Source organism: Tachyglossus aculeatus, chromosome 18, assembly GCF_015852505.1.
Source record: "Tachyglossus aculeatus isolate mTacAcu1 chromosome 18, mTacAcu1.pri, whole genome shotgun sequence".
NCBI lineage: Eukaryota > Metazoa > Chordata > Mammalia > Monotremata > Tachyglossidae > Tachyglossus > Tachyglossus aculeatus.
Window position 1 is genome coordinate 12,320,534 of NC_052083.1, and position 576,716 is coordinate 12,897,249.

The 576,716-nt window shown below is 42.9% G+C and overlaps 2 protein-coding genes and 3 non-coding genes across 7 annotated transcripts; 2 read left to right on the top strand and 3 right to left on the bottom strand.

Moving 5' to 3' along the window:
• The first annotated feature begins 21,957 nt into the window (after nucleotides 1–21,957).
• Nucleotides 21,958–31,516, top strand: SEC61G (SEC61 translocon subunit gamma). The gene is made up of 4 exons (XM_038760459.1): nucleotides 21,958–22,042; nucleotides 27,616–27,722; nucleotides 28,547–28,649; nucleotides 31,357–31,516. Exons 2-4 carry the CDS (start codon nucleotides 27,629–27,631, stop codon nucleotides 31,364–31,366), a joined length of 207 nt encoding a protein of 68 aa, XP_038616387.1. The 5' UTR covers nucleotides 21,958–22,042; nucleotides 27,616–27,628; the 3' UTR covers nucleotides 31,367–31,516.
• A 585-nt stretch (nucleotides 31,517–32,101) lies between these two features.
• On the bottom strand, nucleotides 32,102–380,687 carry TPK1 (thiamin pyrophosphokinase 1). 3 transcript variants are annotated; one of them, XM_038760339.1, is made up of 9 exons: nucleotides 380,642–380,687; nucleotides 341,970–342,033; nucleotides 299,433–299,507; nucleotides 244,361–244,430; nucleotides 212,498–212,570; nucleotides 181,000–181,095; nucleotides 159,841–159,987; nucleotides 119,767–119,875; nucleotides 32,102–33,595 (listed from the first exon to the last, which is right to left on the bottom strand). In XM_038760339.1, exons 2-9 carry the CDS (start codon nucleotides 342,010–342,012, stop codon nucleotides 33,477–33,479), a joined length of 732 nt encoding a protein of 243 aa, XP_038616267.1. In that variant the 5' UTR covers nucleotides 342,013–342,033; nucleotides 380,642–380,687; the 3' UTR covers nucleotides 32,102–33,476. The 3 variants fall into 3 exon arrangements, with proteins under 3 accessions (XP_038616267.1, XP_038616266.1, XP_038616268.1); XM_038760338.1 differs by lacking the exon at nucleotides 380,642–380,687 and adding an exon at nucleotides 344,574–344,637; XM_038760340.1 differs by lacking the exons at nucleotides 299,433–299,507; nucleotides 380,642–380,687 and adding an exon at nucleotides 344,574–344,637.
• Nucleotides 380,688–414,727: 34,040 nt separating this feature from the next.
• LOC119940487 lies at nucleotides 414,728–414,865 on the top strand. Its single transcript, XR_005454965.1, has one exon. It is a non-coding gene; the product is annotated as a small nucleolar RNA SNORA7 (small nucleolar RNA).
• Nucleotides 414,866–492,065: 77,200 nt separating this feature from the next.
• LOC119940509 lies at nucleotides 492,066–492,203 on the bottom strand. The gene has a single exon (XR_005454983.1). It is a non-coding gene; the product is annotated as a small nucleolar RNA SNORA7 (small nucleolar RNA).
• A 41,271-nt stretch (nucleotides 492,204–533,474) lies between these two features.
• LOC119940455 lies at nucleotides 533,475–533,612 on the bottom strand. Its single transcript, XR_005454932.1, has one exon. It is a non-coding gene; the product is annotated as a small nucleolar RNA SNORA7 (small nucleolar RNA).
• Between the last annotated feature and the right edge of the window lie 43,104 nt (nucleotides 533,613–576,716).

Below are 576,716 nucleotides of genomic sequence, written 5' to 3' on the forward strand. Positions count from 1 at the left end.
CTGCTTCCCGATTTCTTAATAATAGGCACCTGGACTATTAATAGGCCTATTAACAACAGGCATAATGGCATTTGTTAAGCACTTGTGTGAAAAGAAGTGTACTAAGCATTGAGGTAGGCCACGGGGCTCAGTTTAAGAGCTGCTCCTCATGAAGTACTTACTATGCATCAGGCATCATCATCAATCGTATTTATTGAGCGCTTACTATGTGCAGAGCACTGTACTAAGCGCTGGGGAAGTACAAATTGGCAACATATAGAGACAGTCCCTACCCAACAGTGGGCTCTGTTCTTAGGGTTGGGGTAGATATAAGTAAATCAGGTCAAAAACAGTCCCTGTCCCACATGGGACTCGCAGTCTAAGAAGGAGGGAGAACAGGCATTTAATCTCCATTTTACAGATGAGGAAACCGAGGCACAGAGTAATTAAGTGATCTGCCTAAGATCACACAACAGACACGTGGCAGAGCTGGGATTTGAACGCAGGCTCTCTAACTCCCAGGCCTCTTTCCACAAGGCCACACCTTTTCCAAGTAAGTACATTTTAATGCTTAAAATACCTTAGCCATTTGATCGGCTCAAAGTCTAAAGTCCGGATGTCCTAGGCCGGGACAGAACTGAAGTCAGGCTCCTTTGCAAATGAATGATCCAGAAATGTACAAGAAAAAAAAAGATATCGGCACCACGACAGATTTTGCTCAGAAAATCCCGGGAACAAAGTAAGGGGCCCTGCAAATCAGTCAGTGGGGTTAGGAGAGAAATATGTCCTAATTAATCTTTCACTACTCAACCACATGTTCAAAGTCCACAAGGTTTGAAAATCATTGCTCTCTCCAGTCAATTTGCTTTCATTTTTCTCAGGAGTTATCGGTTTCTGTCTGGTTCTCTGGTTGTAAGCAGACTCTTGACCATCAAGCAGACAAGCCCACAGAACACGTGACCCACGGTCAGTTAAGGACCCTTCCCCTTCCGCGAGCACTCCCTAGTCAATCAATCAATCAATCAATCGTATTTATTGAGCGCTTACTGTGTGCAGAGCACTGTAGTAAGCGCTTGGGAAGTCCAAGTTGGCAACATATAGAGACAGTCCCTACCCAACGGTGGGCTCACAGTCTAAAAGGGGGAGACAGAGAACAAAACCAAACATACTAACAAAATAAAATAGAATAGATATGTACAAGTAAAATAAATAGAGTAATAAATATGTACAAACATATATACATACATACAGGTGCTGTGGGGAAGGCCTTACCCGCCTTACCTTCCCCGCCGCCTTACCTCCTTCCCTTCCCGACAGCACCTGAATATATGTATATATGTTTGTACATATTTATTACTCTATTGATTTATTTTACTTGTACATATCTATTCTATTTATTTTATTTTGTTAGTATGTTTGGTTTTGTTCTCTGTCTCCCCCTTTTAGACTGTGAGCCCACTGTTGGGTAGGGACTGTCTCTATATGTTGCCAATTTGTACTTCCCAAGCGCTTAGTACAGTGCTCTGCACATAGTAAGTGCTCAATAAATACGATTGATGATGATGATGATGAAGGAGGTAGTCCAGGGCTGGAGAATACAGTAGCCTTCACCCCAACAGTTACATACATATGCCTTTGGTTGTGGAGTATTTTGCCTAATGGTGAATTCTCTTCACACAAAGGTTCCTCGGATTGATTATTCAGTGATCCCAGGTCATCCGAAGTAATATTTGACCAAACACTCTCCCCGTCAGCCTCTTGGCCGAAATGATCCTGGACAATGGAACTTAAATCTCAAGAGTTTTTTTTTAAAAAAAGTCATGGTACTTGTTTAGTGCTTACTATGTGCCAAGCACTGTTTTAAGCGCCGCGGTAGATACAAGTTAATCAGGTTGGAACAGTCCTTGTTCCACATGAGGCTCACACTCAATCTCCTCTTTGTAAATGAGGTAACTGAGGCCCCGCAAAGTTAAGTGACTCGTCCAAGGTCACACAGCAGGCACGTGACGCAGCCGGGTTTAGAACCCAGGACCTTCTGATTCCCAGGCCCACGCTTTGTCCACTGAGCCATGCTGCTTCATCTCATTCAAAGACCCAACATATCATCATCATCATCATCAATCGTATTTATTGAGCGCTTACTATGTGCAGAGCACTGGACTAAGCGCTTGGGAAGTACAAATTGGCAACACACAGAGACAGTCCCTACCCAACAGTGGGCTCACAGTCTAGAAGGGGGAGACAGAGAACAAAACCAAACATACTAACAAAATAAAATAAATAGAATAGATATGTACAAATAAAACAAATAAATAGAGTAATAAATATGTACAAACATATATACATATATACAGGTGCTGTGGGGAAGGGAAGGAGGTAAGATGGGGAGGATGGAGATCCTGGGCGTTGCTTGCCACTACTCCCACTTGGCTGAGCCCTTTCAATCCTCCAGCCCACGGGGCACCTGACGATGAGAGTCAGTGGGCCGAGTGCTCAGTTAGCTTAGAACAGTGCTTTGCACACAGTAAGCGCTTAACGAATGCCATCGTTATTACCGTTATTATTACCGGTATCTTCACCTCAGCGGATTTCGGGAGAGGGGAAGGGGTAGAGGGAGTGTGGGTGGGATAGAGATGACTCAGTGGCCCAGATGCTGATGCCATGGGGCGGGGGGGAAGGTCTGAGGTAGGTCTGCCCCCTCTATTTCCTTCCACAGTTGAGAAGATCAACAGCCTCGGGGGACGCGAAAGGAAGCAGTTGCGGACCAGTTGCGGCTCAATCTCCCTCCGGCACAACTTGGCACTCCTCCCCACCCCCTCACGCTTCACAGACAACTAGCTTGGCCTCAGCGAAAGGAGCCCTACCCTCACCAGGCACAGAGGTCCACTCCTCCTCTCCCCTCTTCCCACCCACACCAATCCCATGACCACATTACAAGAACCTAAAAGGTCGGGTCAGAGAGACTTCGTTTTTTCACTCTAAGCACGTTTTCCTTCCCAGGGTAACCTCAATGAGGAAACCCTCCATCTCTCGAAAGGGAGCAAACCACAGAAACACAGAAGGACTGCCTCTTCGCCAGGAAAATGGATAGATTGGACGTGTGATTCCTTCTCCTCCAGGAGGTTGGCCAAATGCCACCAAATACATAGTAATAAATATGAAGGGTCAACTAGGAGGGAGCGCGCCGGGGGTGGGGGGGGGGCAGTATTTATAAATAAGATAACGTTATCTTGGATGGAGACCAAATAGAAGTTCTCTTATACTTAAAAAAAAAAAAGGCTGAGGAGGATGTGGGGGCAGTTAAATGGTTTCAAATCGCAGGCAGGCATTGGAAAGCCTGAAGAAAAAAATTACGCACAAAGCCAGTGAAGTTCACTCAACAAGACTTATTGTTTCTCAGTTCCATCTGGGGTGAGGAGAAGGGGAGAGGGGTTGTTAAAATTGTAGAGGGGCCCAATTTGGCTTCTTTCAGTCGCTTTATGCAGAAGGATGGAAAGATGGGAACAAAGCCTCCTACACTCAAGGCAGAGTACATTATTGAGTGCCTACCTGTTGCGGTGAGCCGAACTATAATAACAATAATAATGGCATTTATGAAGTGCTTACTGTGTGCAAAGCACTGTTTTAAGCACTGGGGAGGTAGCAAGGGGATCAGGTTGTCCCACGGGGGGCTCACAGTCTTAATCCCCATTTTACAAATGAGGTAACTGAGGCCCAGAGAAGTTAAGCGACTTACCCAAAGTCACACAGCTGACAATTGGCGGAACCAGGGTTTGAACCCATGACCTCTGACTCCAAAGCCCGGGCTCTTTCCACTGAGCCCTGCTGCTTTCCAGTGCTATTAGGAACTTGAGAAGCACAGAATACTGTAGTGACACATTCCCTGCCCACAAGGAATTTAGATGACAGCAGGAGAAGGCATACATAATCATATTTACACTAGAGTGATCAAAATGATTTTAGCACCCAAAATAAGTTCATGCAGGTTTATTTTAATGATCTTTGTTAAGCACTTATATGTGCTAGGTGCCGTACTAAGTGCTGAAATTGTAGGGTGACTGGGCCTATCGGGCTGATAGACGGCGTGATTCAAAGGCAGCCAGATATGCTTCTCTGGGAGGAGAGGAGTGCGGCTTAGTGAATAGAGCAGGACCTAGGAATCAGAAGGTCACGGGCTCTAATCATTCATTCAATTGTATTTATTGAGCGCTTACTGTGTGCAGAGCACTGTACTAAGCGCTTGGGAAGTACAAGTCGGCAACATATGGAGGCCTTCCCAGACTGAGCCCCTTCCTCCCTCTCCCCCTCGTCCCCCTCTCCATCCGCCGCATCTTACCTCCTTCCCTTCCCCACAGCACCTGTATATATGTATATATGTTTGTACATATTTATTACTCTATTTATTTATTTATTTTACTTGTACCTATCTATTCTGTTTATTTTATTTTGTTAGTATGTTTGGTTTTGTTCTCTGTCTCCCCCTTCTAGACCGTGAGCCCACTGTTGGGTAGGGACTGTCTCTATATGTTGCCAGCTTGTACTTCCCAAGCACTTTGTACAGTGCTCTGCACACAGTAAGCGCTCAATAAATACGATTGATTGACTGATTGATATGGAGACGGTCCCTACCCAACAGTGGGCTCGCAGTCTAGAAAGGGGAGACAGACAACAAGTTACCTCATTAGTAAAATGGAGATTAGGACTGTGAGCCGGGTGTGGAACAGGGGCTGTGTCCCAGCCCAATTTGCTTGTATTCACTCCAGCACTTAGTAGAGTGCCTTGCACATAATAAGCGCTTAAACACCATAATTATTACTATTAACTCATCAGCCAGCCCTAGTCCTGGACACAAGCTAGCAGTACACCCTCCTAGGGTCACGAGAAGGACTCCTTATTGGGGGACGCGTCCCTTCCATAGTTGCATACCCTCTTAAGGAAGCAGTGCTCTTCAGCATGTCAGGTAACAGTGGACGGGCTGCGATGGCCCTCCAATCAATCAATCAATCAATCAATCGTATTTATTGAGCGCTTACTTTGTGCACAGCACTGTACTAAGCGCTTGGGAAGTACAAGTTGGCAACATATAGAGACAGTCCCTACCCAACAGTGGGCTCACAGTCTAAAAGGGGGAGACAGAGAGCAAAACCAAACATACTAACAAAATAAAATAAATAGAATAGATATGTACAAGTAAAATAAATAGAGTAATAAATATGTACAAACATATATAGATATATACAGGTGCTGTGGGGAAGGGAAGGAGGTAAGATGGGGGGATGGAGAGGGAGACGGGGGGGAGAGGAAGGAAGGGGCTCAGTCTGGGAAGGCCTCCTGGAGGAGGTGAGCTCTCAGTAGGGCCGCCACAGATGCCTCAACCTCATCCAGAGTATTTATTTAGGGCCTACTGTGTACAGAGCATGGTACTCGGCTCTCGGGAGGGTATATTAGAGCTAGGACATAATGATGGCATTTGTTAAGTGCTTACTATGCGCCAAGCACTGTTCTAAGCACTGGGGTAGATGCAAGGTGATCAGGTTGTCCCACATGGGGCTCACAGTCTTAATCCCCATTTTACAGATAAGGGAACGGGCACAGAGAAGTGAAGTGACTTGCCCAAGGTCACAGAGCAGACAAAAGTAGCGCACAATCTAGTAGGGAAGCTACAGTAAAATAACGAACAGATAAGAGGAAGAAATAAGGGTGCTTTGTGGATGAGTTGGTGTTTGAGTAACAGGGTACGTGAAGCAGCGTGGCTCAGTGGAAAGAGCTTTGGAGTCAGAGGTCATGGGTTCGAATCCCAACTGTGCCACATGTCTGCTGTGTGACCTTGGGGAAGTCACTTAACTTCTCTGAGCCTCAGTTACCTCAACTGTAAAATGGGGATGAAGACTGTGAGCCCCACGTGGGACAACTTGATCATCTTGTATCCCCCCCCCTCCCCCCAGGGCTTAGTACAGTGCTCTGCACACAGTAAGCGCTCAATAAATACAACTGATTGATTGATTAACAAATGCCATTATTATTATTATTATTACATGAGCTACGTCAAGTGAGAGCTCACTGTAAGAAGGGAAACAGAAAAAGAGTTTGTTTTCTTCATGACCCCAGGAGGGCACATTTCTAGCTCTGCTATAACAAACAATCAATTGAGTGCTTACCCTGCACAAAACACTGCTGTACTAAGCATTTGGGAGAGAACAGTATGAGTTAGCAGATACGAGACTTGCCCTCAAGGCGCTTATCTTGTTGGGGGGGGCACATTAAAATAAATATTAAGTACTCTAGGAAAAGGTGCAATATAAATTCAGAAGAGACTTTATGATACATTTGGAAAGAAACAACAAGGTGAATCCAAAAAAAATTCCATACCAGCACTGCAGCAATTGGTGGTTCCCCACTTAGAGATCCCTTCCTGAACCTCAAAGATCAGGACACAGCCCTTTTAGTGTAATTCCTGAGTGTTTAGTGGCTGCAGAGACCCCAGACCAGAGTACAATCATTCAGGGAAGAAATAGGTCACTGGGGACCTTTCAGGACCCCTGGCTATTTCCACAGTGGTGAGCATTAAAGGGTAGCCTCTACATGAGGGGAGAAATTTTCTCCTAATTGCTGCTTAGCAGAGGCAGGCACGCCAGCCAAGTATCTTCTGCTAAGCTACCATTTTGAGACTATTTGTATTCAAAGTTTGTTCTTCCGTCCTTCCTTGCACTGCCCCGTTTCTGCTGCCCCAAATAGTCCACCAAACCCATCCATTCTTCTCATACGTCATGTCCGGCAAAGTTGAACGGAGATGAGTTTCCTTGATGCTGATTCCCTGGTTTCATTCCAAAACCATATTATTAATTATAATAATAATAATAATGGCATTTGTAAAGAGCTTACTACATGCCAAGTGGTCATCCTGGCTTAACATTGGCTGTCGGGTGTGACATGTAATGCAGGTGAAACTGCTCGGGGGGCTGGATGCGTGAATTATGGGGTGTCCTGATCGTACAGTATGATGTCCCATTTGGCAACAAACTCTGTCAGCCTCCCCAGAGACTCCTCAATTTCATTTTCCATTTGTTTGCGTAATCACGCATCACTGGATAATGCACAGAATTTAGCAACAGCATTCAGGTCCAAAAAGTCATTTTGCCAGAATCAGAGATTAAAAAAAAACAAAAAACCAAGGAACTCAGAGACCACCCTGATCATGCACAATGCAGGATAAACTCCGCTACCACTTAAAAGAAAAACTCAGTCGAGTGAAAGCACATGTTCCAGAACTCAAAACGAAAAGTTCAATTCCAGATAGGTTTAGTATTAAAAGCACAAATATTTGTTTTAACGCTACATAATGTGCTCTCCAAAATGTGTTTCAGGACAGCAGGAGAGAGCACAGGTCAGAGTCAGAAGATGTGGCTTACACTGTAAGCAGTGTAGCCTAATAGGAAAAGCACGGGGCTAGGGGACAGAGGATCTGGGTTCGAATGCCAGCTCCACCACTTGTGCGCTGCATAGCCTTGGGCAAGTCACAACTTTTTGTTGCCTCAGTTTCCTCATCTGTAAAATGACGATTAACTCCTGCTCCCTTCTACTTAGGCTGTGAGCCCCATGTGGGACAGGGACTGTGTCCAATTTCCTTATCTTCTACATACCCAAGCCCTTAGCATGTAGTAAGTGCTAAACAAAATAATCCTGACTATAGACTAGACTGTAAGCTCATCGTGGGCAGGGAATGTGTCTGTTATATTATACTCTCCCAAGCTCTTAGTACCATGCTCTGCACACACTCAGTGCATTTTGTTTTGTTGTCTGTCTCTCCCTTCTAGACTGCGAGCCCGTTGTTGGGTAGGGACCGTCTCTATATGTTGCCAACTTGTACTTCCCAAGCGCTCAGTACAGTGCTCTGCACACAGTAAGCGCTCACTAAATACGATTGATTGAATGAATAAATATGGTTGACTGATTATTATCAGTCCTAACTGTACTACTAGCCTTCTCGATTATTTCAGGCAAGTCACTTGATCTCTGTGGATCTCAGTTTCCTCTTATGTCAAATGGGGCCAATAATATCCACCTCTTCCAGTCAATAGTATTGAGCACTTACTCTGCACAGAGCAAATGATGGTATTTTGGGGGCAGTTACTACATGCAGAGGATTATACTAAGCGCTAGGGAGAGTACAATACGACAGCGTCGGTAGATGCTTTCCATTGCCCACAGGGAGCTTTCAGCCTAGAGGGGAAGAGCACTGTACTACCAATCAATCAATCAATTGTATTTATTGAGTGCTTACTGTGTGCAGAGCACTGTACTAAGCGCTTGGGAAGTACAAGTTGGCAGCATATACAGTCCCTACCCAACAGTAGGCTCACAGTCTATTCCTCTCCCCCTTGTCCCCCTCTACATCCCCCCATCTTACCTTCTTCCCTTCCCCACAGCACCTGTATATATGTATATATGTTTGTACATATTTATTACTCTGTTTATTTATTTATTTTACCTGTACATATCTATCCTATTTATTTTATTTTGTTAGTATGTTTGGTTTTGTTCTCTGTCTCCCCCTTTTAGACTGTGAGCCCACTGTTGGGTAGGGACTGTCTCCATATGTTGCCAACTTGTACTTCCCAAGCGCTTAGTACAGTGCTCTGCACACAGTAAGCGCTCAATAAATACGATTGATTGATTGATAAACACCAGGGAAAGTACAATAGAGTTGTTAAACCCAATCCTTACCCTCAAGGAGTTTACAACAGGCTTGTGGGGAGAGACAAGCTTAAAATAAATTACAGCTAAGGGGAAGCAACATAGTTCAAAGCTATGCACATAAGTAATATTCAGAGGGTTGAGGTAGGTTGAGGTAGGAGGGGAGAGGCCCCCCACCCGTGAGCTAAAATGGTGAAGCTCTGAGGCCTAGTGGACAGGATACGGACCGGAGAATCAGAGAGACAATCTGGGTTCTAATCCTGGATCTGCCACTTACTTTCTGTGCATCCTTGGGCAAGTCACTTTACTTTTGTGGCTCAGTTTCCTCATCTGTAAATTAAGGATTAAATATCCCATTCTCTCTCCTCCTCAGACTGAGCCCCATCTAGTTAACCAATCTACTCCAAAGCTTACCACACAGAAAATGCTAATGCCACCACCATTATCATTTTTATTGATCGGGAAATTGCCCGCTTCAGCATCACTCTAAACCCCTGAGATTATCTCCTGCCTTTTCCTGTTCATTAACAGAAGCTTTTGATCACCAAATTGGTCACCAAATTTCCTTGTGGCTGTTGGGAAGACTTGATGGCAGAAGGTATAAACCAACCACAAAGAAGGCGCAGCTCTCCATGACCAAATAGTTGACCACTTCATCACCCAGGCGAAAAGACAGAGGAAAAAAACAACAACCCAAAACTATGACAAGCTAGGAAAATAAATGGCATCAACGTGTCCGTTAAACAGCTGGAAATAAACCTACTTAGCACTCTGACTCCAGAGAGCCAACGATCTCCTTAAATGGAACAGATAGTACACTGAGGAAATCATAGGAATGAGTACACTGTGAGCCCTTTTATAGAATCAGAAAATCCTGGAACCAGATGGGCCCTGGGGATATCATCTGGTCAAAACCACCGCCCCCCCCGCATCTCTCGAGGCAAGCGAGTGACTAAGCCGGCCAGGACAGATGGGTGTCTATTCTTTCCTTAAAGATGTCCAGGGATGGAGAATACACATGCTCCCTTGACGGTTCAATTCAGCATTATGTCATACTGATAATTAAGATGCTCTTTCTGAGTTTCCCCCCAAAGCCCTCCTGTTTTTATTTAAAACCATTTAAGACTGCCTTTGGTCAGTCTTCAAAAAAACAACTTGATTAGCACCCCACAGCGAGTCAGGAAGACCTGGTTTCTAGTCCCAGCTTTGCCACAGACCTGCTGTGTGACCCCAGATACATCACCTGGCCTCTCTGGGCCTCAGCTTCTTCCTTTGTAATATGGGAATAAGATGCCTGTTCTCTTCAACTTAGATGGTAAGTACTGCGTGGGAAAGGACTAGTGTTTCATTTGACTCTCCAGTTCCTAGTTGAGCATTTGGTACGCTGTTTGGTACAGAGTAAGTGCTTAACACCATGGTGATGGTGAAATGAAATGTTTATATTAATGTCTGTCTCCCCTTCTAGACCGCAAGCTCACTGTGGACGGTGGACAACTCACCTTTTAGACTGTAAGCCCACTGTTGGGTAGGGACTGTCACTATATGTTGCCAATTTGTACTTCCCAAGCGCTTAGTACAGTGCTCTGCACATAGTAAGCGCTCAATAAATACGATTGATGATGATGACAGGGAACCTTTCTATCAACTCTTGTTGTACTGTTCTCTCCCAAAAGCTTAGTACAGTGTTCTGCATACAGTAAGGACTCAAATACGATTGATTGAAAACAGACTTCGCTTCTGTAGGCTAACCCAACCCCAATTCTTTTAATAATCATAGGCCCAATTTCCCATCTCTTTAAATCATTTTGTTGTTTGACATACTACTCGTACAGATCTGACAAGAGCAAAATTCAGCGACTGGGTTACTTTCCAACTCTGGCACATCAAACTCTTATTAATAAAACCCAATATCATGTCGGCTTTTCAATGGAAGAGCACATCACTGATTCAGACTCATCATCTGGTCCATACTAACCCCCATGGCTCTTTTCACTGAATTTACACCTCATGTCAAATTGGCTGAAACAGTTTTTTTTCTTTTTAAAGTGGAAGCAACCGTGAAAACAGGACCAGGATAATTTGTGCTGTGAACTGTGAACACGGCAACACAGCCAGCTACAGCCTTTTTGCGTGCACAATGCAGTCAGGACTGGGGATCCCACATAGTGGGATATATGTTGCCAATTTGTACTTCCCAAGCGCTTAGTACAGTGCTCTGCACATAGTAAGCGCTCAATAAATACGATTGATGATGATGATAGTGCTTTTCACTCATACACACACGCACGCACAGGCAAATTTCACTGTGAAGAGGGTCTTTGAGTGTGAAGAACAGTGGGCTCGTTCTCTATAGGTGCATAAAGACCACGTTAGGCAGTAAGTGAGGGGGGAGTGGTCAAGAGAGAAGGAAAAATCCCAACTTCCTGCCTCAAGAAGTTACAACCCCACAGAAGACATAGTTTGTTCCCTGAGATAGGGCATTAAATGGAAAGATTTCAACATATACCATCATCATGTCCCTTCTACAGCACCTAAATATGGACCATGGGAGATCGCGCTCACTAATACCGTATTAGTCTTAGACTATGAGCCCACTGTTGGGTAGGGACTGTATACGTTGCCAACTTGTACTTCCCGAGCGCTTAGTACAGTGCTCTGCACACAGTAAGCGCTCAATAAATACGATTGATTGATTGATTAGTCTAAATCTTCATCAGTAGTTAAGCCCGGCTCTATTCGGAGTGTCCAGATCGGAGACGGAGAACATTTTCTGGACGGATGGATTGTTGAGACCATCCCCAGGAAGAAAAGAGAAAGTGAGGCAAATTGTTATCTGCTTTTCACTTAGCTTTATGGCCGAGTGAAAATTGCATGTTCCCGGGAGTCAGGAGACTTAGATACTAATCCCAGCTCCACCACTGGAGCTGCTGTGTGACCTTGGACAAGTCACTCCACTTCTGTGCCGCACGTTCCTCATCCGTAATATGGGTTTTAAATACCTGATATATCTCTTTGCCACCTCTTGGACTGTGAGTCACACATCAGACAGGGACTATATCTAACCTGATTATCTTGTATCTACCCCAGCACTTAGTACAAGCCATGACACAATGTGAGCGCTTAAATACCCCAATTATTATCATTATTATTATTAAGATGCTTGAGGGATGAAGTGATGGTCACCTTCTGTCTTAGCCATTCATTCACTCATTCAACCATATTTACTGAGCGCTTGCTGTGTGCAGAGCACTGTACTAAGCGCTTGGGAAGTACAAGTTGGCAACATATAGAGACGGTCGTGGCTCAGTGGAAAGAGCACGGGCTTTGGAGTCAGTAGTCATGGGTTCAAATCCTGGCTCCACCAATTGTCAGCTGTGTGACTTTGGGCAAGTCACTTAACTCCTCTGTGCCTCAGTTCCCTCATCTGTAAAATGGGGATTGACAGTGAGCCCCCGTGGGACAACCTGATCACCTTGTAACCTCCCCAGCGCTTAGAACAGTGCTTTGCACATAGTAAGCACATAATAAATGCCATCATTATTATTATTATCCTTTCCCCTCTAAGCCATTACAAGCCTCTCATTAAGGAATTCCACACCTCTCGACCTATTAGCTGATTTTTTTAGGCTATAGTTAGAAGGTGGATTGTGAACTACCGCTCCCATGCTAGAGCCCTTTACTCAATCAATCGTATTTATTGAGCGCTTACTGTGTGCAGAGCACTGTACTAAGCGCTTGGGAAGTACAAGTTGGCAACATACAGAGACAGTCCCTACCCAACAGTGGGCTCACAGTCTAAAAGGGGGAGACAGAGAACAAAACCAAACATACTAACAAAATAAAATAAATAGAATAGATATGTACAAGTAAAATAGAGTAATAAATATGTACAAACATATATACGTATATGCAGGTGCTGTGGGGAAGGGAAGGAGGTAAGATGGGGGGATGGAGAGGGGGACGAGGGGGAGAGGAAGGACGGGGCTCAGTCTGGGAAGGCCTCCTGGAGGAGGTGAGCTCTCAGTAGGGCTTTACTCCAGTTTGGACCTTGAGAAAGTCTTAGGAAAAGTAAAAAAATATTCCTGGATTGGTGCCCGGGAAATAGGAAGCTGACCTGCCATAAATCTGTTGAAACGTCAGTGGGAAACGGAAAGGATGTTAGAAAGAACATGACTGTGTCATTTAGAGGGTGAACTGCTTTTTCTTACTACACATGACGGTGCCATTTAGAGGGTGAAAGTGCTTTTTCTTACTAAACATTACTAAACACGACTGTGTCATCTAGAGGGTGAAGTGCTTTTTTAGTAATGTTTGCCTGCCACCTGGTGGAAAAAATATATTTAATGCTTATTACGCCAAAGAATGTATTCTCCCGGACAGAAAATCTGTGGTGATAATCATTTGATGGCAACTGGTGAGAGAAGGGAGGGGCAGACTGAATGGGGTGGGGAGATAGGGACCAAGATAGGCTGACAGTGCATTACCAAAGGCCAAGGGACAACAGGCTAGCGTGAGCCCCAGAGCTAGGCAGACTAGAGAGCTGCCAGGACGGGGGGGGGAAGATATTCGACCATCAGGGGTAAAAGCCCAATAATCAATGGTGTTTACTGAGTGCTTACTGGGTACAGAGCACTGTACCAAGCCCATAGCAGAGCACGATACAACAAGGTTTCAAAACAATCAATCAATCAATCAATCGTATTTATTGAGCGCTTACTATGTGCAGAGCACTGTACTAAGCGCTTGGGAAGTACAAATTGGCATCACATAGAGACAGTCCCTACCCAACAGTGGGCTCACAGTCTAAAAGGGGGAGACAGAGAACAGAACCAAACATACCAACAAAATAAAATAAGTAGGATAGAAATGTACAAGTAAGATAAATAAATAAATAAATAAATAGAGTCATAAATATGTACAACCATATATACATATATACAGGTGCTGTGGGGAAGGGAAGGAGGTAAGACGGGGGGATGGAGAGGGGGAGGAGGGGGAGAAAACACTGAAATTGGCTACCCAAATGCGGTTATAATAATAATAATGACATTTATTAAGCACTTACTATGTGCAAAGCACTGTTCTAAGCGCTGGGGAGGTTACAAGGCCATCAGGTTGTCCCACAGGGGGCTCACAGTCTTCATCCCCATTTTCCAGATGAGGGAACTGAGGCCCAGAGAAGTGACTTGCCCACAGTCACCCAGCTGACCAGTGGCGGAGCCGGGATTTGAACCCATGCCCTCGGACTCCCAAGCCCGGGCTCTTTCCCCTGAGCCACGCGGCTTCCCCATGAAGTCATCCATCAGTACAGTGCTCTGCACATAATAAGCGCTCAATAAATACGATTGATGATCCAGCCCCGGAGATCGTAAAGGAGTTGGCCACCTTCAAACTCCCTTCCAAAGAGTGGAAGCTCCAGAAGAGTGAAGGGCTAGGTACCGAGTCCCCAGCGCTTAGAACAGCGCTTGGCACATAGTAAGTGCTTCGCATCATTATTATTAAACTATCAGGAGTTCTGGAGGAACTGGGAACGGATGAGTTTATACTGCAGAATACCTGAATCTGCATTTGACATGGGCTCCTGAAGGCAATTCTGAACCAGGATATAGGGCCTAGGGGCATTTTTGGCCACTAAGATATGGTATTGGCTTATTATTATTATCAATCAAAACCAACAATCACAATACTAACTGTAATAATAGAGAAGCAGTGTGTCCTCACGGATAGATCATGGGTTTGGGAGTCAGAAGGACGTGGGTTCAAATGCCAGCTCCGCCACTTGTCTGCTGTGTGACCCTGGGCAAGTCACTTCACTTCTCTGTGCCTCAGCCACCTCACCTGTAAAATCTGTAAAAGGCTGACTGTGAGCCCCATGTGGATGGGGATTGTGTCCTACCTGATAACTTGTATCAAAAAATACTACTAATACTAATAATAATAACAGATAACTTGGATCTATTCCAGTGCTTAGAACAGTGCTTGGCACATAGTAAGCGCTCAACAAATACCACACACAAACATAGCAAAACAAACAACAACAACAACAGTTAGTGTTGACTATGTGCCCGGCACTATACTAAGCACTGGGATAGACACAAAGTGACCTATTCTGGTAGCCTCTGTGCCACATGGGACTCATAATCTAAGAAGGAGGGAGAGCAGTATTTAATCCCCATTTCTCGGCAGGTGAGTGGCAGAGCAGAATTAGAACCCAGGACCCTTCTCTTCCAGGCCTGATCTTTTCCCACTAAGACACGCCGTTTCCCTACTCCTGCACCATTTTGACCACTTAGCCATTTTCAACTGCCAATGCTACTGGGGATATGCACAGAATACAAATGCATCCCAGTGATGCAGCCATGACGTGCTCCTCCAAAGGATGGTTGCACCATGAAACGTTCGTGGGCTACATTTTCCCCGTCGGCTTACGTGTTATCAGCTGGGATCCATTCCAAAACTTCTGGAAGAAAGATGAAATTTATGTGCCCTATAACCGTTATATTAAGCATCGCTAAACTAATTGCTTAATCTTCGTTAAAGTAATTCAAAGCCTATCACATTAACTAAATGATGAGTTATAATAGGTCTATAACTTTGCAAGAGGCTGCAAAAATAGAAGTTTGTTCTGCTGACGTCGGTATTAGTTTTTCAACTTTGAAGGATTTATCCAGTTTAGTTGGAACAGCCTTCTTGTCTTCGTAAAGTACCTTTTAGCAAGCCAACTCCTGAATTCCCAATATTCCCGCTGAAATCCGCTTTCCATCAGGTCTTCTCGAAACATTTTCACAGATCCAGCTCTCCTTAAAATTAGCGCGAGACCTCTCAATCCCAAAATTTTAGCTAGTGAAAAAACGATAAGTTCTTCAAGTGTTTACTCATTTTGCAATGATGTCTAAACTGAAGGTGTCGAACGGCAACGGGTGAGAGTCCCATTACGGCCAAGGGACGATGTAAGACCTGCGTATATTGTGTCTACCTTAACGCTTGGCGCGTAGTAAGTGCTGAATCAATACAATTATTGTTATGTTGCGGGTATCCTGCAGTGGCTGCTTTATTGGCTTGTGCTTCTATCATTCGTTCAATTGTATTTATTGAGCGCTTACTGCGTGCAAAGTACTGCCTTAAGAGCTCGGGAGAGTGCAATGTAATTTTATCACTTCTAGCCATCAGCACCCCAATTTCCGAGCACATTATGGGGGGAGGCCTGGTGGGAGGATTCCCTAATCGCGAGTCTGGGATCAAACCACAAAACACCCAAGTGTCCCTGGAGGCTCCAAATCCTTCTTGTCTTAGGAATGAGGAGGGGGAGAACACGCTCGGGCAGTGAGCAAATGGGCCAGCCATGCCTTTCTTCATAGTTTTACATGGCGTGGAAGTGACCAGACAACAGAAAGTGACCATCGGGGGATATCAAACTCTCCGCCCGCTCCCTCACGCCCCTTTCCATTTGTGCTAAGGCGATTTCCCATAATAGAAACGTCACCACTAAATGGCAGGCAGGCCACTTGAAAGCGAATTTTTAAAAGCCGTGCCAGCCGGCATCTGGCTACACACTGTGCTGCGGGTTCCTTAGAACAGAGACGGATCAACCTTCTAATTAATGATCCTGAAGTAATGACGTGCTCCTACAGTAAAGCCGTTGACGGGACTGAAATGCAATTTGGAGTTAATCATTCGGGCGAGGTTATTTCATAGTTGACTAATTTAGCTCACCATTTTTAAGGGGTACTAATTAAAGAATTGCCCGGAGTTATCAATTTGCTGCCGGGGCTGCAGAATAATTGGCTCGGAGAGGTCGCTGTCCAACAAATTATTGAACAAAGTGGCGGGACTGGCATAAAAGTCCATCACTCAAGTCCATCAAGGCGTTAGCCAACTTCCATTCCTTAATCTGGACTAAGTTTGGCCCCTTCCACTCTTCGGTTCTCGTCCTCAGACACCGTTCTCCTTCCTCCGTTCTGGACAGGAGAATGAAAGGAAACCCAACAATTTTTCTCCAAAACGGGAGAAGACAAATGTGAATTAGTTTAAAAAGTCTGAATCGATCAAGTGTGTTCAATCAGCTTTAAGGGCATTGGTCATCATCATCAGCATCATCAATTGTATTTATTGAGCGCTTCCTGTGTGCAGAGCACTGTACTAAGTGCTTGGGAAGTACAAGTTGGCAACATATAGAGACACTCCCTACCCAACAGTGGGCTCACAGTCTAAAAGGGGGAGACAGAGAACAAAACCAAACATACTAACAAAATAAAATAAATAGAATAGATATGTACAAGTAAAATAAATAAATAGAGTAACAAATATGTACAAACATATATACATATATACAGGTGCTGTGGGGAAGGGAAGGAGGTAAGATGGGGGGATGGAGAGGGGGACGAGGGGGAGAGGAAGGAAGGAATTGGTGTTTGTGGGTGTCATATTGTGTGTTCTAGTTCAGTCTTAGCTTGATATAGTCTCTGTCTCCCCCTTCTAGACTGTGAGCCCACTGTTGGGTAGGGACCGTCTCTAGATGTTGCCAACTTGTACTTCCCAAGCGCTTAGTCCAGTGCTCTGCACCCAGTAAGCGCTCAATAAATACGATTGAATGAATGAATGAATATAGTGTCAGAGAAGGAGCACAGGATTGGGAGTCAGAAGATTTAGTCTCCAAATGCGACTCCATCACTTGTCTGCTGGGAAAGGTTACCTCCTTCTTCATTCTGTAGTGCACCTAGGGCCTTCGTGAATAAATCGCTCGGCCCATCTCTCCATGCCTCAAAAACCTCCAGTTGCCACCTGTCTCCCTTCCAATCAAACAGAGATTCTTTAACCTTGTTCATTCATTCATTCAATCGTATTTATTGGGCGCTCACTGTGTGCAGAGCACTGTACTAAGCACTTGGGAAGTGCAAGTTGGCAACATGTAGAGACGGTCCCTACCCAACAACGGGCTCACAGTCTAGAAGGGGGAGACAGACAACTAAACATGTAGACAGGTGTCAAGTCATCAGAATAAATAGAAGTAAAGCTAGTGCACATCACGGCTGTCCGCCAGCTATCCCTAGCTTTCATAGTGTCTCTTTTCACCTGTTCTGCCTTTGCTTGCGCTCTGTACAACTCCCCATCTCATCTAACTTTATCCTATTCTCCAGTCTCTCTCCTCCAATTTCCAAGCGCTTAGTCCAGTGCTCTGCACACAGTAAGCGCTCAATAAATACAATTGAATGAATGAATATAGTGTCAGAGAAGGAGCCCAGGATTGGGAGTCAGAAGATTTAGTCTCCAAACGCGACTCCACCACTTGTCTGCTGGGAAAGATTACCTCCTTCTTCATCCTGTAGTGCACCTAGGGCCTTCTTGAATAAATCGCTCGGCCCATCTCTTAGTGCCTCAAAAACCTCCAATTGCTACCTGTCTCCCTTCCAATCAAACAGAGATTCTTTAACCTTATTAATTCATTCATTCAATCGTATTTATTGGGCGCTCACTGTGTGCAGAGCACTGTACTAGGCGCTTGGGAAGTACAAGTTGGCAACATCTAGAGGCGGTCCCTACCCAACAACGGGCTTACAGTCTAGAAGGGGGAGACAAACAACAAAACATGTGGACAATCAATCAATCAATCAATCGTATTTATTGAGCGCTTACTGTGTGCAGAGCTCTGTACTAAGCGCTTGACAGGTGTCAAGTCATCAGAATGAATAGAAGTAAAGCTAGATGCCCATCACGGCTGTCCGCCAGCTATCCCTAGTTTTCACAAGTGTCTCTTTTCACCTGTTCTGCCTTTGCTTGCGCTCTGTACAGCTCCCCATCTCCTCATCTAATTTTCTCCTATTCTCCACTCTCTCTCCTCCAATTTATTCTTGCTCTTGCTACCTCCCCACCTCAAAGCTCCCTTCTCCCCCAATCCACAAGATTACACTTCAGTTTTCAAACATCAACCTCTCCCCGCCTCCGCAAAAAAAGATACTCCACATTCCCACAATCTAGACTGTGAGCCCCCTCATCATCATCATCATCATCATCAATCGTATTTATTGAGTGCTTACTGTGTGCAGAGCACTGTACTAAGCGCTTGGGAAGTTCAAATGGGCAACATATAGAGACAGTTCCTACCCAACAGTGGGCTCACAGTCTAAAAGGGGGAGACAAAACCAAACATACTAACAAAATAAAATAAATAGAATGGATATGTACACCCTCTCCATCCCCCCCATCTTACCTCCTTCCCTTCCCCACAGCACCTGTATATATGTATGTATGCTTGTACAGATTTATTACTCTATTTATTTATTTATTTTACTTGTACCTATCTATTCTATTTATTTTATTTTGTTAGTATGTTTGGTTTTGTTCTCTGTCTCCCCCTTTTAGACTGTGAGCCCACTGTTGGGTAGGGACTGTCTCTAGATGTTGCCAACTTGTACTTCCCAAGCGCTTAGTACAGTGCTCTGCACACAGTAAGTGCTCAATAAATCCGATTGATTGATTGATTCCCTCCAGGAAGCCTTCTCTGATTAAATTCTAACCCTCCCAAGTTACATTAACCCAGCAACCACTCTTAAGGATGGGCATAAAAATCATAAGTATTAACACTTCTGTGTATTCAATTAGTCGGTTATTTCATCCCAACAGTCGTGCTCTACACACAGTTAGCACTCAAACATGACTGAATGAATGAATAATGCTATTCATTATTATTATTCAACAACGAATAATGAATGAGAAGCAGCGTGGCTCAGTGGAAAGAGCCCGGGCTTTGGAGTCGGAGGTCATGGGTTCAAATCCTCGCTCCGCCACATGTCTGCTGTGTGACCTTGGGCAGGTCACTTACCTCCTCTGAGCCTCAGTTACCTCATCTGGAAAATGGGGATTAAGACTGGGAGCCCCCTGTGGGACAGCCTGATCACCCTTGTAACCTCCCCAGCGCTTAGAACAGCGCTTTGCGCATAGTAAGCGCTTAATAAATGCCATCATCATTATTATTATTATTATCTGGAAAATGGGGATTAAGACTGTGAGCCCCAACGTGGGACAACTTGATCACCTTGTATTCCCCCCCTGCCCCCAGCGCTTAGAACAGTGCTCTGCATATAGTAAGTGCTTAATAAATACCATTATTATTATTATTATTAATCAATCATATTTATTGAGCACTTACTATGTGCAGAGCACTGTACTAAGCGCTTGGGAAGGACAAGTTGGCAACATAACTTGTAACAACATAAAGTAGTCAACGAGGAACATCGTATCATCATCATCATCATCAATCGTATTTATTGAGCGCTTTCTATGTGCAGAGCACTGTACTAAGCGCTTGGGAAGTACAAGTTGGCAACATAACTTGTAACAACATAAAGTAGTCAACGAGGAACATCGTATCATCATCATTATCATCAATCGTATTTATTGAGCGCTTACTATGTGCAGAGCACTGTACTAAGCGCTTGGGAAGTACAAATTGGCAACATAAAGAGACAGTCGCTACCCAACAGTGGGCTCACAGTCTAGAAGGGGGAGACAGAGAACAAAAGCAAACATACTAACAAAATAAAATAAATAGGATAGATATGTACAAGTAAAATAGAGTAATAAATATGTACAACCATATATACATATATACAGGTGCTGTGGGGAAGGGAAGGAGGTAAGATGGGGGGGTGGAGAGGGGGACGAGGGGGAGAGGAAGGAAGGGGCTCAGTCTGGGAAGGCCTCCTGGAGGAGGTGAGCTCTCAGTAGGGCCTTGAAGGGATAGATGGCACATGCTTAAAGTGTGAAGCCAAAATAGAGAACCGACCAGCGTTTCCCCGGGCCTACCTTCGCATCGCATCGGGCCTATTACGATGCGGCAAAAGCTTGCCCACGCAGGAGGACGTCTGCACACAGATAAAGAGGCTCTTCCAAAAGCAGCAAACAAACGATAGTCCTCCTGTCCCCCGTCAGTGGGAAAGAGCCCGGGCTTTGGAGTCACAGGTCGTGGGTTCAAATCCCGGCTCCGCCACTTGCCAGCTGGGTGTCTTCGGGCAAGTCGCTTCACTTCTCTGGGCCTCAGTTCCCTCACCTGGAAAATGGGGATTAAAGCTGTGAGCCCCACCGTGGGACAACCTGATCTCCTTGTAGCCTCCCCAGCGCTTAGAACGGTGCTTTGCACATAGTAAGCGCTTAATAAATGCCATCATTATTATTATTATTATTATTATTCTCTGGGCCTCAGTTACCTCATCTGGAAGATGGGGATTAAGTCTGTGAGCCCCACCTGGGACAACTTGATTACCTTGTATCTCCCCCAGTGCTTAGGACAGTGCTTGGCACATAGTAAGCGCTTAATAAATGCCATCATTATTATTATTAATATTCTCTGGGCCTCAGTTACCTCATCTGGAAAATGGGGATTAAGTCTGTGAGCCCCACGCGGGACAACTTGATTACCTTGTATATCCCCCAGCGCTTAGAACAGTGCTTGGCACATAGTAAGTGCTTAATAAATGCCATCATTATTATTATTATTATTATTATTATTCTCTGGGCTTCAGTTACCTCATCTGGAAAATGGGGATTAAGTCTGTGAGCCCCACGTGGGACAACTTAATTACCTTGTATCTACCCCAGCGCTTAGAACAGTGCTTTGCACATAGTAAGCGCTTAATAAATGCCATCATCATTATTATTATTATTATTATTATTATTCTCTGGGCCTCAGTTACCTCATCTGGAAAATGTGGATGAAGTCTGTGAGCCCCACGGGGGACAACTTGATTAGCTTGTATCTACCCCAGCGCTCAGAACAGTTCTTGGCACACAGTAAGCGCTTAATAAATGCCATCATTATTATTATTATTATTCTCTGGGCCTCAGTTACCTCAGCTGGAAAATGGGGATGAAGTCTGTGAGCCCCACACGGGACAACTTGATTACCTTGTATCTCCCCCAGCGCTTAGGACAGTGCTTGGCACATAGTAAGCGCTTAATAAATGCCATCATTATTATTATTATTGTCACTGAGGCCCAGAGAAGTGAAGTGACTCGCCCAAAGTCACGCAGCTGACAGTTGGAGGAGGCGGGATTTGAACCCAGGACCTCTGGCTCCAAAGCCCGGGCTCTTTCCCCTGAGCCACGCTGCTTGTATGAATGAATGAATGACGGCGATGGAGTGAGCGAGGGGCCGGTGGGCCGGGGTGGGAACCCCTTTGTCGGGGCCGGGTTTTTCCGGGGACCCGGTGCGTTGGGGGACACTTCCGGCCGGCCCGCGGCGCCCGCCTCGTCGGGCGCCTGCGCTGTGGCCGCGGGGTCGGGGAGGGGGCGTTTCCGGTTCCGTCCCGCTGTTCCTTCCCCCGCTTCCGGTGGGTGACGTGTCTCTTCTGGCCTGGCGGTCGCGGCGGCGCAGGTGAGGCCCCCCCCTCCCCCACAACCGGACCGGACCGGATCAAACCGGATCGGCCCGGCCCGAACCGCCCTTCCCCTGCCCTCCTCCTCACCCGCTCCCTCAGACCCCACTTTTTGTTTGAATGGCATTTACTGAGCCATTAAAATAAATAAAATAAATGTCAAACAAAATAAATAATAACAATAATTATTATTATTAAGCGCTTACTATGTGCCAAGCACTGTTCTAAGCGCTGGGGAGGTTACAAGGTGATGGGGTTGTCCCACGGTGGGGGGGGGGAGGGGCTCACAGGCTTCATCCCCATTTTACAGATGAGGTCACTGAGGCACTGAGAATAATGATAATAATGGAATTTATTAAGCACTTACTATGTGCCAAGCACTGTTCTAAGCGCTGGGGAGGTTACGAGGTGATGAGGTTGTCCCTCGTGGGGCTCACAGGCTCCATCCCCATTTTACAGATGAGGGAACTGAGGCACTGAGAATAATAATAATAATAATAATGCTGGTAACTGCTTACTATGTGCCAAGCACTGTTCTAAGCGCTGGGGAGGTTACGAGGTGATGAGGGTGTCCCTCGTGGGGCTCACAGGCTCCATCCCCATTTTACAGATGAGGGAACTGAGGCCCAGAGAATAATAATAATAATGGCATTTATTAAGCACTTACTATGTGCCAAGCACTGTTCTAAGCGCTGGGGAGGTTACGAGGTGATGAGGGTGTCCCTCGTGGGGCTCACAGGCTTCATCCCCATTTTACAGATGAGGGAACTGAGGCACTGAGAATAATAATAATAATAATAATAATGGTGGTAAGTGCTTACTATGTGCCAAGCACTGTTCTAAGCGCTGGGGAGGTTACAAGGTGATCAGGTTGTCCCAAAGTCTTCATCCCCATTTTACAGGTGAGGGAACTGAGGCCCAGAGAATGATAATAATGGTTTTTGTTAAGCGCTTATTACGTGCCAAGCACTGTTCTAAGCGCTGGGGAGGTTACAACGTGATCAGGTTGTCCCACGGGGGGCTCACAGGCTTCATCTCCATTTTACAGATGAGGGAACTGAGGCCCAGAGAATAATAATAATAATAATGGCATTTATTAAGCACTTACTATGTGCCAAGCACTGTTCTAAGCGCTGGGGAGGTTACAAGGTGATGAGGGTGTCCCACGGGGGGCTCACAGGCTTCATCCCCATTTTACAGATGAGGGAACTGAGGCACTGAGAATAATAATAATAATAATAATGGTGGTAAGTGCTTACTATGTGCCAAGCACTGTTCTAAGCGCTGGGGAGGTTACAAGGTGATGAGGGTGCCCCACGGGGGGCTCACAGGCTTCATCCCCATTTTACAGATGAGGGAACTGAGGCACAGAGAATGATAATAGTAATTGTATAAATGCTTACTATGTGCCAAGCACTGTTCCAAGCACTGGGGAGATTACAAGGTGATCAGGTGGCCCCACAGTCTTCATCCCCATTTTACAGGTGAGGGAACTGAGGCACTGAGAATAATAATGATGATGGTATTTGTTAAGCGCTTACTATGTGCCAAGCACTGTTCTAAGCGCTGGGGAGGTTACAAGGTGATCAAGTTGTCCCACGGGGGGCGCACAGTCTTCCTCCCCATTTTACAGATGAGGGAACTGAGGCCCAGAGAATAGTAATAATAATTGTATTAAGCGCTGACTATGTGCCAAGCACTGTTCCAAGCACTGGGGAGGTTACAAGGTGATCAGGTTGTCCCATAGTCTTCATCCCCATTTTACAGGTGAGGGAACTGAGGCCCAGAGAATAATAATAATAATTGTATTAAGCGCTTACTATGTGCCAAGCACTGTTCTAAACGCTGGGGAGGTTACAAGGTGACCAGGTTGTCCCATGGTGGGCTCACAGTCTTCGTCCCCATTTTACAGATGAGGTCACTGAGGCCCAGAGAATAATGATAATAATGGTATTTGTTAAGCGCTTACTATGTGCCAAGCACTGTTCTAAGCGCTGGGGAGGTTACAAGGTGATCAGGTTGTCCCACGGGGGGCTCACAGTCTTCACCCCCATTTTACAGATGAGGTCACTGAGGCACAGAGAATAATAACAATAATGGTGCTAAGCGCTTACTATGTGCCAAGCCCTGTTCTGAGCGCTGGGGAGGTTACAAGGCGATCAGGTTGTCCCGTGGGGAGTTCACAGTCTTCATCCCCATTTTACAGATGAGGGAACTGAGGCCCAGAGAAGTGAAGTAACATGCCCAAGGTCACACACCAGACAAGTGGCGGGGTTGGGATTCGAACCCATGACCTCTGACTCCCAAGCCCGTGCTCTTTCCACTGAGCCACGCTGCTTCTATTGCTGTCTCTCTCCTCCCCCCCACCATCCTCTCCTAAGCGCTTAGTACAGTGCTTTGCACACAGTGAGTGGAATATACGAATGAATGAATGATACAAGGGGTAGATACAGGGTTGTCAGGTTGTCCCCACGTGGGGCTCCCAGTCTTCACCCCCATTTTCCAGATGAGGTCACTGAGGCCCGGAGAAGTGAAGTGACTTGCCCCAAGTCACACAGCAGGCAAGTGGCAGAGCCTGTGAGTCCCATGACGGACAACCTGATTAGCTTGTGTCTACCCGAGGGCTTAGCTTGTACATAGTAAGCGCTTAACAAGTGCCATTATTATTATTAATCACTTCTCTGTGCCTCAGTTTCCTCATGTGTAAAATGGGGATGAAGACTGGGAGCCCCATGTGGGACAGAGATTGGGTCCAATCCGATTACCTTGTATCCACCCCCCTGCTTAGAACAGTGGCCTAGCACACAGTAAGCTCTAAACAAACACTATTATTATTATTATTATCATCATCATCATCAATCGTATTTATTGAGCACTTACTATGTGCAGAACACTGTACTAAGCGCTTGGGAAGTACAAATTGGCAACATCTAGAGACGGTCCCTACCCAACAGTGGGCTCGCAGTCTAAAAGGGGGAGACAGAGAACATAAACCAAACATACTAACAAAATAAAATAAATAGGATAGATAGGTACAAGTAAAATAAATAAATAAATAGAGTAATAAATATGTACAACCACATATACATATATACAGGTAATAATAATGATGGCATTTGTGAAGCGCTTACTATGTGCAAAGCATTGTTCTAAGCGCTGGGGGGGATACAGTGTGATCAAGTTGTCCCACGTGGGGCTCACAGTCTTAATCCCCATTTTTACAGATGAGGTTAACTGAGGCTCAGAGAAGTTAAGTGACTCGCCCAAGGTCACACAGCAGACTTGTGGTGGAGCTGGGATTCGAACCCATGACCTCTGACTCCAAAGCCCGTGCTCTTTCCAATGAGCCACGAGGTCAATTATTATTATTTATTATTATAATAATAATATAACATTATATATATATTATAATAATATAATAATAATAATAAGGTCAATTATTATTACTCTGAGCTCATTTGGACAGGGAATGACCCCGTTTATTGTTGTTTTGTTCTTTCCCAAGCACCTAGTCCAGTGCTCTGCACACAGTAAGCGCTTAACCAACACCATTATTATCATTATTATTATTATTATTATTATTATTATTCAGAGAAGCAGCGTGGCTCAGTGGGAATAGCCCGGGCTTTGGAGTCAGAGGTCGTGGGTTCAAATCCCAGCTCTGCCACTTGTCAGCTGGGTGACTTTGGGCAGGTCACTTCACTTCTCTGGGCCTCAGTTCCCTCATCTGGAAAAGGGGGATTAAGACTGTGAGCCCCACGTGGGACAACCTGATCACCTTGTATCCCCCCCAGCACTTAGAACAGTGCTTTGCACTTAGTAAGTGCTTAATAAATGCCATTATTATTTAGTAAGCGCTTAATAAATGCAATTGAATGAATGAGCCAGAGCTTTGGCCCATCTTTTTCCCCCTGCTTCCAGCCGGGCCAGTGGAAAGTCCCCTAGAATAAGAGTAATAATGATGATTGGGGTATTTGTTAAGCGCTTATTATGTGCCAGGCACTGTACTGAACGCTGGGATGGATCCAAGCAAATCGGGTTGGACACAGTCTCTATCCCACACGGGGCTCTCGGTCTCCATCCCCATTTTGCAGATGAGGTCACTGAGGCAAAGAGAAGCGACTTACCCAAGGTCACACCCCACGGGGAAGCGTCAGAGCCGGGATTAGAACTCAGGTCCTCTGTCTCCCAGCCCTGTGCTGTAACCGTTAGGCCTCAGGGAAGACCCCCGCAACCCAAGCATAGTGGGCAGGAAGCTTTCCTAAATAATAATAATAATAATGATGATGGCATTTATTAAGTGCTTACTATGTGCAAAGCACTGTTCTAAGCGCTGGGGAGGTTACAAGGTGATCAGGTTGTCCCACACGGGGCTCACAGTCTTCATCCCCATTTTCCAGATGAGGTCACTGAGGCCCAGAGGAGTGAAGTGACTTGCCCAAAGTCACCCAGCTGACGAGTGGCGGAGCCGGGATTCGAACCCATGACCTCTGACTCCAAAGCCCGGGCTCTTTCCACTAGATCCACACAGCTAGTACTCATTTCACTATAATAACAACCAGCTCCGCCCAGCGCGTAGAACAGTGCTTTGCACATAGTAAGCGCTTAATAAGTGCTATCATCATTATTATTATTATTGTCAGCTGTGTGACTTTGGGCAAGTCACTTCTCTGTGCCTCAGTTCCCTCATCTGTAAAATGGGGATGAAGACTGTGAGCCCCACAGGGGACAACCTGATCACCTTATATCCTCTCCAGCGCTTAGAACAGTGCTTTGCACATAGTAAGCGCTTAACAAATGCCATTATTATTATTATTGTTATTATTATTATTATTATTGTTAACCATTTTAGGGAAGCTAAAGGTTTTTCTGTGTGCTCAGCTTTGGAGTGGATACAGTGCAATTAGGTTTGATGCAGAAGTTACTCTACACGATGAGCATAGGGAAAGGGGGAGAAAAAACAGGGATTTAATCCACATTTTACAGGTGAGGATGCATCTTTTCAGGGACACAGCAGGGCAAGATTAGAACCCAGATCACCAGACTCCCCATCCTGTGCGCCGTCCATTAGGCTGCGGTACTCTCCATTATCAGCAGCTCTACCTCAGCGCTTAGAACAGTGCTCGGCACATAGTAAGCGCTTAACAAATACCATTATTATTATTATTATTATTATTACAGTGTCTTCAAGCTTACTTTAGAATCCTGGGTAGATGAAGCAACGCAATATCAAAAAGCTGTTGCGATGGAGCAGTTGATCAGTTATAACTGGGAGTGCAAAGGAGGAATGAAAATATAACAACATTGGATCTATTCTACAGGCTGCCTACTGAACTTGAACTGTCACTGAATATTTTTGAGAAGTATCTTAATTAACCCAGTAAAATTAGGCTCATTCTGTTGCATTAACACCAGGCATATTTCATTAGTAAGAGCCTGGTCTAACCTAATGTTGGTTCTCCAGACTACATATTTGAAATATTACGCTTGTGTTGCCTACCGATCCCAACTTATCTTCTCGGGGAAATAATTCACAGTGTATTTTTGGTGTTTTTTTTTCTTTTTTCCTTAGTAAGCAGTCAGTCATGGATCAAGTGATGCAGTTTGTCGAGCCAAGCCGGCAATTTGTGAAGGATTCAATCCGACTTGTTAAGAGATGCACTAAGCCAGACCGAAAAGGTAATGTGTTTAAAACGGTGAAAGAAACCTCCCTTCAAATCTTAGGAGATTTTTGCTTAACTGGCTTTTATTCTTTCCAGTTTTGAGCTACTGAAGTATGTATATGTCCCTTCAGTTTACATTTCAAGCACTGTGTACCTCAGTACAGGCTGCTGTCTCATCCTCTGTGGGAAGGCAAAATTCCCCGGACCCTAGATCGAAGATATAAATTCAGTATATATAAAATTAAAAAAAAATCTTACTTGCTAGTAATGTTTGTGAATCATCAACTTCAATCTTCTCTGCGTCTGAGCTTGCGTGAGTTCAACTTTCCATGCTGTCTTGGGTGGTTAACCAGGAATCAGGATTATTAATTGAGCACCTACTGTCCGCAGAGCACTGTACTGAGGGGTTGGGAGAGTACAGTAGAGGTAATGGGCGAGGACGTATCTGGTAAGGGGGAGAGAGTGCGGGGGCACTGCAATCACTGGCACGATAATCAATACCTCGGCATCGGTTCTCAGTCCTGACGTCTTAGGGCCGAGGCTTATCCATCGCTCCGGTAGTTATTTGTCCAGTTCAGTATTGAGCATTTGGCGGTGCATCAGTAGAATGAGCATCAGCAGGACCACTGTCATTGGTGTTCCCAAAACAGAAATGGAAAAAAAAAAAAAGGTGCACGAGCGCAAACGATAAGTGGATACAAGGGGATATAAAGTCAGTCTGCTTCCCACTTTTTTTGGCTGAAATTGGAAAAAAAAACCCAACTGATTTGCAGCCTTGGTTTTGCCGATCGCCAATATTCGCAGAAAATCAAGGGACTGTTATAATTTTTGTGATTGCAGAATTTCAGAAGATCGCCATGGCAACAGCAATAGGCTTCGCTATAATGGGATTTATTGGTTTCTTTGTGAAATTGATCCACATCCCTATTAATAACATCATCGTGTGAGTATTCTTGATTAAAAGAACCTGTACTGCATAACGCGTAACCTGTGCTTCTGACCCCATTCCCTCTCATCTTATGAAATCTCTCGCTCCATCCCTTCTCCCCTCCTTAACTTCCATCTTCAACCGCTCACTCTCCACTGGTTCCTTCCCCTCTGCCTTCAAACATGCCCATGTCTCTCCCATCCTAAAAAAACCCTCTCTTGACCCCACCTCACCTTCTAGTTATCGTCCCATATCCCTCCTACCATTCCTTTCCAAACTCCTTGAACGAGTTGTCTACACGCGCTGCCTAGAATTCCTCAACAACAACTCTCTCCTCGACCCCCTCCAGTCTGGCTTCCGTCCCCTTCATTCCACGGAAACTGCGCTCTCAAAGGTCACCAATGACCTCCTGCTTGCCAAATCCAACGGCTCCTACTCTGTCCTAATCCTCCTCGACCTCTCAGCTGCCTTTGACACTGCGGACCACTCCCTTCTCCTCAACACGTTATCTGACCTTGGCTTCACAGACTCCGTCCTCTCCTGGTTCTCCTCTTATCTCTCCGGTCGTTCTTTCTCAGTCTCTTTTGCAGGCTCCTCCTCCCCCTCCCATCCTCTTACTGTGGGGGTTCCCCAAGGTTCAGTGCTTGGTCCCCTTCTGTTCTCAATCTACACTCACTCCCTTGGTGACCTCATTCGCTCCCACGGCTTCAACTATCATCTCTACGCTGATGACACCCAGATCTCCATCTCTGCCCCTGCTCTCTCCCCCTCCCTCCAGGCTCGCATCTCCTCCTGCCTTCAGGACATCTCCACCTGGATGTCCGCCCGCCACCTAAAGCTCAACATGTCGAAGACTGAGCTCCTTGTCTTCCCTCCCAAACCTTGTCCTCTCCCTGACTTTCCCATCTCTGTTGACGGCACTACCATCCTTCCCGTCTCACAAGCCCGCAACCTTGGTGTCATCCTCGACTCCGCTCTCTCATTCACCCCTCACATCCAAGCCGTCACCAAAACCTGCCGGTCTCAGCTCCGCAACATTGCCAAGATCCGCCCTTTCCTCTCCATCCAAACCGCTACCCTGCTAATTCAAGCTCTCATCCTATCCCGTCTGGACTACTGCACTAGCCTTCTCTCTGATCTCCCATCCTCGTGTCTCTCTCCACTTCAATCCATACTTCATGCTGCTGCCCGGATTATCTTTGTCCAGAAACGCTCTGGACATATTACTCCCCTCCTCAAAAACCTCCAATGGCTACCGATCAATCTGCGCATCAAGCAGAAACTCCTCACCCTGGGCTTCAAGGCTGTCCATCACCTCGCCCCCTCCTACCTCACCTCCCTTCTCTCCTTCTCCAGCCCAGCCCGCACCCTCCGCTCCTCCGCCGCTAATCTCCTCACCGTACCTCGTTCTCGCCTGTCCCGCCATCGACCCCCGGCCCATGTCATCCCCGGGCCTGGAATGCCCCCAATCCCTCTGCCCATCCGCCAAGCTAGCTCTCTTCCTCCCTTCAAGGCCCTGCTGAGAGCTCACCTCCTCCAGGAGGCCTTCCCAGACTGAGCCCCTTCTTTCCTCTCCCCCCTCGTCCCCCTCTCCATCCCCCCGTCTTACCTCCTTCCCTTCCCCACAGCACCTGTATATATGTATATATGGTTGTACATATTTATTACTCTATTTATTCATTTATTTATTTATTTTACTTGTACATTTCTATCCTACTTATTTTATTTTGTTGGTATGTTTGGTTCTGTTCTCTGTCTCCCCCTTTTAGACTGTGAGCCCACTGTTGGGTAGGGACTGTCTCTATGTGATGCCAATTTGTACTTCCCAAGCGCTTAGTACAGTGCTCTGCACATAGTAAGCGCTCAATAAATACGATTGATTGATTGTGAGTTGACAGCTCGGGGCGTAGGGTAGATATGGGCCCCGGGCCATCTTGTGTACCACCCAACAAGGATGCTGAAGGACTGGGTGACACTTGTCACCCAGATACTCCCCAGTATCCCGGGTCGCTTTAGGGTGGCAGGACAGTGCAGTCTTTGGGTCTCGCCTGTCGGAAAGAAGAGCCTAGGTTTGTGCCATTGTAGGCTCAGAGGGGGCACGTGCCTTGAGGAGAGAGCTGGCCCAGGAAGACTGGGGGCAAGTGGGAGAGAAAGTCGGCAAAGCTGGATTTACTTACATATATAATTACGTCTATGAAATACCATATTCACGCTTACTTACATTGCCACCACCGCATAATCCCTCCCACCCCAATTTTTGAGGATCGCCCTTGCAGGTAAAATTCAGAAATTTACGCACTGTGGAGCAGAGGGCTTGATTATTTGTAAATTAGACACTTGTGGATATTCTGTGTTCATAGCCTAGTAACAATAAGGTCTAAAATCCCAAGTGGCCGCCTTCTTGGTGACGCAGGCCTACCTGCCTCCCCCTCTACCCCCCGGTTTGGTAAAAGTACCTAGCGTCCATCATCATCATCATCAATCGTATTTATTGAGTGCTTACTGTGTGCAGAGCACTGTACTAAGCGCTTGGGAAGTACAAGTTGGCAACATATAGAGACAGTCCCTACCCAATAGTGGGCTCACAGTCTAAAAGGGGGACGCAGATCCATACGACGCAGATTATACATGGGGTTGTTTTCGTTCCTTTTTCACGATGTCGTAGTGAAATCTATGCCCATTTTTTAGTTTGAAAACTGACCTTGCGTCTCTGTTTCAACAGTGGTGGCTGAACACTCCTGGAAGAACCTGGCTTCGACTTGGGACCCCGCGGACCGTGAGGCTTCGGGAAAGGGATGGGCTTTATTCCCGTAAATTCTCAATTTGTGTTTCCCCTACAAACTATTTTTAGTGTCTGAATTAAAAATTCCGTTTTTACCTGGTCTTCCGTGAGAATCGTACCGGTGCGTCAGTCTGTGGAGTGCAATCTACAGATTTCCGTAGTCCAGTTTGGGGGCAGAAGTCGAAGGCCGCTCGCGAGTTGAATATCTTGGCTTCTCTTTTTGGGTGGCGAGGAGCTGGAGAGGAGAATTGCTGTGCGGTGACCAGCGGCCCGTGTGACTTTTGCAGATTCTGGTGTGACCCCCCCCCCCAACATCTCCCTTTCATAACCTCGTGCAGAGTCGTGCTTGGGTACCTTTGATGTCTTCCTCTGCCGTGACGGCAGAACCTGGACTCTGCTTTCCCACCGGTTTTAATCATGTCAGGGCCACAGGTGGTTTGGCATCAATCAGTGAGCTGTGTGGGGGAGAAGAGAACCAAAGATTTAGAAAGCAAATCCTCGAGAGGGCAATGCCTGACCTTTACTGAGCTCACGGGAAGTCACCGCTCCATCAAGGATCCACTTGAAAGGAACTTCCAGAGCACTCAAGTGTAGGTGCAGCTGGAAACTCATTTTGGAGAATGCCTTAAGACTACCGGGGGAAAAGGCCAGATTTTTCAAAATAATTCAGCCGGGCACTTACCCATATGGAAGAAAAAATATGTTTTATTTGGAAAGCACATTTTCATTGTGGTTCATCTGTAAAATGGCACAAAAACATCAAAGTACATTTATTCCAAACCATTAGTAGCGACAAGACTTCCAAAATGACATACTGGTTCAGAAGTGACACCGGACACACTGTTAGCTCCTCGGGACGGGTCCGGGTGCTCTCACTGCCGCCTGCCATCCTTCTGTTTAGTAGAGAGGCAAATAACCTCCTGTTAGGATGCAGGGCTTTTCTTCAGCAATGCAGATCAGGTGTTTATAACCTGGTGACAACCAATTGGAGCCGTTTTTATTAAAAATTAATTGCAGAGCTTTATTATACTGATAGTGGTCATGTAGCAGGAAACCATTTCATAACTCCAGGGCACCGACAGCGAGCGAGTGGCCAACGTCCGTAACATAATAGCATTTTCAGTAAGATGTGGGCATTCAATTCATTCCCTTGGAGAGGGATTTGTGGAGAACCTACATTTTTTGACACCTTCTAGTCCTTACCCACTCCACGTTGTTTAGCAGCCTGTTGGTCTGTTGGGAGCCGTCAATATTGGCGAGACCTCCCCTCGCTCTGCTGGGTCCTTTGGCCCAAGTGCCAACCGATCTGGACAACTTGTGATCGAATTTTTAACTGGCAACATTGGGCCCCAGCGACTGAGGTAAGATGGGAAGCTCGTGATGACCCTGGGTGCGTGTAATATCAGCTCTCTGGCTGGTTGGTTATTACAACTCCTCTAGTTAAATGGTAGGCCTGGGATCGTTTTTTGACGGGAGATGGGGGTGGGTGGCCAGAAGCTACTTTTAACGTGGTAAAATATCGATGAGATTGTGCCCACTTAAAATTCTATCTCCCAAAGTCGACTTAGGAGGCGAGACGGAGAGGTAGAAGGAGGTAGTGGTGGTTGGTGATGGCTCAGTCAACTTGAAACTTGGTGAGCAGTTCTCAAGTGAGCCTGGGTATTCCCTAGAGTAGCACACTGGGAGTTTCAAGTTGCGCACTAAGGCTTTAAGGCATATAAAAATGGGAAAGTCCAGTGGTAGCATTCCTAAAGTTAAGACACGGCAGCGAGGTGGGTTTTTATGGCTGCTCAAATGAAGCTAACTGATCCACCTACTGACAGAATCCTTAACCATCACTTTCGCATTGATTCTTTTTCCCCTCTGCTTGTCTTTGAAAAATAGTCATTTAAACCCTCCCTTTAAAATTTACTCTGAGATTTCTAAAAATTAGTCCTATCGCCCCCAACCTTTGGGAGTATCGTGCTATAACCCAGTCCAATCTTTTCGTTTGCAAACATCGGCGCATTTCCTTTCTGACGCTGGCAAAGGCCAACGCGGAGCTGTAGGCTTCCCGTCTGTCATTTTTGGATGCCCATGGTCCAGATGAGGGGGTGATCTGTTTCCACAGTTACGCCGCCAGATCCATCGTAGGTATTGGAAGTGCTGACCAGCGTTCCGAACTTGAGCTCACTGTTAGCTGTAAGGAAAATGGTACGATTAGGTTAGCAGTTTTGTTGGAAAGATGGCTACAAGGGCAGAGAGCCGTAAAAGACAGCGGGGCTGGGAGAACAAATGTAGCAGGATAGAAAGGTGGGTGGGTATGAGTGGGAATCAGTCGTCTATCCCCCTTCCTTCCTCTCCCCCTCGCCCCTGTCTCCATCCCCCCATCTTACCTCCTTCGCTTCCCCACAGCACCTGTATATATGTATATATGTTTGTACATATTTATTACTCTATTTATTTTACTTGTACATATCTATTCTATTATTTTATTTTGTTAGTGTGTTTGGTTTTGTTTTCTGTCTTCCCCTTTTAGACTGTGAGCCCACTGTTGGGTAGGGACTGTCTCTATATGTTGCCAACTTGTACTTCCCAAGCGCTTAGTACAGTGCTCTGCACATAGTAAGCGCTCAATAAATATGATTGATTGATTGATTGATTGGGAAGTACAAGTTGGCAACATATAGAGACGGTCCCTACCCAACAGTGGGGCTCACGGACAGGGATCAGGTCTTCAACTCTTGTACTGTCCCAAGTGCTTCAGACTGCTCTGTACACGGTCAATTCCCAGCGAATACCTTTGTCTGATTAAAACAAGGATCTGAAGGACATAGTGCGAAAAAGGATGTTTCCGCGAGCTATTCCCTCCCGCTGCCTCTCGGGGAGAATTGGACTCCATAAGCAATAAAAAATAGGGGGAAAAAAATCCCTCTTCCCCAAATGCGTGAAATTTTTTATGATTCAATAAAAGTTAATAAAAAAATTGAGTAAATAGATGCAGTTTATGACAGAGCCATAAAGAAAGTTTTATGTGGCCTTGGGCCCATTTAAATAGACCATCGGTGGGAGAGTACACAAATCACCTATTACAGGATTTTGTTTTGTTTTGCTGATTTAATCAACTAAGCGGGTTGGGTCCCGCTGAGCTAATGAGATAGGATATAGGTGATTGCTCCATCTGAAGATTCCTCATATCATTCCCGTTCCACACGGATAGCACCTTCTATCTCTCAGAAGCGACCACGTCCCAGAAACAAATTCAAGCTGAGATCCCTGTGACTGGTCAGAAATTGTTCAATAATTTTGTCCCACTAGGTGGAGAGTTTTACCTTTCTGAACATCATTTCCCTCCCTTTCTAATGTCCTGTAGTGGGGCTACAGGAAGATATATATAGCACGCACATTGTCGATCCCGGCAATTTGTTCAAATTCAAAATGATCTGCTTTCCCCAGCGGCTAACATTTCAACTAGCCTAACAAAGAAAGCATCCAAAAGGCTGAACTTTGGGCGTATACTTAGACTGTGGGCCCCACGTCAAGACGGGGACTGTGTCCGACCCGATTTGTACAAATTTATTACTCTATTTCACTTGTACATATCTATTCTATTTTATTTTGTTAATATGTTTGGTTTTGTTCTCTGTCTCCCCCTTCTAGACTGTGAGCCCACTGTTGGGTAGGGACTGTCTCTATATGTTGCCAACTTGTACTTCCCAAGCGCTTGGTACAGTGCTCTGCACACAGTAAGCGCTCAATAAATACGATTGATTGGTTGATTGATTACTGCAGCCCTTAGGACGTTGCTCGACGCAGAGTATCGCGTAACAAATGCCATAATATATATACAAAACAGGTTTTGCAGAAAGGTGAGTGGGGCGAGGAGGGCTGACATTTTTCTAATTCCTTTGGACTGTGGGATTAGAAAACGGCGAGGGACATTGCCGTATTGCTACATGAATCTCTTCATCATGTACAGTGCTCTGCACATAGTAAGCGCTCAATAAATACGATTGATTGATTGATTCATCCAGAATCAGGAAATGGATTCATCATTAACAATAATAATAGAGATTGCCAAGTGGCCAAGAAGCAGTGTGGCTCAAGGAACGAGCACAGGCTTTGGAGTCAGAGGTCATGGGTTCAAATCCTGGCTCTGCCAACTGTCAGCTGGGTGACTTTGGGCAAGTCACTTCACTTCTCTGGGCCTCAGTAACCTCATCTGTAAAATGGGGATTAAGACTGTGAGCCCTCCGTGGGACAACCTGATCACCTTGTAACCTCCCCAGTGCTTAGAACAGTGCTTAATAAATGCCATCATTATTATTATTATTATTATAAAGAGAATGTGGGTTTTAAAGGCAAACATGGACAGTTGCCGAAGACAAATGGTTCCCCGTCTTCCTAGCTGAGGACACCCATCTCCACAAGAAAAACGCCACAATCGTTTACTGCTTCTTAGCAGCTGTAAGAGCCAGGCACTTCTGGTGAGTCTAAAGGACGTGCACTGTATTTTAAAGATCAGTTGCAATCAATCAATCGTATTTATTGAGCACTTACTGTGTGCAGAGCACTGTACTAAGTGCTTGGGAAGTACAAGTTGGCAACATATAGAGATGGTCCCTACCCAACAGTGGGCTCACAGTCTAAAAGGGGGAGACAGAGAATAAAACCAAACATACTAACAAAATAAAATAGAATAGATATGTACAAGTAAAATAAATAAATAAGTAAATAGAGTAATAAATATGTACAGACATATACATATATACAGGTGCTGTGGGGAAGGGCAGGAGGTAAGATGGGGGGATGGAGAGGGGGACGAGGGGGAGAGGAAGGAAGGGGCTCAGAGCAATCAATCGTATTTATTGAGCGCTTACTGTGTGCAGAGCACTGTACTAAGCGCTTGGGAAGTACAAGTTGGCAACATATAGAGACGGTCCCTACCCAACAGTGGGCTCACAGTCTAGAAGGGGAGACAGAGAAGGTACAGGCCTGAGAGACGCTTCTGAAGATATTAGAGCGGCAGCGCTCATTTTTTCCAGAAAGGAAAATTCTGGGAAACGGATAAGTAAGCAAGTCCGATGAAGGTACACTAAGGGCAACCGTAATTGCAAGTGTAAGAAGTTGGTTTGTGTCCCTTTCATAGAAGGGGGACATAAGGTCCAGCAGCTGCTCAGGGGCCCTCCCCAAGCCTTGTAATTGGGTTCCATTTGGGGAAGGGAACGAGGAGCAGGAGGAGCTAGGGGACAACCTTTTCTTGGTTAGAGAAACTTTCTGGGAAATTCCCAAGGTCACCGTCACCACCTACCTCTGACAAAACAAGGTTTTCACTTAGTTTCTACAACAGTAAGGGTCACACCCAAGCAAGTCCCTCTGCCTGGAAGTAAGAGTCGGGTGTTGGGTCCAGGGAAGTGTCTGCCATATCTTGGAGAGTGAGATGTGCTTGGAAGAGTGAATAATTAAAATTTGAAGCTTTATTTAAACACATGCAATTCTCTCCCCTGGGCAAAAAGCGGCACATTACACTGATGGAAAATTGAGATCAGTAAATTGGAGCACAACGTAAAGTGAAATACTGAATTGCAATTGCTTATCCTATTTTATGTTACCTAATAATAATAATAATGATGGCATTTATTAAGCGCTTACTATGTGCAAAGCACTGTTCTAAGCTCTGGGGAGGTTACAAGGTGATCTTGTATCCCCTCCAGTGCTTAGAACAGTGCTTTGCACATAGTAAGCGCTTAACAAATGCCATCATCATTATTATTATTATTATCAGGTTGTCCCACGGGGGGCTCACAGTTGATCCCCATTTTCCAGATGAGGTAACTGAGGCCCAGAGAAGTGAAGTGACTAGCCCAAAGTCACACAGCTGACGAGTGGCGGAGCTGGGATTTGAACCCATGACCCCTGACTCCAAAGCCCGGGCTCTTTCCACTGAGCCACGCTGCTTCTCTGAAGTGGATTTCCCTCAAGTCCAAAGGGGTTGGGAGGAAAGGTAAGCAACAGAGGAGGGCAGGCGAGGTAAATCATGCGACTGAGCGGCAGGAGTCAGGCTTCCAATTGTTTTTTACATCAGAAGTTTAATCTCTGGGGGAATATAGTGGAAATTAAGGTTCTGCATTAATACCCTAACTTCAATCACACAGAGAGTTAAGAGGCTCAGCCAGGGTGCTGTTGTGTACTAGGGAAATAACGTTTGCTAAAACAAAATTAGCAAATAAGCCCGAGTGAATATTTATAAATAATCAGGCCGCGTTAGAACATTTTTCGTCACCGAGGTATCATCTCTCGCCTTTTTTACTCTTCCCAAGGGAAGCTGGGTGTTCTTTGGACCTGCTTTTTCGGGTTTACTTATGGGGCGATTACTAGTGATGCTTTTAAGCCTCTGAGTATACGAAACTTTCCTTTTGTTGGTCTCAAATCTACCAGCTTCAGATTTCAATGAACCACTGTTACTCCTGGGGCTGAGGGCTTCTATGAAAAATAATTGTATTCGTTCTGACCACACTATCAAATGTTATCATTCTGTTGGGTAGGGACTGTCTCTATATGTTGCCAACTTGTACTTCCCAAGCGCTTAGTACAGTGCTCTGCACACAGTAAGCGCTCAATAAATACGATTGATTGATTGATCGTTACTGCTGCTACCTATGGTTTCCATCTCAGGTGGGACTTTTGACCAAGGTTGCAAATCCTTCCTTTCTGTAACGTTTTAAACTTTACTCAAACTTCCTCTCAGCCTTCAATTAATGGGGCGTTTATTATGTACAGCATTGTATGCGCCCAAGCACTTAGTACAGTGTTCTGCACACGGCAAGCACTCACTAAGACTCATGGGTGGACCGAACCCCCTCAAGATGATACCATTACTTTCTCCATTACAGCTTTCTGGGTAGGAAAATACCTTCTCCGCTGGTGTGGAGAAGCAGCGTGCCTCAGTGGAAAGAGCCTGGGCTTTGGAGTCAGAGGTCATGGGTTCAAATCCAGGCTCCACCAATTGTCAGCTGGGTGACTTTGGGCAACTCACTTCACTTCTCTGGGCCTCAGTTACCTCATCTGGAAAATGGGCGTTAAGACTGTGAGCCCCCCCGTGGGACAAGGTGATTACCTTGTAACCTCCCCAGTGCTTAGAACAGTGCTTTGCATATAGTAAGCGCTTAATAAATGCCATTATCATTATTATTATTATTATTTGGGCAAGTCACTTAACTTCTCTGTGCCTCAGTTACCTCATCTGGAAAATGGGGATTAAGATTGTGAGCCCCCCCGTGGGACAACGTGATCACCTTGTAACCTCCCCAGTGCTTAGAACAGTGCTTTGCACATAGTAAACGCTTAATAAATGCTATTATTATTATTATTAGAAGCAGCTTGTCTGTCCCACCCTCAAAGCAGAAGGGGACCAACTTGGCGGGGTGAAGGGGGAACCCCCCCAGCCCCGTACCACTTATGTACATATAAACATGTATATATGTTTGTACATATTTTTTTACTCTATTTATTTATTTAATTTATTTGCACATATCTATTCTATTTATTTTATTTTGTTAGTATGTTTGTTCTCTGTCTCCCCCTTTTAGACTGTGAGCCCGCTGTTGGGTAGGGACTGTCTCTATATGTTGCCAATTTGTACTTCCCAAGCGCTTAGGACAGTGCTCTGCACACAGTAAGCGCTCAATAAATACGATTGATGATGATTGATGATGTAATCTGTATTAATGTCAGTCTCCCGCTCTAGACTGTCAGCTCGTGGTGGGCAGGGAATGTCTTTTCGGTTTTATGGTACTCTCCCAAGCACACAATAAACGCTCAATAAATACGAATAAATGAATGCACGAATGAATCCACACTGGGTTGGGGGATCTACAGGGGCAGGGGGGCAAGAACAGCCCCTGCGCCGGGCATCATGCTCCCTAAGGGACACAAGAATCTGCATCTGAGTGTTGGTTTCCCCAAATACACCGGAGGAAAAGCTTCAAACCAGATCACTTCCCATGCTAGCCGGGTTCCAAGAGGTAGGGCTGGCATAGGAGGAGGAGAGGATTGGTGAGAAAACAGCCAGAAACTCCAAGCTTTGGCATCCTGGCACCTCCTCTTCCCCCTTCCCAAGTGAACCAGAAATAAGTGTGTGTGTGCTCTCACTGTCAACCTCCGTTCAGACTGTATCGTTGGTGCTTTGCACACCCCAACTGCTCAGAGGCTTCATTTGACTCTACACAGAGTTGCAAATCCTTGCTTTATGTAATGTTTTAAACTTTGGTTTTGAGTCGTATTTATCGAGCGCTTACTGTGTGCAGAGCACTGTACTAAGCGCTTGGGAAGTCCAAGTCGGCAACATTATAGAGATGGTCCCTACCCAACAACGGGCTCCCGGTCTAGAAGGGGGAGACAGACAACAAAACAAAACATGCGGACAGGTGTCAAAACCGTTAGAATAAATAGAATTATAGTTATAGTCGCATCAGTAATAAAATAGAGTAGTAAATATGTACAAGTAAAATAGACTAATAAATCTGTACAAATGTATACAATAATAATAATAATGGTATTTGTTAAGCGCTTACTATGCACAAAGCACTGTTCTAGGCGCTGGAAGTTATTTTGTTAGTATGTTTGGTTTTGTTCTCTGTCTCCCCCCCTTAGACTGTGAGCCCACTGTTGGATAGGGACCGTCTCCATATGTTGCCAACTTGGACTTCCCAAGCGCCTAGTACAGTGCTCTGCCCCCCTCTGACTTCAATTAATAGTATTTGTTAAGTGTATGTAATAATAATAATTATGGTATTTGTTAAGTGCTTACTATGTGCAAAGCACAGTTCTAAACACTGAGGGGGGGATACAAGGTGATCAGGTTGTCCCACGTGGGGCTCATAGTCTTAATCCCCATTTTCCAGATGAGGTAACTGAGGCACAGAGAAGTTAAGTGACTTGCCCAAATAATAATAATAATAATGATAATGGCATTTATTAAGCGCTTACTATATGCAAAGCACTGTTCTAAGCACTGGGGAGGTTACAAGGTAATCAGGTTGTCCCACGGGGGGGCTCACAGTCTTAACACCCATTTTCCAGATGAGGTAACTGAGGCCCAGAGAAGTAAAGTGACTTGCCCAAAGTCACCCAGCTGACAATTGGTGAGCCGGGATTTGAACCCATGACCTCTGACTCCAAAGCCCGGGCAGATGAGGTCACTGGGGCCCAGAGAAGTGAAGTGACTTGCCCAAAGTCACACAGCTCGCAAGTGGCGGAGCCGGGATGAGAACCCGTGACCTCTGACTCCCAAGCCCGGGCTCTTTCCACCGAGCCGTGCGGCTTCTCTAATGTGCCATTTTGTTCTGCACACAGTAAGCACTCAATAATACCACTGATAGATTACAAAGCACTGTACTAAGCATTTGGGAAAGAACAATACAATAGATTGGCTAGACATTTTGTCCTATAAAACACAAAATGTTTCAAGGAGCTTACAGTCTAGTGCAAAATCAGTGGTGTTGGTTGGGCACTAAGGAGAGAACATTGAGTAACTCCATCCCTGCCCTCAGTGAGCTTATGAATTATTTTACAATGTTACAATCACCTTTCCAGAAGAAAGGGTCCTTGTGTTTTCAACCTATTCTTCAGGTCATCCCACCTCCAAGAGCCTTCCGCTTGCTTCTTTCAGTGCCTTCTCCGACCTGATTAACTTATATCTACCCTAGTGCTTAGTACAGTGCTTGGCACATACTAAGCGTTTTAACAAATACCACCACCATGAACATTTTCCTGGAGCAAGTCTCTTTCGGATCCAGGACCATGCAGTGACAGAAGAAATGGTTGTGCACTGGGCATAAGATAATAATAATAATAATAATAATGGCATTTATTAGGCGCTTACTATGTGCAAGGCACTATTCTAAGCACTGGGGAGGTTACAAGGTGATCAGGTTGTCCCACGGGGGGGCTCACATTAATCCTCATTTTCCAGATGAGGGCACTGAGGCCCAGAGAAATGAAGTGACTTGCCCAAAGTCACACAGCTGACAGTTGGCAGAGCCGGGATTTGAACCCATGACCTCTGACTCCAAAGCCCAGGCTCTTTCCGTTGAGCTACAGTATGAATTTTCTCTAATGTGGGGTTCTGTAGGAAAGCAGCCCCTCGCTTATAGAAGAACCGGGGGTACTGGAGGCAGAAATTGGCTCGAAATTGCCCTTTACACCTTATTTTAGAAAATAATTGTATTTAGTGTTTAAGGCAGCTTAAAGCCAGTAAACTAGGTTGGGTTTTAATAATGTGATGTCAGGTTTCTTTAGAAACCAGTGTCATCTTGGAAAGTTTTGCTATGTGGACTTTGTTTTCGTCCTTTTACTCTGATAAAGCAAAATCTGGGTACACGGGAGCAAGGGCTGAGTGACCTTTAGTGATACTCTCCTATCGGGAACAGCTTTCCAACACCAATAATTTCAGCCCCCAAATCTTGGTTAGCTCTCAGAACCCATGGAAATGGAGCCCAATACACCAATATGGGAACGGAGAGAAAAACAATCTTCCTTATTCCTCAATGAACAAGGCGAGGGGCGCGGGGGTTGCTTATCTGCACCACATCTGAAGAAAATGACATCTCCAATTGTCTAGAATCTGCTGGAGAACCCTCCCAACCTGAGCCTCCATCTCTTTTCTCTCCACACAACTAATTTATTTTTGACCTTAAATGAATAAGAAAAGGCTATTACACTTCTATTGAAAAGTGACTGCATTTATAGTTATCTTTCCTAATGAGCAAGTTTTCCTTGCCCTTGTCCCGGGGCCGGAAGCCATCGGAGAGATTCCAGCTGTGCAATTATTTTCAGTTTTGAACTCACCACATATTATGACTTAGTTGTTCAGCCGGCTTTGCCGTAGTCTAAAAAACAATTAGCCCCAACGAATGCGACCGCTAGGATAAAGCCACGCTAATTATTCTAGTGAAAATGTCAACCGAGATTGGCATTTTAATATTCAAGCTGAAAGACGGCCTTTATTACTTTATATTAAAAAAAAAGCAACACCTAGTATTACGACTACGCTCTGGGTTTCTCCCGTCTCCATTATTGGGGTAATTACCGGAAGTGTCGAGAGTTTGGCTTCCAACTAGATCTCCCTGATGGCTAACCTGAGCAGATGCGCTGAAATGGGCCTCTTCTGTCCCCTGATCCCTCTCATAGATTCCCCATCAGGATCTCATCTTTCTCTAGAGCTGCGGCACCTGCTGCGGATAATGGCTATAAGGCAACAGGAGATGTGATTTGCTGTCGGGATCGGAGTCTGTCCACCGGCTCATAAAGCAAATTACTTTCTGCAAATATATTTTCTTTAACCTCTACTCCTCATCGGGACCTACTCTCGGCCAAACATTTTTTTCCAATTGATTTTCGGTGATGGGACCTTGATGTGGACCGTCGGTTTTATGCTGAGTAAATCGATCAACGCACTTAGTACGTTGTTCCACCCACGCAATAGTCCCTCAGTGGCAACAAAAAAGGGCTGAACAAGGAGTTTGGGGATATACGAAGGGAATCGAGAAGTTGATTGGGAAGGCCTCCTTGGAGGAGATGTGATTTTAGAAGGGCTTTGAAAAGTGGGAGAGCTGCAGACTGTTGAATCTGAAGGGGTAAGGGAGTGAACAAGAGGTTGCAGGTGGGAGAGATGAGAACTAGACACAGCTTGAGATGGGTGAAGAGTGTCTTTTTATTGTTGTATTGTACTCTCCCAAGAGCAACTACAGTGCTCTGCACACAGTGAGGGGCTCAATAAATACGGCTGATTGACAGAATGAGCCGGGAGGCAGTGGGAGGGAGAACCGCTGATTGAGTTCCTTAAAACGAGTTGTCAACATTTCCGCTTGTTAAGACTACAGACACTTTGTATCAAAGTTAGATCTGTCATTTCACAAGCCAGGCAAATATTTGCGGATGTTTTTCAAACGTCTGTACATTGAATTTCCATCGTGGTTGGGTGTAGTGGATAAAACAAAAACAAAAAAAACCCCATTTGTTTGGCCATCAAACCACAGAGACTGTCCATTTGGAACTGTTTTGAGCAAGTCACGCTATCCCGTTGAAACATTTTGTGTGGGAAGAGGGAGACGTCTGAAAAGTAACATTTCTTTCCGCCTAAGCAACCCAAACCAACGTTTTCAGATAAAGACACGGGCCAGATGAAACAGAGGCGTCTGCTAAAGTATTTGGAAACATTTGCTGATGTAGACTGAACCCAAGGAATCTCTAAGTCAAACCATTTTGGAAATCCAGTTAAAATACCACCAAGAAACTAAGTATAAGTTAGTATCCCAGTTCTGCCACTCGTCAGTTGTGTGACTTTGGGCAAGTCACTTCACTTCTCTGGGCCTCAGTTCCCTCATCTGTAAAATGGGGATGAAGACTGTGAGCCCCACATGGGACACACTGATCACCTTGTAACCTCCCCAGTGCTTAGAACAGTGCTTTGCACATAGTAAGCGCTTAAATACTATCATTATTATTATTATTATAAGCATGAGCACGGGCTTGGGAGTCAGAGGTCATGGGTTCGAATCCCGGCTCTACCCCTTGTCAGCTGTGTGACTTTGGGCAAGTCACCACTTCCCTGTGCCTCAGTTCCCTCATCTGTAAAATGGGGATGAAGACTGCAAGCCCCACGTGGGACAACCTAATCACCTTGTATCCTCCCAAGCGCTTGGAACGGTGCTTTGCACATAGTAAGCACTTAACAAATGCCATTACCATTATTATTACTAAAGTTATCTCAATTGAATCCATACCCTGACAGTAACATGGCTCACTAAAACAGATATAGACAGATATATCTGTCTATATATACATAGATAGATAAATAGATACAGATACAGCGATAGATAGATAGATAGGTAGGTAGGTAGACAGATAGATACAGATATATATATAGAGATAGATACAGATATATATAGATAGATAGAAAGGTACAGTTAGATAGATAGATAGATAGATATAGATAGATAGATAGATAGATAGATAGATAGATAGATAGATAGATAGATAGATCCAGCGTGGCTCAGTGGAAAAGAGCATGGGCTTTGGAGTCAGAGGTCAGGGGCTCAAATCCCGGCTCCGCCAACTGTCAGCTGTGTGACTTTGGGCAAGTCACTTAACTTCACTGTGCCTCAGTTACCTCATCTGCAAAATGAGGATGAAGACTGTGAGCCCTCCCGTGGGATAACCTGATCACCTTGTAACCTCCCCAGCGCTTAGAACAGTGCTTTGCACATAGTAAGCGCTTAACAAATACCATTATTATTATTATTATAGATAGATAGCTACAGATACAGATATATATATAAATAGATAGATAGATACAGATACAGATATATATATATATATATATAAATAGATACAGATACAGATATATATATATATATATCTGTATATATATAGGCACTTCTTGCCTATCCCCATCAGCTACTCATTTGGAAAGTCTGGTCTATATCTGTATAGTCTGGTCTATATCTGTATGTATATATATATATATCTGTATGTATCTATATCTGTAGATAGATATATATATATATCTATCTACAGATATAGACCAGCCTTTCCAAATGAGTAGCTGATGGGGATAGGCAAGAAGTGTCCATCGGGTGGGGAAGAGGTGTGAGCTTTCCTCCCCTCACTCCCCAGATGTCAAGCTAACTTTCACCCTAGCCTCAGTGAAATGAAGGGCGCAGGGATTAATCATGTAAGACAAGAAAACTCTATGGATACGCTACAAGAACAAACTGCAGATGAAGGTGGGGCGTTCTGGGAGAGATGTGTCCGCGGCGTCGCTACGGGTCGGACACGACTCGACAGCATAAGACAACACAGTATGCCATTTCAACCAAGCCAGGTGATGTAAACTTAGGACCCTCAAATGGAGAGGTTAGCGCATCACTAAATTAGCATACTGATCCACCACAGGCTGGGACAGTAAAAGTTTTAACGGTGCAATTGATTACATGGAATCCAGTCTTCAAACACGGGGCCCAAGATGAACTGCAACAACCGTGCTTTACTACGGTGTGAGATGTATAGGTGTGTGTATCAGTTGTCTCTAAAATCTGAGAAGAGGATCCTATTTTTGCCTGGAGGTAGCCACAGGCCCAAAGTATAAAGGGGATCCCTCACCAAACCTCAAAGAGATGAGACCAGAAAGGGCCATAAAAAAGTGTAAAAATAATAGACTAAATCAAGGGGACTTTAGCTGGTTAGGATTTCTGCCAGCACCAGCAGATTCTCAGCTCTTGGCGTTAAGAAATAATGACAGCTACAACTGAAAGCTAAGGAAATACACTTTCAAAGCATAGCTATGCAGGGCTAGTGAATTCCTGTCAAGTCCATATGATTTACAATCTCGGATGTTTCTGGGTTGGTGGGATGCTTCTCTCGGCACCTTTAACAGACGCCTTGCGGTTCTCAGCGGCCGCCAAGCTTTTTGGAAAGGCGATGTGGATAGGAGCAACGGTTTCCATCTCTCCTGGCGGATGTGAAGAACATTCGGCTTCCAACTTTTTCCACCAAGGGCCCTGTCACGGGTCTGACTTAATAAAACAAACTGTAGAGGTGGCAGCTGACAGACACACTCAAGACACCAATCTACACAGTGTTCTCTTGAAGGGGTCTGGGTGTGGAAAGAGGCTGATTTAGAATCCCCCTGACCAGATGCTATTTGTGCAGGTGTTTACTGTGAATCGAACGGCTTTCAGGCCCCAGCCATTTGCGAGCCTGAGTGGGAATCAATCTGTTTTGCCCTTTGATAATCGGTTTACACAATGACCGATGTCATGACAACTGAACATTAGAGTTTAATTGATTCAATCTGGGGAACTTGTTCCACTTTCGTTTTCCAGCAGACCCTCCTGGGCTGCGGCCTGAGTGCTGTGGAATCTCTTTTGGGTTTTTTTTTTTTCACTGACAGTCCTCAGAGTTCCTGTAACTACCCTCACAGTATCCCTGGGCTTAAATTCTTTCTCCTCTTTGCTCAGCCCAGTCGTCAGCACCTCCTCTCCCCTTCCTCAATTTGTGTCACCTCTAGTTCAGCCTCCAGAAATCCTTGTTGATGTCACAGGCCCGGCATCAAGGGCCAAATTTAGGGAAACACCGGACCCCGCTCATTCTTTCTTCCTCGCAAAGGACAGTCCAGAAATTGGGCCTCTTGGGTGAAGAGGTCAAAGTGCAGCCTCCCCAGTCTCCCTTAGCATCAGCTAAGGATGCTTTTCTACTTATAAACTGGGCCCCAGATTTCCTGCTGCCTCTATGGAGGAGTGTAGGGAGAGACAGTTGCCTGGGCTCTGAGTTCAACATTTCCTGACCACGTCCTCTGCGGGCCATGATAACGTAGACACCCATACCTCCGGCCTGGGCTGGGGTAATGGCTTAGCATTATAGGCCAACTGTCTATAACGAGAAGCGACACGGTCTTGTGGAGTCAGAAGGACCTGAATTCTCACCCCGGCTCGTCACGTGTCCTCTGTATGGCCTTGGGCAAGTCACTTCACTTCTCCGTGCCTCAGTTTGCTCATCCGTAAAATGGGGGGTTAAAAAAGTGAGCCCCATGTGAGACAGGGACTGGGTCCACCGTACTAACCTTTTATCCATCCAAGGCAACTGAGGCCCGGCGGGCAAGTGGCGGAGCCAGGATTAGAACCCATGACCTTTTGATTCCCAGGCCCGTGCTCTATCCACTAGGCCATGCGGGGGCGGGAATGTGGGCAGGGAATGTGACAGTTTATTGTTGAAATCTACTTTCCCAAGCACTGAGTACAGCGCTCTGCACAAAGGAGACTCTCAATAAATACGACTGAATAAATAATAATAATAATAATAATGGCATTTCTTAAGCGCTTACTATGAGCAAAGCACTGTTCTAAGCGCTGGAAAATAAATAGGTACAAATTAAATAAATAGAGTAATAAATATGTACAAACATATATACATATGTCCCACGGGGGGCTCACAGTCTTCATCCCCATTTTACAGATGAGGTAACTGGGGCACAGAGAAGTGAAGTGACTTGCCCAGAGTCACACAGCCGACAATTGGCGGAGCCGGGATTTGAACCCCTGACCTCTGACTCCAAAGCCCGGGCTCTTTCCACATTCCTCAAAGGGAGTCAACATCAACTGAGGCCTAGAGAAGACAAGTGACTTGCCCATGGTCACACAACGGGTAAGTGGAGGAGCTGTGATTCGAACCCAGGTCCTTCTGATTTCCAGGTCTGTGCTCTATCCACTAGGCACGCTGCATCTCCCGCTCGAAGGGGCTCCTCTTCCTGTATCCCAAATCCGGCTCTCAGCTAGGGTGGCAGTGGTCCAGAGCAGGCCGAAAGAGGGAGGAGAAGCTTCCCAGCCTCCACCTCTCTCTCTGAAGAGCCCACAGAGGCCTGGACTGCTGAACTGGCCTTTCCCAGCTGGTTCTTGGGAATTTGGGATGCGCCGGAATGATGTTTCACCGGCCATGCCGGAAACTCCCCGGGATGGCCCGCTCTGCTGGTGGCCACAGCAACTCGGTCACTGCTCACGTCTCTGTCCCCCACCATCCCTCCTTTCTCTCCTTCCCCATCTGTCTCTTCCTTATCTCCTCTCGTCTCAGCCTCGTCTCCCGTCACCCTTGCCTCCTGGAGGCCCCACCTTCACTCGCTGCATTTTAGAGGAATAATGGAGTACTTGCCTTCAAAATATTTCTGTTCCTTGATGAGTTGTGAATGCTTTAACAGATTCCCATCCCCAGCACCTGTCTGCATCAAGAGATAAGGGTCAGTGTCCCATGCATGGGGAATAATTCACCCCTTACAACAGTCTCTGGGCTTATTGCTTAAATTAGCTATTCTCCCTTCAGTCTGCTTGTTTTGGGCAGTGCCCTCCCAATAGAAGAAAAAGCTGAGTTTTTCGTAATTACGTTCAACTCTATTTTCCCCTGTAAAAGAGGTGCTCAGATGTCATTATCGCACGGTAGCTTGCAGGTATGAAGGTAATAATAATAATAATAATAATGATAGCATTTATTAAGCGCTTTCTGTGTGCCAAGCACTGTTCTAAGCACTGGGAAGGTTACAAGGTGATCAGGTTGTCCCACGGGGGGCTCACAGTCTTAATCCCCATTTTACAGATGAGGTAACTGAGGCACAGAGAAGTTGAGTGTCTGGCCCAAAGTCACACAGCTGACAAGTGGCAGAGCCGGGGTTTAAACCCATGACCTCTGACTCCAAAGCCCGGGCTCTTTCCACTGAGCCACGCTGCTCCCCATATAATAATAATTTTGGTATTTGTTAAGCGCTTACTATGTGCAAAGCACTGTTCTAAGCTCTGGGGAGGATACAAAGTGATCAAGTTGTCCCATGTGGGGCTGACAATCTTAATCCCCATTTTACAGATGAGGTAACGGAGGCACAGAGAAGTGACTTGTCCAGAGTCACACAGCTGACAAGCGGCAGAGTATGGATTTGAACCCATGACCTCTGACTCCCAAGCCCAGACTCTTTCCACTGAGCCATGCTGCTTCTCTGTAGGAGAAGAAAGAACCACAGAGAGAAAAGAAAGAAGAAAGAAAGAAAGGAAGAAAAGAACAACAAAGTCTTCTGTCAAGGTAAATGCCAGTGTACAGACTTCCAAACTGTAATTGTATGTATAAATTCTGATGTAGAGAATTACCTCTGAGACTCAACCGTGTTGGAAGAAGAAAGAGCATTTCAAAGATGAAGAAAATAAAAGAAAATGCAGAGTGGATGGACGGTCCCATTTTGCCTCCCTCCTATATTCATTCACGGTGGGTTGGGAGTGCAGAGAGGTCCATGGTGCGACAGAAATGAGTTCCTTGGAGGTTCTGGGTGATAATCGGTGAATTTCCACTGTATGTGTTGTCTAAGGCCTGGGGTTTAGCGAAGTTACACTGTGACTGCGGGTGGAGCACTTCAGAAGGAAAGTGGTTTATACGACCCAATTATTGAAATTTGGTTGTATAAATTTGGCTTGTCTAACCCAGTGGAGTAGAGACTGGTAAATATTTCTCTAGTACTTAGGAAAAAAAAAAGTCCTTCTGGCCTTCTCAAGTCATTGGCAGGAGGCCCAGCCTCTTCCTGGATGCCATGTCCCTTTCTGGCCCAAAGCCCAGTTTAGGGATTTTACAAATTATTCAAGGTAGAGTTGGAAATTCAATATGGCACAAACAGCATTCTTGTGGATATTGCTGTTTGCCCCTCTCCTCTAAAGGCTGAATCAGGGCTCGACTCATAGGCAGGCTAGTTTGGGGAGGTTTTAATCCACTGCTCTCTGTATATTTCCTCCTAGAAGAGGAAGAGACTCGAAGGGGCCCTAGAAGTTACAAGAAGAGATGCCACTCCTCATGGCTCATTAATAATAATAATAATAATAATAATTTTGGTATTCTTTTAGACTGTGAGCCCACTGTTGGGTAGGGACTGTCCCTATATGTTGCCAATTTGTACTTCCCAAGCACTTAGTACAGTGCTCTGCACACAGTAAGTGCTCAATAAATACGATTGATGATGATGATGATGGTATTTGTTAAGCAATTACTATGTGCAAAGCACTGTTCTAAGCACTGGGGAGGATACAGTGTGATCAGGTTGTCCCCTGAGGGGCTCACGATCTTCATCCCCATTTTACAGATGAGGTAACTGAGGTACAGAGAAGTTAAGTAACTTGCCCAAAGTCACCCAGCTGACAAGCGGCGGAGCCGGGATTTGAACCCATGACCTCTGTCTCCAAAGCCCGGGCTCTTTCCACTGAGCCACGCTGCTTCTCTGTACAGTCCTTCTCTAGTACAGTCCTCTGCACAGAGTAAGTGCTCAATAAATAAAACTGATTGACTGATTAGGTTTCCAGCCCCTTGAGGCCAGGGTTCATGTTTTCTATTTCCTTTGTGTTTCCCATAGTATTTACAGGGCTTTGCCCAATCAAGCAATAGTATTTTGAGGGTTTAATGGGTGCAAAGCACTGCACTGAGTGTTTAGGAGCATACTAAGACAGGATGCTTTATAAAAATGGTTCCTGGCAGCCACAACTTGGAGGCCACCGAATGCAACCCAAAATCTGGGTTTTTGGAACTATTTTCCCCAACGGGTTGGGATCAGTTAATAATGATAATAATAATGGTATTTGTTGAATGGACTTGAAGGGGCCCTAGAAGTTACAAGAAGAGATGCCACTCCTCATGGCTCATTAATAATAAGAATAATAATTTTGGTATTTGTCAAGCAATTACTATGGGCAAAGCACTGTTCTAAGCACTGGGGAGGATACAAGGTGATCAGGTTGTCCCAAGAGGGGCTTACAGTTTTAATCCCCATTTTACAGATGAGGTAACTGAGGCCCAGAGAAGTTACGTGACTTGCCCAAAGTCACACAGCTGACAAGCGGCGGAGCCAGGATTTGAACCCGTGACCTCTGACTCCGAAGCCCTTGCTCTTTCCACTGAGCCACGCTGCTCTTCATTATCAAGAGCCCCTCCTCAAAGGAGATCGGCTAAGGACAAGTCATCTAGTTATCACAGTCCCCACCCTCCCGCTAAGTCCCTTTCCTCTTTAACTTTCCCACTCTTGCTCCCAGAGCCTCTGTGATAATGTTTTTCACTTTTCCCGAGTGGGAGGCTCTCTCTCCAAGTCTCTTTGGTGTTCCCACATGGATTCCCTTCCCTCACACAGTTAGAGGACCCAGATTTTCCTCCTACCTTTCCCAACTTTTGCGTCTGGGAATATTCCCCTCCTGCGCCCTCATTCTTAGCATTTACCTCCTCCCGGAGGAGTCCTGGTAACTGGTTTCTAAGCAATCATTTTCTTTATATCGTGGACTTCTTCCTTTTCCGAAAATCCCAATTTCAGTCATTTTATGATCATTCTCATTCCCAGACTGAGCCCCTTCTTTCCTCTCCCCCTCGTCCCCCTCTCCATCCCCCCGTCTTACCTCCTTCCCTTCCCCACAGCACCTGTATATATGTATATATGGTTGTACATATTTATTACTCTATTTATTTATTTATTTTACTTGTACATTTCTATCCTACTTATTTTATTTTGTTGGTATGTTTGGTTCTGTTCTCTGTCTCCCCCTTTTAGACTGTGAGCCCACTGTTGGGTAGGGACTGTCTCTATGTGATGCCAATTTGTACTTCCCAAGCGCTTAGTACAGTGCTCTGCACATAGTAAGCGCTCAATAAATACAATTGATTGATTGATTGATTGATTCTCCTTCAGATGGTCTTCCCCCTTAAGACCTCAACCAAATCAGTATTGTTGTGAATATCAATTTATTTCACTGACGATGATGATAATAATGATTAATAAACTCTGCTGTACCTATTTGAAGAATGCCACCAAAAGCCCACCTTGCTTTTTGGAGAAGTCCATGGAACGTATGAACCAGAAATGTGAATTTGGAAATGTATCCCTTGAAGCAATCTGGACACTCTGACAGCTGTAATTTATCAACATAAATTACTGTGCTTAGCTGCAAAGCTTCTATGCTATGACACCCGCACACTTCCTAAATAGCCTGCTGCCCTCTTCAATAATAATCTTATTTTTAAGCCCTAGATACCCATGGAGCACAGGCACCTCGGCGCCTCTACAGAGACAGGTAATTCAGGTTTCATATTCGTCGTAGGAAACATGCACATGCTGCTCTATTAATCTCTATTGATTAAGGTCGTTTTTCTGCTGCGGTGGCAATAGATTGATTTAAAGAAAAAAAAGGAGGGAGGGACAGTCCAGATGGGTTGCCTAGTGGTAAACAAAAGGCCTCTGCTTCTCCACCCACTCCCCTTGCCTAGCAGTCACTGGATTGAGTGTTTACTGTGCGTGCTCATCTCCCTCCACCAAGCAAGACACTCTTCTTTTATGGTATGTGTTAATAATAATAACAATAATAATAATAATAATAATAGTATTTGTTAAGTGCTTACTATGTGCAAAGCACTGTTCTAAGCGCTGGGGGGGATACAAGGTGATCAGGTTGTCCCACGGGGGGCTCACAGTCTTAATCCCCATTTTACAGATGAGGGAACTGAGGCACAGAGAAGTGAAGTGACTCGCCCAAAGTCACAAAGCTGACAATTGGCAGAGCAGGGATTTGAACCCATGACCTCTGACTCCAAAGCCCGGGCTCTTTTCCACTGAGCCACGCTGCTTTGTTAAGTGCTTACTATTTGTTAAGCACCAGGGTAGATAGAAATTAATCAGGTTGGTCGCAGTCCCTGTCCCACATGGGGCTCACCGTCTAAACTGGAGGGAGAATCCCCCTTTTACAGGTGAGGTAATTGAGGCACAGAGGAGTTAAGTGACTCATCCAAGGTCACACAGCAGACAAGTGGTGGAGCTGGGATTAGAACCCTGATACTCTGACACACTAGGTCATGCTGTGTCTCGTTTCCAGAATATGCCTCTTCCTTTCCATCCAAACTTGCCCCACTCCAAGTCCTTGTCATACTGGGCTTCGATTACTGCATCACTCCTTGCTGACCACACCCAACCTCCCCAAACACACCTCCAGCCTCTCCGGTCCACTCTTCACTCTGCTGCCCATACAATTTTTCTGAAAAATAATTCTGCGCACATCTCTGCACCCTAAAAACCCTCTAACGGTTGCCCATCTTTCAACAGGAACTCCTTCCCATGGACTTTTAAGGCACTCAATCAGCTCTCTCCAGCCTATTTATCCTCACTCCCCTCCCACTACAACCCAGTCTACACACCTGGGTCTTGTCTCCACTGTGCCCGCGCTCTTCCCAGGAACTCCTCACTACTCACCCCATCTCAAAGGCCCACTAAATTCAGAGCTCCATGAAGCACTTCCTGACTAATCTTTCCCCACCCTACTTCATCACCGCTGCACTTGAATCCTTGCCCCTTAAGCACTTACGTTACTCACTGCCCTTATGTACAAATCACTATGCTTTGATAGACCCTACCTGTAATTTATTTTAATGCCTGTCTTCCCCACTAGATCGTAAACTCCTTGACGTAATGATAAGGCCCACTTTCTCTGGTATACTCTCTCCCAAGCACTTAGTACAGTGCTGTGCACAGAAAATGTACTCAGTGCATATACTAGATTAGTGGAAAAACTAGAGGATTTTCACTGTCTTTGTCCTTTCTGTTATTCTACTCTTTCCTCTGGATTGCTGTCTGTCTCCCCCTTCTAGACTGTGAGCCCATTCTTGGGTAGACACTGTCTCTATATGTTGCCGACTTGTACTTCTCCAAGTGCTTAGTACAGTGCTCTGCACACAGTAAGCGCTCAATAAATACGATTGAATGAATGAATGAATATCCCTCAACACTTTCTGCTGGTCTTTTTCTTTCCACATTGCCCTAGTTTGCTTGTCTCTTCTCTGTAGCCTTGCCCTGCTCTCTTCTCTGATCCCGGGTGGGTCTCCTAATTTTCCTTTCCCATTCTCCTTTTCCACTCCCTCTCAATATTCCTTTCTGCTTACCCTGTTTCTGTCATCCTTTGTCCCTCTGATTCCTCTCCCATTCAATTCTTATCATTGCTTTGAAGCCTCTCCGCCTTGACTCTCTGCTTCCCTGTCTCTGTTCCAGCATTTCCTGAGTGCCTGTTGTGTTCAGACCCCAGCCCTGGGTGGCTTAGGTATGACATAGAACAAGGATAATGCCTAATGTCTCCCATTCTCACACACCTTCAACCTAATGGGAAAGGAGTAGTGTTTGTCAAATGGCGAAAAATGCAAGATCAAGAGTACTGAACGGAGTACAGATAAAATTGCAAGCTTCACTCATCGATGACTGATCTCTCTCCTTCAACCCACATAGTGGGTCAATCTCCAAATCTTGTCAGTTCTATCTTCACATCATCTCCAGAATATCGCCCTGCCTCTCCATCCAAACTGTCACCAAACATGTCCACACATTCGTCATATCCCGACTTAACTACTACATCAGCCTCCTCACAGGCCTTCCTGCCTCCATTTTCTCTCTCCTCTCTCCAGTCCATGCTTTGCTCTGCTTCAGTTTTCTCAACATCCCATTGCTCACGACTCCCCATTCCTCAAAATGCCCCAGTGGCTGTCCATTCCTCTCTGCATCAAGCTTTCACTCATCTCAACCCAATTTATTCACTGGGTCCCTTACTCATCTCTCTTGCTGCCCAACTTCTGCTCATGCCCTCCCTTCTACCTGAAACTCCCTCCCGCTTCACATTCTGCAGATTCCCGTTCTCCCTATCTTCAAAGCCCTGTTAAAATCATATCTCTAGGAAGCCCTCCCTATTTCTCGCTCATATCCCCAACTTATTTCCCCACAACTGCCACTTCAGCACTTGGTACTCAAACTTTTACCCAGTTGCAGTTATGTCATATCTTTGGATGCTACTGCTTCCTCCTACCTGTAACATAGGTAACAAGGGTCTGTCTTTCCCATTAGCTGGTAAGGTCCTTTAGGGCAGGGGTCACATCTACCAACTCTATTGTACTCTCCCAAGCACTTAATACAATGCTCTCCTCAGAGTAAGCATTCAAATTCTATTGATTGATTTATCAAGGTAGCATTTTTCCACTGACCTCTTTCTGGAGGCTACTACTCCCTTTACGCGCATTCTCTCTTCCTCTTGTTTTCTGTTCCCACCTGCAATCTTTGCAACTTTCTGCTTATCTTTATTCCTCTGTTAGCCATTCTCTGGGTTTCCACCCAGTCATTTAATCTCTCCCAGTTGAACTTTAACTTTCTAAAAATCACTCTCCTACGGAAAGCACATGAGGCTCATGGTCTGGCACCTCAGGACTGCCTGTGATAATCAATACTTCCTTGTTACAGGCAGAACTAGCTAAACCCAGTCTCGTTTGAATGATTAAACAGTTCACTGATTATTCTTCCGATTCGTTTTTCCATTTCGAAGTCCTCCGCTAACTGAAATTTAGGTTGACCGGAATTTGCTCACGATAAGCTACTGCACTAAACACATACACCCGTGCACACACATAAGTTTGGAAGTCGTACCTTTCTCTGTATAGCCTTCCGTCAAGTTGAACTTAGTATATAACTTTCTGTATATAAGCTTAAGCCAAACAACTCCCAATTCGGTTAGAAGTCCGAGTTGTTTCAGAATTCCTCAAATGGAAACCTTCGATGTCAAATAACAAAATGTTCCCAAGTCTTAGTTGAGTCCATTAAAGGGACTCATCCGACATTATCCTAAGAAAATAGAATCACCTAAAATACCCCAGGTATACTTTAGAAAAGAAAGACATATTTTTCATCAAAAGACACCTTGGTGTGATGTCAGACATTGCTTCTTACTCTTTTTCAGTCATTTATATTCAAATTGCTCAGGAAAATTTGGTGCCAGCTGGGTTCTTTGGCAATAACGAAGCAATTACCGTACTTGTTGAATGCTTGCTGTGTGCCGAGCGCTGTTCTGGAGAAGTACGTGGCTCAGTGGAAAGAGCCCGGGCTTTGGAGTCAGAGGTCATGAGTTCAAATCCCGGCTCCGCCACTTGTCAGCTGGGTGACTTTGGGCAAGTCACTTAACTTCTCTGTGCCTCAGTTGCCTCATCTGGAAAACGGGGATTAAGACTGTGAGCCCCCCGTGGGACAACCTGATCACCTGGTAACCTCCCCAGCACTTAGAACAGTGCTTTGCACATAGTAAGTGTTTAATAAATGCCGCCATCATCATCATCATCAAAAGAAGGAATATACACATTCAGCATTTCCTAGCAGGGTGATGTTTCAGTTAAAGGTTTGACTTAGGATGCTAAGTCTACAGTGGGGGACAACCATTTCCATTGAAGCACTTTGTTCCCGAGCACTGGGAATCACCGCTCCAAATACCTTCCTGGAGACATCTCTTCCCTAAGAGGGAGGCCATATGATCCCTTCCAGAGAGAATGGCCAAATCCACCCCGTTTAGGCCTGAGTCTCTGCTGCCCCAGGCTTAGACATCCCCCCAAAATGGCCCGGGGCTAGGTAGGCTCATTCCTCTGCTGATCCAACAGACATTATTTATTTTGTCTTCCCCTCCGGGTTTGGAACGGAGCCATTCACGTACTGCCTTGGGTCACAGCCTAGCAGTCCCGCTTGTCCCTCCAGGCTGGACTGAGGGGTTGTGGCTCCATCCAATCTCACCCACGGTCACACCTCAGTCCTCCCTCACGAATGCAGCCTTGGGAAGACAGTGATGCCGTCGCCAAAGGCAGGAGGGAAAAAAGGATGCTGCTAGGCTCACACTTCACTTACTCCAGTGAAGTCAGTAAAACACCTTGGAGGCCCTTTCAAATGCATTTGCAATGGGATTTTCTAACCTCTCTGCCCTCTTCAATTTCACTTCTGAAATCAATACTAATGCACAAACCAACAGGGGAAAAGACAACTCATTAAGACCCAGTGTTTTGCTTCAAATTACTTCACATTTGAAGTAATTAGAGAGGCAGCGTGGCTCAGCGGAAAGAGCACGGGCGTTGGAGTCAGAAGTCATGGGTTCAAGTCCCGGCTCCGCCACTTGTCAGCTGTGTGACTTTGGGTTAATCACTTCACTGGGCCTCAGTTACCTCATCTGTAAAATGGGGATGAAGACTGTGAGCCCCACGTGGGACAACCTGATCACCTTGTATCCTCCCCAGCGCTTAGAACAGTGTTTTGCACACAGTAAGTGCTTAACAAATGCCATTATTATTATTATTCAAATACCAGAAACCACTATTTTATGGGTCCGAGGAAAAACTGCCCCCAAAATGTTACAAGTGGTCTGATTTTTGCCACTGAGTGTGTTTTTCAAGTGCCAGGGTTTAACGAAATGGGCTAAATGGTTTTGAAGAATCAAGTTTTTGTGAGACTACAAATCGGTCAGCTGCTGTTTTTATACATACAGCTTGGAGAGTGCCTAGTGCAATCAAGAGGGTGAGCGGCTTTCAAAATAAAGAGTGAGATTTGGGGGGCCCAATTTGGTCCGTATGGTGCTCTGTGCACTGTGACTAAACACTGCATCATTGTGGGCTCTAACACATGCACCAGCTCAACATGCTTTCCTCTCTTTCTGACTGGAATTAACCCGTCACATGGCATGGAAGGAGCATCACTGTGTGGGATGAGAGTGTGTAGGATGAGGGGTGTTCCCTCCACCCTCCTACTACCCAACATCTCCCCGGTGCAAGGGCTCAGTTTCCCCCACACCCTGGGAATCTTTTTCTTTTCAGGGTTGAGGGAGAGGAGAGGGGGCAAGAGTGAGGCAAGGCCAATAGGGCAGAAAGAATGGAAGAAGAGAGGGCTGGGAGGGAGGAAGAGCTAAAGAGGCTGAGAATGGAGAGGCAAGAAGATTGATGGTAAAAGTCCAGGTGGAAAGTGACAGGTAGAATTTGAGTGACAGGAAGCCGGGGAAACATTACAAGACAATGACTACATTAGTTGAAAAAAGAGAGAAAAATGATAAGATGAGAAAAGCTGGCAGATAGGAAGAGGATTGAAAGAAGAAAATGAAGAGAGGCAAGAAGAGGGGACAAGGGGAATTAAAAATAAATATGATTGAATGAAAAAGAGAGGATAAGGACACAGGGAAGGACAAATGAGTGGAGAGATAGGTAAAAAGAAGGAGGAGCAGAGAGTTACTAAAAAAAGGAGGGGCTTAGGGAGAAAAGATAATGAGGAGAGAGAGAGAGAGAGAGAGAGAGAGAGAGAGAGAGAGAGAGAGAGAGAGAGAGAGAGAGAGAGAGAGAGAGAGAGAGAGAGAGAGAGAGAGAGAGAGAGAGAGAATATATGACCAGAGGGACAATTAAAGGCACAGAGGGAAAACTCAGGACATTACATGATATACTCCTACCTTAATTCAGATAACTAAAGGGGCATATTGCTCTGCCCAGCTTCCTGTTGCCATGATTTGAGGCAGAATTGGCCACTAAGGTGACCCAGGTATAGAATTTCTTGCTTTTATTTAACCCGGGATAAATATAGGTATTCCCACTAGCTATTACAGCATTCTATACCCAGAATAGTCGCCTACAGTAGGTGCTCAATAAATATTCATTTATTCATTCACTTGTATTTATCAAGCCCTCCCCGTGTGCAAAGCACTGCACAAAGAGCTTGGGAGGGTACAATATATCAAACAGACACATTCCCTGCCTACAATGAGTTCACAGTCTAGAGGGGGAGAGAGACATTAATATGCATAAATAAATGAATAAATAACATTGATTGCTAGAGGTTAGAATCCGAGGGGTGAGCGGAATGGATCTAGTTACTGTCACCCTCGACTCTGGCTATCCAGACTCATTCAGTTCCAGAGCTCCATCAGTTACATCCACATCCATAGTTTACTTTAATATCTGTCTCCCCTCTACGCTGTAAGCTTGCCGTGGGCAGGGATGTCTAGCAACTCTTCTGTATTGTACTGTCCCTAATGCTTAGTACAGTGCTCTGCTTCAGCGTTCAATAAATACCAGTGATGGATTAAACCTTCAAAAACCCTCCAGGGTAGGAGATTGCAGGCTTCATCATTAACCCATCCCAGTTTAACAACTCTCACTGGTGGGAAATTTGCCATACTGCTCACCTTTTGCTGCAGCGCTTACCTACTTCCCCTTGTTCAGTCCTCAGAGACTGAACAATAATAGAGTAATATTATTATTATTATTATTATTATGAACAGAGTAATAATAATAATAATAATGGTGGGATTTGTTAAGCACTTACCACCTCCCCCTCCTTAAAATAGCCCTTCACAAAAGCTGGATGCTGGAGGCCAGGGAGATTTCCAGCCAGGGTCTAGCTGAATAATTCTATACAGGTACATTCTCGTTTCTCTGAGAGACGCTACTTAATTTAGGAATTTACAAGGACTAAAAATCAGTGTGCTAGAGAAGCAGCATGGCCTAGTGGAAAGAGCACGAGCTTGGGAATAAGAGGACCTGGGTTCTACTCCCGGCTCTACCACTTGTCTGCTGTGTGACCCTGGGCAAGGCACTTAACTTGTCTGTGCTTCAGTGACCTCATCTGCAAAATGAGAATTAAGGCTGTGAGCCCCATGTGGGACAGAGACCACGTCCAACCTGCTTGTCTTGAATTTACCCCAGAGCTTATTAAGGGCCTGGCACATAGTAAGCACATAAAATATACCATTTAAAAAGGGAAAAGTAAGAACAAGTAAGATTTTTTTGTCACTGCGCCTAAATCAAGCGCCTAGCAACTTGGTAATTAGGCAGAATTATTTTATTATTTGTACTGATGCCGTGGTTTATGGCACCCCCTTGATGAAGAGATGTCGAGTGATTAAAAAACCCAATTCAAATTTAAGCTCCCTAAAGAAAAAAAGTCAATAAATTCAATTATTAAAAGAAAAGCCCATTTTCAACTTGGTGAGAGAACATGTCTGTGTCATGGAAAATTCTATTTATCTTTTTTCACTCGGCACAGGCACAACAAAGAAATATTGTAAAGTAGGCCCGCTTCGAAATAACCCTTCTTAATTAAAAAAGTCATAAAATCATAAGCCCACCCTGTTTTCCTTTTAACTAAGGGTCCCTCACGCAAGTTGAGACAAAGAAATATTAAGCTGTTGGAGGGCTGGTAACTCTAAGCTCTCAGAGGCACAGAAAGAAAGAAATAGATTAATGTTTCCTTCCTAATGTGCCTCCCCTTTTAACTAAAAAAGGGAAACTATAAGGAGATTTGTGTTTCCATCTCACAAAGAAGCATTTAAAAGTGACCAAGTTCGGGGAGGGGAGAGGAAGGGGTATCTTTAAAACATTAAGAGCCATTGATTTCTTATTAATCTATTACAGTAGGATCTAGAATCGTATTTGACATGCTCTGTCCACAAGCCCCCGGCTCTTCTGTTCCCCCTGAAATTCAGGGATCCAAATTCCCAGCTGGAGAGTGGCTCAGTGGAAAGAGCCCGGGCTTTGGAGTCAGAGGTCATGGGTTCAAATCCCGACTCCTCCAACTGTCAGCTGTGTGACTTTGGGCAAGTCACTTAACTTCTCTGGGCCTCAGTTCCCTCATCTGGAAAATGGGGATTAAGACTGTGAGCCCCCCGTGGGACAACCTGATCACCTTGTAACCTCCCCAGTGCTTAGAACAGTGCTTTGCACATAGTAAGCATTTAATAAATGCCATTATTATTATTATTGTTACTTTCTAACTTCAAAAAGCAATGCTGTTTATGCAGATAATGAGCCAATTCTTGTATTGCCTATCAGCCTGTGAGTATTGAGCACAGATCTGTCGGGATAGTTTACAGCTAAAAGTGGACCATTTTTCCTCCCTTCTTCAATCACTTCAACACTCTCCAGCAGAATTTCTCTTAGTCCAAAATCTGTCGCTCAAGTGGGTTCAGTGCAATCCAGGATTTATTGCCATTTTTATGAACATGAATCGAGGACTCCCAGGTAGGCTGATTGGATTGAATGAGAAGACACACTCCCATGATACTCAATCAAAAACTCAATCAACAACCACCCTCTTCTTGTCTTTCTTCACCCTATCGTGGGCCTCTAGCTTCTCCCAAGTAGAACCCAACCAAAGAAGGCTGCTTTATAATTGTGACATAAAGTAGAAAGGAATGGGGATGGGGGGAATTTGGATTGACTGAGGATGGAAATGACAAGAGACCCAAGTCCATAGACCCCGGCCCTTTCATGACCGCTGAGGAAGGCGATGGGGCTTGGAGAAGAGTAACATTAAATTTCATCTGTTATTCAAGGAATACTAGTCAATGCCTCAGATACAGAGCATTTCCTGGGGAATTGACCGCTACAGTTAATGACCCGCTCCCGTGCTGGGGGCTATCAACTCTCCCAGCCAGGCATTAATTCCAAGGATATGTTCTGTGCCTTGGCCTTTATTGCTTAAATAAAGATATATAGGGTATGTGGCTGGGCCTAATTCTAATTTCCATGTTGTGAGGAGCAAATAAGCTTTATGTCTAATATCCCATAAAATAGAGGTTATGCCCCTCTCCACCCTAGCACAGGATGATGATCTTCAAACCAGGTTACAATCCTTGCAGGAGAAAATGTTAGTGCTACTAGGAACCTCCATAGGTTTGGCAGCCAGAAAGAACTGAAACCAAGAAAGAGCTCACTAGGGGAACTTGGCCCTTTGGCTCTAGTGTTTAAGGAATGTTTAAAGAAAGTCTATCGTTAGGGCTAGCCTTCAGAGCCAGTGGTGCCAGGAGGGTTAACTAGAGAGGTTGGAAAAATAATAATAATAATAATAATAATAATAATAATAATGGCATTTGTTAAGCACTGTTCTAAGTGCTGGGGTAGATACAAGGTAATAATAATGATAATAATAACAATAATGGCATTTATTATTATTATTATTATTATTCTTATTGTAATCAGGTTGTCCCTCGTGGGGCTCACAGTCTTAATCCCCATTTTACAGATGAGGTAACAGGGCACAGAGAAGTTAAGTGGCTTGCTCAAAGCCACACACACAGCAGACAAGAGGTTGAGCCAGGATTAGAACCCACGTCCTCTGTCTCCCAAGCCCATGTTCTTTCCACTAAGCCACACTGCTTACATAATGGCATTTGTTAAGCGCTTACTATATGCCAAACACTGTTCGGAGCACTGGGGTGGATATAAGGTAATCAGGTTGTCCCACGTGGGGCTCACAGTCTTAATCCCCATTTTTACAGATGAGGTAACTGAGGCACAGAAGTTTAAGTGGCTTGCCCAAGGTCGCACAGCAGACAAGTGTCAGAGCCGGGATTAGAACCCACGTCCTCTGCCTCCCAAACCTGCACTCTTTCTACTAAGCCACACCGCTGGAAGCTCTCCTGATCTTGAGGGGAAAATAAAGAAATGCTCTCGAAACACTAAGGCAGTTGGAACAGGAGTAAAATTTGCTGCCACGTTTGTGCCTCTGCTCGTGAAGTTTGCTTATTGTTAAATATACAGCAGTTAAGTTTCCTATGGTCTTGGCTCCCCTTATGTCCTCTCTGAGAGCGTGGACCAAATCTTATACATTCCCCGAAACTTCCTTAGTGCAGTGGGTGAGAACTACAAGGTGATGCTAGATTAGATGGTCAGAACCGGCCTATTCTGGGGTCTTGAGCCCTTCTGAGAAAAAGGTTTGGGTTGGGCCCTTAAGTATCTCAAACTTTAATGTTTGCTACTTCTATTACGCATTTCCAGGCTCTTCTGCAAAACTCTATTTTCTTGAGCTAGCACACCTAGGAGTCATCTTGTGTGTTTTCGATTTCATAGTTTGAAGAATTTGCTGTCTCCTAATGAAACTGGGGAACCCCTTTATGAGAATCAAAACAGCAACCATAAAGTCCTATTAGCCACACAATCTCAGAAGACGGTCACTAAAACCGTGTCTGAACTCCAGAGCCTCGTCCACAAAGAGAGATGGCACTGAGTTAACTCTTTGGGAGTTGCATTCTCTTTTAACATCTTTAGACAAATGTTTCCGTGAAAAAATAATAATAATAACCATATTGCTCAGCACTTACTATGAGCCAAGCACTATACTGAAGAGAGAGTAATAGAAATAGAAATCTCACAAGTAGAGTAAGGAGCTAATCTATGATGATGCTGGTATTTGTTAAGCGCTTCCTATGTGCAAAGCACTGTTCTAAGCGCTGGGGGGATACAAGGTGAGATACTTTGTAGACTTTAAGCTCCTTGACCCCTCTCAGGATTGCACCAGGAGTTTCCAGCACTCTACCAGTTGCGGCTATGGGAGGAAGAGTCAAGCAGAGGCATATCCATTCCATCTCTAGCTTGAGCAGTGGATAGCCAGTGGAAGGCAAGGCAAGGCAAAACTCACCAGTGCTGGGCAGCAGCATCATGGGACAGAGTCGAGGGGGGAGACTCAAGTTTACTGCACAGAAGGCGGCCATGGTAAACCAGTTCCGTATTTGTTACCAAGAAAACGCTGGATAAACTACCAGAATGATTGCAGATGGAGGTGAGGCATTCTGGGAGAGCTCTGGGAAACGACTCCCTTGGTGAACTCATTCACTCCCATGGCTTCAGCTATCATCTCTACGCTGATGACACCTGAATCTACATCTCTGCCCCTGCTCTCTCTCCCTCCCTTCAGGCTCGTGTCTCCTCCTGCCTTCAAGACATCTCCATCTGGATGTCTGCCCACCACCTAAAACTCAATTTGTCCAAGACTGAACTCCTTATCTTCCCTCCCAAACCCTGCTCTCTCCATGAATTTCCCATCACTGTTGACGGCACTACCATCCTTCCCGTCTCACAGGCCCACAACCTTGGTGTCATCCTCGACTCTGCTCTCTCGTTCACCCCTCACATCCAATCCATCACCAAAACCTGCCGATCTCAGATCTGCCCTTTCCTCTCCATCCAAACTGCTACCCTGCTGGTTCAATCTCTCATCCTATCCCGACTGGATTACTGCATCGGCCTCCTCTCTGATCTCCCATCCTCCTGTCTCTCCCCACTTCAATCTATACTTCACGCTACTGCCCGGATCGTCATTGTGCAGAAATGCTCTGGGCATGTTACTCCCTTCCCCAAAAATCTCCAGTGGCTACCAATCAACCTACGCATCAGGCAAATTCTCCTCACTCTCGGCTTCAAGGCTGTCCATCACCTCACCCCCTCCTACCTCGCCTCCCTTCTCTCCTTCTACAGCCCAGTCCATACCCTCCGCTCCTCTGCTGCTAACCTCCTCACTGGGCTTCATTCTCGCCTGTCCCGCCATCGACCCCCGGTCCACGTCCTCCCCCTGGCCTGGAATGCCCTCCCTCTGCACACCCTCCAAGCTAGCTCTCTTCCTCCCTTCAAAGCCCTACTGAGAGCTCACCTCCTCCAAGAGGCCTTCCCACACTGAGCCCCCTCCTTCCTTTCCCTCCACCTTGCCTCCTTCCCCACCCCACAGCACCTGTATATATGTATATATGTTTGTACATATTTATTACTCTATTTATTTTACTTATACATATTTATTTTATCTGGTTTATATGTTTTGTTTTGTTGTCTGTCTTCCCCTTCTAGACTGTGAGCCCGCTGTTGGGTAGGGACCATCTCTACACGTTGCCAACTTGTACTTCCCAAGAGCTTAGTACAGTGCTCTGCACACAGTAAGAGCTCAATAAATACGATTGAATGACTCAACAGCATAAGGCAAGACCAAGCTCCTTGTGGGCAGGGAACATGTCTACCAACTCTGTTGTATTGTACTCTCCCAAGCACTTAGTACAAAGCTCTTCACACAGCAAGCACTCAGTAAATATAATTGACTGAATGATTGTTTGTATTAACCCTGTCAGGGGGATTTCTCGTCCTGGGATAGTGGACAAGGAGGAAGAGGAAATGGTTGGATAGTGATAGTCCTTTATCTTTCTCTCCCTCTCCATCCATCCCCTCAAAGCCTACCCACCACCCCACCCTGTCTGCCCCACAACAAAGTTGGCTCCCTGTCCAATCTATTTGATAAAATTTTCTGGGATTGTGGAGACCACAGTTCAAACAGACCAGGCCCTGACCTCTCTCACAGTAACCCACCTCTTGGGCCTGGGAGCAGAGTCAGAGAGCACAGGAACTCCTCCAGCTACAGAAGTGCCATAATAAATGCAGTATTCGTTCGGAGATTTCAGTACATGCTAAACACTGAACTAAGTGCTGGGGAAGATAAAAGATAATCAGGTCAGACAGTCCCAATCCCACATGGGGCTCACAGTCTAATCAATCAATCAATCAATCGTATTTATTGAGCGCTTACTCTGTGCAGAGCACTGTACTAAGCGCTTGGGAAGTACAAATTGGCATCACATAGAGACAGTCCCTACCCAACAGTGGGCTCACAGTCTAAAAGGGGGAGACAGAGAACAGGACCAAACATACCAACAAAATAAAATAAATAGGATAGAAATGTACAAGTAGAATGAATGAATAAATAAATAAATAAATAGAGTAATAAATATGTACAACCATGTATACATATATACAGGTGCTGTGGGGAAGGGAAGGAGGTAAGACGGGGGGATAAATAAATAGATAAATAGATAAATAAATAGTCTAAGTAAGAGGAAGAACAGGTTTTGATTCCCCATTTTACAGCTGCGGAAACTGAGGCACAGAGAAATCAAGTGACTTGTCCAAGGTCACGCAGCGGACAAGTGGTGGAGCTGGGATTGGAACCCAGATCCTCCGATTCCTAGAACTGTATTCTTCCAATAGGCCCCGCTGCTTCAATGCAGTGTTAGCCTCAGCTCCTTTCTGAACTAAGGCAAGGAGGGAAGTGACCCAAGTTTGAAATGTCAACCCAATGATTTTCCTCTCTGAATAAACCTCCATGGTGGAGGACATCATATACCCCCATCAGCAGAGCCTGTGTGCCGGCAAATCCTGGCACCAGTAGCTCTGTTGTCCTAATTAGACTCATTTATCATGGGTTAACATGGCTCTGTTTGGGAATAACTCCTACCTTATCCATTTGTCAGAGTACTAAAATGGCCAAGAATGGAGGAGCAGTCAATCAATCCCTCACTTCCTTGGCTTTTTGCCTTAGCGGGACCCTTACCTTTTTGGCTGCTTCTCTGGACGCTTTCAATTGTGTAAAAGTAATGCTTTGGGCATCCTCAACAAGGTTGCTTTGGACTCTACCAAAAACATAAGCCAACTGAGAGGATGGCAGAGTTTCTGACAGTTGACTGGGAGGAAGGGTTTGCTGACCTTAATCTTATTTAGATAAGGGATCGCCCCAATCGACTGTACTGAATGCTTATTTTATGCAGAGCACTCTATTAAGGGTGTGGAAAGAGACAATACAATCTCCTCATAGAAAACCATTTTTAAGGGCTCTTGTCTACTAATTCTATTGTAGACTGTAGGCTCCTTGTGGGCAGGGATTGTGTATTCTCTGTCGTATTCTACTTTCCCAAGTGCTCAGTACAGTTGTCTGCACACAGTAAGGGTCAAATAAATACCACTGACTGATACCGTACTCTGTGTTTTGCATAGAGTAAGTGCTTAATAAATACTGTTGTTGACTGATTGATAGGTAGCTGATGAAACCCAGACCACAACATACTGCAAAGCAAAGGTGAGAACTTCACGGATGCCATTTGAAAATAAAGCAATGCCTGAATGCACTTTGCATTACCCCAGTCACGATCATTCTCCTTTTTACATGCTTCAGCCTGGAGATTTATCACTCGCATTTTCCGGCACCAAGAGTTGTTAGCCCTGGTGACTAACCCATCTCTCCCTGAGCAGGACCTAGGAAAAGGGGTTTTCTTCCACCCCAAATATCACTCCATCCCTTTCCATTTCCTGACATCATTATGCGTCCCAAGTGATACAGGTTGGAAGGCCAAGCTGCTTTGAACTTCCTCGGGTGTCACACAGTCTGCTCGCCTCTGCGGGTGCATTTGGAGCTCTCTTCCCCCTTGCGCTTTTATGTGTGTGGCTTGTGAGTTTCTGCTTTCTGGTGAGAGGAATGAAGATCAAGAAAGAAAATACCCAGAGTGAAAATGGGGTCAGCTGAAAGGTTAACATGCTATTCAGTTCCTTGAAGACAGATTGCTGCCAGGGAACTAAGGCCCAATCTGTTTATCCTACTCCTGCCAAAAAAACGTTCATGCTTCCCATTTGGGAAGCAGTCCATCACTCTCGGTGAAGGATTGAGAGCAGTGGACCTGTGACCAGCACCTACCTGGGCACTGATAGTTCATAAATCAAAATTAAAAGTAATAGAACTCAAGGGCCAACACGCATCCTCTGTGGATCAGTATTCCTGCAGTCACCTCTCTACTGAATTATCTGCAATGAAATATCTACAGAATTGGAATATTTATAATTGTGCTATTTGTTAAGCACTTACTATGTATCAAACACTATACTAAGCGCTGGGATAGATACAAGATATCAGATTCCACACATTCTCTGTCACACAAGGGACACACGTTCAAAAGGGAAGGAAGAGCAGGGGTTTATTATTATTATTTTTAAGATTTTGCAGAAGAGGAAACTGAGGAACAGAGAAGTTAAGTGACTTGTCCAAGGTCACACAGCGGGCAAGTGGCAGAGCCGGGAGTAGAACTCAGGCTTTTGAGTTCTGACTCCCAGACTGTGGTCTTTCTACTGCACTTGTGTATACATGTACGTATTTATAATTCTATTTATTTATATTAGTGATGTGTATATATCTATAATGCTTTTTTACTTATTTTGATGCTACTGATGCCTGTTTACTTGTTTTGATGCCTGTCTTCCCCCTTCTAGACTGTGAGCCTGTTGTGGGCAGGGACTGTCTCTATTTGTTGTTGAATTGTACTTTCCAAGCACTTAGTACAGTGCTCTGCACACAGGAAACACTCAATAAATACAATTGAATGAATGAATAGAACCCACAGCTCTATCCCACGGGACCTAATCAATCATATTTAATGAACGCTTACTACGTGCAGAACACTGTATTAAGTACTGGGGAGAGTATAATACTGCAGAATTAGTGGCTGGGCTCCCTGCCCAAAACAAGCTTACAGTCTAAGGCCTAATGTTCCCCTTCGGTAAGCATAGTTGTCTTTCAAGTTCGAAGGTGACACCATTGATTTGAGGTTTTATGCCAGTATATGCTACTTCTCTGTGCCTCAGTTTCCTCAACTCTCATTCTCCCTCCTACATAGACCGTGAGTCCGTAGTGGGACAAGGACTGGGCCTTACCTGTTTAACTTGTATTTACCCCAGCATTTACAACAGTGCTTGGCTTATACTAAGTGATTAATAAATACCATAAAATGGGCAGGGGGAGGAGGAGGGAGGAAAAACAAGGAAAAGCACAACCAGAGTGCAGAGAGATAGACAAATCCACAGACATTCCCAAGCTAAGCTCCCTTGCAGTCGGGCCTAACTACCTTAGGGTTAGCAGCATCGCTGAATGGTGCTTTTCAGGGCCTCCTTTCCCCCTTCTTTATGGTATTTGTTAAGCACTCACTATTTCACGGGTTCTAATCCGCTGTGTGACCTTGGGCAAGTCACTTCACTTCTCGGTGCCTCAGTTACCTCATCTGTAAAGTGGGGATTGAGACTGTGAGCCCCACATGGGACAGGGACTATGTCCAGCCTGATTTGCCTGTATCCACCCCAGCGTTTAGTACAGTGCCTGCCACATAGGAAGCGCTTAACAAATACCGTAATTACTACTATAATTCTTATGTTCCACGCTCGATCGGCCGATTTGGCTAACTTAGCAGTTTATAACATCTCAACAAAATGCCCTTCCCAAATCATTCTTGGGTTTGCGAATGCTCAGATTCAGAAGAGAAACTTTAAAATGCGTGGAGAACGGGGGACTCTCAACTGGTGAGGTATCATCATCAATCATCATCAATCGTATTTATTGAGCGCTCACTGTGTGCAGAGCACTGTACTAAGCGCTTGGGAAGTACAAATTGGCAACATATAGAGACAGTCCCTACCCAACAGTGGGCTCACAATCTAAAAGGGGGAGACAAAACCAAACATACTAACAAAATAAAATAAATATTCAGAGAGAAAGTAAAGACCAAGAGGACCCTTGAAAAGTGCTTGGCCTAAAGTACAGAACACAGGCCTGGGAATCAGAAGGACCTGGGTTCTAGTCCCAGTTCTGTCCCTTGTCTGCTGTGTGACCTTGGGAGAGTCACTTCACTTCTCTCGGCCTCAGTTACCGCATCGGGAAAATGGGGATTGAGACTGTGAGCCCCATATGGGACAGGGACTATGTCCAACCTGATTACTTTTTATCTACCCAGCAGTTAGAATAGTGCCTGGTACATAGTAAGCGCTGAAAAAAACCATAAAAAAGTGCAGCTTAAAATAATATGCTGATCACGTTCAATTCTAGCTCTGTAGAGAAAAGCAACACGGGTGCTTGCTAAAAAGCTTCTTCCTGTACTTGCGGAGTTAGACAAGGCATTCTGGTTGTGCCAGCTGCTTAGACAGACAACTTCCTTGGGTCGACCTCTACGCTTCTCTCTGGAACATTTTCAGTCCCGTGCAATCGACTTGTCACCAGATCATCCAACTCTTGACATGAAGGATCATTTTTAATGACGTGCAAATCATTCTGCAAGAAACATACCCAAACTGCCAAGGTATTTAGCAAGGCCGCAAGACATCTTGTCAGACTGAATGGAACGGAGTTGGGATGATATTTCCTCTGCTCCAGGTCTAAAAGAGTTGACTTTCTCTCATGTTCGTTAAGCTATGGAAATTAGCCAAAGCATTTTTCACTTCAAATTCGGGAGGAGGCTAGAAGATAGAGGTGCCGGTCTATCTGGGATTCTCAGGCATGTGTCCAAAATGAGCAATTCCGGTGCCAAGTATAGAATGCTTCTTTACATAAAATAAATATGATTGTGGTAGCCTAAATCTTATCTCCCTTATGCAGAGATTCCTCCTCTTTTCTCCCGCCTACCGACTCTACTATCCATTCCCAGATCTCTTGGCTGCATATTTTTTGCCTGTGTGCCTGTCATTTGAAGCTAAAACTCCTCACCAACCTGAAAGATTAAAGTACCACCTATCAAGGACTTTCAGTGAAGAGAGGCAGATTCCTTTAGGTGGATTGCTGCTATGTATTAGCAGAGGACAGGTACGCTTTTGAAAGTGACAGCACTGCACTCTCCAAATGGTAAATTATTTATCTTGAAGGGTTTTAGGGAGAAGTCGTCAACACATTCAAGACAACACGGATGGTACCTCTGGAGAACCGAGCACAGAGAGTGGGGCTTTCTCTTTCGGTCTGCTGGTCGTAAATGCCGAAATCAAATTTCTGGTGGAGTTTATCATTAGACCAATAAAGTTATTTCTATTTTCTTGCTTTCTATCACCCTCATCGAGTGCCCAGAGTTGTGCCCTTTGTATTTATCCACAAGTTTTGATCACCGGGTCTGGAGGTTAACTTTCATTCACTACATTTTTTTGAGATGTGATTTGGATCCTGGTACTCTTAAAGGTCATTTCTCTCACTAGGCCACCTGACATCAGTGGAGATTGAGGCCTTTCCTCCTAAATCCTTACCCAAATGACTTCATCTTCTGAAGTAACGGATAGCCTCCTGAGCCTTCAAAAAATATTTCCTGGTGACAATAATGTCAGCATGACTTAGTGCAAAGAAGACCTGAGGTCTAATCCTGGCTCCACCATCTGCCTGCTCGGTCACCATGGGCAAGTCACCCAACTGCTCGGTGTCTCAATTTCCGCATCCATAAAATGGGCATTCGATACCGCTTGGCCCTCCTACTTAGACTTTAAGCCTCATGTGGGATACAGACTGGGCCCAACCTGATGATCTTGTAACTACCCCAGTGCTTAGTACATTATAAGCGCTCAAACGCCTCAATCAATATTGTGATGGATGATGACGTACCACTACCTTTTTGCCCTTAACGGTTTGTCCTTTTTGTTCCAACTTCACTTCTTCACAAGTTGCCTTCTCACTCCACATGTGAACTCATCGACTGATTGATGTGTGCATGTCTAATCTTTGATTAGACCTGTCCAGCTATCATGGGGAAGGATCATGTCTGATCCCTCTTGTATTGTACTTTCCCAGGTGCCTAGTAATAATAATAATGATAGCATTTATTAAGCACTTACTATGTGCAAAGCACTGTTCTAAGCAATGGGGAGGTTACAAGGCAATCAGATTGTCCCATGGGGTCCTCACAGGCTTAATCTCCATTTTACAGATGAGGGAACTGAGGTACAGAGAAGTTAAATGACTTGACCAAAGTCACACAGCTGGCAATTGGCAGAGCTGGGATTTGAACCCATGACCTCTGTCTCCAAAGCCCGTGCTCTTTCCACGGAGCCACACTGCTTCTCTGTACAGTCCTTCTCTAGTACAGTCCTCTGCACAGAGTAAGTGCTCAATAAATACCACTGATTGACTGATTAGGTTTCCAGCCCCTTGAGGCCAGGGTTCATGTTTTCTATTTCCTTTGTGTTTTCCATAGCATTTACAGGGCTTTGCCCAATCAATTAATAGTATTTTGAGGGTTTCATGGGTGCAAAGCACTGCACTGAGTGTTTAGGAGCATACTAAGAGAGGATGCTTTGTAAAAATGGTTCCTGACAGTCACAACTTGGAGGCCACCGAATGCAACCCAAAATCTGGGTTTTTGGAACTATTTTCCCCAATGGGTTGGGTTCAGTTAATACTACTACTACTACTACTACTACTAATAATAATAATAATAACGGTATTTGTTAAGCGCTGACTATGTGCAAAGCACTGTCCTAAGCGCTTGGGGAATACAAGGTGATCAGGTTGTCCCACGTGGGGCTTACAGTCTTAATCCCCATTTTACAAATGAGGGAACTGAGGCCCAGAGAAGTTAAATGACTTGCCCAAAGTCACACAGCTGACAAGTGGCGGAGCCAGGATTCGAACCCATGACCTCTGACTCCCAAGCCCCTGCTCCTTCCACTGAGCCACTCTAGACCTTTCTAGATCAACCTTTTCTGCCTACTTTGCTTTTGAAGTTGCTTCTGTTTCTATGTGTGAGGCTACTGTTTCTGCTGTAGATCATTTTGAGACACTTTCCTTCACTGCATATGTATTATTTTTGTTTATCTGAGCTACAGTCTTCCTTGGGGGAAAAATGCATTAAAAATGGGTGATTAAAACAAAATATTCTACCCTTTACATTTCTTTGGATGCCTGTCATTAAGGAGCATGGCAGTGCAACTTTAAGGTGGTTCATTCCTTCAATCATATTTATTGAGTGCTTACTGTGTGCAAAACACTGTACTAAGCATTTAGAGTACAATATAACAACAGACACATTTCTCCCCACAATGAACCCCGTCTTTTTTTTTTCCACTTTTCTAAAGTGCTGGGGTAGATTCAAGGTAATCAGATTTTATACAGTCTATGTCCCCCATGGGGCTCACAGTCTTAATCCCCATTTTTTACAGATGAGGGAACTGAGGCCCAGAGAAGTGAGGTGACTTGCCCAAGGTCACACAGCAGACAAGTGACAGAACCAGGATTAGAACCCAGGTCCTTCTGACTCCCAAGTCCCTGCTTTTCTGAATGCCTGCATGATTTACTTCTTGCCACTGGAAGCCTTTTCCAGCTTCCAACAGTCCCTGCGCAGGCAGGAAAGTTAAAATGAGAGAAACTCCTTTGATTTGGGTTCTGCAGAGATTTGGCAGCCATGGAACTCCTCCTCATTACGACTGTAAACAGTCAAGATAAAGAACATGCTTTGTAATTGTAATATGGTAATTAGAGATGTTCTTGGACAGATGGTTCCAATTTGCATAGGAAAAGGAGTAATTAAAAACAGACATAGCTTCTGAAATTGGATTAAAAAAAAAAAGGAAAACACCCCAACCAACAACCAAAACCCTATGGTCAGATCAGAGTAGCCAAGCAAAGCTGTGTGAAGAGTTATCTCATAAGATGCGGTAATGTAGACCATAAATATGGGTAATTCTGATCAAGAAATCCCAGTCTTCCTTCTCAGAGCTATTCCACTACCACCACCAAAATCTTATGGCAAATTGACATAATCTCCATGTCTTGTGCAGTACATCAAGTCCACCTACCAAAATACTCTGCCTCCAAAAAGCATTATCATCGGCTGGCTCCCTTCCAAGTGAAATAACAGGTTTTAACATCATAGGAGGTACTAATTGGATAATAGTTAAAAAACTCATCTGGATTACAACTATTCCGATTTTTCCAGGGCATCTATGCTGACGCATTGCCTCGGGTTTATGTAAGATAGTCCTCTACATGCACATATCCCTTGGGGAAAAGCATGAAAACCGTGTGTGTTCGATGACAAGCAACACTGTCATACTATACTTTCCTGCTAGTTTCTTGCTGGCCAGAAGAATCTGGTGGTTTTACAACTAGCTCTTTCCCCTTTCTTTTTGAAAGTGGTGATTATTTATGGTGGCATCTTTGGAGTTTTGTGACATTCCCTTCATAATTAATTAATTAATTAATGATAGCATTTATTAAGCGCTGTTCTAAGCTCTGGGGAGGTTACAAGGCAATCAGGTTGTCCCACAGGGGGCTCACAGTCTTCATCTCCATTTTACACATGAGGGAACTGAGGCCCAGAGAAGTTAAGTGACTTGCCCAATGTCACACAGCTGACAACTGGCGGAGCCGGGATTTGAACCCATGACCTCTGACTCCAAAGCCTGGGCTCCTTCCACTGAGCCACGCTGCTTCCCTGGGCTTCTCTCATAGCATCGTATGTCCAAGAAAAGACTCAGCAGACACTAGGGCCATAGATCCGGATGCTTTTTCGTTTTTCATGGCTCTGACCGCAGAGGTTATTGCGAAGGCCCAGCCTTCATATCTTGGCTGGCTTTCTATGCCTCAGAGGGTCTCTTCCTCGATGGTGAGACGTTCATTCTAGAATTCTTGCCGTCTATGTGAGACTTGCCCTTTCTTGTCCGTGATGAGGGTGGTTATATCTGCCACAGCAGTATATAGAGCTTAAGAGATGAATGCAAATCCCGACTTTGGTGACAGACAGCACAGCTCCAGACCTCTTCTATTAGGACATCCCACCAGTGGACATGCCAATTTTTTGGCCTGGTGGAGATGTTTCTGTAAGCCATCATTTTTTTGAGGAGCAGCAAGGAGTGGTTTGCTGCAAGCAGTTCCGAATCCTTCCGAACAGACTACTAAAGAACAAGGTCAACTGTGTACCTCCTGAATCGCAAAGTGCTTCGCACCAAACACAGTACAAGCCCGGCAGATTGTATCTTTGCAGAATGACAGACGGTGGAAAAGCACAGAGAACAACGCAAAGACCTCTCTGCTGTATTTCGGGTCCTTCCAAAAGCTTTTGACGACCTCATCAGCAACAAGGAACCTAAATTTGACACCAGAGTCTTGATGGCAAGATACCACACGATTTAACGATGCCCGGATAGAAAGAGAGGTAGAAGACTGATTCGAAAAGGCCAGCACAGCAATCAGAAGGCTGCAAGGCAGAGCGGAGGAACTATGGAATAACAGGCTACAGGTTCAAGGTCTACAAGGCTGTTGGGGGCCCAACCTTCTAAATCATCATTATCACCATAAGAACAACAGAGTAACGCCATTTATTAAGTGCTTACTGTGTACCAGGTAAATGTGCTATGTACTAGCGTAGATATAAGATAATCAGATCAAACCCATTCCCTGTCCCAGGCATAACTTGTAGTCTTAGATAAAGGAAGAACTGTAACCGCGAGCCCGTCGATTCTCTCTGTTGCTGAATTGTATTTTCCAAGCGCTTAGTACACTGCTCTGCACACAGTAAGAACTCAATAAAAACGATTGACTGGATCTCCTGGTATTTTTACCCCATTTTACACTTAAGGAAATCAAAGTTCAGAAGAGTTAAGTGACTTGCCCAAGGTCACACAGCACGCAACTGACAGAGCTGGGATTAAAAACCAGGACTTCTCGACTCCTAGTCCAGTGCTCATTCCATTAAGCTACATGGCTTCCTATACATGCTGAGAGAATGTGACCCTACTATCAATCAATCAATCAATCAATCGTATTTATTGAGCGCTTACTGTGTGCAGAGTACTGTACTAAGCGCTTGGGAAGTACAAGTTGGCAACATGTGGAGACAGTCCCTACCCAACAGTGGGCTCACAGTCTAAAAGGGGGAGACAGAGAACAAAACCAAACATACTAGCAAAATAAAATAAATAGAAATGTACAAGTAAAATAAATAAATAAATAAAGAGAAATAAATATGTACAAACATATATACATATATACAGGTGCTGTGGGGAAGGGAAGGAGGTAAGATGGGAGGGATGGAGAGGGGGGCGAGGGGGAGAGGAAGGAAGAGGCTCAGTCTGGGAAGGCCTCCTGGAGGAGGTGAGCTTTCAGCAGGGCCATTGGCCTACTACCAAAGACATATCCAACCAACTTCTCGAGAGCTTTCACCAATGGCTGATAGAAGCAGCGTGGCTCACTGGAAAGAGCATGGGCTTTGGAGTCAGAGTTCATGGGTTCAAATCCCGGCTCTGCCAATTGTCAGCTGTGTGACTTTGGGCAAGTCACTTCACTTCTCTGGGCCTCAGTTCCCTCATCTGTAAAATGGGGATTAAGACTGTGAGCCCCCCATGGGACAACCTGATCACCTTGTAAACTCCCCAGTGCTTAGAACAGTGCTTTGCACATAGTAAGTGCTTAATAAATGCCATTATTATTATTATTATTATTATTATCACGTGGCAGTACAGGATCACTGACAGTGAGGTCCTTAGGCACGGATGCAATGCTCATGGCAACACAGTTCTTCTCGGTGAGACATGTGAGGAAAACAGAGGACAGCAATAGCTACTCAAGCAGCAGCAGGACAGTGAACTGAAAGGGGGCACACATATAATAATAACAAGTGGCATTTGTTAAGCACTTAATATATGCCAAGCACTGTTCTAAGCGCTGGGGGAGATACAAGGTAATCAGGTTCACAGTCTTAATCCCCATTTTACAGATGAGGGAACTGAGGCCCAGAGAAGTTGAGTGACTTGCTCAAAGTCACACAGCTGGCAAGTGGCGGAGACGGAATTAGAACCCACGACCTCTGACTCCCAAGCCCGTGCTCTGAAGAAGGCAGACTAAATACTTTCAAGAGATGCTAAAGCACCACGTCAAACAGTGTATCTCAGACAACTGCAACATTCAGACCATCATCATCATCAATCATCAATCGTATTTATTGAGCGCTTACTATGTGCAGAGTACAATGTACTAAGCGCTCGGGAAGTACAAATTGGCAACATATAGAGACAGCCTGAAGGGCAGCAAGTCAGGAGGGAGGTTGATCTCCTCAAGACTGGGATGCCAAGAGGAAGATTTGAAAACAGTAGCTGGTTCTGTGTGGGACTAATCACCAACACAGCAAAGATCTTCCCAATCAAACAACGTGAAAAGGAGCGTATGCCACATATTGGTCTTTTAGCTACACCAGATAGGATGGTGGGATAGGCTCTCGCCATCAGTAGCACCATCTTCGAAATAACAATAATAATTGTGGTGTTTGTTAAGCGCTTACTACGTGCCAGGCACTGTACTAAGCGCTGGGATGGATAGAGGCAAATCGGGTGGGAGTCCCTGTCCCGCTCACGGTCTGAACCCCCATTTTACAGATAAGGGAACTGAGGCCCAGAGAAGTGAAGTGACTTGCCCAAGGCCACACAGCAGACAAGCGGCAGAGCTAAGATTAGAACCCATGACCTTCTGATTCCCAGGCCCGTGCTCTAGCAATCACACCTTGCAAAACGACACCTGTATATATGTTTGTACATATTTATTACTCTATTTATTTATTTATTTATTTATTTTACTTGTACATATCTATTCTATTTATTTTATTTTGTTAGTATGTTTGGTTTTGTTCTCTGTCTCCCCCTTTTAGACTGTGAGCCCACTGTTGGGTAGGGACTGTCTCTATATGTTGCCAATTTGTACTTCCCAAGCACTTAGTACAGTGCCCTGCACATAGTAAGCGCTCAATAAATACGATTGATGATGATGATGATGTGCGTGGGTGAGTGTGGGTATAAGAAAAGGGATTCTCCAAGATCGATAGCTTTTCACCTCCAAATAAAATGAGTGCACCACAAACTAAATATCATGCAAATGGCTTTTCCATTTTTAAAATTTTAAGGGCCATCTTATTCTTAGTCCTTTTGACTGTATCACTATTTCCATTCAAACTAGAAAAACTAAATTAACTCAATTATCTAGACTATCCATGTAGCTAGACCGGCTTCAGTCCCTGTGCTTTCTGGACATTTGAATGGATGTGGTAGTTTCACATCTCTGACAGAAGCCATCCCTGCCGCTGTCAAAAGCCATTCTCTTTGCCTGCATGGTAGAACCCAGAAAAGGGGCAGATTCCAGGCGTTTTCATCTCTGAGCCTAAGAGAGAATGACTGAAAAACGAGAATATGTCTCATTAGGTACAGATGATCCCTCTAAAATACCCCTTATTCCATGCCCTGGATTTATCCAGTGAATTTGGGTTACACAGGCAGCGAGTAAGAATAATTCACGTGAATAGTTCTCCGCATTAGGGGCCTACACTGGCCAAATTCACATTGTCATACCAATTCCCAAACCCAGCGGAGCCTACACATCTCTCCTAATCGGTGATGTATAGTCTCTCTGCTCTAAAATGGCAGGGGCATTATCTCTGCTTGTGTGGCAATGACCTTTTAAATTCGTAGTAAACATTCCTAATTAAACGGGCAGATTTACAATGAATAAAAATCTAGACGCAAAAGCCTTATCTTCGGTATCTAGGAAATGACACTGTTGCATTTCCTTTATCATCCTCTGCTTCAAAACCTGCCTTCGTTCTTACTGGTACACTTGGATATTTTAAAAAATAGAAAAGAGCATCCTTGGCAATGAATTATATTTAGAAAGTATGAATCAGGTCCAGACTAGATGCAAACCTGCCAGATTACACAAACTGCTGTAACCCTGGCCACCAATGCTGCATCTGCTGTAATCCATCTCTGTTCAAATCTAGAGAGCGCCTTGCCGCAGAATTGAAGTTAAAAGGCTCTTTCCACTTAAATAGGATCTGCTCAGTTGAAGACACAGGAACACTACTTGTTCTGTCATTCAAACCCAATGCCCTCACACTGTTGGAAGGATGAATTTTGGATCATTTTGGGCTTCACCCCAATACATGCAGCAGACTAAGCACCAGAGAACAAGGGTTGGGGATGTCTCTCCCGATTAAGGAGCGACATTCCTGTTTGGAATAAAGATGCCAAGAATAGGACTGGAATATACCTCAAAAGCCACATGGATCACCCAGTGCTTTTTTCTTAAAGGGCATAGATTATGTCTTCTAACTCTTCTGCACTGTCCCCGACACTACACATGGTTAAACGCTCCACAACTGCTCCTGATTTATTGAACCTTTGGCATCTGTGTGTCCTTTAGAGTTGACAGATTTTCTTTTTCTTACAAAGGCTATCCAGTGGGAATTTTAACATAAAGACAATGAATGAACTAATTATCCCTTAGTTGGATAATTTCACTGAAACCAATTTACTACTAATAATAATACTAATAATTGTGGTATTAAGTGCTTACTATATGCCAGACACTGTACTAAGCTCTGGGGTGCATGCAAGCAAATCGGGTTAGACACAGTCCCTGTCCCACATGGGCCTTCCAGTCTCAATCCCCATTTTACAGATAAGATAACTGAGGCCCAGAGAAATCAAGTGATTCATCCAAGGTCACACAGCAGACAAATGGCAGACAGGGGATTAGAACCCATGACCTTTTGACTCCCAGTCCTGTGTTCTAACCACTACGCAATACCATTAGCCTTTGTTTAGGAAGAGAGCTGACGTGACTCTGAAGAGCACTACCGTGGTCCAAATTCCGCAGGTAGTTGACGATTCTGGGTTCAGAGGTTTTGATTTGGAGGTTGGGCCGGGTTTTTGACGGGAGGAGAATAACGTTCGGAAAGGCACCGGTTGACTGGTCAAGTGGAAAGACGGCGGCAGTAGGAAAGAGTCAGGAGATCTGACTTCTAGCCCTAGCTAGCTTGGGAAATACAGGTTTTTTCTTTAAAATCTTTTCCTTTCCTGCCATTTCCTTGTCAACCTTACCAGGACCATTTGAATGTAGTTAACAACTCTCACCAGCCACTCAGCTGCCAACCATTCAGCACTCAGAGACTTCTGATGTAGCTTAGTGGGAAAAGGAGCATGGAGCTAGGAGTCAGCTTTGCCACTAGCCTATGTGACCTTGGGCAAGTCATTCAACCACTCTGTGCCTCAGTTTCCTCACCTGTAAAATGGTGATATGAACCCTGCTTTCCCTACCTCTAGATTGCACATGGTGGGCAGGAAATATGTCTACCAATAGTGTTACACTAATAGTAATAATAATAATAACAATGGTAATTGTTAAGCACTTATGTGCCAAGCACTGTTCTAAGAACTGGGATAGATACAAGGTAATCTGATTAGACACAGTCCCTGACCCACAGCAGGGGCTCACCGTCTTATACCCCATTTTTATGAGGTAACTGAGGCACAGAAAGGTGAAGCGACTTGCCCAAGACCACAGAGCAGACAAATGGCAGAGTCAGGATTAGAACCAATGTCCTCTAGCTCCCAAGCCTGTGCTCTTTCCACTACGCTATGATGCTTCTTACTCTTCAAGCGCTTAACACAGTACTCCGCACATAAGCATTCAATAAATGCAATGGACTGATTGATTAGAGAAGCAGCGTGGCTCAGTGGAAAGAGCACGGGATTTGGAGTCGGAGTTCATGGGTTCAAATCCTGGCTCTGCCAATTGTCAGCTCTGTGACTTTGGGAAAGTCACTTAACTTCTCTGGGCCTCAGTTACCTCATCTGTAAAATGGGGATTAAGACTGTGAGCCCCCAGGGGACAACCTGATCACCTTGTAACCTCCCTAGTGCTTAGAACAGCAAAGCAAAGCACATAGTAAGCGCTTAATAAATGCCATCATTATCATTATTATCTACCACAGCACTTCACCGAGAGTAACCACTTAATGAAAATACTAGTTTTAAAAAATCACTCGGGTTCGAAAGACTTCTGGCTTTGCCTTTTGGCAGGGGATGGGGAGGCTCTTTGGCTTGCTCTTTGAACTGGCGCCCAAGGAAAGACATCATGGATTAAAATCAGAGGACAGCAGAAGCTCAGTGTGTAGAGGTACGGGAATCTGGGGGTGACGCGCGTTCGACTCCAAGCCTAGTGACAGGAGTTGGACGTTGGGGAAGCATCCCGAGATGAAGGAAGAGTTATTCAATTAAGTATGAAGGTTGCGAAAATCGACAGTAAGCAAACAGAAAGAGAAACAGAAGGCAATCCAAGCTGCTGAATTTCCGCTCACCCACGCCGAAATTTGCAGCAAAACAGTTTTATCATAATTCTACGGTCGCTGACAGAAACATTGACAAGGCCCCTACCCCATCCAAACGAGGCTAATGCGCCCAGCTGGTCCTCCACACTCCACATCATTGTGAGTTTGGGGTCTGCTGGGGGAATAGAACAGGGGCACTTGGAAAAGAAAAAGATGGCTTCTCCAGCTCACTTGATGAGCTGCAGGTGTGCTTGATTTACCAGACTCTCCAGGGAGGGAGGGGTGCAGCTGGGGTCCGCTGCACGGCTGCTGAACCCCACCTCAATCCGCATGCCCTCCTTCCACAGTCCCAGCCGGCGGTGGCTTGCCCGGATTCGGTCCGGAGCCGGAGAGGATTACACCTGAGGTCACCGGAGACGGCTCCTAGCATGGGCCACGCTGGGCTTTTATGGTGGATCGGGCATATTCAGGGGATTCAAATCCTAAATTGCTTATTTTAGTAAAATTTCCAGACACAAAATCAGAACTGGGCTCTTGGAAAATCAAGAGAGGGGGCTTGAAATGGTTAAAGAAGCTATCTCTTTTGGACTCCTCAAGGGCAAGGGATAGGTGAAATAGGGAATACCACCTGCTGTGGTGTAAATAAGCCTCCTTCCCCACTTAGACTCTGATAGCCTCTTGTGGTGGTGATGGTGGGTGGGGGGCAAGGATTGTGTCCATTCAGACTGTACTGTTCTTAGGTACTGAGCTTGGAACCTAGTAGGTACTTAACAAACAGCCCAGTTATTGTCACGGTGGTATCTGTTAAGCACTTACTAAGTAGCAATCACAGCAATGTCCAGGTAGCTATGAACTGGGGAGATACAGAAAGATCAGATGGGACCCAATTCTTGCCCCACGCAAAGCTCACAGTCTAAGGTGCAGCAGTCCCAAACTGTGCTCTGCATACGGTAAGCACTCGATAAATACCTTTGGTGATGAGGGAGAACAGGTACTTAATCCCCATTTTACAGGTGAGGAAACTGAGGCACAGAGAAGTTAAATGACTTGCCCAAGTGTGCACTGCAGGAAGGGGCCAGAGCCAGGATTAGAACCCCAGTGTCCTGACTCCCAGTCCTGTGCTCGATCCACTGAGCCATGCTCCTTCTTAGGGGAATGGACTGTATGGTTTCCCATGCGAATCCCCCACCGTGGTTAAGGACCAACGAAGCACAAACCTTCCCTCCCTGCCACAATATAATTATAATTATTATTAATGATTCCCTCACCACTCTGTGAGCCCGATGTTGGGTAGGGACCGTCTCTGTATGTTGCCGACTTGTATTTCCCGAGCCCTTAGTACGGTGTTCTGCACACAGTAAGCGCTCAATAAATATGATTGAATGAATGAATGAACATCAAACCTAGTTTGACTCTAGACTGTAAGCTCTTTGTGGGCAGGGGACACGTCTACAACATTATACCGTACTCTCCCAAGCTCTAAGTACCTCTAAGTACTCCATAAATACGATCGACTGACTGGCTCCCCATATTTCAAAGGTGCTGTGAGATTGCCCTGAATCAACGTGAAGACAGAAGCGCAGGAAGGAGGATCGACGACAGAGTTACGTTTAAGCCTACGGAGGGACAGTCCCATCTCTGTCTTCCCCTTTTAGACTGTGAGCCCACTGTTGGGTAGGGACTGTCTCTATATGTTGCCAATTTGTACTTCCCAAGCGCTTAGTACAGTGCTCTGCACATAGTAAGCGCTCAATAAATACGATTGATGATCTAGTACGTATCAGATCGGGCTCCCTGCTGTAGAAATGCCGTTAAGACCTGCACAGTGGCAAAATCTTCAAGCCACTACAAAGACAGCAAAGCAGCTTTTGATGTTCGGATTCATGGGATTTTCAAGTGGCCTCGGAGAGCCAGGCTCACTGCAGCTTGCTTGATTCCAAATGGCCGGGGTGGAAGCAGCTAGAAAGATTTTAAAAGAAGAAGAAAAATGCTTCGACACCACCTACGGCTCGTGCCATCTGTCCATCCCGCTCTGAAGACTCTTCATGCTGAGTCTAGCTGGGGCCCGGGAGTCTCTGCAGGTCTGGGTTGGAGAAGAGGTGACGCTGTCCTTCAGGCCTGAAGGAGCGGGGTGTTGAGCTGGGAGAGGGGCACCACCATGATTCCGGCATTAGAAAGCTGCTGAGGAGAAGGGTGTGGGGGCAATTTGGGTCGTGAGACAGCAGAAAGGGCTCCGCTGGACACGTGAAAGAAATCTGCTGATTCTCTGAATGTTGACTCTGCGGGGAAGATGATAGATGGCTCCATCTTCCACTGCAGGCTGTCTTATTCCTATGAATGCAATAAACCACACCTCTGGAGGTGGGCTGTAAAAGGTCTTTGAAAAAAAAAAACAAAAAAAGTACTACACAAATTCACAGGCTGATTAAAGACATGGCATTTGTTAAGTGCTTATTATGTTGCCAACTTGTACTTCCCAAGCGCTTAGTACAGTGCTCCGCACACAGTAAGCGCTCAACAAATACGATTGAATGAATGAATGAATGAATCAATCAATCAATCGTATTTATTGAGCGCTTACTATGTGCAGAGCACTGTCCTAAGCGCTTGGGAAGTACAAATTGGCAACACATAGAGACAGTCCCTACCCAACAGTGGGCTCACAGTCTAAAAGGGGGAGACAGAGAACAGAACCAAACATACCAACAAAATAAAATAAATAGGATAGAAATATACAAGTAAAATAAATAAATAGAGTAATAAGTATGTACAACCATAATGAATGTGCCAAACACTGTACTATGCAGTGAGGAACATACAAAATAAGCAAATCAGACCCAATCCCTGTTGGCAAGAGTCCCAGTTCCTACAAGAGGAAGAGAGAACAAGGTATTTAATCCCCAGTTCAGAGGTCAGATGGAGTTCCTGTCCAACATGAGGCTCACAGGCTGAGGAGGAGGAAGAACCAGGAGAGAGGCTAATGATCCAGGTTTTAACAGAGCACAGCTGAGTAAGAAAGGGGCAACATATGAGAATTATTTCAAAACACCTAACAGATTTTTCCCTTCAAACAGGAGTTGGGTAGGTAAAATTCCATGCCAAGGACCCAGGACCATTGCCAGAACACTCTCTCTTCCCCAGGACTATCTGCAAATAGAGTACTTGCAGATTATTTTATATTCATAAACCATCTCCGATTGGATCTCTCTACCCTGCCGGGTGGTGACCAATTCCAGCTCAACAGGGACAGAACCCGCGTTTCAGTTCGATTCAAACTCTGGGAGCACTGGCCGGCTATGCTGCCAGATCGGCCATTTACACAGTCCTTCCCAAGGCTTGTAAAAGTCCTGCTGTTTCCTTGCCACCCCCTGCCACTGTTTCAACAATGAAGCAGATTAAAATGACTTCAGGAGCAGGAAGGAAATGTTCAGCATTAGGGAGTTGTGTCACAAGGTCTTCAAGCAAGGCATCATTAAATGTTTTCCCTCTGCAGCAGGAGCAATGAATAGGGAAGAGAGTCCGGGAGCCTGAAAAAGTCTGACTTGAAAGGCAGCACTGGTAACAATAAATAATAATGATGGCATTTGTTAAGCGCTTACTATGTGCAAAGCACTGTTCTAAGCGCTGGGGGGGATACAATCAATCAATCAATCATATTTATTGAGCGCTTACTGTGTGCAGAGCACTGTACTAAGCGCTTGGGAAGTACAAGTTGGCAACATATAGAGACAGTCCCTACCCAACAGTGGGCTCACAGTCTAAAATGGGGAGACAGAGAACAAAACCAAACGTACAAACAAAATAAAATAAATAGAATAGATATGTACAAGGTGATCAAGTTGTCCTATGTGGGGCTCACAGTCTTAATCCCCATTTTACAGATGGGGGAACTGAGGCTCAGAGAAGTTACGTGACTTGCCCAAGGTTACACAGCAGACATGTGGCGGAGCCGGGATTCGAACCCATGACATCTGACTCCAAAGCCCGGGCTCTTTCCACTGAGTCACGCTGGTAGTGAGCTCATCCTTCAAACCAGCATTTAGCCCCCACACGGAACCCCTCCGTCCAGTTTCCCCAAATCATCGGTGGATCAGCGGCGGGTCAGAAAGCGGAGTTCGTCCGACTTTCCTTTCCGGGCCTCGCTCCCAGAAACCACCTGCTCTCCATCATCATCATCATCAATCGTATTTATTGAGCGCTTACTGTGTGCAGAGCACTGTACTAAGCGCTTGGGAAGTCCAAGTTGGCAACATATAGAGACAGTCCCTACCCAACAGTGGGCTCACAGTCTAAAAGGGGGAGAGGATTATGAAATCTCTCGCTCCATCCCTTCTCCCCTCCTTAACTTCCATCTTCAACCGCTCACTCTCCACTGGTTCCTTCCCCTCTGCCTTCAAACATGCCCATGTCTCTCCCATCCTAAAAAAACCCTCTCTTGACCCCACCTCACCTTCTAGTTATCGTCCCATATCCCTCCTACCATTCCTTTCCAAACTCCTTGAACGAGTTGTCTACACGCGCTGCCTAGAATTCCTCAACAACAACTCTCTCCTCGACCCCCTCCAGTCTGGCTTCCGTCCCCTTCATTCCACGGAAACTGCACTCTCAAAGGTCACCAATGACCTCCTGCTTGCCAAATCCAACGGCTCATACTCTGTCCTAATCCTCCTCGACCTCTCAGCTGCCTTTGACACTGTGGACCACCCCCTTCTCCTCAACACGTTATCTGACCTTGGCTTCACAGACTCCGTCCTCTCCTGGTTCTCCTCTTATCTCTCCGGTCGTTCCTTCTCAGTCTCTTTTGCAGGCTCCTCCTCCCCCTCCCATCCTCTTACTGTGGGGGTTCCCCAAGGTTCAGTGCTTTGTCCCCTTCTGTTCTCAATATACACTCACTCCCTTGGTGACCTCATTCGCTCCCACGGCTTCAACTATCATCTCTACGCTGATGACACCCAGATCTACATCTCTGCCCCTGCTCTCTCCCCCTCCCTCCAGGCTCGCGTCTCCTCCTGCCTTCAGGACATCTCCATCTGGATGTCCACCCGCCACCTAAAGCTCAACATGTCGAAGACTGAGCTCCTTGTCTTCCCTCCCAAACCTTGTCCTCTCCCTGACTTTCCCATCTCTGTTGACGGCACTACCATCCTTCCCGTCTCACAAGCCCGCAACCTTGGTGTCATCCTCGACTCCGCTCTCTCATTCACCCCTCACATCCAAGCCGTCACCAAAACCTGCCGGTCTCAGCTCCGCAACATTGCCAAGATCCGCCCTTTCCTCTCCATCCAAACCGCTACCCTGCTAATTCAAGCTCTCATCCTATCCCGTCTGGACTACTGCACTAGCCTTCTCTCTGATCTCCCATCCTCGTGTCTCTCTCCACTTCAATCCATACTTCATGCTGCTGCCCGGATTATCTTTGTCCAGAAACGCTCTGGACATATTACTCCCCTCCTCAAAAACCTCCAATGGCTACCGATCAATCTGCGCATCAGGCAGAAACTCCTCACCCTGGGCTTCAAGGCTCTCCATCACCTCGCCCCCTCCTACCTCACCTCCCTTCTCTCCTTCTCCAGCCCAGCCCGCACCCTCCGCTCCTCCACCACTAATCTCCTCACTGTACCTCGCTCTCGCCTGTCCCGCCATCGACCCCCGGCCCACGTCATCCCCCGGGCCTGGAATGCCCTCCCTCTGCCCATCCGCCAAGCTAGCTCTCTTCCTCCCTTCAAGGCCCTGCTGAGAGCTCACCTCCTCCAGGAGGCCTTCCCAGACTGAGCCCCTTCTTTCCTCTCCCCCTCGTCCCCCTCTCCATCCCCCCGTCTTACCTCCTTCCCTTCCCCACAGCACCTGTATATATGTATATATGGTTGTACATATTTATTACTCTATTTATCTATTTATTTATTTATTTTACTTGTACATTTCTATCCTACTTATTTTATTTTGTTGGTATGTTTGGTTCTGTTCTCTGTCTCCCCCTTTTAGACTGTGAGCCCACTGTTGGGTAGGGACTGTCTCTATGTGATGCCAATTTGTACTTCCCAAGCACTTAGTACAGTGCTCTGCACATAGTAAGCGCTCAATAAATACGATTGATTGATTGATTGATTGATTGAGACAGAGAACAAAACCAAGCTTACTAACAAAATAAATAGAATAGATATGTACAAGTAAAATAAATAAATAAATAAATAGAGTAACAAATATGTACAAACATATATACATATATACAGGTGCAGTGGGGAAGGGAAGGAGGTAAGAGAAGGTAAGATAAGATAAGATAAGACTCTCCAATAAAGCTGTGGAGCAAAATGGGGAGAAGGTGTGGATTGGGGTGGGCAACATGATGCCGTTAGCCCTGACGTGATGACATCAGTTGAAGAGAGGCAGTGAGGCCTAGTGGAAAGAGTACAGGCTGGGAGTCAGGGGACCTGGTTTCATTCAATCAACTCAATCGTATTTACTGAGTGCAGAGCCCTGTTCTAAGGACTTGGGAGAGTGCAATAACAACAGACACCTTCCCTGCCCCAAACGATTTTACAGCCTACAAGGATCTAATCTCAGCTCCGCCACTCGTCCGCTGTGTGACCTTGGACATGTCACTTCATTTTGCTGTGCATCAGTTACCTCATCTGTAAAATGGGGATTAGGACTGTGAGCCCCACGTGGGACAACCTGATCACCTTGTAACCTCCCCAGCGCTTAGAACGGTGCTTTGCACAGAGTAAGCGCTTAATAAATGCCATCATCATCATTATTATTATTATTCAATCAACTCAATCATATTTACTGAGTGCTTACTCTGTGAAGAGCACTGTTCTAAGGACTTGGGAGAGTGCAATAACAACAGACACCTTCCCGGCCCCAAACGATCTTACAGCCTACAAGGATCTAATCTCAGCTCCGCCACTCGTCCGCTGTGTGACCCTGGACATGTCACTTCACTTCACTGTGCATCAGTTACCTCATCTGTAAAATGGGGATTAGGACTGTGAGCCCCATGTAAGACAACCTGATCACCTTGTAACCTCCCCAGCGCTTAGAACGGTGCTTTGCACAGAGTAAGCGCTTAATAAATGCCATCATCATCATTATTATTATTATTCAATCAACTCAATCGTATTTACTGAGTGCTTACTATGTGCAGAGCACTGTTCTAAGGACTTGGGAGAGTGCAATAACAACAGACACCTTCCCTGCCCCAAACGATCTTACAGCCTACAAGGATCTAATCTCAGCTCCGCCACTCGTCCGCTGTGTGACCTTGGACGTGTCACTTCACTTCGCTGTGCATCAGTTACCTCATCTGTAAAATGGGGATTAGGACTGTGAGCCCCACGTAAGACAACCTGATCACCTTGTAACCTCCCCAGAACTTAGAACAGTGCTTTGCACAGAGTAAGCACTTAATAAATGCCATCATTATTATTATTATTATTATTCAATCAACTCAATCGTACTTAATGAGTGCTTACTATGTGCAGAGCACTGTTCTAAGGACTTGGGAGAGTGCAATAACAACAGGACACACTAAAAAAGAAAGGAGCTCCTCTTCTATTTCTAGGGAACGGTACCAGGGACTTGGTTTTACTGGGATGATTCGAGCCGACTGATGTGCTGGGGATTTGTGCAGGAAGGTAGGAAGGTACATTATATCAAATCATACAGCAATCTTCGCTTAAAAATATGCAGTTGAAACCCCAACACACAATAAAACCGAACACTTCTGAAATTAGTATTCTGTGGATAAAGATCCCAATTTTATTTGCCAGTTTAATTTTCAAATGATTCCGGCACTAGAGCACATCGGCAGAGCGAACGGGGAGAAAACATTTCTTAAAAAAGTTATTTTCCCAATTTAAAAAACCATCTGTTTTAAAATTTTGTTTGGCTCAGCAAATCACACCCTTCACAGATCATCTAGCTATTTAAATAAATACCTCTGCTTTGGTTTCCAAGCAAGAGATCTTCCATCAGATGTTCTGCTTAACAAGTTCAATTTATTCCCTTTCGCTTCTCTCTGGCATTTATAGGGCTGGCACTCTGCAATATCTGTATCACTGAGTGTACTCACAAAGGTTAATGCAGACAATAGACTGGCAATACTTTGATGTGTGAACAAACAAAGCTGCCATTTCGTTGGTATCTAAAAGGTCAAAAGATAGAACCTGTGTCTGTAACGGAAGAGAAAAACAAGTCTAATTCGCTCCTCAGATGCAAACGTAAACATCGAGAGACACAGGGGAACACGGACAGATTTATTCTCCCTTCCTGAAGTTCAGAGAAATGGTGATTCACGTGTTTCCAAATTTCAGAAAAGCTGGACAAGAAACCAAAATACCAGGGAAAACGGTACCATTTCATTACTCCCCGCGATTTCTGGAATGGCCGTTTCTGAGGTTCTCTCTGCAAATAAGTTGTGTGGTCGCAGAGCAGAAGGCTTCAGAGGAGCCAGCCCAGAGTGCGTGGAAAGCGTCCATCCTTTCGTTGTGCGACTTGGGAATGGTCGAGCAACAGCTCTTCTCCCCCAGAACCCTCAGGAAGCCCAGGAAAGATTTAAGGGCTTAGCAAGCCGTGAGCTTTCCAGCTGTCAAGTGAAAACTGGCAGGAATAGCGAAAAGGAGAGAACTGAAGCAAAACCTAGAGGAGAATTCTTTAGAGAGTCGGGGGGAAGGGTGAACGTAAAGCAGCATAACATAGCAATGGCAAATGATGGGTTCAAAAGACATTTTTTCCACCTCAGCGGTGTCCCTTGACAGTGTTGATGCCTCTTGATAAGGGTGGTATTCATTTAATAATACTGATTTAGCAACTAATGAGAGCAGTACCTTATATTAAGGCACAACAGAAATCCAAGACAAGCTCCCTGCCCACATTGGGACTTAAATTCTTAACAGGGGAGACAGGCATACAAACAGTAGAAGAGAATATGTTGAATGTCCAGTTGAATGTAAATGTATTCGTATATCCCTGTAAGTTTTTTGTTTTTTGTCCAAGCCGAGTACATCAACAATCATCACCATCATCAATCGTATTTCTTGAGCGCTTACTATGTGCAGAGCACCGTACTAAGCGCTTGGGAAGTACAAATTGGCAACATATAGAGACGGTCCCTTCCCAACAGTGGGCTCACAGTCTAAAAGGGGGAGACAGAGAACAAAACCAAATATACTAACAAAATAAAATAAATAGAATAGATATGTACAAGTAGAATAAATAAATAAATAGAGTAATAAATATGTACAAACATATATACATACATACAGGTGCTGTGGGGAAGGGAAGGAGGTAATGAAACAATTTAATTAGACTATGGAAACCTTACAAGTCCACCACAGAGCTTGTCTACTTATCGAATTCAGCACGGCTTAGAGGAAAGAGCCTGGGCTTGGGAGTCAGAGGTCGTGGGTTCTAATCCCCGCTCTGCTACTTGTCAGCTGTGTGACTTTGGGGCAAGTCGCTGAATTTCTCTGTGCCTCAGTTACCTCACCTGTAAAATGGGGATTAAGACTGTGAGCACCACGTGGGACACCCTGATTACCTTGTATCTACCACGGCGCTTAGAACAGTGCTTGGCACATAGTAAGCGCTGAACAAACACTATTATCCAGTGCTTAGAACAGTGTTTTGCACATAGTAAGCGCTTAAATACCAAAATTATTATTATTATTATTATCTGTAAGCCCCTTGAAGGCAGGGACCTTGTGGTATATATACACCTTATGGTACATACCTTGTGATATACACCTTCTGAATCGCCTCACAGCCTCCAGTACAGGGTATTGGTCAATTTAGGGACTCAGTCGATACAACTGAGGATGGGATTTGGGGGAGAGGGAACTGTTTTAAGGGCACAGTAAAAGAAAGCATCGGACCATTCTGCATTCCAGTGGAAAACCGGGATTTAACCATGAAGGGCAGATCTGCATGGCCTATACTGTCACCAAGAAGGGAGTGTCTCCTTTCAAGAAAAGGCTTCTTAAAGAATGAGACACATGGAGGGAAAAGGGAAGACAGGGTCAGGCTGCGGTTAACATTAAGCAAGCATTAATCCTGAAAGGATGGCCTTTTTTTACGCACAATGCAACAAACTGTTGGCTCCAACCTGGCCCCAGCTGGAGCCTGGAAGTCAAAATACTACAGGTTTTGTTTTGTTGTCTGTCTCCCCCTTCTCGACTGTGAGCCCGTTGTTGGGTAGGGACCGTCTCTATATGTTGCCGACTTGTACTTCCCAAGCGCTTAGTATAGTGCTCTGCACACAGTAGGTGCTCAATAAATATGATTGAATGAATGAATGAATGAAAATAATTATAACGATTATGGTGTTTGTTAAGCACTCACTATGTGCCAGGCACTGTTCTAAGCGCTGGGATAGATACAAGGTAATCAGGTTGTCCCACTTGGGGCTCATAGTCTTAACCCCCATTTTACAGATGAGATAACTGATGCACAGTGAAGTGCCCACGGTCATACAGCAGACAAGTGGCGGAGGAGGGATTAGAACCCAAGTCCTCTGACTCCCAAGATCGTGCTCTTTCCACTAAGCCACACTGCTTCCCATGGCCAACACCCCGTATGGGGGTTACGAGGCAACTCAGAAGGCGTATACCACAAGGTAGGTATGTACCAAAAGGATCTGGGTTCTAATCCCGGCTCCTCCACTTGTCCGCTGTGTGACCTTGGCCAAGTCATTTAACTTCTCTGTGCCTCAGTTACCTCTCTGTAAAATGGGGATTAAGACTGTGAGCCCTGTGTGCAACATGGACTGTGTCCAACCTGCTTTGCTTTTATCCACCCTAGTGCTTAGTAGAGTGCCTGGTACATAGTAAGCACTTAAATACTACAATTATTATTATTTCGTGTGGTGGCCACGTCCAGCGAGAAAGTCCCTGTTGCAGAGAAGTGTCAGCAGGTAAACCTTGTTCATTTTACTCCCACACTCCCCTCAGTCCCGCTCCCTGCCACCCCATAGCTTTGGCGGACTAAATCCGCAGAGGCCGGGGGGAGCGGGGATTGGCTCAGCAGAGCAGTGGGACCAGATTGAGGCCCATCATCATCATCATCATCAATCGTATTTATTGAGCGCTTACTATGTGCAGAGCACTGTACTAAGCGCTTGGGAAGTACAAATTGGCAACATATAGAGACAGTCCCTACCCAACAGTGGGCTCACAGTCTAAAAGGGGGAGACAGAGAACAAAACCAAACATACTAACAAAATAAAATAAATAGGATAGATATGTACAAGTAAAATAAATAAATAAATAAATAGAGTAATAAATATGTACAAACATATATACATATATATACAGGGATTCCTTGTCCAGATCACCTTCATAATCACACCTTTAGAGGATTTGCAAGAATTTTCTTTGCTCTCTCTTCTTTGACGAATCCAAACCTCAACACGGAATATTAACCCAATACCGACAGTCAGGCGAGTGAATTGTCCTAAACCGGGGAACCTTGTCTGAAGACTTTTTATTCATTCTTTTTAAGGAGACCTGTGGTAAATTTCCCTTGGAAACTTACAGTAAGGGTCAGCTTTTTCATCTCCTTTTAAATAGCCTCATAGTACTAGGTATTTAATTTCTCTTTCATTTTCCTTATTATTTCTTCCTAACGAATGGCTCCCCGACCCTGCCAATTCTCTCTCCCCTGACTGTATGTAAAGGAGGAGAAGGAGCATCCTAACCGGAGTTCTTTCACCTGAAAATGGTTTGGGAAAATATTCTGTGAGGAAAAGTCCAAATATCTTTTTCATCTTGAATAGAAAAATTAGAGAAAGAGAGAGAGAGAGAAAGAGAGAGGGAGAGGGAGAGAGAGAGGACAGAGAGACGGAGACCTATCAGAGTTCGAATCATTTGACACGAGCAGTAAGGAAAGAGGGGGAATAATATTGAGCAGAGGGGTTGGGCTCAGGGAACAAGGATGGCAGACAGGGAAGGTGGTGGGGAAAGTTTAAATTCGAGAACAGGCATCACGGGAATTGGGGTGGTGGAGGGAGAGAAGGAGAGGACAGTTTTAAGCAGGACCAGGGTGATGGAACTTGCTTCTTCGACAACGGTGTGAAGCAGCATGGCCTAGTGGAACAAGCACGGGCCTGGATGTCAGAGGACCTGGGTTCTAATCATCAGCATCATCATCAATTGTATTTATTGAGCGCTCACTGTGTGCAGAGCACTGTACTAAGCGCTTGGGAAGTACAAGTTGGCAACATTTAGAGACAGTCCCTACCCAACAGTGGGCTCACAGTCTAAAAGGGGGAGACAGAGAACAAAACCAAACATACTAACAAAATAAAATAAATAGAATAGATATGTACAAGTAAAATAAATAAATAAATAAATAGGGTAACAAATATGTACAAACATATATACATATATACAGGTGCAGTGGGGAAAGGAAGGAGGTAAGATGGGGGGATGGAGAGGGGGACGAGGGGGAGAGGAAGGAAGGGGCTCAGGTTGGGAAGGCCTCCTGGAGGAGGTGAGCTCTCAGTAGGGCCTTGAAGGGAGGAATCCTAGCTCTGTTGTCTGCTGTGTGGCCTTGGGCAAGTCACTTCACTTCTCTGTGCCTCAGTTCCCTCATCTGGAAAATGGGAATTCAATACCTGTTCTTCCTCCTACTTAGACTGTGAGCCCGTGTGGGACGTGATTATCTTGTATCTACCCCAGCATTTAGTACAATGTTTGGCACATAGTAAGCGCTTAACAAGTGCCCTAAGTAATACTAACAATAATAATAATCATCAGCGTGGCTCAGTGGAAAGAGCCCGGGCTTTGGAGTCAGAGGTCATGGGTTCAAATACCAGCTCCGCCACTTGTCAGCTGTGTGACTTTGGGCAAGTCACTTCATTTCCCTGGGTCTCAGTTCCCTCGTCTGTAAAATGGGGATTAAGACTGTGAGCCCCACTTGGGACAACCTGATCACCCTGTATCTTCCCCAGTGCTTAGAACAGTGCTCTGCACATAGTAAGCCCTTAACAAATGCCATCATTATTATTATTATTATCTTCCTGGGCCAAGCAGCTTCACCATCCTGCTAGAGCTGGATGTCCCCCAAGGTCATCCGAAGTGTTACAGTGCTCAGCACTCAGTAGGGGCTCAATAAATACTATTGATTGATCGACTGATTCCTATCAAGGTTGCCAGTCCGGTAGGGCATCTCACACCTGGTATATCTTTCTTTAGATACGACAGACTTACTTTACTATGATGTGGGGTAGAGGGCTGGAAGACATGCAGAAGGCATACGATTAGATCCCTGGATATCTGCGTAGCTGTCATTCCAACTGCTCGCTCTTCCCTGACCTGTCTTTACAAATCCAAATTTGAGGATGCCTTAGTGAGAGGCAAAATGGAGGCTAAAGAAAATATAATTTATCATAGACAGAGATCCCCTTTGGATATCCAAGATTCCATATGTTATTAACAGCGATGGGCTAAATTTAGATTGGGAGTCGACTAACTGCCTACCGGCTAGATCCCAAGCGGGAAGCGATGTTTACCGGGGCGGGAGCGATAAACACATAAAGCCATCGTCCATCATTCATCAGTTACAATTACCATTTGCATCCATTTATCTAATCACGGTCTGTAGTACCTGCCAGTCTCTAGCAGTTCAGAATCGCTTTACTTCAAGATGAAAGCGCGGAGGGCGCTTGCGACACAATCAACAGCACGCCCTGGGAAGTGGTTTAATTTGTACGCCTGCCCTATTTCAGGTTTAATCTCAAAGAACACGGCATATTTTCTTCCTCTTTCTGTACTGTTGCTATAGGTATATGAAGTTTGAAGACACAAATATCCAAACCAGACCCCAAATTCATTCAGATATCCAGGGATCTAATCGTATGCCTTCTGCCATTCCCAAGCGTGTCTTCCAGCCCTCTACCCTGCATCATACTAAAGTAAGTCTGCCACATTTAAAGAAAGATACACCAGGTGTGAGATGCCCTGATGGACTGGCAAGCTTGATAGGCATCAGTTGATCAATTCAAATTCATTCACAGATAGGCAGTGTGGCTCAGTGGAAAGAGCAAAGGGCTTGGGAGTCAGAGGTCATGGGTTCTAATCCCGGATAATAACAATAATAATAATAATAATGGCATTTGTTAAGCGCTTACTATGTGCAAAGCACTGTTCTAAGCACTGGGAGGATACAAGGTGATCAGGTTGTCCCACGTGGGGCTCACAGTCTTAATCCCCGTTTTACAGATGAGGGAACTGAGGCTCAGTGAAGTTAAGTGACTTGCCCAAGGTCACACAGCAGACATGTGGCGGAGCTGGGATTTGAACCCATGACCTCTGGCTCCAAAGCCCGTGCTCTTTCTACTGAGCCACGCTGCTTCTCTGATCCACCACATGACTTCTGTGTGACCTTGGGCAAGTCACAACTTCTCTGAGCCTCAGTTCCCTCATCTGTAAAACGGGGATTAAAACGGTGAGCCCCACATGGGACAACCTGATCACCTTGTATCCTCCCAGTGCTTAGAACAGTGCTTGGCACATAGTACGTGCTTAACAAATGCCATCATTATTATTCCCAACTCAGTGTTCCAGGTTGGGATGACTGTTTTTTTGGAATTGTCACAATTTCAATATTGGTTTCTGTGCATCACCTTCTACCACTGAGGAAGCCTTTTCAAGTGTAGGAAACTGGTCAAAATGGGCAACCTTGACCTTATCTCCAACTTCGGAAGAAGTTACTCTTGCAGCCAAAGCCATGAAAAATGAGAAAGTCTTTGAGTCTGATGGCATTTCTCCGACAAACAAGGAGGGAACATAATGCTTGGCTAATCTTCGGCATATGGAACAACATAAGGGAAGCAGTATTGCCCAGTGCCTTGCACATAGTAAGCGCTTAACAAATGTCATTATAATAATAATAATAATAATTATTATTATTATTATTATTATGGCTAGAGCACAGGACTGGGAATCAAATGGATCTGGGTTCTCATCCCAGCTCTGCCACCTGTCTGCTGAGTGACCTTAGACAAGTCATTTCCCTTCTCTGTGCTTCGGTTATCTCAGCTATAACTGGAGGTTAAGTCTGTGAGCCCAGTGTGGGACAGGGACTATGTTCAAACTGATTAGCTCGTATCTACCCCAGCACTTAGTTCAGTGCCTGGCACATAGTAAGCGCTTAACAAATATCATAAAAAAAAGTGGAAGAAATGCCGTGGAAGTTCAAAGATGCTACAACATTCACTAATCTGACCCTTCTGAATCTATCTCAGTGCTTGCATAGTAAGAGCTTAGTAAATACATATGCATGTGCTTTCATTCAATGGAACAATTATTTATTCCAATTATTCTATTTGTAGATATATGGTATATATGGTATATATATGGTAGATTTATGGTATATAAATACAATTGATTGATTGCGCAATACCCAATACTAATAATAACTATGGCATTTGTTAAGCGCTCACTATGTGCTAGGCACTGTACTAAGCGCCGGGGTGGATACTAACAAATCAGGTTGGAAACAGTCCCTCTTCCACGTGGGGCTTACAGTCTCAATCCAGATAAGGTAGCTGAGGCACAGAGAAATGAAGTGACTTGTCCAAAGCCATAAAGCAGACAGGTGGCAGGGCCGGGATTAGAACCCGTGACCTTCTAACTCCCAGATTTGTGCTCTATCCACTCCTCCATGCTCCTTCCTCCCACTAAAGGACCACTTGTCCACCAAAGTGTAAGTTCCTTGTGAGTGGGAAACGTTTCCCTCCTTTTTATTGTACTCTCCCCGACATTCAATGCAGTTCATTGCAGCCAGTGGAAGCTCCTGAACACTATTACAACAACTACTACTGCAACTCAAGAGAAAGAAGGGTTTTCTGGGGAGAACGCCGGCCAGTTGCTCTCTCCCACCACTGAGGACCGAACAAAAAGAGATGGACTTAAATCGAAGCAGAAGAGATTTCATTAGAATTTCAGGGCGAAAAGGTGGGATTCTAAAGGAGGCTGGTGAGTCTCTGCCCACAGATATTTCAGAAAAGGAAAAGAAAGGCACCCCTCTGTTCTGGAGCCTGATTAGAAAAGCAGTGCGGCTTAGTGGAAAGAGCCGGGGCTTTGGAGTCAGAGGTCATGGGTTCGAATCCCGAGCCTTCCACTTATAATAATAATAATAAGGATGGCATTTGTCAAGCGCTTACTATGTGCAAAGCACTGTTCTAAGTGCTGGGGGGATACAAGGTGATCAGGTTGCCCCACGTGGGGCTCACAGTCTTAATCCCCATTTTACAGATGAGGTGACTGAGGCTCCAAGAAGTTAAGTGACTTGCCCAATGACCGCTTGTCAGCTGGGTGACTTTGGGCAAGTCACGTCACTTCTCTGTGCCTCAGTTCCCTCATCTGTAAAATGGGGATTAAGACTGTGAGCCCCACGTGGGACAACCTGATTACCTTGTATCTACCCCAGCGCTTAGAACAGTGCTTTGCACACCGTATGCACTTAACAAATACCATTATTATTATCTAGAATCCTAGAATTTAGATCAGGGATATGACTTGAAATAATCGGAACACTCAGTCCTGATACTTTTCTATGAGGAAGAGAATTCGCGTGAGGCTGGAAGGAGATGTTTTAAAATGAACTTGTCCGGCTATTACCAAGCAGGTGTCTGTGCAGTGTAGCACACACTCTGTGACGACTGCTGCCATGGCAGACTCTCCTGCGGTTCAGGGCAGAGGGCTGTGGAGATGCCCAGTACGCCCTCGGATAATGCATCCCTGATTGCCAAGTTACAAAGTTCTTGCCCGGTGAGAGGGTTAACGGAGCTGGGAAGACTCTGAGGGAAATTTAATGCCCTTTTGCATTGTTATGGCTCCAGGCTATTCTAAGGAGAGGTGAGGCATTTAATTGTTTAAATGCTAAAGCAGTCCCAACAAATATGTTTAAGTGGGTTCATTCTCTGACTGCCCGACAAGAGAGGCAGGAAAGATCAGTGACCAGAGAGGTTTATCAATTCATCAACAATACCTACTGAGCGCTTACTGTGTGCAGAGCACTGAATTAGGGGCTTGGAAGAGTACAAAAGAATGGAGTTGGTAGCCTCCATCCCTGCCCTCGAGGAGCTTATGGTTTAGTGGTCTATGAAATGGAGGAACATGCCTTGCGGAACCCACGGGCAAGACTCTGAAGGTGGGCTCAACTTTACCCGCTGCCAGTCTTCTGCTTGCCCAATGGAAAACTTTGGTCATATATACTAATCAATCAATCAATCAATCGTACTTATTGAGTGCTTACTTTGTGCAGAGCACTGTACTAAGCACTTGGGAAGTACAAGTTGGCAACATATAGAGACAGTCCCTAATAATGGTGGCATTTTTTAATCATTTACTATGTGTCTAGCAGTGCTCTGAGTGCCGAGGTAGATAGAAGATAATCTGGTCAGATACACTCTCTGTCCCACAGGGCTCTCTGTCCAAGGGGAGGGAGAAAAGGGGAGGAAACTGAAGCTCCGAGAAGTTAAGTGGTGTGCCCAAGGTCGTACAGCAGGCAAGCGAGCGATGGAGTCAGAAATTTCGAATTTGGGTCCCAGGCTTGTGCTCTTTCCACGGTTCCATACTGCTATTCTGAGGACTCGCTTGACAATCAATCAATCAATCGTATTTAATGAGCGCTTACTGCGTGCAGAGCACTGTACTAAGCGCTTGGGAAGTACGAGTTGGCAACATATAGAGACAGTCCCTACCCAACAGTGGGCTAATGACTTGTTGACGTGGCAGGTGCCAAGATCATCTACTGCCTGAGTCAGTGAAGAACACTTAGTCATCTCAAGTCCAGCTGGCCAGAACTAGCCAGAAAGGCAGTTCCCACCTCCCCGTGAAAGAAGAGAGAAACTTGAAGGATCCAGAGAAGGGCAACAATTGGCAGAGAACACGTTTACTGTACCGCTATACCGTACTCCCCCAAGAGCTTAGTACAGTGCTCTGCCCACAATAGGCGTTCAACAAATGCCACTGATTGATTAAGGAATTGGGAAAGCCATCCTAAGTGGAAAGGTCAAAGGATTTGGGGTCGTTTAGAGAAGTGATGGTCCAGGGGTGACAATAACTGATTTCAAACGCGTGTATGGTTTTTACGGGGATGGGGCAAATCCATTTTCCTTTTTTGTTCTCTGAGAACCTCACAGGGGGAAATGCATTTAAACGAAAGCGGTGGAGATATCAGACACGAAGAAGCACTTGACAAGAACAAGTATATGTATATATGTTTGTACATATTTATTACTCTATTTATTTTACTTGTACCTATCTATTCTATTTATTTTATTTTGTTAGTATGTTTGGTTTTGTTCTCTGTCTTCCCCTTCTAGACTGTGAGCCCACTGTTGGGTAGGGACTGTCTCTATATGTTGCCAGCTTGTACTTCCCAAGCGCTTAGTACAGTGCTCTGCACACAGTAAGCGCTCAATAAATATGATTGATTGACTGATTGATAAGGAGATGTTTGGAAGGGACATTGGGTGTCTCTATCCCTGGAGATCTTTAAGGACAGGATAAGCCACCCTTTGTTGGTGGGGTGGGGATGGGGAGGAGGGTAGTCCTCTTTCTGGAGGTGTGGGTTGGATCAAAGCATTTCTCCACATGACTCACTGCTGTTACATCCCCTTATTAGCTGGAAATAGGCTGAGTTCCTTAAATCTCTAAATCTCTCTCTCAGTACACATACCCATGGCCACTGCCAGAACTCATATTAAAATGAAGTCGACCACAGAAAATGAAACACCTTGTTCCCTTATTTTGAGAAGGGATATTTGGTGTTAATTATTGATGCAAGCAAACACTTTGTAATGCAATAGCAAATGTACTGTGGAATATTTTGCAAAGTAATGACAGATCACACTCTGGGATTCTCCTTAATCTCCTGCTAGTTCCTACTGGCTGAGGAAACAGTGGGTGATGGTACTGTTAAAAGTGATCAGGATTACAGATTAGCCAGACAAACTCACCGAGGCTCAGACACCCGGAAACTCTTTGATAACTCTCACTGGCATGATCTACTAATCCTGTCAATTTCAACAAAAGATGATGCTCCGTCCCATTTACTCCTCCTCAAAGACATAATGGGAAAGCTAAAAAGAGAAGCCTCACATTCATTACCTTCACTGAACATTCTGCATCATAGTCCCTACTATAATACATATTTCTAAAATAATTTACACCAAATGGCCCATCTCAAATGAAGTGTTTTCATACCCTTTGACTGGAACCTTGTTCGACTGTAGCTGTATAGGCCTTGATTTGTACTGGGTTCCTTCACTTCCTTTTAAAGTGAGAGATGGTTCCGCATAAGCAAATATAAAATTATATGTACAAATATATTTTTGACCACCTCACGCAAACATGCACAGGCAATGAGGAAGCTCTATGCCCATGAATAAACTTTATGTACATAATTGACTTCATCTTTCATCTTCCACGGGTGCTTTAGACTGCAAATACATCACATGCTGCAGCCCTGCCCCAGTGTCGCCTTTTGATCGTAATGATAACGGATGGGATTTACAAGATGGCCAGACTTCGAAACCTATTCTGTAGATGGCACTGTATGTCAAACAATGATTTCTTGGCCTACCAAGTTTCCAGACTCTGTAAAACACGATCCAAACAGTGCCTCCCACACAGTACCGAAAGCGTGAACGCTTTCCAATCAGAGACCCCTTTGCAAAATTAACCTTTTATCAGAATGCTGGGATACATCTCTCTGATTTGTAATTTAATTTCGGTGTTCACTCTGCAGCATTAGGCCAGCCAAAGACTGTGCCGGTTCCTTAGGTCTGTAGATGGTGGTGTCGAGGCTTCTCAAATTCCCTCAGAATGGATTTTGTTCAGTTTTTTTTTTGCCAGAGAAGTTATTTTTGTTTGTTACAAATTGAAAAGGATTCTTTTTTTAACCAAACCCAGCTTCCCGGGATCTCTTTTGGGAGTCGGGAAAGGGACAGCATGGTAGAATTACTTACAGAACAGGAGGGGACACAATGTATCCAGGGGCAGGCGTTTGATTTCTGGATGGACATTCCTGGCCCCTGCCCTGGAAATCAAGCAGTCTGAAGTACAGTATTGCACCTCATCATCATCATCATCATCAATCGTATTGAGTGCTTACTATGTGCAGAGCACTGTACTAAGCGCTTGGGAAGTACAAATTGGCAACATATAGAGACAGTCCCTACCCAACAGTGGGCTCACAGTCTAAAAGGGGGAGACAGAGAACAAAACCAAACATACCAACAAAATAAAATAAATAGAATAGATATGTACAAATAAAATAAATAAATAGAGTAATAACTATGTACAAACAGTGCATATGTACAATCAATGCAGTCCCTCATCAAGCTGGGCCCATGTTGGTCGAGGGTAGGGAGGGGGCTCCCCTTTCCCAGAGTGGACATGAGTGTGAGAAAGAGAGAGAGATAGGGAGGGAGAGAGGGGGAGAGAGGGTGCTTGTAAGCTTGTTGTGGGCAGGGAATGTGCTTATTACTATATTGTACTCTCTGAATCACTTAGTACAGTGCTTTGCACACAGTTAAGAGCTCAGTAAAAACGATTGAATCAATGTGTGTGTGTGTTTGTGTGAGCGCATTATGAGCAGGGAACATAGCTGATAATTCTGCTGTGTTTTACTCTTCCAAGCACTTAATGCAGTGCTCTGCAAGTAGCAAGCGCTCAATAAATGCCAGTGATTGATTAATTGGGCACTGCCCATCCCTGATCCAGGCCCATGTGGATGGTCGGGGGGCGGAAGGAGTGGAGAAGGGATGATGCCCAACAGACGTTCATTCAATCGTATTTATTGAGCACTTACTGTGTGCAGAGCACTGTACAAAGCACTCAGACTGTGAACCCACTGTTGGGTAGGGACTGTATATGTTGCCAACTTGTACTTCCCATGCGCTTAGTACATTGCTCTGCACACAGTAAGCGCTCAATAAATACGATTGATTGATTAAGAGCCTTGCACTTTCCCCTCCACTACAGACCAGCTTGCTGAGGGAGGCAGGGGGCAGTGCTGTGGCAGAGAGCACTGTCTGTCTGACAAAAATAATAACAACAACAATAATACTTGGTAAATTCATATTATGTTTCAAGCACTCTAAGCACTGGGATAGAAATGATATAATCAAACCAAACATGGTACGGGTCCCACATGGGGCTTACATTTAAAGGAGAGAAAAAACACGTATCTTATCCCCATTTTGCCAACCTGTTGCCAACTTGTACTTCCCAACTTGTACAGTGCTCTGCACACAGTAAGCACTCAATAAATAAATAAATATGATTGATTTTGCAGTTGAGGAAATGGAGGCCCAGAGAAATTAAGTGTCTTGCCTAAGCTTGTACAGCAGGAAAATTGCAGAGCTGGGATCAGAACCCACGTCTCCTGATCTCCAGTCAGGGTATGGAAGCATTGTGCTGTGTTTTTATTTTGGTTTTTTTTTTTTCCTCCCTTTCAATTAGGAAGAGTGGTGGTCACTAAATAGCTCTGGGTTTACTTCTAGGCAGCTGGCTCAGGCTTCAGGCCAGCTGTCTCCTCCTTCCCGCTCAGTCAATCATTCAAATTTATTGAGGACCTACTATACGTAGAGCACTGTGCAAAGAGCTTGGGAGAGTACAATACAACACAGTCGACATATTCACTGCCTACCAGGAGCTTCCAGTCTAGAAGGGAGACCGGCATTAAAATCAATTATGGATATGTACTTAAGTGCTGAGGGATGAGGGTGGGTGAATAGCAAGTGCCTAAAGGGGTGCAAATCGAAATGGTAGAGTGACACAGAAGGGAGAGGGGATGGGGGAAATAAATGAAGGCTTAGTCAGGGAAGGCCTATGTGCTTTTAATAAGGCTTTGAAGGTGGGGATGATATTCTATTCTATTTTATTCTATTTATTTTATTTTGTTAATATGTTTTGTTTTGTTGTCTGTCTCCCCCTTCTAGACTGTGAGCCCGCTTTTGGGTAAGGACCGTCTCTATATGTTGCCGACTTGTACTTCCCAAGCGCTTAGTACAGTGCTCTGCACACAGTAAGCGCTCAATAAATACGATTGAATGAATGAATGAATGGACTGATGGATATGAAGGGGGTGGGGGTTCCAAGCCAGAGGAAGGACATGGGTGAGGGGTTGGTGGGGAGATTGAGGTCCAGTGAGTAGGTTGGTGTTAGAAGAATGAAATGAAATCTGTGAAATATAATCGGAGAGGGAAAGCTGATTGAGGGCCTTAAAGCCGATGCTAAGGAGTTTCTGATGCGGCGGTGGATGGGCTACCCACTGGTGGGGAAACGGACTGAACGTTTTTTTATAAAAACGATCCAGGCAGTAGAGTATAGCTTAGACTGGAGTGGGAAGAGACAGGAAGCTGATGCAATAATCAAGGCAGGATAAAGGGCTTGGATCAGCATAGTAGCAGTTTGGATGGAGAGGAAAGGGTGGATATTAGTGATGTGAAGACAGAACCGGCAGGATGTGGTGACAGACTGAATATGTGGACTGAATGATTCACTCATTCATTCAATTGTATTTACTGAACATTTAGGGAGAGAAGAGTAGAGAATAATGCTAAGGTTACGGGCTTGTGAGACAGGGAGGATGACAGTGCTGTCTGCAGTGACGGGGAAGTCGGGGGAGGACGGAGTTTGTGTGGGAAGATAAGGAGTTCTGTTTTGGACATGTTAAGATGATGATTTGGGGATCATCCACATACTGATGGTAGTTGAAGCTGTGAGAGTAAATAACTTCTCCAAGGGAGTGGGTATAGGTGGAGAATACAGGGGGACTCAGAACTGAGCTTTGAGGGACTCCTACAGTTGATAACAATAATAATGATATTTGTTCATTCATTCAATCATATTTATTGAGCGCTTACTGTGTGCAGAGCACTGTACTAAGCGCTTGGGCAGTACAAATCGGCAATATATAGAGATGGTCCCTACCCAACAACGCCAAGCACTGTTCTAAGCGCTGGGGTAGATACAAAGTAATCAGGTTGTCCCACATGGGGCTCACAATCTTAATCCCCATTTTATAGATGAGGTAACTGAGGCACAGAGAAGTCAAGTGGCTTGCCCAAGGTCACACAGCAGACAAGTGGCGAAGCTGGGATTAGAACCCACGTCCTTTGACTCCCAAGCCTGTGCTCTTTCCACTAAACCACGCGGCTTCTCCTTAGTTAGGGGGTGGGAGGCAGAGGAGCCCACGAAAGGGACCACTTCCCCCGCCACTTAGTCGAAGGAACAGCCGGAGGAGGGTTTTGTTTTCTTTTCAGCTCTCCCTGTGGGTCGCTGCACTGAGCAGCTGCCTGTCTTACCTTCCCTGACAGCAGGAGATGGGAAATGATGCAGAGGCAGGACTGCCAGAACCAACCAGAGGGCTTCAGTGAAGGGGACTGCAGGCAGAGCAAGTGTGACAATTCAAAAGGAGAGAAGGGAAAAAGGAGGCAGTTCTCTGTTCCCAAACACAACAGTCTCTCAGGGTGACTTCAGCGGTCCTCTTTCGCCCATTATTCGGGGCTGAAGTTAACACTAGGAGAATTGAAAAAAATCCAGCAGAGATCAGAATCCCTAAAGCTGATCGAGGGGGGCAGCTGAAGCAGAAAGATTGGGGAGTGCTCCGCACACGGTAAGCGCTCAATAAATACGATAGATTGAATGAATGAATCAAAATAACAAAGAAAGGCTTAAAAGCACACACAAACACTAAAGTCCCCACTGTGTTTGTTTGCACCTGGGGAGCCTTCGCCTTGCAGGATTTTCCAATTCTGCTTTGAGGCCTTACACATTTTCATGTATACTTTAATTATTCTGGTATAATTACGATCGGCCGATATGCTTTATTTTCATTTCAGTCGTGGTACGTTATAATTGATATTTTGCAGACTCCAGCATACAAACATCAACCACACAAATACAGAGTTTCTGAGCCTGTCGCGGTTTTCGTTTTCATCCATTAGTGCCTTCTCCTTCCCAGGCATTTTCCCTCATGCCGACTATCCCGCTAAGGAGGCTACCATTGTGGTGATAATAGAATAAGCCTACTAATTTAGCTAACAGGCCTACAATTGGAATAAAACCATAACAAACAAAGAGACTGCAGGAAAGCACTTTGGAAAACACAATCAGAAAGAAAAGCTTGATTCTTGCAGCAAGACCACACGGTAAACCTTGTTATTGATTGTGGGTATTGTGTGCTTTTGTGAAGGAGAGAAGAGGAAGCTCTATAAATTTATTATATTTCTAATCAGAATAACTGGCAAGACAGAAGTCTACCAATTCAGAGCTTCTGATTTCGGGGATTGCCAACTCAGACATAAATTAATCAATTAGTGAATGGTATTGATTGAGCAGTTACGGTGTACACACCACTGTACAGAGTGTTTGGTAGAGTATAATAAAACAGAGTTGGTAGACACAATCCTTGCCCACAACTAGCTTACAGTCTAGAAGGCAAGCTCACAGTCATTTTACGCACTTGAAAAGGTGTTCGGCTAACAGTATATTTTTGTTTTCATGTTTTGCATTTTGCATCTTTTGCGGGAAGAGAGTTTGAAAGGGTGAAAGTTCTGACAAAGTTTGTCACTTCCTGGAATACTCTGATGTAAAAATGGCTAGGACCTCAGTTGCTAACAAATCAACCAAATAATTCATCAATTGCATTTACTGAATGTCCGCTGAGTGCTATGCACTGTACTTGGTGCTCAGGAGAGGACAAACAGACAGAGAAGCAGCACGGCCTGCAGCAGTGGATAGAACACAGGCCTCGGAGTTAGAGGACCTGGGTTCTAATCCTGCTCTGCCACTTACCTGCTGTGTGACCCTGAGCAAGGCTCTTCACTTCTCTGTACCTTAGGTCCCTCATCTACAAAACAGGAATTAAATACTTGTGCTCCCTCCTCCTCCTACTAATAACAATTATCGTATTTGTTAAGCACTTACTATGTGCCAAGCACTGTTCTGAGCCCCACGTGGGACCTGATTATTCAGAAAATGAAAAGCAGCATGGCCTAGGGGAAAGAGCCTGGGCTTGGGAGTCGGGTCATGGGTTCTAATCCTGTCTCCGCCACTTGCTTGCTATGTGACCTTGGGCAAGTTACTTCACTATGCCTCAGTTATCTCATCTATAAAATGGGGATTAAGACTGTGAGCCCCAAATGGGACAGGGACTGTGTGCAATCGAATTACCTTGTATCTACCCTAGTGCTTAGAACAGTGCTTGGAACATAGTAAGGGCTTAACAAATACCATTATTATTATTATTGTTATTATTATTATTATCCACCTAAGTGCTTCGGACAGTGCTTGGCACAAAGTAAGCACTTAACAAAGGCCACTATTATTTATGAACAGCAACAACGCTACTTTTGTTCTAGTGCACTAAACTGCTGGTTAATGGTGGCTTTTGTTAAGCGCTTACTATGTGCCAAGCACTGTTCTAAGTGTTGGAGTAGGTCCAAGGGAATCAGGTTGTCCCACGTGGGACTCACAGTCTTAATCTCCATTTTACAGATGAGGTAACTGAGGCACAGAGAAGTGGAATAGCTTGCCCCAAGTCACACAGCTGACAAGTGGCGGAGGCGGGATTAGAACCCACGATCTACATGTTTTGTTTTGTTGTCTGTCTCCCCCTTCTAGACCATGAGCCCGTTGTTGGGTAGGGACTGTCTCTACATGTTGCCAACTTGGACTTCCCAAGCGCTTAGTACAGTGCTGTGCACACAGTAAGCGCTCAATAAATACGATTGAATGAATGAATGACCTCTGACTCCCAAGCCCGGGCTCTTTCCACTAAGCCACACTGCTTCTCTAAGCGTTCTTATTCATTCAGTCCTATTTACTGAGTGCTTACTGTGTGTAGAACACTGTACTAAGCGCTTGGGAAGTACAACACAGCAGGTAGAACCCTGACCCTCTGACTCCCAAGCCTGTGCTCTTTCCACTAGAACAAACTACGTAATGATAACAGTAATAATAATTATTACTATTTGTGTGATATATGTTACATGCTTACTATGTGCCAACCACTATATTACGCTGTGCAGTAGATATAAGACAATCGTATCAGACACTTTCCCTGACCCACAGGCTCACATTCTAAAGGAGTGTGTAATCCCTATTTTATTCATTCATTCCTTCATTCAATCATACTTATTGAGTGCTTACTGTGTGCAGGGCACTGAACTAAGCACTTTGGAGAGTATATTATAACATGCTCTGCCCACAACAACCCCACTGCCTAGCGATAAGGGACCTGAGGCCTAAGGAATCTAAATGACTAACCCAAAAAATCACACAGCAGGCAAAATGTGGAGCCAGGATTAGAACCCAGGTCTTGACTCTCATTCCCACACTACTTTCATTACAGATACAGAATAAGGAGGCAGAGTTGCACAGCAAAGCAGTCTGGACATGGGGCTACGGAACTGAAAAGATTAGGCTGAATATGCTCCCTTCACCAGCAAAACTCACATCATCTCCAGTACGCCCCAAACCACAGGTAGCTATGCAGTAGAACTTGGGGTAAATCACAAGACACTAAACACAGCTGTAAATCTGCCGAGGTTGGGCAAGCTTTAAATCTTCAAAAGCGAAGTTCAGTTTGCAAGTACTTCTGTCAGGATTGATCCCGCTTCAGCCGTCCGTCACACTCCCTATCGTAAAAAGCCGCTTAATTTATTATTGCTGTTAAATTGGAGGGTGATTGGAAACACATCACCGATGAACAAACTGGAGACCCTAATTCTAAAGTAATTATCTACCAATTCCGAGTTGTTAATGGGATTAAAAACGTGAAGGATATTGGCTCACTCCCCCCCCACAAATCAGATTGTGATTAGACAATACAATATGCTAATAGGTGTACAGTTCAGTTTTTCTAAAAAGCTTTCCATTACCCATGTTTTCACAAAATCTGTCAATAATATATGCAGTGCTGGAGAGAGCAAAGCTGTGATTGATGGCTTTTTCCCCCACAAACCTTATCAACAGCCCTGATTTAGTTGCTCTCCAACTGCTTCGGTTCAGAATTAGGAATCCTAGTTTTGATGAGTGCTCATTTCGACTGATTAGAAAATTACCTTACAGGTCCATTAAATGGCAAGGTAACCACTGGAGCCACAGCAGTGATAGGACAAGGTTCAAAACGTAAAACGAGGCCCCTTTCATATACGGGTTGCTCCTTTAAGTTTGATCGTGAAAATGGTCTTGTTAATTTTAATACGCAGTTAATTTTCTGACTGGTAAAAGCAAAGGGATATAGTTATCATCTGCACACTTGGAGTACTCATTAAAATATACCAGATGTACGTATGCAAAATTTGGTTTCTACTGTACCTAAAAGCCTGTTAACTAAATTGAACGGATCAGCTCTCAACGAATCAATGGTATTTATTGAGTACTTGCTCTGTGCAGAACCCTGTTCAAAGCGCTTGCGAGAGTATGATACAAGAAAATTAACAGACATGTTCCCTGACCATAATGAGCTTGCAGTCAATTTCTGGAATTCAAAATCTCTTTACCCATGGAGTTAGGTAGACCTGGGTTCTACTCTCCCAAGTGTTTAGTACAGTGCTCTGCACACAGATTCAGCCATGTCACAGAAGACACAGCTGTAGCCAGTGGTGACCTTCTCCACATTCTGAAAGTTAAGTAGACCTCGCATCATTCCCCTAATTCCACTCCCTGTAACTTCAAGTCTCCAGAATCAATCGTATTTATTGAGCGCTTACTATGTGCAGAGCACTGTACTAAGCACTTGGGAAGTACAAGTTGGCAACACATAGAGACAGTCCCTACCCAACAGCGGGCTCATAGTCTAGAAGGGTCACAGTCTGGTGCAAACCCATGGAGCATTTATTGAGTACCCTCTGTGTGCAGAGCACTGTACTAAATACTCTTCCAATTTCCACCGAGTAAGAAAGAGATGCCCTCCCTCCGCACATCTGCCAAGCTAGCTCTCTTCCTCCCTTCAAAGCCCTACTGAGAGCTCACCTCCTCCAGGAGGCCTTCCCAGACTGAAACCCCTCCTTCCTTTCCCCCCCACCCTACCTCCTTCCCCTCCCCACAGCACCTGTATATATGTTTGTACAGATTTATTACTCTATTTTACTTGTACATATTTACCATTCTATTTATTTTATTTTGTTAATATGTTTTGTTGTCTGTCTCCCCCTTCTAGACTGTGAGCCCGCTGTTGGGTAGGGACCGTCTCAGCACTTAGAACAGTGCTTTGCACGTAGTAAGCGCTTAATAAACGCTATTATTATATGTTGCCAATTTGTACTTCCCAAGCCCTTAGTACAGTGCTCTGCACACAGTAAGCGCTCAATAAATATGATTGATTGAATGAATGAATGAATGAATGAACCCTTCCTTCAAGGAATTTAGAGTCCAACAGGGCAAGGAGACACGAGTTATTCACAAATGTTACGGCTGTCAATAGCAAAAGGATAGGATAGATGGATACGTTAATAAGTCTAAAGTAACCTAAGTCGAGAATTTGTGTTAATATTAATACAAGCTAAGTGCTAAGGCTGGCTGGAGAATAAATGTGACCTGAGAAAGGACCCGCCGCCCTTAAAGGGGACGTAACACCCATTCATTCATTCGGTTGGATTCATTGAGCGCCGACTGGGTGCAGAGCGCTGGACTAAGCGCTAGGAAAGTACCATTATTAATCTATTTATTTATTTTACTTGTACATATTTATTCTATTTATTTTATTTTGTTAATGCTTTGTTTTGTTGTCCGTCTCCCCCTTCTAGACTGTGAGCCCGCTGTTGGGTAGGGCCCGTCTCTAGATGTTGTTCCCAAGCGCTTAGTACAGTGCTCTGCACAAAGTAAGCGCTCAACAAATACGATTGAATGAATGCATGAAAAAGGCGAGGAGGGGAAGGAGAGGAAAGAAGTGGAGGAGATGGAAAAGGGTTGGGGGGTGGAGGGGGAGGAGGGGAAATACGGGAAGGAAAAGAATGATATTGGGTGCTCATGGTGGAGATTGTACTGTACAGCTTAGGAAAATACTCCAGAAGTAAGAGGTATGTTTCTTGTCCACAGAGACCTTATATTTCAAAGGGGGTGACAGACCTAAAAATATTTATAAAAAGAACAAACAGAAACAATACACAATCAAGTAAATACACCCCCCATACTGCCCCTCCCCTCTACACACACACACACACACACACACACACACACGCAGCCAAGGGATGAGGATGGGTAGAAATTAAGACCTAAGTGAAAGACGTGACTATTGGATAGTGTGGTACTGTCCTTCGGATTTGAAGCTGATACTTACACCAGTGAGATTGTATCAGTGGCTGAGGGTGACTTGTGAGACTGATAAATCCTCCCACATCATGAGCAGGGAAAGAATGGTCTTAACCGCTGAACTGGCTATCCACAATGCTGTCATTTTCCCTCTCTCGGTGTGACAGTCTTCTCAAAGCATCTTTTTTAAGAGGGCCTCCATATTTCTATTTGTCGTCCATCAGGCTGATCCATCTTCTGCTGCCGCCTCCCAATACCCACTGCTATGTCACATCGATTGAGGTTTTGCTTCACTGTGTTGTTAGTTGCTTCTCTCTATCTTATTTACGGTTGTCTCATTGTAGCGCCCCAAAAAGCAGCTGCGGGGATGGGTCGCTGCCATCCATTCTCCTTGTTTCCCAAGGTTCCTGGTGGTAGACTGTTCTCCACAACCACAACGTTTGTGATCACGCCTTGCCATTTGATGTTAAAAATGGAGCCGGGGCAGAGGGAGAATGGGAGTCCGGACACAAGTAACAAGGAAGTAGCGTGGCCTAATGGATACACAGCACAGGCCTAGGATTCAGAAGGTCATGGGTTCTAATCCTGTCTCTGCCACTTGCCTGCTCTGTGAGCTTGGGCAGATCAACTCATTTCTCTGTGCCTCAGTTCCCCCATCTATAAAATGGGGATTAAGACAGTGAACCCCATGAGGGGTATGGACTGGGTCCAAATGGATTAGCTTGTATCTACCCCAGCATTTAGAACAGTGCCTGGCACATAGTAAGTACTTAATGAATGCCATATTAAAAAAAAACAACAACAACTTGTGGCAGAATGGAGTAAGGATTGTTCCGTCTAGGACGGTAAGGAGACTGGGGATTATTGAGGTTGATGACGGTATTTGTTAAGCGCTTACTTTGTGCCAGGCACCATACTAAGCGCTGGGGTGGATACAAGCAAATCGAGTTGGACGCAGTCCCTGTCCCATGTGGGACTCTCAGTCTCAATGCCCATTTTACAGAGGAGGCAACTGAGGCACGGAGAAGTGAAGTGACCTGCCCAAGGTCACACAGCAGACAAGTGGAGAAGCTAGGATTAGAACTCATGACCTTCTGACTCCCAGGTGATTGCTCTATCAATTATGCCGGGCTGCTTCTTCAGAGTGACCTAGAATGGAGACCACCTTGGGGCTCAGCTTTAGATCACATGAAGCCCTTGAACGGCCCCTGCGAAAGAGCACGGAACACTTCTCGCCACCCCCGCCATTCCCTCTCTGCTCTGAGAAAAATGGAGCATGGGAAGCCAGCAACGAGGGAAGAGGAAAGAGCCACGAACAATGTTAGGAGATCATTTTTCTTAACCGAAAGGACACGGAGAGCAGGAGGATTATTTTCATTGAAAGCTGTATTTGGAGCCCGCAGTACTGAAAGACAGTTTGGGGAGTCCGTTTCAAACAGACGAGTAGCAAGTAAATATTCAATTTTCAGGCATGTAGGACAAATGTCAAGCAGCCCACAGCAGACAGGCCAATAAAACACATTAAAGATATATTTCGTTAACTCAGCTCAAATTCCATGTTATAAGTTGTAAAGACTGAACCAGACGTGATTGATTTCTCCTCCTTTCGGTACTTGCCCTTTTGTGATTTTGCAGCGAGAACGAGGTGCTCGCAATAACTCTCCTCACGCCTCAGAGATCCTTTTCTTGTTTTGTTTTTGGAAATATCTCAACAACGTGACATCTCGCATTTGTTACGGTTGATTCTGGGCATTTAAATATGAACACAATTAAAGTATATTTGCAGGAAATATGACAAATGGGAATCTGCACCCTGTGCCATTTTTCACCGACTTGCACGGGAGGACACTATTATATTTCAGCTTTGGCCACCAAGTTTTCCAAATGAGCTGATTTCCCGATATTCATGAGGGCAGGTTGACTGATGGAATGACAACAGTATGTGCTCAAGAGCCCCTGCTATGTATTTCCTCTCTCCGGGCTTCAACCTGGAATTTTTACTCTGATTCAGAAATGAGTTCTGGCCACTCCACCAACTAGTTACTCACCTGTGATAAGAAAACCTCAGTGATTTTTTTTTTCCTGTGATAGTTGTTAAGCCCTTACTATGTGCCAGGTACTGTACTAAGCACTGGGGTAGATACAAGTTAATCGGGTTGGATACGGTCAGCGTCCCAGATGGGATTTAAAGTCTTAGTAGGAGAAGCAGCATGGTGCAGTGGATAGATCACGAGCCTCGGAGCCAGGTGGTGATGGGTTCTAATCCCCGCTCCGTCACTTGTCTGCTGTGTAACCTTGAGTCACTTCACCTCTCTGGGCCTCAGTTACCTCATCTGTAAAATGGGGATTGAAACTGTGAACCTCACAGGGGACAGAGAGTGTGTCCTATCCAATTTGCTGGTAGCCACCCCAGTGCTTAGTATACTGCCGGGCACATCGGAAGCCCTTAAATACCACAAATTATTATTATTGTTATCATTATTATTATTAATCCCCATTTTACAGATGAGTTGACAGACATAGAGAAGTTCAATGGCTTGCCAAGGCCACACAGCAAACGAGTGACTGAGGTGAGTGTAAAACCCAGGTCCTTCTGACTTCAAGTCCTGTGCGGTATCAATCAATCAATCAATCAATCGTATTTATTGAGCGCTTACTATGTGCAGAGCACTGTACTAAGCACTTGGGAAGCACAAATTGGCAACATATAGAGACAGTCCCTACCCAACAGTGGGCTCACAGTCTAAAAGACTGTATCCATTAGGACATGCTGCTTCTCCGTGAAAAGGTGGGGAGATGAGGGGAACAGGAAGGAGGCGTAGCACAACAGAGTCCCCCCCAAAACAGCCCAGTTACCCAAGATTTGACTGTGTTAGATTTAAGTGGGCACACTTTTCTAAGCAGCCTTGGAGAAGATTGATTTTCCTTTTGTCACATCCCAGAGTTGAGAGATGCCTATTTTAATTTGACAGATTGATCCAGGCAAACCTTTTTTCTTCTGAAGGAACACACCATAATGGGGTACCGTTTCCCTGTCAATCATATCTATTGAGTGCTTACTTTGTGCAGAACACTGTATTCAGCACTTGGTAGAGTACAATATAACTGGTAAATTCCCTGCTCACAACAGGCTTACAGTCTACAGACTTACAGGGAGAAAAGCTAGAGTGACTGCCCTGCAGGCATTCAGAGTGACCTTGTGTGTCGTCTCTGAAGCATTAGAAGAGTTGCTCAGATCTCGTGATCGATGGAACAGATCAGTAACTCAAGTGCTGAATGGCTGTTTTGGGAAAGCTGGCGGAGGCTGCCCAAAGCGACCAAAGAAGCCACCAGCCTGATGACAGTTCCAACACTGCACAAGTGATAAATCCAACCGATAAAGATGGGCAACTCGGAAAGAAGTAGAATCTGAAAGTGATCCAGTAAAGCGTAAACTCCTTGAGGGCAGGGGACGTTTTTCGCCCTTCTGCTGTTCGATTTTCCCAAGAGCTTAGTAGAGTGCATTGTGCTCAGTAGTTGATAAATCATCAATCAATCGTATTTATTAAGTGCTTACTGTGTGCAGAGCACTGTACTAAGCGCTTGGGAAGTACAAGTTGGCAACATACCATTACTAATATTACAGCTCTGAAGCCAATAAGCCACAAGTGTTTTCCAGGGTGAATCAAAAGCATCTTATAATGAAAAAAAGCTTTCCTTAGCAGCAGTGACTAGAAAACCACCTATCGTAACATCTGAATGTTCACTGCATTTATTTCACAAGAGACTCACAATATGTCTATATATAATAAAGCCATGTCTTATTGATCACCTTGCATTCATCCCAGCGATTAGTACAGTGTTTGAAACAAAGGCTCAACACATTACAACAAAAAAATGGCATTTAAACCAATAATCCAGATGGTTCAGACCCTCCCCACAAACACATTTTCACCTAGATTATTGTGTTAGGTCTAGGAGATCAGGCTCTATGCTTTGAAAGTCTGGATGACTGAGGCAAAGTGAATTTTACGCTTGCATTTTCTTAATACTGCAAATTGAATGCGAAGACCTATGTAGTTTCACCTGAGAGGCTACAGGAGAGGATTAGGGATCATTGAGGGCTCAAGGACACAACAATTATTCTTCATTTGCCAGATGGAGTTATTGGTGTGGCTAGTGGAAAAGGGGCCAGGACTGGGAGAAAGACAGAGGACCCGAATTCTAATCCCAACTCCATATGCCTGCTGTGTGACCTCGGGCAAGTCACCTGACTTCTCTATTCCTCAGTTTCATTTGTAAAATGGGGATGATATAGCTATTCGCCTCACATGACTATGAGCCCAATGTGGGACTGGGACTGTGTTTGATCAGCTTATACTGAATTTACCCTGGCACATGTCCTCGGCATGTAGCACAGGTCTGAATTATTATTATTATTATTATTATTATTACTACTACTAATGTCTAAGGGAATTAACCAAGTTTACACCTTGGCCTGAAAACAGGAAATGCATCTTATGTTGGAGCTCATGGTTCTAACCATTAGACCATGCTTCCATAGTGCTCCATTATTAACTGCTTAGATTCCACTACAGAGCTACTGTTCTAAAGTTATGGGATTCGCTGTTCAGTTGTCTTCTTGGTCACAGCCCCGATTATTGAGGCTAAACTCTTCCTGAGAATCACCTCTGCTCTTCTTGCTGTCCCATTTCCTGGGCAACCTTAGGTTAAGTTATGAATAATACAGTTGCCTGTTTCTCTCCCTTTTCATTTTCTCGCTTTCAAAAGCACTACAATTTGCCTAGGAAAAAAAAAAAGCAGCAAGGGAAAAAAGCTTTCCATTTTTACCAATTACCACACTTAACAAACTTTTATTTGTAACCATTTTTTAAATTACCTCTCCGTAGCACAGCAATGGCAGTTGTCCCTAAGGGAGAGAAACAGGTTGTGGGCAATTTAAAGCTGACATATAATTAAGGAAAATACAAATTGAGTACCCTTGGTGTTTTCAATTGGCTTTCCTCCCACCCAAGGCAAATTTTCTCTGCATAGATAAATGCAGAGAGCCTTTGTTTCGGGCTGCTTTAAATTCCATGTGCCACTAACTACCAGGGAAATGACATGCGGGAACACAGATTGCACCTTTGGATGTATTTAACCTGGAACCTGTGCATGTTGCCGGTGTGTATGAATGTGTGAAGGAGCAGTTAGTTTCCTCACTTATATCCCAATTTATGGCTACTGCAATTATTCCTAAACAGGCAGAAAAATGCCAGCTCTTTTAACCTGGCTCTGTTCTCAGGAACAGCAATTTAACTTTCTCTTAGCCTCAACTTTCCCAAATGACTTCCACCAAGAGACCCTGGAGCCTCCCCCGACAAACAGCTGATACCCCTGGAACTGTGGGACTGTAAAGCTTGAAGTCTTTATCAGCGAGGAGTCAGAACAGTCAAATCAGAGTAGGTCATAACTAAACACATCGCATAAGCCGAATTCAGTGGAGGAAAAAAAAGATTGAGGCCCCTCTGGGATTTGGCGAGGAAAAGATTAATACTGTGATCCAATGGGCAAATCTTACACTAATAAAGTTCTTCAATAGTGTGCATGTGTGTAGGCATGTGTGTCGGTGTGTGAAGGGGAAGGGGACCCCATCTCTGCAAATCCAGGTAGAAGGTGTGTCTAATCACTGCAGCCTCTTTGTAGTCAGCCTTTACACAATCTCCCTGCCTCCATCTCCAAGAAGGAGGGAATGTTTGACCAAGGCTAAGGGAGCGGCTGCAGGACATCATGATGGCCAACCGGTTTGTGATGAAAAGATGGAGCAATCGGTTGATAGTATTTATTGAGCGCTTACAGTATTCAGAGCACTGTACTAAGTGCTTGGGAGAGTACAAGCTGAACAAAAAGTTTTCTGCCTGTTGGACATCCACCCTCTGCTACTCTTTTTCCTTTTTAACTCTTCCCTGGTCCTGCCACCCCTTTTTTTAGGAGGTGTACAGCAGCTGATCACAAGGAACCAGCTTGGGGCTAGCTTTTGGCTTTCCCATTGAAATGGGCAACCGTGTCCAAGTGCCGGGCTAGCAGCCAGCCAGGCAATTGTATTTATTGAGCACTTACTGTGTGCAGATCACTGTACTCAAAACTTGGGAGAGTACGTTATAGCAGTACAACTGACACGTTCCCTGCCCACAATGAGCTTGATCAGTCTAGAGGGGAAGACTGACATTAATGGGCGCTCAGGGCTGGGTCAAACTGTCCCATCTAACAAGAAGATTTCTTGAGCACTTACTGTGGGCTGAGCAATGCTTGGGAGAGTACAATAGATTTAATAGATATGATCCCTTCCAAGGAGCTTACAATCTACTGGGGGTGACAGACACCAAAATAAATTCCAGGAAAGGGAAAGCACCCCCAAAAAATGATATATACCTAAGTGTGTGAATGCAGCGGGAGGAGAGAGTTGCTAAGTGATTAGAATTTCTCTGGTAATGGTTGGAATTTACACCCCCAGGCACTTAGTATAGTACTCTGCACAGAGTAAGCATTTAATAAATATCACTGATTAACTGATCCTTCTTTCTGCTTTGCTGGCTTTTCTTCTGCTCCTCACCACTGGGTTCTAAGGAGTCCTCAAGGCTGGATCGTTTCCTTTTCTTGCTCAGTGCTCACTCTCTCAGGGGATCCTATCCACTTATCTGGATTCAACTACCAGCGCTTATTAGAGATCTCTCAAATCCAGTCCTGAATTTTTTTCATCTCTTCTTCTCCATTTCCATTTGGTTGTTCCCCTGTCGGTACATTGCACAATGGCCACCAGAGATGAATGCATCACTATCTTCCCTGCGCTGCACGCTCATAACCTTGGAGTTACTACTTTAAGCTCTTGCTCACCTCTTTCACCTCAGCAGCCAACCTCCATCAGGGATCTGGGACCCACACAAACTGTCCCTCTCCATCCACCAGCAACCACCCCGAGAAGCAGCCCTGTCTCAATGGTGCAGGAGAGGCAGAAGCTGGAAGCTCAGCAGGTCTTTCCCACCATTAAAGCACTGGGGAGTTTGTAATTCTGGAGCAAGGATGACCGTGCTGGAGCTGTGAGCCATTTGAAAACTCTTCTCTTAACAATAGTATGTTGCAGCTTTAGTAGTCACGGTTATTGTCATCATTATCGTTAATTTATTGTTTCTGCTTTATTTATTACAGTGTTTTCCCTGTGACTGTGTCTCTATCATCAATCCTGTCCCCTCACTCCCTCACCCCCTGCCTCACTAGACTGTCAGCCCTCAGGGGGCCAAGAAGCATGTCTGAATCATTATCCTTGTAGCTTTCCCCAAAGCGTCACACAGTAGGTGCTTAACAAATGCAATAAATAAACCACCACCAGGTCCTGCCTTTCTTCCTCTATGATATTTCAGAGATACAGACAGAAATGGAGAAGAGGAGGCAAAAAAGGAGAAAGTGGATGATGAGAATAACGAAGATGAGGAGGGAAGATGAAGAGGAGGATGGGGACTAGGGAGAGGAGAAAATGATGAAACTACAATGTTTTAGGGGTTCAGGGAACAATCTTTTCAGAGGGAAGAAGCATAACACTTGTAGATGGCATCAAGAATCAGAGGTTCAATTCTAGGCTCCATCAGTTTCCTCCATAGTTTGGGAACTTACCTTTTAGCTGAAACTACTGCACCTGTAAAATGCAGCTCACTTTTTCCCCTCTCCAACCACCACGAAAGGGGACTCTGAGTCTTCACTTATGTTTTAAGATCCTCTTTATGTCAGGTACTTTAAAAATGGAACGGATCATAATTCCAACAGAGAAAGAAACTAAAAGGAGGGGCTAAAATACAGGTGAATTTCAATGACAGTGAAGGACATAAAGAAGGAATGTTTGGACAGATGTTCAGGAGTCATAAAGGGAACCCTGTTTGGAACAGCCATAGGGTTGCGGGAATGGAAAGCAGCTGGAAATCAAGGATTAGAGATGAAAGCAGCCGATTTACAGAATGTTCATTAAAAAAAGGTCAAGGTCTAATAAAATTCATATATTATTGATTAGTACAAAAAGGGATTTAAATATTTTCTCATTTAATCTATCTGAAAATGCATAATCAAGGCTGAATCGATAATAAGGTATAAGGGTGATAAAGGAGATTGGTTTGGGGGTGGCTAAACTGAGTGGGGAAAAAAATTCCAACAATTTTGGTATCCCAGAGCACCGGGCAGCAACAAGAAGCTAACACTACCATAGTTTACCAAGGAAGGGTGACTCACGGATGGTTTGCTAATGTGGTTATTAACTATTGAGATGGTCCAAGAATCCGGGGTCTTAATCACAATGCAGCTAAGTGATTGATGTCCCTCTGTAAATTTCATGAATGTCTTAATGACCAGTTTACATGTACACTCAGGAGCATCGCAATAGAATAATGAAAATAACTCGAATCTTACAAATTCAGTCTAAGTGCTGCCACACACATTAAATCTTCCACCCTTCGACTAAGCTTCCACCCTCAGCTGATGCCAGGGAGAAGGGAACACGGGAAGCAGTGTGGCCTAGCGGAGAGAGCATGGGAATGGAAGTCGGAAGGATCTGGCTTCTAATCCCAGCTCTGCCAAATCCTGGCTGTGTGACCTAGGGCAGCTGAAGCTGAATCTCTGCTTTCAGCCACCAAAGAAAGCCAGAGAAAGCAAGCACCAAGAGGGTTGTTGGTAACCACCTTTAGGCTCAGAGCATGTGCCTACGTCCTAGTCCTAAAACACACTCTAGGAGAAGATTGATTTTCCTTTTGTCATATCCCAGAGTTGAAAGATGCCTATTTCAATTTGACAGATTGAGCCAGGCAAACCATTTTTCTGCTGAAGGAGCACACCATAATGGGGTACCGTTTCCCTGTCAATCATATTTATTAAGTGCTTACTTTGTGCAGAACACTGTATTCAGCACTTGGTAGAGTACAGTATAACTGGTAAATTCCCTGCTCACAACAGGCTTACAGTCTAGAAGGGGAGACAGACATTAATATAAATAAATTACAGCTATATACATAAGCGCTGTGGGGCTGGGATGGGGAATGAATAAAGGGAGCAAGTCAGGGTGATGCAGAAGGGAGTTGAAGAAAAGGAAAAGGGAGCTTAGTCAGGGAAGGCCTCTTGCAGGAGATGTGCCTTCAATAAGGCGGTGAGCGTAATTGTCTGTCGGACATGAGAAAGGAGAGCATTCCCCCCAACACACACACACACACACACACACACACACCCGTTCTGACATAAGCAATATATTAAGTCTACAGCTGTGTCCAAATTTCCACATGGTTACTATTGCATTAACTCTAATTTTCATCGACATTCTGGGCTGTTACATTCCTTAGGCTCTCCTCTCTAGAACCAGTTAGAGGTGAAAATTTCATTGGGAAATGGGTGATTCTATCAGCCACAGATACCTGTGGCTTCAGAGCGAACAGAAAACCTAGAATTCTCAAGAAAAAATGGAAAACATATGGAAAGAGCCATACTGGAAAAAGCCAATGGTGTATAAAAGTTAACAATCTCCTCTCTCCAAGTCCACATCTTAGCAGCCAGATTTTCAGAAAGTGAGTGCCCTCCAATTTTTCCATGTGACGCCCCCCGCCCCACTGCATAAATTTACATCCACACGTCTAGTGAGCAAACTGTGGACAATCTAAGGGTTTCCCTTGAGTGGTAAAACACAATTGTCCAGCACCCAGAACCAGAGGCCTTTGGGGAAAAAAAATCTGAAGCATGACCACAGGCTCTTTTGCCATTCGAGCCTCGCCAAAAGCTTCATGGGATAGTTCCCTGTTTGTTTCTGTTTTCCCTCTAAAGGCAAATAAACTCAGTATGGGGGCCAAATTTGGTTTCACATATAAAAATGGAAGACAAATGCTACATTGGGTACTTCCAGAGTTGACAAACATATGATCCTCGCTGAGAGGCTCAGGGAAAGCAAGGGGGCTCGAATAATCTGGATCACAATTATTATTTACCCCAGATAACTTTCCTGTTTATAGCTGGAGTTCAAGACATTCCCAATTCACCACCGTCTCTGCGGAACAATGCATCAAGGCAGTAATGGATTATGACTTCAACAAGTGTGTTCAATCACCACCATGGCTCCCGAATGGGAATTCCAATTTCAGATGTTTTGGACTGCAGAAAAGAAGTCACAAGCTGTGGCTCCTTTTCCTTGTTTGAATTGAGTGAACTTTAGCAACCCATCAGTCAATGGGATGAGCGATTGCACCCAAACTTAGCAAGGGGCAGATTAGACTTACTGAGGTTCCACTTGAGTCCTGTGGTGGTCACATGGCAAGGAAATCCAACTGGAATGAGGCCACACCATTCCCCTTCCAATCCAGTGTTAACGTGCAGTCTGTGCTTCCCCTGTGGAAAAGAGAGACCCATTCATTAATTCAAGCCAATTCTTGATTTCTTTATCTGGGTTTTCCTCTTAAGGGAGAGTGGACAGGGTTTTCTTTGCCACTTGAAAACATGGCAGTCAGCCAAAGCCTAGTAAACATCACCTTTAAAAGATCTGCAGAAGTTGACCTCTTTGCTCTAATTAGCATTAAACAATGGACACTCAAAAGGAATAAGGGAGATATGGAGTTTATCCAAGGCCCACAAGAACACTCTCTCCGACCCTTGTGGATAGCTATGAGACTCAAATTAAAATATTTTCTATTGACACCGTTGCTATATCAATGGTATTTACTGAGGGCTTACTGTGTGGAGAGCACTGTACTAAGTCCTTGGAAGAGTACAATATAACAGAGTTGGTAGACATGTTCCCTGGCCACATTCCCTGGCCCTGGTCTGGGACATTTGGACACTCCTTTCTTTGAGAGGAATACTTGGAATGGGGATGGAAAATATTTAAAACTGAAATCATGCCACATTAGATCCCCCTAGTTCATGAAGCGACTCTTCTCCTAGCACAGGCAGAAAGTACAAAGCTGGCAAGATCAAACTTGGGGGTTGAGTGACTCCTTATAAAGACTTAGCATCATCCCTGAGAGATGTAAGTATATCTTCTATCCATGACAGGGAGGGCAAACTTCCCCCTCAACCCAGAAAATCCCAGTGGCTTTTGGGATATTAAGCTGATCAACCCCATTACTTCCTGGAGCATGTAGTGTTCTCCTTTCCTTCTCTGTAAATCTTTTTCCACCTCTCAATAACCAACTGAAAATTTTGAAACCACGCTGCTCTTCCCCAAAGACTGTGACACAGCCATCTAACACTAACACGAAAGCATGTTAGTTTGCCAAGACCTAAAAAACTACTCCATTGTTTATTAATGTGGTTGGTCTTGTGTCGAGTCATTTTATGTCGCTAGCATCATGGAGACCTGAAACAAGAAATCTCAGGTGGAAAATAACAACACCGTGGCAGACAGCTGCTAAGGCACAGATTCTTATGAGGTAATATTTCTTCATCCACATAATTCCGTTCCCATCACCTCCATCTTTAGAAACCAGGAGTCTTAGGAAAGACACCATTTTGGAGAATCACTGCGAAAGGTGTATTCTTGCAGGTAGCACAGCACTTCTGTACATATCTGTAATTTATTTATTTGTATTACTGTCTGCCTCCCCCTCCCTGAAGACCACAAGCTGGTCGTGGGCAGGGGATGAGTCTGTTATATTCTTGTATTGTACTCTCCCAAGCGTTAGTACAGTGCTCTGCACACAGTAAGCACTCATTAAGCGCGACTGACTGACCATAGTACTGTTCTCTCCCAAGCCCTTAGAATCAATCAATCAATCAATCGCATTTATTGAGCGCTTACTGCGTGCAGAGCACTGTACTAAGTGCTCGGGAAGTACAAGTTGGCAACATATAGAGACAGTCCCTACCCAACAGTGGGCTCACAGTCTAAAAGGGGGAGACAGAGAACAAAACCAAACATTAGAACCGTGTTCTGCACAGAGTAAGCACTCAAATACCACTGATTGACTGCAGGTCTAGCCATTAGACAACCGAATATTCCAAATACTTAAGATGGCCCCTTCTCTATTCTGCTTCATTTCCCTGCATTTCAAGTGACCTGTGTTGAAGAACGAAAGGATGAACTTGGGGGTACCCCTGGAGGGGACATTTTCACTGCTAAGATAACCAGCCCCCCCAGATAACAGCAGAAGAGGGACAGATAGCAAAGATATTGCCTGCAAAGCTGACGATGCAGAGAATGACTGCAAGGGGCCTGATGAAGACTGATCAAGAGCCTTGTTGGGCGAAACCTGAAACTGACTGCTGAAAGTTGACTTGGTGGCTTCTCAATAACACCATCTTTGCACAGAGGTAAAGATGACGATTTTTACATCACAAGCGACCTTTTGTGCCTGTTCATGCCGACTGCACGTAGCAGATAAGAACACGTCATGAGGGTGCTGTAGAAGAACTAGTCGAAGGGGAGGAAAGTGACCAACATTGAGCCTCTCTCTGGCTGGTGAGCAGCGGGTATAAGAGTGGGATCCCAGCTTTGGGACTGGGGATTTGTGGAGAGATTTAGGAAGCAAATTCAGCTCTGTTGAGAACAAGGATTTTTCTTCCTGTTGGATAACCAGGGGGACGTGAACTAACTTGATAGGCTTCATGCTTACCCTGAGCTTTGCTTGCTGCTGGGGGGAGGACCTGCTGAGGATTCTGCCTAATGTTCTCATTTCACTCAATTTCAGACTAGTTTTATTTTACTGACACTGTCACAGATGGTGAGAATTTATTGAGCAACCCCTGAGGTGAGCGAGGCAAGGCAGGCAAAAGAATCGACTTTGGGTGGCTGGACCATCTGGGGAGTCCTAAATTCAGATGCTTATTCAACCTCACATTTTCTTTAAAACTTCTGACCTGTCATCTCTCTGGTGTCCATATGGTATTGGTGGTAGTAGAAAATAGGTCAGACCCATATCTGGCTTTAAAAATCACTAAAAATCTATGTTAAATTGTTTATTTTTATTTTATTAAAGACTTCCTCATTTTTGTAACTGACTGAAAATTTCTCTATTGCTAGATGGACTCACCCTCCCTTGTTCCAGACTCAGGAACACTCCTTTTGGCTAGGGATACAGATGGCAGTTTGTGTGTTTCTGACCTGATGTGGCAGATAGAGCACAAGTTCGGGAGTCAGAAGGTCATGGTTCTAATCCCGGCTCCACCACTTGTCTGTTGTGTGACCTTGGGCAAGTCACTTCACTTCTCTAGGCCTCAGTTACCTCATCTGTAAAATGGGGATTGAGACTGTGAATCCCACAAAGGACAGGGACTGTGTCCGACTCATTTGGCTTGTACCCACTCCAGTGCTTAGGACAGTGCAGGGCACAAAGTACGTGCTGAACAAATACTATCATTATTATAGAACAGTGCTTTGCACATAGTAAGTGCTTAATAAATGCCATTATTATTATTATTATTATTATTTTCAGCTAAGTACTTTTGGGGAGCGGGGAAGGCTTGACACACCTTTCTCCTATAAATCCGACTCCTACATGCCTCGTAGAATTCTCCAAAAGGGCTACTGATTAGTATAGCAATGGTGGTTTTCAATTATATTAGGAATCAGTTAGTTTTCCTAAGAAAACTGGTTGCCACAGTTGTCTCTGATGGGGAAAAAAGTGAAGTGGTATTTCAAAGAACCTTGCCAATTATTTATTTTTGGTGCCCAATTATGTGAATTTTAAAATGGTCTCTTAGAAGAATAAAGCTAAAGCAGTAGTATAAGAAATACGTTAACATCTAGAGAGCCCAAAAGAGGGGGAAATGGATTATTTTTCTCTGGCAATTAATAAAGCAAGTTGCCTTCAAGGGTTGAGCTATTTGGAAGCTCTGAACTCCGAGGATTATTCTCCAATGGATGTGACCCTCCATAAACATAAGCCAGTGCTACTGGGAGTCACACATGAAAAACCTACTTACAGCAGAGCAAGAAACAAAGTCCTACTGATGCGACACAATTAAGTAGGTCACAAGGAACGATTTGGGAACAACTAGCAATGCCTTGGTGAGGCCAAAGAAAATTAAAATAGTTCTTAACTCAAGGAGAAATAGCAATAAAACCAGGGCCGTGGCTTCCCTAGATAAAATGTACCATCGAGATCTAGGTTGCAAATAAACAATCTTGCATTTTTCAAAAACATTTAAACTGTTTGGCCCTGAGCTGTCTTCCGATGGAATGTCAGGTTAATGAATAATAATAATAATAATAATGATGGCATTTATTAAGCGCTTACTACATGCAAAGCACTGTTCTAAGCACTGAGGAGGTTATAAGGTGATCAGGTTGTCCCACGGGGGGCTCACAGTCTTAATCCCCATTTTACAGATGAGGCAACTGAGGCACAGAGAAGTTAAGTGACTTGCCAAAAGTCACACAGCTGATAAGTGGCGGAGCGGGGATTTGAACTCATGACCTCGGGCTCCAAAGCCCGTGCTCTTTCCACTGAGCTGTTTCTCCAAGGTTAAAGGTCAAACAAGACAGCTGGTTTTTTTTACTGCTGAGAGGAATTATGAACTAAACTCACACAATCCAATTCGCAAACCACTTCACCATCTATGCACCCTTTCCCAGATATCAGCTATAAATAAATGAGCACACAAAACCTCTATGGTGGCCACTTCAATTAGTGAGAAACACTACCCAGTGATAATGGTAAACTGTTCTATTGTAGTAGCATAATGTAGTGGGTCAGGGGAGTCAGAAGGTCATGGTTACAAATCCTGGCTCTGCCACTCGTCTGCTTTGTGATCTTGAGTAAGTCACTTTCCTTCTCTGTGCCTCAGTTATCTGCAAACTGGGGACTCATTCATTCTTTGATCACATTTATTAGGCACTTACTGTGTGCAGAGCACTGTACTAAGCGCTTGGGAAAGTACAATGCAGCAATAGTGACAATCCCTGTCCACAGTGACCTCACACTTTAGAGGAGGGGAAACAGACATCAATACAAAAATACATCAATATAAATAAAATTACAGATATACACATAAGTGCTGCGGGATGGGCTGGGGAGCGGGGGCAAGTCAGGGCAATGAAGAAGGGAGTGGGAGATTAGGAGAAGAGGGGTTTAGTCTGGGAAGGCCTGTTGGAGGAGATTGCCTTCAGTAAGGTTTTGAAAGTGGGGGAAGATATATGTATATATACATATATATGTATACATATACATGTACATATATATGTACATATATATATATACATGATCATATACATATGATATATGATATGTATATGTACAAGTAAAATGTATATGTGCAAGTATAAAATGTATATACATATGTATATGTATATACATATATATGTTTGCACGTATTTATTACTCTATTAATTTTACTTGTACGTATTTATTCTATTTATTTTATTTTGTTAATATGTTTTGTTTTGTTCTCTGTCTCCCCCTTCTAGACTGTGAGCCCACTGTTGGGTAGGGACCGTCTCTATATGTTGCCAACTTGTACTTCCCAAGCGCTTAGTACAGTGATGTGCATACAGTAAGCGCTCAATAAATACGATTGATTGATTGATTGATTAATTGTCTGTTGGATTCCAGGAGGGAGGGTGTTCCAAGGCCAGAGGCAGGACGTGGGTCAGGGGTCGGTGGTGAGCACAGGCAAGATCGAGGCACAGTGAGAAGATTAGTTCCAGAGGAGCAGAGTGTGCGGGCTGGGTCAGAGAAGGAGAGGACGGAGGTGAGGTAGGAGGGGGCGAGGTAATGGAGTGCTTTAAAGCCTATGCGGAGGAGTTTTTGTTTGATATGGAGGGGGATAAGCAACTATTAGAGATTTTTGAGAAGGCGGGGGTGACATGTCCTGAATGTTTCTGTAGAAAGATGATCCGGTCAGCGGAGTGAACTATGGACTGGATGGAGTGGGGAGAGGCAGGAGGTTGGGAGGTCAGCAAGGAGGCTGATGCAGTAATCTAGGCGAGATAGGATTGACTGTATTAACACGTAGCAGTTTGGATGGAGAGTAAAGGGTGGATTTTATATAATATTATGGTATTTGTTAAGCACTTACTATATGCCAAACACTGTGCCAAGTGCTGAGGTGGATATAAGCAAATCGGGTTGGACACAGTGGCCCTGTCACATTCATTCATTCATTCAATCGCATTTATTGAGCGCTTACTGTGTGCAGAGCAGTGTACTAAGCACTTGGGAAATACAAGTCGGCAACATATAGGGACAGTCCCTACCCAACAACGGGCTCACAGTCTAGAAGAGGGAGACAGACAACAAAACATTTACGAGAGCGCTCAGTAAATAGGACGATTTGACGGATTTATGAAAGCGTTCAGTAAATAGGCTGATTTTAGGGATTTACGAGACCGCTCAGTAAATGGGCTGATTTTAAAAAGTTACGAAAGTGCTCAGTCATTACGGTTTTAGGGATTTACGAGCGCTCAGTAAATAGGACGATTTGACAGATTTCCGAAAGCGGTCAGTAAATAGGAGGATCTTATGGATTTAGGCGCGGTCAGTAAATAGCTGACTTTACAGATTTACGAAAGCTCTCAGGAAATAGGCTGATTTTAAGGAGTTCAGTCATGACGATTTCTCAGCGCTTACAACAATGCTCAGCACCTAGTAAGCGTTTAACAGATACCACCGTTGACAAATTGCCGAAAACGCTCAGTAAATAGTCCCAGATGGGACTCAGTTTTAATCTCCATTTAACAAGCACAGAGAAGTAAAGTGACTTGCCCAAGGTCACCCAGCAGATAAGTGGCACAGCTGGGATTAGAACCCAGGTCCTTCTGACTCCCAAGCTCATGCTCAAATTCATTAGGCCACACTGCTTCTCTACCAACTCTGTTATACTGTACTCTCTCAAGTGCTTAGTACAGTGCTCTGCACACAGTAATGCTCAATAACTATGATTGATTGAGTGGATTAAGTAGTTGAAGTATGCGATGCACCCAAGGGCATAAGAGGAATCTGAACGTGAGATCATTAGTCTATCCGGTGAAGAACAAATTTCTCCAGAGCTCCTAGCAGCCAGAAACTGCAATATTTTTAACAAAATGTAAACGTCCTATCACCTGACCTATACTGTGCTGCCCGCGTGCTTTGATGATTGTTGTCCTTGAAGGCTGACGCCGGACTATGGAAAGCTGATCATTTTTCAGATTGTTCCATAAACTTCTCAAGAGTCTGAAAACTACTAGCCTATGACAGGATTTTTTAAAACCACACTTCCTTCATGTAGGGAAACTTATTAAACAATAAAAGGGATGAAGCTAGAACACCAGAGCTGAGGTGGAAGGGTGAGCTTGTTTGGTTCCAAAAGATGAAAGTCTTCTGGCATTTTCTTTATATTGCTGAACTCTGGAATTGATCTTATTTCCCACCGCTGAGCTCAAATGAAAAAAAAAAACTGGATCGATTCTAAGGATTGATCTATGCATTTCAAAATTGCTTTCCTTAGATAGAAATCAATACACCTATATCATGGCCCATTATTCTATTTGCAGTAAAATTAAAATGGGATGAAATTTGAATCAAAATCCAGAGGGTTTATTTTAGCTACGTAGCTGATGAGTCCAAAAAGAGAGTTTTAAAGGAAGGCATCATTGAAATTCTCTTTGGGATTCTTCATATTTGGAACCGTAATTGCTACAAATTTATTAGAACCAGTAGTAATCAACGAAGAAAGAATCATCCGTGTTTACAAAATTTTTGTTCATCCCAAACTCTCCAAATCCTTGTAGGTGTGCCGAGTTTTTCAAGTGGCTAAAAGGTGAATTCCCGGTTGAACTGATCATAGGGAACAGGAAGGTCTCGAGTTCATCCCTTGAAAAGTTTAGGTCTCATAATTATTTTACCTGTGTCATCACATTATTGGAGTTTTAAAAAAGTTTTCCTAGAATTACTCAGAATGCCAGGCAACATGACCACTCAGCCAAGGATTGTGTAGATTTGGTCCTAAAACACCTACTACATGCCAAACACTGCACTAAGTGCTGAGGAAGATACAAATGCCTTTATAGAAGTAATTTAGTCTGAAACAAAATATTTGTCACATATTTTGATATTAAGTGCAGTGATATTCAGAGTTGGAATTCATGCATCCTCTCTCTACATAAAGGCTTCTGCACTAAATGGCTCCTTTTCAAGATGCCCTCAAATGACACTGATTTACATTATGCTAACACCTCATTTAGTCCCAAAGGATTTTGTTGGGGCTTTCTAAATAAAAGTGGCACAATCTCCAAAAGGAGAAAGCATGGCTCAGAGGAGATGGAATAATGCTACGAAAAGGGGCGTCAGCAAATCCCAGGTTTTCAGTTGGTGAAAAAACAAAAAGTTCAAGCCCTAGTTTTGTGAGAAGTTTCTGTGCAGGGTGCTGTGGAGATCAAAGAAAGATGATATTACATGTTGGCTGGATGTTAGAAACCCATCTGTACGTGTTCGGTGTTTCTGACTAATTAATCACCAATCATCTTGTTCCTCCTTGAGGAGCAGCAGAGTGGCAGGGAGAGAGCTTGGCCCACGGGAAAAGTGGAAGGAAGGTCCGGCAGAAGTCGTCCTCATGGCAGTCTTTCGTCCTCTAAGCTTCTTGGGCCTATCCTCATCTCTCCAACTACTTTCCCTGATGAATAACCGCCTCCTCCCTCCTCCCCATCCTTCCATCATTTGAGGGGGACCCTTGGACTAGTGTGTAGTTTAACTGTAGCAGAGCGTTTGATGATGCCCTTTATGACATTTAGTATTCACTGAGAAATCTGGCAGGTAATACAATTGATGGTATTTATTAAGTGCTTTCTAGGGCCAAGCACTGTTCTAAACACTGGGGTAGATATAAGACAATCAGATCGGAAACAGAACCTGCCCCATAAGAGGCGACCATTTCTTACATGTGTTCAATAAATATCTTTACCGCTTCTAATTTGCCCCTTGAATGGTATTCTACAGAGCCAACTACATTATTAGGCCAGAATACAGTTTTGTTAAATAAGCACCGATAAACTACTTCAATCTGTCCTTGGAAATGAACTGCACTTCAAATATACACGAACTGTAGTCCTTGGGAGAAACTCAGACAGGAACAGCGGCCGAGAGACTACATAAAAAGAACGCCGGTTGCTGGAAATGGAAAATAATGGTTATCGGGACCGGGAAAGGAATAAAACACTGTAAAGCAATTTATGATGAGGCTATGGGTTAAATTCTCCCTGGAGGTAGAGACTAGTAAAATTGAGTAGATTTACTATACCGCAAGGTTAAACATTTAAGTGCTTATTAATACAACATTTGATCGATGGATCGTCATTACAACTTCAATACTAAAAGGGAATTTATAAGTAGGAACAAACAGAGGTTTTTCCTCTTAGTTTCTTCCGGGAATGCTCACTCATGAGATAAGATCCTTTCCAAACTGTGCTCCTGATTTCTAGATGCTATTAATGTGATTTCCAGCGGGCCCCTTTCGGGATGGGAGAGTAAAGAAGCCCGCCACCTTGAGAGACCCAAGGCCTCGTCCTCTGCTGTCAGATCCGATAAGGAGATTGGTGGGCCATTGGCAATGACAAGTGAAAAGTGCTGCAACCCACAGAGGGAAATACACTTCTGTCAGAAAGTCCTGCTGGGTTAGATGAGAAGATGAAAGAAGACTGAGACGGAACTGTGGGTAGGCGGGAATGTGACAGTGGAGGTGTATTTCTGGAGCCATGTAGCAATAGGGGATTATCACAGCTATAAAAGACCACGGCAAGATGGAAACTATTCTATCTCCCTGCCCCTAGGCAGGGTGGAATTTACACTGTTAAGCTATCAAGGGGATCTAGCCTGTCCCTAACGATCTCCAAGGATGAGCAGTCCACCACCTCCATTCACATCTCATTTTAGTTTTGGCTGACTCAGAAAATAATTCCGTATATGTAAATTGAGCTTATTTTACTGTCCAACAATCCCACCTTGGAGGCAGTTGTGGCACCCTGAGAACTTACCATGGTGGAGAACAGAATAATAATAATAATACTGATGGCATTTATTAAGCACTTACTACGTGCAAAGCACTGGTCTAAGCGCTGGGGAGGTTACAAGGTGATCAGGTTGTCCCATGTGGGGCTCACAGTCTTAATCCCCATTTTACAGATGAGGTAACTGAGGTACAGAGAAGTTAAGTGACTTGCCCAAAGTCACACAGCTGACAATTGGCGGAGCTGGGATTTGAACCCATGACCTCTGACTCCAAAGCTCGTGCTCTTTCCACTGAGCCACGCTGCTTCCAAGTGTTATCATGGAGGGGACAGAAGGGGGGAAATTTGGTCTAGAGGAAACAGCATGGGAACAGGAATTAGGAATCCTGGGTCCTTTCTCCAGCACTACCACTGACCTTCTAAGTGACCTTGGGCAAGTCATTTAACCTTCTGGGCTTTGGTTTCCTCATTTATAAAATAGGGATAAAATAGATTGTCAACCCTGTGTGGGACAAGAACTGTATCTAATCTAATTTTGTGCCCACTGCGGTGCTTCGGACACAGTCAGTGCTTAATGTAATTATTAACACGCCTATTTGTAAGGTGAGGCAATAGCAATTGCGGGTGGTGGGCTTCCACCAGAGAACAACTGGATGTGGGGGAGGGGCCATGTCGATGTAAGGCAAAAATTCCAATTCTTCCACTTTACATGGATCTACTCTCCCTCGGCATCAAACCAAAACTCCCCACGACTTGCTTCAAGGCTCTCCACTAATTCGCACCTTACACTTTGGTTTCCAGTTCGCTCTCTTCAACTCCTCTAGGATAAACTTCTAACTGCATCTTAGCTCTGGACTCTCCCACCTCCGACCCCTCATTCACACTCTCTGCCCTGCCTAAAATCCCTCCTCACCCTAATATGGCAAACCACATTCCTTTCCCAGGTTCAAATTCCTCCTTCAATCCCATCTCCTCCAACAAGCCTTCCCTAATTCCCATCTCACCCAGTGGCATTGCACAAACTGTATCATCGATTCCTCAGTGCAGGACTGAGGCTCCATCATCACCAACGGTACATAATTAAAACGCGACAAGTGCAAGGTAGTGTGTTTCGATGAAAAAAACGAACTCCCCAAACACACAATGGGGAAAACATCCTAGAACCAAAAAAAAGATCTGACCTGGAATTCAGACTTAGCCACAAGATGCATAAATTACCAATGAGATTCATTGAAAGAGTCTACATGATTCTGAGATGTATTAATTACTGTATGACGTGCAAAACCCAGAAAATACTCTTTCTATATTCTACACAGGTCAGACCTTTATTAGATTATTGGATCTAGTCCAATTTGGACCTAGATAAACTGGTGAAAGTTCAGAGAACGGCAATAAAAATCATTAAAAAGTTGGAAAATACAGTTCAAGGAATTGGAGTTACTCTAAAGAGAAGACAACAAACTAATAATTTTACTTCTTTAAATGTATGAAGAGTTTTTACGGAAAGGGAGCTGACCGATTGTAATCCATGTTCCCTCTGGTTTTACCAAGTAAAAGTGGATTTAAATTAAAGTAAGAGATTAACACTGGAATAATCCATTAAGGGACACTGTAGCATTCCCAGCTCTGGAGATCTTTGAGGAAAGAATAGATGCCATCTTTCTCAATGATTTAGACACCGATCTGCCTGGAGGGAAAGTGTTAAATAGTCTCTCAAAGTCTTTCAGTTCCTTTTTTTTATTTTAATGAAAAGTTAGGCTAATAAATGCTGAGTTATACTTTCCAATTTATTTGACTCCATTTTGTTTAACTGTGCAATCAGAAAGGATTACCACCATTACACAACTAAGGGAGCTAAAAGTAAAACATTAAGAAGAAATGGAAATGAAAGTAATAATAGTCAAAACATACTTTTCTTCCTACAAAAAATATAAAATTGGGAATTCTTCCCTTTGAAAATAACCTGATGACTTGGGGTGAGGGGGAAAGAAAAAGAAACAAAGCCCACTCAAAAATTACTTATTTATTCCTCGATTTGGATCAAACTTCTAGAAGCTTGTCTCTTCAGGATACACAGTAACAAACTGTATTAAACCTGACCTCTGACCTTACTGCACGTTTCTGGTTTTGTGTTTAATAGCTACAGGATAGCCTTTCATAAGGCTCAAGAACCAATATATCCCTTAGATGAATATTTCTAAAAGCTTCAAGGGAACTTAGTTTGTGGGGTGGTGGGGGGAAAAAAAGCTGCCACCACCAGTCTTGATGTTAGCTTTTGAAAAAGTTTACATCATGTGCTGCTGGCCCCTGATCTGGGCTCCCCAAGGACACAAACAGTGATGGATCTATTTTCTGAATTCTTTTCCAACTTTTATACTGTTGGAAGCCGTTATAAGATCACAGAGCCGCCCAAACACTGATACGCTCCTGGGTTTCTGTTGGTTCTATGGAGCCATGAGTCTGAACAGAAACTAACATCATCACTGAGTATTAACTTGAAGGCATATAACAACTCGGATGCTCTATTTTAAAATAGGAGACATATCCTTGCCCTTTCCAAATTTTTCCTGCAAAAGCAGGCAGACTGGATTTAGGCCCTGGGAGTATAAAATGCCTTAATGTTCAATATTTCGATTAACCAATATGATTTTTTTCCTTTCTAAATAAAGACCATGGAGACAAAGCGTTAGAGAAGCAGTGAAGCCGACTGGAAAAAACATCCCCCCTCACCAGCTCTCCAACCCCCCTCCTCCAAAATGAAACCACTTTTATCGCTAAGAAAAATTACATTTCTGTGTAATTCTAAAAATCCGATATCAGGTTTGGGCTGTTCAAGCCAAATCCCCATCTGACACCCACTGGAAATCTGAGCTGAAGAATCCGTAGGTACACGCCATTCATTGACATCGATCCATTTTATAGAGCACAGGTTAGATTCCTGATGTCTTCCTTCTCCTGAATCCCGAAGCCTCTGAAATCCGTGTTGACTATCCACAGATGAGACTCGTGTAGTACAAAGACAAATTAGAATTGATCCCTTAGAAACTGCTCACCATGGGCTTTTGGGCATTCCATCGGCTCTCCCCTTCCTGTTTTACCTCGCTAATCTACTACAGCCCGGCCTGCACAACTTTGCTTCTCTAACACCAACCTATTCACTGTACCTCAAACTCACCTGCTTCGGCATAGACTGCCTGCTCACATCTTTTCTGGGACTCCCTTCCTCTTTATGTCTGTCAAACCACCACTGTCCCCATCCTCAAATCCCTACTGAAACCATATCTCTTCCAAGAGGCCTTCCCGTACTAACCCCTCATTCTTGTCTAATGCTGTTTAGTCATTCCCTCATCGTATCCACCCTCCTTTCTGGGTCAAATATACACTCAGGTCCGCTTCCCTTAATATCTTTAATACTCCCCCCACCCCCGGCACCTCAGCACTTATAATAATAACAACTATGGTATTTGTTAAGCTTTGTATGCCAGCCACTCTAAATGCTGGGGTGGATACAAGCAAATCAGGTTGGACATGGTCCCTGTCCCATACGGGGCTCACAGTCTTGGTCCCCACAATACAGATGAGGTAACTGAGGCACAGAGAAGCTAAGTGACTTATGTACATATCTATATTGTGCTGCTTCCTCTACCTCTACCTGTTATATATTTTATTGTCTCTATTCCCCAATAGATTGCGGACTCGTTGAGAGAGGGGATCAGGCCAAAAATTTTATTGTATTATACAGTGCTCTGCACACAGTAAGTGCTCAAAAATTCCATTAATTACATTAAACCCTTCTTTAAAGCCACCATTGTATATCAGCCTAAGCAAGTGGTCTCAGGGTTTATTATTATTATTTTTGATAATAATACTAGTAACAAAGTCCCTTATGCGTTAAGTGATGGGGCATATCTAGGATAATCAGACTGGATCCAGTTTTTGTCCCACATGGGGCTCACAGTCTAATAAGAGGGAGGGAGAACAGGCAGTTTATCCCTATTTTACAGCTGAGAAAGCTGAGGCACAGGAAAGTTAAGTGGTTTTCCCAAGGTCAAACAGCAGGCAAGTGGCAGAGTCGAGGCCGAAAATGAGATCTTCTGACTCCCAGCCTGGTGCTCTTTCCATTAGGCTGCCAGGTCTGAGAAATTAAATAAAAAACAAACAGTTGGCATACACAAAATCCCTTAGACCCAGTTCTGTCCAGGAACAGATGTTCCCTGTGTTGCTTACCGGTGCTTGCTGGGCTGGTTAGAGCCGATGTATTGAATTCTTGCCCCTGACAAACTGCCATGACTGAGATCTGGAGAAGACACTTATTTTGATGGAAACAGGAAGTTGCAAAACGAAATCCTTCTCTTAGATTTCTCCTTGGAATGGGCAAAAAAAAAATGCAACTCAAATCTTCCCAGTTTAAGACCCTGAGTTTTTATATCGGGGAAGACCGTGGAATGGAAAAGTGGATCAGCACCAGACTTTAGAATATTGTGCAACTCAGTACAGGGATTTAAAACATTGTGTTTCCAATGAATAGAACCTCTAATCCTTAAAGACAGAATTTTGTTTCTACAATAACTTTCACCTGATATGGAGGCTTATCACGCCAAGGTATCTTGTGAGCAATTTACAAAACAAAAAGAAGTCTCCAATTTAATAATGCCTTCTGTAAGCAACTGAAAATCAGTTAAAGTGAATTTCCTTTGCGGGGTTGTGGTGGGGTGTGTGAAAGGGAGGTCAAGAATAAAAAAATGTGGATTGTTTTTCAACTGATAACAACCAGTACATGTCCTTTCAACCATTAACCAGTTTCCTGTTGCTGTTGAGCTTAATCCCTTCGATTGACTGCCCCTACAACTCACTGGCACTCAGTCAATTTTGGGTTAAGTGCTTAGCGTCCTTTGCAAGACTGTAAGCTCAAACTCACTTTGGGCAGGGAAAATGTCTACCAACTCTGTTTCAGTATACTCTCCCAAGCACTTAGTACAGTGCTCTGCACATAGTAAGTGCTCAATAAATACAACTGACTGATTGATAATTACGTTGCCCTAAAAATCTTACAACTCTTTCTTGGCTAGCTGGCTGCTGCCACCTATGACTTCAGGGCTCAAGCAGTTAACAGGAGGATAAGAAACCTGAGTTAATAATACTGATAGCATTTATTAAGTGCCAAGCACTGTTCTAAGCATTGAAGTTAGAACTAGGATCCACATGTACATAAGCACCGGGGTATGCGTACTTTTTGGGAGAGATTGCTGCGATTGCTGATGGGTTTCTGTCCATGGGAGTGAGTGTCTTTGTAATGTAATAATGTAATAATGGCATTTGTTAAGTGCTTACTATGTGCAAAGCACTGTTCTAAGCGCTGGGGGGGGGGGATACAAGGTGATCAGGTTGTCCCATGTGGGGCTCAAAGTCTTAATCCCCATTTTACAGATGAGGGAACTGAGGCTCAGAGAAGTTAAGTGACTTGTCCAAGGTCACATAGCAGACATGTGGAAGAGCCGGGATACGAACCCATGACCTCTGACTCCCAAGCCCGGGCTCTTTCCACTGAACCACTCTGCTTCTCTCTTTGAAAGAATACCCCTCCCCAAAATATGGCAGACCCATCTTCTAGCCCATCTGCACTGGCAGTAACACTGTACTCTAAGACCCTCCAGGTAGTAATAATAATGATATTTGTTATGCACTCATTATGTGCCAAGCACTGTTCTAAGCACTGGGGTAGATACAAGCTAATCAGGTTGTCCCACGTGGGGCTCACAGTCTTAATCCCCATTTTACAGATGAAGGAACTGAAGGAAAGGGAAGTGAAGTGACTCACCCAAAGTCACACAGCTGACAAGTGCCAGAGCCGGCATTAGGACCTATGACCTCTGACTCCCAAGGCTGTGCTCTTTCCGCTAAGCCACACTGCTTCTCCAGCAGTAGTAGTAATAGTAGTGATCTACTATTATCAGGACTCAGGCTGGATTAGTTTGGCCAGAACTAGAATGATCTGTAGGTTAGAGCCAACAGACGGAGGTCACTCATTACCCAATAATGTCAATCAATCGTATTTATTGAGCGCTTACTGTGTGCAGAGCACTGTACTAAGCGCTTGGGAAGTACAAGTTGGCAACATATAGAGACGGTCCCTACCCAACAGGGGGCTCCTCTGGCACAAGGCTAGTGTGGTTAAGGGGATGGGTCTGAATTCTAATCTTAATAATAACAGTTGTGGAATGTGTAAAGCATTTACTATGTGCCAAGCACTGTACTAAGCAGGGGGGTAGATCCAAGGTATTCAGGCTGGACACAGTCCCCATCTCACATGGGACTCTCAGTCTAAGAGGAAGTATGATTTAATCCCTGTTTTACGGATGAGGTAACCAAAGTACATAGAAGTGAGGTGACAATGGCCTATCTCTGGGAAATGCTGCAGGAAGGCCAAGGACCGCCCTGACCCCGCTCCAGGGTCAGAAAGTGGGGCATGTTTCTGGGATCATTATAAATCCCTCATTTTTCTGGGTGCGTTCTCCCTCTGGAGTATCATCGAATTCCCACATCTCCTCCAAGAGGCCTTCCCTAAGCCCCCCTTTCCTCTTCTCCCACTCCCTTCCACATCATCCTGACTTGCTCCCTTTGTTCATCCCCCCGACCCCACAGTGCTTATGCACATATCTGTAATTTATTCATTTATATTAATGTCTACCTCCCCTCTAGACTGTAAGCTTGTAGTGGGCAGGGAAGGTGTCTGTTTACTACTGGATTGTACTCTCCCAAGCCCTTAGTACAGTGCTCTGAACACAGTAAGCACTCAAATATGATTGAATGAATGACTGTACATTTCAGGATCTTATGTGTGATCAAATGGTATTACTAATGATGATAAGGAAGCAGCATGGCCTAGTGGATAGAGCAAGGGCCTGGGTGTCAGACGGACCTGGGTTCTAATCCTTGCTCTTGTCTGCTGTATGACCCTGGGCAATTCACTTCACTTCTCTGTGCCTCAGTTACAGCATCTGTAAAATGGGGATTAAAACTCTGAGCCCCATATGGGACAGGGACTGTGTCCAACCTGATTAGCTTGTATCTACCCAGCACACAGAACAGTGCTTTAAGCGCTTAATACCATCATCATTATTATCATTATAAATGTTTTAAAATGGGGCTGGAAAATGCTGGACTTTGAGGTCTCCCAGATCCAAAAGACCAGCTATTCTCTTTGAAAAATCTGTCCCTGGAGCCAAATAATTCTTTGGGAACCAGCATGTTTCAAGTCTACTGGTTACAAGGTGGGGAGAAGTAAGCTTTCAAATAAAATGAAGAAAAAAAACCCAAAACGTCTTGACTAAAGGCCTTCCTTTCCTTGAGAGCCCATTTGGCATGTTCTGTCTCCTTATCCCCTGTAAAGGGGCACAAAGGCAGCTATATTTATCCTGTGTAATGTCCCCAGCTTTGCTACTTATTCAGTCTTTAAAGTTATGCTCCTCATTGTGCAGATTATCCTGCTTGGGGGAACTTCTTGCTGGGTTTTTGAGAAGTCTCCTTGGAATGCCAATCTCTTCCCCTTTCTCATTTTGTAAATCTATTCACCCAATCTAAGTCTAATTCAGAGGGTTGTTAATTGTACCACCCTGACCACTTCCTGCTGCCACTACGGAACTTGGAAAAGAGGTGACTTCCTCCCTCAAATTTCCCCCATTTCTTTCCCAACTTTTTACCCCCCACCCCAAGGCAGGGCTAATGTATTAAAAAAAATAATAAAACAGCGAGTCTTCAAGAATTCTGATAGTTTCTTGTCACTGGGAAATATGCATCTGGCAAAGTGAGTCACCCAGTGGATATTTCAGCTTTCCCTCATGTTCTCTGTTGAGAGTCCCCATTTTTCTGCTAAGTAACCACACTGCATGTGGAGATCCTTCTACAATCAGCTCCCTGCAATGATTTTAAGTGAAAGCACTCTCCTCCATCAGACTCCTCCCTTCATTCAGATTAGCTATTCATGCAAGGAGCCCCCATGCACTCCTCTCTGCAGTTATCCAAGGAGCTGCTCCACAGTTAATCCCTGATGAACAGAAATGAAAAACACCACGTGAATGGCTCGATTCATTTTCATACCGAAATAAACAATGGAAATGGCCTCTCTGCACAGAGAAAGTACGGTAGCTGATGGGCATTTTGCTTTCTGGAGTGGTGGGTGATTGTTTTTCTGCTGGTACTAATGATATTCATGAGATACGGTCCTTTATCTCAGGAAAGCCTTTTTTAAATCGTTTGCTTTAAAAAAGGAAAAAAAAAATCAGCCTAACTAGCTGTTCTTACAAAGGGATTTAAAGTTCCAGATAAAGTTAGAATGTGCACCTTTACTTCGTGTTTGTCAGATCAGTATATCTCATTTTAGGCCAGAAGCATGACTTCCAAGCATCCTAATAGGTTCTCCAGAAGTTCATGCAAGGGCTAGGTCTCCAAAGCCAAATCAAAACGGAGGGCGGAGGACTTAGCTAAGACAGAAAATTCGCCTGGAGTATTCTCTCTGTCATGATTTCCCACTTTGCTTTAGTTGCAGAGGTATGGACAATGATTGTGGAATGAGCAGGGGAACACTCTTCTAGGACTTTATCAATTTTTTCCTCAAATAAAAGGAAAATTTCAAGGGGGCTTCTGTGATCTAAGCAGTGGCATCTCATTGGCTGTAGTACAGTATAGCAGAGGGACCTTAAAGATGTACTATATTTATATCATCACAGGCATACATGGAGCAGTGTCCTGACTGACTCTCAACTGGTACCTCTAAGCTCACACTGACCATTAAGCACTTAATACAGTGCTCTGCACACAGTAAGCGCTCAATAAATACGATTGAATGAATGAATCCAGCCGTGCATCATAAAAGAGCCTCCAAATAGCAAGGGGAATCAATGATGAAGACCCCTAAACTGAGCTCTGAAACAACTCAGCTGCCGGGGAGGAGCCGTTATATTTATTTGCATTTATTTACCAGTCACTACAATTGATTACTTTGTCAAAATGTATTTTTCAGGGAGCAGTTCTCCTTATTCTAAAGAAGAGAAAACTGTCCTTCAATCTCAAAGGCTACTCAGCAGAGAGCTGGGGAAGCAGCTTAGAGCATGAGCCTAGGAGTCAGAATGACCTGAGTTATTATTATTATTATTAATAATAATAATAATAATAATAATAATGGTATTTGTTAAGCGCTTACTATTTGCCAAGCACTGTTCTAAGCACTGGTCTAAGTACAAGGTAATCCATCTGTCCCACATAGGGCTCACAGTCTTAATCCCCATTCAACAGATGAGGTCACTGAGGCACAGAGATGTGAGGCAGCTTGCCCAAGGTCACACAGCAGACAAGTGGCAGAGCCAGGATTAGAACCCACATCCTTCGACTCCCCAGCCAATGCTCTTGTCACTAGGCCATGCTGTTCTAATCCCTGCTCTGCCACATGGCTGCGGTGTGACCTAGGGCAAGTCACTTCACTTCTCTGTGCCTCAGTTACCTCATCTGTAAAATGGGGATTAAGACTGCGAGCCCCATGTGGGACAGGGGCTGTTTCCAACCTGATTATCTTGTATCTATGCCAGTGCTTAGAACAGTGCCTGGCACATAGTAAGTGCTTAAATACCATAAAAAAACCCAACACAGCTGCAAGAAGAAACTTTCTAACCCACTTCACTGGTCTCCAAGATCAGGGTAGCAGCACAAAACAGGTTAACACTAGTTTTATAGACAGGAATTCATCCTCAGTGGTATTTATTGAGTGCTTACCCAGCGCTTAGAACAGTGCTTTGTACATAGTAAGTGCTTAATAAATGCCATTATTATTATTATTACTATGGGCAGAGCACTGGACTAAGCACTTTGGACAGCATATTCAATACAGAGGCTTTTGAAGTATCTACCCAGGCAGGCAGTTGACTATTTCAGGTGCTTCAAGATACTGAAGAATATAGGAGGAAGGGAAGGGATTTCATTCAGATAGACATTAATATAAATAAATTATAGGTCTATACATAGTTGCTGCGGGGCTGAGGGTGGGGTGAATGCCAGATGCCCAAAGAGTACAGATTCAAGTGCACAGATGACATCGAAGGGAGAAGGAACAGGGGAAAAGAAGGCTTAATCAGGGAAGGCCTCTTGGAGGAGATATGACCTTAATAAGGCTTTGAAGGTGGGGAGAGAAGTGGTCTGGTATATCAATCAATCGTATTTATTGAGCGCTTACTGTGTGCAGAGCACTGTACTAAATGCTTGGGAAGTACAAGTTGGCAACATATAGGGACAGTCCCTACCCAACCGTGGGCTCACAGTCTAAAAGGGGGAGACAGAGAACAAAACCAAACATACTAACAAAATAAAATAAATAGAATAGATATGTACAAGTAAAATGAATAGAGTAATAAATATGTACAAGCATATATACATATATACAGGTGCTGTGGGGAAGAGAGGGAGGAAGAGAATATATACAGGTGCTGTGGGGAAGAGAGGGAATATATGGAGTGGGAGGAAGTTTCAGGCCAGCGGGAGAACATGGGCAAGGGGTTGCTGGTGAGATATGGCCAGGAGGGCCTTGGCCATAAGAGAAGAGTCTCATTTTGTGGCTTTCTGTGGCTATCCTGTTGTATTTGGGGTCCTATATGTACTTGGCAGCATCTTCAATTTCAAAGCAAAAAGAGCTTGGGTGGTCACATCCACTTCTCCATCAAATGTGCCGCCCTCCCTACTTGAAATGAATAAAGCAAGGATTAACAAGGTTTCGGTAGCTGGAGGGTCTGGGATAAAAATCATAGCCCATTTCCCTTGCATCACGGATATTTTCCCAAGTAGAACTCGCAAACGCGGTTCCTTTGCCGGTTTAGTGTCGGGTTAGTGTTCTGTGATTTGGAAATGATAAAACTGAAGGTCAAACAAATTAGCTTTGTCAGTTTTCACCCAAGATGGTTCTCCTGGAACAAAGAGCTAGCTGCCTAAAGCCTGTTCAGTAAACCTTGCTCCAGATTGCTTTTAAAGTGCTCAATCATTCTATATTATCTTTTCGCCCTGTCCTGAATCATTTTAATTGTTGACCTATTCTTGTGGGTCTAGCCTCTTTCCCTGCTCCCCCACCCCTCTTTCCCCTCCCCTCCCCTCCCTTCCACCCTTTCATTAGCTTGCAAATCCCCTTTGGATCAGGGCCCAAGTTTGAATTAATATCCATGCATCCTTCCCAGCATTTACTATAGTGCTTAGCCCACTGAAATCACTTTATAAATATCACTGACGACAGCCCCAAAACCCAAGATTTTTTTCTCTAGCCTTTATACTGAAAATGATTACTTTTGAACAAGATTAAGCACACTTGAAAGTTAGTTTAACATTTAAGAAAATAAACAGGCAGGAATAATAATAGCAGTCCACCCACTATTTAAAGGTTAGTCAGACCCACCTAATTTAGAAAGATCCATTCATGCAAATTTGCTTTCTCCTGACTGCTTTGCAATCTACCACACTATGCTACCAGATACGCCAGGGCAGCTTATTTTATGTGCTGTTTCTCTTATACTTTTCTGCACTTCTAATTTTTGGGGGAAACCATGAAGCTGTTATTTTTAGGCTCCTGACAGCCATTTAAGGTATTCAAAGCCCCTCACTTATGGAAAGGATGAGGATTCTCAACAAAGCCAAATTGCCATTCGATAAGGTACGGTCATGCTTCTCTGAGTTTATTCAGAGCTCTGGCTTGGCTTTCGGTTCTTTGAAGATTGCTCCCCGATACCCAATCTCTCTGAAATCACAGCAACTGGCAGCTCCCTTATCTTTTAGTCAGGTTTTTGGACAACTGAGAACAATTCTGTTTTCAGCCCCAGACATTTCAAACAGTGTACTTGCATTGCTGTGTGCTGGAACTTACAAAAACTAAACGCTCAGGGTCACCTCCCCCGCCTTTGGGGACTATATCCTTAAAACCACTGTAGGAAAATTGGCTTTAAGATTACGCCAAAATATAGCTCAGTTACTGATTATCACTGGAATTCATTGCCCTCTCCAGTTTTGCCACAACCATACTCAAGTCAACACATAAAAGTGCAAGAAAGCACAGTGCCACATTTCGTAGGCTCAAATGTGCCCTTGAGCACATCATTTAACTTCCCTGTGCTTCATTTGCCTCATCTACAAAATGGAGACTCAATATTTGTTCTCGTTTCTCAGACTGTATCCTCCTTGTGGGACAGACTAGATCCAAACCTGATTATCTTGTATCTACCCCAGCACTCAGTTCAGTGCTTGGCACATAGTAAGTGCTTAATGAATACCATAATGAATATTAACTTCGGCTTGGAAAAGTCAAAGGCTTCAATGTAAATTTCAGTTCAGCCCATGGACTTAAAAGATGCCCTAGGGGCAGTCTGCTTTCCAATCGTCAATGGGGGCAACAGTGCACTATTTTGATAGAGATCAATTGATAATAATAATAATAATGATAATGGCACTTGTTAAGCGCTTACTACGTGCCAAGCACTGTTCTAAGCACTGGGATAGAGACAAGGTAATCAGTTTGTCCCCCGTGGGGCTCACAGTCTTAATCCCCATTTTACAGTTGAGGTAACTGAGGCCCAGTGAAGTGACTTGCCCAAAGTCACACAGCTGCCAAGTGGCAGAGCTGGGATTAGAACCCATGATCTTTGACTCCCAAATCCGCGCTCTTGCCATTAAGTCACTTATCTATTGAGCTCTTTCTACATGCAGAGCACAGAACTAAGTGCTTGGACTGCTCACAAGGAGTTTACAGGCTAGAGGGGGAGACGGATATTAAAATGAATTATGGATAGGGGACATAGGTGCCGTGGGGCTGAGGGAGGGGTGAATATCGGCTTAAAGGGTGCAAATCCAAGTGCAAGGGCAACACAGAAGGGAGATGGAGTACAGGAAATGAGGGCAAACTCGGGGAAGGCCTCTTGGAGATGTGATTTTAATAAAACTTCGAAGGGGAGGATGATGGTCTGCTGTATATGAAATGGGTGGGAGTTCCAGGCCAGATGGAGGATTTGGGAAAGGAGTAGGTGGTGAAATGGAAGAGGGGAGTATGCTGTTAGAGTGAGCAGGTTGGCAACAGAAGAGCAAAGTGAGTATGCTGAGTTGTAGTAAAAAAATTGGTGAGATAAGACTGGAGAAGTTGAGTGCGTATATAAAGTGAGGACATTAGCAAACAATTGGGGAAGGCCTCCTGGAGGAGAAGGCCTTTAACAATAACAATAATAACAATAATGATAGTAGTACTAGTTTAGCACTTACTATAAACCAAATGTTAAGTGCTGGGGTAGATATACCCCACAAGCAGCGTGGCTTAGCGGAAAGAGCCCGGGCTTTGGAGTCAGAGGTCATGGGTTCAAACCCCGGCTCCGCCAATTGTCAGCTGTGTGACTTTGGGCAAGTCACTTCACTTCTCTGGGCCTCAGTTCCCTCATCTGTAAAATGGGGATTAAGACTATGAGCCCCCCGAGGGACAACCTGATCACCTTGTAACCTCCCCAGCTCTTAGATCAGTGCTTTGCACATAGTAAGCGCTTAATAAATGCTATTATTATTATTATTATTATTCTATAAGATAATTAGGTTGGACAAAGTCACTGTCTCGCATGGGGCTCATGAGGGAGTACATGTACCTAACCCCCATTTTACAAATGAGGAAACTGAAGCACCGAGATATGACTTGCCCAGGGTCACTCCCAGGCCTGTTCTCTTTCTTTGAAGATGGGGAGAGCAGTGGTCTGCCAGATGTGAAGGTTAAGGCAGTTTTAAGCAGAGTGAGCAGATGGTCAGCAGTGGGAGAGATGAAACAGAGTCATGGTGCCCTCATAAATTCAGGCCAAGGAGAGGCACGTGGCATTACATGCGTTACCCTGGACATGTGGTGTGAGGGACAGGCTTCACAGGTGCCCTTTGGTGGAAATGTGCCCAGAATCTAGAGAACGTTTCTGGAAGGGGCCCCTGAAATGCCCTAAACTCCCAATCCTGGTCTAGAGTCTTTACATTCCTCTCCAAGTTCCCTCTGACTATGGACTCCACTTCTGAGCTATGAAATCAGGTAGCGGGAGCGAGACTGGATGTTGAAAATAAAATCACCAAAGTTTTCTGGCTACTCAGGACTTGAGGCAGATCAACTGAAAATCAGATTGTATAGCATACAATCTCGAGACTGACATATAGAAATGTAATCATTTGTGGACAGTAAAGTGAACTAGCACCCGACAAGTAAAATTACATCCTTATCACAGATCACTATGGGAGAAAAAAATTTATGTTTCCATACTGCATACCCCTACAAAGTTAAAGAGCTGGGAGCAGGAGGGAAAAGAAATGTTGGATTATGACCCCAAATTGACAAGTCACTTCAAACTGCTCGTGAGAAAGAAGTTGCCATTCGGAATTACCCAGCTCAACCTTTGATTCCTGTCGCCAAGAAACAGATCTATGTTCAAACAATTTCCGGCCAACATTTGATTTTTTTTTCCTTTTCTTTTTCTTTTTATGGTAATCTGTTAAGTGCTTAATATGTGCCAGGCACTCTCCTAAGTGCTGGGGTTGATACAGAATAATCAGGTTGGACATAGTCTCTGTCCCACATGGAGCTCACAGTCTTAATCCCCATTTTACAGATGAGACAACTGAGGCACCAAGAAATGAAGAGACTTGCCCAGGGTCACAGAACAGACAAGTGGCAGAGCAAGGATTAGAATTCAGGTCCTTCTAACTCCCGGGCCCAAGCTTTATCCACTAGGCTACGCTGCTTCTTTTTCTGAGAATGACAAAAAGAGTTCCATGGCTTCCTAGTGACGCACAATGGTATTCAAACCTTGTATTTCCCCTACTCATTCTGCTTGCACACATAAACAGCATGATTATGTCGAAGAAACTTGAAAACTCCTTTCAAAATCACTTTCATTGTACATTATGGGTCCGTAATGAAAATGCTGAAACTAGTATATTACCGAGTAGAAATGCTTTCTTTCTGGGATGGCATATTTTATGGCTTTTGTAGATTCAGTTTGGATCTCTCAAGGTTCTTACAGGATAATTCCTCCCGCCGACCAAGGGAACAGTCTTGATTTAGAGTGGCATCCGGTGATTTACCTATAGGCAAATGCTTGCGCAGCCCAAGTTACTTTGCAATTCTGAACATTACGGTCTAGGCGCAATATGAAAAACAGCAAGAGAAATCTCGCATATGTGCACTCTGATTGAGTTATTGTCACTTTTAAGGGCCTCAGCTTAGCTTTGTCGGTCTCTACAGAGTTTACATTTTCAACCTTACTGTTCCCCGGGCTGTGGGTGAGGTTTGCTAGGCTGGTACATAACTTCTTTCAGATAAATTGCCAGTCTGCAGTACTTCACTGATTCCAATAGGTCATCATCACCATCTGTATAACTCCCTGTTAAGGGATGCTTCTAGAGCACAGTAAGTCTATAGGAGTTCCTGTATTAGTGGTTAGAGAATTGTGCGTGATGCTTTTCAGCCTATGTTGAAAGCCAGACGCTCATAATTGCAATCGGACACTAGTTTCTAGATCCCTTGCTGCATCCTCAAGCAAGACTGTGTAGAAGAGGTTGAAGAACCCAGGCTTAATACACAGCCCAGCTTTACTCAGTCATTGATGGGAAAGGATCATGCAAGGACCCTGCTATTTGGAAGAGGCCAGCCGGACCACATAGAATAAGCTTTGGATGTCACTAAATTTTTAAATTTCTCAGGACAGTCAAAGATTTTTGGCTCAATACCAATCCATTTAGAATGTAGAGAATATGTGTAGGTGAAGCAATGTGTCTCTCTAGCCAGCCATTTGAGGGAACAAAGACGATTCCAACCCAAGGTTGGGTTTCCTTCCTGTATTTTTTTAAAGGGTATCTGTTAAGTGCTTACTATGTGCCAGGCACTGTATTAAGGGTTGGGGACGCAGCGTGGCTTAGTAGCTTGAGCAGGGGCTGGGAGTCAGAAGGACATGGATACTAATCCCGGCTCCGCCACTTCCCTTCTCTGTGCCTCAGTTACCTCATCTGTAAAATGGGGATTAAGACTGTGAGCTCCACGTGGGACAAGGACTGTGTCCAACCCAATTTGCTTGTACCCACCCCAGTGCTTATGCCTGACACATAATAAGCACTTAATACAATTATTATTATTATTATTAAATCAGGTTGGACCTAGTCCATGTCCATTATGCAGCTCACCTGTCTTAATCCCCATTTTACAGATAAGGTAATAGGCACAGAGAAGTTAATTCATATCAATCAATCATGTGTGCAGAGCACTGTACTAAGCACTTGGGAGAGTGCAACATAAGAGTAAACAGACACATTCCCTGCCAACATTGAGCTTGTAGACTAGAGGGGGAGACACACATTAATATAAAGAAATAAATTACAGATGTGTACATAACTGCTGTGGGGCTGGGAGTGGGGATGAATAAAGGGAGCATGTAAGGGCAATGCAGATGGGAGGGGAAGAAGAGGAAAGGAAGGCTTAGTCAAGAAAGGCTTCTTGCAGGAGATGGGCCTTCAGTGAGGCTTTGAAGGAGGGGAGAGTAATTGGCAGATTTGAGGAGGGAGGGCATTCTAGGTCGGAGACAGGACGTGGGCGAGGGGTCGGCGGAGAGACAGATGGGAATGAGGTACAGTGAGAAGGTTAGAGGAGTGAAGTGTGTGGGCTGGGTTATAGCAGGAGAGTACTGTGAGGTAGGAGGGGGCAAGGTGACTTGTCCAAGGTCACACAGCAGAAAAGTGCCAGAGCCAGGATTAGAATCTAATTCCCAGGCCCACGCTCTATCCACTAGGACAACCCTATTTCTTGCTGGGAAGCAGTAATGAAATGCCACAGGGGAATCTCAAGGAACACCTCAGATCTCACCCTTTATCCCAGAGGTCTACTGTTGCTTGTCAACCAAATTTAACCACTACTACTAAGGGCATCTTTCGCCAGGTCTAACCAAACATTTCTATTTGTAGTGAAAGGGTAAATATTCCAAGAAACAAATGCATCCATTTGAATCTGTGACCCTGCAGGAGATTAATTTACACAGTCTTCCACTTTCATCACCATTATTACTCAGCTTGTGGAAACCCCGGTCGATCTCTAGGAGCAATTGGTGTATTTCTATGCTACCTGATTCGGGAGTGAATCGCGGTAATTCCTCATTTTGAGTCTTTCCTTCTCCTTCATTGGCTGCAGTGTAATCTAGCCTCGTTGGTCGATGCTGCCCACACAGAAACTCTCATCTCTGCCGATCTTTGGCCCAAAGGCTCATTCAATTTCCCTGCTGGGGACTTTCAAATCACCGCACAGTTCATCGATGTCACGCTGGGAACCTTTTGTTTTCAATCAAAGATGCCCAAATGAACCCTCAATTGAGCTGAGGCTACATGACAGAACATGTTTGTGCCCTGGCCACCAGTGCTCCTGGAAGAATAGCGAGGCATTTGAGGGGGACAGCGGGCCTCCATAATTTCATCCGTGGACCTGGACTTTGATTCGGTAATTATGATGCCAGGAGAGCTCAGACAGATACTGATTTAGTTTTTTCCTATTGTTTTACCTACACACAGATCTGTTTTATGGATTACAGTGAGTCACTGAAACTGATTCTCTGTCTCACATGCCTGGGAATGAAAGGACAGTGTTCAAATATTTTTTTTGTAATAGTTTCCTCTGAGATTGGATTTGATATTTCATGTGTCTCTGCCAAGAATCCCTGAGGAAGCACCTGAGACTTTTGCTGATGAGCCATGCTCTTCCCAAACTTCTCTTAGCATAGGGCTTTCTCAAGTTCCAGGTCCATGCATGCCACACGATCCGGTTGTCTCCCCCTTCTTTCCCTTGGGACTCCGTTGTCAGAAGGAGTAATCCGAATGCTTGGCTCAAGGGGTCTCAGAACTGATGCTGAGTGATGGAGGTGGAGCAGTATGAGGGTTTTTATTAAAGAAAGGGACTCCAGGAAGCCTGGTCCAAGTCATTTAACTCACCTATTGACAGCATTCATTATTGACATTGTTTTACGGTACTTGTTGAGCGTTCACTATGTGTCGAACGCTGTTCTAAGCGCTAGGGTAGGTACGAGTCATTTAGGTTGGACACAGTCCCTGTCCCACATGGGGCTCATAATCTTAAGTACGAAGGATTCAGTGCTCCAGTCCTGAAAGAGATCTCTGAAAGGCCCAAGATGAAACTAGTAGGTCTGAACTTCTTAAAGCTGGCTTTTCTTTTGCACTTCCAATTTATTTTCTTCTTCAGGCTCAGCTACTCAGGACTCACACTTTGTCATTATTCTCATCGACGTCACCATCAATCAATGGTATTATTGAGCGCTTACTGTGTGCAGTGCACTGTACTGAGCGCTTGGGGAAGTACGTTATAACAGAGTTGGTAGAAATGTTCCCTGCCCACAAAGAGCTCACAGTCTAGAGAGGGAGACAGAGATTAAAATGAACTATGGAAATGGACATATAAGTTTAGGGTGGGGTGAATAAAGGTACAAATCCAAGTGTAAGGGTGAAAGAGAAGGGAAAGGGAGTAGGAGAAATGAGGGCTTAGTCGGGAAAGTTCTCTTGGAGGAGATGTGATTTTAATAAGGCTTTTGAAGAAGGGAGAGTGATGGTCTGTAGATTATGAAGAGGAAGGGAGTGCCAGGCCAGAGGCAGTATGTGGGGAAGAGGTTGATGGGAAAGTAGATGCGGTTGGGGTACAATGAGTAGGTTGGTGTTAGAGCAGCAAAGCCAGTGTGCTGGGCTGCAGTAGCAAATCAGGGACATAATACAGGAGGGGGCGAGGTGATTAAATCTGTTAAATCCAATGTTAAGGAATTAAGTAGTTTATGTTTGATGTCGAGTGGGATGGGCAACCACTAGAGGTTCTAGAGGATTGGGGAAACGTGATGAACTTTTTTAAGAAAAATTATCTAGGCAGTAAAGTATGGCCTGGAATTGGAAGACACAGGAGGCAAGGAGGTCAGCAAGGAGGCTGAAGAAGTCATTGGGGGAATATGATAAGTGCTTCCATCAACCTGATAGCAGTTTGGATGGAAAGGGCAGAGTTTAGTGATGTTGTGAAGGTTGAACCAATTGGATTTGTTGACAGATTGAATATGTGGGTTGAATGAGAGAGATGAGTCGAGATAATGGGCTCCTGAGACAGGGAGGATGATGGTACTGTCTGCAGTGATGGGAAAGTCAAAGGGAGAACAGGGTTTGGGATGATGAGGAGTTCCATTTTGGACATATTCATTTTGAGTGCTGGGGGACATCCAAGAAGAAATGTTCTAAAGGCAGGAGGAAATGTGAGACTGCAGAGGAGGAGATAGATTAGGGCTGGAGATGTGGATTTGGGAATCATCTGTGAAGAGATGGTAGTTGAAACCATTGGAAGGAATGAGCTCTCCAAGGGAGAGGGCGTAAAGGAGAATACAAAGGGACCCAGAACTGAGCCCTGAGGGACACCATCAGTTAGGGAGTGGGAGGCAGGAGGAGATTGGGAGAGGACAGCATCAGTAAAGTTAAAGTTAAGTAATGTTTCCAGAAGAACGGGTAGTCCACAATATTGAAGGCAACTGAGAAATCGAGGAAGATTAGGATGGAGTAGAGGCCGCTGGATTTGGCAAGGAGGAGACCATTGGTTGACCTTATTAGTTCCCTACTGAGATTAACAAGGGAGGCAATGAACTAGATCCTTGGGAATACACGTTAGATCCCTGCTCTTGAGTACTGATTGACGGTATTCACTGGCCACTGCAGTAGGAAATCAACTAGCACTGTACTGAGCTCTTATAAAAGTACAGTACTATAGACTCCATGCTCAAGAAGCCTACAATCGCACACTAATAGGGAATGCAGGGGATGAGGGAGAGTCACAGACAGAAACCACCTAACACACACAATAAAAGAGTAAAAGCAGAGAAACAATAAACAAAGCAACTAAAGGATTAGGTTTACAGATCACAAATAAATAGCAATGTATATCTAAGTACCAAGGTGGCTATTGGGGTGGCATGGCCTGAAAGGTTGGAAATTAGTCAGGAAATCACTCTTGGATTAGAATTTTTAGGGGGGCTTTAGAGGTGACAGGGGCATGCTTCACTCGGTGGTATTTACTGAGCCTTCCGAATGCAGAGTATTGGACTAAGGACTTGGGAGAGTTCAACAGAAGTAAAGGTCACAGTCCCTGCTCTTGAGGAATTTTCAATCTAATGAGGGAGACCGGCGGACATAAAAAATACATGCAGTGGGAACAGGAGGCACAAGATAGATACAAATGTTAATACCGAGGGCATGTACAAATGAATAAATGAAAAAAATGAGAATAAACCGGTGTGTACAAATCGATGTTTCTGTATGTGCTGACAACAATTGCTATGGTAACAGGGTGAGGGGCAGTGAAATTAGCTGATGGCAAATGCCTCCTGGAGGAGGCGAAATTTCAGGAGGGATTGGAAGACAGGAAGGCTGATTTGAAGGGGAGGGTTTTAAGGCAAGGGTGAGCAAAGGGTGGGAGTCAGGAAAGTTGAGAGCAAGGCAGAGTGTAAAAGAGGAGTTGGGAGGAATGGAGAGTGAGAGCCAAGAAGAAACTGGTAAAGAGAGCAAATATGAAAGGAGAGAGGCTTTGGAGACCCTGGGAGCTAATAGAAGTGTCTGACTTTGACAGAAATGAGTAGGCATTGGAGGATTCTAAGAAATGGAGAAATGAAGTATGATCTGGACAGCAGAGTGTGTTTTTTATTAAAGGGGGCATATGGTAGCATCAGGGACAATGGTGAGAAGGTGGATGCAAGTCTAGTAAGGAGAGGGCAGGAGCTTGGCCTAAAGCCTTGGTTGTGAGTGGGAAGTCAGAAGGACCTGGGTTTTAATTCTGCTCTGCCACTTAATAATAATTCTGGTATTTGTTACTATGTGCCAGGCACCGTACTAAGCACTGCGGCTGGAGAATACTAGCAAATCGGGTTGGACACAGTCTCTGTTTCGCATCAGGCTCACAGTCTTAATTCTCATTTTTATAGAGATAACTGAAGCCCAGATAAGTGACTTGCCCAAGGTCACACAGAAGACGAGTGGTAGATTAGGCTGCATGACCTTCTGACTCCCAGGCTTGTGCTTTATCCACTAGGCTGCTGTGACCTTGGGCAAGTCACTTCGCTTATCTGGGCTTCAGTTACCTCTCTGTAAAAATGGGGATTAAGACTGTGAGCCCCAAGTGGGACAGGGACTGTGTTCAAACTGGTTATATCTACTCCAGCGCTTATTACAGTGCTTGGCATGGATTAAGACAGACCATAAAAAAAGGAAAAAAGAAACAAACATCAGCAAGATTTAGTGATGGGCTGAATGTGGAAAGTTGAAAGAGAAGTCAAAGAGGACAACAAGATGGACAGACCGTAAACTTGCTGTGGGCAGGAAACATGTCTACCAACTCTGTTATATTGGACTTTCCCAAGTGCTTAGTACAGTGCTCTGCACACAGTAACTATTCAATAAATAGGATTGATAGAGTTTCTGGGACAGAGAAGATGGTGGTGTTGACAACTGTGAAGGAAAAGGAAGGAGCAGGATTGTGTTTAGAAGGGAAGTTAAGAAGTTTAGTTTTAGTGATGTTGAGTTATAAGTGCCAGTGGGATACAGAAGTCGAGATGTCCAGGAGGCGAGAAGAAATGCAAGATAGTAAGTTAGCTTTGGGAGTCCTCTGCATAGAGGTGGCAGGTGAAGCCACGGAGGGGATGGGCTCCCCAGGAGAGAAGGGCTAAGGCTATAGTAGATCCCAAGTCCCTCCAGGGAGAAATAAAAGCCACTGATCACAGTGCCAAGTTTATCCATTAGATTGTAAAGCTCCCTTTTGGTGGGGACCGTGTCTACTGATCCTACTGTACAGACACTCTCAAGCACTTACCATTGTTCTCTGCACACAGTAGGCTCTCAAAAAATACCACTGATTTTCTCCTTCCTTTCTACCCTTATCTCCCACCGCACCCTTCTTGGGCTATTAATGCAAGTCAAAGCTACTTTGTCAATCTCTGCACATGAAACATCCTCCCTTTTTTCCAACCAAACCTTGGCTGTCCCCCTCCTGCCAATCTCTGCTCAATACTCACCCCTTCCATAAAGCCACCCAGTCAAACCCCACCTGGCCCCATTAAAACAACTCCACATCACGTTACCTAACCCAAGTCAATATTTCTGCCCAGCTAAAACTGGCTAATACACGTCCTTGGGTGTATGAGGCTGAAAACAACTTCAGATCAGGGAAGATATATTCTCCTTGTAATTCCCCACAGCGCTCTTTGACTGCCCCAGACTGAAAGCTGGTGTTCGAATAAAATTCAGGGCCTTTGCTGCCCGAGGTCACATTCCAAATTCCACTCCCACCAAGAACTTCACGTTGGGATTTTGCTTACTTTAGTGAGGTCTACCCACGCGTTTCTTTCGTATTCGTTATTAAAAAAATATATAAGTAAAACTGTGTGGAAAAAAATCACTAAAATATTTGAATGCGCTTCCAAAGGAAGTCAGAGAACTAGAACACTGCAGCAGTAACATCTACTTTCAAGTATAAGTAGCAATTCCAGGCACCTACACCACAACACCAGAACCGGGCGTGGGGAACAGTGCACTTGATTCGGTGTAATGTAAAAGGCATGCCTCATTAACGCTTGGACATCTTCTCATTTCTTGGTCATAAATCCTATTACCTTGTATTACAAACTGCCATAAAACGCACAGATAAAAGATAATTTATGCTCAGTGTACAGAAGCTAATGTTTCTGCACTCCTGAGAAGCACAATAGCAGAAAATGAGAAAGTATGTACATGAAACCTTAAGTCATCCCTACCGTGCATGGACAGCATGATAAACACGACTCTAAGGGCCTCATGTTCTCCAGCCAACGGTTAACCTAATGGTAACTGACATTAGGAAAAATCTCAAGCATAAAATGTCTGGACTATGAAATAAAATCTCCTCCTCATAAAAGGTGATTACTCCTTATTAAGAAGGGTTTCTCAGCAGTAAAAAGACGATCACTGTTCAAAGGAGATATTAAGAAATCTATTTTTAAATTGCACTTAAAATGTCACACTGCAAGCTGCTTCAGAACACATGTTACCTGATGCTCTTCTCTCCCAGATGCATGATGTCATTTTGTGCTATAGAAGGGAAACACGCCATAACAGAAAAATGAAAATAAGTTTGTGAGCCCGTTGTTGGATACGGATTGTGTCTATCTGTTGCTGAACTGTACTTTCCAAGCACTCAGTACAGTGCTCTGCACACAGTAAGTGCTCAATACGATTGAATGAATGTATTACCTCTCACTGAAAAATCTCCCATTTTTCTCCAAATTCATCTGTGCTTGAAATTCCCCAGGGTGAGCTCCTCTCTAAATCCAAAGGCAAGATTACTAAAATGGGACACAGGGAGGTGGGTAAAAAAAAAAAAAAAAAGGGGGATGTAGGAGGGTTTCAGGTCTGTGCTAAAAAAAAAGCACACAATCCTTTTCCGGAGGAAGTTTCTTTTCTGGTCATCCTGATGAATCTCCACGCTCTGGATTATGAGATACACTCTGGCCACTTTGTCCATTGGGAAAATTAGCCTTTGGCTCATTGTGGAAATCAGTTGTATTTATTGAGGGCTTAGGGTGAACTGAGCACTGTACTAAGCGATTCGGGGAGTGCGATTTAACAGTTGGTGGACACATTCCCTGCCCACAATGAGCTTACAATCTAGAAAGGGAGACAGACATGATGAATATAAATAAATTATGGATATGTAAATAAGTGCTGTAGGGCTGGGAGGGAGGATGAATAAAGGGTCAGGGTGATGCAGAAGAGAGCTGAAGAAAAGGAAAAGAGGGCTTTGTCAAGAAATGTCTCTTTGAGGAGATGAGCCTTCAATAAGGCTTTGAAGGTGAGGAGAGTAAATGTCTGTAGGATTTGAAGGAGGGAATTCCAGGCCAGAACGCTTAATATGTGCAGTGTACTGTTCAGAGAAGTTATGTGACTTGCCCAAGGTCGCACAGCAGACAGGTGGTGGAGCTGGGATTAGAACCCAGGGTCTTTAGAAGACTCTCAGGCCCATGCTGCTTCCCTAACTTGCTCCCTTTATTCATCGCCCATCCCAGCCTCACAGTAGTTATGTACATATCTGTACTTTACTTATTTATATTAATGTCCGTCCCCCACTTCTAGACTCTAAGCTTGCTGTGGGTAGTAATAATAAAAATAATGATGGCATTTATTAAGTGCTTACTATGTGCAAAGCACTGTTCTAAGCACTGGGCAGGTTACAAGGTGATCAGGTTGTCCCACGGGGGGCTCACAGTCTTAATCCCCATTTTACAGATGAGGTAACTGAGGCACAGAGAAGTTAAGTGACTTGCCCAAAGTCACACAGCTGACAACAGGCAGAGCCGAGATTTGAACCCATGATCTCTGACTCCAAAGCCGGTGCTCTTTCCACTGAGCCCTGCTGCTTCTCTGAGCCACGCTGCTTCTCTAGGGAATGGGACTGTTACATTGTTATACTGTAGTCTCCCAAGCGCTTAGTACAGCACTCAATCAATACTATTGACTGACTTACTAACTCTGCCCTTGACCCTGTGGAAGGACTGTTGGCAATTCTCTGGTCTCTGCACAAAAGGGCCTTAAAAGAAAGAGTTTCTCCCCGGGAGCCTGAGCAGAATAATAGAGCCCAAGAACACCGGTACCTATTCGCTGCTTCCCAACAGTGCCCATTTCTTTGGAACCAATTTTAAGATATTCGCTTTGTCCCATATTCCCCAGCTTAATCACAAATACCTCAAAGGACAAAGCAACGCCGGGCTTCAAGACCAACAGAATCACACATTTTAAGAAAGAGACATTGGATTATTCCGCGGATAGATAATGTTGATAGATATTTTTGTTTGGCTAACTCTCAAGAATTTCTAGCTTTGGGCCTAGAAAATTATGTTCATTCAGATGTAAAAACAAACAAGCATTTTCCATCGATTTCCCCTGTCCAGGACACACAGCCCTCCTGACAATCAGGCCTATATGAGGAGAACAGAATACACACAAGACAATTTTTAGGCCAATACGTGCACTCCTCGCCCGACCGTGAGATAAAGGTACCGCTGCAGGGGATGAGTTAGTTTCAAGCACCGCCTGACAATGATATGTGCTTCAGGTTTCTTTCGTGACAGGAATCCCACTGAATCTCAAGTAGGTCTCATTAATAGGAAAATGTACTGTACAGCAAAATGGGTACCTTGAAAGAAATAAGGCTCAGGCCATGGAAACTAGCGACAATAATTGGAGGCAAGAGCAGTGTGGGCTCCTCTTACACAAATCTTTGCAGTGGGATCTTCTCCTGGTCTTATAACAGTAACAAAAATTCACTAATTTTGGGTAGCACTTTTGTCTGTCCACAGCAACTAGTTCACATTCATTATCTCGTTTTATTCTCTATAGATTCTGTGATGTAGGAAGGGGCAGGAATTATCTCCATTTTACAGGTTAAAAAAACTGAGGCCCAGAGACCTTGGTCATATAGCAGGCCAGGGGTAGAACTGGGCCTACTCCTCTCCACAAGATGGTTGAAAAAACAAAACCAAGATTTAGAGCCTGGGCCTGATGAACAAAGAAAACCGAAAATAGCTACATTTGTTTCCATCTCCTGAAATGTGAATTATATAGAGAAAGAAAAGAAGGGGAATTGCTGCTCTAGCTATGTCCTTTAGGGACCCCAAAAGCAATTGCTGCCATTTGCATCGGCAACTGCTTGAGAATAACTGAATAGCAGCCTTCAATACTAATCCTTGTGGGGCGATTGAAGCAGACACCAAATTAACCCCTTAACCATTTCATTATCCTTATCTTCCCATTTTTTCCAATCTTTAAAAACCACTTTGTAGACGGACCAGCAGTGTTCTTTTCCAATAGTATGGGACCAAATCTAACAACTGAAACTAGTCTTTCAGTACATTTGCTTAATCCTACTTAGACTTGCTCCCTAGAGTCCACATTTTAGAACCTAGCACGAACCCACTGGCAGAATTGCATCTTCTCTCAGAAAAATAAAAAAAAACCCGAAACTCTTCTGCTAAAGAACTTTATACACAAATATTCCTCTAAGCAAGTTTCCTCAGTGATTTTCCATTCTTCTCTGGGGCCCTCTCAGATACACACACTGTTTTCATTCATTCTATCGTATTTATTGAGTGCTTACTGTGCACAGAGCACTGTACTAAGCACCTGGAAAGTACAATTCAGCAACTAATAGAGGCAATCCCTGCCCACATTAGGCTCACAGTCTAGAAGGGGGAGACAGACATCAAAACAAGTAAACAGGCATCAATAGCATTAATATAAATAGATAGAATTAGAGATATATATTTACATCAGAACGAGTATAACAGGTATTAATATAAATACATAGAATTACAGATCTGTACATATATACACAAGTGCTGTGGGGCAGGGGGTAGAGCAAATGGAGCGAGTTGGAAGGGGGAGAGCAGAGGAAAAGGGGGGGCTCAGTGTGGGAAGGCCTTCTGGAGGAGGTGAGCTCTCAGTAGGATTTTGAAGGGAGGAAGAGAGCTAGTTTGGCGGATATGAGGAGGGAGGGCATTCCAGGCCAGGGGGAGGACGTGGGCTGGGGGTCGATGGCGGGACAGGCGAGAACGAGGCCCAGAGAGGAGGTGAGCGGTGGCAGAGGAGTGGAGTGTTAGGGCTGGGCTGGAGAAGGAGAGAAGGGAGGTGAGGTAGGAGGGGGCGAGGTGAGGTCACTTGAAGTGTTGTTGTGATTATTATTATTATCATTGTTATTATGATTATTGTGTACGTATCTGTAAGTTTATAATAGTAATGATGGTATTTGTTAAGTGCTTACTATGTGCTAGATACTGTCCTAAGCGCTAAGGGTAGATACAAGCAAATCAATTTGGACATAGTTCCCGTCCCACATTCTCCATCCCCATTTTACAGATGAGGTAACTGAGGCACACAGAAGTACGGTGATTTGCCCAAGATCACATAGCATCCCTTTGCTCGTCCCCAACGGACAGACTGACAGACAGGTGGATGGATGGACAGACAGACATTGGGACAGGCCGACGGACAGACGGACACTGGGGCACATGGACGGACAGATGGTCGGACGGACCGAAGGACGGACAGACCGATGGACGGACGGAGGGATGGGGAAATTCCTATGGTAAAAACCAGCCAAGTCAGAGGTCAGTCACAAGCTGCCAAGAACTCAGGTGGAACAGAGAAACCATCATCCAATGCAGGGGGCACCTAACGTGGGTCAATTGCGCTCCAGGCTTGGCATGTTTTCGTCCTGAACCCAACTTCTCAGATGGGAATGAGAAGCAACTCCGTTCAGGTCCAAGTCCCGAAGGACGAATCCACAATCTGGGAGCGATGGAATCATTACGGCCAGGATTGTTTTCTTCACATAGTTCAATTTCATTCCTAAACATTTCAGATGCAGACAGTGGCTCCCCAGAGTTCATCCTCTCTCTTATCTCCCTTTCATTTGCTAAGATATTTTAAAGGGAATTTGATCTTTGACTGGTTACTGATATTTGATTTGCCAGTTGCTTTGGAAAGTTCATGAAATTAAAGTGAATATTTTGAAAGAGGAATTTCCTCCCTTTCCTCTAGTGCCTTTTCTTTACTCTGTTTTCCTTTCACATATTCTTACCAGTACTCCTCGATTTACGATGTTTTGAATTATGATGAATAGCACCTCAAACCATTCCAGCCTTACATCCATTTTGGTTTTATACCATCATCTTCCTCGATGGCCTCACATCCCCTTACCCTTTACAGAACGGTGCTTCATCAGTGGTAAAAATGGACACAGCCACCCTCCCTAGCCACTCCACCACCCTCACCGGGCCTCTTCTGCTCCATCCCTTTTTTAAACTTTCCATCCCTCTTCCCCTCCAATCGTTTCACAGTTTCCACATGGCACCCACTCACACTCGTACACCCCACGACACGCATCTCCAAATCTATTCCCCAGGAGCCCTCTTTTCCTCTCCTTTCCGGCACCAAATTTTGGAATTTATTTTAGAGTAGTTCTCACTGTCAGGCCAGAACCGGGTCCCAAAAGCCTTTCCAATCCTACACTCACCCATAAGTGAACTTTACTCAATTTCCAACTTTACAACGGCATTTCCATCCAAAGTGAAGGATCTAAATGCATTTCTGTATGCTCTGTATCATTATGATATTAAGCACTCGCTATGTGTCATGAACTGCACTAAACACCGGGATAGATACAAGTTAATCAGGTTAGACACAGTCCCTGTCCCAAATGGAGCTCATGGTCAAAGTAGGAGGGAGAAAAGCTAATTTGAATCCCCACTATACAGATGAGGAAACTGAGGCACAGAGAAGTTAAGCAAGTTGCCTACGGTCTCCCTCTTCTCCTTTCCTGCTGTTGGGTAGGGACCGTCTCTACATGTTGCCAACTTGTACTTCCCAAGCGCTTAGTACAGTGCTCTGCACACAGTAACCGCTCAATAAATACGATTGAATGAATGAATGAATGAATTCACTCTTCATGCTGAGGACGGATAGGGACCATGGTTTCTAAGGGATTCCTTTGGGTCTCAGTGCCCAGAAAAGCCAGTTTTTACACCACAGTTATGTCACAGTAAAGTCCCTTGTCATGGAAGCCATTAGATTAAGGCTGACAGTTTCCTTCCCTTATGATGTATATATATATATGTACTTCCCAAGTGCTTAGTACAGTGCTCTGCACACAGTAAGTACTCAATAAATACGATTAACTAAGAGAGAGAGAGAGAAAGCACATATCTCTATATAAATGTCTATCTATATATACCCACACATTCCAAACCCTTTCCAAAGTGAGACAAGATGATTAAAAACTGAATATAAATGAAAACATTACTATTGCTTCCTATATCCAGATCATCAATTGAATGGACACTGTGGATCTGAGTGGTAACACTGCTAATAGATGGAACTGTAGTAATTTTTCTTGGATCCTGAAACAGCCTCTGATTGGTATGGCAATAAAGTACAGTATAACAGTCTAGCAACAAGTTTGCATTTCAGAATAGTAGGCATGGTTTGAAGTTGGAATACAAATCTTCTAAAAAGGAAGAAAGATAACATCTTAGGAGAACGACCGCTAATGTTTTTCTTTTTACAAATAATGAGCTAAAGGAAGAAGCATAAATACAAAAGGAATACATTTTTTTAAAAGGCATTAAGTTCCTCCAAATAGCTCTGCACTTCATAATAAACAAGGTGCCACCAAATCCAAGGCTTGGTGGACATTTAATTAGCACAGAAACTCAGCTTATACTGTGTAATGGAGATCTGATGACTTTCATAGCTTCTGGCATTTTCTTAATTTGACAAATAGTTGAATGAATTCAATACAAGTGGCTACTTTCAGCGGGAAACTGGATTTTGCTGATCTAAGTGAAATGTTCTCCAATGTCCCAAGTGAATTTGCTTTGGACCAGGATGTCCATGATGATTTGCCAATGGCCCTACGAGTGGAATATGATCTGACTTTATGTTAACACTAGTCACGCCAAGAGGGAAAACTCCAATATCCCCACCTTGACAGTTTTTCTGTTCTTCTTACCCCTCCAATGAATAATTCTGCGATACAGGATTTTTTTGAGCATTGGAACTTTCCAATTACTATAAACTCTGGGTTTCTCAAGATAAAATGGGGCCCAAGGATAGAATCAAAAGTGCCTAGCAGAGAATTGCAATAAAGACAAAAGAAAAGTTTAGCTTGTTAGTTGGAAGACACCCAGACAGCAACAAAACTATACCCAAACTGAAACAAATAAGCATTTCATAGAAAACTACTTGATGCTTGGCTTCGGTTTCAAATTAAATCTCCTCAACGGAAGCAAGATACTACTTACGAAACCAAGGAATGTGTAAGAGGAAAACTGGAATTGCAAAAACAAAATATTCTGTGTAAGTTCTTCATCAAATCAAATCTAGTTTCCAAATAGAAGCATTAGTAATGAGAATTAGTGTGAGAATTCTGTCCAAAGTATTTGTTGAGCTTGCCATTGTCTATCAGCATCTATCATACATATCTACCTAAAATTCAAAGATGCTAAATTAAGCTCATTGGAAATTTAATGAGCAGAAACTATATTTTTCTTTTCTAAACATCAAAAGCAAGCTTTTACAGACAATAGCCTTCTCCACTTAACATTTTAAACTTTGAAGTTTTGGGGACTTTGTTGTAAAATTCTGGCTCTAATAGGCAAGAGGTCAGCTATATTCAATGAATCATATTTACTGAGTGCTTATGGTGTGCAGGGCACTGTATTAAGCGCATGGGAGAGTACAACACAACAGTATAAAGTCACATTGTTTCCCCCAAGATTTCCCCAACACCCGACCGATTCCATTGCTATCTGTAACTTACTGGCTGAAGCAGGTAGATGAGGGAGTCTTCTTGGATCACGACAACAGGCAATGAGGTGAGGCTGGCCGCATGAAAGAGGGTCTCCACGGAAGCCATAATCTGGTCGAAACGTCCTCCGAGTCCGCCCAATGTCACAATCATATCAACCTAAGCGAAGAGAAGAAAAAAGATCCAATTAAAATCAATGACTTGATCAATCACCTGTATTTACTGAGCACTTGCTTTGTGCAGAGCAGTGCACTAAGCTCTTGGGCGAGTACAATGTAATACAGTTAGTAGACATATTCCCTGCCCAGAAGGAGCTTCCTTGATAATGATTAAACAATGCCATTTAAAGTGCATACAAGACTATCGACATCCGAACATTTGTAATGGAAGTGAAAAGATATTACTAACAGAGACTTTCTCTGGACAGTTGAAGTAGCAGTTGTTATAAAATTTAAAGATTGGCTTCCTTCCTCTAAGGGAGTCAATATTTCTCTGCATTTTAAAATTTTATTCTATGATATTAAGTGCTTACTATCTGCCAGGCACTAAGCTAAGATCTGGGGTAGATACAAGCTAATCAGGTTAGACACAGTCTCTCTATCCCCCTGGGGCTCACAGTCTTAATCCCCATTTTACAGGTAACTGAGGCACAGAGAGTTAAGTGACTTGCCCAAGATCACACAGCAGAGAATCAATCATATTTATTGAGCGCTTACTGTGTGCAGAGCACTGTACTAAGCTCTTGGGAAGTACAAGTTGGCAACATATAGAGACAGTCCCTACCCAACAGTGGGCTCACAGTCTAAAAGGGGGAGACAGAGAACAAAACCAAACATACTAACAAAATAAAATAAATAGAATAGAAGTGATGGAGCCGGGATTAGAAGCCAGGTCCTTCTGATTTCCAGCCCCATGGTCTATCTAGTAGGCCATGTTGCTTTTTGGGCCTCGTGCATTTATTGCTTCTGCATTTAACTGGTGTTCTCCTGTTGGATTTGGCCTATAGACATATGCACAATTTAAAGCTATACTGTTGGGAACATGTCTAGCAACTCTTACGTTATACTCTCCTAAGCTCTTAGCACAGTGCTCTGTGCACAGTAAGCACTCAATAAATACAATCCAATGATTAATAATGTCATAAATGAGGTTGAAAACCAAGGTCAGCTAGCAGCGTGGCTTAGTGGAAAGAGCACAGGCTTGGGAGTCAGAGGACAGAGGTTCTAATCCCGACTCCACGGCTTGTTTGCTGTGTGACCTTGGGCAAGCTAATTAACTTTCTGTGCCTCAGTTATCTCAACTGTAAAATGGAGATTAAGACTGTGAGCCCCATGTGGGACAACCTTGTATCTAACCCCAAGGCTTAGAACAGTGCTTGGCACATAGTAAGCACCTAACATATACCATAATTATTTCTATTATTATTATTATTACCAAGCCCCTATAACAACCCAAATTTCTGGCCTCTTCCAGGGTGGCAGGGGCAATGGTGGCTACCAGTGATGAGATTAACTTTTTTTTAAAACCAATCAGCTTTGGAAAAATAATAATAATAATAATAATGGCATTTATTAAGCGCTTACTATGTGCAAAGCACTGTTCTAAGCACTGGGGAGGTTACAAGGTGATCAGGTTGTCCCAAGGGGGTTCCCAAGTGAGAAGGCCACCCGTCATGCCACATTACTTTGTGGCAGGGCAATACCACCCGCAGAGAAACAGCATAGCAAACTTGGGACGATGTGAGGAAGTGCAGAGCAAAACATATTCGTTCAAACTTTTTGGGGTGGTCCAGAATACCTGGATTTTTCTTCATAATCATTACCATTTCTTAGAAACATGAGCTTGGCTTGCACAAAATTATCAAAAGCAATTCTGCAGGTACCCAAAAGAACATCAAAATCACTCCCTTTAAAAGAGAGGGTTGTACACTATAAATACTTCTGCTCCAAGCATTTGTGTGTTTTTACAGCCCTTAGTTTATGCATAATCCTGAGAAGACATATGCACGTTTTACAGGTACCAACTCTGATTAGAACCACTGAAACAGGGGCTAAAATCTGGTTTAATGGGGTTAATCCCCTTGCTTAGCGGGTATATCAATTTCCCCAGGCACTACAGTGTCCTTAAGTTCTCAGGACTACTTCCTTTCCTCAATGTTTCCACACTGGCAAGAAAAACTGATTGCTTCAGAAAACAAGTCAACTGAGGATTTTCCTCCCTGCCTTACAGGTAGGAGGAGCTTGGGGGTGGGTGGGAAGAGAGGAGGGGAAGAAAGAGAAATGGAGCTGGATTGAACCAGACAGGCCTCCAATGAATGTATTTTTATTTTCAGCACCCAGCTTCCCTTGGTGATTAATAGTTAGTTGGTGGGACAACACCAGCTATTGAATTCTGTGACACAAGAAGACGAAGGTGTCATCCATATCAAAGCCAGATCCTACATAAAGAAGGATGAACACTCTGCTTGTCTTAAATATATTCGATTTTGTCCGAATCTTGAGGGCATTTGGCACCATTCTTTGTTTTTGAGCCTCCAGTGGTACTGACTAGCCTTTGACTTGTGTTATAGTCACTTAATTTCTCTGTGCCTCAGTTACCTCATCTGTGCAATGGGGATGAAGACTGTGAGCCCTACGTGGGACAACCTGATCACCTTGCATTCTCCCCAGCACTTGGAACAGTGCTTTGCAATCAATCAATCATATTTATTGAGTGCTTACTGTGTGCAGAGCACTGTACTAAGCGCTTGGGAAGTACAAGTTTGCACATAGTAAGTGCTTAACAAACGCCATCATTACTTGCCCAAGGATACATAGAAGGCTAGTGGCAGATTCGGGATTAAACTTGTACTTCACAAGCGCTTCATACAGTGTTCTGCACACGGTAAGCTCTCAATAAATACGATTGATTGAATGAATGAATGAATTAAAGCCCAGATGCTCTGAATCCCAGGCCCATGGCCTTTCCACTAGGCCATGGTCTTGCCAATATTTTTGGGCTCTTACTGGCTCTGATTACTTCCTTAGCCTTACTCTGAATTTGAACTGCAGCCAAGTGGTCCTAGGAAAGGTGGGAAGTGCTTTGCACTTGAATACACTCTGATCAATTCGGGCCCAAGGGCAACAAAGTCATCTCCACAGACATGCTTCTGATAAGGCAAGACTTTCATCCCCATAGTTAAGTGATTCCAAGTGGAAAAGAATAAATTGGAATTTCACTCAATGCGCTTTTCATAGCAAGGGTGGGTGTCAATTTAGCAAGTCAAGGAAGAGTTTACAGGGTCTTTCTAGGAAAGCCAGAACAAAAGACTGCCGCAAAAAGTGGAGGTAGGGAACAGTCCCTGGGCCATCAAGGGCTAGATGGCTCGCCACTGTGACTTCGCCCCACAGCCCACAGATACCCCAACACATGGGGGGAATGAATTAAGACACACAAAAAAAGCAGCACAAATTAAGCACAGCCAAACATCTTGCAATCATAGGAGCCTCTAAGGGCAACTACTCCACCACCAAATAGGGGACTTCAGTCTGTGGCTCTCCCCCTTCTCCCCTCCTAACATGCCTGTCTTTTTTTCTTTGTTTTATGGTATTGTTATGCACTATGTGCCAGGCACTGTACTAAACACGGGGGTAGATAGAAGCTAATCAGATTAGACAGAGTCCCTGCCCCACCTGGGGCTCACAGTCTTGATCCCCATTTTACAGAAGAAGGAACCGAGGCACAGAGAAGTGAAGTGACCTGTCCAAGGTCACACACCAGGCAAGTGGCAGAGCAGGGATTAGACTCCAGATCCTTCCGAATCCCAGGCCTGTGCTCTAATCTGCTAGACCACCCTGCTTCTCACCCTGACTTTAAGCACATGCAGGCCCTACTGATCCCTTTGGCCAACAAACCCCTTTGGAGTCAGAGGTCATGGGTTCAAATCCCAGCTCTGCCAATTGTCAGCTGTGTGACTTTGGGCAAGTCACTTAACTTCTCTGGGCCTCAGTTACCTCATCTGTAAAATGGGGATTAAGACTGTGAGCCCCCTGAGGGACAACCTGATCACCTTGTAACCTCCCCTGCACTTAGGACAGTGCTTTGCACATAGTAAGCACTTAATAAATGCCCTCGTTATTATTATTATTATTATTAGGAGAGAAATCCCCTAATCTCTATGCCATCAAGTCTGGCTATCAACCCTTGCTCCAGCCTGGGAAGGGGGAGGACACAATGGCAAGAAGGACTTCCCAATCTTCGGAATGTTGGGAAGGCCATGGCTGGAGCCAAAGCCTTGACTTTTTTGACTGCTCAGTTTAGCCACCTGGAGCTTGAAACCCTATTTGCCACTCTCATTCTATTTAGCTTTGTTCTTATCTTATGTTGTCTTTATGTTTTTATCGCCTCAACCTTCTTAGAAATCCATCACCAACCCTCCTCCCCAGACCCTTAGATCAATAAACTTTGAGGGCCAGGGACCTTGCTTAATTCTTAATTCTGCATTCCCCCAAACAGCTCTTAGTACAATGTTTTGCAAACAGCAGGGACTTAATGGATATTACTACTACTAACTTCATCAACAGAACTAACTTGGCCTAGTGGATAGAGCACTGGCCTGAGAATCAGAAGGGCCTAGGTTCTAATCACAGCTCTGCCACTTGCCTGCTGTGTGATCTTGGATACGTCACTTCACTTCTCTGTGCTTCGGTTACCTCATCTGTAAAATGGGGATTGAGATTTTGAGCCTTATGTGCGACAGGGACTGTGTCCAACTTGTCTGTATCCAGCCCAGCCTGGCACAGAGTAAGCAATTAAATGCCAAAATACTTATTTTTCTTCTTACAATTAGCTTGGCTCAGTTTCAATCCATCGTATGAACTGTCAGCAGTCCCTTTCCCTGCCTCACTCTCAATTGTGTATTAAGTCTTGGAATGCTGCCCCAGTGCTTTCCACCAAAGAGGTAACATATGTTCTTTGTAGAGAAAAATCATGGCCTAGTGGAAGTCAGAAGGACCTGGGTTCTAATCCCACCTTTCCCACTTATCTGCTGTGTGTCCTTAGGCATGTCACTTAACTTCTCTGGCCACAGTGACCTCATTTGTAAAATGGAGATTAAAACTGTAAACCCAATGTGGGACATGGACTGTGTCCAACCTGACTAGCTTATATCTGCCCCAGTGCTTAGTACAGGACAGGGCACATAATACACACTTAAATGCCACAAAAGTCATTCTTTTTATTAATAGTAATGGATTGTGCAAAGCAGAACACATCCAAGAAAAAGAAAGGATGTATGAATAAAATAAGGGATAATCAGGTGAACTCTGCCAGAGAGTAATCAGAGAAAAATGAATCCTAGAGGGAGCAGTGATTTCAGCTAGCTCTTGCCTGCACCTTTAACAAGTGCAACTCTTTCAAAGTCAAAGCTATCATTCCGAATCCTCATATCATTCGGTGCTCATTGAAGGACTTGGGTGGGCGAAGGAGCTTCAGTGACATAATTTTTTTTTAGGACATAAAATTCTAAATTTAACTGAAATGCACCAAAGGCTAGTCAAGTTTCATGCCAAGTTAGTTTCTCCAAATTCTTATAGAAAAAGGAAGTGTCAGAGTTCTAGAGAAATCAACCACAGCAAATCCAAAAAGCCAAACATGGCTCTCAGGAATTCAACCAGCATGATTCAAAAGCTTCCCTTTAACGTTCAACCACCCTGCTGCTGCAGTGAGGTCAGCAGAATAATGAAATTCTCTGGTCCAATTGTTTGATGGTCTAATTTGAAGATAGAGGACCCCACAAGGGCTGGAGAGAGGAAAAAAAAAAAAAGGCTGGCTCAAGTCCGAGTAAAAACAAATTGCCTGACAAAGGCAATAATAGTGAAGCAGGTCTTAATAAGCCTGCAAATATATAACCCAAGTGGCCGGTAACAAGTACCATGAGCAGCTGGAGAGATAAGAGGCCTGAAGTTTTAAGTTATTAGAATCTGTGAAAAAAAGAGGAGGGAGCTTCCGGAGCTTATGGGAACTATTTTGTTAGGGTTCCCAATAGTGGATCAATTTAATTATCAATCTGGGATCAAGAATTCATGGCTAAACAAAAGCCTCTATCAGTGAAGAAGGAATAATGACTATTTCCAAGTGGAAAAAACTGTGTGTTGAGGGAAGGGGGGTTAGCGAGAGACAGAGCGAGCGAGCGACAGGTTGTGGGGAGGGAATCATAAAGTGGAGGTTCTGGGAAGTAACACAAGAAGGAAAGCTTATCCCTAAATTTCCCCACTTTGATATTGAGATATATTGTCTACAAGGCATCACATGAGTAAGCAGGACTGAAGACGGTTCTCTTAAGTCACCTGTCAATCATATTTATTGAACATATGAGTGCAGAGCAGTGTACTAAGCACTTTGGAGAGAAAAATATAACAGAGGTGGTAAACGGGTTCCCTGCACACGAGTGTTGAAACACTTGGTGGGGAATATGGGTTTAGAAATTGAATTCATCTATATTGAAGGATGTCTGGTCTAACAGAGTTTCTCAAAAGATGAGGCGAGGCAATGAACACAAACAAGTTAAAGTACATCGATAATGAACATATACCCTAATCGCTTCATCTGACCCTGTCATTTCTTCTATAGAGACTTGCTTTAAGTAAACTTGAATGACTTTTTGACAAATGCCAATAGTATTGAAAGCTTACTTTAGCCTTCACTGCAACCAGGGCCTAAGAAAAAAACCCAGAAAGACTGAAAAAAAATACTAACATATTTGCCTAAAGAACATATTAAAATCTTTTCAATCCTATGTGACTACAAGAGAAAAATAAAATGACTTCACTGAGTTTGCACTGACTTTCTCCCCCTCCTCCACCCTCAAATACTTAAGAAAATTGTTATTTTTCAAAGATCCCTTTAAAATTGGTTTTTGGAAATGTTTGGACCCCAAATAGAAGTTTGTTTAATCGGAATAAACCTGGATCCACAACAATTTGAATAAATCACAAAAAACACTTTGTAAATGGGTACAAGGGACCTGACAATACTTGTAGGAGGAAGAGAAGGTTGCAAAATCATAAACAATATATTTAGGAACCTCCAGGCAAAGCTATTTGGGACCACTGTTCTACCAAGATAAGAAGTCCATAATGGGTTATCAGAGGGGAAGAAATCCACATTTAGAGGCAGAACATAGGAATTTTGGAAGGTATAAAAGGCAACCATCACCTTTTTATAAATAGTATTTGTTAAGCGATTTATTATGTGCCAAACACTGAACTAAACAGTAGGGTATATACATGATTGGTTACAGTCCATGTCCCACATGGGGCTCACAGTCTCAATTCCCATTTTACAGATGAGGTAACTGAGGCCCAGAGATGTTAAGTGACTTGCCACAGCAGACAAGTCGTAGAGCCAGGATTACAACCCAGCCGTAAGAGTGGGCTTACTATTCCCACTCAGTTAAACTGTTTCCCATTCTTCCTTCGGGTATCCTTTGCACCATTTTTTACTTAGATCCTTTTGGGTAATATAAACAGGCAAACATATTTCCATATCAATCTGTTGAACGGCTTCCATACTTGGAAAAAATACTTCAGAGGCATTATCTTGCACACATTACTAAGGAAGGCACAGATTTTCTCAGATCTAGATGAAAATCCAAGAGAGAAAGGTCTGTTGCAAGGTAGACCGAACAAATTGGTAAGACTCTAAATGCTGTTGCAAATGGGAAACTAGTCCACACATTAGATACTGACACTGCATGAACTGGTATTCATTAATCACTATGCAAGGGCAATCTTTTGGGAAGCTGAAGAAAACATAAAGGAACCCCTATGGGAGAGCACAGAAGCTTATATTTAAGCAGCAGGATAGATTTTGAGGAGGCAGAAAGTAATTCAAATAAGAATTGGGTCAAAAAGCAAAACCTATCACTCCCAAATCATGCCCAGAGTGCCAAAAGAACCTTTAATGATAGATCACTCACTATACCTATTAATGTCATAGACCATTTAGCCAAAGAGACCAATACTGAAGTTTATAACACTCTCACACTGGAAATAAGTCTTGGGGGGGGGGGGGGGGAGACTAAAATAGTTTTCAATTTATATCCTTTGGTAATGAAACGGTTTCAATGAAATTAACTGTGTGGCATCATCACACCTGCATCCACTGAGGCAGCCAAAGGTCATGAAGCATTGCACCTACCCAAAATCTTTTATTTGCAACTTGTTAACGTTTTAATTTATGTCTTTTCCTTTGTGCGTCATTTCAGAATAATTTTATTAAGAGACTAATGACAGTTTTAAAAATATCTTAGAGGTCACGTCAAGATCTCCCAACTGGGCAACAACATAGGAATCTACCCAAGGACTTCCTCAAGGCAGAGAATCAACAAGGCCTCCATGGAACAAAATCCTGCATTTCTAGGTCAGACACAGACACAAACAGAACAGAACATACCCAATTCCTCTCTAAAGGTCAGCCCTAGGGAGCAGTCTGCTCCAGGAGAATTCCTTTCTCTGTCACATCAGGATGTGGAAGAAAAGATCATTTCCCTATTTCATCCCTTCCTGCAACTCTTCTTCTAATTCTACCCATAGAAATGCTTCATGAGAAATGAAAAGGAAAGATTTATCTCATTTGGTTGCATTCTGATTCCTGATGCTACTGCTCAAAACATATGACTATCCTGGACTTTTAAAGCATTTAGTTAACCTAACTTATGAACAAGGTGTTCAAACCACAAGAACTTCTCCCTAATGAGCAGCTCTGGAGATACTCACTGGCTCTGCCAGGGGAGTAACGATGGGTGTCAGGTGAGTGGAAAACAGCAGCTGTTTTTATTCAGTGCAATCAATCAATCAATCATATTTATTGAGCGCTTACTATGTGCAGAGCACTGTACTAAGCGCTTGGGAAGTACAAATTGGCATCACACAGAGACAGTCCCTACCCAACAGTGGGCTCACAGTCTAAAAGTGCAGTCCTGAGGACATCCAAGTTCCCGTCATTAAAAGGTTGTTTGCACTTGGAAAAGGAAAAAAAGGGCTGTAGCTAGAAGCAGCAGGGCCTAGTGGATAGAGCATGGGCCTCAGAGTCAGAATGACCTGGCTTCTAATCGCTGCTCTGCCATTTGTCTGCTGTGTGATTAAGCTCTATCAGAAGGCAAGGTTCAATAAAAGGCTCAGAATGCTGACAGTCGTGTGGAGAGTGGCTATTTATTTGCCATAGTTCTCTTACTTCCCTTCTCCTGGATCCTGCCCGTAGAAGTCCCTGACTTTGGGCAATGTGGGTCCCTCATAGATCTCAGATGCCTGAGAGGCTGGCACATTCTATCATGAGGAGAAAGGCCTCCAATCACCCCTGCCTCAACAGTGATTGGTTCCTTAGAAATGAGCAGTAATAGATCTTAAGGGAGTGCAGGTGTTTCTCTTTCTCTCATTCCCATTGTAATGCTTATTCCTCATCCAAGGTGGGAGACACATTTTTTACACTTGAAAAGGCTATTAAAAATTTTTAAGATCTACCTGCATGATTTCATCCAACAATGCCAAGCTTCTCAACTTTTAGACTTCACTCTCATCAAGCTTGCATTTCCTCTTGCATCTAAGACATCCCCACCACACGTCCTCCAATATCTTATGTTTAACAGGTTGGAAAAATATTCCCTCTTAACAACAATAGCATCTTCCTATCTCAGAAGCTCACAGCTTTGGTTTCATCTTCGACTTTTCACTGCCTTTTACATTTCACAATGCTTCACTGAATCCCAGTGGACTTTCCACTGCAGTAGTTCAAGGATCCATTCCGGAACAAATCTTCATCGGCTCCCTACTAGATGACTGCCTCAGCTGTCTCCTTGAGATGACTACCTCCAACTTCTTCAGGCCGTACTAGACTCGGTTGCCTGGATCGAATTTTTAAAACTTAATTTTTGACAAATAGCTCAGTCTTAATCCCCATTTTCCAGTTGAGGCAACTGAGGCCTAGAGAAGTTAAGTTGACTTGCCCAAGATCACACAGCAGACAAGTGGCAGAGGCAGGATTAGAACTCAGGTCCTTCTGACTCCTAGGCCCTTTTTCTGTCCCCTAAGCCACAATCCTCATCTCCCTTAGTACACAGTCAATCCTTTGAGGGCACGACACACAAATTCGTGAGGCGTTCCATATTTTTCTGATGACTTGACGCCTGTCCACATGTTTTGTTTTGTTGTCTGTCTTCCACTTCTAGACTGTGAGCCTGTTGTTGGGTAGGGACCATCTCTATATGTTGCCAACTTGTACTTCCCAACCGTTTAGTACAGTGCTCTGCACATAGTAAGCGCTCAATAAATACGATTGAATGAATGAATGAATTATTGTATTCTTCCAATCCTTAGTATAGTATCCTGAAGATGATGATAATTATCTACTATTTCTCCTATCCATAATTTATTTTAATGTTTGTCTCCCCTTAGAATGTAAGCGCCTCGTGGGCAGTGATCATGCCTACTAACTCTACTGTTATAATGGTATTTGTTAAGCGCTTACTATGTGCCAAGCACTGTTCTATGCACTGAGGCTCTTACAAATTTATCAAATTGGGGATCACAGTCTAAGTGGGAGGGAGAACAGGTATTGAATCCCCAACTTACAGATGAGGAAACTGAGGCCCAGAGAAGCTGTGACTTGCCCAAGGTCACACAGCAGGCAAATGATGGAACCACATCTACAACCCAGATTCTCAGAGTCCCAAGCCCATGCCCTTTCCACTAAGCCGTGCTGCTTTTCTCTCAATCGCTTAGTACAGTGCTCTGCACAGATAGCACTCAATAAAAACCATTAACTAAAATAGAAAAAGATGAAAGAGAGATCTGCACCATTCATATCTGTAACATTTATTTATATTAATGTCTGTTTCTAGACTGTGAGCCCACTGTTGGGTAGGGACCGTCTCTATATGTTGCCAACTTGTACTTCCCAAGTGCTTAGTACAGTGCTCTGCACATAGTAAGTGCTCAATAAATATGACTGACTGATTGATTGATTGTCTCCCCCTCTAGACTATAAGCTCATTGTGGGCAAGGTACGCGTGTCAGTTTATTGTTATATTGTACTCTCCCAAGACCTTAGTACAGTGCTTTGCACAGTAAGTGCTCAATAAATACAATTAAATGAATTCAAAATGACAAAAAAAATAATAAGCAATTTATATAAACTTACCACACAGTCATTCCAAATACCAGAGAAAGGCTAAAGAAATATCCTCTCTAGACACAGGCATTATCTCTTTTTAAAGACTGACAGGAAATGGTGCCCTCAATAGCTTGAAATAGGAGGCAGAGAAGTTCCAGCCTTTGTAGACTTGAGTTTGACAGCACTGTACTTCAAAGGAGTTGAAATCAAGAATCTTGAGTTCTGTTCCCAACTCAGCTAGTTATTCCTGCTCAGCATTGCTGGCTCAAAGGAGGGATAATAAAAGGGAAGTTATAAATTGATCTGTGGGTACCTGATCCAGAGAACTCTGTAAATGTGACAGGCAATTTCCACATCAACCTTACTCAAGAAAATTTCATAATTACTCTTTAATCCCAAGAGCGTCTCATTTTCTTCACGTTCATTTTATGGACTGTGCTCATTATCATTGCTTTTAGTTAGATTTCATGGCACAGGTTACAATGTGCCATACAGGAGGATTACATTAAAGAACAAAACACAAATTATATAGCCCACAAAGCAACTTCAGGCCACTCTTCTATTATATCTGCAATTACTCTCATGAATGTTCCCTAGATATATGGCTCTTCAGAGCACCTGCACTATCTGTGTCTGTGCATTGCTGGAATTGGGAGATAAAATGGTCCTTTTCACACAAGGTCAGGTTGCCTTCCTCAGTAGGGAACCTGCACTGCCTAGATCCCTAATCCTCTGCATTATTAAGAAATTTTATCTGGACGAGTAAACCTTCAAACTGAGATTTTCTGTACGCAGATAAGCTTAACCGTTGCAAGGAGGTCCATAAAATCTTCTACTCTACCAAGGACGGATTTGGTTCCAGTGCTCTCGGGGGATGGAGCGGTTTCTTTTATGACTTCAGACGGTGTCTTGAGAGTTCCTCAATGAGCTGGGCTTATCTAATATCCCTGGTTGCTGAGTGCTTTAAAATAGAATGTGAGAGAGAGGGAGAGAGAGAGGGAGAATGAGAATGTGTGTGTGGGTGTGAGGAGGGGGGCGGAAGGGTGGCAGGGAAGGATGAAGGAGGATGGGGAAATGGACAACATATGCTGAGACAGGACCTGTCCTTTGAAAGCTTTATCCAAAATTATCTAGGGACTTGTCACTTAAAAGACCTGCCCAGGGCCACTCTTAAGATCCCCAAACATTTCTTTTCCGGCTGTTCTCCTGCCCGACCCAATGAAGGCTCCTGTTGTTTCATGTAGGAAGGAGTCCTGTTTGGAAAGTGAAGCAGTGGCATTACACCAAAGTCTGAAATTACAAGACATTTTAACCACACTGTGACTACTTAGACTGTGAGCCCCATGCGGGACAGGGACTGTGTCTAACCTAATTATCTTGTATCTACTCCAGTACTTAATACCATGCTGGGCACATAGTAAGCACTTAGCAAATATGATAGTAATTATAACTATTTTTTATTATTATTACCACACCAATATCAGCCAGTTGAACTGCTCTTTGTTTTTGCATGATGGAAGTCATGTAACCACCAGGACAGGACAACTAACATAGTCCACTGAAGGGGCATCAGAAGCAAATAAGACTTTAATATTCTAAAATAAAACACACATGCAATTAAAACTGAGGTGGAGGTTTAAAAACTAGCAATGTCTGAGCATCTATAATTCAATATCCTGGTCGACAGCAAAACTAAATACAGAGTGGGGGAAAAGAAGCCATGACAATGGGAAAGCTATTGAAGCTGACTTAATTCCGCCCAATGTGACTCCTCAGAGCAGTTAAGAAATCAAAAGGAAAGTAGATGAAGAGATCGCCGGATAAAATATTGGACAAAAATCTCTGAGTGATGAAGACATAAGATAGAAGAACAGCAATTCTGCATGTTCTGAGCATTTACAGAATTTCAAATGTTTTAGAAGAGTGATCGAGGCAGCAGGGTTAAAATTATACACCAGAGGGATGGAAGGGCTGGAGGCAAGGAGGTCTGTGAGCAGCAGGATGAAGAAATTGAGTCGGGATGCGACAAGAACTTGCACCGGTACAGTGGCAGTGGAAGGAGAGGGAGGGGTGGATTCTGAAAATGTTGGGAAGGAGAACTGACAGGATTCGATAACCGACTACTGACTGTGGGGGTTGAAAGAACAAAAGAGGAGGTTATGGGCTTAAGAGATGGAAGGGTTGATGGTGTCATTGCCAGCGATGGGAAAGCTACGCGGAGGAGAGGATTTGGGAGAGAAGATGAGGAGTCCCCATGGTGGATTCAGGGGTGACAGGTGGAGGGAAAGGTGCCCCTTGACCTTCAAAAATGGAGGGGTAAAAAGATTTATTGTGGGCAGGGAACGTGTCTACCAAGTCTCATGGTGTACTCTTTCAACCGCTTAGTACAGTGCTGTGCACACGGTAAGCACTCAGTAAAGACTACTGATTGATTGATTGGTTGCCAGTGGGCTATCCAGGTGGAGATGTCCTGAAGGCAGGAGGATGCAAGATGGTAGAGAAGAAGTGAAGTCAGGACTAAGGATAAGGATGTGGGAATCTCGCACATGGATGGAGCCGTCAGGTGGAAGAGCTTCCCAATGCCTTGGATGTAGATTGAGAATAAAAGGTGATCCAGAACAGAGCTATGAGGACAACCACAGGTAAGGAGACTTTCCTTCTCATGCTGTCACGACAGATTTTGAAATAATGAACCCAATGCAACAACACAGTATCCAGTTTTGGTATATCAACATAGTCTAGCAAAACAATTGGGTTTAATCCCACTATCTTAATTAAATTTCTCTGGACTATGTACAGTAAATAATTTACTGCAGAACGGTCTCAGCAATAGGACTGGTGGAGCTAAAAATAATTTCACAGCAAGATAAAAAATGAGTCCACACCATGTAAAATGATCCAGATCGGAGAAGATGACTGGAATAAGAAAATCAGTCAACTCTGAAAAGCTGAGAAGGCTTCCATTTAAAAAGAAATCCAAGAAAATCAAAGTTGCCCAAATAATTATTCCTCTTACACCAAATGACTTAAGAAGAGATCAAATATACAGTGAATGCATTTTCAAAATGGGAAGAAAGTCCAGAGATAAAAATCAAAATCTGAGCTTCTGAAATGAAAAATGATTTAATATTAATAAAGATTTGTAACTAGGCTAAAAACAACCAATTATAGCTGTGCTGCACTACCTACTGGAAATGTAGTGTAATTCTGGCCAAGTATTCAGGAAATTCTTAAAAACTCAAAACAGTAAAGCAATGGGGCTGGTGAGAAGAAAGAACCTAGATAGGTGGAAACATGAAAATAGCATCCATTGGAATACCAGAACTGGAGATTATTGAAGCATTCAAAAGTAACTCGGAATTACCAACTTTGACTTGTTGCAAAGCCCTCTCACCAAACTCACACTCCCCACAGATTTGGACATCAATTAAAAAACTGGATGGGCTAGGAGATGAGCCTAATTTTCTGATCGCTGAAAAGAGTTTTCTTTTTCAAAAAGGTAACAGTACTTCCAATCTATCAAAGAACAAGCTGAGAGATAACATGTCACCTGCATCTATAAGTTGATGACATTCATTTTGGTGAAGATGATTTACTAGTACTGAACTGTGAGGGGAATAATTTATCAAGAGATAGAAAGGATGTAACACATTTCTGTGGAGATGTAAGATCAGGTCACTATGGTCTCTGTGAGAGTTAATCAGGCTTTTAAGAAACTCAATTTCAGCACGAGTAGTAAGATAATAATAATAACAATTATAATAATAATAGCGGTGAAAATAGCGATCTAGTGAAAATAGAAGACAATCAGCTTCCACATGGGCTCCCAATTTAATTAGGAGGGAGAACAGGAACTGAATCTCGGTTATGAGAAGCAGCATGACTTAGTGGCTACAGCTCCAGCCTGGGAGTCAGAAGGACCTGGGTTCTAATCCCACCTCTGCCACATGTCTGCTGTGTGACCTTGGCCAAATCACTTAACTGCTCCGGGTCTCAGTTACCTCATCTGTGAAATGGGGATTAGGAGTGGCAGCCCCATGCGGGACAGGAACAGTGTTCAACCTGCTTGCCTTGTATCTACCCCAGTGTTTAGAACAGTGTTTGGCATATAGCAAATGCTTAAGAAGTACCATTATTATCATTATTATGGATGAGGAAACTGAGGTAAATGACTTGTCCAAAGTCACACAGCAGACAAGTGGCACCACCAGAATTAGAACCCAAGTCCTTTGACTCACAGGCCCTAGCTCTTTCCTCTAGGCCATGCTGCTTTCTAAGTTTAAAGTCTTTGGTTTTTTTAAAAGCTTCTAACTCAGCTCTGTAATTGTGTAAGGAAAGACTGATCTTTTAACAGACGTCACTTAGGGACAACTTTGAACATGCAATTCTGCAATCAGGGAAGTTCTCCTCACCCCAACCAGGAGTAAGCTTGGTCCTAGAAACATTAGGACACAAAGATATGAAGTTATGAGAAATGCCTTCATTGGATCAGACCATAAATCCATTCAGCCTAATATTCCATCTCTAACAGTGGCAACTGATGGTTGGTTGGCTTCCTTTACACCACTGTAGTATTGAGGGATGTACCAATTTATGTGCTAGACTCTCTCCCCTGTATCCCAGACTGAGCCCCCTTTTTCCTCTCCTCCCCCCCATTCCCCCCACGCTACCTCCTTCCCCTCCCCACAGCACCTGTATATACGTTTGTACAGATTTATTACTCTATTTTACTTGTACATATTTACTATTCTATTTATTTTATTAATGATGTGTATATGTCTATAATTCTATTTATTTATTTTGATGCTATTGATGCCTGTCTACTTGCTTTATTGTTGTCTGTCTCCCCCTTCCAGACTCTGAGCTTGTTGTTGGGTAGGAACCGTCTCTATCTGTTGCCGAACTGCACTTTCCAAGCGCTTAGTACAGTGCTCTGCACACAGTAAGGGCTCAATAAATATGACTGAATGAATGAATCCTTAATTCTCCCCAGCTCATTCTGAAACTCTACTCCAGTCATTTCTTCAATTAACCTCCCCTTTAAAGTAGCTGATCCTTTTGGCCTGTACAACCTTCCTACGGTAACAGATTCCAACTGCTTAATCACCTCTTGAGTAAAGAAATGACATTATAATGGAAAGGTGGAGTTGAACTAAAGGCTGAGCGACTACAGTCTAGAGCACAAAGTGCTCCCAACTGCCCAGTGATGCAGTGCACAGTACATTTTGTGTGTATCATGGTCACTAGGTTGGGGAAAGGGCTTACCAGATACCACAGTTATTAGTATTATCATTAGCAAGGCAGCGCTTCCCTACCGGACCCAGAAGCTGGATTGTTTGCCTCCTCGGTATTTACCGTGGGAGGAAAGGGCTTCTTGCTTTTAAGACTCCTCTGAGAAAGGTCTAAAGAATTAAAGAATAGCATTATTATGAGAACTATTATGGGCCTTGCAACATGGCATTATGAGAAGCAGTGTGACCTAGTGGAAACAGAAGAGGATGGGAATTTAGGAGACTTGGGTTCTAATCCTGGCTCCGCCACTTGCCTGTCATGTGACCTTGAACTAGTCACTTCACTTCTCTGTGCTTCGGTTGCCTCATCTCTAAAATGGGGATTACATACCTGTTCTCTTTCCTCCTGGGACTGTGAGCCCCATGTAGGAAAGGGACTATGTCTGATCTTACAGTGCTCTGCACACAGTAAGCGCTCAATAAATATGATTGAATGAATGAATGAATACCCCACTACTTACCACAGTGCTTTACACACAGTAAGTGTTGAACAAATACCAAAATTATGAATGATATACCGACTCAGGGTAATTCAAGCACAGAGTTTAGAAAATCCAATTAATCTATTTTGCAGTTTAAAAACATACATCACAGTAATAGCATTATCAACTATTAGCTTCATCTAGGTTAGCACCAATTATTTTTCAAGTGGTAATAATAAAATACTGCCCAGTTTGTAAATTTGTGCCCTGGAACTTTTAACTTAACTTTATTATCCTTGCTGGAATGAAACAAAATTATAGCATATCTTCATTTACTTCAATGAACCACACATATAAAAATGATTCGATTGAACTCTCCTCTGCTATTTTTAGCTTTAATATTAGTGCTTATGAATTAACTCTCAATATCAATGTGGAAAAGTTAAACATAAAATGATTCGCAGTGGCTAATGTCAATGTTATATAGAGCACTTCGTCACCTTCCCATCATCATTGCAGTTTAAAAACATAGAATAGGTAAACATGCACTATTCTGCAAGGTAAAGTCACCAAAGCTTCCTAATCTTCCTTGAAAGCTACACAGAGAGACAAACTTATTGCACTTCTAGAGAGAAGCAGTGAGCTGAATGCATTTTAAATGCTTCACGTGCTCATTCTGCAGTCATGCTGAATGACTGACTTCAAAAAATGGCATTTTTCCTGAATAGTTAGAGGCGGTGCAAAGAAACTCCTTCTCCCTGGAAGAACTAATTTCTGAGCTCCTGCAAAAGGAATCTAATGGCTTCTTTGTATCTGACCTTTTTTCAGAGTATGTTCAGAAACCGAATTTTCTAGTTCTGGATGCTGTTAGATAGGGGCCCCGTTCCTTTGGATTTAGTTGGATTTCATGCTACAACAATTACATTTACAATAAAACTCTTTCTTATTATCGCCTCTTCTGCATAAATATTACAATGTGAGCTCCCATTACTTTAATTAGATTGGACTCTACAGTACTAATCCTGATGACACAGGCAGTTTCTTATCTATTATGGTTTTGCTGATGGAAATGCTTCATAACAGAATTTAATAGAAGTTCAAAATATTCACTAGAACAAAAAGGATCCATAAGCTGCCAATTGGGGAAGTGGATTTTTTCTGAGTCACCCAAGGCCAGGACCATTCACTGGACAGTCTCTTTATAACCGGGCCTAATTAGGCCAAGGGGCAGCTCTCTCTAAAATGAACCAATGTTCCTGACTCAAAATGTGAATTGCATCGGAAATCCGAATTTCCAAAGCACCCTTTAAACACTTCGATCAATCGATCAAATTTATGGAGTACTTACTGTGTGCAGGTCACTGTACCAGTCTCTAGGGAGAGTGCAGTACAACAGAGTTGGGAGAAACGAGTCTGACGTTTACGGTAGTTGGCCTAACCCACATATTGCCAAAAATGGGGCTTGAATAGAGCACGGTGGAGCACTACCATGGCTAGTGGATACAGCCTGGGAGTCAGAAGGGCACTGGTTCTAATCCTGACTCCACTATGTGTCTGCTGCGTGACCTTGGGAAAGTCATTTCACTTCCCTGGGCCTCAGTTACCTTATCTGTAAAATGGGATTAAGGCTGTGAGCCCCATGTGGGGAAGGACTGTGTCCAACCTGGCTACCTTGTTGCTCCAGTACTTAGAACAGCACTTGACACAGTTAGCATTTAATAAATAGCATTACTAAATACCGTTATTACCATGAGTTGCCAAAGGGACATGAGCCTTCCAAATGCAATTTACCAGCTCATGGCCTCCCGATATGCGTTTTATTGTTGATGGGACAAAGCAAAGCTCTTCTCCCACCTTTCCTGCAGCAAAGGATTTGGCCAAGAAGGAAGGGACAAATGTGGCTCAATTGGAGAACAGGGAAGGAGATAATGAGAAAGTCTTCTTTCCTTGCAGGGGAAGGAGAGGATTTGAGATGGAAATTTAGGCACTAACGTCACTTGAACAATTGTCTTTGGGTTAGTTAAGGGCTGCAGCCATCTTGTGCTGAGGAGAACCATGCCACCTCAATGAAAGGCATGTCTCAAAATACCATGCAGATCTTCTCTGGGAAGATGGAAATGTGAGTTGAATGAAAAAATGCCTTTAAATGAAGCACTTCTGTTTCCTGACCCATTTACACTGGAGATCTTGGAGAATACTTTGATGATGGTTTGTTCTTTCTATCTCACCTTGCTGCTCTCCTAATACAACCCCACCAACACACTTCATTCCCCTCTTAACGCCAACCTACTCATTATATCGCAATCTCATCTATCTTGCGGCCGACCTCTTGCCCACATCCTGTCTCTGGTCTGGGATGCCCTCCCTCTTCCTATCCAACAGACAATTACTCTCCCCACCACAAACACACACCACCCCCAATGGAAAGTTGTCACCTAAGGTCACAATCTTATTCAGTACACAGCAACGAAGACCTGCCTCTTGTCAAGGACCCTTACAGATGGAGAGTCCAGTGAATGGGGAGACTCTCTGTCAGTGAATTGATAACAGATCCCGTTTCCCTTTAATGAAAGGGTTTGATGAGTCTGCTGGGTGACTCTGGACAAGTCACTTAACTTCTCTGTGCCTCAGTTTCCTCACCTATAAAAAGGGATTAAATCCTCCTCCCTCCAATTTAGACTAGGTGTTCCGTGTGGGGCAGGGGCTATCAAATCCAGTGCCTAGTACAGTGCTTGGCACATAGTAAGTGCTTAATAAATACCACATTATTACCATCATCCTAGACCCTTGCCTTTTATGGCATATTTCTTTATCCCACAGACTTTAAGCATCGGCTATACTGATTTACTTCTGTTTCCCTCTTAAGAAGGATATTTCTAGGTTTGCAACACTTAAAGAAATATTCTTTGAAGTTTTCCATCGCATCCCAGCTTTTAGGTTTCAAATGTGTGTGACACCATCAAAATAGAATGTGCTTTTGATAGCTCTGTCGTCTAAGAGTGGCTCTTCAATAATGCATTATTCATGATTGGGGTAGGGATAAACAATGTGGTTAAAAAAAAAATAGAGCAAGTCTAAGTCATGTGAATCACAGCTCTGAGATCCAAGAAATGAGCCACGGTTCTGGTCAAGCACAATAGTCCCACTTTATTTAGTCTGATTTCTTTAGTCTTGTTTCCAAAATAATATGTCATAATGCAGTACTGCAGAAGGTGACTGGGGGACATCAGATCTTTGATGTTAATTTTTCCCAAATGATTTTCACTAGTTTGGCAGCTCTTCTGGGTTGTGACATTCTTTGCCACTGGTGGCAAATTTTTAATCCAGTACCTAATTAGTGTAGCGTCATGCATGTAGCGGATTATGAATCCATGATGATTGATGACATCAACAACTTCGGCGGTGATGAGGACAACATTAATGATTCAACAACAGTGATGATGATGATCACCACATTAATTTTGGGAAATCAATAACGTTTTCCGGAAGAGGGAGGGTGGTACTGTACATATGCCCAAAGCATAGAAGTTCCATGAGACAAACTACCTGCATAAAGATCTGTTGGCAGTTAGAAGCCTCAATGGATATAGACAGAACAACCTCTTAACCTGATTATCTTGTATCTACCCCTGCAGTTAGTACAGTGTTTGGCACATAGTAAGTGCTTAACAAGTACAAATAAAAAAAAATGAGATCCACAAATATGGATCTGCCTTTGACTCTTTCCCATGCTGCTGTTGCCCAGCACAGGTACATCGATTTTGATGCTGTGGATTAGACCTTTCCATTACGGGTAGTCTTATATGGCATAGCTCTACGCTTCATCACCTTACACAGACTTTCCTGCCACGGTAAGGCATCAATTCATGAAACTTAACCTGATTTAATGTTCAGGTTGGAACATTCCTGGGGGTTGATTGAGGTCTAAACCAGCCCTTGTGCATCAGCTGAATGAATAGATTCACTCTGAATTTGTGTGTACCTTCACCAACTTTGGCCATGATCAGTGAGGTTCTTTATTTGAATAGTAGCGGCAGAACTAATCTCCAATTCCTTTTTGGCTTCTGAGCGAGTTCATTAGCACAAATCAATAGAGGTTGGTCTGGTAAAAAAAAAGTTGTCGGTTTGTTTATCTAGCTGCTCTCCATAATTTTGCTTGAGAAAGCACAAAATGTTTACTAGGTCCCTGTAACTATAGCCTGGACTCCAAATGGGATAGCTATAGTAAATAATCACTTCATTAGTTAAACAGTATCTGAGAAGAAGAGTTATTATTAGCAGATACAAGTTAAAAGATTTGTTGGTCATACCTGCAGGTCCCTTTCTCTTATCTTCTCCAGGAGCACTTTTAAACACTTAGTGAAGTCCGTGAAGTTTTGATCAGCAGTCTCAATTAACTCACATCCCTAAGGGTTAGAAAGGAAAAAAAAATTAGTTTTTAATGATATTTGTTAAGCACTTACTAAGTGCTTACTAAGTGCTGGCGTAGATACAAGGGTGGGGCATAGCCCATGTTCCACATGGGGCTCACGGTCTTAAACCTCATTTTACAGATGAGGTAACTGAGGCCCAGAGATGTGAAGTGAAGACTTGCCCAAGGTCACATAGCAGACAAGTGGCAGAGTCAGGATTAGAACCCAGGTCCTTCTGACTCCCAGGCTTGTTTTCAGAGAAGCAGCGTGGCTCAGTGGAAAGAGCACAGGCTTTGGAGTCAGGGGTCATGGGTTCAAATCCCGGCTCCGCCAATTGTCAGCTGTGTGACTTTGGGCAAGTCACTTAACTTCTCTGGGCCTCAGTTACCTCATCTGTAAAATGGGGATTAAGACTGTGAGGCCCCCGTGGGACCACCTGATCACCTTGTAGCTTCCCCAGCGCTTAGAACAGTGCTTTGCACATAGTAAGTGCTTAATAAATGCCATTATTATTATTATTATTATTATTATTATTCTATCCATTAGACCACACTGCTTCTCAACGAGGCAAGCATGACGTCAGCTCTTGATTAGCCTTCACTCTATATGGGTGAGGCCGATGCGACTCTCCATTAGGGGGTCGCTCTGCTTCAATCTCTGAGCCCGGTCAAAGAACCCTGGTAGTAGCACATCCGTTTGATTGGCAGACAACCTCAAGTTTTTCCAATTCCCCATTCCTAACCCCTCAACCTACATCACCATCATCATCGCTATCCCTCCCCAGACTCCGGGAAAGTTGGCAGGAGGATAGGGGATGGGGAAATCAAATTTGCCAGCTTCTCTGAATAAGGGCTGTCAAGCTCGCAGTCAGGCAGACCAAAGAAGAGGTTGCAGAAACGCTCTGGGCATGTTACTCCCCTCCTCAAAAATCTCCAGTGGCTACCAGTCAACCTAGGCAGCAGGCAAAAACTCCTCCCTCTCGGCTTCAAGGCTGTCCATCACCTCGCCCCTTCCTACCTCACTTCCCTTCTTTCCTTCTCCAGCCCAGCCCGCACCCTCCACTCCTCTGCCACTAACATCCTCACTGTGCCTCGCTCTCGCCTGTCCCACCGTCGACCCCCGGCCCACGTCCTCCCCCTGGCCTGGAATGCCCTCCCTCCCCACATCCTCCAAGCTAGCTCTCTTTCTCCCTTCAAAGCCCTACTGAGAGCTCACCTCCTCCAGGAGGCCTTTCCAGACTGGGCCCCCTCCTTCCTCTCCCCCTCCCCATCCCCCCCACCCTACCTCCTTCCCCTCCCCACAGCACCTGTATATATGTTTGTACAGATATATTACTCTATTTATTTTACTTGTACATATTTACTATTCTATTTATTTTATTTTGTTAATATGTTTTGTTTTGTCGTCTGCCTCCCCCTTCTAGACTGTGAGCCCGTTGTAGGGTAGGGACTGTCTCTATAATGTTGCCAACTTGGACTTCCCAAGCGCTGCACACAGTAAGCACTCAACAAATACGATTGAATGAATGAATGCAACAGCCCATCTTTTTTTCTCAACGCCTAACTTGCCGTTGCTGAATTGTAACCAAAAACACTAGTTACTGCTCCTTTTTACATTCGATGTTTATTGTACATAAACTTGGGGGTTCTACTTGCTCCTTCCAGAAAATGAGGCCAATAGACCCAGCCACTAGGGCATTGGGAGAAAGCTAAAAAAAAAAAAAAGACTGGAGGTATTATACATGGAGATTTTTTTTTGTTACCAAATTGAGGCTATTACTGGCGAAAAATTCATTTTAAAATAGAAATGTTGGGTACATTTTACAGCACTTGGTTTTTCTCTTTTGTCTTTCATTATTTATTGTACTTTGAATTAATTGCAAATTTGCTATTTCTGGCACATTTCTAAGCATTTTAAAATGTGAGCATCTGGGTAGTTATTGAACATAGACAAGGGCTTTTGATTTTGCAAAACGTCTGCCACAAAATCATGTAGCAAGAGAGCAACTAGCTTATTAGATGCTGTAGAAGCAGCGTGGCTTAGTGGAAAGAACACAGGCTTGGGAGTCAGAGGATGTGGGTTCTAATCCCGGCTCCGCCACTGTGCTCTTTCCACTATGCTTCTTCTTCAAAGACTCCAAATAGGGAAGGAGAAAGAAAAGTTACTAGCAGTAAGGGACAGAGATATACAGACACATGCACGTGCAAAAATATGGTAAAACTCTGAAACCTACAAAGCAAAATGCTGGGAGTGTGAGGGGGACGGGACACTCCTATTGTTGGCCTGTCCAGAGGATGAAACTAGAGCATTTTTAACCCAGAGTAAAGGAGCAGTACAAGGGGGGAGTCGGATGAAACCACCAACATTCTCTGAAGAGGCTTCTGAAAATCAAGTTTGGAAATGAGCAAAATTTAGCTTGGTAACAGATTGCATGGCCTGACGACTTTCCATGCCAGCATTCCCCTTCTCTGGAAGGGGAAGTCAGGGGCTAACTTCTGCAATCTACCCTGCATCAACTCATCAAGTGCAAAAAGGAGCAAAGATCTTCCCCATCTTGTCTACCTAATAGGTCTGTCTGGTCTAGGTAGGTGAGGCAATTTTTACGTTTGCTCAAGGTTGGTCCTCTTTGCAATTTTCCACTCTAATTCCCCTTAAATAATAATAATAATAATGATGATGGCATTTGTTAAGTGCTTACTATGTGCAAAGCTGTTCTAAGTGCTGGGGAGGATACAAGGTGATCAGGTTGCCCCACATGGGGCTCACAGTCTTCATCCCCATTTTACAGATGAGGCTTAGAGAAGTTAAGTGACTTGCCCAAAGCCCCACAGCAGACACGCAGTGGAGTCGGGATTTGAACCCATGACCTCTGACTCCCAAGTCCGTTCTCTTTCCTCTAAGCCACGCTGCTTCTCAATGAGGGGCTTTGGCTTCATCCATTCTGTAAAGATTTCAGAAGCCAAAGGAAGCTTTCCCAGAAAATTCCCAAAGATTCAGCTAAAGGCAAGTATGGATGGATGTGAGGCAACTAGTAGCCGAAGGGAGTAATTCAGGTTATTAGGTCCAAAAACTTTGGGGAGGGTGGTACAAATTCATCCACAGGGAAGGCAATTTGGTAATTAGATTGGTGAACAGGATTTCTTTTGTATTCCCTAATACTGTGAGAACAATAAAGCCAGGCAATGATTTATTTTACATTACATTAAAATTGTTTTAAGTCATCTCTTTGGTTTGGGGAGAAGAGTAAGAACACGGGCAATTACAGCAGCTGCTTTAATGTTTTCAACAGAACCAACTAATTCATTCTAGCATTTTTCCACTTAGCCTACAGCTCCAATATTCAGCAGATATCCAAATCATACGGTGAGCAAAATAAAGTAATGGCATGGAACTTACTTTCCTTGCCTAATTCTCCAAAGCAAACCCATCAGGTGAAAATGTATTTGCTTTGCTTTTCCTGTCACTGAACGTGGTGTTGTACCCTATGCAAAGTCAATCCCTAACTCGACCTTAATATATCAAGTGCTTCTGGTTAATTAGGAGAAGTCTCCTCTTCCGATAAAGTCAACCTATACCTCCCTTCCGGGGGGAAAAAATAAAGAAGAAAACACGAAACATATGAAACACCCATCAAGCATCAATTCCTCAGTCTTGTTAAATGTGAATAGAACTCTGTAGTTCAAACCTTGCCTTCAACCACTGCTTTCTATTTTCTTCTCCATTTCTTGAAAAGTTGCTTTTCAAAGTACAGGAAATGCTGTTCCATGAGCCAGCAGGCGACTGCTCTGAGGTGAATACATTCCTCGGTTTTTCCTAGCGAGTGTTTTTCGTTATAGAAGGAGACCATCACCTAGCTCTAATGAAGAGCTTCCTCTGTGAATAAACTACATGGCACAACTGAATACTGCTACTTCTAGGAGATGACATTTTTATTAATCCTGTCATACATTTGAACTGCATGCAAATGGAGTTGCTCCCAGCTTGTGGTGACAGGATGAATAGATCTTGACATCACTAAAGAGTCCTTATGAAGAGACACCAATTAAAAAATCAAAATTTTGCTTAAGAAACTATATGACCTAAGAGGGTTTTTTTTTTTAAAAAAAAAAAAGGTCTGAGGGCCTTTGGAGTTGATGAGGTGGCAAAGGATGAAAATAGCAGTGAGGGAAAAAGTACAATGGGCTTGTTAGTTACTGGCACAATTGCCAGGCCAGGTAAAGACAGCAGAGACCGTCAGATTTAGGAAAATCCTCAGTGGATCGTCAAATTGTGAGAACATACGTGTGACGACTAGCTCTCGTGGAGTAATTGGAAAGATGTTGACTCTGCCTGCCAGACTCCGCCTGACTCGGAGGAACAAGTGACAAAAGTTTTCTCAGATTGAGTTTACACATACAGCCATCACAGGGTATCTTTGCAATGACTATTCCCGTCAAAGCAGATGGCTAATTAAAGGCATGAAGAGGCCATAGGAACAAGTTCAGAAGGCTGAGAGTAGTATAACTCTGAATGCCATCTGCACTTTGGACCGCTGGTATCAATCAGTGGTGTCTGTTCAGCACATACTATGTGCAGGGCACTGTACTAAGTGCTTGGGAGAATACAATACAGCATGTTCCTGGCCCAGCAGGAGCATCCAGTCTAGTGGGGGAGACAAGCATTAAAATAAATTACAGATCTGTCCATAAGTGCTGTAGGGCTCGGGGTAGCATAAATATCAAGTACTTGAAGGGTATGTATCCAAGTGCATAGGCAATGCAGAAGGGAGAGAAGGGGAAATGGGGGTCTTTTGAAGGGGATGTGAATTTAATAAGGTTTGGAAGGTGGGATCAATCAATCAATCAATTGTATTTATTGAGCGCTTACTGTGTGCAGAGAACTGTACTAAGCGCTTGGGAAGTACAAGTTGGCCACATATAGAGACAGTCCCTACCCAACAGTGGGCTCACAGTCTAAAAGATGAGTAGGGCATGTTGAATATAAAGGAAGATGGAGTTTCAAGCCAGGAGAAAGGGCAAAGGGTCAGACTTCCTTATGTGCCCTTCCATTATTACAAACTAAATGTCACATGGGTGGGTCGCATCTTTCAAACAAGCGGTGACGATGGCAGTCACGGGGAACAACAGCAGAAGAGACAGAGGAAGAGGGCAGGGGTTTGAGATAGGCAGAGGGGAAGAGTGATGCCAGAGTCAATCAATGACATTTGAGTGCTTACTGTGTGCAGAGCCCTGTATTAGGTGTCTAGAAGAGTATAGTACAGTGGGGTTGATAGACCCCGGCCACAAGGAGCATATAGTTTAGAGGGAGGAGAGTTGGAGTCATATGGCTCTGCCACTTGTCTGCTGTGTGACCTTGGGTGAGTCATGGCATAGTGGAAAGAGGCCGGGCTTGGGAGTCAGAGGTGGTGAATTCTAATCCCATCAGCTGTGTGACTTTGGGCAAGTCACTTCACTTCTCTGTGCCTCAGTTACTTCATCTGTAAATGGGGATTAAGACTGTGAGCCCCACATGGGACAACCTGATTACCTTCTATCTACCCCAGTGCTTAGAATGGTGCTTGGCACATAGTAAGTGCTGAACAAATATCATTATTATTATTATATTATTTTATCTTTTTTTGGCCCTCTGATTTATTTATACCATAGAAAGAGAAACTGAGTAGATGTCATTGCTGGGTCAGCACAGTGGCCCATCCACCCCCAGAGTTCTGTCTCTGACAGTGACATTAAAAGATATTTGAAGCAACAGAGGTGGTTGCCCTTTCTGACATCCGGGGCTTGATGAAGAATAGAGGTCAACGTGACAGAGATGAAAGCTGCTTACCAAGGATGGAAAACAGATTATTTAGATTGGAGTGTGCTCTGTTTGGAGCATCGGTGACCTATGACAAATGTCAACCAGTAATAGACACCCCCCAATCCCCAATGAAATAGCAGCTAAGCAGATGAGGCATTATGACTTTTGATACAGAGATTTTATTTTATTTTTTATCGGGTGACCTGATCCTATTATTCAACCAATATACAGGCCAGCTTACTTAACCTTCTTCTGAATGAGGAAATCCTGTTTTGTTGAGTCACCCTACCAAGAGATTAAGAAATCGGTGAGGCCGAAAAATCTATTAAATCTTTGCAGTTCTCGTCCTCATCCAAGATCGGGGTCAGCGGCATGAATCATCGGCTCAGGCAACTGTAATGTGCCTTTTAGCTGCTCCGGCAGTCATTTACCACACAGATATTTGAGTCATAAACAGCTGTTTAAGCACAAGTCACGAGCGGTCCCGCAAATGATCGAGAAGCAGTCCATCGTTCATCTGCAGTTGGACCTGCCAATAGGCCATCTCCTTATTCAAGTGACTTTAAAGTTTCAAAGTAAACAATTAGGTTCCCCAAATTAGGTTTGCCTGCCTGGAAAAAACGTCCAGCTGGATCTTATTAGGATATAGCAGGGCCTCACGGAAAGAGCGTGGGACTGGGAGTAAGGAGATGGAGTTCTAATTGCAGCTCGGCCACAGGCCTGCTGTGTGACCTTGGACAAGTCATTTACCCTCCCTGGATATCAAATACAACCTTCCCTGTAAAATGGTGATGAGATCCCCCCTCTCTTTATGTCTTGGATGGCAAACCCCAGATACAGCAGGGACTGCATCCGATCTGGGTAACTTGTATCTTTTCTAGGGTTCAGCTTGGTGCTCCCCCTCTCAGGGTGGCTCCTGGAGAGTTTTCAGTCCTTTACCAGTCTCGATTAAGGGAGGGAGAATCAAGCTAAGGCCTACCCATTCCATTCTTCGTTTACACAGTAGCTAACGAGTGGCAGGCAAACTTGGGTCTCCAACCTCGACTCTCAACCACGCTGCTGCTGCCCAGCATAGGTGAGTTTTGACCCAGCAATGACGTCTACTCAGTTTCTCCTTCTATGGTATAAATAAACCAGAGGGTGAAAAAAACGATAAAATAATAATGATATAATAACAATAATGATGGCATTTGTTAAGCGCTTCCTATGTGCCAAGCACTGTTCTAAATGCTGGGGGAGATACAAGCTAATCAGATAGGACACAGTCCATGTCCCACATGGGGCTCGTAGTCTTAATCCCCATTTTACAGGTGAGGTAACTGAGGCACAGAAGTTAAGTGACTTGCCCAAAGTCACCCAGCTGATAAGTGGCAGAGCCTGGATTAGAACCCACAACCTCTGACTCCCAAGCCCGTGCCCTTTCCACTAAGCTACGCTGATCCTCTATGCTGGCGGGACATCATTTTAAGCTTCTGGTTTAAAATAACTGCAATTAATTTAATGCTAAATTAAGTTTATTAGAAGCAGTGTGGTCTAGTGGATAGAACACGGGCCTGGGAGTTGGAGGGACCTGGGTTCTAATCCTAGTTCTGCCCCTTGTCTGCTGAGTGACCTTGGGCAAATCACTTAACTTCTCTGTGCCTCAGTTACCTCATCTGTAAAATGGGGATTGAGACTGTGAGCCCTCTGTAGGCCAAGGACTGTGACCAACCTGATGAACTTGTATCTACCCTAGCGCTTAGTACAGTGCCGGGCACATAGTAAGCACTTAACAAATACCATAATAACAATTTTATCCCATTACAAAGCTGCCACCAAGATTTAATACACAGGTGAACACTTCTGAAGTTAATTCAAAAGGATTAAGACTATAGAGAAGCAGCATGGCTCAGTGGAAAAGAGCACGACCTTTGGAGTCAGGGGTCATGGGTTCAAATCCCGGCTCTGCCAATTGTCAGCTGTGTGGCTTTGGGCAAGTCACTTAACTTCTCTGTGCCTCAGTTCCCTCATCTGGAAAGTGGGGATGAAGGCCGTGAGCCCCACGTGGGACAACCTGATCGCCTTGTATCCTCCCCAGCGCTTAGAACAGTGCTTTGCACATAGTAAGCGCTTAATAAATGCCATCATTATTACTATTATCATTATTATAGAATGTAGAATAGGAGAGTTGATGAACTAACATAATATTTTCCTTTATGGGTTTTTAAACCTATTTATAATCACTACATCAAATGGTGATTTGTGGTCCCAGGTTCCTTCTCTGGGGCCTTGAAGCTGCATCATGCCTTCCCCAATTCTGAGAACATGGTGGTGGTTGGGCTTAGAGTTGGCCCTGTCAGAGGGGTGAGATGCCTGAAACTCCTGTTCTTCTTACTGACTTGAAAAATCATCCCTCATTAATCTGCTGGAGTTCTCTGAAGGGGTCAAAAAGCATTTGGGTAGAAGGATACCAGTCAACACAATAGACTCCCAAATATTTAGTACAGTGCTCTGCACACGGTATGCACTCGATAAATATCAGCGATGATTAATGAAGAACCCGGGGAAGATCGGGGCGAATCATTGTGGACTGTTCCTTCAAATCACCTGTTTAATGGGTAGCAACCCAAATGACTTTACAGGATAGCTGAAAAGCGGAAGTGCTGATTTACAAAATTGAAAACCTTTTTAACATATATTAGCAATCAGGTCTGGAGTACATCACTTGCATTTAACATTTCTCTTATGCCTAAACATAGCCTTAAAGAATTTAAAAGAAAGCATTTCAGTTGGGAAAATGGGATTGAAATGTAAAGATTTGGGTCTGAAAGCGTTTGGAGTGTGACAGTTGGCTACTAAAATTGATATCTAAATGTGCTGGAATGGAGTGCAAAGAGCATTGCTAAACTGGTTCTCTAAATAGAAAAACACTAACCCCTACATTCAAAATGACTTAAAATATGTAAAGGAATGTGATGCTATTAGGCAGTACAACGCTGAAACCATACACTGAACACAAAAATGGACACAAGCGAATAAACTTGACAAAGGACTTGTACAGTATGGGTCTGAGGAATATTCAGCATCTATGCACTTGGTAAATTCTGGGGTAATATAGTCGCCTTTTCCAATCTGTTCCAAAAGCTATAGAATGAACAATCCCACCAAAGCAAGGTTGAGATTGGTGTCACTGACGGACCTGTATTTTGTGTGACGAATGTATCTAGGTATGAGTTATCTTAACTGTAAAATGGGGATTAAAACTGTGAGCCCCAGGTTGGACAGGGACTGGTGACCAACACGATTTGCTTGTATCCACCCCAACACTTAGTACAGTGCCTGGCACATAGTAAGTGCTTAACAAATCATCATCAATCGCATTTATTGAGCGCTTACTGTGTGCAGAGCACTGTACTAAGCGCTTGGGAAGTACAAGTTGGCAACATATAGAGACAGTCCCTACCCAACAGTGGGCTTACAGTCTAAAAGGTTCACAGTCTAAAACAAATACCACAATTATTATTATTATTATTATTAGTGCCAATTTGTACTTCCCAAGCGCTTAGTACAGTGCTCTGCACATAGTAAGCGCTCAATAAATACGATTGATTGATTGATTGATTAGTGGTTCTTCATTTTCTAAAATGACAGTACTGCTGGTGAAATTCTGCTTATGGATGCAGATGAGGCTGAGCAGGACACATTCCCTGTCCCACGTGGAGCTCACAGTCTTAATCCCCATTTTACAGATGAGGGAACTGAGGCACAGAGAATTTAAGTGACTTGCCCATGGTCACACAGCAGACAAGTGGAAGAGCCGAGATTAGAACCCAGGTCCTTTGGACTCCCATGCTCTATCCACTAGACCACACTGCTTCTTGTCGCTCTTCTGGTTACTGTCCGCCGGGCTGGGCTCATTGTCCCAGTGGTCACTCAACACACTGCTTGAGAAGATGATTGACTATTTTAAGAAAAAGGCTTATTTTACCTGCCCAATTTCATGTACCCTGTGTAAATGGGAAACAACCATTCATTCATTCAATTGTATTTATTGAGCGCTTACTGTGTGCAGAGCACTGTAGTAAGTGCTTGAGAAGTACAAGTTGGCAACATATGGAGATGGTCCCTACCCAGCAACAGGCTCACAGTCTAGAGGGGGGAGACAGACAACAAAACAAAACATGTAGACAGGTGTCAAAATCGTCAGAACAGATAGAATTATAGCTATATGCACATCATATGGGGAAGCAGCGTGGCTCAGTGGAAAGAGCACGAGCTTTGGAGTCAGAAGTCATCGGTTCTAATCCCGGCTCTGCCACACGTCTGCTGTGTGACCTTTGTCAAGTCACTTAACTTCTCTGAGCCTGTTACCTCATCTGTAAAATGGGGATTAAGACTGTGAGCCCCACGTGGGACAACCTGATCACCTTGTATCCCCTTCAGCGCTTAGAACAGTACTTTGCACATAGTAAGTGCTTAACAAATGCCATTATTATTATTATCATTAACAAAACAAATAGAATAATAAATATGTACAAGTAAAATAGAGTAATAAATCTGTGCAAATATATACAAGTGCTGGCGGGAGGGGAAGAAGGTAGGGTGGAGGGGATGGGGAGGAAATAATAATAATAATGGCATTTGTTAAGTGCTTACTACGTGCAAAGCACGGTTCTAAGTGCTGGGGAGGATACAAAGTGATCAGATTGTCCCACGTGGGGCTCACAGTCTTAATCCCCATTTTACAGATGAGGTAACTGAGGCACAGGGAAGCTATGTGATTTGCCCAAGGTCATACAGGAAAAAGGGGGCTCAGTCTGGGAAGGCCTCCTGAAGGAGGTGAGCTCTCAGTAGGGCTTTGAAGGGAGGAAGAGAGCTAGCTTGGTGGATGTGTGGAGGGATTGGGGGCATTCCAGGCCAGGAGTAGACGGCGGGATTGGCGAGAAGAACGAGGCCCAGTGAGGAGGTTAGCGGCAGAGGAGTGGAGGGTGCGGGCCGGGCTGGAGAAGGAGAGAGGGACGGCATAGTGGACAGACCACAGGCCTAGGAGTCAGAAGGTCATGGGCCCTAAACCTGGCCCACCCACTTGTCAGCTGTGTGACTTTGGGCAAGTCACTTAACTTCTCTGGGCCTCGGTTACCTCATCTGTAGAATGGGGATGAAGACTGTGAGCCCCCCGTGGGACAACCTGATCACTTTGTAACCTCCCCAGCACTTAAAACAGTGCTTCGCACATAGTAAGTGCTCAATAAATTCCATTATACTGAAGCAGCGTGGCTCAGTGGAAAGAGCAAGGGCTTTGGAGTCCGAGGTCATGGGTTCAAATCCTGACTCCGCCACATGTCTGCTGTGTGATCCTGGGCAAGTCACTTAACTTCTCTGTGCCTCAGTTACCTCATCTGTGAAATGGGGATGAAGACTGTGAGCCCCACATGGGACAACCTGATCACCCTGTATCCTCCCCAGCGCTTAGAACAGTGCTTTGCACATAGTAAGTGCTTAACAAATGCCTATTATTATAATTATTATTATTATTATTATCGAGACTGTGAGTCCCAAGGGGAACAGGGTCTGGGCCCAACCCGATTTGCTTGTATCTACCCAGTCTTAGCACACTGCCTGGCACATATTAAGTGCTTAACAAATACCACAGTTATTATTATTGTTATCATTAAATTCATCATATAGTATCCACTTGGGTGTCCTGTTATCATCCATTTTTAAAAATATGTCTGGCCCAGCATAGCTCTTTTGCCTCAGTGCTGCTGAGCTGAGTTGTGGATCTTATTTTTTCCCTATTTGATATCCTGGAGGATGTGGGATGATGTTGGTGAAACTGCTCTGGGAGCCGGCTATGTCCTCTATTGTTTTCCAGGACTCACTTCCATATAGAAGTTTGGAAACTAGGACAGCTTTTTCAATCTTCTGCTTGGTAAAAAGTTTGATGTCCCACTGCAGCTAAATTCTGTCAGTCCATTTCCCCAAAGCCCTGATGGCCCCTTTGATTCTGCTTTCTGCTTTTGGGTCTGCCTAGATAAGAGAATTTGTGAGTTTTAATTTCTGGACCGCTGAGAAAAACTATGGATGGGTGCTGTGTTTCCTGGGTGTAGACTAGAATGAAATCTTGGGTTTGGTTCAGGTTGAGGAACCAACCAGGTCGAGCAGTTTATTGTCATTTTTGTGTATTCTTGTATATGTGCGTACGGGTGCACAATGTGGCTGGACTGTAGGTTGCCAGTGGCCTTTTCAGGACACCCTCGTCTCTTCCCACAAGACATTTTGTCTAATTGTGTAATTATGAGACATTGTGAGAAGCAGCGTGGCTCAGCGGAAAGATCATGGGCTTTGGAGTCAGAGGTCATGGGTTCGGATCCTGGCTCCGCCACATATCTGCTGTGTGAACTTGGGCAAGTCACTTTTAACTTCTCGGAGCCTCGGTTACCTCATGTGTAAAATGGGGATTAAGACTGTGAGCCCCACGTTGGACAACCTGATCACCTTGTATCCCCCCACCCAACGCTTAGAACAGTGCTTTGCACATAGTAAGCGTTTAACAAATGCCATTATTATTATTATTATTGTTAATTGCAGCGGGAAAATAAGGTCCCTTCCTGCTGCACCCCCCCATCTCCCCTAGTGTTGTTCATTTCCTGCTTTGTCTTGCACTAAACAGTTTTCTTTCTCCCCCAGACTCCTACCTCCTCCCCGACAATACCTCCATGCTCATATGCTTTCCCCACCTCAAAATGTCCACCTTCCATCCAGGTGGAAGCTTAGTCAACATTTACGATTTGGGTCGACAGGAGAATTTACAAACGGCTACAGTCCCGCAAGCTGAAATTCCTCCCAGAAGGAAGACTCAAGGAGAAGAAGGTAAATAACATCTGTACATAGAATGGAGATCATTGTTGAAACAGAAGGCAGGCCCAGAGATTCGGATTAACACTTGCATTGAAGCAAAACTAATGATTTTGGTGGGTTGGTATGACGAATTGCGGCCATTAGTCAACATTAGAAGTTCCATGGAGTTTCACAGAATAGGCATTTCTCACAAAAAGTATGCCAACATTTTGAAAATGCTTCAACAATGCGTATTTCGCATTATCTCATATGAATTCTCTTAAAGTGCACTTCTGTATATATATATTTTCCCTTTTATGTCAAATACAGCCTTTCCAGAACTGAACTTGACACGCTAACCCTAGGTTTTCAAAACAAGTGCAGTACTTCCTGCCTTATTTAACTTCCCCATTTTATAAAGACATTGGCTGGGAAAACCGTAACTGCAAAGTCGTATTGATAGTGAATGGAAAAAATTCCTGGTTTTTTTTTTCCCCTCCACTTTCCGTGTGCCCACTGCTTCAGCTGCAGCCCTGAAAACCATTTTTTCTTAGGTTTGTGTGCACTGACCTCCAGGGAAGGTGAAGGAAAAGGCCATCTTTTCAATGAAGCATTTCCTAACCTGGTTAGAGATATGACCTATGTATGTAGGACACTTTTCAAATAGGCCCATGGATCTGTGAATAAGATAGTGAAATGGAAGACTGTTTTTGCTTCTTTAGAAGTAGATCTTCTAGTCTTCTTTTTCCAGTCTTCCAGGTAGGCTCACATACTATTCTAAGACAAGTTCCCTTTGATGTACCCGAATTACTGGATCGAAAAATAAATTGAGCGCTCAAGCTGTTGAGATTCCAAATGTACGTCTTCCCTTTTGGAATGTGTATGAGGGGGCAGAAGGGAGAATAATGTCCCTTTCTCAGCTCTGTGTAAGCTACACCAAGTCCTCACTTGGAATTGGATGTCGAAGAAAAGGATCCTTTTCTTCAGGGAGTCGATTACAACTTGCAGTACTAATATACCGCTCCTTAAAATACCGTTTTTAAGAAAACAATGAGTAACTCTGAATGGGGTGAAATGTGGCATAAGCATTCAGAAACCAGGCTACTGTCACCACTATTTCTTCTCGCTACTGGGAGCATACTATTGCTACAGTGATAATAATGACGATAGTTGTGGTATTCGTTATGTGCTAAGTACATACTAAGGGCTGTAGTATATACAAATTGATCAGGTCAGACTCAGTCCCTTGTCACACAGTCTAAGGCAGAGGGAGAGCCGGAATTAAATCCTCAATTTACAAAGAAAAAAATGAGGCCCAGAGAAGTTATGTGTCTTGTCCAACGTCATAAAGCTCCACCATTTGTCTGCAGAATGACCTTGGGCAAATCACTTAACTTTTCTGAGACTCAGTTCCCTCATCTGCATAATGGGGATTAAGACTGTGAGCCACATGTAGGGCAAGGACTGTGTCCCACCTGATAATCTTGTATCTATCGCAGCATTTAATACGGTGCCTGGCACAAAATAAGCACTGAACAGATACTATTAAAAAAAGGACCATAAGGTAGGAAGAAATGCTGCACTGATGTATCCGTTTAGCTGCTCAAATCATTCCCACTTTTACTGCTTTCTTCCTTTTGGTCTCAGGAAATCAATTATCAATCAGATCAAGCAAGTTGACTGGGATTCTTCCCTTTGGGAATCCTACATCCACCGAACAACTTCCTTAGTAAGCACATTTTCGACCCTGAGTTTTAACCACACTCGTCTCGGCTGTGCCTTGAAACTGGCGGGCCTCGACAGCCCCTCGCTCTACATTAGATTCCTGAGCTCATTCAATGTTTCTTTAATTCTAGTTTTTTTCTAGGAAAAACAAGGCAGAAAAATCCACCCAGTCTGAGATTTACCATTTTAAAGTACGGCTGTTCATTCGTTCATTAATGAGAGCAACCATTTTCTGCATCATGAGGCTCCTTGTGTAACCTTCCGAAAATTTAATTGTAGGAAATCAATCAATCAATGGTATTTATTGAGCATTTACTAGGAGCAGAGCTCTGTTATAAGCACTTGGGAGAATCAGTAGACATGTTCTCTACCCACAGTGACCTTACAGTTTAGAGGAGGAGACAGCCATTAATATAAATAAATAACTTATCATGTATAATTTAGAGGTATATAAGTGCCGTGGAAGGAGGCAGTGGTAAACCACTTTCGTATTTTTATCAAGAAAACTCTGTGGATACACTTCCAGAACAACTGCAGATGGAGGTGGGGCGTTCTGGCTGAGATGCATCTATGGTGACGCTATGGATCGGAGATGACTCGATGGCATGTGACAAGACAAGTGCTGTGGTTTTGAGAATGGGGCAAATACCAAGTTTCCAAAGGTCACAGATCCAAGTGTGAAGACAACACAGAAGGGAGAGGGAGCCGGGAAAAAGGGGGCTTAATCACCAAAGGCCTCTTGGAGGAAATGTGACCTGAATAAGGCTAACCAGGAGGAAATGGAGTTACATCAAAAACTAACTAGAATGACAGAATGGTTGCGGGATCTTGAGACTAATAACAATGATGATGGCATTTATTAAATGCTTATTATGTGCCAAGCACCAGGCTGGATACAAGACAGTCGGATCGGATGCAGTCCTCCCACTCAGAGCTCACAAACTAAGAGGGACAGAGAACAGGTATTTTATCCTTATTTTTCCCCCTCCTCCCCCTCTCCATCCCTCCCATCTTACCTCCTTCCCTTCCCCACAGCACCTGTATACATGTTTGTACATATTTATTACTCTATTTATTTATTTATTTTACTTCTACATATCTATTCTATTTATTTTATTTTGTTAGCATGTTTGGTTTTGTTCTCTGTCTCCCCCTTTTAGACTGTGAGCCCACTGTTGGGTAGGGACTGTCTCTAGATGTTGCCAACTTGTACTTCCCAAGCACTTAGTACAGTGCTCTGCACACGGTAAGCGCTCAATAAATACGATTGATTGATTGATTTCAGCTCAGGAAACTGAGGCACAGAGTGTTTAAAGTGCCTAGCCCAAAGTTACATAGCAGACAAGTGGCAGAGTTGGGACCAGAACCCCTATCTCCTCTGGGCTTCCAGGCCCACACGTTCCACTAAGACACACTGCCTACTGATAACCTGTCTACATGTTTTGTTTTGTTGTCTGTCTCCCCCTTCTAGACTGTGAGCCCGTTGTTGGTTAGGGACCGTCTCTATATGTTGCCTATTTGTACTTCCCAAGTGCTTAGCACAGTGCTCTGCGCACAGTAAGCACTCAATAAATACGATTGAAGGAATGAATGAATGAATGAATAAATGAGAAAACACTTGTATGGCAGAGTGGCAGCCAAACTACCCAAGCGCTTGAATGGCGAATTCCCAGAGAATGGCAACACAGTAAAAACTCTTGTAAAAGGTCTGGGAACATGTCTACCTACCCACTCCATGGTATTGTATTCTCCTGCCCACAAGGAGCTTACAGTCTAGAGAGAGAGACAGGCATTAATGTAAAAAGATTACGGATATGTACATAACCTCTCACCTCCTCCGCAATCTTGCAGCGTGGCTCAGTGGAAAGAGCCAGGGCTTTGGAGTCAGAGGTCATGGGTTCAAATCCCAGCTCCGCCAACTGTCAGCTGCGTGACTTTGGGCAAGTCACTTAACTTCTCTGGGCCTCAGTTCCCTCATCTGGAAAATGGGGATTAAGACTGTGAGCCCCCAGTGGGACAACCTGATCACCTTGTAACCTCCCCAGTGCTTAGAACAGTGCTTTGCAAATAGTAAGTGCTTAATAAATGCCATTATAATTATTATTATTATTATTATTTCCTCTTGCCTCCAAGACACCTTCAAATATACGTTCACATCTTCCCTCCCATATCCAGGCTTCCACCTAACTTTTCCACCAAGGTTGGCAACACTACCAGCCTCCTCCACAACCTTGGCATTATTCTTGCCGCCTCACTCTCTTTCAACTCTCTCATTCAGTCTCCCTCTAAATTTTGCCAGTTTTCCCTCAGCAACACTCCCCGTCATATCCACGGCCATCCCCGGTCCTATCGTAGGCCGGCTATAATATTGATTCAGTCACCTCGCTGGCCTTCCAGCCTCTCCTCTCTAGTCCCTACTTGCTGCAAAGATCATTTTTCTAAAACTCCATTCGGCACCTGACTCTCCATTCCTCCCCAAACTGGATTTTTACCCATCCCTCTCCCTATCAAGCAGAGCCTGTGGATCAAGTGGGCCTAAGCTTCTCTTTCACCCACTATTCTCCATCTTACCCTCGTTGCTCCTCCAAAGCTGGCTTGTTTGGCCTTGTTCTCAATTCTCCCCCTACTAACCCCTTCTCCATTCCCCTTCAAATCCACCAGAACAAAGCGCTCCTTTATCTTACAGCCCCCCTGAAATTCAATTCCCTCCAGGAATCTTCCCCAGCTTCTTCTAAGGTCACAACCTTCCAACTACCACCTCAGAATACACGCATCCAGAGCCATCATAGCATTTTTGTATATGAAGATTTATATATCCTACAAAGTACTTATTTATTCATTTTCCTATTTTTCACTTTTTTATTTCTCCATTTTCCAATCTCTTTTTTTCTCCTCTCTGTGTCTGTCTCCTGTTAGACTGTAAACTCACGGGAAGTAGGGATCATTCATTCAATTGTATTAATTGAGCGCTTACTGTGTGCAGAACACTGTACTAAGCCCTTGGGAAGTACAAGTTGGCGACATATAGAGACAGTACCTACCCAACAGCGGGCTCACAGTCTAGAAGGGGGAGACAGACAACAAAACAAAACATGTGGACAGGTGTCAAGTTGATAGAATAAACAGAATTAAAGCTAAATGCACGTCATTAACAAAATAAATAGAATAGTAAAGATGTACAAGCAAAATAAATGTCACTCTTCAAAACTCTTGGTACAGTGTGCTGCACACAGTACTCAAGTACTATTGACTAAGTAAAGGCAGGCCTTAATACTGTATTATCAGGTGAATAAAACCCATTTTTTTCCATCCCAACTGTATTCTAAATACAATATTGGGATATACATTTTGGGATGTGCAATATATGCGAGAAAAATGACCCTTAGTATAGTGATAAAGGTCTTGTTTTTTGAACAACAGTGTGTGCCACATTCTGAAAAATAAAACTCTTGGACTTTATCTGAACACAAGGTTCTTACTGCTATTTGTGTGTACACCACTTGTATTCTAAAAGCTCAAGACTTTTTTGATGTATCACTGTGGACAAGCTATCTTGCAAATCAACCCATGAGTGTATTGTCAACATTTATGACAAATAGATTAACTAAAAAAATATATATCGCCATACAATGTGGGTCAATAATCAGTTTAATTTACAAAGAGAATCACAAAACTCATTAGGTTGTCATCCTAGAATGCTTAATTTATTCTTTGTCAATAATTTATCTAACGAAGGTCACTGAAAATACATTTTATATAAAACCAATCAGGTCATACTATGCTGACTCCCGAAAAATCTTTCATTTAGAAAAAAAGTAGATTGTAAAATCGGGTTTTTTTCCGGCTACAGAACAACTCATCTTTCCAAAACAAGAGTGATCTCAGTGATATGACTGAGCAAGACGCAAGGAATTGGAATTTCTTGATTACATTCTGAAAGCTACCATTTTATGTCCCTCTCCTAACTGCTCGACCTCAGTTTACCCAGTGGCGTTAGTGACGGTTTTTGAAAAGAAAACCTGTGGCCTGAAAATATGCACGATTCCTTCCCTAACTGAGCAGCGGTGGGCCTTCTCTAATCTCCTTTGGCTGTTCTACATACTAAGAGAGAAAGAGAATCCAAACATCAGGTTTGCAGCCAACCTGTTGGTTCTATACTCTGCGACCACCCTTTTCTGACTAGATTTTCCAAGGGAGACAAGGTGGAGGCTAAAATCCAGCGAGAAGGTTAATACAGTCTAGGTGTGATGGGACAAGAGTCAACAGCTTGGCTGGAGAGAGAAGGGTGGATTGATTGGTCACCTTACTACCATGTTATATGGGCTAATTGCTATGATCAGCTCCAAACTGGAGATCTGGGATGAAATGAGTTGATGCCACGAACATTACGCTTGGCCGCTAGCCCTGCCTCTAAGCACCCTAGTGAACTCTGGCACCAGCAATATTAAACTCACTGACAGAGAGAACTCTAGATTTTTTCATCCTCCTCACCCATGCAAGGAAGTTCCATCCTGGGAGGGTCTACCAGCCATGTAAACGATCTCAAATTGAAGCTCCCTGAATGAAACCAACCCAATCGTGTCTGTAGGAAGAGGGCTCCCAGTGACCAAGTGGTCAGAAAATGCAGCTGGGTGAAACTCTGCCAGTTAAGCAGCAGGTGATTTCTGCTAGAATATATTTTAAGTTTTTTCCCCACTGTCAGGCAGTTCCTTTGTCATACACCCAGTATCATCCTCTCCCTTCCCCCTCAACTCTCACAAACTGTTTTGACAATGAAATGGGAAAGAGACGCTAAGTCCGTTCATTTTCTCATTAGGCCAATTCCTGATTCTCATTAGGAACTCTTTCTTTTAGGCCCTTGGGCATTTGAGCTTATTTTCATGGCTCATAACCTCAGAGCTGCTTGTTCAATTTTTACTGTAGAAAATGCAGAATATTTTAAAAAGAAGATTATTCCACTGCTCAAAACTTTGGAGAGTGAAAAGTGAGTTCCGTTTCCCCTTCCCATCCTTTATTCTATCACTTATTCCTTTCGATCTCCTCTTTCTGCCCTCGAGGAACTTGACATCTTTCCCCCATTCCTTTAAACTCTGCTAACTTCAATTATTATTTCTGCCCTATAACCATCTGCTGTTTTTTCCCTTCCTTTTCCCTCTTGTCAAGCAGGGCTGTTTTCATTTTTAACGATCCATACAAATTTATTTGGCTCAAAGAATCAGCATTTTTAAAATATCAAAGTCTCTAGCAACTAACTTCTTCAAAAGAATAAATCTAACAACCCACCAGTGTACAGACACTGGGTCCCACAGTTGGAACTTGGGTAACTTTATAGAATTTTCCACGTGCCTTAACCTCTCTTTCTGCCAGTTAAGGTTGGAATCTACTGAACTGTTCTAAGATTTCAAGAAATACTCATTAGTGCCAGAGAAGAGGGCAACATGAACCAAAAAGAAAATTAGAGAAGGAAAATGAGGAGAAGGGAGGCAGAGGAAGGGATATTAAAACCCAGCAAGGCCCTTCTAAGATATTTTCCAAGAGATCATCTACAAAAAAGGTTCCTGTCAAAAAGAGTTATTAGAGAGAAATGGAGATTATAGATTTGGCGTTTGAACGGACTACATGGGAGTCCCTTAGGGAGGTATAAGGCAATTCTGGGATGTGTGCTATTTCAGGCTATTATTACTATTATTATTACTATTATTACTATTTCAGGTTATTATATGAGAGACCTGTGGTCTGGTGGATTTGAAAGGGGAGGGAATTTCAGGCAGAATTAGAGATGGGAGAGAAGAAAACAAGGCATGATGAGTGGGTTAGCTTATGTGGAACAAAGAGTGTGAGCTGGGGTGCAGCACAACCTGCCTGCTGTGTGACTCTGGGCAAGTTGCCTAACTTCTCTGTGCCTCTGGTCCCTCATCTGCAAAACGGGGATTCATTACCTTTTCTGACTCCTATTTAAACTGCTACCCCTACTTGACACATAGTAAGTGCTTAACAGATACCACTATTATCATTATCATTCTACCATTATTGAGTGAATGATTCCTGCCCACAAGGAGGTGAAAGTCTAGCTAAAGGCTCCACCTAAGCCCTTAGGTACTACCATCAACCTACCATCGTGGGCAGAAAACGTGACCAGCAACTGCTATGTTTCCCTCTCCCAAGCGTTTAGTACAGGGTTCTGCACACAGTAAGCACTCAGTCAATGCCACCGTATTTCTGCCAGGTTAGACTGTAAACTCTCTGAGAGCAGGGATTGTGTCTACAGAGTGTCTCATACTCTCCCAAGCACTTAGTTCAGTGTTCTGCACCAAGTTATTGCTCAATAAATACAACTGATCGATTGGATAGATAAGACAGATGTCCAGAAGAAATGAATTGTTGGAGTTAAGATCACACACCCTGAAACCCAGATACCTGAGTGCTAAGGCTTTTGTTGCTCCTGAAAATCTCCGTTTTTCGGGTCAGGAAACTGGTCGTTCTTTTTGTTACACCAGAAATAAAAAAAAAATGCCATTGGAGAGGTGGCGAAAGATATATTGACCTCTTTTCCTGTGACAGCTGGAAAGTTCAACTTCAAATTCGATGCTAAAGCCTGAAATTTGCTAAGGAAATTTTTTCTGAGTCAGTACCAGGAGGTTGGATGGGAATGAATAAATTCTGGCTGCAAACATAGGGATGAAAAGCTGCATGTGGGTCACAAACACTCCCTGAGGCTGCTTGCGAGTGTGTTCCCAATGCACCCCTCAGGAGGATTGCCTTGTTCACAACCCACTCACACAACCACTCCGTGCAGTAGAGCCATAGTGAGAGCAGAAAGCCTGGACACCTGCTCTTCTTTAATGGGGAAGCAGCGTGGACCACTGGAAAGAGCCTGGGCCTGCAAGTCAGAACGATCTGGGTTCTAATCCCAGCTCTGCCGCTTGTCTGCTGTGTGACCTTGGGCAAGTCACTTCACTTCTCTGGGCCTCAGTTCCCTCATCTGGAAAATGGGGATTGAGATTTAAGCCCCATGTGGGACATGGACTATGAGCTCACTGTTGGGTAGGGACCGTCTTTATATGTTGCCAACTTGTACTTCCCAAGGGCTTAGTACAGTGCTCTGCACACAGTAAGCGATCGATAAATACGATTGAATGAATGAATGAATGAATAACCTGCTTACCTTGTAATACTACTAACAATAATGATGGCATTTGTCAAGCACTTACTATGTGCAAAGCACTGTTCTAAGCACTGGGGAGGATATAAGGTGATCAGGTTGTCCCACGTGGGGCTCACAGTCTTAATCCCCATTTTACAGATGAGGTAACTGAGGCATAGAGAAGTTAAGTGACTTGCCCAAGGTCACACAGCTGACAATTGGTGGAGCCGGGATTTGAACCCATGACCTCTGACTCCCAAGCCCGGGCTTTTTCCATTGAGCCACGCTGCTTCTCTGCATAGATTATAATAGATTCCTGTTCCCAGGTTCTCATCCTAGAAGTCTCATGATTAAGGATCATCCATAGTTCTCAATGGGACACTTCATCACCGATGAACCAAACCCTGTGCTATGCGCTGGGGTCACCTCTCCTACCTGTACTATCTTTTAAAATTTGCAACTCCTAGAGAAAATGACTTAAGAGCAATGATCGTACCTAATTAATTCTGTGTTGTTTTCTCCCAACGGCTCAGTAGGGTGCCCTGAACACAACCGGCACTCAATAAAGACAATTTGATTGATAGAGGTTGCTTAGATTGGACACAGCCGATCCAAATTATTTGGCTTCTTTCAAATGCACTCGGAACTGCTTTTTGAGGGTGGTACGAGATATTTTGCCCACCCTGTACAATCAAGGCAAACATGTACAGATTTTAAAGAAATAGAAAAAAAAAAAACAATGCTTCAAGGTTACCTTTATCAAATTTTAAGCCCACAGGATACCGCTTGACCAATTCCTATGTAGTGGAGATCATCTTAAGTCTTCAAGCAGAAGCAATATATTTTCCCCCTACTTTTGGAAGTTTAAAAATAGTTTTTTTGAATGTAAAGGGAAATGTTCTGAGGTCGCCTGAAAATCCTGCAGTGTGTTTGGTCTGCCCATCGCTCTCTCATTAGCCGTGTTTCTTTTCCTCTGTAGGCGGATGACCCTGTGTTCTGTCTCCCTTTTCACTGCTCCATGTTACCCCTGGACAGTCAGTGAGCCATCAGCGGGAGACTGGAGCACCAGATCTGTTTAAATAACCTGCCAGCTTCATTATCTGCAGGAGCAGGCTGCTACAGAATTGAAAATTACAAGGAGAAACCACAGGTACGCCCACCACTGCGGGGTCAGTCTTGAAGAAGATCACAAGGAGGCAAGAATAGCAATCCTAAAGGAAGTGGAGGTGGAATTTCATTCCAGCTCAACAGTTCCTGGTCATCCAGAGAAATATGGTCCTTGATTAAGTGATTCAGACCTCGCTCTTTGCGAGAGCATCTGAGTGCATGTACACACACACACACACACTCTCTCTTTCTCCCCTACACATAGGAAGAGAGGCTAAATTGTTTCTCTGGTATTCATATCTGCAAAGGTATTAACTGACTGTGTTTGATGATTTTCAAGAATAACATCAATGAACCATTACATCTCATAAAACTGGGTGTTTATCCCAGCCATGTGTTTTCATTAAACAACACCAAATACAGTGAAACAGTAGGCCCAGCAAGCTCAGGTAATTTACTGGGCTTTTTTTCCCCCTAATTGCTTGACAAAATTGAAGGAAGTTAAATCTGGAGCCAACGAGTGATTTTCGGCTTCACTCTACTAGCATTTTCCATCTTTTGTATTAACCTGTAGGACTCTACAAGCAGTACAAAATAGGAACCCACCTGCAGCATAGGTGTTGAAATTTACAATGTTGAAATTTACAAATAAACATGAGTATGGCCTACGTTTCCAAAGCATTACTGAATCTCAATGAATTAGCTTAAAATAGGCACTGGTAACACTAACCCATCATCAGCACCTAATGTATTAAGCATTTGCACAATATCAGTAGCCACTAAGAGAATGAGGACAGAACTGAAGTGTCAGGCAAGAGAGAAACTGGAAGACAATTAACTAGAAAGCAAAAATGCCACCCGACGTGGATGGCCGAGCTCTGAACATAGGAGCGGGAGCGGGGATTTTTTGAGGTGGGGTGGGAGAGGTTGTTGGGTTTGGGGTTTTTTTGATGACATTTGTGAAGCACTATGCGCCAGGGGCCGTACTAAGCACTGGGGCACACACAAGCTAATCAGGCTGGATACAGTCCATGTCCCACAGGGGGATCACAATCTCCATCCCCATTTCACAGATGAAGAGACTGAGGCCCAGAGAAGTGAAGCGACTTGCCCAACATTACAAAGTAGACAAGCATTAGAGAAGCAGTGTAGCTCAGTGGAAAGAGCACGGGCTTTGGAGTCAGAGGTCATGGGTTCGAATCCCGGCTCTGCCTCATGTCTGCTGCGTGACCTTGGGCAAGTCACTTAACTTCTCTTAGCCTCAGCTACCTCATCTGTAAAATGGGGATTAAGACTGTGAGCCCACTGTGGGACAACCTGATCACCTTGTATCCACCCCAGTGCTTAGAACAGTGCTTTGCACATAGTAAGCGCTTAACAAATGCCATTATCATCATCATCATCATCAAGTGGGCAAGTCATCTGACTTCTTGGGGCCTCAGATACTTCATCTGTAAAATGGAGATGAACATTGTGAGCCCCATTTGGGACAGGGACTGTGTCTGACCCAACTACCTTTGCATCTACCCTAGCACTTGGGTTGGATAGGGATTCAGACCCACTGAGTAGACTTTTACAAAACATCTCCTCCCGAGAGGGATCCTGTTCTTTTAGGTTGCTGAGTGGGATAAGAGAGAGGTAAGAGGATTTAGCACGGAAGGTTAGCTGACAAGAAGGAACAAAAAAAGGTAGAGTTGTATCAATCCATGGCCTGCCTCTTTTTTTGTGGTATTTGTTTAACACTTATTCTGTGTCAGACATTGTACTGAGTGTCGGGGTAGATATAAGATAATCGGGTTGGGCGCAGCCCAAGTCCCACATGGGGTGTTCAGTCACAATCTCCATTTTACAGATGAGGTAATGGAGGCACGGAGAAGTTAAGTGACTTGCCCAAGGTCACTCAGCAGACAAGTCAGGACTTGTTCCAGGTCATGCAGCAGACAAGAAGCGGATATGGGATTAGTACCCAGATCCTTCTGATGCCCCGGCCCATGCTCTAACCATTCGGTCACATTGCTTTGACACGCTGCTTCTCTCCCCGCAGCTGAGACGGCTCCTGGTTGCCCCCCTTTTAGACTGTGAGCCCACTGTTGGGTAGGAACTGTCTCTATATGTTGCCAATGTGTACTTCCCAAGCGCTTAGTACAGTGCTCTACACATAGTAAGCGCTCAATAAATACGATTGATGATGCCCCCAGGGAGTGCTTGTGAAGAGCAGCGGGAGAGGGGGAGAACGGGAACCTGGGTCCTCCCAGCCCAGGTTTCGGCCTCTCCGCCCTCTGCCGCTTCCTCCTCTCCCGAATATATGATTAATGACGGTATGTTTGTTTGTTTCTACGGTTCAAGCAAAGGGACAGAGTTAATGATAAGTGAGACTTCGGTGAACGGGTAGGGACATGCCAAAGTTAAAGCAATTGAGCATGAATATCAAATTCTGGCTTAGGAGGACCCTCCTCCTCCGTTGATGGGAACTCGGATCGGCTGGGGATCCACATTCGGCGCTCCACCCAAAGCTGACACATCACATCAATCTCTGCTGCGCAACAACAGTTCCTCCGTTTTCCCAACTGGAATCACTCACCTTCTCCTTTTTTCAGTTCCCCTTCTGCAAATCGTTTAAAGAAATATTACATTTTCTCTCTTTTTAACAGCTCATCACACGCCACCCCCAACCCCCAGTCTTCTGCATTATTAAACGGCTAAGGGAGAAAGGCAAAGCAGAGGGATTTCCACAGTGCCCGATTCTCTCTGAAATATCACAGAAAATGTTCTTAGGTTGGCCTGACTTTGTCAGAGGCAGAGAGGGGAATGCATTCTCAGAGCAACATAAAATTACGTGACACTACTGAGGCTCACACTCCTACTCTTTCGCTTTATAAAGGTACCAACATTCTAGACCTTACACTGCCAGCACAAATAATAAGAATATAGAGGTGATGGCGCTATGCTGTGCTAAATGTTGGGGTGGAAACAAGATAATCCATTTAGGGAAAGTCCCATGCCCATACGTGGCTCACAATCTAAAACACATAAAGAATAGGGACCGTAGCCCCATTTTACAGATGATGAGGAAACTGAGGCAAAGTAGTAAATGACTCACCCAAAGTCACAGAGTAACCCAGTGGTACAGTCAGGATTATGGCTTTTATTCTGCTTTTATTTCTGTTTTATAAAAGTCTTGTTAAGTGCTTAGTACGTTAGTCGGTCAATCGTATTTATTGAGCACCTACTGTGTGCAGAATACTGTACTAAGCGCTTGAGAGGTTACGCTGTATAAGAAATGAAATGAAGTTACTTGCCCAAGGTCACCCAGCAGACAAGTGATGGAGGTAGGATTGGGATCTCTGATTCCCAGGCCTGTGGGCTTTCCATTAGGCCACACTGCTTCTCATGTCTGTACATATATGTTTGTACATATTTATTACTCTATTTATTTATTTATTTTACTTGTACATATCTATTCTATTCATTTTATTTTGTTAGTATGTTTGGTATTGTTCTCTGTCTCCCCCTTTTAGACTGTGAGCCCACTGTTGGGTAGGGACTGTCTCTATATGTTGCCAACTTGTACTTCCCAAGCGCTTAGTACAGTGCTCTGCACAAAGTAAGCGCTCAATAAATACGATTGATTGATTGATTGATTGATGTCTGGTCCTGCTGTTACAATACAGAATGAGGGTGCCTTTGGAGGGGATAAGAGGAAATGCTACTTAGAAACGGACGAGCTTCAATGCCATCTTTCTTGGTCTCCTCCAACAATAAAGTGAATGGGATTGTGTTTTCCATGAAAAAGAACGACATGCTTTGTTTCATTCATAGATCTCCAAATATTCCCCATGAAGAAAGCCCAAAGTAAACCATAAGGAGTTTGAGGAACTACTTACTGTATGATGAGCACTGTACTAAGGGCTTGGGTCACTACGACAGAATTGGCATGCACATCCCTAACGATAATAATAATAATCGTGGTTTTTGTTAAGCGCTTATTATGTGTGAAGCACTAAGCACTGGGGGGGGTGTACCCAAATCGGGTTGGACACGATCCCTGTCCCATATGGGGCTCACAGTCTTAATCCCTATTTTACAGATGAGGGAACTGAGGCACAGAGAAGTGCAGCCTTGCCCAAGGTCACACAGCAGACAAGTGGTGGAGCCAGGATTAGAACCCAGGTCCTTTTGACTCTCAGGCCCGCGCTTAATCTATTACTACTACTAATAATGATGGCATTTATTAAGCGCTTATTATGTGCAAAGCACTGTTCTAAGCCATGCTGCTGCTCTGATGTGAAAGAGTTTATAATCTAACGGGGGAGACAGACACAAGGGGGAATAACTAACGGGAGGAGGTAATAGGGCAAGCTATGGAAGATTGTGAGTGGCACAGAAATGTTGATGTAGGAATTGAAGGATATGAAGTCAGAAGACTGGAAATTAACCAAGGAAGGTCTCCTGGAGGAGGTGTGATTTTGTAAGGGTTTTGAGAACAGAGAGAGCCGGGGTCAGCTGGCAAGAGTTCTGGGCATGGTTAAGGTGTTGGTAGTGGGAGAAACAAGATAGAAGCCCAGTGTGTAGATTATTTTAAGAGGAATAAAGACTGTGAGCTGGGGTGTAGTGGGAGAAGAAGTAGGAATGTGAAAATTAATTGTCTTAAAATCAGTCGTCAGGGGTTTTTCTTTGATGTAGAAAGTCAGAAAAACGGTCCTCCCCACCAACCAATTTTTTAAAACCTAGAGCTTCAAGTTAATTGCTCAGGTTCTCTGCATCAAAAGTGTTTCTTTCAGCCTTGAGAGCTTGTTTAAAGATAGAAACCTTAAAAATATGACTTGGGATTTAATCAGTAACCGGAGAAAGAAACAACAGCAGGAAAATGCCCCGCATTAGTGAAAATTCTGTGGATTGCCTAAGGCGTATGCTATAACTTTCCAGAGGTCTGTCTAGAAGGCCATGAAGGACTTTGTAGTAGCTAAACCCTGGAGGTAGTCAGGGAATGATTTATCACCGGTGTGTCTGTCTGACAAAACGGCAAGCAAAATCTCTCATATACAAGACATAGGATCTCGCACGTATGCGTATTCTTTTCCTTCTGTCTCCTGGACATCATCACATGGATGTCCTGCCAACACCTCAAACTAAGCAAAATGACTATCTTCCCACCTAAACCCTGTCTTCCCCATCACTGTAGACAGTACCGCTGTCCTCCCTATCTCACAAGCCCCATAATTTCAGCAATATCCTTGACCATCTTTCATCTGTGCCTCAGTACCTCATCTGTAAAATGGGGATTAAGACTGTGAGCCCCCCGTCACCTTGTAACCTCCCCAGTGCTTAGAACAGTGCTTTGCACATAGTAAGTGCTTAAAAAATGCCATTATTATTATTATTATTCAAATATTCATATTCAAATATGTCACATATCATGCTGGTCCTACCTTCACAACATCACTAAAATCCACCCTTTCCTCTCCGTCCAAACTGCACAAGTGCTGATATTAATAATGATAATAATAATTGTGGTATGTGTTAAGTGCTTATTGCGTGCACTGTACTAAGCGCTGGGGTGGATACAAGCAAATCGGATTGGACTCCCCCTTTTAGACTGTGAGCCCACTGTTGGGTAGGGACTGTCTCTATATGTTGCCAATTTGTACTTCCCAAGCGCTTAGTACAGTGCTCTGCACACAGTAAGCGCTCAATAAATACGATTGATGATGATGATGACTCAGTCCCAGTCCCATGTGGGGCTCACAGTCTTAATCCCCATTTTACAGATGAGGTAATTGAGGCATAGAGAAGTGAAGTGACTTGCCCAAGGCCCCACAGAAGACAAGTGGTGGAGCCCGGATTAGAACCCAGGTCAATCCGACTCCCGGGCCCATGCTCTAGCCATTAGGCCACACCGCTTCTCAAGCACTTTTCCTATCCTGCCTTGATTACTACATGAGCCTCCTTTCTGACATCACCGCCTCCTGTTTCTCCTGACTTCAGTCCATACTGCGCTCTGCTGCCTGGATGATTTTTCTTAAAAAAAAAAAAAATGTTCAGTCCACATAATTATGGCATTCGTTAAGTGCTTACTACGTGCCAGGCGCTGAACTAAGTGCTGGGTTAGGTACAGGCAAAACAATTTGGTCACAATCCCTGTCCCACGTGGGTTCACAGTCTCAATCTCCATTTTACAGGTGAGGTAACTGAGGCATAAAGAAGTCCAGTGACTTGCCCAAGGTCACACAGCAGAAAAGTGGCAGAGCCGGGATTAGCACCCATCTCCCCACTCTTCAAGTATCTCCAGTGGCTCTTTCATTCATTCATTCAATCATATTTATTGAGTGCTTACTGTGTGCAGAGCACTGTACTAAGAGCTTACTAAGGTGCGAAAGCTTACCTCTATGTCAAACAGAAACTCCTCACCATCAGTTTTAAAGCACTCAATCAACTTACCCCCTCCTACCCTCTGCCTCCAGCTTGCTCACTGTGTCTCCATTTCATCTGTCTTGCCATCATCATCATCATCAATCATATTTATTGAGCGCTTACTATGTGCAGAGCACTGTACTAAGCGCTTGGGAAGTACAAATTGGCAACATATAGAGACAGTCCCTACCCAACAGTGGGCTCACAGTCTAAAAGGGGGAGACAGAGAACAAAACCAAACATACTAACAAAATAAAATAAATAGAATAGATATGTACAAGTAAAATAAATAAATAAATAGAGTAATAAATATGTACAAACACATATACATATATACAGGTGCTGTGGGGAAGGGAAGGAGGTAAGATGGGGGGGATGGAGAGGGGGACAGGGGGGAGAGGAAGGAAGGGCCTCAGTCTGGGAAGGCCTCCTGGAGGAGGTGAGCTCTCAGTAGGGCCTTGAAGGGAGGAAGAGAGCTAGCTTGGCGGATGGGCAGAGGGAGGGCATTCCAGGCCCGGGGGATGACGTGGGCCGGGGGTCGATGGCGGGACAGGCGAGAACGAGGTACGGTGAGGAGATTAGCGGCGGAGGAGCGGAGGGTGCGGGCTGGGCTGTAGAAGGAGATAAGGGAGGTGAGGTAGGAGGGCGCGAGGTGATGGACAGCCTTGAAGCCCAGGGTGAGGAGTTTCTGCCTGATGCGCAGATTGATTGGTAGCCACTGGAGATTTTTGAGGAATTTCAAAATTGAATACCAGTTGAATATCAATCCCTCAGGCAGTAGCCCCTTTCCAAAGTCCTCTCTCTGACCTGAAACTCCCTCCCCCTCCATATACACCAGGTCCCGATTCTTCCCACCTTCCAAGCCTTATTAAGGTCACAGTTCCTCGAAGTGGCCTTTCCTGATTCAGCCACTTTTCCCCAACTCCCTCTCCATCACCCACTCACTTGGCTCTGTACCCTTAAAGCACTTTATAGTCACCTTGCCCCTCAGCCTCCCAGCACTTTTTTTTAAAAATGGCATTTGTTAAGCACTTATTACGTGACAGGCACTGTACTAGCTGCTGGGGTCGACACAAGAAATCAGGTTCGTCAGAGTCCCTGCGCCACATGGGGCTTACCCCATTTTACAGATGAGGTAACTGAGGCTTGGAGAAGGGAAGTCATTTGCCCAAGGTGACGCAGCAGACAAGTGGTGGAGCTGGGATTAGAACCCAGGGCCTTTGACTCCGAGGTCTGCAGTCTTTCCCCTCGGCCATGCTGCTTCTCTTATGTACATATTCTCTTCTCTTATGATCTCTTAGAGAAGCAGCGTGGCTCAGTGGAAAGAGCCCAGGCTTTGGAGTCAGAGGTCATGGGTTCAAATCCCAACTCCGCCAATTGTCAGCTGTGTGACTTTGGGCAAGTTACTTAACTTCTCTGTGCCTCAGTTCCCTCATCTGTAAAATGGGGATGAAGACTGTGAACCCCACAATCTGATCACCTTGTATCCCCCCAGAGCTTAGAACAGTGCTTTGCACATAGTAAGCGCCTAACAAATACCATTATTATGTACATTATGTACTTTAATTATTTACAGTAATGCCTGTCTCCCCTCTGGAGTGTAAGCTCACTGTGGGCAGGGAACTTGTCTAACAACTCTGTTGCGCTGTACTCTCCCAAGTGCTTAGGACAGTGCTCTGCACCCAGAAAGTGCTCAACCTTTCAGATATAGCAATTACATTTGAGAAAATCTTAATAACATGGTGTTTCTAGAGCACCCCAAGTTCTTCCTGGAAAGATATTATAGAACAGTGCTTGGCATGGAGTAGGCACTTAACAAATACCATAATTATTAAATACCAATGTTATATGTAGAGCTTTTATTTGCAAGACCCAGGAAAAAAAATGAAAGGGCCCCTAGAATCTGGACCCAAAACTTTTGGAATTGTTACCCCTCAACTGCAGTTTTGAGGCAGATGGACGAGTTGCTAAATCATAAATAATTCTAGAAATAAGTGCTGTAGCTGTTTGGAGGTGATTTTCTACACCCCACCTTCAATGCTTCCCACAAAAACAGAATCATGTATTATATTGTTCTTTCACCAAAATGTCTTGCCCAACATTACCCAACATGGTTTCTTGAGGATTTTTAATAAAATTAATGTGAGCAAAGTCTTCGTTTCCTGATCTCAGAAGGAGCTACTTAATAAATGGCTCCCCGCTTAAAAAAAAGTTAAATTAAAAAAAAGAATAAAAACAAATATTAGCCATCCCAGGACTTCACCGTCCTATCCCCCACATGCCAAACAATGGCCGTTGAATACCAATCCCTCAGGTAACCTGGCAGAAAGAGCTGAGGTGAGGAAATATTCCACATTGGGGTAGATTGTGCGACTTAAATCATTTCCAATTTACCTTGACCTTGTAGTACTCCATGACTTCGGGACTAATAGAATCAAAGTCTCCACTGATGTAATCAGGCAAGAAGCTGAAAGAAAGAAAATGCAAGGAAAATCAACTAACTGAGGGCTGCTGCTTCGGTTGAATGGGGGAAGTAGGGTAGGGGATAGGGGAGAGGAGATGAAAGAAGCATCAAGAAAACAGAAACAAACAACCTCAGTAAAATATTTATTCACAGAACTCACGATACCTTTTAATCATCATTCATCTTAAATTTGGTAAAACAGTCTCTTCTATAATTACTTCTTTCCCCACGTTTCCTATTTTTTGGGAGGTGGGGGGAGAAAGAACACTAATATTCATATTTAGTCTATCATCAATCAACACTCAATCACTGTCGCCCATTCAACGTCTGTCACAGGATCCAACATAGATCAGAGGAGGCCAGTATCTCCACACTGTCTTGTTCCCAAACTCTTTACTTAAAGAAATTTGGTGCACCTGTGGGAATCAGCTTGGTTCTTAGCTAGCTCTGTTCATCTACGTAAACTAATGATGTTTTCTTGTGGCCTCCCCTTGGGGTGGTGAAGTCCCATTTTGAATTCCATTGGATAATCCAGACTGGGAAGAACTTTTCAAAAATGCCATTTGGCTTGGAAAATCAGTAGGAAGTGCACCCGTGTTTGTCCATGCTACTTCTTTCCCTTCAACCAGAGTCACAGGGTCTATGTGACACTTCCAGATCTGGAGTGGACAATTATCCAGACTGCTTGGAAGCAGTGCAGCCTAGCAGAAAGAGCACGGAACTGGGAGTTGGGCAACCTGGGTTCTAATCCTGGCTCTGCCACTTGTCGGCTGTGTGACACTGGGCAAGGGACTTAACTTCTCTGTGTCTCAGTTTCCTCATTTGTAACAAAATGGGGATTAAACACCTGTTTTCCTTTCCTTTTAGACTGTGAATCCCATGGGGAACAGGGACAATATGTGACCTGACGATGTTTTATCTACCCCAGCATTTATGTCTGACCTGAAAATGTTTTATCTACCTCAGGTTTAGTATAGCGCTTGGTTCATAGTAAACAACTAAAGACTACCACAATTATTATTATTATTATTAGAACCACTAAACAAATTATAGTGAGCTGAGAATGGCCACCACATAAAGGATTTGTTCATCATCATCATCATCATCAATCGTATTTATTGAGCGCTTACTATGTGCAGAGCACTGTACTAAGCGCTTGGGAAGTACAAATTGGCAACATATAGAGACAGTCCCTACCCAACAGTGGGCTCACAGTCTAAAATCCTATCAATTCACAATCCTATCAATAAAATTATTGCAATATAAAGAAACCTTCATGCCATCAACATAGAAATTTACAGCGGCTTTAAGCAACGCACAGGCTAGTAAACTTGTACAGATACTGCAGATAGAGAGAAGACATGGTATGTACTTCTGTGTGGGCTCATGGCTGGGAGTCAAGAGACCCAGATTCTACTTTCCAGTTCTGCTGTGTGATCCTGGATAAGTCACTTAATTTCTCTGTGCCTCTCTGCTGGAAATGGAAATAAAAGCCCTCTCCTGCCTTCCTTTTAGCTTGCAACCCTCATGGGTGACAGAGATGGGGTCTGATTTATTTGTGTAGTTAATCCAGTGCTCGGCACACAGTAAGCCCGCTGTGGGCAGGGAATATGTCTACCAACTCTGGTATTGTACTCTCCCCAGCACTTAGTACAGTGCTCTGCACACAGTAAGTGCTCAATAATACCATTGATGATGATAGTAAGCATGCAACTTTGTAGACGGAATACATCTACCAACTCTGTGTGACATAGCGAATAGAGCACAGGCCTGGGAGACAGAAGGACCTCAATTTAAATCCCAGCTTTGACAATTACTTGCTGTTTGACCTTGGGCAAGTCACTTATCTTTTCCGAGCCTCAGTTTCCTCAACTGTAAAATGGGGATATCTGCTCTCTCTCTCTTACTTAGACTGGGAGCCCCACTTGGGACAGGGACCTTGTCTGACCTAATTCTCTTGAACGTATCCCAGAGGTTAGAACAGTGTTTGACACTTCATTCAAATCGTATTTATTGAGCACTTTCTGTGTGCAGAGCACTGTATTAGGCACTCGGGAGGCTACACTACAACAATAAGCAGACACATAGTAAGTGCTAAACAAATATCACTAAAAAACACAAACAAAAAAAACACACACACAAGCTTACATGGACAGAATCTCACATTCCCTGATACTAGAAAAACTCTGAAATATCATGGGGACCTCAGATAGGAAGGAATTCCATTTCATTCAATGAAGGTGTACTTTTGAACTTTGGACTTACTGTTCTGAGTCCATTGGTTTATAATTCTTACAAACACTTGAATTTCTTACTTGCTTGTCAGTTTTTCTGTGAGGTTCTAAAAATCTTTGACAGCCAGCCAGCCAGTTTAATTGTGACTTCCCCAGTACCTCGAACACTGTTCTCCACTTAGAAGGGGCTGAAAAAATGCCTGCTTGATAGATTATCAAAGCTCCTTGTGGGCAGGGAACATGTCTACCAACTTTGCTATACTGGACTCTCCCAAGCGCGTAGTACAGTTCTCTAAGTGCTCAATAAATACCACTGATTGTTTGACCGGGCCTCGGGCATATCAAGAATGTGATGAAGACAGGGTCTCCCACAGAGGACAAAGACAAGCTTTAGTTCTGAAACTTTATAATACCATTAATACCACTAGATTGCAAGTTCCTTGAGGACAGTGTTACTGTTCTACTCTCCCAAACAGTCAGTCTAGTGCTCAGTAAGCACTCAATCAATACCACTGACCAACTGCTATCACTACCCCTATCAAGTATATTACGCATTTATGGCCAAAGTGACCACAGCATAGATGCTGATACTGACCAAAAGCACCAACAGTGAGAGGGAAGTTGCCTTGCTAGCCACCGTAGTCTTTGCCAGACATGTCGGCCAGCTGTCTTTCAGTCAATCACTCAGTCAAACATATTTATTGAGTGCTTACTGCATGCAGAGCAGTGTATGAAGCGCTTGGGAGAATCCGATATAACAATAAACAGATACACTCCTTGCCCACAACGAGCTAAGCCTCACAATCAATTGGTCAGTGGGCATTTATTGAGTACTTATCGTTTGCAGAGCAGTGCATTAGCCGCTTGAAAGAGTACAGAACGATATCCATGCTGGAAGTTGGAAGACTTCACCATCAACGACGCAGCCTCCTGCGGACATTCCCCAGTTTGTGGGGCCATGCCTGGAACCCAAGTTCCTCATTTCCAGGGACGCACGCTTTCCACAGGACCAATAGCAGGGTTTTTCAAAGGCTGTAATAAACCATTAACTCTGCCACCAGCGAGGAGTATAAGGGGCATCACTGAGGCATGTTCTGAAGACAGGCCTTGAAGTTGAAGGTGGGAATTGAGACTCTTCTCCCTCGTTGCGCTCCCTCCCTCCTTCTCCCTCGGCGCTGCCTCGAATTCCTCAACACCAACTCTCTCCTCGACCCCCTCCAGTCTGGCTTCCGTCCCCTTCATTCCACAGAAACTGCCCTCTCAAAGGTCACCAATGACCTCCTGCTTGCCAAATCCAACGGCTCATATTCTGTCCTAATCCTCCTCGACCTCTCAGCTGCCTTTGACACTGTGGACCACCCCCTTCTCCTCAACACGCTATCTGACCTTGGCTTCACAGACTCTGTCCTCTCCTGGTTCTCCTCTTATCTCTCCGGTCGTTCTTTCTCAGTCTCTTTTGCAGGCTCCTCCTCCCCCTCCCATCCTCTTACTGTGGGGGTTCCCCAAGGTTCAGTGCTTGGTCCCCTTCTGTTCTCAATCTACACTCACTCCCTTGGTGACCTCATTCGCTCCCACGGCTTCAACTATCACCTCTACGCTGATGACACCCAGATCTACATCTCTGCCCCTGCTCTCTCCCCCTCCCTCCAGGCTCGCATCTCCTCCTGCCTTCAGGACATCTCCATCTGGATGTCCGCCCGCCACCTAAAGCTCAACATGTCGAAGACTGAGCTCCTTGTCTTCCCTCCCAAACCTTGTCCTCTCCCTGACTTTCCCATCTCTGTTGACGGCACTACCATCCTTCCCGTCTCACAAGCCCGCAACCTTGGTGTCATCCTCGACTCCGCTCTCTCATTCACCCCTCACAACCAAGCCGTCACCAAAACCTGCCGGTCTCAGCTCCGCAACACTGCCAAGATCCGCCCTTTCCTCCATCCAAACTGCTACCCTGCTCATTCAAGCTCTCATCCTATCCCGTCTGGACTACTGCATCAGCCTTCTCTCTGATCTCCCATCCTCGTGTCTCTCTCCACTTCAATCCATACTTCATGCTGCTGCCCGGATTATCTTTGTCCAGAAACGCTCTGGGCATATTACTCCCCTCCTCAAAAATCTCCAGTGGCTACCAATCAATCTGCGCATCAGGCAGAAACTCCTCACCCTGGGCTTCAAGGCTCTCCATCACCTTGCCCCCTCCTACCTCACCTCCCTTCTCTCCTTCTACTGCCCAGCCCGCACCCTCCGCTCCTCCACCGCTAATCTCCTCACTGTACCTCGTTCTCGCCTGTCCCGCCGTCGACCCCCGGCCCACGTCATCCCCCGGGCCTGGAATGCCCTCCCTCTGCCCCTCCGCCAAGCTAGCTCTCTTCCTCCCTTCAAGGCCCTGCTGAGAGCTCACCTCCTCCAGGAGGCCTTCCCAGACTGAGCCCCTTCCCTCCTCTCCCCCCTCGTCCCCCTCTCCATCCCCCCCATCTTACCTCCTTCCCTTCCCCACAGCACCTGTATATATGTATATATGGTTGTACATATTTATTACTCTATTTATTTATTTATTTTACTTGTACATTTCTATCCTATTTATTTTATTTTGTTGGTATGTTTGGTTCTGTTCTCTGTCTCCCGCTTTTAGACTGTGAGCCCACTGTTGGGTAGGGACTGTCTCTATGTGTTGCCAATTTGTACCTCCCAAGCGCTTAGTACAGTGCTCTGCACATAGTAAGCGCTCAATAAATACGATTGATTGATTGATTGATTGATCGTTCCCCTGATGAGCAGCAACAGAGCCAGTTGGAGATGTGGCCACGAAGAAGAGCAGGAAACAGTTAACTTTCCCAAAACACATTCGGTTTAGCTTTTATACCTTTGAGGTAGAGACTGCCTGCCCTGCTGCAGTGGGCTGAGAGCCACTGAGGCCATTAATGGCTCAATTTACGTCACAGGGGTCCACTGCTTATATTATCCTTTCATACAGTTTTTAAAACTAATCAAAAAAGCCATATGGAAATCCATTTAATTTGGTATTCATGCTCATAATGATTTAGTGCATTAGAAATATGCTGAATAAGTAAAATTTGGTTAATCTATTTCCTACTGTGGTGTGCTGAAATACATCACATTAGATGCTGGGCTTATCTGTTCCCTGGAATGTTTATGGATTAACGTAGGGGGAACGCTATAACTAAAGGCTCTTTTTCCTTCCTAAAGGAGACTTTTTACTTCTTAACTAACACTTCCGCAGGGCAAGACACTGGTGGAGAGGACAGTATCGAAAGCAAAAATTTATGACTGCATGGAGCGCTTGGTGATGTCACCCTACCCTTTCAGTTTCTTCTTCTTTCCCAGTCTTTTCAGGTCCCTAAAACCTACTGGTGCTTTAAAAGCAAAATAATTTGCTCTTTAAACTGGTAGGGATTTTATTTTATTTCAAACGCTTGTAATAATAATAATAATTATGGCATTTGTCAAGTGCTCACTATGCGGCAGACACCATATTAAGCACTGGGATGGATACAAGCAAATTGGGTTGGACACAGTCCTTGTCACACGTGGGCTTCACAGTCTCAATCCCCATTTTACAGATGAGGGAACTGAGGCACAGAAGTGAAGTGACTTGCCCAAGGTCAAACAGCAGACAAGTGGCAGAGCCAGGATTAGAACTCATGACTTTCTGACTCCCAGGCCTGTGGTCTATCCACTACGCTATGCTGCATAGTAGGTAGCATCTTTCCTGAAAATCACATAAAGGACCCTGATGTTCACCACAACGCTAAACCCACAGCATTTAAGTACATAATGTTACACTCTGATGTTTCCCCTGTCTGTAATTTATTTTAAAAACTGTCTTCCTCACTTGACTGTGAGCTCTTTGAGGGCAGCGATCATGATGACCAATTCAAGTTTACATTGCCGAGTGCCAGTAGCAGTGCTCTGCCCACAGTAAATTTTTTTTTTTTAAATACCGCCGATTGATATGGTCCCCTGGAAATGGCATCCCCTTTGTGTGATTCTGGGAGACTAGCATTTTCAAATTAACATCCATGATGATATTTTACAACTGCTGCATAAGAACTATTAAACATTTTTCAAATTAAGTGTTGTGGAAAATTAGCTTTCCATCTTATTGAAACCATACAATTTTAAACAGCAGTGGAAAGAGGGAGACAGAGAAAAAGGGAGAGAGAGAGAGAGAGGGAAAATAGGAGGGACAGAGATGTGTATACACCCCCCCCCCCAGACAATCAATCAATGGCATTTACTGAGTCCTTACTATGTTCAGAGCACTGTACTAAGTACTTGGAAGATAACAATGCAGAGTTGATAGACATATTTTATCAAGAAGCAGGATAGAGCGCAGGCCTGGGAGTAAGAAGGACCTGAGGTCTATGTCCCAGTTCTGCCACTTGTCTGCTGCGTGACCTTGGGCAAATCTTAGAATCATTTCTTTAACCATTCCAAAGACCTCCACATTCTTGCACCTAAAGATAGCTTACCATCAATCGTATTTATTGAATGCTTACTATGTGCAGAGCACTGTACTAAGCACTTGGGAAGTACAAATTGGCAACATATAGAGACAGTCCCTACCCAACAGTGGGCTCACAGTCTAAAAAGCTTATAGAATGGCCTCCTAAAAGATGCCATTTCTTCCTTTGGAAATTACCGCAGAGATCAACGGCATGGCTCAGTGGAAAAAGCACAGGCTTTGGAGTCAGAGTTCATGGGATTGAATCCCGGCTCCACCAATTGTCAGCCGTGTGACTGTGGGCAAGTTGCTTAACTTCTCTGTGCCTCAGTTAACTCATCTGTAAAATGGGAATTAAGATTGTGAGCCCCCCCGTGGGACAACCTGATCACCTTGTAACCTCCCCAGTGCTTAGAACAGTGCTTTGCACATAGTAAGCGCTTAATAAATGTCATTATTATTATTATCAACAGACCTCTGAGGTCTCCTAAGGAGCTTGCCACCCATGATACCCTCAGTTCTGTAATAATATTAAATGTTGTCATTACACAGTTTGGAAACATGACGATGGACATGAGTCTGATTTGGGTATAACATGATCCATTACTGTGCTGGGTAGATAAAGTCAAAGAAGAAACAGTTGTAGGTGCATGCAGATACCACTCTGGGTATTTACAATGTTACAGTATTCAATTCAGTGAAATTATGAGTTTCAGGAAATGGACATGATGATGATGATGGTATTTGTTAAGCGCTTATTATGTGCCAAGCACTGTTCTAAGTACTGGGATAGATACAAGGGAATCAGTTTGTGCCCCGTGGGGCTCACAGTCTGAATCCCCATTTTACAGATGAGGAAACTGAGGCATAGAGAAGTTCAGTGACTTGCCCAAAGTCACACAGCTGATAAGTGGCGGAGCCGGGATTAGAACCCACAACCTCTGACTCCCAAGCCCGGGCTCTTTCCACACTGCTTCTCTAACAGTGCTTTGTGCATTTCCTTGAATCCACCCCAGTGCTTAGTATAGTGCCTGGCACACAGTAACAACTTAACAAATACCGTAATTATTATTAAGCACAATTATTATGACAATACAGGCTGTTTTTCACTGAGTCCTTATCACATTTACTCTGCCCTCCTTTTTTTTCAGTTTCCCCATTCAGCTCTCCATACAGCAGTTGTCAGGGCATGAAAAGCAGTTTGGTCTAGAGGCTAAAGCAAGTACTGGGAGTCAGAAGGATGTAGATTCTCTTTTCGGCTTGGCCACTTGTCTACTGCGAGACGTTGGCCACGTTAATTAACTTCTCTGTGCTTCAGTTCCCTCATCTGTAAAATGGGGGTTATGACCGTGAGCCCCGTGTGGGACACGGAGTGTGTCCAACCTAAGTAGCTTGTATCTACCCTAGTGCTTAGTACTGTGCCTGGCAAATGGGAAGCACTTAAAAAATGCTATTATTATTGTCCTGCTCTTGCTCATTCTCGTCTCAGTCCCCCACTCACAATGTAGCTATGTTAGAGAAGCAGCCTGGCTCAGTGGAAAGAGCACAGGCTTTGGAGTCAGAGGTCATGGGTTCGAATCCCGGCTCCGCCACATGTCTGCTGTGTGATCTAGGGCAAGTCACTTACCTTCTCTGAGCCTCAGTTACCTCATCTGTAAAATGGGGATGTGAGCCCCACGTGGGGCAACCTGATCACCCTGTATCCTCCCCAGCACTTAGAACAATGCTTTGCACATAGTAAGTGCTTAACAAATGCCAATTATTATTATTATTATTACCATGAGCACACCTTTAGGTGCTCACAGACTGACCATAATCCAGAACTTCATTGTTTGTGATTTTCTTGGCAACTGTCATGGCAAATGCCTTGGGTCTGTCTGCTCCTTTGGCTTTTATTCCCCTTGTACTTTGAAAGGGACCAAGAGAAGGTCAGGATGGTGACTGCAATTTGCCACAACTCAGGAAAAATCCATGCACATAAGCTGCTTTTCAAGGACACAGAAAATACCAGTTGAAATTGCCCATCCACTTACTCTGTCCTTCTTGGGCTGATTGACTGTAGCCATTAACCCTGTTGACTGTTTAGAAGTATGACTTCTCATTATTCATGGCATAGGTAAAGGAAGAAAAGAAGGCTGACCTGGATCATTGCTTTGATCTCCTCTGACAAGATTGAGTAGGTTACTTTGTAGCTCATGCAGATGCAGTAGTACAGTGATTCTGGCAAATTTATCTCTTAAAATATCAGCCCCATAACTTGACTGATCACGAGGTGGGCACTTGTAAAAGGACCAAATTGGACAATGCTATCATGATTTTCAACTGCTGGCAAAAAGAAAATACTTGCTTATGGTACCTCTATTAGGAATTGGTTCATTTCAAATAGATTTTATAGGATTGCTTGGGAAGTCTAGATTTACTGTGAAATACACTGCAAGGCAAGAGAAAACAGCGGACCATACCCCATAGGAGAAATGTGCATCTTCTTCTAGACTGTCAGCTCACTGTGGGCAGGGAATGTGTCTTATATTGTCATACCATCCTCTCCCAAGCACTTAGTACAGTGCTCTGCACACAGTAAGTGGTCAATAAATATGATTGACTGACTCTGTGTGTGTGTGTGTTGGGGAAAGATGCAGTGCAGGGAGATATATTGCCTCAAAGTCACTAAAAGGCAACTCAGAGACATGCATTAGAGTTTGGGGCAGCTTTGACCTCTTGAATTTGACTCTACTAGTAGCACTATCCTTCCATATATCTCAGGAAATCCTCTCTGGGGATTTTAAAAGTTAAATGTTACCATATTCGTGTTCAGATGAATTTTTCAGAAACCTAATAGCTTGGAGGCTTCAAGCCTGGCTCAAGTTTCACGAGCAAATTCAAACACAGACTACATGATCTCTACTGACCCTTCCAAACCACACTGGCTATTTACTGATTTTCACAATTGTTCAGAGTCTGGTGATGATCACAACTCACAAATTAAACGTATAAAATAGCAGTCATTGTTTTCAAACTTCCCCATTAAGGGTTTAGTCCCCTTTGTTTTAGATCAAACAAATCATCCTCAAAGAAAATATATTTTGGAGTCTTTATATAAGTCATACTAACAGAATTACTGGGTCACACCAATAATTCAAAGTTATAATTTCCTGGTCAAACTGATTTTTTTTTGGTGGAGTGGTGGGTAATTAATCTTTATTAATCCAGCTCTTAGAGTGGAGAGTAGATATTAAAGGAGAAGCATCTCTGATTTCCTTGTTCATTTTGGAAGGCCTAGAGATTCCCTACCTACGTTACTAAAATGATAAGAGAGATTTCTCTGGGCAGGAAGTACTGGATACATCCAAGTGTCCTGGGAGACTGTGGATGGAACACTTTTGCATGGGTACAGAGGGAATAAGTCTTAAATTCACAGTGATTTGTTCCCATCCTCTGCAGACTTGAGGCAGCCTGTTGTCCTATCACACAGGGAAGAACAGGGCTCAACAATACTAATAAGCCTGACACCTAATTAGGTAGGGAGGAGATCTCTTTGTAGAGAAGCAGCATGACGTAGTGGATTAGAGCACGGGCCTGAGTCTCAGAAGGTCATGGGTTCTAATTCCGGCTCCACCGCTTGTCTGCTGTGTGACCTTGGACAAGTCACTTCCCTGCTCTGGGCCCCAGTTACCTCATCTGGAATTGAGACCAGGAGCCCCACGTGGGACAGGGACTGTGTCCGACCTGATTAACTTGTATCTACCCCAGTGCTTAGAACAGTGCTTGGCACATAGTTAGCACTTAACAAGTACTATTGTTATTATTATTATTATTATTTTTATGGCAGCCCAGTACACTGCTTCCCGGGCTGGGATCACTCATGGCAGGTGCCCATTTGCTTCCTCTAGACTGTAAGCTCGCTGTGGGCAGGGAACGTGTCTGTTTATCGTTATAGTGTACTCTCCCAGAAGCTAAGTACAGTGCTCCGCAAGCAATCAGCACTCAATAAATACAACTGAATTGAATGAATGACTGAATGAATAAGGTAGGGGATGAAGAAGTTTGTTCTTTTCATCATAGTGGGGAAGGGAAAAAGAGCTAGAGTGTGAGCTAATTATTTGAAAAAGAAGAGTGAACTTCCATTATGTTTCAGGAGAGGTGGAGGAAGAGGCACAATGAAAATTCACTGAATGGAGGAAGGCTCAATCTTGGCTATTTATAAATATGAAGGCATCAGTAGAGCAAACTCTGAGATTCATTCCAGCCTTTCACCTCAGCAAGTGCAGGGGGTGTACCTGACAGTGAATTCCTGGATCTAATTTCTTTGCTTTATGCCTCTCCTCTGTGAATCAACAGAGATAAGGCACACAGAGTTCAATAAAAACTGCTGGTGACAATAGCATCCCCTTCACTAACAGGATGCTGCTTCTCCCCAACCTGTCAAAGCGGAGCATAATAAAGGAAGTGAGCTGTCTTGTTACAGCTGCGGTTTTTGTGGTATCTTGAGGTCCAGTGATCTCCTTATACACAGACAAGGCAGGTACTGCACTTCCAACAAAGCAAATCACTTTTAAAAATATCTAAAAACAAAATATCTCCTCCTGAAAGTTCCAGTGGAGAAAGCCAATAGAGAAGAGTTTCAGGTAAAAGAAAGATTTAGCTGAAGACAGATGTGGCGGGGAAATGGATTTGATGACCTCTGGAGTCCCTTTCATCCTGGATTTCTCATTCCTTTGGAAAAGCAGAACAAGCTTCCAAATTTAGAAAATTTCACTTGCCTGTTAAAAAGTGATCGCTTTGTGCCATGCGCTATATTGAGCGCTCTGGAACTGTATAAGGATATTGAATTTGTCGCAGTCTCCAGCCTACAGGGAGCTCAGAGCCTGAAGATTATGGGGGAGAATATGGGGGGGAATGGTGGGTAACAACACATAAGAAAAGAGCAACATGATTAACACGGCAATGAAATTAAGGGCCCCAAATGGTGCACTGATGTACAAAAGACAGTTTCCAGACTACGCGCTGCTCCAGCAGGGGCATAATAAAAATAATAATAATGATGGCATGTATTAAGCGCTTACTATGTGCAAAGCACTGTTCTAAGTGCTGGGAAGGTTACAAGGTGATCAGGTTGTCCCACGTGGGGCTCACAGTTCTTAATCCCCATTTTCCAGATGAGGTAACTGAGGCCCAGAGAAGTGAAGTGACTTGCCCAAAGTCACACAGCTGACAATGGGCAGAGCTGGGATTTGAACCCATGACGTCTGACTCCAAAGCCCAGGCTCTTTCCACTGAGCCATGCTGCTTCTCCAACCGTGCTGGTACTGCTGTTTTGGCCCATCTCACTCCAGGGAGAAGGGCTTTCTTCCCCTGTCTTGAAGAGACAGAGGTGTGTGTGGGGTGGGGGGCCCTGGTACCCTTTCACAGACTACTAGCTCAAATGAAGGAAGATATTATTATTATTATCATTATTATTATTATTAATAATAATAATAATAGCATTTATAAAGTGCTTACTATATGCAAAGCATAGTTCTAAGCATTGGGGAGGTTACAAGGTGATCAGGTTGCCCCATGGGGGCTCAGTCTTAATCCCCATTTTACAGATGAGGTAACTAAGGCACAGAGAAGTTAAGTGACTTGCCCCAGGTCACACAGCTGACAATTGGCGGAGCTGGGATTTGAACCCCTGACCTCTGACTCCAAAGCCCAGGCTCTTTCCACTGAGCACTGAGCACTTTCCACTTTCCACTGATGATAATAACAATGTTGGTATTTGTTAAGCACTTACTATGTGCCAAGAACTGTTCTAAGCGCTGGGGGAGATACAAGGTAATCAATGTTGTCCCCCGTGGAGTTCACAGTCTTAATCCCCATTTTCCAGATGAGGGAACTGAGGCACAGAGATGTTAAGTGACTTGCCCAAAGTCACACAGCTGACAAGCGGCGGAGCCAGCATTAGAAACCATGACCTCTGTCTCCCAAGCCTGAGCTCTTTCCACTGAGCACTTTCCACTGATAATAATGATGGTACTTGTTAAGCACTTACTATGTGCCAAGCGCTGTTCTAAATGCTGAAAAGCCCCCCTCAGTGGACCACAATAGAAAACTAGACATTTTTAAGTGAATTTTGAGATTTAGGGATTATCTACAGCTCTGTCCTGAGATCTGTACAATACATACACGATCAACACATACAGAGGATGATGTGCTTCCCAGTGCAGAGAACTGGCACTGAGGCTTGTTCACTTAATTTAGTAATCCTGGGCCACCGTGGTGCTAAATTCTTGCCCCTCCTATTTACTGCCTTAAAAATTCTGTCATCAAAATGGTGCTCAAGACTGTAACTACTATCAGAGGATACATCAGGGGACAATTGACACATAGAAGGATTTAGCTGCTAAACTCCTATTAATGTTAACAGGAATTATGTGGCTAGATTTGTGTACTAAAATGTTTTCGCCAGTGACTGGTAATATGCGGAGATGACTGGAATGATTGCTTTTCTCCTTGATAACAGCGAAAACGGCTCTCCAGTTACTAATAACGCTGGTAACGTGGAGTGTGACTGGAAGAAACCAAATACACACCAGAGGCCCCCTAGTCTCTAATAGATACGTTATGCACAGGCGATGAAAAAAAAAAAATGATCGCAGCTCCATGCTATATTATTGATTCAGGGGAGAAGAAAACAACAAAAAAGATCTAAAACAAGCTTCATTCCAATGGCCTTGCTGCCTACTATAAGCTCTGGGTGCTTAGTAAGAACTTGGCTTAGCTATGTGAGCTTTGTCTTCATCCTTTTTCTACTCACGCCAAGTAACAATTCCCTCAGCAACATAAAGGACCTGTGAAAAAGCACCAACAACAGAGTATCCAAGCAGTGCTATAGGGAGAACTAGAAGGGAAAAGTTGCAAGCATGGAGGCTAGAATAATGGGGTTAGAGAAAAGGAAATGCTAAATCAAAAAAGAAAAAAGGAAACCACTTTCTTACTTTCATTTTTTGCTCTAGTTTAATCTAGTCAATGGACTGGGGAAGCAGCATGGTCTAGAGGAAAGAGCAGGGGGCTGGATGAGAGAGAACCTGAGTTCCAATTCTGGCTAGGCCACTTGCCTGCTGTGTGACCTTGGGTGAGTCGCTTAACTTCACTGGGCCTTGATTTCCTTATCTAAAAATAATAATAACATCTGTAAAAATGGGGATTCAATATTTAATATCTGTTCTCCTTTCCCCTAGACTTTGAGCCCCATGTGGGACAGGAAATGTGATCAACTCGATTACCTTGTATCTACCCCAGCACTTAGTACAGTACATATAGGAAGCACTTAAACATACTATTATCATCGTTGTTGTTATTGTTGGAAACAGCTCAATCAGGGAGGCAGAGTACGGAGAAAAATGTCAGTCTGATGCTGACTTTGAATCCAGGATTTGGTCCAATCTGGGCTCAAATATTTGCAGGCAAGACTGCGTTACCTGCTAGTTCAAGAGTAGCTTCAGGACTGGCAATGTGACTGGAAATCCAAAGCAGCCGTTCTCACCCAATTCAGCCATTTCCCCAGTGGGTGACCGAGGGCAACTGAGACACAGAGATGACTACACGATCAAATAATGGTGCCCAGTCACTTCATCTGCTGTCCTTTCACAGCTCAATTATATCCCAGGAGAGATACCAGCTTCCAGACCATGGCTAGATTCACCAGAAGGAATGAGGTCTTTCAGGAAAGTGGGAGGGGTCGATGGGAAGGGAAGGGCCATCAGGGAATCTTGACAGTCGCCTTTGAACATTTCCCTGAAAAGCACAACCTTCCTGACAGATTGGCCTCCATGCCCCATTAACAGAGCACCATCCTGGAATTCCCCAGCGCACTAGTTGGGTTACTGAAACCTCCTTTGCTAACTTTTGTTCAATAAGGTTTTGTCATGAGCTGTAATTTACCTCTGAGATGCCACGCTATCCTTTAGTGACTAAAAAAGCATGGGGCTCTCTATTAAAAACCAAATTAAATAAATCCAGAAGCAAAACTATCCCTATGGGGGCAGAGTTACCACTTTGGGGGAGAAAACCCAGCTGTCATTTGACTATGAGGTCCCCAGAGATGTTGGATGAGTTCCTCAGATAGGTCCTACAAGCGCAGTGTGGTTTCCACTGTGAATGAGCCTTTCATTCAATTCATTCAGTCATATTTATTGAACGCTTAACTGTGCACAAAGCCCTGTTGTAAGCCCTTAAACCTTTTTGGAGGGGCCTTCTCTGGGGTGAGTACAGGTAAAGAAGGACATTACATTCTGATTAGGAGAAAGGTTCTGCCCGGCTGGAGGAGCAGTGTGTTTTTGATGAGAGTTCTCTTAAGTATGTCAGAAATATTATTAAAGTTCTCAGCGCTGCTCTTGAGATGTATTATGATTACATATATGCATGGCAGAGCTGACCACTTAATCCCCCTCCTGTCAGCGGCAAGGTGAGGAATAAAAATTGCACCCACACCCAGGGGTATTTTATAATAGAATATGGAATAAAATAATAAGTTTGCAGATGATTTCAGCTTTGCCTCGTGGTACTGCATCATACGCCAAATACTTCAGGGCTGCTCATTCATTACCATTTAATTACAGCATAATACCTTCCTTTCAGACTTAATTAACCTTTCAAAAGGAGTTTCTGACCTTGGGACTCTGTTGCATACTTGTAAAGTGCTGTTAGACTATTATTTTCCAGAGACCCATATCCTTGTACCAAAATTTAAGAGCTATTTGTAGAAGCGGTATGAGAGATGTGGTATCTGCACATGACTGGTTATTAAACAAGAGTTCAAACTCATCATGCAGTCTCCAAAGATAACACTAAGCCATTAGAAATGTCCCAAGAGATCTGAAACAGTCCCTATCACAGCCTCAAACTACCCCCTAAAATCAAAGTCAAACTAAGCACCGAACCAGACATTGGGCATTTTGAGGGCTCAAATCTGAGGTATGAGATGTATGAGAGTGCATGGACTGAGTAAATCTGAGTCAATCAATCTCTTGGGAGAATACAAAAGCAGCCAGGCACTTTCTCGGGCCTCGTGAAGCTAACGGAGGAGCTTTATGACTAAATGAAATGAATTCTGGGCAATACAAATTGGGATGAGAGCTAAAATGGCCCCAGCCACTCAGGTCTTTCAGTTATGAGTGAAGATAACCACACTTGGCAGAAAGTATATTGTAGGGGCCAGATCTCATGGGCTCCCCCCAAATAGCCATGGGACAGGACTGCTCTCTCACTGGATCCCACCACCACAGCTGCCTGCGTGGAGAGATCCCAGGAGGAAACCAGGAACACAGGCCAGAAAGCAAGGACACTTACAGGAGACCAGTTGAGGAACTGCTCACTGCACTGATGCTCCCAGTATAGGCCTGCTTACAGAGGGGGTTGTCCATTTTTCCATCATCTGGCAGTGTTTTCCAAGAAAGGTAGCTGATGTCCGCTATTCTTTATAATAACTGTATTTTATTGTGTTTACCATGTGTCAAGCAGGCAGTCAGTCGGTCAGTCTTTCCTATTTATTAAAGCGTTTAAGGTGGGTAGAGCACTTGGGAGAGAACAATACAACAATGAACAGACACATTCCCTGTCCACAATGAGCTCCTCTATTCCTCTCTCTCATTCAACCACTGTATTCAACCCGTCACCAAATTCTGTCGGTTGTATCTTCACAACCTTTCTAAAATCCACTCTTTTCTCTCCACTCAAACTGCTACCATGCTGACCCAAACTCTTCTTCTACCCATCTGTAGTGCATCAGCCTCCACACCAACCTCCCTGTCTCCTGCATCTCCCCACTCCAGTCCTCACTTCACTCTGTGGCTCCGATTATTTTCCTAAAAATAGTTCCGTCCATGTTTCCCCACTCCTCAGAAACCTTCAGTGGTTGCCCATCTACCTCAGCAAGCAAAAACTCCTAACCAACCGCTTTAAGGCACTCAATCAAGGTTCCCCTTCTTACCTCACGTCACTGATCTCCTAACCACAACCCAGCCCACGGACTTTGCTCCTCTGACATCACCCTACTCACTCTATCTCAATCTTATCTTTCTTAATCAATGGTATTTATTGAGCACTTACTATGTGCAATACTATGTGTATTAAGCGCTTGCCACCTACCCCTTGTCCACACCCTCCCTGAGGCCTGGAACTCCCTCCATATCTGACAGAACACCATTCTTCCCACCTACAAAGCCATCTTAAAATCCTATCTCCTCCAAGAGGCCTTTCCTGAATAAATCCTCCTTTCCCCTACTCACTCTCCCTTTGTGTCACATAGGCACTTGAATCTGTACCCTTCAAACACTTGAAATTCATACCATCCTCAACCCCACAGCACTGACGTACCCACCTTTATATCCTGCCATTCCCCCTATTTAATTCAAGCAACATGACATAAGAGAAGTAGCATGGCATAGTGGATAGAGTCCGGGCCTGGGAATCAGGAGTTCCTGGGTTTCTGGGTTCTCATCCCAGCTCTGCCACTTGTCTGCTGTGTGGCCTTGGGTAAATCACTTCTCGGTGCCTCATTCACTTCATCCATAAAATGGGGATTGAGACTGAGCCCCACGTGCACCAGGGACCTGATTTGTTTGTATCCATATCAGTGTTTAGTACAGTGACTGGCTCATAGTAAGCACTTAACAAATACCATAATTATCATTAATTATTATTATTATTTCAATGTATTTCCCCCTCTAGACTGAAAGTACCTTGTGGATTGGAATTGTCAACCAACTCTTGTATTATCCTCTCCCAAGCACTTAGTACAGTGCTCTGCACCATGTAAGTAGTCAATAAATACCACTGATTAATTGTTTACAACAACAACAACAAAGACCAAGGAGACATGTTGACCAAAAGCTAAAGGAATTACCCACACACTCGTGCTAGCAAAGTCAATATGGCTTTAGGATATACGAAGAAAGCTCTGATGTTCAAGAATACGGAGGAAACCTTTCTACTGTATTTAACACTTGTCAGATCCTTATTAGAAATTTACATCTGCTTTTGGTAACCACACTTAAAGAGGTATCAGAGAAAGTTGAAATACTCCAGAGAAATGTCACAAAAATGTCAGAACAGAAGTCCTAAAGAAAAATAATTCAGGTGGTTTTTTTTCCACTGGAGAAAAGAAGCCAAAGGAATGCCTAAAAATCACCTTCTTCAATTATATGGATTTTTTGTTTTGGGAGGGCATGGGGGATTACTGACCAATTATTCTACATGCCTGCTGAGGGCTGAACAAGAAGAAATAGACTTCAATTACAGCAGGGGAGATTTCTTTGGACAAAAATGAAAAAAAAATCCTATCAGGTCTAAAAACCACTGAAATATGCTCCCCAAAAGATTATCTAGTCTCCATTCTTGGATATCTTTTAAGGAAAGAAAAAACAAGCATCTATCTTGGACGATTTAGTTACCTGCCTGGAGGCTGGGGGCTGGACCGCATGACCTCTAAAGGATTGTTAGAGATTATAATTCTTTGTGTACTTCCCCCTTGGATTACTCAAGGGTGGGAACCATGTCTAAGCTGTTCTTCATATGTTTTCAAGAAGCCTGGCATAGTTGGAACTGCAGTAGGGAATGGAGGAAAACATAACTAAAGTATCTAAGTTTCCGTGGTTCTACTGTGACTAAGGCTCACAGAAAAACGTAAGTTGTAAGACTATAGCTGCCTCCGTTCTAACTTTATCAGAAGGTTTGACAAATGTCAACAGAATTCTCGAATTGCACAATCAGTTCCACAGCATGATCAATGAATTTTAATACTACCCCAGCCTACTGAAGGCAGTTTCAGGATCATCAATGGTGATAGTTATTTGATAATATATTGAACTGTAGGTAATTTTCAAGGGTACGTACTCCACCTGTCTACAACCTGGGGGTTGCACAACTGATGATCTCTAATCCTAGTAATTTTAGAAATTACATGATAGGCTCTCAGGTGGCAGTGAATGTGAAAACTGTCAATTTTCTATAAACCCTCCACCCCACAACATTTGAAACATTTGTTTTTTCTCTCAAAACCCCAAAATACCATACCTGACAGAGTCTTGATTCTCTTGTTGAGATGTGACTACCTTGAATGGTGGAATTCCTCATCATGAGGGAAAGAAGTCCAATTAAGCAAGCAATCACAGTTTTTTAAACTACATGTGTAAATACTAAATGGAGTCTCATGCTGCCACAAATACATTCATTTCCCTTAATAGTTGCGAATAGGTTTATTCCTGTTTTCTTCAGCTTTATTAATAAATATGCAGATATTTTAGTTACTCTTACAAGGCACACATTTTCGCTCTTGGTGTCATTTTCCATTGAACTGCATGGGGGTAGAAAGATACTTTAAATCAATAAAGAGGAGAATACAGGTGAAGAAAAATAGAAAGGCCCTATATGAATGGGATTAGATTTGTTTTTAATCTAGGGAAGGAAGAAATGATTTAAAGATAAATGGATTTCTATTTGAAAGTTATAGTTCCCATTATATTCTGGAAAGTCTTCCCTTTTGTGAGCTATTGCCCTGACTAACGACGCTAAATTTCAACAAATTTGAGAAACGTAGTAATTTGTTTTCAAAATGAAGGTGTACTTTTGAACACAAATTGTTCAAGTTTAGAACATCAAGCTTTTACATATTTTTTAGAAAGTCCCAGAAGATATGATAGGAAAAATAGCTAAGAAATGAACATTGAGAACATATTTATGCTCAAATGATCCCTAAAACGCTTACTGAAAAAGCACTTCTCCAACTGAGCAAAAGTCTGCATAATTTGTGTTCAGGTGGTGGGCAGGCTCCCATTACTTAACTTTCTATAATTTGAAGTTTTATGTTCTCCTTTTCTCCTCTGATTTTATTTTTTTGGGGTGTGTAGTGGATTGATAAACTAAGTACCACCACACAGGTCTTGGGATACTGTACTGCTACCAATTGCCTGAAGAGGAATAAAGCTGCTAAGCAAATCTTTTTGATTTAAGGGCTCAGCTACCTCTTCCTGAACATATTTCCACACTGTTGGACTGCTCATTGTCCCATTTTCTCAAAATGCTTGGAAACCTTAATAGCTAGTAAACTTCCTAGTTCAACCTAGTGACAGAAAATTCAAAGCAGGACTTCTGAAAATCCCTAACGCCATTTGGAAAGGGAATTTGTATATGAAATGAGACCAAAGCAAACATTTCACTCCATCATATTTGAGTGCTCACTGTGTACAAAGCACTGTACTAAGCACTTGCTCCCTCTAGACAAAAGGATGTTATCACTAAGTTCATTCATTCTTTACGGTCAAAAGGGTACAGAAGATGAGGAACAGAAGAGCATAGCATCCATATCCAAAGTTTGAACACACAAGGTGTAAGGGATCCAGGGACATATTCTAACACTACCTTTATAATCCCTGGCTACACCCTCAAGAATGGCTGTCTAAAACAAAGTGTGTAAGACCTACCTATTCAATATTAATTCACTCGACTGGTCGGGGGGAGAGGTTGGACAGCAGCTATCATCTCTGGCATGGCAGGTTTAACAATATGGAGTAACCTTAGGGTCTTGGTGAACTCCCAAATTTTGATGGCAGAGCCCAGATCTCCCGACCAAAAAAGAAAAAAAAAATTGGGAACTGATAGATTCTCCTGCCTCATTAACAAAATTCCAGGTCTGTTGTCCTCAAATATGAGGGAATGAGCAAACAACTCAGGAATATCAGGACACTACTTTCACAAAGCGGATGGCAACACTGTGGCATCTGGGTGTTCTCCAATATTGACAAGAAACTAGACAGAGTTTCTAAAGCAAGTACTGTGAACCCGGCATTCCGTATACATTATTGTCTTCATTTAATCCTTAAATTGATATCACTTTCTAATGTTTAATTAAAAACACACCCTATTATGGGAGGATTCCCTTATAGTGGGGGAATGCACTAGCCCAGAGAGAAATAGAAGTTAGGAATTTAGCCCGTTGGTTATCTTGCTTTAGAAAAAAAATCCTGGAAACTCAGACACCAAAGTTTGGCTGTCTTCTCAACAAAATTAATTGGGTAAGTGATTTGCAAATCTCCAATGCATTTTGTGTCACACGGCTTCATACTCGGTTTCGTGGTATTCTTAGAAGTTAGCATGATTACCTCCAATTTAATGTTGAATAAATTGATTCAAAGCAGCCACTTTTTCTTCCCTGGATTTCCAATTTGAGAAAGAATTTAAAAAGCTCACGTATGTGACACCCCAGTGCTGGTATAATGCCCATCTACTGCTAATTCCAACAAGAATGAAGAACATTAACAACAGCGCCATCAACAACAGTAAAATTGACACTTTTAATGGTATTTGTTAAGTATATCATGCACTGTTCTGGGATACATACAAGTTAATCAATCAGGTTGAAGACAGCCCCTGTCCCACATGGGGCTCACAGTCTAATCAAGAGGGAGAATGGGTATTAAAGCCCCATTTGCAGTTGAGAAAACTGAGGCACAGAAGTCAAGTGACTTACCTAAGGTCACCCAGTTTGCAAGCAGGGGAGCTGGGTTTAGATCCCAGGTCCTCTGGCTATCAGGCCTGTGCTTTATCCACTAGGCCATGCTGCTACAATTATTAGCAGCTGATAACTTCCTAATTTCCTGCAGAAGTATAAAAGTACAACTGCACATTCATAATTGATCCTTTGAGCCAGCTTTGTACACCCATTCTAGGGGAATTTCAAAATTTAACTACTGAGTCTTGTGAACCTGTGAGAATCAACCCCACCTTGCCAATGGATATCTGACAGTAATCTACCTGTGAAAGCTCTCCCTCATCACTGCTTATTTCAGGAATCTGAAAATGCACTGGGAGGGAACAAACCATCTTCAGAGACTGGGACAGTACTTCTTATTATGAATAATAAGCCTGAAACTGGTTAAAAAATATTTTAAGTGCCCTGAATCAATAGGTCACCATCACAAGTAGCCTATGTCTCACTCCAAAATGCTCTGCAAGTATTTGAATTCCAGTTCCTTTATTTAAAGAAGAAAAAAAAAGAGTAGTTATTTTGGGTCAGAATCCTACCTTGTGGAACCTGATAGCCATAATCAACAATGCCTCTGAGTAAACTTAGCTCTAAAATGGCATTTTACAGCTGCTTGCAATGATCATGCTCTCAAAATTTATTCCCACTAAGTGCCATCTGAAAAGTATAGTACATCTGCTCTTCCCACCACAGCAAACAATCAAAGCTATGCTTGAATAATTTCTATATCTCCAATTTATAGCATCTGATAACTGACTGAATATATATCATGATACTGGCTAAATCAATAGCTTGAGATAAATATCGCCTTACAGTTTGACTCTGTAAGGTTCTTTAATACCAAGAGTCAGGTAATAAATCCTCTTCAAATGCGCAAATGATTTTCGCCTCTCATCATTTCTGTGAATACTTGATTCAGAGAACCCATAAGTGTGATATGCTTTCAGAACTTAATAACTTTATTGTCTAAGTGCTTTTTAATAAATACCTGCTGAAGCAGAGAGCTAATCTTTATTTAAAAGGGAGGTAACTGAAAAGTTCGGGTTTCTGTAAAGCAAAGCTAGATTTTTTTTTTTAAATAAGAAAGGTTATTAGAACAATATTCTTCTGGACACAAAGAAATGCACACATTCTACAATGTCTACGGTAAGATTGGTCAAGTCAGAATTGATAGGTACCAGTCTGACATTTTCCCTATCATCGCTAGAATAATGTAACACTGAGTGCAATCCTATTCAACCTACTAGTATGTTGCCATGCTGGAAGAGGGGTGACACAGGGCCTCAAAGCTGGTGACAGAATAGATTTCCGACCCAACAAGTTTTAAGCATCACTAAAATCTTTGAGACAATCATCCAAAGTCAATCAATCAACGGTATTTATTGATGCCTGGAATTCCCTCCCCCTTCACATCTAAGAGACGGTCACTCTTTCCAACCTTCAAAGACTTACTAAAATCACATTTCCTCCAAGAGGCCTTTCCTGACTAAGCCCTCATTTCCCCTACTCTGTCTCCCTTCTGCATCACCCCCGCACTTGGATTTAATAATAATAATAATAATAATAATAATGGCATTTGTTAAGTGCTTACTATGTGCAGAGCACTGTTCTAAGCGCTGGGGGGATACAAGGTGATCAAGTTGTCCCACATGGGGCTCACAGTCTTAATCCCCATTTTACAGATGAGATAACTGAGGCTCAGAGAAGTGAAGTGACTTGCCCAACGTCACACAGCTGACGTGGCGGAGCCGGGATTCAAACCCATGACCTCTGGCTCCAAAGCCCGGGCTTTTTCCACTGAGCCACACTGCTTCTCTAAGGATTTGTATCCTTAATTCACCCCAAACACAGGTCCACCGCCCTTCCGTACATACCCATAATTTATTTTAGTGCCTGTCTCCCCCCTCTAGACTGTAAACTCGTTATGGACGGGAAACGAGTCTGCTAATTCTATTGTACTGTACTGTTCCAAGTGCTTACTACAGTGCCCTGCACATAGCAAGCGCTCAACAAATGCCATTCACTGATTGATTCCACCAACAGAGTTTCTACCAGCTCCTGTGCGGTGTCGGTTAATAGGGAATAAAGACGAGGTCACAGCGGTCCACTGCTGTATTCCAGTGTTTCAGGTTGTGCTTCACCAGGTCTTTATTCTGCCTTTTGGCTTCTTTGTGTCCCCTTTCAGATATGGTATCAAAGCTCTTGTAAGGTCAGTGAACACAGGGTTTGGTATTGCTCTCTGGACCTTTCCTGCAGCTGTCAGACTCATAAATCGTATCAGCTAGGCCAGATTTGGGGCCTCTTATGTAGATATGGGGGATTCAGGGGAACACAGATTATTTGGAGCCACCACCTATCAGTAAAGGTGTGGGAGATGAAACCAAAAAAAGAGGTCTGGGACTGTGTATGACTGTTTAGGGATACAAACAGGGCTCTGAAGACATCCTCTTCTGGTCAGAATCACGGCTGGAGTGCGAAAGCCCTCTCCATCCCCCCCCATCTTACCTCCTTCCCTTCCCCACAGCACCTGTATATATGTATATATGTTTGTACATATTTATTACTCTACTTATTTATTTATTTATTTTACTTGTACATATCTATTCTATTTATTTTGTTTTGTTGGTGTGTTTGGTTTTGTTCTCTGTCTTCCCCTTTTAGACTGTGAGCCCACTGTTGGGTAGGGACTGTCTCTATGTGTTGCCAATTTGTATTTCTCAAGCGCTTAGTACAGTGCTCTGCACATAGTAAGCGCTCAATAAATACGATTGATGATGATGATGATGAAAGAGAACTCCAAAAGATTGAGGAAAGGAGAGAAGAAGGAAAAGAATATCTGGTAAACCCATCTGAATTGAAAATATACCTTAATAACTCCTCTTCATCAGACCCACAGGACTGACTTGAGGTCAACCAGCACTGCAATGACAAAGCTTCCCTCTCCTGATTACCAATTCATCCTAGTCCTAAAATGAAGTTCTGTGATTTTCCGTTTCCAGTCTTCTCCTTATCACACAGAGAAAGAATCTAGATGGGCCAATCAGAATCCTGAATTGGCCATACCACATTCTATCATTTTTATATTGCATCACAGTCTCCTTTCCAGGGATTGTAATCTTCAGAGTGCAATGCTATAAACAGGAATGCATGTATCATTATAACAAACAGATAGCTTAGTCAACCCCTCTTCACTCTATAAGTCACCTCTGCCATGCAACTCTGAAGCAAAGCTGTGAATTACAGTGTACTTTGTGTGATTTAGAAATATGGCTAAGGAAATATACAAATGATTTTGAAAACAAAAAGGGAAAAAAAGCATTGAGGAATTGGCTTTGACTGAACTCAGGTAATTGTGAAAGGAATTTTGAAGCTTCAATAGATCAAAAAAGCAAATGCAAAGGAATAACTAGATTGCTGTATTATTTTTAAAAAACCTGGTTAAAAGTCACATAAGACCTCTTGAAACTAGGTAGGATAATCGGTTTAAACTATACTGCAAGAAATAGCCTGGCACACAGTACTACAGCATATAGCTTGAATAATCTATCCAGGTTTTTCAAATTCTGCTGCATAACTTCTGCTTTTTTGATCATACCTTAATCTAACATTCCCATACACAGGTACCAACTTTAGTGAAGTAAAGTTCAACTCAACTTTAGTGAAGGGTTGCAAAACTCCACACCGTCCATTTTTGAAGTCGAAAATCCATTTCAATTTCCTCAGTTTAAAAATATTCACTTAAGCAGATGGTTTTGGGTGGTATTCTGTAAATAAGCCATCCGGACTGGAATTGTGAGTGCTCTCAATCAATGAAGACTTTATAGTGTGTATGTGTGTGTATATATATATTTTGTTTGTTGTTAGGTTATTTCAAAACTTCTGCTGTATCACTTACTCTCATTCCCAATTCACTCCTCTTTGCAGCACAAGCAGAGACATTTATTTCTCCGCACTCAGCATCACCACCCTCATAGTCCAGGGACCCCTGCAAAGCTTTGAAAGCAATGAGGGAGGAACAGCAAGGCAGATGCAGTCAAATTTGCGATTTGTCTATGTGAGTTTGAGCAGTTCACTTTGCTTCTCTGTGCCTCAGTTAACACAGCTGTAAAATGGGGATTAAAACTGTGAGTCCTATGTGGGGCAGGGACTGCTTGGCTTGCATCTAACCTAGCCTTTAGGACAGTGCCTGGCACATAAACACTCAAAATATACCATTTAAAAAAAAAAGAAAAATGAAAAGGGGATCCCATGGATAACTCCAGCTAAACCCTTACCAACATACGCTGGCTTCTGGTTTTTGTTTTTTTTTTGTAAAATCACAACTGACGGTCATCACTCCAACTGACCAAGAGTTTAAAAAAATTGGTATGGAATATAATAATTATTTATTTATTGTGGTATTTGTTAAGCACTTACTATGCGCCAAGCCCTGTACTCTGCACTGAAGTAGATAGAGGATAATCCGATCAGATACAACCTATATCTCATATAGGGGTCACAAACTAAGGGAGAGGGAGGACAGATCCTAAAACCCCATTTTCACAAGGAACCTGGGTACAGAGTCATTAAGTGACTTGTCCAAGATGACACAAGCAGGTAAGTGGCAGAGCTGGGATTAGAACTCAGGCCCTCTGACTCCTACGCCCAGGCTCTCATTAATGGCTGTCTCCCTCTCTAGACTGTAAGCTCATTGTGGGAACTTGTCTACCAATACAGTGCTCTGGACACAGTAAGCACTCAATAAGTACAACTGATTGATTGATTCCTAGCCCATGCTGCTTCTCCACTTAAAAAATCCTGGAATGAAAACACCAGGGAAAGCATATGGGATCATAAGACACTTAGGTGGGTTCCAAACGCCTGTTTGAGGGGCTGGTGTTTTCTTTTTTCTCGCCCCGCATCAGGCAAAAACTCCTCACTCTCAGTTTCAAGGCTGTCCATCACCTCACCCCCTCCTACCTCACCTCCCTTCTCTCCTTCTCCAGCCCAGCCCGCACCCTCCGCTCCTCTGCCGCTAACCTCCTCACTGTGCCTCGTTTTCGCCTGTCCCACCGTCGACCCCCGGCCCACGTCCTCCCCCTGGCCTGGAATGCCCTCCCTCTGCCCATCCGCCAAGCTAGCTCTCTTCCTCCCTTCAAAGCCCTACTGAGAGCTCACCTCCTCCAGGAGGCCTTCCCAGACTGAGCCCCATCCTTCCTCTCCCGCTCCTCCCCCTCCCCATCCCCCCCACTTTACCACCTCCTCCTCCCCACAGCACCCGTATATATGTATATATGTTTCTACGTATTTATTTTACTTGTACACATTTATTCGATTTATTTTATTTTGTTAATATGTTTTGTTGTCTGTCTCCCCCTTCTAGACTGTGAGCCCGCTGTTGGGTAGGGACCGTCTCTATATGTTGCCAAGCTGTACATCCCAAGCGCTTAGTACAGTGCTCTGCACACAGTAAGCGCTCAATAAATACGATTGAATGAATGAAGCTTGTTGTGGCCAGGGAATGTGTCTATTGTTATATCGTACTCTCCCAAGAACTCAGTGCAGTGCTCTGCACACAGTAAGTGCTCAATGAGTACGACTGACTGAGTTTTGTTTCTAAACATTTCGACCAAGGCACGCCCGGCTGAGAAGGTGAGTGGGTGGACCTGTTGGATCAGACCACATAAGCTGGAGACAAGATCCAGTTATCTGCACGGAAAGGAAGAGAGTGCTATGAGCCCTTTCCAAATTCCCTATCCCCTTAATTGTCAACCTACAAGAAATATTATTTTGCTCTATAACGCGAATGGCTATATCCAACCCAACAGGTTTCACTGTGTATTAAATGAGCTGTAAGACAGAAATGAATGCCACTTCCAGCTTCTTCGGGTTGGTAAGATTTAATCTGCAGGAAAGGGCTACCCCCTCCACAGCGTGCAACAGATTTGAATGTTACACTTCAATAAGCAGCTTCTGATTTGGTAATACGTCATTTTTTTTTTTTTTAAAAAAAGACTGGAAATCTTTAAACTGCATTTTTAAAGGGGAAATTTTAAGGTACTGTATATTAGCTTAACACTAAAGAAATAGTTTTGTTGTCATTGTTTTGGGATCCTACATCAAACCTTTGTCTTATTCTGCATCTGTGTTTCATAGACAGGTTCCCCGACTCAGAAGAGAGAACGACAACAGAGGAGAGACATACCTTTTGGGGTTTCTGTCAAATAGTTCCTCATCTACCTTACTCACTTGGGAAAAACTAATGAGCCTTCCACAAATAGATATTAATAAACCTTCATTTTCTAATGTGAGAGCTTTGCTTCTCCATAAAGTTTGAAACAACATTATGATTATAAATGATCAGTATTTTCACTGGCATATGTTGCAAATCCAATATTACGGGGCTTGAGATTACAAGGCTCTTCCAGACTGTATGCTCCTTGTGGTCAGGGGGCATGCCTGCTAATCCTGTTGTAGTGTAATCTAGTACAGTGCTCTGCACAGAGTAAGCACTCCATAAATATAATTGATTGATTGCTTCAGATGGAATTCTCCTGAGAAGGCAGGGAGCAGGATCGCTAAAGTTGGCGGTGAGGTGAGGCAGCTGTAATAGAGCTCAGTGATCCTGAATGGAAGATGTTGTGTGACCTTAGGCAAGTCATTTCACTTCTCCTTGCCTTGGTTTCCTCATGTGTACAAAGGGGATTCAATACCTGGTCTTCCTCCTATTTATACTGTGAGCTCTGTGTAGGATGGGGACTGTGTCCTACCTAATTATCTTGCAACTTACCCCAGTGATGATGATAGCATTTATTAAGCGCTTACTACGTGCAAAGCACTGTTCTAAGCACTGGGGAGGTTACAAGGTGATCAGGTTGTCCCATATGGGGCTCACCGTCTTAATCCCCATTTTACAGATGAGGTAACTGAGGCACAGAGAAGTTAAGTGAGTTGCCCAAAGTCACACGGCTGAAAATTGGCAGAGCTGGGATTTGAACCCATGACTTCTGACTCCAAAGCCCGTGCTCTTTCCACTGAGCCACGCTGCATCTCTAGTGCTTAGTACTGTGCTAGGCACACAATAAATGCTTTCCAAATTCCATAATTATTATTATTATTATTATTATTATAAGCATGTTGACTGGAGGAACATGCTCACTGGAATCTGAAAGGAGCCTCTGGAGTTTCCTGGTGCCGCAGCCTAGAAGACAGAGCACAGGCCTGCGAGTCAGAAGGACCTGGGTTCTAATCCCGGCCACGCCACTTGTCTGTTGCCTGACCTTGTGCAAGTCACTTCCTTCTCTGTGCCTCAGTTACCTCATCTGTAAAATGGGGATTAAGACTCTGAGCCCCATGTGGTAAAAGGACCATGTCCAACCCGATTAGTTTGTATCTTCCCCAGTCCTTAGAACATGCTTGCCACATAATAAGTGCTTAACAGAAACTATCGTTATTATTACTATCACTACTTGAATCGGGGGCCCTGTGAACCGATGTCAATCCTCTGATGTTGTCAGCAGCTCCACGCTGGGGCCCTGCAAGGGTTGGAAGTCCATTCCCAGCTGGAAATTGTGCATCTGCCGGCATTCTGACAGCATCAGCGTGGCTCAGTGGAAAGAGCCCGGGCTTTGGAGTCAGAGGTCATGGGTTCGAATCCCGACTCCGCCACATGTCTGCTGTGTGACCTCGGGCAAGTCACTTAACTTCTCTGGGCCTCAGTTACCTCATCTGTAAAATGGGGATTAACACTGTGAGCCCCATGTGGGACAACCTGATCACCCTGCATCCTCCCCGGCACTTAGAACAGTGAAGCGCTTAGTACAGTGCTCTGCACATAGTAAGCGCTCAATAAATACGATTGATGATGAGCACGGTCGGGCGGGGCAGTTGCTGGACGGACACGTCCTTGCGCCAACCTGACGGAGAAGACGCAGGCAGCCGTAGCAGGCCTCCACAAAATGCAGACCACTGAGAGCACAGCTGTGGTGGTGAACGTGGCTGGGGGTGTATACAGATATATACACCCTGTATACACCTGTATATATGTATATATGTTTGTACATATTTATTACTCTATTTATTTATTTATTTTACTTGTACATAGCTATTCTATTTATTTTATTTCGTTAGTACGTTTGGTTTTGTTCTCTGTCTCCCCCTTTTAGACTGTGAGCCCACTGTTGGGTAGGGACTGTCTCTATGTGTTGCCAACTTGTACTTCCCAAGCGCTTAGTACAGTGCTCTGCACACAGTAAGCGCTCAATAAATACGACTGATTGATTGATTGATTGATTGGAAGAGCGGCCTACCCTAGTGGATAGAGCAGGCCCGGAAGTCAGAAGGACCTGGGGTCTAAACCTGGCTCTGCCACTTGTCTGCTGTGTGATGTACAGGCAGCACGGTATAGTGGAGAGGGCATGGGCCTGAGGTCCTGGGCTCCAATCGCGGCTCTGCTGCGTGACCTTGGGCAAGTCTCTTCACTTCTCTGTGCCTCAGTTACCTCACCTGTGAAATTGGGGATGAAGACTGTGAGCCCCACATGGGACAACCTGATCACCTTGTATCCCCCCAGCACTTAGAACAGTGCTTTGCACATAGTAAGCACTCAATAAATACGATTGGATGAATGGGGATTAAGACTGTGAGCCCCATGTGGGACAAGGGACTGTGTCCAACCTGATTTTCTTGTATCCACCCCAGCGCTTACTATAGTGACTGGCATATACTAAGCGCTTAATAAATACCAGTCATTATTTAACTTCTCTGTGTGCCAGTTACTTCTGACATAAAATGGCGATTTAGACCGTGAGCCCCATGATTAGTTTGCATATACCGCAGCGCTCAATTCAGTGCCTGGCAAATAGTAAGTGCTTAAGAAATGCCATTAAAACAAAAAGAGACTGAGGAACTCTGAGCTATTAGGAACCTGAATCTTTACTCCTCTAGCCATAATCAATGGTATTTCGTAAGCATTCACTGTTTGCAGAACACTGTTCTAAGCACTTGGGAAAGCAGAATACATAATACCCTAGTGCTCTTTATAATATTTATTTTTTATATTTATCGCAGCACGGCTCAGTGGAAAGAGCATGGGCTTGGGAAACAGAAGTCATGAGTCCTAATCCCGACTACGCCACTTCTCTGCTATGTGACCTTGGGCAAGTCACTTCACTGTGCCTCAGTGACCTCATCTGTAAAATGGGGATGAAGACTGCTAGTCCCACGTGGGACAACCTGATTACCTTGTATCAACCCCAGCACTTAGAACAGTGCTTGACACATAGTAAGCGTTTAACAAATACCATTATTACTATTATTATTATTATTACAACAATGCTTGACCTATAGAAAGCACTTAAATACCGCAATTATTTTATGTTAATATAGTGTTTCTACTCTTTCATATTTCCTCGTGGGTTTGCCCCCTGTCCCCTCCTACCCCTTTAGCTTATGAGCTCTTAAAAGGTTAGGGACCATATATCTAATTCTATTATTTTCCAGAGCTTATTTCTCTGCTATGCACATCATAATTAATATGAATATTATTACTCTGTAGATTTCTAAAAGTGTGCATCCTTCCTAAGGAGCAGTGAGAGAAACCTGATATTTATTACGATACATATGGGACAGGGACTGTGTCCAACCTCATTCTTGACACACAGAAAGGGCTTAACAAATGTAATGATGATAACAATAATAGAGATGACGTCTCAGTGTTTCTGAATTCAAATATACCTTATTTCCTCATTTAAGGACTCTATTTGAACCCCCTAATGGGTGAGCACTGTCAGAGATTTTGACATGCAGACATGGAAACATTCTCTATTAAAGTACTTCCTCCTCTGAGAGCTAGCAATTTATCTTCAAAGAAAGGCTTGCTTACTCTGGTCTATAGATAACTGCATTCAGAAAGGAGTCGGACAAAAGAATTATTGGCGAAAGAGGAAAATATACATTTGCCATTCTGGAAAAATCCACCGACATCCCCTTCCTTCTAACCACACAAAATTATTTCAACTAACATCAATTCAACCTATAGAGATAGGAGAAACCAGAAGTTTATATGGCAAGTCATTAAGAGATGACTGTTTTATCTCCTGAGAGATGACAGCACAGCTCAAAAGTAATTAAGGCCAAATAAATTCTACCAGTCTTTTCTCAACCGTAGTACAAATGCCCCATCTCCAAATAATCATGTATTTTATTTGCATGGGTTCGGTTTCTACTTATTTTAATTGTGCATTAATAGTATCACAAACTGCCATGTTGAGAGGATTTTTATTTTAATTATCGGGCAGAGTCTTTACCAGTGAGAACACAATGGACTAGAGAACTACATTATCATAGTGGCTTTTAATGAAAATTTTAAAATCTACTGCAGTGCCAGTTTTCCAACAGGCAGGATAATATCAGTTCATAGCTATTGGGACAATGCGGGTAAACAAAAATACAGATCCTGCCCTACCTCCCCCAACCCTAATTCCAAACTATACCGGGGTCATCTTGCTGAGGAAGAGCGATGGAGACTGAGGAAGGGGAAAAAATGATGGTGTCTGGGGTTCAAAAGCACTGACAATTTGCCTGGAAATGAACCTACCTCTCTTGCTTTCCGTCGGTGATTTGATGCAAACGATTTGCCCCTCCATCTGCACAGGCTTTCAACAGGGCTTTAAATAAAGAAAATAATCGGTTTCAATATCATACCATCATGTTCCACTGAAATGTGAATGTGTACACACACACACACACACACACACACACACACACACACACACAACCCACTCCAATCATTTCTTATTGTGACTTCGCACATCCAACTAAGGAAGCTATTGGAAATTATGCATCTTCATTAGCGTTACCAACTCCAAAAGGGCCCGAGTACATATTAATTTGGAGGAGTTTTGCAGTATTTTAGTAGCGATAATAATATTTATTCTGCGACTACTGTGTGCACAGCAATATATTTGGCACTGGGAGAGAATGCCCAGTTGGGAATTAGACACAGTCCCTGTCCCTCGGGGGACTCACAATTTAAAAGTTTAAATGGGGAAAAGAGATTGGAGGCAGAAATACCAGGAGTGACATATTAAAACCCAAACATACAATAGGCTCGAGGTCTCAGCAGGGATGGAAGAAATCTGTTCTTTTTATTCTATTTTACATTTCTATTCTTGACTAGAAGTCTATTTGAGTAAGACAGCCCAGTGTAACAAATTGTGTTATAGATAATGAAGGAACACATAGAGTTCACACGATTCCTTTAATTCCTCCACTCCTAATAATTCACTGGGATTTAAAAAAAAAAGTCAAGTGTCCAGAATCTAGGGAATGAAAGCAATGGTAACAGGTCATTGCTTCCTCCTCTGATCTCATCCAGGATGGGTGTAGCATCTCTGGGTGTAGTAGTCCTAATCATCATCATCATCAATCGTATTTATTGAGTGCTTACTGTGTGCAGAGCACTGTACTAAGCGCTTGGTAAGTACAAGTTGGCAACATATAGAGACAGTCCCTACCCAGCAGTGGGCTCACAGTCTAAAAGGGGGAGACAGAGAACAAAACCAAACATACTAACAAAATAAAATAAATAGGATAGATATGTATAAGTAAAATAAATAAATAAATAAATAGAGTAATAAATATGTACAAACATATATACATATATACAGGTGCTGTGGGGAAGGGAAGGAGGTAAGATGGGGGGATGGAGAGGGGGACGAGGGGGAAAGGAAGGAAGGAGCCTCGTGGAGCTCACAGTCTGAACCCCCATTTTACAGATGAGGTAACTGGCACAGAGAAGTGAAGTGACTGGCCCAAGGTCATTTCATTTCTCTGTGCCAGTCACCTCATCTTGCCCAAGGGCACACAGCGGACAAATGGGTGGAGACGGGATCAGAATCCAGGCCCTTCAGACCAGGCCAGGGCTCTATCCACTTCAGCCCTACATTTGTAAGCACAGGCCTGGGCGTCAGAAGATCATGGGTTCTAATTCCGGCTCCACCGCATGCCTGCTGTGTGTCCCTGGGCAAATCACTTTGCATCTCTGAGCCTCAGTTATCTCATATGTGAAATGGGGATTCAGACTGTGAGCCCCAAATGGGACCGGGACTCTGTCCAACTTGATTTGCTTGTATCCACCCCAGGGCTTAGTACCGTGTCCGGCACATAGTAAGCACTTAAATACCATCATCATTATTATTATTAGGTACTGTACTGGGCACTAGGGTAGATATAAGATCATCAGGTCAGACACAGACAGTCCCTGTACCTCACTGGGTTCACAGTTTAAGTAGTGGAGAAAGAGGGCCATAATCTCCATTGTACAGATGAAGAAACTGAGGCACAGGGAAATTAGCATGGGCTTTTGCACACAGTAAGCACTCAATAAATGGCACTGACTCAGCAAAGAGACCTTGGGATTCATCAGTATCACGTGGAGGAACGGGACGCCATGTGAAACAGCAGCTTAAAATGGATGATAAAATGCAGATCATCACCCTTTGTGGTGTAGAAAACAAAGTCAGTCAGTCAATCATATTGAAGCAAGAGGCTCAATCCGGTGTATGTCTGCCCTTGGAATATTGCATGCAGTTCTAGTCCCCTTGGAGAGCTCCCTCAGGGAACTGAAGAAGACACGTAGGCCAAAATAATTGGCACGGCTTCGGCACACGAGCAGATTGACAAGGCTAGAAGAGATTGAGGCCGAGAGGGGAAGTTCTCAAAAATCACGAAGGAGCAATTGGGAGGAAAGTGCTGTTCACCAACAGCTATGGGACAAGAGAGCGATGATTAAAGTTTTAAGGCAGCAATTTCACAACAAACAAAATGAAGCATTTTTTCCCCCACTCTGGAGGTGATATATGGAACGGGTTACTGCAGGAAATTGGGCAGACAGAAAACATCAATAGATTTAAGATGCGGGGGAATACTGCAAAGTTGCTCTCCCCCCCAAAATAAATTCACAGTCCAGGAATCTGTTGTCCTTAAGTTTTACCTATAACAAAGATAAGGACAACAGAGGAGACAATAATGTGAGGAGTTAGATTCATGGATAAGAAATCTGTAACAAGATATTATTACAAGGAAAAGTTAGGGATGTTGATGATGCAAAGCATCCTGTTGCAACTGTCAGAGCCAGAATACTAGGATGGATATGCACCGATCTCACCTACTAAGGAATTTCTTACTTTCTTGTAGGCTTAAAATCCAGGAGAAACTTGAACGTGGCTAGAGTTCATAAAAATGTACCTGTGAAGTTTTTGTTACTGATTCTACTAAGTATAAAGATCTGAATATTACAACCGCTTCACACTCAGTGGAAAGAGCTCGGGCTTGGGAGTCAGAGGTCATGGGTTCGAATCCCAGCTCTGCCACTTGTCAGCTGTGTGACCTTGGGCAAGCCACTTAACTTCTCTGTGCCTCAGTTACCCCATCTGTAAAATGGGGATGAAGACTGTGAGCCCCACCTGGGGCAACCTGATCACCTTGTATCCCCCCAGCGCTTAGAACAGTGCTTTGCACATAGTAAGTGCTTAACAAATGCCATTATTATTATTATTATTACTAGTCAGAAATATCAGGTTCAAGCCAAATGTATTCCTGCTATGTGACTTTGCTAAACAGGGATATGTCATCCTCTATCCTAAGTGCTTAGTACAGTACTCCACACACAGTAAATGCTTAATGAATAAGACCGATTGATCCCTCATCCACGATGTCTGATGAGTCCCAGAGGGACAGGTAAAGCCATGTAACCCGTGGGGGTAGGGAAAATGTCTACCAATTGTGCTGTACTGCTCTCTCCCGAGCACTTAATACAGGGCTCTGCGCACAGTAAATGCTCAATAAATACTATTATTCGATCACTCAAGTGCAAGCACAATGAATTGATTACAATCCACCCTCCCGTCATTCCAACTCTACCCCAAACAAAAGTCAGTGCAAACAAAAAGTTCAGTGCTAGCATAGGACAAACTTTCCATGGTAAAGTAGAAAAGAAGTCATTAAAAACACATGGCCATTTTCATCAATGCTAATTTTCTTGGGTAAATAACATAATAATAATGATTAAAATAATAATTGTTAAGCACTTATTATGTGTCAAGCACTATTCTAAGCCATGGGGTAGATATAGGATAATCAGGTCAGACACAGGCGCTGTCCCACGTGGGGCTCACAGTCTAAGGAGGAGGAAGAACAGGGATTTCATACCCATTTTATAGATCAGGAAATTGAGCCACAGAAAAGTTAATTAATTGCCCAGTCACACAGAAGGCAAGTGGAAGAGCCAGGATCAGAACCCAGGTCCTCTAATTCCCAGACCGTGCTCTTTCCTATAAACAACATGGCCTACAGCATGGAACTGGTAGTCAGAAGGACCCGGGTTCTGATCCCGCCTCTGCTAATTACCTGTGTTTTGTTTTTGTTTTTATGGCATTTGTTACGTGCTTGCTATATGCCAGGAACTGTACAAAGTGCTGGGGTAGATACAAGCTAATGAGGATGGACAGAGTCCATGTCCCACGTGGGACTCAAAGTCTTACTCCCCATTTCACAGATGAGGTAACTGAGGCCCAGAAGTGCAGTGACTTGCCCAAGGTAACAGAGCAGACAGGTGGAAGAGCCAGGATTGGAACCCAGGTCCTTCCGACTCCCAGGCTTGTGCTCTATTCACTGGGCCATGCTTCCTCTGCTATGTGATCTTGAGCAAGTCACTTAACTTCCCTGTGCCTCAGTTACCTCAACTGTAAAATGGGGATTATGACTGTGAGCCCCATTCTGGACAGGGACTGTGTCCAACCTGACTAGCTTGTATCCACCCCAGTGCTTAGAACAGTGTTTGACACATAATAAGTGCTTAACAAATACCATCATCATCATACGTGTGTGTGTGTGTATGTGTGCGTGCATTTAGAGAGGTTTCTCACGTGGCAGAATGGTAGTGAATTGTTTTTCCAAAGACCATGTATGAGGTACTGAACCTTTACTAGCAAGTTAATGACTTACATTTGTAAGGACAAAAGCCCTGGGGATTTCAGACAACTAAGAGCTAATTAAATGTTTGGCTGAGGGCCAGTCACATACATGATTTTTACTACCCTAAACTGGTAACCAAAATATCATCTATTGATAGCAGCACCAAAAGAAATTCTGTGTGACTTGCACTCTCTGCAATTTGGGAGGCGATTTCAAGGGTAAAGAGGATTCTTAATATATTGTATAGAAATGAATGATATCTCAAATATCATGTGAGGAGTTAGTTAGATTCATGGATAAGAAATCTGTAACAAGGTATTATTACAAGGAGAAGTGGACTGCCTCAGCTGCATCTCCGTTCTGGTCCTACTTCTAAGCAGGTAAAGGGAGAAGGGGATAGACTTCCAAAAAATACTGTCTTTCTTACTTTAGAATGTTACAAATTTCTATGGGAGAAAACAACTGCCTAAGCCTTGGTTTCTATACTTATAAGTAAATAATCTGCTTATATTGTATATACTCCAGCTCTTGGAAAATTAACATCAGGTTCCAAGGGCTTGGAAGAAAAGTTTTGCCTGCAAGAAAAGGGACTATGAGTTTCTAAAAATACAACCCACTAACCCACCGCTTTCGCACAACCAGGTACTTGTGCCATCAGGCTAAGAAGCATCACTGCCTGCAGATATATAAACACTGTGGTGTTTTTAAGAAACTGAAAAGTTGGTGATCACTTCCAGTTACAGCAGAAATAAATCTACTAAGTTTGCAAACATACAACATATGGAGATCAATATCTAAAAAGGGCATACAAAGACTATCAGTTTCGCTCTTCATCTATACCCTCTCCTGTAAAGAACACAATCACTCCCATGGCTTTATTCATTCATTCATTCAGTTGTATTTATTGAGCACTTACTGTGTGCAGAGCACTGTACTAAGCGCTTGGGAAGTACAAGTTGGCAACCTATAGAGACGGTCCCTACCCAACAACGGGCTCATAGTCTAGAAGGGGGAGACAGACAATGAAACAAAACACGTGGATAGGTGTCAAGTCACCAGAATAAACAAAAATAAAGCTAGATGCACATCATTAACAAAATAAATAGAATAGTAAATATGTACAAGTAAAATAAATAGAGTAATCAATCTGTACAAACATATACACAGGGGCTGTGGGGAGGGGAAGGAGGTAGGGCCGGGGGGGATGGGGAGGAGGAGAGGAAAAAGGGGGCTCAGTCGGGGAAGGCCTCCTGGAGGAGGTGAGCTCTCAGGTGGGCTTTGAAGGGAGGAAGAGAGCTAGCTTGGCGGATGGGCAGAGGGAGGGCATTCCGGGCCTCCCAACCTCAGGCCCAAGGGAGTCTGCCGCTCCCCAAGGAAGAGGTCAGAAATAATTGGGAGCAGCTGGTGTCACCAGAGTTCACCCTAGTCCACTCCTGTTGGTTGAGGCGGTGACGATGCCCTTCCACCTCGGGAAACCTTCTGTCTACAGGGTCTGAGCTCGGGGCCTCTCTGAGGCACAGGTCATGGGTTCAAATCCCGGCTCCGCCGCTTCTCAGCTGTGTGACTCCGGGCAAGTCACTTAACTTCTCTGGGCCTCAGCTACCTCATCTGCAAAATGGGGTTTAAGACTGTGAGTCCCACATGGGACAACCTGATTACCTTGTATCTACCCCAGTGCTGAGAAGCGGCGGAGCCGGGACTGTGAAAAACAACTCTGTGCAAATACAAGTGGGAAATAACTGGCTTGTTCTACAAAAACAAGTGGCCAAGGGATTCTGTATGACGAGAAGAGTTTCTCAAACCAAGTGAGGGGTCAGGGAAAATGGAATTCCAAAGATTCTAGCAAGTTGCTGTACTGAATTATTTTTCTTAAAGCTACCCTTTCATTAAAGTACAAAAATCTTAAAATTTGCCAAGAAATATCAAGAACGTCACAGTATATCAGTGACCAACATCCTACAAGACCTTAATAGGTAGCCATATGAGCTTCTTTGTCAAGAACAGAAATGCTGGTTTCAGAAACAATTGATTGGAAGGAAATATACGATATACTTATGTTTTCAAATGTGGTTGGGTGACTGTGCAAAAGGAATGGGGAGGAGAAAAATGGGAAAGGGGGGAAAGAGAAGAATGAAATACCCATAACAGCAAACTCTATCACTTTAATGCTACTTTCCATTAGCACCACAGAGAAAGTTGTCCAAATTGTCTAAATGCGTATTTTGGAAAGGTGTGTAAGCATAACTCTATTTGTATTTTCATTTTAAAACTTTTTCTCCTCACAGCCTCACCCTACGAGGCATTTATATTTATGCGAGGTATTTCTAAAAAGAGAATCTAAAAGATTGGTTTTTCTGCTTTACATTATAGTAGTGAGGGGGAGAAAAAATAGATTTACCAATCACAGATGCTTTATGCTTGCCTAACTTCAGTGACACTTAAAAACAAATATCTGCCAAGCAAATTGTTCATAATACATCATACTGACTATGACAGTTGTGGTGGTTCTAAAAGAGAAGAGTTCATTTAAAAAAATTGATACTGTGATGCAGCATTAAAATATTGGTATACAAGCCTTGACTGCTCACGAAATTGAACAGCGACTTAAGATTGTGGGAATGGGCAGCCTTAGCTGCTTCTTTTCATATATTTTGGACCTGGCCTGAAGGATCTGTCCATTTCATCATCATTTAAAGGTCCCCTGGGCTAACGAACAGCAGTTACTGAAATTCTTCTCTATTTTATGGAAAAGCACATTGATTGTTACACAACAAAATTCTCTTCACACGTGTCGAAATGATATACCTTCAATGGACAAGCAGCTATTCTCTAAACATCGTCTTGACAAATAGCGTTAATTTAAGATGAATTGAAAACTATATTAAAATATAAGGTTCGATTTCATAAATTTCATTGCTAGATATGAGCCCTTTAAATCAAGGTTTTGTCTTCTATTTTAAATAGAATAAAACAACCTACGAAGAGTACCTTGTGTCTCATTTTGTTTTGGACAGGACACTCCATTTCTCCCCCACCAGCCAAAATCATTACTGGCCCAGGCAGCTACAGATCTGGTCCATTCACATTCTTAGCTGCAATCACTCGGTGCTTTCATTCGCTTAATATTGGCTCAAGTTTTCCAGAAACCATTTTGCTTCCTGAGAGGAATTAAACCAAACACACTTGAATCGGTCTTGAAGGTACAGAAGGCATTGAAGTGGAAAAAAATAAAGCGACCATGAAACCTCTCCTAACAGTATTGTCAACCAAAATGCCGTCCATTTTTCAAGCACCAGTCCACGCTGCTTTTTTTTTTCCCTCTAATTGACACTGTACTGGCAGTGAGCTCAGAGGTTCAGGAACACTAAAGCAACAGCCATAGGTGGATGAAAGGACACCAGTAACACAAGTGGTCATCAGGTTCGATTTCATAAATTTCAGTGCCAGATTTGAGTCCTTTAAATTGGTTTCCACACTACCTTTTTGGGTGTGCTCATCCTCTTTTCCGGATGAAGTTGAACCTGGTCTGAGCCTGGGAATCATCCATGTAACAGAGGCCTAAAAAGTAACCTCCCCCTCCACAACTGCCAATATCTGGCCATTTTAAGTTGAACTGGATCTTCCAGACTGTGAGCCCATTGTTGGGTGGGGAGTGTCTCTGTTGCTGAATTGTACTTTCCAAGCGCTTAGTACAGTGCTCTACACACGGTAAGCGCTCAATAAATATGATTGAATCTTTCAATCAGTCATATTTATTGAGCTACTACTGTTTCCAAACTATTGTACTGTGCACTTGGGAGAGTACAATATAACTGAGTTGATAGACATGTTCCCCTAATCTGACTCTTGAAATTGGTATGAACTAAAATTTCCAAAGCTTTTATTTATTTATTTATTTGGTGGCATTTATTAAGCGCTTACTAGGTGCAAGGCACTGTTCTAAGTGCTGGGGAGGTTACAAGGTGATCAGGTTGTCCCAAGGGGGCCCACAGTCTTAACCCCCATTTTACAGATGAGGTAACTGAGGCACAGAGAATAATAATAATAATGATGGCATTTGTTAAGCGCTTACTATGTGCAGAGCACGGTTCTAAGCGCTGGGAGGGATACAAGGTGATCAAGTTGTCCCACATGGGGCTCACAGTCTTAACCCCCATTTTACAGATGAGGTAACTGAGGCCCAGAGAAGTTAAGTGACTTGCCCAAAGTCACACAGCTGACAGTTGGCGGAGCCGGGATTTGAACCCATGACCTCTGACTCCAAAGCCCGTGCTTTTTCCACTAAGCCATGGTGCTTCTCTTTACTATACCCCCATGCTATACCATAACTGGACACCACATATATAGACGCTTCGAATTTACTTAGCTTGCAAAAACATCAACTATGGGATATAGGTTCTCTTTCACTAGACAACAGTTGGCCCTGTACAATGTAACGGCACCCCAGTATTAAAACTCCTGGAGAAAATTTAAATGGGTAAAAATGCGGTTCTCAGAAACGTAAATGTCTCCTTAAATCATCACGGGATCCAGATCCGTCACAGGTTAAGCTGGCTCCGTCTGTTCAAATGCTATCAGCCAGGTAAGTTTTAGATTTAGCATGGCATTAAGTGCTTACTGCGTGCTGGGCACTGGCATAAATATAAGGTTATGAGACTGGAGACAGTCCCTGTCCCATGAGGGGCTCACAATCTAAGTTGTATGGAGAACACATCTCATTCCCATTTTATACACAAGGAAATAAAAGAAGGCTCAGGGAGGACATTTGACACAGTAGGCCAGTGGCAGAGCTGGAACGCAAACACAGAAAATCATCATCATATTTCTTAAACTCTCAAATACGTTCCAAGCACTGCACTAAAGCACTGGGGCAGATACAAGATAATCAGGTCAGACACAGTCCCTGTCCCTCAATAGGCTCACAGTCTAAGTAGGAGGGAGAATAGGTACTGAATCCTCCTTTTACAGATGAGGAAACTGAGGCAAGGAGAAATGACTTGTCCAAGGTCATTTAGCAAAGTGACGGAGATGGGATTAGAACCCAGGCCTGGGCTCTTTCCACTAGGCCACGCGGACCTGACATCTAGCCTCGGGCTCCTTTCACCGTGCCATGCCCTTCAAGGGATATACCCTTCTGCTACTTCTAGCCTGGAAAAGCAGAGGTGGATAGATTTAAAATTACATTTCCACTTTGCTTTTGAGACTGCCAACTCCCCAAAGTTTTCCTTCTCAGGAAGGTAAATGGGCCAGGGGTGACAGGCATGTATTTTTACCTCTACAAAAGGATTTACCTGGCATCACCCTGTCATAACCCTCTTTCAAGGGACAATCCCTCCAAACCACTAGTCTTACTTTGACAAAGAACCTCTATCTGCCATGTCCGTGATAGGCTCCGATGTTCCCTTTTGTTTGTGTACTCCCTGTAGTGAACATGTTTACTGACTTGTGTTCGCCAGACTTTTTCCTGAGGAAAAGAAACCCAAGGTTGATTGTCAAAGGCTGAGAAGGCTAGGTTTCCCAGAAAGGAGTCAGAGAAGAGGAATTTGTTGGAAGGAGGGGAAGGAAGAACTTGTCGGGAGGTCTGTTTGGACAGCTAATTGGGTAATACGTGAAGCAGCATGGCACAGTGGATAGAGCACAGGCCTGGGAATCAGAAGGCCATGGGTTTTAATCCCGGCTCCGCCACTTGTCTGCTGTGTGACCTTGGGCAAGTCACTTCTCTAGGCCTCAGTTACCTCATCTGTAAAATGGGGATTGAAACTGTGAGCCTCACATTGGACAGGGCCTGTGTCCAACCCTATTTACTTCTATCCACTCCAGTGCTCAGTACTTAATACTGGCACATAGTAAGTGCTTAACAAATACCACAATTGCTGGACAATGACATTGTGTATGGCTGCTGCATGACTAAGAATGTGGCCATTTCCTTTCAACCAATCAATCGTATTTATTGAGCGCTTACTGTGTGCAGAGCACTGTACTAAGCGCTTGGGAAGTACAAGTTGGCAACATATATAGATGGTCCCTACCCAACAGTGGGCTCACAGTCTAGAAGGGGGAGACAGAGAACCAAACCAAACATATTAACAGAGCAGCCCGTTAACAAGGGGGACCACAAAGATGGGAGGAAAGCAAACCGTCCCAATATCTAATGTTTTCATCAAGAAACTTTGCTTGAACCATCACGCCCAATTTTCTTCTGTACTTTTCAAGTGATTCTGCCAGTGTTCTGAGGCAGTCTCTCTAGAATTCCATTTGAAGTTTGTGCCTTCCCCTCTGACAACCAGCAATGAAGTTTTTCTATCAAAGCGCACTTTGAATATTCCTCTCCTTCTATTGATTTTTTTCCTACTGGGTAAAAATGGTTTACATTCGTTTTACTAGAACTTGTTTACAAATGTCTTGGGCATGGACAGAATGCATACGTCAAATTAATTTAGAGCAAGCTGAAGGATTATGCTGCTGGTTTTCCTTTACTAATCTGCTATTCTGCTTTCGCCGGTGAATGGGAAAGAATGCAAGAGCTGGTATTTGTAAAGTTTAAAAATTAGATTGTTTAATAATTCAATGTAATGTGCAGAGACATTCTGGGAGGGGTGGAAGGGGTTGCCAGCACCATTGATTTCCAACATAATGGATCCAAACGACCAAATGCATGACGAAATTCTCTCACCAATGGTGATTTTAATTGCTAGTTCAAATGTTCAAGGGGAAAATTTAGAAGCAAATTAACCTATCTGTTCTGAAGCACCCAAATCTGTAACCTGGAATCCTAAGAGGGTAATTCTGCTTTTAAGACAAGCAAGTCAAAGGAGCATTTCTCAGGTTTCAGGGACTGCCTCTGGCAGACCGCCTGTCCGCTCCTCCAAGTCATCTTGAATACTTTTAAAATCCACTTGGTGTTTATTCTGGGATTCCTTCCACGGTGATTCCAGATGGCATTCCTGGTGTCTCTCTAGTCTAAAGCACCACTCGACTAGTTAACTTCATGATCCCTAAGACTAAATGGCCAGAAACCCTACATTGGGCAGGTAGGGCCCAAATGGTTGGCCGTCGTTCCAACAGCAGGCCCAGTTTTAGCCGCAGCGGCAACTGCAGTGGTACAGAAAAGTATCCCAGCTCCACCACCTGTCAGCTGTGTGACTTTGGGCAAGTCACTTAACTTCTCTGTGCTTCATTTGCCTCATCTGTAAAATGGGGATTAAGACTGTGAGCCCCACATGGGACAACTTCATTGCCTTGTAACTACCCCAGTGCTTAGAACAGTGCTTGGCACATAGTAAGAGCTTAACAAATACCATCATTATTATTATTATTATTATCAAGACAGAAGCAGCAATGGCTGGGCTGTGCAGCCTCCTCCCACTGCCATATTTGCTGATGCCACTGTCACTCAAACAGGGCATTCTTTCCAGGTTTCCAGTACATCTACTTTAGAAACCTCTGGGGAGCGGCTCTCAGCCCCTCTCTTCCCCTCTGACTTCTGGAGTCCATCTCACCCTCTCTAGCTCTCCATCCCTCACTGTCTCCTTTTCCTGAATGATTTGACCCCAGAAAATATTTCTCACTTGCCTTCCAAAAGAGTTGTTTCCCTTGCTGACTATGGTTTTTCTAACCATTACTCTGAGTAACCGTGCTAAATTTTCAGACTGCCACCTTTGATACCAAAATAATAGTAATATGCTATAATGGAATGATTATGATTCATTATATTAGAATTGCTCATTAATAATAATAATTATTATTATCAATGATAATAATAATGGCATTTGTTAAGCAATTGGTATGTGCCAAGCCCCTTTCTAAGTGCTGGGGTATATACATAGTCCCTGTCCCACATGGGGCTCAAAGTCAATCTCCATTTTACAGATGAGGTGAGGCACAGAGAAGTACAGTGACTTGTCCAAGGTCAAACAGCAGACATGTGCAGAGACAGGATTAGAAACCAAGTCCTTCTGACTCCCAAGCCCGTGCTCTATCCACTAAGCCACACTGCTCCTCACAGCCACGTGGCTCCTCATCTATAATTATACACAACTGATGATAAGCAATTCTAAATACATTATTACTGTCTATTTATTATTTGTTTATTTAGTTCTCTTTAGAGCAAATAAACATATACTGAACATTCTGATACTGCAATTTCAACATTGTGGGTTCTAAACGCAGCTCTGTCACTTGCCTGCTTTGAGACCTTGGGCAAGTTACTTAAATTCTCTGTGCCTCAGTTTCCTCAACTGTAACATAGGGAGTCAACATCTGTTCTCCCTCCCATTTAGATTGTGAGCTCCATGTGGAACAGGGTCTGTGTCCAACCTGATTACCTTGTGTCTAACTCCATACTTAAGACAAGTGCATAACATATACCATCACTCAATCTGCAAAAAAAAAAAAAAAATTGTGCCAGTTTTCAAAACCTGAGTCCTCCGCCTCATATTTACCTGACTTCTATTTCACGTTCCCAGGCAGTTGTACAAGTAATAATTGAAAAGACTATCACTGCAACCTAATAAAGGGAATAGGTTCCCACAATTTTAGACCTGGTAACTATGGAATTATATAAAACTCAATTATTCCTCTTATTTACTTCAACATCTCAATAAAATGATACAATCCCATCTTGATGGTAACTATTCTTGCAGGCTGCCATCACCTTAACTTGTGGCTGTCATTCTTTTTAGTCTCAGTAAAAGCCCAATTTGGATTTAAGTTGAAGTCATCCAAGCAGCGTAAAATGTGTCTTATTAAAAAAAAATCACCCATTTAGAAAAATGAGGGTCTCAATTTCACTTGGTTACTTCTCCTGTGTTTCAGATGTACTGAACACTCCATTTCAAGGTGAGATCTGAAGGCCCTGGATTGCCATTTCATTCAGCCTGTGTCAGGCTGGCTAGTAGAGTCGCTCGCTGATCCATTTGGATACAACATATCCCTGAAATACACAACCCTGCTTTCCCCAGCTCTAATCATATTATCTTGGACAGATGATTATGTATATTAAAGAAGACTCTAATTGTTTATTCTGAGAGGTTAAAAAAAGAGAAGTCAGTTCTTATTACTAATAAGAATACCTGGAACTGGTCGGAAGAGTTTATTGAATATGAGAATTTATTTCCTTTCATTTGCTGTTTCCCTTTCCTCCTATTTCTTTGTTTTACAAGGACATGATTCAGAATTATTTTTCTCTTTGGTTTTATGAAGAAAAACCTTCTTCATTTCAGCCATTTCGTAGAAATATATTTATGCACATAAAACTATCCAAATAGAGAATAGTAACAATTTACTTAACCTCTCAAAGGAACAATGAGGCATAATTAATTTATATTAGACAAGCTTTTCAGAGCCTTGGGGGAAATAGCCTATATATACACACACAATTAATAAAAAGGCCATATAATACAAAAATATGTTAATTTTTCACCTCATACAATTAATCAGAATAGTTTTATTTCAATCAGGCTAGTGACCCAGGAGTTCATTAGTATGTCAAGCCTCCTGGGAACTTGACACTTGTCTGGGATGTTAGTTTTCCCAGATATGAGAAGCAGTGGAGTTCTAATGGGGCAGGTCACTTTGGTTCCCTGTGTCACCATTTCCTCATCTATCAAAGGGGTAATAATAATAATAATAATAATGATAGCATTTATTAAGTGCTTACTATGTGCAAAGCACTGTTCTAAGCGCTGGGGAGGTTACAAGGTGATCAGGTTGTCCCAGCAGGGGCTTACAGTCTTAATCCCCATTTTACAGATGAGGTAACTGAGGCACAGAGAAGTTAAGTGACTTGCCCAAAGTCCCACAGCTGACAAGTGGTGGAGCTGGGATTTGAACCCATGACCTCTGACTCCAAAGCCCGGGCTCTTTCCACTGAGCCACGCTGCTTCATCTATTAAGGTATTAAATATGAAGTATTAAAGGACAGGTATTAAATAATCTATCAATCGTATTTACTGAGTGCTTACTGTGTGCACAGCACTGTACTAAGCGCTTGGGAAGTACAAGTTGGCAACATATAGAGACAGTCCCTACCCAACAGTGGGCTCACAGTCTAAATACCTGTCCCCTCACTCTCAGATTAAAAGCCCCACGTGGGACAGGGATAGTATCTAAGCCGATTATCTTGAACCTATCCCAGAATTTAGTACAGTGTCTGGTACATAGTAAACCTGTTGCTGCTTCTTCATTGTTTTTATATCTATCTCCCCCCTTCTAAACTGTAAACCCGGTGTGGTTAGGGATTATCTCTATTGCTGAATTGTACTTTCCAAGCACTTAGTACGGTGCTCTGAACACAGTAAGCCCTCAATAAATACGACTGACTGAATGAATAAATAAACACATCCTAAGAAGAAAAGGGGATCCTCTGGCTAGTTAGGTATTTCTGAAGTAAGACTCACACAGTCAACTGACCACCTTCCACTCCTGAGCATCTATTACATTCTATTCCCTTCACAACTAGAGGCAATTTGTATTCTTACATCTACAGAAAAAAGCTGCAAACAATTGCTTCCATGCCTCCACCTGTTTGGTATCTCCACCTTGTCATTTTTCACTCTCCCTTCAGAGAAGCAGCGTGGCTCTGTGGAAAGAGCACGGACTTTGGAGTCAGAGGCCATGGGTTCGAATCCCAGCTCCTCCAATTGTCAGCTGTGTGACTCTGGGCAAGTCACTTCACTTCTCTGTGCCTCAGTTCCCTCATCTGTAAAATGGGGATGAAGACTGTGAGCCTCCCGTGGGACAACCTGATCACCTTGTAACCTCCCCAGTGCTTAGAACGGTGCTTTGCACATAGTAAGTGCTTAATAAATGCCATAATTATTATTATTATTACCCTTACTTTCCTACTAACTCTGCCATCACCTGAATTCCTATTTTTCATAAGTCCAACTGCTTGTTTTCTCACATCAAAGAATATCCTATATGTAATAGGCAATAACTTTTCACAACCATAGTAAATATTAATCAATCCACATTATTTGATTACTTACTGGGTGCACAGCACTGTTCTAAGCACTTGGGAAGGTACAATACAGCAGAGTTCGTAGATACATTCCCTGCCCTTGCCCTCAAGAAATTTACAGTCTTCAGGGAGAGTCAGGATAGATAAATAAATAAATTACAGGGATCTATAGAAGTGCTGTGCAGCTGAGGATGGAGTGAATACCAAGTGTTAAAATGATATAAATCAAATACCGTTGTTTGATACAAAACCAAGTGCACAGGTGATGCAGAAGGGAGAGGGTGTACAGGAAAACAGGACTTAATTGAGGAAGGCCTCTTGGAGGAGATGTGCCTTTAATAAATCTTTGAAAATAGGGAGTCTGATGGGGAGATGATCAGTTATCGTCTATCAAAACAATCTTGAAGGAAACAATCATGTTACAGTTTTGCGGAGAGCCATTTAAATTGGTATTCCAGGAGAAAGGCTAGATTTCTAACACTGGATTTCTCACGAGAGGCCTCCACTAGCTCTTCAGAAAGCTTTTAGCACCATGCAGTTTGGGGAGCAGCAAGATCTGTGATAAAAATCTTGTGAGAGCACTATGACTAGATATCAATCAGTGGTATTTATTAGCACTTATTTACACAACATTGAACTAAGCCCAACAATACAATAGTGTTGGTAGAGACAATTCCTGCCCTCCCTCGAGGGAGGCAGACATTAAAATGTATTAGAAGTAGATGAAGCAAATTAACTGTTGTACTGGATGGTGTGAATACCTAAGTGCTTAGGGAGTATAGACTCAAGTGCATAGGTGACACAATAGGAAGGAAAGATAAGGTGAGACTATGAGGGAGTAGTCAGGGGAGGCTTCCCGGAGGAGATGTGATTTTAGTTCGGCTTTGAAGATGGGGAAAGTGGTAGTACGTCAGACATGAAAGGAGGGGGGACTTCCAGGAAGGCAGTAGAGTGTGAGAAACTCTCGCCCACATCCTGCCTCGGGCCTGGTATGCCTTTCCTCTTCAAATCTGGCAGACAATTACTCTCCCCCACTTCAAAACCTTGTTCAAGGCACATCTCCTCCAAAAGAATCTTCTTGACTAAGCCCTCTTTTCCTTTTCCTCCACTCCCTTCTTCATTTACTCCTTCAATTACTGCTCTATGTTACAGGAAAAATAAAGTTTTAATTAAACTTCTCAGTGTCACATCCCAGTGCATAATCTAACACGATGTTCGGTGCATATCTGAGCCTTACGGGAAGGTTCAGCCATTATGAGAAACAATGGAGAGAGGTAATGATAAATGATACTCTTTGGGGAGACTACCTTGTTTAATACCGTGAGGCTCTCTACTCCTGCTCTTTTCCATCAGAAGGATAGCTTGAAAGTGTGTGATAGGAAGTGGGTTACTTCAGATCAATATCAAGATTAAAAGAGTACAGTTGCTAAAACCTACTTCCTCTCCCTTCCTTCCTCTCCCCCTCGTCCCCCTCTCCATCCCCCCAATTACCTCCTTCCCTTCCCCACAGCACCTGTATATATGTATATATGTTTGTACATATTTATTACTCTACTTATTTATTTATTTTACCTGTACATATCTATTCTATTTATTTTATTTTGTTAGTATGTTTGGTTTTGTTCTCTGTCTCCCCCTTTTAGACTGTGAGCCCACTGTTGGGTAGGGACTGTCTCTATATGTTGCCAACTTGTACTTCCCAAGCGCTTAGTACAGTGCTCTGCGCACAGTAAGCACTCAATAAATACGATTGATTGATTGATTAAAAAGAATAGCTGAAGGAGGGGCAATGCTCCTCCCAAAGTGCCTTATGCATGCCAAGGATCAACTCTGGCACCTTACAAAATTACATTCGGCAGGTATAGCACCTTAGAAGGATATAATGAGAATCCTTGAATTTATAAAGCATGTTGATTTTTTTCAAAGCACTTTGACATTACTTATCTCACTTTCTCCTTCTAACACCACCATGAGGTATGGAAAAAAAGTCAGGTGTAAGCTCCAGTTTGAGGCTGAGAAAACTACAGCTCGGAGAAGTCTAATGCTTCTCCTGAATTCACACGGCAAGCCACTACAACCCAGGTCTTCCGATTCCCAGGCCTGGACTCTTTCCGCTAGGCCTCAGTGATCAATCAGGATCTACAGAGTACATAAGAACATAAGAAATGACCTCACTGACTAGCCCAGTGACCCATCTGGCTCACTGTCTGCCTCCAAGCAATCCTAAAGACTGTAAGCTCCTTGTGGGCAGGAAACATGTCTAACACCTCTGTTATACTGTACTCTCCCATGCACTTAGTATAGCGCTCCGCACAGAGTAAGTACTCCATAAATACAACTGACTGATCCTTAATCCACCATCCTTATTCACATCTACCTACATACTGGGTGTACCAATGCACAGTGCTCTGCACACAGGAAGCACTTCATTATGGTACCTTTGAAATTGGTCTTGTCAGCCTATTATGTTATTGGGTCATTTCAATTTTTTCAAATCTATTTTTTTTTTCAAAAAGCACCTGTCCTTTCCCCCATATCCCTCCTCTAGGTTTTGGATATTGTTTAGCAAATTTTGAGAAGGAGGCATTTCAGGCTAACGGAAGCTCATTCAGTCAACTGAGAGAGCCAATTGTTGCAATATTCAAAGTGACTTTCAGAGTGTTTTTGTTCTGATCTTTGATCATAGTAAGTGATTCACAAAAACCCATATCACCTCCACAGTCCTAATAGTGGTAATAGCGTTTACGGTTGTCTCTTTCATAAGCGGCCATGCAAGAGCACAGCTATCCCAAAATACTTTGGGGGTTAAAATCCTGTGGCCGGTTGATCTTGGGAGAGAGTATTAAGCATATTTTTCTTCAAAGGTTATGGTTTAAACCACCATCAAAATACACAAATTGAAGCAGGAACTTCCTATGGGAATTTCTCAACGATGCTTGACTAGTTGGATACTCTTACTTGGTAAAGGGCTGGGATTGGAAGGCTGCGGGTAGAGTGACGGTTGTACGGAATGCTATGAAACTTGGAAAACACATTCCTGGACCTCTTCTTTCCAATATCCCTTCTCAAGTCCCTAAGAGAGAGGTTCCTTTACTCAAATGAGTGCCAATCCCATATTCCAGTTTTTAAAAAACCAAAGACTTAACTGGAGTTCCATCCAAGAACATAGATGCACACGGTATTAGTCAGCTTTGCCTCAGTTGGTGGGCATTTGAAACTTATTTATATGATAAACTGGACGATGACGGAGACACTCAACTTGAGTTTTTCGAGTCAAGCTGTTCACAGATGATACAGGTGCCTAAAATTAGTTACCACAGATAAGAGGAATTTTCTGTTTTTCCAGCCCTATGTCTAGCACCATTAAGGCTTTCAGATATATGAGCAACAGCAAAATCAAACATTTATAAAGCCAAAGAGAATCGGACAAGCCTGGAGAGGAAATGAACAGTATAGATGGAGTTCTGACTAAGTGATATTTTGGACCGGCAAAGAAGGGGCAGTCAGCTCAACACTTGGTCATTAGTCTTACTTCTCGTATTACTGAGGATTTTGTTATTGCTGTTTGCAGACAAGATCAGGGAAGTGCAGCTTCCTCAGTCAGTGGATAAAAATAAATATTTCATTATGGAAAATCTGTTTCACTGCTGTCCTTATAAATTAAAAATGGTTCTACGTGCTGTGTGATAGTACATGCTGTTTGCTATATTCAATGCATTATCTCTCTTTCTGAGGTTTTGAGCTGTGGTGAATTTACAGAATAACTGTAGTACACTACTTATTAAGAACAAAGTTTAGATAACTTTTTCCTTCCCTAAAAGTACAGTCCTCGGAAGGTTCTCATACTGGGGTCTACGTGCACATAAAATGAGGCCTAATATAGGCCTTGGTCAACCAAACCAAATCAGTACCACAAGTTAAAAAAAAATTGAAGACAGAGGACTGCAGGTCACCTTTGCTCCGGCTATTCCCACAACTGGGTGAGCCCACATCCCTGCCCTCCTAAAAGACCCTTCTATAGATCTCCTACATGAGGCTTTCCCAGATTACCTGTCAGAGGATCCCAAACATCCCATTCTTTACCCCAAAGAAGAAGATGCTTCAATTGCATGTAAATATTTGTCTATGAATTTACCTCTTTAATCTCTATCACATAACGTGCTCCTCTCTACCCAACCCATATTTGTTGGAACACTATATTTCCTATTTGACTGTATTACGCCTAGTACTTTACATTACCCACAGTGCCCAGTACAGTACCGTGTAGCTGGCCATCACTCAGGTGATATTACTCGTTTCACTAAAACAGGCCAATAAAAATAGTGGACAGTGGGAGTTTCAGAGAGTTTACATAATCAAAATAGCCACTTCCTATGCCTGCATTCTAAGGGCCAGCAGTTTCTTGCCCGGCAAAGCAACGTTTGGCTGGCATCATTTCACTCTCCAGATAAACGAGATGATTTTCTTCAGGCAAAATATTTTGGGAGCTATGGAAAATATTCTAAACTAAGATTCCCTGCCTTCTATAAGTCTGCAATCCAGTGAAACGATGAGCCCAACAGAAAGCCAGTTCAGTTCCCTTTCCACTCATTTCCGACTTCTCATTTGAAGCAAGAGAAGTTGGGTAGTGGGAGGAGAGGCTGATTGCTCTCTTTTGGGTGGGTTTCCACACCTGATCCCATTACTCAGGAAAGGCAGGGTTTGGTGACAGAGAGGCAGTAAAGGAAATGGTAGAAGGGAAGCCATTCCAAGGGTGGGAACGATGATGGTATGGGTTCGGGGAATGGTGAAAACTGGAAAGTGATACGGAGAGAAAAACGAGTCAGAGAAAATTCACCTGGTTGGAATGCACAATGATATTGCCACTGAAAGGTCTCTTTAGGGTCTTAGCAAGCATATAAAACACTGCCTCTCTAGCTTCAGGGAATGCTGCAGTGATAGCTTTGTGATTTAGCAAAATGGCCACACATGACACCTGCACATTAGCAGTGTGGTCACAGCTAGACTGGTGCCTGGAGGAAACAGATCCCAGTGATTACAACATAGCTATTAAAGTGTGCGGGCTTGGCCTGGGTGGTCCTGCCATCCTTAGTCCAAACCCCAGAAAGGGCAGCATCCTTGTAGCCTTGAAAGGGATGGATTTAATATCGCACAGACTGCCAAGAGCTACATGGCAGTCAATCCCCTTCAGCTCTCTTGAAGACTGCACTGGCACCATAAAGGACTCTTGCTAGGAAAGAGGTTTTGATTCAGTCAGTCACTCATTCAATCGTATTCACTGAATGCTTACTGTGTGCAGAGCACTGTACTAAGCGCTTGGGAGAATGCAATATACCAATAAACAGATGCCTCCCCTCATCAACTTAACTTTCAGGTCCAGGATAAAAATGTACTGAATTAGCCTAACAAAAATGAAAGAATATAGGATCAAAAAGGATTTCTAAAGACATAATCCAGAAGTGTTCAGATATTTGGTTCCTGAGAAGAATCCCTGAAGCCTGAGCTCCCTTACTGAATCTGCATTGATTAAAAATATGTTTAATAAAAATGCACATTTATGTCCGTGTATATTTTAATTTGGCATGTCCCCACACTTTGTCTTCCATATCCCCCAATCAAACCACCCTGATGTGTGAGGTAACTTCGGAGAACTCTGGGTGAGAAGAAAATGGGGACCGAATGAGGCAGGTGCATAATACAAACAGTACCCTTTATTTTTCAGTTGTGAAATTCCTCCTCATTTGAAAGATCAAAATAAAGCTTGGGGTGAGAGAGAGAAAAAAAAATGAGGCAGAAGGATTGAGAACTGAGTCTTCCAAGCACCTTATGTTTCCTGTTCAAATCGCAGCTCCTCTGCTGCCGAGACTGGCACGTGGAACAGATAGGAAGGAAACCTCCACACAGCTGTGTCATGCAGGGGGCGGGGGGAGACAAAAACTACAATAATTTTCAGGTAGGAGAGAGTGGATATGAAGGAGGAGTTAGTGCTTAGGTAGTAGGGTATGGACCGGGGATTGTGAGGGCATAGTTTAGCTGGAACGAAGTCGCTGAGGTGATTGTTGGGTGGAAGAAAACAAGACAGGAGCAATGGAGAGGGGAAGGCCTCCCAGAGGAGATGTGATTTCACTAGGGCTCTGAAGATTTGATTGTCCCCATTTCAGCAGCAGGTGAGACTTCCAAAGGGTTGTGGGAATACCTGTGGTTAGTCCTTTCCTTCCCTTGCAAGATGGATTGTCCCTAACCATCCAGATAGGCCCTCACCTATTGTCAATGGCTTCATTACAGTGTAAACGCCAAGAGATTTGTAAGCTCTCTGAATACAGGAATCGAGTCTATTATACTCTCACCAGCTTAGTACCGTGCTCTGCATCCGATAAGTACTCAATAGATACCACTGACTGAAAGATTACACGGCTTCTTTCAGTAGCTCATTTCAGCCAAGGGCAACCATTACATTTAATACCCTCTTGGATCTACCTACATTCTTCCATATGTAATAAAAAACTGTTTCCTTTCCTTCTTCACTCAGTGGAGAAGAGCCCCTAGTGAGCACCCTCCTCTGCCTCGTCTTCTTCAGACCACCCTCCAACAGGTTTGCCAACACTTTAGCTTTTCCTTCTAGATCCTATTTTCTGTTCTTTTATTGACACGACAGCATCAAATCAATCACTGGTATTTACTGAGCACTTACTTTGTTGCAGAGCACTGTGCTAAGCACTTGAGAGAGTTCATACAACAGAATTAGAGGACACGTTCCATGCCCCTAATGAGCATACAGTCTGGAGGGGAACACAGACATTAATATGAATATGTAATTTATAATACAATTTAAATATTTAAAGATATAATTTAGAGAGGCAATATGGCCTTGTGGGTGGAGCCATGGCCTGGGAGCCAGAAGGTCCTGGGTTCTAATCCTTCTCTGTTACTTATCTGCTGAGTGACCTTGGACAAATCACTTAACTTCTCTATGCCTCAGTTACTTACCTGTAAAATGGGGTTTGAGGCTGTGAGCCCCATGTGGGACATGGACTGTGTACAACTCAATCTGCTTATACCCACTCCAGTGCTTAGTACAGTGCCTGGCACATACTGAGTGCTTAACAAATGCCATTGTTATCATTATTATTAGGTGGGAAGATGCCTCACCCAAAGCTACCCATCACAAATAAACCAATCATGCTCAAAATTTAAAACTCAAAACAAAATTTTGAAGTTACTTGAGTTGCAAGGCTGTAGAGGGCCTTAAATCTATCTAAAAAAAAAAGCTATAAAAAAAGAAGCCAAAACAAGCTACAGTGCATTCTGTGGTTACTTCTAGCAGTGAAAATGGGAAAACAACATAATACCTGTGTTCCCAAAATCCTTTACACCCAAACCCCTATGGAGCTAACAGAACAAATTTGGAAACCTAACTTTCATTCATTCATTCATTCAATTGTATTTATTGAGCACTTACTGGGTGTAGAGCACTGTACTAAGCGCTTGGGAAGTACAAGTTGGCAACACATAGAGACGGTCCCTACCCAACAGTGGGCTCACAGTCTAGAAAGGGGAGACAGAGAACAAAACAAAACATATTAACAAAATAAAATAGAATAAATATGTACAAATAAAATAGAGTAATAAAAAGTTCATGGAAAATAATACGGTAACACAGACATAACATTTTGAATTAAAATTATATATTGCTGCAGGATATTTTGGCATATTAATCTGCTAGGAATGTAGATTTTTATGCCAATTGCTCCTTATGGGTTCTTCTAACCCAAGCTATTGAATATCTGTTTTGCAATAGGATTAGTAAACAAGTATTATTTATGATACCTTATGGCATCTAATCAACTGATTTGGATTTATGATGTCTCCAGCGTAACCTTCTGCTGGAATATCACCTGACAATTGCTGTTTGAAGCCCACATTGAGTGAGTAAAAAAAAAAAATAGATTGAGAACATCTACAGACAGTAATGAGAAGCAAATGGTAGGAATCCATTCACAACTACCAGCTTTATCCACTAAGAAATCTGAATTTATCAATCACTGGCATTCATGTGGGTTCTAATCCCCGCTCCACCATCTGTCTGCTATGTGACCTTGGGCAAGTCATTTAACTTCTCTGGACCTCAGTTCTGTAAAATGGGGATTAAGACTGTGAGCCCCATGTGGGACAACCTGCTTACCTTGTATCTACCCCAGAGCTTAGAACAGTGCTTGGCACATAGTAAGCACTTAAATACCGTAATTATTATTGTTCATTGTAAAGCACTGTACTGAGTACCTGAGAATGTACAACAGAGTTGGGAGACATAATCCCTGTCCATGAGGAGTTTGCAGTCTATAGGGAGAAACAGGCATTAATATGAATAAACTCTGAATATGTACGTAAGTGCTGGGGGGCTGAGGGTAGGATGAATATCAAGTGCTTAAAATGTACAGATCCAAGTTCATAGGCAATATAGAAGGGAGAGGGAGTAACAGAAAAGAGGGTTCAATGGAAGGCGGCTTCTTGGAGGAGATGTGCAGTACAGTGCTCTGCACATAGTAAGCGCTCAATAAATACGATTGATGATGATGTGACTTTAATATGGCTTGAAAGTGGAAAGAGTGGTAGTCTGGCGTATATGGAGGGTGACAGAGTTCCAGCCAGAGGGAGGATGGCAGCAAGATGGTCTAGTCAATAAAGCTTGAGCCCGGGAGTCAGAAGGACCTAGGTTCTACTCCCGGCTCTGCTACCTCTCTGTTGTGTTATGATTTCACTTCTCTGAGCCTCACTTACCTCACCTGCAAAATGGAGGTTAAGATTGGGAGCCTCACATGGGACACGGACAGTGTCCAACCTGATGAGCTTGTATCTTCTCCAAAACTTAGTACCGTACTTGACACGTAGTAAGTGCTTAACAAATACCATTAAACGAAGACCGATAAGAATGAGACAGAGTAAATTGCCGTAAGAAGAGTAAAAGGTGCAGATTGGGTTGTAGTAGTCATTCATTCAACCAGATTTACTGAGTGCTTACTGTGTGTAGAGCACTGTACTAAGCGTTTGGGAGAGTGCAACGCAACAATAAACAGACACATTCCCTGCCCGCAACGAACTTACCGTGTGGAGGGGGGAAGACAGACATTAATATAAAAAAATTAAAAATACATGATAGTAGTAGGAAAGCAGTGAGGTAAAGTAGAAGGGGGAGAGCTGATTGAATCTTTTCAAGCCTAGGGTGATTCAATCAATCGTATTTATTGAGCGCTTACTGTGTGCAGTGCACTGTACTAAGCGCTTGGGAAGTACAAGTTGGCAACATATAGAGACAGTCCCTACCCAACAGTGGGCTCACAGTCTAAAAGTTTCTGTTTGACCTGGAGATGGATGGACAACCACTGGACGTTCTTAAGGAATGGGAGATGTGGAATGTTTTCTTAGAACAGTGACTCAGGAAGCAGCTGAAGTTTGGACTAGAGTGGGAGCAGACAGGAGTCAGGGAAGTCAGTGACAAGGCAGGACAGAATAAGTGGCTGGATCAGTTTGGATGGAGAGGAAAAGGTGGATTTTAATGATGCTGTGAATGCAGAACCGTCAGGATTTGGTAACACTGAATACATGAGTTGAGTGGGAGAAGTGAGTCAATCATTCAGTCAAATTTATTGAGTGCTTACTGTGTGCAGAGCAGTGTACTAAGCACTTGGGAGACACACTCCCTGCCCACAGTGAGCTTATGGTCTAGAGGGAGGATAATGCCAAGGCTTATGAGATAGGGACAGTCGTGGTGTCTACAGTGAAGGGAAAGACAGGGGGAGGGCAGTGTTTGGGTGGGAAGATAAGGAGTTCTGTTTTGGACTTCTTTAATTTGAGGTTTTGGCAGGACACCCAGGTAGAGGTGTCCTGACAGCAGAAAGAAACGTGAGACCGCAAAGGGGAGAAGTCACTGCTGGAAAGGTAGATTTTGGAATCACCCACATAGAAACCTACTGGAAAAAGCACAAGCTTAGGGGTCAGGAGGCTTGGGCCCTAATGTGGCTTTGCCACGTGCCTGCTGTGACCTTAGGCAGTTACTAACTTCTCTGTGTTTCAGTTTCTCATCTGTAAAATGGGGATAAAATGCCGGTTTTCCCTCCCTCTGCAACTGAGCCCCATCCCAGCCCCACCAACTGTCAGTTGTGTGACTTTGGGCAAGCCACTTAACTTCTCTGTGCCTCAATTACCTCATTTGTAAAATGGGGATTAAGACTGTGAGCCCCACGTGGGACAACCTGATCATCATCACCATTATTATTATGTGGCACAGAAATTGTGCTGGATCTTATTACCTTGTATCCACCCCAATGTTTGGTGCAAACTACAGTAAATACCACAATTATTCATTAGTAGGGCACAGCAAGGGCTTAATCAATCCCTTCCTCACCTTAAAGATGGCAGCGTGGCTCAGCAGAAAGAGCTCGGGCTTTGGAGTCAGAGGTCATGGGTTCAAATCCCAGCTCTGCCAATTGTCAGTTGTGTGACTTTGAGCAAGTCATTTAACTCCCCTGTGGCTCAGTTACCTCATCTGTAAAATGGGGATTAAGACTGTGGGCCCCGTGTGGGCCAACCTGATCACCTTGTAACCACCCCAGGGTTTAGAACAGTGCTTTGCACATAATAAGTGCTTAATAAATGCCATCATTATTATTATTATATGCACAATCTTTTAGCCAGCCCATATAATCCTTAAATATTTTTTAAAAATCCTGCAAGTAAGGTCAGAAATAAAACCTTCCTAAAGTGTAACTATAAGGAGGACCTCCTTGCTAAATAGCCTATTTTTAAATATGTGTATCTGTGCAATCAACATTTGCTTAAGCTTAAGGCAAACAATTTAATTGGGTGCCTTGACTTGGAAAAAACATTTAGATTTGATTTATTTAGGTTAAACTAACAACAGGTAACCAAGGACACTTCAGATTTCCATGATACCTTTCTTTACACAACAGAAACAATTTGTTTAGAAAATAATTTAGACAGAAAGCTACTATTCCTTCCAAAAGAATTCTACTTCAGTGAAATTATTTGAAGGACTCTATAGGGAAGAAAAGGCAATTATGATTAAAAAAGATAATGGACCGTATATAATGAAAAAATATCGTAACACTGCTCAAAATAATCAGCATATGCAGTGCACTTAGAAATGTATGTAAATTTCCATCTGTTTTCTTTATTTACTATCTCACATATCAGTAATATACAGATTGTTCTTTTGGTGGCTTTAATTTCATGAATTTGAGAAATTATAGTGGCAGCATTTCCTGCTTGGATTTATGCCTGCGTATTAATGATACAGCCAGTTCTCCTATAGTATATACTCTCTAGACTGTAGGTTACTCTCTAGGCTATGTTCCTTGGGTGCAGGAAATGTGTCTACCAACTCTATTATATTGTACTCTCCCAAGCACTTAGTACAGTGTTCTGCTCTTTAAGCACTCAATAAATACCTTGGATTTATTTCACAAGGTGCTTTGGATAGAACACCTTAGGTGAATTAGAGAACATTCATCTGACATGTCTGTCTAGTGAGAACACAATATAGGGTTGGAATGAATTGCTGGGCACATGTGCGTGGCAATAATTAAAGTGCAGGTATCGTAATGTGAATTTTCTTAACATGAACCTCATCGGCAAGTACAAAAAGCAGTTTGTACTTGGGAAGGGTGGCTCAGGATATTTCACACTTGGAGTCACCACCCGGAGAGGTTCTGGCTTCCATGAGATCTCTCCGGATAAGAATATTTTCTCTTCCCTGCAACAGGGAGTGTGTCTCTCTAAAAGGCGAAGTCACTGGCGGGGAAGTATACCAAGTGCCCCCCTGATTTGAAGGACTTTACAGTTCATTCTCATTCCCTCCCTCTCTCCCTCTCCAAGGTGTGGGCAGTAAGACTCTTCGACCCTCCCAGCTCAGCTCATTCTGTTCCGTCAGCTTGGAATTTCCTCCCTCCACCCAAATCTGCCAGATCAGCTCTCCCTTCTTCAAAATCCTCCTGAAATTCTCCCTCCTCCATGAAGCCTCCACCACTTCTCTGCTATGTGACCTTGGAAAAGTCACTTCGCTTCTCTGTGCCTGTTACCTCATCTGCAAAATGGGGATTGAGACTGTGAGCCCCATCCTGGTGCTTAATACAATTATTATTATTAATTCAGGACATAATAATCATATCAATGAAACAACCACTCTTTGCATTTACTTACTTTATGCCTCCATTTATTTCCACATTCAATCATTTATTCAGCTATTTCACCCTGATATAAGGGTACCATTTCCTGCTAGAGTCTTATTCTTCCTTCTGTTCTATTTAGCAATAATTTTTATCGGCTTGCCCCATTAATTGGCAAATTACTTGGGGGCAAGAAACTTGTCTTGATACTATTGCGCACCCTGTGCGCTTTAGTACAGTGTTTAGCACTCAGTAGTTCTCAAGAATACAACTCAATGATTGATCAGTGTCAGAAGTTGAGTAAAGCTTTTGAACAATTGACAGCTAGATTATTCAATTTATTCCTGGTATATTTTTAATTTGAAATGTTCTGATTGGACCCCTAAAAGTCATCATTTCTGGATTTTTTAAAAATTCTTCCCCACTGATATAACAAGTGATTCATATCTTCGACAGCAAGGTGAGTGAGAATGAGGGTGAGAAACAAATGCCAGGACAAATGGAAATATCTGCCAGACCAGAGTTTGGAGAATTTTCAATCATATTTATTTAGCGCTTGCTGTGTGCAAAGCACTGTATTAAGCACTTGGGAGAACACAATCTTTATTCTCCCAGCATGAATGGGGTCTGGTCTGTTCCCCCCAGCCCCTACCCGCATCGTACAAATCTCTGTCCCTACAACTGAAAAGATGTGCAAAGCAAACATCTATATCACTGTATATACAAAAAAGTGGTACCTGCAAGGTTCACGCAATAACGTTAGTTTATATCAACCTGGGCTTTTTTTTTTTTTTTGCACTACCCATACTTCTCTCTAGAGACAGTGAAATCTTATTATGTATTCTAAGAAATAAACCAAGATGAATGAACTATAAGCATGGGTGTAGTATTTTACGATAACACCCACTGCATAATACTTTCTCATCAATCAAATGTAGAAAAGTTTACGCATTTCAGTCGCTGTAAATACATCTTCAAATATTAACGGAGGTGGGGGTTTTAAAAGCAGTTTATCTTTTGTTGCAAGTCTTAATGAAAAATGTGACATTTAATTTAGTACAAATATACCAACTATTAATTATGTACCTTAAGCTATTGTTATGTCTCAGCAAACTGTCCTTGGTGCACTGCAATTGGTCAACTGAGGCCCTGAGGTAATCTAAGGAGAAACTGGTTTTGGATGTACTTTCTTACATTACAATTATTTACACTTTGGAAGAGAGAGAATGAGCTAATAAGTTTTTACGAAGACTGAAAGCTCTAACAATGGGAAAAAACAAACCTTATGAGATCAGATGACCCCAAGTCAGAAAATTGGTTAATAAAACTAAAATGGACAGCACAGGGTATGAAATCTCACTGCAGGTCTCTTTCTTTGTTTGCATGGGCTTGTCTTTAAAGCCGGTATTTTTCATGCCAAAGCAATTCGGGGGAGGATATCGGCTCATCTGAAAAATCCATTATGTTTTCAAAAAGAACTCCCTGTCATCATTGTTTCTCACATCTAAACTATGACTAGACCATTCGGGTACTTATTTTAACAGGAAACATTTTGTTTGGTGCTTTATTTTTTTTACAGATATTAATCTACCATAATAAGCATTTCTGAATTGTCATTGTCAGTGCCGCCTCCTAAACAAATTCTCTCTTCGTGCTATTTAACAAGCACAGGAGACAGGTGACTTAAATGTAAAATGCATTAAAATGAGGATGACAAAATATCAACAATAAAAGCAAGCAGCCAAAAAGCCAAAAACTAACAAGGATGCCACTGGTTTTGTAGGGAGTTGCAAAACATTCAAGCGAATACAGTTTCATGTAAGGGTCCTTGCTGTGTGGTTATCTCTGAATACTGAGTATTTTTGACAGAAGAGAAGAGAGACAGTAAAAGAGGTGCTTATTTGATTTAAGAATGCAGCCTAGAACATCCCAAAGCCCACCCTGGTCTGTAACCCTGCTAAAATGGCCTTGATCAATCTTGGCATAACGGCAACCGATTCATAGGCCTTGCTTATCTCAACACCTTGGCCCATAAATCTCCATAAGCATTTTTCTTTATTCCCGTTTCATCTGTAACTTGCTTTTCGGCAAAGCTCTGCAAAGTCTGCATCACTGCGGTGCTTCCACTTGGCATTAGTCTCGGTTACACTTTCTATTTCCTCCAACTAGTCTCTCTTTTAAAACTACTTCATCCAAGCCTTAAATCCCTGATTGAATTCCAAACACTCCAAGTCACATAACCCAAGCAGCCCCTCAGCACTTGTGTGTACATATATCTGTGCCCAATTACTTATTCAGCTATTGCAACCTGAGAAAGTCATACCACTACCTTCTGTGTCCTTTTACTTCCTCCTGCTCCCACTGCTTATAAATGATATATGCTTGCCTATCTCCCCATTAGATAGCAAACTCCTGAAGGTCGGGGTGGTGTCTTTCGTTATGGACTTGCTCTCCCAAGTGCTTAGTACAGTGGTTTGCATATAGTAGATACTCAATAAATACCACTGACTGGTCGAATGATTGATCCTATATTAGCCAGTGAATGTTTGAAATATCATTAGAACTAGAAACACGTATACTACATGAAATAATTTGGTTTACCCTTATGTTTCTCCTGTGAAAACTACTAAGATTTCCTCTCAATCACCCTTAATTTCAGATACTTTAAGACAATAAGAGCACCTCCAAACCTTTCCCAACATGACCAAATCACTTGTATTTAGGACTTGGACTGTTTTTCTTGTTATATCTGAATGGAAAAATCTCTTATTCACGGGCCTAAAAATAAGGGCAAAACTGAAAAAGCAAAAAAGCCACGGAATTTAGCAGCCCTCTAAATGCAGGGGATCTAATTTTTTGCTACATGGCACATTCATCATTCCTAAAGCTCCCTGAGGCTGGTGTTTCAAGAGATTTCTAGCATGACTTTATTCCAATCCTTAGATAAAACAAATAGCATTTTTAAAAACCCCGCACATCAAGAAAATCACACCTCACAAAATGAATGAACATCCTAAATGTGAGCATAATAATTTCATCTTGATATGGCACTGTGTTCTGTCCAGAAGGACCATTCTAATCCCACTTCCGCTCTATGCATTAGACCACCCCAATTCTTAAATCACATAGCGAGCCCAGATATTAACAGAATTCATTTTATTCCTTTTGTTCAATGGAATGGTGTCCAGCAGACTGGGCTACTGGAACATTTCATGGTTCCTACAGTGTTACAGTGCCTTTCCAGGCTCCAAAGAAACAAACGAGGTGGAGGATGGAGATGGGGAGAGGAGGAAGGAAAAGTAACTTTTGAATCGGCTTTTTATGCAGTTTTATCTATTGATTGGACTTAGTGGTTCCAGGTTTTTATTGGGCATCTGAATGCAGAGCATTATATTAAGTGTTTGGGTTTTAATAACATTTAACACTTCACTATGGCTAGGTCTGGATTAGTCAAAAGCCACAGAATACCCTTTGACTAACATTTTCCAGATAATTCTCACCAAATAGATCATTTGTGAGGGCATACGTGGATCATACACAAATCTAAGCGCTTAGCAAATACCACAATTATTATCATTATTATTATTAGTAGTAGTAGTAGTATCACATGCTCCTTAAAATAAACAGGAGTTCTTAGAATTTCAGAGACTGGGAAAAAGAAGCAGTGGCAACAGTAAGAATTATTGTGGTAAAGAGAAGACAGGACAAAAAAATACATTCTCTCAAAACACGAGTATCTTTTCTGGGTGCATATTTAAAGCTCTTTCAGAAAACACTCTGGGCGCTACTGAAATAAAGATGCCAGAGGTTAGACTAGAGGTCTTTTCACCTTTAACTCAAGCACTTCATTAAAAATCATTACCCATGGACTGTGGAACAGTGAAATGGAAAGACTGAAAACACTACACTTCCCTGTCCTATTCATCAGGCTTGAATAATAAAATTCCATTATCGAATCATCATTACTCGGAACCAAATGCAAAATAACCATAAAACACAGAATGCACTTTTTCCCCCCTCGCTTGTTAAGGATGACCATTAAATTCCACTTTTCCTCAGACAATTGTGATTTAGGTGTTCACCCAGAAATACATGAAAATAAATAGTTTATCCTACCTCCTCCTTCTCTTTCATGTTCTTTATATTTATAGTGGTTGTAAGTTTGTAAGCCATAAATAGCCTTAGTGAATGCACTATGCAGGCAGCGGAGTCAGCATTAACCAATAAAGGACGGTCTCATCAGAGAAAGACTAAGTCTCAGCTACTGGAAGTTAACACAAATATACTGCATCTTGACTTGAGAAGTTTGAAAACAACCCCTCAGAGTGCTGAATTTACAATATATATAAAATAAAGAAGAATGCCTGGAAAAGCCAATACATATAAATAATCCTTATTAGTGTAGGAGTTGGTCAATGTTATATCCTGAGGTTTTAAATACCCAGACTTAAAGGCATTTCCACAGGTTTTAAAAATACAACTTAACCAGGCTGCCTGGCCATTATGTTAAATATAGATGTCTGAAAAAGCAGACTTGTTAAGCGATTCTGGAGAGACGTTAAACCAAGCAGAACCCAAATTAAGGCCCTTTTCAAAACCAATTGGATAATCCAAACAAGTTTAGTCTTGAAAAATAACTTCCAGAATGAAGCAAAATTAAAATATTTTGCTCCCCATACGTCCTACCAAGAATGTATCTAATTCACTAGTGTCTATTCTAGACTTCCCCTTCAAATATTTTCCCTGGCAGAAAAAAATTTCTATAGAGAGCTCTTCAAATATGGACAATATACATTTTATGCACAAGTATATATATATATATATATATTCGCATACATATCCACGTGCCATTTGGTTATGCCTCTTTGTTTTTATTAATTTCCTCTGGGAAAAGACAATGCTTCTTTTCAACCTGGCATCTCGTTTTCTATAAAGACCATTTCTTAAAGGCTTTGGGTTTTTACTCTTTAGGCAAACTGTGTGTGAAAATCGTCACCCACTATTAGTATTCCTGAGAAAATGCTTTGTCTTGATTGGCACGTAAACCCTCTTGAGCCCTCATCCGTAGTCCTAACAATAACAACAACAACCGTGGTATTTGTTAAATTCATTCATTCATTCAATCAATCGTATTTCTTGAGCGCTGTGTGCAGAGCACTGTACTGAGCGCTTAAATGCTTACTAGGTGCCAGGCACTGTGCTAAGCACTTCAGTGGATACAAGCCAATCGGGTTGGACACAGTCTCTGTCCCACGGGGGGCTCACAGTCTCAATCCCCATTTTACAGATGAGGTACCTGAGGTCAGAGAAGCGAAGTGGCTTGCCCAAGGTCACACAGTAGACAAGTGGCAGTGCCGGGATTAGAACCCACAACCTTCTAACTCCCAGATTCGTGCTTTATCCACTATGCCATGCTGTTCTTGTCCTTCTGGTGCCGCCCGGCTCTTCGCAACACCTGCCCCGGGTCCTGGGCAACACGATGTTCAGTCCTCGTTCATTCAATTGTATTTACTGAGTGCTTACTGTGTGCAGAGCACTGTACTAAGCCCTCCTGGGATCACCCTCTGGAGCCTAAAAACCTAGAGGGGGACAAGGCAGTATAATACGGCTAACAATATGCCCTGAAAGAGCCTTTTGAGCCCAATAAAGTTTGCCCCATCTGCTTCCATGCCTAGGTATGTAAGTCCTAATTTCTGCAGCAGAATCAACCCATTGAGCGTTTACTGTGTCCCGAGAACCGTCCTAAGAGCTTGGGAGAGTACAATAACACAGACTTTGGAGACGTGTTCCGGCTCACAAGGAGCTTACAATTTAGGTGGGGAGACAGACGTTAATATAAATAAGTAAATTATGGATATGGACGATAAGTGCTTAATGAATCCCCCTCCTACCCCTCTCCATCCCCCTGCCTTACCTCCTTCCCTTCCCCACAACACCTGTATACATGTATATATGTTTGTACATATTTATTACTCTATTTATTTATTTTACTTGTACATATCTATTCTATTTATTTTATTTTGTTAATATGTTTGGTTTTGTTCTCTGTCTCCCCCTTCTAGACTGTGAGTTGGGTAGGGGCTGTCTGTAGATGTTGCCAACTTGGACTTCCCAAGCACTTAGTACAGTGCTCTGCACACAGTAAGCGCTCAATAAATATGATTGATTGATTGAGGGAGGGGTAAATTCATTCATTCATTCAATCGTACTTATTGAGCGCTTACTGTGTGCAGAGCACTGTACTAAGCGCTTGGGAAGTACAAGTTGGCAACATATAGAGACAGTCCCTACCCAACAGCAGGCTCACAGTCTAGAAGGATACAAATCCAAGTGTGAGGGCGACACAGAAGGGATTGGAAGAGGAAAGGAGGGTCTAATCAGAGAAAGCCTCTTGGAGGAGATGTGCCTTCAATCAGGCTTTGAAGGTGAGGAGAGGACTTGCCTGTTGGCTATGAAGAGGACGTGCATTCCAGGCCAGAGTCAGATCAAGTACAGTGCTTTGTACATAGTAAGCGCTTAATAAATGCTATCATTATTATCAAGTAGAGAAGCAGTGTGGCTCAGTGGAAAGAGCTAAGGGCTTGGGAGCCAGAGGTCATGGGTGCTAATCCTGGCTCCACCACTTGTCAGCTCTGTGACTTTGGGCAAGTCACTTCACTTCTCTGTGTCTCAGTTGCCTCATCTGTAAAATGGGGACTGAGACTGTGAGCCCCGTGTGGGACAAACCTGATCACCTTGTACCCCCCCCACCCAGAATTTAGAACATGCTTTGCCCATGGTAAGCACTTAACAAATGCCATCATTATTATTATTATCAAGCGGTTTGGGCTCTCTTTCCTAAAATACTGGTTTAAGAAGCTACTAAGTACAACTCAACGTCCCTCTCCCTTTCTGCTGACCATATGGAAGCAGCGTGGCTCAGTGGTAAGAGCACGGGCTTTGGAGTCAGTTGTCATGGGTTCAAATCCCAGCTCCGCCAATTGTCAGCTGTGTGACTTTGGGCAAGTCACTTCACTTCTCTGTGCCTCAGTAACCTCATCTGTAAAATGGGGATTGACTGCAAGCCCTCTGTGGGACAACCTGATCGCCTTGTAACCTCCCCAGCGTTTAGAACAGTGCTTTGCACATAGTAAGTGCTTAATAAATCCTATTATTATTATTATTATATGGAAAGGCTGCCAACTTAGGTCGCCTAATCTTGACACGAAGGGCTCCTAGATTTTGCTAGAAGAGCAAAGCCAATAAGATGAATTGGCCTTCTCTTGTTAGCTAACATACGATAACTAACAGCCACCCCCAGACTATTATGGATTTCTGCAAATCATGAATCAAGCAGGTTTGTCTTCTTAAAACAAAATCCACAAGGAAAGGCTGTTTTACACTGAATTTAGAACTGCCTTTCGCCACACTATAATGAGTTCATAAAAAAAGATCTTTAAATAAATATGCAGAACCAGGGAGAACACTTCAGAGGAACATTTAAATTACTACCTAGAGAAGCTGCATAATGTAAGATTAGGCTTATACATCAATACAACGTGAAGAAAAATCAGTTTTCTATCCAGATAACCTAAAAAGGGGCTTATTAGGATAATTGTTCTTTCTTCTCTTAGACTGTAAGCTCGTTGTGGGCAGGGAACAAGTCTGCTGACTATTATACTGTATTCTCCCAAATCCTCAGTAGAGTGCTCTGCACACGGTAAGAGCTGAAATACTATTGACTGATTGAATGAAGGTCACCTATGGGTGTGGATGTCATTGAATAATGTGGACTAGTGTTATTTTCAGAAAATAATAGCTTTGATTTCCCATTTGTTCTATATACCTCTTAAACTTCTTCCCAAGCTACCGTCACAAAATTCTAAAGAAAACATGTGCAGGCAGCCCTACGACACTGCAGTTACGGCCAACCAAGTACTGAATCCTCTCCACCAGAAAAGTCCAGAGGGTTTTTCTTTGCGCTCATAAAATGAGCCCACAGAGCCGACAAGAGAGACTCCCTAAGGTTGTTCTGCAATGCATACCGGTCACAAAATTCTGCGGAATAAGTTGTTTCAAAAATGGTTTTTATGCCAACATTTTTCTTCTTTTCCCCGGAGCATAAAAACGAATTTTGAATATGGGTGGGGGTGCCTACGCTGACTCCAGCAGTTCAGTATGTCATAAGTACGAGTTGACTGTTTTTTGCTTCAGAGCTTATCTTCCAGGCTCAAAACAGGTCTCCAAACTCAGTGATAGCAGCGGCTTTAATATAAAAAGTTCTCTAATAATAAGAGTGAGGAGGGGGAGAAATACTAAATTGGCCCACATCAGACTTCTTCATTTTGATAGCTACCAGCCATTCCCCTCCACTCTGGCAAAACAAAAAATATAATTTTATTCACTAGATTTTTTTTTTTGAAACAACGGTTTTAATCTTTTGGCAATTCATTGACAGCAATGGCATTTTTGCCTGTAGTCATTTTTCAGAAAACTGCTAAGGAAAAAAAAATGGCTTTCTATCCTGTTTCACTACAAGTTTGTGCCACACATCAGCAGCAGCTCCAACTCAAAAAGGAAAACAGATATCACAGTTTTCCATACTTCCTGGCACAAAAAGGTTGCTTTTGCTACTGACCAAATAAAGGGGTTTGGGTTTTTTGGTTTTCCGATGCGGGCAATTGTTTGTGTTTTAACCAGAAAATTAGAATAATAATAATAATAATAATAATAATAATAATAATAATAATAATGGCATTTATTAAGCGCTTACTATGTGCAAAGCACTGTTCTAAGCGCTGGAGGATGCCTTCATTCAGGAATGATAATACCAGCAATCCAGATTGCTCTGTCTTCTAATAAGAAGCAGCAAAAGCAGTGTGGTTCAGCGGAAAGAGCCCGGGCTTGAGAGTCAGAGGTTCTAATTCCAGCTTTGCCACTAATCAGCAGTGTGACTTGGGGCAAGTGACTACACTTCTCTGTGCCTCAGTTGCCTCATCTGTAAAATGGGGATTAAGACTGTGAGCCCCACGTGGGACAACCTGATGACCTTGTATCTACCCCAGTGCTTAGAACAGTGCTTGGCACATAGTAAATGCTTAATAAATACCAATAATAAGTGCTATACATGTGGCAGAATGGAGTCAGGATCCCTATTTAGTAGGTAAGCACCTCGTGGGCTGGGAACATGTCACTTGGTTATTCCGTACTTAAGTCAGTTGGATAATCATATTGATTGAGCACATATTGTGTGCAGATCACTATACTAAGTGCTCGGGAGAGTATAATCTAACAATAAGTGCCTAGGTCAGTGCACCCACCAAATAGGTTCACTGTAAATGTTACTATTATTATTCCTTGGTTCAAAGCTGGGCAAAGAGCAGCATGGCATAGTGGCTAGAACATGGGTAAGAGAGTCAGAAGGATCTGGGTTCTAATCTTGACTCCACTACTTGTCTGCTGTTTGACCTTGGGTAAATCACTGAGCTTCTCTGTGCCTCAGTTACCTCATCTGTAAAATGGGGGTTAAGATTGTGAGCCCCAATTGGGACATGGACTGTATCCAACCTAGTTACTCCAACCTAATTTGTTTGTAATAGTAATAATAATGATGATGGCATTTATTAAGCGCTTACTATGTTCAAAGCACTGTTCTAAGTGCTGGGGAGGTTACAAGGTGATCAGGTTGTCCCAGTCTTAATCCACATTTTACAGATGGGGTAACTGAGGCAGAGAGAAGTTAAGTGACTGGCCCAAAGTCACACAGCTGACAAGTGGCGGAGCCCAGATTTGAACCCATGACTTCTGACTCCAAAGCGCGTGCTCTTTCCACCGAGCCATGTTGCTTCTCTACAAATACAGATACTATACATGAGGATTAAACAATATCTATCCCAGTGTTTAGTACAGTGCATGGCACATAGGAAGCACTTAAGCGCACTGTGGGCAGGGAACATATCTACCAACTCTGTCAAAATGTTATATTGTACTCCCCCAAACTCTGCACACAGTAAAGTTCAAAAGTATGGTCGATTGATTATGGGAAGCAACATGGCCTAGTGGATGGAGCAAAATGGGGATTAAGACTGTGAGCCCCATGCGGGACAGGGACTGTCCTCTGCCTGATTAACTTGTACTAACCCCGCGCTTAGTGCAGTGCCTGGCACCGGGAGCTTTGCAAAAAAAAATACCATACAAATGGTGTTGGCCTACTGTTATCAAACACCAAAGCACTGTGCTAAGGCTGGGCTAGAATCAAGTTAATCAGCTCAAACCCTGTCTCTGTCCAACATCAGGCTTCCAAGTAAGAAGGGCAGCGGGTTTCATATTCTCATTTTTTTTGAATGAGGAGACAGATTTCCAGAAGTTCAGTCACTTGCCCTTGATCACAAAGCAGAGCTGAGATCAAGGTATAGCTCTTCATGGTATAGAGGATAGAGCACGGGACTGGGAGCCCGAAGGACCTGGGTTCTAATCCCAGTTCCACCACTTATCCGCTGAGTGACTTTAAGTAAATCACTTCACTTCTCTGTTGCCTCAGTTATTTCATCTGTAAAATGGGTATTGAGACTGTGAGCCCCATATGGGACAGGGACTGTGTCCAACCTGATTAGCTTGTACGCACCCCAGTACTTAGTACAGTACCTGGCACATAGTAAGTACTTAAATACCATGTAATTGTTATTATTTTTATTATTATTGTTATAAACTGCTCACCTGTACAGGGTTTAAGGCACATGACCATCATTTTTAACTTAATCTCAACAACTTTGGTAGATTGTTAGAAAGAAGCTGCTATTTGTCCTCATTTCACAGGTGGAAAAGGAAACTCAAGTTCATTAAACTCTTTAACTCATTAAAATGGAGAGTTTTAATGAGTTAAAGAGTTTAATGAACTTGAGTCAATGGCAAACACACTAATGTATTTTCTAGGACTGCTTCAAATAGTTATTTCCCTTTGAAAAAAAAATCCCTGTTTATTACATTCAGGTCAAATTAGTTTTCATGGATTTTATATCTCTAGAAGTCTTTCCTTTCCTTAATGGCCTGTTTCTGAGACAACTTCAAAAAATAACCAAGATAGAGAATCAGCGCCTTCTGCTTGGGATTCAGATGCAGAAAATCTGGAGAGGTCAGGATGGAGCAGCAATGTCTTCAAAAACCCTCAGTCATAATCTAATGCTTCCCATGAGACAGATAAAACAGAAATTCCATTTACATACATCATTATCAAACAATGAGATGAGTTTAAATTTATTACCATAATTTGGGATGTTTCCCAAATTTGCATATTCTAGAACTTTGTAAGAATTGATATTCAATATATATATTGTGATAATTTATAGCAAGAACAAAGGAGAATAAAATCCTAATCAATAGCATTTGAGTGCTTACTGTTTGCAGAGCACTGTACTAACCACTTGGAAGAATACAACAGAGTTGGTAGACATTCTTCCTATCCACAAGGATCTTACTTTCTAGAGGGGAAGACAGATATTAACATAAATTTCAGATACATACATTGCAGATTATGGATATGTATACAATAAATGCAATAAAAATATCACTGATATATTTCCCTTCCTTTGAAATTTTATTCGTATCATATTTTGTAAGTTCCTTGAGCAGACAGATCATGTCTACCACACTAAATCTACTGTACTGTACTTACCCAAGCACACAGTAAGCACTCTATAAATACCATTGATTGATTGAGTGCCATTTGGTAGACTGTAATAGAGGCTCTGAATTTATGTCACTGATTATTCCTCATTCACTTGGTCCCATGTTCATTTGTTTGTTTACACTACAACAACAGCTAGTAACTGAGCCTGTATCTTCAATTAAACTCAAGTCAATTTGGAGAGAAGTACAGAAGGTTAATTAACTGCTAATGATTTTGGCATTTCTTTAGGTTAGTCCCTTTTATTGACGTGACACTATACGAATGTGCCACGATTCAAAAAAGACACTTCAAAAAGCAAATAAACCTTTCTAGCTGCAACATCCTCACCTCAAAAGAGGATGCTAATCGAGTATCTTTTGGAAATACAAAGACAGCGGCGTGAAACAGCATGGCTCAGTGGAAAGAGTGCGGGCTTTGGAGTCAGAGTTCATGGGTTCAAATCCCGGCTCTGCCAACTGTCAGCTGTGTGACTTTGGGCAAGTCACTTAACTTCTCTGTGCCTCAGTGACCTCATCTGTAAAATGTGGATTAAGACTGGGACAACCTGATCACATTGTAACCTCCCCAGCGCTTAGAACAGTGCTTTGCACATAGCAAAGACTTAATAAAGATCCCATTATTATTATTATTATTAAATACACACTAGGAGCATAGTAATAGGAGTAATAAAGCATTTATTTTCTCCAACTGTATCTTGACAAATTCCTCTTCCTGAGCTCTGGCTGACTTTCGCACATCATTAAAGCCTTTTCAATAGTCCTATTTTATAGGACAAGCGGGACTAATGAGGGCAGTGCTTCTTTAGGATTAATGAGATTTGGCTCTAGACAAAATCACCTGGCCTCGCCCAAGGTCAGGAGACATGGGTGGGCGGTGAAATCATGCCAATACCCAAAGGAAACCATTCACTGATACGCACGTGCATACACAAATACAGACACACACACACACACCCCTCCTCATGTATGGAGTGGGCAGCAGTCGGTCCCACGGGGAAGGGGAAGCTTTAATCACGTAGGAGGATGGAGAGGAATGGATAATGTTTTTCTGCATAGAAAGCGAGTACTGTTGCTCAGTAACGAGGAAAGAGGAGGCCTAGGCTTTTTCTCTAGTCAAATCAATCAATCAATCAATCGCATTTATTGAGCGATTACTGTGTGCAGAGCACTGTACTAAGCGCTTGGGAAGTACAAGTTGGCAACATATAAAGACAGTCCTTACCCAACAGTGGGCTCACAGTCTAAAAGAAGGAGGTCAAAGAAGTCAAAGAAGGAGGAAAGGATGGGAAGTTCAGCCTTACGGACTGAGGAAGGGCACTGGTGGGAAAATGTGCCATAGGAGGGATTAGCGAAATGAAAAGGGACAAAAGATGGTGAGCAACATTTTGGAGCTTGATCCAAAATGCCAGGAGACTTGGAAAACATGAATAGAGGATAACTGCATCTTTTCAAATTCATTCAATTGTATTTATTGAGTGCTTACTGTGCGCAGAGCACTGTACTAAGCACTTGAGAAGTACAAGTTGGCAACATATAGAGACGGCCCCTACCCAACAACAGGCTCACAGTCTAGAAATGGCGCAGCAGCATGAGATGCAGCCTGGCGTAGTGGACAGAGCATGGGCCTGAGTCAGAAGGTCATGGGTTCTAATCCTGGCTCGGCCACTTGTCTGCTGTGTGACCTTGGGCAAGTCACTTCACTTCTCTAAGCCTCAGTTACCTCACATGGAGATTGAAATGGTGAGCCCCATGTGGGACAGGGACTGTGTCCATCCTGATTTGCTTATAACAACAATAATAAATAACAATTTTTATAACAATAATAATTAATAATAATGATGGTATTTGTTAAGTGCTTATTATGTGCTAAACACTGTTCTAAGCTCCAGGGTAGATACAAGTTAATAAAGTTGTCCTACATGGGGCTCACCCCACCCCAGTGCTTAGTACAGTGACTGGCACATAGCTCTCAACGAATACCACCATTTACTATGATCATCATTATTATGATTATTATTTTCACAGTTGCCTGAAGGGCTGCAGGGAGTGGTAGTCTCAGCAGCCCAGGGAACAACTGTGTATTTGCCAGACCACACCAAATTGATGCTGTCCACTATACTATGGCCTTTAGGAATAAAAGCCCTTGAATTGAGGAGAGAGCATGTACTTACACATATAGATCCCTTAACACTGTCCTGTCCACTAAACCCAGCTCTAAGACTCACGTCTCTATTTCAGTACTTTATATGCAGTAAGTACTTTAAGCACGCTGTTGATATGGATGAGTGGCCAAGCCAGGTTTTATTGAAAAGCAAGTACGCCCATCTTAAAGATGGAGAAATGTCAATTCTACCACTCCCAAGGAGGGGGCAAAAAGAATCAGTGGAAGCTGGAATTAGCGGAAGCTGGAAATGAAGAATTTATTAGTCTCAAATCCGTTCTCCCCAGAGAAAAGAGGCTATCGGGCAAGAAATTCCACCTTCCAGATGAGACAAGCAATCTTATTCTTGTTGGCCTGCAATCGCTTGGGATCTCTGTGCATCTTCTCTTTTTTAATGGCATTTGTTAAGCACTTACTATGTGCTAGGCACTGGGAAAAACAAGCTAATCAGGTTGGACACCATCCCTATCCCACATTAACATCAATCCCTATTTTACAGATGAGGTAATAGGCACAGATAAGTTGTGACTTACCTAATTTTACCTTATTTTAGACAAAAGCTGGCTGTCTTTCCTGCTAGACCATAAGCTCACTGAGGTCAGGACCTATTCATTCATTCAATCATATTTACACTGAGTGCTTATTGTGTGCAGGGCACTTTACTAAGCACTTGGGAGAGTACAATATAATGATAAGCAGGTACATTCCCTGCCCACAACAAGCTCACAGTCTAGAGGGGGACAGAGACAATCATATAAATGAATTATAGATGGGTACATAAGTTCTGTGGGGTTAGGGGCGGGGAGGGCGGTGATAAAGGAAGCAAGTCAGGATGATGCAGAAGGGAGTGGGAGAAGAAGAAAGGAGGCTTAATCAGGGAAGGCCTCTTGTAGGAGATGTGCCTTCAATAAGGCTATGTCGACTAACTCCACTGTACTTTCCCAAGTAGTATTCTGCACAGAGTAGGAACCAGAATAAATACTTTTTTTAGATTGAGTTGGAGGGAACCACAAGATCAAATTTATATTTGATTCACTGAAATTATAAGGTTGAATAATACCACTAGGTACTAATTAGCCAAACATTTCAAGCTAAACTTAGCATTTGGTTTCACATGTTGGCCTTCAGCCAACTGCTACTTGGAAGCCTGTCCAATCCCAAATGATAAAATATTGTATGTAATTACTCAGGATTGCATGCTTAAAAGCGACCTTTCTCAGATAGTGTCACTTTAAATGAGTCTCCTGAAAAACGTTCTTTCCATGCCCTGCAATTGGTAATCTTCCCCTAGTTTCTCGCTATTCCTTGGCAAGAAAGAAATCTCTTTTGGGAACGAACAGCACAAATATAAACCACAATGAATGCAGCCGATTCAGACAGTGCAGACCAATCAGATCCTCTGGTTCCCATATTTTGAAATGAATTATCCAGAGCAGTGGTTAATTCAAATTCAGTGGATTTGCTTTGCCAAACAGACATAGCTCTGGGTCTCCTCTAAAATCTTTTTCATTTATTTACTCTATCAGATCACTGGGCTTGTTCATAACAGTAAAAAGGGTTTCATTCTACGTTGGCCTGTGCAACATTTTATCTGAGGCAGTGAACGTGCAGTGAAGGCAATACACTGATTGTGATACTACTGAAACCTTATGAAAATGCTTACTAATACTAATTAACTCAATAAAACTAAGATATATGTGTTAAAACATGAGACCTAGCAACGTACTTTGCCACAAGTGGAAAATAAAAATAGCTAATAAATATAGGATACAATGAAGATTATTTTGTACATTTTTTCTCCTCACCTAAACATCTTTTTGTGAATGAGATATAGGCAGTTAATTTTATAACTTGCACCCAATCTTAGGAGGATTTTTTTAAGGTAATAGAATTTGCTTTTTTTGCAAGAAAGGGCAATTTCAACTTGTTAGGAAAATCAGAATCGAGAGGCTGTACTCCCACTGATATACCAAATTTATTTTTAAGTGAATCAGGGGTGCAAATCCAAGTACAAAGGTAACTCAGAAGGGACTGGGAGAAGAGGAATTGAGGGCTCACTTGGGGAAGACTTCTTGGAGAAGATGAGCTTTCAATAAGGGTTTGAAGGTGGGGAGAGAGATTGTCTTGTTGGATATGTAGAGGAAGGGCGTTCCAGACCAGAGGCAGGACATGGATGAGAAGTCAGTGGTGAAAGAGGCAAGACTGAGGTGCAGTGAGTAGCTTGGCATTAGAAGAGCGAAGTGCGCCAGCTGGGATGTAGTAGATAATCAGCAAGGTAAATTAGGAGTGGGCAAGGTTTCTGTTTGATGTCGAAGTGGATGGGCAACCACTGGAGGTTCCTGAGGAGTGAGCAAACATGGGCTGAATGGTTTTGTAGAAAAATGATCTGGGCAGCAGAGTGAAGTATGGACTGAAGTGGGGAGAGAAAGGAGGCAAGGAGGTCAGCAAGAAGGCTGATGCCGTGGTAATCAAGGCAGGATAGATTAAGTGCTTGGGACGAACATGGTAGCAGCTTGGATGAAGAGGAAAGGTTGAATTTTAGCCATGTTGTGAAGATTGAACTGACAGGATTTAGTGACAGAATGAATATGTGGATTGCATGAGAGAGCTATCAGTCAAGGATAACGCCAAGGTTACAGGCTTGTGAGACAAAGAGGATGGTGCTGCTGTCCGTAGTGATGGGAAAGTCACAGGGGGAACAGTGTTTGGGTGGGGATAGAAGGAACTCTGTTTTGGACATGTTAAATTTGAGATGTCGTTGGGACACTGAAGTGGAGGTGTCTTGGAAGCAGGAAGAAATGCAAGACTGCGGAGAAGGAAAGAGCAGGGCTGGAGGTGTAGATTTAGGACTCATCCACAAAGAGATGGTAATTGAAGCCATGGGAGCAAACGAATTCTTCAAGGGAATGGGTGTGAATGGAGACTAGAGGGGGACCCAGAACTGATCCTTGAGGGACTCCCATATTTAGGGGCTGTGAGGCCGAGAAGGAGCCTGTGAAAAGGACTAAGAATGAGTGGGGCAGAGTGATAGGAGGAGAAACAGGAGAGGACAGTGTCAGTGAAGCCAAGGTTGGATTATGTTTCCAGAAGGGAGCGGCTGACATCATCAGTGGCAGCTGAGAAGTCAAAGAGGAGTACTAAGGAGTAGAGGCCTTTAGGTTAGGCAAGAAGGAGATCATTGGTGACCTTTGAGAGGGCAGTTTCTGTGGAGTGAAAGGGCACAAAAGACATTTACCCCCGTCCCGCAAAGCATTGCAGGCCCCAACAATAACCAATTAAACTGCAATAATGAGGCCAGTTTGCTTGCCTAGTAAGGGGATTAACAAAAGCTAGGTACTTGGAAATCCTTGCCCTTTTTTGCAAAGTATTATTATTATTTTTATTACAATACTGCAATAAAGGTACAGATCATCTTTCACGCAGGCTCTTGTGATCGCTCCCATGAATTCATTTTACATTTGTTATGACAGAACAGTTAATGAAAAAGATATTAAGACTCCACGGAACATTCCTTTACAAATGATAATAAGGTTTGCACCTAATGATCTATTTAGTTAAAAAATCAGCCAGTCTGTGAAAATCTAAGCCATAGCTTAGGAAGGAGGCCTACTGGAGTGAACCCCTTTCCTCCCCCACACAAAAGATGGATATTTAGCCTGAATCCAAGTCCTCTGCAGGAAGAGAGAACTGTTTGTAGGAAAACCATGTAGGATGTCTTTCCACTTGGTTTACCGTCAGGGAAATGGACGGGAGGAAAGAAGGAGTGAAGAGAATGTCTCCTTTTAGTTCCCCAAGGGATTCGTCATCATGAGCCACGGCCCAGAGAATGTGGCTCACAAACCCTAAATCTATCTATCCCTTCAACCACAAGGAGTACAATCAGATATGGGCTCCCAGGGACCCCCACAATCCATCAAATGTAACTTTTTTTATGGTGTCCATTAAGTGCTTACTATGTGCCAGACACTTTATTGAGCACTGGGATAGATACAAGCTAATAAGGTTGGAGATAGCTCCATGTTCCACATGGGGCTCACAATCTTTTAATCCCCATTTCACAGATGAGGTAACTGAGGTACAGAGAAGTTTAGTGACTTCCCTAAGGACACCTAACAGACAAGTGGTAGAACAAGAATTAGAACTCAGGTCCCTCTGACTCTGGGCTCGTATTCTATCCCCTAGGTCATGCTGCTTCAATCTCTCACCTATAGATATTTGATATTCAGTCCACCCCCAAACCCACAGTACTTATGCACATTTAATAGTAACAATAGTAATAATTGTGGCATTTGTTAAGTGCTTACTATGTGCCAGGCACTGTACTAAGTGCTGGGATGGATACAAGCAAATCAGGTTGGACAGAGTCCTTGTCCCAGTGGGGCTTACAGTGTTAATCCCCATTTTACAGATGAGGGAACTGAGGCACAAAGAAGTTAAGTGCCTTGCCCAAGGTCACACAGCTGACAAGTGGCAGAGCTGAGATTAGAACCCAGGTCTTTCTGATTTCCAGGCCCTGGCTCTATCCCTAGGCCATACTGCTTCTCTAATTTATATATTATAAATCCCTTATTTATTCATATTAATGTCTGTCTCCCTTCTAGAGCTCGTTACGGGCAGGAAACGTGTCTGCTAATTCTGTTGTATCGCACTCTCCCAGGCACTTAGTACAGTGCTCTGCACAAAGTAAGCGCTCAATAAACAGGATTGATGGATTCATTGATTGCTTCTGCTTCACACTTGGCCAGCGGGCACCTGTATTGGGTACCCGCCCGTTCCTCGCTGCAGAGCTGACTTGGGTAGGGACCGTCTCTATATGTTGCCAACTTGTACTTCCCAAGCACTTAGTACAGTGCTCCGCATACAGTAAGCACTCAATAAATACGATTGATTGATTGACTGATTGATTTAGATGGTCAGCTAGTGAAGGATTTCCCTCAGAAAACACCATTATGGGGGCACTGACAGCTAGAAGTATAACTGTGCTCACCCTTCACAAGTGCCACCTGTGGGAGCACTACAAAGGTATTCGCCTCAGAAAACAAATGTCTCTGTGTCAATATTGACGTCTTTACTCCACAGAAACTAATATGCAGATCCATCAATCATATTTATTAATTGAGCCCACTGTGGGCAGGGATTGTCTCTACTTGTTGCTGAATTGTACTTTCCAAGCGCTTAACACAGTGCTCTGCACACAGTAAGCGCTCAATAAATATGACTGAATGAATGAATAAAGTGTTTATTACATGCAGAGCACTGTACTAAGGGCTTGGGAGAGTACAATACAGAGTTGGTAGGCGGGTTCCCTGCCCACAACAGTCTAGAGGGGGAGACAGACATTAACACAAATAAATTGTGGCTCTATACACAACTGCTGTGGGGCTGAGAAAGGGGTGGGTAAAGGGTGCAAACCCAAGTGCAAAGGCGACACAGAAGGGAGTGGGAGAATAGGAAGTACGGGACTAACCGGGGAAGGCCTCTAGGAGGAGATGCACTTTTAATAAGGCTTTGAAGGTGGGGAGAGTGATCGTCTGTCAGATACAAAGGGGAAGGGAGTTCCAGGCCAGAGGCAGGATGGAGGTGAGGGGTCAGAAGTGAGATAGAAAGGAATGAGGTACAGTGAGAAGGTTGTTTTAAAGCCAGTGTTAAGGAGTTTCTGTTTGATGCGGAGGTGGATGGGCAACTACCGGAGGGTCTCGAAGAGTGGGAAACATGGACTGAATGGTTTTGCAGAAAAATGATCCCGGCAGCAGAGTGAAGTACGGACTTGGAGTTGGGAGAGACAGGAAGCAGGGAGTTCAGCAAGGAGGTGGGTGCAGCAATCAAGGTAGGATAGGATCAGTGCTTGGATTAACCTGGTAACAATTTGGATACAGAGGAAAGGGAGGATTTTAGCAACGCTGTGAAGGTTGAACTGACAAGATTTGGTGACAGACTGAATATGTGGGTTGAATGACAGAGAAGAGTCGAGGATAATGCGGAGGTTACTGACTTGTGAGACCGGAAGGAAGGTAGTGCTGTCTATGGTGATGGGAAAGTCAGGGGAAGGATGAAGTTTGGGCGGGAAGATGAAAAGTTCTGTTTTGAAACAGAAGCTCGAGGTGTCAGCGGGACATCAGAGTAAAGATGTCCTGAAGGCAGGAGGAAATTTGAGATTGCAGGAGAGAGATCAGGGCTGGAGATGCACATTTGGGAATCATATCCAATGGATATGTACTGCGATATATATATGGATGCACAGTAACATGCTTATTTAGGGAGATAAGAAGCCGTAGGTTGGAACATAGAGATATATATATGATGATCCACACCTATATAATGGCAGGTCAGGGATTCAGAACCAAAAGGAGGAGTGTGGCTTAGAGAAAACTGTAGGAAACTGGAGTACAGCTAGCAACCAAAAGGAAAAAAAGTAAAATATAGTTCTAATCAAGGTGGAAAACAGGCATTTTTCAAGCTGAAAGCTGCAGGACAGTGGCCCCAAGTATTCAGAATTGCCTAATACACGGATGGATCATCTCTAAAATTGGTTGGGTGAACCCAACAATTGCCTTCTCATTGCCAATTTGCCAGTCATTTTCTGTTCGAGAGAAGCTGTGATATATTTACAAAGGTTTAAATTTTTTTAAAAAGTTGCATTTTTACCATGTTCACATTTATTTCAACCCGATTTGAAATTATTGCAATACTACTCAAGTCCCTAGCTAACACTGCACTTACCCACTAACACCATTCATTTCTCTAATTTTACATTTCCTTTTGTTTTAGCTGACTAGAATGAGGCTGGCCAAAACCTAGATCCTCAGTACTGTACCCAGTGTCTGTCCTATTAAGTGTTTCAAAAACTGTGTCCAAAGAAGGCAGACTTCACAAAGCAAGCCGAATCACAATAAATGACATAGTGGATTCTCATTCTTGTCTATGCTCCATGAAACTCTTTCACACACAACGCTCCTACTGACTTCAAACGGAGTTCAGACACAGAAGAGACAACTAGGACACGGAGGGGAATTAGAATCTGAATCTGCCCATCAGTATGGGAAAATCATACTACAACAGGCAGAGAGGGAAACAGCAATGCAGAACATAACGGGTGAGACTATTACCATAAAAAAATGGAATTGCACCTCTCTGACCTCAAATTCACACGCTGTGGTGGGGTATTTTAAATCACTAAGTATGCGAAGTCACGTTGAGTTGGGATTGTAGGTACTGATACCTTGCGCAAATACTGAGAGTTAAGGCAATGGAAATACTGAACTTTCTGGACACAACTAATATTTCCAACTTTATATTAACTTGGTCCTTTTGCTGAGGATTTTTCTAAACCCTTAAATGATCCCATTTTGCAGGGCACATATCTTTCACGTCAGCCTTATTTACAGAGATTGCAGCTCGTACATAGCTTTGCTCAACAGACCTGAACGAAACATGCAAATTGCTCATTGGATCCTGACCACAATGTTCACCTGAAATGTGCTCGAAGTAGAGATTCCACGGGGTAACGAACACAGAAAATGACGAAACACTGTCAGCCCGGTCGTCTCATAAATACCGAGCGAGTCCTAACTATTGCACAACACAAAATTACTCCAAGACTAAGCTCCTTATTACCAGAAACATGGTGATAAAGCAGTTGAGGCCCTTATAAAAAGCTTGAAGTTGGCAGCTTAATTTAGCAAATTAAACATATTGAGATTCTCTTTTAAAAAGCAATCAGGACCTGAAATAAAATCACCATGCCCAGGCTTATGGAGAGGGATGGTTATATTAGTGTACCCCACTCTGTCCCAGGACAGAGATGAAGATCCCAAAAGTACTCAGGTCCAAATTGCTTCATTCTGGGTTTCATTTGCCAGTGGGATAACTATGTTGACTACTGTTGGCAACCGTGACAGCATCAGAATGAGAGGAGGCGTATGTATTGATTAGCTCCCTAGTATCAGTACTCGTCTGTCCGTCTACGTCAAGTCTGCCCAAGGCAGAGAGTTAAATGCATTGACCTTCTGCAGCCTCAGGACATCTCATGCTACTTGATCAATTAAGTTGGAGCCACTGTAGTCTTGGGGGCAAAATGTAGATCATTTGCTTCTTCAGATCAGTGCCTATCTTTTTGAGCAACAGCAGACAGCTAAGAAAAATTGCTAATGCAAATAATCTTAAAATTGGGGATTAAAGAGGTTTAATCCCAAACCCCTGGGTGACTTTCAAAGATACCCCAGTCTGCCAGGCTAAAAATCAGGAGAGAAATCTATCACAGTTTAGAAATTTTAAAAATATACGTGTGCTCATTATAGATGAAATAATTATAAGACCAGATATTACAAAGATGCCTTTGTTTCTTATTTCCTGGGAATCCTGAGAGCTATTTTCATAGCGAAGGAAAATATTACATTCTCCTAAAGGACCGACCAGTCAGACAAAATCTTGGTTGGATCTGTCCAACATTCTCACTAATCAATGTATCTATTTAAAACATCCTTAGCTTCTTGGGGTATTTTTCCCCAGTTACTGACTGTACCTAAGTTTAACTTGTTGAAATATCCCCTGGAAAACCTAGACACAATGGGAAAATTCATTAGGTTTTCACCCAGTCAAATCATCAAAAGGGAAATCCCTGAATAGACTCCTTCCCAAAACTGAACTAAAGGGTTTCAGTAATGTCCTTTCTTTTTTTCTCCTCTGCTCTTGATTGCTAGTAGGCTCTTCTTCTAAATACTTTAAAACACCTCTCTATAATTGGGAACTGAAGCTCAGCAAGCTTTAGCTGCTCTAAATGCTACAGCAGGGAATGTGTCTGTTATATTGTACTCTCCCAAGCACATAGTACAGTGCTCTGCACACAGTAAGCACTCACTAAAATGCAATTGACCGAATGACTAGTACACCAAACAGGGTTCTTAATTATTCATTTTTTCTTTCAAAATGGTTGCAATTCTATAAACAAACAATATCTCTTGGGGGAATTTTTATTGGCCTTAACTTTATTCCCTGCATTAACCTAATCTTATCAACAACCACCAGCCATAACCTGATAATAATAATAATGGTATTTGTAAGCGCTCACTATGTGTCACACACTGTTCTAAGCACTGAGGTAGATAAAAGGTAATCAGGTTGTCCCACGTGGGACTTTCAGTCTTAATCCTCATTTTACAGATGAGTTAACTGAGGCACAGATAAGGTAAGTGGCTTGCCCAGGGTCACACAGCAGACAAGTGGCGGAGCCAGGATTACAACCCGCGTCCTCTGACTCCCAAGTCCGAGCTCTTTCCACTAAACCATGCTGCTTCTGCTTCCCGGCCATCCTGCTTCCCTGATGCAAAGGAGAAACTGAGGAGAGCTTGTGGGGGAAATTCCAACCCAATAACACTAAAACTTTATTTAACCTATCCACCACAGTCAGTGGCAGGGAATTCCTCTCCCATAGGTGACGAGAGCAGGGCTAGGGTTAAAATAAATGCCTTTCCATATTACTTTAGGCATTGTATTTGGGAGAAGAAAACATGGCGAATTCTCCCAGTACTTTCCTTGATGGTGTTGCTTCAAAGTAGACTGCTCCAGTTGTGCTTCATGCTACCAGAATAAATTGTCCACTTCAATTGAAACGGTCCACCATGGGGAAGGAACCTTTACTTTTCAATAGCCAAACAATTCACGAGAAAGCAAAGCGCTATTGAAAATGAAAATGTCAGTACTGCAGGGCAGGCCATTTAGAAACAAGTCACCCTGATTCTGAGAACAGAAGAATGAGTGATTTGGCCTACTCTCGGGGTTTGGAGTGTCTCAAGTGGAAGAAAGAAAAACACAACCCAGGCTCACCACTGGACGAGGGGGTCGTTATTTTGACCCCCCGCCATGTTTTCAACTTTAATGTAATAGCCCTCATTCTGCTCGATCCTGTCTTTTTCTGTGCACCACAATGAAATCCCCCTCCCTCAACACCCAGCAGACCTAGCAATAGATCTGTTCTGACTCCCATAGTAAAAACAAAATAAACTCACTTCATTACGCCCAACATCAAGCACGTTGGGAAAATATCCACGCTTTGAATATATAGCACATACAGAGAATCACAGAATAAAACTGCTTAATGTACATTAGAAAGCAGTTTTGCTCTATGTTTGAAATCTTTGTGGGGGGAGGGCAGAGACTATGTCCATCATTGCTGATCTACTAGTGACTGAACACACTGTCGTAGGGGATGAAGCAATGGAGGTAAAGCAGGTAGAGAGCCTTAGTGCTATTTCAAAAGTCTGCCTTAGAGCAGGCAGGTTGCTGTGACATCTCAATCATGAATTTATGTACATTTCCCCATTTATTAACCATGGCGGCTCTAAATTAACCTAAGTTCTATCCTACCAGCCGGTTCTGAGTTGGGTACAAATTTGAAATACACACTAAATTTCCACTGAAAATGATGGACATAAAAAAGGAAAAAAGCATAAGCCATTGACTCAAGGTGAATGGCTGTGAGCCCATTGTTGGGTAGGGACTGTCTCTATACGTTGCCGACTTGTACTTCCCAAGCGCCTAGTACAGTGTTCTGCACACAGTAAGCGCTCAATAAATACGATTGAATGAATGAATGAATGATGGTTGAATCTCCCTCTAGACCGTAAGCTCGTTTTGGGCAGGGAACATGTCTGCTAATTTTGTTGAATTTTACTCTCCCAAGCCCTCAGTAGAGCACTTTGTATATAGTCAGTGCTCAATAAATACTACTGATCGACTGATTGATTCCATCACCCTAGATCCACACTATAAGAGTGAAGAGTGGGAAAAGAAACTGAGATGAGATGAAAGGATTTGGAAGCACACAAATGAGTTTATAATACTGTTAACTCTGACTTTACCTGTCTTTCGAGATGCTCAACCTACTCTGCAGTTGACCCTTATTCACTGACATCATCCGTCTCTCAACCAGTGGTATTTACTGAGTGCTAAATGTGTGCCGATGACTGTACTAAGTATACTTAGTTTCAGCTGGGAAAAGTGAGGAGGGAATTTACTTGCCACCAAGCACGTGAGTGATGGAGTAAGAACAGAAATTGCAACTAGAAACCTGGATTCTAGTCCCAACTCTGCCACTTGACTGCTGTGTGACCTTGGGTAAGTCACATCATTTATCTGTGTCTCAATTACCTCATCTGTAGAAAAAGACTGTGAGTCCCATGTGGTACAGGGAATGTGTCCAACCTGATTACCACATCTCTTCCCCAGTGCCAGGCACACGGTAAGTGCTTAACAAATACCATATGTAAAAACCACTGAATCATTGTCTAAAGTTATCTTTATTAGTTGAACCTTCAGCAAAACAAAACTTTTGTGGGGGCCCACATCAGGCAGATGCAGTGGCACCCCCAGAAGACCACTCCTCTTCCACCAGCAAACTGAAGGGACCGAGAAATTAATAGTTGCCATCAACTGGAACTTCATAATCTTGTGGGAACTATTTACTAGGAATCATTTCCACGGCGAAAGGCGCAACAACTTCCCTTCTAATAGCAAGGGGGGATTTCAATCAAATGCACCATGTGGGTATTACCTACTGATATTTAAATGAAAATGGGTAGAAAACGCAGATAGTTTCACATTCCTAGGTTTCATGTTGTTGCCAACTATTGGGAAGATAAAAGCACCTAGGGACTGGTAACCACGAGACAATTAAAAGTGAAATGGAAGGCATCAAAGGGAGAGAAAAAAGCCAGCACATAAAACTTCACAATTTCATCTTCTATGGGTGTTTGGCATTTAAATTGCATTTTATAGCTTGCAACTACTTGTTTGTTCACTTCCAATGGTGGACTAGGAAATACATCATTTCATGTCTATGTCTCTCCCCCTTAGCAAATAGAGGTATGCTGTAAATGTCTCAAATATAGACTATCAACTAGGCATGGGAGCCCTACACAATCCTTGGCTAACAACTCCGGTAACCTTCTACTCTCTCAGTAATGACCCTGCTTTCACCATGAGATTTCTTCATGGACTCTCACACTCAGTTGTAACCCCTATTTTGCAGATGAGGTAACTGAGGCAGAGAGAAGTGAAGTGATTTGACCAAGATCGCACAGCTGACAAGTGGCAGAACTGGGATTAGAACTCAGATACTTCCGACCCCCAGGTCTCTGTTCTAGCCACTAGGCCATGTTGCTTCTCTACTGTGGGACAGCAAGGCAGAAGCAAAAAAGAGGAAAGTTAATCTCCAGTATTGGACTTCCAATGGTGGTAGCTAACTTTTGCCACCACCCTTACTGCACTTTAAAAAAACCCCTAAAAGTTAAAATAAAAAACAAAGAGATCCAAGTAAAAGCATCAGCTAGGACTAATAACTGTTGACCTAAGGGTTAAAGAATATAAAATGTTGGAGACTGAGAAAAAAGCCCATCCATTCTGACACCTTATACCATCTAGCTCAGTGGAAAGAGCCCGGGCTTTGGAGTCAGAGGTCAGGGGTTCAAATCCCGGCTCCGCCAATTGTCAGCTGTGTGACTTTGGGCAAGTCACTTCACTTCTTTGGGCCTCAGTTCCCTCATCTGTAAAATGGGGATTAAGACTGTGAGACCCACGCGGGACAACCTGATCACCTTGCAACCCTCCAGCGCTTAGAACAGTGCTTTGCACATAGTAAGCGCTTAAAAAATACCATCATCATTATTATTATGTGTAGTGCGAATCTCTCAGGGTCACACCTGGAGAGTTTCCAGTGTCCTACCAGTCTCGATTATGGGAGGGAGAGTGAAGTAGAGACATATCCATTCCATTTCTAGCTTGGGCAATGGCTAGCGAGTGGAAGGCCGTCTGCTACAAGTCAAAACTCACCTGTGATGGGCCGCAACGGCACGGGAGAGAGTCGAGGATGGAGACTCAAGTTCACGGAATGGAAGGAGGCAATGGTAAATCACTTCCGTATTTTTTACCAAGAAAACTCTATGGATACACTACCAGAACAATTGCAGGTGGAGGTGAGGCATTCCGGGAGAGATGTGTCCATGGCACTGCTATGGGTCGAAGATGACTCGACAGCACAAGACAAATTCCAATTTAAGGTAGCCTACCTCTATTCAAGACTACTCCTTCTAGTTAGGAACATTGTGTGAATAATTAAAAATACGTTTGTGCATGACTAAAAAAAATCTAAATCTGGGAAAATATATAAAATGTGCCTCCCAACTCTGTTGTATTGTACTCTTCCATGCACTTAATGCAGTGCTTTGCACATACTAAACTCTCAATAAATACCACTGATTGATTGACTGACTAGGCCTCCTTGAGATGTTCTTCCACCCTTCTGCTTGGGACAGCTAGGGTCTTTGAGAGCTGACTCATGTAAGCACTCTAGAAACAAATCCATTTATTCGAATATTACAACTGCACTATTTCTAAGATCCAGTTCTGGAAAATTAGAAAAAGGATCTCATTTTGGCAGGATCATCATATTAGTTCCCAGTGATCCAATAAAATCCACCTAGACCAGATTTTTCCTTGATTAAAATGGGTCACCTTCTGTATGTCTTATAGCTGACCGTTCTCAGTAGGGAGCATCTGAATTTTTTTCCCCTATTCTAGCTATAGAGAGAAAAACATGAATACTAGTTAATTCTTTATTGGATATTTAGGGCACAACCAATCTGGAAAGGTCATCTGACATACAAGATTTGAGTCATTTTTACAGGAACTGTGGCCACTATCAAAGTAATTGAGATTGCAAATACATTATTACCTTTGCTCCACAAATGATGAAGATGATCTCTATCCAAAGGCTGGTTAAGAATCAAAAGGCAAAACCTCAGGTGACCTGCAGATGACAGAAAATTAAATTGAAATTTCATTTTTCCCCCTTATTATTTAATAACTGTGGTATTTGTTAAATGCCTGCTCTGTGCCAGGCACTAATAAGCGCTGGGTCGGCTACAAGCCAGTCAGGTTGGACACAGTCCCTGTCCCATGTGGGGCTCACAGTCTCAATCCCCATTTTACAGATGAGGCCCAGAGAAGTGAAGTGACTTGCCCAAGGTCACACAGCAGACAAGTGGTGGAGTCAGGACTAGAACCCATGACCTTCTGACTCTCAGGCCCGCGCTCTATTCACTACGCCATTTATTCTCTCTTTGGATACTCTTTTAACAATAGATCACAAACCCTAAAGCACTCACCACTAATTTCATTTTTCTCATTAAACAGATGTAGTAAATGGATAAAATGTGCCTCATTTGGCAATAATTTTCCTCACAAAGCCTGGCAATTTTGTAAATGCTCAATAAATACGACAATGAATGAATGAATATCAGGGTGAAAGAGAACCCCACTGTTCTTTCAAGTACTAAACTCTACTTCGTGGACATTAATCACTGTATTAAATCTGCTTAACATTAACTATAATAGGAAAAAAGAAAAGAGTGCGAGAAAGAAGATAACACGTGATTTCCTTTCAGTTTGATCAAAATGGAACACCACCTGATAATAAAGCTTGAAAAAAACATTAATTATTGCAACATTCCCACCTCAAATTTTTATCACATACTTCTGGGCTCACAATTCTCTGTAGAAATCTTTGGAAGACACCCAGGGATGCATAAATGAGAATTTGGCCAGTGGAAAAATAGGGGAACTGAATTCTAGCCCTTATGGTAATTGCATTATCTTTCTTTTTCATTACTTTGAGTTTAGATATTGCCTCATTCCTCAAAAACTTGAAAGAAAATTCTCTTAGTTCAACAGGTCTCTCCTGCTTTATAAAATTTAAGAAAAAAATGTCTCTAGATCTTCTCAAAATGCTAAATTAAAAACATTAAATGATAGTAAACCAGCCAGTAAACTAAACTAAAATGATAGTAAATGAAACTAAACTAGATCTAGAGCTCACGGGGAAATAAAAGTTCCAAAGATGTGCTTAAGCTGGTGCTAAATATCAGCAATTGCAGTAAGTCTAGTCGGAGATTAAGAAATATAACCAGCATCATTTTGTTCTTTACTAACCAACAGGCTCCTCAGGAAGGAGAAACAAGAACGTAGATGGCTTTCTTAGTTTTTCTTGACAGAAAAGCAAAGTGATGTCCTGAGAAATGTTCCCTTCCCTTATTCATTTTCCCTTCACAACTGAAGCGGGCTCATTCCCACTGGACCTGGTGACCCAAACCAGTTCATTTAACCCCACCGAGCGTAGTCGGGTGAGTCGGCCAAACAAACTGACATCGTGGAGAAATGCCATCAGGGTTCAGAGACTTCCAGCAATTGCCACCCGCTACTCAGACCGTTTACTGTATAAACCAAGCCCCTTGTCAGGAAAATGAATAAAGGCCTTGCAAACTGCAGATCCGATGCCGGACCTGTGCCGACAAATGGCATTACAAAGCGCTGGTCATCGCTCTAGATCTCTGAATAGCCAGAATCCTCTTCTCCCTTACTGTTCCTCCTACGTGCCTGGTGCTCCTTCACTTAGAACGGTGCTTGGTGCATAGTAAGCATTTAATAAATACCATAATTATTATAACACAATCCCTGAAGACACATTCTATATAAAAATTTTACAGTCCAAACACCGGGAGCCCAATTTGTGTTTCCCACTTCAACCACCTCAAATGTATGACTGAAAAGAGTGTCTAAGTGCTTTGGTTGTCTGGCCTTTGGGGTGGAATGCCTTCCGGCTGAATGATAGAGGGAAAATCAAAGAGAAAGAGGGTGGAGGAAAAAAGTAGAAAATGTAGAGGGCTTCTCATAGTCCACATCCTGGACACTGTAGGTAAACCTCAATTCTATGGGGGAAATAGCAGAAGAGGACAGGATTTCCTTGCCATGCCTCCAACAGACCCTCTCCTCCTAACATTTCCTGCTCTCGAAATAATACCACCATCAATCAAACACATTCATTGAGAGTTTACTGTGAGCAGAGCACTCTACTAAGCCCTTGGGAGGGTACAATATAACAGGGTTGGTAGACACATTCCCTGCCCACGATGAGCTTACATTTTCCCTGTCCCAGAATCCTGTAAACTTAATGTTGTCCTAGATTCTCAAAGCCTTTTGATCCTGACGTTTAATCCACTAACAGATCCTGCCAGAGCTCTCTTCATAATATCCCCAGAAAATGCTCCTTCCTCTTCCCCTCAAGCACTAATACCCTTCTAGACTGTGAGCCCGCTGTTGGGTAGGGACCGTCTCTATGTGTTGCCGACTTGTATTTCCCAAGTGTTTAGTACAGTGCTCTGCACACAGTAAGCACTCAATAAATACGACAATGAATAATACCCTGTTCCAAACTTCCATTTATTCCTTCATTCAACTGTATTTAAGTGCTTGCTGTGCCGAGCACTGTATGAAGTGCTTGGGAAACTACAACACTAAACAGTGACATTCCCTGCCCACAACGAGCTCAGAGTCTGCTAGACTATTACATCCTCTACAGTCTGTAAGGTCGCTGTGAGCGGGGAACACGTCTACAAACTCTTACATTGTACTCTCTCCGAAGTGCTTACTATAGTTCTCCGCACACAGTAAGCACTCAATAAACAGGATTGCATGAGTAATCACCCTCCTTGCATATCCCCGCCTCCAATCTAAAACTGCTCAGTGCTGCTCAGATCACCATCTTGGAATGCTGTTCCCTCCACATCGTCCCCCCCGCCACAAACACACACACCACCAACAAAAAAAGCAAACACACACAACTAACTCCCTTCTTCTTACATATCTGCTCTCCTCCCCAGCTACTTACTAGCTCACCCTCTTTGGTCCTTTCAAGGTAAACTAACTTGTTCATTCTAACCTCCTGCCTTCACTCCTGTACTAACACCGCTCTTTTGGCTTGGAACTCCCTCCTCCTCAAAACTGAAAAAACACAGTATTCCCCACATTTGCCCCACATTCAATGCCCTTCTAAAATCCCACCTTCTCCAACAAGTCTTTTCCGATTAGATCCCAGAACCTGAGATCACTCAAACCCACAGGCAATCTCCAGGAGCAAGTGCATGGAATTTGAACCCATCTGAGCAGACTCTGTACATTATTTACATATATATGTGTCACAAACATTCATTGCTCGATGTGTAAATATTTTATAGTTTCCCCCATTAAAGTCTAATCTCCTTGTAGGCAGGAAGCATATTACTTCAATCAATAAACGATATTTATTTAGAGCTTACTGGATGTACAGCACTGTATTACCTGCTTGGGAATGTGCAGTACAAAAGAGTAAGTATACACAATCCCCACACAAAAGGAGTTTACGGACTACAAGGGAAGACAGAAACTAAAGATAGAGATAGACCCTGCTGCTTCTTAATGTATTCTCGAATAATGTCTCTTGCATTCCCAAGCACTTGGTACAACACAGTGGGCATTAAATATCATTACTTTTTCAACAAACTGGGGGAGAGTTCTATTTGTATTTCTATTTCTTCCAAACACTCCCAGCTGTTATTTGTAGCTAGAGCCTCAGCCTTTCTTCCAAGTGATGCGTATAAGCAAGACAAAGTTGGAAGTCAAACTACAGAGCCTAAGATTGAGTGCATCCTTATTCTCTAAGTGATTCTTTAGTAAATTGATACTCCACACAGTACTTGCACTTTGCAAAAATAATGCCACCATTTCACCCAGAGCACTGAAATATTTAAGTACATTTGCTTAGAACACAATTGAGTTCTAATCTCAATTCAAGAGAACTACTCACTTAGTATTGACCATTCTGTAACAATTACATTGTTTGAACAACAACAAAAAAACCCTTCAAAAGCAACAAGAGTGGATTGAAACAAGACTTGAAATAAAATTCCTTACTAGCCAACTACTTTACTGTATGGAAAAAATCGACCATGTAAACCCAATTAGACTTCTGCTAACTCATGCTTTTTATTGAAATCCTTTAGACGAATTCTGCCTCTGTTGATAGAAAATTTTATAAATTGAGAAGCAGTGTGGTCTAGTGGGTAGAGCACAGGCCTGGGTCTCAGAAGAAACTGGGTTTTCATCCAGGCTCCACCATATGTCTGCTGTGTGACCTTGGGCAAGTCACTTAACATTCATTCATTCAATCGTATTTATTGAGCACTTACTGTGTGCGGAGCACTGTACTAAGCGCTTGGGAAGTACAAGTCGGCAACACATACAGATGGTCCCTACCCTGCTGATGAGAGACGGTCCCTACCCAACAACGGGCTCACGGTCTAGATGATGAATATTCTAAACATAAAAATGACCAAAAAAACACCGGCGGACAAGATGCATTGAGTTTCCGATTAGAGCAAATGGCTTCCCACAAAATGTGCCTATTTACTGTTGCTTTGTAGTCTCCCAAGCGCTTAGTACAGTGCTCTGCACACAGTAAGTGCTCAATAAATATGACAATGAATGACGTATTGCTTTTCTTAGCTACCTGCCCACTCTAATCCTACTCTTCCCCATCATTCAGCCCCAGTCGCTCACACCTGTTAAGGGACTAAATGGGGCTATAAAGTCCAGGAAGAGTTATTTCAGTAAGTTATTTTAACTTGGTACTGAGTTGCAATTGACAGTGAGAGTCTAGCTGTTTGGGAGATATTATAAAGGCTCCAATTCATTCCTCAAACCAGGAGCCTTAGTCACAGCAATAAGCTGCTATGGACTCTCATTTTAGTTTCAGGAGAGGTGCTAAAAGAAAGTGTAAAAGCTTGCATATCCTCTCTCCTTGAACCAGATCTAACTTCAATAAAGAGATGAGGTATTCACTTTTCACTTAGCCCCAAACTAAAGGTAAAAACGTGGAAGAGTGGAATTCAGCACAATGAAGCTACTTTCTTTTTTTTAAATAAAAATTATCATTGTGGTATTTGTTAAATGTTTACTACGTGCCAGGCACCGGACTAAGCGCTAGGGTAGGTACAAGATGATTGGGTCGAACACTGCCCCATTTGGGACAGGGGCTGTGGCTTACATCGATCCCAGCATTTAGTACAGTGCCTAGCACATAGTAAGAACTTAAATACCATCATTATTATTATTATTATCACTCCTCCTTTGTGCATCACCCTTGCACAAGGATTTGTACACTTTATTCACCCCACCATCAGCCCCAAAGCAGTTACATATACATCCTTAATTTATTTTAATGTCTGTCTCCCCCCTCTATAACGTAAGCTTGTTGTGGGCCGAGAACAGGTCTAGTAAATCTGTTATATCGTACTCTCCCAAACACTCAGTACAGTGCTATCCAAACAGTAAGTGCTCAGTAAAGATGATTGACTGAATGATTTCAAATTATTTTATCATGATAAGTTATTTGACCTTCATGAAGACTGCCATTTTCTGAACCTTGGGTGAGTGTCAAAGAAATTATGCCACCACCTACTTACTGAAATTTGTTCATCAAACTTAGGTGATCATTCCTCATAAATGATGGGAATGTGAATCTTGTTCCTCGAAATTTAATGGCAGAAATTTATGATTTTGAAAATAGGCTTTATTCTGAAGCATGCTGCAGTCCTAGATTCGCTCACACAATTTTACTTGAGTTTAATGATACGAACGAAAGCAGGGCAGGCTTTCCAGGTTGTCTTCTGAAAGCAAAAAGATCACTTGTCATTTTCAATAGCCTCTTCTACATAGTAATATTCTTTCTATCCCCAAGATTGAATATGCATACTGTTGACATGTTTACTATTTCTATAAACCACAGTATCCTTAAACATCTCAGAAATGCAACTACTCTGATATTTATCTTCGGTTGATTCAATATTTGCAGCCCGCTCCACAGTATCTGTAAAAATTTATAGAGAAAAGACTAGAGACATTAGTGAGAGATGTCATTCAGTTGCCTTCCCATCAACTCCTACAAACGATGGCTGGAAAAGAGCTTTATCATCATCTCAACACAGAAATATCTATTTCTACTGTAGCAAAAGCACAGTATACCAGTTCAGCTGTTTAGCACATTCAATAAAGGCATTGATGCTTACTCCACTTTCTTAGGCTGAAGCAAAAAGACAAAGTTCTGTACTTTTGCTCCTAAAGGACACAATTTGGAATTGGTCTTGGGTTACAGAGGCAAGCCAATGTTCCAAGCACTGCTTAGTCAAACAAAAGCCAATGTGAAAATAGGGTGGTAACTGAACAAACCTAGAAAAATTTCCATCCAAGATAGCCAAGCACAATTGTATTCACTTGAAATGTTTTATTAATTAGGTTTTATCTCTTTGGTTCCAAATGAATTTTGACACCCTGTTTTCTCCTCTAAGTTTGTTTCCATGTTTATTAATTGTTTTTGGTGGAAATGTGATTAATTCATAGATCTTCCCGTGATAACCAACAAATAATTGTTACGAGAAGCAGCGTGGCCTAATGGAAAGAGTGTGGGCCTGGGATGTAAGTCAGAGGACCCGGGTTCTAACCCTGACTCTGCCACTTAGCTGCTGTGTGACCTTGAGCAAGTCACTTAACTTCTGTGCCTCAGTTGCCTCATCTGCAAAATGCAGGTTCAATACCAGTTCACCCACCTACTTAGACTGTGAGCTCTATGTATCTTGTATCTATCCCAGTATTTAATGCATTACTGGGATATAGTAGGTGCATATCAAATACCACAATTATTATTATCTTTTTGATTGCTGCCCCAAATCAGTGATTTTGGCTAAAAGTGAGTTAATAGGCGAACTAGTAGAAGGACATCATACTCCAACCCAATTACTCACCCTGAACCAAGGGCAATGAGAGGCGGACAGAGGCAAGGCATTAGAGTGGAGGAGAGAGGAAGGGAGTTAAGGGAAAGTTAGTCATAGCTTTTCCAGAAATGATTGAAATATTATGGACCAAGACCCTCAATCTCGGACTTTCTGAATATGGCAGTACGTTTGGGTCTGAGAATGCTGACCGAAAACCAACTGTTCAAGCAATTTCAGCCTCCCACCTTTCCCCAACCAGGGACAATCTGGCCCACGCTGGAGAGTCTGCACAGTTTGGCACACAATCTTTACAAGGCTGGATGCCAGAGTTTTGAGACGTTCCCTCGGGTGAAATCAGGAGGCAGAGAAGCCTGGGCGCAGTGTTGCAAGAGCTGATAATAACAATAATGATGATAATTGTGGTATTTGTTAAGTGTTTGCTATGTGCCAGGCACTGCACATAGTCTGTTAAACACTGGTGTGGGGTACAAGCAAATCAGGTTGGATGCAGTCCCTGTTCGGCATGGGGCTCACAGTCTTACTCCCCATTTTACAGATGAGGTAACTGTGGCCCAGAAAAGTGAAGTGACTTGCCCAAGGCAAGAGGTAGAGCCGGGATTAGAACCCATGATCTTCTGATTCCTAGGCTGGTGCTCTATCCACTACTCCATGCCGTATGCTTGTTGTGGGCAGCGAATGTCTCTACCAATTCTGGTAGCGTTGCCAACCATGGTGGAAACACTAGGTGACAGACTGGGGAAGGAAGATAAGCACATATTTGGAGATGTCCTGGGGGAAGAGAAAATGCAAGATTGCAGAGGGGATAAGAAGTTATGTACATATCTGTACATAACAGTCCCCCTCAAGACTGTCAGTTCCTTTGTAGGCAGGGAACATGTCTACCAATTCTTGTTATATTGTGCTCTCCCAAGTACTTAGAACAGTGCTCTGCACATCATAAACACTCAACAAATATAACAACAATTATGGTACTCGCTATGTGCTTACTATGTGCCAAGCACTGTTCTTTGTAAAAACACATTAATCAGGTTGGACATAGTCCCTGTCCCACATGGGGTAACCCCACTTAATCCCTATTTTACAGATGAGGTAACAGGCCCAGAGACTTGCCCAAGGTCACACAGCAGACATGTGGTGGAGAGAGCAGCCTCGTTGAGGGGGAAGGAGGGAAAAGAGGAGGAAGGTCAGCAAAGTGCTGGGCCTGTGAGTTGTCCCAAATAGCCCTTTCAGTTGGCAAATCTGACAGCCCCCACATCACTGACTTGTTTTCCATTGTTATAATATAGTAGTGTTGTTGGTATTTGGAGGGGCCTAATAAGGAAAGAGAGAGAGAAAAAAACAACACACAATCACTTAGCCACACAACTATTGCAGAGTTAAAGTGAATAACAGTTACTGCAATAACATCTAGAAATTTCAACTCAGGTCCATTTATAATAACTTGGGAAGAATCTTAGACAAGAGTGCAATTACAGTTTCACTGATGACAGATGAAGGAATTACTGTGTTTTGGCAACAGTCTTGGAAACAGTTTACTACTAAAATGATCTGGATTTGCTTAGCACTTGAAACCAGAGTTCGAGTGTGGATTCACAAGCCTCTCCCGGTTGAAGAAAATATCGTATTTTTCTGGCGTGACTGCTCTACTTCTTCGCATAATTTTTGCGATCCAAAACAGGGGAGGGGCCATTTTGTAGGGAATTCAGTCTAGCAATTGGGGGAGTAAGACCCCTCCCCAGAAAAAGTTATCAGTTGTCCACCAATCCACAAACCACAGCAGACGATGGACCCATCTGACTTTAGCCCAAGGCTAGCGCTACTTAAAATGCATTTGAGCGCTTAGTACAGTGCTCTGCACACAGTAAGCGCTCAATAAATACGATTGATTGATTGATTGATTTGAAGTACTTACTAATATCACGTTCCTCCAATAAGAGAGCCATTACTGATTGGAGAAAACCAAACCACTTTTTAGAAATACATGTAACTTAAAAATAATATAAAGTGGGATTGATCATAGTGGGCTGAGAGAATTCATTGAGCAGAAGTGAAGAAAAATTATTCTTAAATATTCTAATCTGCCTGCACCGTGCCTGCCACAGAGCTTAGTACAGTTCTTGGCTAATAACAAGGACTTAAATATCACAATTAATAGTATTATCCTGAGTAGCACCTGAGTGTGGTTGTCATGTTTAGCCTAACTCATTCATTCAATCGTATTTATTGAACGCTTACTGTGTACTAACAAGACAGTACTTGTCAATCGTATCTGACAATTATCCCCTGCTTCAAAGCGTTACTGAAGGCACATCTCCAAGAGGCTTTCCCTAGCCAAGCTTTCTTTTTCTTTTCTTCAACTCCCTTCTGCGTCACCCAGACTTGCTCCCTTTATTCATCCCCCCTCCCATCCCCGCCATATTTATTTACGTCTCTGAAATTAATTTTTTTATATTAATTGTTGTCTCCCCCTCTAGACGGTAAGCTCGCTGTGGGCAGGGAATGTGTCTGTTATATTCTTATACTCTCGCAAGCGCTTTGTACAGTGCTCTGCACACAGTAAGTGCTCAATAAATATGATTGACTGATTGATTAAAAGCAAACAGACTCTCAACCTATTCCACTGTTCTGACAAAATTGAGCTCAAGGCTTGATGGAATAGAGATCCCCAATATACTTCCTATAACATACAAGTGCTACAGCTTACAGAGAAACAAAATATACCAGCCCTCAGTCGGATTCAACTGGCCTTGACATAAATCCACTGTTTCTTCTGTGTTGATAGTGTGGGTTTTCCATGAAAAAAAAAAAAAAAAACTTTCAATAAGCGCTCAGTAAGTGATTGATTTATTATTAAAGTTTACAAAAAGAAGTTTATTAAATGGGTACAGTACCAATGAACTGGGGATTTGAAAAAGAAAATTGTATTTAATGGAAAATAAATGGCATTTGATATTTAACAGTCTCACGGGCACATAGCAACTGTCATTTTTTAATTTTTTTTTTGTAATAACCCCAAATGCTGGTAGTGAAGAAGGGAGCCATTTTTAATGAAATGGGTGCTATTGCAGCCTGCCTAACTCTTCCAAGACTGCCAACTGAACTAATGGAAACTGAAAATACATATGCCTCCAGGCAAAATAATAAACACAATAAAAATCAATGAAGTACAGAGAAGCTCTAGCACTTTAAACATCTTTGTTGTTCTTCATGCTTCAGTGAAACCAAGTTCCTCTGGTTATAAATTCTTCATCTTGCACTTAAGCCCAGAGACATGAATTACTTTTTGCCAGTTGTTATGACAGACTTCATATTAACTTAACAAAATCAGTTAGACATAGGAAGCAGTTAAATGTTTCATTACAGTAAGCAAGAGGCATATGCTAACACCCCCCTAATTGACAGGGGGACATCACAGTGAAGAAGGGATTGGACTGATAGTCATTAATCCTACCCTGTGGAATGATTTTATTTTAATACTAATAAATATCATGCCATTTTCTACAGCTGTAATATCAGTAAACTGCATAAACGTTCTTAAGAAGTTTGGAACAAAGTGTAGAGTTAATTACATATAGACTCCATTTTCCTAAGAGGATGTAGTTCAATAGTTTTTAATGCACTTCCAGCGCTGAATAAATTGCAATGACAAACAAATTACTACAAGCTTTTTTTTTTCTTTCCAGAAAAGGCCCTTTCTTAAGTTGGCATTTTATTACAATGCACTAAAGAACCAACAAGGATACTCAGCTCAACAGGCTCTGAGCATCAAACTTTTTTCTTTTGTAAGGTATTTGTTAAGTGCCCGGCACTGTACTAAGCCCTAGGGTAAATACAATCTAATCATTTGGAAACAGTCCAGTTCCCAAGTGGGGCTCCCAGTCTTAATCCTCATTTTACAGATGAGGTAACTGAGGCATAGAGAAGTAAGGTGACTTGCCCAAGGTCACACAGCAGACTATCAATGGTATTTATTGAGTGCTTACTATGTGCGGAGCACTGTACTAAGCGCTTGGAGAGTACAATACAACAGAATTAGCAGACATGTTCCCTGCCCATTACAAGTTTACAGAAAAATGGTGGAGTTTTCTTTAGAAGCACGGTCCTTATGACTCCCGGGCCATTATTAGATTTATCCACTAGGCCATGATGCTTCTCTGTTTCTCTGAGAGTGATTTGGGAGCATTGCTTTTCATCAATCGTATTTATTGAGCGCTTACTGTGTGCAGAGCACTGTACTAAGCATCCCTAAGGAAATATACAGATGTTTATGAACCATTTTGCAGATTTGGCACAGTGCTATGGACCGATGGTAAATTTGAAGAAAACAGAAGTGTTGTACCAACCTCCACCTGCGAAACCAGAAGTGTTCAAACCCAAGATTTTCATTGATGGCACGGAACGTAAACCCAGTTCTGCCCCTTAGACTGTACACTATCCAACAATGCATAGACAGACGAGAACAATCTAAGAGTGACTGATTTCAGGAGTTGCAAGAAAGTTTGGCTATTTCTTCATCTTCTTTAAAAGTCAAATCCTAGAACTTCACCCCAATGGTACCACATCGAGACGCTTTGGAGAATGTCTCTTGTTGCACACACACACGCACACACACACACACACACACATACATATATATATATATATATTTTAATTAGCCCTGGACTTTCCTTCATAAATCATTCCCCAAACAAAAAATTACAGTACTGACATGATCAGTTTTTAGTTGTAAGTAAACAGTAGTAGGCTGAACAGGTAAAAAAAAAAAAAAAAAGGTAGATAGAGTAATTGAGTACACTTTAAGAACATGAGCAGTTTGTTCTTCCTGATAAACCACATCGGGACACTTTGGAGGATGTCTCTTGTTGCACATATATATATATATACATAATATATATATATATATATTTTTTTAATTAATCCTGGACTTTCCTTCATAAATCATTCTCCAAACAAAAAATTACAGTACTGTCATGATCAGTTTCTAGTTGTAAGCAAACAATAGTAGGCTGAACAGGTAAAAAAAAGGGTAGATAGAGTAATTGAGTACACTTTAAGAACATGAGCAGTTTGTTCTTCCTGATAAACCACATCGAGACACTTTGGAGGATGTCTCTTGTTGCACACACACATATATATATATATATTTTTTTTTTAATTAGTCCTGGACTTTCCTTCATAAATCATTCTCCAAACAAAAAATTACAGTACTGACATGATCAGTTTCTAGTTGTAAGCAAACAGTAGTAGGCTGAACAGGTAAAAAAAGGGTAGATAGAGTAATTGAGTACACTTTAGGAACATGAGCAGTTTGTTCTTCCTGATAAATTAGACAGCTGCTCTGAATTACATTTCATGCTGTTTTCACACAACAGCTAATTTCCTGGGGCTAGTACCAAAGCTACTTGGAGCTATACACAATTAACTTCATCACCTTTTCTTTAGCCTTTCGGAAAGGCATCAATTTTATTTGCTGACACTTAGTTCCCAGCATATCTACAACTTTACTCTTCCCAAAATGCTACAGACAAAAAGGACGTATTTGTAGTTGAGGAAAATGCATTCGCTTGGTAATGTTTACTCTGAAATGAATAGGCGATAATAAAGAATCCCAAAACTCTGCTCTTGTAATATGTTAGAGTCACTTCATTGCAAGCTTTATTAAACTAATGGGGTTTTCACTTTCCACATTATTTTACAGTTCATAAAATATTTTTTCTATATTAAAAAAATATTATTGGCTTTAGTGTCAGCATTTTTGATTGCTGTATCCAATTTACATTTTTTACTTCAAACCACTTCCAATCAACATTATGCAAATGATGCCATAACTGAATGCAACATAAAACTGCAATTCTTTCTAATGTAAATTTGGAAAAACCCTTAGTTATAAAGAGCATTTGTCAAGACAGATTACTCCATTATAATTTAATCCAATGACAAATAATGGAAATATTTTGAAAATGATTCCTCAAACTGTGAATGCTAGTGAAACTGATGTCGGAGGTGGTAAATGTCAGTACAGAATACACACACTCTCTCTCTATGCATATATATATATATATATATATATATGAATATGTATATACCCATCCATATAAATGTATTTGTGTATATTCATACCTATTAATATATAATACGGAAAAGTATTATATAAGCAGAATCAAATTCCCAAATCCAGAATACAGCATACTGAACTTTGTTTAAATTTTGTTCTTCATATAACACCAACCTGCACTAAGCTTTCATTAAATAAGTGACATTTTATAGCAATAAAATTCTGACAACAGAAAAGCAGTAGATTTGTATTTACTCATGGTTAGGCTATCCAATTAAAATAATTTATTCTCTTGCAATTTAAGTTTCATTTCTTCTTTTCTTTAGCTAAGTGTGTAACTAAATTTAAAACAGGTTCCACACATACGTTAGAAATACTCACTAGAGGTTACAAATAAAAATATTTTCATAGCAGTGGTAAATTACTCTCCTTCCACTCAGTGCTCACTGTTCTGTAGTTTTTTTTCCCTGGTTTGTTATAATGAATTGCTTTGTACTACAGGAAAAATGAAAATAAAAGCTTTATTTCTGTACCTGAAGTCACAGGGAATAATACGGTACTCCACTAAATCCTAGTGAAAATGACTCCCATGTATTCATAAGGCCACCATGGCCCAACTTTTATTATTATTCTTTTTTTTATGTTTTGCATTTCAAGGATGTTCTATCATTTTTCACGTCTTCTCTACTGTTCTACTTGGGACTTCTATGAAATGTTCACAAGGTAGGTGAAGCTACACGGGACACAATTGGAAGTACGTCTCTAATTCCATCATAATCATTTGTTCTCAGAAAAATTCCTCTCTGCATTACCCTCCCTTCTAGCTAAAGGCCTTACAACATATTTCAGTGGTCTAAATGCGATCAGGAGAAACAAACCACCTCGATTATAGGGGATCAAACTCAGCTAAGGCTTTGGTCTCCTCTAGGATATTACCAAAATCTCACCTCCAAGAACATCACCTTTGGAAGATGCTACCACAGAGTTGCTAGGAGTCGTAAATCCACCGACCAGCTTCCAAGAGTGTTTGCTCCATGGTGCAACAGAGAGGTCTACTTCCCACTGAACAGATGTGGCAATGAAGTATCTAGGGATTTCAATTTCCAGTCAGTGGTATTTTCTGAGCACTTACTATATGCCGAGCACTGTACTAAGTGCTTGGTAAAGTACAGTACATCAGAGTTGGTAGTTATGATTACTGCTCTCAAGGAGCTTACAGTCTAGAGGGGAAGACAGACTTCCAAAATGCATTATAGACAGGGGACATGGGGATATATACAAAAGTGCTCTGGGGCTGGGGTGAGTATCGGACTGTTAAAGGGGTACATAGCCAAGCAAGTAATCAATGAATAAGGGAGGGTGGCTGTGAGAATTAGGTACCTGAACCTTCTCCTCCCACATCTCAAATTAGCAGAAGCTATCCCACACACAGTACTCCTACTTCTTCTCAGCTCAAGCCTGTCACCTAAACTTTGAATCACAACTTTCACCTTTAAAGAACCGCAATCTCCATCACCTCTATGCGTCTCTCCCACCAAACTGCGTTTTAACTGCTTCTTATGTTCTGAATTAGACTGCCTTTTTTCTTTTCCAAAAGCCTGCCCAGCATGGACTTGGAGGTCAGAGGCCCTGGGTTTGAATCCCAGTTCTGCCAGCTGCCTGCTGTGCAACTTTGGGCAAGTCATAGCTTCTCTGGGCCTCTGTTTCCCTCATCTGTAAAATGGGGATTCAATGCCTGCTCTCTTTTTTTTATAATGGTATTTGTTAAACACTTACTATGTGCCAGACACTGTACTAAGCACCAAGGGTAGATATAGTAAGCACTCAATAAATACGATTGATGATGATACAAGCTCATCGGGGGGATACAGTTCATGTCCCGTGAGCATCTCCTATTCCCCATTTTACAGTTCATTCATTCAATTCAATCATATTTATTGAGCACTTACCATGGGCAAAGCACTGGACTAAGTGCGTGGGAAGGTACAATATAAAAAGACATTCCTTCCTACAACGAGCTTACCATCTATAGTTGAGGAACCTGAGTCTCAGAGAAGTTAAGTAATAATTGTGGTATTTGTTAAGTATTTACTTTGTGCCAGGCACGGTTCTAAGTGCTGGGGTAGATACAAGATAATCAGGTTGGATACAGTCCCCATCCCACATGGGGCTCCCGGTCTTAATCACCATTTCACAGATGAGCAAACTGAGGCACAGAGAAGTTAAGTGACTTTCCCACGGTCACACAGCAGACAAGTGGCGGAGCTAGGATTACAACCTAGGTCCTTCGAACCCCCAGGCCCATGCTGTATCCACTAGTCCATGCTGTGCAGGCTTTTAGTAAACAGGGAGTCTAATTCAGAACGTGACAAACAGTTAAAACAGTCTGAAGTGTGGAAGGGACACACACAGTCAGTAGAGATCAAAGTTCTCTAAAATGACTTGCCCAAGGTCACACTGCAGACAAATGGTGGATCCAGGATTAGAATCTAGGTCCTCTGAATCCCAGGCCCATACTCTAAGACCACACTGCTTCTCCCCGACAAACTGTGAGCCCCATGCGGGACATTCATTCATTTATTCATTCAATCGTATTTATTGAGCGCTTACTGTGTGCAGAGCACTGTACTAAGCACTTGGGAAGTACAAGTTGGCATCATTTAGAGATGGTCCCTACCCAACAGCGGGCTCACAGTCTAGAAGGGGGAGACAGACAACAAAACAAAACACGTGGACAGGTGTCAAGTCGTCAGAACAAATAGAATTAAAGCTAAATGCACATCATTAACAAAATAAATAGGGATGGACCATGTCTGATCTGATTAATCTGTAACTATCCCAGTGCTTGACACAAAGTGCTTAACAAATACAATAACAATAACCAGCTACATACCACCCATCTTTCTTCTCTCCAACAATTTAAAGCTCCAGGAGCCAACTGTAGATTCTCAATATTTCCCTTGCTTTATTTCACTTCCCTGCTTTGCCTTTTACAATGGTTTCTACTGCCAAACTCCAGAGAAATGGGTTATATGAAAGCTTTCTAATCATCTCTTAGACTTAATCATCTCTTAATCATCTTAATCATCTCTTAGACTTAATCACCATCTTTTAGACTGTGAGCCCACTCTTTTAGACTGTGAGCCCACTGTTGGGTAGGGACTGTCTCTATATGTTGCCAATTTGTACTTCCCAAGCGCTTAGTACAGTGCTCTGCACATAGTAAGCGCTCAATAAATACGATTGATGTTGATGATGATCTCCTTTTAAGTAAATCCAAAGGATTATCATCATCATCATCATCAATTGTATTTATTGAGCGTTTACTGTGTGCAGATTATCTGACTTTGGGGTCACACAGTGGTTGCACAACCACAAAGTGTGTAGATGATGAAGTCATGTGATTTAAGACATCTTATGACAAAAGGCCACTTAAGTCTAAAAGTGTCCCCTCAAGGCAACCACAAAGATACAGGGTACAAAGAGGGAAAGTACAATGCATATCAATATTCCCACTCCGCAGAACGCACCACCCCTGATATTTACAATTTGTGTCATACAGACTGCCAGGAATTGAGCTCAGAATGCAGCCCGGTTGGCTGGAAGGGCAACTTGATTCTTCTCGCCGGATTAAGGCCCTGCTGTCTGAACTACTGTCTGAAAGGTATGTTTCAAAAATAATGACGGTATTTGTTAAGCGCTTACTATGTGCAAAGACTCTGTTCTAAGTGCTGGGGTAGAAACAAGGTGATCAGGTTGTCCCACATGGGGCTCACAGTCTTAATCCCCATTTTAAAGATGGGTAACTGAGGCCCAGAGACGTTAAGTGACTGGCCCAAACTCACACAGCTGGCAGGTGGTGGAGCCGGAATTAGAACCCGTGACCTCTGACTCTCAAGCCCGTGCTCTTTCCTCTGAGCCACGCTGAAGCTAAAGGTCCCACAGGTTCAGCTTGGGACAATCAAACAGTGGGATTTACTGAGCGCTTAACTCCTGCAGAGGACAGAAGAGTTGGAGAAACAATCCTTAGCCTCAAGGAGTTTATAATCTATAGGGAGAGACAGACATTAAAATTATTTATCGTTAGTGGAGGCAACAGAGTTTAATGATTTACCCCTAAATGTCCTGTGGAGGGAGAGGGTGGTGTGAATATCTAAGCACTTATTGTTTAAGGACATTAGATTGTAAGCTCGTTTTGGGCAGGGGAATTGCTGTAATAATAATACTAATGTTGGTATTTGTTAAGCGCTTACTATGTGCCAGGTACTGTTCTAAGCGCTGGGGTAGATACAAGGTAATCAGGTTGTCCCATGTAGGGCTCAGAGTCAGCGTGGCTCAGCGGAAGGAGCCCGGGCTTTGGAGTCAGGGGTCATGGGTTCGAATCCCCGCTCCACCACAAGTCTGCTGTTTGACCTTGGGCAAGTCACTTTGCTTCTCTGGGCCTCAGTTCCCCATCTGTAAAAATGGGGATTAAGACTGTGAGCCCCCCGTGGGACAACATGATCACATTGTATCCCCCCAGCGCTTAGAACAGTGCTTTGCACATAGTAAGTGCTTAACAAATGCCATCATCATCATCATCATCCCCATTTTACAGATGACGTAACTGAGGCACAGAGAAATGAAGTGATTCGCCCAAGGTCACACCGCTGACAAGCGGCGGTTGTTATATCATATTCTCCTAAACGCTGAGCACGGTGCTCTGCACGCAGTCAGCGCTCAATAAATGATTGAATGTGACTCAAATGCAAGTGACACAGTAGTCAATGGTATTTATGGGTGGGCAGACCCCTGTCCTAAGTGCTTGCGAGACTACAACACAGTAGGGAGGGGAAAATGCCAGATTAGTCCTACTGAGAGCTCACCTCCTCCAGGAGGCCTTCCCAGACTGAACCCCCTTTTTCCTCTCCCCCACCCTACCTCCTTCCCCTCCCCACAGCACCTGTATATATGTTTGTACAGATTTATTACTCTATTCATTTCACCTGCACATATTTACTATTCTATTTATTTTGTCAATGATGTCCATCTAGCTTTACTTCTATTTATTCTGATGACTTGACACCTGACCACATGTTTTGTTTTGTTGTCTGTCTCCCCCTTCTAGACTGTGAGCCCGTTGTTGGGTAGAGACTGTCTCTATATGTTGTCGTCTTGTACTTCACAAGAGCTTAATACAGTGCTCTGCACACAGTAAGCACTCAATAAATACGATTGAATGAATGAATGAATTGGTCAGGAAGGGCTTCTTGGAGATGTGATTTTACCAGTGACAGAAAACTAGAAGGTCATGGGTTCTAATCCCAGCTCCGCCACTTGTCTGCTGTGTGACCTTGAGCAAGTCACTTCTCTTCTCCGGGCCTCAGTTACCTCACCTGTAAAATGGGAATGGAGACTGTGAGCCCTGCATGGGTCAGGGGCTGCGTCCAATTCAATTTGCTTGTATCCACCCCAGCGCTTAATACAGTGCTTGGCACATAATAAGTGCTTCATAAAAACCAGAATTATTATTACGGAAAGGGAGAAGGAATTTGTGGCCCTGAGCCATATTCTACAGGCGAGAACTACTGGGGGTCACCAAGAGGGTAGATTACGAACCAACTGACAGGCAAGGAACTTTGATTTACCTGGCAGATGGATTAGTTCTGAAACTTTTGCCTTGACAGCTTACACAGAAGGAATATGCGATTGAAGATCTGATGAGGCCAAAACGCCCCCTTGAAAGAACTCTAATTTACACTTAAACCAGACACTATCATTTTGTGATTCAGAGGGAGCAGAGGGAAAGAATGAACGTCTATTCATTGCAGTCAGATCTTTTTAAATGTGGTACAATCATAAGTAATATTGAGACATTTATTGATTGAGCAGCTCCGTTTTCACAACATTTGGACACGTCGAGTTACGAACTGTTCCTTCAAAATACATCGGCCCAATTAGAGGGACTGTCAATCCAAAGGACTTAGTGAAGTGCCATTCGAAAGCATTATTCTGTTTACGCTGTCATAAAACAAGCTCCTGGTGGGCAGGGAACATGTCTATTAACTCTGTTATAGGGTGCTCTCCAAAGTGCTTAGTATGGTACTCTGCACACAGTAAGCACTCAAATATGATCGATCGAAAGAGGATTGCTTGTACAGATTTCCATATGTACAGTGAAGGTTGACTGGCTTCCTGTAATTACTGATCCCAATAAAAGCTTTCCTTTTTCTTCCAAATCTCTCTAATCGTATCTAGGTTAAACCCAGTTTATTTTCCCTAGACACACCCTCACAACTGGGCCACCTATCCAGAAAATTAAGAACAGTTGAAATCCTCAAAGGGCCAGGCATGTAATTTGTATGAACAGATTTTATTTTCTGTCCCTGGGCCTTGTACAAGGAGGTTAATCGCTAGAGCTCTGCTAGAAAATTAGCCTTTAGTGACTGAGTAAACATTTGCCGGCTGGTACTTCCCAAGTGCTTAGTACAGTGCTCTGCACACAGTAAGTGCTCAATAAATATGATTGAATGAATGAATGAAAGGAAGAAAGAAAGAAAGAAAGAAAGAAAGAAAGAAGAAAGAAAGGAAGAAAGAAAGAAAGAGAGAAAGAAGGAAAGAAGGAAAGAAGGAAAGAAAGGAAGAAAGGAAGAAGGGAAGGAAGAAAGGAAGAAAGGAAGAAAGGAAGAAAGAAAGAAAGAAAGAAAGAAAGAAAGAAAGAAAGAAAGAAAGAAAGAAAAAGAAAAAGAGGCAGGAAATCATCAAGAGTGAGAAGGACATAGTATGTACATTTGTGTATTCCTCCCTGGATTTCTTGAACACGCGTCTCAAAATACCTTCTACCTTTTATAGTTCCTGCTAAAGCTCTTTCCACTGAGCCACGCTGCTTCTCTAGGTAATAGACAATGTTTTTGATCCAAATATACTGAGATCGAAGGGGTACGCTGAACATGCATGCCACCTTAAAAACACTAAATACCATCAACACCTTTAGCATTGATGGGGTTTAGCATTTTAATGTTTAATGCATGCTAGAAGGGGAAGTTAAAAAATCCTGCTACGGAAAAAGGGAGCAAGCTCCTTGAGGGCAAGGTTCAGGTCTACCAACTCAAAGTTAACTAGTGCTTTAGTGATTAATATTTGAAATCAAACTGGGGTATTTACACAATACCAAATACCATTTTTTAATTCAATGCTACAAAAAACTGGGGATTACTCTTTTGCATTCCCCCATTAAACTGTCTTTTTAAGAAACATTTGGATTCAATATATCAATGGTATTTATTGCGCTCTTATTGTGTGTCAAGCATTGTGCTAGGCATTGGAGAGAGAGCAGTACAACAGAGTTGATAGACACACTCCCTGTCCACAAGGAGTTTACAGTATAGTGTTACATTAAACATAAACAACACTGGATTTTGTCTATTTTCGAACTCCTCTAAGAAATTTAATTACTGGAGTTAAAGAATCATGGTGACTTCCGGTGGAAATGAACCAATTGGACAAACAAAAGTTTTAGGCTTTTCTAACTCAGTTCTTTAGGGAATACATGAAGAATTCACTAGGAGAAATCTGAAAGAATGTGCACAACACTAATTATACCTCAAGTGCAAAAGAAGAGGCTGGAATTAATCTGGCTCATTTTATCGGATCAACATGCAGATGAAAACTGAGAAAAATTAAGTCTAGCATTTCCCTCTTGCGAAGATCTGATTTACAAATACCCATTCAGGTCAGGTAAAAAAAAAAAATTGCTGTTCTGCCAACCAACTGCAGCACAAGCTCTGAGGTGATGGGCAAAGAATACACATAGAAGAAAAAGTATAGACCACTGGATACAAAGTCCAATAGATAATAATAATAATAGTATTTGTTAAGCTCTTACTATGTGCAAATCACTGTTCTAAGTGCTGGGGGGAATACAAGGTGATCAGGTTGTCCCATGTGGGGCTCACAGTCTTAATCCCCATTTTACAGATGAGGGAACTGAGGCTTAGAGAAGTTAAGTGACTTGCCCAAAGTCACACAGCTGACAATTTGTGAAGCCGGAATTTGAACCCATGACCTCTGACTCCAAAGCCCGGACTCTTTCCACTGAGCCACACTGCTTCTCTAGATAATAGATAATATTTTTGATCCTTGAGGGAAGGGATTGAATCTACCAACTATCTTGTACTGTACTCTCCCAAGCATTTAGTACAGTAATAATAATAATTATGGTACTTATGGTAAAGAGAAGCCATGTGGTTCAATGGAAAGAGTATGGGCTTGGGAGTCAGAGGTCATGGGTTCAAATCCCGGCTCCGCCAATTGTCAGCTGTGTGACCTTGGGCAAGTCACTTAACTTCTCTGTGCCTCAGTTCCCTCATCTGTAAAATGGGGATTAAGACTGTGAGCCCCACGTGGGACAACCTGATCACCTTGTATACTCCCCAGCGCTTAGAACAGTGCTTGGCACATAGTAAGTGCTTAACAAATACCATCAGTACTATTATTATAATTTTTAAGTTAATCAGGTTGGACACAGTTCCTGTCCCACTTGGGGCTCACACTCTTATCCCTTTATTTATTTTTTTTATTATTTTTTTTTTTTTACAGATGAGGTAACAGACAGTGCAGTGAAGTGACTTGTCCAAGGTCACATGGCAGACACGTGGTGGAGCCGGGATTAGAAGCCAGGTACCTTTGACTCCCAGGCTCACTAAATCACGCTGCTTCTCAGTGCTCTGCACACAGTAAGTGCTCAGTAAATTCCATTGATTGATAGATTTGAGTAAAAGAGGGAGGTCAGAGAAATGCTCAGGGTTCTGGAAGACAAGCTCAAAAATCCTTCATATGACAGCATTACATTAAGATATGGGCTCTGCATTACACATATGCCTAGTTGATAGAGCTCAGGCCTGGGAATCAGAAGGACCTGGGTTCTAATCCCAGCCCCGCCAATTATCTGCTTAGTGACCTTGGGCAAGTATTTTAATGTCAGTCTTCCCCTCTAGACCGTAAACTCGTTGGGGGCAGTGAATGTGTCTTATATTGCACTGGCTACCCTGCACAGAGCAAACAATGCTGAAGGTAGAGGATTAAGAGTTGTCTGGCTGCCATTCAACCAGCCCAGTGGGAAAAGGGTTTCTGCAGTGGATATGAAGCAGTAGGGGGGAAGAGATGGGAAACAGAGATGAGAGTGGATAGCTCGGAGGAAGCAGTTTCAGGAGCTGTAGGCATAAATTATATAAAAACCCCGATGTCAGCGTGATGTGCAGTTCAGTTGATTGCCAGGAACAGAAGCGCAAAATCATATTCGACACATCACTCCCCTTCATTTTTTTACTTAGGTCTGTCTAAAGGATCCTGTCTGGTTCTCGGCCAACAGAATCTTGACAGATTCATAAAAGGTAAAAGATTAAAAAAAAAAAGTAGAGGGGGCAATGGAAAAATAATGCAAAATTTCAGCCCTGTTTCAGACTAAGCAGCTTACTGCTGAGAGGAGACCCAAGTGGCAGTTAGATTCCCAATTTTGTGGAACATCCTTTCAAATATGAAATCATTCTCCTCGCTTTCCAAGTTCCCGCACTGTATATTTCAAGTCAATTTCTGATCAGACATAAATTCAGTAAGTTTAAATCCCTAATTAAACGAGAGCATACAATATAGGGTTGCCAAATGAATCCTCTAGAGACATACATTAAAAGCTAAACATTCTTTTTTTTGTATTTAAATCCAGTACTGAATATATTTCAATTTCAATGCCACTGTGTTTAGGAAACAGATTTCAACCCTTTGCTCTGATGGGAAATTTCTTTTGCACATTATAAATTGTAATACATTTTGCAATTTTCAACAAGCTGGCTTTCTATGTAACATTCATAAGATCTGCCTAATTAAAAGTTGGGGAAAAAAAAGATCCGAGAGAAGGTCAGAATTAGTTAAGATGCATAGCCGCATCTTTCGGCCTGAGTTTGGTGAACGTGATTTGACCATGTCCATCTTGTTAGGTGAAATAAAATGCGCAAGAGTTTCTCCACTTCACCCATTACACTTGCAACCCTCTCATCTTTCTTCCCCCTACCATCACTCACCTGGTCAGTCATGCCGTGGCCAAAGAACCAGCAAAAGATGGCCAGAGTCAGGGGCTACCAAGGCACTTCACATCAGCACTTCCAACTGCCCTGACTAGTCTACCGTCCGTCTAAGTAGGATGGTGTTCACGAAGAGTGTGATCAGAGCCGGGTCACAGGTGAGGCAGTCTGGCCAGGATTCTCAGATTTTGTTGGTGAGTTTTTTTGTTGTTGTTTTTATGGTGTTCGTTAAGCCCTTACTATGTGTCAAACACTGTTCTGAGCACTGAGGTCGATACAGGGTAATTAGATTAGACACCGTCCCTGTCCCACATGGGGCTCACAGTCTATGTAAGAAGAACAGGAGAAATGCGGCACAGAGAAGTTGACTAGCCCAAAGTCACACCGCAAGCAACTGGCCGAGGCGGGATTAGAACTCAGGTCCTCTGACTCTCAGGCCTGGTCCCTTTCCATTAGGCCATACTGTCTTTTGGGAGGCAGGGGACAGGGAGGATAACTTCAATCATAGCCTGCTGGGGGCCAGTTGTTTGAACAATCTTAAGTACTCTTGTTGGACTAAACGTTTAGGATTGTGGAAGTCTGCGGACCTTGAAACATCACACCCTGGCAGTTTTGATCGGGGAAAATTCTCGGAAGCTGTGAGCGGAAGCAACCTTGACCCACAGTTGAGGTGAGCCACTGCTAAGCCCCAAACCGCTCTTCCTGGAAGCAGAGGAATGCCAACTCCATCCCAAACCACCACACTTAGAGGAGAAACTGTAGTGATAGGTGAAAAAAGTACATAAGCACATCACGACGGCCTGCAGTCAGACCACCCTAACTTTTCATCCCTTTAAGACATTCATCAACAACCCGCTCCCCAGCGCACATTTAAGGATCTATCGAGGTGTGGTTTCATCTAACGGCTCCAGTCATGGGAAAAGTTGGCAAATCGAGGAGTGGGTTTCTGAAGCCAACAGAAAACACCACCGTATATTCCACAGGACATTCCATCTCCTTCAAGCGCTCTAGGCCTCAACTGACTATTTCTTCTCCATTGGTGTCTGCTAATAGCTGCATCAGCAGCCCCAGCCTCTACATGCCATAAAAATGATTCAATTTCACAACAAGAAGATTGCCTAAACATAAGCCGTTTACACTTCAAAAAGCAAGTGAAGGGCAAAAGTGTTATGTCAGATTTTATCTCATAAGTATTGCTCTTACTCACCGGGTGGAAATGATAGCTCTTCTCTTGCCAGTAATGGAAAAAGCTATTTTACGGGCAGTCCTAAAATATACACAATCATAGTAAGTCTATTCTCTGTAGACCACTTTCTTATATCATCCTCAACTCAGCCCAGTTCGTTTTTCGGTGTCATCTCTTGATCGAGGCCAGAGCGGAGGAAAATGATTTCCCAAACTTCTTCACCGGCAGTTCTTGGCGCATATATAATTTAGTAGACTATTTCGATTTCTGTACTTCCTTTCCCCTCCTCGCCACACAACCCAGACATTGGCCACTGCCGCTTTATTCATTTTGGGTCTTTGCCCTGCTCTTTTGCCTAGGTCAGCTTTCTTAACCAACGCAATTCAACTTCATGGAAGATGGAGCAAATAGCAATTTCCTCCCGCTGTATAGCCCAAGTTTCAGATTTTCAATTTCCTGTCACATCCAAGTTTGTGTGACGCATGGCTGACAGCCCTTGAAAACTTTTAACGGGGAATACTTTTGACTGCTAAAATGACACGATTCCTAAACTTTCAAAACTTTTAACTTCTAACAAATCGGAAGACATCTGAGCACACTTTAGGCATTTTGGTGCATTACAGTATTATCGTTTTTAAAGAGATATAACCACCTTCATTTTTGTGGTATAAGAGATAATTTAAATGCTGTCTTTCGAAGAGGTCACCCTGCCTTGCCCTATAGTTTTAATGTCATATTTCAGAAATCAAGTTGGTGTATCGATCTTCAGTTAAAGGTTCCCAAATCTTGTTATTATCATCATCATCAAGTGCCATCGAGTCATTACCAATTCATAGAGAACATCCAGAACATCCTGTCTTCTGCCATAATCCCTAACCTTGTTAACGGTTCTTGTCAAATCACACATCCTACAGTTCGTCTTTGCCATTTGAAGCCTGATTTTAATAAACAACAAAATATAACAAATATTCACCCTTTCCTCTAAGTGCAAACTCAAATCAAGAATTCCAAAGAGACTAAAGTTACTTATTTTTGGCAATTTAACACTTTCAGTTGAAAACAGGAAAACAATACTTATAATGTAGTATTTGAGCCTGTAGTATGAGCTGTTAAGTTTTAAAATATACATAAAGGTGTGAGGCAAACAAGCAGTATTCTCAGAGTAAAATCCATGTTTGAGCGCCAGTTGGCCTCTAACTATTAATAACTCTACCAAATGCCCAAAGGTCACAGATACAAGTGCAAAAAAACCCAAAAAGCCCCCACAAATTAAAAGGACTTTTGGAGAATAGGTAATTTAATATGCAAATCCACCTCATTTTCCACTTAAATCAATAAACACATCTGTTGTTCACGTATCAAGAAACAGATAATTTTCATTCGGTGAAATAAACTGCTTCACCCATAAAATCTTAGCATTTCAGACATTACTATTTCTATGCTAATATTTCATTCCATTTGCCAATCTGTCACCAGCAAGAAAATCTCATATTTCTGATGTTGGGAATGATCAGACTTCTGCCATCTATTTTTTGAATACTTTCTTAGAAGACCAAACGTTTTTAATCACATCGCTATGAAAATATTAACTTGGAAAGTTACAGGAAGGGATTCTAAAGACCTAATGCCGTTAAATGCATAAGAAATGAATTTTGTCAAATATGCGGAAAAGATGTTTACAAAAATAAGATATTACAGTATTTAAGGCAAGAGAACTAATTAGGCTATTATCAGTGAAGATAACCCAAACATTCGCCACCAAATATAATCAACCTAATTAAAAGTGAAATGAAAAGACATGAATGTAAAAATAAAAATCAAAGAAGAAAAATTACAACATCCAAATTCAGATGTAGTTAAGCCTGAAATATATACCCAGACAGAATAAATTCTGTTTAATATGAGGATTTTCTGTGGTTGTGTTGGGTTAAGGCTAAAGATTTTTGTAGTTGACAAACTCTAGCTCTTATTATGACATAATGAATATAAGTAGAACAATAAATACTATAAAAAGCCAACCATTTCAAGTAGCCAAGGGATTGTGGTTTGCTTTTTTAATCTAGGATGTTGAAGGATGAGGTCTTTATCAGAGATACCCAGTACACATCATATATCCATAAAGTCAATGTATGCACAGCTAACTTCACTGCTAAAGAGAATTCTGCAAGATAAAATGCCATTATTTAAGCACTGCCTTATCACGGCCTCTTACTGGATCGTAAACATGCAGCTCCTTCAGATAATTTTTACCAGCTACTTTCAGATGTATTGAATTCTACCCCACTGGTACCCCTCCCCAAGCACACAATTGTATCATTACAACCACAACAATAAAATATCAAAATATTGGAGATGAAAAAGTAGAGTGTTGGCCAGGGGAAGACTGTTATAAAGTGGGTTGAATGGCCGCCCCTAGCCACAATGTCTTGCCCATTAGTGCCCGAGGGCTGGAGGGAAATGAGATGACAGCCAAAGCAATGGACTCCCGTCCTTGGAGATTTGTGGTGTGAGAAATATCAAAGTCTGGTGAATAGAGCATGGGGTTGGGAGTCAGAAGGACCTGGGTTCTAATCCTGCTATGCCCCTTGTCTGCTGAGTGACCTTGGGCAAGTCACTTAAAATTATACTGGCAATTATATGTTGCCAACTTGTACTTCCCAAGCGCTTAGTACAGTGCTCTGCACACAGTAAGCACTCAATAAATGATTGATTGAATGAATTTCTCTGCGACTCAGATACCTCATCTGTAAAACGGGGATTACTACGATGAGCCCCATATGGGCCTTGGGCTATGGCCAACTTGACTAACTTCTATCTACCCCAGTGCTTAGTACAGTGCCCAGCACATAGTAAGCCCTTAAATATTGTTTAAAACATGCACATCACACACACACACACACACACACACACAAATAATGCCCAATAAACCTTATTGGCACAAGCCTGTTTTAACTGTGGCTATCGCAGAGTTTATCTTCTGCATGGAAATTTTTTTGGAAGAGGAAATCAAAACCAGGTTTATGTTTCAAAGCTTAGCCCATAGACAGTTGATGAGGAGACCAAACCAAGGCTTTAGTTGGCCTGATTGTCTTTAAACCCTGGATCCACGGGTTAATGCTTCCTTGCATGGCCAAGTATAAATGCATTATTTGCAAAGGTTTGGAATAGAACTCGGTTTTGGACACAGTGATGTGAACTGGTGATTCCTTCACTTCTTCATGGTCCCAAATCTACCTATGGGGGCAGTTAGCTCAGAACAAGATGGCAGGAAGGAGAGGAAGGGTGAAATAAAGGTCTCATTCTCATGCTCAAGGATCTGCCTCTTGCTTACAAGATTCTATCAGTTCTACTTTCACAACATCACTGAAATCTGCCCCTTCCTCTCCATCCAAACTGCTACTACCCTGATAAGCACTAATCATATTCTGCCTTGATTACCGCATCAGCCTCTTCTCTGACCTTCCTGCCTCTTCTCCCGCTTCCCCCTCCCATCCTTACTTAACCTAGTAGACCAGATTTTTTTTAAAAAAAATTTTTTTCTAAAAAAATTCAGTCCACATCTCCCCAATCCCTGAGGACCTCAAATGTTGCCAGCCCCTTCTGCAACAAACAGAAACTCCATACCATTGGCTTCAAAGCACTCAATTAGCTTGCCTATCTTACCTTGTGAACTCATTGAAGCAGCATGGCTCAGTGGAAAGAGCCTGGGCTTTGGAGTCAGAGGTCATGGGTTCAAATCCCAGCTTTGCCACATGTCTGCTGTGTGACCTTGGGCAAGTCATTTAACTTCTCTGAGCCTCAGTTCCCTCATCTGTAAAATGGGGATGAAGACTGTGAGCCCCCCCCGTGGAGCAACCTGATCACCTTGCAGCCTCCCAGCGCTTAGAACAGTGCTTTGCACCTAATAAGCGCTTAGCAAACGCCATCATTATTATTACTATTATTATTGATTTCCTCCTACACACTTCATTCTCCCTCTCACTAGGATCTGTACCCTTAAAGCATTTGACATTCACCTCACCCTCAGCTCCGCACCACTTATCCATAATAATGTGTTTTAATAATAATGATGGCATTTATTAAGTGCTTACTATGTGCAAAGCACTGTTCTAAGCGCTGGAGAATTTACAAGGTGACCAGGTTGTCCCACGTGGGGCTCACCGTCTTAATCCCCATTTTACAGAGGAGGTAACTGAGGCCCAGAGAAGTGAAGTGACTTGCCCAAAGTTTAATGTCTGTCTGCCCCTCTAGACTATAAACTCCTAGTAGCCAGGGTATGTGTCTACCAACTCTTGCAATGTACTCTCCCAAATGCTTTAGTTCAATCATCTCTGCACACAGTAAGCACTCAAATACCACTGATTGATTTTTAAAAAAGATGGTTTGAAAGATTAGAAATAGGAAATATTGCAAAATAAATAGGAAATATTACAAATGCAGACTGAGTGACTGTCAGCACTGAAAATTATTTTAGAAGCAGCGGAGAGAAGCAGCCTGGCTTACTGGATAGAGCACGGGCTTGGGAGTCAGAGGTCAGGGGTTTTAATCCCGGCTCTGCCACTTGTCTGCTCTGTGACCTTGGGCAAGTCACTTCACTTCTCTGAGCCTCAGTTACCTCATCTGGAAAGTGGAGATTAAGAGTGTGAGTCCCATTTGGGACAGGGACTGTGTCCAACCTGATTAACTTGTATCTATCCCAGCACTTAGAACGTAGTAAGCACTTCACACCCCTCTAGACTGTAAGCCTGTGGTGGGCAGGGATCGTCTCTCTTTATTACTGTACCTTCCAAGTGCTTAGTACAGTGTTCTGCACACAGTAAGTGCTCAATAAATATGATTGAAGTACCACAGTTGCTATTATTAGTAGTAGTAGTAAAAGGAATTTATTAAACAGGATATTTCCCATTTTACTTGGATAGGGTGGAAACTTTTTCATTCATTCATTTATATTTATTGAATGCTTACTGTTTGCAGAGTACTGAACTAGCACTTGGGAGAGTACAATGGAACAATAAACAGACACATTCCCTGCCCACAAGGTGTTTAACTTTTCTGATTTTCCTTTATATTTATTGAGTGCTTACTGTTTGCAGAGTACTGAACTAGCACTCGGGAGAGTATAACAGAACAATAAACAGACACATTCCCTGCCCACAAGGTGTTTAACTTTTCTGATTTTCCTATCAAAGGAGCGTTAACATTAATAAGGACCAGTAAATCCAATTCTTTCAGTGGCTAGATGTGAATCTCTGGGAGGAAGGCATGCATTTGGAGAATATTAATGCTTCCAGTCTCAGGAGACAAACAAGGCCATCACTCACCTTGGGGATTGTCTCTATTTGATTAATTGTACTTTCCAAACGCTTAGTACAGTGCTCTGCACACAGTAAGCACTCAAATGCGATTGAATGAATGAATGAGGTATTTCAATCAAACTCAGCACTGTAGGAGGTATAGAATAGTTATTATGGTAGATGATGGAAAAAATTGTAGGGATCCAATTTCAGGCATATAAGTGTCTGAGTTTGTTGTTAACTTTTACTTCCTGCACTCATAATTGTGGCTCTCTCCATTTGTGTGTTTATAGACTAAGCTCGTCGTGAGCAGAGAACAGGTTTACCAACTCTGTTGCACTGTACTCTCCCAAGCACTTGGTGCTGTGCTCTGCACTCTGTAGGTCCTCAAAAAACACATTTATTAGAGGCAAAGAGGCAAGAAAAGTATATAAATTTGGAGGGGTATGTGGTCAGGGTAAAAGGGAAGGGTATTAGGAGAAGGAAGAAGTAAAGTGAAACTTTGAAACTTCAGAGATATTTTCTAAAATAGGTTGAAAACTCCCAGTTTCATAAGCAGCAAGGCACTACACAATCCCTTAGTGGTTTTAAAAAGTTAATGCTCTTTCCCAAGTGCCTACTTACCAAGGGCCTTAGGAAAATCAGACTCTGTGTGTAACCAAACACACACAAAAAATTATCTAATGAATATAAAGTCAATCTGGTAGAGTGAATCCAAATTACGTAGAATACCCCTGCTGTCTATCAAATAGTCTCAGATATCAGCATCTTATAAGGCTTTTAGATGTATATTTTTTTCCAAAAAGGATCTATCTTGTTTCATTTCCTCAGTACTGGAAAACTTTGAGATGAGTTCTTTTAAAAAAAGGAATTTTCTTCAGCTCAGCAGTTAAGGATAGCCTCTGACTTTTGCCAAAATGAGTAACCTGATTTGACAATTATTTGACTTATTAAAGAACTCAAAACACCTCCACTGGCAGATGAGAAATCATCTAGCGACATGAATTGCAAAGAAGAAATGCTCCCTTCCAAATCCAGTAAGGTTAAGTACGGGCAGTCTCCTATAATTTGGGAGATATAGAGGAAAATACAGTTGTTTCAAAAGTGAAAAGAAATGCAAAGGACTTTATGACACAGTACACTATGTCTCAGGCAGAAACTGGGACACAGTATCAAGCCTTGACCAAAGCTGATACACAAAATCACTTCTTCCTGCACCAAATCTACTTACACCAACTTGTGGTGCACACAAACCAACAGTGGTCCAAATAAGGGCGAGCTCCTTTATAATAATAATAATAATAATAATAATTGGAAATTGCAATTGGAAGGCTCACAGTCTTCATCCCCATTTTCCAGATGAGGTCACTGAGGCCCAGAGAGGTGAAGCGACTGGCCCAAGGTCACGCAGCTGGCAAGTGGCGGAGCCAGGATTCGAACCCATGACCTCCGACTCCAAAGCCTGGGCTCTTTCCACTGAGCCACGCTGCTTGCTTGCCTCCCATGCCACCTTAACCCGGGAATATGAGCGGCAGGGACAGAGGAGCGGGATGGGCTCATTCGGAGCGCCGTCTTGGTTGGAAGAATCCGAGTTGGCCAGTGAGTTTTGAAGGAGGACTTCCTTGGACGTGGAAGTTGTCATAGCCAGTGGAAGCCAGTACATATTTACTACTCATTTATTTATTTTACTTGTACATATTTATTCTATTTATTTTATTTGGTTGATATGTTTTGTTTTGTTGTCTGTCTCCCCCTTCTAGACTGTGAGCCCGCTGTTGGGTAGGGACCTTCTCTAGATGTTGCCGACTTGGACTTCCCAAGCGCTTAGTACAGTGCTCTGCACACAGTAAGCGCTCAATAAATACGATTGAATGAATGACCCCCCCATTCCCCTCTCCATCCCCCCGCCTTACCTCCTTCCCTTCTCCACAGCACCTGTATATATGTTTGTACGTATGTATTACTCTATTTTACTTGTACATATTCTATTTATTTTGTTAATATGTTTTGTTTTGTTCTCTGTCTCCCCCTTCTAGACTGTGAGCCCGCTGTTGGGTAGGGACCTTCTCTAGATGTTGCCGACTTGGACTTCCCAAGTGCTTAGTACAGTGCTCTGCACACAGTAAGCGCTCAATAAATACGATTGAATGAATGAATGAATGGATTGTATTACATCAGAATGTTACCTTACTCTTCCACAGTGCTCTATCCAAATCTTGCAATGAAACGACATGTCGTTTAAACATGTCTTTAAAAGAAGTCCGTGTGAGGAAGGATGAGGAGGGGATGGAGGTGAGAAGGAGAACGATGGGAGGATGGAGTACTCTATCAAAACGATGGCTAAGCCCCGGTCCCAAGCACCTGCACAGAGGAACTAATTATGTTCTAAGTGGAATGTGCAGCCTTCACACTTTCTCATCCCAATGAGTCACATTCCCACAGTGGCCTGGAGTGCAGCCCAAAGTGAGGTGCACAGGAAATCATTCTCCCCCACGTCAGCCAGCTCAAGACAGAACCACGACTAAGACCCACGTCTTCTGACTCCTAAATCAGTGCTTCTCCCATCAGACCACCAGCTAGGGTGACTGATGGGGTTTACTCTGCCTCCCCAAGAAACATTTGCCATAATGCAGAAGTGAGCCCACAAACCCTTTTTATGGTAATAATAATAATGATGGCATTTATTAAGCACTTACTATGTGCCAAGCACCGTTCTAAGCACTGGGGAGGTTACAAGGTGATCAGGTTGTCCCACGGGGGGCTCACAATCTTCCTCCCCATTTTACAGATGAGGTAACTGAGGCACAGATAAGTGACTTGCCCAAAGTCACACAGCTGACAATTGGCAGAGCTGAGATTAGAACCCATGAACTCTGACTTCAAAGCCCATGTTCTTTCCACTGAGCCACGCTGCTTCCCCTCATGGTACCCTCATAGCCATAGTCAAATATGCAGCCACACTTCCTCCCGGCAGGACCTGGTGTTGCTTAGTATGTTTGGTTTTGTTCTCTGTCTCCCCCTTTTAGACTGTGAGCCCACTGTTGGGTAGGGACTGTCTCTATATGTTGCCAACTTGTACTTCCCAAGTGCTTAGTACAGTGCTCTGCACACAGTGAGCGCTCCATAAATACAATTGATTGATTGATTGATTGATTCTGTCTTTCTCCCTCATGATTCACTAGAAACACTGAAAACCCCACCTGGTTACCTCAGTGGTGCCTAAGTTCCTTAACTTGGATTTATGTCCTGTGGCGGTCCACAATAGTTGCCTAAACACCAAGGTCAGAAAGCGTATTATCCCCGGAAAGACATCGCAACCAGGGGAAGAGTTTTTCAGAACTAGCGTGCCCTGTGAAATGATCCAGAGCATTTCAGAGAAATACAAGATGCAGGTGACTTCCCTGGCACGAAGATGAAAGTTTCTAACCTGGTTGCTGCTCCAGTGGTTACCAACTCATGCAAATGAAATGAAGGGAAATGGAGAAGTACCAGGAAGCAGATTTAAACCAAGACAGGTTGTAGGAAAGGATAAAACACATTCTTAAGCAATGTACGAGAAGGTAATTTGAAAAGTGTTAAGGATCAAAATTTATGAAAATTGATACAGAGAAGCAGCATGGCTCAGTGGAAAGAGCCTGGGCTTGGGAGTCAGAGGTCATGGGTTCTAATCCCGGCTCCGCCACCTGTCTGCTGTGCGACCTTGGGCAAGTCACAACTTCTCTGAGCCTCAGTTCCCTCATCTGTAAAGGCTGTGAGCCCCACATGGGACAACCTGACGACCTTGTATCCCCCCAGCGCTTAGAACAGTGCTTCACACATGGTAAGAGCTTAACAAATTCCAATTATTATTACTATTATTATAAAGGAGTTTGCCCTTATTTGGACCACTGTTGGTTTGTGTAATCAATCTTTGATAAGAGCATTGAGTATTCCAAAGGTTTTACCGAGGTCCTGTTGGAGGTGGTGTAAGGAAGCCAAGGGTAGGCAGCGCAGCAAGTTTATTCCATTTCTCAGTGTAATGGACTGTCCTGGGCAGAACCAATCTTTCAGGCTTTTCTTACAGGGTTTTGTAGTTGCTCTTCCTTCTCTCCATCTTTTCCTGGCCCTGATCACTCTCCTGTGAGTTTTGGCCTAGGACATGTGGTGAGCACTTTCTCTAAACCCAACGGTTTTTGCTTTGTTTTTTTTAATTGTTTTTGTTAAACACTTACTATGTGCCAAACGCTGTAGTAAGTGCTAGAGTAGATACAAGCTAACCAAGTTGGACACACTCCCTGTCCCACAGGGTGCTCACGGTCTTAATCCCCATTTTACAGATGAGGTGACCGAGGCCCAGAAAGGTAAAGTGAATTGTCCAAGGTCACACAGCAGAAAAGAGATAGAGCCAGGAGTAGAACCACTAGGCCACGCTGCTTCGTGACAATCAATCAATCAATCGTATTTATTGAGCGCTTACTGTGTGCAGAGCACTGCACTAAGTGCTTGGGAAGTACAAGTCGGCAACACATAGACAGTCCCTACCCAACAGCGGGCTCACAGTCTAGAAGGGGGAGACAGAGAACAAAACCAAACATATTAACAAAATAAAATAAATAGAATAGATATGTACAAGATAAATAAATAAGTAAATAGAGTAATAAATATGTACAAACATATATACATATATTCAGGTGCTGTGGGGAAGGGAAGGAGGTAAGATCGGGGGGATGGAGGGGAGAGGGGGATGGAGAGGGGGACATCAACATGGGGTGCCACGCACGGCCTGATGTAATTCTGTTTGGCTCTTCTGCGTGACTCCTGATCGGGTGGAATGGAAGCAATGCTAATGATTTTTAAAGTTGTTAGCACTGGCTTGGCTCAGTGCCTTCACCTCTAGTAGGTTCATACTCTAGATCTCTTGCCTTCTGAAATGGAACACCTGATTGAGAAGCCCAATGGATTCCATGAGGGTAGGGAGCTGGCTTCTGAGGAAAACCAGGGTCTGGACGATGATGGTGATGATGTGAGAAAAGCATCTGAGCTAAATTTAACCCAACTGCTGCTCTGGTAAAGGGGATCCCCTTATCAGACCAGAAATTACCCCAATATAATACATCGGTTTCTCCAATAACCCCAGTAGAAATGTTTACAAGCCCTCAATAGAATACCTGGGAATCCAGATTAGCCTTGATCGAGTTAATTGCGTCTTCACTAAGCCTTCCTTCTCTGTGGGGAACGATAATCCGAGATCAAGATGGAAGCCACGTACATAGTTGACTGTCAAACAAAAGGACGGGGATTCTAACGCTATTTCAGAAGGCTGATTTCTTCAAGATATCTGAAAACTGGGGAGCAACTGGACCCCACTGCGATGAAGATGAAGAGCGGCGGACCAGGGGAGAAGCCCAGAGTAACAGCCCGGGTCAAAACCGGGACACAGGCATCCGCCGCTTCCTGCCACGGAAGGGTTCTTAAGAAGGAAGTGGGGCCAGAAGAGTTCAATCATTCATTCGATTATATTTATTGAGCTCCTTCTGTGGGTAAAGCACTGCATTAAGTGCCGGGGAGAGTACAATGCAACAGTAAACAGACACTTCCCTGCCCACTACAAGTTTACAGTCTAGAGTTATCTGGGTATCCCTGGGTTATTCACAGTCTACCAACCCCGGGTACTTTCCCAAGCGCTTACAACAGCGCTCTGCATCCAGTAAACGCTCAATAAATGCTGTTGATTGATTGATAGACCCACGTATCCTTGTAGGCCCGGAGTCTGGCCCAGGAACAAGAAGGTACAGTTGGGGGTCTCTTTATCCCATTTTGCTTGATATCTGAGGGTGTGGGAAACAGGCAACAAAAATTGAAAGTGCCTGAAAATTTAGCTGATGCTCTTTGGTGAGAATTGAATGAATTGCTTTTGTTTTTCCTTCACACTTTATTACTGGGACCGTCTCTGCTAATTCTGTTGTAGTCTACTCTCCCAGGGGCTTAGAACAGTGTTCTACAGATAATAAGCACTCAATAAATACCCATCGACTGATCAATTACTGCTGCTAATGTCGGATGCACTCATTCATTCATTCAATCATATTTATTGAGCGCTTACTGTGTGCAGAGCACTGTACTAAGAACTTGGGAAGTACAAGTCGGCAACATATAGAGATGGTCCCTACCCAACGACGGGCTCACAGTCTGGAAGTACTTAAACTGTAATAATGTATATTTATCATTTATTAATAATCAATTAATAATAATGGTAATCAATACATGATTGAATGAATAAACACTGCGTTGCTAAACTACAGGATAAAAATCAGTTTTCTGAGGCTGATGGGATGGGTGCGTCATTTCATTCATTCAATCGTATTTATTGAGGGCTTGTTGTGTGCATATCACTGTACTAAGCGCTCGGCACGTACAATTCAGCAACAGAAAGAGACAACCCCTGCCCACAACAGGCTCAAGTGCTAAGTTCTACTTCTGCCCTCAAAACCAGTACATATCTTTGTACTGAAACACAATTGTCGATGTTACGAGGCCAGTCCAAGGGACCCAGAAATCAATACGTTCCAGGCATTCACGCCTCCATTATGCCACTATGAGCATACCTCACTTTTTGAGGCAGTCATTAGAACATGTGTTCTGGGAGGGAAAGAGAAGACGCCATGTCAGGCTACAAAAATAAATGTTTTAAACTCATAAAAATAACGCCGATTTTTCTAAGCCTCTACCTGAATTTTCATCAGGTCTCCAGTGCTCTTGTTTACAAGAGCTCGGTGACACGATTAACTTGCAATCTGGCGACTTTGCCGGCATCCCAAAATCCCTGCATTTATTCAGTTCCTGTTTTGTTCTCTGAGGAGGCTATTTAAATCAGCTTATTTCTTCAGCAAATGTAAATATGGGTAAAAGAGAGAGCAGTTAGGCAAGATGTTATATGTCCATCCTAACTATTCCCTTTGCTACCTGGATTCGGGCTATTTCTTTTCACGCTTGTCTCGATTACGTTATTTATAGATACCTAAAGATAAGAACGGTGGAAATAATTAAAGAGGTTTTTGATCCCCTCCCAGTAACTGGTGATAAATCTAGCTATATATTGCACAATCTAGTCTCAATACTGTTTGTTACTCTTCTAGAAAACTTACACAATTTTCTTTGAAATTATCTATTCACGCTGACTTTGGAAGATTATAGGAGATTATAAGGTTTTTACTCCAATTTATATGTCTTTAGGTACTCTGTTTTGGAAACAGAGTACCTAAAGACATATAAATTGGAGTAAAAACCTTATAATCTCCTAACAGAAACATTTCTCATGCCTTTGTTACTTGAAGATCAACCTTGATACAGTTCCATCACAGTTACAAAATACAAATCTTTGAGTGTATATGTTTTCACAAAATATACATTTGTCTCAACTGTATTTTTCTAGATAGATTACACCGGGCATGAGAAATACAGAAAAGCTAAAACGATCCTCAGTTTTTTTTGTCCTTCAGGAGGCAGGAACAACAGGCGCTATAATTGCAAATATAAAATGCAATGCAAACGCACTTGGACAAAGTGCCTTAATACTAAGGGATTTAAACTCTACCGGAGGCAAGGAAATCTAGCTACGTATTGCACAATCTAGTCTCAATACTGTTACTCTTCTAGAAAACTTACACAGTTTTCTTTGAAATTATCTATTCACACTGACTTCCAAAACAGAGTACCTAAAGACATATAAATTGGAGTAAAAACCTTATAATCTCCTAACAGAAACATTTCTCATGCCTTTGTTACTTGAAGATCAACCTTGATACAGTTCCATCACAGTTACAATACACAAATCTTTTAGTGTATATGTTTTCACAAAAAATACATTTGTCTCAACTGTATTTTTCTAGATAGATTACACCGGGCATGAGAAATACAGAAAAGCTAAAACGATCCTCAGTTTTTTGTCCTTCAGGAGGCAGGAACAACAGGCACTATAATTGCAAATATAAAATGCAATGCAAACGTACCCGGACAAAGTGCCTTAATACTAAGGGATTTAAACTCTACCGGAGGCAAGAAAAACAAGCAGATATGATACAAACCGGCAAAAGTGTAGTTCGGGAAAGGGGGGAACAAAATGCCAGTAGACAAAACAGGGCATTGACAAGTCTCAGGGAGGAGAATGAGCTGGGGAGATGTCAACAGATACCCTTATTATTCCATCGGACTCTCCCAAGCACTTAGTACACTGCTCTGCACACAGTAAGTGCACAATAAATATGATTGAATGAATGAACTAACTGTCTCCTGGATATCTTTCAGGGCACTTGGGTTCTAATCCCAGCTCCACCACTTTCCTGCTGTATAGCCTTGGGCTAGTCAGTTTCTCTGGGCCTCCGTTTCCTCATCTGTCAAAAAGGGGACGAAATGCCTGTTCTCCCTCCCCCCTCAATCAATCAATCGTATTTATTGAGCACTTACTGTGTGCAGAGCACTGGACTAAGCGCTTGGGAAGTACAAGTCAGCAACACATAGAGACAGTCTCTACCCAACAGTGGGCTCAGAGTCTAGAAGGGGGAGACAGAGAACAAAACTTTGAGCCCCATATGGGACAGGGATTCTGCCTAACCTGATTGTACTGAATCTACCCCCACATTTAAATAGTAGGCGCTTAACAAATGCCACAATCACCATTATCATTACTATTTTGGGACTATCTCAGGAAAGTAGGAAATAGAAAGTCGCTGCCGTAGGTGGTTGGGACAAGAGGGACCTAGGTTAAGGGTTACTTGGGCTTTTCTTTACACCGACGATCCGTGAGAGGAAGCAAACCCTGGAGACAACACCTGTTTAACTGCATTCGAAGGTGACTATTACAGGTGTTAGAATAATAACTGTGCTATGCATTACATGCTTACTATGTGCCAGGCACCATACTAAGCACTAGACCCAATGCTTCTCTGTAGAGTTTTAAGATGATGTGACTGTGAGCCCACTGTTGGGTAGGGACTGTCTCTATATGTTGCCAACTTGTACTTCCCAAGCGCTTAGTACAGTGCTCTGCACCCAGTAAACGCTCAATAAATACGATTGATGATGATGATGACGTGGGCAGCAAAGTTGGTTTTTATGGCATTTGTTATGCGCTTACTAGGTGCTAGGCACAGCTCTAAGTGCTGGGGTAGATACAAGGTAATCAGGATGGACACAGTCCTTCTCCCACCTGGGGTTCACAGTCTTAATCCCCATTTTACAGATGAGGCAACTGAGGCACAGAAATGTTAAATGTCTTGCTCAAGGTCACCCAAAAGACAAGTGGTGGTCCTTCTGGTCCTTCTGGCTCCCGGCCTGAGCTCTATGCACTAAGCACTGCTGCTAAAGTGTAGAATAGAAGAGGGGAGAAGCTTGAGGAGGGTAAAGAGGAACAGGAAGATGGTACATTAGCTGGAGGAATCAGGGGGAGGGAGGTGGGGTGATAAGGACAATACTTCAGGAAGGGAAGGACTTCAGTTTGCTTGAAGGGAATTCCTAAGAAAGGGAGAGGTTGAAGACAGTAAAAAGCAGGCAGGATATGAGGGAAAGATGGCTTTAGGCAAAGGTTTGGCCTGAAAGCCTTTATCTTATCAAGAAAATTCCACAAAGAACAGAGAGAGGGAGGCTCCAGGAGGGAGGGAAAGGTCTGGAACAGTGAGTGGGGGTGTGGACAGGTGAGTCAATAAGGCACCGATAGCAGAGATCAAAGGGCCTGGTTCCACAGGAAAGCAAATCTGAAAGGATTCCCCATTTCTGCCAGGATCTCAGCTGTGCAGTGATGGGGTCAAACGTAGTGGAGAAGGCAGAGTCGGAGGCCTGTACCTTTGGGTATGAGAAGTCCAACCGAGGCCCAGTGGTTTGAGACAGGCGGAGAGAGCTCTTGGTGCAGGCGAGGAGGCAGGTTAGAAAATGGTTAGAGCTGGAGGTGTAGGGGATAAGAGTTTGTTGGAAGACGCCTGTAGCATCCATTAGAATGAGGTCAATGGCCTAGATCTGGTGTCGACGGGAGCTATGAATCAGAGAAGCAGCATGGCTCAGTGGAAAGAGCACGGGCTTTGGAGTCAGAGGTCATGGGTTCAAATCCCAGCTCCGCCAATTGTCAGCTGTGTGATTTGGGGCAAGTCACTTCACTTCTCTGTGCCCCAGTTACCTCATCTGTAAAATAGGGATTAAGACTGTGGGACAACCTGATCACCTTGTAACCTCCCCAGAGCTTAGAACAGTGCTTTGCACATAGTAAGCGCTTAATAAATGCCGTTACTCTCAGAGAGATGTGGCAACATGAATGACTTTTCATGGATTAAACTTTTTAGCACCTTTCTCCCCTTATATGTTCTTCTTTAACTCAATCCATAGACGTTCCTAACCAATTTCTGAACAGAAAAAGAGACTTTACAGAACACCTCACCTCCATGCTAGCAATCCTACCATGATTACTTGTTTTTTAATGGCCCTGACTATCATTCCCCTCTCAAGTGGAAAATGAGGGCTGACAGAAGAATGGCCTTAGGTTTTTTCCTACTTGTTCTTTAGGAGGCCATATGCTTCAAAAATAAATTTTAAGATCTCAGGTCTTAGGGTTCGATTAACTTCTACATCCATCGTGCGTTCATCTTTTGTCCCCATATGTAACTGTGCGAGTATAATAAATGATTGTTACAGTTAACATTTTACGTACATCGAGCTTCACCGCAATGCTCCACAGATATTTTGTACCTGCTACAAAAGTCAATTTTAAAATTCTTTGGGGATCTGTTCCAGGGCAGACACAGTTTAAGATTCTCTTGTCTGAGGGGGAAAATTAGTTCCATAGAAAGAGTCCTGAGCAGCGAGTGATGATGCCAAACTCTCATGGTGTCCGGGTCATTTCCGAGGTGTATTCTACTGCATCTGAGACAGCTGCCTCGCGAAATGATCACCATCCATTTTGCCTTGTCGGTACCTCACCTTGACATACAAAGTGACAATAAACACCCTCTAAAGCATCTTTGAACAGAACTGTTCTTTATTCTCTTTTGTAGCCTCAACCTCCTTTGACAACAATGTGATTTTGCTAGAGCAAATGGAGGCAAAAACACGGAGGCTTAATGCATGCAGAGCACTCTACTAAGCGCTTAAAAAGCTGGCAACTGAGGGCCCAGATGTCTCTGAAAATAAGATCCTAGGGGTTAGCCTGTCGATCATATTTACTGAGCATCTACAGTGTGCAAAGCACTGTACTAAGTACTTTAGAGTTCAATATAACACAGACACGTTCCCTGCCCACAATGAGCTTACAGTCTAGAAGACGTTCTCCGTGCCCACGCCGATGAGTTTTACTCATGCCCTGACCCAGACTGTTAGAAGCAGGAAGAGCAAAGGAGACCAAGTTCCTCTTATCTTTTGCTCCAGCTCACTTCTAAGAAACAGTCATTAGTAGTAATTGTATTTATCAAGCAGCCAATGGGCGCAATGCATAGTACAACAGAAGCAAGAGATATATTCCCTGCTGACTAATGGAGGGGGGAAGGAGGGAGACACAGACACAAAAATATTAACAAATAGAGGGACCAGAATGAATAATGTGATATAATAATGAGGTCTACAACTAAATACACATCTGTATCCACAACATGAATGCTGTTTATAAGTAAAATGTGCTGGAGGTGGCCACAGAGTTGTTCAGGGTCCGTCGGGGAAGGTGGGATTTTTGGAAGTTTGAATACAGGGAAGACTGTGGTGGTTTGGATTGGGAGGACAGAAAGGCGGGAGGCAGGGAGGTCAAGCGGGGACGATATGGGGGGGCAACACAATAGTCTAGCCGCAAGCTTACTGTTCAGTAATAGCTGGATCACAATCATACACACACACACACAAACACACACACACACACACACATATACAGGGGTAGAAGTACAAAGGAAAAGAGGTATTCATGGAAATACATGGATGTATACAAATACAGATACTACACATGAAGAGTTAAACAATAGGGGACACACACACAGAGTAAATAGAGAGATAAAGAGTTTCTATAAACACACTTAGAAACAGGTGATCAGACAAGAGATGATCTGCACAGAGCACTAGGAGAGCAAGTGAAAGACAGGAAAGGCAAGGAGAAGTTGAAACTTTAGAGAAAAGATATGGTGGGGGCGGGGGGAGAAAAGTCTTTTGTGGTCTCCCATAGTTCACAATATCATACAACAATGAGAAGCATTGAGAAACTGCATGGCTCAGAGGAAAGAGCCCGGGCTCTGGAGTCAGTGGTCATGGGTTCATATCCCGGCTCTGCAAATTGCCAGCTGTGTGACTTTGGGCAAGTCACTTAACTTCTCTGGGCCTCAGTTACCTCATCTGTAAAATGGGGATTAAGACTGTGAGCCCCCTGTGGGACAACCTGATCACCTTGTATCCTCCCCAGCACTTAGAACAGTGCTCTGCACAGAGCGCCTAATAAATGCCATCATTATTATTAACAATCACAGTAATATCTTATACTTGTACAGAAAACAAAGCTTCTGACAAATTATTACATTAATCTTCATGATATGCTCATAAGCAAGAGGCCACAGGAAGTCCTGCCTCAGCTGAGATTTTCCAGGTAAGTCAAGTTCAACCAAATTGGCTAATTACCAATCAGCCTTTATTGGTCTGAAAGTCAAGCTGGCAACACAGCTTCGACTGATCGATTCCCTGATTACCACAGGGCCATTATAAAGCAAGAGGCATCTTCTCAGACACTTTGTCAAAATACCTCCGTTTACTTACAGTGAATGAGACACAAAAATCATGTTAGAAGTAAAAATATGGCTGCTCCATTCAAGGCCTCCATGGAGTCGTTTAACCCAAACAAATTGTATTTCCAAAATACTTAGTATTCCCTTTGTTTGGCTGGCAAGATGTTGACCAACTTTTCTACAGGTAAACAATAATACTAATGCCTAGGCAAGCAAAATCAGAAGTTAGGGCAAAGAGAGAGTCAGTTCTCGACCACGGATACTACTTGAGGGGAATTTCAAGCTACAAGGAAGGGGGTACAGTACCAGAAGGAAGCAAGCATTCCAGCGGAGTAAACGTCTTCTCCATATCGGACTACGAGTCTCTGGGCTTAAAGAAAAAGAAAGAAACGAGGCAGAATTAGTTCACTATTCTGTCCTTGCCAGGCAACTAGTTCAACACATTACCCCAAGTGGGTACTGAATAATTAATTAATGGTATTTATTAGGCGTTGTGTGCAGAACACTGTATTAAGCACACAGAGAGAACAATATAATTGTAGAAGCGATCCCTGCCCTTGAGTTTACAGTCTATACTACTAAGGGTCGGTCAACTTCCAGGAGTGAACATGGTACATGCTTAATAACTCTTCTTGCTAGAGTCTGCTGCGTAACCTCGGGCAAGTCATTTCTGTGTGCCTCAGTTACCTCATTCGTGAAACGGGGTTTGAGACAATGAGTCTCATGTGGGACGGGGACTGTGTCCAACCCGATTTGCTTGTATCCACCCCAGTGCTTAGAACGATGCCTGGCACATATAATGACATTTACTATAATGACATTTATTAAGCATTTATAATGTGCAAAGCACTGTTCTAAGCACATAGTAAGCGCTTAATATATACCATAATTATTATTATTATGAGAAGCAGCATAGTATAGTGGATAGAACACGGGCCTGAGGGTCATGGGTTCTAATACCAGCTCCGCCACTTGCCTGCTGTGTGACCTTGGGCAAGTCACTTCACTTCTCAGGGCCTCAGTTCCCTCATCTATATTATGGGGATTAAGACTATGAACGCCCCTGTGGGACAGGGGCTGTGTCCACCCTGATTTGCCTGTAACCACCCCAGCACTTAACACAGTGCCTGGCACATAACAAACGCTTAACCAATACCATTGTTATCATTATTATTATTGTTGGAGAGCAGGTGATCTTTAAACCAGTTCAGAACTGGATTACAAGCCTTGAAGACCAAATAACCCTGAGAGACACCACCCCAGCCTCAACCCAGGGTCTGTCCAATCAGCCCTAACCGCCCCCCCAACCCCCATCGTCCCGTCCCCTTGGATCCTCTGACCCCCCAGGCCCTCCGACCCCCCAGGCCCTCCTGCCCCGGTCCCCCTGGTCCCGCCCCTGGACCCCCGGACCCTCTGACTCCACCAGACCCTCCTGCCCTCGACCCCCTGATACTCCTGCCTGCCCCCAGACCCCCCTGGCCCTCCGACTCTCCTGCCCCCAGGCCCCCCTGGCCCCCCGACTCTCCTGCCCCCGGACCCTCCGATCTTCTTGCCCTAGACCCTCTGATCCTCCTGCCCCTGCCCGCCCCCCGACCCTTCTGCCCCCAGATCCCTGCCCCTCCAATCCTCCTGCCTCTGGACCCCTGATCCTCTGATCCCCCCGACCCTCTGGACTCCCGACCCCCGACCCTTCAGCCCTGGCCCCCCTGACTCACCCCTGCCCCTCTGACCCCGCCAACCCTCCTGCCCCTCCGATCCTCCTGCCCCTGGACCCCCTGACTCTCCTGCCCCCGGACCCCTGACCCCACAACCCTCCAGCTCGGACCCCTGACCCCCCCCCCCGACCCTTCTGCCCCGGAGCCCCTGACTCTCCTGCTCCCGGACCCCTGACCCCCCGATCCTTCTGCCCTGGCCCCCCTGCCTCCCCTGCCCCCGGACCCCTTCCCCTCTGACCCTCCCAACCCTCCTGCCTCCGGACCCCCTGATCCTCCTGGCCCTGGCCCCCTGACCCTCCAACCCTTCTGCCCCGGCCCCCCTGACTCTCCTGCCCCCGGAGCCCTGCCCCTCTGACGCCCCCAACCCTCCTGCCCCCCCGACCCCCCGACCTTCGGCTCCTTCTGCCCCTGGGCCCCCTGACTCTCCTGCTCCCGGAGCCCTGCCCCTCTGACCCCCCCAACCCTCCTGCTTCCGGACCCCCTGACTCTCCTGCCCCTCTGACCCCCGCAACCCTCCTACCCCCGGACCCCTTGACCCTCCTGTTCCCGGATCCCTGACCCCCCGACCCTTCAAGGCCCTACTGAGAGCTCACCTCCTCCAAGAGGCCTTCCCAGACTGAGCCCCTTCCTTCCTCTGCCCCCGGTCCCTCTCTCCATCCCCCTCATCTTACCCTTCAAGGCCCTACTGAGAGCTCACCTCCTCCAAGAGGCCCTCCCAGACTGAGCCCCTTCCTTCCTCTCCCCCCGGTCCCCCTCTCCATCCCTCTCATCTTACCCTTCAAGGCCCTACTGAGAGCTCACCTCCTCCAGGAGGCCTTCCCAGACTGAGCCCCTGCCTTCCTCTCCCCCTGGTCCCCCTCTCCATCCCCCTCATCTTAACTCCTTCCCTTCCCCACAGCACCTATATATATATATGCATATATGTTTGTACATATTTATTACTCTATTTATTTATTTTACTTGTATCTATCTATTCTATTTATTTTATTTTGTTAGTACGTTTGATTTTGTTCTCTGTCTCCCCCTTCTAGACTGTGAGCCCACTGTTGGGTAGGGCCCCCTGCCTCTCCTGCCCTCGGTCCCCCAACTTCCCCGACCCCTCCTGCCCCCACCCCCGCCCATCCCGCCGTCGCCCACAAAAAGAAGCAGCAGCAGCAGCAAACCCAACCACTCCCCCTTCCCCCGCCTGCTTCACCTGCCCAGTTGGGAAGGGGGCGCCCTCGCCGCGCCGCGGAGCCTTCTGGGAGCCTTCTCTCTCCCCCGGCGCCGACCAATGGCGAGCCCGAACGCCGCCCGGGGGGCGGGGCCCGGGGGCCGGCCACGGCCTCCGCGCCTGCGCGGGGCGGCCGGGGCCCCGCGGCATCCTGGGACTTGTAGTCCCGCCCACGTGCGGCCGCGGGCTCCGCCACCCGGAACCGTCATCGTCCCCACCCAACATAACAATAACAACAACAACAACAAGAATGATAATGGTGGAATTTGTTAAGCGCTGACCGGGTACCTGGCGCCGGGAAGCGGCACGGCCTAGTTGAACACGGGCATGAGAATAATAATAATAATAATAATAATAATAACAATAATAATAATAATAATAATAATATTGGTATTTGTTAAGCGCTTACTGGGTGCCAGGCCTGGGGAGCAGCATGGCATAGTAGATGGAAAATAGGCCTGAGAAGAATAATAATATTAATAATATTAATAATAATAATAGTATTTGTTAAGCGCTTATTGAGTGTCAGGCCTGGGGAGCAGCATGGCATAGTAGATAGAACACAGGCCTGAGAATAATTAATAATAATAATAATAATAATAATAATGTTGGTATTTGTTAAGCACTTACTGGGTGCCAGGCCTGGGGAGCAGCATGGCATGGTAGATAGAACACAGGCATGAGAAAAATAATAATAATAATATTGGTATTTTTTAAGTACTGACTGAGTGCCAGGTGCTGGGGAGCAGCATGGCGTAGTAGAACACAGGCCTGAGAATAATAATAAAATAATAATAATGATGATAATAATGATATTGGTATTTGTTAAGCAGTGACTGAGTGCCAGGCGCTGGGGAGCAGCATGGTGTAGTAGAACACAGGCCTGAGAATAATAATAATAATAATAACAATAATAATAATAATAATAATAATGTTGGTATTTGTTAATAATAATAATGATGGCATTTATTAAGCACTTACTATGTGCAAAGCACTGTTCTAAGAGTGCTGGGGAGGTTACAAGGTGATCAGGTTGTCTCACGGGGGGGAACCCATGACCTCTGATTCCAAAGCCCAGGCTCTTTTCCACTGAGACACGCTGCTTCTCGTGTAAGTGCTTCTGTTAAGCACTTACTATGTGCCAAACACTGTTCTAAACGTTGTGGGGGGGCGTGTCACCCGTCGTCGGGGGACGGGTTCGTTCAGTAATTGGCAAGAGAGAGAGAAAGGCCTGGAACGGAAAGCCTGAGTTTTATATAAAATTTATTCCGCGAGGCGAATTGAATTATTTAGTTGCTTAGGCACAATGGATTGAGCTTCCCTTTTGGGAGGAATGCAATCAATTAGCAATATTTGAGCTTCCCTAAGGGGAGGAACACAATCATACGTTAATCGCGCATGGGTGAAGCAGCTAACTCTCACCTATATGCACTTCCCACTCGGGACGAATCACTTACTTTCCCACATGGGAAGAATCCATCCCATGTGGGATGGATTTAGACTGTGAGCCCACTGCTGGGTAGGGACTGTCTCTATATGTTACCAACTTGTACTTCCCAAGTGCTTAGTACAGTGCTCTGCACACAATAAGCGCTCAATAAATACGATTGATGATGATGATGATCCCATTTCCCGCGCACGTGGTGGGTGGCTAGCTAGCTCTCACCATATGCTCTCCCTACATGGGAGGAATCCACTCATGATCCACTCATGATGGAGAAGCAGCGTGGCTCAGTGGAAGGAGCCTGGGCTTTGGAGTCAGAGGTCATGGGTTCAAATCCCGGCTCCGCCACTTGTCAGCTGTGTGACTTTGGGCAAGCCACTTAACTTCTCTGTGCCCCAGTGACCTCATCTGTAAAATGGGGGTGAAGACTGTGAGCCCCCCATGGGACAACCTGATCACCTTGTAACCTCCCCAGCACTTAGAGAAGCAGTGTGGCTCAGTGGAAAGAGCGCGGGCCTTGGAGTCAGAGGTCATGGGTTCAAAACCCAGCTCCGCCAAGTGTCAGCTGTGTGACTTTGGACAAATCACTTAACTTCTCTGGGCTTCAGTTCCCTCATCTGTAAAATGGGGATTAAGACTGTGAGCCCCCCGTGGGACAGTCTGATCACCTTTCTAGACTGTGAGCCCACTGTTGGGTAGGGACTGTCTCTATATGGTGCCAACTTGTACTTCCCAAGCGCTTAGTACAGTGCTCTGCACACAGTAAGCGCTCAATAAATATGATTGATTGATTGATTAGTACAGTGCTCTGCACACAGTAAGCACTCAATAAATACAATTGATTGATTGATTGTAACCTCCCCAGCGCTTAGAACAGTGCATTGCACATAGTAAGTGCTTAATAAATGCCATCGTTATTATTATTAGAACAGTGCTCTGCACATAGTAAGCGCTTAATAAATGCCATTATTATTATTATTATTATTATCTCCCTCAGCAGCAGGGCACCTGGGTCCCACCCACGAGACACTCACCCGTCCCGCGGCCCTGGTTCTGGTTGCAGAGCGGGTGTCTGGCCTTCTAAGCCAGTAGGGACCATCTCTCTATGTTGCCAACTTGTACTTCCCAAGCGCTTAGTACAGTGCTCTGCACACAGTAAGTGCTCAATAAATGCGATTGATTGATTCTGGGCACAGAAAGACACGTGTACTGCTGCTGCTGCTGCTGCTCCTCCTGCTGCGTGTCCTGGTGTTCTGCCCCCAAGGTCAGAGGGGACAGGTATTTATCACCTGTGCTCCTAGGCCATTCCAGCTTCCGACCTCAGTTTATCCAATCTCTGCCCTCCCCCCTCCTCCATACCTAATCTGATTGTCACGGGTGCGAGGGACACCTTCTGTCTTCCCGGCTCGGGTTGTCAATCTAGCAGTTTGGGTTGTTGGGGCGGTATCCCACCCTCACTCCCGAGTTCTGCCTGCTGGCTCAGGGGGTCACGAGATAGCATTTAACCTTGAGATGGCCACTACCCCAAGGTCACCTCGGGACAGGGGGATACAAGGTGATCAGGTTGTCCCACGTGGGGCTCACAGTCTTCATCCCCATTTGACAGATGAGGGAACTGAGGCCCAGAGAAGTGAAGTGACTTGCCCAAAGTCACACAGCTGACAAGTGGCGGAGCTGGGATTAGAACCCATGACCTCTGACTCCCAATCCCGTGCTCTGTCCACTGAGCCACGCTGCACGGGCCTGAGAATAATAATAAAAATAATATTGGTATTTGTTAAGCGCTTACTGGGCCCACCTGATTAGCTTGTATCTACCCCGGCACTTAGCACAGTGCCTGGCACATAGTAAGTGCTTAACAAATACCACAAAACAAAGAAACACCATAAAAAAAGAGGGCCTGTCAAACCCAAGATGTCACATATACAAGGGTGGCTAAACTGCAGCTCATTGCAAGCCACTTGTGGTTATTCTTTGCTTACAGTGCAACCTGCTGAGAAAACCTAAGTAGCCTATCAATCGATCATTAGTATTTATTGAGGTACAGGTACACCTATGTACTAAGTGCTGGGGTGGATACAAGCAAATCGGGTTGGACACAGTCCCTTTCCCACATGGGGCTCACAGTCTTCATCCCCATTTTACAGATGAGGTAACTGAGGCACAGAGAAATGAAGTGGTTTGTCCAAGGCCACACAGCAGACAAGTGGAGGAGCTGGGATTTTAGGGAGGTACAGAGCAGGAATCTGGTCTACCAGCTCTATTGTACTCTACCCATAGTAAGTACTCAGTAAACACTGTTAATTGATTGATTGATAAAAAAGCAAACAGACCTGGTAAAGGCAAATACAGTAAAGATCTTATTTTATTTGCAGACCAAGCAGGAGGAAACATTAGTCAGTCATCCAGTCAACAGCACTCACTGAGCACTTACTGTGTCCAAGGCATTGCGCTGTTAGGGAGAGTTCACTAGAGTAAGAAATCACAATCTTTGCCCTCAAACAGCATAAAGTCTAGCAGGAGAGTATCATCATCATCATCAATCGCATTTATTGAGCGCTTACTGTGTGCAGAGCACTGTACTAAGCGCTTGGGAAGTACAAGTCGGCAACATCTAGAGACAGTCCCTACCCAACAGTGGGCTCACAGTCTAAAAGTACTAGAGTACTAGCTGGGTTGTAATTGGAAAAGAGAGTGGATAAAGGAGAGAGAGAGCTGCTAGAGTGCCTTAAAGTGAAGAGTCGGGAAATTCTGCTAAATGCAGAGTGGAACGCACAGCCACCGAAGGTTCTTGAGAAAAGTAGAGAAACGCTTGCAAAACGTCTTAGAAAAATGTAGTGAAGTTGAGTAGCAGAGTGAAGTACAGACGGGAGAGGGGCGAGATGTAGAAACGAGGACAAAGCCGAATGCAGTAGGCAAACTGGATGGGACAAGGTTGGGGCTGTTGGAAGAATTTGGTGGAGGCAGGTCCGAAAGCTTCCGTGAAACAAGAGAGATAGGATTTAGTGACAGACTGACTCTGAAAGTTGACAGAGAGGATGGCCTTGAATCTATCTCATACCTCATCTGGAAAATGGGAATTTAGTCTGTGAGCCCCCCGTGGGAAAACTTGATTACCTTGTATCTACCCCAGCGCTTCCGTCTTACCTCCTTCCCTTCCCCACAGCACCTGTATATATGTTTGTACATATTTATTACTCTATTTATTTATTTATTTTACTTGTACATATCTATTCTATTAATTTTATTTTGTTAATATGTTTGGTTTTGTTCTCTGTCTCCCCCTTCTAGACTGTGAGCCCACTGTTGGGTAGGGACTGTCTCTATATGTTGCCTTGTACTTCTCAAGCGCTTCGTACAGTGCTCTGCATACAGTATGCGCTCAATAAATACGATTGATTGATTGATCTACCTCATCTGGAAAATGGGCATTAAGTCTGCGAGCCCCACGTGGGACAACTTGATTACCTTGTATCTACCCCAGCGCTTAAAACAGTGATTTGCACATAGTAAGCGCTTAATAAATGCCATTATTATTATTATTATTTTTGTGGTCAGACTTTCATGCCTACGCAAGACCTCTCCATAAGCAGCAGTACCCTCAAAAAGGAAGGTTAGCTGTGTCTACTGTGGACCCGTGTGCTTGTGAGGAACCGAATTGATTCCTGCTGCAGAGGGCAGCAAAGGAATGTAACTCAGGTTGAAGGCAGTAGATTGTGTGCCAGTTTCTCTAACTAGTGCCGTTCTTTGATGTTATGGCCCTCCAAGACACCTAAATCATTTAGAAATGGATCCCATCGGTTTGCTGAGATGCATTTCTGAGGTGTTCTTATAATGACGACTCCCCCCCCACCAAAAAAAGGGAATCTTGTGATGGAGAAGGGGAGTTCTGATGAATCTCCTCTGGAAAATTCCTGGAAAGCCGTTGCAGTTCTCATAAGCAAAATATTTTTAAAAAACGTATCTTCCCTTTTCTCCAAGGAGATGTCTCTGTCTTCTTCTCCCAGGCCCAGAAGTCTCTTCCTTGTGTTTTATATATATATATATATATATATATATATATATATTTATAAACATAAATACAGTCTTTTAGACTGTGAGCCCACTGTTGGCCCACAGAGCCCACTGTCCCTATATGTTGCCAACTTGTACTTCCCAAGCGCTTAGTACAGTGCTCTGCACACAGTAAGCGCTGAATAAATACGATTGATTGATTGATTGATATATAAAACACAAGGAAGAGACTTCTGGGCCTGGGAGAAGGTCCAAATTATATATATATAAAATCTGCATTATATATATAATCATATATTATAATATAATTATATAATATAAATAAACTCTATATTATATATATGGCATTTATTAAGCACTTACTTTGTGCAAAGCACTGTTCTAAGTGCTAAGGAGGTTACAAGGTGATGAGGTTGTCCCACGGGGGGCTCACAGTCTTCATCCCCATTTTACAGACGAGGTCACTGAGGCACAGAGAAGTTAAGTGGCTTGCCCAAAGTCACATAGCTGACAACTGGCAGAGCCGGGATTTGAACCCCTGATCTCTGACTCCAAAGCCCATGCTCTTTCCACTGAGCCATGCTGCTTCTCTCTCTCTCTCTCTTTATATGTATATGTATGTGTATGTATATATGTATATGTATGCATATATGTATACATACATATATACATTTATATTTATACAAGATATATATTATATACACACACGATATGTATGTTTAAAGTAAGAAAGTATATCTTTTTTTACTTTAAACATATCCAACTTTAGCTCCTCAAAGACATATGGTGAATACAAAATAATTACAATGCTTAGGTTTAACAAATATTCTAAACATAATCTTAGAAAATGACAGGAATTATATTTCAAAGAACCATTAACGATGACTCAAATCTATCCTCTGTGCTTTCACCAAATGAGTAGGACACCCAACAGAATTTTTTACCCAAGAATTGCAGAGGTTTTCATAGTTCATGCAATCCTCGAAAGTAATTACCTTAATTCAAATATATCCCTTCGGCCAGGTTTAGTTTGAATGGGCTCTCTCTTACCTGTTTTCTGCTCCTGAAGTAATCTATTCTGCTATTCTCCAGCTTTAACAATATTTTAAATATTAATAAATTGCAAGTATACAGTGTTGTTTATTACCTCAACTGTCATTAAAAGTGTATGAAGTGGGAGATAAGGTTCAGGATCGTGTGAAGTGGATGATTTTAGACCTTTCCCTAATCTGATTTGGTTACTGGGGTTTTTTAAAATTATTTTTTTTACTCATGAGATTCTCAGCGTGATACTTTATGCAAGTGGCCAGAAATCAGAGATCTGGGAAGGAGCCGGAACTCGAGGGTATTTTTGATCATTTCAAAGAACATATTTCTGCGTTCATCCCGAATTTTGGTGGATTTCTTTTCTCTCTTGACCCAAGCAGGATGCCAAATGCATAGGAAGCAATTCTGAGGAACTATAAATACTGCTTATGAGCATTTTGGAGTGAATCAGGGAGGAGGAGCAGTTGAATGATTAGAAAGATGCCTGCTTCTATTTACAGAGGAAGCTCAGGGTGTAATCAGGATGAGGCTGGTGATTTTTAAAGACGTAGGCAGCCGTTAAATGGAATTCATATAAAACCTCAAAGCTCAAAGAGCTTGGAGAGAATTGGCCAAGGTTATCTTAGGATTCCCGGGCAAGGAAAGGAGGTGTTGGGTTTGAATGGGGAAGCAAGCTCAAAGTCTGATTCCAGGGAGCGCTGTGATCCATGATTTCCGGAAGCATGGCAAAGGGAAGTTTAAGAAAGTAGAAAACACCCAATTGAATTGTCATCTCACCCATTTAGCCATAGAAAAAGTGACACTGGCAAAGGAATGAATTTTTCTAATTACAGTTTTTAAAAATAAATTTAATTAAAACAATCCCTCCAACATAGAAGGGGGCCTTGAGTCCCCTGTGGGTGTCATAAAATGCCCTTTCACTGAATAGTTTAATTTAGTTCAAATTTGAAGATAAGGAGCCCAATTCTCTCAGTGTCTCGGGTTACTCCGTGGTAACCAGATTGGTCACTTTGGGAGGGGCATTAATTCTTCCTGACCATTTGGGGTTCCTACCACGTAATAATAATAATAATAATGATTTTTTAAGCACTTACTACATGGCAAGCATTGTTTTAATACTGGAGGAGATACAGGTTATCAGTTTGGACCCAGTCCTTGACCTACATGGGGCTCACAGTCCAGGTTAAAGGGAGTAGGATTTAATCCCCCAGTTTCACAGCTGGGAAAATTGAGGCACAGAGAAGTGAAGCGTCTTGCCCAAGGTTACACAGTAGACAAGTGGCAGAGCTGAGTTGTAGTTTATAAATCACGAATGCTGCAGTGCATGGAATGGCCACCCAATGGGCATTTAAGTGCTGACTAGGTGCCAGACACTGTGCTAAGTACCGGGATGGGCACAAGCGGATCGGGTCGGACACGATCGCCGTCTCCATCCCCGATTTCCTGATGAGGAGACTGAGGCCTGGAGAACGGGAGCCACTCGCCCGAGGTCACGCGGCAGGCGGGAATCGGTGTCCATGGCAAGCGTTTAGTATAGTGCTCCGCACGTGGTTATCGCTTAATGGATACGACCGAACGAAGGAATGGAGGTGAAGCCAAGGGATCTCCTAGTCATTCGTTCAGTGGTATTTATGGAGCGCTTACCGAGCGCCCTTGGTAGGGGGTGCCCTTTGTAGGGGGCTTTATGACTTTCTGTTGCGAGGGCTGCAAGAAAAAAACTTGCCTGCTAGAGGTGGCATCCAGTCTACCTCCAAACCTAGAACATTTTTAAGTGCTCAGCAACAGACATTCACACAGTTGTTTTCTTTCCCATAGTATTTCTTAAGTGCTTCCTATGTGCTAGGCACTGTACTAAGTGCTGGGGTAGTTACAAGCTAATCAGGTAACTGAGGCCCAGAAAAGTGAAGTGACTTGCCCAAGGACACATAGCAGCCTGAGAAGCAGCATGGTCTAATGGATAGAGCAAGGGCCTGGGAATCAGGAGGACCTGGGTTCTAATACCGGCGCTGGCACTTGATTGCAGTGTTACCTTGGACAAGTCACTTCACTTCTCTGGACCTCAGTTACCTCATCTGTAAAATGGGGATTAAGGCTGTGACCCCCATGTGGGACAGGGACTGTGTCCAACCCAATATGTCTTTATCCACCTCCAGCAATTAGTACAGTGCCTGACACACAGTAAGAGCTAAAATATTATCATTATTACTATTATTATTATTACTAGAGAAGCAGCATGGCTCAGTGGAAAGAGCACGGGCTTTGGAGTCAGCGGTCATGGGTTCAAATCCCGGCTACACCAATTGTCAGCTGTGTGACTTTGGGCAAGTCACTTCACTTCTCTGTGCCTCAGTTCCCTCATCTGTAAAATGGGGATTAAGACTGTGAGACCCACGTGGGACAACCTGACCACCTTGTATCCCCCCAGCGCTTAGAACAATGCTTTGCACATAGTAAGTGCTTAACAAATACCATCATTATTACTATTAGTATTATGTGGCAGAGCCAGGATTAGACCCCAGACACGTCCATTTAGTTTCAACTCCATTCTTAGTCATGGAAAATACAAAGGCTGGTGACTTGCTGTTTTATTACCAGATCTGATCTCATATAAAGGAAGGTAAATGTAATGCTCAACTGGAGAACCCGTGGACCAAGGTGTCGTATGAAGCACTGAGCTCTGTACTTGGAAAACAAGGTATTATTTAATCAGAATCAAGATTCTTCCTCTGTAAGAACCTCATGGGCAAAGATTGTTTCTGTCAACTCTATTGAACCATAATCTCCCAAACACCAAGTACAGTGCCCTGAAGACAGTAAGCAACCAATAAATACCACTGATTGATTGATTCTCTTGTCTTTCCTGATTTATCATTCAACATGACAAAATCCACAGGGGAAACGGGCCTTACGGTAGCCTAAAATGCACAATGATAAGGTTGGAAATGTTCAGCCAGCTCAGTGACTTGGTTGTCTGAGCAACATCCTTAAGTGTTTTATAATTCAAAAAATGCAGAGAAAAGGGGAGACAAATGGGTTGCTTTATTACAGCACTACATCCCCACAACCCTCTTGAGCCAACAATTTCAGTTCTCTCAGCTCCCATAAAGCATTGTTCCATTGGGCTGGATAATTGAAGAAGTCAATACCAGCAAGGTCCAAAAGTCACAGTGGAACCTCAATTTCATGTTCTTTGGTATCTATTATATAGAGTTTCCCAATCCCAGTGACCATCAAACTCTGGATCCACTTCAAATTGTGACTTAGCCCTTCCCCCTGCCAGTTAAGTACTAAGAACATCATTGACCTGCAATGAGCAGACAGGGATACGCTATCAGGAGATGCAGGGGTGTAGCACTTGATAAATAGCCAAGGCTTTCTTTTCTTTGAACACTTAGAAAAGGCCACCAGAGTTGATATGATTCCTGTTTGATAGAAAAAGAGAACTGGGAAGCAGTGTGACCTAGTGGAAAGAGCCTGGGCCGGGGATTCAGAGGACCTGGCTTCTAATTCTGGTTCCACCATTTACCTACTGTGTTAATCCTGGCCAAATCACTGAACTTCTCTGTGTCTCAGCAAGTACCATTTTTTTAAAATCCACTATATGACCTTCGGGAAGTTCCTTATCATCCCAATAGTGAATTTTTTCCCTCTGCAAAGCGGTGTAGTGACTTCCTGGAAGAGACTCACCTCTATCTCATGTCTGTTATACTGTTGTCTTGTACTCTTTCAAGCACTTACTACAATACTCTGCACAAAATAAGTGCTCATTAGACTGATTTTGTAAGAAACAATGTTAGATCTAATTAGAACAGTGTTTTGCAAAAGTCTAATGTTTTACTACATTCCTTCATTGGCTCCATGGAAACAGCATTCATTCAATCATATTTATTGAGCACTTACTGTGTGCGGAGCACTGTACTAAGCGCTTGGGAAGTACAAGTAGGCAACGTATAGAGACGGTCCCTGCCCAACAACGGGCTCACAGTCTAGAATTAAGCCGAGTGAAAAGAGCACTGGCCTGGGAGATGGGACACCACACTTTTAGTGCCAGCTTTTCCACTAGTCCTGCTGAGTTACCTTGAGCAAGTCACTTCACCTCACTGGGCCTCAGTTTCCCTATTTGTAAAATGGGAATAAGATACCTTGGTGTCCCCCATGTGGGGCAGGGACAGTGTCTGATGTGATAACCCTGTTCCTACCCCAGTGATTAGCCCAGAGTAAGTGCTTGATACATCTCATAATAATTATTATTATTGTTAGTAATAAACAAAGTATAATTTCCCACAGGAAATAACTTAATGTGTTAATATGCTTCTAAGATCTAACACTTATGAAAAAATAGAATATTAAAAGAATGATAAGACTGGCAAAATAGAAATGTGATCCAATAGCAATGTAAATATATGCCAATAATAAAATCTCAAAGTCTGTTACATGCACATATGGAAAGAAGCAATTTCCAAAGTGTTATCTTTCAAATCCTCTTCATAAAAAGGCACCCTAAAGATCTGCCATTATCCATGGCTAACAGACCTGTCATTATCTAATGCTAAACTGCAATCCGATTTAATCACTCCATTCATACCACTCGAAACACTTCAGAGGGAAGGGAATCAGAGGTGCATAAGGCGAAGTAAGTTTTACAGTGTTATCTTGCAGTAAGAAAGCACTGTAAGAAACACCAGTATTAACATTCAAGCTCTAAGTGCAGGAAGAAGAGTGTAATTCACTCATTCAGTTGTATTTATTGAGTGCTTACTGTGTGCAGAGCAGAGTACTAAGCACTTGGGAAAGTACAACACAACAATAAACAGTGACATTCCTGTCCACATGAGGTTACAGTCTGAGGTGGGGGAGACAGTCATCAATGCAAAAAAATAAAATTACAGGTTTGTACATAAGTACTGTGGGCCGTGAGGGGGAAGAGCCAAGGGAGCAAGTCAGGCTGACGCAGAAGGGACTGGGAGATGAGGAAAAGTGGGGCTTAGTCTGGGAAGGCCTCTTGGAGGAGAGGTGCGTTCAATAAGGCTTTGAAGGAGGGAAAAGTAAGTGTCTGTGTCTTTAAATCATTTCCTCCGTCTTCCAATGTAGGTTAAAGAAGTCAAGAGGCAATGGCAGCATCCACCCCTCGGCTCAGGCCACTGACTACCTCAGAGAAAAAAACTCAGATATCTTAATCAGTGATTCTACAGGAGGTCAAATTTCCTTCTTGTTCCCATTCAGGAAGCCGAATTAATTGAAAGGGAGTGGAAGTGAACTTGCTTTGCTCTCTTTACAAAGTGGCCTGTCTGGCCAACTACTGTGAGGTCCCTCTGTGGGACTCTCAGGCTGGCCAAGGAAGGAGGCTATAGCCAAGCCAAAGGATCAAAGGTATCCCTGTTACCCAGACAAAAAGAACCATAGCTCACACTTGAGCTGTCATCGCTGACTGCTTATGGGTTGACTTCACCTCCCCATTAAAGAGCTTCTCTGTTACGTGCACACAGATACATAACAATGCATTACATCTGCTTTATTAGTTTAGTTATTTAAAGTTTGCTGCCGGCTGACATACGACCGTGTCCACATTTAAATCTTATGAGCGAGGTGCTTTGAAAGCAAACCTATTAAGGTTAATAGAATGAACTCACAATGCCCATGGTTGGGAAAAGGAGAGTGAGAGACTTAGTAAATTGCTTACCAAATAACCTGTCACCTCTGGGTTTGCAGTTAAAGCCTTACCAATGGATCACTCCATTATCCTTAATGAGTCTAATTTGAAAGTGCTCTGCTCTTCAAATTTAAGATATCACTGTCAGCTTAGGTACCAGACACCTTCAGTCTACCTCAAACAAAAAGTTTCCTGGTCCAGATAGATGGGTAGATTCCTAGGCCAGAATATTATGCATGAGCATTCTTATGAAACACCAAATGTGTGATAGGATTTTGTATGTTTTAGTCACTTATGTGCATGAGGATTTATCATGATAAACAGCATTTACTGAGCACCTTCTGTGTGCAGAGGGAGCACTGCATCAGTTGCGTGATAACAGTCCGAAGAAGTAACAGATATTGTTCATTATTCTCAGTTCAGTACGCATGGAGCTTTTATCCTCATCATCGATGCACTCTGAAGTTATTTCCCCAGAGCAGGGAGAGCATTTTCCCTCCCTGGACAAAATGTTCAGGGTTTGGTTTTTTTTGATGGCATTTATTAAGTGCTTACTGTGTGCAAAGCACTGTTCTAAGGGCTGGGGAGGTTACAAGGTGATCAGGTTGTCCCACAGGGGGCTCACAGTCTTAATCCCCATTTTCCAGATGAGGGAACTGAGGCCCAGAGAAGCGAAGTGACTTGCCCAAAGTCAAACAGCTGACAAGTGGCGGAGCTGGGATTTGAACCCATGACCTCTGACTCCAAAGCCCGGGCTCTTTCCACTGAGCCATGCTGCTTCCCAGTTTGTTTCCCAGGGTTCTGAGTTTAGCATGGTTTTTCCTACTCACTGCTCCAGCAGGCGGGCGGGATTTTAATAACACCAACTATGGTATTTGTTAAGTGCTTAATATGTGCCAGGCACCGTTCTAAATGCTGGGGTAGATGCAAGATAATTGGATTGGACACAGTCCCTGTCCAACATAGGGCTCACAGTCTTAATCCCCATTTAACAGACGAGGTAACTGAGGCACAGAGAAGTGAAGTGACTTCCCCGAGGTCACACAGCTGACAAATGGCAGGGCCAGAATTAGAACCCAGATCTTTCTGAGTCCCAGGCCCGTGTTTCCCCTACAAAGCCACGCTGCTTCAGAGTCATAAGACGATGGGGGTGGCCCGTTTCAAGCATGTTTTCAACTCTCCTTATGGGAACTTCCTGGGAGAAAGTATCAATGACAACTGTAGCCATTACCTCCTCTTCCACCTGGGAAGAACTACTTCCTTTCCTTCCTATCTTCCTCTTTCCTGTCCTCCTTTTCCCTTTCCCCCTTACTTCCTCCTTTCTTCTCTCACTATCTTCCTCTCCCTTTCTCCTCCTCTTTAGCTCTCTCTCTTTTCAGGCCCCATCCTCGCTTCAGTGAAGGTGAACTAACCAGAGATCAGTTTGAGTCCAAGTTAAGAAATGACCTGAATCTTGGAATTAGCCCCTTCCCAGCTGAAAGCCAGAGAAAGCACCTCTGAGTGAAAACCCTATGATTTGGTCTTAGAGCAGTATCTACCACACAAACAAAACACTTCACCCATGTTGGGAAAGGATGGGTTTTCTCATGCCACAGAAGACTGACCTTCTGTAGGATGAGGCAGTATCAAGTACTAGAGACCTGCGGTCATAGCTGAGAAGAGGAAATTTCCTAGGTGACAGATTTTCAAGCTAACTCAAAGAGCTCTATTCTGTTTTCCTAAAATATTCCTCAATTCAGATGAACACCAAATATCTCTATATTAGGAGAAAGTGCTTGCCACAAGTCACAGTATTTCCACGGGCTACCTCTTAAAGGACAGTAGTTGCATGGCAGTTGCAGAGAAATGTGTATGAGAGAGAGAGTGGGAGGGAGAGAGAAAGAGAGAAGGGGACAGAGAGAGAGACAAACACACACACAAAGACACAGAGAGAGAATCAGATAGGCATTCCCACTCATCTGTGAAATATAAAAAAATTATGCCATGTGAAAAATGGAACCTGTACTAGCAGTACAGAAGGATAGTTTTTTGTTTTGCTTCCAGAATGGGGAAGGTGAGCTATTAAAAATTGGGTGGCTGGTCATTAAGAAACTTATTGGTAACATATATATGTTTTATGTGTATGTGTGCATATGTGTGTCTGTGTGCGGGTGTGTGTTTATGCCTGTGTAAACTGCAGCTAAGGATTCCTGAGAGGGAATAGGGTCACAGATCAACCTGGCCCTCAGCTTTCAGGAGAGAAGTGACTCTTTTTAAGTAGACATGGCATGAGTCTAAGGGGGCCAAAAGCGGTTCTAGGAATGTAAAAAATTTCCGGCCCAGGGACGGAATTTACATCTACACCCAGTAGAAATGACTATTTGGGCCCCAATTTGTCTTTCTGACAAGTAATAATAATAACAATGATGGCATTTATTAAGTGCTTACTATGTGCAAAGCACTGTTCTAAGTGATGGGGAGGTTACAAGGTGACCAGGTTATCCCACAGGAGGCTCACAGTCTTAATCCTCATTTTACAGATGAGGTAACTGAGGCACAGAGAAGGTAAGTGACTTGCCCAAAGTCACACAGCTGACAATTAGCAGAGCCAGGATTTAAACCCATGACCTCTGACTCCAAAGCCTATGTTCTTTCCACTGAGCCACGCTGCTTCTCTAAGTACACATGCAACAATAGAAATCATCATTTTCTAATAGAAACAATGTCTGGCTTGTGCAAAGTCACTTGGTTCACACCATCCGGGCAAGGTAACTGAGGCACAGAGACGTCTGAGCTGGAGATATAGGTTTGGGAATCATCCGCCAAGATGGGGTAGTTGAAACCATGGGAGAGAATGAGTTCCAGGAAGTGGACAGAGATGGAGAATAGATGGGGATTCAGAAATGGGCCTTGAGGGATTCCCACAGTTAGAAGATGGGATGGGAGCCTGTGAAAGAGATTGAGAATGAGTGGTCAGAGAGGTAGAAGGAGAAACAGGAGAGGACACTGTTAGTGATGCTGAGGTTGGATCATTTCTCCAGGAGAAGGGAGTGATCCACAGTGTCAAAGGCAGCTGAGAGATCGAGGAGGATTAGGATGGAGTAGAGGGTTGGATTTGGCAAGAAGGAGGTCATTCATGACCTTTGAGAGGAATGTTCCTGTGGAGTGAAGGGGATGGAAGCCAGATAGGAGGGGGTCAAAGAGAGAACTGGAGAAGAAAAATTTGAGACAGTGGGTGTAAACAACTCACTCAAGGAGTTTGAAGAGGAATGGTAGGAGGGAGATGGGGGCTATAACTGGAGGTGTCTATGGGGACAAGAGAGGAGTTTTTAGGATTAGGGCAGACAGTATGTTTGAAAGCAGGGGTGGAAAAGCCACTGGGGAGTGAAAACTTGAAAGTGGCAGTCAGACAAGGAAAAAAGGAGGGGGCAAGTGCTTTGATAAGGTGTGAAGGGGTGAGGTTGGAGGTATAGGTGGAGGGGAGAGATCTGGAGAGAGGACAGGAGAGCTCCTCTTGAGATACTGCTGGGAACGATGGAACAGTTGAAGAAGGGGCTGGGGAGATTTGGGGGAGATTACACCTGCTGGTTTCAATTTTCTCAGTGAAGTAGGTGGCCAGGTCTTATGGGTTAGAGATGGGGAGGTGGGGGATGGGGGTTTGAGGAGGGAGTTAAACATCTGGAACAACTAGCGAGGGCAATGACCATGGGAGTCAATAGGATGAAGAAATAATTTGGCTGGACAGAGTTAAAGCTCACAAGGTCGGCCTGATATATGGATTTCTTCCAGCAGCGTTCTGCAGCTTGTGCACAGGAGCGAAGGAAGCGGGCTGTGAAGGTGATCCAGGGCTTGTGGGTGAGTGGTACGAGATCAACTAAGGGGTAGGGGACCGAGTTAATTGAGTTCAGTAGAGAACTTATGTTTCTATAGTTTCATTTCTCCTGATGACTCCATTGCCAGCCTCCCACCTCTCACTTATTCTTAAATTGTGAGTTCCTTAAGGGACAATGACTGTATCTAAGTCTCACCTATGTAGCTTCCCCCCGCCAGAGGATGGCACAGCATTTTGAACAAAGTAGCGCATAGTAAATATTATTCACTGAAAGAGAGAAACCAAAGGAGTCTGATGCTCTATGCTAGTTTGGTGGGCCAAAGAAACACACCAGCGGTATTCTATTTACATGGGTATTCTCCACTTTATTTCCTTAGGGGGTAACAAGGGAGGGAGCAAAACTGAAATAACTGAGTAAAAATGTGAAAAAAAAGATCAGGCTTTGGGGAGCATTCTAAACAAATGGTGCTTTAAAGGCAGGACACCAATTCAGATCCATAGAGACTCAGCATCAGAATTAAATATCCTCTACCTGCTCTCAGGGCTAATTCCTAGCTCTGAAGGTAATTCCCTCGTGGAGTTTGCTCTCTTCCCAATTGAAGAGTCAAACTCTGGCCCTTTTCCCACTGCAGTGTTAGCGTTCTAAAAACTACTTCCTCTCTCCATCCCACCATAACAAAATAGGCAATGCAGAGTTCAGATAAGCATTTGAAAAAACCTCAAACACAACACATCCCATTTCTCCTTCATATGAGTGCATTTTTTTTTAAAGGCCAAATGTTGTATTTTCACTTCATCAAGTTTAATTGTCTTGGAAGAGACGGATGTGCTGTTGAGCTATGCACACACAAACTGACATTTAAAAATAATTATGCCTCTTAATTTTTAATAGGCAATATAATTAATCCATACCCGGGGCTCCACATTTCACTTTGTGGGTTTGAAAAATGAAAACATTTCAAATATAAGTCCACAAAAAGTTGAAAACTGTTTAAATTGGCTTTTTGTAACATTAACATAATTCAGAAGTTGCTTCCTCAAATTTCTGTTTCATCAACTTTTGGCAGAATGGCAAAATTTCAGAAATAGAAATGGAGAGTCCAGTAGCCACTCAGGGTTCTTTTCATTGAAACATTTGGGCTAAAGAGGAGTCATCTAACATTTTAATCATAAGTGCTTTTTTATATTAGAACTAGGCTACTATTCTAACTAGTTATGTGGCTTCTGAGCTCTCATTAAAATCACAACTCCTCCAAGAGGCCTTCCCCAACTAAACCCTCATTTCCTCTATTCCCTCTCCCTTCTGCGTCACCCTTGCACTTGGATTTGTGTCCTTTATTCATCCCACCTTCAGTTCCTCAGCACTTATGTACATTTCAGTAATAGGGGCTCTTTGAGCTCCTTGTGAGCTTTTTGTGGGCAGGAAGTGTGTCTGTCAACTCAATTATATTGTACTCTCCCACGTGCTTTAGTGCAGTGCTCTGCACACAGTAAGCACTCAATAAATATGATCGATTTGATAGGTTGGATTGCGGACTGAAATTTGGGGTGTTTCCCCAGAGTCAGCACCCAAATTTGCCATTGGCAAGGACAGCTCATAACATCTGTGGGCCATCTTCGTTGATCATCAAACCTTCCCCTGCATGTTTTACCAAACAAGTAACTTAGTTACAAGTGTGATGAAAATACAGACACGTGAGGATCTCTCATTTTATTCGGCTGTTTCTTATCACTCCTAAATTTTCCTTTCTTCCTTTAAAAGTGTACATTTTGAACATCTTCTTTTTAATAAATACTGACAACCTAGAATGTTACTAAAATATTTTGAAAAGTTTCAATTAGTCGTCCAGACTAGACCTAAAGTATGTTTTCCTTTTTTGTTTTCTTAACCCTCAATTTTGATATTTTTTTCCTCCTCGCTAAGTAAGCCCGTATTCTTCCATGGTACCAGTCATCCTTCTTCACGTTCCCCGTATTCAGTTTGTTCCCGAACTTTGTTATCCATATCTATCGCTCTATGTTTCTCAGTTGGTAATAGTTGTAAATATTTCCTTTCTCTTTTCCATTATAACTTTAAAGCATCCTGGTGTCGTTTCACACATAGCATCCTATCCTCCTAATATTTTCCACCAAATATTTTCTCATCCTTTACTTGGAGCAAATTATAAAGATGCACACAGAGCACGTGTGGAGAGTGTAGGCTGAAGGAGGGAGCTGGTCAGCCTGGAGTTTCCATGCCCCTAGCACTTTGTGGGCAAAGGGAAGGATGTGATTAATCCAGAGGCTTTAGAGGTTACAGCCCTGGATAAAAGGGTGGTTCCAGCAACAAAATCACATAATTGGAACTTTAAAAGTAAGTCATATGCCTCTTGACTCTACCAACATGGCCACCACTTCGTACCTTGTAGAATGGGAACCTAGGAGATGACTGTCATGCAAGTATGGCAGTGTGCGTAGTGGATAGAGCATGACCCCGAGAGTCAAAAGGACCAGGGTTCTAGTTCTAGCTCTGCCACTTGTTTGCTGTGTGACCTTGGGCAAGTCACTTCACTTCTCCATGCCTCAGTTACCTTATCTGAAAAACGGGGATAAAAACTGTGAGTCCCATGTGGGACGGGGACTGTGTGCAATCTGATTAACTGGTATCTACCCCTGTGCTTAGAACAGCACCTGGCACATAGTGTTTCATACCATTTAAAAAAATATCAAAAGAGTACGGGCCAGGACAGGAGATTAGCTGCAGTCGCCTTTGTCCAGAAATCCCTCTCCCCAACCTCCTGCCTCCATCAAGTAAACCATATTGAATAATGGAGCATCTGTAGGCAGAATATTGTGCAAAACGTTTAGGAAAGTACAGTAGAATTTCCTGATTTGTTCCCCATCTAGATACAATATAGCAGGGGTTAGAGGCACAAAAATGACAGACAAGAGGAAGTAAGAGAGTTGAAAGATATGTACATAGGTGCTACAGGTGTGAGTGGGTAGGTAGGTTAGCTTGGTAAGAATGAAGAGTAGAATCTGGGGTGTAGTAGGAGAAGAGAGTCAAGTAAGGTGGGGGAAAGAGCTGAATGAGTGCAGTAAGGCCAATGGCCTTAATGCAGGGAGGAAGGGGAAAATATCAAAGGTTTTTGATGAGTTTGAGAACGTGTGCAAAACATGGTTTCAGAAAAATGATCCAGCAGCAGAATGAAGTATGGACTGGAGTGAGGAGCATCTGGAAGAGGAGGATGATTCAGTAAAGTTGGGATATGACAAGTTTCTGGACCAGCAGTGTGGCCTAGTGAATAGAGCACAGGCCTGAGATTCAAAGGACCTGGGTTCTAATCCTGGCTCTCCCATTTGTCTGCTGGTGACCTTGGACAAGTCACTTCACCTCTTTGCCTCAGTTACCTCATCTTTAAAATGAGGATTAAGACTGTGAGCCCCATATGGAACTGAGACTATCCAACCTGATTAACTCATATTAACCCCAGGGCTTAGTACAGCACCTGGCATATAGTAGGCACTTAAATACCAAAAAAGAAAAACAAGAAAAGGTGGCCATTTGGATGGAGACCAAGGTTTGGACCCTGGAAATATTGTGGAGGAAAAAGCGAAAGGATTTGGTGATGGACTGATTACGGTGGTTGAAAACAAAGGGAGACTATAAGGCCAAGGTTACAGGCCTCAGAGGTGGGGAAGATATGGTGCTGATGACCATTATAAGGAAGTTAGGTGAGGGAGAGGATCTGGTGGGGAATATGAGGAGTCCAGTTTGGGAGATACTGAGCTTGCGGTGCCACTGGGATAATCATGTGGAAGTGTCCTCAAAGCACATGGAAATGCAAGATTACATTGTGTTAATATGTTCCTTGGCATTCATCATGTATAACTAGTTTTTTTTATTTTGACCACTTTAGTTGTAAGCATTTTTTTTTATGACTGTGTCCTTCATTAGAGTATAAACACCTTGTGGGTAGAGAATGTGTCCCTTTTTTATCCTGTACTTCCCAAGCATGTCATACAGTGCTCCCCAGTGGGTGTCATTAATGCTATTATTACAAAATAGTCCCAGAACGTGGTCATTTCACCAGGATAAATGGAAGCGACACTTACTGCAGCAAGCTACTGATAATCAGGGAACATCAGGAGAGATGACAGCAGGGTAGCCAGAGAGATGGTCTATGGTAAAGTGAAATGGGGACATCACCCATAAGGAGAACAGAAAAATTAAAGACAAAACTCTTCAAATCACACGACTTAGCCATAAGCAGTCTTGAAGAGTAGCCGACAGGTCAGCCAAGCATAGAGCAATTAGAAGTGAGGTCAACCCATTAGGAGAGGCTGTGAGATGGTTCTATAAAGAGCAATTGTTTGGGCTTAGACCTCCTTGCCTCACAATCCTTACAAAGCTTCTGCTCAGAGCCATTCCTATCGATTTCAGGGTGCCAAGATAGACACTTTATTAATCAAGCCAGTGGCTAAACAATTTTTGCAACCTCCAAATTGCTATTAGTTCAACTCCTTGACTGTTCATTTTCCTTTTTCCAATCTAAACTCTACTGCTACAAAATGAGAATCCATAGATGAAATCTATAGTTTGCAATTGGAGTCTTACCCATGCCACTTCCCTATCTGGTTAAATTTTTGTCTACTTGCTAATTATTATGGAATAATATTTAGTTGAGCACCTATGATTAGCAAAAATTAATTTTAACTATTACATTATCTGAATCAAGCTGGAAGTTTCTTAAGTTATGTACAACTACTGCCATTTTAAATATATATACGCATGCTATTTCTTTTGCTTCCCATATTCTTTTTCCTTTAGTAAACTAGTGTAACATGATTGCATCCATTTCAGCAGGACTACATTCTTCCAAATTCAGAACATATTTATGTTGGTGATTGGTATACATCCCAACTTTATTTCCATGCCTTATCGATCTTTTCCACCCGACTTACACCTCAACCAAATTCTAGTTATCCTCTGCAGTATAACTCTGTCCATTGTTGTTTCCTACTCATTGCACATGTATGAATTAGCTTCATCTGCTTAGTGTATTTTAATGTTTAAATCGTTCACCCATTTGGAGCATTTTGCACATGTCCAAGATTTTTATTCCAACCACCATTTTATCTCAGTGAATAAAATTTTCCAGAGTTTGGAAATTGCATATATAATAATAATAATGGCATTTATTAAGCACTTACTACGTGCAAAGCACTGCTCTAAGCGCTGGGGAGGTTACAAGGTGATCAGGTTGCCGCACGGGCGTGCTCAGTCTTAATCCCCATTTTACAGATGAGGAAACTGAGGCCCAGAGAAGTTAAGTGGCTTGCCCAAGTCACAAAGCTGACAGTTGGTGGAGCCGGGATTTGAACCCATGACCTGACTCCAAACCCCATGCTCTTTCCAATGCGCCCCGCTGCTTCTCAGCATGTTTATATAATGTTTAATCCAGGAGGGCTGCAGAGGTGCTATATGTCTGAGTCTTATGTAACATCTAAATCGTCGATCCGTTTCAAATTACCCAAGAAAAACCTAGCTCGGAAATCTCTGAATCATCATATTATACTTTTTTCAGCTCATGTTAGATTAAAGCTGTTTAATACTGAAGTAACTTCTTCCTCTCCTGTATTTGGATGTATTGTCACTTTCTGTGGGTCCTCTCTAAGATTTAGTCAAGGAACAATAAAAGCATAAACACTGTCCTTGTAACAATGATTGTAAGAACCTTGTGTTGATTGCCCTCCTAGGCATTCTTCCTAATATTTAGGAATGTACCATCTAACAACCCTAACATCCCTCTACACAACTAATTTTCCCTTTAGTAACCCATTATGGATCTCTCATCCAAAAATGAATCCAAATGCTTCTTGTCTCTGCTGATATTTTCAGCCTGCATAACTTATGGTAATGAATTCCATATGCTTACCACCTGCTGGGTGAAGAAGTGCTTCCTTTTAAAATCTAAAGTGTTTCTAGTCCTAAGCAGCATTTACAGTCAATTTTAAAGTCTTAGGAGCTTTTAGCTGATCTATAGCTCAATAGGAATCTTTCCTCACTCAGTATTCTGGATTCTGTTTGCAATTCTCTCCTGGTGGTGTGTTGTGTATCTTTACTGGTAATCAAACTAGTCATTGCATGTTTCCTTAAACACAAAGAGCTATATAGGATTTAGCTATACACAAGTGCTTTCCTTCTCTGTTGAGACCTAGAGCTCCATTTGGGACAGGGACTGTGTCCAACCTGATTGGCTTGTATCCACTCCAGCGCTTAGTATAGTGCCTGACACATAGCAAGCACTTAAATACCTTACCACAATTATTATTATTATTATTCTGCTGCTTGTCTTGGCTCTGCACAAAGTAGGTGCTCAATAAATATGAGTGAATGAACAGATATGAATGTTGGTTCTGCTTCCCAAGAGGGTCAGCATGATTCCTTTCTTCCACAGAGCGTACTTTTGGTATACACAGAGAAGCAGCGTGGCTCAGTGGAAAGAGCACGGGCTTTGGAGTCAGAGGTCATGGGTTCAAATCCCAGCTCTGCCAATTGTCAGCTATGTGACTTTGGGCAAGCCACTTAACTTCTCTGTGCCTCAGTTACCTCATCTGTAAAATGGGGACTAAGATTGTGAGCCCCACGTGGGACAACCTGATCGCCTTGTATCCCCCTAGCGCTTAGAACAGTGCTTTGCACATAGTAAGCGCTTAACAAATGCCATCATTATTATGGAGGATGCATTTAAGCACTTGACATGTGAGGTAGAAATGGGAAAGAGAGTGGAGGGCTCCAGTGTAACCTGTAAGTTTTTGGTCAGGAGGCTTAATAGCAAAAGTTCCAGGACAAACAGCTTTCAAGGATAATAAAATGGTGGGGGAGAGTGGGGAGTTTGGAAACAAGGGTTTTGACCAGACATAGTGGTTGGTCACCCTGAACAAGCTCTGTAAGATATTCCCTTCCCCGCTTCGGTCTTCCCAGGCTCTGGTGCCAATATCAAAAGCCAGTGGGATTTACAACACGGATTTAGAATATACAAAGTTCTCTGCTAAGCCCTGGAGACAGCCCATGGCCATCAATTCAGAAGCAGTCCCTAACTGGAAAGGGACTTACAATCTAAGAGAAGAAGCATTTAGAGAACTAGCATGGCTTAGTGGAAAGAGTTCAGGCCTGGGAGTTAGAGGACCTGGATTCTAGTCCCAGTTCTGCTACTTCCCTGCTATGTGACCTTGGGCAAGTCACTTAATTTCTCTAGGCCTCAGTTTCTCATCTGTAAAGAAGGAGATACACTATCTCCTTCTTTAGAGAAAGAGAAGCAGAAAGGGGAAAAGGGGAAGCAGCATAGAGAAGCATATAGAGAAGCAGCGTGGCTCAGTGGATAGAACCTGGGCTTTGGAGTCAGAGGTCATGGGTTCAAATCCCAGCTCCGCCGATTGTCAGCTGTGTGACTTTGGGCCAGTCACTTAACTTCTCTGGGCCTCAGTGACCTCATCTGTAAAATGGGGATTAAGGCTGTGAGCCCCACGTGGGACAACCTGATCACCTTGTAACCTCCCTAAGTGCTTAGAACAGTGCTTTGCACATAGTAAGCACTTAATAAATGCCATCATCATCATTATTATTACTATTATTAACATCCATTCATCTTCTGCTCCTTCAGTGGGGGCAGAAGAAGGGAAACTTTCCCTGTAGCTGGGGAGAAAGTGTAGGGGGGAGGGAGGGAGCATGTGCAGGGGTGACTCCTGATCTCTTGTCCCCATGTAGTCTGCAGAGTCCCCAAATGGGAGGAATTCTGGGGTGGAAACAACACAGGCATCAGCAGCCTCCTGCTCCTGCAGTGGGATGGATCATTTCCACAGGTGGAGATGGCGAGGTAACAGAGGTATTTGCCTTTCCAAAGGATCAAGTGTGGTTTGGGGCCAAGTGAGTTGCCAGAGGGAGGATAAGGGAGGGAAAAGTGGCCTTTGGATCCCTCCCTTTGCCCCCCAAGATGGGTGTCTCCCCAGTTCCTCCCAGTGCAAGAGCATCTGAAGGTAAAAATCAACAGGACTGATTTCAGAGCGGGTTGGAAATTAAGATGGATTTCTAGAGCAAAGAGCTCCTAACATGGGGGATCCATTTCACTGCCAGAAAGAATTGGACTTTTCCCCTTTCTGTGCTTTCCTCAATATTTTTCTCCATTTTGGGCTATGAATCACTAGTTGTGCCACAGCAAGAGTGCTTCTGAGTTTTGAAATGAAACAGCCAGGTGACAAAATGGATGGAGAAGTCACAGCATATGGAGAAGCTGCTTCCTCCTAAATACATCCAGAAAATGACTCTGTCCTTCATATAACTCTGACAAGCCTATAGAGCAAATGTACTTGATCAAATGAAAGGTTCTGGAATTCCCCTATGACCTCTATGTTGCTTGTGTGTAGGGAACATATCTTTCAATTTTATTATAACACTCTCCCAAGCATTTAGAACAGTGCTCTTCACATAGCAGTAGTGTGAACACATCTTCCAAAGTAAGATTTTACTCAGATTCATTCATTCATTCAATCGTATTTGAGTGCTGTGTGCAGAGCACTGTACTAAGTGCTTGGGAAGTACAAGTTGGCAACATATAGAGACGGTCCCTACCCACCAGTGGGCTCACAGTCTAGAAGGGGGAGACAGTCAACAAAACATGTAGACAGGTGTCAAAATCGTCATATATTCAGTTCTATCTAAGCTCCAAAGGAAAAGAGCTTAAACTTCAAGGAAAAAAAAAAGTGAAGGAGGCAGGAGATCCCATGTGTGCCCAGGCAGGATGTCAGCCTCCCTGTAAGTAGGGATAGAAGCACCAGGGATTTTGTCTTTCCCTGCATCTTGTGTTGCAGCTTTGTCAAAAGGTTGTTTGCTTTCCCAGCTGCAGAATCACTGTGGTATAATAATAATAGTATTTATTAAGCACTTATGTGCCAATCACTGTTCTAAACTCTGTAATAGATACAGGGTTATCAGGTTATCCCACGTGGGGCTCCCAGTCTTAATCCCCATTTTACAGATGAGGTAACAGGAACAGAGAAGTTAAGTGACTCGCCCAAAGTCACAAATGGCAGAGCCAGGATTAGAAACCATGACCTCTGACTCCCAAGCCTGTGCTCTTTCCACTGAACCACACTTCAGTACAGTGTGGTATGCACAGGACCTACTGTTGCATCAAGTTGTGGAGTTCTAAGAGCCTCACCAGGGAAGAGGAACTGCTGAGATGGAGGAAGGGAGGCAGCCTGTTTAGCAAACCCTTGCAAAGATCAGCTCATCTCATACTGCAGCAATTATCTGGAGGACCTTGAGAAAACCTCCTGAAGGTGTGGCGTGGATAGTCAAGTTGTATCTCAGATTCCATCCTTCTTCAAAGCCTTTCTGTATTTGTTTTTAAATGGTATTTATTGAGCAATTGTTACGTACAGAGCATGTACTTGCAAAAAAACACCCTGTTTTCTATCTGCATGCTTGAAATCAAACTCTGGAAAGAGTTTAAATCCAATGGCCGGTTTAAAGGGATCAAAATAACTAAACATGGCAACCACCAGATAATTTGTTCTTGACAACTATTTTAGCCATCACCTTTATTTTAAAATCCTTTTGCTTTTCTCTCTTGCCTCCAACCCCAAAAGTAATGGAGCTACCCAAATCCAAGAACACCCTGTAAGGCTGAGATTGTCTTAAGTGCTGGCTCAGATTCCATATCCTGCTTGTTTTGGACAAAGTCATTTATATCATCATTGTTCCCAGTAGAATAATCACTACTCATTTGTCTCCCACTACTAAAGCTGTTTAAATTGGACGAAGGCACCATTCAGCTGAAGACAAGTTTTTGGCAGATTCTGCTTATTATTTATTTTCACGATGCCTTTCATCTGTGAGTGTTAGCCACATGGTGGTGGAAAGAAGCTAAGTTTGACATTGTATTCATGTTTACACACCACTGCTATAAAGACCGGAGGGATTCTCGAAAATCATGGGCTACAATTGCTCTGAAGATCAAGGATTTAGGGAGTTGACAGAAACCCATTGGGTTATTTGAAACACAAGCGCTCACCTGCTGTTCACAGGAGCTCATTCAGAAACGGAAAGAGGTGATGGAACAAGAAACTTTGAAGAGTTCACAAGCCTGCATGAATGCTTGCCAAAGAATCAGACCTCTCTAGGCCGCATGGTAGGTTGTTTCTGTTAGATTATAGGCTCCCTTTGCCCATTGCTTTGGGAGTAAGCCCAGCTATTTTTAGACCCAGTGGCAAAAGGAAAGGAGGGAGGGATCATGGGAGAGTGGCCTTTTTTGACTGAAATAATTGGCAAAGGCTTTCTCATCATTATAGCTCTTCAACACCAGCCAGAGTTTTTGTTACCCTGAGAACACAGAGAAAAGCAGCAGCAGAAGGTAAATTGCCAATGATTAGAGCCAGTAAAAAACTCCTCAACACGTTCTACCAATTCCCCATGAGCTACCCCTCAGAAGCAAATGCCTATGTGAGGGAAAGCATAGAACGGCAGGTGCGATAAAGATGCAGGAGGGGGGAAAAAAAGTGATTCACAACATTATCCCCAGCCCCAAGTAAACCTTTCGAAAAGTTTACTACTTGCTTCCACAAGAAGTTGTATTCTAAACATCGTAGCAACATTAGACACTTGGTCACTGATTTCTGCCCAGAGAGGCCAACTTTTGTCACCCCACTACAGGGCGTCGTTTTGGAAGTCAAAGGTTTCACATTAAAATGGATCTCCTGTGAAGGGACCTTTGTGGCTGCAGAGAGATATGACCAGCTTACCCCATCCTCTACCATTGCAAAAAGAATGATGGGAATTTTGATGTCAAGAATGAACTAGAGATAGCACAAAGGCAGAATTGCCTGTACCAAGGCTGATTTTGTACTAGTACAGTGCTGAGGAGTGACAGCTAGTTAACTGCCAACACGTCTAGAAGTCTCCCACCTAATGGCTAATACAGCTCCACATTTTAAAATAGGACAATTTGAATATTATTTGAAAATACCTAGAAGCCTCTCTCCATGATGGCTCCTCTTTGTTCTATGTCCCTTACCTAAAAGTTTCACTTAAAGTCACAAGGAAGGGAAATTTATTTGATGACTTCCATCCTTTCTGATCCTCGTTGTCTGCCCTTGTGAAACTCAGGATTGAAAATCAAGAGACCTGGATACTAACTAATCCAGGCTCCACTTGCCTGCTGTGTGATCTCAGGCAAGTCACAACCTCTCTGCACCTTGGTTTTCTCAACTGAAAAATGGGGATTTAATATCAGTTCTCCCTTCTTCTTAGACTGTGAGCCTAAATGTGGGACTGTGCCTCATCTGTTTTGTATTGTGTGTATAGGAAAAGCAGCATGGCTCAATGGAAAAAGCCCGGGCTTGGGAGTCAGAGTTCTTGGGTTCAAACCCCAGCTCCGCCAATTGTCAGCTGTGTGACTTTGGGCAAGTCACTTAACTTCTCTATGTCTCAGCTCCCTCATCTGTAAAATGGGGATTAAGACTGTGAGCCCCACGTGGGACAACCTGATCACCCTGTATCCTCGCCAGCGCTTAGAAGAGTGCTTTGCACATGGTAAGTGCTTCACAAAAGCCATCATCATCAGTAAGCACTTAAATATCACAATTACCATATTATTTTCCTCAAAAGGTATTCTCCCAGGCAGGGATGGAGGAAAGAAATACTCTTTTTGGTTCCTCTTCCTCTGAAATAAAGGTTTCTCACCAACAAAATTCTTGTCTCATCAGTGGATAGATCATGGGTTTAGGAGTCTTAAGGTCCTGGGCTCTAATCGAGGCTCTGCCACTTGTCTGCTGTATGCCTTTGGGTGAATTCATTTCTCTGTGCCTCAGTTACCTCATTTGTAAAAGGGGAATTAAGACTGTGAGCTCCATGTGGGACAGGGACTGTGGCCAACCTGATTAGCTTGTATCTACCCCAGTGTTTAGAACAGTGCTCGGCACATAGCCACAGCTTAATAAATATCACCACCCTGATTATTATTGTTTCAACCAATGCCTTCCCTAAATTTAACCTCTGTTGATTTCTGCACTGTGCCATAAATGAATGCAAGGTTTTTTCACCATCAGCTCACACTCCCTTCCTGGCCATTGAGGCATACTCTACACCAAAGTGCCAATTCAGTTGAGGCACTAATGAGCATTTCCCCAGAAAATGAGTAGGAGGAGTCTGGGAACTCTGAAATCCTTATTTTTCGATAATCAATTGGAAGAATTATTTTAGTCTCGTCAAACAGCTTCCCAGAGCAGCACTCAGATGTGTCATAACACAGTGCTTTCACTGTGTGATGTGAATAGAGCGCTGTTAGAGAAGGAAGGAATCTTCACCTAAAAATGTGAGCCTGTAGCTTTGGAGCATGAGAGGGTTACAATCTTGGTTTTCCTTAATGCAGCATTTTACAAGAAGGCAACCCCTTTGTTTTAGGTGAACTGGTGCAATAACAAAAAGCAGAAAAGCTGTGTGTCCTAGTTGATAGAGAACAGGCCTGGGAGTGAGAAGAACCTGGGTCCTAATGCCAGCTCCGCCACTTGTCTGCTGGGTGACCTTGGACAAGTCTGCTCACTGCTCCGTGACTCAGTTTTGCTCTCTGTAAAATGGGGATTCCGACTGGGAGCCCCGTTTGTCACAGGGACCATGTCCAACCTGATAAGCGTGTATCTACTCAGCTATTAGTACAGTGCCTGGCACATAGAAGCAGCATGGCTCAATGGAAAGGGCACGGGCTTGGGAGGCAGAGGTCATGGGTTCAAATCCCGACTCCACCAATTGTCAGCTGTGTGACCTTGGGCCAGTCACTTCACTTCTCTGTGCCTCAGTTACCTCACCTGTAAAGTGGGGATTAAGACTGTGAGCCCCACGTGGGACAACCTGATCACCTTATATCCTCCCCAGCACTTAGAACAGTGCTTTGCACATAGTAAGCACTTAATACCAAATTTATTATTATTACTATCCCAAGCATTAAATAAATGGAATCCTAAGCAACACCCACTACACGTGAGCAAATAAACCTCACGATTTATTTTAGCCAAACAGTGCTTTGCACATAGTAAGTGCTTAACAAATACCAACATTATTATTATTATTATTAAGTACTATTAAAAAAACAAACAACAAAAAAACTTCTCTAAGCCTCAAGTATCCTCACCTATAAAATGGGGATTAAATAACCATTCTCTCTCCTACTTAGCCTGTGGGTCCGATCTGTTTATGTTGCATCCACCCCAGCATTTAGTACAGTGCTTGGTACGTAGTAAGTGCTTAACAGATACCACTATTGTTATTAATACAATGCCTAGAACTTGGTAGGCCCTCAATATTGTTGGTCTGTTTCTTGTTTGATTATTGTAAGGTTATGAATGAATGGAGACTAGTACCTGCATGAAAATTAGCATCGGAGAACCAAGCCGAGACCTGAGTGAATCGAAAAAGTCACTGGTTTGCCTTTATGCATATTTAAAGAATGACTAATCTGATTTAAGTTTATTTTAACTTCCAATCATATTCTCCCAGTGTATAAATCACATTTCAGGAGTAAATTAGGAGTGCTTAGAAGCTGGATTCACTCTTTCCACCATTTATAATTTAAATCTAATGTGGAACAAGCTGTTTGCTTGTATTCTAACAGTATTTCCTAGGTGGAGGTCTGTTTTTGTGGGCTGGGTAGCCTAATCCAGTTCTGTCCTTTTTTCCCCTAACGTTTGGACTCCTCCTTCCAGTTTGCTCCTTAAAGAATCCTGCTTCTTTTTAATTCTGCAATGTAATAGGCTCAAGGAAAAAATCAAGCTGAGCCCTGGGTGTCTAATCCACTCTTTGGTGATATTTGCATTTTATTCAGTACTTAAACATGACTAGAATATTACAAGTTTCATAGTTCTACAATTACAAGGTCTTAATCATAATGAACACATTTTCCCACTTCTCTTTGGTAAGTGAAATTAACATCCCCAAATGAACTGAAAATGCTAATTTGTTAATAGCCTCCCTATGGTTTCGTTTCTTGCTATGATGCCGTCAACTACTTTAGAGTTAAAAAATATTCAGATATCCTGTTTTATGCTCATGAGCATGAAATCTTCAAATTGTTCTTCAGGGAGTCTACTCCAGAGTCTAGCTCTGATACTTGTTAAGAAAGAAAAACGTCTGTGACATTCACCTGCAAATCCAATAATGTCAGATCAATTTGTAAGCCACATAGATGTTGCCATAAACATTGCTTCAAAATTTGCCATGTCAAATCCGAATAGAAACCCAACAAATGACCACAGCAACTATTACGCTTCCTCTTTTAAAGTTGGGCCGTCTGTGACTTGGAAATATGACAACTGAGAAATCTTTCTTGAATCAGAGACATAGTCTCTGCCTTCAAGGAGCTTCCTTTATTTAAATGGCAAGTGAACCCTCACATAAAGTCACACACACGTGCCTATCATTAAGTATGACTTTAGTCACAGTCTCTTTTTCTCCTTAATCTACTCGGATGAGCAGAGTTTCTCAACTCACTTTTGAGATCTTGATAATTCACTGTAGTTTCCACATCTTTTATGGTATTTGTTCAGCGCTTACTATGTGTCAGGCCCTGTACTAAGTTCTGGGGTAGATGCAAGCTAATGGGGTTGTACACAGTCCATGTCCCACAGGGGAACAGCATGGCCTGGGTTCTAATCCTGACTTTGCCACTTGCCTGCCAGGTGGCCTTGGACAAGTCACTTCATTTCTCTGTGCCTCAGTTACCTCATCTGCAAAATGGAGATTAGATTATGAGTCCCACGTCCGACTGGAATGTGTCTAACCTGATTAGCTTGTATCAACCCAGTGTTAAGAACAACGCCTGGCACATTGTTGTCTGTCTTCCCCCTCCTAGACCGTGAGCCCGTTGTTGGGTAGGGACCGTTTCTATATGTTGCCGACTTGTACTTTTCAAGCGCTCAGTACAGAGCTCTGCACACAGTAAGCACTCAATAAATATGATTGAATGAATGAATGAACATAGTAAGTCCTTAACAAAAACCATAAGCAAAAATTCCTATTTTACAGATGAGGCAAATAGAAGTTAAATGAGTTGGCTGAGGTCATACAGCAGACAAATGGCAGAGTGGAAATCACAACCCAGGGCCTTCTGACCCCCAGATCTTTGCTCTATCCATTAGGCCATGTAGTTTCTCTTACATAGACATGTGCACGTGTCTTCACTTCACCCCCTCCCATCCCCCCCACCCCCTCCCCATCCCCCTGCCTTACCTCCTTCCCCTCCCCACAGCACCTGTATATATGTATTTATGTTTGAATGTACTGATTATTTTATTTGTACATATTTATTCTATTTATTTTATTTTGTTAATATGTTTTGTTTTGTTCTCTGTCTCCCCCTTCTAGACTGTGAGCCCACTGTTGGGTAGGGACCATCTCTGTATGTTGCCAACTTGTACTTCCCAAGCACTTAGTACAGTGCGCACAGTAAGCACTCAATAAATACAATTGAATGAATGAATAAGCAATGATGTATACACACACACACACACACACACACACACACACAAACATCCTCATATCCCTGGCGATCACATTCTCACTCCAATGTGCATATTCAAAGATGACACTGACAGTGAAATTCAAACCACATAGGAGGGGGCAAAGGAAAAGGATGTGTGACTGACAGTCCAGCCCAACTGGAATGAATTTACGCAGTTTCCTCTTGCCACCTTGCTGCTATTTTTGAATCTTCCTCTTGGTTTCCTGATTTTCCAGAAAGCTTTGCTCATCAAGAGTAAACCTTCTGCCAACTGCCACCGGGGAAAGCTGATCTACCAGCAGCAGTTTCCTCTCCACCAAGGCAAAAATTGCATTGTTTTTAAAACTTTGCTCCACTTTGTCTTTTAAGCAGCTGTTCTTCTCCACTGCTTACTCACCTCCCCTTTCATTTCACCACACAGAATTACCTTCCTTTGGTTTTGTAGATGACACCTAGCAGTAAGATTTATCCACGTGGTCATTCTGAAAAGACCAATGGTTGTCTGACAACCCATTCCACACCACACACAGGGCAAGATCATCAATTGCTGATTTGTTGTGTTTCTTATTTCTTACCTGAAAAGCAGCGTGGCTCAGTGGGAAGAGCCTGGGCTTTGGAGTCAGAGGTCATGGGTTCAAATCCCTGCTCCGCCACTTGTCAGCTGTGTGACTTTGGGCAAGTCACAACTTCTCTGGACCTCAGTTCCCTCATCTGTAAAATGGGGATTAAGACTGTGAGCCCCCTGTGGGACAACCTGATCACCTTGTAACCTCCCCAGCGCTTAGAACAGTGCTTTGCACATAGTAAGTGCTTAATAAATGCCATCATCATTATTATTATTATTTACAGCGCTTGGTGGGGTTTTTGTTCTGTATTGTATTTGGTTGCTGTTTATGGATCTTGACATTGCAAGATAAAGTCCCTCAGTTGCAATACTCTGATAAGCCCGTGTATTTTTAAGGCACTTATCCCATTCCATGGTGAACCAACACCTATGATGCTGCTGCTAACAACACTGCTGTTAGATCTTCAGTGTCAAGAATCCCACACCTTGGCCTGCAAAACTGGGTACAAATTTTGTTTAGGATATCCCATGGATTTTCCCCAGTGGGCTAGCCTAACCCTGACACAGTTGCATTCACAGAAAAACAAAGATGCCCACATATAAATACAAAAACAAAGATACACACACATTTCATGGATTTTCTGATTCGAGAAATCTTCAAACCCCAAGGCCTCTCCCAATGGTCTTCGAAAATTCCAAGTTCTCTGCAACACTGAGTTCATGAAATGTTCACAAACCTACTATAGTTGTCAATTAAAACCCACATTGCAGTCTTATTTAAAAAAAAAAGTTTAGCATAACCACAGATGTACCACACACAACACAACATAGCAATTTGCTTCTTCAAGACTAATTACAAAAGTTGTTTGAAAATAATCAAGACCTTATTCAGCAGATCAGGGGGGAAAGCAGCAGTATAAATATCAGTAACTACAGTAACAGCATATAACTTGGACAGGAGAAAAGAAGCAGTAGGCTATTTAGAAGTTGTAAACACAAAGATAGGATTTGAATTCTCCATAGTGCTCTTCAGTCACAGTAATGAGCATGTCAAGATGTACTTCGTTCATTCACTCAATCATATTTATTGGGCACTTACTGTGTGCAGAACACCGTACTAAGCTCTTGGAAAGTACAAGTCGGCAACATATGGAGATGATCCCTACCCAACAACAGGCTCACAGTCTCCATAACAAAATAAGGAAAGCCATTTATGACATGATATTGAAAAGCATCTCCATTAGAATTTTTGAAAACTGATTCTGTAAATTGTCTCTCACTTCCCTGGAGTTCTACCACATTCCTTGGGAACTCTTCTTGCAGATGTGTAGAAAGATTTAAACTCAAAAAAAAATTTTTTTTTAAATCTTCACAAACCAAAGGAGCATTTTCACCATTCCTTGAGATCTAACCACCTAGTGCCAACAAGGCTCCCTCTTCAAAATCAATGTGTTTGCGTATCCGATTTAGTTTTGGTCCCAATTAGTCCTGGCCCTATTTAGATAGCATGCCTTCTTCCAAAGATCTTGGGTGAAAATATCCTGGATGAGTTCATTCTCTGGACGAGGGTGAGCAATTTATCCTCCCTTCCCAGAGAATCATTTAACAACAATAATATTAAACACCTACTATATGTCAAGCACTGTTTTAAGTGCTGGGGTTGGTACAAAATAATCAGGTTGGGCACAGTCCCCGTCCCCACATAGGGCTCATGGTCTTAAACCACAGTTTATAGATGAGGTAACTGAGGCCCAGAGAAGTAAAGTGACTAGCCTAAGGTCACACAGCAGACAAGTGGCGGAGCTGGGAATAGAAGCCATGACTGATACCCAGGACTGAGGTCTAGCCACTACACCATGCTACTTCTCTTATGCCAAACTGCTTCACAAATCACCATTTTCACCAGCAAGTTAGCCTGTGGCCCTGAACACCCCAACACATGTCTCTAGGGATTAAGTGCACAAACCATCCAGCTGCAGACTTTTCAAATCCACAAGAGTGCTGGGCACCACTTTCAAATATATAGTGAGAATCGCTTGATTTATGGTCCCCTTTGACCAGCAGCGGAGTCAGTTCCTACACTTGAAATAAAGGCTCTGATTGTTCGAAGACATTAATTTTTCCAAGGCAGAAGTCATTCCAGCCAACAGCACAATAAGCCTATTTTCAGAGTTAAAAGGATCTCAGTGGTGCTGTGAATTTATATAGTATGCAGTATATAGATAATCTGAATGGAAACACTACATTTTTAAACTTGCCTGTGGTCTCCTTTCACTTACATTTATCCACTGGACAGCCCTCATTAAACTGGGGGTGAGAATCAGTGTACATTATTCTATCCTCTATACACCTTTTACAAAAACTTCATTAGCTACCGTGGAGTGGACACATCAGAAGAATAGAAAATTACCTGTCTTATTCTGGTCATATCTCCACATAATGCAACAATTTCTTCTTTCTGAAGAATGACTGTAAGCTCCTTGAGAGCAGGGATCGTGCCGATTAATTCTACCATACTCTCCCAAAGCTAGTGCAGCTCTGCACACAGTAGACATTGTGGCTTACAGGAAAAAGCATAGGCTTGGGTTTTAGGGACCTGGGTTCTAATTCTGCCTGGACTACTTGCCTACTATGCGACTTTGGACAAATGACTTAAGCTCTTTATGTTTCAATTGCTTCCATTCCTAAAAGGTAAGCTGGGGGATCTTCCCTAAGCTATGTTTCAGTACAGATCAGGGCACGCACCTGCTAGTTCTGTTGCATTATACTCTCCCAAGGGCTTAGTACAGTACTCTGCACACAGTCAGTGCTCAATAAATACAACTGATTGATACTATTTTTCCTGCACCTTAGACTTGAAGCTCCATGTGTGACAGTGATTGGGTCTGATCTGCTTATACTCACTCAATTCTATTTTCTGAGTGCTTACTGTGTGCAGAGAGCACTGTCCTAAGTGCTTGGGAGAGTATAATATATTACAGCTACCCCAGTTCTGAGTAATAATAATAATGAAGGTATTTGTTAAGCACTTACTACATGCAAAGCACTGTTCTAAGTGCTTACTCTGTGCTAAGCACTGAACAAATACCATGATTATCATCATTAGTAAAGACAGCTGACTTTTAATGAAAGGTCTTTCATTCAAGGACAGAAATTAGAGCCCTGACCTGGCTACCGCAAGTCAATTAATCAATATCTGTCTGGTGAGCAATTGGTGGTATTTTTTGAGCACCAACTGTGTGCAGAACACTGTACTAAGCAGTTGGGAGAGTACAATGCAACATAGTTGGAAGACACATTCTCCGATCTGCACTAAACCATAACTTGGGGAAGATCCTGGCATTAAACCTCCAGAACGTGCCTGCCAACAACAGCCAGGATATTCGATTTTTACTTCCCAAGCACTCAGTACAGTGCTCTGCACACAGTAAGCGCTCAATAAATATGATTGAATGAATGTTCTGGGGCAGAAGCTGCCTCTAGCAGAGAACACAGAGCCTCAGAGTAAACACCCCTAGCCCACTGAAAGGGAGAGGATTAGACATTCAAGTGCTGGTAATTTGATTTCTAATTTGAATTTCTTCATTTGGAACCAAGTATGCCTCCTTAATAAGCAGCATGGATAGATCACAGGCCCGGGAATCAGAACGAGCTGAATGCTAATCCCGGCTCCGCTACTTTTTGGGCAAGTCTCTTCACTTCTCTGTGCTTCTCTTATCTTATCTGTAAAATGGGATTAAGACTGTGAACTCCTTCTGGGACATGAACTTTGTCCAGCCTGATTAGTTTCCATCTACCCCAGAACTTAGTGCCTGGTACATAGTAAGCACTAATCAAATACAATTTAAAAAAACCCAGCAAGAATGAGCAAACTCACTTCTGTAATGCTCAAAGTTCCTCATGTATTTTGGCCTCTATTAAATGTTCAGTGACCATTCCAGCAATACCTCCCCTTATTCTCAATCAATTAATTCTCATGAAACACTCACAGATTCTCTCGGTCCTACAGTCTCTTCCCACATTGTGCATCTTCTTCTTAAGCTCACCCCAACATTCCACATGTTCTTTCACAGCTGAGCACCAAAGTGGCTTCTTCCCTCTCTCTCCTCTGCCTCACAATGACTAAGTCACACAACAATACTAAGGTTACTCTAGCATAGACTAACACTTTCTCTTATTCATTTCCCTAAAATAAACAATCCTACTCTTTCATCAAAAATGAGAGCAATTCCTCACTGCCATCTTCGTTTATATCCTCTCCAAACACTCCCACATCGCCATGTGCAACCAGTTTTCCTCAGTACTCTCAGCTGTGGGCAATGGATCAAAATCACAAGTTCAGATAACCCACCAAGGGCTCTAAAAAGATTCAGAAAATGAAAGATTTAATTCATAATACACTACAGACTTCAAGACTGGCCAAAAAGAAATCTTAAGAATCAGTTTTCCCCCAATAATAGAAAGTAAACCTTGACACTGCAAGTGCATATATCCAGATCTTTTGATGGAAAAATACATTGTTTTAGAAAAAGAAATAAATAATCCAGGGTCTATCGGAGTGCTGTGGAGAAAGTGTGAAGGATCTTCGTTTAGGAACTCAGTTCTTCATTTATCAATTTTCCTTAGACCACATACCATTCAACCCGTTGACTTGCTATTTATTTTCTGAACATAGCAGGACCCAAGTGGCAGTAATAGAAAATGCATGGGAGGTTTGTGCCGTTTAAATGTTCAAATAAAAAAACAAAACCGAAATAAATCAAACAGATGCTCAAAGTGCATTGTTTGGTAAAATAGCCTCTCAAAACACCAAGAAACAAAGGCAGCCAACGAAGGCGGGTTATGAAGCACTTTGTCCATCTGTTCAAATCAACACCATTGTATGAAAAGTCAGTAATCCCGCTGCTCTCCATCAGCCCACACAGTGCTCTTCCCAGCCTTGAGAACAGAAGTTCCAAGGATAAATAAGGTCAGGCCTGGCAGTTACAGCAGCGAAAGTAGTAAGTAATAATTACTGTAGCAGGCAGCATATTATATCTTTTTTTCTACTTCAACTATTTTAATGTGCAGTCCCGTCTCATTGCAGCACTACTGATGTGCTTGATGTGCTGAAAATGTCCCCGTTTTCAGGCCTTTGCTTTCTGGGGACAACGTCTTTAGGTGCCTGGGTGTTTTCAGCCTGAAAAGCGAATGTTTGAAAAACAGTAGGTTCGATGGCTCTCCTTCCGCTTTCTAAAATAGTATTAAAGCATTGAGAAAGTGTTGTTTTTACACAACTTGATTTCTGATTCACAGTTCAGGATCAGGAAATGGAGTAACTCACTTGTTTTGGTATAATCAATCAATCAATCAATCATATTTATTGAGTGCTTACTGTGTGCAGAGCACTGTACTAAGCACATGGCAGCATGGTCTAATGGAAAGAGTCTGGATCCAGGACCAGGAAGGTTTAACATGTTATCCCAACTTTCAATTGGTGTAATTTCTTATTTTATTTACGTTAATGTCTGTCTTCCCCTCTAGACTGTAAACTCATCGTGGGCAGGGAATATGTCTGATTATTGTTATATTGTACTCTCCCAAGCACTTAGTATGGTGTTTTGCATACAGTAAACACTCAATAAAAATGATTGAATTAATGAATGAATTATGGATAGCCAGGGAGAAACAGAAGAACTGGACTAGGAGAATTAGAAGTGGTGAAAACAGGTATGCCGTTCAGAAATGGAGGGGGCTGCAGACATGGGAAGATAATTAGAAAAAGGAGGGTCTCAAAGATGCCGTGATTTTTTTGCAGGAATCATGAGGCTGAGAATAATGCTATGAAACCACGGTTAAATCCACAGAGCAGTTAAGAGAGGCAGGAGCTAAAGGCTATGACAAATTCTAAGCTGTTCAGAAGAAACTCCTTAGGGCTTGTAGAGAAGAAAAGCCTTTGAAAAACTGGAAGAAATTCAGACTGGTAATCAAATTTCACACACATTTACCAAGCACTTAATATGGTGCTCTGCAAACAGTAAGCCCTCAGTGAATAGGATTGATTGATTTAAATATTAGATAGTCTTCCTTTCATGTCTAGGCAGATGGTGGCTCTGAGACCTTGTGGATGCACATCAGAACTGTATTCCCCAATTCACCTAGGTGCTTATCCCAGAATGCGGGTGGAGGGGATCAGCATTTTAAGGTCTGCCTCCCCCACTAGACTGGAAGCTCTTTAAGGGCAGCTAATGTGTCTACAGCTTGCTGTATTATCTCCAGCTCTTAGTACAGGTGCTCTCTGTGCATACTAAGCACTCAATAAATACAACTGATCGATTGATTGACTCAGGCACATGCCTGAGACACGGTGGCCAGAATCAATCAATCAATCAATCAGTAAATTAATCAGTCAATAGCACTGAGTATCTGAGTGCACAGACCTAAACTCTGTACAAGGGGAAAGAACAATAAACGCACATGATCTCTGTCTTCAAGGAGCTTACAATCAAGTAGGAGAGGTAGTCCTTAAATCATTTACAGAGAGGCAGAAATAGTTAAATGGAACGTGTACAATGTCAATGAATCAATGGTATTTATTGAGTGCTTATTGTGTACAGAGCACTGCACTAAGCACTTAGGACAGTACAATACATTAGTGATAGGGTATGTAAGATACTGGTTTTGGAATCTGCCAGCACATTTTGCCAGAAATTGTCACCACAAAAGGGAGGAGGGTCCAATGGGTAGAGCACCGGAATGGAAATGCAGAAATATTGTTTCTTTTCTTGGCTCTGCTATTATTCTGTTTCCCCTAGAAACAGTGATATTACTAGGACCTCAGTGTTTCTTCCTAAATTAAAGAGATCATATCTGTCTTGGGAAGTTTATAATCATATTCAGATCCTTAGGAACAAGATGCTCTTTAAATATGAAGTAAGTTACTAAAAGTCTTCATCAAACTACAAATAACATGAAGGATATTGTATTATGCCTTAAAGCTCTATATTAAATTCCATATTTTTAACATGACAAATTCAGAAGAATTACTGGGGAAAAAATCTTACTGTAAAATAGACTTTTTATGCTTCTGAGAAGTAATCTCTACTGTGTTTTGACAAAGATATTAGAAGTAAGAAGTGGTGTTTCTATAATCCTGACTCACAGCTTCATTGATTCAATACACAACGTGACTCTCTCTCGTGCTTCAATGGTTAGAATGCCTTTTCAATGTATAAAGCACAGACCTGAATTCTAGGCTCATATAAATTATTGACATTACACATAATTATAATTGCATCGTCTTTTATTAAATATTGATAAAAGTGATTACTATTCCTTAACAGTTGTGGCTCGAAGATTTTTTCCTCTACTTCCAACTTCATTTTCACTTTGAGGTTTAGCAGAGTCAAGGTCCAAACTGAGTATGGGACAAACTGTTCATAACCACACTCCTCCATCTCCTAATTGTGGGCAGCAGGGTGGGATGAGGTAATAAGGATTTAAAAATATGGAATATGTTAAAAATTATGGAATTTAATATAGAGCTTTAAGGCATACTACAATATCCTTCATGTTATTTGTAGTTTGATGAAGACTTTTAGTAACTTACTTCATATTTAAAGAGCATCTTGTTCCTAAAGATCTAGTAAATCACTGGATTTATGAAAATAAATGTGGACTAATGGAAAGACCACGGGCCTGAGAGTCAGAGGATCTGGGTTCTAATCTTGGCTCTGCCACGTGCTTCCTGTGTGACCTTGTGCAAGACTGTTAACTTCTCTGTGCCTCAGGTTTCTCATTTGTAAAATGGAGATTCATTACCTATTCTCCCTCCTACTTAGGGTGAGAGTTTCACGAGGGTCAAGGACTGTGACTGACCTGATTGTCTTGTGTCTACCCCAGAGCTCAGTACGTAGTAAGTACTTAACAAATACTGCAGTTATTATTATTTACCCCAGGACCACTGATTAGTTTAACTCCAGTTTATAAGGCCTTTTGGGTCTATGTGTCAGCGTGGCTTAGTGGAAAGAGCCCGGGCTTGGGAGCCAGAGATCGTGGGTTCTAATTCCGACTCCGCCACTTGTCTGCTGTGTGACCTTGGGCCAGCCACTTTGCTTCTCTGTGCTTCAGTTACCTCATCTGTAAAATGGAGGTGGAGACTGTAAGCCCCACATGGGACAACCTGATTACCCTTGTATGTCCCCCAGTGCTTAGAACAGTGCTTGGAACACAGTAAGCGCTTAACAAATATCGTCATTATTATATAGGCAAACTGGTTTATTTTCAGGGGCTCGCTCACTGCCTTCAGACGGCTCTTTGGAAGGGGATTGAAGAGACAATCTAACAGCTTCACCTAGTAGACCTTTGAGGGGCCCAGGGAGACTTAAAGTGATATGGAACTTTATAAATGTGCAATTCCCTGAATTCCACTAGAGTAACAGCTCCTTGAGGGCAAGGATTGTGTCTATCAACTGTATGTTACTCTCCCAAGCCCTTTGTACATTGTTCTGAATACAGTAAGCATTCAATAAATACCACTGATGGATCGATGACTGATTGATTGATTGAACCAATGAGCTACACTAGTTGCTCAGAGCTTACAATTAGATTGGAAAGCAACTGCAAATGTGCTTTGGGTTATAAAAAAATTCAGCTAAGTAGCCACTACAAAGTTTATTTTCAGTTATTTTTTTTTTGGTTGTTTTTTTTTTTTAAGTCACTATTGAGCTCCACAGGACCAAAGCATTGCCTATGGCTCTTCTGGGTGCTACCCACTACTCTTTCAAGAGTGTGTAAGGTAGGAATTAATTTATTCAGGCAGATGGTTTAGGCTTTGCTTCAGGAGTCCACTCAGCTATTAGGATATTTATTTCGCTTCCTCAGAGCTTCCCAGAGCTATGCAAAACCCAGAAGGAGACTGAGGCATTATCCTTGGTGTTTTGAATGGAGACTGGGCAGGCAAAAAGAAAGCAGGGCAGAAAGGAATGTTGTTATATCTGGCACATCATCACAATTGCTGGCTGGGATAGGATGTACAGGACTATTGGTATGCATTTGCTTTAGCAGACTTGCAAAGAGGAATTAAATCTCACAGGTGGTAGTGTAATCTTTGATCCCCAAATGAACAATCAATCAATCAATCAATCAATTGTATTTATTGAGCGCTTACTGTGTGTAGAGCACTATACTAAGCGCTTGGGAAGTACAAGTCGGCAACATATAGAAACAGTCCCTACCCAACAGTGGGCTCACAGTCTAAAAGGGGGAGACAGAGAACAAAACCAAACATACTAACAAAATAAAATAAATAGAATAGATATGTACACGTAAAATAAATAGAGTAATAAATATGTACAAACATATATACATATATGTGAACACATACACACATACACACACAAACACACACACAATTCTTACAACCTAAATACTCATCATTGACCGTTTGCACATTTGTGTCTATTTTTGTATTCTCATGCATCTCTGTTATATTGCACTCTCTCAAGCGCTTAGTACAGTGCTCTGCACAAGGTAAACACTCAATAAGTGTGACTGATCAATCTCACTGAAATAAGAAAAGTATTAAACTGTGTATTATATTACCAGCACACTTCTTTACTGGGAATTGTAGCTACAGCACTTATGGATATCTACCTAATTTTTTATGGTATTTAATAACAATAATAATAATAATGATGATGATGTTTGTATGAATTTATTACTCTATTTATTTTACTTGTACATATTTATTCTACTTATTTTATTTTGTTAATATGTGTTGTTTTGCTGTCTGTTTCCCCCTTCTAGACTGTGAGCCCACTGTTGGGTAGGGACCGTCTCTATATGTTGCCAACTTGTACTTCCCAAGCACTTAGTACAGTGCTCTGCACACAGTAAGCACTCAATAAATACAATTGATTGATTGATTGATTAATGATGACATTTGTTAAGCACTTACTATGTGCAAAGCATTGTATTTGTGAAGCACTGTTCTAAGTGCTACAATAGATACAAGTTAATCAGGCTGGATCCAGTTCCTGTCCCACATGGGGCTCACAGTCTAAGTAAGAAGGGGAACAGCCACTGAATCCCCATTTTACAGATGAGGAAACTGAGGCACAGAGAAGTTCAATGAATTGCCCAAGGTCACGCAGCAGACAAGTGGCAGAGCCAGTTTAGAACCAAGTCCTCTGGCTGCCAGGCCCACTAAGACATGCTGCTAATGTTTAAGGTGAATAACTGTGACTGTTTACTTTGGAAATACTACTGAAAACAACAGAAATGAAACTCAGTTTGTAATTGAGGAACTGGAAGGAAGGTTTCCCAAAGCTAAAAGTCTGAAGGCATTGAAAAGTAGCCGATTTTGATTTTTTTCTTACTTTTAAAGTGGAAGAACAAATGGTTTAAGTTGCAAAACCACGTAGGGAATTTCATGGTCTGTTAGACCACTGGTTCATTTTCCTGAGGGATGGCTGGGTGGACACAAACAGGATGGGTGAATCCCAGAGGCAGGAAGTATTGTTTTAACAAATAAGAGGAGGCAGCTTGGCCTGGTGGATAGAGCACAAGCCTGAGAGTCAGAAAGTCATGGGTTCTAATTCCGGCTCTGCCACTTGCCTGCTGTGTGACCTTGGGCAAGTCACTTCACTTCTCTGTGCCTCAGTTGCCTTATCTGTAAAATGGGGGGGAGAGACTGTGAGCCCCACATGGGACAAGGACTAGGTCCAACCCGATTTGCTTGTAGCCACCCCAGTGCTTAGAATGGTGTCTGGCACATGGTAAGCAATTAAAAATACCATTATTATTATTACTGTTATTATTATTACATGCCACTAGCTCGGTACTGACTGAAAGAGCATGTCTTCTTCACAGAGACCATTTTCATGTGGTCTTTAGGAGTTCAACTAACAGAAGCAGCGTAGCCTAGTGGAAAGAGCCTGGGCTTAGGAGTCAGAGGACCTGGGTTCTAATCCCTGCTTCATCACTTTTCTGCTGTGCAACCTTGGGCAAGTATTTCATTTCTCTGTGCCTCAGTTATCTCATCTTTAAAACGGAGATTAAGACTGTGAGCCCCAAGTGGGACGTGGACTGTGTCCATCCTGATTAGCTTGTCCCTAACCCAATTCTTGGAACAGTGTCTGGCACATACTAAGGCTTAACAAACACCATTTTTAAAAAATTAGGGAAAAAGGAAGTGATTTTATAATTGCCAAACAAGGTTAGATCCTGGCTTTCTGGTTACAACTGGGCCAGCAAACAGAAGTGTCAGCAGCAGCAGCTCATGGAAGAGATGAAATCAGGGAAGTCACATTGCTCTGTCAATGTGCCATGAAACTAATGACATGGGGCACGGTGAGGATCCTTTGTATGCAAAAACAGTGATCAAACATGTTATGTATTCACTTTGAGGATCATTTTGACCAATGTCTGGAGGAAAATGACAGACTCAATGTTTCAAGCTCTCCCCTGAAAAAATACTTTCAACGCTGAGTCATTCCACAAAGAAAAAAGTCTCTCAGGGTTGTTTTTCAAATTGCTTTAAGTGCATGGAAAAAAATATCCATAAATGTAACTGGAAATTTTCTGTTTCAGTCAACAACGTGCAACAGACCTACACACAGAACTTCCCATTGCTTTAGGTTGCCACAGTTGCAGTTTAATATGTGAAAGTATTTTGGTTTCTTCATCTCCAGATCTCTATACTTACTGAGATTTTAACCAGTCAATTCTAACCTAAAATCACTTTCAAAAATCATTTGCAAAATAAGAATGTTTTGCGATTGCTAAAATAATTTATTAAAGTTGCCAACTAGGTTATAAGCTCCTTGTGGGCAGGGATTATATCTCCCCACTCTATCGTGCTCTCTTAAGTACCTAATATGCTTAATATAACCTGAGCACAGTAAGTGTTCAAAAATTACCATTGACTGACGGACTGACACTGTAACCAAATGGCACTGTAACCTCTCTCAGCAACTCATCCAGGATTGCATTCTTTTATTCAAATGCAAAATGCAAAATCCATTACATTTCAGGACAACATCACACATCTTTTTATTAAGAAAGAAAGTCACATGACACATCTAATCTTAAAACATGATTTATATAACTGGAAAACACCATTACAGGGTCCAATAATTTCAAATATTCAAGAAGAAACAAGTCTACATTCTGCTACCAACAGATCACCGAGAGCATTAATATCATTTTTCCCAAGGCCCCATTTACTTCCCTCCCTCAAACATCAATATCTAGTGTCTGTTCAAAATTTCCCATATGATTCCCCAGCCAGGGAAGCAGGAAGGCCAGAGGACATTTTCACATTCTGCTCCAGTTGTCACCCTCCCTCATTTAATTCATTAACGAGGAGGAGGGAAACAATCCTAGAGATTAGATTTTATTAGGAACAAATTGCAAGGCATTTATTTGAATGAACATAATACCGCAATTCCTTTAGGATAGTCCTTAGGGGAATGCTTTAAGTATAACTGTAAGTACTAGCCTGAGCTCTGAACAATTTAATGGGGCCATTAGAGCATAGCCTTGTTTCTGGTTTTAACTATGTGCCACATTTTTGCAAGACATCAGAGTTGCCCTTTCCAAATACATTCATTCCCCAAAATAGTTCGAATAGGGCTCACGTAGCAGAAATCTTCCCTGACACTGAGGATCCACAAAGCCGTAAGTGGGATGAGGCTGGATTGTGGTGGTCTCTTACTCTGTGTTTATTGCCCCATGGCTGAGGTGAGGTGAAGATTTGAAACATGAAAGATAGATAGGACGAGTTTGGAATGGGGCAGTGTTGTCAGTGGCCTACAAAGAAACCAAAAGAATTAACCTGGGTAACAAGTAAGCTTTTTTTTTTCCACTACGTTTACAAGGATTTTTTTTTAATTTCTTAACTTCAAAGTCTCAAAAAGTCCCATAAAGTTGTGAACCATCCAGTTTTGGGAAGAATTTCACCTTCAAATGGTCAAACATCTGAGAGCACCTTCCGTGGTTGACTAATATCCATCTTGTAAAATTTTGAACTTCATTTGAAAATAGATTTAATTTGCTTGGTGGTACAAAGAAATGGATGATTATAGAAGTAATTTTGCTGCTTTTCTGGCCTTCTATAAATATTAAATAAACTTTGCAAATACATAGGTGTCACATAGTTTCGTTAACTGCCCAAGTCCCTTCAGCGGTTCAGGTTTGAGAATGCTGGCTCTGATGACAATAAAAGCTTTTTTCTTATATAGAAAACAAAATAACAAACATTAGTTTACAAAAAGCATTTTTTAAAAATGCTCTCCTAGTCTTCTTTTGTGCAAATGGACAAATAATGAGTCCCGATTTTGGTCCAGTGGAAAGAGCACTGCTCTGAGAATGAGAAGATCTCAGTTCTATTGTTGTACTGCCGATAGCTGGTTAACATGGGTGAAGATTGCACATTTCCCCACTAGACCATAAACTTGTGATGGGCAGGGAATGTATTTGCTAACTCTGTTGCCTTGTACTCTTCCAAATGTTTAAGACAGTGCACGGCACATAGTAGGTGCTCAGTGAAAACCATTGATTGATTTTCTGAGCAAAATGTGGCACCGAAGTTTACATACTTCCTTGCTGCTCACTGTGACTCAGTAGAATCATGACCAACAGGAACAAGAGGGTGAGTGAGGCTGGCACTAGCCATTAGCACTATAATCAATTCCTTTGAGCCCATTTTCAGCCCAGGTGCCTCGGGACTGAGTTTCCTGAAAGGAGACTCCATCACCTTCACTAATTTCTGAATAAAAGTACAACTTTTGCGGAGTGTCCTAGTTAATAATAATGGTGTTTGTTAAGCACGTACTATGTGCTAAGCACTGTTCTAAGTCCTGGGAGAGATACAAGGTCATCAGGTTGTCCCACGTGGGGCTCACAGTCTTAATCCCCATTTTATAGATGAGGGAACGGAGGTCCAGAGAAGTTAAGTGACTTGCCCAAAGTCACACAGCTGCCAAGTGGCAGAGCCGGGGTGAGAACCCTTGACTTCTGGCTCCCAAGCCCAGGCTCTTTCCACTAAGCCATGTATGTTGAGCCCATTCAAAGACACTTGGAACATTAGTGCAAGTTCTTTAGCTCCTTTCAACATAGAAGGTCCATTCCCTCAAATCCCCAGATGCGGACAAACTGACCCAGTTACACAGTGCAATTATTCATTCAATCGTATTTATCGAGTGCTTGCTGTGTAGAGAGCACTGTATTAAGTGCTTATGATATTATGATGCAATTATGATACTAGGAAGCTTCCGCCTCCCACCCCTAGAAAGTTGGAATATTTCTTAAAGTAATATCTATAGGTAAAATCCAATTTATAACTTATGGAGTATATTCATTTGTAGATAATGATCCTACCACTGAGCGCCTATGAGGATGAACACAAAATGAAGTGAATAAGGATGCATTGCTCTCCCATACTCCCTACCGCAAAAGAAGAGTACTTTTAATACCCAACACACACTTTATGTTTCCACAGATGACCCATTTAATCTCTAATTTCTGCACTTTGTATCTCACACCTATCACTTCAGTCCTTCCAGGTTACCCAAGTGTTTAAGTACTCACAATCCCTACAGCATTTATGTACACATCTAACTTGGGTTCCAATCCCAACTCCGCCACTCACTTGCTGTGTGACTTTGGGTAAGTCACTTAACATTTCTTTGGTTCTGTTTCCTTATCTGTGAAATGGGGATTAAATACCTGTTCTAGCCCGTCTTCGTGAGCCCTCTCTGGGACAGGGATGGGTTTAAGATTTAGCAGACATGTTCCCTCCCCATTACAAGTTTACAGTCTAGAGGAATTTACAGTCTACAGGGAGTCAAGGCTGACAGTCTTGAATTTGTAGGGACTGATTTTTTTTTATGGACTATACGAAGATTCAACACCATCAGAGAACTTTTCTGAATCAAAGATGAATTCCACCCATTTTTTTCATCTTTTTGTTTCAATCAAATGTCCTCTCAGTACTTATAGAGCAACAGTATAAAAGAAAATATGAAGCCAGATAGGTCTACAAAGAAGTGCAACACTGAATATAACTCATCAGTTTCCATGAATGGTAGCCAACTAAGTTAACTATAAGAGGATATAGACAAATGGGTCATAATGGTTGGAATTCCACTCTTTCTCAGGTTTTCTCCCCCTCCTGAGGCGAAATCTGCAAAACAATGACCAAATCAACACTATAATATTTACTCCAATTAATTGTATGGCAAGTTTTTTTTCTTAAAAGCCAGGAGCAGCACAGCAATGAAGGCAATTATGTGTAACATATCTCTAAAAGATAGCCGAATAATGGGCTGAGATCATGTTTATCGGTGATAAGTAAGCACAACAATGGAGTGATATTCCACATAGGATATTAAGGCAGCAATAAAAAAGAGCATAAACAGAAAACAAAAAGTGCAACCTGATGCAGAAAAAGAGCAATTATACTTGGAAGTTTTATAAAGGAAAAGTGAATACTGTAGTTCCTTGAATGGTTGCAAACAAAATGCCATAAACCCAAATGACATCGTGTAGATTAAAACACCCCAAAAGCCTAAATGAGGGAATATCAGATACGTAGAAACTCCATAACACAATTTATCCTGAAAAACGTATACTCAGTACAGAGGATTTAAAAAAATAGTTCCCAGAGCAAGATAATGAAATACGAGTCAGAGATTCACATTCAAATACCTGTGGTGAAAGGAGATCATTATCATTGTAAACAATATTCATTGAGGACCTACTGCATCCTGGAGACGGTTAGAACAACCATGCTGATATGCTTCTCAAGAGTTCCAGTGATTTGTTGGCACAATGCATTTGAGGGGGCTTGATCACATCCCCAGAAATCACATAACTGCTTTGAAATGAGGCTCAGGAAGAGGCTTGGGCCACTTCCTTGGAGGGGACAAATTTTTGCATCCCAGGTCTTGGCTTAGGGTTCACAGGAGCTTGAAACTCAGAGCTCAAGGCGTATATTTCCCTCATTCAATCTCATTTATGTGATCTTATCCTTAGTCTCCCTTGCCACCATTCCTTACTGTGAAAGCAGATACCCCCAGCTTTGGCCTTTGAGGGTAGGTTTGCAGGGGAACCAGAGAAGCTGTTGAAGGCTCTGTTGGAATTGGGGCTGAGCCTCGAGGCAGCCCAAGGAAGCTAAGAATCAGGGTCTTTGTCTTTGTCGCAGCAGTTTACAGAAACCAGAACCAGAATGAGAATCTGGGTCCTGTCAGAAAGGGTCATTACTTATAGAAAATGGTTCCTTACAATGGCTCTATTTCCTCCTGAATTCAGTTTGCGGGAAGACATGAGCTTTCTCCTCTCAACGGTCAGGATTTCCTAGTCTCCAAAGGCTGGGCTGCAGGTGAGGGTCATTGTAGAGACCCCAGGGCCTTCCTCAACCAAACGCTTAGTACAGTGCTCTTCACACAGTAAGCACTCAATAAATATGATTGAATGAATGACTGAATGAACCACATTCTGTACCTGGCCATTCGTGGAGGGTTTGTCGGACCTCAGGTCTTGTCTTTGAAACTTGCAACCAAGATATTTGAAGACAGGAAGGGGCTGAATGGAGTTGGGTAGGGGGGATGAAACCAGGCCAGAAATCTAGCCTCCTGTGACTTGATCCAGGACCAAGGTGACTTCCTTTTGCCTGCACCTGACTTCTATTCTGACCAAGGCAGACACTATCCACAGCTCTTTGTATTCACATCTCTTCTCCAGATCTCTTGTTTTCCATGCTTTCTCTACTCTTTGCTGAGGCTGTCTTCCCATCTCTTATGCCTGTCTCACTGCCTCCAGTTTCTCTTCTCTGGGTACCTGTCTTCCTGTCTTCTCTCTCCCTCTCTCTCTCTTTACTAATAATAATGATGGTATTTGTTAAGTGCTTACTATGTGCAAAGCACTGTTCTAAGCACTGGGGGGATACAAGGTGATCAGGTTGTCTCACGTGGGGTTCACAATCTTAATCCCCATTTTACAGATGAGGTAACTGAGGCACAGAGAAGTTAAGTTACTTGCCCAAAGTCACACAGCTGACAACTGGCAGAACTGGGATAAGAACCCATGACCCCTGACTCCCAAGCCCCTGCTCTTTCCACTGAGCCATGCTCCTTCTCTTTCTCCCTCTCTCTCTTTCACTTACCCTCTGGAGCCTCAACCCTTTAAGCATTGATCTGAGTTAACCTTTCACACAAAATAAAAAGTTACCCTCCCCAGCTATTTATAGAAGTAACTACCTAGGCAAGCACGCAATTTTCCTAAAAAGATCTGTTGGATTTTGATCTAAGTTACTAACTGTCCTCAAAAAGAGGAGCACAAGTTGACTCTAAAACATGCTAGTATCTTTGCTTCATGTTTTCAAAATAATCGAGAGAGAGAGCAACTTCCAAATGTGAAGAAATTCAAAACAAAATTATCATCCCCAAAAGAGGATTTTTTTTCCTTCCTCAAGGTCAGAAAGTCCTTATCTGCCTAAATAAAAAAGATCACACTATTAACCTAATTAATCAGGGATGTAGGGGGAAAATTAGAAATGTGAAATGAACAGCCCTAACCATTAGGATGGTATCAAAGAGGACAAACATTTGACTTCCCAAGCATACCCTGGGAAGGATCTTGAGCTATTGGTTTGTTCTAGAGGCTTCTCAGCCAACACAACTAACTTTCTCGCTAGATGACAGGCTCCTTGAGGGAAGACAACATATCTAGTCTATTGTACTAACTTCTGGGTTATACAGTACAGTTCAAAAAATACACTTGATTCTGGAAGATTCTGTATTTATATGTAAGACTCTAACCTGGCTTGAGCAGCCAGCTACAGAGCTTAATAAATCCCCTTCCAATTTCTAGAGCTTGAGTAGTTAGAAACAACTAAATGAGAGACGTGTGAGCTAAAGGGTATTCCTTTTGACCTCATTCTCTCTCTCTTTTGGCTCCTCATTTACCCTACTCTTCTACATTTCTTTATTTTACTCCTTTGTTTTGTTCCTTGTTTTCTCCTTTGGTTAACTCAAATTAAATCAGATAAGACAAAAAAGGAATTAAAAATTCTCAATCAGTTGTATATGTATGTGTCCAATGAAAAGCAGCTTTGTCTAGTGGGTACAGCATAGGTCTGGGATTCGGAAGACCTGGGTTCTGATGTGTGCCTGGGGTAAGTCACTTAACTTCTCTGTGACTCAGAGAAATATTTGTTCTCTCTCCCTCTTAGACTGTGAGTTCTGTGAAGAACAGGGATTCTGTGCATGGTGACAGTGTCTGATCTGATTGTACTGTATCTATCCTGGGGCTAAGCACCTAATGAACATTTAACAAATGCCACTGTTATCACTATTTCCCAGTATCCCTCACATATTGTTAAAAACATATTTTTACAAACACAAAAATGTATGACTTTTTGAATGAACATGCACTTCACTTTCCTTTCTACTTTAGAGAAGGTAGACATCAACGTGGGTAGTAGACTGATGTTTGGGTCAGTGAGAATAAAGTTGAAAATGTACTAGCAGTGCACCTGCTAAAGGCCACATAGGGGCTGATAATTAGGTGTTTGATCGATCTACATAATAAAGAGTTGGCTAACATATGGTAACAAGAGGTGGTACAACATCTGCTTTGTCTTTGACTTGTTTGGATGGTGAAAAGCTGACTTGATTTTTCATTTCAGAAACCCACTAGCTGCCCGTTATTATGCTATTATGTAGACTAAGATGATTTTTGCACCATATGGGGATGCCACCACTTGATTAAATCTCTCTCACTCCCATCTCAGGCAGGGGGAGAGGTGCTTTAACTGCTGTGCGGCTTCGCCCGCTAAGAGACAGCCTTTGGAATAGGAACTGGAAAGACCTAGATCAGGCTCCGAGAAACTAACAGGAAAATGTCCGGTGTTACAACGAGGAGGGAGGAGTAAAGAAAGGTGTGAAGAGCAGAATAATCTATGTCCCCATCTCCTCACAGCCTCTGGAGCTGGCCTGACTCTGCAGGGTTTTTTTTAAAATTTTATTAAATAATGATGGCATTTGTTAAGCGCTTACTATGTGTGAAGCACTGTTCTAAGCGTTGGGGGGGATATAAGGTGATTAGGTTGTCCCACAAGGGGCTCACAGTCTTCATCCCCATTTTACAGATGAGGTAACTGAGGCCCAGAGAAGTTAAGTGACTTGCCCAAAGTCAGACGACAAGTGGTGGAGATGGGATTAGAACCCATGACCTCTGGCTCCCAAGCCTGTGCTCTTTTCACTGAGCCACGCTGCTTCTCTATTGGTATTTGTTAAGTGCTTACTAGGTGTCAAGCACTGTTCTAAACACTGGGGTAGTACAAATTTATCAGGGTGGACACAGTCTCTGTCCCACTTGGGACTCACAGTCTTAGTGGGAGGGAGTAGGATTTAATCCCCACTTTACAGTTGAGGAAACTGAGGCACAGACCAGTAAATTAGAACTCCAGCTCCCCTATTCCCAGGCCCATGCTCTTTCCACTAGGCCATGGTGCTTCTCATATGTTATGGCATCATCATCATCAATCTTATTTATTGAGCGCTTACTATGTGCACAGCACTGTACTAAGTGCTTGGGAAGTACAAATTGGCAACATATAGAGACAGTCCCTACCCAACAGTGGGCTCACAGTCTAAAAATGGCATATTTTTCAGACATCAATTAATCAATTAATGGTGTATATATTGAATGTGCACTCTGTGCTGAGAGCTGTCCTGAGTTAATAGACAAGATCCCTGCCCTCGAGGATCTAGAAGGGGAGACAGACACTAAAATAAACTACAGGTAGGGAGAAATAGCAGAGTTTAAAGATACTTACATATGTACTACCTGGGAGAAATACCCAAGTGCTGAAAGGATGAGCATCTTAGTGCATGGGTGATGCAAAAGTGCCGAGTGGCCATCGGAAGGGAGGAAATGATGGTTAATTAGGGAAGACCTCTTGGAGAAGATGCAATTTCAGCCTTGAAGATGGGGAGAGCCGTGGCCAGCCTGATGTGAAGGGGAGCAAGTTCCATGCAGGAGGGATGGTTTGAGCCAGATGTTGACAGAGAGAGGGATGAGAAAGAGACACAGTGAGGAACAATAATCGATCAATCGTTGGCATTTATTGGGTGCTTATTATGTGCAGAGCACTGTACTAAGCACTTGGGAGAGTACAATACAACAGAATTAGCAGAAATGCTCCCTGCCCATAATGAGCTTAGAGTCTAGAGGGGGAGAGAGACGCTAAAACGAATAAATAATTTATTTATTTTATATTTTATTAAATTTATTTACTCAGCCACATACCAAGAGAGAAATGTCCGCCTTATTCCACTTGAGAAAAAGAGCAGGTCCTGACAAAGGTGGCAAAGTGTGTGATTTCCTTGCCAAGCTCCTCTTCAGGAGATTTCTAGACTGTGAACCCACTGTTGGGTAGGGACCGTCTCTATATGTTGCCAACTTGTACTTTCCAAGTGCTTAATACAGTGCTTTGCATGCAGTAAGCGCTCAATAAATATGATTGATTGATTGATTGATTTTGTGAGACCCAGTAGTACTGAGGAATGTAACCCAACCCCATTTCATTTCGATTTTCCTCTCTTATGCCTTATCATTTTTCCTTAGTCCAGCTAAGTGCTGGGCTTTTCAAGGAGGATGAGAAATTATATTTTCTGCCTACAGTGGAGGAAAATACTTGCGAGGTTCTTGGAATTAATAGATCAGAATTTTTTTAGAATTCAGCATTGTGATTTCTGTTTCATTACATTTGTTTTTCCCTTCTGCTTTCCGAAAAGAGTTGACTTGGTCTTCCCTGTCTCACAGGCGGATTTGTATAGGAACAAAAACCCATACAAGGTTTTTGATTCAAAATCATCAGCAGAGCATCAGCGATGTATTTGGATTGTAATTCCAGCCAAAGTAATCTAAGAATACTTGGAATAAAAATTAAATTTGGCTTCATTCCCACTGGCTCTGTGTGCTGAGCTACGCTATCTAAAAAGTCAGAAGAATAATGGTACAGAAAGCATCCTTAGCATTATTAATTTTTGACACATATAAGGCTCTCATAAATATTTATGACATTGACTATTGTTCCACAGATGCAATGGTGGAGAGTTGAAAGCTGTTCCTTTCTATTGTATAAAGATTCAGAGTCTCAATAACTGGAAGGTGTGGGTCTTTTTTTTGTTAACATGAATAGCACATTTCTGCAGGAATCTCTTTGTCTGTGAGTTCAAAGAGTCTTCTAAAGCTTTTGAACTCGTTTGTTTGTATTTTTGTAGTTTATTATTCAGTGTGCCTCTGTCTCCACCTCACATCTGCCTCCCCACCCCACACACCCAATAGTTCTAGATGGCTGAATTCTGAACTCTGACTGCTCAGAAAAAGTAGGTATTCATGATCAGCAGCTCTGACCAGAAGATACAGATAATATGATCCAATTCAACATGGCCAGTTTACCTAATATAGTTGAAGCCTCCTCCTGCGACTACTCCAATTCTTCCCCAGTTTTCCAAGGAAAACCAAAACAGGAAACCAAGTGCTATCTCAGGCCTATTCCAAGGATGCTAGTGAATAAGCAGCAAATGGACAAATAAGTCATTCTAGAGTCTACATTTAGAAATGATTTTTTTTAATCCCCCTTACTGAGCCTACAGTGTACCTACATTTATTTACATAATTCCTCCACTTTTCTTCATCATTTTTATTACATTTAAACAGGGATGGGAATGTTACATGAGTCATATAAGGTGCTAGCAATAAAGGGAGAAGGAAATAAAGGAGGAGGAAAGGAAAGAAGAAGGAAGTGGAAATTCTAATGAATTAACTCTCTCCATTGGCAGTATTGTCATGTTCTCAACCTTATTCATTCATTCATTCAATCGTATTTATTGAGCACTTTGTGCAGAGCACTGTACTAAGCTCTTGGGAAGTACAAGTCGGCCACATATAGAGACGGTCCCTACCCAACAACGGGCTCACAATCTAGAAGGGGGAGACAGACCACAAAACAAAACATGTAGACAGGTGTCAAAATCATCAGAACAAATAGAATTATGGCTATATGCACATCATTAACAAAATAAATAGAATAGTAAATATGTGAAAGGAAAATAAATAGAGTGATAAATCTGTACAAATATATATAAGTGCTGTGGGGAAGGGAAGGAGGTAGGGCAGAGTGGGGTGATGGGGAGGAGGAGAGGAAAAAGGGAGCTCAGTCTAGGAAGGCCTCCTGGAGGAGGTGAGCTCTCAGTAGGGCTTTGAAGGGAGGAAGAGAACCTTATGCTCCTCTTATTTACCCTTACAATTAAGTAGTACAAAAAATAATCTTATCGCTTCATCTAAATATTTAGGTGGGCAATTATAGGATGAAGGCAATTATGCCAGAAAATATGATACGTTCTTGAACTCTATGTTCCTGCATGTCGGAGATGATAAATTACTGAAGCTCATTATGGAGAGAAAATGTGTCTGCTAATTTCTGTTATGTTGTATTCTCCCAAGTGCTTAGTATAGTGCTCATCACATATTAAGTGCACAATAAATACCATTGATTGATTGATTGATGAGTTCAAGCATGGGTGAAAAGACTGAGGGGAGATTGACATACTCTCCCATATTATTTGCAAATAAGATGATTGGTTTATAGGGTTTGTACGATATCTAGACTGTCGGCACTAGGTACCAATCAGTCATTCATTATGTTCAGGGCATTTTACTAAATGCTTGATATTATAAATATATCGCATCATTACTTGTATCTTTGTTACCAAAATTATAGAGGGCCTAAAGAGAGCTAGAGGCTGTGAAAAGCATGAGAGAAGGGGATCTGAATAGTAAAACCCCTGCTAACCAGTCAAGAGGATTTTGCCCAGAGGTCTCCTCTTTATCCATCAATCTATCAATCAATCATATTTATTGAGCGCTTATTGTGTGCGGATCACTGCACTAAATACTTGGGAGAGTACAACACAACAATATAACAGTCACATTCCCTGTCCACGGCGTGGAAGGGAAAGGCAAAATGTTAGTGAAACGTAAAGCCATTAACCCTTATACGCTATATACTGATCAATTCCTTCCTTATAAGTTTGCTGTTATGTGGCTGTGCCTTGGGTTTTTCCACCTCAGAAATGGAGAGGTTATGGTCCTTTCCAAAGGCTTTTGAAAGGAATTCCAAATTAGATTGTAGAGCTTCACCATCTGCAATCTGCACTACCCACTGCTTTGGTCCACCATTAAATCAGTACACCCTGAAGTCTTGCTTCTCTCCACAAGTCAAATGTTATCTAGACTGAACACTGCAATCCGTTGTTGGATGGTGCTCATAACTGTGTGGTAGAAAATCTTTTTTTTTTTAAAGAGAATGTGAACTATAAGTGTGTTACATTTTCCACTATGGGATCTTGCTTTCTCCTCCTCATTATTGATTTGAAACGAATGTTAATCTCAATTTTCAAGTGATGTGACAGTGAAAAAATGTAAAATGAAGCAATTAAAGCCCTCTGTGTTCAAAAGCGTACTATTTCAAGATTCTCTGGGGTTGCTTGCCTCTGGTGTTCTAATTGACAAGCTTTATTTTAGTTGTTCCTATAGTGGTAACATTTAATTCTAGGGACTCTCTGGTCCCACTGAAAATGAATGAATGAATGAATCAAGTGAATCAATCAATGGTATTTATTGAGCATTTACTGTGTTGAGAGCACTGTACTAAGCACTTAGGAGAGTACAATATAACACAGTTGGAAGAATATTCCCCACCCATGAGGAGTTCACAGTCTACAGAGATTAGAGAAGTCTTAAAGTCAAGAGAAATCTTCCTAGCAGGAATCAGGAATGCTAATGAAGTCATCATTGAAGTTGCTTGTGCTAATTTCTCCTTGTGCCATTAAAACAAAATTATGTCTTCCATCCTTGTGGGCAGGGATCATATCTACCAAATCTGTTATATTGTACTCTCTCAAGTGTTTAGTACAGTGCTCTGTACACAGTGAGCACTCAGAAAATACCATTGATTGATTGATTCCTTCTGAGGTGAGTTTTCACCTCTTGGGTCACACCTGGAGAGTTTCCAGTACTCTACCAGTCTCGATTATGGGAGGGAGATTCAAGCAGAGGCATATCCATTCCATTCCTAGCTTAACTGAGAAGCAGCATGGCTCAGTGGCAAGAGCATGGACTTGGGAGTCAAAGGTCATGGGTTCTAATCCTGGCTCCGCCACTTGTTAGCTGTGTGACTTTGGGCAAGTTACTAAACTTCTCTGTTCCCCCAGTTATCTCATCTGTAAAATGGGGATTAAGACGTTGAGCCCCATGTGGGACAACCTATTACCTTGTCTTTCCTCCAAGTGCTTAGAACAGTGCTTGGCACATAGTAAGTGCTTAACAAATGCCATCATCATCATTATTATTATTTGGCCAGTGGCTAGCAAATGGAAGGCAATCAACTACAAGTCAAAACTCACCCATGCTGGGCAACAGTGGTAAAGGGAGAGAGTCAAGGGCTGAGACTGCTCAGAAGGAGGTAATGGTAAACAACTTTCATATTTTTACCAAGAAAACTCAATGGATACACTACCAGAACGATTGGAGATGGGGGTGGGATGTTCTGGGAGAGATGCGTCAATGGCGTCGGACACGACTCGACAGCATAAGACAATGACAACATGGTGAGTTTTGTTTTTTGGTTGCATAACATTTGATCTTAAGTCAGGGACAAATGTACCAGTTGGATGAGCTCTACTTGGAAACAAATCATTCATTTTTAAGATACTAAATATAGACTTATTAAAGTAAATGACTTCTGACCCAGAGGAAAGGAGATTATCAAGAGAGCTAAAGAGAATGGGAGAGGGACTAGAGATTATAAAGGAAAGTGAAATTAGACAATAAGTAACAATCTAGGGAAATGCTAAAGAGGGGAAGCTGTTTGGGCTCCTCTATTTTGTATAGGCTTTTCTTTCCCTCAACTATGAGTAATCCTATGACATAAAGATTCTGAATTTTTGTAACCCACTTATTATTCAAGAGAAAAGCAGCATGCAGCAGTGGTTTAATAAAACCAACTGAGTCTACAGAGATCGAGCTGCAGCAATGACCAGGGACTCACACAGGGGATCACTACCAGATTCTACCCTCAAAATGAAACAGAAGTAGAAGTGGAGTAGGGAGGAAACAAGGAACAGAACAAGAAATTAGGTCAAAATCTGAGAATTGCAAAGCCAACTTTACTGCCCAATATAACGATTATCAGTGGAATCATTAGCCATAACAGAGTACTAACCATAAAACCTGTAAACTGCTGTGTCAAATCACAACCTCTCCACAGTTTTCATATACAAAGCCATTGCAGCTTTGAAAGCCATGGTTGTCCCATGCATCGTAACACTAACAATACATTAAGAACTTCATTTAGCTTCCTTTATCCGCAGGGGTTAGTGCTTACATTGGGCATGAAAGAAATGGAATTTGCCATTCAAATCCAGTTACATAAAATAAAATCACTCAGAGCAAAATGCCCAATGTTTCCCTAGGTTACTATAATGATAATATCACCCAGTACTGAGAGGCAGGATTCCTACAGAGGAGTAGTGTATTAATTGACTTCCCATTGTCTTCCCATTTCCCTCCACATCAAGACTCTCTACCAATTCTCCCCATCTTGCACATCTGCTCTCTCCACTCCTTTCCAGTCTTGCACGCCAATACCTCCAAACTCTCCATTCCCCAGCTTCCTATTCTGAGTCCCACTTCTGTCTGACAGAGTGCCTCACAACCAGATTCCCAGCTCCATTGCTTCCAACACCAGGCCTAGCTTCAAGCTCTTGACCTGGCCAGCTCCCGGGACTGAAATTCCTCAATTATTTCCAAATACTCCACTTCGTTCTTTGGAAACAGGTAATCCGAAAACTCAGGGTGGGCAATCTTCAATGACTGCTCATTCACCTCCACATCTCACTCCCAAGTGCTTAGCTCAGTACTCTGCACACAGCAAGAGCTCAATAAGTACTACTGACTAATTGAATGATGAATGAAGTACGTGATTGAAATATAAATGAAGCTCATGATGAAGCACTGCAGAGTCTAAACATCAATAGCTAAAGACCAAACATCAAAATGTCAGCCACAAGGCCCTGCCTTGTGAGTGCTTACCGTGAGAATAACACTGATTTATTGTAATATCTGTCTCCCCCTATAGATTGTAAGCTCCTTGTGGGCAGGGAACTCTTTCATATTGTACTCTCTGCATATATTAGGCATTCAGTACATATCACTGATTGACTGATTGGCTCAAGCTGCGGCAAACAGGATGGCAGTCGGTCATTAGGAAATGCCTCCTGACCTTTGGAGTTGGGAGAGGCTGAAGCATGTTATCTACGGCAGTTCTGTAATCTTTTTCTGAAACAGATAGAGAAAGAGTGTCAAAAAATTCCTGAGGCAGTTCAAGAGCAATCCTTCAGTCGAGAGAGAGGATCCTCCCAGCCCCAGTGAGCCCTTAATTCTGTATATTTTCAAATCCAGGGGCATAGTAGGTTTGTATGCAGTTTCCATCAGAACTTCCTTCAGTTCTGCATGAAATGCTTCTGAATCATTTCCATTCTAGGGTGCTTCTGGAGATTTTATTGATTGACCTGACTTCACTGAAATCCCGTTTATTACTTAGTTCTGGGTTTGTAGTGTTTGTTTTGTTGCTGCATTGGCATCATGTGCTTAGTACAGTGCTCTGTACCCAGAAAGAGCTCGATAAATGCCATTGATTGACTGATGGACTAAATAAAGTTAGTTCTGCCAGTGGCGTCTGTTCCATCACATATATTTCCACTGCCCAAATTGTCTATAACCTGATGTTACCGTTAGGTAACTTACTTTATAGTAACTGAGCCTGTTCAGCTAAAGATGGATTCTATTCATAAGTAGATTTTGTGTAGAAAGGAATGGTCAGGTGGAATCTGTGGTGTTAGTCAAAGTGTGATACTGCTTTGCTTCCCAGCCTCTGCCTCAGTCTCATTTTTTGAGAAGCAGCATGGCCTAATGGATAGAGCACAGGCTGGGGAGTCAGAAGGGTCTGGGTTCTAATCCCGGCTTCGCCACATGTCTGCTGTGTGACCTTGGGCTACTCACTTCACTTATATGGGCCTCAGTTAACTCATCTGTCAAATGGGGATTAAGACTGGGAGCCTCACGTGGGACAACCTCATTATGACAACCTCATTACTCTATTTCTACTCCAGCGCTTAGAACAGTGCTTCGCACACAGTAAGTGCTTAACAAATACCATAATAATAATCTTCTGACCATTTCAAAATATTTTGGTGTCTACTTTGGGGCTCTTCCCAGCATCCTGCATATTGTTTCTCTGAGTTCTGAGCCTGTTCAAGAGATGGTAATTCACTAAAACCATTTTTAGTTGAGGAACACAAAACTATTAACAATATCAGATGCTGAAATGTGTGGGGAGAAGAATAATTATTCACCTGGTTCTATACATCACACATTACTTTCTACATCCCAAAATTGCATTTACCTTTTATTCTTGCAGGAGCATCTCATTGCGTATCATGTTGAATTTATTGACTGATTTCACTCCAGGGTCTTTTTTCTATAGTGATGATTCCTAACAAGCAATTTTCTGTTTCATACTTTTTTTTTTTTCATCAGATTCTTCCTCTCCCTGGTGAAAGGCCTTGCATTTGTCTTGATTAAACCTCCCTCTATTGATTTCTGGCCCTTTCTTTAACGTCTCTGGATCATGCTGTATATTCATTCCATTTTCCATGGCATAAGCTCTCCCTCCTGGCTTCTGATAGACTATAGAGGAGTTTTAAAATCACCCCAACATTGAACAACCTTCCTTTCAACACTTGTGTCCTACATTACATTCTGTGAGGATCAGAAGAAGATAAGGATCTTAAATATTTTCATCTCATTCTATAGACTGGTGGTGAGGATTTTTTTTCTTGCCATTTGTTAAGCACTTACTATTTGTCAAGCACTGTTTGAAACACTGGGGTAGATTCAAGTCAATCAAGTCACACTCTGTCCCTGTCCCACATAGGGCTCACAGTCTAGGTAGGAGGGAGAACAGGTACTGAATCCTCATTTTACAGAGAACTGAGGCACAGAGAAGTGAAGTGACTTGACCAAGGTCACACAGCAGATAAGTGGAAGAACCAGGATTAGAACTCTTTGACGAGGAGGTGGATGGACAGCCACTGAAGATTATCCACAGATCTAAGCCCTCAGATGGCCTGTTTCCAAGGAAACAGGTGGAGTGTTTGAGAATAACAGGATTTTCAACCCCAGCAGCTGGTCAGGGCAACAGATTGAAGTTAGGCATGGTGTTGGAAGCATCCCCCTTCTAGACTGTGAGCCCGTTGTTGGGTAGGGACCGTCTCTATATGTTGCCGACTTGTACTTCCCAAGCTCTTTGTACAGTGCTCTGCACACAGTAAACGCTCAATAAATACGATTGAATGAATGAATGAATGGAGCTGGAAATATGGTTGCGGAGTGTTCTCTCAGATGGCAGTGGGGCTCAGGATGGGAGGTTGGGGAGTGGAGAGTTTGGAGGCTCTGCCAATGCAAGAATGGAAAGGATTGTCAGGTGGCAATTGGATACTGCTTTCTGTTTTGGTTTTCAATATACTTTGAGGTTTTCACAGATGAACTATTACCTTATTCTACCTTATGACGACAATTTTTGACTCGGAGTCTTGTGAAATTCACATATTACCACCCCTCCGAATTCCTTTGGCCTAAGTGGTGAAGCAGCATGGCCTAATGGACAGAGAATGGGTCTGGGATTCAGAAGGACCTGGGATCTAATCTTGGCTTTGCCACTTCTCTGCTGTGTGACCTTGGGCAGGTCACTTCACTTCTCTGTGCCACAGTTACCTAATCTATAAAATGGGGATTAAGATGCTTTCTGTTTTGGTTTACAATATACTTTGAGTTTTTCACAGATGAACTATTACCTTATTCTACCTTATGACATGACAATTTTTGACTTGGAGTCTTGTGAAATTCACATATTACCACCCCTCCGAATTCCTTTGGCCTAAGTGGTGAAGCAGCAAGGCCTAATGGACAGAGAATGGGTCTGGGATTCAGAAGGACCTGGGATCTAATCTTGGTTTCGCCACTTCTCTGCTGTGTGACCTTGGGCAAGTCACTTCACTTCTCTGTGCCACAGTTACCTCATCTATAAGATGGGGATTAAGACGGTCAGCCCAATGTGGGACATGGATTGGGTCCAACCCAATTAGCTTGTGTCTACGCCAGTGCTTGGAACAGTGTCTGACACATAGAAAGTGCTTAACAAATACCAACCCCCCCCCCCAAAAAAAAAAACTACTGGAAGCAAACTACTCACAGCTATTAACTGTGAGCTAGACTGTGAGCTCACTGTGGGCAGGTGATGTGTCTGTTTATTGTTATATTGTACTCTTCCAAGCATTCAGTACAGCGCTCTGCATACAGTAAATGCTCAATGAATATGACTGAAAGAATGAATGAAGTCTTTCAGTGTTCATCTTGTAGCACAAACCACCAAGCCTATACCATCTTCAGTAACAAGATTCCTCTGGACTCGCCCAAATGAGTTTTCTTACTAAAGTCATGTTTTATTTCTTTGGGAAATTTGTCTTATCACACTTATTTTGATTGACACTCCAGAGAGTTTATTTATTTTAAAGTTTGTATGATTTTAACGGAGTGCTTTGACCAAGGGCATTGTATGCACACTGCAGAGGTCTGTGAATCATCTTTGTGTTTGTCTAATTCATTTGTTTGCTAAATGAAATAAACAGTGCGAGCTCTACATTCCACGCTTAACATCATATAGTAGTAATGTTGTCTAAAATAATTTTAGCTCTTGCAAATTATTCTATGATCTTCTGACAACCAAATACCAGCAATATTGGCATTTCAAAATGAAGCGGTACCTTTATTTTAAAAAGTCTATGTATCTTATTGACCTGTAGTATAAAGAAAATTATATTATGTTGAATTTATATACCCGCTTCTTTCCCAGGAGTTTGAAATACTGAATATTAAACCAGATTTTCTTTAAGTGTAAGTTACTTCTTGAGTAAGCACTTTTGGAAGCTAGTAATTCTTTCAGGCTAGTAGGAAGCTATTTAAGGCTCCGAAGAAGTAATTTGCTAAATAGTCCCTTTCTTCAGAGAGAATAGAACTTACACCCAAGAAGCTCTTTACATATTGGAGAATCTGGATCATCATGTGATTTACCTTCCCCAAATCCCTGTAAAACAAACAAATAAATAAATGCTACATCTCTTTTATGCTAGAGAAAAATGAGGTTAGGCTATTTTTCCACACTTAATAGCAAGTCAATGGAAGAGTCGGGCCTTGACTTCAAATTCTAGTGCCTTTCCATCAGTATGCTGTCTATTCCCAACTACCAAAAGATACTTTCTCCCTCTTTCTTTCTCCCCACCCTCTCTTCCCTTAATTCTCTCCCTCCCTTCCCCTATCTCTCTCCTTCCCTTTCTCCAAATATCTCCCTACTTCTTTCTCTCTTTCCCTCTCCCTCTCTTCCTCTCTCCTCCATCTCTCTCTCCCCAGAACTTTATCTGTTTCCCTCTCTGTCTCCCCCCCAAAATCCTCTTTCCTCTCTCTCTATTCCTCCACTTTTCCCTCTGTCTCCATCTCTCTCTGTCTCTTCCCACCACCCCCATGCAAATGTCCATAATTCAGGATCTTGGGTGGTAGAAATCCTGGGGACACCTAGGTCACAGTATGGCCCTCTCTCCATATGATGAAACACCCGCAACTCTGCCTGTACTCTTTACTCCATGACACTGCCAAGGTTGTTTTCACCTGGGACTAGAGGCTGTAGCAGAAGTAAGGGGGAGGAGAGGCGAGCCATTTGATCACCTTTAGTGACTGTAGAGCCCCCTGAAATGATGGATACTGGCTGCTTTTTCAGGGTAGCAGTTGGTGGCAAACGCAATCCCCTCGGCACTCGATACCGAACAAGAAAATAAAAAGAAACGATTTCTTTCGCAGTTTTCATTTTTGATAAAACAGTGACTGATTTTGCTGGCAATTTAGTTGGCAAGTTCCATTTTGCTCAGGAAATTATTGTTACTCCTCTGCATGTAAAAAATATTTTTTCCTCTGAGGTGCCCGAGTCACTTTACAAAACTTAATTGCCAAATAGGCCATAATCTTTCCAAGCCTCCCGTAAGGGATTTAAACTAAAATCTCTTGAGAAACAGCCAAACAGGAAGAGAAAGATGCATACTTATCATGTTATGCTATTTTCTTCCCTAAATTATTCCACTCTATTAATTATAGTTCTTTGACTATGAAGTCAGAGGGGGAAAAGACGATAACTTTTGACAAATGTCAAATCTTTAACTAATTCTCTTTCACCTATAAATATGCCTTTCATGACAGTTGTCATCAAAGCACACAGAAAATTTAACATAAACCTGGGGCAAATGATTTAATGGTCAGGGAAGTGATTTATTCCCTGCTGAGCTGACATTCTGAGCAGGGGGAACAATGAATCTGAGATCTGAAACTCTGTTTTGATCAAAGGAAGATACCAAAACCTTCCTCCCTCCTTCCTCCTCCCCCACCCCCAAGCAAAAAACCCAAAAATCTTTTCTATACTTATGGAATTACTAAACCACCAGAGTTATTGCTTTGGAGAAGCAGATCAATATTGGTCTGTAAGAAGACCAAGTTAGAAACAACTTGAATGAAGTCAGGCATTCAGTAGAGAGTTCAGAACTACTATCGGCTTCAAATTGTCCACTAAAAGAGCCACTGATGCTTGACCTTCCCTAGCCCATAAATTATGAGGTGAGTTTTAATAATGGTGAAAAGAAAAAGAAGAATCAAATGGGATTTTTTTATACCTACCAAATAGCTTTGAAAGTCAACTGACATCCTGCTGTGCTGTGCTGTGAACTCCTGGAGGTCAGGAATTGTGCCTTTCTGCATCTTTTTTCCATGACACTGAGCAACAGTAGGATACCCAAATAGCTCCTGGGCAGATAGTTGAAATTACTAAACCGGAAGAAAGGAGGATAAAGGAAACTGTAAAACAAAACCTCAGAAAATGCTACATCTCAGCTGAAAAATGGGAGTCAGCTGCGATAGGACCAACATTGACATACTGCTATCATGAAAGGAATCATTCTTTTTGAGAAGAAATGCAGCAAAAATTGTGAATCAGTAGATGAGTGAAAGCAGCACCAGGAGCTGCGAACACAAACAGGTCAGCATGACAAGGAAGATCAGTAGTTATTAAGTGCTTACTGTGTGCAGAACACCGTACTATGCAATGGAGTAGAATAACCTAGTGAGAATTAGACATTGTCACTGATCCTTAGGGGGCTCACAATCTGGAGGTTGGTGACAGACACACAAGGGAGATGAAACAAAAATATTAAGACAATGTGAAGACATGCACAACCCACATATTCATTCATTCAATCATATTTATTGAGCACTTACTGTGTGCGGAGCACTTTACTAAGCGCTTGGAAAAGTACAATACAACAATAAGCAGTCACATTCCCTGCCCATATGAGCTTACAGTCTAGAGGCAGGGAGACAGACATCAATACAAATAAATAAAATTGCAGATATGTTCATGAGTGCTGTGTAGCTGGGAGTGGGGAAGAGCAAAGGGAGTAAGGGTGATGCAGAAGGGACTCTGTCATCAAGTCCTGTCAGTTCATGCTACCATGCTGAGCCAAGCACTTAATCATAATAATAATTGTGATATTTGTTAAGTGCTTACTATGTGCAGACACTGTTCTAAGTGCTGGTATGGATATCAGATAAATGGGGTGGACAAAGCCCATGTCCTACATGGGGCTCACAGTCTTTATCCCCATTTTAACAAATAAGGGAACCTGAGGCACAGAGAAGTGAAGAGATTTACCCAAGATCACACAGCAGACAAATGGTGAAGAACCCAAGTCCTTCTGACTCGAAGGCCCATGCTCTATCCACTAGGCTATGCTGCTTCTACACTTACCATATCCCTCGTTGATTACTGCATCATCCTCCTTGCTGTCCACCCTGCTTCCTGCCTCTCCCTACTGCTGTCCGTTCTTCACTCTGCTGCCCAAGTCGTGTTTCTACAAAACCATTCGGTCCACGTTTCCCCATTCCTCAAGAACCTCCAGTGGTTGCCCATCCATCTCTTCATCAAACAGAAACTCCTTATCATTGGCTTTAAAGAACTCAATCACCTTGCCACCTACTATTCAACCTTGCTACAACCCTCATGCTCATTTTGTTCTTCTAATGCCAACCTAATCACTGTACCTCCATCACATCTATCTTGCTGCCGACCCCTTGCCCACAGCCTGCCTCCAGCCTGGAACTCTTCCCCGCTTCGTATCCAAAAGACCATCATTCTCTGCTCCTTCAAAGCCTTAATAATGATGGTATTTGTTAAGCACTTACTATGTGCCAAGCACAGCTCTAAGCACTGGGGTAGATATAAGGTAATCAGATTGTCCCAGTTGGGGCTCCCAGTCTTAATCCCCATTTTACAGATGAGGTAACTGAGGCACAGAGAAGTTAAGTGACTTGTCTAAAGTCACACGGCTGACAAGTGGCGGAGCCGGGATTAGAGCCCACGACCTCTGACTCCCAAGCCTGTGCTCTTTCCACTCAGCCACGCTGCACATCTCCTCCAAGAGGCCTTCCCCGACTAAGCCCTCATTCATTCTACTCCCTCTCCCTTCTGAGTCACCCTTGCTCTCGGATTTGCACTCATTATCCACCCCACCCTCAAGCTCACAGTGCTTTATATACATAGACGTAATTTATTTATTTATATCAATGTGCGTCTCCTATTAATGTTTACTTCTCCTGCTAGACTACAAGCGCCTTGTGGGCAGGAAACGGGTTTACCAACTCTGTTTCATTGTACTCTCCCAAGAGCTTAGTTTTCTGCACTCAGTAAATATGACGGATGGACATATACACAAAATAAAGACAAACATCTGTAGAGTCCGGTGGCTAGAGGAGGAGAATTTCAGGCAACTCATGACTCAGAGTTCATAGTCACAACCACAGCCATGATCACTGCCTCAGCAGCAGCCGACCCAGTCTTCCTGAGGCTGTACAGAGGTGGTTCCAGGCTGTGGCAGTTTTTCTCCATCCCTCTGGAATGCTGGAAGGAAGTTTGTGATGGAGGTTCCTCAGTGACTTAGGGGAGAGGGGGTGCAGATCCCTGCAGGCAGCCTGGTGGTCTGGTAAAGGAAGATGCCAAGAGCTCTATCCTCCCCTCTCATTTCCTCTCCTCCTCCCCATTCCTAGACTGTAAGCTCCTTATACCAATTTGTACTTCCCAAGTGCTTAGTACAGTGCTCTGCACATAGTAAGCGCTCAATAAATACGATTGATTGATTGATTATAGGGAGGGAACATGTCTGCTTGTTCTGTTGTATTCTCCCAAGCGCTTAGTACAGTGCTCTGCACATAATGAGCACTCAAATCCCGGCCCCTCCGATTGTCAGCTGTGTGACCTTGGGCAAGTCACTTAACTTCTCTGTGCCTCAGTTCCCTCATCTGTAAAGTGGGTATGAAGACTGTGAGCCCTCCTTTGGACAACCTGATCACCTTGTATCCTCCCCAGTGCTTAGAACAGTGCTTTGCACATAGTAAGCGCTTAACAAATGCCATTAAAAAAAAATGAATGATTGACTCGCAAGGTGTCTGGTATCGAGAAAGGCCCAGGGCCTGCTCAGCAGCAGTTTAAATCCTCATGGCCCTCAGCACCCAGGGCCCCTAGGGAACAGGGATCCTGGGATGGATGATGGGCAGGGGGTGGAAGGTTCCCAGAAGATTTGCTCACCTGTCTGATGGAATGAGAGGCCCAGATAGTCTTTGAGTCAATGGCATCTTCAAGCCTGAACAACCACATACATACATACATACATGTAAACACACACACACATACACATGGATACAGCTGTGAATTAACTGAAGTTTAGTACCTTCCAACAGCAGAGGTTTCTCTGTTCAGGCAAAGGTAGTTGCCGACCCATTACCAAGCAGCTGAGTATTCTTCTTTAATAACGCGAGCACTTGGGACTGCATTTAGATAGCAGCCACAGAGGCTTGAATGAGAAAGAACACTCAGGACAATGGATCATTATGGAAGGAAATTATCCGGAGGATTTTGAAACAGAATTGAAAGAGTCTTGTCAGTATCCTGGTGATTCAACAGAAAGGACTTGGCGTGCTGCTGCCGAACCTTATAGCTCTGGAAATTCTCCCGTGGTTCCTAGTTCTTGGAAAGGCACAAAACAACTTGAACTGTGGACTAAAAAGAGAGTGAGCTAACGTTATGTAGCAGTTCCAGCATTTGAAGCCACATTAGAAGTGATTTTGCTGTGCTTTGTCAGGCGCAGTTCAGAAATCCCCTCGAGAACTTCCCACTTCGAACTCCGTATTGTCATTTGCTGTTACCACGGGGAGCTTAAGTGACCCAATTCCTCTCATGTGCTTTGCGCCACTTGAAATCTCCTTTTGAGTATTTTTCACTTGTGCAGTTTCTTTTATAATATTGGGCTGAGAATTAATTATTTATATGAAGCTGCGAAAGACCGCACATTCTAGCAGTTAAGATTGAAGCAGAGTTCCAGCCTATGGTATCCATTTCTAAGGAAAACTGTGGGCAGGATTCAGTGAGCCCACTTCTGGACTTCCCACTCGAGGAGCAATTTTCTCGGGAGTATTCAATGCAAGTGCTATTACTACCTAACTGGTCCCAATGTGGCATCTTAGATAAGCAGCATGGCTCAGCGGAAGGAGACCAGGCTTGGGAGTCAGAGGTCATGGGTTCAAATCCTGGCTCCGCCAATTGTCAGCTGTGTGACTTTGGGCAAGTCACTTAACTTCTCTGGGCCTCAGTTCCCTCTTCTGTAAAATGGGGATTCAGACTGCGAGCCCCACGTGGGACAGCTTGATCACCTTGTAGCCCCCCCCAGCGCTTAGGACAGTGCTTTGCACATAATAAGCACTTAACAAATACCATCATTATTATTAGTAGTATAATGGGAAGATCTGAGTCTATGAGGCTGTCTCCCATTGGGAACAAGAAGTAAATGTGGCATTCAGTGGATGCATCAGTGGAAGTAGTTTTCATAAGGCAGGCGGGGATTTAGGAATGATTTGATGGGAACAGAGGAAGGTGCTAAGGACTGATTTAGGATGCTTCTTTAGAAAAGAATGGAAAGCAAAATAAAAGCTGATAAGAGAGGCAAGCAGGATTTTAAAATAAAATACTTACATGGTATCAGAATCCTGACTCGCGAGTTCACCTTTCCTCTACATGGAATTCTTTCCCTATCCATATCTACACAATCTGTCTTTCCCTTTTGAAAGCTCTCCGAAAAAGCTTCTTCCTGAAAGGAACATTCTCTTTCTCATTAATCTTGTACTTTCCTGGTCATGTTGTGCCATTCCCTCCAGCAGCTACATTACTCTATTGTGTTTTTTGCTTTTGTGCTATTCATATATTTAATCTTCTCCTTTGGGTTTTTTTTTACCTGTACTCATGTTCTTAATTTTTGATCGAGTGCATATTTGTCAATTAATATCTATACATTTGATGGCAGAGGGTGTGTCCTTTGCTTCTGAAAGTATGTTTCCAAGTGATGCTGTGATTATGGGGAAGAGGAGAAAGAGAAAGAGGAGAAGCAGGAAGATGAGGAGAGGGAGACAATCTATTCCTTTCAAGTGCTTGCTATTCACCTCACCATCAGCCCCACAGCATTAATGTATGATGTTATCCATAATATATTTTAATGTTTGTCTCCCCCTCTAGACTGTAAACACACTGTGGGCAGGAAACATATTAACCAGCTCTGTTGTACTCTCCCAAGTAAAGAATCAATAAATACCACTGACTGATTAATTGATGAGTAGGAAGAGAAGGAGAAGGAAGAAGAGGAGGAGGAGGAATAAAAAGAAGAGGAGAACGAGAGAGGTACAGGGAGAATGTCTGCAGAAGACTGGAAAGTGAAGGGTGACATTACATTTTCATATCTGGGAAATCCCTCCTACCCCTTCTATCAAGTTCCATACCTAAGACACGTGAAATGAAAGATAGGCTTCCTAAATAGAGTTTCGGTAAAGTGCAAACAAGAGAACAGCAGCTCACCCGGAGGCAATATCTGGAGTAAACACTATGAAAACTTAATCAAAATAGTCCCTTAAAAACCAGGTCTGTCATGAAAGGAACAACTGGAAAAAAAACCTTTTGAAACACTGGTCCACAGTGATCTTTATTAATTCATTGGGTTTCCCTTAAATACAGTAAAAATCCATGGATTATTTATGGGGTCCTCTAGTCTGGCACTTTTCCAGATTATTACTGTACATTGATTCACATGGTTACCCTGTGGGCTCCAAGGGCACTGTAGGGCATACTGAAATCATGAAATATGGATGAGCTGTCTCATTAACCTTTGGAATTTTGACTATTTGGAAACTTCTAACATACGTCATCTGCACGAAAGGCCCGTTAGCACCAGGAAGCAATTTACCCCGAGAACAACCAAAGGAGAAAGAGCACCAGGGCTGGCTCTTCCACACAGACAACCTAGCCAATTGTCTCTCTGGAGACATCCCAAACCTGAAGCTGGAACCAAGGCTTCTAGAAACCAGGCCAACATCTTGTTGAAAACTTGAATAAGGAGTGAGGAAAATTTTTTTTTTTCCAGAACAAGGTTACTATTCTTTTAACCAAACACAATTTTCCCTCCCCTAGGAAATGGGCTTTCTTCTGATGGTGCTTCAAATTAGTCATATCTTTATCCATTGGGTTAGGTATTTTATTTTGCAAAAGTCATTCCCCCCTTATTTCATACTTTTGAAGATTTTTGTTTAAGCCGCAAACTGAGCACATTTAAAAGACTAATACTACCTTGACAATGAATCAAGAAGGTAAGTAGAATGAAATTGAGAGAGTGAGAGATAAAAGCCATCATTCCTACATCAACTATGACTGTTCCCTACTAAAAATCATATCTCCAGGAAGCATTTCCCAACTAATATCTCATTCCTCCCCTCCTATTCCCCTCTCAGGGTCATGCCTGGAGAGTTTCCAGTATTCTACCAGTCACGACTACAGGAGGGAGAATCAAGCAGAGGCCTACACATTCCATTCCTAGCTTGAGCAGTGGCTAGCAAGTGGAAAGCTCCCTGTTACAAGTCAAAACCCACCTGTGCTGGGCAGCAGCAGCATGGGAGAGAGTCGAGGGGAGAGACTCGTTTACCGCACGGAGTAGGCAGTGGTAAACCACTTCCAAGTTTTTACCGAGAAAACTCTATGGATACGCTACCAGAACGATTGCAGATGGAGAGCGGGGAGTTCTGGGAGAGATGCGTCTATGGCGTCGCTATGGGTCAGACACGACTCGACAGCATAAGGCGACAACCCATCCTATTCTCCTTCCCTACTGTGTCACCGAGGCACTTGTATCTGTACTCACTGAGATCTTAGGCACTCACACAATTTCTATTCCCACAGCATTTATGTCCATATCCATATGCTTATACTCAGTTGCTTCTCCTACCTGGGTGTACTACAGGCGCTTAATACAGTGCTCTGCACACAGTAAGTGTTCAATAAATACGGTTGAATGAATGATTTATTTTAACATTTGTCTCCTCCACTAGACTCTTAGCTCCTTGAGGGAAGGGATTGAGTCTACTCAATCAATCAATCGATCAAATTTATTGAGTGCTTACTGTGTGCAGAGCACTGCTCTAAGCACTTGAGTGAGTACAATACAACAGAGTTGGTACATCTGTTCCCTGACCACACAAGCTCACTGTCTAGAGGACTCTACGCTAAACACTCTACACTACTGTACTCTCTCAAGTGCTTAGCCTAGTGCTCTGCAGTCAGTGCTCAATAAATATTATTGATTGATTTGTGAAAAAAGTCAGGAGGAAGAGATCCGAAGTGAGCATCCTCTCTGGATTTGTGCTTTGTCCATTTGGGCACCACTGGATAAAATGCTGTCTCAGTTTCAGAATTCAAAGAAAACATGGAATTGCATCTTGATGATGAAAATCTTTGATGATTTCTTCCAGTTCTTCGTCTCATTCTCCTTGGTCTGTTCATTTTGTGGTTGTCAAATTTGTTTAGTAAAATGGTCAATAGCCTTCCCTTATGCATCCTTTCTGAAGTAGAGCACTAAGCAAAGAACACCGTCAGCTGAAACTCAGCTCTATTCCAGTCTCTATGCTTCCTCTAATAGAAGAACTGATGAAAAGAAAAGGTAGAGAGAAAGATAAAGGAAAAAAAAAAGCTTAAGCTATTTTCTCCATGCACAGGATTGTCTGTATTTTCTCATTCGACCTTCCCTATCCAGTACATGCGATGAATATCAGGTTCCTGGTATTGAATGCTTTATCTCTCTGGATCTTAGGGGATCAGAATGTTTTACCCAATTACTGTAGTATCTTAAGCCCTCTGAATTTGTCGTAATAGGACTTGTGCCTTGTTCCAAATGTTCAAGTTAATGTTAGCTATATCTTCTACTTATGTCAGAGTGGCATTTGAAAGTGATGCCTTCTAGTTACATCTGGGCTAATGGAATTCATCTCCACAGTGCAATGGGACCAATTTAGAGAGCGAATGCGAATGATCCAAAGGAGGCCTGGCTTGAGTTTGACACCTCAGTGGTTGTTTTAGACAATCCAGTTCCTGAGTGCAATCCTCACAGGAAGACACTGGCTAAATCCAATGACTCCCAGAGTCCCATCTGGGTAGTTGGACTCAGGATGGTACATAGTTTGTGTTTTCAGTCTAATTTTGGTTTAGCTGTGTGGTGCACTCCCAGTGACCACCTCAACAGCAATAGACAGATTAATTGGCTCTTTAGGGTGACACTGACACAGAGTCAGGCTTTCTGGAACCATTCAGCAAAGAAAACAAGCAACCTCTGACTTCACAATGGCTGTCATTCCACTTCACTATATTACAACTTGGAATTTACATTCACAGGTCCTTACCACCTTACCTTTAGCATGTTGGATGCATGTCCCACCTTTATCAAACATTACGCATCACTGGGCATTAGTACACATACACTTAGATGCATCCCTAGGAAATGGGCTTTCTTCTGATGGTGCTTCAAATTATTCATATCTTTATCCATTGATAAAGATAAAATTATCCATTTTCCCCCTTATAGGTACTGTGAGCCCACTGTTGGGTAGGGACTGTCTCTATATGTTGCCAATTTGTACTTCCCAAGTGCTTAGTACAGTGCTCTGCACATAGTAAGCGCTCAATAAATACGATTGATGATGATCCATTGGCAGTGGAAAGAGCCTGGGCTTTGGAGTCAGAGGTCATGGGTTCAAATCCCAGCTCCGCTGCTTGTCAGCTGTGTGACTTTGGGCAAGTCACTTAACTTCTCTGTGCCTCAGTTACCTCATCTGTAAAATGGGGATTAAGATAGTGAGCCCCTCATGGGACAACCTGAGCACCTTGTATCCTCCCCAGTACTTAGAACAGTGCTTTGCACATAGTAAGCACTTAACAAATACCAAAATTATTATTATTATTATTATCCCAAGCATTAAATAAATGGAATCCTAAGCAACACCCACTACATGTGAGCAAATAAACCTCACGATTTATTTTAGCCGTCCTTAATCCTCTCCCAGACACCCCCCCCCGCCCCATCTCTAACCAGGTTATCTCTATCCAAGGATTAAAATTTCCAAATAGCGGTGTCCCGAACAAAGTTCCCCCTGTCTACCCATGATAAAGAATTCCAGTATCTTAGCGCTCCTGCTACACTATTCATTCACTCATTCGTATTTATTAAGTGCTTACTGTGTGCAGAGCACCGTACTAAGTGCTTGGGAAGTACAAGTTGGCAACATATAGAGATGGTCCCTACCCAACAACGGGCTCACAGTCTAGAAGGGGGAGACAGACAATAAAACAAAACAAACAAACAAAACAAAACAAAACATGAGGAGATTGTGAGGAGACAGTCTAGAGCATGAACTTATAGTCTAGAGCACAGTGGATATACAGTTCAAGGAGGAGAAAGAGAACAGTTATTTTGCCCCATTTTACAGATGGAGGAACAAGCACAGAGAAGGTAAGTGGCATGCCCAAGGTCACACAGCAGGCAAGTAGTGGAGTCGGAACTAGAATTAGAGTCACATCACTCCAAGTTCCATGCTGTTTCCGTTAGGTCAGGCTGTCTCCATAAACACTTGTCTCTGCTTGAATGTTAATGGTTTGATTTTTGATGATTTGTCATCTGACAAGATATGGCCCAACCATTAACTTTCATACCGTGGCTCTCTTTTCTAAGGAAAGGGACATTTTGCCAATAAATAAATATTTCTCAGTGCTTTCCGAGGAATAGAGAAAAGTACTTAAGGCCTCTTCAGAGACTTCGTATGAACTTCATGCAAAAATAAATTCCACAAACTCGGATGGTTACCTCTGACAGTGTTAAAAACTTACATTTCCTTTTATCTACTTCAAATCTACTTTGCTGCAAGTTAATTTCATTGTCATTTATTATGTCTTCTGGAAGACAGAAAACAACTTAATACCATCCGACTTGTTACACGTCACCTTCAACTTTCCTATTCTCTTTAACCTTTTGATTTTTGATCTCTGGACTCTCTTCACCTTCTTATCCCTCTCAAACTGTAGAAAGGTAAACACGAATTAGCCCTCCACTGATGTTATCATTTCCCATCTCCTGTTTGGGCAGCTTACCTCTGTGCTCTAATTGAAAGGAGGCACTTAGCTGTTCTTCTTGAACCTAATTCTATTCATACTTATCTCTGTATATCTCTAGCTATTTATGGCTGTGTTCATATATTTATGCCATTTGCATTTTTATCTATTTTTATTTATGTTGTGTTTTCCCATTTAGTCGCTAAACTTCTTAGGGCAGGAATTATGTCTTTGACTTTGCTTCCCACAGAGCTTGGAGGCCTGTCCTGATTAATTTTTCTTTTCTTCTGGTTATATTTTCCCAACCATCAGCTGAGGACTTGTGCACCAACTGCTCTTATGTACTCACACCCCCACTAAGCAGTCTCTCTATAAATGTTCAGTTCCCAAATCTATCTTTCCAGCCCTGTCCTCTGTTTCTCTGAAGTTGCAAATTTCCTCCTGCCTTCAGGGCAGCTCTATCTGGATGTTCCGCCAACACCTCTGATTTAAGATGTTTAAAACACAACTCATTTTCCCATCCAAACTCTGTCTTCCCCTTCCCTTTCCCATCATAGTAGACAATGCCACCATCCTTCCTGTCTCACAAGTCTGTAACTTTGGTATCATCCTCAGCTCATCTCTTTCATTCAACCCAGATATATTCACTCTGTCACCAAATCCTGTTGGTTCTACCTTCATGACATCTCCAGAATCTGTCCCTTCCTCTCCAGGCAGACTGCTACCATGCTAATCCAAGCTCTTATCACATCCTGCCTTGACAATTGCATCAGCCTCCTTGCTAACCTCCCTGCCTCCTGCCTCTTCCCTCTCCAGTCCATAGTTCTCTCTGCTGCCCAAATCATTTATCTGAAAAACTGTTCAGTCCACATCTCCCCACTCCTCAAAAACATCTACTAGCTACCTATACATCCCCGCATCAAACAGAAACCCTTTCCATAGGGTTTAAAGGTACTCAATCAGCTCTCCCCCCGAATCTAACCTCACTGATCTCTTATTATAACCCAACCCACACACTTCACTCCTCTAAAGCCAACCTACTCACTTTACCTCAGTTTCATCTGCCTCCCCACCAATGCCTTGTTCACATCCTCCCCTGGCCTGGAATTCCCTCCTCTTCATATACAACAGGCCTCCACTCTCTCCACCTTCAAAGCCTTACTAAAATCACATCTTGTCCAAGAGGCCTTCCCTGACTAAGCCCTCATTTCCTCATTTAGGAAGCAGCATGGCTCAGTGGAAAGAGTCCGGGCTTTGGAGTCAGAGGTCATGGGTTCAAATCCCAGCCCTGCCAATTGTCAATTGTGTGACTTTGGCCACGTTGCTTAACTTCTCTGGGCCTCAGTTACCTTATCTGTAAAAAATGGGGATCAAGACTGTGAGCCCCCCGTGGGACAACCTGATTACCTTGTAACCTCCCCAGTGCTTAGAACAGTGCTTTGCACATAGTAAGTGCTTAATAAATGCCATTATTATTATTATTATTATTTCCTCTACTCCCTCTCCTATGTACTTGGATCTGTACCCTTTAAGCATTTGATATTCACCCCACCCTCAGCCCCACAATGCTTATATACATATCTATTATTTATTTTAATGCTTCTTTCCCCCTCTGGACTCTAAGCTCCTTGTGGAAGGTTAACATTGCTACCAACTCTATTGTATTGTTCTCTCAAGTGCTTGATTGACTGGCTTTTAAGCTCTTTTTTTTAGGGTATTTAAGTGCTTACTATTTGCCAGGCACTGTACTAAGTTCTGGGGTACATACAAGTTAATCCGGTTGGGCACAGTTTCTTTCCCATAAAGGGCTCGCAGTCTTAATCCCCATTTTACCTGTGAGGTAACTGAGGCACAGAGAAATTAAGTGACTTGCCCAAGGTCACACAACAGACAAGTGGAGGAGCCAGGATTAGAACCCAAGTCCTTTGGACTCTCAGGTCCTTGCTCCTTTCACTAGGCCACACTGCTTCTCTGCTTCTTATTGTGGTCAGCGATTGTGCCTATTATATTTTACTCTCCCAAGTGCTTAGTACAGTGCTCTGCACATGGTAAGCACTCAGTAAATAAAGGGATCAATGGATTGATTCATTGCTACCAAAAAGGACCATCATGCGCAGATACCGGAACTCCGGGAATGCGATCGATCTATAAAGATTCTGGACAGTGACAGCAGTGTCGTTGGAACTGGACTTAGGTGAAGGCAACACCATTTTCTCTAGTCTCTGATATTGGGCAGTGGTGTGGATAAAATGTTGAATAGGCAACTACAGGGCCGCAGGCTGAGTTGTTCAAATAATTCTGAAAAACTGCTTAGAAAGAACTGTACTGGCCAGATGCTGCCCGGCTCCAGGAAGTGAATGTGTTCCATTGTTGTTTTTCTAGCAAGTTTTAGACACTTTAACTAGAAGGTCTTCAATCAATCAATCAATCGTATTTATTGAGCACTTACTGTGTGCAGAGCACTGTACTAAGCGCTTGGGAAGTACAAGTTGGCAAAATATAGAGACAGTCCCTACCTAACAGTGGGCTCACAGTCTAAAAGGGGGAGACAGAGAACAAAACCAAACATACTAATAAAATAAAATAAATAGAAAAGATATGTACAAGTAAAATAAATAAATCAATAGAGTAATAAATATGTACAAACATATATACAAATATACAGGTGCTGTGGGGAAGGGAAGGAGGTAAGGTGGGGAGATGGAGGGGGGGACGAGGGGGAGAGGAAGGAAGGGGCTTAGTCTGGGAAGGCCTCCTGGAGGAGGTGAGCTCTCAGTAGGGCCTTGAAGGGAGGAAGAGACGGTGTGTCGATCCTAACCTACACAGTGCCTTTTTGGAAGTGAATCAAATAAGGCGGCTGGGGAGCTGAAGGACTTGGATCCAACAGTGGGCAAGCTCCGTAACGCTTTTCCCACAAACTATTGAACTGAATTTCACGTGAAGGAGGGGGCATGTCGTTACTCTATAAAGAGATTAATGAATGAGAGCAGCCTGAGATAAAGGATTCCAAGAAAACATACCGATAGCTGCGGAAATGGGCCTGTTGGAAGTGGAGAGGAGAGCCACAGAGATTTTTTTTGGTAGGTGTGTTTTGGGTTTCTCATGTTGCCAGTGAGAGATTCTGACTGGGATAATTTGGTGACTCAGATCTGCAGGGATTCGCTTAGACAATACGGACTCCAGACATGCTCTCCTGTTTGACATTTTGATTGCAGTCATCTAAATAGGAAGCTCTGGAAGTTCATGTCTCTATCCTGTATGAAGAACCTAGTTTTAACCATCATTTACTTCTCGTAGTTATTCAAAGATGAGGAATAGGCTTCAGGGGGAATGTATGTTATCTGCCTTTTTCTGAAGGTTGTTTGCTTGCTTTTTAGTGACATGTTTACTCCTGGGCTAATGTAATTCAGTTTTGCAGGGCAAGGAGACCAATTTAGAGTGCCTTTGGGTGAATCTTTCATTAGGGAGTGTAAATTGTCAATCCAAAGGTGGTATTATTTAGTTTACTTTGTGTCTGGTGTCCATGTTTAGGAGCCAGAGAAGGGCTTTGTGAAGGAGTTACTTGAATAAAGATATTCTTGAAATCTTCAAGCCTCATAATTATCAGTCAATGGTGTCTTGAAAATGACATGTGTGATGGGTGATTAGGACCATCTCTTGAACCAAGGAGGGAGGGAACACAGCCAAATTAATATTGTCACAAATATCATCCATCGAGAAACCAAACTGGGCAAAACATAGAATTAGATATGCTCTACGCCCAGTGGGTTTACTCTAATTATAAGCAAAAATGTCAATGAACTCATACTATTTTCCCTTCCAAAGTAGAGTCCAAACAAAATTTTGTGTCATTGAAGACCCAAGTCAGAAACATTTAAACAAAAAAGAATTTCAGATGATAGTTCAGACAAGCTATAGGTTCAGCTCCTGGATATGCAGATCGGGAACAAAATCCAACTTTGGAGCAGAACATAAGACCCAAGGTTAAATGTGTTCAGAACATTTTGGGTGAATTTTGAAAAATTCTGTGCACAAGACTGACCATGTTTCCAGTTCTTCTCCTGGAGCCCTAGAAGCCTGAATCACCAGGGTACTGAGCCAGTAATTGATGGAATCAGAAACTGACCCTGCCTCAAAACCGATCTGAACAAAAATAAAGAAAAATCTGAGAGATGTGGAAAGTCGCAGCATAAACTGGGAAAAATAAATAACCATTTTAAACTGCTTAAATTTTCAAAACCTAAGAAGTGCACAAGTAAAGATTTTAAACCATAACTAAGCATGATTTATTGGCAATCTTTCCCCTAAAATATTTATTCATCTTCTCTGTTGAATTTTCATACCAGGGCCAGAAACATTCTCTGCTTTCCTTTCTAAAATAAAATAAAGCAGTAACAATGATCCCTATTCTTCTACAGTAAACCAGTCTTATTGCCCAGTACCTGTGTGTGTCATTTCCAGTGATCCCAATAGACAGGGCATAACTTATACACACATACATGTACGCACAAACACACATACACAAACTCAAACACACACACATATATTGTCCAATAGATTGTAAACACCTTGTGAGCAGGTTACTTGTGTTTTTATTTTGCTGAACTTAGTGCAGTGCTTAGAATTCATTGATGCTAGTAGCAGTAGTGGTAGTAGTAATAATAGTAGTAACATTTATTGAACACTCACAGAATACAGTGCACTGTATTAAATGCTAGAGAAGTTAAAAAGAAAGAAATGACATGTTTCCTGCCCACAACATAAATACTGGAGGAGCATTCCCTGCCCACAACATAAATACATTGGAGGTAGGGGTGGGGAGAGTACTCAAATGTATAGGTGACATAATAATGGTAATTTTGGAATTTGTTAAACACTTACTATGTGCCAATCACTGTATTAAGTGCTGGGATGGATAAAAGCAAATAAAGTTGGACGCAGTCCCTGTCCTGCATGGAGTTCACAATCTTAATCCCCATTTTACAGATAAGGACACTGAGGCGCAGAGAAGCAAAGTGACTTACCCAAGGCCACACAGCAGCCACACGGTGGAGTCAGGATTAGAATCCATGACCTTCTGAAACCCAGGCCTGTGCTCTATCCCCTGTGCCATGCTGCTTCCCATATGATCCATAGGCGATGCAGTACGGAGGGAACGCAGGTGGGGAAATGAAAGATTAGTCAGGAACAGCTTCCAGGTGAGATGGGGAGAGCAGTGGGCAGTTGGATCTGAAGAGGAAGGGAGTTTCAGACAAGAAGTTGATGGCAAGAGAGATGAAAGAGAGGCACAATGCCATCTTTTTGCCTTCTCATTCACCTAACAACCCAGGTACTTATCGATCATAAAAATTTGGTTCTTGCCAGAGATTGCATTCCTCTGTCTTCTCCTCAAGATTTTCTCCTGTGAGTCTTTCCCTTTCAGAGAGCAGAGGTCACGTCCCTGCAGGATTTTAGTCAAATTCCAGCTGGCCTGTGAAAACAGATGAAAAAGGTACTTCCTAAGCCAAAATAGCTGGACAAATGTGATGGCAGTGGAATTTTGCAAAGGTCAGGCAATAGCACATTTGCCTGGAAAACTCTGAGTTTGAATTATTGCAAGCTATTGAACATACCTCTTCCGTGGAGAGGATAGAATCCAGTGCTGTGTCAGAAGTATCCACTTTAGCACTCTACAATTCTGAAAATTGCTGCAATAAAGCAACAGATTATTTCTGTGGGAAAGAAGTTAAGGTGCAGCAGAGAACAACTATCATCTATTTCACGGGCCGCTGCAGCCTGGACTAAGTACCCTGGATTGTTGTTAGGATCTGAGAATAGATGTCCAGGTAGAGTCCTACATGCCTGAAGTTTACATACCGGACCCTCAGGTGAAGTTGGATAATTGTCGTAGAACGTGGGTGAAGGTCATGGACAGCGGTTGAATGAATAGCTTTGGTCACGGTCAGAATGCCTGGAATAACTGCTGGATGGATTGTACCTACTTCAAGCATAAAAAAGTAGTAAAGTAGCATAAAGCAGCATGGCCCAGAGGAAGAGCACAGTCCTGAGAGCCAGAGGGCGGGAGACCTAATCCCAGCTCTGTCATTTGCCTGCTCCATGATCTGGGGCAAGTCATTTAACTTCTCTGTACTTCAGTTTCTCTATCTGTAAAATGGGGTTTCAATACCCATTTTCTCTCCCCATTACACTGTGAGCCCCATGTAGGACAGGAACTGTGTATCTGTATACTGTATACCACATAATAAGCACTTAATAAATGCCATTATTATTATTATTATTATATCTCCTCCAGCGCTTAGTACAGTGCATGGCACATAGAAAGCACTTAACAAATGCCACATTATTATTAACAAATACCACTGTGATTATTATTATTTTTAGAGAGGCTAACCCTCCCCACCTCCTTCTTCTCCCACAGTCCCCTCTCCCTTCCTGGCCCTGCCCTGTGTGGTCTGCCCACATCCTGTCTTGGGTTCCGCATGCACTGCTCCATCCCAGGAAAGCGGGTGGCAGGGCATACTTGGGAGAGTGTCTATGTGACCATGGAAGGAACTTCAGAAACGTTTCCAGTTCCAAAATTAGTACCTGTTCGGATCTCCAGATCCAGAAAATATGGGAAATTCAAATAATGTAGCCATATTCACTCTTAAAGGGTAGAATTAATAACAGTAGTAGTGGTTGTAGTAGTAACATTTATTGAGAGTCCACTGATGTAAATGCAGTGTACTAGGTACTTAGGAAGTACAGAACAAAAAAGTGATATTTCCAGATCCAGAAAATATGGGAAATTCAAATAATGCAGTCATATTCACTCTTAAAGGGTAGAAGTAATAATAGTAGTAGTGGCTGTAGTAGTAACATTTATTGAGAGTCCACTGATGTAAATGCAATGTACTAGGTACTTAGGAAGTACAGAACAAAAAAAGTGATATGTTCCCAGCCCACAAATAACTTATACTCTAATGGAAGATACTAGAAAATTTACCAGAGTAGAAACTGTGTAAGTTACTTGCTACAGTACTTCATGCAGATTAATGTCCATTAAATATTTTGCACGATGATGGTATCATTATCCTTATGCATAATGGGCTTCAAATCAATCAATAGCATTTATTGAGTACCTAACAGGTGCACTGTACTAAGTGCTTGGGAGAGTACAATACAGATGGAAGATACAATTTCTGTCCACAAGGAACTTATACTTTGACTGAGGAGATGATAATAATAATAATGACAGCATTTATTAAGTGCTTTCTATGTGCAAAGCACTGCTCTAAGCACTGGGGAGATTACAAGGAGATCAGGTTGTCCCACGGGGGGCTCACAGTCTTAATCCCTATTTTACAGATGAGGTCACTGAGGCACAGAGAAGTTAAGTGACTTGCCCAAAGTCACACAGCTGACAATTGGCGGAGCCGGGATTCGAACCCATGACCCCTGGTTCCAAAGCCCATGCTCTTTCCACTGAGCCTCACTGCTTCTCTAGATAGACATAGAGTAATTTACAAATAAGAGGGAGAAGTGCTTAAATAGTAGAGCATGTAAATTGATCTGTGCAAAAATGGGATGAGAGGTTGAGAGTGCAAATGTGCTGAAGTGGGGTAAGAATGCTGAGATGCTAATTCATCAATTATAATTGATGATTTAATTTACAAGTTGGAATTGACGCTTCTTGAAGGCAGGGAGCATATCTGGCGTTTCCACTACATCTCCTCATAGTGCTTCTTCCCACACTCCGTCCACAGACTATATACACCAACCTCTTGGAGTAATGAGTAGCCTAGTGGAAAGAACAGGCCTGGGAATCAGAGGACCTGAGTTCTAATCCCAGCTCTGCCACTTGTCTGCTGTGCAACCTTGGTCAAGTCACTTAACTTCTCTGTGCCTCAGTTACCTCTTCTACAAAATGAGGATTAAGACTATAAACCCTATGTGGGACTGTGTCCAAACCAATTTTCCTGTCTCCACCCCAGCATTTAGTACAGTGCCTGGCTCATCATCAGTGATATTTAGTCAACTCTTTCTTTGTGCAGAGCTCTGTACTAAGTGCTTAGGAGAGAAAGATATAGTGAGCACGTAACAAATACCGTTAAAAAAATTTCAGAAGGAATCAGAAAAGGAAACTTCAAGCAGGCCCCCACCTCCCACAGCACTGCCTGGGTCGGGAAAGTGTGATATCGCACTGTACTTACCATGTCAGTGACCAAACCCAGTGGATAAATAGTGTTCGCCGTACCCCAGGTTGCTCCTTTATTAGTCTCTGTGGATAAATTTGGCCCACATTTCTGTGAACTCACTGTGCTTCCCTCTCAACAGGCAGTAGAATGAGAGAGGGATTGGTGCATTTGCCAAATTGCAATTTTGACCTTACCTTTCTCTATTCCTTCCTCCTGTCCACACTCATCTCTTTCCTTCCCAATCTTCTCCATTCTAGCGAATTAAACCAATCAAAACCAGTTCAGGATAATTGCTCCAGGGTTCAGTTGTTTTTATCCCCACCTTTTTTGCCAGTGACCAGCACTCGTTCGAGCAATCGACTGCATTTATTGAGCGCTTACTGTATGCAGAGCACTGTATGAAGCACGTGGGAGCGTACAATGTAACAGAGTTGGCATTTATTCCCTGTTTACAAGAAGCTTTCAGTCTAGAGGGGACTGCAGTCATTCCTAGTACAGCTTTAGTTGTTGGGTGCTGTATTTTATTAATCAATCACTCAAGTACATTGTCTCTGTGGGGGAAGGGTGACCCTACTGTATTTTCAAAGGAACGGAAGAAGTTCTTTGTTTTTGTTTTTTTTTAACAGCAGACTCGGCGAAAAAAGATCTTTCCCCACTTCCTTGTTAGGAATTAAAATGAAATGATCAAATCTATGGCCAACCTGCTCACTGGTACCTCCATCTCTTCTATCTCATCCTCGACGCCTCACCCCAGTCCTGCTTCTGGCCTGGAACATCCTCCCCATTCACATCCGACAGACGAGCACTCTCTCCACTTTCGAAACCTTATTAAAAGCACATCTCCTCCAAGAGGCCTTCCCTGATTAAACCCTCATTTCCTCTTCTCCCACTCCCTTCAGAGTCACACTTGCAGTTGGATTTGTAAATTTCCATAATTTATCTATTTCTTTGAATTTTTGTCTCCCTCTCTAGACTGTAAGCTTGCCATGGGCAGGGAATTGTCCACCAACTCAGGTATACTGTACTTTCCCACATGCTTAACACAGTAAACTCTCAATAAATACGATTGTTTGGTCCTGATAATGATGATGATGGTATTTATTAAGCACTTGCTTTGGGCCAAGTACATGCTAAAGGCTGGAGTAGATACAAGATAATCAGAGCGGTCATTGCTCCTGTCCCTCATTGGGAGCATGTAAGGAGAGAGAACAGGTATTTTATTCCCATTTTACAGAGCAGGCAACTGAGATGCAGAGAGGTTAAGTGATTAATTCATTCAATTGTATTTATTGAGCACTTACTTTGTGCACAGCACTGTACTAGGCGCTTGGAAAGTACAATTCGGCAACAGAGACACTCCCTACCCAACAATGGGCTCACAGTACTAAGACTGGTCTGGGTTTGACACTCTGCTCTTCAATGAGGGATGTGATTTCAAGTGAGGGATTATTGCACTAACCCAAAGGGAAGCTAGGAAAATGCAGAATTTTCCATGGGTTCAACTGCCATTTCTCTAGCCATAATCTGACCAAGGTCAGAGAGCAGGTAGGGGCAGAGCCAGGACTAGAAACTTGGTCTCCTAGTTCATCACTTTACAGTGTCGTGTTTGTTTCTAGCTCCAGTAAAGCTTTAGGATTTGTTCAAACCCGAGCACAGTAAGCGCTCAATAAATACAAATGAATGAACATCATATTGTACCCCAGGAAGTGGCATAATCATTATGAAGTTTTACTCATGTGCAAGAGGACATCATTTAATAATAATAGTAATAATAATGATGGTATTGGTTAAGCGCTTACTATGTGCCAAGCACTGTTCTAATTTAATCCGCTCCATTTTCCTTTTTCATCTTAGCGAGAAACTGAAAAACCTCTGCCCTCATATCCATCTGCTAGAAACATTTCTCTTTTCTCCTTCATTTTTATTCACTATTTGTAAGTTTCGGGACCCCAGCAAATCCTATTTCTATTGCTAAGGACAGCAAAAATGAGTACAAATGCATGCAAATGGAAAATCATTTAAGTACCTTATAAGTGGTAACCAATTACCACCACCGAGCTGTGAAAATTGGCAAATTGTTAGATAAACAGGGAGAGACAGTTTGGCTATTTATCAGTTAGGGAGGTCTGAATAATTGGACTTGTGCTGTAATGAAATCCAGTTGCAAGAAAGGAGCTGGCAGTATATTAAAAACGACCTCGCCAAAGGATTTTAGCAACAAGAACTGAGAAATGGGGGTGAAGTATATTTTAACCAGCTGGCAAGAGTGAGTGAGAAAGGAGATGAACTCTGAACACAAACACCAGGGGATATGAAATCACACCAGATGGGGGAGAAGAATTCTAAGAAAACAAGCAAGAACTACAGGAAACACAGCTATTGCTTGCTACTAGTTCTTCAGGCATCATGATCACACCGGAACAAATGTGAGATGAGATGAGCCTTGCTATTTTGATAATGTTGTTGAGACTCTGCCCTGAAAAAGCATGATAGAGAGTCTTCACTTCCCTGTAACATCAAAGTAATCGAACTGAGGATGAAACCAGCCTTGGCAGACTACTCTGGAAGGAAAAGGAACAGTCTTTCCCCTTTTAATTTATCTCTTTAGTCTTACTGGAGTCCCATCAGGATCGAGAACATAGGAAATATACCTCTGGCTAGACTGCCAGAAATTTTTCAGGAAATCTGGCTATGGAGTCCTGATTTCAAGAAAGATAAAGTGCATAAAGTAAAATGATTGCAACTCACTGAATTGGATTCTTGCATGCTCTTTCAAGGGGTTAAACATTAAAAAGTAACATTTAGAGTTTTAAATGAGTAGAGTTTCTCAGGAGAGACACAGATTGACGTTTCCTCTCCCAGTCTTCAGTTTTCTCACCATCTTTCTCACCCTGTTGCATTAACTCACATTCACTCCTTCACTGCATGTCTCTCTCTCTAGTTGAGCAGTCACATCTGACTTTACATCTGAGGAAAGAGACCCTGCTCTTTTCACTCTTCTCCCAAATCTGGTCTCAGGATAGAAAGTGAGACCATCACCATTATTTATTGAGTGTTTTTAATGTGCTGAGCCCTGGGGAAGATACAAATGAACAGTTCAGACACAGTCTGTATACTACAAAGAGCACCCAGTCTAAGCTGGAGGAGGACGGACTCATAGCTAAGGAAATTAATACATTGTTTATTGAGCCCTTATTTGCTCTCTGTAGAGTACAATAATGAGACCAGATCCCTGCCCTCAAGGAATTTACCATCTGCTTAGAAATAGTGGGAGCTATTAAGAACTGCTTCTTCTGGAACAGGGCTCTTGGACTGTGGGAGGCCTGAGAACCCACATCTGGAGGGATTATTATATATATAAACAAATTTATCATCAGAGGGTACTTACCTTCAGTCGATACTTAGAGCATTCACAAGAGGGAAAAATCCTTAAATTGAGTCAGAAACTGAGTTGATTAGGCCCGGGCTGTAGACACCATTCCATAATGGTTCCTTCCCACTTTTCAGAAGACTTTTCCCATCTGCCTTCCTGTTATTTTGGAAGTAAGCTCCAAGAGAGTACAATCCCCATTCCCTGAGCCCTGTTCTGTGCTAAACTCAGTCATCCACTTGAGGAGGTTTGATAAATGTAGGATACTGTGAATTTCATTTCCCCAGGGTCACAAACCATGGCATGAGTCTCTCTCCTGTTCCCGACGAAAGGCCCAGTAGCCGCCCTCTCCATTCCCCCAAGGAGAGGGGGAAAAAAGGATACTTGTCCATTATCACACGCGATGTTCAGCGAGGCAGATTGACTCTACTCAAGAGCATGGAAGATGAATGCATTCCGAGCCAGTACAGGAGTTGTTCAGTTCCCCAGAATCTCACGCACATAGTTTGTTGACCCGCTTTCCAGTTCTCAATTATTTTGTCATCTTTCCTGGTAGTATGGAAAGTAGTCAAGTTTGACAAGAACCTAGCACAAACCCCTCAAATTCCCCTCTCCATTATCCCGGAGTCTTTCATTCTTTCTCGAGTGGGGCTTACTCGGCTTGCCAGTTGGGCTGGGTTGAGTCACGATCCCCTTTCTGGAAACAATCTGAAAAGCAGGCAGTGAGTCTAAGTGTGGTCTTAGTGCTTCCCCTCTGCCACTCTGCCCTGTCATCTCTCCTCACCAAGGAGCAGCCCCTTTGAAATACAGAAAACTAGTTGGTTTGTGATTCTAACTTTTGTGGTAGCCCCCTTTTTATTAAAATGCCAAGCACTGTACTAAGCACTGGGGTAGATACAAGCCTTCAGGTTGGACATGGTCCTTGCCCCACAAGGGGTTCATAACCCCCATTTGACAGATTAGGAAACTGAAGCCCAGAAAAATTAAGTGACTTGACCAACATCAAACTGCTGACAAGTCCCTACCACAGTCAAAGCCATGAGACCTGGTAAAGTCTGAACTTGGGAAATATTAGTATTAGCAATACTTGAGCACCCAATGAGGGCAACCCATTCTTGTCTGGGGAAGTGCCCCAGAAGCGAAATAATCTTTTTCTACCCACAAGATACTTACACTCTAATCAAGGAGCGAGGCATTCAGAATGTTTAGAAATATTAAAAAATAGTTATTTATTAATCACTATGAGCTAAGCACTGAGGTAGAGACTAGGTTATGAGATCAGATGTCACCTCTCTCCCACATGGGGCTCATTATCTTATATGAGGAAACCGAGCCCCAGAGAGATCAAGTGACTTGCCCTCAGCCACACAGGAGAGCTAAACTGGGACCAGAACCCAAATCTCCTGACTCTCTCAGTTCTGGTTTCTTTCCATGAGGCCCAGCTAGAAATAGGAAGAAGAAATAGGTCAGGATGAATTATTAGCATTACTTTTAGTGTCTTCTCCAACTCTGCTCAGGTTTAGAGGCTGCTTCATTTTACTGGACTAACTCCACTAGGGTGACAGAAAGATGATCTTATGCTCCAACTCTGTAACACTGCCTTCCTGGTAGGCATTTTCATTTCCAACTATGCGAAGTTCTTGGGAGAGTAGAATAGAGTTAATAGACACAGTCACTGCTTGTACTCACAAGTCTCCTCATTTAGGAAGGAGAACAGGAATTTTATCCCCATTATACAGATAAAGAAACTGAGGCACAGAGTGATTAAGTGACTTACCCAAGATCAGAGAGTAGACAAGTGGTGAAGTCAAAACTAGTCCCAGGTTCCTTCTTCTATGTTATACTTCTATCTACCCATCTAACACGTGTATATATGTACATATTTATTATTTTATCACTTTATTATTTATGTGTATATATAATTCTATTTATTTATAATGATGCTATTGATGCCTGTCTACTTGTTTTGTTTTGTCATCTGTCTCCCCCCTTCTAGACTGTGAGCCCGTTGTCGGTTAGGGATTGTCTCTATTTGTTGCCGAATTGTACTTTCCAAGCGCTTAGTACAGTGCTCTGCACACAGTAAGCACTCAACAAACACGATTGAATGAATGAATGTCATCATCCCATGCTTCTATCATCCATCTAGCAAACTATCCACATATCCATCTCTAGTTTATTCGTTATCTAACAAGTGTTACAATCAAAGTTACAATTGCAAGCTCTGACTGACCTGCAGACAGCTCCTAGGAGGTGATTTGCAGAGAGAACAAGGGTCATGAGGGAGAGCCATGTGCATGCTTGTCTGTGTATGTCTGTCTGTGTCTATATGTTTTTTGTCATATAGTGTGGGTGTCTGTCTTTGACACACCCAGGTGAACCAGGTGAACAAAAATAAAGTAGGCATCTTTCATATATGCTGGGTTTTTTTGGGGGTGGAGAACTTTCAGGGACCGGATTAGGGTTTGTATTTCTTTCTTCAAATTTACAGAATGTTGCCTAAAGCAATCAAACTATATACGGTTGTTGATTTGGTTACAACTCTTCAATGATTGCATTTACTTTCAAATTCATTCATAGTCTCAATTGTTATTCTGAATTTGTTTTATTTATAGCCTTCAATTTTCTTTTCGGTTCTAGATTCTAAAAGCAATTTTCAAGCGAAGAATAAAGTTCAATTAAAATCAGCTCTGAAGATTGTTTGGGTTAAATGCTTTACCTACTTAGAATCTGCTCTCAGAAGATGCTGATGAGATGTTACTACTACTTCCAAAGTATATGCAGACAACTGTTGACATTTCCATTTAGTCTGTTTGGACTTAAACACAGGGACTCCCATTCTCCTTTCTGAGCTCCTGAAGGTGCTTGGATGCATTGCTGGGTCCCTGTGGAGGGGAGTCACTCTACAGCGGAGCCTAGCAAAAAGAGAACAGACTTGGGATTCAGAGGACCTGGGTTCCAATCCCGGTTTGGCCACTTGCCTGCTATGTGACCTTGGGCAAGTCACTTCTCTGCCTCAGTTCACTCATGGGGATTCACTACCTGTCCTCCTTCCTACTTAAACCACGAGCCCCATGTGGGACAGGTACTTTGACTTATCTTGTATCTAGCCCAGTGCTTGGCACATAAAAAGCACTTTGCAAATACCAAAATGATTATGATCACCCTTCCCTCATTCGCCACAGGAATCGAAAGACAAACTGAGCCTGCTCTGATGAAGAAGCATGACATGGGTAGCAATTTATTCCATACCTCCCCAAATGTCTCTCCCAAATGCCTCAGTGAGTAATGGTAGCACGAGCAGCCTGACACTGAAGCTAATACTGGGTTATTATGCAGAAGGCCCATCAGTCATCACAGTATGTGCTTAACAAATACCTCTGTGGGCCAAGGACCGTACTAAATACTGGGAGAGATAGAAGGTAATCAGGCCAGACACAGTGCCTATAGCTTGTGGAGCTCCCGGTCTAAGAGGGAGAAATGGGAAGAACTCACCATTTTACAGATAAAGTAACTGAGGAATCAAGAAGTTAAGGAACTTGCCCAAAGTCACAAAGCGGGGCAATTGGCAAAGCTGGGAATAGAATCCAGGTTTGCTGACACGTAGTCCTGTGCTCCTACTATAGGGAGCGGCAATATTACAACAACCACCACAAAAACCCCCACCAAAATCCCAACCCCTAACATTTTAAAAATTACAGAAGCCATTCTGTCACTTTCTCCTCACCCTGCTGTGGTAGAGAGAACAGGATGGAGTCGATGTCGACAGGGATGGTGTTTTACAGGTGTCTTCTGCGTGTCAGGTTAACACACCCACACCCTACTTGATTTTTCCATTAAATGACTACAATGGAGTGTTGTTTTCCAGTGAGGTGCTCATCTGGGGAGCTCCTTCGTGCCATCTGTTCCCTCCCTGTCACCATAACGTCATTGCTCAAGTTCATTCAATCATATTTACTGAGCGCTTACTGTGTGCAGAGCATGGTATTCAGTGCTAAGCTCAAGTGACAGATCCTGGTGGAAACTGGAATACTGTCCTTTTTCTTTCTTCACTCTTTGGTTTGGCAGCTCCTCCAGGCCATTACCTTTCTGGATCTCATGAGAGAAGGGGTCTCACTGTCCCTTCTTCAGCAGCCCTGGCACAAATGTTTATTGCTGTTTTGATTCTTTGCCTAGCACTGAGTATACTTAGTAAATGGTGGGACGCAGTGACCAGAGGGTAAAGCTGAGATAAATTCCAATCCAGCAAAGGCGTCTGGAGTCTGAGATGACCTCAGCTTTCTTTTCTAAACAGCTGTGCTTTACAAAGTCCCTTTAGATTGTGAGCTCGTTGTGGGCAGGGAGTGTGTCTGATGTTATATTGTACTCTCCCAAGCGCTTAGTACAGTTTTTTTTTACATGATAAGCGCTCAATAAATATGAATGAACTGTTCTCTTCCTTTCTGGCACCTTCTTCACCCCTCTCTTTTTCTATCTTAAATTTCTTTAAAAAAAGTTTTCCATGTTCTACTGAAGACACATAGGCACTTTCAATTAGCTGTGATGGACTCACTTGTCCAGTAGCGAATGAGTGATTAGCTCACACAGTTGCATACATGTGCAATACATCTGATTTGCATTTAGCATCTCCAGCCCCAGATGCAGCGTGCATATTTTCTGCTTCCCAAGCACCCTGGTTGCCTATGTTGCTTCACCTCAGCCATATCGATCTGTTGTTGCTCACTCCACAACACCATACCACCATGTACTCTTTCTCATTGCATTCACCTGGGAGTGAGTGCTTCCTACCTAGTCAGATCCATTTAACACAGTTGAAGAGTAGATGCCAGAGCAATCTATCTTTGCTTTTTCGGATGCATCATGAGCTCTTACCAATCACTCACTGTCCTTATAACTCAAATTTCTGCAAACTTTTGGTGCCTAAAATAGCTAATGGAGTAAAGGTGAGTCTGGCAAATATGGTCGGATGCTGGAGGTGAAGATGGGCCCTTTTGCCACCATTTCATGTTAGTTAAGATGTCCAAACATTGTGTGTGAAATTCGTCAAGTTGCTTAATGGTTTTGCCAGAGATGATACCCAAGCTTAGAGCCACTGTAGCAAGGTTTTCTGGTTTTGACAATCATCTTTTCAATCTCTTTTTTTTTTGTTTTTTGTACTGGTACTTGGGGCTTATAATGTGCTGGGCACTCTACTTAGCGCTGCAGTAGTTACAACATTGGACACAGTCCATATCCCACATAGGACTCACAGTCTTCATTCTCATTTTAAAGATGAGGTAACTAAGGCATAGGGAATTGAAGTGACTTGCCCAAGGTCACACAGCAGACAAGTGACAGAGCTGGGATTAAAACCTAGGCCCTCTGAATCCCAGGCTCAGGCTCGTTTCACTAGGCTAAGCTACTTCCTTGGTTACAGGGAATGTGTCTACCAAATCTGTTGTACTGTACTCTCCCAAGTGCTTAGTACAGTGCCCTGCACACAATAAGTGCTCAATAAAAACCATAGGTTAATTAATTGAATCTCCTCATCAGAAATAGCATGCTATAGAGAAACCAGACTGTTGTGTGCATTTTAAGGGAGTGGTGTTGCAAAGCAGCCTGTTAGTCGTGTCCTGAATGTCAAGAGAAATGGACATGGTGTGGGAAGGTGAAATCTGTGTAAGACACAGATCGTGCAAAAAATTCAAAAGAGGCAGGAGCATTCTATAAGGTGTGGGTAGTCAACACATGAGGCTATAATAGACAGTGAGCAAGAGAGTTGACAACTTTACTTTTTGTGAGAGGTTGCTAGAATCTGAGGATGCCATCATCCATGTAATTTTGGATAGGAATACCCTTGATGTTGCTTCTGAATGCATCTGTCAGTATTCCTGCATAATATGTTAGAAAAGGCCGAGGAAGTGTGTATCCTTGTTTTGTATTACTGCTATTGGTAAATGGTTCTGACAGCTTCTCAATATCAGTAACCCTGGAGAGCACAACATCCTGCAATGCTTCGATGATCTTGACAAATTTGTCAGGACCACCAGATTTATGTAAGAGCGGCTACAGACCTTCATTGAGAGCTGTGTTGAAACCCTTCATCAGAAACAGGAAGAGAAAATGGTCATTTAGCTCCTATCATCTTACCTGAATCTGTCTGGCCTTGGAAACCATGCCCAGCATCTCATAACAAGACCAGAAGCCACGCCAGGTTCCCTGCAGGATTTTATTTCGAGGATTTTACTGATTCATCTTTGCCAGCTCTGTGCTAGCAGTGGCTAGAAATGAAATGCTCTGATGATAGTTGCGATTTTCACGACCACCTTGGGTTTGTAAGGGTAGATAATGTGGTCATTTTTGAATCCCCTTTGTACTTCTGGATCATGGTTGCCCTTTAGACTGTAAGCTTATCCTCTAGACTATGGGAATTAGTCACTGTGGACAGGGAATGTGTCCGTTTATTATTGTTTTGTACTCTCCCAAGTGCTTAGTACAGTGCTCTGCACACAGTAAGCGCTCAATAAATACAATTGAATGAATGAATGTCCAAGTCCATGACAAGTTTGGAATTCCCATAACAAAGTAGTATTTTTCTTAATTGCCAATGGGTCAGATTGGAGCCAAAGGTGACAGTTCCTGAATTGGAAGCAGCTCTCCAACACCCTTCTCCCTTTGTATTCCTTTTCTAACTCCTAAAGCAGTTTCACAAGCTACAATGGATATAAGATGTTCAGTCTTTTGAGACTGGTCTATGCCCATGAGTAGATTTGTCTAGGTATTTCCAAAGCAGGCATATGCTGCTTCTTACGAACGTCCTCTTTGTATCCTCTTTTCTCTTCTTTCATCTCTCTGTCTTTGTCCCCATTTGGCCTGGGCCTCATCCTACCTAAGGTGATCAGTCTTGCCCCTGGCTAGATGAAGCAGCCTGGAAGGTTGTGTCAGGTGAGCCAATGCCCATTTTACCCCTAGCCTAATTAGGTAGACCAACAGGGCGAGCTGGCACTCCTCTCCCCCTTAACAATGGATATTTATGGGTCTTGGGAGAATACACTAGAGGAAGCTGATCTCTCAGAGCCATTTACTGTGTGCAAAGTACTGTACTAAATGTTTGGTAGAGAACAATACGACAGAGTCGGTAGAGTTTACAGTCTAGAGTGGGAGACAGACAATAAAATAAATAAGTAAACCAGCACAGTGGGGTGGATGAGACTCACCTTGTGAGGCCACTGCATATAAATCAGTGCTTTCACTTTGAACAGCTCCCTGAATAAGCTCCTTAAACAAAGAGAAGGAAAGCATCTCAATCTTCCCTTTTCTTTCCTTTAATTTCAGTCAGGTGATACAATGGGCTGCTAGACCTGCCCCGTTCAAGGGATAAAAAAAATAAAGCATCATGGGAAGGAAGGGATGGAGGAAGTCTTCAATCTAAAGAGTTGGAATGACTGACTATGATGAATAGTTTGGCAGTAAGGCTGAATTCTAGGTCATAACATTTTATTATTACCCAGCCTAATCCCCTCATGGTTTTTAGATGTTGTCACTCTGTGTGGCTGATTTAGGTGAATTTCAGTCCAAATTATTAATCCTCCTTTGTTCTTTGTCCATTCAGTCGTGTATGGAAAGACCTGGCTGTATTTCTGTTCCCTTTCAGAAGAAACCACAAGCTGAACTAGTCAATCTGTGCCAGGTTTGATATGCTGAAATAATTGGAAGCATCTGAAGTGGGACGCTTTTCCCTAGGAAAGATACTCATTCTAAATGATAGCGATTGTACCTGAGCACACAGAGGCTGAAGGTACTTTGTAAAATCTCTGAGGTGGCAGGAATTGCTTTTTAAAAAGGTCAGAAATCTTTGGGGTCTACTGAATCCGTACCATCTATTCATGACAGAAGGTGGGAGCATTAAGAAAAGGAGCATACTTTGGTGTCTCCAGAAAAGCAAGGGAATGCTTTAATTTCGGAAGGAATCGGATACCGGCCCGCTGCACTCCACAGACCAGGGGATGAAGTGTCAGCCGAGAAATTCTGAGAATTGCAAGCCTGAGACCGATACCAATAGAGGGACACATAGAAACAGATTAAAAACTCACATCTGATTAGGGAATAGAATCCTTACCTTTCACGTCTTTGATGGTCTAAACATGTCACTGTACATCATCCTGTAAACGTTTTGAAATGGTAAACAACAGAGCTCGACAGAGCTTTTGCTAAAAGAGGTTGCTGCCTTTGATGACAATGGAAACGATGCATTATTAATCGTCTGACCAGCCATCAGAACTATCAAGGTCAATGTGTTTTTGCTTTCTGAAGTCTCAACTCCAGGTGTGGCATGAGGGCAAAGATCAAGTCTTACTCTTCTGCTGAAATTTCTTGCAGCCTATACTATAGTGCTTGGCCCCCAAATGTCACTCAAATAGTTTTGAAAACTGAGGCACAGAGAAGTGATCCCCAGTCCTGTCTACTAGGTCACACTGCTTCTCTTCAAAGAAGCCTTGTTAATTTGACCTACTCTGGCTCCTAATAGCCAATCACTATTTATAGAGCACTTGCTGTGTGCAGAGCACTGTACTAAGTGCTTGGGAAAGAGAACTATAATAGAGTTGGTAGACTTGACACCTGCCCTCAGGGATCTTACAACAATCCAGTGACCTATAAACCCACTTTGAGTCCTTTGGAGAAAGAACATAATTTTCAATTATTAAGCAGGAAAGTGAGAACCAAATGGTGGAGCAATGTTTATTATTTAGAATTACGTGAAGTCTGGAAAAGATGAATAAAAAAACTTGGAAAATTTAATTCAACTTATTCACTTGATACTAGAACTTTCTGGAAAGGAATGAGTATTTTTTTTTTACTGTGGTGCTGTTAAAAACAACTGCATCATACTAATTAGAGTGATTGATAGTTATATTATTGAGAACTACAAGATAGATCTGTTTGTGGAATAGCTTTCTCAGCTATATAGCTTAGTTAAATACAACCCAATATTAATTTACTCTATAAAACTTTGCCATTGTTTTGGACAAGTCCTATCAGCATTTTAAAGAGAATCTCTCAAAACAGCAAGAGGTAGAAAACAAGGCTCTTTTTTTGCCACATGAAAGCTTTTGTGAGGACTGTCAGTTCTCACTTGGAAGAAAACACTAAGCTCCAATTCCATGGCTGTGGGAGCTGCTAATCCCATGAGATAAGAGCCTCTAGAATCATGGGAAAATTAATTCGGAAACTTAAAAAAAGGGTGATAGAATGACAGCCGGGTCTGATGTCAAAGCAAGAAATGCTGTTGGCTTAGATTAGTCAGAGATTGTCTGAATTGAAAAGTGTATTTTTGAGATAATTTTTCCAAAAGAAAGAGCTGGTTTTGACCAGAATCTGTGCAATCATCTTAGAGTAACCTTTAAAAGGATTGTTCTGTGCAGAAAAATTTATTGGTTTAGGAGCCCACGTACCAACACCCTTACCTCAGACTCCGCCCAGGAACTTCGATGACCGCACATTGGTGGTCAAATGAAACATGTCCAAAATTAACTCTCTCTCTTCCCACCCAAACTCCATCCTCCCCCTGTCTTTCCCATCAGTGTAGACAAGGTAGGCAACACCACTACCCTCCCTACCTCACAAGCCCATAACCATTGTGTTGTCTTCAATTCATCTCTCGCATCCTGCCCACACAATCTGTCACCATATCCTGTTGGTTCTACCTTCACAACATTGCTAAAATCGGCCCTTTCCTCTCCATCCTACCTCCTTCCATGTCTGATCCAAGCACTTATCCTATCCCTCCTTAACTACTGCATCTGCCGCCTCACTGACCTCCCAGCCTCCTGCCTCTCCCACCATACGAATAACATAATTCAATTCATCTTATGTCTTTGTGGAATTCCAGCCTGCCCTTTCTCAGCCTTCCTCTATTCAGATAGGTCTTAGCCTTTCAGTAAATTTCATTCCTTAAAGTGCAGAGTAAATAATACCTGGCTTTCCTCACTTAAAAGATCCTTCTGCTCAGCTGTTCATAGTGTTTTACTTGAAACAGTTCTTTAGACTAGGCTTTAGAATAGGGATCATTCATTCTTAAGTGACTTTTGGTTATAGTATCTTAGTACAAATAACAAATCAAATATATTTCATGTTCTGTGACATTCCCTACTTTGAAGTGAGAAGAGGGAAATGGAAGTCACAGACCTGACAATTCAATCAGACAGAGTTTTGGCCAATCAGGATAATTTCTAAAAATGCAACATCCTTATCAGAGTCTCACACAAACCATTCCTTTTTTTTTAACACTATTTATTAACTGCTTACTACATGCCAGGCATTGTACTAGACACTGGGGTGTGTAGCAAATAATCAGGTTGGACACAACCCATGTCTACCAACTGTGTTATGTATTCTTCCAAGTGCTTAGTACAAGTGCTCTGTGCCTAGTAAGTGCTCACTAAATACCACTGTTTGATTAATAATCTGAGTTTACACTTGGTTTAGTCTTAGACCAAAGACATTATGCTGACTGCACAAAGGGATTCATCACCATCATCTACCCGCTTTCTTGTACACTATAAATTCTTTGTGGGTAGGGATTTCATCTACCAATTCTTTTGCACTGTACTTTCCCAAGCTCTTAGTACACTGCTTTGCACACAGTAAGTGCTCAATAAATACTAAGAATTGATGGATTAATACTTGAGTACAGGCCTCAAGGATTACCAGTCAACCTATGCATCAGGCAAAAACTCCTCACTCTCCGCTTCAAGACTCTCCATCACCTCGCCCCCTCCTACCTCACCTCCCTTCTTTCCTTCTACAGCCCAGCCCACACCCTCCGCTCCTCTGCCGCTAACCTCCTCACTGTGCCTCGTTCTCACCTGTCCCGCCGTCGACCCCCGGCCCACGTCCTTCCCCTGGCCTGGAATGCCCTCCTTCCGCCCATCCGCCAAGCTAGCTCTCTTCCTCCCTTCAAGGCCCTGCTGAGAGCTCACCTCCTCCAGGAGGTCTTCCCACACTGAGCCCCCTCCTTCCTCTCCCCCTCCTCTTCCCCCCCGCCCTACCTCCTTCCCCTCCCCACAACACCTGTATATATGTTTGTACAGATTTATTACTCTATTTTACTTGTACATATTTACTATTCTATTTATTTTGTTAATGATGTGCATCTAGCTTTACTTCTATTTATTCTGATGACTTGACACCTGTCCACATGTTTTGTTTTGTTGTCTGTCTCCTCCCTCTAGACTGTGAGCCCACTGTTGGGTGGGGACTGTCTCTATATGCTGCCAACTTGTACTTCCCAAGTGCTTAGTACAATGCTCTGCACACAGTAAGCGCTCAATAAATACGATTGAATTAATGAATGAATGAAAGAACTCCAGCGTACAATATACCTCTTGGAAGGCAGTTTCGAAGACTTTCCACGATGCTCATATTCTGCTGTGTTGAAAGAGTTTTGCAGTGGACAGAAGCATATTCTGAATCCCTACTCCGTGTGACTTGCTTACATAAACTATGGTGGCATAGATTTGGTTGCAAAGGCATGCAATGGGGCACAGTCTGCAATGAGGGTCTGAAGTAGGCCATTTGGTGAAATATTTTGAAGCCCTATGTCAAGACTTTTGAGATCATCCACAAGGGCACTGTGTTGGCAGTAAGACAGGAATACACAAGGACATTCAAATTGTTGAATATCTCTAAATTTTGTAGTTGGGTGGCAGCTATAAAAAATCCTATTGAAAACAGAGGGAAAGTTGAATACTAAAACCTCAAATTAAAACACATATATGAAAAGTATATATATTTTAATTTCCCCCACTTACATCTCAGTATGCATATATTGAGTCATGAGAGAGATGTAAGTAGGGGAAATTAAGCTTGAGACAAATTCATTCGACAAACAAATATGGGTAATTGACACTATGTCCAGGCACCTGACAAAACTTTGAGATTCAGATAGATAGGTTCAAAACTCAAGGGATGGAAAAACGAATAACTGAAAAAAGCCCGAGGAATCTGAACATTAATCTATGGCCTTATGGGTCAAATAGATGTTATCTATGAGTAACAATTGAAATACTGGAAAATTTTACTGAAGTTTAAGTCTTTGATCCTTTGAGTGGAGCTCCTTATTCACTACAAAGACTTCTGTGCTTTCATCTCCAGCTTTGATAACACGTAAAGTTTCTTTCTCTAGTTCTTTCTTTCTTTCTTCCCAAGCTGACTGCCCAGTGAGAGAAGGGACATTTATTTCTAAGAGAGGGCTTTGATTACTCAGTTGCCTATAACCATTTGGGAACTCAAAACCACCACAGTTGAGTTTCCCTTTGCTCCTCTAATGCCAACCTACTCACTCTAACTCCATCTCGTCTATCTCTTTCATTCATTCATTCAATCATATTTATTGAGCACTTATTGTGTGCAGAGCACTATACTAGCACTTGGGACAGTACAATACAACAATAGACAGACCCAGTCCCTGCCCCCAGTGAACTCGCGCCACCGACCCCCAGCCTACATCCTGCCTCTGGCCTGGAACGCTCTTCATATTGGACAAATGATCACTTTCCCCACCTTCAAAATTTTATTATAAGCACATCTCCTCCAAGAGACATTCCCTAAGACTTGATGTCCTCTTCCCCCATTCCCTTCTGCATCACCTTAGCATGTGGATTTGCATCCTTTATTTAACCCCTCCCTTAACCCCACAACACTTATGTACATAATCCATAATTTCTTTATTATATTAATATCTAGACTGTGAGCTTGTTGTGGGCAGGGAAAGCATCTACCAACTCTGTTATATCATACTCTCCCAAGGGCTTAGAACAGTATTCCACACACAGTAAGCGCTCAGTATATACAATTGATTGAGTGATTCCGATTAAGAACAGAAGAAACTCTTTTGCCAACAGGTGGAAAAGTGGTTAAAGGATTAACCTTTGCTAGGGTATTCCAAGATCCAGGACTAATTCTTGAGTAAGTTACCCCAGGGTTGGTAATTAATCCATTAATCAATCATTTTACTGAGCATCTTCTGTGTGTACAGTATTGTACTAAGCACTTGAGAGAGTATAGTAGAATTAGTGGACTGTAAGCTCCTCAAGAAGCTTACAATCCTGGTCATTTCTGACTCCAGGATATGTTGCCAAGGAAGCAAGACCAATTTGGGGTAACAGTAAGTTCCTCCAATTTGGCCTTTCACTGGGATTCCAAAGAAGCTGGATTACATGCTGGTTCCTCAGAATTCAGATCGAAAGAGGGAATCAGAGGGAACAGGTGAGACATTCCTTTTTTGTTACCTTTATCCAAGCTTCTGGATTTCAACCCTGTAGACTGAAGTCCAAACTAGTGGAAGGCACACGAGTTCTTCTTCAAATTTAGAGCACTGGGTGAAAAAGAGGATTACTGTTCATTTTTGGGAGTTTGAAGCTCCCAGTGAGCCAAAAGGGAGTATCTGAATCAACAGGGCATTTTTGGGTTGGGTCTATATAGAAAAAAAAAAGAAGCAGCACGGCCTAGTGGAAAGAGAATGGATTTAGGAGTCAGAGGACTTGGGTTCTAATCCCAGCTCTGACACTTGTCTGCTGTGTGACTTTGGACAAGTCATTTCACTTCACTGTGCCTCAGTTTCCTCATCTGTAAAATGGAGAGTAAAACTGTGAGCTATGTGTGGGACAGGGACTGTGTCCAACCCGATTATCTTGTAAGTACCCTACCACTTAGTACAGTGCCTACCATATAGTAAGCACTTAAGTACCACAGTTATTAATATTATTACAAACATAAACATTTTGCGTTGCTTTTGTTGGTGTGAAGAGAGATTAGAATATTGTGATTGCTTTAGCAGCTGCTGAACACATGGCAACCTCAGTAGCATCTATCGGCTGTCATTGCATGAATAACCCTGTTCTTCTTCTCCATTTCTTTCTCCTCATGCTCTGGTTCCTCCATCTCCCCCTCTAACAATTCCTCTTTTACTGAAGCGCGGCCTCTGCTTGGGCACCCTGCGTGCTAAAAATGGCATACTATTGATATCACGGGTGAAAAGAAAACAGGAGACTGCTCCAGGGAAATTTGGAAATCTTTTAAAGATAAAGCCTGCACTGCACCTGTTCTCTTTTTCTCATTTGAAGTTAGTTGCCAATAAATACATACCGCAGCCTTCTCCAGGGGACTAGTCTTCCATCGTACACCAATAAAAACACCTCAGCAGAGAGGCCGCTTACAGGATGCTGAGTCTTGCTAACGTCTCTCTGGGAGCCCTGCAGTATTCATGACAGAAATTTACAGAGCTGTAAAGTCCGTTTTGGGCACAGAAATCCAGTAGAGTGGAACACACAGAGGGATAGACCTACAAGGTTCAAATTGTTCTGATTCTACGATCTGTGATTATTTCTATCTCTCTGCCCCTTAGAGGACATACTCCTTATGCTCAGGTGATATGCCTTGGGCTTTTACCAAATTTCCCAAATACTTAGTACAGTGCACTGTATTCAGTAAATGCTCAATTAACAAACTCGAACTTTCTGGGGCAGATCGACTTTTTCATGCCAATCCAACGTTTCTGGGTAGAGGACCATGCAGGTAAGGAGAGTGTCTCTACAGCCCCACACTGCCTGCCTTATTCCTACCCCAGGAACTTGGCTTTGAGTATCTGCTCTAATGGAAAGCACTGGAGCCTGGGTGTCAGGATACCTGGGTTCAAGTGCCACCTTGGCCATTGGCCTACTGTGGCTCAGAGGTCAGGGGTTCAAATCCCGGCTCTGCCAATTGTCAGCTGTGTGACTTTGGGCAAGTCACTTCACTTCTCTGTGCCTCAGTTCCCTCATCTGGAAAATGGGGATTAAGACTGTGAGCCCCCTGTGGGACAACCTGATTACCTTGAGAAGCAGCGTGGCTCAGTGGAAGGAGCCCAGGCTTTGGATTCAGAGGTCACAGGTTCGAATCCCGGCTCCGCCACATGTCAGCTGTGTGACCTTGGGCAAGTCACTTAACTTCTCTGAGCCTCAGTTCCCTCATCTGTAAAATGGGGATTGACTGTGAGCCCCACGTGGGACAACTTGATCACCTTGTATCCCCCCAGTGCTTAGAACAGTGCTTTGCACACAGTAAGCGCTTAACAAATGCCATTATTATTATTGTAACCGCCCCAGCGTTTAGAAGAGTGCTCTGCACATAGTAAGCGCTTAATAAATGCCATCATTATTATTACTGTGTCATGTTGGGCAAGTCGACTTAACCTCCCTGGGCCTCAGTCTCCTCATCTGTAAAATGGGGATAGGATGGATCTTTGAGCCCCGCGTGGGACAGGGACTGTGTCCGTTTGAATATCCTTGTATCAATTCTAGTGCTTAGTGCACAGTAAGCCCTTAATATGTTACTTTAGCATCATCATTACTTTTCTCGACAGATTGCATTTATGTCTTTCTCAACCCTAATGCCTTTCACCTATCCTGCTGCCAGAGTGTGGAGATTGATGGCAGTCCCTAAAGACCAGGAAAGCCAGGAGCCAGGTGAAGAGAGTCACTTGATCCTCTAGCAGAAGAAACACTAACCGTGGGTTAGTTTGGTCCTGAGGCACTCAGGCAAGTCACACAAGCAAGCCCTCCCATAATCATACAGCTGAACCCCAAAGTTTCAGTTTATGCCCCACCATCTGCCATAATAATAATAATAATGTTGGTATTTTTTAAGCACTTACTATGTCCCAAGCACTGTTCTAAGCACTGGGGAGGTTACAAGTTGATCAGGTTGTCCCACAGGGGGCTCACACAATTTTAATCCCCATTTTACAGATGAGGTAACTGAGGCCCAGAGAAGTTAAGTGACTTGCCCAAAGTCACACAGCTGACAGTTGGTGGAGCAGGGATTTGAACCCATGACCTCTGACTCCAAAGCCCGGGCTCTTTCCAGTGAGCCACGCTGCCATCTCTCTTGGGTTTCAGCAGAAAGAAAGCAGGGCATATCTGCGCTCTTAAGAATTATCTGGGTTCTAGATTTTTGAGAAATGAATGAGGATTTTTAGTCCATGCAGGTGTGGCCACTAGGTGCTTTCAGTGGCCTCTGTTAACAGAGACTTGAGAAATGGCACGGGAATTCGGTTCTTTTGCATTTATATGGAAGGCAGTTCTTCAACTCCCTTCTTCGTTACCCTGACTTGCTCCCTTTATTCATCCCCCCTTCCAGCCCTACAGCACTTATATACATAGTTGGAATTTATTTATTTATTTATATTAATGTCTGTCTCCCCCTCTAGACTGTAAGCTCTTTGTGGATCGGGAACACCTGGGTTATATTGTTATATTGTACTCTCCCAAGTGCTAAGCACAGAGCTCTGCATACAGTAAGTGCTAAATAAATACGATTAACTGAGTGACTGACCGCATCAAACAGCACTAAATTATCAGCTGAGCAATATCCCAACCCTCTCTGAGCTGGGCACAAAAGATGAAACCCGAGTTTGAGATTTTCTTTCCAGCAGCTATTCTTAGAACTTCACAAACACTTTAAACCAGCCTACTGTGCATTTGAGATGCCATAACATTGCTGCTACTGCCAACGGGACTGCTCCAGGAAATTGGTTGATAGGAAGAGGGGCTCTGTTGAGAATGTGCAACTCTTCAATTCTTTTCAGAGAAGGAAGAAAGGGCTTTGAGTGACTGGGAGATTGGGTTATACAAATGAAGAATAATCACCAACTTCACCCCAATCAAGCCAAACAATCAAGCAATTTTTACTCTCAATATGTAACTGATTGTTAAATGTATCCCACGCATGTAAACAAATCTTTTATTTTCTATGTGATAGAGTTGTAAAAATAACAGAAACAAACTAAAAATATGCTTGTATTTATTTATATGGCTGAGAATGCCTGGAGCATGATGAATCAGTTTTTTGGGGGACAAAAAATTCACAGATCTGCACATCTTTGAATATGCTCACGGAAGGGAACAGCTTTGTTCTGGAATCCACAAAAGGGGGCTTGGGAATTTGTTCCTTTTGTGGCCAGTTTTGTGGATCAGTTGAACTCTCAATTTTCAGAGCTTAAGAGGAGGAGAGTGGGTTGGGTTTGGTGTTGGGGGCAGGGTGGGGGTGGAGGAAAAAGTTAAATATGCAGTTTGTCCAACAGGCAGATGGGCTGATCAATCAAGGCTGGTTTGGGGCAGCACTAGTTAGAGTTTTGTCTGCAAGAGTTGCTCATGTCTGATTGAATTGTAGGCTCCTGGCAGGCAGAGAATGCTCAGTTATATATCTTGCCTACTGCTCAGAACCCTGAAACTGCTTTAAATTGCTTTTTATAAATGTTTACATTCATTTATATACATATATTAATATATACAGTGGTCATTTGTGCTCAAGTGCTCAGAGTAGATTAATTCATTCATGCATTCAATCATATTTATTGAGCACTTACTGTGTGCAGAGCACTGTATTAAGTGCTTGGGAAGTACAAGTTGGCAACATATAGAGACGGTCCCTACCCGACAGCTGTCTCACAGTCTAGAAGGGGGAGACAGACAACAAAACAAAACATTAACAAAATAAAATATATAGAATAGTAAATACGTACAAGTAAAATAGAGTAATAAATATGTACCAACATATATACAGGTTCTGTGGGGAGGGGAAGGAGGTAAGGCAGGGAGGATGGGGAAGGGGAGGGGGGGAGAGGAAGGAGGGGGCTCAGGCTGGGAAGGCCTCCTGGAAGAGGTGAGCTCTCAGTAGGGCTTTGAAGGGAGGAAGAGAGCTAGCTTGGCGGATGTGGGGAGGGAGGGCATTCCAGGCCAAGGGGAGGACGTCGGCCAGGGGTCGATGGTGGGACAGGCGAGAACGAGGCACGGTGAGGAGGTTAGTGGCAGAGGAGCAGAGGGTGCGGGCTGGGCTGTAGAAGGAAAGAAGGGAGGTGAGGTAGGAGGGGGTGAGGTGATGGAGAGCTTTGAAGCTGAGAGTGAGGAGTTTTTGCCTGTTGTGTAGGTTGATTGGTAGCCACTGGAGATTTTTGAGGAGGGGAGTAACATGCCCAGAGCGTTTCTGTACAAAGACAATCCGGGCAGCGGCGTGAAGTATAGATTGAAGTGGGGTGAGACAGGAGGATGAGAGATTGGAGAGGAGGCTGATGCAGTAATCCAGTCGGGATAGGATGAGAGATTGAACCAGCAGGGTAGTGGTTTGGATGGAGAGGAAAGGGTGGATCTTGGCAATGTTGCGGAGGTGAAACTGGCAGGTTTTGGTGACAGATTGTATGTGAGGGGTGAACGAGAGAGCAGAGTCGAGGATGACACCAAGGTTGCGGGATTGTGAGACGGTAAGGATGGTAGTGTCGTCAACAGTGATGGGAAAGTCAGGAGAGGGCAGGGTTTGGGAGGGAAGATAAGGAGTTCAGTCTTGGACAAACTGAATTTTAAATGGTGGGCAGACATCCAGATGGAGATGTCTTGAAGGCAGGAGGAGACACGAGCCTGAAGGGAGGGATAGAGAGCCGGGGCAGAGATGTAGATTTGGGTGTCATCAGTGTAGAGATGATAGTTGAAGCCGTGGGAGTGAATGAGTTCACCAAGGGAGTGAGTGTAGATAGAGAACAGAAGGGGACCGAGAACTGACCCTTGAGGAACCCCTACAGTAAGGGGATGGGAGGGGGAGGAGGAGCCCTCAAAAGAGAGTGAGAATGAATGGCCAGAGAGATAAGAGGAGAACCAGGAGAGGACAGAGTCTGTGAAGCCAAGGTTGGATAGTGTGTTGAGGAGAAGGGGGTGGTCCACAGTGTCGAAGGCAGCTGAGAGGTCAAGGAGGATTAAGATAGAGTATGAGCCATTGGATTTGGCAAGCAGGAGGTCATTGGTGACCTTTGAGAGGGCAGTTTCTGTGGAATGTAGGGGACAGAATCCAGATTGGAGAGGGTCAAGGAGAGAGTTGGCGTTGAAGAATTCGAGGCAGTGCATGTAGATGACTCGTTCAGGAGTTTGGAAAGGAATGGTAGGAGGGAGATAGGGCAATAACTAGAAGGTGAGGTGGGGTCAAGAGAGGGTTTTTTTTAGGATGGGAGAGATGTGGGCACGTTTGAAGGCAGAGGGGAAGGAACCAGTGGAGAGTGAGAGGTTGAAGGTGGTAGATGGTAGATGCTGCTGACAATGAAAATGAAATTCACCTATGAGTGCATGGGCAGCTGAAAAGGAAAAATGCAATCCTGTACACTGTGCTGTGCCTACAGTGAAGACTATTCATTGCAGTGTGGTGTTATATTTGTTCTTGCAGTTTGTACCTTTTCCTCCTTGTCTCAGGATCCTTATGAAGTCCCTGCTGGTAAAGAGCTACTCTTTCTTGATTGCAGTTCATCACACATCCACCTGTCTGTGGCCAATGACCTCCTGTTTTCAGCAGAGAAGCACAATTAATGAACACTAATATATAGCGCTTATCCTAAAATCTCAAGATGGATTTTGGGCAAAACCAAGCACACCATTTTGCAATTTCTCCTTTTGCCCTGACTCAGCAGTGACTGGACTAATTTATCAAGCTTTTGCTCTTCTTACACTGATAAAGAAGGCTAAACTTGATATTGATGTACAGCACAAATCTCGGACATTGGCTCACGTGTTAAATGAGAGACAAACAATACAGTGGAAGGCACTTAGGAGACCAATTCTCTTGGAAGGACACCAGCTGAACAAAAAGAATGCTCTTTGCCTGGATCTTGGCAAAAATATCACTCACTGGCTGGGGTGCCCTATCTGAGGGTTAAGAAGTCAAATGTTATTTCCTAAGTTCATCTACTCAGTTTGGAAACCTTTAGAAAGCCTGTGGATGTAGTTTCTTCTGTCTGGGAACAATCAGCTCATTTATGATCATCAAGAACAACACAAACAATGGTTATTGAGCATCTCTTGTGTACAGAGCAATGTACCTGTAGCTTGTAAACGTACAACAGAGCCTACAGAAGAGCCTACAGACCAGTGAAGGTGAGTGGACATAAACTGCCAAACTTGCAATAGGCAAAATACTATAAGCATAGACACAAATGATGGAAAAACTAAGCAACTGAATAAATAATTAATGAATTAACAGATATACAAAGATGTCACCAGGGATGGAGAGTTGGAGAAAAACATGATGCCAACTATGGCATTTGCTTTGCAAAGAAAAGGGATTTCCAGAGAAAAGATCTGCAAGAAAAACGTGATTTAGATTTTTTTTTCATGGCATTTGTTAACACGTACTTTGTGTCAGGCACTGTGCTAAGCACTGCGGTAGAAACAATCTGATCAGGTAGGACACAGTCCCTGACCCACAGAGGGCTAAATGTCTTAATCCCCATTTTACAGATGAAGTAGCTGAGGCACAGAGAAGTTAAGTGCCTTGTTGAAGATTGCATAGCGGACAAGTGGTGGAGCCAGGATCAGAACCCATGTCTCCCAGGCCCATGCTCTTTCTACTAGGCCACGCTGCTTCTCTGTAAATTCAAAGGGTGAATTCTTTTTCTCAAGGACTGTTTCTGCAATTAAAACTCTGAGGGATGATTAAGAGAGGAAATAGATGTTCCTGAGGGGACCAAATTCCCACAAACCAGTAAGAGATTTATGGTTTTTGCTAAAAACATATGTGGAATGTTATATAATAATAAAGATGATGGCATTTGTTAAGCGCTTACTATGTGCAAAGCACTGTTCTAAGCGCTGGGGGGATACAAGCTGATGAGGTTGTCCCATGTGGGGCTCACAGTCTTCATCCCCATTTTACAGATGAGGTCACTGAGGCTCCGAGAAGTTAAGTGACTTGCCCAAGGTCACACAGCAGATATGTGACAGTGCCGGGATTCGAGCCCATGACCTGTGACTCTGAAGCCCATGCTCTTTCCACTGAGCCATGCTGCTTCTCAACTGCTTCTCCATTGAGCCACGCTGTTCGTATCCCCCCAACTTACACATGCTGGAAGAAAAAAATAATTAAGCACGATAAGCAGTGTAGCCTAAAGAGAAGTAGTGTGGTCTAGGGGACAGAGCATGGGCCTGGGGGGGGCAGAGGACCTGAGTTCTAATTCTGGCTCTGCCACTTGACTGCTGTATGACCTTGCACAAGTCACTTCACTTCTCTATGCCTCAGTTACCTCATCTGTAAAGTGGAGATTAAGACTGTGGGCCCCATGCGGGACATGGACTGTGTCCAACCCGATTAGCTTGTATCTACCTCAGCACTTAGTACAGTGCCTGGTACACAGTAAGCGCTTACCAAATAACATTACCAGAGCTATGTTCAGACCTTTTTTTTTTTAGTTGAATGCTTTAAACCCTATCTCTGGAAACACCTGGTGGAAACATTGGAGAACAAGAACCGTAAAGCACACCGCAGTCAAGATGAGAAACAGGATGGCTTAGTGGAGTGAGCAAGGGCTTGGGAGTCAGATGACGTGGGTTCTAATCCCAGCTCCTCCATTTGTCTGCTTTGTGACCTTGGGCAAGCCACTTAACTTCTCTGTGCCTCAGTTACCTCATCTGTAAATTGGGGATTAGGACCGTGAGCTCCATGGGGGACAACCTGATTACCTTGTATCTATCCCAGCGCTTAGAATAGTGCTTGGCACACAGTAAGTACTTAACAAACACCATTATTATTATCATTATTATTATTATTAAGTGGTGGAGCTGGGATTAGTACCTAGGTCCTCATACTCCCAGCCCTATGCTCTTGCACCACACCAATGCTGCTTCTCATTTGAAGTTAACATACATGCTACAAGTTTTATCTTAAGATTGCCCAGTTGCAGAATGTGGATAGCTCACCTTTACTCCTGGTTTTAAGCTTTGACCATGAAACTACTGAAAGCTCAGAGTAGCTTAAAAAGCACCAAGAGGGCAAGCCCATCTTCACAGTAGTTGAATAAAGAAAAGCAGAGAGAAAAAACTACACCCCAGTCCCTCAAGTTCCCAGTCCAAGGGTCATCATGTATGGATACTGGATCATACACAGTGGAACAAAGCACTAGTTTGGACATCGAAAGCTGTGAAATTTTTTTTTGCTCTTCCAAGGACTTTAAGGACTCACTTTAAATGGCACCACGTCTCTCAACCTCCTTCTCCACCCCATAGATAATGCCTTTTGAGAGGAATCAGGAAGGTGAAGATCAAGGAGAGCAAATCAATCCATTAATCAGTTGTACTTATTGAGCACTTACTGTTCACAGATCACTGCACAAAGGGCTTGGAAGAGTACAGTATAAGAGAGTTGAGAGACATGTTCCCTGCTCACAATGAGCTTACAGTCTAGAGGGTAGACAGACATCAACATAAATAAATTACGGATATGCTGATAAGTGCTGAGGGAGGTGTGAAGAAAGGGAGGAAATCCAAGTGCCAGAATAGCACAGAAGGGAGTGGGAGAAGAGGAAATGTGGGCTTAGTTAGGGAGGGCCTCTTGGACGAGATGTGCTTTTAATAAGGTTTTGAAGGTGGGGAGAGTGACCGTCTGTAAGATATGAAGAGGGAAGGTGTTCCAAGACCAGGTAGGATGTAGATGATAGGTGGAGAGACAGACAAGACTGAGGTACAATGAGTAGGTTGGCATTAGAGCAGTGAAAAGTGCAGGCTGGGTTGGAGTAGGAAAGTAGGAGGGCGCAAATTGAAGACTTTAAAGCCTATGGTAAGGAGTTTAATATGAGGCCTATGACGTTTAGGATGTAAATGTGTTAAAGTTTGCTGCTACATCTCTTTATTTTCCTCAAGATTTGGTTTCACCTAAAAACCAGATGAAAATGGATACAGAAATCAGACATCGTAAAAACTTCTCTGCGTGAATATTTGCAGAAGGTTTTCCATGTGCTTCTCTATAGAGTCCTTCATTTACTGGTACACTAACTGTGCTAGAATTCCCTTCCCCTCAGGGCTATTCTGCAAATTAATTTCCCCATGTTTGAATAGCCAAGGATGCAGGGAGAGAAATAAAGCCAAGTGTCAAGGAGGCTCTGAGAGAAAGATCGTCAGTTGACACATGTGAGGGTAAAAGCTCTAGAGTGTTGCAAAACTCAGCAGTTATCCATCCATTCTGATGTTTACTTTCTGCAGGAATGTTGGAAATTAAATGGTTTTAATTGAATTTCTTTTACACAAACCAAAAAGCCTCAGGTGAAAATTCTCAAAAATTGATTCAGTAGTCATAGCTTCTCGGTGACTTGGAAGAGATTTCTTTCTGTTCATCAGCGAAGTGCCTGCCTTTCTCTCAAATGACTGTTTCTTTATGGATTTTCCCATGTTAACTCAGTTTTGTACTTGGATTTTCGCCCTTTATTCACCGCACCCTGGGCCCCACTGCTTTTATGTCTGTCTCGTCTTACACTATCGAGTCAACTCCGACCCATAGGGACTCCACGGACACATTTCTCCCAGGAAGCCCCACCTCCGTCTGTAGTCATTCTGGTAGGGTATCCATAGAGTTTTCTTGGTAAAAACATAATAATAATAATGGTATTTGTTAAGCACTTACTATATGCCAAACATTGTTCTAAGCGCTGGGGTAGATATAAGGTAAGCAGGTTGTCCCAGGTGGGGCTCATAGTCTTAATCCCCATTTTACAGCTGAGGTAACTGAGGCACAGAGAAGTTAAGTGACTTGCCCAGGATCACACGGCAGACAAGAGGTGCAGCGGGATTAGAACCCATGATCCCTGACTCCCAAGCCTGTGTTCTTGCCACTAAGCCATGCTGCTTCTCTGTGGAAGTGGTTTATCACTGCCTCCTTCTGTGCAGTAAACTTGAGTCTCCACCCTCGACTCTCCCATGCCGCTGCTACCCAACACAGGTGAGTTTTGACTTGTAGCAGATTGCCTTCCACTCGCTAGCCACTGCCCAAGCTAGGGATGGAAATGCATGTCTCCACCTCTAGACCGGTAAGTTCCTTGAGGGCAGGGAAAGTGTTTACCAGTGCTCTTTACACTCTAGTAACCCAGGCTCTTACTACAGTGCTTTGCACATAATAAACATTCGATAAATCTGATTGATTGATTTTGCTGCTCTTGTGTGAGCTCTGTTTAATAAGAAACCAGAAAGTCAGAGTGGTGTACAGCTCCGTCCTCCCCATCCAGTTTTGTAACCAGCTTTCTTGCTTATGGGAAATAGAATGGTTCATCTAGAGAACAAGTATAGCTCTCCAGGCTTACTGCTGCCAGAAAGGATTTGGAGATTCATGAAATGCAGAAATAATGAGAGGAGACACAATTGAAGCTAAGGCAAACCTTCAATATAGAAACACAACTTGGTTTCTGTCTCTTGAAATGGGGACTACAGCACTTGACTTATTTACAATGTACCTTGAGAACTTTCCATGAAAGGGGCTAGAGAGATAGAAACGATGGTGAATGCTATTCCAGATGAAAGCAAGGGACAAAAATTTGCCTTATACTGTCAGAGAAAGAGGAGAGCCTTAATATGAAACAAAACAATGAACAGCTAAAAGTGTATTCTTAAAGGAAGCTTAATGTGCAAGTATTCTGGGTGATATTTTAAAATATCATGATCAAAAGTAATAATAATTAGAATTGTGACTTTTTTAAGGGATTACTATGTGCTGGGATAGATGTAAGGTATGAGATTGGATCCAGTTCCTGTTTCCCACACAGGGCTCACAATCTATTGTAGTTCCATTTTACAGATGAGGAAACTGAGATGCAGTGACTGACCAAGGTCACCCAGAAGATCAGTGGGACTCAGACCTGGGTTTTCTGATTTCCAGTCTCATACTCTTTCCAAATCAACAAACAAGAAAGCCTAGCCATGCCTAATGGTGCCTAGCCTAGCCTAGTCCTGTCCTCACTCTTCTGATCTCTTTCCTTTTGCTGTTCCTTAGTACTGGCACATGTCAGATAGGTCTCTGCAGAACACTCCCAGATGAAATACCAAAGCAAAGTAATCTACCCATTACCAGAATTAATTCTTACCACTACCAGAGTCAGAATTAAGACACTTCTAAGTTAATTTTTAAAGAAAAAGTTCCAATTTTTTACTTACTTTCATGTAAAGAAGAGGAGCGTGTTTTGAGTGGAAGAGAGAAACAAAGTTTATATCTTCCAACATTTAAGTAGCAAAATAGACTGTATCTGATCTGGTTACCCTGTTTCTACCCCCAGTGCTTCTCTAAGTGCTTGATACCTAGCGAGTGCTTAACAGACTTATTTATTCATTTATTAATTTCTTTATTCATATTATTATCTGTCTCCCCCTCTAGACTGCAAGCTCGTTGTGGGCAGGGAATGTGCTTGTTTTTGTTATAAATGTACTCTCCCAAGCACTTAGTACAGTGCTCAATAAATACAACTGAATACATGAATGGGTTGAATGAAGAGACACCACAGTTATTAACACATCTTCCCTTTGGTAAATGGAGAGAGAAATGGAGACCCAGAAGTAATTGACTCCAACCCAGGTCCCCAGAAGATCCTGAACTGGGGTGAGGTGCCTTAATTCCCTGTCCTGTATTTTCCCCAGGAACGATCCTTAGTGAAATATCTAGGTCAGCATCACAGAGAACAAGTTTTTGTTAACACATGTCTCCTGATCTAGGGTTTGTAATATCCAACAGAAGACAGCTCCCCATTCAAAATATAGAAGAGGCTATTTTGCTACCTTCCTTAAATTAAATGAAAGGACTACCACTGCACCACTGCCTTAAACACATCTACAGCCCTCTCAGAAGAGGAAATCAAAGCCGTCAAAAGAAAAAGCTTCTTTTCCATAGATTCTGCTTGACTTTGAACAAGGTTTATGACTGCAGTGTAACATATTCAATGCCCTGGGAAATCATTCCGGTGATGAAGCCCTCTGAATCTTTCCAGAGTAGGGTATTGAGGCAGAAGCCAGTTTTCCCTCCAGGAATTACAAATTGCTTCTCCTGCTCAAAAAGTAATTGAGCCAAATGGTGGTGTTATTCCCCACTGAAATGATTCCCACCGCACAGTGTTTAAGACATCTACAAATTTATCCTTTGTGTCTGACACCTCAGCAGAGACGCTCTCATTTGAAGTGCATTTAGCTTAGGAGAAAGAAGAGTCCTCAGCAGAGACATTCCTATTTGATTGCACATTTGGCTTAAAAGAAAGATGAGTTCTCTTTGGAACATGCTTGTTAATTAAGGTTCCATTGCTGGCCGCATCCTTTCAACAAATATACATTATGAATACGACAATGATCCTGCACTGGTAGAGCAACTCTTATTATGAAGGATACTGAGAGCTTTCCAGAGCCATTTGAGAAGATACGGGATATATTTGGGAGTCATTTCATCCTGAAACACAGTCCTGATGAGGCTGATTTACTCCAGGGAGAAATCCCACTCAGCATTTGTAAAGCAGTTTGAAGTCCTCACATGAAATAATATATAAATATTGTACACCCTTATTATGAAATCTGCTGTTCTGTTTACTGGCCCTAACTCAATTGGATATTTTTTCTTAATTGTCTCTTTTCAAAAGAGTATTTGCCTTTTAAATTCCTTATGGAGTGCATTTAAATGCACAGTGGGATATAAAAGAGAATCTCAGGTGGCACCCTTGTGTTTGGAAGCATAAACATCTTTTGTTTCTCTCTTTCCTCACTGTCTCTGTCTCTCCTTCCCTTGCCCCTCTCCAATTTATTGGCATCTCCCTAATTGCCTGCCTTAACTTCAGCAAAGAACTGGACTGGAAAAGTTTGGATGAACATAAAAATACTTGACTTTTTCCACTTTTGCCACTTGTCTGCCACTTCCCAATACATGTGGTAAGGTCACCAGTAAGGGCAGGGATAGATTTCAGACTTTATCACCATTATCTTTGAACAGCAAATTTCCAAATCCTAGACCTACATCACACAGATGGAGAAGCAGGCTAGCCTAGCGGAAAGAACACAAGCCTGAGAATCAGAGGACCCGGATTCTAATCCTAAGTCTGCTGCTTGCCCGCTCTGTGATTTTGGGCAAGTCACTTAATTTCCCTCTACCTCAGTTTCCTTATCTGTAAAATGGGGATCCAATGCTTGTTCTCCCTTGTACTTAGACTGTGAGCCCATGTGAAACAGGGACTGGCCCAACCTGATTATCTTGTATCTACCCCAGTACTTGGAACAGTGCTTGGCACATAGTATGTGCTTAATAAATACAATAACAATGATAGTAATAATAATAATGATAAATACCATAAAAATAATAATAAAATGATTTAACTAATTGTCTCCATGCACACATGTTCCTTCTTATGGAACATATCACATTCTGGGCTTCCAGAAGTTTACATGTGGGGCTGGCCTTCTACATTCTGGTAGGTAAAATGCACAATTGCAAGATTCCAAAGGAAGTCATTACATTCTGGGGCAGAATCTGGTTTGGGGGCTTTTAGTAGCCTTGATGCTGACAGTCAACATTCAAACTGCAACACTGTATGGAAGCGTGTTTCCAATTTACACCTACAGAAGTTCCATACTTCTTATGGGCCACTGAATCTTGGCAGGTTGAGGAAAGTCATAAATAAGAGGCCCGACTGTCTAAGAAAGTCAGAAGAATACGTTCAGGACAGGAAGGAGATATTTTTGCTTGGATTTGACCCCGTCTACCGCCACAGTTCTCTGTGGTACAACAAAAGAAAAAACAATTGCTGGTGTAAGTTTTCTGATTTACAGTTTAGCCTACCACTGTGTCCACTAGGTGCCGGGCAAATCATGAACGTGGGCTGATCCTCCACTTGGAATCTGTAACAGAAAGCCTGATTTATTACTTATTTATAATCAACCTGACCACATTAGTGTGTGTCTGTATCTATGTGCATGTGTGTAGGTGTATATATATATGTGTGTATCTATGTGCATGTGTGTGTGTACCTCTGTGTGTGGGGTGTGTGTATATATATATATATATATATATATATATATATATATATATATATATATATATATTTATATATACATATATATAAATATATATGTATATAAACACACACACATATACATATATATACACATATACATACATATATACATATATATATATATACACACATATATATTCAGTATGTCTCCCCTCTAAGAAAGCAAGCTCCTTGTACTTCTGATGCATTTCCCAAGCATGTCCCAAGTTCTTAATAGAGTGTGCTATACTTATTTTATCTGCTATACTTATCAGGTTCTCATTAAATCAATCTATGATACCAATAGGATGATCAATATGATGATCAATCTATGACATTTTTTGAACACTTATTGTGTGCAAAGCCTGTGCTAAAGTCTTGGGAGAGTAGAATTCAACAGAGTTGGTAGTCACGTTTCCTGCCCCATAATGAGCTTACCTATTACTCCTGAGTTATTGTTTTGAACTGGGGCTAGACGAGAGGTATGCTGTCGGACCCCTAAGTCAAGCTTTGCATGACTAAACAGCATTACACCATAAAATTACCATTTTATTATAAAGGACATTCTTTACACTTACTTATTTTGGACTGATATTTCTCATGAATGTCATCTAATCTCATGTCATGCTATGTGAATTCAGCGTGACTTTCAAAAGCTTCCTTGTGACCTGATGTGATGTCAAAGCCATGTCTTAGAAATACACCTCACCTCATACTTAAATAGCTTAGCGTTGGGGCAGAATTTATGACGGTGGGTTGGGGACACAAGACGGAGTGGGGTACGCCGGGAGGCTACTTGGGTTTGCTCCATTTATTCCACCCTTCCCTCTGCCCCATAGCACTTATGCACATATCCTGAATTTATTTATTTATAATAAAGTCTGTCTCCCCCTCCAGATTGTAAGCTCGTGGTCATCAGGGAACATGTCTACAAACTCTGTTATACTGAACTTTCCCAAGCACTTAGAACAGTGCTCGGCACATGGTAAGTGCTCAATAAATACCATTAACTGACTGATTGATTGCTGCCCTCCAGCCTCATGTCTAGAGTTTCTGGGGGGAGACAACAAGTGAGATTAGTGTGGAATGAAACAGGACATCATCCATCGCAGTTGTCATCTTTATATTTACCACAAAGATGACGCCTGTTGTCACCAGTGTCTTCTTGTTTCCTACAAATGCCTGCTACAGGTTGTACTTTATGTTGCATCATGCTACTAGGTTAGCTTTATCAGTGCAGGTATTAAAATGACATCACTGCTTTATTCTCCTTGAATGAATAAGTCACTTCACTTCTCTGTGCCTCAGTTACCTCATCTATATAATGGGGATTAAGCCCCACGTGGGACAACCTGCTTACCTTGTATCTACCCCAGCATTTATAAAAGTGCTTGGGACATAGTAAGCACTTAACAAATACCATTTTTATTATTATTATTTATTGAGCACATGCATTGTGCACATGCTGTGTGCAGAGCACCATACTAAGCACTTGGGAGCATACAATGCAGTGTGGCTCAGTGGAATCAGCATGGGTTTGGAGTCAGACGTCATGGGTTCAAATCCTGGCTCTGCCAATTGTCAGCTGTGTGACTTTGGGCAAGTCACCTCACTTCTCTGTGCCTCAGTTACCTCATCTGTAAAATGGGGAATAAGACTATGAGCCCCCCGTGGGACAACCTGATCACCTTGTAACTGCTCCAGTGCTTAGAACAGTGCTTTGCACATAGTAAGTGCTAAATAAATGTTATCATTATTATTATTATACAATAGAGTATGTGAGCACAATCCCTGCCCTGAGGAGATTACAATCTCATAGAGGAGCTTTGAAGATCTGCTATGTGAAGGGTAAAAGTTTCCAAATACTAGTACAATGTCATTTACTCTAGAAGTGTCAATAAAGATGAATAGAAGATGATGATGACAACAAGAACACTGAAATTTTAGGTTCAATTTGGATCTCAAAACTCAGCCTGAATCAGCTGCCTCTTCAGTCACCAGCTATTAGGATAATTGCAGCTCTTCAAACAGATTTGCTGAATGCTTGATGCTGAATTAGTCTATTACTCTGTTCCCTTAGTGCATTGACTCCACATCAAGTTCTCGGGTCAAGGGCGTGATGCTAACATTAGTTAGTTTCTCACGAACAGGCAAAGGCAGAGTGCTGGCTAATAATAATAACATAAATAATAATTGTGGTATTTGTTAAGCACTTTCTATGTTTCAGACACTAAGAGCTGGGGGTTGGGGGGTGGATACAAGCAAATCGGGTTGGTCACAGTCCTTGTCCTGCATGAGGCTCATGGTCTTAATCCCCTTTTTACATTTGAGGAAGCTGAGGCTCAGAGTAGTGAAGTGATTTGCCCAAGGTCACACAGCATACAAGTGGCGAAGCCAGGATCAGAACCCCTGACCTTCTAACTCCCAGGTCTGGGCTCTATCTGCTATGCTGTGCTGGGCATGACATTCTGGTTTAGGAGGAAAAGTCCTGCTTGTGTCTGGGGCAGAGTCGGGCCTTCACCACCTCCCATTTAAAGATTTTTTTTAGAATTCTGTGTGTCTCGGAAAGCCGAAAGTAAAGAAGAAATGGTTGGCAGACAGCCCAACTCAGCCCCAAAGAGAGGCCATTCAAGGAGGAAGGGGCTGGAGGGGCAGGGCTGACTCTTCCAGCGCTGGTTGTATCATTGTCAAGGATGATGGGCAAATTTGGCTTCTGAAATTTGGAACAGAGAACCTATGGGAAGGAATTGATTATAGTGATAGTGGTTGTGTAGATCCATCCCCACCAGCCTTACCCTGCTGTGGCGTGCTGTACAAATCCCAGAAAGCTAGAGACCATGTCTGAACGGGATCGGGAATACTTCCCCCCCAACCCCAGTCCTCCCCTATCTCGGACACTGGACCACTGGCATAGTGGATAGAACACGGGCCTGGGACTCAGAAGGTTCTGAGATTCTAATCCTCACTCCACCACATGTCTGCTGTGTGACCTTGGACAAGTCACGTTACTTCTCTGTGCCTCAGTTACCTCATCTGCAAAATGGGGATTGAGACTGTGGGCCTCACGTGGGACAGGGACTGTGTACAACCTGATTTACTTGTATCCACCCCAGGGCTTAGTACAGTGCTTGGCACATATTAAGCACATAACAAATACGACAATTACTATTATTACTATTACAACTGCCACCATTCTGGTCCAAAGACTTCTTTAGGGAGATTTATTCAATTCCATGAGAAAGTGTACCAGATTCTGCCCATGGAGCAGATTATTTTCTGTGTGCAAAACAGGCATTTTTGGAGAGGCATTCAATCTGTAAAATTACTAAGGGTTATTTATAGTCTCCCCCAGTGTGCTAAACCACTTCCTAGTGGCCTGAAAAGAGTTAAATGACCTTCACAAGCAAAGATCTTATTCATCTGACAGGATTTCACCTATCTTGCAAACATTTAAGCTCTTTATTGGCCAATTTCAGAACAAATACAAGGTCATATCATTGCACTTTGCTTGAATCCATCCCATTGCTCTCAGTTTTTCTCTTTCTTCTTTGCTACACATTGCTCATTACTTGATATTTATTCCCTGATAGCAATTAGTTAGAAGGCTCTCCTTTAATTCATTTGCTGAGATCTACTTTTTAATATTATTTTAATCTTTTTTCTTCAATCATTCCCTCCAGCCTCTTAATCCTGTTTGCTGCTTTTTAAAAAAATTCTCTCCGAGTTCTGATTCTATTCTCCCTTGCACAGCTTTGAGAAATACAGCTCTAAACTCCCTCCTAGGAATGAAAGAGAAGAATGGAAAAAATAGAAGCCTGCAGGGAGGGTTATTGTAATAAAAGCTGAGGCATAGAGTTATTCACAGCAGCTCCTTTTGTGATTGCTGGTTTGGATTCCCCAGCAGAAGTACACTTCCCTTGTGTTGTCTTAGGGAGGTAAACTCTTCCAAGGGGGCCTCAACCACTGATTTAATTAATCAGTGATATTTATTTATCGCTTATCATATGCAGAGAGCATTGTACTAGTCAGTCATTCAATCATACTCATTGAGCACTTACTTTGTGCAGAGCACTGTACTAAGCACTTGGAAGAGTACAATATAAGAACAAACAGACATATTTCCAGCCTGAAAGAAGCTTTCAGACTAAGCACTTGGGAGAGTACAATGCAACAAAGTTAGCAGACGTATCTGCCCATTTACATTTAGCTCACATCTATTTAGCTCATTATATATCCTTCAGCTTCAGATTATCGAGGAAAACAAGCACACACACACAAACTCTCATTAAAGACTCTAATGCTAGAAGAATAGCAAGATGGGGTGTAGCTTGAGGAAATGAATGTATGAAACTGGTTTCTACTTCATATTACTGAGCCTTGAGTTCTAGTTACAGTCTTGCCCAGTTTGTGGCCATATTCTCGGAAGCTGCATAATCAGTAGCTATCGATCACAACACATATAAGTCACTTTTACTCGTATTCTGACCAGCAAGAAGTAGGGTAGCCTAATGTAAAGAACACAGGACTAGAACTCAGGTGATCTGCATTACAATTCCGCTCCACCCCTTGCCTGCTGTGTGACCTTCGGCAAGTCACTTAACTTCTCTGTGCCTCTGTTTCCTCATCTGTAAAATGGGAATTAAATACCTGTTCCTCTACCCCTTAGACTGTGAGGCCCATGTGGGAAGGGACCATGTCTCATCTGATTAATTCTAGCGCTTGGTCTATCATAAGAGCTGAACAAATACCCTATTATTACTAATAATTGACTCAGATCCTTTGAGGGTGCCATCTTCCTTCCTGTAAGCATTACATCCTTATGTTATATTGTACTCTTCCAAGTACTATGCTCTACAACAGCATGGCCTAGTGGAAAGAGCGCAGACTTGGGAGTCAGAGGACCTGGGTTTTGGGAGAGAATTATAGGGCTGCTTGAGTCCATCAGATTTCCTCTAGATCCAGGATTCCTACCCTTGAACCATCCCAGAAATGTGGCTGTCTAATCTAGGAAGAGGGAATTCCACTGACCTCGATTCCAAGCCCTTCCAGTGTCCGTGATCCTCCAGGGAGGAAGTTCCTCCTGATTCCTAACTTCCAGTCATCGTGTGACAATTGAAGCTCATTTCCTCTTGTTCTGATCTGAGTGGAAACAGTGCAAAGCTGCTCACCATCTATCACATCAGTCTCCCGCTGAGAATAATGGATAGGCTCAGTCCTGTGACTTTGGGGTGGAGAACCTAGGCTGGGATATTAATTCTAGTGCTAGTGTGTGTGTGCAGATCTATTCACAGTCTGCTCACCCCTGCCAGTGTCACATTTCTGCTGTGGGACAGAATGTGGTGGGCAAGTAGGAGAGTACAGATGCCATGAATGCTATTCCGCGAATTATTTGAAGGTCTCCTCTCTCTGTTATACCTTACATCCCCTCTGTCTTCTCTCCACTGGACTAGATGACTTCATTCCCCTTAGCTTTTCCTCATAAGTATCATCCTCTCACCTGTAATGTTGCTTATGATTTTTGGCACAGCATCTCCATTCATGCTCTAAAACCTTAAGCTTTTATAAGCCTTTTTTCCAAGTATTTTTCCATTGGTTATTTAATAATAATCATTTCTGGGATGGTTCAAGAGCAGGAATCCTGGATCTAGAGGAAATCTGATGGGTCCAGTCAACCCTATAATTCTCTCTCGGTTCGGCCTCCTTCGGACTGTAATTACAGGCGACAATTTTCTTTCAGGAAGGGAAGGTAAAAATGGTCTATTTAAATACCAAAGGGAAAAAAAGTCAATTGGAGGTTGACTTAAACATTATTTGTAATTTCCATGAAAATCCCCCTTTTCACCATGGGTGTGAACTCTTCTTTCCTTCCCCGCACTCCATAATCTCATCTGGACTACTCCCAAAGTTTGTGCTCTTCACCTATAAACTGTCCAATGGCAGTTTTCCCCCATCGAAAAGCAGTATTTCCTTCTCCTTCTGGACAAGGGTCTTTAATGTGTTTTATGAATTCTACATTTCACTGGATTGGTCTTTGGAGCATTCTCATATACCTCATTGCGGGCAGGGAAAGTAGTCTACCAGCTCTGTTAAATTGTACTCTCCCAAGTGCTTAATACACTGCTAAGCCCACAGTAAGTACTCAATAAATATGATTGATTGACGAACAGGGCTGGCTTCAGATATTTGTCCACCAAACTTGAAGCAAGAAACAAATGCCATTAGCTCAATAAGATGGCCACCCCCTCCTAAATTGCAGATACTGAACACCCAGGCACATTTATATTAATGTCTGTCACCCCCTCTAGACCATAAGCTGTGAGTAGGAAATGTGTTTCTTTATTGTTACATCATACTCTCCCTAGTGCCTAGTACAGTGCTCTGCACACAGTAAGCGCTCATTAAATACTATTGAATGAATGAATGAATGGGGCGTTTCATGAGTTTTGCTGGGCACACGGTGAAAAGTATGATGACATACGGAAGTCTGCCCAAGTCCACCGCCATCCATTTGATGGGGGCACCTTGTCTCTACTTTCCTGCTTTCCTACTGTCCACTGCCTTCCCTGCATAAGGGCAAACAAACCTCAAACCCAAATAAACCCTTCACTTGTCATCTCAAAAGCAATGAGATAAAGACTATGGAATCCAAACTCTCACCTACCCCAAGAGAGGACTGAGCAGAAATAAGTTACAGCACAATTTCTGAAAACTCTTGTAGTTTTCCTGGCTGAAGAACAAAAATGATAAAACTGCTCTCAGGAATCTCAGTGAAATATTCAAAATGCCTAAGAGTGGAGAGGGAGTATTTAGGTTGAACTACCCTGACTAGTTTCTTTTTCTAGAATGTAGAGTTTGATGGTTAAATGAGGAGGCAAGTTTAGAACCTTTTCAACTATCACTTCAATGTCAGGCAGGGTTAAGAATTGATCTGTTATTGAATCGTTTCCATTTTTATCCTCTCTCAGAGAAGTGCTTAGCAACAGGATATTGGTGTTACTTCTCTGATAATTAAGCTAGGTCTTGCACATTTCACATAGTAATATGTAACTAGCTTGAGGTTGTATTTTACATGATTTTCAAGTCAGCATCTGCTACTGCTTGTTTGCTCTCTGTTGCTCACTTCGGTATGCTTTCTCTCTACTTCTAGAACTTCCAAGGTTTTCTGTCCTGTCCTAATAATGCAAGTTTATAGCTTTCAACTAAAAGAACACAGAACTGAGAGTCAGGAGGCCTGGGTTCTAGCTCTGCCTGCTGTCAAATCTCTCAACTTTCCTTTCCCTCAGTTTCTTCATCTGTAAAAAATGGGGATTAGATACCTTTTCTTCTTGAAGGACTTGGCCAAGTCTACCTCCTGGCTCTCTGTTGCTCCACTCTCATTCTGCTTGCTCTTGACCCCTTTTACTCTCATTGTCATGGCAAATGCTGTGGTGTTCATTAGACTATAAGCTCGTTATGGGCTGGGGACATGTCTGCTAATTCTGTTGTGTTGGATTCTCCTAAGCACTTAGTACAGTGCTCTGCACATAGTAACATCTCAATAAATGCAATCGATGGGTTGATTATTAAGAGTTATTTCCTTATTTCACCGGGAAAAATACTGAGGGAGTGCGAGAGAAAGAGAATGAGTGAAGTGAAAGATACACACTTGTGTATGGTTGTGAGATGAAAGCAGCCTAAGGACTACACAGATAGAGTGTGATACTTCATGTTCAAGGATGCTTATTTGATATTTCTCCCCCATTAAGACGTGAACTTACGGGCAAGGAACATGCCTTGTGTTTCTGTTGCATCACCGATGAACTCAGTACGGTGCTCAATAAATACCATTCCAACTAATCTCCTAGGCTCCACCCCCTGCCTCCTTCTCTCTGACTAGAGGGGCTTGTTTACTACTCAAAAAGGTCATTAATTCCCCATTTGGAAGAGCAATTCCACTTTGCCTCCAGAGGCACAGGGAGGTGGAAACAGCAAGACTAGGCGATTTGAGCAAGAGAAGAAGGAGACCGGAAGATCAAAGGGAGAAATTGGAAGTGGGAAGGTGGAGGCAGGAGAAGGAGGCAAAACAGTAGATGGGATGAGGAGGCATTATGGCATAATGAGAGGAGGGAAGTGAAAAAGAAATGAGGGAATGAGGAAAAAAGGAAAGAAAAACAGAAGGTAGGAAAAAAAAGAAAGGGATAAAGAGGAAGCAAGAGAAAGAGAAAAGCCAGGTAATGATGTGGGAAAGAGCAGGACAAATAGGAAGACTAAACAAGAGGGAAAAACAGAAGAATTTGGCAAATTTTCCAAAGATTTCAACAGAAAATAAATACTATGTCATGAATTATGTGCCTGTACATCGAGCCTCTGTCTCCAGCGCTTAGTATAATGCTTGGCATAGCAGAGAAGCAGTGTGGCTCAGTGGAAAGAGCATGGGCTTTGGAGTCAGAGGTCATGGGATCAAACCCCGGCCCCACCAATTGTCAGCTGTGTGACTTTGGGGAAGTCCCTTAACTTCTCTGGGCCTCAGTACCTCTTCTGTAAGATGGGGGTTAAGACGGTGAGCCCCCCTTGGGACAACCTGATCACCTTGTAACCTCCACAGTGCTTAGAACAGTGCTTTGCACATAGTAAGTGCTTAATGATGATGATGGTATTTCTTAAGCACTTACTATGTGCAAAGCACTGTTCTAAGTGCTGGGGAGGTTATGAGGTGATCAGGTTGTCCCACGGGGGGCTCACAGTTTTAATCCCCATTTTACAGATGAGGGAACTGGGGCCCAGAGAATTTAAGTGACTTGCCCAAAGTCACACAGCTGACAGTTGGCGGAGCCAGGATTTGAACCCATGACCCATGACCTCTGACTCCAAAGCCCAGGCTCTTTCTACTGAGCCACGTGGCTTCTCCAAATAATAAATGTCATCATTATTATTATTGACAAATACCACAGTTATTTGTCTCCAAGAGCTTGCATGTGGTCAGATTCAAATAAATAGATGTCAATAAGGACAGTCGATTCAAGTTAAAACCATCCACATCTAACAAATAAAAATAGGTTGCTAAAGCAATAGCTGGAAAGCGCCTCCTCAGACCCCTCCCCTTCCAAATAACTTTCCCAACGGCTAACTGCCAACTGCCACAACGGTCAGCGGTTGGAAGCTGTTGGCAGGATGGAATAGGAACGTCACATCCCTCCACCAGCTCTCTCTCTCTGTTACAACCAACCCCTCCTCCTTGCTGGATCCCTCTCTCATCCTGCCCACTTCTGACCCCTGTACTCTCGTCTCCAAGGCCTGAAGCTCCTTCCTCCCAAATCCACCAGACCTGAGCACCTCCCGCCTTCAAACTCCTCTGAAAAATCGCACCTCCATGAAGCTTTCCCGACTAATCTGTAACCCAAATCCTAGCAAACCTTCAGCCTTCTCTCACACTTACGGATTTATCTATTTTGGCCCATCTTCAGCAATTATATCAATATGCACGTATAGCCAATTGAACCTTCAAGTTTATTTATTCTGATCTTGTGACTATTTCTACACTGCTACATAGAGAAACATCGTGGCTCAGTGGAAAGAGCCCGGGCTTTGGAGTCAGTAGTCATGGGTTTAAATCCCGGCTCTGCCAATTGTCAGCTGTGTGACTTTGGGCAAGTCACTTCTCTGTGCCTCTGTTACCTCATCTGTAAAATGGGGATTGACTGTGAGCCTCCTGTGGGACAACCTGGTCACCTTGTAACCTTCTCAGCGATTTGAACAGTGCTTTGCACAAAGTAAGCGCTTAATAAATGCCATTATTATCATTATTATTATTATTATTATCTGTTTCTTCCATTCGGATGTAAGTTCCTTTCGGGTACTGAATGTGTCCTCTACTTCAGTTGCATTTTCTCAAGCTAATAGTGCCATGCATTGCATTCAGTAGGAGGTCAATAAATATTACCACTCAGTTTGGGAAGAGTTTCACTATTTGGGGAACTCTCTCCCTTCCTGTTTAGGAAGCCACCAAAGGGCCATAATGGAGGTTAATCTCCTTGACTCTGCCCAACTAGGCTAGTCTCTGCTCCTGGAACCCCGGGGACTTATCCTAGCAGATGACACAGGGTTTAAGAGTTATATCCATGCTGAGAAGTAGCATGGTTTAGTGGCTAGAGCATGGGCCTATTGGAGGGACCTAGGTTCTAATCCTTGCTCCATCATTTGCCTGCTGTGGGACCTTGGGCATGTCACTTAACTTCTCTGTGCCTCAGTTACCTCACCTGTAAAAGGAGATTGAAACAGCCTCATGTGCGACAAGGACTATGTCCAACCCGATTTGCTTGTATCTACCCTAGTGCGTGGCACTTAAATATAATAATAATAATATCCTTATTCCACAAAAGAGAGAAAAGGGAGAGGGAGAATGAGCGTGCAAAGAGAGATATATGAAAAGAGGGAAAAGGATAAAACCAAATTTGTAAAGGTGTGGGATGAAAGCAAATTGAAGCTGTATAAATAGTGCTGTCTTTCATACTTCAATGTCCATATTAGATATTTCTATTTCTGTCTCCCCTATTGGATGTACCCTCTTTTTGGGTAAGGGAACATGTCTTGTGCTTCTGCTGTATCACTCAAACTCATCACGGTGCACTGCACTCTGTAGGTACTAATAGTATACCTACAAACAACTCCATGGCTCCAGCCCCTGTCTCCATCCTTCTGACTGAAGGTGCTTGTTTATCACTGAAAATAGTAATGAGTTTTCCAGTAGAGCAATTCCCATCTGGCCCCATGGGTCCCTGAACCAGTGGGTAGTGGAAACAGCAGAGAACAGTTTGAACAAGAGAGAATCCCAATTATCTTGTATCTATCCCAGCGTTTAGTACAGTGTCTGTCAAACAGTGAGTGCTTAACAAATACAATAATAATAACAATAATTATTGTTAATAATAAATACCAAAGGGAGAGCTGGATGTGGGAGGTAGAATCAGGAGGAGAAGAACAATAGATGAAATGGGGGAAGAAGGCATTACAGAATAAAAAGAGGAGGAAAGTGAAAGCGGAATGAGGATAATGAAAAAAAAAGATAAACAGAAAGGAGAAAAAAAAGGATGGGTGAAAGTAGGAAGCTGAAGGAGAAGAGCCAGGTATATGGGAAAGAGAGGGGCAAAGAGAAAGACCCAACAAAAGGGAAAGTCCCCGGGATTATGCTGATCTTCCATTCAACTCAATCTACATCTTGAATTAGGTGAAAGCATACTGAGCCTATCTTTCCCTGGGCTTGGTGTGGTGCTTTCACTTGGGAAGTGCTTAAAAGTACTATTATTATTAGTCTCCAAAAGCCTGCATTTGGTTACATTCAAATAAATCAACAACAACAACAAGAGTCGATTTAAGTTCAACCAACCAAATTCAACAAAAAATAAGCTGATAAAACAGAAGCTGGAGAGAGCTGCCTCAGACCCCTCCCCTTCCAAATAATTTTCCCAACCGTTAACTGCCAACTGCCACAACGGCTTAGCGGTTGGAAGCTGTTGGCGGAATGGTGTGGGAGAATCACATCTCTCCAACAGCTCTTCCCCTCCTACCTTAGCGACTCTCCCTGGCTCACTGTCCAATACGACCAAACCCTCCTCCTGGTTGGATCCCTCTCTCATTCTGCCCACTTCTGAGCTCTCATCTCCATCTCATCTCCAAGGCCTGAAAATTCTTCTTCCCAAATCTGCCAGACCTCAGTCCCTCCCACCTTCGAACACCTGCAAAAATTTTTGCCACCTCCTCCATCAAGCCTTCTCTGACTAGTCATTAACCCAAATCCTGTCAACTCTTCAGCCTCCTCTCACAATTACAGATTTGTCTATTTTTGCCCATTCTCTGCGATTGAGTGTATGTAAACTTGATTGAACATTTGATTGTAATTATTCTGATTCCTCATCCCGTGAATATTTCTACAACTGTCTCCCCCATTAGAGTGTAAGTTCCTTGTGGGCAGGAAATGATTCTTGTGCCTCTGTACTTCATCAGGTCTTTGTTCTGTGCACTGCACTCAGTAGATGTTCAATAAAGATCACTGTTAGTTTGGGAGGAATTCCACTCTGTTCAGGGCTCTTTCCCTTGCTGTTTAGGAAGTCACCAAAGAGCTATGATGAAGGCTATTTTCTGGATTCTGCTCACCTAATAAAATGGCTATTCCTACAGACTGGGGAGATGTCTGAGCAGATACTGTAGTGTTTAGTAAGAATTATATCCTTACTTCACCAAGAAAAGTATTTGAAAGAGAAAGGGAGAGAGGGAGGGAGGGAAGAGTAGTCGGATAGATATACACTTGTGAAGGTGTTGTATGAAAACAGAATAAGGATGCATGTATAATTCTGTCCTTCAGATTCAAGGAAGCATATATGATATTTCTCTGTCCTCCCCATCAGGAAGTAAGTTCCTTGTGGACAAGGGACCTGACGTGTGCTTCTGTTGTATCAGTTCAGTACAGTGAACTGCACTTCGCCGGTTCTCAATAAATACCTTTACAGCTACAATTTCTTGGCTTCAGTCTCTGGAAAGGCATCTTTACCACTCAAAAAAGGGATTCATTCTTCATTAAGGAGAACAATTCCACTCCGCCTCCACGGGTCCCCCTGAAGCAGAGGAAGATGGAAAGAGCAGACAGCACAATTTGAGCAAAAGCAACAAGGGACCAAGAAGAGAAATCCCCAAAAACGAGATAGGAGAGAGGAGTGGAGCAAGAGAGTAATAGATGCAATGGGAAGGAGTTAAAGGATAGAGAGGAGGAAAGGCAAAAGAAGAATGAGGGAAATGGGGGAATAAAGGAAATTGAAATCAAAGATCATGAAGAAAGAGCAAGTTGAAAGTAGGAAGCAGAAGCATGGGAAGAGAAAGTAACAATGGGGGAATGAAAAGGGCCAATAAAGACCAAAGAAGAGGGCAAAAAAAAGTTTAGCAAATTTTCAATAGGTCTCAACAGCAGCATGGCCTAGTGGATAAAGCATGGTCCTGGGAGTGAGAAGAATCTGGGTTCTAATCCCGGCTCTGCCATTTGTTTGCTGTGTGACCTTGGGCAAATCACTTCACTTCTCTGTGCCTCAGTTACCTTATCTGTAAAATGGGGATCAAGACCGTGAGCTCCATGTGAGACAGACTGTGCCCAACCCGGTTACAACCCTTAGCATAGCGCCTTGTACATAGTAAGCACTTGATACCATTATTATAATAAATGACCCTGAATTAGGTAAAGGCACACAGGCCTTAGTACAATGCTTCACACCTGGAAAGCATATGTACAATGCTTCACACCTGGAAAGCATGTGGACAAAATTATCAGTTTACCTACAAGCTTATGTGAACAAGAACACACTACCTAGGTCCTATACAACAAGGCCAAAGATTTTCTTTGTTCCCCAGACTCTGGAAGGGATAGTGTATACAGGCAAGCAAGTAATTCCCATGAATTCTTCCAAAACTCTTTTTTGGATTAAAATGTGGTATGTCTATAGGGGATTAAAAAAACCCTCTTATTTGGGATAATTTTCGAGTTTTATTTTAATAATTCTGGGACATTTAAGGTATAAACAATGTTTAAATGAAAAATGAGTGGGGTTTAATTAGGGATGTTTTTTCCCCTGATCTAAGAGTCCCTTGTGGGGTCAGGGTGGCATTAATGCTATTTGCCCAAGGTAGGGGTTATGGGGAGAGAAGTGGAGCAGGGAGCATTCCACACACAATAGGGTAGCCAATTTTTACGGCATTAATAAAAGAGTGGCAACAATCCTCTCGGATGAGCCTGTCTAGTGACTAGGTAACCCTGCCCCTCCTATGGCTTCTCCCATTCTACTCCCTGGCCACTTCTTTAAACTTTATGTTCCTTCTAGCACAACTCTTAAAATTATGTCCCTCTAGACTGTAAGCTCCTTAGAAGCAGGGAACATGTCTACCAACCCTTATTTTGTATTCTCCAAAATTCAGTAAGCATTTGAGAAATCCCACTGATGGATTGTCCTCACTTCCCCTGGTTCCTGCCCAAGCTCTTTCACCCATAAATTCACTCCCCATTTCTGGGGTGTCCTACCACAAATAGCCCTTTTATCCTTCCCATCCCACTACCAGCCCAGTCTCTTCCCCTCTTTAAGCAGCTTTTAAGATTAGGATGTGTGTGTGTGTTTGGAGGGAGGTTGGCGGGTGAGAGAATGGGACAGTTAGAGGGTATGACATTACGGCAAAATCTTGTGATACTCAAAAATCCCCTGTTCTGATATTAAATATTTCTTCTCATTAGCACAGTATTCAAACAACCTAAAGAAAAAAACAGGGAAAAATTAGCTTCAAAACCAATTTTACTTTTGCCCAAAGAGATCTAGAGCTAGTTCATTAAAACCAGAGAATAATTTAATAAAGATATATTCAGTTCTTTAGAGTGATTAGAATGAGATCTTTTTAATGACAGCAGACTATTAGTATTTTGAGGAACAAAAAGAGACCTACATGGGGATATTTAATCAAATAACATTAGTGTACAAAACTCATTATCTTCATTATTAGTAATAATCTCAAAGAAATCAATTAGACTAATAAAAAAAGGAAATTGAGGCATTTTTCAGTAGCAAAAGTATGTCACGTGGCTTTGTAGACACTTTTACTTGTTTAACAAAATCCTATCTCAAATTCTCTTGGGGATCTATAATCCCTATGTGCACAGAAATGTTTTCTGAACAAACATTCTTGTTTGGTTAGGGTAGCTCCTGTTTGTTTTGGCAAAGAATGGTCAGTACCTGATAAGTAGAATATCAGTTCTAAGATTTTTAGTACGAAGACTAAAGGATCCCGAAGAAGAAAATTCAAGGTTCTTCTATTTAATGAACAATACAAAACAACTCCCAAAGTCTCCCAGAAGTATTCCCCTTTGCTTCACATTCTACCCATCAAGAAAGCAAATTGTCCCAAGGAGAACCTTCTCTTTGGGAAGAAATTGAGAGGCTTTGAGATGTGAACATCTGCTTAGTTGCTGCACAAGTCAGTTGACCGAACAACCCCTTTATAGATGACTGAGAGAAAGAGGTAATGGCTAGAACAGTAACATTGGTAAGAAAAACAACAACTAAAAATGATTATTAGCTGTTTAAAAGGCCAACAATAAAACAAGGGTGCTTTTACCTTTGGGGAACAACTATCCCAGAGCCTGGGATGGAGGACCAAGAAGGCAGTGAAACTATTAAGTCCTAGAGCGTGAGAAGAAGGAAGGGGTGGCGGGCCTGCATCCCAGAGCGGGGCAGACACACACTCCTCTGACACACCTGTTTTTAACCTTGCAGTGCATCTCATGGGGGAGGGCTCTCCGGGGATTGGGGCAATTTTGAGTGCTCCAGGAAGCACTTCTCTAGGGGCAGAAAGGCAGGCCCAGTGAGAAGGGGCTTACAGTAGTTTTGGGAAGGATGAACCTAAACCCAAAGCCAGTAAGGTTTCCATTAACCTGGGCATTCCATTGGTGGGCATCTGAGCTCTAGAACAGGTGTGGGAATTGCTCTGAGGCTAAGGCATATGTACATCCCCACAAACCACCACTGCCTCTTATACTGGTGGGCCACCAAGGCAGAGCCAGAGCTGGCAATGAGGGAAGGGATGCCTGAGAGGGGTACGCACATGCTCTTCCCACAAACCTGTTTTAACCTTGTAGTGCACCCTCCAGGACTGAGAGAAGGAGGTAATGGCTAGACCAGTAACAATGGTAAGAAAAACAACTACAAATGATTATTAGCTGTTTAAAAGGCCAACAATAAAACGAGGGTGCTTTCACCTTTGGGGAACAACTAGTCTGTGTTTGTCCATTCCTGGTTAATTCAGCTCCCTCTCCCCTTGGTGGCTGACAAGGAAACTTCGATGGATCCCTCAGCTCCCTCCCGCCGCCTTTCCATCTCCCTCCCGCCGCCTTTCCATCTCCCTCCTTCTTTCCTTTCTTGTCCAAACTCTTGACCGCTTTTCCTCCACTGAAACCACATTCTCCAAAGTCCCAAACCATCCTTAGAACACTTTCAGATCTTGGTTTCGTTGATGTGATCCCCTTCTGGTTCTCCCTCTTGGGAACAGGGTGACAGTTTGCCTTCCCCCACTGGGGCCTCACCAGAAACTGGCTCCAGAATCAAGAGTTTTTGGTAACCTGTGCTAGCCCCTACTTACCCTATCCACCTTCTCAGTACGTGTATCAAATGATGGTGACAACCCAGAATGTTCGATAGTGGTTCTTAGAGACTGGGCATTTGCAAATGAAAATACTGGACATAAAGGTATTTGGTGCTATTATCAAAATAGGGCAAGGGACAAATGGGTTGAAAATTGGAGCGTCTGGGAGAAGACATAGATGACTGGACTCTCCACCCACTGACTGGCCAGAGGCCGAGGCCCAAGATTAACGCTGCCAGGCGGGAGCTTGTCACAGAGTTCCTCCCTCACACTGCTGCTCCCTGAGGGAATTAAATGCCAGTGCACAGTCCCCACCAGAGTGACCCCACCATTCTGGGGGTGCACCGGAGAAGGTGGAGACATAAGCGCCTGTCTCCTTGGTCGACCGTGGGGAGGGGATTGGTGGCGAGAGACAGTTGATCTCCGATCACCAGGAAGGGGCCTCTGGAGCCCGGTTGGGATCTGCCTGGGAGTGCTTTGGTGACTTTTAGGGTCAGATCTCCAAAGGGGTCTTGAAGATGGGAAAGCAGTGCTCTGCCTAATGGGAAGGATGATGCCTAAGAAAAGGGGTGGCGGGAAGGAGTCCCGAATACAGGGGCAACTGCATACTCCTCCAACACCCCCGTTTTAACTTTGTAGTGCACCTCACAGGGGAGGGCTCTCCAGGGAGCGGTGACGTATTAGATGCTCAGAGAGCACATCTCCAGGAGCAGGCAGACCAATCCAGTGAGAAGGGTCTTCTTCTCTCAGTGGGTGGGAGAGCAGGGTCTCTCTCTGGGTGGGGGAAGAGAGCAAGTGTCTGGGAGGCAGATAAAGGGGGATGGGGTCTTAGAGCCGGGGCTGGAGGACCGAGAAGGCAGTAAAACTATTAAGTCCTAGAGCGTGAGAAGAAGGAAGGAGTGGCTGGCCTGCATCTCAGAGAGGGGCAGACACACACTCCTCTGACACACCTGTTTTAACCTTGCAGTACATCTCATGGGAGAGGGCTCTCTGGGGATTGGGGGCATTTTGAGTGCTCCAGGAAGCACTTCTCTAGGGGCAGACAGGTAGGCCCAGTGAGAAAGGGCTTACAGTAGTTTTGGGAAGGATGAACCTAAACCCAAAGCCAGTAAGGTTTCCATTAACCTGAGCATTCCATTGGCGGGCATCTGAGCTCTAGAACAGGTGTGGGAATTGCTCTGAGGTTAAGGGGTATGTACATCCCCACAAACCACCACTGCCTCTTATACTGGTGGGCCACCAAGGCAGAGCCAGAGCTGGCAATGAGGGAAGGGATGCCTGAGAGGGGCACACACATGTTCTTCCCACACACCTGTTTTAACATTGCAGTGCACCCTCCAGGGGTGGGCTTTCCAGGAGCTGGTGACCTCTCGCGTGCTGCCAGTTGCCCATGCCTGGAGGCAGATAGCCTAGGCTGATCTACCAACTTTTTAGAAAACTGCAACCTTTAGAAGTGGCACCTATACAGGTGGGGAGGGGATTGTTGTGGTGGGGGTGTTCATCTCTGTTTTCTGGCCGGGAGGTGGGTGTGGGTGTCACAGGACACGAGTGAGCAAGCAGGGTGGGATTGTCTGAGCCCGACAATGTGCCAGGCGGATGCCCGAGGCCCAGACCCACCCCCTCTGATGGTTGGTTCTGGAGTTGGTGGGGAATGTGGGAGTCAGAGAGGGAGAAGCTTCAACTCAGCCAAGATTTATTTAGTTGGATTTGTCCTCCATGTGGCTTCCAACAGGGAGCCTCAGGGTACTTCCATGTAGGCGGATCTGCAGTAACTGACCCCCTCGGGAGCTGGGTCTGGAAATCCGAGACCACCGGTGGGTTGCAGGGAGACAATTCAGGGATTGCGGCAGAGGCCAGAATGAAGGCTGGAGGACACGATAGCTTGTCGGCCTTGAGGTCGTTGATCCCCATGGTGTCCAACCCCCGGGGAGCTGGAGAAGGGGCTCCAGTGATGACTAGCCAGTGGAGCAGTGGGGAGATTCAGGAGAGAGGGATGGCTTCTCAAATGGCTGCTCTGAAGGCGATTGAGGAATCATTACCTAAGGCTTGGGTGTTCCCTGCCACACTACCTGGAAACTGTCTTGATTTGGGGATTCCTCCCATTCTCGTGATTCATTTTAGGGCCGGTTCCCTCATCGTCTCTACTGGGCTCTACCTGCTGGTGTTTCCTTTTATCGGCCTGGTGGGTCAGGGTGAGGATGGTGAGTGGGTTTTGGCCTCCTCCAGTGAGGTTGGGTGTGAGAAGTGGAGCATCTCAGAGCTCCAGTATCCACTGACTAGGCAGTAGGTCTCACCTTGCAGAACAGGATAGTTTGTCTTCCTGCACCCTAGTACGCGTGGGAGCCACTGCTCCTGCAGAAGAAACAGAAATCGATCCGGGGCAACTCGAGCCACTTGGCCAGTAGGGAATCTCACACAACATCCCTTCAACACCCTCCCCTCAACAGTCCGCCTAACCCAAGGAGGCTTGTTTCCTCAGCATGTCAGGACCCATCCCTGTAACCTCTCAGTAAACCGTGGTTCCAGTTTTCTCTTATATCCCTGCCCTGAGATCACCCTGCTCCCTGTCTCCATCCCTTTCCTAGAGACACGCAGGAGCTCCACCAGAGGTTCGAGCCAGACCAACTCGGTCGGTGAGTCGGGGAAGAAGAGGAAAGACAAAATGGTAATCTGAAAGGGGACATTCATAAAACCACATCTGACTCAAGAAACTAATCCCAACCATTCTCAGTCTTGAGGATGAAGTTACCAGCAGTACATGCTGCTACTACTACCACTGCCACCCACCCTGCCCTGCCGGGGGAAAGTGGACAATTTGAGGGTACCATTAAGATGTGCGTTCCACGCCGCCTCAGAAGATTTCTTGGTGAGAAGTGAAGTGGTGTCTTGGGGGGCTACACGGAAAAAAAGTGGGGATTCTGTGATGTCAAGTGGGCAGGGGAAACCCCAACTACCCCATGTGAGAACCTGGACTCCCAACAATTACTTTTGGGGAGGTGGACGTTAAAGTGGACTCCCACCTTCTCACTCGGGGGGCTCCGTTCTGGGCTGGGCCCGGCTTCCTCGGCGTCTGGATCTACCTGGTTAGGTTTGCTTTTGCAGGACTGGATGTCCTCTCCCCAGGTGGGTTGGAAGAGAGGCACAGAGGTGTGCAGGGCTCCAGTATCCCCTCACCAGGCTGTAGGATTCTCGGTACCAGAAGGTCAAAGCCTCCAGCTGCCCCTACTGCAGATGGTGGTTGGATGTTCAATGGGCAGCTTTGTTTGGGGATTAAGGAGAGAGGCAGAGAAGTGGAGCACCAATTTTTGTCTCCTCCCATCTTTAGTGTGACTATGGCTCAAGGAATGCCTTGAACCAGTCAGGAAGAGGAGCTGCAGGTGAATGGGCTCCAAATTTCCCACTCTGGGAATTAGAAAGACTCCAAGGTCTGGGACCACCATCTCCTCCAGCTGGTTCTCCCAGCTAGGAGTCGTCGACCCTAGGTCCCGTTGACCATTTTTCCCCTACGTCCTGCACCTCAGCCTTATTCTTATGGGCTTTTTCATACCTTTCAAGAGGTTAGTTGTCGGCTCTACTGGGTGGGTTTCCTCCCTCATTAATGATTGAGGCTTATTAACCCAAGCCGCATAGGGTTGTCAATGAATAACTGGAATGTTGGTAAAGAGAGATGGGTTTTCTACACGTTGGTTAGTAAGAAAGCAGCTGCTCACAAAGGCAGGGTGGTGGTTCAGAGAGGGTGGAGGAGGCTTGGGATGGCAGGGAAGGATCAAAGCTTCCACCAGGGGAATCGGTGGCACACCGGAGAGGTTTGGGAGAGGGAAACCCAGATCCCTGGGCACTAGAACCTAGAGCCTGAACTCTCACCCCATTTCTGCTCCTCTACCCTCCTTGAGAGAGACAATGGAAGGGGAGGCTGACCTCCTTGCCTCTAGAGTTCCACTCCAGTCCATGCTCGGCCACCCAAATCATTTTCCTAACACACTCTGTACATGAAGCACAGTGCTCTGCACCCAGTAAGCGCTCAAATATGATTGAATGAATGAATGAATTAATCTACTCCTCAAAAGCCCCCAATGGTTGCTCATTCCTCTCTGCCTAAGTGGAAACTCCCGGCCATTGTCTTTAAGGCATCCAAACAGCTCTCTCACTCCACAATTTTACCTCCTTCCTCTCCCACAGTGTCTCAGCTCACCTGAGTTGCTTCCTTTAGCCAACTTAATCACTGTACTTCAGTATTATCTCTCACCACACACCTATTGCTCTTTAAACTCTACTGTTTCTCACCTAGATGTACTTTATTCTAGTATCTATCCTCCCCTTTAGACTGTAAACTCCCAGAGAGAAGGGATCAAATCTACTTATTCTACTCTGCTCTCTCAAGTACTTAGTACAGTGCTCTGTAAAGAGTAAATGCTTCAGAAATACAATTCCTCGAATGAGAAGCAGCAGCAGAAAGAAATAGAGCACCCTTTGAGAAAGTAAAAGTGCTTTAGACGCTTCAGTGGTATTTCCTGAGTTGGCACCCTTGCACCCGAGGCTTGGAGTAGATGCAAAATAAACAAATCAGACATGGTCCTCCTCCCACCAAGGGATTCACAGTCTCAGTTGAGATTGCTAGCAAAGAGAAGCCAAATATGGCACAGGCAACAAGAACACTTGGGGGGGGGGGGAAAGGGACTCAGAACCAATTGGAAAGAGTTGTATTTGAGGAAATAAACAGACTTTGGAGGAGGTGGCTCCGATTATCTTTCTTATGCCAGAACAGTCCATGGAGTCAAACCACTGCAGCCTTAACTGATGTTCTAACACTTCAAAGTTTGCAACTTAGCCAAGTCACCACAGTGCTTGAATTCTGGCTCCCACAAGGGCTGTATTCTATGGCTTAACCACAAGTGGCCATTGCGGGGTGGGGAGAGAAGAGGTTGGGGACATTGATAGGGTCTCCTGCATGATCACCCAGGAATGCCAGCAAAAAGTTACAACGGAAGACTAGGATGCTCCTATAGTTGCTGCAGCAAGGAGCTTCCTCCCACTTGGGAGCCTTCTTTGACGATTGGCTCCATCATTACCTATATCTGGTTCCCTCTATTGGTGTTTTCTTCGGCAGGCTTGGCTGCGGGGAAAGGGGCGGAGGAGGGCATGGCAGTATGTTTGGGTTGGACCAGTGGAGACTCCCCAAAGTGCCAGGATTCCCTGACCAGGCAATGGGTCTGACCCTACCAGAGACCATAGCATCCCCACACCATTATACAGATAGTGGTCACACATGGGAGCTTCCGCTCCTGCAGAAGAAACAGGAATGCATCAGGGGCAGCTGGGGCCTTTTTGGGTATGGCCTAAGGAAGCTGTGCCCTCTTCCTGACAGGAACCAGCCCTGTCTCAACCTTCCAGAGTCCCTTGGTTTCTATTGCCTTCGGTATCTCCTCAGTACCAGAGGCCTGTGTGGAACTGCAGCCCCCTGAGGCCCGGAGCAGCAGCAAGTATTGAAGAGTGAGGAGAGAGGACAATTTACCTTTCTGGAGAGACACTGAAATCTTAGCACAGCCTAGAGCCAGGCTGAGGGAAGAGGCAGGGCCTAACCTCCCCACTCTGTTTGGAAAGTTGGGAGAATTAAAGAGACTCTGAGCCTCTGGCCCCTTCAGCTTGGGCTCCTAGAGTCTTGTTCATAACTTTTAGAGGTGGATTTGCTCTATTTGTCATTTTCCTTCCTGCTCCACCCATTATGTTGGGGATTATTTGGGAACGGGATGATGTCAACGATGTTTGCAATGTCATTTTCTCCAGGATCTAGTAGATGGAGTGCCTCGTTCATCTTAGGGCCGCCAATAATCGTGATTTTGGTGAAAAGGGAAGGGCATGCTCTGCAGAAGTTAGTTGGAAAGCATTTACTATGTGGCCAACTGCACGGGAACCTTCACAAATCCACAACCTACTCAGAGGCCTTAACGGTCCCCTGGCTTTAGGTGACAGAGAGGGGACGGAGAGGCACTGATTACAACTGAAGTCTGAGTGATTCACCATCTTACTCTTCAGCAAAGATCTGGCAAAAAGAAATTAAGCAGTGGCTCACTCAGGGGCTTCCACTGTAGCGTCTCTGCCCAAAGGGGACTCAAGCTGGCTGGGAATCTCAGGACTTTCACCAGGGAATTGATGCTCCAGGAAGGTTGGGCCCAATATCCAGGGTCTTAGCTCCTTTTATGTGCTTTTCAGAAGGCGGTTTAGGGTGGGGACTGAGGGAGAGGAAAGAAAAAGAGAGGACTTTTAAAAGTAAAAGGAAAATAAGTCACAATGCTAAGGTACTTACTGAAATGCTGTTTAGGGCAAAGTGTTGTACTAAGCACTGGAATAAATAGAAAATAAGCAAGTTCAGAAAGAGTTATTGGTCCACAAAATGCTGGGTCTCAATTGGGGAGGACAGACTGCTAGAAAAGAGAAATTCTAGGTCGGGTATAGAAAATAAAGTTAGACTCGAGAGGAATAGAAATGTCTGTAAGTAAACAAAAAGTTCGGAAGGGTCGACTGAATCATCTCCGCTTCAGGCCAAGTCTGCTGAAGCATCTGCAGTGCCCTCAAATTTCAAAAAGCTCAAAGTTGGCAGGTCTTCACAGTCCCTGAACCCTGGCTCTCACCAGCCCATAGTTCTGGGACCCAGTGATGATTAGCCAGAGGAATGCTGGGAAGTGGAGAGATAAAATGGAGGATTTCCTGGGTGATGGGCCCTGGAAGACTAGGAGTCATCATCAGAGGCTCTGGTGTTCCCCCACACCATCTTGAAGCTGCACTGTCCTGGTGCTGCTTCCCGTTTCTGGGACTTATTTCAGGCTCAAGTTCATTGTCCACGCTGGGCTCTACCTAACGGGATTCCCTTTCGTGCCCCTAGTGAAGACGTGGAGGGAGATGGGAGTACCGGCCCCTCCTTAGCATTGTTGGGTGGGACCAGTGGAGGACCCCAAAGCTCTGGTATCCCCTGACCAGCCAGTAGGTCTCACCTTCACCTTGCCAGGAGAAGATAGTTTTTCTTCCCACACCCAAGTACAAGTGGGGATCATAACGGAAAGCCACTACTCCTTCAGGAGAAGGAGAAATGGATCATGGACGGCTTGTGCTGGTCTATCAGTGGAGCATATTACAGTCAGACCCCCTCGACTCCAATCCACTCTTAAGGAAGTCTGTTTCCTCCTGCTTCCAGGAAAGCAGCCCCACCTCAGCTTCCCAGAATCCTTTGGTTCCTGTTTCCCATTTCCCCTAGCCATCCCAGTGAGGTCCTACTGCTGGGAGCTCCAGTGCTCTGAGGCCCAGAACAACTGCGGGGCCTGAGGAGAGGAAGGAGCGGAGAAGCTCCATGTTTTGACATCCCCATTGCTTCCTACCCATTTTCCTTTCTCAGAGAGAAGGATGGAGGGAATTAGAAGGAGAAGCTAGGGGCTGTCATGCCCTTCTTCCCCATTCCACTCAGAATGTCCAGAAGAAATCAGGCAAAACCCCTAGCCATGGCCAAGAAGTAGAGGCGGGATGCAAGTGGGCTCAGGTCCCAGGAGGCCGTCTCCAGGGGAACTCGGCCCCTCTATCTGCTCACCTTATCACCATACAGCCATCACAGTCCGGCAGCGGAGAGGTCAGATGAGTTGAGGAGATTCACAAAAGGTGGTGCTGATGATCATTTTGAGCTTCCCTTTCTGCTGAGGTGAACCCACAGCCCTGTGCAGCCCAGGCCAGGCAGGGAGAGTTGGAGGTCGGAGACCCGCGAGAGTTGCAGCAGGGAGAGAGGCAGTAAAGAGGTGGGTCTGGGGTCCAGGCATCCGAATCTGGGGGGGAACCCGGGGAGATGAAACAATGGAGAAGGGGGCTGCACCCCAGCTCCCATTGGGTGAGCTAGGATCTGGTCTGGAAGAGGGACAGTTTAGGAGAGTTTAGGACACAGCTGGCTGGGGCAGAGAACTTAATCACAATAAGTGCTTACTGTTGCAGAGCACCTTACTAAGCATTTGGGAGAATACAGAGTTGGTAGATATGAGGGAAAGACTGTGCCATCTCTCGAGATGATCCCTCACAGCCTCCTCTCTCACCCCTAATGACATGAAAATGAGAATTACCACAAGAGTCACCTGGAAGTCAGTCCCCGTGGGAAAATTAACCCAACAGGACCATCTGATGGCCTAAGTTGGTTGAATTGTCACAGCACTGACAACAGCAGGATGTAGAAAGGGGTACACAAAGGCCCAGAGAGCAGAAGGGACACTATGCAGGCAAAGTGAAGCCTGGGCTCAAACAGTGTAATGTGAGCTGTTGGGAAACCATTGCAGAAGATCGACCAAGCTGGCAGGCAGCAATCAGTAAACAAGCAGTGTGGCTGAAGGAATGGACCACAGGACAGTCAGGAGAGCTGAGTTCTAATACAAGTTCCATCTACTGACTGCTGCTTGTTTGGGGGCAAGTCATGAAACTTCTCTTGGCCTCAGTCTCCTCAACACTAAATGGGGATTTTTAAACTAAAAATCCTCTAGATAAGCTACTTGCGGGCAGGGAATATGCCTGCTGCACTCTCCAAAGAGCTTAGTACGGGACTCTCCACTTGGAAAGTGCTCAATAATATGATTGATTAAAACCCCGTAACTGGCCCTTAGACTCTGTGCCTTATGTGGGACTGGGATTGTGTTCAATCTGCTTGTGCTTACCTCAGGGCTTATCACAGTGTTCGATGCATAGCAAATAGTTAAATGCTATTATTATTGATGCTCTTCTTGAGCAAAGGCTTCATGAAACTTAGGATGCCAAGGGCTGGCTTGAAAACAAAGCTAAGATGGGACAAACCATCTATTCTAGAGTGGATAATGAGGCAGAGCAGGCAGAGCTAAACACTGGTCTTCTAGACTGTAAGCCCATTGTTGGGTAGGGACCGTCTCTATCTGTTGCCAAAATGTACTTTCCAAGGGCTTAGTACAATGCTCTGAACACAGTAAGTGCTCAATAAATACGATTGAATGAATTGTCTTTTCAATCAGGGTAGCACACATGACACCCTCTCACAATCGCACAGGAAGAGTTTCCAGTACTCTACTAGTTTTGGCTACAGAAGGGAGAGTCAAATAGACCCATTCCATCCCTAGCTTGGAAAGTGGCTAGCAAGTGCAAGGCAATCTGCTACAAGTCAAAACTCACCTGTGCTGGGCCGCAGCGGCAATGGGAGATCGAGGGTGGAGACTCAAGTTTACTAAACGGAAGGAGGCAATGGTACACCACTTCCATTTTTTTCTTTTTAAAGCAAGAAAACTCTATGGATACACTACCGGAACAATTTCAGATGGAGATGGGGCAGTCAAGAAGAGATGTGCCCATGGAGTTGCTATGGATCAGAAATGATCTGACAGCATAAGACAAGATAAACACACAGAGTGTATGTGTGTTTCTATAAAAACAGCTGTCATCCCATTTCCTACACTATCCAAAGAAACGGAAAATGAAATGATGTAGGCTTGAGTGTCATTTGGGAGGTTGATGGTATGGTGACATGTGGCATCAGTGCTGGACCAAATTAATATCCCAGTACGCTGGCCAAGGAAGTCACATTCGACCCCTAAATAGTTTTGTCTGCCTCAATATCCACACCCAAAAAATCTATTGGTGAGACAGGATTTGGATACTTTTATGGAAAAGGTTCATCATGGACTGCTGGAAGGAAAGCTAGGGATGTTAAATGGCATTTCACGCCCCAGCAATCATCTCATTTCCTCCAAAAAAGCAAGTGGAACAAGCAAAGGACTGGGAATCAAGAGAATTGAGTTCTAATCCTGGCTCCACCACTTGCTTACTGAGTGACTTTGGAGAAGTCACAACCTCTCTGGGCCCTGGTTTTCTCATCTGCAAATGGGGATTAAATACCTGATCTCCTTCCCCCTTGGACGGTAAGCCCCTTAGTAAGTCAGTTGTATTTACTGAGCTCTTACTGTGTGCAGAACACTATACTAGGCTCTTGGGAAAGTATGATTAACAATATAACAGACATATTCCCTGCCCACAAGTTTACAATCCAGAGGGGACAGAGACAGGATCTGTTCAGATTGTACTGGGTCTACCCTGGTGTTTAGCCCAAGAGAAACAGTGCTGCCTAGTGGAAAGAACTTGGGCCTGGGAGCCTGAGGACCTGGGTTCTAATCCTGACCGTGCCACTTGTCTGCTGTGTTACCTTGGGCAAGTCACTTAACTACTCTGTGCCTCAGTTCTCTCATCTGTAACATGGGGATTAAGACTGTGAGCCCCATGTGGGACATGGGCTGTGTCCCACCTGATTGGTTTGTATCTACTCCAGGGCTTAGTATAATGTCTGGCACAGAGTAAAACACTTTCTTACGGTATTTGTTAAGCCCTTCAGTCTGATGCTGAAATAGCATTTGACACACATTTGGCATTAAAAAAAAAATCAGAATGGGTCTGTTTGGACACCAGTCAGACTTTTCATCAAGCAACTGAACATTGGGGAAATGAAGGGGTCAAGGCCTCTGTAATGTCAAAAACAGTTTTCTGACTGCAGTGGTCATTTTTCCTTATAGTCACCACCACCACCACCATTAGCTCACAGAGTTTCCATCTTATTGCTCACGCCTAGGTGCTTTAGCTGACCTTATGTTAGAGCCTTCACCTGCCATGAGTAATAAGGACCAACAACTGGATTTCAAAGAATGACAAATATTCAATAAGCTAGTCTCAAAATTAGTACGCAGCAGTTTCTGCCACTATGAAAATAGACAGATGGAAAGGACAGTTTCTGCAAAACATTGATTCACCTTCATTTCTAATAGCCCCCCCACAAGCAAATCAGAAAGAATTTCACATCTTAAAAAGATGGGTAAGCTTACTTTTTCCAATAGACTATTGTTCATCCTTAGCTCTATCCTCCCCTCCCCCATCCTCATAAACACCATTCATAGTTAAAAGAAAGCACAAAACAGGAGTACAAAAGAGATGGCACATCTCCCTTAAGTACAACTTTGCAAAGAGAAAAAATACACTTGTAAGGCTCTGCAAATGTTCTGTGAGGTTGTGCTTTGGGGCCTCTATTACAACGGCAGTTCATACTGCAAGCATGATCGGGATTACAAATTTGCTTGCTCTGGCGGCAACTATATGCCTATTAACTGCATCCAGCTGTTCCGAAAGAAGCGGAGTGCCAAAAATATTCAAAGGATATCTTGATTTAGCTCTAGGCCATGTTCTTACAGCAGAAAAGATTGCAGGAACTATCATTTCTATTCAATTAATAAAATAGAAGCCATTTTAAGCAATCCATAAAGACGTTTTGAAGTGCACTGTGTAGTTGCTCAACCTCTAGTTGTGGATTAAAAAAGCAATCTTCCACCTCTGTAGGATCCCTAGCTGATCCTCGCTTTACATGTGCATCCAAGGATGCTTCTTGCTCCAAGCTGGCAGAAAAATTCTTCGAGTCACTGACCAGGTTAACTGGGTATTTCAATGCACCAGTTAGCAAGAATGCTCGGTTGTTTTACTGTCATTTTGAATTCTCCCACAGGTCACACAATGCTCTTTGAACAGAGCCAGGATTGGCACTAATTCAACTGTAAAACGATGTTACTCCCTACTAAAGAAAGAGAGATCACCAAAGGAAGGTAAGTGACAATTCTCCCAGAAGAGGTCTGCCTCCACAATTTCCAATTTTAAAATAAAGAAGGCTGGGGGGGAAAAAAAAAAGATGTGATGCTTCTGGTTAATATGTTTGGGTGAAATAGTTAAAGCCTGAAAGAATGAGAATGGCCACATACCTGCAAAGCGATATCTCAGTGTTTTTCAGCAGTCTGGAATAATTTCTTCTGGCTATCCTGTCCCTTCCTGTAAAATGCCTCCATGAAGCTTTGCAGACTACCAAGAACCATGACTGGTGGAAGCACAGACATGTTTATTTTTAAATAGTAACTAGTATTATGAAAGAGTTTAAAGAAGTTTCCAGAAGTCCTTAAATCATTTATGTGGAAAAAAAAACCAATAAAAGCAAACTAGGATCCTAGTTACGTGGGAGGGAGAAGAGAACAGTCCTCAAAGTTGGGAAACCTTAGGTGTACTATTCATTCATTCAATTGTATTTATTGAGCATTTACTGTGTCCAGAGCACTGTACTAAGCACTTGGAATGTACAATTCAGCAATAAAGACAATCCATGCCCACAGTAGGCTCACAGTCTAGAAGGGGGAAGATAGACATCAAAACAAGTAAACAGGCATGAATAGCATCAATATAAGTAAATAGAAAACAGCGTGGCTAAGTGGAAAGAGCATGGGCTTGGGTCAGAGGTCATGGGTTCCAATCTCAGCTCCACTGCTTGTCAGCTGTGTGACTTTGGGCAAGTCACAACTTCTCTGTGCCTCAGTTACCTCTTCTGTAAAATGGAGATTAAGACTCTGAGCCCCACGTGGGACAACCTGATCACATTGTATCCCCCCAAGCACTTAGAACAGTGCTTTGCACATAGTAAGCGTTTAACAAATGCATCATTATGATTATTATATATACCGATCAAAACAAGTAAGCAGCCATCAATATAAATAAATAGAATTATAGATATGTATATATTTACACAAGTGATTTGGGGTGGGGAGAGGGGAGTAGAGAAAAGGGAGCAAGTTGGGGTGATGCAGGGGGGAGGGGCAGCTGAAGAAGAGGGGTGCTTAGCTTGGGAAGGCTTCTTGGAGGAGGTGAGCCAACAGTAGGGCTTTGAAAGGGGGTGTGTGATTGTTTGGCCTATTTGAGGAGGGAGGGTGGGAGGGCATTCCAGGCCAGAGGTAATAATAATAATAATAATGATAGTATTTGTTAAGCGCTTACTATGTGCAAAGCACTGTTCTAAGCGCTGGGGGGATAAAAGGCGATCAAGTTGTCCCACGTGGAGCTCACAATCTTAATCTCTATTTTACAGATGCGGTAACTGAGGCACAGAGAAGCTAAGTGACTTGCCCAAAGTCACACAGCTGACAATTGGCAGAGCCGGGATTTGAACCCATGACCTCTGACTCCAAAGCCCATGGTCCTTCCATTGAGCCACACTGCTTGGACAGGGGGTCGACGGCAGGACAGGTGAGAACGAGGCACAGTGAGAAAGTTATTCATTCAATCATATTCATTGAGCATTTACTGTGTACAGAGCATTACACTAAGCACCAGAGGAGCTCAGAGTGTGGGCTGGGATGTAGGAGGAGAGAAGGGAGGTGAGGTAAGAAGGGGCCAGGTGATGAAGAGCTTTGAGGCCAAAAGTGAGGAATTTTTGTTTGATACAGAGGTTGATAGGCAACCACTGGAGATTCTTGAGGGCGGGTTGGGGCAGGGGGCGGGGGTGGTGGTGGTGGTGACTAGCCCAAAACGTTTCTACTCAATACTAGTAGAAACTAGTACAATGTTTTCCTTGAGAGGAAGCGTGTCTATTATATTTAAACATTTCTAATATGCTCAACTGACCAAAATGCAGTTAAGTAGGTGTAACCTGTGCAACATGAAGACATAGGACAAGTCTAAGAACATTACCAAAAATGTTACTCCGTATTTGAAAATCTTTCAGAGGCAACTGACACCTTCAGCAGAACAAGATTCTAGACACCACCTAGCAAACTGAGCTGCTCTGAAAGATTAATCCATCAACATTGGAAAGAATCACCATCATCTTATGGCCAGTTTAAAGCTGAGTTGTAGGCATCTTACCTGACCTTTCCCGCATAAACGATGGAATAAATATTGAATTATTTCTACTAGGTATTTCAGTCTTCCTACAGGCTTTCTTCTCCAGGAAGCCTTCACTGACTTCTCTGTCATCTCCCTAGTCTATTTCCCCTCCCTACTGTGTCACCTGTACACTTTAGTTCACACCCCCTGAATACTTAGGTACTCACCCCATCCCCCACAAAACTCAATATTTATTTAGCACCTAATGTATGCAGAGCCTTGTATTAAGCACTTGAGAGAATAAAATTAGTAGACAAAAGCACCAACCTCAAGGCACTTACAATATTTTGTGCTGCAACAGGACCTTTATTACAGTCATACTAATCCACCAGGAAACACTTCCAACACACTGGTGCATGAACAGCTTTGAAAAGAAAAATTTTTGAGATCCTCAACTGGAAGCATGTAGCATTCCCTGCTAACATGTGTGGTTTTTCTGACCAGAATTAAACCCAGAGTCATCTATATGAAGACTTGGACACCCATCAGTATCTCCAGGGTCCTAAAGCCCTCAAGTATATTATTCTTGTTCAAATAAGAGGTCTCTTCGGAGGGCTTGAGAAGCAATGGGGCTTGGTAGATAGAGAACAGGCATGGGAATGGGAGTCAGAAGGACCTGGGTTCAAATCCCAGCTTTGCCACTTGTCTGCTGTGCGACTTTAGGTAAATCACTTCGCGTTGCTGTTTCTCAATTACCTCATCTGCAAAATGGGGATTTAGACTGTGTCCAACCTGATTAACTCATATCTACAGTGCCTGGCACATAGTAAACACTTAACAAGTACCATAAAAAAAGGCTCACCGTGAGCCCAAAATGAACCCCATAAACCACTAACAACATTTCTTTGTTTTAAAACTAGGTACACCACAATAGCAAAGGAATCATCTGGTTCTCAAGGTTTAGTTGCTGGAGCTCAGAGAAAGTATTCTGACTCCTCTATGGTGGCCTACTTTCCCTCGTCATGGGACTTCTGAGTCCAGCAAATGATACTTCTAATAAATAATAAAGAAGCTTGCTTATTCTCTTTGATTATACAGCAGTTATGAACAAAATCCATTTGAAAGATCCCATTTCCCCAAAGCTAACACAATAGAAGACAGCCTCCCCTAAAAAATCTGCACTTCCCCACAAACCAGTCCCTTGTGGTCATCTATGACCGGGAGTCTTCTGGACATAGATAATTGATGAAATACACACCTTCCATGCAAAATTCCAGTCTGGTTCCTCACCTCAGGTGGCCCAGCCTGAGGTGTGTTTCTGGGTCTGGATCCACCCAAGGCTTAGGTTTCTCTTAGGTCTTCCCAGAAGCTCTCGGGGATTTTCTGCCCAAACCTTATTCCTTCCCTGGTGGGATCCTGACAGAGACTGTTCTGCCTCCAGGCTCCCTGACTGCATGCTCCCAAACTACTTCAAAACGTCCCTGGGGCTTCTTCCTAGTCATCATCATCATCAATCGTATTTATTGAGCGCTTACTGTGTGCAGAGCACTGTACTAAGCGCTTGGGAAGTACAAATTGGCAACATATAGACAGTCCCTGCCGAACAGTGGGCTCCTCACTGAGTCGTCCACCCCTCAGCGTGGCTCAGTGGAAAGAGCACGGGTTTTGGACTCAGAGGTCATGGGTTCAAATCCCAGCTCCACAAGTTGTCAGCTCTGTGACTTTGGGCAAGTCACTTACCTTCTCTGAGCCTCAGTGACCTCATCTGTAAAATGAGGATAAAGACTGTGAGCCCTCCCGTGGGACAACCTGAACACCTTGTAACCTCCCCAGTGCTTAGAACAGTGCTTTGCACATAGTAAGCGCTTAATAAATGTCATCATTACTATTATTATTCTGCACCAGTTGGTGCCACTAGACAAATCACTGCCACACAAACCAAGCCACCTTCACAAAGAGGGATGGATCCAGGAGAGAGCAATGCTTAGTGCAAGCTTTTGAGCTTCTTTCCATGGGTCCAGCTTAGGGACTAGCTGACCAGGGCCTTCACAGAGTTACTGACCTCTGAGACATGTGCTCACAAGCAAACACACACACACACACACACACACACACACACACACATTTGAAGCTGTTTAGGAACAGCTTCACTGTACTTTTGGAAGTTTGTAAGGTTTGAGGAAGGATATTGATTTCTCACAAACATTGCCTGTCTTTTCATCTCTGTGTCCAAGTACTTTACTGTGCCCAAAGACTGACAGATCTTCCATCCAATCAGAGATAACAGACACATTCCCTGCTCACATCCCAATGGGTGTTCCGCAATCATAAGGCTGGCTAAACGAGGAGCAATCTCACTGAATTCTTGGCTGTTTATATACACACGTAATCCATGGGGTAATAATTTGGTGCGTTTCTCCTCTTGGGTCATCAACAAAGGGATACTTCGTCCTGTTTTCCCATTCCAAGAATTTGGAGGCTGTAGGTTGAAGGGATTAGAGATCATCTCCACTGTCAAATCCAAGTATAACCAGGGGCTAGATCACCAGAAGCAGTGCTCTTCAGCTCTTTTAAACCCTGCTAATGTTAGATAGGCAGTTAGCATTTCACTTTACCTCCTGCAGATTGGGGAAAAATATTTTCCAGCTGACAATTTTTAAAAGGAACATTTGTCCTTACAGATCTACCTCACCATGAACTACATTGAATGGGAAATTCCCTTAAGTCTTTGAGATGTTATTTGGTAATCTTTCAAGAAACTTCTACTCCTATAAATTGAACCTACTTAAATAGAAGCAATTTTTCCAGAATCCACCTCCAAAATTTGAACGTGAACATATACATGCCTGACTAAGGATACACTTTCATTCCCATGACAGTCTGTTCTGTTTATATTAGTCTCTCACTATTCCAGAACACTTTAGGTTCTGAGAGCTCAAACCCAAGACAGCCTTTGACATCTTCTAAAGCTTATACAGCCTACCAAAGTCCTTTCACTCCCCATTTTTTCTATTGGGCACAAAGATGAATTGGAAATAGATCTTTAGTTCTGTCTATTTGGGTGATCTTGCCACAATTTAAGTCCTAATTAGTTTAAAATGTCATTGGGCTTTAGAAGCCTACAGTTGAAGCAAAGATTCTCAAAGCCAATGAGAAAGTTCTTGTAAAGAGCAGGTAAATGTCTCAAATTCTGATCGCATTTGTAAGCAATAGGGCATTTTCTGGGTTTTCTTATATTGCTAGATCAATGTTTTTAATGCTTAAAGAGAATTCTTCTTCAAGAACTTGTTCTTTATTAGAAAGAGTTCAGCATTTAATAGCACCTGCAGTCTAGACATTTTATCTTGAAAAAAGTTTGAATCTTGAAATAGGTTTTTTTGCAAACCCTTGTAGGAACGATTTATACTGGCAGCTTTTGCCTAGGCTCTGGGAAGGATGATTGTAATACGTTTTATAGAGGAGGGAGTTTCAAATCCCTAAGACAGCTGAGTGTGACATAGTCCTCAGAAACTGTGACATTTCTTTCGGTGTTCTCTACAATTGAGTTTCCGCCTGGAAGAACCTAGCCTCACAAACGGTAGAAGAGGAGGGTAGAATTCAGATTATCATTCCTTGCTTCTTAGTACTGACAGAACTATTAAGATTCATAGAGTAACAATGTATCTAGTTCTGGATGTACAGAGTCACAGCAATTTGATTTCAGATGTTCTGGGGACTCTGAATATCTCAAAGTGGGTGGAAAGGGAATGGACAAATGACAAAAACAGTGGGGAAGTTGAAGTTTGATTAACATAGCAGAGCATAATCCCAAGCACAGAGTTCCTCCCATCCCCGAACCTCAATGTCACACGGGGCCTAAGGAGGACACTCGTCCTTCCTCTTACTATCCAAAAAGATTTTCACATGCATCTGACTAACCCAAGGTAATAAGGATCTCAGCTGCCATCAATAGAATCCCCTTTCCTCCCTGACCTATTCAATCTCAGGGTATTCATTTCCTCTTTCTAGCCCAGTGACGAAGTTTTACATTCATAAATACATGTACATATTACAAACGAGAGACACAGCATGACCTAGTGGATACAGCACAGGCGCGAGAGTCAGAAGGACTGAATTCCAATTCCAGCTCCTCCACTTGGGTGCTATATGACCTTGGGCAAGTCACTTCAATTCTCTGTGCCTCAGTTCCCTCATCGTAGAATGGGGATTAAGAGTGTGAGCCCCATGTGGGACAGGCACTCTATCTGATCCAATTTGCTTGTATCCAAAGCAAGGGAAGGGAAGGAGAATAGGATGGGTTATTCTCTCATGCCATCAAGTCATGTCCAACCCATAGTGATGCCAGACACATCTCTCCCAGAATACTCTACTCTCCATTTGTGATCGTTCTGGTAGCGTAACCATAGAGTTTTCTTGGTAACATATGGAAGTGGTTTACTATTGCCTCTTCCATGCAGTAAATGCGTCTCTGCCCTCGACTCTTTCCCATGCCACTGTTGCCCAGCATGGGTGAGTTTTGACTTGTAGCAGATTGCCTTCCACTCGCTAGCCACTGGCCAAGCTAGGAATGGAGTGGGTATGCCTCTGCTTGACTCTCCCTCCCTTAGTCAAGACTGGTAGAGTACTGGAAACTCTCCAGGTGAGACCCTGAGAGGGGATAGAGCCTCTTAAGAACCCCCCATTTGGTGAACTTTCCCTTTGGTCTCTGTAAACCATTATGATATTTTACATGCTTTAAAACACCCTCAGTAAAACATCCATGAACAAATTTCTCCCAAATTAGCCTCTTTAGTTTTGCTAATAGGAAGCTCTATTGAATCAATTTTCCTCACAGAATAGCATGATCTTAGAAATAAGACAAGTTAACAAAAAGACTGATTCATTTTTCAGAAGCTTTCCTCTGTGATTACCAAGGTTGTAGAAGCATGTTTAATTATCAATGCCATGAAATAAAGCAGTGTCTTTTCAGGTTCTCATTCTACAAGACTCTTGAGACCGTCTCAAGTTGTCAAATTTTACCCTCCCTCTGCTTTTGTTTTTACTTCTCAGTTTGCATTATTTTTCCATTAAAACCAATACAAGGGCAGTACTGTGACCCTCTTATGCTCTTTTGAATTTGTTTGACAAATATCTGTATCCTAATATTCCAGATTGAAGTTTTAGTCACTTGTTCACATGACCAGCTTGTGAGATTGTTGCCGTAAAGAACAATATCATGACGAGATAGAGTAACTCAGGAAATCTTACCCACATAAAGATGTAGCACCATGTTGCATACTGTGAATATTTCACTCACAAAGAATCGGGGTTTCTCAGCACCTCAAAGCAGGTTTTTCTTCCCATGGGAAAATCTCCCCATGGTTTTCTTTAGGCAACCAGTTCTGGATCCGCCAGGACTCATTACATTCATAAGAGTAGAAATGATGATAATTAAAAATTACCATTCTAGAAAGGTGGATGATTCTCCCCTCTCTGTCAACTCACTTTGCTTCAGCCAAGAAAGTCTATTTTTTGGTCTTCTTCCATACTCAGTAAGGGAAAACTTCCATGGGTAAAGAGAGGGAAGATATGTCCACATTCAAGTTATCAGATACTCCAACTTCTTTTTTTATTGCAACAATGGTAGTAATTTTGATCAGCCAGAATGCCCAGAAGACAAAAGAATAGAAAGTACATGTATAAGCAAACAAGAAAACAGGATACATTTAGCAGTGAAAAAAAAATAGCAAAAATGGATCATTTCCCCCACATTGAGTTTTCCTGCCAAGTGAGCCACAGTTCATTATTTACTTACAGTGACTGCTCTGACTTTTCTGGTCCAAGGCAGGCTCCTTATAGCAGCATCAGATATCCTGAGACCCCAAAGGCTAAATCCAGCAAGGTCTCCTACAGAGGAGTCACCTGAGAGTTGATCACAGAGCATGGCAGGCACTTTATGGTAGTGACCCCATGTCTCTTCCAACACCAATAACTGTATCAACGAATTCAAAGAGAACAAGGGAAACAAGAGCCAGGTTATAATCCCAAACTGGGCATTTGCCTACTGGGGGGCCTTGGGGAAATAACGGCTTCTCTGAGCTTCAGTTTCATCATCTGTAACATGGGAATTAAATTACCCATTCTCCCTCCCCTTTCAACTGAGCTGCATGAGGGTCAAGGACTCTGAGCTAAATGTTAGGATATAATATATGGTCAGGAATTAGTTCCTGGCCCTCAAGGGGCTCCTAGTCTAGGTATAAAGTTGGGAAAAGGGGACTGGAACCTAAAATTTGTTTCCCTTTATTTAACCAGGCTAAGACATCTCAATGTTTCTAATCTACAACTAAAACGTTAATTATACTAAAGGCAGAGAAACAAAGCAGCTCATGCTAGAAAGGAAACTCCATAATGAACCAAGAAATCTCCTAAAGCTTCACCTCAGTGTTTAAGACTTATTTGTCTTTCTAAAATACTGAATGCATACAAAGGGAAAAGAGGAATAGGTCGATAAGTCTACTTGAATAGCCTAACCGTGATTAGGAAACTCAGTCCCCTTCTCCTTTCTGCAACCTGTGGATTGACTGCTCACAAGAATCTCTTTCTATTGAGGAAGAAAGCTGGTCCTGCTGTCAGTTTCACACTGACATGAAGCTGTCTCAGGAGAATTTTCTTCCTGTCATTCTAACAACTAATAAACTAAAAGTGTCTTTTGACAGTCCCTAGAGCTTAGGAAAAACTCATTTAAGAGACTTATTTCTTACATGTCAAAGCTAGCTTTCACAATGTGACCTGCTCTATCCCTTGCAAGCACTTCCACTTTACAAGGGGAGTATTCATTCACAAAATAAATAAATAAATAAATAAATAAATAAAGTCAGTTCTGACCAGCATCTAGTGAAGGTGAATGTGGCTTGGTGGCAAAGAATAGGCCTGTGAAATGCTCTGGTATGTTTAACATAGCTGATATATTGTAGAGTCTGACATCTAACAATTCTAAGGAAACAACTAAGTAGAAGAGGTCAAGACCCTCCTGATTCTCCTTTTCTCTTCTCAGGGATGCTTTGGTCTTGCCCTTAAATCATTCCCTCTTTCGACTCCATTTTTGGGGCCAATATATTTGTAAGATTGCATTCACTGCTCAAAGTCTGGATTCAAACATCTGTGCTAATCCAAGCACTTAACCTATCCCACCTTGATTACTGCATCACCCGCCTTTGCTGACCTCCCTGCCTCCTGCCTCTCCCTACTCCTGTCCATACTTCACTCTGCTACCCAGATCATTTTTCCACAGAACCATTCAGTCCATGTTTCCCCGCTATTCAAGTACCTCCAGGGGTTGCCCATCCATCTCTGCATCAAACAGAAACTCCTTTCCATAGGCTTTAAAGCATTCATCTCCTTTCCCCCTCCTGCTTTACGTCTCTGATTTCCTACTACAATCCAGTCCACACACTTTGCTCTTCTAACGCCAGACTACTCACTGCATCTCAATCTTGTCTATCTCACCACCAACCTCTCACCCACATCCTGCTTCTGGTCTGAAGTTCCCTCCTTCATATCCACATGTGATCACTCTCCCCAACTTCAAAGACTCATTAAAAGCACATCTCCTCCAAGAAGCCTTCCCTGACTAAGCCTTCATTTCCTTTTCTCCCACTCCCTTCTGTGTCACCCTTGCACTTGGATTTGCACCATTTTTTTTTTACTCCTCCCACAGCACTAATGCATGTTTCTGTAATCTATTTATATTGTCTTTCTCCCCTTCTAGGTCACTGTGGGTAGGGAACCTGCCTACCAACTCTGCTAAAATGTACTCTCCCAAATGCTTAGTAGTGCTCTGCACACAGTAAGCACTTAATACAATTGACTGAAAAAAATCATAGACATATAAAATGGTAAGACGTCAGAAAAGAAACTTCCAAAATTCCCTTCATTTTTACTGTCAATCTCTGTTTCAGAAAAACACCTGTGAAGCCATGTAAGACATGAGAAGTTCTATAGAGTTCCATATGGTTTGGATAACCCAGATTGAGCCCCCTTTTTCCTCTCCTCCTACCCATCGCCCCGGCCCTACCTCCTTCCCCTCCCCACAGCACCTGCATGTTTGTACAGATTTTTTATTCTATTTTACTTGTACATATTTACTATTCTATTTATTTTGTTAATGATGTGCATTTAGCTTTAATTCTATTTGTTCTGATGACTTGACACCTGTCCACATGTTTTGTTTTGTTGTCTGTCTCCCCCTTCTAGACTGTGAGCCCCTTGTTGGGTAGGGACTGTCTCTATATGTTGCCAACTTGTACTTCCCAAGCGCTTAGTACAATGCGCTGCACACAGTAAGCGCTCAATAAATATGATTGAATGAATGAATGAATAATCAAATGCCAGGTCTAGGGATATCCTGTGGTTGGAAATACTACATGCTTTATTGACTTCAAATTATTAGGCTATTGGCATTATCTTCCCAATGGAGCTGCACTTCAACTTTCACTCATCTGAGTGCTTACCTGCAATATTTTCATTAAAGAATTTCTCAGGATAATTATTTAAACTATAGATTTTTTGACACCTAAACGTGACCTCCTGGAGCTTCCACATCATCTTGACTTAATCTACAAAAGGGAAGCAAGAATAACACCGCTTTATAGTTCGAATAAAACTGCAATCTAAATATGCTGGTACACTCATTCATAAAAGATGAAAATATTATTGAAGATAAATTAATGCCTCATAGCTGTTAAACTAGGTATTCCATTAAAACTCTGAAATTCCCCCATGTCCAAGGGCACATAAAGATATTCTGGGTTTGGCCCAAGATAAGAATATATCTCTGGCAGCCCAGAGTAGCAATAAAATCTTAATTTATAACAGTGCAAAACATTTAAAAATGCATTTTGCAGCTGAATTCAGGTCTCTAGGCATTGGTTTACCACTATTTACTGAAGCACTTTAAAACCAGAGTAATGAACCAGTTTTGTGTTTGGATTGTGAGCCCATTGATGGATAGGGACTGTCTCTGTTGCTGAATTGTACTTTCCAAGTGTTTAGTACAGTGATCAGTACAGGGAAGCAGTGTGGCTCAGTGGAAAGAGCACGGGCTTTGGAATCAGAGGTCATGGGTTCAAATCCCGGCTCCGCACATGTCTGCTGTGTGACCTTGGGCAAGTCACTTAACTTCTCTGAGCCTCACTTACCTCATCTGTAAAATGGGGCTTAAGACTGCGAGCCCCACATGGGTCAACCTCATCACCTTGTATCCCCCCCCAGCGCTTAGAACAGTGCTTTGCACATTGCTCTTAACAAATACCATCATTATTATTATTATTATTATTATCTGCACATAGTAAGTGCTCAATAAATACGATTGAATGAATGAATTGCTGTAAGTGGGCTAAAGCTGCATTGGAACTTGAGTTTCCGAGTTAGATGCTGGGAAGGAAAAGAAAAGCCCATCTACACTGGGCAGATAAAGCTGACTGGTACCTAAAAAGTGCTATCTTATCATAAGATATTTACTGAACTGGGACGTATGTTTCTTTAATAAGAACAGTGATTATTTGAGGACTTTTTCTGGTTTTAGCATTGTAGTGATAATATTTATTAAGCATTTGCCATATACATTCAATCACATTTACTGAGCTTTTACTGTGTGCAAAGCACTGTACTAAGTGCTTGGGAGAGAACAATGCAACAAGAACACTGTACTTAACACTGGGAAAGATTATACAGGTGGGAATAATAATAGTATTATTCTATTTATTTTATTTTGTTAATATATTTTGTTTTGTTGTCTGTCTCCCCCTTCTAGACTGTGAGCCCACTGTTGGGTAGGGACTGTCTCTATATGTTGCCAACTTGGACTTCCAAAGCATTTAGTACAGTGCTCTGCACACAGTAAGCACTCAAAATACAATTGAATGAATGAATGAATATTTATTACTCTATTTTACTTGTACATATTTATTCTATTTATTTTATTTTGTGAATATGTTTTGTTGTCTGTCTCCCCTTTCTAGACTGTGAGCCCGCTGTCGGGTAGGGACTGTATATGTTGCCAACTTGTACATCTCAAGCGCTTAGTACAGTGCTCTGCACACAGGAAGCGCTCAATAAATACGATTGAATGAATGAATGAACAGTGCTTTGCTCATAGTAAGCGCTTAATAAATGCCATCATTCTTATTAGTATTATTCTATTTATTTTATTTTGTGAATATGTTTTGTTGTCTGTCTCCCCTTTCTAGACTGTGAGCCCACTGTTGGGTAGGGACCGTTTCTATATGTTGCCAACTTGGACTTCCCAAGCGCTTAGTCCAGTGCTCTGCACACAGTAAGCACTCAATAAATACAATTGAATGAATGAATGAATTGGACCCAGACTCTGTCTCTTTTGAGGGGCTCACATTCTGAGGATTTAGGTGGGAGAAGGATTGGAGACAGACATATTGGGAGCAATGTAATAAAGCATTGAAAACAGCATAATCAATGGTATTTATTGAGCGCAGAGTACCGTTCTAAGCACTTGGGAACGAATACACAATACAAAAAACCCCAATAGGGCGCTGTAGCTAGAGGAGCAGAATGTCATGTTCCGTGTAATTCAGGAACAGAACAACCATGGCCACAGAAATGGCTACCACAGCCATTAGCCTTCTTGAGGTTATACGAGGCCTCATGCTGCAGGTGGGATCTCTTTGCTAGACCCCAGGGTTCTTCCATTCAACTTCCTGCTCTTGTAAGTCCTGATTTTACCTTAGACAGTTTCCTAAAGTTTTCCTAGGCTGACAGGGAGGGAAGGCAATTTGCTCCTCTGCTGCTGGAGGTGGGCTGGGGAGAGTGTGAAGGGAGGTGAGGTTGGAGTTAGATGTTTTGCTCACCCAGTGAAGAGAGGCTTTTATTTACTGTACTGCTTGGGAGAGAATACAGAAGAGTTGATACATGATCCCTGTTAATAAGGAGTTCGTAGTTTTTTTAAAAAAATAATTGTTCATTGAGAAAATGGGCACACTGATCATGGTCAACCAGGCTTTGCCTTCTTTATATAGCTGTCCCTAACATTTAAGGATGAAGCAACTGACCAGGAGGTCTTACCTTCTTCCACTGCCAAAAGTAGATAATAATAATAATAATAATAATTCATTCAATCGTATTTATTGAGTGCTTACTGTGTGAAGAGCACTGTACTAAGCGCTTGATGGCACTTAAGCACTTACTATGTGCAAAGCACTGTTCTAAGCGCTGGGGAGGTTACAAGGTGATCAGGTTGTCCTACGGGGGGCTCACGATCTTATTCCCCATTTTACAGATGAGGCAACTGAGGCACAAAGAAGTTAAGTGACTTGCCCAAAGTCACACAGCTGACAATGATTGAATGGACCAAAAAACTAAAGTAGTTTCACCTTTGTACAACTGAAGCGTTTACACGGACATTCACAAGGTTTGAATTTTGCAAGTCACACTGTAGTGCAGAATAAAGTGACCAGATGTCCTACATTAAGTTGAGTGAGGACCTTCCCCGAATTATGCCCTCTTGGGGCCAGGCTATGGAGTCACAAAACCCTTACACAAATAAACACATACATAGCATACACAAATCAAACATACATAGCTTTTCATGAGAGTCCAAGCCTCCAGGGTCAGAGAAACGATCACTTCTGCTTTTTCTAGTCTGCAATTCACAGCTGGCCCAGTCCTGATCTTAACTAAAAAGTCACCGTCTGCGACAGTTTACTCACTGCCCATGGAGTTCATGGCTTTCCCCCTCCTCACCCACACAACAACAACAACAAAAAAACCAAAAAACAACAACCCCCTCCATTTCAGTTTTAGTATTAAAGCTGAAAATGAAACATTTTGCAAATCCTACATTTTATTATCTAGGGTCTATAGCAGTTGGTAAAAAGTACTGTCATGTCTGTATCAGCAACCACAGTGGGATTAATGCCAGGAAGCTTTACACCTCTCAATCTCTTTTGACATAGGAACAACTTTTTATCATTATTCTTAGGAACCAAAAGCATTGGAAAAAAGTCTGACAGTTCCCTAGGACCTCCTTTGTCCTCTGAACTTGTTTCACCCAGTTAGGTTATTCTTTGGCTTTCTCTCCTCAGTGACGCTCCCAGCCATAGTGTAGGGTGTTAATTTAAAGTTTTGTTCATTCAACAATCCCCATTAAACCTAAGTATACCTGCAGTACCATTCCAGGAGGTCCAGAGATCCCACAGCTCAGAATTCTGCTCCAACAATGACACCAAAGGATGCTTGCAACAGTTATGGTTACTCTCCTTGACAATTGCCATTATTAAAAATATGTCCTCTAGCATACCTAGCTTTTTCCTCCAATAACCCATTACAAAAAGCTCTTTTGTATGAACTTATCCAATCCCTTTTTGAATTTATATTTTCTTCCATTCAACTTCCTGCTGTTGTAAATCCTGTTTTTACCTTAGACAGTTTCCTAAAGTTTTCATTTTAAAAAACGTAGTTTTTTTGGTGAGAAGCACCCCTCTGCTTAATTTTCAGTCTACATTTTCTGATATCTAGTGCCCACAGAATGCATACTTTGTACCACACACGCAATGTGACAAGGGGTGGTGATTCTCACTGCGTTTCCAGGTAATGAAGATAAATTCACACAGCTGCTTGATCGTCTATTCTATCTTCAAAAAATAATTGAAGTTTTTGAACTGGACAAACTCAACTGTGGCCATCCCTGAAATCTGCCGCTGATGCAATAACCATATTCTGCTACTGAATTAGTGACAGAGACACAGCCTAGAGTACCTGGCTGGCACTCAGAACAGTTGAATGACTACTAGAAAGAGACTGAAACCACATTCTTGATGACAGTCACCACTGAATGGATCCAATTCATTCATTCAATCGTATTTATTGAGCGCTTACTGTATGCAGAGCACTGTATTAAGTGCCTGGAGAGTACAGTTTGGCAACAAACAGAGACAATCCCTACCCAACAATGGGCTCACAGTCTAGAAGGGGTGGGGGGGGTGGGGGAGACGGACAACAAAACAAAAGACAGGCATCAATAGCGTCAATATAAATATATGGAATTATATATATATATATATATATATATACCCTTCATCAATAAAATAGAGTAATAAATATGTACATATATACACAAGTACTGTGGGGCGGGGAGGGGGAGTAGAGCAGAGGGAGGGAGTAGGGGCAATGGGGAGGAGCAGAGGAAAAGTGGGGCTCAGTCTGATTTTCTCCAGAATTCACATACAGTGGAGTGTAGGCTGAATCAGAGGAAACTGAAGGGGGAGCCCAGAAGGGAGGAAATGAAATGTGTTGCCAATAAAATGGTAGCATTTAGATAAAGGACTGTATAAACATGGATGTTTAGTTTTATTGAAACTTAAATGAGTTTAGTACGCCTCAGAATTAAGGCCTGTTAATGAAGGCCTCAGTGCCTTATAAATCCACACGCAGTTGTCGCTGACAACAGCTCTTTATTCAGGATGGAGAATAAATCCAAGCCAATTAACATGCTGTATGTATAATTGCACATATTGTAAATGAAATAGTGTGACTGGATTGTGAATTGTCACCTGCATTTTAACTCTATTGTGCTGATGGTCGTCTCAGTAACTTTACAAAGTATTCCACAGAAATGTGCTGCAGAGTACCTATCACACTCGTATCAGGCATCCACAGCAAACAAAAAAACCAACCAAAAAACCACGATCCAAATGAATTCTGTTGGCTCCCAAAAGTCACTGTTAGATCTGTCCCCTTCTCAACTCAACAGGGTGGGGATTCATAACTAACATCTTTGTTGTTATTGAGGTAAACCTTATACTGAGTGTTTGGAATAGTGGTTTGTGAGTCCTTGGATGTGTTCCCTTACTTGCTTGGGGGTTCTACATATTTACAGTTTATGTCCCCATGATTCTGCAGCCAGATGGGATTGCCTTGGGCCACCAAGACTGGTACCTCTCTATGTGAGAATAAGCATGAGGAAGTAGAAAGGCTGAATTGATACTTATCAACAGGAGCAACTTAATGGTATCCAGGTTTTTGTGATAGACTCAGAGGAAGAACAAATAGCAGTGGGATTTATATGGAGAGCTAATCTAGCCCAGAGAAACCAGTGCTAGGTAGGCTGTGGCATTAGATTTGCCCTGTAAAAAGAGGTATACATAATGCTTATGTGTGTAGATACACATGTTTCTGCAGTAATTTGTATTTTAGAACCCTCTGCTTTCTAAAATTTCTATTTTAGAAATTATGCATATGCAGAAATTTCTGCTGGAACATATTTGGGAACGGTAAATTCCCTGCGTAGACGCCACAATTGCGGCACATTGTACATTTCACCACTAAATCTTGCTATCTGTTTCGCCAAGCGGAGAGAGCTGAAGCAAAGGGAAAGACTTGCAATTGTGTGGTGAAATTAGACACTAGGAAAAATTAGTGAGGACCATTTCAATTGAAACCCTCTATTTCCCCCCACCCCCCATTTACTTGGATACTTCTGGGAAAAGCCAGAGTCTTCTGCCTAGGAGCAGCGTAGCCTCGTGGAAGGAGGACAGGCCTGGGAGTGTGAAGAGCTAGCTTTCAATCCCAGCTCTGCCACTTGCCTGCTTTGTGATTGTGGTCTCTGAGCCTCAATTTCCTCATCTTTAAAATGGGAATTCAATACCTGTTCTCCCTCCCTATTAGACTATGAGTCCCATGTGGAACAGGCACTGTATCTGACCAGATTATGTGTTTAAAAAGGATGCCACAATTATTACACATGGTTAAGAGAATTAAACTGGGTAGATGAGACTCATAGTTACCTTTTTCCCTATACAAGGTTTTTAAAGATTGAAAAATCTTAAAATAACTTCTAAGTTGTATCCTTTCAATTTCCTTTCCCCACTCTGAGCATTGCTAAGTGTCTCCCAAAATAGGCTAATTTCACTCTTAGAAATAGCAGTTTGCTTTGGAAACACATTGTCAAACTTGAGCTGAATGTGTACCTGAAAAAAATCATGTACTAGAGGCAATAAAAATGAAAACAAAGGAAAACTAATCCAATCTGGAGCAGCTAGTCTCTATTTGTGGTTACTTATCCATTTTACCATGGTCCAACATGCTCCAGCAGGCCAGATGCCCGATGCCTTGTGGTGCATTGTAATGTTCCAACTGTGAGTTTTATGGAACTTAGTAGCATCAACAGATCAAGCAGCAGAGGACAGCCAGCTGTGAAGCTGTTAAGCACCCACCTCCCTTTAAGAATAAATAAGAAGTTGTTGAAAGGCATCCTTAGGTCTACTTCAAAGGGGGAATATTTGTGCTATAGCAGAAATAAACCACAAATTTACATATTCTAACTGCTAAACTTGAGGAATGGAACTGAATTTGTAAAAAAAAAGACTGAGTAATGAAAACAGTCCTTTGTTTGCAAAATCTACTCCAACCTTTCAAATGGTTTTTGAAACTAGAGGTCCCTTTGCTCCTAATTAAATTAAGAGAAGCAATAGAAATCTATCTTTAATCAAATTTGTTCAGAGTTCACTTACCATTGTTCCTGCACAAGCTAATTCTGATTTAAGAAGAGTATAAAGAACCCAATGGAGTTTCCACATCTCAAATGTTAGTTCATGTGTTGTGTAATATAATAAGAAAAAAAATAATTGGTTTTCACCAAAACTATCAGACCTCTCTCAAACTTCTGTCCCAGAGCTAAAACCTTCTAAAAAGGCCTAAGATCTAATTCCAGCTCTGATTCATTGGGAAATTTGGGGCTTCCAGCAACATACTGAAATGTCTGCCTTATAGGCAACAAAGATCTTCATCTACCTGCCCCTTTGACTTCCCTTATCTTCCAGTATTCTCTTGCTTGGCCTATTCTCTCTATCCAAATACGTGCTTACCATATTTCAAACAAAAATCTTCATTCTTCAAGCTTCTGTATGTCAGACTCCTTTTCACCAAGTCACATCCTCTTTCAAATCTTTCCTAAAAAAAAAAAAAAAATCTACCTCTTCCATGACACCGTTCCTGATTAACTCTGGATCATTAACTTCAAATGTCTAACTTAGTCCAGGTTCCTCCTTCCCCCAACCCAGGATTCCTGATGCTCTGGAATTCCAGCTAACCACTAGTATTTGTGGAAATGCCTTCAATGTGAAGAGTCCAGAGTGTGTGGCAGAATATAATAGATTCTAATTTAAGGGCTCAAAACCACTGTAATATTCCCACAAGGGTTCAGACACATAAGCTATCCAAACAGAAATTCCAGTCCTGGAGTTCTAATAGTTTAGGTGGAACTGGATTCCATTTTCCTCACACTGGAAAAGAAATCATACCCAAGTGAGGAGCAGCAGGGCTTGGTGGAATGAGCATGGACCCAGGAGTCAAAGGATCTGAGTTCTAATTCTGACTTTGCCAATTTCTTACTGTATGACCTTGGTCAAGTCACTTAACCTCTCTGTGCCTCAGTTCCTTCAGCTGTAAAATGGGGTTAAATACTTGTTCTCCCTCCTATTTAGACTGTGAGCCCCATGAGGGACAGAGACTGTGTCTGACCTAATTAACTTTGTCCCCAGTGCTTTGAACAGTGTTTGACACACAGTTTGCACTTAAATACTATATTAAAAATAATGTTGCCCAATGCTTAGGATCAGGAATGTGAAAAGGAACAGGGCAAAAAGAATGTCAGTCTGACACACCTCTCAATTTTAGTGACAACTTTCTAGCTAGCTTCCTGAACTGCTTATCAATCCTGCATTTTAGTGGGTTTTTCGTCAACCCATTTGCACCCCTCAAAAAGTCAAAGCCTAATTATGAATGGTACTTTTTGAGTACTTCCTTCATGCACAGCACTGTACAAAGCACTTAGGGGAGTACAATACAGTGGAATGATCCCTGCCCACAAGCGGTTTACGGTCTCCAATTCCAGATTTCAAAGAGAACATTTGCAGCTTTCCTTTTATCTGTCCTGCTTTATTTTCCCATCTTGAGAAAAGAGATCACCACCCAGACATCACCCCAGGAGGGTGTTTAAAATTTTAGGAGTAAATCAAATTACAAACGCTGTGGACATTACAAGGGCTACTCTTGGGCATAATCTACTTCCAAGGTCTGAAAGTCCCAGCACCAGTAGTTGCCCTCAGAGCAATAAGCAGGAATTTCTATTCAGCATCATGAGCCAGGGGAAAAAAAAAATAACAAAAAACAGGTCAGGCTTGAACATTTTCCCCATGCTTTCATTCACCCTTGAGACTTGGAGCCAGATGCCTAGGAACTCCACTCCTTGTGTGAATTTTCCCCAGTAATGGGTCATTGTCCAGATCATACTATCATAAAAGTCAATTATTTTTCTAAAAATGCCCATTTTGCTCCACAGGGAAAATGCTAATACTTAAGACGGGGATATTGTTATCTTGTACTTGCAAGCATCACATGTGATTTCATCAATATTTTCAACTTTCCGGAGGGAAAGCAATCACCATCATTGGCTGACTTCGAACAACTCAAAACCCAAACAGGAAATGGAAGTTGAACAGAACACAGAATTAAATTTATTAATTTCCATCAAACCTCTAGGGAGTGAGAAACCAAAGCCAGTTCTAAGAGTCCTGACCCACTGTTGCCATGGCTAGCAGCAATATTTTGCTACTCTACAAAACACCATGAAGATAGGAAATGAAGTCTATTTGAAGTTAACTCTTTACTCCCTGGTCAGTTACCAAATTCTTTGTTCACTGAAAGCCCAGTTCCTTAAATCAGTGCTGCAAGGAAAAGCATGATCCCCAGAGAGGCCCTTTTAGGTAGGGAAGAGATAGGAGCACCGAAGCATGCCAGAATGAGTTTAATGAGTGCTACAATAAATCAAATCCTGCCACTCACCATATGTTACCTATTCCAGAAAGAAGGTAATCCCACATCTCTCTGCTTTCAGGATATCTCCTCCCTAGCTCTTTCTACTCCAGGAGAATGGAGCAAAAAGTATTTCTAGTGGATTTATAAGCATAATTACCTTTAATAATAATAATTATGGTATTTGTTAAGCACTTAGTATGTACCAGGCACTGTTCTAAGCACTGGGGTAGATACAAGATAATCGGGTTGGACACAGTCCTTGTCCCAAGTAGGGCTCACTGTCTTAATCCCCATTTTAAAGATGAGGTAACTGAGGTCTAGACTTGCCCAACGTCACACAGCAGACAAGTGGCAGATTTGGGATTACAACCTGTGACCTTCTGAATCCCAGGCCCGTGCTCTATCCATTACGTCATGAGCAAACAGGTACAGAGAAGCTGAGTGACCTTGTCAAGATCACATCAGGCAACTCTCATATAAAAGAAACAGGAAATGAAATACGTTTTAAATAGGAATTGTACATTATATACTAGAGATATAAGTTATTAAAAGTCAAAAGTTGAGAACAAAGAATTCTCAATGCTACATTCAGTCTCAAATCTCCTTTTCCATCTGTCAACATGATCACTATCCTTCAAATTTCACAAGCTTCCACCCGAAAAATATGCTAGTTACAACATGTATTATATGCTAACAAGGTGCAAAAAATTGGAGTACATATAGTATGGAAATAAAATAATGACAGACACGCTACATTCAGCCCCTAAAATAGTGTAACAAAGTAATCGGCAGCTCTGGAAGCATTTACAGAGCAACTACTGTGTGCAGATCACTCTGTTAGACACTTAGGAATTCTATAAGTGTAAAAAACTTAAAACTGAAAATGGGAAGCAGCATGAACTAGTGGAATTCTATAAGTGTAAAAAGAACTTAAAACTGAAAATGGGAAGCAGCATGAACTAGTGGAAAGAGCCTGGGCATCAGAGGACCTGGGTTCTAATTGCAGGTCCACCACTTGTCTGCTGTATGACCTACGGCGTCACTTCACTTCTCTGTGCCTCGGTTATCTCATCTGTAGAACGGGGATTAAACTCTCCTCCCTCCAGCATACAGTGAACCCCCTGTGGGACAGGCATCTGTTCCTGATGCTCTTGAATCTACCCTAACTGGTAGTACAATGGCTGGCATAGTAAATGCTTAACAAGTACCATTAAAAAAATAGGAGGAAGAACAACAGGTTGAAATTACAAAGACGCAGTAGTCATATGGGTAGGGAACAGCGTAGCTCAGTGGCAAGAGCCCGGGCTCATGGGTTCTAATCCCGGCTCGGCCACGTCTGCTGTGTGACCTTGGGTAAGTCACTTCACTTCTCTGGGCCTCAGTTCCCTCATATGGAAAGTGGGGATGAAGCCTGTGAGCCCCACAAGGGACAACCTGATCTCCCAGCGCTTAGAACAGTGCTTTACACATAGTAAGTACTTACCAAATGCCATCATTATTATTATATTTTAGCTAAAACTGGGAGTCAGTCCCCTCAGATGGAGCAGCACAAGTGCTCCACGGTCAAAACCAGAACATCTCTTTCCAGTTACAGCTTCACAAGCATGAGACTAGGAGGAAAAAACTAAAAAGGGCACCAGGTGCTGAAAACAAAGATGAAAGGACAAGGGCCAGTCTTTGTGCTGTGCACAATCTGTTTCCCACATTGATCTTCTCAGCCCCATACACACCCTACATAAAAGTCACTACAAGCAGCATCTTCCTACAGCTCAAAGACAACTATATTCAGTAGCAAGATCAGACAATCTGGGTGTTTCCCATTCTGCAGCTAAAAAAAAAAAAAACCCACAGAAATTGAGTGGCTGGTGAAAAGCCTGATACTATCTGAGCTGTTATAACAAAGGGCAATTCAGAGAGCAAATTTAAAATTAAATGGCTAGCCACCTATTTGGGAAAGTGGATTGATTTTAATTTCCAGAATCCAACGGTAGTAATTGTAAGCATTTGTAATGAAGCATTTGAATGAAATCCAGAAAAAAAATGAACAAAAAAAAATTTCAAACTTTTATTACATCACTTGTTACTATGATCGTCAATGATAGCCATTAAATCCTCTAGCAAAAGTGTCAAAACCTGAAGTATTCTGAGCCCTAGAAGAGCTTATTAATTAGCCATGGAACTTAATTTGCATGTCTCCCATGGCCATCCAGTCCATTTATGTTTATATTTTATATAAAGGCTGAAAAACGGCTATTAGAGATAAACTAAGATGCTGTCTTCACAATCAGACTATATATGAATAGTAGTTATTACCTGTAAACAGTGTAGCATTGGAAAAGTTTATTAAAAAGTGAGCTTAATCAAAATATCATTATAAAACCATCATTAAGGGCAATTACTAGGAGGGAAAATTAGTTAAAACAATGAATTGATCGGCAAGTTATGCATTTTAGTCAGTCCAGGATTCTGGGGGAAAAGCTCTTATTTAAAACAATCACGCAAGGTATGATGTTTTTTGCTTGCTCTGGATTAGCCCTTTAGAGTAGGATTATAGTCTAATGTATCTAACAGAACTCCACCATCTTCTGTCTCTGCCTATTTTACACATAGGGAAAGGTACTGTCTTTCTAAGATGCCATTTTGAACACATCCCTCCCTTTTTCAAACACCCAATGGCTCCTCGTTGCTTTTTATAAAAGGCAGCTCCTGAGTGCTCAATAAATACGATTGAATGAATGCTTTGCTTCAAAGCATTCCATCAACTTGTTCCCCTTACCTATTTTTTTAAAACAGTATTTATTAAGTACATACTATGTGCCAGGCATTTTACTACATACTGGGGTACATAGAAGATAATCAGGTTGAATAAAGTCCTTGTCCCACAGTCACAGTCTTAATCCCTAATTTACAGATGAGGTAACTGAGGTAGGTACAGATAAATCAAACGACTTGCCCAAGGTCACACAGCAGCAAGTGGCAGAGCTGGGATTAGAACCCAGGTCCGGGCTCCATCCAGTAGGCCACACTGCTTCTCTAGCATCCCACCTAGCTCTTGCCCTTTTCTCCTCACAAGCAAACCTCCTAACTATTCTTTGCTCACATCTCTACCCTAAAGTCACACTGCTCATGCCTTTCCCCTTATCTTTGTTGAAATGTGTCCCCCTTTCCCAATCAGTACCTCCTCCAGGAGTCATTTCAAGATTAAATCTTTCTGGTCAGGTCATCTCTTAGTCCCCCTTTTGCACTTCAATCAAGGGTATTTATTATGCGCAGCACTGTATTAAGTGCTTCAGGGAGTAAGTTACAATTGGTAGACCTGAGGCCTGCGTTCAAGAAGTTTACAGTCTAATTTTTGTTATTGGTTTATTAATCCAGCTGTGTTTTTGCACACATCTACGGCTCACCTTATTGTGAGTATTGTTGGATCCCTTTATGCCTACTTGCCTTTCCCCATTGACCTAACCTTCTTGAAGACATGGATCCTGTTTACCAGTCTTCTGGAGGTCTACTAGGATGATCTGCACCCAGCAGAGCTCAATCAATATTACCAATGATGGGCATATAATAGTAATAATAATAATGGCGTTTATTAAGCGCTTACTATGTGCAAAGCACGGTTCTAAGCGCTGAGGAGGTTACAAAGTGATCCGGTTATCCCACAGGGGGCTCACAATCTTAATTCCCATTTTACAGATGAGGAAACTGAGGCCCAGAGAAGTTAAGTGACTTGCCCAACGTTACACAGCTGACAATTGGTGGAGCCGCGATTTGAACCCATGACCTCTGACTCCAAAGCTCGCATTCTTTCCTCTGAGCCACGCTGCTTTTCATATGATTTCCCCCTCATCACAAATATCTACCTCCTGTCTTCATAATATTTTCTCATTGTAAAATGAAAAACACTACTTGCGTAGGGGTGTGGGAAGAAACCAGTAAGTTTCTCTTTATTTTTTTCCTTGACATGACATACAGCAAACGCTCAATATATTTCAATGATTGAAGGAAGCAATCTGAGTCATCCTCAAATCCCAGAAAAACACCTCTGACTCTACATTGGTTCCATTCTGCATTACACCCAATCCCATTAAGATATTTGAATATTGCATTTTCTAAAGCCAGAGATAACGTTACGGCCCACGTCATCCCCCGGGCCTGGAATGCCCTCCCTTTCCCCCTCCGCCAAGCTAGCTCTCTTCCTCCCTTCAAGGCCCTGCTGAGAGCTCACCTCCTCCAGGAGGCCTTCCCAGACTGAGCCCTTTCCCCCCTCTCCCCCTCGTCCCCTTCTCCATCCCCCCATCTTACCTCCTTCCCTTCCCCACAGCACCTGTATATATGTATATATGGTTGTACATATTTATTACTCTATTTATTTATTTATTTATTTTACTTGTACATTTCTATCCTATTTATTTTATTTTGTTGGTATGTTTGGTTCTGTTCTCTGTCTCCCCCTTTTAGACTGTGAGCCCACTGTTGGGTAGGGACTGTCTCTATGTGTTGTCAATTTGTACTTCCCAAGCTCTTAGTACAGTGCTCTGCACATAGTAAGCGCTCAATACGATTGATTGATTGATTGATTGATAGAGCAGGATTCTTCAACTCCAGCATAAACCACCCAGACTAAGAACATGCTTAGTCTTTAAGGGCTGGGGTGTAGGGGTGGGCAGGGGATCAGGTCCTTTGTTCTGCAGTGCAATTGATTCCCAGGATGGTTTGGATAAATCATTTAACATCTGAGTGCTTGGACTCTCAGAGTTAACATAGTTGGCCAGGGTATTTTAAGGATAGAAAGAAACAAAAAACCAATGCCTACGGAGCACTTAGGCAATATACATAGCAACCATATGTCAGGTTTTGCTGACATTTGTAAGCTGAAAGTTTTTCTGTTCCTGTCAAGGAGGCTTAATTAATGGTATTTATTGAGCATCTACTGTGTATAGAGGACCATACTGAGCTCTTGAGAATAAACCAGAAGCAAGAGATTTGGTCCCTGATTTCAGGGAGTTTCCAATCTAATGGAGACAGACAAATTAATCAGTAGAGAAAGTAAAGCATGTCCTGTTAGATTGCAAACTCCTTGAGAGCAGAAGTGATGTTTATTGCTAATGAACTCTCCAAAGCACATAGTACAGGACTTTGCACCCAATAGGTATTCAATAAATAATACTGATTGAGTAAGGGTACAACGAGTAATAGCACAAATATGAAATACTTGAATAATTTAATTCACAATTGATTATACATAAGGGCTGAGGATGGGTTAAAAACTTGAGTGGTGCAGAAATCTCTTGCAAATTGGAGGGTTGGGAATTCACCAGAGAAGTTTTCATAGAGGAGGTGGGATTTTAGAAGAGTAAAAAATCCCCTAGGGGGCTTCCTCAGTTATTTTAGATTATTTTCCTCCTCAGATATAGAAATTGACTTTTATTCTTTGGCACTTCAATTCTCAAAAATGCATCCTTCTCAAAGGCAGTTACCCTAATATTGGTGGGGGGAAGATGTCTAGTTTGAGTAATTTTCAACCCTTCACTTGCCTGCAGGTGACAAATAATCATTTTATTGCAACTTTCTTTTGTGTCTGGGAAAACAAAGTATACACATGATGACTGCAAACAGACTCATCCAGATAGGATTTCCCTTCAGATTTAACTTTGATTAGAAAAAAAAAATCCATGAGCATTAGCAATATTATATTACTTAAGGAACCCAGAGAGTTCTGAAAACATTTACTTCACAGAGTCCACTCTGCCTTGTAAAAACTAGGATTTTGAATAGAGAAAGCTAAACTCTCGTTTTGGCTACAAATATTTGAACAGCGAAATTTGAGCTTAAGCCTGAATTTCCCCTCTGGTGCCGAGAGTCTCAAATTAGCAGGAATTTTACACTGTCCCAAAACATCCAGGATTAGAGCTAGGAAGAGGCCTTGAGGCAGCACCGCAGTAGCTAGATTTTCACTGTTCTAAGCATTTGAGAGAGCCAGAAAGAACAGAGTTGTTTAATTGCTGTTTGCCCAAAAGTTAGAAGATAAGATATGAAGGAGGTACGTTAGAAATTAAGAGGATAAAGAGAGAAGCTCAAAATAGCTTCTGCTTGTGAACTAAATTGCTTGGTGGCTTCAAAGATGCTGTAAACTGACAAACTTGTTTTCGGGATCATGTTCATTTTACTTTCTGATTTTAATAAGAATGTAGGATAATAGGATGATTATCATGAGGGAAAAGATCAAACTGGTCAGGCGATATTTGTGTTTTACAGATTTTAGAATACAAGTTTCAATCCATCAAATTTTTTAAATGTCTTCTTAAATAGCAGTTTGATGTCCCAGATCTTGATGGATGTAGCTTCCTTTTTATAATTAGAAGTGCAAAGAGAAAGCTGGTTGGTTTCAAACTTCAGAGAATGTTTCAAATAATAAAAAGCTGTTCACATATATACTCAGGAGACAGGCAATAAAAGTGAAAATTGGTCTACTAAAATTGATAGTAGGGCACTTGGGGCGAGGTTGGAGCAGGTGGATTTTCTTTAAACAGTTATTTGCGCCTGGCCTTTCCAGGGGACACAGAATAGGAAGTGCTCCTTTAGTATGATATACAAAAGACAGAGAGACTTGGGCGTGGTTAAAATAAGAGAAAGGACAAAGGAGGTAATTATAGATTACTTTACCCTAATGTCTGCCTTGATAAAAATAGTACAAGCCATTATGCAGGGAGGACCTGGATTTGAGTGTTAACCTGCACTTTGGATAACTAAATGAAGCTTCCAGTTAGCACCCCCCTGTAAACAGGGAGTTAAATTTAATACCTTTTCTGCACACAGTTTCCTGTGATTGCAGGTGAGTCAGACCTAAAGGCCCCAAAGGAATACCTACATGTTTACACATGTTTACACATGAGAAGCAGCTTGGTTCAGTGGAATGAGCACGGTCTGTGGAGTCAGAGGTCATGGGTTCAAATCCCCGCTCCACCACTTGCCAGCTGTGTGACTTTGGGCAAGTCACTTAACTTCTCTGTGCCTCAGTGGCCTCATCTGTAAAATGGGGATGAAGACTGTGAGCCCCCCCGGGGGACAACCTGATCACCTTGTAACCTCCCCGGTGCTTAGAACAGTGCTTTGCACATAGTAAGTGCTTAATAAATGTCATTATTACACACCCTCAGTGGTCTGTGCAAGGTGTTTTCTAAGAGCAGAAGACAGTAGAACTGTAATTAGAGGAGCAGCATGGTGTAGAAAATAGAACATGGTCCTGGGAGTCAGGTGGTCATGGGTTCTAATCCTGCTTCTACCACTTTCCTGCTGTGTGGCCTTGGGCAAGACACTTCACTTCTCTTGGCCTCAGTTACCTCATCTGTAAAATGGGGATGAAGACTGTGAACTCTGTGCAGAATAAGGACTGTGTACAACCTGCTTGCTTGTATCCACCCCAGCGCTTAGTACAGTGCCTGGCACATAGTAAATACTTAAAAAATACCATTATTAATTAGTAGATTAAGGCCATTTACTAGGAAAAAGCTCAATGTAACAGTCAACAAAGTATAAAGGCTGGGGGAAAACGCTTGTTCCTGCTGCTTGTAGACAGCCTGGGCAGAGGGGACCTTCCGATGGGGACGCCAACACTGGTCTCGGCCTGTACTTGGCTACTTACTGTCCTCCGAAGGGAAGGGAGGGCTAGCCAAGGCAGAAAACCTCTTGGCTGGGGATACCTATGCCCATCTGGCCCATTAAGGACCTGAACACCAAATGGGATGGATCGTCCCATGGGGTAAGATTCTCAATGCCCTTGTTGAGGGCTTAACAGAAGCAGAATCCTTTACTATTAATATTTTTTCCTGTAAATGTTTTCTTACTGTGATACTGAATCTTGTAGTTTACTCTGTTGGTAAAGCTGAGTCACAAACCCCCTTGTCCCAAATTGACTCTATTGGGACGTAACACTAATGAAGACTTTCAGTTGGCAGATTTGATTCAAGCGCAGTCAAGGAAACACCTCTCATTTACTCCACAGCTTTGATAATTTTTTGCAGAAAAATTCCAAACCTCCCAATTTTCCCCATCACTGGTTCAAAGCAATACCACCATTAGCCCGTGAGACAAACCTTGGCTTCATCCAACTCACCACCAAAGCCTGCCAGTTGGAACTTCACAGCATCTCTAGAATCCACTCCTTCCTCTCTATCCAAACTGCTACTCCACTAACAGAAGCTCCTTGACTACTGCATCAGCCTGCTTGCTGACCTCCCTGCCTCTCCCCGGTCCATACTTCACTCTACTGCCCAGACCATTTTTCTAAAACAAACCTTCAGACCGTATCTCCCCATTCCTCAAAAACCTCCAATGGTTGCCCATCCACCTCTGCAATCTCCTTTCCACCGGCTTCAAAGTATTTAATCAGCTCTTCCCCTCCTACCTTACACTCCTGATCTCTTCCTACAATTCCAACAGCACACTTCACTCCTCTAACAACAACCTATTCCCTGTAGCTTGCTCTCACCTGTCTCACTGCTGATCCTTTGCCCGTGTCTTCCTCCTGTCCAGGAACACTATGATACTTCATATATGACAGGCCACCTCAAAAGTCCTGTTAAAACCACACTTCCTCCTGGAGGGTTTCTTTTACCCATTCACCCTGTTTTCTACATGGCCTATCCTTTTAGATCTATACCTCTTATTAAGTTGATATCCACTCCATGCCCAACACCATGGAACTTAATATGCATTCCTATATATTACCATTCCCCCTTGAGTAATTTATTTTAATGTCTATCTTGCCCTCTAGACAGTGGCTTCTTGTAGGCAGGGAATGTCTACCAACTCTACTACCTCATTCTCTCCCAAGCACCTATGGGACATGGGAAATACTCAGTAAATGCCATTGACTGAATAATTGATGTAGGGGCTTTTCCCCTAGGCTCCATCAATGCTCCGATATATTCACTATCCCCCTTCCTCTGTGCATTGCCTTTTGTAAATTCTGGTCAGGTAAAGATTTCCTCAGATGTCTATCTGCTTCCTGGAGAATCAGTGTAGCAGCTTGTGGGAGACTACAACCACTTTTAGACAAAATACCCCAAAGAAACCCCCTGAACAGTAATTGGATGCCTGGAAATATTTCTAGGGTTAAAAAACATTTACCTTCTTCCTGAGGTAGGAGTGATCTTAGGGGCTCATGCTAGCAAACACCAAGACTGAATCCCTTAAATTGCTGCCATCAGAATGACATCCAAGATAATGTTAAGCACTCAAGGTCCAATTAGCCAGCCCTATTTTTAGAGTGAGCTAGGGTAAAACATACACCCTACCTCCCATTCTGTCATTCTACTAAACCTATCTCCAAAGTTCAGACTCATATCTTATCCACACAAGCATGAGGTTACAAGTCAAATGATTTTTAGCTATTTAGTCAATAGCAGTTTTGGAACACCTGTGAGCCGAGTACTGTACTAAACAATATACAAAATAAATTGTTACAACGATCTCTGTCAAGGTGTTTAAGGTTTAGAGGAGGAAGAGAAAAGATTTGTACATAAGTCTATGAATACTTGAACCTAGTTCATTTAGAAGGAGTTAAGTGGTAGTTGTGTATGTGTGGTGGGGGGGGGGGTGGATAAAAAATGGGAAGATTTAGGGATCAACTAGGGGGAAGCCTGCTGAATGAGATACTCTTTCAGACTTCAAGTACAAGTTGGTAACATATAGAGATGGCCCCTACCCAACAGCAGGCTCACAGTCTAGAAGACTAGACTAGATCCTTCCCCTGACCTGCAATGTCCTCCCTCCACACATCCACCAAACTAACTCTCTTCCTCCCTTCAGGGTCCTGTTGAGAGCTCACCTCCTCCAGGAGGCCTTCCCAGGCTGAGCCCCCCTTTTTCCTCTCCTCCTCCCCATAACACATATATATGTATATGTTTATGACTATTTTATTTGTACATATTTACTATATTTTATTAATGATGTATATAGCTATAACTATTTATTCTGATGGTACTGACACCTGTCTACTTGTTTTGTTGTCTGTCTCCCCCCTGAGCCCCCTGTTAGGTAGGGACCCTCTCTATAGGTTGCCGATTTGTACTTCACAAGCGTTTTGTACAGTGCTCTGCAGACAGTAAGCATTCAACAAATACGATTGAATGAATGAATAAATCAGTGAATGAAAGTGTCTTCCTCTTTTGATTGTAAGCACCTTGTGGACAAGGAACATGTTATTTTGCACTTTCCCACCCACTTAGTATACTAATCTACACACAGTAAGCACTCAATAAATATGATTGATTAAACAAGGGAAAAATCACAATAATAGCATTTATTGAACACCCACTTGATATAGTACACTCTAATAGGACCCTGGGAAGTACCAAATAACAGAGTGTTTCATCATGAGTCAGGAACTTGTTTGTTGTATCCAGGAATGAACAATTATTGAAAGTTTGAAAAGTGGAGAAACACATACAGAATGATATTTTAGCTGAGTGATCCAGGTATCAGAGTGAAGTATAAACTGGAGAGGAACTGGAAACAAAGAAACCTGTAAGAAGTTTAATACAATAACTAAGCCAAGATGCAATGAATGCCACTATGGTAATAATAACGACAGTATTTTTTAAACACTTACTGTGTGCCAGACACAAGGGGCGATACAAGGTAATCAGGTTGTCCCAAGTGGGGCTCACAGTCTTAATCCCCATTTTACAAATGAGGTAACTGAGGCACAGTGAAGTTAAGTGACTTGCCCAAAGTCACACAGCTGACAAGTGGCAGAGCCGGAGTTAGAACCCATGACCTCTGACTCCCAAGCCTGTGGTCTTTCTACTGAGCCCTCTGTTTCTCTCTGGTAGCCATTTGGCTAGAGCAAAAGAGGCACATCTTGGACAGTAGTTAAACAACAGACATAAAAGCAAGAATGAATTTGAAACACCTCTCCCTGGAACAAGACATTATTGGAAGAAATAACCACTCCTATCAGCAGTACCCTTACCTGAGAAGTCCTCAGTGGACTGGCCATTCTTTTCTGCTGAACCCCTGTTTCCAGACCCTCCCTTCAAACTCCTCAGTAAAACATGAGCTTGCCTTCCCTTCCTCTAAATAAACTAGCCCCAATCAAGCTTAAACTAACCCAGTCTTCCTACCAGCTAGCTATTTCTCCCTTTCTTTTCTTTAATCCTCCTTGTAATTGGCTGTGTTCCAGCTGATGTCATCAAGTAAGTGATTGACATTCAATGTAGATGAGCTTCCCCTCTGGGAGCAGGTAAAAGGAGTAACTAATTACCCAAATCCGGAAACTTCTGGGCTTCTCTCCTGTTCTACAGGTGTGGAGTTAATTTTCCTTGACCATGGGTCAGCTGTAGTCATTTCTTAATTGCTAAATTGATTAGACTTTTTGATTGCCTTTCCTTGGAAATGGGATCGTGAAACAAGACAATAGAAGACAAGGCAAAACACTCTGAGGACTGATTCTCATTGCAAAGAAAAAGCAACAAATCACTTCACTAGGATTATAGAATATCACCATTCATTGATGTTTACTGATATTTTCATCTTGGTGTTGACTTGTTTTGCTTATTGTTTGCAATTCATTGTTTCTTTTGTTTTATTTGTCTACCCCCATCTAGGCTGCAAACTGAACAGAATAGGAAGAAACTGGTCTGTTATGTTTGTATCTACCTCAATACTTGGCACATAGCAAGTGTTTAATAAGCACCACAACTAAATAACCAACTTTAAGGCAGCCATGAGACCCAAACATTCATTGCCTTAATGGGAAAACCCATCCATGATAGTTTGAAAGAGTTGTCAGGAATCAGAAATCTGAGTTGAAATACCAATCCTATTACTGGCTTGCTGAGCCAGGACTTCATTCTCTAACACAATTTCCCCCCCTTTAAAATGGAGAAAATACAATTACCTTCTTACCTACTTTACACAGATAGTGTGAGGATTGCTAAAGAAGTACCATATTCATGAGCCCCCCGTGGGACATGTAACCTCCCCAGTGCTTAGAACAGTGCTTTGCACATAGTAAGTGCTTAACAAATGCCATCATTATTATTATTATTATGAAATGCTTCCTTGAGTAGCACGTTTTGCTATCAAATAGTATTAGTATTACATTTTAAAAATAAACCCCATTCAATTCTACAGAAGTGCAGCCTGAGAATTATCCTTCAGGAACTGGATCAAATCTATACATCACCACAAGCACACACTGAACACTGAGATTATACAAAACAATGGGGAGTGATATGTTAAAGGCAATTGAGATACTGTTCCTGGCCTGCAAGAGGCTCACCATCTAAAGCCCATTGTTGTGTAGGGACTGTCTCTATATTTTGCTGACTTGTACTTCCCAAGTGTTTAGTACAGTGCTCTGCACACAGTAAGCACTCAATAAATACAACTGAATGAATGAAGTAGTGAAAATAGACACATCCTGAAAAATCAGTAGTTATAAAACAATTCAAAGTGAAAAACTAAAAACAAAAAACCCCTAGAGATGCAGTATGGCTTAATGTAAGGACCACAGGCTTGAGAGTCAGAGGACCTGTCTTCTAATGCTGACTCTGTCACTTGTCAGGTGATCGTGGGCAAGTCACTTCACTTCTCTGTGCTTCAGTTACCTCATCTGTAAAATGGGGGTTAAGATTGTGAGCCACATGTGGAACATGGACTGTGTCCAACCTGATTATCTTGTATATACTCCAGCACTTAGTACAGTTGTTGTTGCCTTAGGCTGTCAAGTTGTGTCCGACCTGTAGCGACGCCATGGACATATCCCTCCGAGAACAGCCCACCTCCATGTGCAATCATTCTGGTAGTTTATCCATAGAATTTTCTTGGTAAAAAACAGAAGCCATTTACCATTGCCTCCTTCTGCACAGTAAACCTGAGTCCCTACCTTCCACTCTCTTCCATGCCACTGCTGCCCAACACAGGTGAGTTTTGATTTGTAGTAGATTGCCTTTCACTTGCTAGCCATTGCCCAAGCTAGGAATGGAATGGATAGACCTCTGATTGACTCTCCCTCCCATAGTCAAGACTGGTAGAATACTGGAAACTCTCCAGGTACGACCCTGATAGGGTACTTAGTACAGTGTCTGACATGAATTAATAACTTAGCAAATACCGTTAAAAAGCAAAACAAAACAAACAAACAAAGCTCCCAGACAGAACTGGTCCTTGTCCAAACTTCCACAGTTCGAGATATTCATTCATTCAGTCATATTTATTGAGTGCTTACTGTGTGCAGAGCACCGTACTTAGCGCTTGGGAAGTACAAGTCGGCAACATATGTGGTTCTAGGTTTCATTCTAGGACCCATCTTCTGATTTTGGAGAATCTAGTTTTCAGCTGATCTGTTCTGGGAGCTTTAATGTCTGCTATAAAACTGGGGGCAGCAGTGTCTCTCTGTTGGAGTTCCTTTAGTCAAGTTCATTCATCCATTCCTTATTCATTCAATTTGACCTGAAAGGGTAACAGAAAGTTTCTGCAGCAGTTGGGGAGGGGAAGGATCATTCAGGGGCCTCTCCTTCAGAGAATTGCTCTAGGATGGCTCAAAATTCACAATTTCTGGAAAATGGTATTGGTAACGTCATCACGATGCTCCAAGTACTTGGTGCCACACATATGAGGGCCCGACATTTCATTCATTCATCCCTCTTTATTAAAAACTTCTTGTGGGCAGGGATCATGTCTACCAACTCTGTTGCACTGTAATCTCACAAAAGCTTAGTACAGTACTCTGCGCACATAAGTACTCAGTCAATTCATTCATTCATTCACTCATTCAGTTGTATTTATTGAGCGCTTACTGTGTGCAGAGCACTGTACTAAGTGCTTGGAAAGTACAATTCAGCAATAAAGAGAGACAATCCCTGCCCACACTGGGCTTACAATCTAGAAGGGGGGAGATGGAATCAACAAATAAACAGGCACTACCACCGATTGATTGATTGATGTGTATTCATTCATTCATTCAATCGTATTTATTGAGCGCTTCCTCCTTGTCTGATATATGGAAAGACCATCAGTGTCTTCCCGAGTAATAATAATAATAACAATAATGACTATGGAACTTGTTAGGTGTTAACTATATGCCGAGTGCCAAACTACGTGCTGGAGTAGATAGAAGATAATCACGTTGGACACAGTCCCTGTCCAATATGGGGCTCACAGTCTGAATAGGTGATTTAATTTCCATTTTAAAGATGAGGAAACTGGCACAGAGAAGTTAAGTGCCTTACCCAAAGAAACACAGCAGAAAAGTGGCAAGGCTGGGATTAGAAACCAGGTCTTCTGACTATCAGACATATTCTCTTTTCACTAGGCCATGCTGCTTCTTACTTCCTGCTCACTTTCTAATCCTGAGGGATGGGGTAACTTTAGCCAACAGCTTCCCCACACCCTTATGTGGCACTGGAATAGTTGGCACTTTTTTTTTCTACTCAATTCTTCAGAAGTTTTCTCTGAATTGACTGGCTTTGTTATTGTTGTTATTTTTTTAATGCCTAACTGCCTCCCCCAACATTTCATCCAAAGATGGAAATTGCCGTCTTTCTGACCCTGTAATTAGTATCTAGTTCCTGGATCATAACACAGAGTCAGAAAATCCTAGTTTTCTGAGTTGATTGGGTTGGATAATGAATCATTAGCTTTGTCAGAAATTGAGCCAAGATGAGTTTTAAAGCCAAAAAGCTATTGTGAGAGGAAAAAAAAGATGTGTTGACTGGCTTGAATAATTGCCTGAGAGACCTACTCAGGCATTAGGCTATAAAGAGCCCTGTCCCTTTAATCTCTAAATGAAGCCTCCTCCCCTTTATTCTCAGCTGCCAAATAGAAAAATTGTCCTACAGCTGGTCAATACCTTTCCTCCTGCCTTTTGTAACTGCCATTAGCAGAGGAAAGTGACCCTTTCTATCTGAAACAGGAAAGGAAAAAAGTATTGACTGATGGCAGGATAACTAGTTGTGATTTGCACCATTTCCATAGGTGGAGGCTCAACTGTGCCATTGGGTCCCACCCAGTGGAAGATGGCTAGGGAGGGCTGAGAAGCAGACACCATGTGCTCCCAGAGTGCTTTTTCTGGAGGAGAGTAGGCAAGGGGAGAAAAGAATGATTTCATTACCATATCGAATTTAAAATCGGAGCCGGTAGTTAAATATTACACTCCCAAGTGTTTTCATTTTGATGACAAATGCTGTTCTCCTGGTTCACTTGCTTCAGCAATTCTTTTTTTATAGGTGGCTCTGATTAGTTATCCCGTAGCCAAAAAAAGGCCTTAAAGTACATTAGACTTATTTTCTGAGAAAATATAGAACAATGGGAGAAGTATAATCCAGTTCTATTCATTTTTTTAAGGGTACTTGTTAAGTGCTTACTATGTGCTGGGCACTGTACTGAACACTGGGGTAGATACAAGATAATCAGGTTGGGCACAGTGCTTGTCCCACATTGGGCTTACAGTCATTGTACTCTTTTGAAGTTGTGGGAAGTCTAGAATTTGGGAATGGACATATCACAGGATAGTTGTGCCTAGACAGAAGAGGAGCAAGATTGCCAGGATTGTCACTTTGGGTTTTATTATTCTAGTAGTCAAAGTAGTAGTAGTAGTAGCATTTATTGAGCACTTGAGGTATACTGTAGTAGGTGCTTGAGAAGGGTAGAAAAATGAAGTGACACACCTCTGTCCACAAGGAGCTCTGGACTTCAATGGATGAGCTAGCACCCTGTGATTGAAACACATTTTACTGAGAAAAAAATTAGGTGCATAATTTACACACCTGAATTGCCACCACAGAGGGTACAGACTAATAGCCTTTGGATTTTCTCCATGGGCACCTCGGAGGGGACTCGGTGACCTATGACATAGTTAAGTGTCTGGGCCGAAGCCACAGAGTCTTGGGTAGTGGCTCCCAATTCCCTACATGGCCAACAAGATTTTTCAGATTTTTGAGGGTTGAATGAATCCACATTCTATATTTCCACTGAGGACAAACTGACAATCCAGACTCTGTTATCCCACTGCGGTCAGGAACGCAGAGTCAGTGTGTCTTGGCAAACTTATAAAGAGTGGGCAGGGCTGCAGGAAGCCATGTGACTATTACTTGGCAGAAGTAAGGCTTCTTGCAAAGTTACTGCCCTTCTGGGCATCCTAGGGGATCAGTCAGACTCAAAACCCTCACGGCCGTGCTATTAGTAGTGTGGCTCAGTGGAAAGAGCCCGGGCTTTGGAGTCAGAGGTCGTGGGTTCAAATCCTGCCTCCGCCAATTGTCAGCTGTGTGACTTTGGGCAAGTCACTTAACTTCTCTGGGCCTCAGTTACCTCATCTGTAAAATGGGGATTGACTGTGAGCCCCCCGTGGGACAACCTGATTACCTGGTAACCTCCCCAGCACTTAGAACAGTGCTTTGCACATAGTAAGTGCTTAATAAATGCCATCATTATTATTATTATTAGTAGTAGTATCCAGCTCTGTTGAAGAAGAATTGATTCATTCTCAGCCCAGAGATCCTGCCCTGAGCCAGACTAAGGTGATCAGCTGTCCCGATTTATGCAGAAACATTACTCCTAACTGACAGGCCTTAGGCGGGACCCATTAAATTCCCACATTTGCCCTGGATGGCAGGAGACGATCCTTTTGCCATGATGGCGATGGTGGCAGGAGAGGGGACACGATAGCTATCAATGTCACCACTGCCTCGCCTTTTCCAGTCGGATTTCTTATTTGCTATCGCCACCCAAGTCCCACCATATCTGGTGTGGAGGCATAATCTCAGAATCTTAGTGATGGTGGCAAATCTGGATTGCAGTAAGGAGCCCCAAGTGACCAGGACACCCAAGCTACAGGACACAGTCAGAGTGGCAGTGAGTGTTTTGGTAGGCAAGGCGAGATATAATTAGTGCTTGGATCAACAAAGTAGCATTTTGGATGGAGGGGAGTTGGTGGATTTTTCGCTATGTTGTGAAGGTAGAACGGACAGTATTTGGCGGTAGATTGAATATGTGGGTTGAATGAGAGACACGAGTCAAGGATAATGCCAAAGTTACAGGCTTGTGAGATGAGGAGTAGAGTGGTATTTTCTACAGTGATGAGAAAGACATGGGGTAGATAGGGGTTTAAGTGCAGAGGAGGAATTCTGTTTTGGACATGTTAAATTGGGATACCAGAGATATTCTGAAGCATGAGGAAATGGGGGACTAAAGAGGAGAAAGGACAGGGCTGGAAAGATTGATGTGGCAATCATCCATGCAGGGAAGCAGCATGGCATAGTGGATAGAGCACGAGCCTTGGAGTCAGAATTTCATGGGTTCTAATCCTGGCTCTGCCACTCATCTGCTGTGTGATCTTAGTTAAGTCACTTCACTTCTCTGTGTCTCAGTTACCTCATCTGTAAAATGGGGAATAAGACTGTGAGCCCTATGCAGGACAGGAACTGTGTCCAACTCGATTTGCTTGTATCCACCCCAACTCTTAGTACAGTGCCTGGAACATAGTAAGTGCTTAACAAATACCATAATTATTATTATTAATAGAGAGGATAATTGAAGCCAGGTGTTTGTAGTTTAACACCTTATTTGGTAGATTATGATAGTTCAATGAGATGGTGATTTTTAAGGCCACTGATGGGCTGTAATACAATCCTCAGCAATAGGAGAAAAATCATGCTCATTCCACTAAGCCACGCTTTGTCTCATGATGAGAGGTATTCGTGAGTACTTACTTCCTGCAGTGAAGACTCTAAGAGTCATGTTTAGGAAAAAAATTACGATGGAAAAATTCTGGCTTTAGGTTTGGGAAAAGCAAGATCTATCACCCCCATATTTTCCAAAGGGCTGGGTTAGTCCTGTATTTAAGAGGCAGAGGTAACTGGCAATAAGAGCAAAAAACATTTCAGCCCCAGAAAAAAATCCTGCTAATTCTGAAAATAATGTTTATAAAGCACTCTCAAAATAAAAGGAAGGTATTATGTGTGTAAATTATCAGTACTAATAGCAAGCAAGCGACTGTTCTTTTTATTTTATGTGCCCTCATTTTTGAGATCTGCTCTCCTATCTCGCAATCTAATAAATATGTTTTCATATAAAATTTTTATTTCCATGAGTGAATTATGTATGTATACACAGTGAGAAGCAGTGCATATTTGGCACTGTACTATGTTATTTCTTGGGATTGTTTGTGCTTCTTTTATTCTGCCTTTCCAATTCTCGCTTTGCCGACCATATAATATTACAATTAATCTGAGTGGTCATCTTAAATTATCATGAGAACTCAGAAATCTGGTTTGATTTTACTTACAAATATACTGTTTTTGGTGACTTTGGATCCTAATAGGACTAGTAGGATTAGTGTGATGGGTACTAGTAGGAATAGTAGGACTAGTGTGATTAGTGTGACAGTTACAGACTTATGCTTACAAATACGCATGCATAAACACACAGGTATTGCAAATACCTTATTCCTCCAAGGATAATTTTAGCTCACCTCTTGCTCAAAATTTCTGAGTGGAGGCTACAGCCTCACAACACTGTTGCCACACCCTTATTAAATGATTGGAATAATTTTGATGATTAATATACTCATTTATATACCAAGTTATCAATCAGTGGTATTAGAGAGAGCTTAGGATAGACTTTTGAGTTTGCATTAACTTCTAAGATTTCTACCTTGATATCTTCTTCTCTAAGTCTCTTCTCTCTCCCACTCTCTCTTTCAAAGACTTTTTGAGTGGAGTTGATATCTTTCTCTCTGCTTCTCTTCTCTTCTTCTTGCTTTAATATGATGGCCCCCAGCTCCTCATCCAGCATTTATGGTGCTACCTGAAACCTCCTTCAATAATAATAATAGTAATAATGATAATAATTATGGTAATTGTTAAGCACTTACTATGCGCCAAGCATTGTTCTAGGCACTGGGTTAGATACAAGTTAATCAGGTTGGGCACAATCCCTGTCCCATATGGGGCTTTCACTCTTAATCTCCATTTTACAGCTGAAATAACTGAGGACCAGAGAAGTGAAGTGACTGGCAGAGCAGGGACTAGAAACCAGGTCCTTTTGACTTCCAAGTCTGTACTTTATTTGCTAAGCCATACTGCTTCTCACCCCTCCCCATCTCCTTATTTTACCCTTCTCCTCCCCTCTTTATTCTTCCTTCTTCTTTCAATTAATAATAACAATAATGATGATGGTGATAATAATAATAAAAATAATACTTATTAAGTGCTTACTTTGTGACAAGCACTGTTCTAACCACTGGGGTCGATAGAAGTTAACCAGATTGGACCCAGTCCCTGTCCCACATGGGGCTCACAACTTAAGTAGTAGATTGTTTTCGATAATCACACTACCCCCTCCCACTACACCAGTTGTCACAATGTGTCTTCTCTGTAGTATTTTTTCATCTCGATGTATCAGTCAATAGATGCCAAGGCCCATCCATTTGGAATGGATGTTCACTTTAAAGATGGAATAAAGAGGTATGTGGATGAAGTTTCCTTCTCTTCCCTCCCCTCTTGCCCATTGGAACTTGTGTCCCTGAGGCTTTCATTTCTTAGTTATCGAAAATATAGTCATTGCCCAAGGAGCATAAGGCAACGCATCTTCACTAACAATGTCAAATAGCATGAAGTGACTCTGGCTTTGGAGAGGACATGCACCAACAGCTGCATAATAGTAATGATGGTATTCGTTAAGTGCTTTCTCTGTGCCCAGCACTGTTCTAAGCACTGGGGTAGATACAAGGTAATCAGGTTGCCCCAAGTTGGGCTCACAATCTTCATCCTCATTTTACAGATGAGGGAACTGAGGCACGGAGAAGTTAAGTGACTTGCCCAAGGTCACACAGATGACGAGTGGCGGAGCTGGGATTAGAACCCATGACCTCTAACTCCCAAGCCTGGGCTCTTTCTACTAAGCCACAAAATTGCAGAAGAAGACTAAGGGTGGGTCCCTGCTCTAGAGGAGCTCTGAAACGAATGGGAAAGATAACACACAATGCATTCACACACACCTACTGCCCTGGTAAAAGGTGATGAGCATAGCAGTTTAGGAGAGAAGTTGAGAAGTAATAATAATAATAATAATGGCATTTATTAAGCGCTTACTATGTGCAAAGAGCACTGTTCTAAGCACTGGGGAGGTTACAAGGTGATTAGGTTGTCCCACGTGGGGCTCACAGTCTTAATCCCCATTTTACAGATGAGGTAACTGAGGCACAGAGAAGTTAAGTGACTTGCCCAAAGTCACACAGCTGACAATTGGCGGAGCCGGGGTTTGAACCCATGACCTCTGACTCCAAAGCCCGTGCTCTTTTCCACTGAGCCACGCTGCTTCTCTGAAGTACTAATACAGGTTAACAAAAGATAACATGAAAAAGAAAGGAGGCTTGTTTTGCCTCCTTTCTTGATTCAGGGACAAATCAGATTGCACAGTGCCCTGGAAGACATCAATCTCCAGCTTTGTCAGACTCAGAGAAAAGTGTATTCTCAAGTCGAGGCTGCCCATGGCAACCACAGCATCTCTGCCTCCAGTGCTTAGGGCAAACGTGGGAAGCCTTCAGTGCAGTAATATCCTGTCGAATTTCACAGGCTCAGCAGGATAATCAAGGAAGGTATTAGAACTCCAAGCCCACATCATGCCTACCAACTCAGTTGTCTTGTACTCTCCCAGGCGATTAGTACAGTGCTCTGCACACAGTAAAGTCTCAGTAATCACACTGATTGATTATTCCTCAGAGGACAAAAATGCAGAAAATTGAGAATGGAAGCAGCTTGGCCTAATGGATAGAGCCCAGACCCAGAAGTCAGAAGGACCTAGGTTTTACTTCCTGCTCCATCACTTTCATTCATTCATTCAATTGTATTTATTGAGAGCTTATGGTGTGCAGCTCACTGTACTAAGCACTTGGGAAGTACAAGTCGGCAATATATAGAGACGGTCCCTACCCAACAGCGGGCTCACAGTCTAGAAGGGGGAGACAGACAACAAAACAAAACATGTAGACAGGTGTCAAAATCGTCAGAATAAATCACTTTGCTGTGTGATCTTCACTTCAGGTCACTTCACTTCTCTGTGCCTCAGCTACCTCATCTGTAAAATGGGGATTAAGACTTGTGAACCGCATGTGGGACAGGGACTTTGTCTGACCCGATTATCAGTGTTTAGTCCATTGCCTGTACTGTACTACACAGTAAGCGCTTAACAAATACCACAATTGATGGTGCAATGCCCAATCAGACAGAATATTGGGGTGGTGAAAGAGAACATGAGTGTCTTTGAAATAGCAGGTAGCTCAGGTGAGCTCTTGTGTAGCTATAGAAAACAATGGCTACTGAAAACATCACATTTTGAGGCCAGAATGGTACAGAATAATCAGTGTGGTTATTCAAAACGGGGCCTGGTGAGGCAAACCTGTCTAGCTATGAACAAATATAGTTTTATACTTACATAATAAGTCCTCTGTATTTTACAAAATAGTATTCCCAGTCTACTGAGGAAGACTACGTGCCTATTTGAGGTTCAATTCCAGTGTTGATTGACTTTTACCCTGAGACTCAATGCTTGATGATTCAGTCTTGTCAGAATCTCATGTATGACGTTTATCATCTGTACATTTTCAATCCATCAGTTGACAGCCACATGTAAGTGGGTATGCATCTAAGCCACACTTAGTGTACAAGCATATGGAGATATGCACACAGGCACCCACACAAATATGAAATCCTTTCATTTTTCTGGTGTTTCTCCTAAATTTCCGATTATGAGATTCATTGATACAGCAAATGTTAAATTTATGTAACATGAAAAATTGCTTTGCAGTTGCTAGGCTAAAAGAAAGAGGTAATATCATTTCATATATTGTCACAACCCTCTCCTGTTGCCACTATGAGCATCTTTTTCTTCATATTTAAAGTTTATAGGTGAGTACAAGGTGCAGGGTTTCTTTCCATAACCAAAGTTTATTGCAGAGCTCCAAATACATATTAATATAGAAGCTGTAATGTATTCTGAGTTAAGCTGTCATAAAATCTGAGGCTTTTCACATCATCACTTTTGAAGGTCGGCGACACAGAGAAAAGAGGCATCTGTATTGGATCATCATGGTAGTTTGTAATACATTGCAATAAATATTGCAATATATTTCATCTTTATATGTTTTTGATGAAGAGGCAAAAGTGCATCTTCTACAGTTGCTTTTCGAAAATTGCTCATCTGTTTGGAACAAGGGTAAAAGATATTGAAGCTAAACATTATTTATAGAGACATTACCACTCCTCAGTCAGACCACAGTTAAAATGACAAGCGGATTCTAAAGACATTTCATTTAAGATATTGATTTTTGGAGCTGCACCCTTTGAAGCTATCACCTGTGTATTCAAGATAAATATAAAAAATGCATATATTCTGACAAGAATTGCACATTATATTTTTCTTTGTCATTTATAACTTTCTGAAATCTATCTAGAATGTTACTTCAGTTGTTGCACCAACAGTTCTGCTGAAACAGTGAGAGAATCTTGAGTGCACAAAAGTCCTTTATTAAGGCTAGGAATTCCAAAGATCTCACATCATGAAATGCAAGCAATGCAATTGCTCTTGCGATTTCTGTCTTGCAGCCCCAGAGAACAAAGATGGAGTTAGCATATGGGAGACTCTAAAAGCCAGAAGAGTTTTATTCTACATTCTTCCATCTGGTTGAATATAGTAATTCAGCTTATTAATACTGCCCCTTGTTAGGCCGATAATTATGCCTCTGGGTCTCAGACAGATTTCTGAGTCACAGCATCAGTTGCAAAAAAGAGAGATAATGTGGCTAGATCCAAGTTTTGAGAGACTCTTTGAGAAACGAGGTCTGAACACACCCTTGAATTTCTGTATCTTTAAGAAGAAGGAGCTATTCAAACTTCAGTCTAAAAAGGCTAAAGAAAATTTAGGGACTGTTGGGTTAAACTTTTCCTTTTATTCCCTCCCAATCCCTTTCTTTGGAAGTCATTAAATTTAGTTCTGGGCAGCCTCAATCAATTGAGTGAAAATCAACTTTCTACCGGATGGAGGAATAAAATGTCTTCATTTAGAATTGTCCCCTTTCCCCCACCCTTGCCTGCTATCCCTATGTAATTACTGGTATAGACTAGTGGTAGACTCTCAATATTCATAAAGTGGTCTGAGATTTTAGACTGGATGATACACACGTTAGAAATGATATTTTCCTTGTGAATATGCAAGTAAAAATATATATACATGTAAAGATTCACATCTATCAATGGCATTTATTGAGCACTTACTGTGTACCAATCACTGTACCGGGCATTTGGGAGGGAACAATACAGTCGAGTTGGAAGAACATCTCTAAAAATACATTCTGACTGAGCAGGTGCTTTATGTGTCTAAATTTTGAGGTGGGACAGGAGACACTTTGGTATGTCACAAGATAAGCTCTCTAGGAAAGTACTAAACTCACTATGATACTTAAAAAATGACAGGGGTACTTGTCTGATAATGAATTATCCTAACCTAACCTGTTGATAAAATCATTATTACTGTCTTACTCTGTCACAGACCACACAGATCTCCCACTTGGACAGCTGAAAATAGATTCTCCTCCTCCTTCTAAGGCATATAATGAGGAAAGTAATTTACAATCTAACTTTCTCTGGATAACTGTTCCCTGAGGATTGGCACTTTAACTCTTTTAGGCCACTAAGCTACTGAAGCAATATTTCACTAAACTGTCCCGAAGAGTTATTGCTGTGCATTTGAGAGTGCTTAATGAATATAGTGGAAGAAATAAACTAACAAACTGCCTAATGAATACTACCCCTCTTCAATAGGTATCCCATCATTAACCACAATCAAGGAGAAAAATGTCTTATAGTAGTAGAGCAATTCCATAGCATCCGAGTTTCAATATACATTGGCTAAGGTATTATTGGGTTTTGTATGTGTGTGTGTGTGTGTGTGTGTGTGTGTGTACATGCACGTGCACATGTTCTGTAGTATTGATAGTAGTAGTAATATTTATTATCTACTTGATGTGATGCAAAGTATTGGTTTTGGGAAGTACGGAATAAGTATGGAATAAGGGAGTGACACAGTCCCTGCCCACAGGCAACGTATACTAAGGAAGGAATTTAAGTTCACTGTGGGCAGAGAATGTGTCTGTTATATAGCTATATAGTACTCTCCTAAGTGCTTAGTACAGTGCTCTGCATGCAGTAAGCATTCAATAAATGCACTTGATTGGTTGATTGAGGAGACAAACATACATATGTTTCCAACTAGAGTGGTCAAAATAAATAAATTGAGCTAGCACTCTCCAGACCCCAATCAATAGTGGATAGAGCACAGGCCTTGGAGTCAGAAGGACCTGGGTTCTAATCCCAGCTTCACCACTGGCCTGTTGTGTGACCTTTGGCATGTCACTTCACTTCTCTGTGCCTCAGTTCCCTCATCTGCAAAATGGGGATGGAAACTATGAGGCTCATGGGGGGCATTGAGTGGGCCCAACCTGATTAGCTTGTGGCGACACCAGTACGCGGTACAGTGACTGGCACACAGTAGGCGCTTCACGAATAACACAGCACACACACACACACACACACACACACACACACACAGTCATAAGGACTCTCCCACTGAATTTCAGATTTCAGCTCCACTTGTAGTCAGCCAGAAACATTTCCTCCTTACATGTATAACAAAATAGACACATACACACACTCTCTAAATTTAGAGGACCTTCAGTCGTTACATGAGCTACAGCCGTGTTCATTACATGTTTTACAACACAGTGCCTATGGGAACAGTTAAATAAAGAAAATGTCTGGCATTAAGAAGAGATACTGAATTCTGCCTGGATGACTTATGACATGATGGGGAGTACTTTTGCTACATCTTTCATAGATGACAAAAGAACAAAAGGGGTGAGGATGGTGAGTCATTCACTGCTTTATGAGACACAGTCCTTCAGTAGGCATTGAAGATCCATCCGATGTCTGAAAGTGATGGATTTATAGGTAGATCTGTCAGAGGGCTGAGGGATCGGAAGGAATGAGCCTTTGTTCCTATCAGGCTGCTGAGAAGTATACAAAGCATTGTTCTCCTATTAAATACATAGGTTTGATCTTAATGATAACCAATTCAATTTTCTGATTCTTTAATGACTTCACCACTTTTCATTATTAAGTTGAGTAAGTGGATTCAGGCCTGCTCTGTATAGAAGAACTGCAAGATGGAAAGGAAAGAAATTAATGCTTTGGAAGTCTCCTCACATACTCTTTATTGGCATTTAGAGACACTATTGTCACATAGGACCAGTATCTCTCTTCCCTGCTAGATCGTAAGGTTTTTGAGAACAGGGATCATATCTACTACCACTACTGTTATTATTACTACTAATAATTGTGGCATTAGTTAAGTGCTTACTATGTGCCAAGCACTATACTAATCGCTAGGGTCAGTACAAAGTAATCAGGTTGGACAAAGTTCCTGTCCCACAGTCTAAGCAGGAAGGAGAACAGGCATTGAATCCCCACTTTACAAATGAGGAAACTGAGGCACAGAGAAGTTAAACGACTTGCCCAAACTAGGATTAGAACCCAGATCCTCTGATCTCCAGCCCAGTGCCCTTTCCACTAGGCCACACTGTTTTCCAGGCTATTAACCATATTGTATTCGCCCAAGTGCTTAGTAGAGTGATCTGCCTACAGATGCTCAATAATTACACTTAATTGGTTGAAAGGAAGCTGTACAGTGCAATGTATATAGGTGCTCAACAAATATGGTTGGTTCATTCATTCAATTCATTCACTCATATTTATTAAGAGCTTGCTGTGTGCACAGCACTTTACTAAGCACTTGGTTGATTGCAAGGAATCTATACAGTGTAATGCTCAACAAATGGTAGCTTTCCTTGAGCTGGGTGAAGTACAATTCCAGTGGTTTATAGGACTGAAATATCCCTTTTGATGATTCTCAAATTAGACCAGTGTAAATAAAAACCCAGGAGTACCTTGAAATTTATATTTTTCGAGTTGGTCACCTGCTCTGTTACATATAGGGCAGTCTGATTTCAGGTGCTTTCATGGATGGATTTTAGTTTCACAATGAGACCTAAATTCATGCAGGTGTACTAATGTGTTCAGAAGGCATCATTGGATATAAATTTAAATTCACCATTCTCAGCTAAGTTTCTGTGGTTGATAATTTTGTTAGGCTTCATATTTTATGTGAACTTAAGTTCGGGTATTGCTGGTTCCAGCCCTAAGAAACTCAGGAAGTGCTGAGCAAAATGATTTGAGAATTTGTGCCATTTCCATTTCTAGTTGCAGTAAAACATCTCGTTGTATAAAAGTCAAGAAAAACATTACCTGAAATTGTAGTTAAATGGGGTCATTTTTCACTCAAACTATGGAGGCTGATCATAAAAACCTAGGGGGTCTCGATTAACAACAGGGATCTGATTCAGATAAAAAGAAACCTAACTATGCTTCAGTTTCATTCTCATCCTAACCCTGACTAATGTCAATTTTTCTCTGAAATAAAAATGTAGATTCTACAGGGCACTATTAGCCGGTTGGGCAAGAGAGAGGGGAATGCCTGTGGAAAAAATAAAAACGTATTTATGCTACAGCAATAGCTCAGCCTGAGTTTGGGCCATCAGGAAGGAAGGTGGATGACCAATCTTCTGCCTTATATGAGGTGCATGTCTGACTTGTGCCTCTTGCCAAAAGAGAATTGCCTGGTGGCTAGGACAATCTATGGTCCCTCCGCATTCTTCGGAAGATGTGAAATTTTGACTGCACTTCCAACAAACCCAGCCATCAACTCCACAGTGTTAGAATTTCTTCTTTAATTTACAGGTCATTTCAGGGAGATCTGGACCTGCATGGCTCTTTTTGAATTTCAGAAAACTGTTTCAGAGGGAACCATTATGTGAATTCCCAAAGTCATTCCCTGTGAGAAGGGAATGTCTGTGCCACCTTCACTGGGATCAGCACCCTGGAACCACTGGGACTTAAGGACTTGGTGCGTACTATGTGTCCTCATCAAAACTGAGGAGGAGCATGGGAAGAGCTGGGGCTGCTTAAATCCTCCTGAAGGTAAACCTGGGCCAAGTAGTAATCTCGCTACTGGCCATCCTTGATTAAATCCTCTTTTCTTTTTCTTCACCTCCCTTCTGCCTTGCCCTGACTTGCTCCCTTTATTCATCGCCCCCACCGCGCCCCACAGCTCTTATATACATATCTGTAATCCATTTATTTCTATTACTGTCTGCCTCCCTCTCTAGACTGTGAGCTCGCGGTGGGCAGGGAATGTGTCTATTAATTATGTATTGTGCTCTCCCAAGTGGTTAGTACAGTGCTCTGCACACAGTAAAGGCTCAATAATTATGACTGAATGAATGAATTGCTGTGAGTTACTCCCTTGGCCATGTTCCCAAATGGTGCTGGAATATCTTGGGGACCTGTAAGGGTGCATCGTGTAGAGGAAGGCAGGTAAGATACTGTGCCTCGTTACCTGGAGGTAGAGGTATCGATATTTATTAGGTATTGCACTTGGTGCAATACTCTGTACTACTTATCCTAGCCTGCCTTGACTATCATGTCTGCCTCCTTGCTGACCTCCCTGGCTCCTGTCTTTCCTCACTCCAGTCCATACTTCACTACGCTGCCTGGATCATTTTTCTAAAAAAAAGTTCAGTCCACATTTCCCCGTTCCTCAAGAATCTCCAGTGGTTGCCCATCCACCTTCACATCCAGAAACTCCTTTCCATCCAGTTGAAAGCATTTAATCAGCTTGTCCCGCTACCTTAACTCACTGATCTCGTACTACAGCTCAGCCCACACACTTCGCTCCTCTAGTGTCAGCTTGCTCACCGTGCCCCTTTTCTTGTTTTATGCTATCAAGTCATCTCCGACCCATAGCGACGCTGTGGACACAACTCTCCCAGAACGCCCCAACTTTATCTGTAATCGTTCTGGTAGTGGATCCATAGAGTTTTCTTGGTAAAAATACAGAAGTGGTTTACCACTGCCTCCTTCTGGGTGGTAAACTTGAGTCTCCATCCTCAACTCTCTCTCATGCTGCTGCTGTTCAGCACAGGTGAGTTTTGACTTGTATCAGATTCCCTTCCACTCGCTAGCCACTGCACAAGCTAGGAATGGAATGGGTAGGCCTCTACTTGACTCTCCCTCCCATTGTGGAAACTGGTAGAGTACTGGAAACTCTCCAGGTGTGACTCTGAGAGGGGCACTGTGCCCCATTCACATCTATATTGCCGCTGATTCCTTTCCCACATCCTCCCTCTGGCCTGGCTCTCCCTCCCTCTCCATACATTCTAGACCACCACTCTCTCCACCTTCAAAGCCACATCTCTTCCAAGAGACCTTCCCCAACTAAGTTATCTTTTTCTGACCCCCTCTTCCTTTCACTTGCACCTGTATCCTTTGGGTATTTGATATCCACCCCATCTCCAGCCCCACAGCACTTATCTATCAATTATTTATTTATCTTGGTATCTGTCTCTCTCTAAGGCTGTAAGCTCATTGTAGGCAGGGAATGTGTCTACCAACTTGATTGTACTGTACTCTCCCACGTGCTTAATGCAGTGCTCTGCACACAGTAAGTATTCAATAAATATCACTTTTCTGAGGAACTTAGCTAAACATTTTACAACTAGAGTTGTCAAAATAATTAATTAAATGTACAAGGGATTACACAGTTATACAAAAGATAAACTAGATATAAATCCTTCCCCGCTGCTATTGGTCTTTAAAGCTCAGAAGATTTGCAGATTTAAGAACCTCAACATTTGCTGAAAATTGGCTGTGTACGAGAAAGTATGTGGAGGAATTTGACCAACTGGTTTCAGAATAGGATGGATGATCCTGCAACTTTAGATCGTCTTGGGTCATAGGTTCATCAATCAACTGATAGGCTACTAGTCAGCCTAGACAACATTTGATTAGGGGAACCATCACCTGTCATAAAATGTGGTTATCATTCTTAAACGGTTACATGTCACCAATATTGAGCTGTCCCCCTCATCTTTAAATGGCCTGTTTCACCTTTTCTTTCAGTTTGTAACAGTGACCACAGGGTAACTAATGACACCAGGAATGGATTTTATTAACATTTTATGCCCAAGTCTATTAATGTTAGTGTTTGGGCAGCAGAAACATATAGTTCCCCTGGGCTTTTATTTTTTTTTTAAACCTAGACAATTTTATTACTATAAAAATTTCATGCCAGCTAAATTTAAGGCCTTAAAAATGACCATTACAATGCCTTAAGAATTGACATTTTAACAACCATTTATCCAGGTTTACTGAACATCCCCTATATGAAACTTCTCATGCAAATTAAAAATGGCAAATAGCGTATTATTTTAGAAATGTTTGTAAAAAATTTCTCAAACACCAGAGGGATTGAAAAAATACATTTAGCATGGCATAAGAGGCCTGGGAGTCAGAAGGTCATGGGTTCTAATCCTAGTTCACCACTTAATAATAATAATAATGATGGTATTTGTTAAGCGCTTACTTTGTACAAAGCACTGTTCTAAGTGCTGGGGGGATACAAGCTGATCGGGTTGTCCCACATTGGGCTCACAGTCTTCATCCCCATTTTACAGATGAGGGAACTGAGGCACAGAGAAATTAAGTGACTTAGCCAAAGTCACTCAGCTGACAATTGGTGGAGCTGGGATTTGAATCCATGACCTCTGACTCCAAAGCCCGTGCTCTTTCCACTGAGCCACTTATTTGCTGTATGACCTTGGGCAAGTCACTTCACTTCCCTGGGCCTCAGTTACCTGGTCTGTAAAATGGGGATTGAAACTGTGAGCCCTAAGTGGGACAGGGACTGTGTCCAACCTGATTTGCTTGTACCCACCCCAGTGCTTAGAATAGTGCCTGGAAAATAATAAGTGCCTAACAAATACTATTATTATTATTTAATCATTGATTTATGGCAAACACCAGGTTTTGAGGCAAGAGGGTTCAATTTCATTGTTCCCAGTTAACGACACCTTCTTTGGGGAAATTCCAAGTACACACACCTCTCGATAGTTTAGATTGGTAATAATTGTGTCTCTTTTTGAGTCTCTTATTTCCCTTCTTCCTCCCTTTGCCTTGACACCATTTTGCTCTTCATTAGCACCTACCCCAGGAAAGGGAAGGTGAGACAGAGGAGGAGAGACAATAGAAGGGGTGAAGATTAAATCGGAAAATCCCATAACTCATGGAGGAAGGTCCCAAGCCCACAGGATATTGCTCTGCACAAAGTAAGTACTCGGTAAATACCAATTTCTTTTAAATAGTACTGATTAAGCAGCTCATTAGGGCAGGGAACGTTTCTGTTATATTGTATTGTACTCTCCCAAGTGCTTAGTAAAGTGCTCTGCCCACAGTAAGTGATCAATAAATACAATTGACTGATTGATTGAATAAACACTGGGGTAAATACAAGTTAATCAGTTTGGATATAGTCCATGTCCCACATAAAGTTTACAACCTTAATCCCCATTGAACAGATCAGGTAACAAGCCCAGAGAAGTTAAGAGGCTTGCAAAAGTTCACACAGCTGACAAGTGCAGAATTGGGATTAGAACCCAGATCCTTAAGATTCCCAGGCCCATACTCTATCCACTGGACCACATTGCTTCTCATTTGATTGACTGATGGAGGGACGGTATGATGAGCTGGAAGAAGAAGGAAAGAACAGCTTTAAATATTTAAGTGAGGCCTGGGATAACTCAGGACTTTTATCTCTCAGCGGCTGTATTAGAGAGGGTCAAAACATGGGATGAATTATTAACTCCTTCCTATTTTGTAACTTTAGTTAGTCAGTCAATCATATTTATTGAGCACTTACTGTGTGCAGAATGTAATAATAATAATTGGCATTTATTAAGCACTTACTATGTGCAAAGCACTGTTCTAAGTGCTGGGGAGGATACAGGGTGATCAGGTTGTCCCACATGGGGCACACAGTCTTAATCCCCATTTTACAGATGAGGTAAATGAGGCCCAGAGAAGTTGCCCAAGATCACACAGCAGACATGTGGCGGATTCGGGATTCGAACCCATGACCTCTGACTCCAAAGCCCGTGCTCTTTCCACTGAGCCACACTGCTTCTCTGCACTGTACTAAGCATTTGGGAGAGAACGAAATAAAAATAAACAAACATATTCTCTGCCCACAATAAATTTACAGTCTAGAGGTTTAGATAAGATTCTTCCTTTCTATGCTGTTGTTGGTGCAGATTTACTCAGAGATATTAACCACAGTTGGGGAGGATTATGATAGTTGAATAACTACCATAAATAATTCTAATTGTACAGAGAGATGATTCTGGTGATGATTAGAATTCAGGCCTCCAGACGCCCAGTTCTGTGCTCTTTCTTCTAAGCCACAGTACCTCCCTATTTTACATCTATTGAAGGGCCACATCAGCCGGGTGGTTGCTTCCACTCTTACTTCTACTGGTGGCAGAATCAATCAATTGTATTTATTGAGCGCTTACTGTGTGCAGAGCACTGTACTAAGCGCTTGGGAAGTACAAGTTGGCAACATATAGAGACAGTCCCTACCCAACAGTGGGCTCACAGTCTAGAAGGGGGAGACAGAGAACAAAACCAAACATATTAACAAAATAAAATAAATAGAATAGATATGTACAAGTAAAATAAATAAATAAATAAGTAGAGTAATAAATATGTACAAACATATATACATATATACAGGTAGACCATTTGGGTTGTCTAACATTGGGTTAGGCCTTCCAAATTCATGAAGGCAAGTAACTGGAGAAGCAGCATGGCATAGTGGATAGAGCCTGGGCCTGGGGGTCATAAGAACCTGGGTTCTAATCCCCGCTCTGCCCCATGACTGCTGTGTGATCTTGGGCAAATCACTTTACTTTTCTGTGCCTCAGTTACCTCATCTGCAAAATAGGGGTTAAGAGTGTGAGCCCCATGTGGGACAGGTCTAAAAGTGTCTAATCTGATTAATTTGTATCTATCCCAGTGCTTAGAACAGTGCTTGGAACATAGTAAGTGCTTAAAGGACCATTATTAATTATTATTATAATGTGATAATAATATTAATAACATGAACATTAAACAGTTGAGTACTTTATAACTGGTTTCCTCATTGGGGAGGGGTCAGGACTGTTCCCAGGGTTTGGGCAAATTTTTAAGATACCAGGCCAGTGAGAGGAAAATTTGGAATTAAGAATCTCACACGGATGTGACACTTAAATTTGGTGACACTAAGGGAGTTGGGATAGGGAGCAGTATAAAAATGGTTCTTGGTGGCCTATTATCATCCTTCCTTTCTCTTTCCAGGGAGGCACAGGAAGAGTGACTGTGGCCAATAGACAAATGCCCGAATTCTCAGAGCAGTGATTCAACTCTAAATAGAAATAGACCTGGATTGTCAGTAACTCAGTAGTTTTGCCTTCATTTCAGGGAAGCACTTTCCAGGCAAAGTTAGGGGAAATGGTATACAGGAATCTGTAATGTCCCTAGGTTGTTAATTAAAAAAATAATGCAGATAGATATTAACATAACTGTGGCAAGACGTTTAGGCAAGATGAATGGAAATAGAGCCAGTCTCCTGGGTTCCTAGGGCTCACTGGTTTCTGCTTAAGTTTCCCCTGCATCAAAGCAACAATAAGAAAGATGAGCAACCTTCCAAAGATACTGATGAATATTCCTTGAGTGATGTCTGAGTAAACCCTTCCTGAAATGAATAACAGATTGATGAGAGAACTCAAAGGAGAGGAGCTAATGCTGAAAAAATCCTTCAAATGTTCTTTAAAGAATGATCAGAATGAAATGCATCTGCCTGCTTGTAAACATGCATGGAGAAACATTTCATCCTTCATCAAGAGTTCTGACAGAAAGCAAAGTTCTTCTGGTTTTGGAATCTTGAATTTCCTTAATGAGTTCTCTGCTGAAACAGCCAAGCTATTGCCTTAAATAACAATAACAATTGCGGTGTTTAAGTGCTTATTGTGTTCCAAGCACTGTATTAAGCACTGGGGTAGATACAGGATAATCATATTGGACTGAGTCCCTGTGACATATGGGGCTCACCGTCTAAGTAGGAGGAAGAACCATGCAAAAGCCTTAAGCAAGATTGAAATTAAAATAATTGCTTGTCTATCACTTGCTAGTAGAAAAAAATCAGACCGACTCCAAAAAAATGCAGTGCAGCAAGCTGAAAGGGAATATTTTCCATTCTTCGACTTCCCCTCCACAAGTGCTTCTTATGTGGATGGAAGTCATCCACTTATTCAGGCTCACAAAATGATTGATTTTGACAGCCAATAAAATGTTGAGTTCCCCATTCCTACTGCTTGACATATTCCCTATACTGAACTATTCTCATGCTTTTGAGCTGCTAGCCTGACTGTAATGAAGATCAACCAGAACACTATGATGGATTAGTGACAGTTAAGTCAGCATTTAAATCCAGTTTTAACCATAAAAGTGAAAAGTCGCACCGGTCCTGGTGGAAAGAGCACCAGCCTGGGAGTCAGAGAACCTGAGTTCAAATCCCAGTTTTGCCACTTGTCTGTTATGTGACTTTGGGCAAGGCACTTAACTTCTCTGTGCCTCAGTTATCTCATCTGCAAAATTTGAGCCCCACACAGGACATGGACTGTGTCCAATCTGATTACCTTGAATCTACCACTGTGCTTAGTACAGTGACTGGCACATACTAAGTGCTTAACAAAAACAATAAAAAACATTTTAAAAAGTGACTTTTTAAAAGCAACATCCTGAGCATCCTTATTCCTTCTTTTTAAGGGCTTCTTTACCCATGTAGTTTCTTCTCTAAGTCACCATGCCCTGTGCTTCCTAACTTGGGTCATTGCAGAAGTCAGGGTTAGTGACCCAAACTGGCCCTTCTATCATCCCTTCAGGAGTATTGAAAATAGGGATTCTGCTTCTAGAAATTCGCTTATGAATTTGTGGATGAATATGACTGTAAGTGAACGTGTCCTTCAAACCTCTGCTGCTGGTAGTGTGTTTCTCAAGGGCTGAAAGTGTTTCTACCTTCAGTGGATAGAAGAATGACCTATTTAAACACAGAGTTCCAGAATGGTAGATCAAACAAAGCCATTTTCCATGGAGACATTTTTTTGTTCATTCATTCATTCATTCATTCACATCTATTGAGTGCTTACTGTGTGCAGAACACTGTACTAAGTGCTTGGGAAATACAAGTCGGCAACATATAGAGATGGTCCCTACCCAACAACAGGCTCACAGTCTAGAAGGGGGAGACAGACAACAAAACAAAACATATCCCTCTAGACTATAAGCTCACTATGGACAGAGTACCTGTCTACCAGCTATTTCATATTATACTGTCCCAAGCATTTACTACAGTATTCTGCACACAGTAAGTGCTCAACAAATACGATCGATTGATTGTCTTTAAGGATAGTTTAATTCAGATAACTGTACCAGTCAATTTGCCTCTGAATTTTTATTTCATGATGTGACAGAGAGAGCATTTTTTTTCCTCAAATTTCCTAGAATATTTGAACAAGAAAGACCCATTTTGCCTGGCTACAATTTGGATATGCTTCTTTGCTTAATTTCTATCTATTGTTCCTTCCTTCTGGTGAAAAGAAAGTGTGTGGACAGACACCTGCTAGAAGACTGACATGCTAAGGAAGTGACATCTTAGACTTAAAAAAATGGTTCTAGATGATAATAATAATAATAATTGTATTTATTAAGCAATTACTATGTGCAAAACACTGTTCTAAGCGCTGGGGAGGATACAAGGTGATCAGGTTGTCCCACATGGGGCTCACAGTCTTAACCCCCATTTTACAGATGAGATAACTGAGGCTCAGAGAAGCTAAATGACTTGCCCAAAGTCACAGAGTTGACAACTGGCAGAGCTGGGATTTGAACACATGACCTCTGACTCCCAAGCCCGGGCTCTTTCCATTGAGCCATGCTGCTTCGGTCCAAATTGGAGACTGTGAGCCCCAGCAACTTACTACAGTGCCTGGCACATAGTAAGCACTTAACAATTACCTCAGTTATTATTATTATTGTTACCTGGAGCCTTTAGGCAAAAGAAAATGTAGGTCTGGAAAGAGGTGGTTAGGGGTGAGAGAGGAAAATACTGAGTCAGGGTGGAGAGGGAGGGAGGAGGGGATGAGAAATGAAAGAGGGAGAAAAAAGAAAGAGAGAGAGAGAGAGGAAGAAAGGGAGAAACAGAGAGGGGGAACTGTGGGGAAAAGTTAGTTGTCTTCCATCAGTAGAAGTAAAAGTAGAAGTGGTCACCCCAGCTGATGTGGTCCTTCACAGGCCTAGAATACGGGAGGTTCTTTGCTTAGGAGAAAGAAGAACATGGATCTTAGAGTCAGAAGACCTGAATTAAAATCACCGCCATCATCATCATCATCATCAGTGATATTTATTGAGTGCTTATGATAATAATCAATCAATCAATCAATCGTATTTATTGAGTGCTTACTGTGTGCAGAGCACTGTACTAAGCACTTGGGAAGTACAAGTTGGCAACATATAGAGACAGTCCCTACCCAACAGTGGGCTCACAGTCTAGAAGGTGTAGACAGAGAACAAAACCAAACATATTAACAAAATAAAATAAATAGAATAGATATGTACAAGTAAAATAAATAAATAGAGTAATAAATATGTACAACCATATATACATATATACAGGTGCTGTGGGGAAGGGAAGGAGGCAAGATGAGGGGGATGGAGAAGGGGACGAGGGGGAGAGGAAGGAGGGGGCTCAGTCTGGGAAGGCCTCCTGGAGGAGGTGAGCTCTCAGTAGGGCCCCGAAAGGGAGGAAGAGAGCTAGCTTGGCGGATGGGCAGAGGGAGGGCATTCCAGGCCAGGGGGATGACGTGGGTATTTGTTAAGCACTTACTATGTGTGAAGCACTGTTCTAAGTGGTGGGGCGGATACAAGGTGATCAAGTTGTCCCACGTGGGGTTCACAGACAATCCCCATTTAACAGATGAGGCAACTGAGGCACAGAGAAGTTAAGTGGCTTGCCCACGGTCACACAGCTGACAAGTGGCAGAGCTAGGATTCGAACCCATGACCTCTGGCTCCCAAGCCCGTGCTCCTTCCACTGAGCCATGCTGCTTCTCTATTATTATGTGCAGAGCACTGTACTAAGCACCTGGGAGAGTACAAGCATAGAGAAGCAGTATGGTCTAGTGGATAGCACATGGGCCTGGGAATCAGAAGGTCATGGGTTCTAATCCTGAATCTGCCACTTGTCTGCTGTGTGACCTTGGGGAAGTCACTTCACTTCTCTGGGCCCCAGTTACCTCAACTGTAAAATGGGGATTGAGACTGTGAGCCCCACACGGGACAGGGACTGTGTCCAACCCAATTTACTCGTATCCACCGCAATACGTAGTACAGTGCCTGACATAGAAAGCACTTAACAAGTACCACACTTGTTATTATTATTACAACACAACAAGCCCAGCTCTGCATGGTTCACGTACACAATCTAAAGTTTTATTGGAGATTGGCTCATACTTGCTTCCTGGAAATCTCATATAGCTACAGTTTTACCCTGTTAGTATGTGATGTTTGGGTTTTTTTTTTCCCACAGGAATGCATCAATTCTTGAATGACTTTTCGTGGCACAAGGCCAGTGGTGCAGAAAGTCAAGTTTGACTCCAGTTTGACCCCTGAATAGTTAAGAAAAAGAGCTTAGGTCCACGGGGACCTAAAACTTTAGGTCAGGTAAGTGAACAACAAGGCACTCCCTGAAAAAAGAGTATTTAGAAAAAGGAAATTGTTGAAGGTCTTGCCGTGATTCACACCTGAGAAGAAAGCCCCAACATCAAAGAGCCAAATAGGGAATAATACATCATTTTTCCCATAGCTATTTTCATGCTAAGTAATCAGAGTGAATAAATGGGCAGAATTCCAGAGTTCTAATGAAAGAGGGTCTCATCTTGAAAGGCTGAAAAAATCGGTGGATTGTGCCATATCAATGCTGACTATGATTGGGAAGGAGAGTTTCCGATTCCGGCTCTTAGCATTCAATTCATATCACTTTAGTTATTATTGATACTCATTAGGGCATTTACTTCCCAAGCGCTTAGTACACTGCTCTGCACACAGTAAGCGCTCAATAAATGCGATTGATTGATGGATTGATTTACACAGTGCAAAGCACTCACAAACTCTGAGGAATCAAATCATGACTCCAAGCCACAAGAGATTCACAGAGAGGTGAGGAAGAATGCAAAGAACAAAGGGATGTGATGAAAACAACAATGAGAAGTAAAGCTTGAAAATAAAATTATTAATATTATTATTATATTTAAGTATATATATATATATATATACACTTAAAAAGATAGCAATTAAAAAGCATGTGAAGGGATGTCCTGGGACTCAGACCACTCCAGACTGACCATCCATGGTGATACAGCTCCCAACACATTAATAATAATAATGATGATGATGATTATGGTATTTGTTAAGCACTTATTCTGTGCCAAGCACTGTTCTAAGTGCTGGGGTATGTACAAGGTAATCCCGCGTGGGGCTCACAATCTTAATCCCCCTTTACAGGTGAGATAACAGAGGCACAGAGAAGTTAAGTGACTTGCCCAAGGTCACACAGCAGACAAGTGGCAGAGCCGGAATTAGAATCCATGTTCTCTAACTCCCAAGCTTGTGCTCTTTCCACTGAGCCAGTTGACCAGGTTCAGTTCCAGGGATGCTAGGTAGAAAAGGGAGAACTGACCTGGATATTGAATGACCCTGGAGCATACAGTGCCTTGACGGCACACAGGCTACAGGCTGGTTGGTTCTTGGATCTGAGAAGCAGCTTTGACCTAGTGGAAAGAGCACGGGTTTGGGAGTCAGAGGACCAGTTCTAAACCTGGCTCTGCGCTTAATAAGCGTTTAATACCTGCTTTGTGTGGGCAACTCACTCAACTTCTTTGTGCCTCTGTTCTCTTATCTGCAAAATGGAGATTAAGACTGTGAGCCCCACGTGGGACAACCTGATCACCTTGTATCCCCCCCAGCGCCTCCCCCTTTTAGACTGTGAGCCCACTGTTGGGTAGGGACTGTCTCTATATGTTGCCAATTTGTACTTCCCAAGCGCTTAGTACAGTGCTCTGCACATAGTAAGCGCTCAATAAATACGATTGATGATGATGATGATGATAGTAAGCACTTTACAAATGCCATCATTATTATTATTGTTATAAACTATTGTATTGTTATATTGTACTTTCCCAAGCACTACGTACAGTGCTCTGCACACAGTAAGCGCTCAATAAATATGATCGACCATCAGACTCAAAAGGGGAGAGTTTTAGGCATAAATGTGAGAGAGGAGTGAAAATTGGGAAGTAGTGTGTCCTAGTAGATAGAGCACTGGCCTGGGAATCAGATGGATCTGGGTTCTAGTCCCGGCTCTGCCACTTGTATGCCAAGTGACCCTGGGCATGTTGCTCAGTTACCTCATCTGTAAAATTGGGATTAAGACAATGAGTCCAATGAGAGACATGGACTGTGTCCAATCTGATTCGCTTGTATAGTGCTTAGTACAATTCCTGGCCCCTCTAAGGATCATCATCATCATCATCAATCATATTTATTGAGCGCTTACTGTGTGCAGAGCACTGTACTAAGCGCTTCGGAAGTGCAAGTTGGCAACACATAGAGACAGTCCCTACCCAAGAGTGGGCTCACACCTGGAGGGTTGCCAGTACTCTACCTGTCTTGGCTACGGGAGGGAGAGTTGGGCAGAGGCATACCCATTCTATTCCTAGCTTGGGGGGTGGCTAGTGAGTGGAAGGCAATCTGCTACAACTTAAAACTCTCCTGTTCTGGGCAGCAGCAGCCTAGAAGAGAGTCGAGGGGTGGAGGGTATTCAAGTTTACTGAGTGGAGGAAGGCAATGGTAAACCCACTTCCATATTTTTACACTACCAGAATGATCACAGACAGAGGTGGGGCATTCTGGGGGAGATGTGTCCATGGAGTCGCTATGGGTTGGAAATGACAGCATAAGACAAGACAATGACTGGCCCATAGTAAGCGCTTAACAAATGCCTTAAAAAAGTTACACTGTTTGCAGGAGGTGAGCATGTAGGATAGGAAACAGGGACAGAGATGGGAAAGAAAGAGGAGAGAGTTTATGAGGGACAACGAGGAGTTGTTCTCTGGCTGTATTAAGTGCAATGTGTCAGGAGGAAATGTGACAGTAGAGCAGGGGGTAGAATATATAGATTTGGGGTCATATGCAGAGTGTAAACTCCTTGAGGGCAGGGATCATGTCTCCTAATTCTACTGTGCTTCCCCCAGTGCTTAGTTCAGTGCCCTGCACACAGGTGGCATGCAGTGAATGCTAATGACTGACTGATAGTTAAAATCAACGAAGTGGATGGATGCCTATAAAGAGTGAGTGTAAAGTGAATAGAACCCACTTGCGTATTCTTTCCCAGTGCTTAATATAGTGCTCTGTACACAGAAAGTGCTTAAGGAATACCATTACTACTACTACTACTATTACTACTACTACCACTAAAACAAAAATTAAGCCCCATGAGGGACACACAACAGAGAAAAAGGAATGCAGGGAAGGACAAAATTGAGAAGGAGTGGTTGGAAAATTAGAATGCAAACCAGGAAAATATCATGCCTGTAAAACCAAGGTTGAGAGAGTATGTAGGATGGGGAGGAGAGTGTGGTCAACTGTTTCAACAGCAATGGAAGATTCAGGAGAATAAGGACAGATAAGAGACATATTTTGCCAGAAGGTGGTTGCGGGAATCTTCCATACCATTGCCTTAGTAGAGTGAATAGAGTTGAAGATTTAAAACAGAGTTGGAAGAGAAGAGAAGATTCTGTCTTTGGGGATAGCTGATAGACAAGGTGGACTAAAGAGATTTTTTATTCAGTTTGGAGATATGGGCATCTTTGAAGGCAGATGAGAAATAGCAGAAAAGTGAGAGACTGAAGATAGCGGTAAGGGTAATGAGGAAAGTTAGAGCAAGCATGTCGAAGAGGTGAGAGAAGATGGTGTCCCCAACTAAGAGAGATGGAGATTTGAGCAGATGGGAAGTACTTTTAGAATCCTGAATTTGCCAGACAGACTTAACAGTTTCCACAATAACGATGGATTTGTCTGGACTGAAATACGCAATGTCTCATTTCATAACTCATTTCGAACCACTTACTTATAGCTCTCTGTCAATGAGAGAACTCAGAGTTTGTGATTCTTAGCGTATGAAAACCTCTAGGCAGCTGATTACACTCTCAGTAACATTTAATTCAATGGACCAAAAAAGCAGTGGAATTTTATGGGCAGTGGATTGCTAGCGTTAACTTGTCCATTTTTTTGTGGGTCATACAAGGCAATGTTTTCCAATTCTCTGTGCTTTCATACGGTGAAAACAATAGCATCTTCCCTGCCTACATCAGTGCTGTACTGATTTTTGGTTTCTTTAAACTGTGTGGAAAAAAGTACCTGTAATAAAGCATCTGATTTGTTAAAATCACAGAATATGCAAACTGTATTATAACTATGGAATTTGTTAAGTGCTTGCTTTGTGGCAAGCACTGTTCTAAGTGCTGGAGTATTACAAGTCAATCAGGTTGGACACAGTCCCTGTCCCACATGAAGCTCATAGTCTCAAGGGGAGGAAGCACTAGACTGTGAGCCCGTTGTTGGATAGGGATTGTCTCTAGATGTTGCCGAATTGTACTTTCCAAGCGCTTAGCACAGTGCTCTGCGTACAATAAAGTGCTCAATAAATATGACTGAATGAAGTATTGAATCCCCATTTTAGAGATGAGGGAACTGAGGCCCAGAGAAGTTACTTTGTTGTGGGTAGGGAATGTGGTTATTGTTATATTGCACTCTCCCAAGTGCTTAGTACAGTGCTTGGCATACAGTAAGCACTTGATAAATACAATTGAATGAATGAAGTTATGTGACTTGCCAAGGTCACCAAGCAAGCAATTGGCTGATTCAGGATTAGAACCCATCTCTTCAGGCCCATTCTCTTTTCACTAGGCCACACTACTTCATTATTACTGGTGAATCTATGAGATTTTAGGTACAATACATTTCAAGTATATTTATATTTATTTATCTCAATGAACAATAAAAAACCTATTTACATGAACACATTTTCTTTTTAAGTTGATTTTGGGTGTAAAGAATAATGAATGGCTCTATTTTCCTAAATTTGAGGCATTTCCACATTTACATTTCCTTTCTCTTTCCACCCAGGCAATTTCAAGGTTCAATCTATTTTCCCATATTATTGGGAGAAAAAAAATCCATCATACTAGCTAATATAGCATTGATTTGCTGTGACCTTTTATGGAATGAATTTTGGAACAATCATTCTCCTGCTGGGTAAACAGTGGGAGGTCATTTCAGTAACAAGGGTTGGGTTAAATAATGGAACAGGTGACTAGAAATAGTGCATTTACTGGGAAGAACAGGTTTTATGCTGTTACTACTACAAAATGTAATGATACACAATGAAAGTACCAAATGCAGGGTAGTCTGGGAAAGGACTTAGATTATTGACAATATAAGGGGCCAATTTGAGAGAGATGACAAAATGTTTTCCAAATAGATCTTCCTTCATTCTAAATTTTAACGAGAGTACTGAGGTGAGACCAAAGCGATAGCAGCGAAAGAACCTAAAGCATTTCTCTGGGGTGGACACGAACCCTCTTAATTGTGTCCCAGAGACTTTGAATTCCCCTTCCAAATACCTCTGAACAAGGATGCTGATTCTGAGCAACTGGAACCATTGCAGAGGGAGATAATAATAATGATGGCATTTATTAAGCGCTTACTATGTGCAAAGCACTGTTCTAAGCGCTGATGGGGGAAATGAAAATTCAAATGTGGGACTTTAAAGATTTCCAATGTCATTTCCTCAATCAATCAATCAATCAATCAATCGTATTTATTGAGCGCTTACTATGTGCAGAGCACTGTACTAAGCGCTTGGGTAGTACAAATTGGCATCACATAGAGACAGTCCCTACCCAACAGTGGGCTCACAGTCTAAAAGGGGGAGACAGAGAACAGAACCAAACATACCAACAAAATAAAATAAGTAGGATAGAAATGTACAAGTAAAATAAATAAATAAATAAATAAATAGAGTAATAAATATGTACGTGGATCTGCCCCAAACTGGACTGTCCAGCATAAAAATGGTTGACAGACCACCCTCCCTGGTATCCACTTGGGCCAAGAGTGAGAGGCATTTTGGCTTAGTACAGTGACTGGCACATAGTAAGAGCTTAACAAACACTATTATTATTATTATTATTATTATTATTATTATTATTATTATTATTATTATTATTATTACTGGAAGAGAGCATGGGCCCGAGAGGCAGAGGTTCTAATCCTGGCTCTGCCACTTGCCTGCTTTGGGACCTTGGGCAATTCACTTGACTTCTCTGTGCCTCAATCAATCAGCGGTACTTATTTATTCATTCATTCAATCGTATTTATTGAGCACTTACTGGGTGCAGAGCACTGTACTAAGCAATTGGGAAGTACAAGTTGGCAACATATAGAGACGGTCCCTACCCAACAACGGGCTCACAGTCTAGAAGGGGGAGACAGACAACAAAACAAAACATATTAACAAAATAAAATAAATAGAATAGTAAACATGTACAAGTAAAATAAATAAAATAATAAATCTGTACAAACATATATACAGGTGCTGTGGGGAGGGGAAGGAGGTAGGGTGGGGGGGAAGGGGAAGGGGAGAGGAAGGAGGGGGCTCAGTCTGGGAAGGCTTCCTGGAGGAGGTGAGCTCTCAGTAGGGCTTTGAAGGGAGGAAGAGAGCTAGCTTGGCAGATGTGCGGAGGGAGGGCATTCCAGGCCAGGGGGAGGATGTCGGCCGGGGGTCGACGGTGGGACAGGCGAGAACGAGGCACAGTGAGGAGGTTAGCGGCAGAGGAGCGGAGGGTGTGGACTGGGCTGTAGGAGGAAAGAAGGGAGGTGAGGTAGGAGGGGGCGAGGTGATGGACAGCCTTGAAGCCGAGAGTGAGGAGTTTTCGCCTGTTGCTTAGGTTGACTGGTAGCCACTGGAGATTTTTGAGCACTTACTATGTGCAGGGCATTGCACTAAGCACTTGGAAGAGTACAACGGAATTAGCAGACACGTTCCCTGCCTATAACAAGCTTACAGTCCAGAAGGGGAGCCAGGCATTAATATTAATACATAAGTAATCTATAATATATAACTTAAAGATATGTGCGTAAGTGCTGTGGGGTTGGGGGTAGGGTGAATATCAAATGTCCAAAGGTCACAGATACAAGTGCACAGATAATACAGAAGGGAGAGTAAGCAGGGGAAGGGCTTAATCGGGGAAGGCTTCTTGGAGGAGAGGTGACCTTAATAATGTTTTGAAGGTGGAGAGAGTGGTGGTCTGACATATCTGGAAGGGGAGGGAGTTCCAAGCTAGGGGCATAATGTGTGAAAGGAGTCAGTGACACAACAGATAGTTTCCTTATCTGTAAAATGGGGATTCAATACTTGTTCTCCTTCCTACTTTGACAAGGACTTTGTAAAACCTGATTCTCTCGTATCTACCCCAAGGCTTAGTACAGTGCTTGGCACACTGTAAGCGTTTAACAAATACTACAGTTATTATTGATACACATTCAAACTTTTGCTATAGCAGTTTTTTTTACAGCATTAACTCTTAGTCAATCCTTAGTGCAAGGCCTGGATTTATCATTAGTCATGGGGATGTGTAAGATGACTTTTAGTGGTCTGTAGTACACGTCTGAGTACACAGTTGCATTTTGAAGACAAAGAAACGGAAACAGAAGGCTAACGGAGATCCAGAACAGATAATGATGATGACGATGGCACTTGTTAAACACTTTCTATGTGCCAAGCACTGTTCTAAGCACTAGGTAGATACAAGTTAAACAGCTTGGACCCAATCCCTTTTCCCACGTGGGGCTCACAGTCTTAATCCCTATTTTACAGATGAGGGAACTGAGGCACAGAGAAATTAAGTGACTTGCCCAAGGTCACACAGCAGACAAGTGGCGGAGACAGAATTAGAACCCAGGTCCTTCTGGCTCCCTGGCCTGTTCTTTATCCACTAAATGTACAGCCCACTGGGTAATGCTCTCCTGAGTGTAGATTTTACCTTAGCTACTGATGGTCATGGCATGTTGAGGATTGAGGAAAACTGCCTCGAAGGCTAAAATGCTATTTATTTCGATGAATGCACCCAGCCATCCCTGTGCTTAGGGTTTTGACTGTTTATTGGAAGACTGAAGTGGAAACGGAAGGGAGTAGAAGGAAGGTGGAATTCTGAAAGTGCAGAAGAGTGTGGAAATATACGAGGGGAATTTGGACTGGATCTGAGTTTCATTCTTTATTTCTCAGTTGTGGCTGTGGGAGGATGCTGTTAATAGGCTGAATTCTCTTTTTATCTAGTCATCAGGCAGCCCTAAGCAATCTCTCGGGAGTGATACGTGCAGGGGATGCCCTAGGAAGATCCATTTATCAGCTGCTAAAACTCAGAGGCCCAGTACATCTGGGTGAGTAGTATTTTTTAATGTTGAACAAGATCATTCCTGCAAAGCATTAACTTCTGTGAAGTCAGAAATAAATATAAAATTTTACTAACTCTATCTGTAAAATGTTCCTGTCCTACCTCATAGAAGAACAGAAAAGTATTAATGCACTGAAGGGGATGAAATCTATATCTATATATAGAGAGAGATGTAAAATCATTATTACTAATCAGACCTAAAAATTATATAATTACTTTGTTCTTTTGATTTTTCTGGAATTAACTATAACCATTCTAAATTCTCAATCAGACATGATTAATGCTAAGTAATGACACTTTCTAAGGAGCTAAATTCCTTGTCCTAGATTGTAAACATACTTTCGTTATTCATCAAGGTATGGTTTATTCTTGATGTATTTTATTTTCTCTGAAGATTACAGATTATTTATTTTGGTCCTTCCTTAATAGAAATTCAATTAAGATAAATTTGGATGCACTGAGGGTAAAATGCCAGGTTGTAACTTAGCTGTTACATTTACAGTTTATCCCTGCTTAGTATAAAAAAGCCATCATATCCCATGATGCAGGGTGAAATCATTATTTACAAAATAGCAACAAACATCTTGGTTTGAGGTAGGTGCAATTAAATGCCAGGACTTCAGTGAGCTAACATTGTCCAAAACTGCTTCACAGTGGGATTGTTATCCCTTAAGTGAAAGTCCTTTGTTTAACGTACAGTGGAGGAAGACATTACTTGCTCTACTGGAAACATTTTACCTAGCACCTATGGGTATTATCTGGATTCTTATAAACATAAGTTTTAGGGAGAAAGTAGTACCTGCATGTTGAGGCATAAAATCCACTCTTTCAGAGTCATATGGCATAACACACCCTATATTCTCAGGGGCTTTTGTGGTCAGTGACTCAATGACCATATGGAAAGAAAGATCATCTGGCATTTATAAACCAGATATGTACAAGGCTAAGAGAAAATGTATGAGAACCACTAATAACATTTATGTTAGGTCTTCAGCTCGGGCCCTCTTTAAGTGTGACCTGATTTGAGAAGAAGCTTACTTAGAACTACACTCGATAGTAATTTAGCTGTCTTTTCATTTCTGGAGGTAACATTACTTGGTGATGAGATCTTCTCTGTATATGTGGGTATGGCTGATAGGACAGGTGTACAAATGACCATCATTCCACATCATGGGAAGTAGCCTGGTCTAGTGAGCATGAGACTGGGTGTCCCAGTTTCACCACTTGTCTGCTGATTGATGTTGGGCAAGTCACAACTTCTCTGTGCTTCTGTTACCTCATCTGTAAAATGGCACTTAAGATTGTGAGCCCACGTGGGACATGGACTGTGTCCAAGTTGACTAGTTTATATCTATCCCAGCACTTAGTACAGTGCCTGGCACATAGTAGGTGCTGAACATATACCATAAAAAAAAATGGGGCTATGTCTAGTTCTTTGATACATGGATATGCTTACCACTTGTAAGTCCCATCTCTCTTTGGAGACGGCTCTCCCGATTTTCCTGGTGTCCTGATCTTCACATAGTATGGAGCTTTGGCATCCCACCAACAGTAGTGCAGGTGTGATAGTCTGTCTCAGAGATTCCCCCATTTGTTGTTCATTTCAGTCAGTTCTTGGAGCTAGAGTTCCATGTTCAGTGCAGCTACCAGGATCTTTCGGAACTCCTTACGGGTTTTTGTATTCATCAGGAACTTGGTATTTCGCCTTCATGATGGTTTGGATCCAACTTTCGAGACACTGATCATGCTGAAACCTCTGGTCTGAAATTTAGAAGTTAACAGTCAGTTCAGCCTTTCAATGGTGGCAGTGATAAATATATCCTCCAGATCCTGCTGATCCATGATGCCATTACATAGACTAGAGTCATTCTCTTGATACATTCCTCTTAATTATTAGGTGGGGGAAAATATATATTCTAGTACATATAGAATTGCCTAAAATACAATGTATGGAACTGTCTATCATATTCGAAGATGGCTGTAATTGCAGTGTGATATTACAGATTGGCATAATGTGGAAATCAGAAGGACCTGCATTCTAATCCCAGCTCTGCCTCTTGTCTGCTGTGCAACCTTGGGCAAAGTCAATTGACTTCTCTGGGCCTCAGTTACCTCATCTGTAAAATGGGGTTTAAGACTGCGACCCCTATGTGGGACATGGACTAAGCCTAACCCGAGTAAATTATACCTACCCCAGTGCTTAGTACAGTGCCTCACACATAGGAAGTGCTTAACAAATGCTATTAAAAAAAATACATTGATGAGCAAGTGTGCTTGAAAAGTCCTATGAATAGCTGACAATATGTTCCACACTGAAAACATCCAATTTTTTAACTTCATGAGGGTGACTTCTCAATATGTAACTGAAAAAATGGAAATACCCAGTAGTAGTAATAGTATTCATTAAACTACATTAGCTATCTAAATTTATGCACAGAATAAGATGTAGAGTTCTGATGCAGCAAACACCTGGTGACGGTTTGTAATTTCTGCACAAGTCCAATGTTCCTGAAAGTATTTGTTAACTGCAAGAACATTTGTGTGTGTGCGCTTCTGCTTATAAAAGAAATGCTGCTGAAAAGAAATGCAGTGTGGACAGGTAAGGACAACTTCTGAGAAAGTAAATGCTCACAATAATAATTATGGTATTTGTTAAACTCCTACTATATGTCAGGTACTGTGCTTAGTCCCTGGAGTAGATACAATAAAATCAGGTTGGATGCAGTCCTTGTCTGACATGGGGCTCACAGTCTAAGTAATAATAATAATAATAATAATAATAATAATAGTGGCATTTATTAAGTGCTTACTATGTGCAAAGAACTGTTCTAAGTGCTGGGGAGGATACAAGGTGATCAGGTTGTCTCATGGGGGGCTCACAGTCTTATTCCCCATTTTACAGATGAGGTAACTGAGGCACGGAAAAGTTAAGTGACTTGCCCAAAGTCACACAGCTGACAATTGGTAGCGCTGGGATTTGCACCCATGACCTCTGACTCCAAAGCCCATGCTCTTTCCATTGGTCCACACTGCTTCTCTAAGTAGGATTTAATCCCCATTTTACAATGAGGAAACTGAGGTGCATAGAAGTCAAGTGACTTGTCCAAGATCACACAGCAGGCAAATGGCAGAGCAGGGATTAGAACCCAGCTCCTCTGACTTCCAGGGCCATTCTTTCTGCTAGACCATGCTGCTTCTTTGAAGTCTTCCAGACCTTCTTAGCAAAAGATAATTCAGGAGATATGGGAAAATTGCACTCACCTATTTTTAGGCATGATCACCAGCCCTGAAAGACATAGGGACAAAGCAGTCTCAGACTTGTATGTGTTGGATTATAATATTCATAGCCATCTGTATTTTCTTACCCAATATCTAACAATAGCATACCAGACCCAAATATTGAATACTGTAGTTGGCAGCAGCAACGGCTGCAGTTATTTTTATGAATTTATAAAAACCGGGGTCCCAGCAGACATCAATTCTTTGCTGACTTCATTACACCCCTGTACATAGAAAAACACAGGGACTTTAACTCACATCTAATGAGCTTTTGTACTGAGGTTGAAGAAGAATGGATACACTTTAAAATGGATTTGCTTTGCTTTGGCCTCAGCGACTCTCAGAAAGCTTTTCTAACTGCTTGCAAATTTTGTAGCCATGAAACATAGCAGATATAGAAGCTGGTTTATTGAAAAGACAGTCACTCAAATTTTTTAGCATCTTAAAATAAAGTGATGCATAGGTGCCCAGGTAGATATAACAGAATTAATTTTTGGCTAATAAGATAAAAAGTTTAAGACCAATTTAGAAACAAAGCTCAGTCTACTCAGGTTAACGTGAAAAAATGGATAGATGGAACATTACATTGTGTGTTGTGTGTGTGTGTGTGAGAGCGAGAGACAGAGAGAGAGAGACAGAGACAGAGAGAGGAAAAGCTGACATGATTTGAGTGTGGAGAGGAGATTACTGTTGGAGAGATCTTTGTTGGGTGTGTGGATGAATGTGGCTAAAGTGAATGCATTGTAATAATAACAATAATGATATTCCTCAAGTGTTTAGTTTGTGCTAAGCACCGTCCTCAGTGTGGGGTAGATGAAATATAAACAGATAAGACACAGTCCTTGCCCATACTCAAGTCTCACAATTAAAGGGTGGGAGAACAGACATTCACTCCCCGGTTTACAGATGAGGTAACAGAAATATAGAGAAGGGACTTTCAAGTTCACAGAGCAGGCAAGAGGCAGAGCCAAGATTAGAACCCAGGTTTCTTGACTTCCACGCCCACGCTCTTTCCATTAGGTCACCCTGCTTTTCCACGCTGAAAGGTTTACAATGTATTTCACATTGTGAGCACTATACATATTCCCTCCTGCTACACTGTTGCATTATTTCACACAGAGTGTTATGTCACTTATTTATAGGTCACAATCTTCACGAAGGACCTGGTCTAAGAGTCGCTCTGTTTCTGATAGTTGCATGCCAGGCTGACCTGTCTCCTGCTGCTCTCTCCTGATTCTTCACCGCTGTGTCACATCACTTGAGGTTTTAGCCTCACTGTGCTTTTAAAGTGTTTCTTTTTGTCCACCCCATTTATGGTTTTCCCATTTCAGTTCCCCATACTGCAGGTGTTTGGGCACCTTGCTGTCATTCATTCTCCTCACATCTCTCACCCAGTGAAGGTATGTGACAAGTATTGTTCCAATGCCAGTAGACTGAATACATCCCAGGACCTCTTTGTTTTTGAACAGGTGGTATTGTACTAAGGGGAAATTTCTCTGTGCAGTTCTCTTTCACTAAATGCTTCTCCAGAAAACTATGTAATGGCTTTTTTTGGGGGGAATAGTATTTGTTAAGGGGTAACTATGTGCCAGGCACTGTACTAAGCACTGAGTAGGTACAAGCTAATCAGGTTGGATACAATCCACATCCCACATCCAGTTTTAATCCCCATTTACAGATGAGGTAACTGACACAGAGAAGTTAAGGGGCTTGTTCAAGGTCACACAGCAGACATAGTAATAATGATAATAATGTTAGTATTTGTTAAGCGCTTACTATGTGCCGAGCACTGTTCTAACTGCTAGGGCAGATACAGAGTAATCAGGTTGTCCCATGTGGGGCTCGCAATCTCAATCCCCATTTTACAGATGAGGTAACTGAGGCACTGAGAAGGTAAGTGACTTGCCCAAAGTCACACAGCTGACAAGTGGCAGAGCTGGGATTAGAACCCATGACATCTGACTCCTAAATCCGTGCTCTTTCCACTAAGCCATGCTGCTTCTCTGGCAGACATATGGCGGAGCTGGGATTAGAACTCAAGTCCTCAATGCCTTCCTTCCCCTTTCCATATTTTTTTTTTAATTGGAAGTAAGAAATAATGAACTCTGAGGTCAATTTCTGGGTCAACTGTAATAGTGCCACCAACCAGTAGAAAGATCCCCTAAGACAATAGGAATTTGAGTGTCAGAAGCATGAACCAGTTTCTAGTGTTTTCCCAGGTGTCTTCAGCAGGGAGCTCATTCATTCCCACAGCTTCAAATACCACCTCTATGCAGATGATAACCAAAGCTACATCTCCAACCCTGATCTCCCTCTCTCCAATCTCACATCTCCTCCTGCCTTCAAGACATCTCTACTTGGATATCCTCCTGTCACTTCAAACTTAACATGTTCAAAACAGAGCTCCTTAGCTTCCCACCCAAACCGTGTCCTCTCCCTGATTTTCCCAACACTGTAGATGGCACCATCATCATCATCATCATCAATCGTATTTATTGAGCGCTTACCACTATCCTTCCTGTCTCACATGCCCATAACTGGTGCATTCACTCTGACCTCAAGTTTCAGGTCCTGTGTCACATCCTCCAACTTGGCAGCCAAGACTAAATTGGACAGGTTGTGACCTTCCACGTTGTCTCGTCTTAAGGTGTTGTCTACGACCCGTATTGACTCCATGGACACATCTCTCCCAGAGTACCCCACCTCCACTTGCAATCATTTCAGTAGTGTACCCCTACAGTTTTCTAGATAAAAATACAGACGTGTTCTACCATTGCCTCTTCCACGCAGTAAACCTGAGTCTCAGCTGACCTTCCACATAGCATGCATTAATAAGAGGACAAGAGAGGGGGCTTCACATCCGTGATTAATCACACAGTCCTGGAGGAACCTAAAAATCTTGGCGAATACTTTAGCCAAGCTTCCTTGGGAGTTGCCAGAGCCCCTTGACTGTAAATGATGTTCAGGCTATTGTGAGGTCTGCAAAAGGATTATAGTGGTATTGGAGTCACTACCTCATTATATCTGCATCTGTTGTGGCTGAAGTCACATTTCAGCCGACTTAGGGAACGGGTGACTTTGCTATGGAAATCTGTTCAGAGAGATTCTGGTCTTAATCTCAGTGCGAGTGAAAAACTCAGTTTCCACAATCAAATCATTTCCATCTTTTCCTGAAAATGAAATTACGATGGTATCTTTGAAGTCTTACGGCATTTTTCATGGTTTCAGATAGTAAGGAAACATGTGGGCAGATGTCTAAAGATTAGCTCCACTTATTGATTGGAGATTTCTACAAGGATGCCATGGCATGAAAAGGAGCATGGGCCTGGGGTCAGAGGACCTAGGTTCTAATTCTGGCTCTGCCAGTTGCCTGCTGTGTGACCTTAGGCAAGTCAGTTAACTTCTCTGTGCCTCAGCTTCTTCATCCACAAAATGGGATTCAATACCTGTTCTCCCCACCTCGGACTGTGAGCCCCATGCAGGACAAGGATTGTATCCAATCTGATTCACCTGTATCTACCCCAGTGCCTGACACCTAGTAAGAACTTGAGAAATTCTATAATAATATTATTATACCTGCAATAATAATAATTATATTTATGAGTTCTACCATTTTTCATATTTTGACTGGGGTTGTCACATCTTCCATAATGCAGCCCGTTTTCTGTTCTTTGAAAGGTTTCCTTTTTGATAGGACACGTTGGAGAGTTAATTGCAGTATTCTCACCATCTTTCTATGTCTGTGATGAAGGGGGTTTCATCTGTAATTTTTAGTTGGTGCCAAAGATAAGTCTTTGGGACCAGAGAGTTTCTCTGGTACCTGTGGCAGTCAGTGAAAAGTGGTGAAGGCTGGTCTCCTGCATGCTGTCAGCCTGAAATATGAGGAAAAGAAATACAACCTACCCTTGACCCCATGTCAAAAGGGAGTTCCTTTCTTTATCCTCTCTCCTGTTACTGCAATAATAACCTATTTACTGAGTGCTTACTGTGTTCAGAGCACTGTACTAATGCTGGGGAAGCATAAATGGACCCTGCCTTTCAAAGGGATCACAGTTTAAGAATATAAAGGAGAAGAGGGAACTGTCAGGCACATAAGGAAAGTGGATAGGGCATAGGCCAGGGAATCAGAAGGACCTAGGTTCTAATTCTGGCTCTGCCACTTGTCTGCTGTGTGACTTTGGACAAGTCACTTAACTTCTCTGTGCCTCAGTTACTTCATCTGTGAAATGCGAATTTAAGACTTTGAGCCCCATTTAGGACAGGGACTGTGTCCAACCTTATTAGTTTGTAGCTACCCCCGTGCTTAGCAAAGTGCCTGGTACATAGTAAATACCATGAAAAACAGACATGAAAGACAATGACAATCTATCAGTGGTATGCATTTTGAGTGCTTTCTGTATGCAGGGTGCTGTACTGAGAGCTTGGGAGTATATAGCCCAGTAGAGTTGGTAGACATGTTCTTTGCCCAATACACGCTCATAATCTAGTTTCTTCATCTTAAAATGAGGGTTAAATCCCTGTTCTCCCTCCTCCTATTTTCTCCACGTGGACAAGGACTGTGTCCAACCTAATTAACCTGTATGTACCCCAGCACTTAATACAGTACTTGGCATATAGTAAGTGGTTAATAATAGTAATAATAATGGCATTTATTAAGCACTTACTATGTGCAAAGCACTGTTCTAAGTGCCGGGGAGCTTACAAGGTGATCAGGTTGCCCCACGGGGGGCTCACAGTCTTAATCCCCATTTTCCAGAAGATGGAACCGAGGCCCAGAGAAGTGAAGTGACTTGCCCAAAGTCACACAGCTGACAGTTGGTGAAGCCGGGATTTGAACCCATGACCTCTGACTCCAAAGCCTGGGCTCTTTCCACTGAGCCATGCTACTTCTCTTACCACCATAATACCACCACCATTATCCTCAACATCATTAGCATTAATAAAATGAAGAATTGAGGGAGACATAACAGAAGAGAAAAGAGGCACCAGTCTCCCAGAGAATATAAATTCAAGGAAAAACTTTTTAGTCTGGCTGGTGTTGCTACCATTCATTCATTCATTCAATCGTATTTATTGAGTGCTTACTGTGTGCAGAGCACTGTACTAAGCGCTTGGGAAGTCCAAGTTGGCAACATATAGAGACGGTCCCTACCCAACAACGGGCTCACAGTCTAGAAAGGAATCATCTACCAGGACTCATGAAGAGGCAGATAAGAACAGATTGTGTTTCTCTATCTTTCATTTTCCCTCAGTCCTTGCAATTTCTAGGATTGGCCTCGTTTCTGATTTATTCCATTCACATTTTATTCTACTAGCAACTTTGGCATTTTTTTCCTGTTTACCCTAGGTCACAGGATTTTCAGGAGATCCAGCCTAATGGTGCAGGGGAGGATACTCGTTTTGTACAGTATAAATGGGCCCTGAAAAACACAGCCCATTGCCTCTCAATGCTCCATATCTTGTTCTAATAGAAGGAGAAGGAGCTTAATTTGATTTGCATTGCACAGGCTGTAAGCTGCTGTCCAGCCACGAGGTTTTCCAGGGGAAATGATTTCAGACAAAATTTTCCCTGTTTGTATACTCCCAAGGAAATCAGGGGCTGTTCAGACTAAACCCAGATAGTGTCATTTGCTACTTTTCTGGATGCATAGTAAGGTGTCTTGCTGCTTAATAGGGAGTCGCCGACGAAACAACCTTGTTGAAAACGGTTTTGAATAACTGGACTTAACATCTCATTCTCCTTAATAAGTGCTATGATGTAGTCTCTATAGGAAGCCGATGAAGTGTGGTCTGTCAGGACCACAAAAGCAACCTTTGCCTTCATTATCTTTGCCTTTCGGTGAGAGGAAGAAAACTGGGTCAGATGGTTTTCTTCCCATCCTGCCTGGTATTGTGCTATGCTGATGTTCCTTTGACTTCAGAACCCATCAAATTATTCATCGCCACTAACAAAGCACATGCCTTTTTATTTATTTATTTTTGTCAAAACCAAAAGAAAATATATATATATATATATATACATATATATATATATATGTGTGTGTGTGTGTGTCTACTTTCTCTAATTCTGAGGACTTTTTTCAGCTCAGAGACCCTGTTTTTGCCTAGTGAATTTTCAGTTGTCTCTGAATTCTCTATTTTCCTCTTGTTCGTATTTTAGGATGATGGCAATGTGACTCAGGAAATGTTCATGATTCATTTTCAAATCCACCAAGAGAAGTCATGTCGACTAGCTGATTGAATGCATTAGAGAGAAAGATTTCAAGAAATGGGACATTCATAAAGCTCTCTGCTATAAATTCCCTACATCCTGCAAAATCAATCCAACAGACTTAGAGATTTGTTTTTTGAACACATAAATAGAGCTGGCCACCAAATGAGCAGCCATGACTGTCACACGGGATAAATGAGTGTTTGGGCCATAAACAAGCTTGGATGGAAATGCTGTATGGCAATTAATGGATGAGCTAATAGGTGAAAATATTATAAAGCCAATATAAATGAAGGAAAAAAGAACCTGACATATTTAAAGAGATCTGAGTAAATATGCAAAAATAAAAGGATTGAGAAATGGATGTGGGTAATGACAGAGATGAGCATCAAGAGAGAGAGGGGAAAAAAAGAGAAAGCCTTCCTTCATATTCGAAGGTGACATTCCATGCAGGTGTGCAGGTGTAACTGAAAAATATCTATGCATAACCAACAAGCCATTCCACATTATGTGCGTGTGAAGATGGATTTGTGCTGCACTAATACATTTGATAATTATAGCTCATGTCACTGTCTTTGCATTTGCCTCATTCTACAAATCTTCCTGAAGCCTCTATTTTGAGAGAGCAACTACACACTCATTCATTCATTCAATCGTATTTATTGAGCACTTACTGTGTGCAGAGCACTGTACTAAGAGCTGGGGAAGTACAAGCCGGCAACATATAGAGACGGTCCCTACCCAACAGTGGACTCACAGTCTAGAAGGGGGAGACAGACAACGAAACAAAACAAAACATGTAGACAGGTATCAAAGTCATCAGAACAAATAGAATTAAAGCTATATGCACAACGGGCTCACAGTCTATATCAACGCTTGTTAAAGGATAACGATTTAAAGTGACGTGCTAAAAACATGGGAGTCGGAAGGACCTGGGTCCCAATCCTCACTCTGCCACTTTTCTGCTGTGTGACCCTGGGCAAGTCACTTCCCTTCTCTGTGCATCAGTGACCTCATCTGTAAAATGGGAACTAAAACTAAAAGCCCCATGTGGGTCAGGGACTGTGTCCAACCCGATTTGCTTATATCCACCCCAGCGCTTAGTACAATGCCTGACACAAAGTAAGCACCAATACCATAATGATTATTATCTCCTGGTTCTTTGGGTTCTACAGAGAGCCTTCTTAACTGATGCTTAGATTAGTCACAATAGACAGAGAGTGCTGCATTTGTCTCCCAAAGACCCTCTGCTCTATCACATGGTTTAACACTGTTTTATGATGTCTTGGAAATATTTGTTCTGTTCTCCCTCATTGTGTATGTTCACCATTCAGCAGCTGCTTGGGTATATGTCACCTATTCTCTTCACATGTCCCGATGAGTAAAACTGGTTGGCTGGGAACATCACTTCACTCTTGATGAGCTGACTCTTTTCCAGCACCTCAAGTGAATGAAACCAGGCTTTATCACCTCTAGGAATACATTGACTATATGCTCCTTATGGGCAGGTAGATTGTCTATCAACATCACTGTATCGTTCTCTCCCAAGCACCTAGTAGAGTGCTCAGTAAGCACTCAGTAAATACCATTTATTGAGTGATTGAGTTCCTTCATCTCTGGGAGGGTGGGAAAAATCATGCAGTAGGTCTTTGATAAATGTCAACTGTCACAGCAGTAAAGCAAGCAATGAGGTTAGAAAAGAAGATACTTGCCTCTGCCACTCATTAATAACTACTTAATCAACTAATCCATCAATAGCATCAATTTAGAGGCTCTTGTTTCTTTCTCAATTTCTGGGATCAGTATTATTGAAGAATGCTACCTCTTATTCTTTACTTATTGTCCTAGTCGCCTCACCTGGCTTATATTAGAATGTTATGCCTTTGAGGTTACTTTTTCTTTTTCTGGCAGAAAAGCAATGGTTCCAAGTAAGATAATCACAATTTACAGGAAGTAGGACAAAGTATTAGAAAACAAAATCAAATTTTCCTGATGCCTAAAACACTTGAGAAGTTTCATTCACTCTCAGTCTGTTATGTACAGGAAGCACTGAGAGACAAGGGGTCGGTAGAAAGACTGAATTTTTCATAGATCATTTATCATAGGTACAGTTTCATCTGACAAAACAATTCCAAGAACACGCAGCTATCCTACAAACCATGTTTATCAAAGAGCCCTCACATTTATTCTGTCAGTTACTTCTTCTTGGAAATCTTTGTGGTGCAACCAAGGGAATTGATTTGAACAATGTACCTTCAAATGCTTCCTCACTCGATCATATTTGGACACCATTTTATTGTTCCAATTTCTTTTAAAACTTTGGACTCTGGGTATATAGATTTGACTAATTTATCATACAAATGGTTTTGCATAGCCATCATTCATTTGTGTCACAGTCAACCTTTGAAAATGACTGTAAACTCATTGTGGGCAGGGAATGCACCTGTTATAGCATTATATTGTACTCTCCAAAGTGCTTAGCATAGGTGCTCCGCACACAGTAAGAGCTCTATAAATACAACTGACTGACTGACGTTTCACTAAATATGATACCTGTTTTGATAAATCCCTCCAGAGGGGAGAGATGCTACTATCTGTGCCTCTTTCCCTTACCATTAACACCTTGCAGAACATCACATCCCTTACCTGGAGAGTTTCTAGTTCTCTACCAGTCTTGGTTATGGGAGGGAGAGTTAAGCAGATCAATATCCATTCCATTTCTAGCTTGGGCAGTGGCTACCGAATGAAGGCAATCTGCTACAAGCCAAAATTCACCTGTGCTGGACAGCAGAGACATGGGAGAGAGTTGAGGGCGGAGACTCAAGTTAACTGTGTGGAAGAAAGCAATGGTGAACCACTTCCAGATTTTACCAAGAAGACACTATGGATACACAACCAGAACGACTGCAGATGGAGGTGGAGAAGTCTGGGAGAGATGTGACCAAAGAGTCCCTATGGGTCGGAGTTTACACGATAGCATAAGACGAGACATCACATCTGTGACAAAAGAGATACTTATCCGAGCCCATGTTGTAGATGGAGAATAAGCAGAGGGACATACACAGCAAGAGGTGAGACTAGACTGTAAGCTTCTTGAGTGGTGTGATCATATTTACCAACTTTATTTAATTGAACTAGCAGTAATAGCATTCACACATACTTACTGTGTACAGAGCACTGTAACAAGTGCTGGGAAAGAGTATAAATGTGGGAATTAGACATAGATCCGATCCCTTGTACTCTTCCAAGCATTTAGTTCAATGCTCTGCCCACAGTAAATGCTCAATAAATACCACTGATCGACTGACATTATAGCTGAAGAGACAGAATCATACCCAAGGCTCCATATCCCTGGAAGTATATTGGGATATTTATGTACTGTGAGAGCATTTTTGATTAATCCAAATGGCTTGACCCTCATCAAAGACAAAGTGGGAATTTTTTAAAAAACAGGAATGCTTCCTTAGCACACCTTTCAGCACCGAGGTTGCCTTTTACCAAGGTAAGTGAACTGGTGAAAGATATGGTCAATGAGATGCCAAGTAAGAGCATGGGAAGCAGGATGGGATTGAAAAAGCATAACTTTATGTAACCTGGAATAACCCCGGCCATATGGGAGACAGCAGCAGAAGACATATAGTCACCTAATGGATAGAGCACAGGTCTAGAAGTCAGGAGAACTGGGTTCTAATCTCAGTTCTACCACCTGCCTTGGATAAGCTATTGATATTCTCTGTGCCTCAACTTCCTTATCTGTACAACGTGGACCAAGTAAGTTCTTGGCAAGAGTAAGTGTTTAACAGATATTACTAAATACTGTATTTGACTTCAAAAGAGTTCCCATTTTCTGCAGCAAACTGACACTTTGAGCTAGGAGACCAGGAATTCATTCATTCATTCATTCATTCAATTGTATCTATTGAGTGCTTACTGTGTGCAGAGCACTGTACTAAGCGCTTGGGAAGTACAAGTTGGCAACATATAGAGACGGTCCCTACCCAACAGTGGGCTCACAGTCTAGAAGGGGGAGACAGGCAACAAAACAAATGTCATTATACATGGTAAAGTTCTGCCATAATTTATGCTAGTTTGAAATAGGCTATAATCACTCTATTCGAGTCAGTCAAAATACTTCAAAGCAAGGGGAAAGGAAGTATGTAAGCCAGGGTAAACTTTGCAGTGTTCTTATGTATTGAGAGAGCATCGTCAAAATTCTGTCATCAAAATGGCATCAGAATGCTGTCATCAAATTCGGCAGTGCTATCAGGAAAGAGAGCTAACAGTTGGGGCTAAAATGGGGGATTGTGGTACCTTCAAATGATATATTATAATATTAATTGGTGTTGATTTTCAGCTGTCCTATAAATTCAGCCATCCTACCCATAAATTCCCGTGTACAGTCTTAAAGAAGGCGAGATAGAGAGGGGTAGATTGAAATGTGCTGCATATTATTGAGGGAAACATTTATCGACTGTTCCAAAGCTCGTTGGAGTGATTACTCCAGCAATGGATTGTGTGGTTTTTATGTATGACCTTTCTTCAAAGGGAGACCTTCTGCCCACTGGATCCAGCACTGGGAACAGCAGGGTGGAGAATTGGTATTTGACAGAAAACCTCTGAATACTTTACTCCATGAAATATGGAGCATGATAAAAAAAACAACAACACAGCAGTTAACTCAGTTCTGTTATTTTACAACATCCCTCTCTCAGAAAGCAGGATAGTATCAAGGTACACTACCCTTTGTATAAATCTCTTTTTTAAAAAATCCTCCTTATGCTTCTTTTTTGCTGCCTTCTGCTCATAATCCTTTGCTTTTTATGGGTCGAGGTGGTAAAAATGCAAGTTACAGTGACAGAACAAACATGATAAATTTCGGCTGCCCTATGAAATTTGTTCACTCGAATTTCTTTGATGGTGAGGATCCTAATGTTATGTGCAAGCAGTCTTCTCTATCCATCAGATATAGCTGTCTGCATATGGGCCACAGTACTGAGATTTATGTGTTACTATTTGTAGGATTTTAGATTTGGCACCTCCATGCCACTCCTTTGGCCAAAGAATAATATGCTAATTAACCCACTTGACCTAAATTATAAAGCACTTCGGGATGCTTAGCCAAACCAATTGCCTAATTGGATGAGCATTTTTGACCCTATAATTTTGCTTGTAGGAAGATTTCATTGTGCAGTGAATAGTGTTGGAACGCACCCACTTTTAGCACTGTGGAAAGGAGTACTAAGAGAGCCTTCTAACCCATTTGGGGATGGCTATTCTTCTATCAGGGCTCTACAATAAAAGGTGCAATACAGACCTGTACTGCAAACCTTGTGTTTCAAGGATAATCTCTAGTTTTCAGTTGGTTGAGGGGTTGGAAAAGAATGTGTTCCACAATCATTCATTTTGGAAGGGAACTTGTGACCAAGGATAAAGGTAGGGTCAAGATCTCCTCCTCCTGCAATTTCCTCCCTACGGAACCAAGGTACAAAAATACATCTTTAGGTTCCTGCTTTTCATGGCTGGTTTATGGCCATTTTCCCCAGATAGACTTCTTATTCATAAAGTTTTTGAAATCAGAGAATAACAGTTGTCTAGTTGACAGCTAAGAAAATAAAGGATGTTTACATTTATATCCTATCAATTGCTCATGATAAAAAGCTTTTTCTTTTTGGATTATTCATCCTGCTGAACTGCAAGGGCTTTTGTGAATCCACACATGGGTCTTATCAGCCACACTCACAAACAATGATAAAATCTCACTCTTACTTACTTCATCTTCAAACCCCAAAGGGCAGCTCAAAATACAGAAGCTGAACATGAAACACTGCAAACTGCAAGGGAGAGGTGTTTCTTTTTGCTTAACAATCAGCAAGACAGCTTTATGGATTGCTGGGTGCTTAATATCAAGAGAGTAAAGGCTGATTATCTGGGCAATTAAAAACAGCTAAACCAGGAAGAGGTAATACAAGGTGGAAAATTTTCAATGACACCTCAATTCAGTGGTATTTGAGTGCTAAATACAGTGCTAAACACTGTTCTAAGCACACCGCTGGGTACAAAACATGAATATTACATGTGAAATCATTTCCCCAAGTTTTTTTTTTCTCTTTTAAGAATTTCAGGTATGGTAAGGGTATAAAGGATTTCTGTTATTTGGATGATGTCAGCGCAGAGATGCACCCCCAATATTCACTAATGTATCTTTGAAGAATGCATTTTCAGCCTGAACATCGTGTGTCCAATTATGAATAGAGTGGAAATTTTCTCTGAATAACGAGATGTTTTCAGAAGAATTTAGGTTAGAAAAATAATGGAAGTTCACCCCTTAAAGATGAACACTAAATAAGCCACATCTAACATAAGTGGTAGCCTGAGTACCAGAACTTTCCAAGTAGATAATAGTGAAAATTCACTTCGTCTGACTCTATAATCTGATAGAGTTTTGGAGAAGGGAAAAGTTTTGCATTGATTATAGGAAAACAAGAAAGAATAGATTCAATAGCTTGTTATCTGCTAAAGGCATTGGTCTTTTTGACTTGTAAACAGTTTTTGGGTGCCTCTCAGTGATTTCACCTGGGTTTTCAAATGACCATGAAAGTGACTGCAGACACTATCTCTTCTCTAAGTAGAGAAAATATTGACTCCTCAGTATCACAGGGCATGGAATACACTCCCAGATAAACCAAATGTCCCATTAAAAATATTGCTCTTATTTATCTCTTTGTGTCACATAATTAGTTTTGTTTAGTAATAAAAGTAGTCATTACTAGTAGTAGGAGTACTAAGTTTAGGCAATTAGTATTTGAAATTATATGCAGAACATTTTGCTAAGTGCTTAGGATGGACCTGTAGAGTATATGATCCCTGCCCTCACGATCTAGAAGAGGAGAGGAGAAGAGGAGAATCTAGAAGAGGAGACAGACATTACAGTAGCTTCCAGAAAGAAGGAAGAAGGGAAATAGATATATACTTACAGTTGTTTGTCAATGAATTGTAAAGGTGCTTTTTAAAAAGAGAAACTAGCCAGAAGGGAGTTAGGTCGGCTTGTAAACAGCACTCTGATCGGAAATAGTTTTCAGCCCTGAAAACATGAAACCACTGGCCTCTACACACTCACTAATGACTTACTAACATGAAAATCTGACAGCTATTTTTTTAAAAAAAGCAAAAACCAATCTGAGCTTTTGTTGTCATTTTATACCTTAGACAGAATTAACCCCCCAGACCTACCCCCTCAAAAAACAAAACAAAAACTTTTATTAGTGGACAACCTTGAGTCATGGGAAAGAGACTATACTGAACAAAAATTATGGAGAATATGAATTTGGGAATTCAGCAGCAATTTGCCCAGAGGAGTCAGTCATTTTGGTAGTTATATGGTAACACAGTCATTGCTCATAGCTATTTTAGGAAACAATAAGGAGCTGGACAAATACAGCTGATTGATTAATTACTGCTGCCAAGAAATCCAAAGTGCTTTTGGTCACAGTGGCCTACATAGCCTCTAAGACTAATCTTAATGGTCAGCATAGGAGTTAAACAAACAGTGTGATGCTACTAGACTTGGATTAGCTGGGAACGGGGCCTGACGGATATTCCGCCAGTGAGAAGTTGGACTTTTGTTTCTTTTTTTTTTTTTAAAAAAATGGTATTTGTGTGCCAAGTGCTGGGGTAAATACAAGCAATGCAGATTGGATATACTCCATGTTCCACATGGGACTCACAGTCTTTATCACCATTTTACAGATGAGGTAACAGGCACAGAGAAGTGAAGTGACTTGCCCAAGGTCACGCAGCAGACAAGTGGTGGACCTGGGATTAGAACTCAGGTCTTTCTGATTCCCAGGCCTGTGTTTTATCGTCTAGGCCACGGTTATTCAGTGAGGATCCTCCAGAAAAAGGCCATTCTAGCACAAAGAGAAGAATCAGTAGAAAACATGTCCCTGCCTCAGCCTGTTTCTTCACTGAAGTGTATGATTTGCAAAACCCCAGAGATTTGAATAGCTTTTAACGCTGGTCCGGCAGAATTAATGGAAAATAAAGCATGCTCACAAAGTGACCTCATATTAGCATCCCACAACCCTATCCATCATCTTGCGACTACTCAAAGCTCTTCAGTGACCTTCCGATTTTGCTCAGGGTTTAATTAGAGCCAGAGCTTCAAGGAAAAGCAAATGGAGGTAGGCAGGTGGATTTCATTTCCTCACATAGTATAGGAGATGTGCCTTAAATATTACAGTTGGTTCTTAATTATTATTGCTAATGAAGGGGAAAAGTGGTCCACATCATGGAGTAGAGGTAAAAGAACTTTGGCCCTACGTATTCAGTGGGGGAAGGTATCCCTGATCTTGACTGAGCCAAATGTTTGTTTTATGGATAGTAATAATAATAATAATGGTATTTATTAAGTGCTTACTATGTGTCACTGTACTAAGTGCTGGGGTGGATACAAGCAAGTCAGGGTGGACACAGTCCTTGTCCCAAGACGGGCTCACAGTCTCAATCCCAGTTTTACAGATGAGGTAACAGAGGCACAGAGACGTGAAGGGACTTCCCTAGGGTCACACAGCAGACATGTGGTGGGGCCAGGATTAGAACCCTTGACCTTCTCACTCCCAGCCCAGGCTCTACCTACTCCATCGTGCTGCTTATGGAACCTGAAGTAAATTACTGTGGTGGACTGCAGTTATCTGAAGGTTTGGAGCAAAAGCAGGGGAAGAAAAGTTATTGGACTTTTGATCTGAATAAAAAAAATTAGAGGTAGCAACAAGTCACCATAGAGACCAGAGTATGAACCACTGCCATGGAAACCCTCCAACACTTTCTGCCTGCATTTGCATCAACCCTATGAATGCTCCAGTTGCTGATATTAGCACATTCAGTAGTTTATGGGTGAGGTATGGGAAAGGATGGAGGGGAATTGGCCCATAAATAAACCAATGAAGAGATTCGCCAAACCAGATATGTATGGGATTCAAAAATATACCACAAAGAGGTCTTGGGTTACCTACCCCTCTGCCCAAACTTCTTTCCCTCTCATCCCATCACCTGCTAGCTCAGTATAGCTGTTTTAGAGCCTATTCAAATATTTTCACATTAAATAGTTTATAATGATCACTGAATTAGAGATTGGAAAACATTTTCTGACCTTGCTTCGACTACAGTAACCATAAAACCTTGATCAACCTTTTCTTATTTACATTTTCATCTACAGTATTCATTATTGCTGTCTATTAGAGGCAAGCAATTTCAAACAATATTGTATTCCTTTTACATTCTGTCTGACAGTCCTATTGTTCCTCCACAATAGTCAGTGACACATCTGATCTCCTCACCGTACCTCGTTCTCGCCTGTCCCGCCATCGATCCCCAGCCCACGTCATCCCCCGGGCCTGGAATGCCCTCCCTCTGCCCATCCACCAAGCTAGCTCTCTTCCTCCCTTCAAGGCCCTACTGAGAGCTCACCTCCTCCAGGAGGCCTTCCCAGACTGAGCCCCTTCCTTCCTCTCCCCCTCGTCCCCCTTTCCATCCCCCCCATTTTACCTCCTTCCCTTCCCCACAGCACCTGTATATATGTATATATGTTTGTACATATTTATTACTCTATTTATTTATTTATTTATTTATTTGTTTTACTTGTACATATCTATTCTATTTATTTTATTTTGTTAGTATGTTTGGTTTTGTTCTCTGTCTCCCCCTTTTAGACTGTGAGCCCACTATTGGGTAGGGACTGTCTCTATATGTTGCCAACTTATACTTCCCAAGCACTTAGTACAGTGCTCTGCACACAGTAAGCGCTCAATAAATACGATTGATGATGATGATGATTATCTTAATCACACCTTTGCCCAAAATCTTCAGGTCATCAGATTAACAAAGAATCGTTTTAACTTTCCAGGATGGCATTTTCTGCTTCTTAGGCAGTGTGATCAGCTTGATAGGAGGACCAACTAAAGTCTCACCTGCTAGCTCCATGCCTCATCCCACTTTATTATGCTTTGATTATAGCTTGCACCATATTTTTAAGAGAAGCAGACTGGCCTAGTAGAAACAGCATGGGCTTGGGAGTCAGAGGGACCTGGGTTCTAATTCTGACTCTATCGATTGCTTGTTGTGTGACCTTGGGCAAGTCCCTTAACGTCTCTATGCCTCAGGTTCCTTGACTGTAAAATGGAGATACTTGTTCACCCTCCTACTTGGACTGTGAACCCAACGCAGGGCAGAAAATGTGTACTGCAGCATAAATTAATGACCCGTGGAAATTGATGTTGTAGAAAAGAGGGCATCATGGAAGGGATTTTTTTTTAACCAGAAATACAGAGCCAATCACTTGACACAATTCTAGCTGGGACAGCAAGAGTAAGCACCTGACAGAGCAAAATCATTTGCCCCCCACTGAGGAAGGCCAAAAAGGGATATGCAGGATGAATTACTACCATATTGTGCTTTTCTCCCACTACACCAGTCATTAGTCCTAGGGACACCAAAAAAACACCATCCTACCCAGAACTCTTGTGATGTGAAGGGCAGAGATCTATTTTCATCAAAACCTAAAGATGAGATTTCTATAAATCTGAGGTAGAAAGGATCATGTCTTTGGAGGACAATAACAAAAACCAGTGTTGGCTGTCAGAGAGGAGTGGGTGGAAAAGTGTTGTGTGTAGCATTCAAGCTTTGTCAAGAGAAAAAAAATCAAGGCTTTGTTGGCATTTGATGGTTAATGTTTACAGGTGCGAGGAAAATGCAGGTTTAGACATAAATGTGAACTAAAGCAATATGAAAAGAATAGCTAACTTTTCCTTGTGAAAAATATAAACTGGTTTGGGGCAGGAGATTAGAGCTTGGATTTAGATTAAGGAAACCCAGTTGATTGACAGGAATTCTGGATTGAAAGGGTGCCATTTAGAAAACCATGTTAGAGAAGCCCACCCTGAACAGCTCTGACAACACCCCAGAGCCCACATGGACAACACAGAGCTGCGTTCTCTCCCACAAGCCACTGTACCCAGCTAAATGAGGGCAAGTAGTATAGATTCTAGCCCCAAGTGTCTTCAGCACCTCCTAGAAGAGATGGAAGAGATGCTGAAGACCTTATTGCCTCGTGCCATTGGATTTGTGGCTTACCAAGACAAACAGGGGCAATGCCATTTAGCACTAGACTCATACAGACGTTGGTGTCCACTCCTTGAGGTTTGTGTGCGTAATGGTGAGCCCACTGTTGGGTAGGGACTGTCTCTATACGTTGCCAACTTGTACTTCCCAAGTGCTTAGTACAGTGCTCTGCACACAGTAAGCACTCAATACGATTGATGATGATGATAATGGTCCCTATACTGAGCTGGACTCCCAAATCTCTGATCAGACCTGACAGTTTCCAATCAGACCTAAAATGGTAGTCGCTTGAACTCTCAGCTCTTTGAAGCTTATCTCCTTTCAGTCATTTTCTTCTCTAGAATCCTGGCCTCCTTTTCACCCAGGTTATTTTTTAATAGTATTTGTTAAGCACTTATTATGTTCCAGACGCTGTACTAAATGCTGGGGTAGATAGAAGATCAGCAGGTTGAACATAAACCATGTCCCACATGGGGCTCACAGCTTTAATCCCCATTTTACAGACAAGGTAACTGAGGCCCAGAGAAGTTAAATGACTTGACCAAGATCACACAGCAGACATGGAAGAGCTGGGATTAGAACCCCGTTCTTCTGACTCTCAGGCCTGTGCTCTTTCTACAAAGTCAGACTGCTTCTCCATGTTCAAAATGAAGAGTTGTCAGCTCTGCCTTCCAGAATTATTCCTGAATCTCTTTACCTCAAGTTTCAACATTCAACCTCTTCATTTACAAATGTCTTTCCCATCCACGATGCTAGACTATATTTTGCATGAACGGAAACCTTCATTCAAGTCTACAGGCAACAGTAAAACCAGGCCACCATGGATAACTTTCCAGAAGTTTGGTTCCTTCTACCTTTTCCCCTTGGATTAAGTCAATTCCAGATCTCCTGTGGCAGCTCTTTGATCATTGTCACTGACTAGAAATATGTAGCATACACAAAAAATGTATAGAGGATTTAAGTACAATAAAATCACCAAGTAGATCCACTAGATCTATCAATAGAGAAGCAGCGTGGCTCGGTGGAAAGAGCCCGGGCTTTGGAGTCAGAGGTCATGGGTTCAAATCCCAGCTCCGCCAATTGTCAGCTGTGTGACTTTGGGCAAGTCACTTAACTTCTCTGTGCCTCAGTTACCTCATCTGAAAAATGGGGATTAAGATTGTGAGCCCGCCGTGGGACAACCTGATCACCTTGTAACCTCCCCAGCGCTTAGAACAGTGCTTTGCACAGAGTAAGTCCTTAATAAATGCCGTCATTAATACCCTTTGAATCTTTGAAATACTCTGATTAACCTCCCTCCGCACACCTCCAACAGTATTTAGGATCTATTTAGAGTCAAACACCTACCTAATTTGTTGTTTCACTCAACAAATTTGTCAGTTATTTTGCAGAATTATAAAACAGAAGCCACAAGGCCTAGTGGGAAGAGTAGCGGGCCTAGGAGACAGAGGACCTGGGATCTGATCCTCATGTGACCTTGGGGAAATCATTTAACTCTCCTATTCCTCAGTTTTCTCATGTGTAAAATGAGTGAACTCGTTGTGTGCAGGGAACATGTCTGCTTATTGTTGTATTATACTCTCTCAAGCACTTGGTACAGTGCTTTGCACACAGTAAGTGTTCAATAAATACAACTGAATGAATGAATGAGGACCAAACACCTGTTCTTCTTCCTACTTAGGCTGTGTGGGATGGAAACTGTTTCTGACCTGATTAATTTGCTTCTACTCTACAGATTAGTACAGTGCTTGGCACAGAGTAAGCTCTTAAATTCCGCAATTATTAGAAAACTGATTTTCTCCCAAGAATTCCTTAATGCTCAAGGAGTGCTCATATTAAAGGCATAGATACCTAGCTTATGCCATCAGTTCTGATCCACTGTAGGAGAGGTTTTCATATTTACATTTTTAAAGTTCCCTTTACAACCCAACTGTGCACTTATTTGTGAAAGTTTATTACAGGTACTTTATCTCTTTGAAAGACTGCTAATGACTCGCTAAAAACTGTTAAAGACTGCAATGTTTTCTTGAAGGGAAATAATCCTTCATTAAAATTGTGCAGATTAATATTGAATGTCAAATCCTCCCAATACCTAGATTTTCAAGGATAATGCTTTTTCAGGAAACTTTTTCAACTTTTTTGGAGAAGGAAAAATTGTCAAGGGATAGCTGGTAAGACTGAACACTCCTGTACATCATTAAGTTATTAGCTATCACAGACTATGAAAATATTGCTTCTATGCCAAGATAATCCATGGCTACCTATAGAAATTGTCTTTCGTCTCCTTCATAGTACTTGTTCTGCTACTGCATATCAGCGTTTTGGTTGTGCTACACCTATTAATTTAGATCAATGCACTAATTCTTCAGATCTGTAAGCTATTCTCTAGGTGTAAACTGAAAGGAAACCTTTAGATTTGCACTCACTCTATTGTGCCACAAAGGGACCATTCAGTAGTTTGCTGCTCCAGTGCAGTAAATGGTGCCATAGTGTTTCGAAAGAATGTACACTGTAGATGATGCTTAAGTTAAAATTAGGAAGCAGATGTTTACTTGGTTTAGGGGAGGCATTCTGAGTTGTGGGGGCACTCTATTCACCCTCTCTTTCATGAGAGCATGCCACTCAGTGTGTAGGGTAAGGGAAAGCCAAGGGCACAGAGCAGTGTCACATAACTTTAATTCACTATTTTCAGAATGAAGAGGCCTTCCCTGACTAAGCCCTCCTTTCCTATTTTTCCACTCCTGTTCGCATCGCCCTGATTTGCTCCCTTTATTCACCCTTCCCTCAGCCCCACAATCAATCAATCGTATATATTGAGTGCTTACTGTGTGCAGAGCACTGTACTAAGCGCTTGGGAAGTACAAGTTGGCAACATATAGAGACAGTCGCTACCCAACAGTGGGCTCACAGTCTAGAATGGGTAGACAGAGAACAAAACCAAACATATTAACAAAATAAAATAAATAGAATAGATATGTACAAGTAAAATAGAGTAATAAATATGTACAAACATATATACATATATACAGCACACAGCACAGCACTTATGTATCCATAATTTATTTATATTAATGTCTGTCTCTCTAGACTGTAAGCTTGTTGTGGGCAGGGAACGTGTCTGTTATATTGTACTCTCCTAAGCACTTAGTACAGTGCTCTGCACACATTAAGTGCTTCATAAATACGACTGATTGATTCTGGTGGCTTGGGAGAGCTAGTGCACATTTATAAGTGGCTAACATGAACCAGCCTTGTTGAAAAGCTTCTTGTGGGAAGGGATTGTATCTATTAATTCTACTGTACTCTCCAGTGCTTTATACATAGCAAGCACTTAGTAAATATCACTGATTGAAAAGGTTTCCCAAGGTTAGACAATTTAGAATGATGTAGTTGATAGAGCATGGACCTGGGAGAAGGTCATGGGTTCTATTCCCAGCTCCAACCCTTGTCTGCTGTGTGATCTTGGGCAAGTCACTTTAATTCTCGCTGCCACACAGTTACCTCCTCTGTAAAGTGGGGATTGGTACTGTGAGCCCCGTAAGGGACAGAGAGTGTGTCCAACCCAATTTGCTTATATCTACCCCAATGCTTAGTACAGTGTCCTACATATGGCAAATGCTTCACAAATACCACAGTTATTATTATTAGAAAAAAAAATCAATCAGAGATATTTATCAAGCACTTACTACACAGTACTATATTTAGCACTTGGGGAGAATAGAATTCAGCTAGTAAACATGATTCTTTATTCAAGGAATATACTATTGAGTTGGGGAGACAGACATTTAGATAAACTACAAGCAAGGGATGCAACCAAGTACGAAGGTGAAGATGATACTAATGAGGACGTGTAGCTGCTGGAACAAAGGGGAGACCACAGATTCCTTATGTGACTGCTTTTAGGCCTTTGAGAAGCCATCAATTAGCTCACAGGCTATTGGTAATGGTGTTCAGCTGCCTATACAGCAATAGCCAGTGCTTAGAACAGTGCTTTGCACATAGTAAGCACTTAATAAATGCTATCATTATTATTACCCAGGATATGAAGCCATGGCCTACCTCCCTTAATGGAATGTATATTCTAGAAGCACACACGGCTCAGAAATACTGCTTCCCCTTAACACAAGCACATATTAGGACACCTTTCACACTTGTGCAAGAGCCTGTCCTTCCCTACCTAGAGGGCTCAACATCATCCAGTTCCTGAAGGTTTAAGAACATTAGCTAAGTTGCAGGTGTAATCATAGGAGCACGTGGTAATGCTATGGGCTGTCTGAGCACTCACTGGGGGAAAAAAAATCTGAGAAATAGGGATTAGACTTAAATCATCCATTGATTACATTCAAACCACATTAACCTATCTTAACTTCCTTTTTATCTAAGATATATCTTGGGTATAGAGAAATACATCACCACACGCTGATCTCTCTTGCTGACTTTCCAAAGCACAGAAGCATCAGAGTCCACTCTCTGAATCAGCTACCAAACTGCTTCACTTTTCCTTTTAGCCTCTGGGGCAGCTTAGCTCTGCCCCCAGGGGGGATGGGAATTTTCACCCTATAGGCTGAAAGTCAGTTCCATTCCAGATTATTCCAATTAGTAAAATGAGATTTTAGGAACAGAGCAATAGTTCCCGGATTAAGCCTTCTTTTCTCCTCCTCCCTCTCCCTCCCATGTCACCTATCATGAGAAGCAGCATGGCTCAGTGGAAAGAGCACGGGCTTTGGAGTCAGAGGTCATGGGTTCAAATCCAGACTCCACCAATTGTCAGCTGTGTGACTTTGGGCAAGTCACTTAACTTCTCTGGGCCTCAGTTACCTCATCTGTAAAATCGGGATGAAGACTGTGTCCCCCTGTGGGACAACCTGATTGCCTTGTAACCTCTCCAGAGCTTAGAACAGTGCTTTGCACATAGTAAGCGCTTAATAAATGCCATTATTATCTGTGACCTTTCAGCATTTGATATTTGCCCCACCCTCAGGCCCACAGTCCTTATGTACCTATCCATACATTATATGTTATAAATTATTTATTTCTCTTCATGTCCGTCTCCCTTCTAGATTGTAAAATGATTGTTGGCAGGGAATATGTCTACCAACTCTGTTGTCCTGTACTCTCCCAAGGGCTTAGTGCAGTGCCCAGCATACAGTAAAAGCTCAGTGAAAACTAATGATGATGATATTTGTCCTCTTTGTCAGCCACTTTAAAGGTGAGGTTTGTACTATCTGATAGCCCTAACTTTTCCTTAAACAACCAGGGATTTAGCCTGAGCCTGCTGGCATTTTTTGCCACCTGATCCCCACTTATTAATGAAATCCATTTGTTAACACTGCCATGGGACCAAACATTTCCTTTAGTTTACAGTGAACCTGCCACCTTCAAGCTCCAGTGGATGTCTTTTTATCCTAGAGTTGTGGGATTTGATGAGGGACAGTTCTGTTTGCCCTTCATGATTATTCATTGTTTGCTTTGTTTTATGGTATTTGTTAAGCACTTACTGTTTATCAAATGTTGTTCTAAGCACGGGGGTAGGTGCAAGTCAATTAAGTTATACACAGTCCCTCTTCTGCACGGGGCTCACAGTCTAAAGTGAAGCAGCGTGGCTCAGTGGAAAGAGCCCGGGCTTTGGAGTCAGGGGTCATGGGTTCAAATCCCTGCTCTGCCTCAGTTACCTCATCTGTAAAATGGGGATGAATACCTGTGAGACCTCTGTGGGACAACCTGATTACCTTGTATCCCCCCCAGTGCTTAGAACAGGGCTTTACACATAGTAAGTGCTTAATAAACACCATCATCATTACTATTAAAGTGGAAAGGAGAACAGGTATTGAATCCCCGTTTTACCATTGAGGAAATTGAGGCAGAGAGAAGTTAAGTGACTTGCCCAAGGTCACACAGGTAGAAATTGGCAGAGACAAGACTAGAACCCAGGTCCTGACTCGCAGGGCCGTGCTCCTTCCACTAGACCACACTGCCTCATTCCCTTTCTCAGCCTCCATCTTTCTAGGCTGCTGAAGTGTCCTAATCTTTTCAGTCTCTCCTTATAAGGAAACTTTTCCATTTCCCCATGATTTACCCTAATAATGAGAATTTTCTTCTGAGTCATTTTCTCCCACATTTCTTGGCAG

What these genes read in the sequence shown, in the direction of transcription:
- SEC61G (XM_038760459.1), top strand. Translation starts at nt 27,629, where the DNA reads ATGGATCAAGTGATGCAGTTTGTCGAGCCAAGCCGGCAATTTGTGAAG. An exon ending in CACTAAGCCAGACCGAAAAG is followed by an intron (nt 27,723 to 28,546) that starts GTAATGTGTTTA and finishes TTGTGATTGCAG; the next exon opens with AATTTCAGAAGATCGCCATG.
- TPK1 (XM_038760339.1), bottom strand. Translation starts at nt 342,012, where the DNA reads ATGGAGAAGACGTTTACTCCGCTGGAATGCTTGCTTCCTTCTG. An exon ending in TGGAGTACTACAAGGTCAAG is followed by an intron (nt 181,096 to 212,497) that starts GTAAATTGGAAA and finishes TCTAACCCTTAG; the next exon opens with GGATGTGAGTTAATTGAGAC. An exon ending in TCATCTACCTGCTTCAGCCA is followed by an intron (nt 119,876 to 159,840) that starts GTAAGTTACAGA and finishes TCTTTTCCACAG; the next exon opens with GGGAAGCACAGACTGCACGT.